At 37.4% G+C, this 576716-nt stretch overlaps 4 protein-coding genes, 2 long non-coding RNA genes and 3 pseudogenes across 14 annotated transcripts; 5 read left to right on the top strand and 4 right to left on the bottom strand.

Annotated features, from left to right (window-relative positions):
* Nucleotides 1–26405: 26405 nt before the first annotated feature.
* Nucleotides 26406–63560, top strand: MIOS (meiosis regulator for oocyte development). Of its 3 annotated transcripts, none has more exons than XM_010353065.1 (12): nucleotides 26406–26597; nucleotides 27558–27655; nucleotides 31917–33250; nucleotides 33576–33674; nucleotides 42605–42859; nucleotides 45469–45638; nucleotides 48290–48355; nucleotides 49191–49349; nucleotides 55143–55295; nucleotides 56436–56640; nucleotides 62027–62156; nucleotides 63074–63560. In XM_010353065.1, the coding sequence occupies exons 3-12, from the start codon at nucleotides 31957–31959 to the stop codon at nucleotides 63168–63170; spliced, it is 2628 nt and encodes an 875-aa protein (XP_010351367.1). In that variant the 5' UTR covers nucleotides 26406–26597; nucleotides 27558–27655; nucleotides 31917–31956; the 3' UTR covers nucleotides 63171–63560. The 3 variants fall into 3 exon arrangements, with proteins under 3 accessions (XP_010351367.1, XP_030788698.1, XP_010351366.1); XM_010353064.2 differs by lacking the exon at nucleotides 26406–26597 and adding an exon at nucleotides 26616–27216; XM_030932838.1 differs by lacking the exon at nucleotides 27558–27655.
* A 12066-nt stretch (nucleotides 63561–75626) lies between these two features.
* On the bottom strand, nucleotides 75627–80960 carry LOC115898395. The gene is made up of 4 exons (XR_004058134.1): nucleotides 80880–80960; nucleotides 79858–79930; nucleotides 79111–79279; nucleotides 75627–76004 (listed from the first exon to the last, which is right to left on the bottom strand). It is a non-coding gene; the product is annotated as an uncharacterized LOC115898395 (long non-coding RNA).
* A 9279-nt stretch (nucleotides 80961–90239) lies between these two features.
* On the bottom strand, nucleotides 90240–169790 carry RPA3 (replication protein A3). The gene is made up of 8 exons (XM_010353069.1): nucleotides 169701–169790; nucleotides 165121–165172; nucleotides 137258–137358; nucleotides 135876–136042; nucleotides 93623–94478; nucleotides 92332–92406; nucleotides 91155–91263; nucleotides 90240–90602 (listed from the first exon to the last, which is right to left on the bottom strand). Exons 5-8 carry the CDS (start codon nucleotides 93719–93721, stop codon nucleotides 90520–90522), a joined length of 366 nt encoding a protein of 121 aa, XP_010351371.1. The 5' UTR covers nucleotides 93722–94478; nucleotides 135876–136042; nucleotides 137258–137358; nucleotides 165121–165172; nucleotides 169701–169790; the 3' UTR covers nucleotides 90240–90519.
* On the top strand, nucleotides 94011–338917 carry UMAD1 (UBAP1-MVB12-associated (UMA) domain containing 1). Of its 4 annotated transcripts, XM_030932062.1 has the most exons (6): nucleotides 94011–94124; nucleotides 94804–95004; nucleotides 124679–124799; nucleotides 248158–248211; nucleotides 260967–261040; nucleotides 336971–338917. In XM_030932062.1, exons 3-6 carry the CDS (start codon nucleotides 124718–124720, stop codon nucleotides 337226–337228), a joined length of 468 nt encoding a protein of 155 aa, XP_030787922.1. In that variant the 5' UTR covers nucleotides 94011–94124; nucleotides 94804–95004; nucleotides 124679–124717; the 3' UTR covers nucleotides 337229–338917. The 4 variants fall into 4 exon arrangements, with proteins under 4 accessions (XP_030787922.1, XP_030787921.1, XP_010351369.1 ...); XM_030932061.1 differs by lacking the exon at nucleotides 94804–95004 and having other exon boundaries at nucleotides 94018–94124; XM_010353067.2 differs by lacking the exons at nucleotides 94804–95004; nucleotides 248158–248211 and having other exon boundaries at nucleotides 94018–94124.
* Nucleotides 338918–368209: 29292 nt separating this feature from the next.
* On the top strand, nucleotides 368210–368322 carry LOC115898407 (annotated as a pseudogene).
* Nucleotides 368323–371326: 3004 nt separating this feature from the next.
* Nucleotides 371327–373971, bottom strand: LOC104654001 (annotated as a pseudogene).
* A 34432-nt stretch (nucleotides 373972–408403) lies between these two features.
* On the bottom strand, nucleotides 408404–430693 carry LOC104653998. 2 transcript variants are annotated; one of them, XR_004057894.1, is made up of 4 exons: nucleotides 430668–430693; nucleotides 420678–420776; nucleotides 412837–413383; nucleotides 408404–409274 (listed from the first exon to the last, which is right to left on the bottom strand). It is a non-coding gene; the product is annotated as an uncharacterized LOC104653998 (long non-coding RNA). The 2 variants fall into 2 exon arrangements; XR_004057893.1 differs by lacking the exon at nucleotides 430668–430693 and having other exon boundaries at nucleotides 420678–420784.
* A 179-nt stretch (nucleotides 430694–430872) lies between these two features.
* GLCCI1 (glucocorticoid induced 1) lies at nucleotides 430873–564886 on the top strand. Of its 3 annotated transcripts, none has more exons than XM_010353066.2 (8): nucleotides 430873–431913; nucleotides 469459–469610; nucleotides 488391–488477; nucleotides 528011–528127; nucleotides 535775–535927; nucleotides 546758–546968; nucleotides 560704–560824; nucleotides 562015–564886. In XM_010353066.2, the coding sequence occupies exons 1-8, from the start codon at nucleotides 431463–431465 to the stop codon at nucleotides 562358–562360; spliced, it is 1638 nt and encodes a 545-aa protein (XP_010351368.2). In that variant the 5' UTR covers nucleotides 430873–431462; the 3' UTR covers nucleotides 562361–564886. The 3 variants fall into 3 exon arrangements, with proteins under 3 accessions (XP_010351368.2, XP_030787919.1, XP_030787920.1); XM_030932059.1 differs by having other exon boundaries at nucleotides 528014–528127; XM_030932060.1 differs by lacking the exon at nucleotides 560704–560824 and having other exon boundaries at nucleotides 528014–528127.
* Nucleotides 442275–444553, top strand: LOC115898212 (annotated as a pseudogene).
* Nucleotides 564887–576716: the final 11830 nt, after the last annotated feature.

Raw genomic sequence — 576716 nt, forward strand, 5'->3', positions numbered from 1 at the left:
AGCAGCTGAACCAGCTGCAAGGCAGGAACCAGCCCCGGACAAGATGCAATCCTGTCACAGGGCACTCATACACCCATCCACTCTCTCAGACAGGGACCCTGTAGACACACCAATGTACCTAATGGGCAGAGCTTTGGGATGTGGGAGGAAACCCCAGGACCTGGAGAAAATCCACACAGACATGGGGAAAACATGTCAACTCCACACAGTGAGCCTGGTCCAGGAATTGATTTTTTTCTCTCATCCAGTATTATAACAAAATGACATTGAACAAAACATTATTCCAGGACCCCTTGTACTTATAGTAGAAGTTGTAAGAATTCAAATTTTTCCAAGACGGAGGCAGAGAGAGGTTCCATAACTTGTCCACGATCATACTAAAACTAGAGAATGGCAAAATGAACTTTTAACTCAGGTTTGTAAGACCTGTGAGCCTCACTTATAACAACTACTGTGTCATTAAGTATCCATGTGAATGTCTGTGTTTTCACTGTCTCCTCACAAAACAGGTTTTGAGGAACTGAGGAAGTTTCGTGAGGCTTTGGTAACAGAAGAAAGAAACAGTGGGTATAATGCAGAAGTAACAGTGGAATTTCCTAGGGAACAACCTTGTATTTACCTGGTAGCCTGTGGGTGTCAATCACACTTTTTACTTTTGTGAGATGAGAATCAAGAGACAAGGAAGTAGCATCTTTTCAGGTCAACTCTCTCTTTGCTGAGGCAAGTTAACAACATGCAGAATAATAATGCCACTAAGAAGCAAACAAGTGATTCCTGGATGGGGGAAATGGACTAAAGCCCTTCTGTTTTGGAGCTGTTTTGCTTAAAGTTGGTAGGAGGTTGGAGTCCAGGTTACTCATCCATTCCCTTTCTCCAACATTAAATAGGGTAACTCAAACCAAAGATTTGCCACCTCTCATTCCCAAGCGTGAAAATCAGCACTAAGTTGATTGGGAAGATTATGCAAAATAAAATCTTCAGTTTTGTCAATCCATAAAAGGCAATTAGTTTTGCACCCACAGAAACAATGCGCCACTGCAATCCTAATCCCAACAGATGGTCTTGAATTAGTATGCTGTTGGACACACACCAGACCAAATAAGAGAGCATGGATAACCCTAATGACTAGAAAAAGGCAACATGGAGCCCATGCCCTTCTGACAGTTATTTTGTAGTAAAGTCTTTCTAGAAGAAATATAGCACACTATTTTCATTGTTACTACTATAAATAGCCCAGAGTAAGCACTCATATTTGTGAAATGAATGATTATTAGAAGTAATTTTTAGTGTTTATCAATCACTTGAGATCTATGATACAATAAATTGCTCTTCTCCAAAGCTCTGCTAGATGAAAATCTTTTTTCAACTTTTTCAAATTCTTTGAATATGCTACCATAGTAGGATCTGCATTGTGTTTATTGATTCTAGTACCAGTGCCAACATCTTAATTTCAGTGGTGATGGTATTTTGGGGTCCTAGAATCATTTAAAAAGAGACAAGTCTGCTAGGACTTACATATTTCAGAGAATTTTATCTGCATTAAGTCATAGAAATACAAAAAAAAAAAAAGGCTGGTAACAAATCAAAGTTATACATTTCGACCAAGATTAAGGCATAGTATAGTTTCACAAGCTTCTCCCTATTTTAGCCACCTCCCACACAGCTGATCTAGAGTAGAAAAAAAAATTACCAACTAACAAGGAAGAAATGAATGACCTTCGTACCTATTTGAAGAAATTTGTTCTTGAAGGTCCTTTTCTTTTCCTTTTCTTTTCCTTTCCTTTCCTTTCCTTTCCTTTCCTTTCCTTTCCTTTCCTTTCCTTTCCTTTCCTTTCCCTTTCTTTCTTTCTTTCTTTCTTTCTTTCTTTCTTTCTTTCTTTCTTTCTTTCTTTCTTTCTTTCTTTCTTTCTTTCTTTCTTTTTCTTTCTTTCTTTTTCTTTCTTCTTTTTGTCAGTAGAAAAGTTGATATAGTAGAATTTCTAACAATTGCCCCAAAGCTCTGAAATTTCTGGGATTCATTATCCTTGGACCCAGAATATGACTAAGGCATTCTCTCAACTCCTTCATCAGTAATTAGAGGGATACTGCCTTAGTCCATTTTGTGTTGCTATAAAGGAATACCTAAGGCTGAGTAATCTATAAAGAAAAGAGGTTTATTTGGCTTACAATTCTGCAGGCTGTGCAAGAAGCATGACACCAGCATCTGCTTCTGGTGAGGGCCATTGACTGCTTCTACTCATGGCAAAAGGTGAAAGGGGGCCAGCATGAGAGGATCATATGGTAAGAGAGGGAGCAAGAGAGCAGGCAGCGAGGTGTCAGACTCTTTTAAACAATCAGCTTCCCCAGGAACTAATACAGAGAGAACACACTCATTACCGCAGGGATGGCACCAAGTCATTCATAAGGAATCCACCCACATGACCCAAACGTTTCCCATCAGGCCCCACTTCCAACAGTGAGGATGAAATTTCAACATAAGGTTTGGAGGGGGCAAATATCCAAACCACAGCAAACACCAAAACTATATTGGTCTTATTTGTCAACAAAGGGAAAGATTAAAAGCATTCAAAGACAATATGAAAATAAAAATTATCATTGGTAATAAAATATAGGATGTGGCATTGCTTAAATCTGAAACAGCGTGACTTCAGTCTCTATTCCCTCACCAAATTCTGATTGAGTTGATCCTTCTACATTCCCTCTACTATTTTTCAATTCTTACTATTATTTAATAAACTCTATGGTTTAGAGCAGTTTTGGTGTACAGCAACATGGACTTAATTATATTTTATATTGTTTACTCCCTAAGATCTCTTGCTTCATTATTTGTCATTCAATCCCCAGCTTGAATAATTGTGTCACATCTGCAACACACAGTGCCTCGTAGGCTATAGTGACAGGCTAAATTCCCATTATACTAATCTTATGACTATTAATCTCTTTCTCTAAAATGTTTCTTCAATATTAATATTTCTTCTTTCCATGCTGTTTATTCCTTACTAAATGCAGTTATTTTGGACCAAAAAAAAAATCAAGGTGCCATCTGGAAAATTTTACAATTTTTTTTCTAAGAAATATCTGAAAGTAGATTATCTAGTCCTATCATAGGTTTGAATGTTCAATATTTTTCTTTAACTATTTTCTTTGGTCAGTGGATAGAGCAGTTTTAACTTTTTCATGCAGAGCCTACAAATAGAGAAAGATCAGATCTATTTACACCTTGACTAAACCCTGCTTTAAATGGAAAAGTATTTCTATTTTTCACTGAGTTCATTTTACTTTCAGGCATTAGACAGTGTTGTTCTAGATCTTGGTGAATGCTTTGATTACCACTGATTGGTATTCAAACTTTTCTTGTCTTGGGGACAAACAATAGTGTCAAATCTCTGAACTGGAAGGAAACTTAGCAATCACTTTTATTTAATTCTGCCATTTCACACTTGATAAAATAGAGGACAGATATTAAGACCCACCCAAAGGTCAAATCATTAATCAGTGAGGGAATAAAGTTTAGGTCTTTGTACATCAAAGTGGCCATCTTTCATTATCTCTAAATGCCGTAGAAAAATTTTAGGCCTTTGCACTATCCAGGCTTGTGCTTGAGCAGGAGAAAGAGGAGGCTGTATGGCTAATAATTTATATTTATAAGGATTTAACTTTAGTGGCAAATGGCTCAGAACAAATCATCATGGGCTAAGTTCCAGCACATTAAAGAGTCTCACCTCTCACTGTGTAAATCTTAATGCCTGGGCCATTAAAGGCAATGAACACCTCTTCGAACCCTGGGTTGAAAAACTTTCTCCTACAGGTTTGGGCAGGTTTATCTGAGTAACTGGGAATTGTTACAGCTACTTCAGTAACTGACGGCCCATGTTTTTCATCCCTAATCAAAATATAGCCAGTAATATAGGTAGATATCATTGTTTGCATGAATAATAAGTTGTGGAAACACAATACCCACTCGGGTTTTCTGGGCAGTGTATTTGAGATTTAATAAGAATATCAAAAAAAAAAGTTGTAAAATAACTCTCCCAAATTTCTGGAATAAAAGTGTTTTAAGAGCATTAAGTAACTTATTATCCCATGTTATATTAAGCCGTTACAATGCTGGTTTATACAACATTGTTCCCAATTAAGGTAATAGGGTCATCTGTTTTTTTGATTGCATCTAAATTATCTAGTTCCTCCTGTACAACAGCTTGTTTCTTCTTCTGCCTTTATAAATTCTATACTAAGGGTAGATTATTCATGGACAAAGTTTATAGTAAAGGGGACTTGAGGTGAATTTTTTTTCGTATTTGGGGATATGAACAACCTTTTAATAATATTAAATTCTACACAGAAATAAGGTACCTATTATCATTATTCAATGTTTATATCCAGAACTATAGATTTTGAAATTACACATATATAATTTTATTTAAAATGAGTAACTTTTACTTAATTATGTATTTTCTGTTATTCTAATTGACCAAATTCAGAAATGCCAAATACTAACACAATTTAGTCAGGACTCCGCATGGGTCTTGAGGGACTGTTGTTTGAAAAAAGATATTTGGGCACCACCTTGTGGGACTTTGTAGAAAGACATAGTGTGAGAGTTTGTCAACTATTGTTAACAGATTACACATTTTAATCGTCTGCGATGCTGAATGGTGGAATATAAATTGCTTTCTACAGCTTTTCTGGGCAGAAGAATGAGGAGATGAAACAAAGAGTGATAAAACTACTCTTATATAAGATCAGGAAGTTCTCTAAGTAACATCTGATGCAATCCAAAACTCATTCATTTAACTAACATTAACTTAGTTTCTACTATATATGAGGCACTGGATAGAAAACAGGTAGATGCAGTCACTTCAACCCAGTGAAGAAAATAAGCAAGTAAAGAGCAATGGCAAGTTTTACAAAAAAAAAAAAAAATTTAAGTAATCAAATATCTAACTCTAGTTGACAATACCATGCTGAAGGGTTTGGGAACAAAATGTACCAGTGTCTGCAACTTACTTTGAAATGCATCATAAAGAAAGATGTGGCCGAGCGTAGTGGCTCACGCCTGTAATCCCAGCAGTTTGGGAGTCCCAGGTGGGTGAATCACGAGGTCCGGAAATCAAGAATATCCTGGCCAACGTGGTGAAACCCCACCTCTACTAAAAATACAAAAATTAGCTGTGTGCGGTGGCCCACGCCTGTAATCCCAGCCACTGTGGAGGCTGAGGCAGGAGAATTGCTTGAACCAGTGAGCTGAGATCGCACCACTGCACTCCAGCCTGGCCACAGAGCGAGATTCCATCTAAAAAAAAGAAAGAAAAAGAGAAGAAAAGAGATGGATAGAAGAATGGGTAGATGGGTAGATTACGCAATAGAGCAAATATGTTCATTGTAAATATCAATTGTGAAATCTAGGTGGTAGGTAATGGGTTTGCTGTATAATTCTGTCAACTTTTCTGTATGTTTGACAAATTTCATAACAAAATATTAGGCCAGAAAGAGCAAAAGCAATATAGTGTGATAACATCTATAAAAGAGACCTACACAGAGAGCACCCAGCCCAGACTGTGATATGGAAGTTGGAAGTGCAGGAGCAGAGGATATACAGCAGTTTCTTTTATGCCATGTTAAAGGGTTTAAACTTTATCTTGAAAGCAATGGGAGCCAATGAACAATTTGAAGCAGGGTTGTGACATGATCACACTTTCATGTTAGGAAAATCACTCTAATCGCTGTGTGAATAATGGCAGGAAAACAAGCTTGGAGGCTGAGATCTACTAGGAAACTTACCATGACACCAATGAGAGACAAGGCTCTCAAGTACCAGCAATGAGAATGCAAAGTGAAGAAGTCTAAAAAAAATTAAGAAGCAGAATCAAAGAGCTTAGCACCTAATTGGCCTAGGAAAGTGGAAGAAATGAAGGAGAAAGACGGTACCCAGCAGTCTGCTGAAAAGTATTTAATAACTGTCTCTCTAGGGAAAAAAGTGTATTGTACACACACATATACGTAAGTTTATTAGAAATGTTATTGGTATAATGAATGTATGGTATAAAATTTCAAATAACAAAATACACAATATTCTCTATTATAAATTCTATATAGCAAACTGACTCATACAGATTGCTTTCATTGATTTTTGACCAAATTCTTATATCCTTAGCCAATCTATGGTTGTTTCTGATGAGTGAGTGTAGTTCCAACAAGAATGTTGGTTGGCATTTTCCTCTTTAAGTAAGACAAAAGTGAAACAAAGAAAAATGTGGATGTGCATTGAAACTTCATTTGTTTGTCAATGATGTAAGCAAATTTGTGGCTGAATAATATAATACTTTTCAAATACTGAAACATTTTCTTAGATTTTTTCTTATTCAACTGTTACAGATAAAATACACTTTTGAGTTTAATCTGCATTATTGTTTTCTCCATCATTTCCTTTGTTCTAGACAATAAATGAGACAGTAATTCAACCCCTAATTTGTAGCAGATTTCTATTGTGTAAAAAGTCCTACTATGTCAGATTTCAAATGACTTATGTGACATCACTGAACACAGGGTTGGAAAGAGAAACACAAATATATAGCAGCATACCACTCTGCAGGATTTCCATCATACAGTTGCCATGTATGCAAACAACCTCAAGTACATACACAATAGTAAGATTTACTAAATAGTTAGGAAGTAATGAGTTTTGAGTATGTATTACTATTGTTTTTAATGTAATTTATTTATTTGTAAGTTAAATATATAATACAACATTTAATAGTATCTGTGGTTAACAACTGGTTCACAAAATTTCTGGAAATTTAGCAGTTGGCCCTCACAAGGTGAGATAAGCCATCTTCAGCACACCAGAGACCATACCTAACTTCTAGGCTGTGCGGTGCCCTCTTGCCTCTTAAAAGAGTACAGCACACAGGTCTGAGAACTGGTTCTGCCACTTTTTGACACTGGACCTGTAACTTATGAAAGCCTCAGTTTCCACATCTGCAAGGGAAGACTATGAGGAGGAGCCCAATAAGGATAGCAACAGCAGCATCTGAATCAACAACAAAAATAACACCTCTCTCACAGTGTTGTGGTGAGTATCAAAAGAGCTTTGTAAACAGTAAAAATCCATAAATGTTCTGTAATTTCAAAAACAACTTAAAAGACAAACAACACTAGAACATGTTCATAATGTATAGGATCAGCATCCAGAATATATAAGAAAAAGAAAAAAATAGGATATGAAAAGGCAATTTTTTAGAAGGGAAATAAGAATGGCTAACAATCACATGAAAAAGCATTTACTCTCATTAGTATTCATGAAAATGCAAACTAAAAACACTAAGATATTATATGTTTTTCATTAGATTGACAAGTTTAAAGAGAGTAATAAAGGGTTAGCAAGGATGTTGGGAAATAGGACACATGGTGGGAGGGTGATTTGGTAAAACTGCATTATAGAGCAACTTGGCAATATTTGTTAAAAATAAAAATGTGTATTTTTTTCACTTCTAGGAATAGACCCTGGAGAAATTCTAGCACATTTGTTCAAAAGACATAGACAAAAATGTTTATTCTAATCAAATGCTTGAAACAACCTAAATGTTTATCAGTAGGTTGGATAAATAATTTGGGACATAACAACATTGATTTATTTATTCAACAAATATATCTTATAACCTTTATATATCTTTAAAATATAATTTTAAATAGAAAAGAAAGCTATGGAATGATATAAAAATATGATATATTTTCTATAACTTTTTAAAACATACAAAATGTTAGCTATTTTACAGATATATCTGTAAAATAGATACATCTATATGTTGTAAATCTATAACAAACTTTGATAGGAGGAAACTCACCAGTTTTCCGATGGTGGTTATCACTGCAGAGAGAAAGGGGAATAGGACTGGGACTGGATACAAAGGGGACTTCAACTCTGTTTCTAATGATCTGAGAATAATTTTTTTAAAACCCTGAAACATTTAAATTCTGAGTGGTTGGTATACAGATTTTTGTCATCTTCCCCTTAATATACATGTTTTTAAATTTTCATAATAAAAAGTACTTTGAAAACACTTCAACTCCTCAACCTATTAAGCAATAGTTAAAACAGAGTTGATACCACGCCACTTACACAGATTTATCATTTTGGACTCTATTCCTTAAGCCACTAGGTCTCATTAATTCTTATTTTCAGCATTTCTCATGGAGACTTTAATTTACCACCAAATTGCCACTTCACTAACTTGAATCCTTAGCTCCTGCAAAATACTCACTCTCCAAATAGCCCTAGAAATCCCAAGTAGACATCTTATATATACTCATAAACAAATCACCAGTTATCATTTGACATCATCCATTTCTTTCTGTCCTCTACTTGAAGCTCATTCTATCTCTAGACTCATAGGAAATGGGGCAAATTTCTACTTTTTAATGCTTCTTCATTGGTATGCAGCCCACAAAGATCATTCCTTGCTCTGAATTCTTTCAGCATTATTTATGGTACCATTCATCTAACAATACTTATTGTGTTTTGCACTGAGAAGTAAATATTTTGTGTTATAAAATAATACTTAAATAATATATATTTCACTAAGGGCAGGAATTTTTTTTTTTTAAATTCTACTTCTTTATAGTACCCATAGCAATAGTCATTCATCAGCAATGGTTGTAAAATGAACAACTATTTTAAATATTGTAGCATTATGTGATTGTCTTCTAAATAATTTTATCTTTCCAAAGATTTTGATGACTTACACTCGCAAAATTCCCCAAAGTATGTCATGGGAACCCTATGCCCCTGCCTTCATTTTTTCATGATACCTCTGCTAGTGTGTAATTTTAGGTATCTCTATATCCCTTAATTCACTCCTACCCATAGGAGGAGGAGTTAGGTGTATCTCATCCTTAGGATAAGTATGTCACATGCAACATTTGGAACATACTTACATTGAAAAAAAACTCATTGCTTATCTGAAATTTAATTTAACTTGGCACCTGTAATTTTTGTGTATGCTAATCTAGCAACCCTAACACTGACCCATCTCAGTGTTATGATGGGGGGAGATAGTCTAACATCTATTGATCTAACACCCGTTAGTTGATTTTTCTTGAACTAGTGGAGTTAATACGTTAAAAGTCCTGTGCATTGTGACTTCCTCTTTTCTACACTTACTATTCAGAATCCAAGGATGGGAGGCAGCAAGTGAAACCCTTTATAACTGTAATACCCATGAGAAACCCCAAGGTCTAGACATGGGTACAGCTACTAAGAAGCTTGGTTTGAGTTGCAGGTCCAAGGCACATTCAGCTTTACTGAAAACTATGCTGATATGTTGATCCCTACGTTTCTGACCGCTATGTATATTTCTCAATTAACTCCAAACCCAGAAGAAGAATGTTGAGAATAATTATCAGTGTTAACCCCGATCTCCCTGTGGATATATGTGGATATAGTTAAAAGTGACTACATTTTATTTCACTCTTTACATAGTCTCCAATCCCTAACATCTACCTTGTCAAATACATCCAAATAAAGAAAAAATTAGGTCCAAAGGAATAATTTTCAGTAACTAAGATATTAAACACGAATGTTAATTTCAGCCACAAGAAAACATCATGGAGCCAGTGCTTTTATTAGAATGGATAATCTTAGCCAATTAGATTTAATCATCAGTGTATATCTTACATCCAATAATGTCAAGGCCACTGCTGATACATCAGCATTCTTTATAAGCTATTAAATGGGAGTCTTATTTCCTAGACATTTATATTAAAAACTTACAAGAAAGGAAAACTCTTAGGCAATAAGACATGTATTTAACAAATACAATTTAGCATTTGTAAACATTAATATATGGAATCATTTCTAAGTAAACACAGAATGCCTTAGAACTTCAATCAGACACATAGAATTTAAATGTTTAGAGACAAAGTGGAAATGTCAAAGTTTACTAAATTACTGGTTTACTCTAAAACCCATGCACCCAAAAAACTAACTTTATTTTCTAAATATGAACTTAGCTCGTTCCAGATACGAGAAAACAAAACAAAACAAAAACTTAAAGCTGATCACAGGAGATGATTGAGTGTCTTTCTAATTAAAATAGTCTCTTCCAGTTAAATTCAGTGTCTGTGGCTCTTCAATATATATTCAATAGTTACACTTATTGCATACTTCCAAAGATGCAATATGATAGAAATGTATTTCCTTGGCTGATGTTAAAAAAACAAATATAGATAGAAACTTTAACTTTTAAACCATTGAATACATAATTTCCAAGATGCTGGTAATTAATGAAAACTAAGCTGCTTTCTAGAAAGAAGCTCATTTTTGAATCCACTGTATAAACACTCATCACATAGTAATATTGTTAATAGTCTGAGCACTTGTTTAATTGACACACTATGTGTGAATACTTCTCATGATACACGGTATCCTTCCTTTTTCTACCCCAGATTAGAAAAGTGCCCCTTCCTCGAATCTCTTGCTACCTGATAACTGTCAGAATAAGTAGGATGCAATTGACCCTCCATGGAGGCGTTTAATGTACAAACTGAAGAACTATCGGCCTCAGCCCTGTGTAACATCTCACTGTTTATGCAGTTAACATTTTTGTGTAGAGTTGAAAAATTATTTTTATTTTTCAGTTTGTATTATATTTATTAAAGTTTAAAATTTTAGTTTAATAAAGTGGCTTGCTCATCCTGATTACAGTTGAATGTTACCACTCTGTTGAGTAGAACTCCATAGGATGCATCATAAAACAACTTTATTTTTCCCCCACTGCTCTTCCTATTGGGGCGGGATTTTCCTTGCAACATGGATGAAATCACAGGCAGTGGTCATGAATCTTTGGGTTGGTCTTTGATATAAAAAGTCACTTCTTTCAAATTTAGTTATAAAAACTCTCTCATTCCAATAATTTAAATATTTATCCCGGGTAGTAGCCAATATTCTGAGCTTGAAGTTTCTTCTCTGGAATACTGCAGTAGGATAGGGGACATGGTCAACTTTTCCATTTCCCCACTTTGTGCCTCTCTGCCTTCCCCAAATTCATGAATCGCAGTTTCAGGCCCTTTCAGGTAGAAGACAGGAAAGATCTGCTTAGCTGGTCACTGCCATGCTTTGATTTTGGAAGGTATTGAAGTGATCTCTTTCTCACTGCAGAGGTCTCATGCATTCTTTGGAGACTTTGCTTCACCAGGATTTCTCATCTGAAGTTCTCTTAATGCTGGCCTTAATGCAATATCTCTTCTCTAGCAGGTATCAAACACAATCTCTACCTCACACTATCTTGTTTCCAACAGAATACCTCCAACATCTCTCTGCTGTGGTCACCTCAGTCCTGGCAGATAATTCTACAGATTTCTTTAAGCTGACTCTCTTGCCCTTGTAGTCCACATCCCATCTGCAGGGCAAGGCCCACATATCCTTTATCCTGACAAACTCTGAGAGTGAAGCTTGTTCCCCACAGGTGTACCTCTCACCTCTTGGTCATTAGAACCAGCCAACCCCAGTACCTGAGTTTTAAGGCATGAGTCCAAAAGCAGCCCACTCTCTTCCCTACCCACCTCCCTCTTCCAAGATGCACAGCTCAAGCTCTCTGTGTGGAACAGTACCTGCCCCTCACCCCCAGATATCTCATAGGGGATTAGGGGTGAGACTCACAGAAAATGAATTTCTCCAAAGAAATCTCTTCCAGATTCTTTTGTTCCTTTATATCTCTCAGAAAGAATTGGGTCTTCAGGTCGCAAAATCTTTTCCAGCTCTACATAGGTAGGTAGCATCTCATGGGGAATGGAGTATTCACCACCTATTGTTCTGTTACAGTCTAGTAGAGCTTTAGCAAAAACTACAGGTAACAAATTCTATTTTTAACATCCTGTTACACAAACAAATATGCTGTGCATGCACACAAATAAATGTTGAAAGAGGCACAGAGAAAACAATTGTGCATGGTAGGAATATTTGAATTTTATTACATGTCCTTCAACATTGTTTTAACAGTCATATTTTTAAATTTTCAATTGGAATGAAAGCATGTATGTGTTTGTATAATTTTTCATCATGCACTCATTTTTTTTATTCCACAAATAATGAGAGAAACAGTGATGACTGTAAAATGTATCCCACCCTCAAGGAATTCACAGTAGAATTTCTTGTAGTTCCTGTAGAACTACAATAGTATAATGTAATATAACAGGTAATAGTATTATAATACTGTGTGTGTGTGTGTGTGTGTGTGTGTGTGTGTGTGTGTGTGTGTGTGTGTGTGTGTAAAGAGATGGGGACCAAGGGAGGTACAGCAAAGTGCTAAGGAGTCCAGATGGTGATAGATGCTACTTCTAGTTGCAGGAGACTTCAAGGACGGGTTGGAGGGATGTATCTTGAGGGATGGATAGCATTTGATTTTTCTAAGTCTTAGAGAAGGGCATTCTGGGGGCCTAGGGGGAAGGAACAAAAGCATGTTATGAGGAAAGTGCTATGGAAAAGTAATTGGGAACAATTCAGTGGGACAGCTCTGGTATGAATTAAGAAATCAAGTGTGAAAAAATATGTCACAGTAGATAGGGACAACCTCATGTTGATAACCCTTTAAAAAAAAATTCGAGATGCTTTTATCCATGTTACATGGAGAGAAATATTCGCCATTATATGTAATTTACTAATCTTTAGATAATTAACATATATTTACCTCATTTATACAACTAACACATTTAACATCTATTAATTTAGTAAATGAGATTTATCTTAAGCACTGTTGCAAACTGAATCCCTCTTTTCAAGTTTAAAGTAGGAAATTCTTTGAAATATTTTTCAAAAAGAGGACAAAATATGCCAATAGAACAATGATTATAAAACTGAATAGCATAAAAGTCATAAAAAGGCTAAAATTGTGGAAGTAAATTTCTGTCCACATCATGCCTGTCCTGATTCTAATTCTGGTTCTCTTTATGCTTCTGGGTTTTTTCCCCTCTTTCATTGCTTCCTTGGGTTATGATTATACTTAGCCAAGAAAGTCAGGTTTAGCTTCTCAAATGAGCTGCTAATGTTCCAGGATTTAGAGCATGTGAGTCAAGTCTGTTATTCATCTGAAGGTTTTCCAGTTACACATTGTACCTTATATCTGAAATAGTCCAAATTACTGACTCAGGCCAATCAGATATGCTTTGATTTTTCTGTGACCTAATCTTTTTCTCAAAATGACCTTGGTCCTGAATGTGTTGTCTTCATAGTCTAATAAACATCTGCCTCCCAGTTCTTGTTCTGGAAATCTTTTTCTTATTTTACTACCAACAGAAAACTGTTTATATAACTGCTTTGGGTCTAATTATAAAGTTAATCTGATTCATTGAAAATACAAGAATTATTTTTCTCATCTCTCAACCATTATTATGACTTGCAACACGGACATCTTAAGTCAAGGCTGAGGTGTCTGGATGTTGATCTGTAGGGAATGTTAACCAATGAAAGGCTCTAAATAAAGGGTCACTTCAGGTATGCTTCAGAGTAATCAATCTGGCCTCACAGAGGAGAAGAATTAGAGTAAATGAGTAGGAACCAGGGAGCCAGAGGCCAACTGGGGAGACTACTGTCTGGGTGAGGAGTAATTAAGACCTAAAGCAGGGCAATAGCTGTGGGAGCAGAGACACTGGCAGAATGTAGCCACATTATCTGTTTCAAAAATCCCAAATGTGATTTATTCAAGTCTTGTTCAATGAGGGATAGAGATCAGGCAGTAAAATGACTGTGGTTTTACTGGACTAACAGTGCCAGTTTGAGAACAATTTTGATAGCTGCTACTTTAGTGCCTCAGTGCGCATTAGAAGAAATGCACCAAATTACTAACAAAAAAAGCAATGAGCAAGGCAGGAAATGTTTGCATTGCTCATGTTGCAGTTGTCATACTAAAACTGCTCCAGTTAATAAGGCATCTGATATGCTGCTTGAATCTTATTTGTGCCTTAAGTTTGTGGATATATGATTATGATGTGTCTATTATGGAATTTATCATGCTAATCCCTCCAATTATACTCCTAAAATAACATTCATTTTTTCTCATTAAAAACATTTTTATATTGTTATGCATATAACAATTACATTCAAATTTAGAAAACACAGAAAAGTATAATGAAGAAAATAATGATTACTTTTAAACCTACCACACAGAGAAATCTACTGTTAAAACTTACCCTTTTAAAATAAGGCTAGGATCATTATAATTATTTCATCCAGTAATATTTCATTCCAGTAATAGTAAACCATAGTGTTTTCTCAATCTTTAAATAATTTCCTAACACAGGGGTCAACAAGCTAATCCAGCCTGCCACCTGTTTCTGCAAATAAAGTTTTGTTGGCAGAGAGCCATGGCTATTTGTTTATGTACTATCTATGGCTGCCTTTGCACTACAAGAGCAAAATTGAATAGTTGCAACAAAAGCAGCATAGCCTGAGGAGCTGGAAATATTTATCTGGCTCTTTACAAAAAATTTGCTAACTCCTGCTTTAAAGATTATTTTAATGACAGCACGTAATTAGATCAAAAGGCAGTTCCCTTGGAGAGTGCATAAGCCAGTGGTTAGAAGCACAAAGCTGGCACCAGATCGTCTGGGTTTGTATCCTAGCGCAACCATTTAAGAAACGTATGAGCTTGCCTAACTTATTTCACCTCTCTGTGCCTCAGTTTTCTCATCTGCAAAATAGGAAACATAATAGTGTTATCCTCATAAAGTCGTGATGAAGATGCGGTGAGCCTTGTGATGCGCCTCCAGATTTTCCTTCAGTCATTAGTGACCTCTTCCTTCAGCTGTGGGGAGTGCTGCCAGCAGACAACCCTCAGCTGTCAGCTTTCTTTGGGAACTGCTTTAACCGAGGAAATTGCCTTACTCAAAATCATGCCTCCTCCAAGAGACAGTTCACATTCAATGACACATCCACATAAATGGAATAGTATAAATGCCTGTGCACTGGCCCTCAACTCAGGACAACTCTGAAGGACCAGTCCAATTCCAGAGTTACCCATGGGCTGGCTGAGGCCTTTTTTGGCATTGCATAGGTGCTCAATTTCCCTCCCTACCTAATCTCTCTTCTTCCTCCTCCCATCCTCAGGTGCTGATCCCAACAATACTCCCTAATGAATATGCTACATCCTAGTCTCCATCTTAGAATCTGGTTCCCAGGAAACCTAACCTGAGATAGTATGTTAAATGAGTCTATATTTAAAATCTCTGACACACAGTAGATGCTATATATTTATACATTTTTTCTTAAATAAACAAATAAATAATCCAGTGGGAAAAAGTGAAATGGAAATACAAGTTCAAGGAGAAAAACTAGAACAATGTAAAATTTCCTATAATTGAAGAATAACTTAATCATAAAATTATTGTTAAAAAATAATTATATACATCAAGCAGTGGTTATTGGTTGAGACAATCCACACTGACAACTTTGAAATATTCCAATGTTAATATTTATTTATTTTTAAAAATCTTTTTTAAAAAGGTGTACTTTAAAAAAATAGTATGTGTATACATTTATGGGATACATGAAATGTTTTGATACAGGCATGCAATGTGAAATAATCCAATGCTAATCTTTAAATACAGGGGACAAATACCAATAAGATTCTCATAACATGTTCAGGGTCTACATAAACTGGATTCTGGACCTAGTTCAATACACAAGGGAAACAGAATGACAGTGTAATTACCAATAATTAAACCAAAGGCATAACTTTCCAAATCACTTTTAGTAAGTGAATAAACTCTGACACTTTAAAAGTCCACACAAAACTCAAAGCAATCGAACTATTTTTCTACCTGAAAATTTTTTTTAATTTCTGGTGGGAGGGCAAAGTGGCTGACTGGACAAAGCCAGGTGGAACAGCTGCCACCAAGGAACCAAGATGGCTGGACCTCATCTAACAGATCTTCAGAGGGAAGGCACCTAGAGTGGATGGAGGGAAGACCAGAAGCTGGGCTGAAGGGAGAAGAAGCTGGGAACCCTGCATGAGGCTACCACACAATGGGACTTGTTCCTGGTCCCAGTGACTCCAGGAGAACAGGTGAATTGAACTGGCAAGGAGCAACCTGTTCTCGCCATGGGCCTCTGGAATCCTAGCAGGGGGAGACCCCTTCAACCAGCACAGACACTTGAGTTAGCAGGAAGAGCTGCTTAGAGAAGTGGTGGGGGCAGCACATCAGCTGAGGCAGAACCTAAAGGGTTTGGTGCAGGAGGATCTGTAGTGGAGCACAGCCACGGAAGCCCACCTCCCTCGGCTCAACTTGCTCCCATAGGAGACTTTAGCCCTATGGAAACTGTGAGATCTGAACTCTGCAGGGTGATCTTGCCCATCATATGGGGCCAGTTCAACCTGAGCACCTCTTGGTCTGCTGGCCTCTCCCAGGGCCCCAGCCTCACCACACCTGCTTGCAAAGCAGCCTCAGGTGCCCTGTGGTCCCACTTCACAGCTCTTGCACTGGCAGATCATGCCTGGCTGGCAGACAGCTCCAGAAGGGTGGCCCCCATGGCCATGAACCAGCCTGCCCACTCCCTCCCTACACTGCAGCTTTCCCCAGGCTCACAGCAAGCCCCCACATTGCTTTCCCAGAGCACATGTACATGAACCAGTTTTGCCTTCCTTGCCCACCAGTGCAGTGTGTGCAAGCTCCCTGCCCTGCTACTACTGCAGTGGGAATACACTCCACCCCACGTCCCCACCACCACCACCACCATTGCAATTGGAGCCTTGGTGAGCACAGAGCCAGTCAGCCAGCCCTATTCCCACCAGTGCCCTGCCCTTGTGCCAACACTGCCCTAGGAGTGAAACTAGGCACAAGAACAGTGGATCCTCCCCTGCTCTGAGGGAACACCCTTACCTGCAGCACACAGAGAACACACACACCTGTGCCCACTAGCACCACACCCCCATGCTAACAACACCACCAGCATGACTGCATGCACAGCTGCCAGCAGGGAATCCCCCACCCCCCACCCAGTGGTGCTGCCTCTGCCACTGTGATGAATGCCCACTTGGAGGCAGGCACCCCAGCACCTGTACCCTGCTACAGCCAACAAGCATATACCTTACTATGCTTCTGCTGCCACTGCTGCTGTCATGTGCGAATGAGGATGGATCCCAGTGTTACTGCACTACAAAATGCTTCAGCTAATACCACCTATTAAAATGTAGTGAACAGCAATCCAAACCACCTCAGCTCCCCACCCCAAACCCCCATACAGTGGATTCCTAACCTCAAAGATCCATAGAACAACATCAGGGCCCGATACAAGTCCCCAGAGAGACAGCACACAGTCCAGGAGTTGAGAGCTTCAGCATTGGCCCCCTAAAATCTTCCAAAAACAAAGCCAGTTGACTGAACCCATCTTATGCCACAACCAAACCCTCAAGGTCATCATACTAGATGAAAGAAAGGAAAAAACACCCAAAGGTCAGCAACCTCAAAGATTGAAGAAACATCAACCCACAAAGATGAGAAAGAACCAACCCAAGAACTTGGACAACTCAAAATGCCAGAGTGCCTTCTTTCCTCCAAATGACCATACCACCTCTCCAGCAAGGGTTCTGAACAAGGCTGAGATGGCTGAAATGACAGAAATAGAATTCGGAATATGAATAAGAACAAATACTAGCCTTGAATGTAAATAGCCTCAGTTCCCCAATTAAAAGGCAAAGTGGCAAGCTGGATAAAGAACCAAAATCCACTGGTATGCTGTCTTCAGAATACCCATCTCACATGCAATGATACCCATAAGCTCAAAATTAAGAAATGGAGAAAAATCTACCAAGCAAATGGAAAACAGAAAAAAATCAGGGGTTGCAATCTCAATGTCAGACAAAACAGACTTCAAACCAACAAAGATCAAAAAAGATAAAGAAGGGGATTACATAATGGTAAAGGGTTCAATTCAACAAGAAGACCTAACTATGCTAAATATATATCTACCTGATATACAAGCACCCAGATTCATAAAGCAAGTGCACAGAGACCTTCAAAGAGATTTATACTCCCACACAATAATAATGGGATACTTCAACATCCCACTGACAGTATTAGACAGATTATTGAGGCAGAAAATTAACAGATATTCAGGACCTGAACTCAGCAATAGATCAAATGCACCTGATGGACATCTACAGACCTCTCCATCCTAAAGCAATAGAATATATATTCTTCTCATCACCACATGGCACATACTCTAAAATTGACCACATACTTGGACACAAAACTCTCCTCAGCAAATGCAAAAGAACTGAAATCATAACAACCACTCTCTTGGACCACAGTGCAATCAAAACAGAAATAAAGACTAAGATATTTGCTCAAAACCATACATTTACATGGAAATTGAATAACCTACTCCTGAATGACTTTTGGGTTAATAATAAAATTAAGGCAGAAATCAAGAAGTTCTTTGAAACTAGTGAGAACAAAGATACAATGTACCAGAATCTCTGGGACACAGATAAGGCAATATTAAGAGGAAAATTTATAGCACTAAATGCCTGCATCAAAAGGTTAGAAAGATCTCAATTTAACAGCTTAACATCTACAACTAAAAGAACTAGAGAACCAAGAGCAAACTGATCCCAAAGCTAACAGAAGACAAGAAATAACCCAAATCAGAGATAAACTAAAGGAGATTGAGACACAAAAAACCATTCAAAAGATCAATGATTCCAGGAGCTTGTTTTTTAAAAAAATTAATAAAATACACTACTAGCTAGACTAATAAAAAAGAAAAGAGAGAAGATCCAAATAAACACAATTAGAAACAATAAAAGGGACATTACCATTGACTCCACAGAAATACAAATAACCATCAGAGAATATTATGAACAACTCTATGTACATAAACTAGAAAATCTAAAAGAAATAGATAAATTCCTGGACATATACACCCTCCCAAGACTGAGTCATGAAGAAATTGAATCCCTGAATAGATCAATAACAAGCTCTGAAATGGAATCAGTGGCTGACTACCAATTACAAAAACTAAAAAATAAAAAATAAAAAAAGCCCAGGACCAGACAGATTCATAGAGGAATTCTACCAGAGCTGGTACCATTCCTACTTGAAACTATTCAAAAAACCTGAGGCAGATGGACTCCTCTGTAACTCATTCCATGAGGCTAACATCATCGTGATACCAAACCCTGGTAGAGACACAACAAAAAAAGAAAACTTCAGGTCAATATCCTTGATGAACCTTGATGCAAAAATCCTCAACAAAATACTGGCAAACCAAATCCAGAAGAATATCAAAAAGCTTATCTACCATGATTGAGTAGGTTTTATCTCTGCAATGCAAGGTTGGTTCAACATATGCAAATCAATAAATGTGATTTGTCTCATAAATAGAACTAAAGACAAAAACCACATGATTATCTCAATAGATGCAGAAAAGGCTTTTGATAAAATTCAACACCGCTTCATGTTAAAAAAAAAAAACTCTCAATAAACTAGGTATGGAAGGAATATACTTCAAAATAATAAGAGCCATCTATGACAAACCCACAGCCAACATGATACCAAATTGGCAAAAGCTGGAAGCACTCCCCTTGAAAATCAGCACAAGACAAGATGCCCTCCATCACCACTCCTATTCAACATAGTATCGGAAGTCCTAGCTACAGCAATCAGGCAAGAGAAAGAAAGAAAGGGCATCCAAATAGGAAAAGAAGTCAAATTATCCCTGTTTGCAGATGACATGATTCTTTACCCAAAAGCTCCTTCAGCTTATAAATGACTTCAGTAAAGTCTCACGATACAGAATTGATGTACAAAAATCAGTAGCATTCCTATACACCAACAACAGGCAAGCCAAGGGCCAAATCAAAACACAATCTCATCCACAATTGCCAAAAAAAAAAAAAAAAAAAAAAAAAAAAAAAAGAATAAAATACCTAAGAATACAGCTAACCAAGGAGGTGAAAGATCTTTCCTGGGAGAATACAAAACAAACACTGCTCAAAGAAATCAGAGATGATACAAACAAATGAAAAAAAAATGTTCCTTGCTCATGGATAGGAAGAATCAATATTGTTAAAATAACCATACTGCCCAAAGCAATTTAGAGATTCAATGTTATTACTATCAAACTACCAGTGACATTCTTCCCAGAACTAGAAAAAAACGATTTTAAAATTCATACGGAACCAAAAAAGAGCCTGAAGAGCCAAAGCACTCCTGAGCAAAAAGAACAAAGCTGGAGGCATTATGCTACCTGACTTCAAACTATACTACAGGGCTACAGTAACCAAAACAGAAAGGTATGGGTACAAAACAGACATATTGACCAATGGAACAGAATAGGGAGCCCAAAAATAAGGTTGCACACTTACAACCATCTGATCTTCAACAAAGCTGACAAAAATAAGCAATGGGGAAGGGACTCCTTATTCAATAAATCGTGCTGAGATAACTGGCTAGCTATATGCAGAAGATTGAAACTGGACCCCTTCCTTATACCATATACAAAAATTAACTCAAGATGGATTACAGACTTAAATGTAAAACCCAAAACCCCTGGAAGACAACCTAGACAATACTATTCTGGACGTAGGAATAGACAAAGATTTAATGACAAAGACACCAAACACAACTGCAACGAGAGCAAACATTGACAAATGGGATCTAATTCAACTAAAGAACTTCTGTGCAGCAAAAGAAACTATCAACAGAATAAACAGACAACCTGCAGAATTGCAGAAAATTTTGCAAACTATGCAACTGACAAAAGTCTAATAACCAGTGTCTATAAGAAACTTAAACAAATTTACAAGCAAAAAACAAAAACCCTATTAAAAAGTGGGCAAAGGACATGAACATTTTTCCAGAGAAGACATACATGTGGCCAAAAAGCATAGGAACAAAAAGCTCAGCATTACTGATCATTAGAGAAATGCAAATCAAAACCACAATGAGATACCATCTCACCCCAGTCAGAATGGACTATTATTGAAAAATCAAAAAATAACAGATGCTGACAAGGTTGCAGAGAAAAAGGAATGCTTATACACTGTTAGTAATAGTATAAGTTAGTTCATCCATGGTGGAAAACAGTGTGGCAACTCCTCAAAGACCTAAAAACAGAACTATCATTTGACCCAGCAATCCCATTACTGGGTATATACCCAAAGGAGTGTAAACCATTCTATTATAAACACACATGCACATGTATGTTTGTTGTGGCACCATTCATAATAACAAAGACATGGAATCAACCTAAGTGCCCACCAATGGCAGACTGGATAAGGGAAATGTGGTAAATATACACCATGGAATACTATGCAGCTGTAAAAAAGAATGAGATCATGTCCTTTGCAGGAACACGGATGGACCTGGAGGCCATTATCCTTAGGAAACTAATGCAGGAGCAAAAAGCCAAATACCGCATGTTCTCATTTATAAGTGGAAGCTAAAAGATGAGAACACATGGACACATAGAGGGAAACAACAGACATTAGGGCCTACCGGGGTGGAGGGTGAGAGGAGGGAGAGAATCAGGAAAAATAACTAACAAGTACTAGGTTTAATCCCTGGGTAACTAAATAATCTATACAATAAACTCCCATAACATGAGTTTACCTATATAGCAAACCTGCACATGTACCCCTGAACTTAAAATAAAAATTTTTTAAATCTTCTTTGTCCTATTTAAACATAATTCTTAGTATTGAGGTAAATCTGAATTCATATGATATGCTTTGTCAAATTTTTCCAAAACCCTTTTTTTTTTTTTTTTTTTGAGACAGTCTCACTCTGTTGCCCAGGCTGGAGTGCAGTGGCACAATCTTGTCTCACTGCAACCTCTGCCTCCCGGGTTCAAGCGATTTTCCTGCTTCAGCCTCCCGAGTAGCTGGGACTACAAGTGTGCACCACCATGCCTTGCTAACTTTCATATTTTTAAATAGGGACAGGGTTTCACCATGTTGGCCAGACTAGTCCTGAACTCCTGACCTCAGGTGATCCACCCGCCTCAGCCTCTCAAAGTGCTGGGATTACAAGTGTGAGCCACCATGCCCAGCCCTGTTTTGCTTACAATTTAAAGATTTTAAAAATATTAGAAATCATATACTTGACAACTATGTAAATTTATTTTGACAATGTTAGATGTAATCCCAAAATGTATGAAGAAATGCACTGATTTAAAAAATTTATTTGGGGATACGCTAGAAAAGTTTTTGAAGGCCATTATTTTAAGATATCTCAGATCTTCTGATCTTCAACCTTTGTGAAAAGATTACCTAAGCCATGGCACATGTTTACAGGGCCTTCGTTTCAGCTTGATACCTCCTCAGCCTCCATCTAAAAGCAAAACTTGCTCTCAGGTACAGACTGATTTTGTGCATGTGGAAATAAAAAGAATTGGGATTAGCCAGTCACAGATTTCACAAAATGTCCCAGTACTGTAGTAACTGAATTGCTGCCAGGAGCAGCGGTAAGTAAGAAAGAAATTCTCTGCCCTTCAGCTGCAATCCTTTTTGTTTTAAAACCACAACAAAAATCCTGTGCTGGATCACCACAACATAAATGAAGAAGCTTAAAAAGAACATCCTGGCCAGGCGCAGTGGTTCACGCCTATAATCCCAGCACTTTGGGAGGCTGAGGCAGGCAGATCACTTGAGGTCAGGAGTTCGAGACCAGTCTGGCCAACATGGTGAAACCCCATCTCTACTGAAAATACAAAAATTAGCCCAGCGTGGTGGTGCATGCCTGTAATACCAGCTACTCGGGAGGCTGAGGCAGGAGAATCACTTGAACCTGGGAGGCGGAGTTTGCAGTGAGTCGAGACTACACCACAGCACTCCAGCCTGGGCGACAGAGCAAGGCTTGATCTCAAAAAAGCAAACAAACAAACAAAAAAATCCTATTAGGAATACAAAAGCTTAAATTAAAAACAAAATACTGAGACTGAACTACAGCAGCTCTAGGATCTATTGTAAAACGCACGTTTAGTAAAGGCAACTGGTGTAATCTCAGACCAGTCTGTCAAGTTCTCTGCTATGGTTTACTGTTTCCAAAGAAACAAAGCACTCACTCAACTCAGTAAATATTTTTTGGATACCTATGCAACAGGTGCTAAAGGAAATCCAAAGTTCTATGCTAAAAGATTGCTACCCACAAGGATCTTGGTTTAGTAGAGAAGGGGAATCAGTTTCCAAAAAGACTGAGAAAAGTGTCACTTATTCCTGTTAGGGGCTTTAGAAGAACTAGTGGCAATACATAAAAAGATACCCTATCACAAAGCTTGAGTGGAAAAGAAAGTTGAAAAAAGGACATTAGCTGGAGGAGGATGTAGAATAAAGATGTTATTTTAGGATTTATTCAACATATTTTTATTGACCACATTTTTTAGGCACTGTTTTACAGCCTGGTGATTAAGGAGAGAATAAAGTAGACAGAACTCCTCTGTTTTAGTTAGGGAATTGGCTAAGCTGCTCTACCAGTTCCAAACAATGATTTTTAAAAGAACAAAGTTTATTTTCTCTTGCATAATGGTCCAGAAGTCTGTGATCCAAGGGAGGAGGTGCCCCAGCTTCCTGAGATTCGTTTGGGACTTAGGCTAGTGAGAACAGTTTGCTTTCCTTAATACATGGCTTCCATTTCCAGTCTTTTCTTCCATTTCTTTTTGCCACTTGCCAGAGAGCAGGAAGAGGGAAGAGAAACGGTAGAGCAAGCAGCTTTCTTTTTAAGGGACAGGATCCAGTCCTACTCACATCTTACAGGACATAACTTTTTGATATAGCCTTATCTTGCTGAAAGGGAGGCCAAGGAATTTCATGTCTAAGTGGGTCACCAAATGCCCTGCTCAGATTTGAATGTAGAGATATTTCCCCTTACTAAGAAGAAAAAAAAAAATACAGAATGAAAACTGGGGATAAGGAGAAGACACAGTCTAGAAGAAGACAACTATAGAAAAGTAAAGAGATGGCGATGTTGTGAAGTTGTGGTGTCATAAAGACAAGAACAAAGGAACTAATTTATAGGTAGTCAGTGACAAGTGAGCAGAGTCTTGAGTGAAGGCAGAGTATGAGTCATGTAGATTTCTGCATTCCAGACAGAAGGAATAGCTAGTGAAGAAGCCCTGAGGCAAGAGCATGCTTGTCGTGTTTAAGGAACAGTGAAGTCACAGGGATAAAAGACAAACCAGAAGAAAGTGATGATATGGAACCAAGCAAATGAGACATGTCAAGAGAGAGGAAGTAGTCAAGAACAACAAAAGTTGCAAGGGTGAAGCTTTAGCCATTGAAACTGGCAGCATGGAGCTCACAGGTGACCTTGACAAGTGGCAGTTTTGTGGCATGGTGGGCATGAAGGACTGAATGGAGTGAATTCAAAGGAGAGAGGAGGAAGTGGAATCACAGAGAACAAATATGGTCCTCTCCTTTGAAGAGAAAATGGGAATGACTTGAGTATGTGCTGAAGGTAAAGAACCAGCAGGAATGGAGAGGCTAAGATACATGGAAGTGGAGTAATTGATGGTGAAAGGTCTCAGAAAGGAGAAATATGTGGGGTTCCTCCTTTTACTCCTTGTCACTGAAAAGAAGATAAGAATGGCAGTGAATCCAGATGTTGGAGGAAGGCAGGAGGAAGTAGTGGGAAGTTGTGGAAATTCTACCTAATAGTTTAAATTTTTTTTCTGATGTAGAAGGCAGTGTCATCTCCTGAGTGCAAGCAGAAAAGTTGTCCTCAACTATGAATAGTAAGAGTAGAAAAGGAAGAGATTTGTATTGATCTGAGGTTTTGTGTAGGGGTTTGAGGCCAGGGCCAAAACCATTGAGAAGATTGGCAAGATAGTGTTTAAAGTGATGAATACTGCCGTGTCTCCTCTCAATAATATAGCACTTTCTTCAGCCTACACTCTTCTAATGGCAGGATTGGAAAGGCAATGCTTTCCCCAAACTCATCATCTTATCAAAACCATCTGCCACGAAGATCATCAAGACTAAGCTCATAATGCTGTTTATAGCCATCACCATCACAAGCCCAAGACCACCCACTTTTAAGCATGAACATACAAGTGAAGACTGTCAGACATCTGAAGACTGCCTCGAGGTCAGACTCGTGACACCTGAGGCAGCACCATTCACTCAGTTTTGGGAACAAAAAGCCTGGAATCCTCTTTCACCGTCATTCACTTGATCAATCACCAACCTCTGTTCATCCCACCTCTAAATATTCCCCAGGGCACCCACTTCTCTCCATGCCCACTCTCCATGCCACTGGTATCCTGCGTTTCTATCGTCCCTCATTCTGATACTCTATCCCTCCAGCTCTGCGCAGAAACTGATCATACTGGCCGGGCACGGTGGCTCACGCCTGTAATCCCAGCACTTTGGGAGGCCGAGATGGGCGGATCACGAGGTCAGCAGATGAGACAACCCTGGCCAACATGGTGAAACCCCATCTCGCCTACAAATACAAAAAATTACCTGGGCGTGGTGGCGCCGTGCCTGTAGTCCCAGCTACTCCAGGGGCTGAGGCAGAAGAATCCCTTGAACCCGGGAGCCGGAGGTTGCAGTGAGCAGAGATCGCGCCATTGCACTCCAGCCTGGCAATATAGCGAGACTCCGTCTCAAAACAAAACAAAACTGATCATACCACTTGTCTGATTAAAAACGTTCGATGACTCTACCATTGCCTTTAGGAAAAAGTCCATCCAAACTCACTAAACTGGTTTCCAACCCCTTTCTGACTGCATCTTAATCTCTCCCCACTTCCTCTGCTCATTCATCCATACCTACTGCCTCCTCACTGCTATGTCCTCTCTCCTGACCTAGCGCTTGCTCTTTCTCAGTGCCAGAAGACTCTTCTTTTCCAGTTCCCACTGCCCTGTTCCCTTCCCTTACCTGGCTAATCCATACTCATCCTTCTTGTCTCAGCCTAGTAGTCCTTAAGGAAGCTTTGCTGACCCCGAAGCTGAACGGCCGTCCCTCCTGTGTAGCACTGTGTTAGCCCTACCAAGTCAAGGTTCTCCTTGCCTGTTTCCTGCCCGGACCATGTCTTTTTACTTCACTCCTGTCTCCTCAGCATTCCAGCACAGTGTTGGGTACATAACAGGTGACCAAGACAAGTTTGTGGAATGACTGAGTGAATAAATCATTAACCAAATACCTTGGATCTCCTACTACATGATTTGCAAAAAAAAAAAAAAAAGTTTAATAGAAATTAAGATGGACCCAGTGAGCTAGAGTGTGTGACCCTGCTTGATAACGGCAGAGTGGTTCTGAGAAGCAGTCCCAGCCTAGGAACCCGGGGATCCGGCCTGCAGACCCACGGGCGGGGCCTGCGGGGTGCACAGGCGCTTTCGGGCTGAAGGCGGGGCCTCCCGGCCAGTGACCCCGCCCCGAGGCGCCTCCCGGGCGGGGAAGGGCGGGGCTCGCGGCGGGAAACTCCCCTTCCAAGGCGCGGCTGCGCGTCCCCGAGGCGTGGTCGTAGGGTCGTGGGCCCCAGCCCAGTGGTCCAGGTCACGGGCCGCGCCGCCGCGGCCGCCATCTTGCCCGCGTCCGGGCTCCTGCGGCGGGAGGGGCGGTGTCCCGGCCGGAAGCGGCTGTGCGGCGGCCGCGCTGCCACCTCAGGTCAGTGAGTTCGACCCGGCCCGCGTCTCGGCTCTCGGAAGCGCAGCGGCCGCAGCTAGGGGCCCGAGACAGCCTAGGTGAAAGCCTCGGGCGTCTCGGTGGGGAGCGCGTTCCGCGCTGTGGGGTAATCGCGCCGGGCGGCCAGCCGGTCGGGCCTCCGCGGGAGCCACCGGGGGCTGCGGGCGGCCGCGGGACCTGCGGGGACCTCCTCGGGGCGCAGAGGCCACGCTACAGCCTTCACCGCGGCAGGCTTGTGGGGAGCGGCGTCCCCGCCTTTCCCGGGAGGCTCAGCCAGGTGCTTGGAGCGGGAGAGTCGGATTCAGATTGCTGCTTTACCTGGAGTAGCAACGTGTCCTGTTGCCGTTGTACCCTCTTAAATACTGTACTTCTTAAACGGCCTATCTCCCTGTGAGCTCTGTTCTCTTCACATACGAGTAATGAAAATTCCATAAGAGGATGAATGAAACCTCACACATGTGGACTTTGCTGAATTGGTTAGCAAATGACTGCTTTTTCAGGCCTTTTGTATATTTTAAGGGAAATTTGGATATGTGCAGTGCATCTCCTCGAAGATGCTGATGGTGGAAATTTATTGAAACCGCTCTCGTAATTTGCCATGGTAAGAAAAGTAAAAGACAACATCAAAAAGCATGTGATTGGATACTTTGTACACTTAGTAGTATTGTAATGTGTTGGACTTCACTGTCCACTAGCCACATGGTATGGAGATGTGCTGTAAGTGTAAAATACACATCGGATTTCCCAGAGTTGGTGCCAAAAAAAATGTAAAAATCCTCACTAATAATTTGTGCATTGATTACATATTGAAAGGATAATGCTGTTGATATGTTGGTTAAATAAAATGTGTTTTTAAATTTAATTCCACCTATTTTTACTTTTTAAATGTGACTCCTGGAAATTTTTAAATCATATGGCTCACACTGTATTTCTTTTGGACAGTGCTGTTACAGATATTCTGGTGAATAAACACAGAATGAGCATGGCTTCCCTTTGCTGATAAGTCACTGATGGGAAATGAGACTTGTTAAACTTGAAAGGTGAGGATATAAATACAAGCTATACTTATTGCAAACCGCACCCCTTCTACACCTGGTTTTTTAATGTCTCCAACATCTGGAAAAAACATTAACTTTCAGGGCTGATTAAGGGAATGGTAGTGATACTAACATCTGTGTGATGTAAAGAGCTCATTTCAGTTGATGTCACAACTTAGTGAGATGGAAATAGCATAGATTTTATCTCGGTTTATGATTTTGGAGTATTACAAGATTTGTTAGGATTTGAACTGGGGAGTGGCTGTAGGATTTCTGACTCTATATTGTTTTCTTTACACCAGATTCTTGGTGATGTATGTTCATGAGCAAGGAACTGTTTATCCTGTGTATTAGATGATGAGAAAAAGTACACTTCTTAAAAGGGTGGACATAGATGCACCTCTCTATAGAGGGTTACTCTTAGGATGTGCAACCTGTGCAGTAGCGCATAGTCCAGCATTTATAATGGCTAGCACTTATTTTAATGGCTAGTCTGCTATCACTGTCTTGACATTTTAAATAATTTTTAAATAAGGGGCCCTGCATTTTTATTTTGCACCACGCCTTACATATTGTGTAGCTGATCCTTTCTCTTTGCAGTAATCTAGGATGGAAGTTGAGAGACCCTGGACAAGCACCCAAACATCTGGTCTTCACTTTACTCTTATGTAAAGTGAGAAGAATTAGCTAGTCTTTTTCTCTCAAGTTTTGATTCTGTATGAATTGCTGTCATCAGATTTTGTGGATGGCAGTATAAATATTTTAGGTGCATAACAATGGAAGAAATGCTGATATTCTCCGTTGAGAGTCATGTGAATCAAAGTTCCAAAATTTACGGTACAACTCGTATTTTGTGTTTTTCTATGTGGCATCAAAATTGCTTACCATAGACCATTGATATAAAGAGTAGGGTTGTGGAATGAAGGCCTAGATAAAAAGTGTGTTTATTTAAACATTGATTTTTCAATGAGATGGGAAAATGGGGCAGATCTCATGATGTCTCCAATTAAGAGGTTTCGTTTGTTTGTGGGGGTATGAGTGTGAAACCTTACTTGGCAGTATCTGTTCCTTTTCTTTGCTGCCATTGCTCCTCTTCCTCCTCATTCTTAAATTTTTTAACTCTCTTTAAGGTTGGGCTTAATTTTATCACTACAGTGCTGGTTTTTCTTTAGACCAGAGACTTCATCTGCTCGTGTTTGCTGCTGTGTTCCCAGCTTTATGACAGTGCCTAGAACATAGAAGTTGCCCAATTGTTACAGAATAAATGAAATTATGATAGCAGACATTTAAATATTGGCTGGAGCCAGCCTCTCCTATGAAGGGTAGAAGTGGAAGCATGAGGAAATAGGTAAAACTTGGAGATACCAGTTGTGAGAAGTGTCAGAGGGATCATTCAGCACATGCATTTATTTAACAAATGTTTATTAAACTTCCTACTGAGTGTCTAGCACTGTACTGGGGACTAGAGGTACAGTGGAACAGAAAAAATACTTCACCTGCTCTCATGGAGTGTATAATCCAGTAGAAGAGACAGAGATGGATGATTAAAGGGAAAGAATACTGTTTAATGACAGTGTATGTCTGAGTAACCTGACCTCGACTAGGGAGGGGATGGAAGGTGGTTGATGTGAAGGTTGAGCAGGTATTAACTTGGCCCAGAAGGCAGGGAACTATGCTTTAACCAGAGGAAACATCATTTGCAAAGGTATGGTGATGGGGGAGGAGGGTATACTCTAGGAATTGAAAAGGACAGTGTAAAAGGACAGCAAGAATGTTGTGCCACAAGGCCGATGCAGTAGGCAGAGACCAAAAGCATTTAGGGTTTTGTAGGTTAGGTTGAAGATTTGGAATGCTATACTAAGAGCAGCTGGAGACCATTAGAGGGTTTTAAGCAAGGAAGGACAGCCTGGTCAAGGTTGTGTTGTAGAAAGATTTTTACTCTGATATTCTATAAAGCAAAATTTCTGAAGGGCCCCGGGAAAGATGAATAAAAGAAAAACTACCAGCACCACACACCAGATATGTTGTATACCTTAAATACTGAAATCAGTTTTCAGAGGCTTGAGACTATTTTCAGTGTGGTAGCACTTGGAAGCCTGAATGAGGAGACAAGATGATAAATAATTGGGTAAATGGCGAAAGGCAAACCCAAAGTGGCAAGGAAATGAAGACACTGAGGGTGCTAGTAAGAATATAATTGAAATGATTGATCTTGGGCTTGAGAAATGCTAAAGAAGGAAATAAAATCAGTATAAGAATTTCTAAATCAGCAGTCCCCAACCTTTTTTGGCACCAGGGACCAGTTTCATGGAAGACAGTTTTCTCACAGACGAGGGATGGGGGTGGTTTCAGGATGATTCAAGCGCATTACATTTATTGGGCACTTTATTTCTATTTACATTGCACTATATAATGAAATAATTATACAACTCACCATAATGTAGAATCAGTGGGAGCCCTGAGCTTGTTTTCCTGCAACTAGATGGTCCCATATGGGTGTGATAGGAGACAGTGACAGATCATCAGACATTAGATTCTCACAAGGAATGCACAACCTAGATCCCTGTCATGTGCAGTTCACAATAGGGTTTGCACTGCTGTGAGAAACTAATGCTGCTATTGATCTGACAGGAGGCGGAGCTCAGGCGGCAGTGTGTGAGATGAGTGGCTCTAAATAACAGATGAAGCTTCGCTCCCTTGCCTGCTGCTCACCTCCTGCTGTATGGCCTGGTTCCTAACAGGCCAGGGACCAGAACTGGTCTGCGGCCCTGGGAGCTGGGGACCCGTGGTCTAAATAATATGAGTCTATTTTAGACTGGTAATTCCTAACTGAAACTTTTGCAAGATCAAAAAGAAAAGCAATTATGTTTGAGTTGAACTATTTAGTATATCTTTATTAGGAGTCTATGCCAGGCTCTATATATGGCACTAAGGATAGAGAGGTAAGTGAACCATAGCTTTACCCTGTGAGAACTGACAACATAGTTGTACAGATACCAGTTGCAATGAAGATTTTAAGTATGTTTATTCATTTTGAATCTAAACTATTACCTTTTACCAACCTTAGAAACAGGCATTTAAATTTTTGTAGCCAACCTTAATTATTGAAACACCATTTTAAATTATAGCTATATTTAGTTTGTGTGCTTCTACTGCTAGAATATTTATTTTTTTGCAAAAATTCTACTTTAACACTTATTCAAAGTTTGTAGAACCGAAAACTGAAAGAGCTCTAATGATCACTTAATTCACTTTCTCAAGAGTGTGGTATGTGTGTACCACTGGTCATAAACAGGATGCTTTGTAGATAAAACACAAGCATTTTTAATAGTTATGTATTTCAGTGTAGCATACCATGATTCATGGACCTTATGAAGAGATTAAAGTCAATTTTCAGATTTTAAAAATGAGTCAGTTTAAAGAAAAATATTAATGGTACAGGTGTTACATGACTGGAGTTTGGGAAATAGTAATCTAAACCAACTCCTGCATTGTGTAGATGAGAAAACAAAGGGGTTCCCCCCACACAATGACTTTTCTGAGGCATATAACTAATATATGGCAGAGCCAGGACTGGAACTCAGGTTTGTTCAGTACATTCCAGTGTTTATTCTGCCATACAAGGCTGATGCTTATTACTGAAAGTTGAAGAAACCTCTGTCTTAGTATGGCATTGTACTTTAAATCTCCATTGTTCATTATGGTGGCCACAAATTTTAACTAAAATTTGTTAAAATTAAGGTTTAAAATTTGAACTAGTCATATTTCTAATGCTCAGTAGCTACATGTGGCTAGTGGCTACCATATTGGACAGCATGAACATGGAACATTTCTGTCATTGCAGAAGGTTTTATTGGGCAGTGCTGCTTTAAACTATTGCTTGGGAATGTGATTCATAATGCTTTTAAGTTTCCCCCCTTCAAAGGGATAATACTTATTAATTTGCTTACACACTGAAGTCGTTATAACCCTGAAGTTAAGCTGAAGGTACTAGTAACAGTGCAATTAAGATAATTGATCTTGGGAAATATACCCAGGATGGGATTCTCAGATTCCTACCAGCTCTTTTTATTGGAAGTGGTTGTTATTTCTCCTTTTTTTTCAATAAATATTTTCTTGAATTCCTAGCAGATAGAAGAAATACAAATATATTGAAAAAGAGGGTTCTTGAATAAAGAATTGTCTGACTTTCTGAATAGTTGATTCAACGTGAGAATTATATTTTGTTGATATTTTAAAACTTTTTATTTTTAAACATTTTCAGTGAATGGACCTGAGTGGACCCTTTGAGCACATCAGTAAACATGAGCGGTACCAAACCTGATATTTTGTGGGCACCACACCAGGTTGATAGATTTGTTGTGTGTGACTCAGAACTAAGTCTTTATCATGTGGAATCTACTGTGAATTCAGAACTCAAAGCTGGATCTTTACGTTTATCTGAAGACTCTGCAGCTACATTACTGTCAATAAATTCAGATACACCCTATATGAAATGTGTTGCCTGGTATCTCAATTATGATCCTGAATGTCTGCTGGCAGTTGGACAAGCAAATGGTCGAGTTGTACTTACAAGTCTTGGTCAAGATCATAACTCAAAGTTCAAAGATTTGATAGGAAAGGAGTTTGTTCCAAAACATGCACGACAATGTAATACCCTTGCCTGGAATCCACTGGATAGTAACTGGCTAGCTGCTGGTTTAGATAAGCACAGAGCTGACTTTTCAGTGCTAATATGGGATATCTGCAGCAAATATACTCCTGATATAGTTCCCATGGAAAAAGTGAAACTTTCAGCAGGTGAAACTGAAACAACATTATTAGTAACAAAACCACTTTATGAGTTAGGACAGAATGATGCTTGTCTCTCTCTTTGTTGGCTTCCACGAGACCAGAAACTTCTCCTTGCTGGTATGCATCGTAACCTAGCTATATTTGATCTTCGGAATACAAGCCAAAAGATGTTTGTAAATACAAAAGCTGTTCAGGGTGTGACGGTAGACCCATATTTCCACGATCGTGTTGCTTCCTTCTATGAAGGTCAGGTTGCAATATGGGATCTTAGAAAATTTGAGAAGCCAGTTTTGACACTGACTGAGCAACCAAAACCCTTAACAAAAGTAGCATGGTGTCCAACTAGGACTGGTCTACTTGCCACTTTAACAAGGGATAGTAATATTATTAGATTGTATGATATGCAGCATACACCCACTCCCATTGGGGATGAAACTGAACCCACAATAATTGAAAGAAGTGTGCAGCCTTGTGACAATTACATTGCTTCCTTTGCATGGCATCCAACAAGTCAAAATCGAATGATAGTTGTAACTCCCAACCGAACAATGTCTGACTTCACTGTTTTTGAAAGGATATCTCTTGCCTGGAGCCCAATTACATCTTTAATGTGGGCTTGTGGTCGTCATTTATATGAATGTACAGAAGAAGAAAATGATAATTCTTTAGAAAAAGATATAGCAACAAAGATGCGCCTTCGGGCTTTATCGAGGTATGGACTTGATACAGAGCAGGTGTGGAGGAACCACATTTTAGCTGGAAATGAAGATCCACAGCTCAAGTCACTCTGGTATACTCTGCACTATATCCTTTGCGTTGTGAATTTTGTGAGATGAATCAAGTAGAAATGTTCTTGAAGTTTGCTGAAAAGTCAGTCTATAAATATGCTGAATGTTTTATATACAAATTCAAGTTACATAATGTTAACATTATAAAGTAAAATTGTTCTAAACTTTTGAACTCGAAATACTGCTTTGTAGATTGTGTAGGAGGAAGATCAGTGTATCTCTGCAATAGGGTCGAACCACCTTATTTACACTGATACTTATGAATTGGCTCCAAATCAAAATAAATTTAGCTTTGAAATATTTTGTTATGCATGACTAGTATTTCCTATGCATTTAAATACTTATGAAGCAATACACAGAAGATATGGATCAGAAATCTCCAGGCAACAAAGGATCGTTGGTTTATGCAGGAATTAAATCAATTGTAAAGTCATCGTTGGGTAAGAAAATTCTATTTCATTTCTCCAATATGTTTATAACTTTTGTACTTTTATTTTGCCCTCTATATCATTTGGCAGAAATTAGTTATTTCAGGATCATGTACATAAATATTTTGTTGTTTTCTGATTAGATATTTCAGTGTATTGTTGAGTTAAATGCATACTTGTATTTGTATCCAAAACCCTTTTTGCAGGAAATCTTAATTCTCAAAAGTGATGTTGGCTTTCTTAGATCTATTCACGCGTTTATTCAATGTTATTTTTTTGAAAACCCACTTTGAGAGGTTTTACGCTAGACAGTTGATAGGTTACTGATTGTTAGTTCAGGTTTTATCACAACATTTTGCTTCGTAAAAAATAAATTAAAAGATCTCTAATTGAAGGAGACCCCTTTTCATTTTGCTCCCCAGATACTTTCATTGAGCCATCTAACAGCAAGGAGTATGATATGAAATACGACCTAACCTGAAGGAATTATACCTGAAATAGTCCTTGGTGAATTAGTGAATGAATTAATTAGTGTGTGAGTTAATGTAGGATTGAAATTGGTATGGTAAACTATTAAAGAATAACGTAAAAGTGGCAAAAACCAAACTTTCTTTTTTTTTTCTGACTGCTTTAAACAGTTGTTCCTATTCTTTTACTGGAATTGAATAATGGGTTATATTAGAATTGCAGGTTGACTATACATTTTCCAAAATGGCTTGGGGACCAGAAGTGTTTCAGATATTTTCAGATTTTGAAATATTTGCATTATATACTTAGATATTGACCATCCCTATTCTGAAATCCAAAATGCTCCGATGAACATTTGCTGTGAATATCATCTCAGCACTCAGAACGTTTCAGATTTTGAAGGCTTTTGGATTTCAGTTTTCACATTTGGGACGCTCAACCTGTATCTCTGTGACCTAGGATTCGTTCTCTAGCTTTTGCTAAGTCAAATCTGGGCCCAAGTCAAGCTGTTAGAAAAGTAGTTAACATTATTTAGTCAAAGAGCAGTAATAGAAGTAGTAAATCCAATTTTATTTTTTACAGAACTTGTATCAATACCATACAAACAAAATACAAAATAATAAAATGTTTTAGAGTAGGTTAAGTGTTTTAATTAAACTGTTACATTATAGTGCTTTTTTTAAGGTCTTTCAAATTACTTTGGTTCACTTTACTGAAAGATGCAGTAAACTACTTACTGATCAGTTTGATTTTATTGTTTTTGTATTAGCCCTCCACCCAAAAAAGTAACCTTTATTATAAATAGTAAAATGAATAAGTTTGGTTAGAAGCTGCTGTTTTTATTAACGTAGGTAAATGGGCACACATACTGTTTTACCCCCGCAAATGAACCTGGTACCATGGTTCATGATTTTAGAGCCATTGCCTATTGCTACAAAGAATTAAACACCACGTTTATAGAATTTATAGTGTGTTAGCTGTATAGTAGATTAGGCCACACTGCACTCAATTATTTAGAGGTTGGTTATTGTGTTTTTTGTATTTTGATATATTTTAAGGAAAAGCCAACCTCTGAAGAAAAGCCAAAGGGGAAAATGTAATATGTTTACGTTTCTGGTGCACTAGAGACAAACTGAGTATCCCACCCCTGTGTCAAAATAGTCTTTATCCAGACTAAAGAAAGACTACTGTTGGAAAGATTTCCTCATTCATCATTCTCTCATTGCTAGGTTTTCAGCTTTTTGTTTTGTTTGGTATAGATATTTTTGTTTTTACTACCCAAAGGTGAAAAGTAAAGAAATAGTGTCAAATATGCCACTCTTAGATTTCAATCTTCTGTTTTATTTGGTCATACCTTTTCCTCTAATTGTCTCTCTAATAATTCAGCACACAGTAAGTCAACACATTGAGCCATCTTGTCCACAGTAACCTAATATACAAGTTTATTAGAGCGCACAGCTAAATTTTGATTTTGGTAACAAATAGTATATATATAAGTGCTTGCTATGAATTAGTTGCTTTTCCCATGTTACTTTAATTTTTACAACTACAATATGAAGTAAGCTCATTCATTCAGCAAGTATTTATTACATGCTTACTATATGCCAGAAGTTATCCTAGGAACTAGAGACATAACTGTCAAGAAGATACATAAATCTCTTCCCTCATGGAGAATGAGCATGATCAATGTCATCCCTGCTCTTGGGGAATTTACATTCTAGTTTAGAATACAGACAAGTAAACTGGCAGTTATAACATAGGGATGAACAGTTAATTACAGGAAGGACTCCTAATCTGGTTGTAGGGATTAGAGGTTTCTCAGAGGAGGTACAGTCAAAGACAAGGTCCAGACAGGGAGCAGCATGTGCAGTGGACCCAGAGGGTAGAGAGCATAGCACATTATTATGGCTGGAACAGAGCATGAGAGAGGAAATGAGGAACGAATGGAGGCTAGAAAGGTAAGCAATGGGCTAACTCAAGAAGGACTTAGAAATCATGTTAAGAATTTAGGGAGATTCATCTTGTAAGACAGGGAAACAGATGGATTTATGACAGATTTGTGTTTTTAAAGGATCAAGATTGATAGTAGGGATATCAGATAGAAGCCTGCTGCAAGGAGGCAAGACGTGATGGTATCCTTACCAAGGTTAGTAGCCGAGGTGCTAGAGAAATGTGGATACATTAGAGAATAGGACAAAATTTAATGATTAATTAGATAAAGGGGTGGAGAAGATGGAAAAGTCAAAGATAGCACACATATATTTAGTTTGGGAAACTAGTTAATTTTAAGTATATTAATTAGGAACACACAGGAAGAGTATTGGTTTATTTTGGAGCAAGTTGAAATCAAGATGCTTAGGTAGAGATGTCCACTGGGCAATAGGATATGAGTTCAAAGCGCAGGGGAGGAATATAATGTATGTTAGAAATAAATTATATCTGGTAAAGTAGATGGAATTGTTTGGAGTAAGAAAGAGGTGGCTTAAGGAGACTGAGGAGGATTGTTGAGAGTTGGAGGAGAAAGATCTATATGGCAAAAAGCGCAATCACTTTTGCACCAACCTAATATATATTCATGTGGACGAGGGAAGAGAGGTCAGTTGTCCACTGCTTCATGCTTCAGATCCAGCCAAATAAGAACTAAAAAGGACTCACTGAATTTAGGACTAGGAGAAGGTCTTTCACGGGCGGTATGGATAGCAAATTGCAGTTAGATTAGAAATTCGGAGTGGGTTGAGGAAATGAAGTCATCAATTATAAATACTTTTTTCAAGGAATTTGACTATGTAAAGAAGGACAAAAAGATATTCAGTAGGAGGAGACAAATCTGGAGCCGGGAGCTTTGTGTTGCTTTATTTTTGTTTTCAACATGGGATTAATTTAAGCATGTTTAAATGCTAATTGGAGGAAGCCCATAGAAAGAGGTTAAAGATGCAGAGAGAAGGGAATGAAGCAAAGTTCCTAGAAATGGGAGGGAATGGGATCCAGAGCACAGTTTCTTTAGATACAAGGGTGCACACCTCCACATTTGCCAGAGGAAAGGGGAAAAGGATGCCGTATGCAGGATGTTTAAGGTTCAATAACTAGAGGCTGAGGGATTTCCCATTTTATGGCTCCTGCTGAGAAGGAGCAGGGAGGTTGTAGGAAGAGGATATGGAGAAGAGGAGAGAGAGCTGTCTTGAGAAACATGGGAGGATTACTGGCTAACATTGTTTTACCAGAAGGTAGAATAAAGGACAGTAGGGCGAGATAATTAAATATATTGGCAAGAGAGTGATTCACTTGACCCTTGGGATCTTATTTGGATAGAGATGAAAATGAATAGAGGATAAGACTGATAAGTAAAAATAATGGTGGTGAAGATACTGTGAGGTTGTGAAGAATATAAGGAAGTGAGATTTTTGGCAGGCTACGTGGTTGTGGTTAGAAAGTAGGTCTTTCGGAGGAGGACAGTTTCGAGTGTGGCTGTGAAAGGAGTAGCTTAAGTCTTAGAGGTGTAGACCACTGGAGATAAGGAAGCAAAGGAACTGAGAGGCTAGTTTATTGAATGGGCTAAGTGTTGAAATCAACCAGGATGAGAAGAATGCATGCTCTGAGGGAATCTCTTCTACAGACCTGTATAGCAAGTTCACAGTGTTATTAGTAGGTATAATTCCTTCCTTTTAAGATGGCAGAAAGTTGTATAAAAAATATTGGCCTGCTTTTCATCTGTCATGAAAAGAATATTTTTTATGCTTAAAGAATAAACTCTGCAGTTCCAGCTACTGAGGAGGCTGAGGTAGGAGGATTGCTTGAGCCCAGGAGTTTGAAACCAGTCTGGGCTACATAGAGACCCTGTCTATCTTTTTTTGTAAAAAAAACAAAAACAAAAGCGAAACTTAATCTAGAGAACTGAGAATTTGTCTATGCAAAATGACTACAAGGGGCAAAATAGCTAGGATTTCTTATAAACTGGATAATTGTATTGCTTGGTTATTACATAGATATTAAAATGAAACAGTAGCTACAGAGAGCATAGTGTTTACTGATTTGAAAGAAATGTTAAATCCTAATTTTTTTTCTTTTTTTTTTTGGAGACAGAGTCTCTGTCACCCAGGCTGGAGTGCAGTGGCACAATCTCAGCTCACTGCAACTTCCACCTCCTGGGTTCGAGTGATTATCGTGCCTCAGCCTCCTGAGTAGCTGGGATTACAGGTGCATGCCATTACACCTGGCTAATTTTTGTATTTTTTGTAGAGACAGGGTTTTGCCACATTGGCCAGGCTGGTCTCAAACTCCTAACCTCAAGTGATCTGCCTGCCTCAGGCTCCCAAAGTGCTGGGATTACAGGCGTGAGCAATCGTGCCTGGCCAAAATCCTGATTTTTAATGTTTAAATAAACTTGTTTTCCTTGCAGCCATCAATAAAATGTTTTCTATTATTTATATATAGGACAGTCTCAAATTTAGGAAATACAATTTTGTTATTTTAGTGTTACATGCATAAATATATTTTACTTTGTTTTCAGAGATATATTAAAAATGTATGTATATGTTAAACTCGTAAGTCAAAACCCATGCTGACATCATATTGCTTATATGATAATTCTAATAATCAACTGTAGCATAGTTATCAATAAAAAGGTCTCTAAGCAGAAAAAAAAATGATACAATAACCGTGTTCTTAACATGCGGGATATATTAATATTTCCACCTCCTAGCAGTGACCTCTTTGAATTCATATTCAGTCATCCACTGCATAATGACGTTTCTGTTAACAATCAACTGCATATATGATGGTGGCCCCAAAAGATTTAATACTGTATTTTAACTTTACCTTTTCTGTGTTTAGGTACTCAAATACTTACCATTGTGTTACAGTTGCCTGCAGTATTCAGTACAGTAATTTGCTGTAAAGCAGAGGCATCCAATCTTGTCCTCCGTGGGCCACATTGGAAGAATTGTCTTGGGCCACACGTAAAATACACTAACAATAGCTGATGAGCTAAAAAATAAAGTTTTTTTAAAAATCCCCCCAAAATCCCGTAATGTTTTAAGAAAGTTTACAAATTTGTGTTGGGTCACATTCAAAGCTGTCCTGTACTGTGAGTTAGACAAGTTTACTTTATAGCCTACGAGCAGTAGGCCCGTGTAGCCCAGGTGTGTAGTAGGCTATACCATCTAGGTTTGTGTAAGTACACTGTGATGTTCACACAACAACGAAATTGCCTAACAATGCATTTCTCAGAAGGTATCCCTACTGTTAATCAACTTGTGACTGTATTGTTCTCTATTCTGTTCCATGACATGATTTCTATAAAATAAAAACTCTTAAGAAATTAGAATATTATATTAAGCTGTAGGTAATCATTTGAAAAATAAATTGCTGATTTTTGTTCACCCGTTTTAAAATTGTGTTATCACTAAATACCAGCTTTAAGTCCAAAATTTATAGGAGAGATACGAAAATAAACACCTTATAATACATCTCAGCCTCCACCTGAAGTTAAATGACTGCATTCTGCCCTGACAATTTAAATTTGTTATTCAGAATGAATGTTTTAATTTTTTTAATGTGTTTTAGTAACTTTATCATTAATCGTTAGAAGTTTTCACATTATAGTTCTTAAAAATCCACTTTCATAAGCTAAAAGTGATTTTGTCCTTAGGCTGACTCCCCTCATGGTTGCAAATAAAGTAGCATGCTGCTGCTTTTTAGTGGGTAGGAAGTGCTGTTAAAGTAAGAGAACTTTGTGAAAGTTTCCTCTTAACTCTTTGACCTGAATTGGCAATAGTTTCCAGTAGTCAGGTTAAAAATAAGTAACTTCAAGTGGAATTATTTAATTATTTTTTGAATTTCCAAAATTTTACAAGGAACACATCTTGAAACTTTTTCATAAAGCAGTCGGATATAATATAAAATGTATACTAACATGCATAATACTTTAGACTTACCACAGCCTAAAATCAGATAATCACACAGGGTTTTTAAAAGTATGAATTAGGTATAAAAGAGTTTAGACCTTTGACTATACACTGTTTTACCTTTTTTTTTTTTTTTTTTAAAGAGACAGAGTCTCACTCTGTCACCTAGGCTGGTGTGATCTTGGCTCACTGCAACCTCGGCCTCCCAGGTTCAAGCGATTCTCCTGCCACAGCCTCCCAAGTAGCTGGGACTACAGGTGCATACCCCCACACCCGGCTAATTTTTGTATTTATAGTAGAGACCAGGTTTCTCCATGTTGGCCAGGCTGGTCTCGAACTCCCGACCTCAAGTGATCTGCCTGCCTCAACTTCCCAAAGTGCTGGGATTACAGGCATGAGTCACGGCACCCAGCCTAAAATTTTTCTTAAAAAATCATTTAGTCTGAATACTTGGAAAGAGTAAAAATAGGCCAGGCACGGTGGCTCATGCCTGTAATCCCAGCACTTTGGGAGGCCAAGGCGGGCGGATCACCTGAGGTTGGGAGTTTGAGACCAGCCTGGATAACATGGTGAAACCCAGTCTCTACTAAAAATACAAAAATTAGCAGGGTGTGGTGGTGTGCACCTGTTGTCCCAGCTACTCAGGAGGCTGAGGCAGGAGAATCACTTGAACCTGGGAGGCAGAGGTTGCAGTGAGCTGAGATCGCACCATTGCACTTCAGCCTGAGTGACGAGCAAGACTCCGTGTCAAAAAAAAGAAAAATTTATATATGTAATTTAACTGGCAAATGACAAGTTTTTAATATTTTCTTATTTTTGCTTGTGTTTATTTATACCTTTAAATTCTTGACCAGAATGACTATAGTTAAATTAACTTTGGATAGTGTATTTTCATTCATTTACTATCTCATCATTTCCATGGGTCAGTAGTCTGGGCACACCTTAGCTGCGTTCTCTGTTCAGAGTCTCAGAAAGGCTAAGCAGAAGGTATCAGCCAAATTGTATTTCTTTCTAGAAGTCAGAGTGCTCTTCCAAGTTCATGGAGTTGTTGTTGGCAGAATTCAGTTCCTTGCATCTATAGGACTGAGGTAACCATTTTCTTGCTGGCTAATGGCCAGGGGCTGCTCTCCGCTCCTTAGAGGCTATTTGCAGTTCCTTGCCACATGGCCTTCTCACAGACCCTCTCACAGCATAGCAGCTTTTACCTCTTCAATACCAGCAGATCTGTCTCCTGCTGCTTCTCTCTTACCTCTAGACTGTCTTTCAAAGGACTTACTTGATTAATCAGGTCAGGCCCACACAGGATAATCTACCCTTGATTCACTCAGTGAACTAAGTAAGGGCCTTAATTGTATCTGCAAAATGCTTTCACCTCTGCTATATTCTGTTATCTGGAGACAAGTTACAGATTCTGCCTGTATGCAAGGGGAGGGGTTTGTTTACACAAGAGTGTGGTTGGGTTGCGGGGGGCAGGAATGCTGTCCTTCTTAACAGTTCTGCCTACAACCAACAAGTTTAATGAGGAAATCTAGCAACTATCTGTTTGTTGTTGATCTAGTTGTTTACAAATGTATAATTACAGTATTAGATGTAAATATATAAATAATTACTGTAAATTAAAAATGTAAATTACTACAAAAAAATAAAATGTTGGTAATGTTGGACATTCATGTTGCCTAATTCATAATTTAGTTTATTCTGAAAATCCTTTTTGTTAAAAAACATAATTATGTAATGACAATTTTGGTGATAAAACTTTCTAGAACATTTAAGAATTTGTTATCGTTTTTAAGTGTCATCTTTATTCATTTTGGCTTTATTTGGCACTAAGTATCATCCTAAGTGAAATTACCTTGTCATTAGGATCAACTGCCTTGATTGCAGTGTAAATAATGCTATAAGAAGGCAAGGGTTTGTTCTGAAAAAAGAATGATAAATGAAGTTTTCTGATTTAGTAAGGGGAAAAATAGTCTTCAAGTTAGTCCCATTGTGTTTTAAAGTTATGACTTACCTTAAACTTTCAAAGTACTTTGAAGTCTGTAATCTTGTTTTTTAATGTACAGAGAGAGAAGGAAGAAAGCAAGAGCACTTTTACTGGATTTCAGACAGTAGGGATACCTTGTGAATAAAACAGACAAGACACCTGCCCTTTTGGAGCTTATGTGCTAGTGGGAGAAGAGATTAAGACTGAAAACTAAATTAATAACTACATGGGAGCACATGTTAAGTGCTAAAGGAAATAGAGGAAACAATGGGTGGTGAGTTAGATAATAACAGGTATATCTATGTCAGATTAGGTGGCCAGGCAGCTTTCTCTGAGGCAGTAATTCAGTTTAGTCCATCTGAGCATTTGCTCTTATTTCAGTAGTTCTTTGGTAACTCAAGGAGCTACTGTACTTAGAAACATGCAAAATATGTTTTATTTGTGGCATATTTCATATTTACACTATCGTAAAATTATAGCTGAGAAGTTAAATATTCTAAATGTGTCAACATAGTTCTCTGTAAAACTGACTTATTTTCCAAATATATTTTGAAATAAAACAATATAAAAATGTTTTCTGTTTTTAGGAATGGTGGAAAGCAGCAGACATAATTGGAGTGGATTGGATAAGCAAAGTGATATTCAAAATTTAAATGAAGAGAGAATCTTAGCTTTACAGCTTTGTGGGTGGATAAAGAAAGGAATGGATGTAGACGTGGGGCCATTTTTGAACTCCCTTGTACAAGAAGGGGAATGGGAGAGAGCTGCTGCTGTGGCATTGTTCAACTTGGATATTCGCCGAGCAATCCAAATCCTGAATGAAGGGGCGTCTTCCGAAAAAGGTATAGTTTATAAACTGAAATATTAGTTATAATCTAAGATGTTAGCAGTTCATAGACTCTTTTCTTTAAGAAAAGAGGCTAATAATTTTCAAATATCTAATCACTTAAAATTTTCATTTAATTTTTGTTGGAAGAGAAAATTAGCACAGTAGTATATCTATAACAGTAAATACTTAACTCATCTCTCATGCCTTGGTTTAGGTCTGTAAAAACAAAGATGTGTCTTAAATGTCAGTATAATATTATAAGGAGCACTCAAGTGTGTCCATTTTCAATGTTTTCTCTTTTAAAGATAGTTCAGTTACATTTTTAAAAATGTATCTTCTTAAAGATTAGGACTTCTTTAGCCTACAAGTATTTTTATGATCCATATTAGAGTGTGTTTTAGTTTATACTTTCTTTTGGATGGTTATTGTTTGACCTTTAAGAAACTCTGAATGACACTTTTATTTAGGCTAATGCAAATTCTTTTTTTTTTTTTTTTTGAGATGGAGTCTCGCTCCTGTGGCCCAGGCTGGAGTGCAGTGGCGCAATCTCGGCTCACTGCAAGCTCCGCCTCCCGGGTTCACGCCATTCTCCTGCCTCAGCCTCCCGAGTAGCTGGGACTACAGGCGCCCGCCACCTCGCCCGGCTAGTTTTTTTGTATTTTTTAGTAGAGACGGGGTTTCACCGTGTTAGCCAGGATGGTCTCGATCTCCTGACCTTGTGATCCGCCTGTCTCGGCCTCCCAAAATGCTGGGATTACAGGCTTGAGCCACTGCGCCCGGCCGCAAATTCTTATAAAAAGCATACTTTGATCTTCAGAAATGCTTCTTGAGTCTGGCGATTAAAATATAGTTTTCATTTAGTATTTTTTAAAAAGAAAGAAACAAGATAAGGTTTTCTTACTGTGTAATTTTGCCAGAGGATCCTCAGAAAAACAAATCCTAATCCAAAACCTCAGGGTTTTTTTTCTTAGGAATATTTCACTTGGAAATAACTAAAATATATATAGCTATTGGTCTTTAGTACACCTAAAAAGTCATTTCTGAATATTCAGAATACTGAATCCTTACTTGCTGGTCCATTTTGAAACCTTTATGGTTCAGCTGTAGCATAGAGAAAAACATGAAATTCACTGTAATATATTTTTTTGCAGTCTAAAAGTTAAAAAAGTTAATGTTTTGCTCAGATTGGCATGTTTTCCTTCACCTTTGCTCTAACAAAAGTCTTCCTCATTTAAGACGGCAATAGAAAATATGTGATGATGGAAAAAAGAATTGATATTTAAAGCCATTTCTAATTATAATTTTGCTATAACTTGAAAGGGTGATAACTTTCCTATCTTGTGTACCTGGGAAATTTCTTAGTCGATTTAAACACCCATACTAACAATAGGGAAATTGTATCTTTCCAGTGATTTTAAGGACTGAAGAGAAGACTTCTGTGAGTCAAACATTCTTTTCCATTTAGAAGTAAATTGTTCTATACAAAATCTAAAGATACTTCTTTGCTATTTTTATTTTTTATTTAAAAGACCTTAAATCTAATATATTAGGCAAAGGAAGCAAGCACAAAGTAACTTGGGAAAATGTTTATAGAAATGAGAGAAATGAGGAATATAAAGCTGTTAAGAACATAAAGTAGGAAACACTGCTTTATTTGGAAAAGAAAGAAAAAGATTAGAATCAAGAAATAGAATAAGAAAACTTATATAATAAGTGTAGAAAATACTTAAGAGTGAAAGTTAAAGGAAAATTTAGTTTTCTCTTTTGAAGCTGAACTTAGGTTAGAAGACTAGGCAGCCATACTGCTGAAGGCAAAGTTAGCAGCTTATCAGCATGCATCTAAACTGCTAAGAGCAAATATTTAAAAGACGATTGGTAACAAATGCTTTGTTGCAAATGGCTCTTAATGCAGTTCTGTGGTAATTCTTATAGTTTATTTTGTCCTGGAAAAATTGTAAGTGTAATACTGTAATTAAAGTGTTGAAATATTACTTTCTGCACTTTGCATTGACACTTATATATATATAAATATCTGCATTATATATTTAGGAATAGGAAAATAAAATGATTTTGAGTATTGCAATCTTGAGATGCAATAATATTCACTATAAGTGTTTTTCAAATACTTTTGCATTAATAAACTTGTTAAAGTTGACAGTGATTCTGGTAGGATGACTTAACTTTTCTTCATTTAGCAAGCAATAGCATACATATATGGGAACATATATAGGAATAACATATATAAGACCCTGCCTGGAATGAGAACTTGAAAATTAAAAGATCTGCTTTCCTGCATAGAGTTTGCACATGTGGGCATGAGTTTTATAAAGATAGAAATGTTTTGCTTATTGTCTTTGCCAAAGTTTCCAGTCTGAATCAAAACCCAAAACCTTTTTGTTTTGTTTCGTTCTGTTTTTTTAGGGTAAGGTGCAAATTTATTAAGAAAGTAAAGGAATAAAAGAATGGCTACTCCATAGGCAGAGCAGCCCAAAACCCTTATTCTATGAGCTCATTTTTCTGAGGGTAAAAGTCACCCTCTGATTTCTATTTATGGTTTAAGAAATGTAGAAGAGATAGTAAGCTTTTGATCACTTTGATTAGCTGGCTGTTTTTAATATGCAGGAGATCTGAATCTCAATGTGGTAGCAATGGCTTTATCGGGTTATACGGATGAGAAGAACTCCCTTTGGAGAGAAATGTGTAGCACACTGCGATTACAGCTAAACAACCCATATTTGTGTGTCATGTTTGCATTTCTGACAAGTGAAACAGGATCTTATGATGGAGTTTTGGTAAGCTAACTTGTTCTTTGAGATCTTCCTTTGGATTAAGATAGGAGTTTTTATCTAACTGTTAAAATTTTCAAATGTCTGTTGCATAAAATACTATATTTTGATGCATACGTTAGTTAAAATAAGGCATCTTGGGCTTTGTGTTTTGAGCAGCTCTTCTTGAGTGTGATTCCCATCCTGGAGTTAGTTAATTGATATCAAACTGGATTTGATTTTTATGGTTTTAATAATATAATTTACAGATATAGAAGGAATATTTTATCCTTTAGTTTAAGAACTGAGCTGTAGAAATCTACAGCTATATAAACATAAACATATATTCACTGTTTAAATGCACTGTGCATACATGCACATATGCATGTGTGTATGTTTAGTTAAGTAAAACAACTCATGATTATTGATCAGTTATGGTGGAGGTGGCCATACATCTTGTCTCAGTGTTTGTGGTTTCTGTTGGGAATGATAACAGTACTTACAGTGGATTATTTCAGCTTTTTATTTGGTCTTTGTGTTATTCTTTTTCTCCTCTGTTTTAGCCACCTGTGATCATAACACTATCAAATAGGTTCTTTATCACAAAATGGGGAAAGAAAGAATGAAGTGAGATTTGCTTATCAGTTTTAGCTGTTGGGTTTTAAGCTAAACAATAGTACTACAACTTTCTTTGCACTACTTGGCTTCTTTCTAACAGTGGGAACAGCTTTCTACACTGAAATTCATTTCTGTGTCTGCTACTAGACCATTTCTTATCAATTATACATTTCTTGGATAAGTGATTTAAGTATTAGTCCCTAAGAATTTGTAAAAATAAGTATTTTATTTGAGCAGATTAATGAAATGTTTAGTAACTGTGTATTTTGCACTTTATGTGTTTTATTACTTTTAATAAATTACTATTGAACTTTTCTGACCACTTCAAAATAATATATATAATGTTAAGACTGTTTATTTTTTAACTGTAATCTTTTTTGTTAAACAAGACTTCAAATGTATCTTGAAGAGATAAAATAATACTTTCAGGAAGTGTTAGAGAATGATAGAGGCTAGATAAACAAGTGGATTGTTAACTTTTGAATTGATAAAGATGTATATTGTTTAAATATTAAATTTCTCTATTTTAAGTGACCCATAATAAGTACTTTTCTTTTCCTTTTTTTTTTTTTGTTGTTGTTGTTGTTGAGACAGAGTCTTGCTCTGTACCCACACTGGAGTGCAGTGGCGCAATGTCAGCTCACTGCAACCTCCACCTCCTGGGTTTAAATGATTCTCGTGCCTCAGCCTCCCAAGTAGCTGAGACTGCAGGCATGTGCCACCATGCTGGCTAATTTTTGTATTTTTAGTAGAGACGGGGTTTCATCATGTTGGCCAGAAATATCAATTCTGGTCTCGAACTCCTAATCTTGAATGATCCACCTGCTTTGGCCTCCCAAAGTGCTAGAATTACAGGTCTGAGCCACCACACTCGGCCCCAGTATCCTTCTTTTCTTATACATAAATTTGAGTTACTAGATAACAGTCATCTTGAGTAAGAAGTTCGTATTTCCAAGCTGTTTCATTTATGTATTTAGTTATGCTTTATATATAAAATAATTCATGTTGCTCTATTAAGAAAATGTTAATAGTAAGAATGTGAAAAGTACTGAATTGGGAAGTCAGAAAATACAGGCCTGACTCTTTGCTCTGCCCCATTTACCTTAGCCATTCAGTTAACTTCTTTGAGTATTACTTTCCTGAGATGTAAAATGGGACAGAATAATGTTTATAACCCTTTCCAGATCAAAATTTTATAACATATGCAACTGAATCTAAGAGTTAAATCTAGTTATATGAAATGTGTTCTCTCTTTAGGGCAAAACTATATTTTATCATAGAAAAAGTATGCTAAGATAGATATCAACTGAAGTGATTTTATGGTTAAAAAAGTAAAATTTTCATAGGATGACTTCAATGGAAATTGGATCTTTTTTCCACCCTTAAATTATTTTTACAAATCACAAAATTAATTGTACCTTCCTACATTTGTAGTAAATATATTTCAAAAGTGTTTCATGATATTGACAAGTTTACAAAAATTTTAGTTATTTTAATGCCTCTAAAATCTTTGCCACAAACCACCTATATAACAACTTTAGCCCCAAGAGTGTGTCTGTTTATGTTTTAAAACTTGTCACTTTGTAGTTGGAAACGTATATTGGTATTCTTCTAAATTGTGTACTGGTGTAGCCAGTTCACAAATTTCTTAGACGTACTGATTAACTTAGTAGCCAAGGAAAGATTTCCTTAGTTCTCTAAAATTAATTTCTATGATGGAAAGATTATGTGGCATCTTAAATTTGATAGACTGTACATTATTGCTTGTCTTTTATATTGGAGTTATATAAGACTGACCTGGATTTTTAAAAACTGAATTTGGCCAGTGTTTAAAAGGTAAATTTTTACTTTGCAAGGACAAAACTTTATTGCTGAATTCCCGGAGAGTTACATCAAGAAAGGCATCTCAGGCAATTAATGACTCTGCAAGATAAATATAACTTGCTAATAAATTTGGAAATAAACATATTCATTTTACTTATATAAAATATTTAGTCTCTGCAAAAATTTAAAACTCACTGCACCTAGAAGTAACTCCTTGCTTTTTCTCTTCTTTCCAGTATGAAAACAAAGTTGCAGTACGTGACAGAGTGGCATTTGCTTGTAAATTCCTTAGTGATACTCAGGTGAAAACTGATTTAATTCCACATTTGAAGTAATTAATATATACTGTCACAATTACTGTAAGAAATTAGTCTTTATAATTATATATGTATGAGATTGATAAGTAAATTCTTCTAAAAAGTATGGTAAGAATATATTAGATCAAAATATTTAGAAAATGTCTACCATAACTAAATTTATTTGTTTAGAATACTGACTTAATATTATTAGTATATTTCTTCTTTGGAGGGTAAGATTAGTCAGTAGGTAAAGATGTTAAACTCACCTCTTAGTGATGCTGTGAAAGGGTTCCTCATTTTTAATATATTAAACAATGCTAAATGCCTATTGTGTATATAGGGAGGGGGAAATGCATGTAAGCAACTAGTAATACTATGTGCTGAGTACTATAGTAATGAAAAATGCTGGGGGAATATGGAGGAATCTTGGCAAGAGTTTGGGGTGGGTTGAAGTCAGGGAAGACCTAAAGGAGGTTATTCTTGATCTTAAAGTTCCCTTGCAACTCAGATTTTGTGATTCTGTTACATACTACTATGATAGACAGCAAAAACTTTGCAGAATAATGAGGACAATTCTCTTTAAAATAATAAACCATCTGTAGTTCTTTTATGGATTAATTATCAACATAGTAAATGCCTTTTTAAAATATTTTAAATATTATGGATACTGCTTTGAAATTTATAATAGATGCAGACTCCTTAGTTACATATTTATAGTAAATCTTTTGTTTTAAAATGTTTTCCATTAGGAATGAAATTGTTCAAAATGTAGTAGTTTTGAAGTACAAAATACATAGTGACACAGATTGCTTTAGAAAAATCACTTTAAATTTTCCAGTTAAATAGATACATCGAAAAGTTGACCAATGAAATGAAAGAGGCTGGAAATTTGGAAGGAATTTTGCTTACAGGCCTTACTAAAGATGGAGTGGACTTAATGGAGAGTTATGTTGATAGAACTGGAGATGTTCAAACAGCAAGTTACTGCATGTTACAGGTCAGTGCAGTTTGACAGCAGCTTTTAAAAAAGTAACAATATTCTATATTTTCTTTCCTCAATTGAAAGTAAATATGCACTTTTGCTTGCTTAGGATCTTTAGAAGGCATTTAGTTTTCACCTAATCAGTTGATCTGCTGAAGACGTGTGCCTTATCTTCCTGTCCCTAAGCCTCTTCATTGAGTTATCCAGTTTTTCCTTTCAGTCTGAGAAGGGCCAGTCTTGACTGCATCTGAATTTATATAAAGCGCAAATGGAGTAGAGAAACCTCTCTTCGGTTTCTCCAATTGTTGACATAACCATATCTTCTACAAGAAAGATTGCCTTTTCCTGATCTGAACTATAGTCTTACTTGAAGTGCTGAAGTCTAGTTATACCACAGCTCTCGGCTTTCATTTTCTCTTTTTATTATCAATGGGGCTGATTTGGAGTAACCAGTTTATGTATATTTTCTCAGTTTTTATTGTCCAGTGACTAAAAACAGATTCCAGGCATAGGTTGCTGTCTACTTTACTTTTGCTGGAAATATGGTAAAATTTAGAGTATTCTCCTGAGATTTCCTGTAGCCCTCCAGCTGATCTTATCCTTACATGGTGTTGGTACCTTCCTCTTTCCTGCCCTCATCCTCATATCACAATATGGTAGCATACTGTGTTCTGAGTAAACACAGGAAAATGCCCCCTCTCCCATTCCACCTTCTTGTGCATATGTAGAGATACGAGCCCACAGACCACAAAGTAAACTTACCTAGTGTATGAAGCCACTGCCCATGGAAGAAAAAGTACCATTCTATAACATTTTTTCTTGCTGAAATAAAATTATGTTATTTAAATTAAACTGTATATATATGGCTACAGATGGCTACAGAGTGCAAATGGGTTAGTAACTTCTTACCAAGGTTTATAAAATATATTTAAAATGCAGACAATACAGATCTTGCTTTTTTAAAATCCAGTCTGATAATCGCTGCCTTTAATTGGAGTGTTTCCTTCATTTACATTTATATGGTCATGGTTAAGTCTACCATCTTGCTATTTGTTTTCCGTTTTGTTTTTCCTTTTTCCTTTTGTTCCTATGTTCCTTTCCTACCTTATTTTGGGTTAATATTTCCATGTTTCATTTTATTGCCTCTATTGGCTTTTTAGCTATATCTCTTTTCATTATCTTTTTTTAAAAGATGTTGCTGTAGATCTAACAATGTGCATCCTCAACTCATCAAAGTCAACATTTTACCCCCTCGTGCTTCACATTTCTCACCTGACACATCATGCTTTCTTTCTACTTTACCTTTTCTTATGTCACTCTGACACTTTCCGGGTTTTACTTCATGCTTCACAGATGTCACAACAGTGTGACTTCGTTTACACATCCATTCCTTTGTCCTATTTTCATATATTTTACTTTTACAGATATTATATACTCTAACTTACAGTGTTTTTTTTTAACAGTTATTTGTCATTTATGTAAATTATGAAAAGAAAACATGGGCTTTTATGTTTATTCACTTATTTATCATTCCTGGCATTCTTTTTCCTTCTGTAAATCCTATAGCATTCCTTGTGTTATAGGTGACAGATTCTCTCAAATTTTAACTGAAAATGTCTATTTCACCCTTATTTTTTCTTTTAACACGTTAAAGATGTAGTTTCACTCTCTTCTGGCCTCTGTTGTTTCTGATGAGAATCAGCTATTCTTATACTTGTTTCCCTGTCTGTGATGTTTCATTTTTTGTTGGGTTTCTTTTTTTTTTTTTTTTTTTTTTTTTTTTTTTAAGACAGGGTCTCACCGTATCACTCAGGCTGGGGTGGATCTCAGCTCATTGCAGCCTCCTGGCTCAAGCAGTCCTCCCACCTCAGCCTCCCAAGGAGCTGGACCACAGGTTCACGCCACCACTCCCGGCTAATTTTTTGTATTTTTGACAGAAATGGAGTTTCACCATGTTGCCCAGGCTGGTCTCAAACTCCTGACCTCAAGCGATCTGCCCGCCTCAGCCTCTGAAAGTGTTAGTATTACAGGCATGAGCCACCATGCCCAGCCTAAATTCTGATTTTTAATGTTTAAGTAAATTTGATTTCCTTGCAACCATCAATAAAGTGTTTTCTATTATTTATATATAGGACAATCTTTTTGGGTTTCCTCCAAGATTTTTCCTTTACCTTTGATTTTTCAGTAGTATGACCTTAATGTGCCTGGTTGTGGTTCATTTTATCCTGCTTGTGGTTCATTGAGCTTCTTGGATCTGCATGTCTGTTCTTCATCAGACTTGGGAAGTTTGGGGATATTCTTTCTTTAAATATTTTTTTCTGCCTCAATCTTACTCTATTTTTCTTCTAGGATTCTTACTACATATGTATTAAATCACTGCATAGTGTTCATAGGTGCCTAAGGCTCTATTCTTTTTCCTTCCATGTTTTTTTCCCCACTATTCTTCAAATTAGTTAATTTTTTTGTTTGTTTGTTTTTTGTTTGAAGACAGAGTCTCGCTGTGTCACGCAGGCAGGAGTGCAGTGGCACAATCTTGGCTCACTGCAACTTCCACCTCCCAGGTTCATGCATTCAAGTGATTCTCATGCCTCAGCCTCCCAAGTAGCTGGGATTACAGGCATGTGCCACCACACCTGGCTAATTTTTTTGGTTTTTCAGTAGAGACATGGTTTCACTATGTTGGCCATGCTGGTCTTAAATGCCTGTCCTCAAGTGATCTGCCCACCGTGGCCTCCCAAAGTGCTGGGATTACAGGCGTGAGCCACCGTGCCCGGCCCAGATTTGTTGATATCTGTTGACTTATGGACTCTTCCATCATCTCCATTTACTGTTAAACTTCCCAGGGAATTGTTCATTTCAGTTATTGTGCTTTTCAGTTTCAGAATCTTAACTTTGTTACAGTTTACATCAGCAGTCCCCAACCTTTTTGCACTAGGGACTTTATAGCACCAGGGGGTTGGTTTAGGGATGATTCCAGCACATTGTATTTATTGTGCAGTTTATTTCTATTATTATTACACATAATGAAATAATTCTAGAACTCACCATAATGTAGAATGAGTGGGAGCCCTGAGGTTGTTGTCCTGCAACTAGATGGTCCCATCTGGGGATGATGTGAGACACTGACAGATCATCAGGCATTTAGATTCTCATAAGGAGTATGCAGCCTAGATCCCTCACATGTGCAGTTCACAGTAGGGTTCTCTCTCCTATGAGAATCTAATGCCGCCACTGCAGAGCTCAGGCAGTAATGTGAGGGATGGGGAGCAGCCGTAAATACAGATGAAGCTTTGCTCATTGCCCTGCCACTCACCTCCTGCTGTGTGACCCAGTTTGTACCAGGCTACGGACCTGGGGGTATATTGGGGGTTGGAGTCCCCTGGTTTACATTTCTCGGTTCAGATTCCTTATCTCTTTACTAATCAAAACACTATTTTCCCAAGCCCTTCTAATTTGGTCAGACTCAATCTCTGAACTGTTTTTTTTTTTTTTTTTTTTTTTTTTTTTTGAGATAGAGTCTCACTCTGTTGCCCAGGCTGGAGTGCAGTGGTGCAGTCTCGGCTCACTGTAAGCTCCGCCTCCCGGGTTCACGCCATTCTCCTGCCTCAGCCTCCCGAGTAGCTGGGACTACAGGCACCCATCACCAGCCTGGCTAATTTTTGTATTTTTAGTGGAGACAGGGTTTCACCTTTTTAGCCAGGATGGTCTCGATCTCCTGACCTTGTGATTCGCCTGTCTTGGCCTCCCAAAGTGCTGGAATTACAGGCGTGAGCCACCATGCCTGGCCTGAACTGTTTTCTTTACAGATCATGTTGTGGTTTTCTTTACAGATCATGTTTAGGCTTTACTGGAGAGGATTTAGAGAAGATTTACTGTATATGTATTGACCAAATTCTTTCTTAGTTTATCTCCTTCCTGCCATATAAGGGGAAAGAATGAGATATGAAAACATCTTATTTTTCTGTGAATTTTCTTTTTAAACCAAGGATTATATGCTACTTTGGTACTTAGTTCCGCCTAGTCGGTCATAATTAGGGCTAGAGTAGACCTCTACTTTTTTAAGAAATGAAATTGTAAGCTGTGTTTCACTTGTTCTTTTAGCTAAATTTAACTCTGGTAATTAACACCGAATTTAATAGATGAAAGATATGTTGCTTCAGTTTTTGATTGGATGTCTAAAGATTATATTAGCTGTTAAGATATTTGTTCTTTTTTTTTAATAAGTAAGATATATGCCAGGTTCTCTCTGAAATTGTATTTTCTATTGGCCCTCAATTTTCTATAGAAAATTGTGTTTTCTATAGGACTGAGAAAACTGACCTTCAGATTGATGCCAAAGCATCATTAGAAGTAGAGGCTTTCTCTCCTTTCTGCATTATGTAAAGTTAAGGAAGATATCCTGAACAGGGCTGAAAGTCTTCTAAGAAAACCTAAAGCGGCTGGGCATGGAGGCTCACGCCTGTAATCCCAGCACTTTGGGAGGCCGAGGTGGGCAGATTACCTGAGGTCAGGAGTTCAAGACCAGCCTGGCCAACATGGTGAAACCCCGTCTCTATTAAAACTACAAAAATTAGCTGGGCGTGGTGGCACACCCCTGTAATCCCAGCTACTCGGGAGGCTGAAGCAGGAGAATTGCTTGAGCCCAGGAGGCAGAGGTTGCAGTGAGCCGAGATCGTGCCACTGCACTCCGGCCTGGCCAACAGAGTGAGACTCTGTCTCCAAAAAAAAGAAGAAAAGAAAAGAAAAGAAAACCTAAAGCAAGCATAGATGAAATGTGGAATGTCACAGCTGCCAGGGAAAATATAACTTTAGGAAAATTCTTACTGGCAAGAACTTGAAGTTCTTAATGAGAAGAACTCTAAAGTAAATTTAACTAAAACAAGGTGTTGCTTTTAACTGTGGCTAGGGGCAAAAGAACTAAGAAGGTATTTGGTTTGGTTTTGCTTTTTCTTGTTGTTTTATTATTTTTAAGCCAAGAAATGTATGTTTTAATTGAAGGCAAGAGTAAGAATAGACGGGTTTAACTTACGGATAAATAAGTATATAAAAGCGGCATCTTAGTTTACCATGCATTGCTGGATAGGAAGGACCAAGCTGTTAGTTCAGATGTGACCAAGCAATTTTGGTGTGCAATTGGACTTTTTTTTTTTTTTTTTAAGATGGAGTCTCACTCTGTCACCCAGGCTGCAGTGCAGTGGTGCAATCTTGGCTCACTGCAACCTCCGCCTCGGTTCAGGCGTCAGCCTCCCGAGTAACTAGGATTATAGGCACCTGCCACCACACCTGGCTAATTTTTGTATTTTTACTAGAAACATGGTTTCACCATGTTGGCCAGGCTGGTCTCGAACTCCTGACCTCAAGTGACCCGCCTACCTCGGCCTCCCAAAGTGCTGAGATTACAGGCATGAGCCATCACGTCCAGCCTGTATTACATTTGGATTTGATAGTAAACAGAGTTTGTGAACCCAGAGGTTTTTAATTCCTGGGACGAAGGGTATTCATATCACTGTTTACAACATTCAACCACGGAGTTCTGTTTTCTTAAACTTAACTAAAAGGTAGAGAATTACACTTCCTGGCCAGGTATGATATATAAAGTACATATTTATGTCATTAGTGAAACCCAGCTTGAGATAAATTAATGGAGCTTCCATAATTTTGTCTTTATTCTCAATAGGAGCCAGCTTTTGGCAAAAAAGAAAAAAAAAAGCCTGTTTCTTCTGTTACTCATACTTACATGCTATCCAGAAGTCTCTGGCCTAGCCAGGAGATTTTAAATAATTGAAGTAATTCATGTTTTCGTTTTAGGGTTCACCTTTAGATGTTCTTAAGGATGAAAGGGTTCAGTACTGGATTGAGAATTATAGAAATTTATTAGATGCCTGGAGATTTTGGCATAAACGAGCTGAATTTGATATTCACAGGAGTAAGTTGGATCCCAGTTCCAAGCCTTTAGCACAAGTAAGTGCATTGTTTTGGAGAAAATCAATTTGTAACATGTTGATGTTCAATTTAATAAGTTATTATTAGCTCTTTATTTTGCTTGTATTGAGTTCCCATTGATGTCTTTGTCTTTTCTAGACTGAGCTTTCTCCTTGATCTTCCTGTCCTTTGGTTCTGCTTCTTGCTAACAATCATCTCAGTGGCTTGAGCTTTAGTCTGAGATAGAACAAACCACAGCAGGCCTGAAGTTTTCTAGTATATTTCCAGCCCTTTCAGATTCTAAACTATTATATTATCTTATAAATTCCACTTGTGTATTAAGTTTTTTGGCATTATTTATGGGCAGTAAGGCAGGATTTGGGTTTTTCTAGACTTTAGCAGTATTACCTATATCTGTATGTTTAATTACACATGGAAATTTTTTTTAGCATTAGTTTAATAAAAGATTATTGTCACATAAGGTATATCACATTAAATCACTGTGTCTTACTTCAGGTATCAAATATTATGTTATCCTCAATATGGGCACTGGATGGTGCTGTTTTCTTATTTTAGGAACTTGAGAAAGTGCTTATATTAAAACCAGAGTGTTGATAAAATAGCATTACATGGTAGTACATGTTATTAATCTGTATGATAAGTGATTAAGAGCTTAGCAATTTACTGTAAAAACAAAAATAAAACAAACAGCTTCTATTGCTATTATTCGAAAAATTTAACTGTTTACCATTATAAGATTGTTAACTCCTTTTTGTCTTAGGAACAGCGTTTTCTTTATAAGAAAATTTTGTTCAGAACATTACATCACTAAACTGTGGTTTAGAAGTCATACTGGAATATTTTGTCATGGCCCAGTGTGAATTCTGAAGTCACTGTTATTTCTAAAATGTTGGAGTCTAAAGTTTGAGTTCCTCCACCAATTTCAGTGATATTAGTAAGAATATAATTAAAAAGGAAGTATCCAAAAAATATCCAAAAAATGTAATTGCTAAGTACAAATTTTAAATGAGAGCTAGCCAACCTTAGCAGATAAATTTTGAAATATAAAATAAACTTTTTTAGAAGTATTTAAAAATAATTTGTTAGGAGCAAACTAAGTTATTTAGCATTCCATTATGGTTTGTATTACATTTATTTTTTCTTTCATTTGTTTTGTAGGTTTTTGTGAGTTGCAATTTCTGTGGCAAGTCAATCTCCTACAGCTGTTCAACTGTGCCTCATCAGGGCAGAGGTTTTAGTCAGTATGGTGTGAGTGGCTCACCAACAAAATCTAAAGTCACAAGTTGTCCTGGCTGTCGAAAACCCCTTCCTCGATGTGCGCTTTGTCTCATTAATATGGGAACACCAGTTTCTAGCTGTCCTGGTATGACATAATTTTACAAAATGCTTTATGAGCTGAAATGATTCTTACATAATTGAGTTAATGTTGCAAATAAAATACAAACTAGCTAGAGTTTGTTATTATTTCTAAGAAAGGGCAGTTTACTAGCTTGAAGGCTTTTATGTTCCTATAATTTATGAACTATGTAAATTAAAAGTAAAATCTATATCTATTGATACTTCAGTTAATTTCACAAGTTCTGACCAATTTAAAGTTGGTGAGAAAAACTTAAATATGAAATAATCTTAAAATATTACAATTTTCTTATCACTGTTTTCACTAAGGGGAGTTTGTTCAAATTTGATTATTTAAAAGTCAGTATACCTACACCTAATAACAGATACGTTGTATTTCTAAGGATCTTTTGACATCATTAAAGCACTTTGACATTTCTTCTTCATTCATCTTCAAAACCTACCTGTAATCCCAGCTGTTTGAGAGGCCAGGGCAGAACGATTACTTGAGCCTGGGAGTTTGAGACCAGCCTGGGCAAAATAGTGAGACCCCATCTCTATAAAAAATTTTTTTGGCCAGGTGTGGTGGCTCACACCTGTAATCCCAACATTTTGGGTGGCTGAGGCCGGTGGATCATGAGGTCAGAAGATCGAGACCATCCTGGCTCATACAGTGAAACCTTGTCTCTACTAAAAATACAGAAAATTAGCTGGGCATGGTGGCATGCACCTGTAGTCCCAGCTACTTGGGAGACTGAGGTAGGCGAATCACTTGAACACGGGCGGCAGAGGTTGCAGTGAGCCAAGATCGTGCCACTGCACTCCCACCTGGGCGACAGAGCAAGACTGTGTCCTAAATTTTAAAAAAATTTTAATTAAAAAATAATAATAAATAAGAAAATGCATAGAGAAAGTGTCAGCCTAGAAGTCATGTCCCTTGACTGCTAGATTTCGATGCTGCTTCTGCTGTTTGTCAGTTACCTTGTAAATTTATATATATATATATATATATATGAAGGCAATACGTAATGTTTTAAATGTACGTTTTAGTTTTAATTTAAATTTTAATCAAGGATTTTTATTTTATACATTGCATACTGACTGATCACTCTTTTATGTTACTCTGGTCCTGATAAGCAGAAAATAACAATTTGGAATATATACATATATACACACAGTGTTTTTGTTTTGTTTCATTTTGTTTTTGAGACAGGATCTCACTCTGTCACCCAGGACAGAATATAGTGGCATGATCTCGGCTCACGGCAACCTCTGCCTTCTGCCTCCTATCTCCTGGGCTCAGGTGATCCTCCCACCTCAGCCTCCCAAGTAGCTGGGACCATAGGGTTTCGCCCTGTTGCCCTGGCTGGTCTTGAACTCCTGAACTCAAGCAATCCACCTGCCTCAGCTTCCCAAAGTGCTGGGATTACAGCCATGAGCCACCATGCCCAGCCTATATTTTGTAATGGTTAGAAATATTAAGATTATTTATTACTCTTTACAGTAAACATGGAAAAAAATTTTGAGAATAGTAGATAATCAGATATACCTGGTGGCTGGAATTATTCCAGCTCTTTACCTAATTTGAAAATGATACTGTGGCAAGATTTTCAGTTAAAATCATTTTGGGTATTTGGCACACAGGTGTAATGAATAAAGAACTCGTTAGAGTGTGAGAATGTCTGTTTTAATTCTAGCTCTGACATTCACTCTGTGACATTGAGAGTTACTTGCACCTTCCTCTGGACTGGCGATCCTTTCTAGTACACATATTTTATAATTCTATTCTGTATCTTGTTCATTTAAGTAGTTTGCTTTATCATTACATTAACATTTATGAAAGACTTGCTGGTATCATTGGCTTAGCAATTATTTTTCCATCTAGATGCTTTTTTTAAAGAAATGAAGGCAATACGTAATGTTTTAAAGGTGCATTTTAGTTTTAAATTTTAATGGAGGATTTTTATTTTATACATTACATACTGATCACTCTTTTATGTTACTCTAGTCCTAATAAACAGAAAATAACAATTTGGAATATCTACAACAATGAGAGCACAAGGAGGTAAAATATAGCATAAATAAGTCATATATGTATACGAACTGAGGTATGTAGAAATAATTAAATGGAACACATCTTTTGGACCACAAGCCTCAGGAAGCTATAAGGATTATTTGCATTCTTACACCTGGGCACTCTTCCTTTTTGCTGAATATCAGTTTTTCAATCTCTTCTATTTTTGAAATAGGTAAGAAGAGAAAATAATTTTCTAGAATTTGAAGAAAAATCTTAAAACATTTCAAACTCTTTGTTATGACTAATATAATGAATAGTCAGCACTCAGGTTTATCAAATATTAACATTTTTCCATATTTGTTATAGAATTTTTTCCATATTTGCTTCAGAAATAATTTATATATAATACATATTTGAACACTGATTTTACTTGGTACATTAATATAAGGCTGATGTGCTGAGATGAATAAATCAAAGAACCTCTTGGAGCTTTTGGTGTACAATAAGCATAATTAACAAGTATAAAATAAGTGATATTTTCTAGAAAATAAATACTGGTCTACAATTCCATCTGTCATTTCAAAGTCTCTAAAAAGATCTGAAAGTCCAATGCCTTTTAAAAATAAAATTACAGTAATCTCCTTTGGCCACAAAACCTGTTCAGAATTGACGTGAGGCTATTAAGATATTTATTTCTCTTATTTATTAGTGAATATTCATGTTTCACTGCAGAAATACTAACGAGTTTGATTACAGGGTGCTTTAGACTACCCTCAAGGTGCACATATTTGCTCCTTTTTTTCTAAAATCCCAAACATCCTGGATTCTGGAACACATCTAAACCCCCAACATGAATTAGGACTATTATATAAGGAAAGAATTAGGAATTTTGAGAGTGGGAAATATTACTTCCTTCTGAAGGATATTGAAAGCTTCAGGAGGAAGTTACCATTTAAGCCAGTCTTTAAAATTGGTAGATTTAATATATGAAGATTACAGGGAAGCCTTCCAGGTTGTAGACCAAGAGTAAAAGACATGAACTAGGGTGAAGAGATTGGTAAGTATTGTAAGTACAGGGGGTGTTGGAAGAGCAAGTGTATTGTTGTGAAAGGACCTAGGAAGTGAACTGATAAGAAACAGTAGGAAAATTAGCAAGAGCCTGAATATGATCTTTAAAGGCATTGCTGAGCTAAGTTAGAGAATAATAAGCACTGTTTAATCATGGAATCAACTTCAGTGCCCATCAGTGGTGGACTGGATAAAGAAATGTGGTACATATACACCGTGGAATACTATGCAGCCATGTCTTTTGCAGCAGCATGGAGCTGGTGGCCATTATCCTAAGCAAACTAACACAGGAATAGAAAACCAAATACCGCACGTTATAAGTAGGAGCTAAACATTGAGTACATATCGTCATAAAGAAGGAATAACAGACACCAGGGCTTACTGGAGGGTGGAGGGTGGGAGGAGGATTGAAAAACTACCTGTCGGGTACTATGTTTATTACCTGGATGATGAAATAATGCATACACCAAAACCCCCATGACACGCAATTTACCTATATGACAAACCCGCACATGTACCCCTGAAACTAAAGTAAAAGTTTAAAAAAAAGAAAAAGAAGCAAATTCTCTTTTTTGATACGTGAAATCGGAAGAGTCCTAGTTCCAAAATAAAACAGGATCTAATAGAAATCAAGTGCTGGCTAATGGCTCGAGTATCTAAACCTCCCTGGTGCTTTGCCTGCAAACAGAGATTGCATCCATCCATCTTGCTTTGTGATTCAAATAGCTGAAATTTCTACAAGCTTATTTAACTGAGACTTGATACTTTTATACTCAATTGTGCTTTGAAGATAAGAAATCTATTGAAACAATTCTAACATCATTGTAAACATCATAAATATTATTTATTCAACAAATGTTTATTTGGTACCTATTGTTCCAAGTGCTAGAAATGTTACAGTAAAGAAAACAAAAATCCCTGCCCTCACAGAACTTAACTACTGGACAATGACACATTTTTTAAAAGCTAGATTATCTACTGGTTTCCTTCATTTTCTTCTTACGTTATGAGTTAGTGCATAAGTGAAACTCTAGTTTCCCCTAAAGTGTTCTGTGGCACTTGTCTTCATAATTCACTATAAGTCTTTTAAAATTTGAAGTCATTTGATCTTAAGCCTTTATACTTGGCAGTGAGGTAGACCTTAATATTTCCAGCTTCATCAGAAAAACATAAGGGTATGCTTGTTCTGATGCAGTCTGTTACCTGTTTATGTTAGAATTTACAAAAACAAAGTGACAAGCACTAATGAGAGCTTTACACAGAGGTTTAAAGTAGTGTCCATATCAGATCTATATTTTATTTATCTCTTCCCCCTTTCCTTTTTACGCTCTCATTATTGTTGGTGACCCTTTCAGGAATAATTTTATTGTGTTTACATCTTAAGTCATTGAATTACTTACACATCCTTTCACCTCATATTATTAGCAAAAACAGATATTTTTAAAAACTGTTCCTGACTGCAAGATTATTCTTTTGGTCATGAAAGTGTGGCCTGCAATGGTCGAAGCAAAATTTTGAACATAGTTATTGATGCATAATGTCTTTATAGATAGCAAGTAAGTAAAAATATTGTCTAAGCAATTGCTTAAGTTACACAAGTCTCATGAAGTGCATTGGGAAACTTTCCGCTTTTTCTCTTCTTTCAAAGGGCTTGTACAGATGAGAATTACCTATCCCTTGATTGTTTGTTTTTTTCTTTTTTTGAAACGAAGTCTTGCTCCATCACCCAACCTAGAGTGCAGCTGTGCAATCTCGGCTCACTACAGCCTCCAATCCCCAGGTTTAAGCAATTCTTTGTGCCTCAGCCTCCCCAGTAATGGGGCTACAGGCACGTGTCACCACCCCCGACTAATTTTTGTGTTTTTAGCAGAGACGGAGTTTCACCATGTTGGCCAGCCTGGTCTCGAACTCCTAGCCTCAAGTGGTCTGCCCACCTCAGCCTCCCAAAGTGCTGGGATTACAGGCATGAGCCACCACACCTAGCCCTACCTGTTCCGTGAATGTTAAGTAAAATTCACTTGTAAACTGGGCCTGGTATTTTCCTTGTGGAAGGGTTTTAAACTACTGATTTGGTCTCCCCAAAGTTTTAAATTTAGATTGTTTCTTAGTGGGTTTTATTTTTTTCCATTTTTATATTGGCTATTAAAAATGTAGGGGAGCTTCTGTCATTCAGTTTCACTTCATCTAAATTAGAACCTACCGTCAAAATTGCTATTTCAATATGATGTGTGATTCATACTTGGAACACAGTTTTAGAAATGCTTTTTGAAAGTAACTTTAAATAAAATATTGTGATACAGTTAATGAAGATTGTTTTCTTTCGTCATAGGAGGAACCAAATCAGATGAAAAAGTGGACTTGAGCAAGGACAAAAAATTAGCCCAATTTAACAACTGGTTTACATGGTGTCATAATTGCAGGCATGGTGGACATGCTGGACATATGCTTAGCTGGTTCAGGTAATCAGCACATTTCTTCTTTGATAGGCTTGGAGTTGTGGGGGATAACACAGATTGCTTCTAAATAGTTTGGGTTTATCTATTAACATTTAGCCAAAGTATGAATTTTATTTTTACTGTCACTCAGACGTTAACAAAGGTGGTATGAACATTTCATCATTAGATACCCTATATAACCTTAAACTGTAAAGGTAATACTTATTTAAGAACTAATTTAAATCTTTTGTATGAGTTAAATGTTTGATAACATTATTTAACTTTATTTGGGGAGAAGATATGTTTACAGTTTCTACAACTGAATATGCCGTAATTTATCATGCAATTGAATTACTGATGAAATGATAAAAGAGCATATCATACTGCTGCCTGAGTTCTCTTCTAAGTAAGCTTTTTATGTAGTCACACAATTGAGACTCTCAAGACCATATTTGAATTTTATTTTGAATGGTGCCAGTGGCCCTGTGCTCCTGATTGATACAGCATTTATACCCAATTTGTCTCACTAGCTAATTTAAACTCTGAGCACATCCCTGTCACCTTCACAACTGTAAATGAAATATCTTGCCATATATGTAGAAAGTAAAAGGTATGTTTCTTCTCCCTAAAGTTCAGCTTGGCAGTAATTTATAATTTGATGCTTTTGATGCTGTTTTCCTCTGGGTTTTAGTTTCTACATTTTTCCAAATGCCATTTTGAAAAGTTGCATTATAGATAGATGCAAGTAAACAAGTGGGCACAGTGGTGCACACCTGTAGTCCCAGCTACTCAAGAGGCTGAGGCAGGAGGATGGCTTGAGCCCAGGAGTGTGAGTCCAGCCTGGGCAATATAGCGAGACCTTGTCTCTTAAAAAAGAGAGATAAATAAATGTACGTATGTCTAATTTGGATTTTTAACTGTTATTTGACCTGTTTTTTTAGGGACCATGCAGAGTGCCCTGTGTCTGCATGCACGTGTAAATGTATGCAGTTGGATACAACAGGGAATCTGGTACCTGCAGAGGCTGTCCAGCCATAAAAATGTTATCACCTTAAGAGAAACCTTCAAGTGTGGAGCTTTCTAGTAGGTGTCCTTCATAGCTCAGAAACATACCTCAGAACAAGTCATTCATGACTTACCTGTAATGGGAAAATAAATCATTCTATCAGATCAGCAATTTTGATGTTTGAGTGATTTTGATGTGCTTCACAGAGACAAATGCTGCTGAAACAAACATCACAGTATAGACATGAGTTCTGTTTAGCAGGTTGAAAAGTCTACTTTAGAAAAACTTCCTAAGTTTTGGTTGAAATTATGAACACTCTACAAGCAAAATTTCTGGAATAGCCAAGAACAGATTTTGAGCCTATATCTTCAAAGCTGAAATTGGATATCTTTCAATAAAATATGTGCACTTTTAAAATAAAATGACTAATTCTATGATTCAGACAATAGTTTTAAGTTCAGCTGTGCTTAGATTTCTTTCAGATTAATTTAAAATTACAGATTTTTACTTTTAGAATTGAAGAGCCCCTATCCCACACTGGAGAACTGTCTGTTATATATATGTGTGTATGTGTGTGTGCATATTTATGTGTGTATGTATAAATATGTATTTTTTAAAGGAGCCTTTTCCCTCATATACTTTGATTTTAAGATAAGCAATCTTTTGGCGTAGACATTATCGTCTTCCTAGAAAAGTCAAGAGGAAGAATCTATCTTACAACTTTTTCTCTTCAGAAGAGAAAAACATGTATCATTTCAGGTGAGCATACAAAATTTTCACTTTCTACCTTTTGCTTTCCAATGTCCTGATTTGTCTTCAAAGGTTTTTCTCCATATTAATTTGTCAACCTCATCACCTGAGAACATTTTACTGCATACAAAGTCTATGCAAGATTATATGTAACTAGCCATTTAGTATAATGTCAGTGTTTCTGTACTGTCAAATTCCATCCTGATTTGGAATATCATACCTTGTTCTTTCCAAGGTAGACTAGGAAGTGTTGGGGAAATAGGGTCACTTCAGAGACCACTTTAGATGTAAGTTTTTAAATATTAAGTGTTACTGGGGCTAAGTCAGGGACTTTATTTTAAAATTTATTTTTTCTCATTTCATAGCTAGATAGTAATAAGAGAAATACAAAGAATTTATAAGATGCTTCTCTGTCATCTGCCATATGCAAAGGGACTGAACTAGGAACTTTGTAGTTGAATCTGTACTCTTAAAGAGTAAATCTAATTTTATAGATTTTGGAGAAATAAAACTGAAGAATTTTAAGAGCTTTCGTATTAGCAGTTTTGCCTTATAAAAACTAAGATTTGTCAGATTAGTTTGAGGTACAACCTAAATATTAAAAGTAGATTAAATTTATTTTTAACCTTGAGTATCTGATACATAAAACCCTTTTCTAGGAAAACATTAGCAGTGGTGCATATCTACGCTAAATGTCTCACCTACATGAGTCTTTTCAAATGAAAGACATGGGAATTGCAAATTTTTTTTAAAGATTGCTATTAAGGGTACTTTTTCCAGCCTTCGTTTGAGTAAATCTTAATTGATTTCATTTTATTAACATATACCCTTTACCTTTAATATTTCATTTGAAGTGTTCCTTTCAAATTTACTATGTCCTAAATATGAAAGTCAGCTTTAAGTAATGTCAGACTCTTATGTACATTTTCATTTCTCATTAAAGTAAAATATAAAATTATTGAATTTATCTGAAATAGTCACAAGTTTTGGAAATACAGATAAAACATGAATGTAAAGTCTATTATGTAATATATTTATTTGTAATCCTAATATATGAGGGTGACATTTTTAAGATTCTATGTATGTGTCAGCCTCTGAAATGTTTTCCGTGAAGCCCAAACGTGCAGTTTATGTCTCTGGTGTTTGTTTTGCATTTTAGTGTGTGTGGACAATGAAGGTAGATTCAAATTACTTTCTGTTTTTTATCACTAAGTCACTGGTATTTGGGTTTATAAACTCAAGAAGATACTTTACCTAAACATGATCAATAGACATATTTAATAAAAGTGTTTTTATTATTTTTAAAATATTGAATAAATCTGGTTGAAGTCATTGTATCAAGAAATTATGATTTCTTTACAAATAGTCCACATGACATAATATTGGTACTTATTTTGATGACAGACTTCATACTTAATATTAGAAGTAACATTCCTTTTAGGCTCTGTTTTTCAGTTTAACCCACTTTCCAGAATGGTTCTTATCCTTATTTTAAAAGTAGCTTCCCATTGTCAATGCTTCACATTGTAAGTATTTAAAAGAATGTAGTTCTGCGTTTAATTAGATGACTCAATTTCAGTCATTCATTTGACTGCAAGTAGTAAAAGCATGGTCTTTGAAACATAAAGTATAATCCTAGCCTCGGGATCTTGGGTAAGTGACTTGACCTTTTTGAGCTTCAGTTTCTTCATATGTTAGAAAGAAAGATACAGAAAATGCCTGCCTCATAGAGTGTGGGAGTATTACGTGATGCAATAAACATGAAGTGCCATATCCTGTCACATAGTGCTCTATAAATGGTAGTGATTAGCACTGTTACCTTCATTTTCATAGATTGCTCATGTATCAGTACTTTTTCAGTGAATACAGTATAATTTTAACAAAGAATCTACATTTGTCTCAAGAATGAAAATTTCCTTGGTGTGAGCTGGCTGAAATAGATTTTTTTAAAAAGAATGAAAATTCCCAATAATAGTAATACTCCAAATATAGGGTAAACAAAAGTAGCTAAGTCCTGTCTCAAAAAAAATGCCATAATTTGGATAAATTTGGAGTATTACTATTTTTTTTGCATGCCAAAATCCTTCAACTGACCTCCTAGGAGTTAAATGTGATATAAAAATGAACCCAGAGGAAAAAATTATGGCAAATTTAACAATTGACTATTGAAAACTTTAAGTTTTTATATCTATTCTCAACTCTTAATTTAACTAGGTTTAAATTGAAATCACTAATCTGGATACTTGGGGAAAGTATCCAGGATTATTCTGTGTACCTTTTCCTTTTCTGCCATTCTGCTACACTTGATGTTCATTTAAGTTAAAATGTTGGGGTGGTAGTGGTAATTTCGAAAGTATACTGTGAGACTTGCTCTCCCGGAATAGCCATAATTAAAGCTAGTGGGCACAATTTCTGACATCTGCGCAGATAGGCATCAGAGAGGTGGGAGACACATATTTGGGTCAATATCTTGTATCAAGTCTAGTGACGCACATCACAATGACAGAAACAGGCCTTGCTAGATAGCAGCTCCCCTATCCACTACTCACTCCTTCCATTACATCATCTGCAAGTTTTCTCTCCTACCTGCAAATGTTATAGGTTTCTTTGCTGATTATAACAAGTAACACTTTACAAATATATTAATTTTTATAAAATACTACTTTTCCCAGAGTACAGAGACAGAAGGAAAGCCTCCCAAAGTTTTTAAAAGCTAACAACCCAGATACCAAATTAACACAAATTTAACATGATAAAATCACAAGTAAAATTAGTTATCAAATGCAGCAGTATATAAATTACTGTTAATGCCTTTTATGTGCTAGGTGCCAAGCACATTATCCTGTTTTTGCAATAAGCCTATGGGGTAGTTATATCATTATTGTCCCCATTCTGTAAATGAGGCAATTCAGGCATAGAGACATCAGTTCACTTGTCCTAGGTTACACGAGTAGCAAATACAGCCAAGACCTGGATTCCAGTAGTCTTGACTTCCTAAGCTGCCCTTTTAATTTCTGTTTTCCGCTTCTGTGTACTACTTTGTAGGTTCTGTATATAAGAGAATGATTCACTATGACAAAGAAGGGTTTATTCCAAGAATTAAGTACTGGGTAATATTTTAATCATATTTAGTATTAATACACCAAAAGAAGAACCATGTCAATAACTCTTTGGATGTACAAAGCACTTGATAAAATTCAAAAATTGATCTCTAATTTGTTTTTTAGGTTAGTTGTTATTCAAAGGAAATGTTTTCTCTCCATTTTTTCCGCTCCTATTTCACTGTCTCACACATCATGATGCCTATTAGAGAAATACTAGAATCCTCACTATAGACAACAATAAGATGTGGATGCTGTTGTCACTGGTTCTGCACATGGCAATGAAAAAGAAGAAAGCAAAAGGAGGCACACTTTTGCTTCTTTTCCAAGTCATCAAAATTTGGTATGGCAAAAATCATAAATAGTTACAAAGCAAACAAATTGATAAACTACAACATTTATGACAAATTGCCTTAATTCATAAAGGACATTTTCAAAGCCGAGGAAAAAACAATCAGTAGATAATCAAGGACTTGTGCAAGCAAAATAGAACAGCTGACAAATTTAAATAAATGCTAAATCAGTAACATGCTGATTAAAAAGTAGATTACTTTTCGCTTGTCTGCACAGATTTAAAATAATAGGCATTTTCATGGATATGGGAAGGAAACATTCTGAGATAACAGCTTATGAGAGTTTAAGTCTTGAGGACAGGTAAACTGTATTAATCAGAAGCCATAAAAAGGGTCATACCCTTTGACATAGTATGCTGGGAATATTTTCTGAGGAATTGATTGCATAAGTGCACAAAGATGTATATTTTTGTGATATGATTCTACACAGTATTGTTTATAACAAAAACTTGGAAACCTCAGTGTCCAGTAATAGAAAAGAATAAATTATTGTATATGCATATAGTGTGTTACTAAGAAATGATTCAATTAGTATAGATATTTTCATTGACAAAGGTTTCTTAATGGTAGTGAAAGGAAAAGCAAGTTATAGGATAGTATATCTAGCATATAAATATATTTGTATGGGATATGGTTAATACAGAAACTTTTAACAGTGGCCATCTTTAACGAGTGGAATTTTGAGTAACATTTTCTTCGTATCTCTATCTTTGATTTTTCCCAATAATAATGAATATATAAATGTATGTGCATCTCTTTCTCCTCTCTCTGTCTTGCACACACACACACCATATATATACACACGTATACACACACATATACATATATATGTGAATATATAAATGTATGTGCATCTCTCCTGTCTCTTGCACACACACATCATATATATACACATATACATATAGGTATATATACATGTATATACATATATATACGTATTTTATACCCATATATGTATTACATATACACATATACGTATACACATATATATGTGTGTATATATATACTGGCTTTTAGAAAAGTTATCCATGACCTTGTATCTTGTTATTAAACACAGTGAAACAATCATGTGTTAGGATTTATTTTATGAGGTGAAAAAACAGGCTACAAAGTATTATGAAAATTTGGAATGAGATCTATTTGTTCAGAAAGCATTTTCTAGATTTCTTATTCTATAGTAGTAATATACAGGAATAACAAGATATAGTCCTCTCAATTCTTCATTACATTTGGAAGTAGTGCATTATGTTCTCTATTTAGCATATTGGGAAATGAATATGTAAAATAATTCTGATTTCCCTGAGCTTAGTGGGTACATGATTAATAACTTTATTTCAATATATTTTCTCCTATATCTTTCTCATGAGATTTCCTGACTCCTCTGTTTTGGCTCTGGATCTGTGGTGGGAAAGCTGTCCTCCTTTATGTACTGAATCTATATGATTATTGTTCAGTCTAATCTGGAGTGCACTTTGCTCAATTCATTTCCAATCATAGCAGGTTATTTAGGTTTAAGTGATGAATTCTGAACATGCCTGCGTGTCTTTGCTTCAACAAAACACATACACGTACCTAGGTGTGCTGGACGCTGTGTTAAAGGTTCTGATGTCAAAGGATTGATGGCACTATAGTTGCCTTGGAGGAGTTGTATGTCTAATGGAAGAGGTAGATATAAGCATAGTTGTCAGCAGACTCAAATCTATTAAGCTTAATAACAACTGCTATAGCATTTGCATAAAATGAGTATCATTTTAGCATCTCTTTCTGCAAGCCAGGAAATGTCTATTTAATTAATTTTCTCATTTTGGACTTTAAAAATTATTTTCTGATTAAAAATAACTTGAGGAAATAGAGATTTCCATAACACTTTTCAAAAATGTAATGTTCTTAATCATCTACTATTAATGGCACAGTGTTTTAAAATGCTTTGCTAAAAAGGCAGCTTTAGGATTAAAGGATAATTTATGTAACGTTAGAAACAGCAGCAATAATAATTCAGTAGAGACTTTCATCATTCAATTTATGAAAAGCATATTGCCTTGACGTAATTTCTTAACTGGAAATTTAGATGCAGGAATCAAATCAGTCTCATAAAGTCACAAAGACAGGGAAGTCTGGAGGAGCATTTGGAGGGATTAATGTCTCACAACTTGAAACAGATATATATGTAAGAATTCATGCAAACTGTTTATCTTACATCTTTTTTATTTAAAGAATTTTAGCTCCACTTACACATAAGAAAGACTGGAGTTTGAAATAATAGATGTCCAAATTCATGCTTATCCAGATTTATATCACATTGTAGCCATATATTTTGCTGATGATAGTTAAATAAGAAGTTGCTACCGTAAAATGTAAAGCTAAGTATCCTTTTTAGCAGCATAGTGCTAAAATTTGAATGTAAAAATTTGAATAGTAAAAATTTGAATGTGACAAAGTTCCTGTGGTGTTAGGTCAAAAAAAAATTGTCCTTGTCAATTTGCAAACTTTCATTATGCATTAAGTAGGTATACTTAATGTTTGAACAACTATGGATGCGTATGTTTATGGTACATAAATGTTCCCAAACTAGATGGAGATGTGTAATTTATGGAGCAAACATATTCAGCAATGTGACAAATGTGGGAGAAGTATCTTTTGATAAAGTAATACTTCTTTAAAAAGTAATATGTTAAAGGCCGGGCACTGGTGGCTCAAGCCTGTTAATCCCAGTACTTTGGGAGGCCGAGACGGGCGGATCACGAGGTCAGGAGATCGAGATCATCCTGGCTAACATGATGAAACCCCGTCTCTACTAAAAAATACAAAAAACTAGCTGGGCGTGGTGGTGGGCGCCTGTAGTCCCAGCTACTCGGGAGGCTGAGGCAGGAGAATGGCGTAAACCCGGGAGGCGGAGCTTGCAGTGAGCTGAGATTGCGCCAGTGCACTCCAGCCCGGGTGACACAGCGAGACCCCATCTCAAAAATAATAATAATATAATAATAATAATAATAAAAGTAATATGTTTTATCATTTTAAATCTTCTGATCTTTTTCTTCCATTCTTCAAAAATGGAATGTATGGTCACATCACTCTTAGGACAGATTAGCAACTTTAAACATAGACAGCTTTCTGAAATACATTAAATGCTTTTTGGAAAATTGAGTGTAACTCTTTCAATTAACGTTAAGATACTGTTGAGTTTCAAAAGAGAATACTCCAGACAGGGTACATTTTTTCTCTTTTTTCTACTGGAAGAACCAGACACAATTTAGAGATAAGTAAGCTGGGGACAGATTTTCAGGTTCATCTGGGGACAACTACTCTTTTAGAAACATTTTGTTGTTTTAAAATATATTTTATTGAATTTTGTTACTTCTGTCTTCAGAAGGTGTTACATGAATACAGAAAATGTATGTTCCCTATGGGGACCTGGAAAATTAAAAACGTGTATCATCCTGATAAAACATCTCTCATGGGAAAAACTGGCCAAAACAGTTACTCAGTATATCTCCAGGTTTGCATCTTTTACTTCTTGTTTATTCATTTAGAGTCCTCTTCCAGTGTGTGGACCTCTGCAGATTCTAGATAACTTTTCAAATATGCTAGATTTTGAGCTGTATATATTTTCCTCAAGCAGAGACATCTGAGCATGGTGAAAATGAATTTTCAGAGAACAGAATTGCCAAGCATATGTGATGGAACTGTAGGGAAAAAGGGCATAACTTTAATCTTCAAAGAAGCTTAAAAATAGCTCCACAGTTATTATGCATGAGGCCTGACAATTGACATTTCTCATTTTGGCAGCATTCACCTACAGCACCCTATCAGCAACTGAACACATTCATCTCTGGAATAAATGATTAATGAGCTGCCTATCGTTTCCATTCCTTTTGTACCAAGTGGTGGAGGCTTCAGTTGATCACATTGCAGCCATCAACATCATTACTGAAATTGATTCTGCCACTAGAGGGTTGTACTAGGATAATCGATCAGCATTTAAATAAAAGAATTAAGTTATAGCATTAAAAATAACAAAAAATAATCCCTTCTGAGTCACTCTGTCAGACCTGGTAAGGTGGTTTTGTTTTTTTGCTCATCAGACAGCATCACAAAACCTTAGATCGAGGAAGGAAGCATGGAAGGATTGTTCTTGTTTCAAGAACAACCCTCTAAGATTTCTAAACTTCTCATTCTTTTTATTAATCACTGTCATGTTCCTTGTAATGCAAATTTATGAAATGCTACAATTTGCATTCAATGGTGACCAATGAAGTTGCCAAATTATTTCCTTCAGAGAAAAAAGGATAGAGTTAGGCATTTTTGAAAAGTCGGTATTTATCCAGAAAGCGGAAAGTTAGAGGAAGGATATTTACAAATGATACTGAGATACAGCAAAATAAAGCTTTTCTTATATTTCAGCAGGCAGATGTGAGAATGAGGTGATAAGAACAACATCATTTAGATGTCGGGATGACGTGGGCTGCATTTCTAAAACAGATGGCAGATAATGTGGGTCTTCATAGTCCTACAAAAAAGTGACAGATTGTAGTTTTGGTTAAATGATACATCCAAGGAAAATGAATGGTACTTGGAATCGGTATTTTAGCATCTCTTTCTGCTCCTGGGACCAAGTTCTTCAAGTTCTCAATATTACTGAGCTTAAACTCCCTCCTCATCTATATTCATCTTCCAGCATGGCTTTCTCCTATTTCCTCATTGTTTCCTCTCTCTTCCCCTCTTTGAATTTCAAATTCTAATATAAACAGTTGGTTTTATCTGCCTCTGAATTAAGACACTACCTTTACTACATTGTATTGGTCACCAATCAAAGTATCTGTGCATTTTCTTCAGAGCTGAGACGAATTGATTATACAATGAAATGGAGCTATCATAGGTCCTCAATCCAGCTGCTCTGTCCTATACTTGATTAATATTATTTCCACCATCTGTTGGTGGTGGTATTGTGACTTTTCATTTCTTTCTATCTTTGTGAGCTTTTAAGAAGAAGCTAACAAAGGCTGTTTTGAGGACTGTTAAGTAGAGGACATTTTTACCTAACACTGATTAATGTAGATAGCTGAGTCGTACTTGTATTTTGAAAAATGGGAAGAAAATGGTCATAGTAAGAAGCACTGGGTGATAAGAAAAACACATAGTAACAAGATTTCTACATGTGAGCCAATTGCAAACTTCCTCTATGTGTTAAAATTCTCCAATGAGAAATACAGCAACTCGTTTCAGTCACCATGATATGGGACAGGTTAGGCCAAGTTGTGCTTGACCTGGTCGTGAATAAATGACCACACACTTCTTCTTTACCTTTGGCACAAGTGGCTCATCAATCTCCCACTTTCCCTCAGATCTTTTTTCAGCATAGTATTCTAGGCACCAACTACCAACTGGCCAGTGTTCACCTGTTCGCCATTTTCAGCTTAACTACCAATTTGAACAATTGGAGAGGTATTTGAACCAGATGGTAAAGCTGAAATTTGATCTCAAGTCTCTTGACTGAAGTCTAGTACTCTTACATTTCATAGACAATGAACTGGACCAGATTAATTCTTTTGTTAGTATAATGTATATTATATGAACTTCCAATAATTTTAAAGCTAACTTTTTATTATAAAAATGTTGCAGGCTCATGCTAAAGTCACTGTGGGAAACAGTATGGCGTTTCTTCAAAAAATTAAAAATAGAATTACCAGCCAGGTGTGGTGGCTCACACCTGTAATCCCAGCACTTGGGGAGGCCATGGTGGGAGGATTGCTTGAGCTTGCTTGAGCCCAGGAGTTCACGACCAGCCTGGGCAACACAGCGAGATCCCAACTCTACAAAAAGAAATTTCCAAAATAGTTGGGCATGGTGGAACATACCTGTAGTCTCGGCTGAAGCAGAAGGATCACTTGAGCCCAGGAGATCAAGGCTTCAACAAGCCATGCTTGTGCCAATGCACTCCAGTCTGGGTGACAGAGTGAGACTTTGTCTCAAAAAAATAAAAATGAAAAAAACAAGAAAGAAAAAAGAATTAGCATATGATCCAGCAATTCCACTTCTGGGTATATACTTAAAAGAATTGAAAGCAATTTTTTGAAATGGTCTCAAAGAGTTATTTGTGTACCAGTATTTATAGCAGCATTATTCACAATAGTTGAAATGTGAAAGCAACTCAAGTGTCCTGGACAGATGAATGAGTAAGGAAAATGTGGTATACATATTCAAGGCAATATTATTCAGCCTTATAAAGAAAGGAGCTGGATGTGGTGGCTCACGCCTGAAATCCCAGCACACTTTGGGTGGCTGAGATAGGAGGATTGCTTGAGGCCAGGAGTTCAAGAAGAGCCTGGGCAACATAGTGAGATCCCATGTCTACAAAAAATACAAAAATGTGCCAGACATGGTGGCATATGCCTGTAGTCTTAGCTACTCAGGAAGCGAAGGTGGGAGGATTGCTTGAACCTGAGAGGCGGAAGCTGTAGTGAGCTATGATCACACCACTTCAATCCAGCCTGAGTGGCAGATTAAGACCCTGACCAAAAAAAAAAAAGGAAATTCTGATATGCTGAAACATGAATAAATTTTGAGGATATTATGCTAAACAAAATAATCTAACCAAAAAAGACAAATACTTTGATTCCACCTGTATAAGGTACTTAGATTGGTCAAAATCATAGAAACAGAAAATAGAAAGGTGGTAGCCAGAGACTAAAGGGGAAGGAATGGGGAGTTACTGTTTAATGGATACAGAGTTTCAGTTTTACACAATGAAATGAGTTTTGGAGATGGATGGTGGTGATAGTTGCACATAATTATGAACGTATTTAATATCATTGAACAGTATGCTTAAAAATGGTTAAGGTGGTAAATTTTATATGTATTTTGCCACAATAAAAAATTGGGAAAAAAACATAGGCTTATCACAAGAAAAAAAAATTACAAAAAGTATAAAGTGGAAGTAAATTTCTTCTTAGCAGTTTGCCCCATTATCTTCCTGCTCTATGTGTCACCTCCCTAAACTCCAACTCTCACTTTCTAGGGAAAGCTGCTTTAAAGTCTGTACACACGTAAGGAAATGTTCTATACATAAACCACATCTGGCTGTGTTTCTCTGTGTTCATTTTTGCCTCTCTCTGTTTGCCTGGATAAGATCATACTGCATAAACTCTCCTCTAATGGCTTTTTTCCTATCTGAAATACGTATTTTGAAGAGTTTTCCTTATTAGCCTGTATATACCTAATTTTAAAAAACTGAATGGTGTGTGATTAGATGTCTATACCTCCCATTGATAGAAATGTAGGGTATTTCCATTCGTTTTTACAAATGATACTGCAGTGAGCATCTTTGAGTATAAATCTGTGGGTACTTGTGAGTGAGTTTATCTCTTAGATAAATTAGGTGGAATTGTGAGCCAAAAGTTATGTGTATTTTACATTTTGATAGATATTGACCAATAGCCCTCCAAAAGTTGAACTAATTATCTCCCTATAAACTACACAGTATAGGAAAATGCCTGTTTTCCCAACACCTTCAACACTTAGCATTATAAAATTTCTACTTATAGCCACGTAGTAGATGAAAATCTTGAAAATATTTTAATTTACATATAGTCAATTCTGAATGAGGTTAGGCATTGATTTTATATGACTATTCACTGTATTTATTTACAATGCACTGTTTATTCATTTCCATGCTCAATTTTAATGGTGTTTACTTTGAAGAAAAAAATAGCTATATGGAAAAGCCCTGAATTATAGGTAATTCCCTCTTTATACACCTTGTCTGCTATAATTTGAAAGTTAGCTTTGGTCAATTTTTTCACTGTCACTGTTTCTTTCCTCCGTCTCCTCCCTCTCCTCCCTTCCTCCCTTCCTCCTTTCCTTTCTTCCTTCCTTCCTTGACAAAGTCTTGCTATATTGCCCAGGCTGGAGTGCAGTGGCTATTCACAGATGTGATCCTAGTGCACTACAGCTTTGAACTCCTGGGCTCCTGTCTCAGCCTCCTTAGGAGCTGGAAGTACAGGTGCATGCCACTGCACCCAGTGCCTTGTTTCTTTTATGATAATCATTTCTCTTTTAACCAGATTCTCCACACCTTGACAGCAATTAGGGTGAGGAGGACTAATAGTATTGCCAAAGGACCCCGATGGTCTGTTTTAGAGAGAATTTTTGTCATAACATTGCTTAGCATATTATGCTTTATAATTTTCTTGTCAGTAACTGTGTGTCCTTGGTATTCATCTTGTTTCTCAGTCATTTCTACTATAGAAATAATCATGATTTCAAGAATAACAAAATGTCTGATTCCCTGTTTTCAGGATACCTTCATATACTAACAGACCAAAGTGACTGGACTTGGCCAATTCAGTTACAATGAATCCTATTGAAAAATGAACCTGGTTTACCGGAGGGCTAAATATTCAGGAACAAATCTTTATCATGAAGACTTTTTAGTTTCATTTTCAAACAGGAAATTTATTCACAAGTGTATTAGGTTCTCCAGAGAAGCAAAACCAGTAATACACACACACACACACACACACACACACACACACACACACACACACGGGGATTTATCACAGGAATTGACTTCATGATTATGGAGGCTGAGAAGTCCCAGGAAGAGCCATCTGCAAGCTGAAGAACCAGGACAGCCAGTGGTGCAATTCAGTCCAATTCCGAAGTCCTGAGAACCAGAGGAGCCAGTGAAGTATCTATCAGCTGAAGGTATGAGAACGTGTGTGTGTGTGTGTGTGTGTGTGTGTGTGTGTGTGTGTGTGTGTGTGCTGGGGGGGTGCAAGTCCTGGAGTCCAAAGGCCCAAGAACCAAGAGCTCTGATGGCCAAAAACAGGAGAAGATGGATGTTCAGACTCAAGAATAGAAAAATTCATTCTTCGTCCACCTTTCCGTTTTACCTTGGCACTCAATAGACTGGATGATGTCCACTCACATAGGTGAGGCTGGATCATCTTTACTCAGTCTACTGATTCAAATGTGAATCTATTCTGGAAACACCCTCACAGACACACCCAGAAATAATGTCTTAAACTATCTGGGCATCCATTAGCCTAGCCAGGTTGACACACAAAATTAACCATCACAACATGGCTCAAAAGTCAAGAAGTATAAAGAAAACAAAGTGAAAAGTTTTTTTTTTTATTCCCATCCATTATCTTCCAGTTTCCCCACCCTATCTTCATGGAGTTTGTAGTATACTGAACAGGTAGACAACCAAGAAATTATAATAAGGTACATTCAGTCTTCTCATTATCAGTAATTTTTTATTAGGTTTCTAGGTTCTGCAAGAAGGGTGTTACAGAATGCTGAGCTGGGAAGCTTCAATCATCAGATTTTAATATTTGTCAGTGAAGGGTTTAAAAAGATGGAGAAAAACTGAGTTAAAGGAATGAACTGCCACAGACAAAAATAAAATGGTCCCTTGGCCTACTTCTTGGAATCTCTATTGCAATAATTGCTATGTGTGTGGCAACTTCCTGGAGGTTACTTATATAAAAATGTATCCTGAAGTAATTCAAATGTGTCATGCTAATGCTCTGTCCACTTCTTACTAAAATGTATGGGTTAAAATTAACAATAATACTTATGTCTGGGTACTGAATCTAAGTAGAAATTACTCATTTCTAAGTTGTATATAAATGTAACACTGTTATAATACAATTATATGTATACAATGTAAAAATGTAATATATTGTGTAGATGTACAAATGTACATTTGTTGTGCAATACTGTGCAATATAATTGTAATATTTTCAAGTCCTATATGAATAAAGCTGTTATTTGCATGACTGTGTCCTATGAATAGTTATGGAAATCAATAAATAAGCTTTTTAGAAACAGTTTCCAGAGCCATAAACACTTAAATATTTGTGCCTGAATTTTCTCATCAATTCTTTAGGTGTTTTCCCCTAAACAAAAGAATCTGTCTTTGTTTTTCATGAAATCATTTTTCTATTTTGGCATACATTTCTTTTTCATTTTAAAGTCTGCAATCTTTATTATATAACCTGCAGGCTATATGCGTGAGGTAATCCACTCCCCCTCTCTGTTGGAGGGGGAATGTTTTCCTGTGTCACTCTGTAATTTGTTTTGCAACAATTATTGCTATTTGTAATCATATCTTGTAATCACAAGAGATATATAGCTGAATTTAGAATCTGTTGAGAACACAGAAGGCAGCAGCAGTGTTTCTAAATGTCACTGACTTAATTATTTTAACTCATAAAATTTTTAAAGGTTCAAATGCATCAACCCAAATCATCCATTTCTGAAATGGATGATAAATCCCTTGAAGTGTTCTTTTGTTGCAAATGGGTGTCATTATGCATTAGTTTCTTTCTCCAAATCCCTGCAATCCCCTAATCTAATTTCCAATAAGACCATCTATCAGACAACCTATCTCTAGTTCCTGTGTTTTAAAATTACAGAAGCTAAATGCTGTATTCCAGATTGTTTAGGGAGTCATACCTAGAAGCATTTGGTGCCTTATACTTCTTTCTATTCTTTCGATTAAGAAAACATAAATGTGTACATAACTGGTGTATTTTCCAATTATTTTAGGTGAACTTTACAAATGCATTTTGGCCTTTTTGCAGGGACCTTTTTCCTTTTAAAAAGTACCAACCATTCAACTTTGAATAACAGACAATGGAGCATTATTTTTTTTGAAAAATAAATTAGGTAGAGTTTTAGCGTTTGTATATACTAATCATTTATTTTCCCTGTACTGCTTAAAATGTATTCTTAAATTTGTATGTTGGGCAAGGCGTGGTGGCTCACACCTGTAGTCCCAGCACTTTGGGAGGCCGAGGCAGGTGGATCACAATGTCAGGAGTTTGAGACCAGCCTGGCCAATATGGTGAAACCCCATCTCTACTAAAAATACAAAATCAAAATATTAGCCAAGTGTGGTGGCACATGCCTGTAGTCCCAGCTACTCGGGAGGCTGAGGCAGGAGAATCGCTTGAACCCAGGAGGTGGAGGTTGCAGTGAGTTGAGATCGCACCACTGCACTCCAGCCTGGGTGACAGAGTGAGACTCCATCTCAAAAAAAAAATATATATATATATATATATGTATATGTGTGTGTGTATACATATACATGTATATACATATATATACACATATATGTAATAGGTTTAGGTTATGAGATAGATAAAGGAGGAAAAGTAACATAGGACATATTTTATTCCTATTGAAATGTTATTTTTATTTTCCTTAAAAAGGGATAAAGTGGGATATTAGTGCCAATTTGGGCAGATGAGTGGTCCGGTGACAAATAACACAGTAATAAATTGATGGCCCCCTTATACCTCCACTGGTAACTAAAGTTTACATTTGGTAAAGAAGATAGAAGCCTTTGCAGCTGCCTTAAATTATTCTATGGAAACAAGTGGTGCATATATGTGTGTGTGTGTGTGTGTGTGTGTGTGTGTGTGTGTATATATATATATATATTTTTTTTTTTTTTTTTTGAGAAAAAGTCTCACTGTCACCCAGGCCGGAGTGCAGTGGTGCAATCTCGGCTCACAACAACCTCCACCTCCTGGGTTCAAGCGATTCTCCTGCCTCAGCCTCCTGAGAAGCTGGGATTATAGGCGTGTGCCACCACGCCCAGCTAATTTTTGTATTTTTTGGTAGAGACGAGGTTTCACCATGTTAGCCAGGCTGGTCTCAAACTCCTGACCTCAGGTGATACACCTACTGTGGCCTCCCAAAGTGCTGGGATTACAGGCTTCAGCCACCGTGCGCAGCCATAAATATATATGTCTTACCTTGAGTTGTTTTCGTGACTTACTCACACGGTGGAGAGGGAAAGAAATTGCTCAGTAGGTCAATTCCTTTAGGTCACTGAGTCCCAACAGAAATAGTCCACAAATTCCCCTGGTTTAGAGGCAATGATTTCTAATTCCTAGCTCCCCACTTGGTCCACAGTATGCTCATCTGGAAAACATTTAGTCATTTCTGAGGAGATTCTAAAATGAGGCAACCCCTGGTCAACTGTCTGCCTTTCATAAAAGGTCAATCAAATACATGACCAACAAAGACATACATTTCTGAGCCATATGGAAAAAATAATTGACTTAATGGGACCCTGATCACTTAAAAGAATAGATGCGTCTCTTAAAAAGAAAAGTGTATTCTCTCATCGGTTCCAATATTTTCATAATATTTAAAGCTCTCGAATGCTAAATAAAATATTAAAACATTTGAGTGAAATGTGGCACTGTTTCTGATTTTCTATAAGGTTATGATAAATTTACTCGACACAATTTAACTTTAAATGATCATGTGTTAAGCAGAATTAAATTAATGAAAATAAATGTTACCATCTAAATAATAAATATTTCCTAACTGAGTAGCTAAGGTAAAAATAATGCTAAATTATCTAGTTTTTAATTAGTAATTATTCAACAGAAGATTTCTCCCTGCTAATTATCTTTCAAGATTCAGGTGAAAAGATACTAAGATCTTTTAACAAAACCATTCATTTAAGCCCATTATTAAAGAAACTATATTACCTTAACATTTTATGGTATGAGATTCTCACAGCCAAAACCATTGGCTTGTTTTCCTGGGTAATATTTCAAACCCCTGTGAAAAATGAATAGTTGCTTAGAAAAGAGGGCTAATTAAGTCATAGTGTCATTTATGGCATTGCCCAAAACTGTCACTCTGCTCATATATTTTCCTTTCTTTCAACTTACAGCCCTCACTATTTTTTGATAACTGGAAGTTTTCTGAATTTTGCATCTTGAATACCTCACTGTTGTTCTTTATCTGCCCACCAAAGAAACAATCATGTTGAAACTGCATTTTTTAATATGCAAAAGCCACATTTGTCTAAAACTTACATTCTGTAATATGTAAAGAAACAATAGTATGCAAACTACAGTTTTATCCTTGCAATCAATATGAATGTATTACACTATAAATTGTTCATGGCCTACACTTCTGGCCTTAATTAGCCATCTCAAAACGTCATGCTGTAGGTCAAATGGGGTCATAAAAAACATAAGTGGCTTACCTCAAACCAACATCACTATTAGAAAGTAACTTAAAACACATGCTTTATTGGTATTCTCGATTTAACATCATCTTCTTAGGGAAGATAACCTGTGGTTCCAGAATTATTAATTTTTTTAGCAACCTATCAGAATCAAATTCTATGCAAATTAAATAAGAAACCAAATTGGAGTTTCACTAAATAGAACCTACAGAATTTGCTTGTTGTTAATGCTGGTGGATTTCTTTGATACCTTAGACTAGTTAAATACTAAATAGCTAGTAAGAGTGGAGACATTGCTAGAGATTATACTAGACAGCTGTTGACTGAGATTTCATAGGGCAGTTTTAGACCTTGTTTATTTGTATCTCCAGTAGTTAGCCCAGGAGTTTTACTCCAAGTGCTTGTTAAATAATATAATGCATATTAAATTAATACCTTAAAAAGACAACCTCACTCTAGAAAAACAAAAGACAACCTCAAAATTCTATAAATTTAATAATAATACTAGTTGATCACTCAGAGCAAGTAACTCACCTTATGAAGAGGGGCTTTCAGAGTTGTGTTCAATTTTGTCACTTTCAGATGAAAATAAAAGTGAACGCTGGAAGAACATCTGTAAAATTACAACCAAAGACAACCATATTGTAGTTCATCATTCATTCCCTACATTAGATTGTGCTTGATATTTCTTCAAAAATTCAATGTTAGTAAAAAGTTTGATTGTCCTAGTGAATTTAAGGATATTAAAACTCTATAACCTATTGTTCCTTTCCTTTCTTAGCTTCCCAGGAAGATTTGTGGCTAAAGTCAATGCCTGATTATATTTTCTATATTAGGTTGGGTGTTTTTGTAGTTACCATTTCCTTTTTCCAATGTTTCCCTTTTTATAGTTTAATCCTTTTTAGAAATGTGTGCTGTATATTATGAATTAGTGGCAGCTTTTTATTCTTAATCCTCATTTTTCAATTGTTTTTGAGCTTTCAGAACACATTGTTCACTACTTCTTGATTTTATTTATTTATTTATTTAATTATTTAATTATTTATTTATTTATTTATTTATTTTTTCAGACAGAGTTTTGCTCTCTTGCCCAGTCTGGACTGCAGTGGCACAGTCTCGGCTCACTGCAGCCTCCATCTCCCGAGTTCAATCAATTCTCGTGCCTCAGCCTCCCGAGTACCTGGGATTATAGTTGTGCACCACTATGCCCAGCTAATTTTTGTATTTTTAGTAGAGGCAGGATTTTTCCATGTTGCCCAGGCTGATCTTGAACTCCTGGTCTCAAGTGATCCAACTGCCTCGGCCTTTCAAAGTGCTGGCATTACTGGCGTGGTTGAAACTCTCTCTTCCTTGCCTTTCACTATATTCTTTCAGTCAACAAATATTTATTGAATACTTAATAGTTGTCAGGCAATGTTGTGATTCCTCTCCCAACTCAACGATCCTGTTCCTCATCCCATTCACTCTCACTTCTGCCCCATAAATGGTGCAGGTCCACCAAGGTTCTGTCATTTATTTTATGATGTTCTCAATTCTGCACTCTGTGCCTTGATTTAGGAACACAATCCCTTACGTGAAACTTTTGAAGCCACATATGCTTCAAAATTCTGAATTTTTGGATTTTAGCAAAGTCATAGGTTGTAACAACCATATATTTTGTAACACTTTACACAGAAAGGGGCACACTCTTTAATCAAATCTATTAATATTTCTGCAATGAAATATATGAATGTTTACACAAAGCGAGATAGGGACTATGACTACTATAGTAGTATATGTAGACTGTATAACCCTCACTGCATTTTTTTCTTTTTTTTTTCTTTTTGAGACAGCATCTCACTCTGTCACCCAGGCTGGAGTACAGTGGCACAATCTCGGCTCACTGCAACCTCCATCTCCCGGGTTCAAGCAATTCTCCTGCCTTAGCCTCCTGAGTAGCTGGGACTACAGGCATCCACCGCCATGCCCGGCTAATTTTTGTATTTTTGGTAGAGATGGGGTTTCACTATACTGGCCAGGCTGGTCTCGAACTCCTGACCTTAGGTAATCTGCCCACCTCGGCCTCACTACAATTTTTTTTTTTTTTTGAGACGGAGTCTCGCTCTGTCGCCCAGGCTGGAGTGCAGTGGCCGGATCTCAGCTCACTGCAAGCTCCGCCTCCTGGGTTTACTCCATTCTCCTGCCTCAGCCTCCCGAGTAGCTGGGACTACAGGTGCCCGCCACCTCGCTCGGCTAGTTTTTTGTATTTTTTAGTAGAGACGGGGTTTCACCGTGTTAGCCAGGATGGTCTTGATCTCCTGACCTCGTGATCCGCCCGTCTCAGCCTCCCAAAGTCCTGGGATTACAGGCTTAAGCCATCGCCCCTGGCCCTCACTACAATTTTTACCAGGTGTTGCAGCTAAATGAGTTTTGTCTTAGAAAATGCTTTTCAAACCATTTTTTATTTTGAGATTGGAGATAAGGCATGATTTACCTCTTACCTTTTCTACTTTTCTAACTTTTTCAACTTTAAATATTTTAAGCAAATTTTGTCTTGAATCTGTCTGGTCCAAATACCTACTGGACATCTTTACTAAAGGACCTATCAAATACTTTAATTTGTACCAAAGCAAATGTATTGCCTTCTAACCCACTGATCTCTTTCTTGGTTGTTACTCTCTTTAACGCTTAGCATCATCACTGAATCCTATGAAATCCAACATAATATTTCTTGAACTCCTTGCCTCCTATCATTGTCACAGTTCTGATAATGGGTGCAGGCCTTCATTACCTCTCCTTTCAGTTTTGTGACTTCCTAAACTAGGCTGGATAGGCTAATTTATTCATGCACTAGGTTAGACATTGGCAAATACCAATAAGGCAGGCTTAACTTCAGGTTCCCCACTTATAAGGACCTCTTCTTAGTGGGGAAGGCTAATTAAAGGATTAAATAAATTAGAGAACATTGGTACAATGGGCTATTTTGGAACCATTAAAGACAATGAGATGACTCTATATGTCAATTGCCAAGACATATTAAGAAAAAATGCATGTTGCAGAAAAGTATATTGAGGTCCTATGAACAGATAGTTTGTCTATATAGAGAAAGTCCTGGAAAGCTATACACAAAAACATGCATATTAAATTAATACTTTTAAAAGACAACTTCACTTTAGAAAAAACAAAAGACAACCTCAAAATTCTATAAATTTAGTAATAATACTAGTTGATCACTCAGAGTATTTAACTCACCTTATGAAGAGATGCTTTCAGAGTTGTATTTAATTTTGTCACTTCTTCACTTCTTTTTTTTTTTTCATTTTAACCAAGTAGCCTGTTCTTTATTTTTTTTTGCAACTGAGTCTCTATAATACCAGAATTTATCCGTGTGCAACAATAAGTGTTGCCAACTGCAAAGACTCCTCTCTCTTTGACCAGTAGAAATCTAGAGCAATTCTGTTAATATCTAGTATAACTTTTTTTTTATTATTATACTTTAAGTTCTAGGGTACATGTGCATAATGTGCAGGTTTGTTACATATGTATACTTGTGCCATGTTGGTGTGCTGCACCCATCAACTCATCAGCACCCATCAATTCGTCATTTATATCAGGTATAACTCCCAATGCAATCCCTCCCCCCTCCCCCCTTCCCATGATAGGCTCCGATGTGTGATGTTCCCCTTCCCGAGTCCAAGTGATCTCATTGTTCAGTTCCCACCAATGAGTGAGAATATGCGGTGTTTGGTTTTCTGTTCTTGTGATAGTTTGCTAAGAATGATGGTTTCCAGCTGCATCCATGTCCCTACAAAGGACGCAAACTCATCCTTTTTTATGGCTGCATAATATTCCATGGTGTATATGTGCCACATTTCCTTAATCCAGTCTGTCACAGATGGACATTTGGGTTGATTCCAAGTCTTTGCTATTGTGAATAGTGCCGCAATAAACATATGTGTGCATGTGTCTTTATAGCAGCATGATTTATAATCCTTTGGGTATATACCCAGTAGTGGGATGGCTGGGTCATATGGTACATCTAGTTCTAGATCCTTGAGGAATCGCCATACTGTTTTCCATAATGGTTGAACTAGTTTACAATCCCACCAACAGTGTAAAAGTGTTCCTAATTCTCCACATCCTCTCCAGCACCTGTTGTTTCCTGACTTTTTAATGATTGCCATTCTAACTGGTGTGAGATGGTATCTCATTGTGGTTTTGATTTGCATTTCTCTGATGGCCAGTGATGATGAGCATTTTTTCATGTGTCTGTTGGCTGTATGAATGTCTTCTTTTGAGAAATATCTGTTCATATCCTTTCCCCACTTTTTGATGGGGTTGTTTGTTTTTTTCTTGTAAATTTGTTTGAATTCTTTGTAGATTCTGGATATTAGCCCTTTGTCAGATGAGTAGATTGCAAAAATTTTCTCCCATTCTGTAGGTTGCCTGTTCACTCTGATGGTAGTTTCTTTTGCTGTGCAGAAGCTCTTTAGTTTAATGAGATCCCATTTGTCAATTTTGGCTTTTGCTGCCGTTGCTTTTGGTGTTTTAGACATGAAGTCCTTGCCCATGCCTATATCCTGAATGATACTACCTAGGTTTTCTTCTAGGGTTTTTATGGTATTAGGTCTAACATTTAAGTCTCTAATCCACCTTGAATTAATTTTCATATAAGGAGTAAGGAAAGGATCCAGTTTCAGCTTTCTACTTATGGCTAGCCAATTTTCCCAGCACCATTTATTAAATAGGGAATCCTTTCCCCATTTCTTGTTTTTGTCAGGTTTCCTTTCCTTACTCCTTTCCTTACTTTCCTTTCCTTACTCCTTATACCCATCACAGGCCTGAAGGCCTAAGAGGAAAAAAAAATGGCTTCCTGTGCAGGGCCAGGTTTCCGCTGCGTGTTCGGCCTCGGAACTTGGTGCCCTGCATCCCAGATTTTCCAGCTCCAGACGTGGCTATAAAGGGCCAAGGTATAGCTTGGGCTGTTGCTTCCAAGGGTGCAAGCCCCAAGCCTTGGCAGCTTCCACGTGGTGTTGGGTCTGCAGTGCACAGAATTCAAGAGTTGAGGTTTGGGAACTTCCACCTAGATTTCACAGGATGTATGGAAATACCTGGATGTCCATGCAGAAGTCTGCTGCAGGGGCAGAGCCCTCATGGAGAACCTCTGCTAGGGTGTTGCATTAGGGAAATGTGGGATTGGAGCCCCCACAAAGAGTACCCACTGGGGCACTGCCTAATGGAGCTGTGAGATGAGGGCTACCATCCTCCAGAACCCAGAATGGTAGCTCTGCTGACAGCTTGCACCCTGTGCCTGGAAAAGCCAAAGACACTCAGTGCCAGCCCATGAAGGAGCTGCCCAAGGCCATGAGAGCCCACCCCTTGCATCAGCCTGCCCGTGATGTGAAACATTAAGTCAAAGGAGATTATTTTGGAGGTTTAATATTTAATGACTGCCCCACTGGATTTTGGACTTGCATGGGACCTGTAGCCCCTTTGTTTTGGTCAATTTCTCTCATTTGGAATGGGAGCATTTATCCAATGCCTGTACCACCATTGTATTTAGAAAGTAACTAACTCGCTTTTGATTGTACAGGCTCATAGGTGGAAAGGACTTGCACTTGCCTTATCTCAGATAAGACTTTGGACTGTGAACTTTTGAGTTAATGCTGAAATGAGTTAAGGCATGGGGGGGCTATTGAGAGGGAAGGCATGATTGGTTTTGAAATGTGAAAAGACATGAGATTTGAGAGGGGCCAGGGGCAGAATGATATGGCTTGCTCTGTATCCCCAACCAAATCTCATCTTGAATTGTAGTACCCGTTATCCCCATTTGTCAAGGGAGAGACCAGGTGGAGATAACTAACTACATCATAGAGCGGTTCTCCCATTCTGTTCTCATGATAGTGAGTGAGTTCACAATGAGATCTGCTGGCTTTTTTTTTTTTTTTTTTTTTGAGACGAATTCTTGCTCTGTCAGTAAGCGGGATCTCAGCTTACTGTAACCTCTGCCTCCTGGGTTCAAGCAATTCTCCTGCCTCAGCCTCTGGAGTAGCTGGGACTACAGGCATGCACCACCATGCCCAGGTTTTTGTATTTTTTTGTAGACATGGGGCTTTGCCATGTTGGGCAGGCTGTTCTCGAATGTCTGACCATAAATGATCCACCCACCTCGGCCTCCCAAAGTGCTGGGATTACAGGTGTGAGCCTCTGTGCTCAGCTGATCTGATGGTTTTATAAGGCAGTTTTCCCTGGTCTTGCTCTGTCTCTCTCTCTCTGTCTCTCTCTCTCTGCCTTGTGAAGGTGCCTGCTTCCCCTTCCACCATGATTGTAAGTTTCCTGAGGCCTCCCCAGTCATGTGGAATTGTGAGTCAATTAAGCCTCCTTTGTTTATAAATTACCCATTCTCGGGGAGTATCTTTATAGCAGTGTGAAAATGGACTAATGCAGACTCCTTTGGCATTCAAGACAACATTGTTATTGAGACTGGCTGATGTCTCTCTTAATTTTCAACTAGTCTCTGAATGGGAATACGTTTGAGAAATGAACCATTAGACAATTTCATTATTGTGTGAACCTCACACAGCATACTTTCGCAAACTTAGATGATACATCCTATTGCTCCTAGGCTACAAAGCTATACAGCATGTTGTTGTACTGAAGACTTTGTGCAGTTTTAATAGAATGGTCAGTATTTGTATATCTAACTGTAGAAAAGATACAGTAAAAATATGGTATAGCCCAGGCACAGTGACTCATGCCTGTAATCCTAGCATTTTGGGAGGCCGAGGTGGGCAGATCACTTGAGGTCAGGGGTTTGATACCAGCTTGGCCAACATGATGAAACCCCATCTCTACTAAAAATACAAAAATTAGCCAGTCTCAATGGTGGACAACTGTAATCCCAGCTACTCAGGAGGCTGAGGCAAGAGAATCTCTTGAACCTGGGGGGCAGAGGTTGCAATGAGCCAAGATCATGCCACTGTACTCCAGTCTGGGTGACAGAGCAAGGCTTCATCTCAAAAAACAAAAAACAAATTACAGTACAGAAGATTAAAAAATGAGTTCTAGACCAGACCGGGTAACATAATGAGATCCCATCTCTACCAAAAAACACAAAAATTCACTGGATGTAATGGTGTGTACCTGTAGTCCTAGCTTCTTAGGAGGCTGAGGTGGGAGGCACACTCCTGCCTGAGTAACAGAGCAAGGCCCTGTATTTAAAAGAAAAAAAAAAGATACACCTATATAGGGCACTGACCATAAATTGTGCTTGCAGACTGAAAGCTGCTTCCAGGTGTGAGTGAGTGGTGACTTCCAGGTGTGAGTGAGTGGTGAGTAATGTGAGGACCTAGGACATTACTGGACCCTACTGTAGACTTTACATACTTAGGTCACACTAAATTTATAAAAATATATTTTTCTTTCTTCAATAATAAATTAACCCTCGCTTATTGTAGCTTTTTTACTTTATGCACTTTTAATTTTTTTTTAACTTTTCTTTTTTGGATGGGGTCTTGCTGCATCGTGCAGGCTGAAGTACACAGCAGCATGACTATTGCTCACTGCAGCTTCGAACTCCTGCGTTCGAGCTATCCTGCCACTTTAGCCTCCCAAGTAGCTGGGGCTATAGGCACGCACCACTACACACAGAACATAGAAAAGGTACGGTAGGCCAGGTGCGGTGGCTCATGCCTGTAATCCTGGCTATTTGGGAGGCCAAGGCAGGCAGATCACGAGGTCAAGAGATCGAGACCATCCTGGCCAACCAACATGGTGAAACTCTGTCTCTACTAAAAATACAAAAATTAGTTGGGCATAGTGACACATGTCTGTAGTCCCAGCTACTCGGGAGACTGAGGCAGGAGAATCACTTGAACCCGGGAGGCAGAGGTTGCAGTGAGCTGAGATCGTGCCACTGCACTCCAGCCCAGGCGACAGAGCAATGCTCCATCTCAAAAAAATAAGCAAATAAATAAAAAAGGTAAATTTTCTAAAAACATTTTCACTCTTTTTGAATAACACTTAGCTTAAAACACACTGTACAGCTGAACAAAAATATTTTTCTTTGTATTCTTATGAACTTTTTTCTATTTTCAAAATTAAATTTTCTTTTTACATTTTAACTATTTTGTTAAAAACTAAAACACAAGCACACATACTAGCCTAGGCCTACACAGGGTCACGATCATCAATATCACTGTCTTCTACCTCCATATCTTGTCCCAGTGGAAGTTCTTCAAGGGCCATAACATGCAAGGAACTGTCATCTCCTATAATAAGGCCTTCTTTGGGAAGACCTCCTGAAGGACTCTCCTGAGGCTGTTTACAGTTACCTTTTTTCCTGTAAGTAGGGGTATAGTTTAAAATAATGATAAATAGTAAACACATAGCCAATAACATGGTATTTTATCAAGTACTATGTACCATACATAATTCTATGTGTAATACTTTAATATGCAGCCTACTGTGCTGCTTGTTCACACCAGCATCACCACAAACATGTGAGTAATGCATTGTGCTAAGACGTTATCATGCTTTTGTCTTTAGGCGACAGGAATTTTTCAGTTCCATTATGATCTTATGGGACCACCATCATATATGCAGTCTGTCATTGACCAAAGTCATTATACAGCGTATAACTGTACAACTATCTTCATTTCACGTAATAGAATGCTTTACCGTAAGTGGTTATGGCAATGTCCTCAAGTAATGAGCAGAGTATTTTTGGATGACAGAAGTTGAAATTTAAGATTATACTAATTAAAACTAAATATTTTTGGTATATAGTAATCTATATGGATTTAGAATTATTTTATTTCCTTATTCAAGACAATGGGTCAAGCCATAAAACCTAACTGGCCACACAGGTCATCAGTTATTCTATACTACCTTATTCCAAACCTGCCACATCTTCCCTGCTCACCTCCAACATGGTGCTAGAGAGAAATTCCATACTAAAGATAATGACAGTTGAAAAGAAGAAAAAAAGAAGAATAAAAAAGTCAAATGATTCCATCAACTCTTTCAATGACCATATATTCCTTGTTTAGAATTTAGTAAATGTTTTAAAACCCAGGAAGGCCGGGCATGTAATCCCAACACTTTGGGAGGCTAAGGCCGTAGGATTGCTTGAGGCTAGGCGTTTGAGTCCAGCCTGGGAAACACAGTGAGACCTCATCTCTAGACAGAAATTTAGGAAAACCTAGCTGTGTGTGGTAGCGCCCACCTGTAGTCTGAGCTACTCGGGAGGCTGAGCCCAGAAGTTCAAGGCTGCAGTGAGCCATGATTGTACCACTGTATTGCAGCCTGGGCAACAGAGTGAGATCCTGTCTCTACAAAAACAAAACCAAACCAAGCCAGAAAAAGAGATACTTCACAAATTACAGAAGATGTAAGATTCTGTTTGCCTTTTCTTGAGATGGAGTTTCGCTCTTGTTGCCCAGGCTGGAGTACAATGGCACGATCTCGGCTCACTGCAACCTCTGCCTCCTGGGTTCAAGCGATTCTCCTGTCTCAGTCTCCTGAGTAGCTGAGATTACAGGTGCCTGCCGCCACGCCCAGCTAATTTTTGTATTTTTAATAGAGATGGGGTTTCATTATATTGGTGAGGCTGGTCTCGAAATCCTGACCTTAGGTGATCCACCCGCCTTGGCTTTGCAAAGTATTGGGATTACAGGAGTAAGCTACTGCACCCAGTCTCTGTTTGCCTTTTTAATATCATCTAATTCATTTTATAAGTAGAGTATCAAGGAAATAATTATCATGGTATAGTTTGGGAAAAGGTGAGTAAATCCTTAACACTGCTGACCCAAGGTTTTATTTGGTAGGTCTAAATCTTGACCTTACAGCTATGAAATTTCAAGTTTGTGCTTGAATACATGACTAAAACAATGAAAATGAAAAGACCAATAGTATGTACCATTTTAGTTTTTATTAATAAAATAGAAACCTAAACTCAGACAACTGCTTTATTCTTGCATCTAATCTGACCATATATTGGAGTAGCAATTCTTTATAAAAGGACTTAGGTGAGAACTGTCAATACATCAGTTCCATCAAAAACTCTAGGTTGGAATATCTTAAAAAGAGTAAATTAAATATGAGAAAGCACAGAAATCTCTCCCTCAAACAAGAGGGGCTTCCTTTAATAGTCTTTAATATAGCTCATTTGCAATTGTATGAAAATCCATCACGATCAATCATTTTGCACAATCCCTAAAGGATAAAACTGAGGGAACTCATGGATAATTTTCACAGCTTCATTGTAAAGTCCAAGATCTGAAAGAAACATTTAAGCAAACATTTAATCTACAGTGGAAAGTTGTAACATCAATTATTATCTAAGATATTTTTACCTATTTCCTTTTTCTTACCCTTTTGGAAGTGAATTTCTAGAAATGGAGATATGGATTATGGATTCTTGTATTTAACTGTGATGCCAAAAAAAAAAAAAAAAGACATGGGAGTACCATCCATTTTGATGTTCATTATACAGGCAGTTTCTGCCTGGTAGTGTTTGGGTGTTATGCATTATTCAGTTCCTTCAATTCATATATTACAACAAAAAAACTAATACTATTTTTGTTATATTAAAAATATTATCTTTCGACAAATATTAATTAATCTTTACTGAGTTTCTTACATATATAAGCACTACTTAAAAGCAGGTCAAAACAAAATGTACCCCCATTTTCCTTTAGGATCACAAAATTCCATAGAAATTGAAAATATAGCAGTACTAAATCTCTAGACCAATATATATCAAATTAAAAATAAAAAGTTTTCCTGCTAATTACATAAAACCTGTCAATACTAGAATGCTTTATTTACCAAAAGGATGATTATCTTCTTTAAATTGGACATAAGATGTACACAAGATGGTGGCCTTGGCGGTTACTTTTCCAACCACTTCCATAATTCCAGAGATTTCTTCATCAAGCTAAGACACAGAACAAGACATCAATTTGGTGTTATCACATTTTCAGTTGACAATTAATTTGGAAAACTGTTACACAGGTTACTAATCTTTCACTTCAAGTAACAAAGTAATTTTAAAAATTACCAATGCAAAAGTTAAAATGTAACTTGTTAACAAATGTTTGAGTACTTAACTGTCAGCATGTTAACATTCCTGTTACATTTAGTAGTAGCTTCAAGTCCAAAGCTACAATTCAAGTTAAAGCCAAAATCACTATTGAAAATGTCCAGCATTTCTATAAGCAGTAATTTCCTATGAGAGGAATCTTCTATAATCTGTATTTCACAATGTGTTCTGTATACATTAACCAAATAGCATATGGATTTGTCTTGACAAAATGCCAAAACAAGTTTTAAGTATGTTAAACATAAAATGCAAAAATAAATAAGTAAAAACTGAAATATATGAACAAAAATAGAAAATAAGATTTAAAACTCTTGAGGGGCTGGTCGAGGCAGGAGGATTGCCTGAGACCAAGAGTTCAAGACCAGCCTGAGCAACATAGGAAGACTCCATCTCTACGAAAAACAAAACAAAACAAAAATTAGCCAGGCATGGTTGAGCATGCCTGTAGTCCCAGCTACTGGGGAGGCTAAGATGGGAGCAACTTGATCTCGGGAGGCTAAGGCTGCAGTGAGCTACAATGGTGGCACTGCATTCCACCTGGGGCAACAGAGTGAGACCCTGTCTCAAAATAAAAAACAAAAACAAAACAAAAAATCTCTTGAGGAAGAAAAAAGCAATTTAAATTTTTCTTATGTGATTTTATGGTCTTTCATAAGGAATGAGAATTGTTATCCAGTATTTATGGGATATGTTCAAAAATCATGAAACCCAAAAAATCATTGGTTAAAAATGTAAAAGGAAATATAATGAGAGAATAGTACAAGAATTTAATTTTAGAGCCAGGGACATTTTACCAGCTCATTCTTTTTAAATTCATTCCAAAAAATTAGAAACATCGGCAACAAACCAAATCCAGATGAATTAACTATAATATATATGAGACTTATTAATATTTAAACATACGGGTTCCATCAACTCGATGGTTCCATTTTTTCCTTCTCCATCTGAAAGAATAAACATTTTTCCAGTGGGATGAATCTAAAAACGAAACATAAGATTAAAATCTCACTGAAACGACAACAAAAAAGTTTGACAAAAGATGAGTACATTGATCCTTAGTTGAGCACAAATCAACTGTTTTTTGAACAATTTATTTGTTCTATTCATTCAGTTTATTCAACTTATTAGTTCAAATTATAATCTTATGTTACCAAATCTCTTCATGGAACACAGTTAATTTTGAATCTCAGATAAACAAGGATTTTTTTTTTTTTTGTAGTGTGTAAGTAGGTTCTGTATTTGCTAAATATGGCAACCCTATTCTAATAACAGATCAAAGGAAGCCCACCCTATCGAAAAGTGAAAGCTGCTGGCACTCATGATTTAGCACATACCCCATGGAGGGTATGTTTTAAAAATCAGGCATGATGAAGTAAAAGGAGAACTGGTTGCTAGAATATCTGTGTCCTACTCCTGAGAAGCAGCTGTAAAGAGCGCTGTCAGATCGCGTTTGAATGCTACCTTTGCCACTTGCTGAGTTTCTGAGCATTTTAGTCAACCACCTACCACTCATACTCAGTCTCCCTACTTGGGAAGTCATTCCAACACTCATTTAAGGAGAAGGAAGTGTGGATGAAATGAGCTACTAAATAAGTCTTTATATAACGGTTTTCTTTTCCTCAGCTTTTCAGGTCACTGATTCCAAGACTTTGGGCCTGTTTCTCACCTGTAGAATGAGGGAACTTCACTGTAATAGTGGGGTTAGATAACTCGCTACTACGGGACCCAAAGCGGACAGTCAAGGCATGTTTTACAGAGAAGCGATTACGAGGAAACGAGGTTTGCAAAAAGAAGTAATTTCAGAAGAGAAGGAAACCAGCGGATTAGTTTTGTCGGCGTCCAACACGTCTGAGTAAACTAAGAAATCTGAAGGTAGATATGGGAGTCGTGTTTATAATTTCCTTTATGTAAGCACGGCCAGAACGGAGGCGACGGGCACTGTAATTTAGAACGCAGAGCATCTGAAAACACCTTGTTTCCGTGTCACAAAAGAGGCGCCAAAATGGGGCTACAACGGCTAAAGAATTTCCAAAAAGTCTCCTTTTGCAAAATACAGGATTCGGGAGCGCAGTGATCTGAGGCTTACCGTCCTTTTTCATCCCCCGTTATCCACTCAGAATTCGCCACCCAGGCGGTCACGGGGTCCCTCCCTCCAGCTACGGACAGGGGAGCCCATGACTGCGAACCCGCATACCTTTTCCAGCCTCCCTACGAAGCAGACAGGCTTGTCGATGAACTGAGCTAGCATGCCGGCGTTGATGCGCGACCTCGGTAACTCCATCGTGTCCACCATGATTATGGTCCAAGATTGCAGCTGGCGGGAAACCCACGGACTACTGAAACTGTGCGCCCCGCGGGTGTCTATGGGGCAGATTTCCCGGCACCAATCAGCGAAGACTAGCCCTCCAGCTTCGCCAATTAAATGCGCGGAAACCTAAATCGCAATCGCGCTGTCTCTGAAAGGGGTGGAGAAGGGGCGGGATGCGTCCGGAAGTGGAGACTGGCTGCTTAGTGACGCACGGCGTCCTGGAAGTTGCCTGATACAGGGCGAGAGGCAGTGGAGGCGGGGCTTGGATAGGGGCGGAACCTGAGGCTACTCTTCTGCGATCACAGGATTCTCGGCGGTGACTTGACCCCGGAAGTGGGGTGTGGAGCTCCGGTGCCGGTGCGGCGGGGGACTGCGGCGCGTGCCTCAGGTACCTCTTCTCGCGGGAGGCGCCGCAGCCTTACTATTACCCCATTCTTCCCGCGGACAGAGTCAAAAGAGCTAGGCGGGATTTCGGTACCAGCTGCTGCCGCGGTGCTGTGGGTGCTGCGTACCAGCTGTTACTGTTGCCCCGCCTTCCCTCTTCCCGGTTCTGCGTGGGAGGCGCGGGAGTTTTGCTGAATGCTATGTGGTGTGGCGTCGGGGTTGTGATACCCGCCCCCTTGGAGATGGGGAGAGGGGTCATCAGTGCTCTTGATCACTTTCTTCGGGCTTTTGCCACTTGTTGACTGAGGGTCGATTTACTCCCTTCGCTGCGTCACTCTACTTTTTCCAGTTTCTCCACCTGTAAGAAGAGAGTGACTCGATTACTTCTAAGACGTTTTTTAGCCCAACCTGGCCATACTGCGGAGGTGCCGGTTCTCTCACCCCGCTACCTCCTCCGTGTTGGCAGCCAATAGAAGCACTTAAGGATGGGTAACGGAGAAGGACTACTGGCCACTACCAGATGAGACAAGCTTAAATCGTTGTAGACCCCGAGTTAGTGTTCCCCGAGCTAAGGTTCCCCCTTGTGAGGCGTATTTTCCCCATCGGCAAAACGAAGGGTTAGGCGGAATGATTTGCAAGGTCCCAGTTGACTCTAACTTTTGGCCCTATGTTTGACTCAACAGTTTAAACCCCCTCAGCAGTCTTTCTGTCGTTGCCCTCCACACTGCGAGACTCTGGAGGGCGATCTGGAGGTCTGGAAGATAACCGATTCCTGGGAGATTGGGGTTAGTCTCCAATCTGTCCCTGGCTCATCTTGTGACCCGAAGCCGGTGGCCTTGCCAGGAATATTCTAGAATGAATGCGCATAAAAATACCTTCAAACGGTACTGTGGAAATTGGACAGAAGTTTTAATTGGGTATTATAACTTTGTGGAAACTGAGTGTGAATTTGCCCAAAGTTACAGAATTGTCATCGTTCAAATTCCCTTAAGCAAAAAAGATCCGATTTGAGACTTGATGTGGCAATTTAAGATTGGAATCTCATGTACGATAATTAAATGATAGTCTCCCTTAGTGTTTACTTAGCACTTAATAGGTTTGTCTTAGTTTTACTAACAGTAGTTTAAAGGATTTCATTAAACAGATGTAGAATGTGTGTCAGTGGTGTATAAAAAAGTTGTGGTTGTATTGGTACAAGTCAATAAAGTCCATTTTGTATTAAAGCTTTAAGTCTTTTGTACTTTAGCATTGTTTTGCAAAGCAAGTTGATGTGCATTATATAGGGGAGAGTACACACATGAATGTCTTTAATAGCATTTTTTTTTTTTAGGCAAGATCTTGCTCTGTCACCCAGACTGGAGTGCAGTGGCATGCTCATAGCTCACTGTAGCCTTTAACTCCTAGGCTTAAGCGATCCTCTCACCTCAGCCTGCAAGTAGCTGGGACTATAAGCACATACCACCACACCCAGCTAATAAATACATATATATATATTTTTTGTACAGATGGGGCCTCGCCATGTTGACCAAGCTTATCTCAAACTCCTGGGCTCAAGCGATCCCTCCCTCCCCTCTCTCTCTCCCGAAGTACTGGGATTACAGGTGTGAGCCTTGGTACGCACCCTGTAATAGCGATTTTTTTTTTGAAGAGCAGTCCTGAGAGTACCAGATGTTAATGTCATTGTTTACTTGCAGTGAAAACGACCACTTTTAAGCAAAGGCTTTCTTTTAAAACAGGGAGATGAGCAAGAAGATAATTTAAAAGTTTTTTTTGCATATTTTTGAGTCACTTAAAATATTACAAAATATATGATGTACAGAGAAAAGTATAGCTAGCCGATTTGCGTAGTTTTGAGAGAAATGAAGTGAATCCATAGGGCCTGTCATTCAGCTGAAGAAATGGAACTTTACCAGTTACCAGTAAATTTTACCAGTTTGCACTTCCCCAGTTAAGCCCTTCTTGCTACAGCCTTAAGTAAACACTATCTTGAAATTTGTGTTAAGCTTCCTAAGCCTTTCTACATAGTTTTATTACACATGCAAGCATTTCTAAATGGTATGTTGTTTAATATTGCCAATCTTTGACTTTTATATAAATAGAAACGTATATATCTTCTGACTTGTTTCTTTTGTTTGTTTTTGAGATTCGCCTATATTGACGAATGTATGTAGAGCATATTTTTATTTTGTTACAGGTAGGCATGAGCGGGGCAGTAGTGGGCTGAGCCCCAACCCACTAGAAATGTCGGGTGATGGTTTGGCAGTTATCGAATTTGCTTCTCTAAAAATGACAATTCGGCAGCGCCGGGGAGAGGCCATTTCCTGATGGTCCACACCTGTTATCAAAATGTTAATTGAATGTAGACCCGAGGGAGAAACAGCTTCCTGGGCATGCATATTAAGAGACAAAGATGGTAAAGTATGAAAGTATGATCTTCCAGGTACACTCCACCGGAAAAAAGGAAGAAAGCCTCAGATGGGCGTGCGTGTAACTTCCTAAAAACACTTCCCAAGGCTAAGGAGGGCTCTGTGCCTGCGGGCAGCCTATCCTAAGGGAAGAACCATGGGAAAGCTAAGGAGGGCTCTGTGCCTGCGGGCAGCCTATCCTAAGGGAAGAACCATGGGAAAGAGACAAACTTATGAAACTCCTAGCATTGGGCCCGGCGCAGTGGCTCACACCTGTAATCCCAGAACTCTGGGAGGCCGAGGCGGGTAGATCACCTCAGATCTGAAGTTCAAGACCAACCTGGTCAACATGGTGAAACCCTGTCTCTACTAAATACACAAAAAATTAGCCGGGCGTGGTGGCGGGCACCTGTAGTCCCAGCTACTCGGGAGGCTGAGGCAGGAGAATGGCGTGAACCCGGGAGGCGGAACTTGCAGTGAGCCGAGATCATGCCACTGCACTCCAGTCTGGGCTGCAGAGCGAGACTCCGTCTCAAAAAAATAAAAAAAAAAAAGTTAGGGTCAACTGTTAAGTGGGATACTTGACCTTCTCTCTTTAACCTTCACATTCCTGCTTATGTTTCTAACAAGCACACCCTTTTTTCTTTCCTGTTTTAATGCCTTTTTAAGTAAACTTCCATTCCTGCTCTGGAACTTGCCAAGGTCTCTTTTTCTGCTTTATGCCCCTCAGTCAAATTTTTCTTCTGAGGAGGCAAGGACTGAAATTGCTACTGACCCGTAAGGATAGGCCACCGGTAAGTTGGGGTAACTTGGATTTCTGCCACTAGAATTAAAAAAATGATTTCCCAAATGGTGGTACCAGTTTACCATCTTACCTGGACTATAAGAGAGTTACAGTTATTGTATATTCTTGGCAACCCTTGAAGTTTTTTCCCCCAATTTGATGGATATGAAATGTTTTTTTGTCGTGACCCTAATTTGCATTCCCTGATTACTGATAAGGTTGAACATCTTTTCAGATTTTTATTGGCTGTTTATGTTTGTCTTTTATTCCTTGATTTTTCTTTTTCTTACTGACTTTTAACAGCTTTGTATGAGTGGGATATTGTAATGGTACAAGTGTTGTCCGTGTTTGACCTGTCTTTCCATTTCCTTCCTTCATTCTGTCCTTTTTTTTTTTTTTTTTTTAAGTAGAAAGACCTCTTTTAATACAGTTAAACCTTTTCCCCCTTAAGTTTAATGTAGGAGAAAAGTCCATTAAAATCTCACTTACGAATTCTTTCATACATACTCTTAAAGGTATTCTATTTTTCCTAAAGTTTTTAGAGTTTTCCTTTCATATTTAATAGTCCATCATCTAGAATTCACTTTTCATGTATTTTGTCAGATAGGTTTTCAATCTCTTTGTTTTGTTTTAATTTCAATTGTCCTAATGTGATTTGACTGTATCACCTTTTTGCCACTGACCTTCACTTGTCACCTTAAGTTTACAGATATGTGTGGAGTCAATTCTGTTCTATGGATCTATTTTTCTGTCCCTGAACCACAACCTATTTTCTTTAATAGTGTAGCCTTATCATAACTTTTGATGTCTGGGGCTGTGTTCCCAGGAACGTCTTGGTTATTTTTATCTCTTTGCTGTTCCATATAGAATGTAGCTTACGAATTTCCATGAAAAACTGTGTTGGAATTTGGATCAAAACTGCATTGAATCCTTGGAAGTATTTCAGGAAAAGTAACAGCTGAATGTCAACTTTACTATTCTTGAGCCATTTTGGTCCCTTAAAATCTTTCCAAAAAGTCTCATACTTTTCTACATAAAAATTTTGACTTTTAGCTTAGATTTATTCCTAGATACCTTTTTTGTGTTGCTATTATGAATGGTATCATATTTTAAATTAAAGATTTTAACTGATTGTTTTAGTATATAGAAATGCCGTTTTAAGAATTTTCTATCAGTTTTTTTGGAATTTTCTGTTCATATTTGAATAATTATAGTTTTGTTTCTTAAGCATTCTTACATATTTTATGTATTTTTCTTACCTTTTGCCTGGGATAGAGCCTTCAGTACCATTTTGAATAGAAAGTGTTTAAGTCAAGATGGAGTCTGGCTGCATAAACAAAAGTATCTTTAATGCACAAATGCTTATTCTTACATGTGAAAGAAGTCCACAGCTGTGCAACTTAGTACTTATGTGGTATTGCCACTAAGACTCAGGGCCCCAGGTTCTTTCTGTCTTTCTGTACTTCTATGTTCAATATCTATTTCCATATTTATGGTCACCTCATAGGCCAGGTAAGTGATGGAGATTCAGCTATCAAGTAAATCCACATTTCATGTGGCAGAGAAGTGGACAGGCAAGAGTATACCTCCATGAGATTCAGCTTGGTTTAAGGAGCATTTCACGAAGTCCTTCCCAACTTGAATTTCTGTTTATTAGGTTAAGGAATTTTCCTTCTATTCCTAGTTTGATAAGCGTTTTAATTGAATGGTTATGGAATTTGATCAAATGCATTTTTTTGCCTTAATTGAGATGATTGAAATGAGTATATATATTTCAGTGTTTGAACCAAGCTCACATTCCTGGAAGTTTGATTATGATATATTGTCTTTTATTATATATTCCTGAATTTGATTTGCTGTTGTGGATTTGTGATTTGTTTAGGATTTTTTAAAATCCATGTTCATGAGTGAGATTGGTCTGTAATTTTCCTTTTTTGTATATTCCTTGTCAAAATTTGACATTATGGTTATGAGACAGGAGAATTCCCTGGACCCCTTTGTGGGACTTGTAACCAGAGTGTGACTTGTTTGCTGCCATGAACTCAAATATCTGATGGGAGGGGGAGTATGCAGGTGAGCAGGTGCAGGAGCTGGGGTGAGTGATTTTGGCCTCCGGCCCCACAGCAGTGTCTAGGGACGTTACAGTGCTCTTTTAGCCCTGCCGTCTGGGAATGACTTAAGTGTTAAATAGCTCAGTGGAGTCAGTGTGACAGCCTTTTTGGGTTTCTGCACACAGTGCATCCTGAATTCTTGTCTAGCGTCCAGGAGGAATCAGGTCACATGGACTTGAAAGATGGTGAATGTGGACATTTTATTGAGTGATGGAGGTGGCTCTCAGTGGGATGGTGATATGGTTTGGCTGTGTCCTCACTCAAATCTCATCTTGAATTGTAGCTCCCATAATTCCCATGTGTTGTGGGAGGGACTCGATGAGAGAGAACTGAATCATGGGGACAGTTTCCCCCATAGTGTTCTTATGGTAGTGCATAAGTCTTATGAGATCTAATGGTTTTATAAGGGGAAACCCCTTTCACTTGATTTTTTTTTTATCCTCTCTTGTCTAACGCCATGTAAGATGTACCTTTTGCTTTCTGCCATGATTGTGAGGCCTCCCCAGCCACGTGGAACTGTGAGTCCATTAAACTCCTTTTTCTTTGTAAATTACCCTGTCTCGGGTATGTCTTTACCAGCAGTATGAAAATGAACTAATATAGATGGGGAGCTGGAGAGGGGAAGGAGTGGGAAGATGATCTTCCCATGACCAATCTCCTCCCTCACTGTCCCCAGCCAAACTCCCCTCGACACTCAGATGCTTCCTCTCTTCTCTCCTCTGCTGCGCCATTCTGCTGCTCTGCCACTCTTCTGCTCGTGGAGGGGTTTGGGGTTTATATGGGCACAGAATAGGGGGACATAGTGGGCCAAAAGGCAACATTTGGGTGCAAAAACAGCCTGTTCACATTTAGGGCTGTGGGTCCAGGCTTGAGGGTGAAGCCCTCGCCAGGGACCCCACCCTTCTGCCGCCTGTCCATATCAGTTATACTAGTTTTGTGAAATTAGTGTGGAGTGTTTCTTTTATTTATTCTCCAACATTGCATATAAAACTGAAATTATCTATCGAGTGTTTGGTAGTGTTCAGCTATAAAACCTTTTAGATCTGCTATAGTTACCTTTGACTAGAGCTTTAGACATTTCCCACAAGTTTTTATAAATAGATGTACATTAAGTTCTAAGTATTTTCTAGTTTCCAGCATATTTCTTTTTTGACCCATGCATTATTTTTGTTTCAAAATATATAGGTTTTATTAAAGTTATTTTGATAATTCCCAATGAAATTGCATTATAATCTGAGGGTATCGTTGGTCTCATTCTTTGAAATTATATGAGACTAATTCTTTGAAATTATGTGAGGCTTGCTTTAAGGCTTATTAGGAACATGGACAATTTTTCATGTGTGCTTGGCAAAAAAATGTATTTTCCAGTTGTTGGATCCAGTGTGTAAATTGCAGTGTTCACATAATTCTGTTATCTTTTTGTCTGCTTGTCTCAATCATTGATAAATATATGACATAGCCTATAGATGGTAGCATTGTCAAATTTCTCCTTGAAGCCCTGATAACTTTTGCTATATAGATACATTTCTTTAAGAGACAGGGTCTTAGTCTGTTGCTGAGGCTGGGGTGCAGTGGTGTGATTGTGGTGCACTGCAGCCTTGAACTCCTGAGCTCAAGTGATCTCTCCTCAGCTTCCCAAGTAGTTGGGACTACAAGCACGTGCCATCACACCCAGCTAATTAAAAAAAAAAAAAAAAAATCTTTCTTTTTTGTAGAGACGGGTTCTTGCTTTGTTGCCCAGGCTGGTCCTTAACTGCTAGGCTCAAGCAGGCCTCCCTCCCCGGCCTCCCAGAGTGCTAGGACTACAGGTGTGAGTCACTGTGCCTGGCCTGGCTTTAAAGTTTTTGTTGTTGTTGTTTGCTACTATTATAGACATGCTAGCTGTCTTTCGGTTAGAATTTATTTGTTTTATCTTTTTCTATCCTATATCTCACCTAGGGGAGACAAGACCCATGGGCCTGTATGTTCATTTTCTCATTTCTTTTGTGGCTTAGCTGACAGCTGGCCTGGCAGGGCTCAACTGAAGGTAAAAACAGGCTGATACCAGCCAGTGGTCTCCAGTGGCTGGCCCCCTTCTTCTTCAAGAAGTCACTTCCTTCTAAATCAGATTTCCATTAGGACGTAATTGCCTAGATGTATGGGGAATGGATTCCTTTCTAAGAGAGCACTAGTGTTTGACAGATCATGAGTGATTTGCTATTTCTCTGCTTAAGTTTTCTCCAGTAAACCTTAGACTTTATACTTGTGTGGCCCTTCTGTTATTTGTGTTTGTGCTGGCCTGACAGCTTTAACTTTTTTTGTATTCTTATGTTTTAGGTTTATCTGTCTTGTAAATAGTGCATATAGCTGGAGATTTGTTTTTTCTGTCTTTTGTCCATTTATATTTATTGTGGCTACTTATGTATTATGATTTGTCTTAGTCTATGTAGTGTTGCTATTACAGAATACCCCAGACTGGGTAATTTATACAGAAAATAAAATTGGCAGGGGAACTGGCTCACTCCTGTAATCCCAGGAATTTGCGAGGCCGAGGTGGGTAGATCATTTGAATTCAGGAGTTAGAGACCAGCCTGGGCAACATGGTGAAACCCCATCTCTTCAAAAAATACAAAAATTAGCTGGGCATGGTGGCGTGTGTGCCTGTGGTCCTAGCTACTTGGGAGGCTGAGGTGGGAGGATGGCTTGAGTTCAGGAGGTGGAGGTTGCAGTGAGGTAAGATTGTGTCACTGTGCTCTAGCCTGGGCGACAGAGTGAGACCCTGTCTCCAAAAACAATGAAAAAAAAAGGCCGGGCGCCGTGGCTCACACGTGTAATCTCAGCACTTTGGGAGGCCGAGGTGGGTGGATCACCTGAGGTCAGGAGTTCGAAACCAGCCTGGCCAACGTGATGAAACCCCGTCTCTACTAAAAGTACAAAAATTAGCCAGGCTTGGTGGCAGGTGCCTGTAATCCCAGCTACTCAGGAGGCTGAGGCAGGAGAATCGCTTGAACCCAGGAAGTGGAGGTTGCGGTGAGCGGAGGTTGCGCCACTGCACTCTAGCCTGGGTAACAAGAGCAAGACTCCATCTCAAAATAAAAAAAAGGATGTCTTATAGTTCTGGAGGCTTGGATGTCCAAGGTCCAGGGGCCCACATCTGGCAAGGGCTTGTTATAAGGTAGACAGAAAGGCAAGAGACCATGAGAGAAATGTAAGGGAAGGAGACTAAACTTTTTTTCAGGAACCCACTTCCCCAGTAACTAACCCACTCTAGCTATAATGGCATTAATCCATTTATGAGGGCAGAGCTCTCATAACCTGGTTACCTTTTATAGGTCCCAGCTCTCAACACTGTTGCATTGACAATTAAGTTTTCAACACATGAACTTTGGGGAACATTTTCAAACCATAGCAGGATTAATTTCCATGTAATTTTTTGCTTCCGATGTGTTCTGTTTTGTTGTTATTTTTTCCTTTCTTGCCTTCTTTTGCATTGATTTTTTTTGTTACTTTTTTCTTCTTTATCAGTCTGTGTTAATTTGAATGTTATACATCATATATTTTTGGGAGGGGGGCCACCGTACAAATTTTAACCTGCCACCATGGTCCAAAAGTTTGTCTCTCCCCCCACCCAATTCATATGCTGAAATCCTAACCCCAAGGTGATGGCATATAGTATTAGGAGGTAGGGCCTTTGAGAGGGCACATGAATTGGGTTCATGCCCTTATAAAAGAGTCAGAGAGATCCCTTGCTCCTTCTACCATATGAAATTATAGTGAAAAGATGGCTGTCTGTGAACCAGAAAGTGGGCATTCATCAGACACCGAATATACTGGAGCTTTGATCTTACACCTTCCAGCCTCCAGGACTGTGGGAAGTAAATTTCTGTTTATAAGTTACCTAATTTATGGTATTTTGTTACAGCAGCATGGACAGACTAAGAAGCATGCATATTACTCTTAAAGTCGAAAGTTACTTTGGGTCAAGACAGAACCTATAACTCCATTTACCTTTTCCCAATTTTTATGCTGTTGTCTAGAGATTTAGTTCTGTTTTGATTTCTTGTAATCCCACAATTTACATTCTTATAACTCTGCCTAGACATTATTATTGCTTTATGCAGTTAATATGCTTGAAATTGCCCATATATTTATCATTTTCTTTACTTAATATTTATTTTTACAGCTTCATCAGTTCATGTTTGTGTTTTTCTGAGTGTTTATTTCATTCGAGTTCTCAAAGCATAGTTTTATTATCTTTTTGTGGTATAGAATTCTAAATGGACAGTTAATTTCTCCCAAAACTACTGTAATGATAATATTTTATTCTTGTAATGTCTGCTTTGTTTTACATTGTGATTTTGCTGTAGGCTTTTCATGTCTCGTTATTTGCTTGATCCTCAGTTGTAAGAGGATGGTAGTGATGGCTGCACAACAACGTGAATGTGCCTAATGCCACTAAACTGTACACTTAAAAATTGTTTAAATGATAAATTGTATGTAATATGTTTGTTACCACAGTTAATAAGTAAAACAAAGTTTAAGCTGGTTAAAGTGGCAGTGTTACTTGTACCAAAAGCACCTTGATTTATTAATCCAGCCATTCTGCATCCTGAACCCAGAATGGTCTGCCTGAAATATCAAACTGATAACTCTCCATCCAGTGATTTCCTCCAGCATCACTATTAAGTCCAAACTCCGTGGCATGGCATATAAGAAAGACATTCCAGGTTCTGGCCTTGACTTACCTTTACCTTTAATGCTCTCCCTCCCCAGTACCTCCCCAATACTTTATTATAACCTTCACTGAGATCTTGGTTAATGTATAGTCAGATTTGTTATACTCAGCAACTAGCAGAATCCCCATATTGGCTCTTTTAAAAGAGCATTTGTGGTACAAAAAACCAGGTGCATGACCTTTGAGCAGCCCCTCTGTAACCAAATAGAAAGCCGAAAGCAATACCAGAGCACGTTTTTTCTGGTAATATAGCAAATCAGACATTCAGAGAAATCACTCCCTGTGCAGTCCATCTAAAAATGTTGGATTACGTGTTTTTAAAAATATACGCCTAAATCAATACAAGATTTACAAAATTACCTAGAAACTAGAAAGGACAAGGATCTTCAAATCCACAAGAGTGTATGTTAGTACTAGAGCTGATGTTGTTGAAACTGGAGAGTTCCCTGAACCTCCTTGCAGGACATGGGACAAGGGCGGGCGTGGCTTGTCTCTTTGGCTGGGGTTTGGGGTTTATAAGGGTACAGGATGGAGGGTGTAGCAGGCCAAAAGGCAGCATTCGGGTACGGAAACAGGAATGCCTGTTCCCATTTAGGGCTGCGGGTTTTCAGGCTTGAGGGTGGGGCCTTTGCCAGGGAACTGCCCTCTTCTATCTAGTATTTTCCTGCCTCCTGTCCATATTATTTTCCCTATGGCCATTGCTTTGGGTATGTATTTTCCCGTCCTCATGTTGATCTCATTCTGGTGATTTCTCACTGAAGGAGAGACTGTCAGATTACTTTAGTCTCTCTCACTTAACTTTTTATTGCTGGCAGCTTCTTGTTTCTGAGTCTAGTCCTGAAAATCAGATGGATGTACACATTGCTGGTTCACTCAATTCCCAGTGACTAACAGGCACTCATCATATGTGAGTCTGCTGGGTGGAAATTGGGTCTTCCGAGACTCAGACTTTAAAAATTAAGGTCTGTGAGTGAGTTGAAGAATTAGGAGCAGTTTACAGTTCTTTGAACTTGAAATTCAACCTTCTTTCTTTGCTCTGCTCAGAGTTTTTCCTGTCTGGTACCCTGTTTGACAGAGTCCTCCTTGGGCAGTTACACACCATTCAAACCATTGCCCTCCTGACTCCTCCCTCCCTCCCCTTTTCCCTATCAAGAGCTGTGATCTCTGAATGGAAGTGGAAGATGATCTTGTCAGGGAGGGGTAGAAGGAAGGGAAGAAATCTAGTCCTGTAATACTTTGGGGTCTCCTTTAAGTGGGATGTCTGGCAGTCTTTTTTTCTGGTAGATATAGCTCTTGTATTTTAGAATTAAGCTCAGGCAGTGGGGATGGACAAAGTATTTTCCACATCTTCTTTGTGGTTCATGCTCCTGTTATTGCTCGTTTGCTCACTTAACCATTTATTCATTCCTTTGATAGGATTTCTGAGTACAGAAATACACTCTTGGTCGATTGTATTTCTTGGTCAATACCCATTGATGATGAAGTTCATGGAAGTTTGACTCAGACTTTGGGATATGGTCTCTCATTTTTAGTTGATAGAGCTATTGCCAATTTTTTTTAGTGTGTTTCTTTATGTACATTTTGTTGTAAAACAGCTGGCTCTCTTGTTTACTCAGCAGTCTGAAGCAAGTCATTAGACAGCTAGCAGTACTTTTTGACTAGAATGTGAGTAACATTTTGCATGTTGAGGCATGGTTGATGCTGGTTTTATACAGGACTTAGCACTTTGCTTTGTGCCCATTGACATTGTGAGAGGTGGTAGAGAAATAGGATAAAGAAGCAGGAAGTAGATTGGTTAATTCCTTGAATTTGGAGAAAGTGCCTCATCTAATTTTGTTTGTCTAGGGCCTACCACAGTGCCTGTCCAATTTTGGGCCCTCAAAAGATGTTGGTTGAATGAATTAAATAGTGAACAAACAAATGACTGAGTGTTAGAAGAAGTTTGTTCTTAAATGGGGAGGAAGTAATAAGCCTTCTGATGATGCGGTTAGGCTACATTGAAAGTCAAAAATAATTTTTAGTTGGCAGTTTAGGGAGTGATTCTTTTTGGATGTTGAATGTGATGGTTCCTATTTTGTGTAAACATTAAAATGAGTGAGCAAATAGAGTATTTTTAAAGACCCACACTGAATAATGTTTTATTTTTAAATTTATTCTTGGTCCCCAGTGCTCTAGAGAGTTGTAAAAAGGTGTGACCTCACATCCCATGACTTAATTCTCCCTTAGGTCATTATTTAGATGTGTTTGTCTCACCTAAGATATTTGTTTTATGTAGGGAGATGCTTTTTGTTAGAGTTGTCTGAAGTCTTTTGCAAGGTGTATTTTCATTTTCAAAATGCAACACCAAATGAAGTTGCTTCAGAAATTCTTCTTGTATGGTAGTGTTATTTATACCCAAATCAAAATAGTTTGTTTGTGGCAGTTATGTAGTTGTGTTTGTAACTTTCCTAAAACATATAAATGTGTCATTGTGTCATTAATTTAGATGACTCAGGATAACACTAAAGGGTGTACATTGCCTTCTTTGTCAGTGATTGAGACCCAAATGATAAATTCTTAGTGCAGTTTGTTTCTAAGCTCTCAAAAAGGCAGTAACCTTGTATTCTAAATCTTATCTTCTAAGGATGGTAGTTAGCATCCTTCTTTAGGAAAAAAAACTATGGTTTTCACATGTATAGCATTAAAAAAAAAAACCACTTGAAATTAAGATGTTTTCTGACTGAAGTGCATGACACATTAGGTGATCATACCCATTCACACACAGAGGAGTTACAACATTTTTATTATTCACTGTCATTGTTCACACTGAAGAAAAGGGCAGTATTCTGAGAGTTCTCAGGTGAAGTCTGACACTCCCAGACCTAGGGGAATGTCTTTAACCTAGAGAGTGCTGCTGAGTGGTTAATGTTGAAAAAGAAGTCCCTTTCTTGTAATGTCTTGGTTCTCAACCTAGGGCAGTTTTGTCCCCTAAGAGACATTTTGCAATGTCTGCAGGCATTTTTGGTTGTCACAGTGGGGGATAGGAAGGCACTTAGTGGGTTAAAGCCAGGGATGCTGCTAAACATGATACAGTGCTAGGGACAGCCTCCTACAACAAAGAATTATCTGATTCCGAATGCTTAGAGTGGAGAGATTGAGAAACCTTGGTCTAACTTAATATGAGATTTTTCCTCCCTAAATTAGTAGATTGAGGGGAGACTTTGTTATTCTGTTCTGTTTTTCATATTGTGAATAAGAAGCAGTAGAGGAAAAAAGCAGTCATTTCTTATCACTGCTAGGCTACCCTTCTTGATTCTGAAAACCATAGGGCATTCAATTAAAAAGAAGACAAACACAAATCCTTAAATCCATCAACAGCAAAACCAAAACCTTCCCTGACTATTCTCTAGTAGATACTTTGAGGCTCAAATTTATTTACAAAGTAATGGAGGAGAGTAAAATTGTTTGATGTCTGTTTTACCCAAGTGAGGCCATCTGTGTTCAGTGATGGAAATAGGATCTGACAAGAGGGGAGGTTCTGTTCTAAAATTGTCTTAGGTGAAGTTGTTAGTTTTCAAGATAACTTTATCATATGGATATGAGAAGTTATTCTGTAGAGACAGTATACCGTTGTCCTTTGGTATCTCTAGGGGATTGGTTCCAGGACTTCCTGCTGATACCCAAATCCACAGATGCTCAAGTGCCTTTTCTTAAATGATATAGTATTTGCATATAGCTTGTGTACATCCTTCCATATACTTTGTCCCTAAATTACTCAGAATATCTAACTCTGTGTAAATAGTTATATTTTAAATTTTGGGCTGGGCGTGGTGGCTCATGCTTGTAATCCCAACACTTTGGGAGGCCAAGGTGAGTGGATCACTTGAGGCCAGGAGTGCGAGACCAGCCTGGCCAACATGGTGAAACCCCATCTCTACTAAAAAATACAAAAATAGCCAGGCTTGGTGGCGGGTGCCTGTAATCCCAGCTACTCGGGAAGCTGAGGCAGGAGGATCGCTTGAACTTGGAGGCAGAGATTGCAGTGAGCCAAGATTGCGCCACCGTAACCCAGCCTGGGTCACAGATTGAAGCTCTGTCTCAAAAAAAAAAAAAAAGAAAAAAGAAAAAGAAAAAATAAATTTGTATTAATTTTACTTTTTTTTTTTTTTTTTGAATATTTTTGATTCATAGTAGGATTGCAGGACCTATGGATGTGGTGGGCCCACTCTATTCTAGAAAATTAGTAATTCCAGATTATGTAATGCTTGCCATGCTAGCAGGATTTACTATTATAGTAACAGCAATGATTCCAGACAGTTCCTGGTAGTAGATGTCTTACATGTTAATGATGAGTGGCTGGCAGTTGAGATTATCAAATGAAGCCTCTGGCCTGCTCTCCATGGCAGACAGAGCCAACCATTAAAAGTCATCCAGTCGTGGGAATAAACTAGACTGCCCTTCCCCCAATTCTCTTTCACCTAGGATTTCCTTTATCGTGTTTAAGGATTTCATGTTTGAAATCCACATGTCTCATTTGGAAAAAGCTTTTCCTGCCTTTAATTTAGTATACAGTACAATAAGAAAATGATTGAAATTATGAGGATCAAGAAAAAATAAAATGAATTAAATAAAAAGTTTCAGTTTGGCTCCTGTTGAACCCTATACAGTGAAGTTCTCTGGAGCCCTTTGCATTCCTCCAGAGTCCTCCCTGGCTTGATGCTCTAGAATTGATTTGTAGCTCACCAACTTCCTAAGCATTTTAGATGTGCTGTTTTGGCTAAAAGTAGTATCATTTGAATTCTCAGTTGGCTGAAAGCATCTATAAGGTTATATTAGATAAGTTTTATTAACTCATATAACTTCCCTTTTTAATGGATGTTACATATGTGTATGATGTGACATTACATTTAAGGGATGAATGAAAAGATTAGGAGTATTAAATTAGAGGACGCTTTTTTTAATGTATTTTAATTTTAAAAATATTTTTGTAGGTATATAGTAAGTGTATATATTTAGGACAGGCTCGCTCTCTCTCTCTTTTTTTTTTTTTTTGAGACGGAGTTTTGGTCTTGTTCCCCAGGCTGGAGTGCCATGGTGTGATCTGCAACCTCTGACTCCCGGGTTCAAGTGATTCTCCTGCCTCAGCCTTCCAAGTAGCTGGGATTATAGGCATGTGCCATCATGCCTGGCTAATTTTGTATTTTTAGTAGAGACAGGGTTTCTCCATGTTGGTCAGGCTGGCCTCAAACTTTCAACCTCAGGTGATCCGCCAGCCTCTGCCTCCCAAAGTAATGGGATTACAGGCGTGAGCCACTGTGCCCAGCCAGGACAGGCTCTCTTAAAAGTGAGGTTGCCGCCACCACTTTGAATATACAATGGTATATTCTTCTGTATATACCATTGTAAAAGCTGCATGGTTCTGAGGGTGTTTCTAAGCTTAGCCAGCAGAAGTGGAGTGGAAATATGAGTTGAAGGAGAAAAAAGAACAATGTAAAGTCTCTTGCTGTTAGAAAAGAACTTGTTCGTGTATTTTTTTTTTATTTTTATTTTTTTATTGTACTTCAAGTTCTGGAGTACACGTACAGAACATGCAGGTTTGTTACATAGGTATACATGGGCCATGGTGGTTTGCTGCACCCATCAACCTGTCATCTACATTAGGTATTTCTCCTAATGCTATTCCTCCCCTAGCCCTCCACCCCCAACAGGCCCCGGTGTGTGATGTTCGCCTCCCTATGTCCATGTGTTCTCATTGTTCAGCTCCCATTTTTGAGTGAGAACATGTGGTGTTTGATTTTCTGTTCTTGTGTTTGTTTGCTGAGAATGATGGTTTCCAGCTTCACCCATGTCCCTGCAAAGAACATGAACTCATTCTTTTTTATGGCTGCATAGTATTCCATGGTGTATATGTGCCACATTTTCTTTATCCAGTCTATCATTGATGGCCATTTGGATCAGTTCCAAGTCTTTGCTATTGTGAACAGTGCTGCAATAAACATATGTGTGCATATGTCTTTATAGTAGCATGATTTATAATCCTTTGGGTATATACCCAGTAATGGGATTGTTGGGGTCAAATGGTATTTCTGTTTCTAGATCCTTAAGGAATCGCCACACTGACTTCCACAATGGCTGAACTAATTTACACTTCCACCAACAGTGTTAAAAACCTTCCTATTTCTCCACATCCTCTCCAGCATCTGTTGTTGCCTGACTTTTTAATGATCACCATTCTGACTGGCATGAGAAGGTATCTCATTGTGGTTTTGATTTGCGTTTCTCTAATGACCAGTTACGATGAGCTTTTTTTTGTATGTGTGTTGGGTGCATACATGTCTTCTTTTGAGAAGTGTCAGTTCATATCCTTTGTCCACTTTTTGATGGGGTTGTTTTTTGCTTGTAAATTTGTTTAAATTCTTTCTAGATTCTGGATATTAGCCCTTTGTCAGATGGATAGATCACAAAAATTTTCTCTCATTCTGTAGGTTGCCTGTTCACTCTGATGATAGTGTCTTTTGCTGTGCAGAAGCTCTTTAGCTTAATTAGATCCCATTTGTCAATTTTGGCTTCTGTTGCCATTGCTTTTAGTGTTTTAGTAATGAAGTCTTTGCCTAAGCCTATGTCCTGAATGGTATTGCCTAAGTTTTCTTCTAGGGTTTTTATGAGTTTACGTCTTTAATCCATCTTGAGTTAATTTTTGTATTAGGTGTAAGGGAGTGGTCCAGTTTCAGTTTTCTGCATATGGCTAGCCAATTTTCCCAACAGCATTTATTAAACAGGGACTCTTTTCCCCATTGCTTGTTTTTGTCAGGTTTGTTAAAGATCAGATGGTTATAGATGTATGGTATTATTTCTGAGGCCTCTATTCTGTTCCATTGGTATATATATTTATTTTGGTACCAGTACCGTGCTGTTTTGATTATTCTAGTCTTGTAGTATAGTTTGAAGTCAGGTAGTGTGATGCCTCCAGCTTTATTCTTTTTGCTTATGATTGTCTTGGCTATACGGGCTCTGTTTTGGTTCTATATGAAATTTAAAGTAGTTTTTTCTAATTCTGTGAAGAGAGTCAATGGTAGCTTGATGGGGATAGCATTGAATCTATACATTACTTTGGGCAATATGGCCATTTTCATGATATTGATTCTTCCTATCCATGAGCATGGAATGTTTTTCCATTTGTTTGTGTTCTTTCTTATTTCCTTGAGCAGTGGTTTGTAGTTCTCCTTGAAGAGGTCTTTGACGTCCCTTGTAAGTTGGATTCCTAGATATTTTATTCTCTTTGAAGCAATTGTGAATGGGAGTTCACTCATGAGTTGGCTCTCTGTCAATTATTTGTTTATAGGAATGCTTGTGATTTTTGCACATTGATTTTGTATCCTGAGACTGCTGAAGTTGCTTATCAGCTTAGGGAGATTTTGGGCTGAGACGATGGGGTTTTCTAAATATACAATCATGTCATCTGCAAACAGAGGCAATTTGACTTCCTCTCTTCCTATTTGAATACACTTTATTTCTTTCTCTTGCCTGATTGCCCTGGCCAGAACTTCTAACACTATGTTGAATGGGAGTGGTGAGAGAGGGCATCCCTGTCTTATGCTGGTTTTCAAAGGGAGTGCTTCCAGTTTTTGTCTGTTCAGTGTGATATTGGCTGTGGGTTTGTCATAAGTAGCTCTTATTATTTTGAGATACATTCCATTAATACCTAGTTTATTGAGAGCTTTTAGCATGAAGGGCTGTTGAATTTTATCAAAGGCCTTTTTGGCATCTATTGAGATAATCATGTGGTTTTTGTCATTGACTCTGTTTATATGATGGATTAAGTTTATTGATTTGTATATGTTGAACCAGGCTTGCATCCCAGGGATGAAGCCGATTTGATTGTGGTGGACTTTTTGATGTGCTGTTGGATTCAGTTTGCCTGTATCTTATTATTTTTGCATCAATATTAATCAGGACTGTTGGCCTGAAATTTTCTTTTTTTGTTGTATTTCTGCCAGGTTTTGGTGTCAGGTTGATGCTGGCCTCATAAAATGAGTTAGGGAGGAGCCCCTCTTTTTCTATTGTTTGGAATAGTTTCAGAAGGAATGGTACCAGCTCCTGTTTGTACCTCTGGTAGAATTTGGCTGTGAAACTATCTGGTCCTGGACTTTTTTTGGTTGGTAGGCTATTAATTACTGCCTCAATTTCAGAACTTGTTACTGGTCTATTCAGGGATTCGACTTCTTCCTGAATTAGACTTGGGAAGGTGTATGTCCAGGAATTTTTCCATTTCTTCTAGATTTTCTAGTTTATTTGCGTAGAGGTATTTATAGTATTCTGTGATGGTAGTTTGTATTGCTGTGGGATCATAAAAGGTGATATCCCCTTTATCATTTTTTATTGCATCTATTTGATTCTTCTCTCTTTTCTTCTTTATTAGTCTGGCTAGTGGTCTATTTATTTTGTTGATCTTTTCAAAAAGCCAGCTCCTGGATTCATTGATTTTTTTGAAGGGTTTTTTTGTGTCTCTATCTCCTTCATTTCTGCTCTGATCTTAGTTATTTCTTGTCTTCTGCTAGCTTTTGAACGTGTTTGCTCTTGCTTCTCTAGTTCTTTTAATTATGATGTTAGGGTGTCAATTTTAGAACTTTCCCACTTTCTCTTGTTGGCATTCAATGCTATAAATTTCCCTCTACACCCTGCTTTAGATGTGTCCCAGGGATTCTAGTACCTTGTGTCTTTGTTCTCATTGGTTTCAAAGAACTTATTTGTCTCTGCCTTAATTTCGTTATTTACCCAGTATTCATTCAGGAGCAGGTTGTTCAGTGTCCATGTAATTGTGCAGTTTTGAGTGAGTTTCTTAATCCCAAGCTCTAATTTGACTTTTCTGTGGTTGGAGAGACTGTTTGCTATTATTTCTGTTCTTTTGTGTTTGCTGAGGAGTGTTTTAGTCCCAGTTATGTGGTCAGTTTTAGAGTAAGTGTGATGTGGTGCTGAGAAGAATGCATATTCTGTTGATTTGGGGTGGAGTGTTCTGTAGATGTTTATTAGGTCCACTTGGTTCAGAGCCAAGTTCAAGTCCTGAATATCCTTGTTAATTTTCTGTCTCATTGATTTATCTAATATTGACATTGGGGTGTTAAAGTCTCCCACTATTATTGTGTGGGAGTCTAAGTCTCTTTGTAGGTCTCTAAGAACTTGCTTTATGGATCTGGGTGCTCTGGTATTGGGTGCATACATATTTAGGATTGTTAACTCTTCTTGTTGCATTGATCCCTTTATGATCATGTAATGCCCTTTTTGTCTCTTTTGATCTTTGTTGGTTTAAAGTCTGTTTTATCAGAGACTACAATTGCAAACCCTGCTTTTTTTTTTGTGCTTTCCATTTGCTTGGTAAATATTTTTCCATCCCTTTATTTTGAGCTTGTGTGTGTCTTTGCACATGAGATAGGTGTCCTGAATACAACACACCAATGGATCTTGACTCTTTATCCAATTTGCCAGTCTGTGTCTTTTAATTGGGGGCATTTAGTCCATTTACATTTCAGGTTAATAATGTTATGTGTGAATCTGATCCTGCTGTTATTATACTAGCTGGTTATTTTTCCTGTTAGTTGATGCAGTTTCTTCTTAGTGTTGATGGTATTTACAGTTTGGTATGTTTTTGCAGTGGCTGGTACCTGTTGTTCCTTTCGTTCCTTTTAGTGCTTCCTTCAGGAGTTCTTGTAAGGCAGGCCTGGTGGTGACAAAATCTCTCAGCATTTGCTTGTTTGTAAGAGATTTTATTTCTCCTTTGCTTTATGAAGCTTGGTTTGGCTGGATATGAAATTCTGTGTTGAAACTTCTTTTCTTTAAGAATGTTGAATATTGGCCTCCACTCTCTTCTGGCTTGTAGGGTTTCTGCAGAGAGATCCACTGTTAGTTTGATGGGCTTCCCTTTGTAGGTAACCCAGCCTTTCTCTCTGGCTGCCCTTAACATTTTTTCCTTCATTTCAACCTTGGTGAATCTGGCAATTATGTGTCTTGAGGTTGCTCTTCTCACGGAGTATCTTTGTGGTGTTCTCTGTATTTCCTGAATTTGAATGTTGGCCTGTCTTGCTAGGTTGGGGAAGTTCTCCTGGATAATATCCTGAAGAGTGTTTTCCAACTTGGTTCCATTCTCCCTGTCACTTTCGGGTACACCAATCAAATGTAGGTTTGGTCTTTTCACATAGTCCCATATTTCTTGGAGGCTTTGTTCATTCCTTTTGATTTTTTTTTTTAATCTTGTCTTTATTCTTTATTTCAGTAAGTTGATCTTTAATCTCTGATATCCTTTCTTCCACTTGGTTGATTGAGCTATTGATACTTGTGTATGCTTCAGGAAGTTCTCGTGCTGTGTTTTTCAGCTCCATCAGGTCATTTATGTTCTTCTCTACACTGGTAATTCTAGTTAGCAATTCATCTAACCTTTTTTTCCAAGGTTCTTAGCTTCCTTGCATTGGGTTAAAACATGCTCCTTTAGCTCAGAGGAGTTTGTTATTACCCACTTCTGAAGCCTGCTTCTTTCAATTCGTCAAACTCAATCTCCATCCAGTTTTGTTCCCTTGCTGCTGAGGAGTTATGATCCTTTGGAGGAGAAGAGGCATTCTGGTTTTTGGAATTTTCAGTGTTTTTGTTCGGTTTCTCCCTATCTTTGTGGATTTATCTACCTGTGGTCTTTGTTGTTGGTGACCTTTGAATGGGATGTCTGAGTGAACGTCATTTTGTTGATGTTGATGCTACTCCTTTCTGTTTGTTAGTTTTCCTTCTAACAGGCCCCTTTGCTGCAGGTCTGCTGAAGTTTGCTGGAGGTCCAGTCGAGACCCTGTTTGCCTAGGTATCGTCAGTGGAGGCTGCAGAACAGCAAAGATTGTTGCCTATTCCTTCCTTTGTCCCAGAGGGGCACCCACCAGATGACAGCCGGAGCTTTCCTGTATGAGGTGTCCATTGGCCCCTGCTGGGAGGTGTCTCCCAGTCTGGAGACATAGGTGTCGGGGACCCACTTGAGGAGGCAGTCTGACCCTTAGCAGAGTTTGAACACTGTGCTAGGAGATGTGCTGCTTTCTTCAGAGCTGGCAGGCAGGGATGTTTAAGTCTGGTGAAGCTGCATCCACAGCTGCCCCTTCCCCCCAGGTGCTCTGTCCCTAGGAGATGGGAGTTTTATCTATAAGCCCCTGACTGGGGCTGCTGCCTTTTTTTCCAGAGATGCCCTGCACAGAGAGGAGGAATCTAGAGAGGCAGTCTGGCTACAGCGGCTTTGCTCAGCTGTGGAGGGCTGTGCCCAGTTGAAACTTTCGCGGCATCTTTGTTTACACCGTGAGGGGAAAACAGCCCACTCAAGCCTCAATTACAGATGCCCCTCCCCCCACGAAACTTGAGTATCCCACGTCAGCTTCAGACTGCTATGCTAGCAGGGAGAATTTCGAGCCAGTGGATCTTAGCTTGCTGAGCTCCATGGGGGTGGGATCCACTGAGCTAAACCACTTGACTACCTGCTTCAGCCCCCTTTCCAGGGAAGTGAACGGTTCTGTTTTGCTGGTGTTCCAGGTGCCAGTGGGGTATTAAAAAAACCTCTGCAGCTAGCTCAGTGTCTGCCCAAATGGTGGCCCGGTTTTGTGCTTGAAAGGGCCCTGGCAGCGTAGGCACCGGCGGGAATCTCCTGGTTTGCTGGTTGCGAAGACCATGGGAAAAATATAGTATCGGGGTAGGAGTGCACTGTTCCTCATGGCACAGTCCCTCACTGCTTCCCTTGGCCAGGGGAGGGAGTTCCCTGACCCCTTGCGCCTCCTGGGTGAGGTGACGCCCCACCCTGTTTCTGCTCGCCCTCCGTTGGCTGCACCCACTGTCTAACCAGTCCCAATGAGATGAGGTGGGTACCTCAGTTGGAAATTCAGAAATCTCCCGCCTTCTGTGTTGATCTCACTGGGAGCTGCAGATGGAGCTGTTCCTATTCCGCCATCTTGCCAGCAACCACTCTTCATGTATTTTTAAAATGGTTAATGGTGAGTGTTAAAATGTTACGGTCTTTAGATTTTGTTGAATAAAGTTAAATGAAAGATACAATGATTTTGTTTCAACATGTAAATATTTATAGTATGCTAGAAACCATGCCCTTTATAATTTTCAATGGAAAGTTTTAGATGTGAACTTAAAAAGTGCAAGAGGGTGCACAATTTTCTCAAAAAAATTCAAAGAGGTGTGTGAGTGCTTTGAAAAAACTTTTTTGCCTGTAACCCAAACTAAAAAATAGATTTCTTCTTATAACCCAGCACAGGCACCCGAATGCAAAAGTTTATAAAACATTAGTTATAAATCATTAGTGATAAAACATTAGTTATAAATTAGTTACCTTGTATGATGCTCTCAATCTTTTTGCCTTCTCTCCCTCTTCCCCTACTTTTTTTTTTTTTCTTCCTATTTCATTCCATTAAAAAAAAAAAAAAGTCTGGTCTTGACCTGTTAAATTGTTTACTTCCACTCAAGGGTTGGGACTTGCAGTTTGAAGAAAACACCTAAATCTAAGATATGGTTTTTTCTTTCTTTTTTTTTCTTTGTTTTTGTTTCATTTTTTAAAAGTCTGAGCATAAATAAGAGAGGTGGAATAAAATTTATGTTAATGCTTCAGTTTAATTAATTAGTTTCCAAGCTGTTCTGTGGAGCTGAAAAGTGACATCAGTTTAAATGTCTTCCCTTGCTTATCCTCTCAGGCGTCTGTACCTCTTCCCCATTACACCAATATCAAAAACCTACAAACTAAAAAACCTCGGTGGGATGGAAAGACGGTGAGAGTCTTTATGTAATCCTAATTAGTAGTCTGACTGATACTAAAGGATACATTTTAAAAGAGGATTAAATCTTGTCTCTACTATGAATCCAAAATCTGTTAAATACTGAACTTGTTAATTAAGGAGAGAACTAGTGAGATACTGCAACTGGTTCAAAAGAGAACTCAAAGCATCATCACACATTGATAGGCAAATAAGGAATGTTAAATTTATAAATGGATGCAAAATTGGTTAGTATCCCTGGGGCAATAACTAATGCATTTTACCAGAAGCATTTTTATGGATAGGAATTACATGCATGACTATCCGTTTTCTACAATTGATCTCCTATTCCTACAGAGTTATAAAATAGCCTAGTCAAAACACGCAAAGGTGGGAATAACCTGAATGGGTGAGCTAGCCAGGAAATCTACTGAATTCTAAAGTCTTAAACAATTTTTCCTTCTACTGATTAGATTTAGGCTATTAATTCCTAACCTAGGTCTAAAACACTTTGCAACCTAAAGGCCAAGTCCAGTTTGTAGAGGATTTCTACCATCTGTGCAGTATTTGTAAACATCGTGAATTTCTTGCTATTATTTAAACCTAGATTTTTACATAATAGCTGAATTTCTAGTTTGTCTTGGAAAATCAGATTGAAATGGAATTTACTATTATTTTCTTCTCTTAAGATAAACTTCCCTACTTCCCTTTTCTTATTTATAGTATCACTTTTCCATATCATTTCTGTACATCCCTTCTTTTCTCATTCAAACTTCACTCATCTTAATCCAGTCTCATTTCAGTACAGCTGTCTAACTTCTTGACTCCAGGCTCTCCTCAGTCTCTCCATCATGCTATTTTACATTTAATCTCTCTTAAATACTTTGCTCAAGACTCCAGACTGCCCAGTAATGTCCAGTAAATCCTGTTTTGTCACTCTGAATATGCTGACACTTTCCTGACACTTCCACCCCTTCAATAATTTATTTCTTCCCTTCTTTTGCAGTCTTGATATCTGTTCCTTATCTACATGTTCCTTCCTCTAGTAAGGTTAATCTCTTTGCTTTCCTCTATACCCACTATGCTTTTTGTTCATGTTGATCCTTCCTACAGGAAAGGCCTTCCTTCTCTTCTTTGTTTATACATATCACATGAAGTTAAACTCAAGGCTACCTAGTCTGCAAAGCCTACCAGAGTTCTAATTCACATTGATCTTTCTGGAATGTTTTATGCTGTCTAGTGGTGTTTTAGGTAGTGTATCTTTATCACTCAAGATTAAAGCTACCAAAAGCATGGCCTACCTTCCTATATACTATTTTGGTATCTCTGAGGAGAAATTAGTAAACTTGTCTAAATTTTTATATTTGCATAATCATGCATTTCACTGTACAAAAGGAAGAAGATTAAACATTGTTCAGGATTTTAATTTTTCAGCACTGTGAAATTTACATATTTGTTGTATTTGGAAGAAAATGTGTGTGGGTTTTATGTATTTTTATATATACACACACATTTCATACACATGTATTTACATTATTCTGTCTATAGACAGTGGCTGTATATATCACACAGGAATTTTAGTCTATTTGATATATTTACATTAACTAGTAGTCTGTTGAAATTCAAAGGAGGTAATCAAATTGAGAAAACCATGTTGCCTAATCCTCTTGTCATGGATAATATTACTTAAAAGGGAAGCCTTGGAGTAATAGGAAAAAAGAAATATATTCTTGGGCTCCCCTACTTCTATTCAGAACAATAGGATCTGCCCTGGTAAGCAATCACGCAGGCCCTTTTATGCGCAGTCTGTGTATAACATTAAAAGTCAATACACTGTCCTTTTGTTTTTTAGTTTTGTGTGATGCATGGAGAAAATAAGCATTTTGCTTTTTATATAAAGACCATCCCTGTAACACAAAGTGGGTTAAGAGATTTGAGACAATTTTCCCGATAATTGTGAACTAAAACTTATATATGACATCTAATTGTGTTAATAATGAATTTTTAAAGAACTTTATTGAGTGAGGTATGATCAGTAACACGTATTTGAAAGTATACAATTTGATCAGTTTTGATGTGTGCTTATACCGCTGAAACAGTCATTACAGTGAAGATAATGAACGTATCCACCACTTCCAAGAGTTTCCTTCTACTCCCTTGTCATCTCTCCTTCCTTTGCTCCTTCTCTGTCCCTCCCCTCCCCAGGCAACCTCTGATCTGCTTTCTTTCACTGTACATTAGTTTGTATTTTTGAGACGTTTATATAAATGGAATCATATAGTATGAACTTTTATTTTGTCTGGCTTCTTTCCATCAGCTTTTTTTTTTTTTTTTTTTTTTTTTTTCAGATTGTTGCATGTTGTAGCATATATCACTGTTTTGTTCCCCTTTTACTGCCGAATGGGATGCATATGGCAGTTTTTAAAAATCCATTTATCTGTTATTGGACATTTGAGTTGTTTCCATTTTTTGGTCATTACAAAAAAAACTATTACAACATTTGTATACAAGTGTAGACATATGTTTTCACTTCCCGAAGGGCTAAGTTATAGGGTGGATATGTTTTTAAGAAATTGCCAAACTGTTGTCCAGAGTGGTTGTACTATATAACCCTTCTACCACCAGTGTACAAGAGTTCCGGTTGCTCCATATCTTTGCCCTTTGCCAACACTTGGGATGGGGCAAGTTTTTTTTTTTTTTTTTTTTTTGTAGATAGGGTCTCAGAGCCCTGTCACCCAGGCTGGAGTACAGTGGCATGTTCATGGCTCATTGCATCCTTGACATCCTGGTCTCAAGCAATCCTCCCATTTCAGTCTGCTGAGTAGCGGGGACCTCAGGCACATGCCACCACACCTGGCTGATTTTTGTATTTCTTGTAGAGATGAGGTTTTGCCATGTTGCCCAGACTGGTCATAAGCTCCTGGCCTCAAGTGATCTGCCCACCTAAGGTCCCAAAGTACTAGGATTACAGGTGTGAGACCCTGTACCCGGTCAGGGCAAGTCTTTTTAATTTTAAATATTTTGATAGGTATATAATGGTAGGTCATTGAGATTCTAATTTACTTTTCCTTATTGACTAATGCTATTGGTCATTTTCCATGTGGTGGTTTGCTGTTCATGTATCTTCCTAGGTGAAGTGGCTGTTCATATTTTTTGTTCAGTTTTTATTGAGTTGTTTTTTCATTATTGAGTTTTAAGAGTTCTTTATATATCCTTTATATACATTATTTATCAAATACGTGATTTCCAGGAATTTTCTCCCATTTTGTAGTTTGGACAGGTGAATTTATTTATTTATTTATTTATTTTGAGATGAAGTTTCGCTCTTGTTGCCCAGTCTGGAGAGTAATGGTGGGGTCTTAGCTCACTGCAACCTCCGCCTCCCAAGTTCAAGTGATTCTCCTGCCTCTCAGACTCCTGAGTAGCTGGGATTACAGGCATGCGCCACCACATCTGGCTAATTTTTGTATTATTAGTAGAGAGGGAGTGTCACCTTGTTGGCTAGGCCAGGTCTCTAACTCCTAACCTCAGGTGATCCACCCGCCTTGCCCTGCAAAGTGCTGGGATTACAGGCGTCAGCCTGACAGGTGAATTCTTTATCCTCCACCTGTATAGAGGTAGTTCCAGGATCCCTGTGTTTCAGTATTAAGATGCATTATGGGTTGGGTTCTAGCTCAGGCAAGTTGCCACTAGTTAATAATGGATTTTTGAGAATAAAATTTGGTATGTTTCCTGTTTATAAATGTAAAATTTGCACATTGTAGACAATTTAAAAAATACTGAAAACTACAGAGAAGGAAATGAGACTGGAGTATGCTTGGGAACTCCAGGCAGAAGTCCAGCTGTCAAGGCCATGCATATCAGAAGCAAGAATGCTTAGAGCTTACCACATACTAGGCTTGGGGCGGCAGGACTATACAGGTCCCCTCCACTTAAATTGCACTTAATTCTGCTAAGGATTGCCTCAGAAATATGATGGGCTGAGGTTGCAGTTTGTTTTCCCTAAATGTAAGTTCAGTGCTATACCTGCAGTTTTGGACCATTATCTGGCCTATGCACTTAATAAATGTTTATATTATAAAAGTATGAAGTAAATGAAGGTCTTCATAGATGTTATACAGTTAGTAAATGTCTTCACAGCATAGAGCTGAGCAATCACAGCATAGAGCTGAGCAAGGCTTCGGAAAGTAGCGATTGACAAAGACAGAAATGGAATTAATCAAATGTATTTGACTAACATTGAGAAATATATTAAAGAAAGTCCAACACAGATATCCTAAGTGTTAAGTGTTTCTTGGCTGTGATGCTTTACTGATGAAAAGCATTCAGTTTTGGTGCCAATAGGATTGTGTTTAAGATTATGCTCTACTCTACCAGCTATGTAAACTTGGACCAGTACTTAACCTAGTTTTTTACTTCGATTCTTTTTTGTTTGTTTGACACAGGGTTTGCTCTGTCGCCCAGGCTGCAGTGACTGCACTCACTTTCACCCTTCTGGACTCAAGCAGTCCTCCTACCTCAGCCTCACGATTAGCTGGGACCACAGGCACACACCACCACACCTGGCTAATGTGTGTGTGTGTGTGTGTGTGTTTTGTAGAGACAGGATTTCATCATGCCCAGGCTGGCCTCAAATTCTTGGGCTCAAGCATTTTGCTTCCCTCAGCCTCCCAAAGTGCTGGGATTACAGGTCTGAGCCACTATGCCTGGTCCTACTTTACTTCTTTTACTTACACAATGTGAATAATTGTGTATACCTGTGGGGCTATTGTAAGGATTATGGGAGATAGAGCATACAGTAGTCCTCCCTCTTATCTATGGTTTCGATTTTTACTGTTTCAGTTACTTATGGCAACTGAGTAAAAATAGATGAGTACAGTACAATTTTATATATATATATATGTTTGAGATGGAGTCTCGCTCTGTCGCCCCGGCTGGAGTGCGGTGGCATGATCTCGGCTCACTGCAAGCTCCGCCTCCCGGGTTCATGCCATTCTCCTGCCTCAGCCTCCCGAGTAGCTGGGATTACAGGCACCCACCACCATGCCCAGCTAATGTTTTATATTTTTAGTAGAGATGGGATTTCACTGTGTTACCCAAGATGGTCTCAATCTCCTGACCTTGTGATCTGCCCGCCTTGGCTTCCCAAAGTGCTGGGATTACAGGTGTGAGCCACCGCGCCCGGCCACAGTACAATAAGATTTTAAGACAAGGAGAGAGAAGGGGACCATATTCACATAACTTTTATTACTACATATTGTTATAGCTCTATTTTATTATTAGTTATTGCTAATCTCATACTGTGCCTAATTTATAAATTAAACTTTATCATAGGTTTGTACATACAGTAAATTCTCGCTTAACATCATGGATGGATTTTTAGAAACTGACTTTAAGTGAAACAACATATAATGAAACCAGTTTTACAATAGGCTAATTGATATAAGCAAGAGTTCATTTCATATGGCATATTTCTGGTCATAAAAACATCACCAACTTCTAAATAAAGATAAAAACCTTTCTAATGTTAAACATTGAAATGAATGTTAGTGATACATACATTTAAGAAATATTAATAAAACAAGATAATTATTTACCCAATTATTCTAGTTAAGTGCTACAGCTGGCCAGAGGCTCTTCTGGCAGCTTAAGCCCTCAAGGCCTCAGGAGGAACCAGCTCTGGACAGGACACCACTCTATCGCAGGGCACTCACATACCCACCCATACTCACTCAGAGAGGAACCATGTCGACATGCCAGTCCGCCCAGTGGACACAGCTTTGGGACATGGGAGGAAACTGGAGTACTGGGGAGAAAGCCCACACAGACGTGGGGAGAATGGGCCAGCTCTACACATACATAGACAGTGGCCCCAGCTGGGAATCAAGTTTTTTTTTCTCATCAATATTAAAATGAAGCAACATTATTTGGGGGACCTTTTGTATAGAAAAAAAACGTACTCTATATAGGGTTTAGTACTGTCGTTGGTTTCAGGTGTCTACTTGGGGTCTTGGAACATGTCCCCCATGGATAAGCGGGGGGGCTATTGTATATAGTATTTTACATTCCTACTTGCAAACCAATTCTTTTCTGATCTCATTTCTTCCTTGTGTGGGTTTCCCTTTATCTTATTCAGTTACTTTTTTCATTTGATTCCTTGTCTTTTCATCCTTATCTTTTGCTTTTTCATCTAATCTTGTTTTTTTTTTTCCACCAGTTTCATTAGAGGCCATCTCTCCTTGTTGTCTATAGAGAGTGCCAAACTATTTTCAAACTTTTCTTTTGTAGCTGTTACTATATCCAGTAAGCTCTTTCTTTAAGGATTTCAGAAGCCGTTCCTTTTCTCTTGTTAGAATGTTTTCTTCTTCACATGGCTTGTGTTTTTCTTCTCCATTTTTAATTCCTTTTTTAAAAGTGAAACCTGCCAGATATGTTTTCTAGCAACAAATAGATATTTTCTAGCAACAAATAGTAACCTCACTTATGTTGGGGTTAATATCCTTCTCTGATCTATAGCTCAGGTCAGGCCAACCAGCACAAATCCCAGTATAATTCTCAGTTTCTAGAAGGTTTTCACTAAGATTAAATCTTTACCCTCCCTTCTTGATTTTCTGCTATGGGTGAAATATATGAAAACTAAAACTTGGAGCACTTGCTGCCACCAGGATTATTCTTTGCTTTCTCTTCTATTTTTTTGGCTTGTAAGGAACTGTCCTCAGAATCCTATGTGTCCTTGAAAGTACCCTTCAGCTTTCTCCCCAGTTGTTTTCTAGAAATTGTTGGCCTACTTTAATATATAACAATGGGAATAGTAGGAAAAGAGGGTTGTGTATGTGTGCTTGTATTTGTGTGCCTGTGAGCATGTGTGTATTGGGGATGGTCACAATAATCTCACCAACACAAGGATCTGCACTGATGGGAATTTAAAGTTGGCTGCAATTTTATAATGGGTACTGATATGGTTTGGTTGTGTGTCCCCACTCAGATCTTACTTTGAGTTGTATTAATGCCCATATGTCAAGGGCAGGACCAGGTGGAGATAATTGAATCATGGGTGCTGGTTTCCCCCATGTTGTTCTCATGATAGTGATGAGTTCTCATGAGATCTGATGGTTTTATAAGGGGCTTCCCCATTGGCTTGGCGCTCATTCTCTCTCCTGTCATCCTGTGAAGAGGTGTCTTCCCCTGTGATTTTAAGTTTCCTGAGGCCTCCCCAGCCATGTGGAACTGTGAGTCAATTAAATCTGTTTTCTTTATAAATCACTCAGTCGAGGATATTTCTTCATAACAGTGTGAGAATGAACTAATACAGGTACAGTGCTTGAGTGTCTAAATTAGACCATCAATAGGGGATGTTTGAAATATTTTCTTTTTTTCAGGTGGCCTTAGTTTTATGAGGCTTAAGGTAGTTACAGCATGACAAGAAACCTGGATAGTTTTTTTTTTTTTTTTCTATTACCCAAACCAGTATCTGCTTTATGGTTAGCAAGATCCTTACAGATTCTTGTGTTATCTGTTGATTTGAGTTTTGTATGTAGGAATTTCCTGGGTTATTTTCTGAATCTTCAGAAATTGAGAGAGGTTGCACTGTGATCTTCAAGGGATACCGGAGTTTAAACTGCAAGATCATTTTCTAGCTTTGTCTGCTGACATCTAGAGAAGGTTCATGGTTTTACGTCTGTCCATAGAATTCCTAAGAGTAACTTTTGTGATATATTTATGCTTAATTTTTTGCTAAAAAGGGTAAGAGTTTTACAGTTGCATCCGAATGTGACATTGTGTAGTGTTTCTATTTCAGGTAGCAGCAGCAGCAGCAGCAGCAGCAGCAACAGCAGCAATGTTTCACTTCTTCAGAAAGCCTCCGGAATCTAAAAAGCCCTCAGTACCAGAGACAGAAGCAGATGGATTCGTCCTTTTAGGTGAGTCTTTTTATGAAACAAAATAATTAGATAAATTATGTTTTCTTTAAAAAATTACTTGAAAATTATATGATTGATTTAAAATCATTTCTTATAATTTCAGAATTAATTTATGTGTTTAATTTTTAAAAAGTAAAATCTGTAAAGATAAAGGTCACCCATTACTTGGAATAGCGTCATCAAGAGAGACTTTTCTTACATGTTGGTTTGGCTGTGTACTCCAAATTAAATTTGTAAAATCCCTTCTTTTTCCCCCTTCTTTTAACTGTGGAAAATCTAAAGTCTTCAAGAATCCTTGATGAATTCAAGTTCTGTCTTATAAATAGTACTAACCTTGTTTCATAAATTAGCATCTGAAATTAAATTAGGCATCTAATAAATATTTGCCAAATGAAGTAGACTTTAAAATCTAAATATGTTGAATAGTGTTTTCTCTTTAAGACTATTTTCTATTATAAACTTAATACCTGCAAATTTTAAAGATTTTAGTCTCTTTAAAAAATATTTCTTACAATCAGATACAGTATTCTTCACCAGGGGAATTCTGAAAAGTAAAATTTCCTCCATGTCATGTCACATTTCTTCCCCTGAGGAAAAGTTTTGCACAACATCTTTGTATGCTCTTCCCAGAAATTCTCTTTCCAAAGTATGGCGTGGGGTAGTCAAACCCAGTGTTTTCTTGTGGTTCTCATCCTCTTCCATGCTGGACCTCCTTCCACCAAATTCCTGCTCCTTCTCTAAGATGATTTGCATTAACTCATATGGTCTTCACTCCCTGGAACATTTCTCTGGGTCTCCCTTTCCAGGTACTGGTTTCCTACCTCTTACTTCTTTTCTCTTGGCCCTGTCAGACTGACTTCTGCTAGCATCAGCCAATGCTCTGTAGGCTTTGAGAAATAAGGAACGTTTCCCTTAGATTTAAGGGTAATCTCTGGGAGACCAGAATGGAGTTTTTCTCGTGGATAAACTTTAATATAGAATTTTCCATTGTTTCTACAGCCATGTTCTGGCAGGCCTGTTGTTTTTCAGAATCTGCCTTATATATCCAGGGACAGGGGCAGTAGCTGGGAGGTTGGTCAGAATTGTTTTCATCAGACCAGATCCCTTATACCTGAGGTAAAATAATGGGGCTTAGTCTTTGACTAGGGCTGATGATTTTTCTGGGTAGCCTTCTGACTGGGATAAGGTGGGGTGCAGTGGACTTGATTGCTAATCTGACCCTTCCTTCTTAGTGTGTCAGGAATTTATGCCTTGGCTTCCAAGTCAGAACTGACTCTATCAACCCCAATTTTAGTTCCTTGAAAGCTGCCAGTGTTACTTTTTTCACATTTCTTGAATTAGCCTCGCTGACAGAAAACTTCAGGGTTACATTAGGCCTCCTGTGAAGTTCTGTTTTTCAGGAGTTTCATAATAAATTCTTCTCTCAGAAATTTTTCCAAAAAACTCTTGTTTTCCATTCTGTTGTATATTCCTGATTTTAAAATACCTCTGGAGTCTTAACACATATACAGAGAACTCTGCTTTTTTCTGTTGTTTTTATTATATATGTATTACATTTTTTTTAAACATTATTTTTAAAGAAAATAGAGATAGGTCTTGCCATGTTGCCTAGGCTGGTCTTGAACTCCTGGCCTCAAGCAGTCTTCCTGCCTCAGCCTCCCAAAGTGTTGGGATTATAGGCATGAGCCACCACATCCAGCCTCTTTTCTGTTGTCTTTATGATTAGAAATTGACATTATTCTTTTTGTTATCAAATAGCCACTTAAAGGATGCAAGTTGGGTGTACTGGCATCTTTGAAAGCAAATACAAATTCCTAATGCTGGACCTTAAACTTTTTATTCATCTTTTTCATCCCTACTTCTCTGCCACTTTGTAGGATTTCTGAGACAAATTTTAACCACCGCTGCAGTGGCTCCTGGTGCTGCTAAGATCTCCTCCAATTTCTGGTAGCATGTAGTCCTGTTGAGACATTCCATTGCATGTCTTGTAGCTGCCTCAGTAGAAGCCCGGTTTCCAGGACCTTCTGCCTCAGGGTATTATCTACTATGGACCTCCTTTCCTTTTCCAGGAAAGATTAGTTTAAAAAGTAGTCTTTCTTTAACTGAGCCTCAGAAGGCACACAAACTTCCAAATTTCATATTTTAAGAAGGAATTTCCAGGACCTAATTACTCTAATATGCTCTCAGTACCAGCTGCCCCATCTGAGGGAGTTTTCCCAGGACCACCTTGGACTAGCATGACTGGTGTTGTACCCAGCACCATACGTCCAGCTGTTGGACATCCATGGTGAAGAATCACTTCCGTCATAGTTCCAGGATAGCAATTTAATTTGCAGTGCAGCTGCTGCTGCACCTCATTCAAATGACCCAAACAAGACAGGTCCCCCAGATGTTGGCTGATGCCTCTTTGCCCTTCATCTCCTCTGTCTGCTGACGCTTTTCTCTGTTTAGCCTCATTTCCCCCCAGGTGCAAAGCTCCACCCCTTAACCATTTTCATAAAAGTCCTCTGTACATAGTTTTCTGTGCATGTCATTACTCTCCTGAAGTTTTGATGGTATCAGTCAGCATCACCTCTCAGCTCTTACTTCCTCTGTCTTCTTTCTCTTTTCATCACTCATTCTCTTCTTCCACAGGAGCATCTCAGAGGCTCTACAGCTACTCCACAACTTACTTTCTACCTTTGGCAAGTTATTTACCCTTCCCAGTACCACTTAGCATATCTAGAAAATGAGCACAATATCAGTACCTACCCCACAAAGTTACTGAGGGGATTAAATGAGTTAATGTGTGTAAAATGCTTAGAACAACCCTGTGAGTGAGGTTAGTACTATTACATCACCATACACCGGCTAGGATTTCATGTTTCGCAGTTTCTCCAGCTAGTATGTAGCAAATCTGGAATTAGCCCAGGCAATCTGACTTCACAGCCTATCCTCTAAACCACTAAACTATCCTTCTTTTAGTTAAAAAAAGTGATATCATCAGTTTTAATTCTAAGACATTATCAACATCCTAACCTCTTTGTTTTTTAAAAAAATTGTATTCCCTACAATTGAAAAGAGAAAGTACTGTTTTTTATTTGTTTTAATAAAAGAAGGTTGGTTGTTGTATTACTGTTCATAAAGTTTGGCTTTTATTTTGGCTAACCCAAACTTTTTACTATCTAATAGTTTAAATATTTTGTAAATATTTAAAAATATTTCAGAAAACTCCTTGATGAAGTTGAAATCGGAAGATGGTGTATATGGTTTAATTAGTGAAAACATCCTTCAGTGGTGAATAACTTAACTGAATTGACAGATAAAGATCCTGACAGATTTATTAGGAATGTAGTTAATTGTCTTTAAAGTTATAGTTAATTATCTGGTAAACTCTTTTTTAAAAAATTGAAAAATTGGCCGGGCACGGTGGCTCAAGCCTGTAATCCCAGCACTTTGGGAGGCCGAGGCGGGCGGATCACAAGGTCAGGAGATCGAGACCATCCTGGCTAACACGGTGAAACCCCGTCTCTACTAAAAAAATACAAAAAACTAGCCGGGCGAGGTGGCGGGCGCCTGTAGTCCCAGCTACTCGGGAGGCTGAGGCAGGAGAATGGCGTAAACCCGGGAGGCGGAGTTTGCAGTGAGCTGAGATCTGGCCACTGCACTCCAGCCTGGGTGACAGAGCGAGACTCCTTCTCAAAAAAAAAAAAAAAAATTGAAAAATTGATTTGCTCTGCTAGGTTGCTCTTTTTATCATATAATCTATACTGATACACATAATATCTACTTTAGTCTCAGAGCATACTGTATAAAAATATTCTGGAAAAAGTCAAGTAGGTCACATGGTAAATAGAAAATTCTTTTAATGCTTTTATTAACATGGACACATACTTGCACGCATCTATTTTGTTTTACATTTTTTATTTTTAATCATTATGGGCACATAATAGTTGTATATATTTACAGGGTACATGTGGTGGTTTGACACAGGCATATAATGTGTAGTGATCAAATCAGGGTAATTGGGATATCCATCACTTCAAGCAATTATTTCTTTGTGTTAGCAACATTCCATTTCCACTCTTTTAGTTATTTAAAAATATACAATAAATTATTGTTAACTATAATCACCCTATTGTGCTACCAAATACTAGATCTTATTCCTTCTATCTAACTGTATTTTTGTACCCACTATCCATCCCCATTTTATTTCCCTCTTCCTGCTACCCTTCCTAACCTCTGGTAACCATCATTCTATTTTCTATCTCTATGAGTACAATTTAAAAAAAACTAAGCTCCCACATATGAGTGAGAACATGTGAAATTATCTTTTTGTGCCTTGTTTATTTCACTTAACATGATCTCCTCTAGTACCATCTATGTTGTTGCAAAGGATAGGATTTAATTCTTTTCTTTATGGCTAAATAGTATTCCATTGTGTATATGTACCACATTTTCTTTATCCATTCATCTGTTGATAGGGACACTTAGGTTGATTCTAAAACTTGGCTATTGTGAATAGTACTGCAATAAACATGGGAATGTAGACATCTCTTTGATATGCTGATTTCTTCTTTTGGGTATGTACCCAGCAATAGAATTGCTGGGTCATATAGTAGTTCTGTTTTTAGTTCTTTGAGGAATCTCCATACCGTTCTTCATAGTGGCTGTACTAATTTACATTCCTGCCACCAGGGTATGCAGTCCCTTTTCTACACATCATTGCCAGCGTTTGTTATTGCTTATCTTTTGGATAAAAGTCATTTGAACTGGGTTGAGATATCTCATTTTGATTTTGATTTGCATTTCTCTGATGATCAATAATATTGAACTTTTTTTCATATACCTATTGGTCATTTTATATGACTTGAGAAGTATCTATTCAGATATATATAAATATATATTTATATATTATTTAATAGATATTTAATTTTATATAATAAATATTTATATATTTAATTAATAAATATATATATTTAGTTTATTAATAAATATATATGTATATATTTTTAAGAGACAGTATCTCACTATGTTACCCAGGCTACTTCCAAACTCTTAGGTTCAAGCCATCTTCCTGGCTTAGCCTCCCAAAGTGCTGGGAATACAGGCGTGAGCTGCTATGCCTGGCCTGCCCATTTTAAAATTGGATTATTTTATTTTTTCCTATTGAGTTGTTTGAGTTCTTTATATATACTGATTATTAATCCATTGTCAGATGAGTAGTTTGCAAATATTTTCTGCCATTTTATGGGTTGTCTCTTCACTGTTGATTGTTTCCTTTGTTGTGCAGAAGCCTTTGTAATCCCATTTGTCCATTTTTGATTTGGTTGCCTGTGCTTGTGGGGTACTACTCAAGAAATCTTTGTTCAGATTACTGTCCTGTAGCGTTTGCCCAATGCTTTCTTCTAGTAGTTTCGTGTCTTAGATTTAAGTATTTTATCCATTTTGATTTGATTTTTGTGTGTGGCAAGAGATAGGGGTCTAGTTTCATTCTTCTGCATATAGATATCCAGTTTTCCCAGCACCACTGATTCAAGAGACTTCCTTTTTCCAGTGTATGTCCTTGGGACCTTTGCTGAAAATGAGTTCATTGTAAATGTGTGAATTTATTCCTGGGTTCTGTATTTGGTTCCATCGGTCCATGTGTCTGTTTTTATGGTGGTACTGTACTATTTTAGTTACTATAGCTTTTTAGTATAATTTGAAGTCAGGTAGTGTGATTCCTCCAGTTTTGTTGTTTTTGCTCAGAACGGTTTTGACTTTTCTGGGTCTTTTGTGGTTCTGTATAAATGTTAGGATTGTTTTTTCCATTTCTGTGAAGAGTATCCTTGGTATTTAGATAGTGATTGCATTGAATCTGTAGATTGTTTTGGGTAGTATGGACATTTTAGCAATACCGATTCTTCCAATCCATAAATATGGAATATCTTTCCATTTTGTGTGTGTGTGTGTGTTCTCTTCGGTTTTTTCATCAGTATTTTATAATTTTTATTTTAGAGATCTTTCACTTTGGTTAAATTTATTCCTAAGTATTTTATTTTACTGGTAGCTTTATAAATAGGATTACTTTCTTGGTTTCTTTTTCAAATTGTTTGCTGTTGGCATATAAAAATGCTGTTGATTTTTGTATGTTGATTTTGTATCCTGTAACCTTACTGAATTTATTTATTAGTTCTGATAGTTTTTTAGTTGCATACACATATGTTGTGGTCAGCATATATCCACATAACTTTTTTTGTGGCATCGTGTGCAATAGGTACATTACAGAAAAATAAATATATTTTGTTGGTTTGTGTGTTTGTTGATGTCTAAATGATACAACTAAGCAAAGACTTATAAACATGATTATATTTGTAGCAACAACTTTTTATCAATATGGACGCTACAGAATTTGTTAGATTATCTACTTATGTGGCCCTTATAACCCATTTCTAGAAAGGTCAGAGCAAATTATGTTGTTTAAGCTATAAATTATCTATTTTTTTCCACTTGAGAATACCTTTTCCCCTAGGCAAGCATTTCTGCTTAACACAAATAGGTTTTAGGTCACAATTATTAGATGCCATTGCAGAGTTGATGGAATCAGCACATCATGACTTGAAATTCAGGTCTGGACAGAGTCTAGACACTTGTTTTGGTAATAGGAATATCTGGGCTGTTCGTATACAGTTAGCTCACATTTGGACAGAAAACCTTTCTCCCCATTAAGATTTCCAAAGCTTTTAGCCTTTGTAAAATGTCGAGTGTGCTGAATAAGGGAAAAAAATTCTTGTAGAAAAACATCCTTTCCCTTGTAACCAGTTCCTATTCACGTAAGAAGGTAATAGCTATTCCTTCATTCAGTAATGAAGTTGAAGTAATCCCCCAGGGTACTCATTTTACACAAAAACAAATTGCAGTTTTCGTTTGCATCACTGGGTGGCGATTTTTCATAGCCTTATACTAGTGTTTAAAAATCCGGCAAGCATGGCACTATTTGTAATTACCAGGGTTTTCTTGTTATGATATGTTTAATTGTACTTTTAAGATGTTATCTTTAAATTGATTACAAATTTACTAGTGTAGTAGCAAGCTCATAGTTACTTTAAGTTAGGAAAAGGGGTATTGCATAAATGTTAGGATATAATTGCTTCCAAAACTAAGACAAAATCATGAATTAGCTTATTATGTTATAGCAAAAAGAAGCAAAAATAACAACAAAAAATAATAGGATATAAATGAAAAGGAACAATTTAGATATTGTTGTTGGTTCACTAATATTGTTGACCAAATATTGAATATAACTTTGAAACAGGCAGAATGAAATTGGGCAAACACTGTTGTAGAGATTAAAGGAATTGGGTTACAGTACAACTGAAATGCATCATGGTTTTCAGAATATGCAGGTGCTTCTTAAAGTAGGGCATAAGAACTTCTAGTTTCCATTAAGCTAATTATTTTGTAACACTCGCTGAATGTAGAATCAGAATTTAATAATTCACAGCAGCTTAGATTTCACCTTTTAGAATACTTAAAAGATATTTATGTAATTTAGTCTCACCTTCTGTTCTCCAGTCTAAATGATCAATCAGATTTTGAAAAGAAGTGAGTTATTTTTAAGATTATCTCCTCCTGAATTCCTCATTCTGGGAATCAAACCACATGTACATACTTCAGTTAAACTATCACATTTTTATATAGAACTTTTAAAGGTAGTCTCTTCATCGCTGTGTTGTTTCCTTTATTTAAAAGTCAAAATTTAGCTGTGTACATAAAAATTTCCATTCTAAGGAATGAGGGACAGTAAGTCACTTTGATTCTGTCTAGGGTCGAAGGCTTTAATTAAAACAGTGACAAAAACTAAACCGGTTTTCAACATGTGCTTCCTATTTTTATTCCCTGTTCTTATAAAAATGTATACCAGATCTTTAAAAAATTAGAGTGTTCATGGATTAAAAAGCAACTTACCCTATCACTGTCTCCTTACCCATGTATTGGGATATCCAGAAAAACTCAATTTACATTTAATTTACTTAGGAATTTTTGTGTTTTTACTTTTGACCTTTAAATTGTAAAGCAAGTATGCCAGGATGTTTCAACTAACTTCATTAAATAGATGCTTGTTTTTCTATTAAGAAATGTGGCGTTCTGTGTCTAATGGATAGAATTAACAGTATTTTCATTCACTGTTACCTGATTCTGGTTTACCTGTTAATCTAGCAGTGTTTCAGTTTCAGTTTTACGGAGGTGAAAAAGTTAGGTTAGGCCGTCCCCGTGTGGGGTGCACCACCCTTCCTTAACTCGTTGAATGTACAGTGAAAGGCAATTGCATGAAGGAAGAGCAGAGGTGCCAGCTCTACTGAGAGGCAGAACTGAGCCTTCTGTTTGGCATGATTAATTGTGGGAAAGTCATTCATTTTTTTCTGGGGCTCGGTGAACTTAGTTGACTCAAATGTAAATTAGGGTTAGAGAGATAGATATCTCTCTAACTCTGTGATTCTAACCCTCCTGTGCATTAGGGGATACTTAGAGAAAAATACTGGTGCTGGGACCCATTGCTAGATTCTGATTAAACGGTCCTGGGATTAGCCCCAGGTATTGATATTCCCCCCCCCCCACAGTTCTCCAGATGATTCTAGAATTCATGTAAGGCTGAGAAGCACTACAGTTCACTCTCTCTAATAATTGTACATAATCAAATAATATGTTAAGATACTTTTAAAAAGACTTCATAAAACAAAGTTACAGTTTCTTTTTTAGTTGAGCCATAAACAAACAAAAAGCAAATAAAACCACAGAATTTCTGGGTAATTACATTTCCTTTAAGATATTAAATCATTAAATAGAAAGAGAGCAGAAAGCTTCATACATAATCCTATGAAATGAAATTTGTTTTCTTTTCTTTTTTTTTTTTTTAAGACGGAGTTTTTGTTCTTGTTGCCCAGGCTGGAGTGCAATGGCGCTGTCTCTGCTCACTGCAACCTCTGCTTCCTGGGTTCAAGTGATTCTCCTGCCTCAGCCTCCCAAGTAGCTGGGATTACAGGCACGTGCCACCACGCCTGGCTAATTTTTGTGTTTTGTGTAGAGATGGGGTTTCACCATGTTGGCCAGGCCCGTCTCAAGCTCCTGACCTCAGGTGATCTGCCTGCCTTGGCCTCCCAAAGTGCTGGGATTATAGGCATGAGCCACTGCTTCCAGCCGAAATTTATTTTCTATGAGTAATATACAGTTTTCCCTTGGTATCTGTGGGAAATTGGTTCAGGACCCCCTCTCATAACAAAATCCATGGACGCTCAAGCCTCTGATATAAAAGAGCATAGTTTTTGCAAATGACCAACATACATCCTCCCATGTACTTTAAATCATCCCTAGATTACTTAAAACACCTAATACAATGTAAATGCTATGTAAACAGTTGTTTTACTGTATTGTTTGAGGAATAGTGACAAGAAAAGAAGCCTGTACATGTTTAGTACAGATGCAATTTTTTTTTTTTTTTTTTTTTTTTTTTGAGACAGTGTCTCACTCCGTCACCCAGGCTGGAGTGCAGTGGCACGATCTTGGCTCACTGCAACCTCTGCCTCCCACCTTCAAGCGATTCTCATGCCTCAGACTCCCAAGTAGCTGGGATTACAGGCGTGTGCCACCATTCCCGGCTAATTTTTTTTTTTTTTTTTTGTATTTTTAGTAGAGATGGGGTTTCACCATGTTGGCCAGGCTGGTCATGGACTCCTCGCCTCAAGTGATCCACCCTGCTCAGCCTCCCAAAGTATTGGGAATACTGGCCTGAGCCACTGCGCTTGGCAACCACAACCAATTTTTTTTTTCATGAATATTTTTGATCTACTGTTGGTTGAATCCACCCATGAGGAACTCATGGATACAGAGGGCTGACCGTTTTTGAAACCTTAGATGTTTTTTGAAAAATCAGTGGAACAACTGGGAAGCATTTTATTAAATTAATTATACAATGTGAATTCCAGGTGATCTATGACTCTGTCTTTAGCCATAGTACAACTATGAATTTATGTGAAAGTATTTGACAGTTTAACACCTGTAAACTTTTCAAGCCAACATCTGAGGTACTTTTTAAAAATCAGACTAAAGCATTCAAGCAGCCATATTTTAATACAGCTATTTGGGGGAAGTTGACTGTTTTACTGTGGTACTATTTCCTTGAAGGGTGCTTATTCCATACAATATCTGTAGGGAAAACATTGTAAGTATGCACACCATATTATGTAAATGGAATTTCTCCTACTGTTTCCTTACAGGCTTTACTAATGCTATAACTTCACATCTTGTCAGATTTAACTAAAAAATTATGATGAGTGGCTTTCATATTTACTTAAAGTTTATTATTTCATTATATTGAGATATAAATAATGAGGATGAGACTCTAAGTAAAATGTACAGTATGAATATTCTACCTTGTATGAATAATTCATATAGGGTTGGAAGACCTGAGTGTCTTTCTGGTAATCTTACTACTACAATATTCTTTTATACTTAAGTAATTATCATATTGAACATCTGTTTTTTTATTCATTGTGTGCAACCAATGCATATTATGAAGAGAAGAATTATTATTGGGCTTACACATTAATCTTTTTTTTTTGTGACGGAGTCTTGCTCTGTCTCCAGGCTGGAGTGCAGTGGCGCCATCTCAGCTCACTGCAACCTCCGCCTCCCGGGTTCAAGCAATTCTCCTGCTTCAGCCTTCCGAGCAGCTGGGACTACAGGTTCCCGCCACCATGCCCAGCTAAGTTTTGTATTTTTTGTAGACACAGGGTTTCACCATGTTGACCAGGATGGTCTCCATATCCTGACCTCATGATCCGCCTGCCTCAGGCTCCCAAAGTGCTGGGATTACAGGTGTAAGCCACCATGCCCGGCCATATGAATCTTTATAAATGTGAATTTCTAAAAAATTTAAGTGTTGGCCCACTTGGTTTCTCAAGTTGCCTACCTGACCCTCTTTCAAGTTGTACTTTTCTTCTTTTCTTTCCTTTCCTGACTGTTCTAAAGCTTTTTAATAAACTTTCACTCCTGCTCTGAAAAAAAAAATTAAATGTTTTCTTCTTTCATTATATCCTGATAGAATTACGGTCTTACCTTGAAGAACAGTATCTCATAAAATAAGTAAGAAGAATGTGGTAAATTAGTGTGATATCTTTTTTTGATTGTAGTAATTGGTAAGTGAACATTCTTGAGCACTTTCTCTGTCCCAGGTGCTCTGCTGCTTGGTAGGGATGCTCCAGATTCCTGGTCCTCACCCACACCTAGTGAAGCAGAATCTTCGGAGCTATAGCCAGAGAATCAGCATTTTAAACAAGCAATGCATTTAGTATAGCTACTTGGGAGGAGTTGACTGTTTTACTCTACGGTATTATGTATACTGATGTTTGAGAATTGCTGGAATAATTATTTTTATATGGTATTGGTAGAGAAGCAAAACCATTCTAGGTGATGGGGCAGATTGTGTAAAGTTATATAGCTTCAGAAGAATCTGATACATAGGCAGGGCCAGTATTCTTGGCTGAATAGAGAGGGTGTATCAGGGCCACTATTGGGAAATGTGTCCAGAAACATGGTTTATGGGCCTTGTGTGGTCTTCTCAAATGTTCGAATGTTATCCCATTGGCAGTAAGGAACTGTCAGACCATTTTAAAGCAGTAAAGTTATGTGTTTTGTTTTTTTATATTTTTTATCAGAAATTTATTGACAGTTTTTTAAAAATGGAGGTAATTTTTATAGTTTCATCAAGATTGGGAATTCTCTTTTAATGAAAAAACTAATTGCAGCATCATGTCCTGAATGCATCACAGAGAAAGCATGCACATATACTCATACCAGGTTGACAGAGTAAGTCAGAGAAACAACAACAACAACAAATTAATAAACTTTCCAGAACCATCATGCTGCAAGTTATTTTTCTCAACACCTGAGAATTTAACCTTTTAAATCTTCTTTAGCTTCATTGTGATATGGGGCAGACACCACTAGTCCCTCAATATCTGTTTCCCCCTTTATCTTGCCATGTTAGGTGTGAAGATTATGATGAAGTCTCTGGCCAATGGAATGTAAGAAGAAATGTTGTGTTGCAGATTCTAGGGAATCTTTTAAAAACACACTGCTGTGTACCTTCCTTACTCCCCTCCCCTGCCCCCACTTCCCTTATCCTGGAATGTGGATATGATGATTATGTAGAATTCTAGCCACCATCTAAGATCATGAGAACTAGGGTACGTTGTGAGGATAGCTGAAGAGTGAAGTCAAAGAGTTGTGAAGTTGCCATACCAGTCCTTTGAACTTTCCTTTGAACTTCCTTTATGTGAGACACAAAGTTCTGTTCTGTTTGAGCAACTATTTTATTATGTCATTTGCAGATGAACCAAACCCTAAGTAATACAGGTACTGAACTGGAAATAATAGTATTTGGATTCTATTTAAGTTCTGTCATTTACTTGCTGTGTGATTTTGAGCAGGCTACTTACCATTTCAGCCTCTTTTTCCTTTTGTGTGAAATGTTAATGATATCATGGTGTCTTCATTACATTGTTGGAGGAGATGAAGCAAAAGGAAACTGTACACAGATCTGCACTGACAAAAGGGAGTACAAAGAAGTTTTAATTCTCTTGCTGACCCTGAGCAGTTCAGTGAAATGCTTGGGAGAATGATTCTGAGGTAGCATTTAGTTTAGCTGGAAAGAATTTGGGGATCACTAATGATGTATGTTGTAGGCAAAGGAATGGTGTGCACCCTGCCAGTGCCACATACAGGCCTTCCCTCATCTCAAACTGGAAGGCCGATCTATGCTTATATGATCAGTCCACCAGAAAGTCTATTCACACCCACTAAAAGCTGAAGTGTTTAAAGTATGCATTAACTAGCAGAACATTATTAAGGAGAATTGCTGCCAAACTCTGGTTATCAGTTAAATTTGAAAAGGATTCACTTCCTACAACTGGTATTTCCATAAAAAATGATATATACTTTTATGACTATACATACACACATATTTTTAATAAGTATTAAATACATGATATTCAAGGTTTACACTGTAGTGTTACTGACTTAAAGGAGTAATTGCTCTGAAAATTTTAAGCATTCTAAGTCAAAAAACTAAGCTGTAAACTTATGGAATGACTTATTTTTATTTCTGGCATCCATCATTTCCTGATGCATCAGCTGAAAATATGCTTGGCAGCACCAAAGGAAAACTGTAACTCCAAAGATAGTTTGTTGATGGATGGCTTGAAGAAGTTGATAACTGAGATAAGCAACCATTGTCCCTGTTGCTGTTGCTATTTTAGGGCTTCTTTACCCGTGATGAGTTTGGAGGGCTGCATGGAGTGGTCTGGAAACTTCTGACACTACATGTAAAATTTTAGGTTTGTATTTTTGGGGGGAGAACATTCCCTGCATTACATCAGATTCTCAAAGATCTGTAACCCCCAAAATATTAAGAATTACTTTTTTCGATGTTGCATTGGTTTACTAGCTACTTGGGCTGTGATATCTTAGGATATTTTTATCTTAATGGTAAAGGTAGGAGAGTTGTTGTCAGGTGGGACATATCTCATCGGGTACTTTTACTAGTTTGGCTTCAGAAACTAGAATGACTGAACAACTACATAAAAATTAGAGAATGAAAATAGGCAAATGATAATGGAGAGGTACAGATCCTAAACTGTGATTGGAGAACCTTTTTACTTGTTATCTTAAAAAGGAAAACTTACTTATAATTAGTAGTGATTATTTGCTCATGGTTTGCCTTTTCACTGATTATTCTAATCCAAGGTGTTTTTCCGCTCCCTTGCCCTCAGCCCAGTGTTTCCTTGTGCAGAGTGCCCAGCCTGTTTCATTTTGTCTGTGTCCTGTTCAGTGTAAAGAGCTCAGAAGAAATCTGTCTCAAGGCTTTCTCAGTTATCTAGAAGATAGCTCTCTTTTTGATCTCATGTTCTGAATCTTCTATCATTTATTTGCTTCTTAATCACATGGTATTTTGTAGCAGCTCCTATATTATCGTTTTGTAATGTTATTTACGCCCTTATTTTTGTATGTCTTGCCAATTGTGTTGTAACCTCCTAAAGGACATCGAACCCGCTGCGTATTTTACAAAACTGTGAGCACATGACTTTCAAAATCTGATCCTCAGTCCATAGATTGTTAACAGGTTTTGTAATGACTTGTAAATCATTTAATATTTGGTTAGAAAGCTTGGTAATATCTTCTATTAAGGTATTTTCTCCAATGAAAATAACTCTTTAACTTATCTATTTCTTGGATTTAAATTATGCTTATTTTATTTAGTTATATAAATGCAAATTAGTAAACATTCAGAGTAAGCCTGCCTTACTCTGGGGAGGAGGGGCTTCCTTTACTTCCCTACCTCTGCTCGACCGTGCATTTTAGGAGAGCCAACCTTATTCCGAGCCCCAGAAAGTCAGTGCTCATTTGCCTAAGCCAGTCATGATGGTCTAATTCACCTTGCCGGTGATTGGCTTAGGAATGGGCACCCATCACATTTCTGACCGGACATGAAGGAAGATCAACCAAGGGACTCATGGACAGATACAGACAGAAGACCCAGCCACCTCTTCCCGTGGCAGTTATTTGATCTGGGTGAAATGCCCGATGATGTTTTATCTATTATTGCCGTCTTTGCTTAGGAGAGCTAGCTTGAGACAGAGGTAACACATTGAAATGGCAGAGTAAAATGAGGAAGCAACCATGATGACATTGTTGAACTGACGGATTAACTAACTTGGGAGCTGTTTACCTCTGGACTTTTTAGGTCAGATAATAAATTCCCCCATTAAAGTTTAAGCCACCTTTAGCTAGGTTTATGTGACTTGCAGCTGAAAATGTCTGCAGTGATGTTTGACAGATGTGCTTGTCATGCTATCTCCTTGGATAGTCTTTTCTTGGTAGAGCCCCTGTTAGTTTTTCATGCCCAAACTTCATGGAAATGTATTTATATGTATATCTCAGTAAAGCTCTTCAGTCTGTGTCTATATAGAAAACATTTATATTTATGTCTTTGTAAACTCAGAACGATTGGAAATAGTCTGGAGTTCAATTTTAAATGAAATTAATAGATTGTCAGAATCATAAGGAAACGTTTTGAATGGTATACCCACTGTCATCAGAAATGTTGTGCATTTTGGATATTGCTGGGACCAAGGGAGACCCTATTACTGCTACAGAGCAGCTAGTGATTCCCCACCATACTAATTGGTGGTCAGGAAACAAGTTTAACATGCTCACATAAGAGTTTGCTACTTATATGTAGGTGTTTCTACTGTGTTTTAGTTATGTTTTAAGAAATTGGTTGAGGGTTTTAGATGATGTATTCCACATTGTAATTTTTCCCATCTAAAGTGATGGGAGATAGGCTTGCCATTATATTTTCCCACCCATTTCATTTTCAGGAACGTATTACTGATATTAGGCAGGGATTCCTTTACTAATCTGGACCAGCTATGTTATTAAGTCAGCAATTCTGCTAATGATAATATAGTTTTTAACTAGCAACTCACCTGTATCCCTCACATATTTTAAGTGTTACATATTTGGAAATGTATTTCCAAAATGCTGAAGGCAATAAATGAAACCATAATTCTTTTTTAAGCATGGAAGTTCAGGAGAAAAATTGAAGTGTATATGTTTCCTTTTACCATCCCAAATTTCTAGTTCCAAAATCACTTTATAAAGTTTAAAGCCAAGTATATATTATGTTTTTTACTGGAATTGAACATTAATCATGCCCAATATATCAGATGTTAAAGAAGAGTTTTAAAGGTGATGAAAAATATTGTATTAATCTTATTTTTAAATGTTTACTTTTTATTATAAATTGAGCAGCAGTTTTTTAATATTTTGCAATTATAAGGTGGGGTGATGCAGCACATGAGTTTTAAAGCTAAAAGGACATCTTAGGGATAATTCTAAACAGCCACATATGTAAATATTTCTGTTTGATAGTTATATATTCAGAATACTTTAATATATGTAAACTCTTTTGTTTTTGCTAAGGAGATAAAGGAAGGTAAATATAGTATTGAGCTACCTTATATGAAATGCCAAATTATGGTATGAACTAATTATAGTGAAAGCATTCCCTTCCCATATAAATGCTTTTCTAGCCTCTAGGCATCTTTTTATTGCTAAAGTTGGGTTAAATTTTCACCACAGAAATTCAATTATGATTTATACCTGTTATGAAAATATGTGAATACATCCAAATATATTTTAATGTTCTCGGTCCAGATATATTTTTAAATGTTTTTTATCCCCTAAAGAAGTGCACTTTCTTTCTGCTCCTTCTAGGTCTCCAAGGTTACAGGACCTTGAAGCATGTAGAGCTCAGCATGGTACAAACCCGTATTTCTCAATTTGTGCTCCATGTGACCCTTCCTGGAACTGGGCAGAGGTGTTATGCTGCCAACATTGAATAATGGTGGTCTTTTCACAGTTTGTAGGGGCCAAAAAATGATGGAATTTCAGGTTCTTCATTCCAAAATTTTCCTTAAATTCTAGAAAGAGCCACCATTAATTTTCAAGCAAGTATTAGGCAGATAAAATGTATGAATAAGGAAAAAACGGTTATTCAAGGAAAAAACTTGTAAACAGCTGATAATGTCTACTTTTATAACTGTTTTGTTCTTCAGATATTTGTAGTCGTAATCATGATTTTATATTCAATTAAAATAAACTGAACATTAATAGCAATTTAAACTTAGAATTACTAAATATAGAATTTCATCTAAAATGATAGTTTGTATAATAGAACTTAAAATATCAATATTTAACATTGTCCTGCAAACAGCATTTTGACTTCAAGCCCTGCATGACATTCACTATATGAAGAGATTACATTTCGAAGGAGAAGATGCGAACTCTGCGGCTTATTTTCTTTCTCATCTTACACATTTCAGATGATTTTGCTGGGGCATAGATTCTCTATCCAGTGAATGAGGAAGTAAATTGGATTTTTATCTCTAAAGTTTTCTTAGAAAGAGCTTTACATTTTAGTGACACTTTTTTGTTCTATGTATTTAAAGAGACTTACAAATCCTTAATTTATTCTAATGTCTATTGAATAATAATTTGATGGTATTGAAATGTTTTCTGATACATTGAGTTCTTTCTCAGGAGGGTAAAAGGTGGTTCACCAGCTACCAAACAAAAGTCATGAAGATTTTTTAGTTAAAATTTTATCTGGCTAGTAGTTCAGTTTAGCCCTGACTAATCTTTTATTAAAATACTCATGCAAATGTAGAAGGAAAAATTTTGTAACTGTTCCAAAAGTTAGGAGTGACAGTTTAATGCTAGAATCTGGGGTGAAGTTAGACTGAGAAAAAACTAAGCTTCTACACATAGTACAGTATGTTGATAACTATAGTTATCAACAGTTATTCCTTTTTACCCTGGGGTTCTATTCTGTAAATGAAGCAGAATATTTCACCCCCTTTTTCTGCACTCTCACACACATATCACCGTCTTTCCTCATTCTGGAAAGCAGCTAGTTAGCAGGTGGAGAAGGGACTGGTGGTGGTGGAGGGTGATGGGGAGGTATAGTCTAGTCCTTACCAAGAAAATAATGTGGGCAGGAATAGAGACAAAAATTGGTGCTGCTAGTAGTCATGAGGAGAATTATAACTTTTTTCTTGTACTCCCGCAGACCACGTGGTAAAAATAAGAGGAAAAAGACATTCCAAGAGAGAAGAATGACACTGAATGAAAGCCCAGAGAAAACAGGCAAATGGATTGAATGCTATGTGCACCCACTTGCCTCTAAGCTGGTGGAGATTTATATTCATACAGTCTTTCTGGAAGACAAATTGTCAATATGTATCAGAAGCTTTAACAAGGTAGATTGATTCCCTTTGCCTTAGAAATTCCACTTTTAGTAATTTATCATCAAAACACAAGCAAATGCGTTTTTTGTTTGTTTGTTTTTTTGAGACAGAGCCTTGCTGTGTCACCAGGCTGGAGTGCAGTGGCGTGATCTTGGCTCAGTGCAACCTGTACCTCCTGGGTTGAGGTGATTCTCCTGCCTCAGCCTCCCGAGTAGTTGGGACTACAGGCCTGCACCACCACACCCAGCTAATTTTTGTATTTTTAGTAGAGACAGGGTTCACCATGTTGGCCAGGATGGTCTCGATCTCTTGACCTCATGATCTGCCTGCCTTGGCCTCCCACAGTGCTGGGATTACAGGCATTAGCCACCATGCCCGGCCAAAATGTGGTTTTTAAAAATGGTGTATTTCATGTGAACCTTTTTGTTATATATATTTTATGTGCCCAAAATAGCTCTAGGAGGAAAAACATTTACCTAAGGACCATATGATTATGGGTAATTTAATCTTTTTTCTTCCTGTTGATTACTTATATCTACTTCATTATTCTGTAATGAACAGGTGTTACTTGTATAACTCCAAAGTCAAAAGGAACCCCAAACTTACATGTCCCTGAATTCTTGAATCTCTCAGGAAAGCTGTAGTTCTTCTAAAAGCAGAAGTGCATTTTACTATTACTATGAAATTGCACTGTGCTTCTTATTTCCAGTATACAATTCACCATTTACTAAGTAAATATGAATAATTACTCTTAAAATACCTATATCTATATCTATCTATCTATCTATATTATTTCGGAAGATTTAAGGCTAAAGTATAATATAGGAAAATCTCATCTTAAACTTTTCGTTCATTCTGCAATAGGTTAGTAATTTATAGACTTTCCAAGGGGAAAAAATGTTTTGGGGGAATAAGTTAACCAACCTTTTATTTGGGTTTCTCTCTCATGTTTTCCTGGATGTTGACAGTTCTTTTATTCCCAAAAGAGTTTCATGAAACTAGAACTTCCAGTGTATCAGGAGGCATCCTTTAAACATTAAGGTCTGTTTTAGGGTGAAGTTCTACTATATTTTTTAAATTGTTTATTTAAACTCTATAACTTTTAGTGGATTGCACAAATTTATGCCTCGTTTATTTTATAATAACTTTATTACAGTTTTAATAATTTAGCAATATTATATGAACATGAAGTTTTATATCCTTCTTTAAATGTTTTGCAAGATGTTTATGTGATATTTTAAGTTTAAACTTTTAAACTCTAATCATATTAGCACTGGTTACCATGAGTGTATGTAATAATGTTTCCTCTATGGTGGGTTTGTATATTGATAATAAAGTTAATATTTCATATTATCTTAAAATGGCAATTATTAAAAAAGAAGAGCTTTCTCTCTGAGGACTGAGATCTCTTTTTTTGTTGCCATTATTGTTAGTTGTTCTGGAATACTAACACTTCGTCGATGGAAGGCAACTGAGTTTTTTTTCAACTGAGTCGTTAGACACTTGAACAAGAGCAAAACTTTAGATGTTTCTCCATACCTATAGAGAGGCACTATGATAAAGTAGTTGGAAGTTTGTCTGTGTGAGTCATATTTGAGCATTTTAAAGAAGGAATGAAGCATGTTTTCTTTTTTTCCTAATGACTAGTGATAATTGAGCCTCTTTTCTTGTGCTTATTAGTAATTTTTTTATTTTTAATTTTTATGAGTACATAGTAGGTATATATATTTATGGGTTATGTGAGATATTTTGTACAGGCATACACATATAATAATCACATCAGGGTAAATGGGATATCTATCACCTCAAGCATGTATCATTTTTTTTTTGTGATATAAACATTCCAATTGTACTCCCTCAGTTATTCTAGAATGTATAACAAATTATTGCTGACTGTAGTCACCCTGTTGTGCTATCAAATACCAGATCTTACTTATTATATTGAATGATTTTTTTTTGTACTCATTCCCATTCCCGACCACACCCCCACCACTGTCCTTCCCAGACACTGGTAACCATCATTCTACTCTCTATCTCTGAGTTCAATTATTTTAATTTTTAGTTCCCACAAATGAGTGAGAACATGTGAAGTTTGTCTCTCTGTGCCTGGGTTATTTCACTTAATATCTTTTTTCCATCTGTGTTGTTGTAAATGACAGGATCTCATTCTTTTTTATGGCTGAATATACTCCATTGTGCATATGTACCACATTTTCTTCATCCATTCATCTTTGATAGATACTTAGGTTGATTCCAAATCTTAGCTGTTGTGAATAGTGCTGCAATAAACATGTGAATACAGCTGTATCTTTGTTATCCTGATTTCCTTCCTTTTGGGGATATAACTAGCAGTGGGATTGTTGGATCATATGGTAGTTCTATTTTTAGTTTTTTGAGGAACCTCCCTACTGTTCTCCATAGTGGTTGTACTAATTTACCTTCCCACCAATAGTGTTTGAGAGTTCCCCTTTCGCCATATCCTTGCCAGTGTTTGTCATTGCCTTTCTTTTGGATAAAAGCCATTTTAACTGGGGTGAGATGATTATCTTGTTGTAATTATGATTTGCTTTCTCTGATGATCAGTAATGTTGAGCACCTTTTCGTATACCTGTTTGCCATTTGTACGTCTTCTTTTGAGAAGCATGTTGTTTCCAAGTAGAGAAAATCACTGTTGCTGCCAACCAGGTAGCCGTGCAATAATTTGTTTACTTGCTGTCAACATTTTCCCCACCACAGTTTATCTCATACAGAATTCTCAAGCCCAGCCAACTTTAAGATTTCATTTTTTAACACAGAATGATTATGTTATATTGGATAAGAAAGGCCGTAGAGAGATAAAAATCTCCTAACCTTGTCTTTCTGTCTTTTCTAGACATAATACATTGATTTTTTTACTCTGATTCTGTCCATTTAATTTTTGTTACATGTTTCTCAACCATGGTCTTTCCTTGTTACTTTCAGGCATAGAACTTCCTAAATGTTTAGTCTCAGAGCAAGAACACTCACGCTTTTCATGTTCTTTGGCACTAGCAGCTGTAACACATTGAATTTCTGGCAGTGGAATTTCTGCTCACAGGATCACCTCACACCATGGCCCTGAATGAAAAAAAAGCATTGCTTCTGAGCATATACACCTCAGCAAGGATCCTCAACAACTTGTGTTCTGTGTAGACCTAGCATCTTTCATATCTATGTATGTTGGGAATTACCTGTCAATGTGTCACCTTTAGGTTCTTTATTTTTCTACATCTGTCTTCTCTGGTCATAAATGCTGATTATAAGTTAAGCAGCAGTATGCACACTACATCTTATGCACTCATAGTTGGATTTACTAGGGCAGGGGTGTGAATCAGTGAGATGGATCATTGACCTTTATCTATAGGAGGCTCTTTTAAACCCTACTGTGTATATCTCTGTTTTTTTTTTTTTTTCCCGATAAACTGTTACCAGTATAATTTTTTTTTGAGACAGGGTCTCTGTTGCCCAGACTGGATTACAGTGGTGTGATCACAGCTCACTGCAGCCTCTACCTCCTGGGTTCAAGCGATCCTCCCATTGCAGCCTCCTGAGTAGATGGGACTACAGGCATACACCACCATGCCCAGCTAAATTTTGTATTTTTTGTAGAGATGGGGTTTTGCCATGTTGCCCGGGCTACCGATGTAATTTGTTTTCTCCTTGAACTCATACAAGACCCACTCTTTTAGCCAAAGTTGATAAGAATTATTAGGCAGATTAAAAAAAAAAAACCCAAAACAAATGTAGTCTGATGGTGAAGTATCACAATAAAGACAATTTGTAAAAACTGTGAAATCATGTTAGATCTGTCTTAGTATAAAGTTCTAATTTTCTATAAAAAAAAAAACTTCTTAGAAGTCCTGAGCTTAGCCACTGGAACTGGTCACAAGACCTGATTTGGGAATAGGTAACCTGTTGTATGAATTTAGTTAGTAAAATTATAGAAATTCAGACATCATTTGATCACAGGGAAGTGTATTTCTCCCCAGCTATAAACCAGTGTCAACTGTCTGAAATTTATTGATCTGAAGGCTTGTCCTCATTTGTTGCCAGTAGCTCTCCCTCATACAGAACAAATGACTCACATGCGCAAGCTAAATACAGCACTCTGTAAAGATTTTCTGCTTCTAGAACTGCTCAGAGTCAGCTCTGAATAGTGAGCACTGATTCTTGCCAACTGGTTTACCCTTATTAACTCTAGGGGTAGGGCCCTGTCAGACCACACAAAGATGTAGATATTCTCTCTTTTTCTTTCTTTCTTCTTCTTTTTCTTTTTCTTTCAAAAGACTGCCCTTTTCAGACATTCCATCTGAAATCTGTTAAGAATAACATAAGACTAGTCACAGATTTATTGATTTTTCCTGGGCATTTGACTATGTGAAGTGGAACCAGCTATGACCTAAGCTTAGTGAGCTCAGTAAACACCCTCTCTTTGCTCCAAGGTCTATATAACTTCTGTCTTAGTACACATTCCAAGCAGTCAGTAGGAATGGTCTTGTGATAGATCAGATGATTTTCAGTCAGGATAAGTCAGGTTGTTTTGCTTTTCTTTTTATTTAAAAAAATTATTTTTTCACCCTTTAAAATCTTGATGATCATATTCCGCTTCTCGATGGAATGTGTACCTGACCTTTTGATACACTTTGCAATAGTGCTGATTGTTTGGCTTTCTGAGCAGATTCCTTATTATCTAGGAATAATATCTTCTGCTATCTAATTATTTTCCCAAAGAACAATTTAGTGTTTATTGCTCTAATATCAGAATCCTCTATTCTGCCAGACAAGTTGCAGCATTTGTTTTTTTCTAAAACACCTATGAAACAGATAAATTACCCATTTTATTTCATTTCCTGTAAGTTATTTTCTTAAAACAGGTATCTTATGGGTACCTATTGGAAACTTTAAAAAATAGCTAATGTAAAATTCATTTTGAAATATTATTGTGGCTTCTTTTTGTGGCAGTCCTGCTCAAAATTTTCTACCCAACTATCTCAGGAAGGAAGAAGCATGAATATTTATCTGCTAAAGCCCTTGGGGTGGGCACCTAACTTCAAAGACATTTCTAATTTTTTAAGCTGGTATTATCAAATTCATGTGACATTAGCACCCAGTGTATAATAAAGCTGTGGTTATTTTAACATAAAATGCTTTAAATTATGTAGCATCAAGTAGTAAACTAGAGGATATGAGATTTACTGTATTTTTTCTTTGTCATTATGCCTCTTTTCACATGGTGCATGTACTCTTGGGTATCCGTCTTCCAATTTGAGAAGTATAAATCAGTTTTTCAGTTGCTTAAATGACTCTCTGTTTGATTCCAGAAGTGTTTTCAGAGGAAAATTTTGATATTCCATCAGCTCACCTTCAAGAGGGCTGTGAAATAAAAACTTTGGGGAGTTGCCTGGATTGGATTCCTTAGCAAGCTGACCCCGCTACTCATTTGATTGTTAGAATGTGCATTTCTTTTAATTAGAAATAGATAATTTCTGCACTTCAGGTTCTAGCTAGACAATATGTTATCTGAATCAAACACTTACTAAATGCCCGTGAGTTAGACAGCATGCTGACAGGCACTAAGGATAAACAGCTAGTTCTATATCTGATGTGATACTATTATTTTGAATTGCTATATGCTTCATTAGTGTTTTTGGATGAAATTTAGTAAGATATAGACAGGGCAGATTTATTTCTGTGAGAGAGGATTGCAAAATATAACAGTTCCCATTCTTGAAGTAACTAGAGAAAAATTTTTTAGTGCTTTTTAAAATAAGGCATATATGATGGTGTATTTCCTGCTATATCTCTGCCGTCAATTTCAACCAAACTGGTAGAAGTTTTGATTGAGAAGTAGCTGTAAGTTGACTTTCAGTGTTTTTACAGCTTAGCCTTTTCCTTAGAAGTCACTTCTAGAACCAGATTCACCTGATTTAACAAAATGTGTTTGAGGTTGAATCATTACAGGTTTTATTCTGTCTGAATATTTTTTTCTTTCTTTTTTTTTTTGTAGTATTTCATATAACTGGAGCTCCTGTTTAGGCAGTTGATTCCACAGTTTTGACTATCAGGAAAGTAGCCCAGTTGTAATGTGGGTGCTACAGCCTCAGCTTCTTAAGTTTGGTTTGGAGCATCCTTTCAACGTTCTTTCTCCAGCTCTTAATAATTACCTGCTCCACTTCTTTAATGACTATTTAGTGGTAAGGTAAATAGGAATCTTATCTTAAGATGAATTCATCTCAAAGTGATTTGGAGCCAAAAAGCAGAGCCTGACATTTCTGGCTGTGGATTTGGTTTCCTCCAACTCACTCTCTTGTCTCTTTTTTTTCTTTTGAGACAGTCTCACCCTGTTTGCCCAGGTCTGATAACAGCTCACTGAAGTCTTGACTTCCCTGGGCTCAGTGATTCTCCCACTTCAGCCCCCCAAGTATCTGGGACTACAGGGGTACACCATCATGCCCAGTTAATTTTTTTATAGTTTTCTTTTTTGGGGGGGGAGCGGGGTAGATACCAGGTTTGCTATGTTGCCCAGGCTGATATTTGCCCACCTCGGCTGTCCAGAGTGCTGGGATTATAGGCATGAGCCACCGTGCCTGGCTGGGTTCCCCCAACTCTCAAGGGGTGCTGAGTTCACTGATTATGGGAATGCCAGAATAGAATTCTGAGAATGCATTTGTGTTTTTCCTTCTTATCAGACTAATTTTAATAATATAACAGATTTAGTTTTTAGTTTTCTTTGATTCTTTGTCCAAAACTTAAATATATTTATGCTTTAATCACTCATAAACTTGGACCTCAAGTTAAAAATTTAATATCCTTAGTTCCTGAGAATTTTGTAAGAATTTTTGAATTAGAAGTACAGTTTTGTTTAGTTTTTCCTTAAAATAGGAAAATCATTAAGTTGTTTAAAAATAGTGGCACCAGACTGAACTAAACAGGAGCACCAGAAAGTTCTGCTTTAGAAACTGCTGGAGAAGTGAATCCCTAGGGTAGTCCCTGGATGTGATGGTCCAGTCTGTAAGGTCATCTTGGAAATAGATTTAGTTCTAAGTTTAGGACCAGAAAAGACTACTTCCTTCCTCCAGGCTTTTCACATTTATCCCTAAAGCTGTATTGAGTGAGGGCAGATATATTTTTCAGTTCCACAACTGCTGGCGCACCACAACTTGTAAGGATCTGTAATCTTAGTGCTCATATAATGCCTTACAAATAATAAGTTTTCAGTAAATATTTGTTGGGGGAGAATGAGTAGATGAATTTGCATTGTAAGAACTCTAAACTGAGCTCTGGGTTATAAATAATACTATTTATATAAGTGGAAATAAGCTTTTTTTAATTCATAGATTATAACCAGAAAACTACACTTAAAAACAAATTCCTGAAGTAAAAGTAAAAATTAATATTTTCTTCTCATGAAGTAAGTGTGGTGATATTTTATCCATTTACAAGTTATTCAAATATTTAGAGATGCTCACTCCAGTAAATAACTACTTCCGTGGAGGGTGTTTTAGTCAGTCTGGGCTCCTTTAACAAAGTATCATAGATTGGTGGCTTCTAAACAACAGAAATGTATTTCTCAGAGTTCTGGAGGCTGGGAAGTCCAAGATCAAGGCGTTGGCAAAGAGGCAGTCTGGTGAGGGCCTTCTTTCTGTTCATAAATGGTGAAAGAAAGCCGTGCTTTCTCCCAGCTCCCCACATGTTGGTTTACTTTATTCTATTCATGTGTACTTCACCTTCAATATCAAATTACCTCCCAAAGTTCTCCTAATACCATCACTATGAGGGTTAGGATTTCAATTCATGAATTTTGAGGGAACACAAATACTCAGTGTAGAGAAAACACCTGAAGTCCAAAAATGTATATTAAGAAAAAGTCAGGCTGGGTGCAGTGGCTCATGCCTGTAATCCCAGTTTGTGGGTGGCCAGTGTGGGAAGATTGCTTGAGGCCATGAGTTCTCGACCATCCTGGGAACACAGTGAGACCCCATCTCTACAAACAAAACAAAACAAAACAAAACAAACGGCCAGGCATGGTGGCTCATGCCTGTAATTCTAGTACTTTGGGAAGCCTAGGCGGGCAGATCACCTGCGGTCAGAAGTTTAAGACCAGCCTGGCCAACATGGTGAAACCCTGTCTCTACTAAAAATACAAGAATTAGCCAGGCATGGTGGTGGGTACCTGTAATCCCAGCTACTTGGGGGGCTGAGGCAGTAGAATCACTTGAGCCCAGGGGAAGTGAGCTGAGATCGCGTCACTGCACTCTGGTCTGGGTGACAAGAGCGAGACTCTATCTTAAAAAAAAAAAAAAAGCCAGGCATGGTGGTGCATACCTGTAGTCCCACCTACATGGAAGACTGAGGCAAGAGAATTGCTTGAGCCCAGGAGTTCAAGGCTACAGTGAGCTATGATCATGGCACTACACTCCACCATGGGCAACAGAGGGAGACCTTGCCTCTTAAGAAAAAGAAAAAGTCATACAAGTATAATTCACACTTGGATCTCTATAGCCATTTGGTTAATATTCCAGTTGTGTATTAGACATTTAGTAAACATGTTCTGTATTCTCGTAGAGAAAAATGTGTGAGGAGGAATGGAATCTATGATACCTATTAAGGAATGAACTGTATCATTTCCTCTCTAACTGTAGGGCTTAGAGCCCTAAAACCTCATGTAAAGATAAGTTTGTGGCTGAGAAACTTAAAATTTTAAGGGGAAACTAGGCTAGGGGACCTTAAATGGAAGGTATGTGACAGTTTTTGCCTTTGCTAAAGGAAAACAATCTATGTGACATTTTACATATCTTAATTAGTAATACTGGAAACTGTCCTGCTCAACTTCATTTACCATCTGTTTTTTGCTAGAGACTCTCAGTGCTCACTCTTAAATGCTTGTAAATCTGTGCTGCTTTGTGAAGACGAGAGATGTATGAAGTAGTATTTTTCTGAACCTTCCCCTCTATTTAAACATTCCATGTCTGTGCTTTTTGGATTCAGAGTTGACCTTATGGGTCTTGCCTATAAGGTCCTATATTTCATAGTGAAATATGATTAGAAGGCTGATTAGGATGATTAATAGAACAACAGGGTATTTACCTATGTTTGCCTCCTATCTGTCAGTTCCCCTTCACTCTATTCAGGTTTCTGCAGCTGTGGGTCCTCCCATCGTTATTTCATGACAAGACCTTTACCCACGTCTCTGACTGTCTTGCCCTCTGAGGATGCCTGGGTGTATTTGCTTTCTTCCATCTCCCTTTATCTAATAATTCACTGCGACCATTTCTGCCATCAGCTGTACTTCCCTTTTCTGTTTCTGACCTCTTTTGTCTTCTTATGAATTTTCCAAATAAGAGTAGCTCATGATTTGTAAAATGTAGAACTGAAATTCTTATTGAAATTCAGACAGAGAAGGTATACAGAAATATATTCACATATAGTTGGATTTAATGTAAGGGATGTCAAGGTAGGGAAGTGATTACTATATAGATGTTTTCTATTATGTTTGTGATTGAAAAGTAGATTTTATATGATAGTCATAGCTTGTCTTTAAAAGTTTGGTATGTGATAATATCAGTACAGTAAAAGGCTATTTCACATTTTAAAACTAAATCTTTATTAAATAATTATTTCACAAGTTAGTAATGTAATTATTGATATTCTTCTTCAGGGACTAGAGTTCCTATGCTTCCTAAACAGACTTTTAAGGAAAGATAAGACTATATTCAGTGCAGTTTTAATGTTACATATTATATCTTATTTTTTAAATTGGTATTTTATGAAGGAGTCTATGGAATATAATAGGAAAATTCTGGTTTGGTAGGCAGGAAACCTGGCTTTCAAGTACACTCAAATAGCTTTTATATAAAATTCAGACGTTCTTTTTCTCTAATACTTGAAGTAGCTATTTTCCTTTTCATTTCATTTTCTGTATTTTTCCTGATACTTTAAAACATTTTTTTATTTTCAAATGAACAGCCCTCAAAGATGAAAATAAAGAGCAAAAGTTTCTTCATGTCTTAAATACTTTTGTATATATTAAGTGACTTTCTTTAAATTGAATCTTACTTTTCCAGTGACATCTATTATAATATCTGAAATGTGTTCCTGTGAGTAAAATTTGACAAGCCGCCCTACCTGACTGTCAATGGCCTGGTTATTTATTTATTTATTTGTTTATTTTGGTTTGCCTTTTGTAAAAAATGCTTAGAGACAAGTCAACTAGTTTGTTTCTTGATGTCTCCAATCCTGTTGTCGTGTAAACTTATAATGTATTTCTTGAAGCCATGTGAGCAGCCTTAGCATAATATCAGGAGAATGCCATCAGCTAGTCTTCTAGTTAGTACTACACTGAATTTACTGCCTGCTTTTTAGAATTTCCTTGCCAAACCTTCGCAGAATGACTTGTCATATAATTGAATACAGCTGTAGTTTATTTTATTTGCCAAAAATAATTACTGGTGCCCACTAAAATGGTGATTAAAATCCACTTGATGTTTGTACTTTTTTTGCTAAGATTTTGAAAATGTGCTTAAAATGAGGCTTCTATAATAAAAATAATGTAGTTTCCTGAATTATGAAATTCGTGTGTTCTCATTTAAGGTTGCAGTTTAAACTGATCTTTTATCAAAATTTAGACTAAAGAAGAGATTTTCCGTCTAATTTATTTACCTATAGAATTTTTAACTTTTTAGTATGAAGTACCATTTTGCGAGTGCTCTAATTTTTATTTATTAAATAAAAAGAAAACTAAATTTTATTCATTGTGTGGATATAGCAAGTACACATAATTTTATAAATATCTTTTTGTAACCTATATTGAATCCCAGAGGTCCTGACTCAGGTTTCAAAAAAGCTCAAAATAGAGACACTTACAGAACAGGTGCTAACAACAATTTGTCCTAATCAGTTCAGGCCCAAAGTTCAGTTCCTTCTTCTTTGGCCAACAGGATGTTTTAATTATGAAATGTAGACATCTCAGCACTTTGGGAGGCCGAGACTGGCAGATCATTTGAACCCAGGGGTTTGAGATCAGCCTGGGCAACATGGCAAAACCCCGTTTCTACAAATAATACAAAAATTAGCCAGGTAATGTGGTGGTGTGCCCCTGTAGTCCCAGCTATTTGGGAGGCTGAGGTGGGAGGACTACTTGAGCCTGGGAGGTTGAGGTTGCAGTGAGCCATGACTGTGTCACTGCAGTGAAGCCGGGGAGACAGATAACCTATTTCTTAACAAAGAAAAGAAAGAAAGAAGGAAGGAAGGGAAGGAAGGAAGGAAAGAAAAGAAAAGAAATAAACATAGACATACCTTAGAGCAACAGTTCTCAAGGAGATACTTTCATGGGATCCCAGACATCTTCCTTTTCCAACTATCTGTGTGTGAGGCTGCGTTTTCTTTAATGTATTTCAACTAAACACATCACAATAGCCTGAATGCAGAAGAGAAAGGCCAACTGTTTTCTGTTGAGCTAGAAATTAAGGATATTTGTAAAAATATAAAGCTACCCTTTTCACTACCTTTTTTTTTTTTTGGAAAATATAGTCATTTTTCATAGAAACATTTATGTAAATATGTAAAACAGTTAAAATAAATTAATAAATATATTTAACATTTCTTTTGAAGTTTTGATTTCTAATATGAAAAATATTAACAGATATAACTGACGTAAGAGCCCTTTGGGTCCTGAGTAATTTTTGAGAGCATAAAGAGGTCTTGGAGGTCACAGAGTTTAACAATTGCTGCCTTAAAGAATTGCTTCTGGGCCAGGCGCAGTAGCTCATGCCTGTAATCCCAGCACTTTGGGAGGCCAAGGTGGGCGGATCATAAAGTCAGGAGTTCAAGACCAACCTGGCCAATATGGTGAAACCCCTTCTCTACTAAAAATACAAAATATATATATATATATATATTAGCTGGGCGTGGTGGTGCATGTCTGTAGTCCCAGCTACTCAGGAGGCTGAGGTAGGAGAATCACTTGAACCCAGGGGGCGGAGGTTGCAGTGAGCTGAGATCACCCCACTGTACTCCAGCCTGGGCGACAGAGCGAGACTCCATCTCAAAAAAAAAAAGAATTGCTTCTGTACTTAAATGCCAGTTTAACTTACAGATTGTCTTTAATCACAAAAGGGTCATCAATTGAAAAAAAATCATGTGTTTTATTTGGGTAAAGTAAAAGAGGCCTAGAAGATGGGCAGATTCTAAACAGTATTCATCATCTGAACAAAAAGAAGATTCTGGATAAACTCAGCATGCAGTTACAGATACTGAAGAGGAAGGGCGCTGACTGCGAACCATGGTGCTTCTTGGCATCTGTAACACAGGACTACTGACGTCACTCTTTCTGACATTGTTATTATTCTGAATTGAAGGGAGCTCCTGTTCTCACATGTTGTAAACTAGTCTTTGTTTTTGAACTTTTTATGCAATGATGAGAAGAGATCTCAACTTAGAAATCTTGTTGAGCTGCATGGAATAGGAAGTGGCATATAAACTTACAAGATGATTATAATGAAGTACGTATAGTTAATGCACTGTGATTTAGTTTTGTCATTAAGATACTGTTTTGGAAAAATATCTGACATAAAAAAATAGAATTTTAAAAATGTTTAATCATAATAATCACCTACATTATTACAGTGCTTAAAGTTTAAAAAGTCATTTTACATGTTCTAAATAATGTAAGCACAATAAAATAACTATGTAGTTTTAAGTTAATATAATTGGTTTGGGTCACTGCTCTCTGTACAGCCTGTACCCAGTGTTTATATTCAGTGTGTTATTATAAAATGCTTAATACATATTGTATGTAATCATCTAGCTCTAAGTACTATGCTTATCTAATCCATTATTTTGATAATCGTATTTCTATTTCTATTATAGGGATGATGAATTAGAGTTCAAGATGAAATAGTTGAACTTATTTATAAACAGAGAACTGAATGTTTTTAGGATTTTTAGGGCAGTGAAACTACTCTTATGATACTATATTGGTAGGTACATGTCATTATAAATTTGTCCAAACTCATAGAATATAAAATTAAAAAAGTGAACCCTAATGTAAAATATGGACTTTGGGTGATAATGATTTGTCAGTGTATGTTCATCATTTGTAATAAACATTACATCCTAGTGGGGAGGTTGTTAATGGGGGAGGGTGTGCATGTGTAGGGACAGGAGTTATATGGGAATTCTCCGTACCTTCTGTTCAATTTTGCTATGAACCTAAAACTGCTCTAAAAAATAACCTCTGCTTTAAAAAGGTACGTGTACTCTGTAATCTTTTATTAGAAATCTTTGTTGCTACTTTTACATGGAAAAATACAGGATGAAGTCATTATTCCCTAGAATAAATTATGGAAGTTACCATTCAAAGTTATAATGCAGTCAGGATGCTGCGAAGAAAGTAGATTATCTCAATAGTGTTGTGTGTGTTGACTGATTTGGGGAAGAGAGTAATTAGTGAAAATATGTGAAGTCCATGTTGAGTCAGAGCAAAATGGATAATCACCTTTTGAGAAGAAAAAAATCATCAAAAAGAGTCTAAAAAATTATCTCGGTACAGGTTTTAGGAAAATCTAGAAGAGGTGGAAGTAGTGAGGCTGCTCATGTTATCACCTTAGTCTGGGTTTTCTGGTTAAAGTATGTATGTTTGGAAGAGAGAGGGATAAGTTCAGGAAATACCTACAGAGCATGGGAACTATACTAGGTTCAGCGATTCCAAAACCAAAAATGAAAATTATATAACAATGCTAACAATATATGTAGTATTTCCAGAGTTTCCAAAGCCTCATTTAAATTGTGCCTGAAAATGTTAGACATCATTTTTTAAAATTGGAAAAAATGAGGAATACAAAACTTAAGTAACCCATCCAAAGGCACATACTAGTTGGTAATAAGGAAGATAACTAATATTAACTCATTTACATAAGAACTCTAAGAACTTAATACTATTATTTCTAACTCACAGATGGGAAAACTAAGTGTCGATGAGGTTGACTAACTTGCCTAAGAGTGCGTGGTTAGTAAGTGACAGCTGGGATTTTAAACTAGATTGTCTGAGTCTGTGCTCTTAATCAGTATGTTCTACATCCTATCTGTTGTTTTTGTTATTTTTTGGATAGACCATCTTGACTTACTTAGATTTAAAATAAAATCCATTGCAGCACAAACATTTGTAGGGGTGGCTAAGATCCTAACAGAGGCCCAGGAAGATGACAGCAAACCTTTCCTAATGCCAGACTTATATTCTTGTCTCATTCTTATCTTTGAAGTCAAAACATTTTTAGTCCCTAGAAACAGTAACATGACTGTGTTAGAACACTTATTAATTAGCATTGAGGAGTTGTTTTCTGATTATAAATACATAACTATTGTACTCCCATTCCCTGGTTGGTAGGATTGCTGTTTGTGCACATTATTTGAGGAGATGGAATAAACAGGCAAAATCAGTTTTTACAACCCTATGTGAATACTGGTCTGTACAACAAAGATTATATTCACTATGGTTGTAAACTCCTTGTCTGCCTACAATATTAATATGGAATGAATGTTATCACCAAGTTATTGTAACTCAGAAGACTTCAGAAAATATCCTCTAGGTATCAGATTAAATTTGTAATTATGGTACTTTCTGCTTGCCTTGAATGACTTTCCTTGGAAGCCAGAAGCCTTGTGTTCTGTTGCTAGCACCATCATCAATGTTACCTTGGGTAAATCATTGAAACATGTTGAACGTATGTTCCATTTGGCAGTGGGAATGCCATATGCTCTCAAATTGCTTCAGTGTGATTTTGTAAAAGTGAAATTGATTTTTAAAATGTGAATATATAAACTGATTCCATTACTTATTAAGTAGCTTCATAAAGCTAACAAATAATAAAAGAATAAATGATGTTTTGGAATTTAAAAAAGACCTCTTTCATTTTTTGCCATCCAAAATCTGGCTTAATTTTGCCTTAAAGCTATTCTGAGTGTTAATATATAATGCTTTTTAAAAATCGGCCAAGGTATCTTTGGGCATTTATAGTCCTTGTCTGTTCAGAAATGTCATTAACTTGAAATATAAAGATGCTTTCTAAGGAAATTGGTTTGCCTAGCCAGATCTTTTAATGTAGTTATTTTGCTATGTGAGCTGTAAAACCCAAACATTGAGGCTGCTTTCCACAATGCCTTGTTGCCCAGACAGTGATGTCATGTTTTAAGCATGTTTAGTTTGCAAAGGTCCTGCTTTTGATCCTTTAGTTGTCACTTTTTTAATGCAGCTCCTCCTGAATCACAAAGGTACTGAAAGTAATTTGCTTCATTAAGGTCTGTTGCTGACACTGTTGTATTTCACTCGTCATTCTTCTCTTAGCCTCCTTCATTAAGACCTTATTCAAATTTGGATCATGGTTCTACTGCGACATCCATGCCATTATCATCTAAATAGCAATTACATATTCAAAAACAACAGCTTCTCCTTAACTGTCTGTAACTTAACATTTTACATAGATTCAAGTGGGAATTAAGAATAAAATGAATCTTTTCTTTGTGATTTACAACCCTCCCTTTCACCCTTGGTTTACTAGTTAATGTTGAATGAGCTACTTGTAGACGAAGGAAGACAAAATTATTGATTGCCCGGCTTTAGTTTTGTAGAGATATATATATTATAAATTGTTTCTGTATTAAACAGTTACCCAAGTGTTAGTGACCCTTCCTCAATCACCATATATTTATTAGACAGCATATACCATTTTGGATATAAGGGGATCAGGTTTAACATTCTATTAAGAAATTAATAGGATCTTTTACAAAAGCAGCAGTGCTTTATAACTTGAAACATTGAAAGGAAGCCTACAAAAATAAGTCAACATATTTGTACTTTGTAAGACTGACCTCAAAAATAGAAGCAAATTCCATTAAAGTAGTAATATACTTTTCCTACTACTTTGTTTTGGCCATCTTAAAATTACATTTTATAGTTAGTAAATAAGCTGATTTGACTGAAATGAGCAACTATGTTTACTAGAGACCTAGCTTTACAATAGATAGAATGTTAGGACATTTTTTGCCCATTAATATGTGGTTTAAAGGGAAGTTATAACAATACACCAAATACATATGTGTATATACAAATATAGACAGTTGTATGTTTTTAAGAAGTTTTTAACCAGCAAGGGGTGTGTGTGTGTGTATGTGTGTGTGTGTGACAGAGAGAGAGAAAGAGAAGGGGAGAGTGAAGGGGAGAGGAAGGGAGAAAGTGTGGGAGGAAAAGAGCAGAGGAGAAGACAGAAGAAAAGAGAGTCCTAACTTAAAAATACCAACTAGCTACTTAATAACATCTTTCATTGTCTTGCATAATAATTTCATACATATTTTGCAAATTTCTGCATGGTTAAGGAATTTTGTAATGGTTAAATAATTTTATTAGTTTGAAATTAACTGTCTTTGTTTTTCTATCTGTATGCTGAGATTTATCTCAATTATGTGTGTGAATAATATTATGCATGGAGTTACTTTTAATATGGATTTAAGTGAGAATCTAGACTATAGTCTTTGTAAATATGAACATTAGAAACTTGTTCAATTGTGGGTCCTCATTAATTCAAGTCAGGAAGGCTCACCCTTTGTCCTCACACCATCTCTTAAGAAGATAAGTCCTGTGGATAAGCTGGAGAGGTCAGATGTTGGTGTTCATTTAAAGCATTGCCACCCGAGGAGGGCAGAATGCTGTAAAACAAAGCAGAAGGAACTGTGTGGAGAGAAGGTGAATGACTGGGGGCCTTGAAGTTGAAAGAAAAGTCAGGCGCTGAGCCTGCAAGGGCAAAACGAGGTTTGTGGGATAAGAATGGTTTGTCAGAAGTCATCTGTTTGCTCAGAAGTCATCTTTCCCGAACAAGGGTCTGTTTGATATGTTCCTGTATTACAGTTTATAATACTGTTTTTCTACCTGCTGGGGGTAAGATCTTTAAAGTGACATCTTACCAGGTATTATTCTTAGCTCTTGCTTATGCAAATCTCAATTAGAAAAATAACCTTTTACAGTTTTTTTTTTTTTTTTTTTTTTAAATAATGAGAAGGTATTCAGAATGACAGTGTGGTGAACACCTGTTTACCCACCAATTGGTTTAAGAAATAGAATTTATTGTTAACCTTGAAGTTCTCTAGTCTCCCCCTTACTCCTACCTCAGAGGTAAATTCCACTCTTTAAATTCTGTGTTTTTTCAGTCTCTTTTTAGATAGTGTTAACATATTTTTTATATATCTAGTTTTGTATGTTTTACAACCATATATAAATGGAGTCATTCACAATGTATGTACAATATATTCTTCAGCAGTTTGCCTCTCACTCAGTGTAATGTATCTGGTCTCATCTATATTGCTCCATGTATCTTTAGTTCTTTCATTTTTGTTTGACAATTCCATTGATGAATATACCACAATTTATATATCTGTTCTGATGATGAACATTTGGGGTTTTGTTTTGTTTTCCTAAAAACAGTGCTGTTATTGAACATTAGTAGGCAGGAAAAAAAAAAAAAAAAACACCTTGATCTGTGTCTTACACTTTATGCAAAAATTGCCCAAAATGAAAGGACTAGTCCCTAGAAAAAATACTCGCAAAACTCAACAGTAAAAAAAACAAAAAAGAAAAAAATATAAAACAAAACCAAATTAGAAAATGGGCAAAAGACATGAAGAGACATTTCACTGGAAAGGATATACATATGGCAAATAAGCACGTGAATAAGTGTCATTAGCCACAATGCAAATTAAAGCCATAATGAGGGGGTCTCTACAAACCTGTATCAGGGTAGCTAAAATAAATAGTAATAGCACCAAATGCTGGTGAGGAGGAAGAGAATCTGGATCACTTATTGATGATAGCAATGTAAAATGGTACAGTTACTCTGGAAAATACTTTGGCAGTTTCTGAAAAGCTGAATATGCAGTAACTGTATGACTCAGCAATTGCACTTTGGGCATTTATCCTAGAGAAATTGAAGACGTATGTGTGCATAAAAACTGAGTGTTTATAGCAGTTTTATTCATAATAGCCCCAAACCGGATACACACTAAATATCCTTCAACACGTGAATGGTTAAATCAGCTATGGTGTATCTATATCATGGAATAATACTCAGCAAGAAGTAACAAACTATTGATATATACAACGACCTGGATGAATCTCTAGAGAATTATGCTGAGTGAAAAAAGCCAATCCCTAAAGGTAACGTACTGTATGACTTCATTTATGTAACATTCTTGAAATAACAAAAGTATACGCAAAAAATAGAGAAATTAGTGGTTGCCAGTGGTTAAGGATGGGGTGAAAGAGGGAAGTGTGTGTGGCTATAGAAGGATAACACTGGGGATTCTGGTGGTTATGGAGATGTTCTTTATCTGGTGTGTGTTAATGTCAATATCCTGGTTGTGGTATTGAACTATAGTTTTGCAAGATGTTGCCATTGTGGTAAACTGGGTAGAAGCTACACGGGATATTTCCATGTAATTTCTCCAACCTGCATGTGAATTTAGAGTTATGTCAAAAAGTTCAATTAAAAGACAAAATGATGCTGTTACAAACATCCTTGTACATGTCTCCTGGTGCACATATGTGAGCTTTCCTCTAGATTTTATTTCCAGGAGGAATTACAGGCTATGCACATGTTAACTTTAGTAAATAATGGCAAAATTTTTTCCCAAGTGGTATATGAAAATTCTACTTATACTATATCCTTTTTAACATGTAATATTGTGAGATTTAAATTTTTATCAGTCTGTTGATTATAAAATGGTATCTTGTGTTTTTAGTTTACATTTTCTTGTTTATAATGGAATTGGACATTTTTATTTATGTTATGTTTAATAGTCATATGTGGTTTTTTCTTGGTAAAATCACTATTTATCTCTTTTCTGTATTGTGTTGTCTATCATTTAAAATACTGATTCTAAGAGGATCAGTTATGAATTTTGCTGCATTTTACAGTAATCTAGTTGACTTATGTTTCTTTTTTTAATTATATTTGTTAATGAAGAGACATTTTGATGTGACAGTTTTAAAATATATAAAACTTTTCCTTAACTTTTATATTTCAGTCTGATTTTAAAAGTTCCTTCTTGGAGATCAGAAAGTTATCTTCCTATAGCATCTTCTTAAAGCTCTATGGTTAACTTTGGTTATAGTGTGGTATAGTGATCTGATTTTAATTTTTTTTTGTAGGGATAACCTATTTTCTTAGGACTATTTTGGATTAATTCGTCTTCTTTTCTTCACGCATCTTCCAAGCTCACTCTTACATATATAGTATCTTTGGTTCTCCTACTTTATCAGGCTATTTTTCTCTCTCTGAGCCAATGTCATAAAGCTCATTATATTACTATCCTTTAAAACCATCTCAACCTTCCTTTGTTCTCTGCTTTTCTATATAATGAAGCATCAGTTCATCTTATGCTAAATAAATAAAAAATGAATAATAAATGGATAATCACTCAAACCCACCCACTCTGATATGATTTTTGTTGAAGTTTTATTGAACATATAGATTAATTTGGGGAGAATTGCTATATTTACGATATTTAGTCGTCTTCAGAAATATATTTCTGTCCATTTACTTAGGTTTCCTTAATAAATTTTTGTAAAATTGCTATACATTTTTCATAAAAATCACATTTCTCCTTTTGTCAGATTTATTCTTAAGTGCTTTTTTGTTTTATTATTATACTAAATATTTTTAAAATTGTATTTTCTGTTTGTTGCCAGCATAGAAACATGTAGTTGATATTTGTAGCAACTACCTTGATAATCAAGTATTTACTTCTCATAATTCATCTTTAGATTCTTTTGAATTTTCTGAGTAGATAATTATAACCTCTGTGAATAGTGAGTTTTGATCCATTCAAATTCTTATGGCTTTCATTTTATCTTTTGGTCTTATTGCATAGTCTAGGACCTCTAGTATGTTGAAGAGAAATGTCAAAGAAAACATCTTTTTCCCACTTTTGATTGTAAAAAGAATGCTTATAACATTTGCAATTAACTACTAAATACAGTACATATTGTTTTTTGGGTTACTCCTGGTTGGCTAAAGGCTTATTGAAAAAACATAATAGGCATTGAGTGTTATTAGAATTAGTGTAAGATTTGATTTTAATAGAATTCACCTGTAAAAATTACCTGGGCCTGGTGTTTCTTTAGTGGGTAGCTTTTATGTACTGAATGAATTTGTTGATAATTGTAGACTAGCCTATTGTGTCAATTTGGTAAGATATTTTTCTAGGTGATGTGTGCTCATTTAAAAAATATTCTAGGGCTGGGCACGGTGGCTTATGCCTGTAATCCCAGCACACTGGGAGGCTGAGGCGGGCAGATCACGAGGTCAGGAGATTGAGACCGGCCTGGCCAACATGGTGAAACCCCGTTTCTACTAAAAATACAAAAGAAATTAGCCGGGCATGGTGGCATGCGCCTGTAGTCCCAGCTACTCAGGAGGCTGAGGCAGGAGAATCGCTTGAACCCAGGAGGTGGAGGTTGCAGTGAGCTGAGATCACAACACTGCACTCCAGCCTGGGCGACAGAGTAAAACTCTGTCTCCAAAAAAAAAAATTAAATTAAAAAATCTAAATTTATAGATAGAGTTTTTTTTTTTTATGATATCTTCTTACCATTTTTTAATCTCTGGGATTTTCATTATGTTCTGCTCCTCCCCCCATGGCAATATTGTTTATTTATTGCTTTACTATTTATTTTCTTAGGGTTTTCAAAAGACCAGTTTTAGGATGTATTGTTCCTCTGTGGCATTTTATTTTCTGTTTCATCATTTCTTGCTCTTACCTTAATTATTTCCTTTTTCATTTTCTTTGAAGTTTATTTTGTTAGTTTCATTTTGACTTTTTAAGTTGGTTGCTTGTCCTTGGATCATCATTTTTAAGCTTTTAAAAATTCTAATATGTTCATTAAGAATGTCCTGTATTTCCCTTCAAATGCTATTTAGCAGCTTCCAAATTTTAATTTGTATTATTTCCATTCGTTTGTCATTTTACACATTTTTCTCTTTTTAAAAACTTAAAAAAATTTTTTCAGAGATAGGCTCTCACTCCGTCGCCCAGGCTGGAGTGCAGTGGTGTGACCACAGACAGCTCACTGCAGCCTCGACCTCCTAGTCTCAAGTGATCTTCCTGCCTTGGCTTCCTGAGTAGCTGGGACTACAGGCATGTGCCACCACACCTGCCCCACGTGGTTTTCATTGTCAATACTTCTTTGCTGAGTTATTTTTAAATGTTTTAAGATTTCAAAAAATTGAGTTTTTTTGTGTTATCTTTTTGGTGAAGATTTTTAATTTAATGCGCTGTGGTCAGAGAGGGTGGTACAAATGATAGAAATTCCTGAAATGTGTTGAGACTTGATTCATGACCTTTTCTCAAAGAAAAGCATATCAATCTTAACTGAACTCCACTTATGTGACTTTGCATATTGACCAGCATTTCCAACTTTTCCATAAATCCTTGGCTGTTGACAGCATCTAGTTTATTCTCTGACCAGCAGACTTTCTTTGGCTGCTCCAGCAGAGTGCTGTTGAAGTGTCAAGCTGTTTGCTGCTAAATGTATGTCCTTGTTTATTATAATTGCATGATTTAATTAAAATATGAATTAAGAGGTAGTACTTAGCCATGAATAAAGATGGAGTACTTATATCTACGAAACTTTGTTAAATGCTTTAGAAATAATCTATATAGTTTAATTGCTAAAATAAAAAAGGAGCTGTCAATTTAGGTGTGGGTGAGTTGCCTTACGATCTAGGAATCAGTGGTAGATTGATTTATAAATATCTTTAAATTCTCATTTGCTTAAAAACAGTTGGAGATTGTGTACAATGTATTGTATGTTGCACTTACATAAGAAAGGCTTAGAACTCTGTCAGATGTCCCTAACTGCAAATAAAGGCCTCAGCTGGAAACCTTCCTGTGGGAAGGTTAAAGCAAGTAACAGGTTGGAAGCTGGGAGAAAGTCAAGATTTAGGGTGTTGGGCACTTGTGTAGAGTAATTGTTTATTTCCTCGTGAACTGGTTGTTCAAAAATTTTACTTTTTTTTTTTTTAGTTGATAGCAACACTTGCAGATATTTTTCTAGGTGATTGCTCATTTAAAAAATATTCTAGGGCCGGGCACGGTGTTATGGATATTATGGATACCATGTAGCTGAACTAGTTCTTCAAAATGATAACCTGCAAAAGCAGAACAGGGGCACTAGAATTAAAACAAACAAACAAACAAACAAAAAACTCTACAGAGGAATTACAGTTGCCACTAGGCAGCAATGAAACTAGAACTAACAAACTGCAGTTTTCTGTTGTAGGCAAATTTACAAATCTTAGAACTTAAAAAAATACATGTTTTTTTTTTTTAGTGTTTTACGAGATGGACTCTGAATTATAGACTATCTCACCATTAATATTGTACCTTCAGTGTACCTTCAGCATAGAAACAGTTAAAGAAAATAAACTTACCTGAAATGATTGTACTCCCTGTGCACTGTCTTCACATCCTTTTTCTGAGGACCTGAGACAAAGTGAACTACAAGTAGGATAAGAACTGAAATGTTTTCACCAGATTTATGAATGAAATTTCATCAGTGATCTTGGTGAAGAGTAGTAGCAGAACAGTTGACCTTAGACCTTATAGCTAGATGTTAGAATAGCTAACTTAATGAATTTTTTCCTAAACCTGAAACTCAAAGCTATTGACAACCAAAGCTAGTTCCCTGATAAGTAACTTAGGGAAGTGCACTCTTATTTCAATAATTAATGCTTCCATGAAATTATATAAACATTCATGCATTCAGACAATATCTGAATATTTCTGTGTGCTAGGTGCTATGCTGGGTGTTGGGTATGCAATGATGAGCAATACAAAGAAGAGCTCTGTTTTCATTCAAATGAGGATAGAGTTTTTCAATAGCAAGTATTTTTAAAAATGAAAATAAAGATCTACAAATTTCCGGAAAAAATATGACCTAAAAGTCATAGTTTTACCATTGAATGTAATATCCTTCCTCTAACCCATAAATCAGAGTATGTAAAGAGGAGATGCAAAAGATGTAAAGAAGAGTTCTGAGTTTTAATTTGAGAAAAGAAGTATATGACAGTAGTAGCAGTTATATAAGATAGAATAACATCAAACATTTAAAAAATAGTGTAGTGATAGCATAGAGCAAAATTTACATTTAACCATTTACTAAACTTTGGTGAAAACTATCACTTAAAAATATTGTTAATTACAAGGAGATAGTATAAAACATAGTTTGTTGCTGTTGTAAATTTGTTTTTAAGTATCTCAGACAAATGGAAGAATTTTTTAAATTAGAAACTAATATATGTCAGACATGGTTACAGTTAAAACAATTTTTTTTGAAAATGAAATTACGGACGCAGAAAGCAAACAAGCTGGGGCAGAAAAGGATGGATCTAAATATGAAGAGGAGGAGGAGATAAGAGCAATCCAGAGGCAAAAATTACTCATGCCATAGGTAGTTATAGATGCCCTAGAAATAGTTCTATGTTGTATTAAATAACAGCTTGAATCAGGATTCGATATTATTGCAACATGGGAGGGAACAATGCCAAGAAAAATTGTATTTATTTATTTATTTATTTATTTATTTATTTATTTTTTTGAGATGGAGTCTTGCTCTGTCGCCCAGGCTGGAGTGCAGTGGCCGGATCTCAGCTCACTGCAAGCTCCGCCTCCTGGGTTCACGCCATTCTCCTGCCTCAGCCTCCTGAGTAGCTGGGACTATATACCCAGTAGTGGGATGGCTGGGTCATATGGTGCATCTAGTTCTAGATCCTTGAGGAATTGCCATACTGTTTTCCATAATGGTTGAACTAGTTTACAGTCCCACCAACAGTGTAAAAGTGTTCCTATTTCTCCACATCCTCTCCAACACCTGTTGTTTCCTGACTTTTTAATGATTGCCATTCTAACTGGTGTGAGATGGTATCTCATTGTGGTTTTGATTTGCATTTCTCTGATGGCCAGTGATGATGAGCATTTTTTCATGCGTCTGTTGGCTGTATGAATGTCTTCTTTTGAGAAATGTCTGTTCATATCCTTTGCCCACTTTTTGATGGGGTTGTTTGTTTTTTTCTTGTATATTTGTTTGAGTTCTTTGTAGATTCTGGATATTAGCCCTTTGTCGGATGAGTAGATTGCAAAAATTTTCTCCCATTCTGTAGGTTGCCTGTTCACTCTGATGGTAGTTTCTTTTGCTGTGCAGAAGCTCTTTAGTTTAATTAGATCCCATTTGTCAATTTTGGCTTTTGCTGCCGTTGCTTTTGGTGTTTTAGACATGAAGTCCTCGCCCATGCCTATGTCCTGAATGGTATTACCTAGGTTTTCTTCTAGGGTTTTTATGGTATTAGGTCTAACATTTAAGTCTCTAATCCACCTTGAATTAATCTTCGTATAAGGAGTAAGGAAAGGATCCAGTTTCAGCTTTCTACTTATGGCTAGCCAATTTTCCCAGCACCATTTATTAAATAGGGAATCCTTTCCCCATTTCTTGTTTCTCTCAGGTTTGTCAAAGATCAGATGGCTGTAGATGTGTGGTATTATTTCTGAGGACTCTGTTCTGTTCCATTGGTCTATATCTCTGTTTTGGTACCAGTACCATGCTGTTTTGGTTACTGTAGCCTTGTAGTATAGTTTGAAGTCAGGTAGCGTGGCAATAATTAATAGCCTGCCAACCAAAAAAAGTCCAGGACCAGATGGATTCACAGCTGAATTCTACCAGAGGTACAAGGAGGAGCTGCTACCATGCCTTCTGAAACTATTCCAATCAATAGAAAAAGAGGGAATCCTCCCTAACTCATTTTATGAGGCCAACATCATCCTGATACCAAAGCCTGGCAGAGACACAACAAAAAAAGAGAATTTTAGACCAATATCCCTGATGAACATCGATGCAAAAATCCTCAATAAAATACTGGCAAACCAGATTCAGCAGCACATCAAAAAGCTTATCCACCATGATCAAGTGGGCTTCATCCCTGGGATGCAAGGCTGGTTCAACATTCGCAAATCAATAAACGTAATCCAGCATATAAACAGAACCAAAGACAAGAACCACATGATTATCTCAGTAGATGCAGAAAAGGCTTTTGACAAAATTCAACAGCCCTTCATGCTAAAAACGCTCAATAAATTCGGTATTGATGGAACGTACCTCAAAATAATAAGAGCTATTTATGACAAACCCACAGCTAATATCATACTGAATGGGCAAAAACTGGAAAAATTCTCTTTGAAAACTGGCACAAGACAGGGATGCCCTTTCTCTCCACTCCTATTCAACATAGTGTTGGAAGTTCTGGCTAGGGCAATCAGGCAAGAGAAAGAAATAAAGGGTATTCAGTTAGGAAAAGAAGAAGTCAAATTGTCCGTGTTTGCAGATGACATGATTGTATATTTAGAAAACCCCATTGTCTCAGCCCAAAATCTCCTTAAGCTGATAAGCAAGCAACTTCAGCAAAGTCTCAGGATACAAAATTAATGTGCAAAAATCACAAGCATTCTTATACACAAGTAACAGACAGACAGAGAGCCAAATCATGAATGAACTTCCATTCACAATTGCTTCAAAGAGAATAAAATACCTAGGAATCCAACTTACAAGGGATGTAAAGGACCTCTTCAAGGAGAACTACAAACCACTGCTCAGTGAAATAAAAGAGGACACTAACAAATGGAAAAACATACCATGCTCATGGATAGGAAGAATCAATATTGTGAAAATGGCCATACTGCCCAAGGTTATTTATAGATTCAATGCCATCCCCATCAAGCTACCAGTGAGTGTCTTCACAGAATTGGAAAAAACTGCTTTAAAGTTCATATGGAACCAAAAAAGAGCCTACATTGCCAAGACAATCCTAAGTCAAAAGGATAAACTTCCACTCTTAAACTCACTCCTCGTGTGCCCTCGTCCTTCAGTTTCTTTGGCCTGAGACAATAACCTCAGGTATTTACCTCAGACAACTCCGCTACTTCAGAAGTATTTACTTTATTAAATGAATGTGATTTATTTGTTTTCAAGTAAAATGTTTAAGGTATGCATATATTTTTTATGATTTCCCACTTTAGCTGTTTTTTTATTAAATGAAGAAATGGTCTCAATCACATTGGCTAACATGGCCTCTACTTATTTAATTCATCTGTTTTCCCCACTTTGAGGCATCAACAGCATGGAGTATTTGGAAAACTACTTGTATTTGTAAAGAGTAAAATGCAGTTTAAATAACAAAGAAGTTAGTTTGTAATTGTATAGTTCAGGAACTCTGGCCTGGATGAGAGCATGAGTTTGAAATTTTGTCCTCAAGATTTTGTTTTTATCTTACCGTCACCTTTTATGCTTAAGTTTATGATTGGCCATAATTATCCAATTAACATATTCTATCGTGAAAATCTGTTTAGGAAACTTTTCTACTAATTAAACTTGATGTTTAATTATAGTATTAAGAGTTGCAAAATACCATAGATTCTGTTTATCATAGTTGTGTAGCTTTTAGAGTTTAGGGAAATCTAGTTTTTAGAATTGACACAGTGATTTTTAATTTTAGCAGTGTGTTGAATAACCTATGATATAGCATTCACTTATTACTTTCACATTTTTGTATAATTATAAATTTTAGATCAGATAATAAAGTAAAACTGGTATTAATTTGGGAAGGAGAAATTGCAGAACTTGAGTGATTTTTCCAAATAATGTGTCAACTATAACTTGAATGTGTTATTTTTATCCCCAAGGGTATTCTGAAAAATACTGATGTGAATTTCTTATAGTTTATTTTAAACATAAAACTATTTTGATATTTTTATAATGCCATCGATGATATTGTATGCATAGTGAGGGCATGGGTTGTCTGTTCTTACCACCATATTCCCAGCACTAACGTGGAACAAATGAATAAGAAACAAGGGAGTAAAAAATGCATAATCTAAGTTTCACTATGTGTATCTTCAAAATAATACCTTCAGGTTATTTTGAAGGAAAAAACTATGTATCCGACAAATTGAAACAGATGCTTACAAAATTAAAACGATTGTAAATGTGTGTTGTACTCCTTATTGTTTTTCACATCCAAAAATCTCCTCTTGGAGCCTCTTATCTGAGTAGCTTCTGTGGATCTGATGATGCTAGGATTTTATTTTTTCTTTTAAAGTTCTTCTGATTACATCATCTCTTTGTATAGACATCATTCTTGACAGATGGCATTTATTAAATATGGACAGAAGCAGACAGTTAAAAAGACCTGCCTGAGATAGGCAGGAACCTTTCTTTTTTCTTTCTGACTCTCAGAAGCAATACCAGCATAAGCTTTATTTAACTTCTAGATTAATTTAAAAATAAACCTCTTTAAATGATGATTCAACAGGTATAGGGTGAAGTGGGGGAAATGTATGTGTGTTTTAAAGCTTCCCAAGTGATTTTGACCATCAGTCAAGTTTGGAAACCACTGATTACAATTAATTTCCTTAGAATTTTCTCATATATTTAATTCCAAACAAGAAGAATATTGAAATTTTTAAAAAATATGTGAGTATTTTTGGAGATGACATAACTTTCCTTTTATTTTGTTAAAAAAAACTTTAAGAACTGTTTTTTGATTTTTTTTTCCCTGCATTTTTATTATCAAGATTTAGTGAAGACTTGAGAGCTAAAAACACCTTTGGAGTAGATTCAGAAGATCCAAAAGAGACAATGATGAAATATGATCAGCAAGCTTTAGGAGAGGATCACAAATGTGTGATTTTGAAGTCTCTTCTATTTGAAACCAATCCAGAGTCTTGAATTTGATCCAATATATAGTATGCTACAAATGGAAAGATTAAACTGGAGCAATATAATTAGGGTAAGCCATTGCATCTGCACTTGTATCGCAGCAACCGAATTTGAAACCAGCTGCAAAATGGTGACTAATCTCTCTGGCAAGCCGACATGAGAGTGTAGTACAATAAACCAGCTTCAGCCTCATGAGCACATGTTTCTTCAACTTGCCTCTGAGCAGGTGATGGTGATGATGCAATCTGATTATACTTTTGAATGTATTCTAACCACAGTCAACAGTAGAGTCTCACAAGGGATTTCACAAAAGACTTCAAACCGACTATGTATTTTTCAGATAGTTGAGCTGTAGACAGCTATGGAAACTGGTATTTTTTTTTCACCGTAGTGACTATTGTACTTTGCAGTACTTTATAATCTTAAGTTTAGGAGGCTTTAGTTTTCATATGTGAACTGAAGATGAGAAGAATAATGTGGAAAGAAAGTACTTGGCGCTTTTATTCTGAATTGTTCACGACTACTTACACTGATCAATTAAAATAATTAAATTGTCTAGACTAATTCTGTACAAACAAGAGATGGTAAATCAGTGTACGTGTTTAAGTGGTATACTAACCTTTCCATATTTAGAGATGTAGCTCCCTGGCTATTACCTGCCCTGATGAGGTGATATTTAAGTGTCTTGAACATTAAAGGTGTTTAATAAATACTCAGTTTGACTTGGACTTGAGCCTTTATTTTTGAAGGGAATAATAGTTTCTTCTTCCAGTGTACCTCAGAGGGACTTGGTAAGCATGAATAAAGCCATCTGTTTGAAAATATATGTCATCTTTGGAAAAGTGCTACAGAACCTAACATATAATCACAAGTATTATTTCAAATGTGTAGTTCAGAAGTAGAATACTTAGAAATTGCTTGTTAATCTTAATTGTAAATAGCTAAAAAATATATAGCTTGCAATAAAGGACACAAGAACATTAAAATATAAAACTTGCAAACTATACATCTCTGAGAATAAAGGGGGAAATGGGGTGTAAAAACCCTAGGCTGGTGGCACTCAAAGTTGGTGTACAGCAGAATGACTTTGGCTGTTTGTCAGAAGTGAATAAGCCTGGGCCTCATCCCCATCACTTCTGATTTTATAGGTTTGGAGTGGGTCCCAGGCATCTGTGTTTTTCATCATTTCCCTCCTTAACTTACTCTCCCCATCCAAACTTGAGAAACACCCAGACTACTGTAGTATTATGGTACTATAGACTACTGAGTATTAGTATAGTATTATAGTGCTGACTAGTAAGCTTCCTAATTGCCAAACAAAAGAAAAATTTTCGCTGTCATCAAATGAAATAAACTTTTTTCATGGTATTTATAAAAAGACTTTTTGAGGAAAAAAAAGTATCTTCAATAGTGATTTTGTAGAAGAAGCCAATTAGTTTTTTTGTATATTTTTATTTAAACTTTTTTATTAAAAAAAAGGGGGCATTTTACTGAAGAATTAAGAGCCTTCAGTGAAGTCTAAGTGCAGGTGTGCTGCCTTCTAGTAATCCAGACTAGGTGGTTAGTATGAGGTAGGGGTTGAATTCTGTCCCCCCAAAAAGATATATTTAAGGCTTCACCCCCAGTACCTGTGAATGTGACCTGACCATATTTTGAAATAGAGTCTCTTTGCAGATGGAATCAAGTTAAGATGAGGTCATACGGATTGGATTGGGCCCGCCTCCTTCAATGACTGATGTCCTTGTAAGAAGAGGGAAATTTGGACACAGGGAGACACAGGAAATGGCCATGTGAGAGAGGCAGAGATCGAAGTGATGCTACCACAAGCCAAGGGACACCAAGGATTGCAAGAAACCACCAGAGCTAGGAAGAGGCAAGGAATGATTCTCCCCTGGAGACTTCAGAGAGAGCACAGCCCCACTGACACCTTGATTTCAGATTTCTAGTCTCCAAAAATATGAGAGAATAAATTTCTGTCGTGTTAAGCCACCAAGTTTGTACCATTTTGCTATGACAGCTTTAGGAAACTAATATAGTAGGTGAATCTCTTTTTCTGTCATTTGGATTTTTGACCAAAACTAGATAGAAAAAAAAACATAGTGAAGTTTCTTTTCTCACGTATTCCATATGTTTGCAGAGGTTCATGAGCTCTGAACCTGTCATTGTGGTCAAGTTTGAATTCTACTTTAAATGTTAAGGCACCTGCATGAAAACCATGCTGCTGCTGCATAATTGTGAGCCATAGGGGATAGTGCCATTAGGAGCCATTTTTCCTTAAAAAGAAACTCATGCATTTGAATAAGTACTAAATGGTGATGGCAGAGTTATGTTTCAAAAAATATGGAGGAGACTTTTGTCATCAGCAGGAATTGTCACTTTTTAGGATCTACTGGAATGAAAACTCACTTCCACCCCGGGAAAGATCTCTGCAGAGGCAGTGAATCAATCTCTGTGCTGCCTCTTCCTCCTCCTTGATCTTTTTTGTGACTGCTCATGAGGATTTTGCTACCTGCCCTCTCAGGGATTTTATTGAATTCCCCATCTGTGATGGTTAATACCAAGTGTCAACTTTATTGGATTGAAGGATGCAAAGTATTGATCCTGGATGTGTCTATGAGGGTGTTTCCAAAGGAGACTAACATTTGAGTCAGTGGGTTGTGAAAGGCAGACCCACCCTTAATCTGGATGGGCACCGTCTAATCAGCTGCCTGCTTGGCTAGGATATAAAGCAGGCAGGAACACGTGAAAAGGCTAGACTGGTTTAGCCTCGTAGCCTACATCTTTTCCCATGCTGAAGGCTTCCTGTCCTTGAACATCGGACTTGAAGTTCTTGGGCTTTGGGACTTGGACTGGCTTCCTTGCTCCTCAGCTTGCAGGCGGCCTATTGTGGGTCTTGTGATCATGTGAGTTTAATACTCCTTAATAAACTCTCTCTCTTTCTACACACACACACACACACACACACACACACACACACACACACACACACATATATATGTCCTGTTAGTTCTGTCCCTCTAGTGAACCCTGAGTAATACAGATTTTGGTACCAGGAGTGGCTCTAGAGGAACAGAATATTAAGGATGGAGTTCTTTCATTGGTTTTGGGAATTCTGGAGTTGGCTGCTTAATATGATTAGACCCAATAATGCTAAGGACTCTTATTTCTAACAGTATGGAGAACACTGATAGTCCTTGGCATGAACTGTTTAGAGAGTTATGCAAAATAAATGCATTTGATGCTCCTGATTTACCGCTTATGTGAGGCAAGGAGTTTGGTGACTCTGTACATAATACCTTTGGCTATATGTGGAGAATTAAGAAACTAATGAAGTTGGTTGGTTGCTCCTAAGTTCACTGGACAAAATGATGAAGGAAAATGATGAATTCAGGGATTCTGACTCCTGGCTTCAGAAGCATATACTGAGCCTTAAATCTCCTAAGACTGCCCTCAGTGAGTGTCTTATCTCCTGTAGAGAAAGAGCTGAAATTGTGGGAAAACAGACACAAGCTCTTATCATGTGAGTGGCTGACCTGTAATGGAAGGTGCATGCACAGCCTCACCAGGTGTCTACTGTTAAAATGAGGGCATTGATTGGAAAAGAATAGGACCCTGCAACTTGGAATGGGGATGTGTGGGAGGACCCTGGTGAAGCGGGGACACTGAGATTGTAAACCCTGATGAATCTTTTTTGCCAGAAGAAACAGCTTCTCCATCCCCAGTATTGGCAACATCCCCTCTCCAACCCATGTTGCCATCAGCCTTTCTACCTTTGTCTGAGGAGATAAACCCTGCACTGCCTGAGGCAATGGTGATGGCCTCCCCTGAGGCAGTTGCCAGGCAAAATCATGTTGATTCTCCTCAGGAGCCACTGCCAACACCCCTGTTTGCTTCTACACCTACAACTAGACTAAAGTCCTGGTGGACCCCTAGAGGTGAGGTTCAGAGTGTGACCCATGAGGAGGTGTGCTACACTTGAGAAGAACTTCTTAAGTTTTCCAAGTTATATAAGCAGAAATCTGGAGAACAGGCATGGGAATTGATATTAAGGGTGTGGGATAATGGTGGAAGGAACATAGAGTTAGATCAGGCTGAATTTATTGGTTTGGGCCCACTAAGTAGGGATTCTGCTTTTAATGTTACAGCTCAGGGAGTTAAAAAATGTTCTAATATAGTTTGTTTGTTTGATTAGCTGAAATATGGATTAAAAGATGGCCCACTGTGAGCAAGCTGGAAATGCCTGATCTCCCTTGGTTAATGTAGAGGAAGGGATCCAAAGGCTTAGGGAGATTGGGATGGTGGAGTGGATTAGTCACTTTAGACCTTCCCAGCTGGGAGGGTCCAGAAGATAATACCTTTGACCAGTGCTTTGCAAAATCGATTTGTGAGGGCAGCACCTGTATCTTTCAAGAGCCCTATAATTGCTCTTCTCTGTATGTCAAATCTAGCAGTAGGAACCATAGTCATGCAACTACAAAATTTAAATACGATGGGAATAACTGGATCCTGAGGTGACAGGGGCCAAGTGGTGGCACTCAACCATCAAAGGCAAGGTAGGCATAGCTACTGTAATGGACAGCAGAGGCAAAGCAAAAATCAGAATAGTCTGACTCAAGTAGAGCTCTGGCATTGGCTAATCAATCACGATGTTCCTAGAAGTGAAATGGATAGGAAGCCTACTGCATTCCTACTTAATTTATATGAGCAGAAAATTTTCAGGTCTAACAGGCAAAAGACTAATTTGAATTATAAAAACAGAATCATGGCCCCTCAATCAGTTTCTGGAATTGAGCCAGTTTATAGACCCAGAACACCTTGAATGAAGGGGAGGCCAGGTCCCCTTGAGGAAGGACCCTATTACCAAGAGTTTATGCTGTTAATCTTTCTCCCATCCTCCCCCAAGGAGACTTCCAGTCTTTTATCAGGGAACTGTGCGTTGGGGAAAGGAAAGCGATCAGACATTTCGAAGACTACTTGAAATGATGTAGTCCCTGAAATGTCTGATCACTTCCCTTTCCCCAATGCACAGTTGATCTGAGGTGATGTTGATTCCAGGGGACTCATTGTGGTTCTCCAGTTAAAGTAGGGGCTTATGGAGGTCAGGTAATTAATGGAGTTTTAGCTCAGCTCCAACTTAAAGTGTGTCCAGTGGGTCCCCAGACTCATCCTGTAGTCATTTCCCCAGTGCCAGAATGCATAATTGGTATAGACATATTTAGCAGCTGGCAGAACCCCCACATTGGCTCCCTGACTAGTAGGGTGAGGGATATTATGGTGGGAACTGGAAGCTATTAGAGATGCCTCTACCTAGAAAAATAGTAAATCAAAACCAGTATCACATCCCTGGAAGGATTGCAGGGATTAGTACCACCATTAAGGGCTTGAAAGATGTAGAGGTGGTGATTCCCACCACATCCCCGTTCAGCTCTCCTGTTTGGCCTATGCAGAAGACAGATGGATCCTGGAGAATGACAGTGGATTATTGTAAGCTTAACCAAGTGGTGACTGCAATTGCAGCTGCTATACCAGATGCGGTTTCATTGCTTGAGCAAATTAACACATCTCCTGGTACCTGGTATGCAGCCATTGACTTGGCAAATGCCCTTTTCTCCATTCCTGTCCATAAGGTCCACCAGAAGCAATTTGCTTTCAGCTGTCAAGGCCAGCAATATACCTTTCCTGTCCTATCTCGGGGTATATCAACTCTCCGGCTTTGTGTCATAATGTTATTTGGAGAGAACTTGATTGCTTTTCACTTCCACAAGATATCACACTGGTCCATGACATTGATGACATTATGCTGATTGGATCCAGTGAGCAAGAAGTAGAAAACAAACTGGACTTACTGGTGAGACATTTGCTTGCCAGAGAATGGAAAAAAAATCTGACTAAAATTCAGGAACCTTCCACTTCAGTAAAATTCCTAGGCATCCAGTGGTGTGGGGCCTGTTGAGATTTTCCTTCTAAGGTGAAGGATAAGTTGCTGCATTTGGCCCCTTCTACAGCCAGGGAAGAGGCACAACACGTAGTGGGCCTGTTTGGATTTTGGAGGCAACACATTCCTCATTTGGGTGTTTTACTCCAGCCTGTTTATCGAGTGATCCAAAAGGCTGCCAGTGTTGAGTGGGGTCCAGAACAGAAGAAGGCTCTACAACAGGTCCAGGCTGCTGTGTAAGCTGCTCTGCCACTTGGGCCATATGACCCAGCAGATCCAATGGTGCTTGATGTATTGGTGGCAGATAGGGATGCTGTTTGGAGCCTTTGGCAGGCCCCCATAGGTGAATCACAGTGGAGGCCTCTAGGATTTTGGAGCAAGGCCCTGCCATCTTCTGCAGATAACTACTCTCCTTTTGAGAGACAGCTCTTGGCCTGTTATTGGGCTTTGGTGGAAACTGAACGTTTGTCTATGGGTCATCAAGTCACCATGTGACTTGCACTGCCTATCATGAATTGGGTGCTTTCTGACCCATCTAGCCATAAAGTGGGTCATGCACAGCAGCATTCCATCATCAAATGGAAGTGGTATATATGTGATCGGGCTCAAGCAGGTCCTGAAGGCACAAGTTACATGAGGAAGTGGCTCAAATGCCTATGGTCTCCAATCCTGCCGCCCTGCCATCTCTCACTCAGCCTGCACCAGTGGCTTCATGGGGAGTTCCCTATGATCAGTTGACACAGGAAGAGAAGACTAGGATCTGGTTCACAGATGGTTCTGCACGATATGCAGGCACCACCTGCAAGTGGACAGCTGCAGTACTATAGCCCCTTCTCAGGACATGCCTGGAGGACAGTGGTGAAGAGAAGTCTTCTCAATGGGGAGAACTTTGAGCATTGCATCTGGTTGTGCACTTTGCATGGAAGGAGAGAGGGCCAGATGTATGATTATATACTGATTCATGGGCTGTAGCCAATGGTTTGGCTGGATGGTCAGGGACTTGGAAGAAACATGATTGGAAAATTGGTGACAAAGAAAATTGGGGAAGAGATATGTGGATGGACCTGTCTGGTCAAAAACTGAAGATATTTGTATCCCATGTGAGTGCTCACTAACGGGTGACCTCAGCAATGCTTCTGCCAAGACTGTTATCCATGGACTCATGGAATACCTTATCTACCATCTTGGTATTCCACACAGTGTTGCCTCTGACCAAGGCACTCACTTTACAGCTAAAGAAGTGCAGCAGTGGGCTCATGCTCATGGAATTCACTGGTCTTACCATGTTCCCCATCATCCTGAAGCAGCTGGATAGATAGAATAGTGGAATGGCCTTTTGAAGTCCTTTGCAGGGCTGACGTAAAGTTCTCCAGAAGGCCATGTATGCTCTGAATCAGTGTCCAATACATGGTACCGTTTCTCCTGCAGTCAGGATTCACGGGTCCAGGAATCAAGGGGTGCAAGTACAAGTGGCACCATTCACCGTCACCCCCAGTGACCCACTAGCAAAATTTTGCTTCCTGTTCCTGTGACATTACGTTCTGCTGGCCTAGAGGTCTTAGTTCCAGAGGGAGGAATGCTGCCAGGAGGCACAATAACAATTCCATTAAACTGGAAGTTATGATTGCCACCTAAATACTTTGGGCACCTCCCACCTTTAAGTCAACAGGCTAAGGAGGGAGATACAGTGCTGGCTGGGGTGACTGACCTGGACTATCAAGATGAAATCAGCCTACTTCACAACAGAGGTAAGGAAGAGTATGCATGGAATAGAGAAGATCCATTAGGGTGTCTGTTAGTATTACCATGCCCTGTGGTTAAGGTCAGTGGGAAACTACAACAGCCCACTCCAGGCAGGCCTACAAATGGCCAAGACCCTTCAGGAATGAAGGTTTGGGTCACTCCACCAGGAAAAAAACCCATGACCTGTTGAGGTGTGTGCTGAAGGCAAAGGGAATACAGAATGGGTAGCAGAAGAAGGTAGTCATTGATACTAGCTACAACCACATAACCAGTTGCAGAAACGAGGATTGTAATTCTCCGTATTTCTTCCTCTTTTTGTTAAAAACATGCTTGTTCATATATACACTATGCTAAGAAAATGCCTTCATTTTCCTTTTTACTTTATCATGTGACATAAGATTTATTGACTTCATATCAGCATTTAAGTATTGTTAACTTTATGTAATAGCATTTGGGTTGGGAATTGGTGTGTTTTCGGTTGTACGTAGCAAAGTTGAATTATGTTAGGCATAATTATGATCTTATTATTGTCTTTATTTGAAAATTATATATGAGCTCAGGAAATGTGTATGAGTTCAAGTTGACAGGGGGTGGACTTGTGATGGTTGATACTGAGTGTCAACTTGATTGGATTGAAGGATGCAAAGTAATAATCCTGGGTGTGTCTGTGAGCATGTTTCCAAAGGAGAATAACATTTGAGTCAGTGGGCTGGGAAAGGCAGACCCACCCTTAATCTGGGTAGACACCCTCTAATCAGCTGCCCACTTGGCCAGGATATAAAGCAGGCAGGAAAATGTGAAAAGGCTAGACTGGCTTAGCCTCCCAGCCTACATCTTTCTCCCATGATGGATACTTTCTGTCCTCAAACATCAGACTTCAAATTCTTCAGCTTTGGGACTTGAACTGGCTTCCTTGCTCCTCAGCTTGCAGATGGCTTATTGTGGGACCTTTGTATGAGTTTAATACTCCTTAATAAACTCTCTTTATATATGATTGTGTGATTTAATGCTCCTTAATAAACTTTTTTTGTATATGATTGTGTGATTTAATACTCCTTAATAAACTCTCTTTATATATGTATTTATTCCACTAGTTTTGTCCCTCTAGAGAACCCTGACTAATACCCCATCCAAACCTATTTTCTTCTATTAGCCCTATTTTTAACGCTTGGGACCTCCATTCTGTGGTAAAATGCCCTATTCAGAGTACCAGCTTGAAGCCAAACTGGTACATGTTCAGATATGTGTGTACATGTGTGCACATCTAGAGTTGCCTTTTTGAGGATAATTTGGCTTTAACTGTAGGCATTTTTATAGTCAACTTGACATAAAGATAGGGTACCTCTACCTGGGAAAATCTTAGTTCTCGCCTTTCACAGCTGGGGGCCAGCAGGCAAGTCATTTAATCTCTTTGAGTGTTCAGTTTTCTCATTTACAAAATTGAGATGATAAAAACGTATCTCAGGCCGGGTACAGTGGCTCAGGCCTGTAATCCCAGCACTTTGGGATGCCGAGGTGGGTGGATCGTGAGGTCAGGAGTTTGAGACCAGCCTAACCAACATGGTGAAACCCCATTTCTACTAAAAATACAAAAATCAGCCAGGCATGGTGGTGTGCACCTGTAATGTGAGCTACTCAGGAGGCTGAGGCAGGAGAGTCACTTGAACCCGGGAGGTGGAGGCTGCAGTGAGATGAGATCACACCACTGCACTCCAGCCTGGGCAACATAGTGAGACTCCACCTCAAGAAAAAAAAAAAAAAAAAAACTATCTCAGAGGTTGATCCATGGATTAAATAAGTAGCCCTATCTGGTATACAGGAAGCACTCAAGAAGTGGTATCTCTTGCTGCTATATGAATAGTATTAAGATTCCAGTAGCCTTTTCACTATGTTCCTTCTCATTTGTGGTGTATCCATGTTTTCATTCATTTATTCAACACTATTTATAGTGGGCCTACTGTATGTCAGTGACTTTGCTGGGCATTAGGAATATATGGTGAATATGATGGATATGGCCTGTGCCCTCATAGAACTGGCAGTCCAGTTGTAGAGACAGACATTAGATATACGATCACCTAAATAAGTGTAAAACTACAATGTTCATAAATGGTATGAGAGCAGCTGATCAAATGTGGAAGATTGAGTAAGGCTTCCATAAGTACATAATGTATTTGTGTTGGAAATGGAAACATGAATGAGTTAACTGGACGGAGAAGGGAGAGGTGAGTTTGAGACTGAGGGAACAGCAATGTTTAATGACTCTTTGGTGGGAGGAAACATAGCACATTTGGTGAGTGGGAAAAGGCCCTTCCACTGATGTGCGGAGAGCCAGGATGGAGCATGGAACATGATGAGGCTCAGGAGTTAGGCAGACCCTGGTCATGCTAGACCTTGTAGGCACTGGCCATATCTTAAGAGCAGTGGAAGCCAATGTTGAACATTAAGCTGAAGATGGGAATGAGCTGGACAATTATGGGTTTGCAATGATGTTTCATTTTCATCCTTTGAGAGGACTTTGTTCTCTCAGACAGATGCTCTTCATTCTGTCACACACGTGGTACTTGGCTTCTGTGATTAGGGTGTCAGTCTCTTGCAGTCACTCTGCCACTTCAGGCTATTTCTTTTCTACCTCATTGATAAGGCTACCATCTTCTGAGCTTGTATTTGCCCATTGCTATCCTCTAGTCACTCTGGATTGTGCCCCAGACTTCATAGAACCCTTTGACTTGATTTCTTTCCCTTCCTAGATCTTATAGTTATCCTGGACAACTCTAAAATTCATGATGCCCCAGTGAACACGCTAACCTCAATCTCCAAAGACTTTGTCAGTGGAGCCAGCCATTCTCTTTTCTACCCTAGTCATTCTCTGCCGTGGCCTTGCTCCAGATTATATAATCACTCAGAGTGGTGCTACCTCGAAAAACTTAAATTTTAAACCCAGAAATCCTACTCTCTCATGTCAGCTTGTCCCTCTTTCCTGCCACTATTACACTCGTTCACTGAATTCATTGACAGCTAGCTGTTTGCTTAGTCTCTTATCACTTCCTGACTTCTCTTACCCAGTCTGGAGCCTATGGTCGATAGTTGCAGTGTTCTAAGATCAGGTCTCTATTATTTAGGACCCTGCCACTTTTCAACTCTGGATAAACTCGACTTTTCCCTTTTTCTGCCCTTGCTCCCAGGCTATTAAGCATTCCTGGAAAAAATCACAACTGCGATATAGGCATGATAATGTATCTTTGCTTTCCAGTTATGTGAGCTGTCAGCTCTCTTCTGTGGTCTTTTCTCATCACTTTTGTCTTAACTGGGTGAATTTCAACCTTGGCAGTGCTTTGGAATCACCTGGGGGTGCTCTGAAAAGTACCAATGTCTGTGATTTACTCCTAGAGATTTTGATGTAATTGGCCCAAAGAACACCTGGCAGGGACTTTGTAGACACTCCCCAGGTGATTCTAATGTGCAGCTAAGATTGAGAACCACGTGCTAATGTGCCCACAGAGACTGATGGACATGTTTGCTGCTGCTTGCACTCTCTGCTAGTCCTCATTTTAAGCAATTGATCTTGTATCATCCAGCTTCTTTTTCTACCTTTAAACTTACCTCTAATTGCATTCATACTTGCCTAGTTCATTCTTATTCTAGAGAAAAACAATTGCCTATATCCTCACATTTAAGACCTTCAAAAGGTACACTGGGTGTCTGTCTCACCCTCTCTGCTCCTGATCTGAGCCAGATGATCTGAGTGGCTAGGTTTAAATAATAGGCATGTACTAATAAGCATGCATTTCTCTTAAAAACAAAACAAGACAAAAACCTGGGGGAAAAAAACCTCAAAATCTGCCAAACCCAAATCTAAGCAATATTAAGCAGAAAGATGACAATTTTCAAAGCAAATAGTATTTGATGAAATATACTGAGTTATGTGGTATCTAAAAGATGGTTGGGGCTGGATAGGTGTAGTAGTCGGAGTGGAAGCAGTGGTGGGAATGCTGGTGGGGCTTTGTATATTACACTAAAGTTGCTGAACTTTGAGTTTTAAATGTGTTGAAAGTTCCTACTGGGGGAAAGGAGTAAAATGATCAAGTATGGTTTATTTTTTGTTTTGTTTTTTTTTGAGACGGAGTCTTGCTCTGTCACCAGGCTGGAGGGCAGTAGTGCAATCTCGGCTTACTGCAACCTCCGCCTCTCGGGTTCAAGCAATTCTCCTGCCTCAGCCTCCCAAGTAGCTGGGACTACAGGCTCGTGCTACCACACTCAGCTAATTTTTGTATTTTTAGTAGAGAGGGGGGTTCCACCATATTGGTCAGGATGGTCTTGGTCTCTTGACCTCATGATCCACCTGCCCAGGCCTCCCAAAGTGCTGGGATTACAGGCGTCAGCCACTGCACCTGGCCTCAAGTATGTGTTTTAAGGATGGAACTATTGTAGTAGTGTAGGGCATGATCTGTAAAGGAAACAGGTTAGAGGACATTTGGAAGCAATGTTCAGCGGTCTAAGCAAGAAATGAAGATGTCCTGGACTAAAGTAGTAGCAGTGAGGAAGAAAAAGGAAAAGGAAAAACAAAACAAAACAAAACAAAAAACACAGCACCCCCCCCCCCGCCAAAAAAAAAGCTTCTAGAGGTATTGTTAAAACAAGAATCAATAAGATTGGCTCATTTTGCATTCTGGAGAATTATGCCAAAGACTCATAGGCATTTAAGTTAATTTGCTCATGGTAATTAGCCCAAAAGACTGCTCAATTGCCTATTTGTTTATAAGCTGCCCCAATAAAAGAGAGTATTCAGACATTTTTTTTGAAAGAGTAGAAATCTCTTCTATGGAGTGTAACACTAGAGCAAATTTGAAATAAAACTGATCAGTGATTTAGAATCTTTATAACGATCCATTAAAATGTGTAAAAGAAGCCTTAAGTATAAAAATGTCATAATCAGGAGAAGTGTACCAGCTAAGGGCTTGGACTGTGGACACAGACTGGCTTTGAAGTTTATCTCCTGCCTTAACTGACCTGGTGACCTTGAGCAAATTGTTTAACATTACTATGATTCATTGTCCTTATCTGTACAATGGAGACAGTAAGAGGGTCTACCTTAGAGGACTATGAAAAATATCTGAGATAAATATTAATGACCATTATTTTGTTTTATATAGCCAATTTTAAATAGATATTCTTAAATCTTCTGCTTGGATTACTTGCTGTAGCCACTGAGATTCACTAAATTATTCTTGTTATTTAGTAAGCAAATGCAATGAGTAATTCATGTTCCTTTTAAGAAAATATTCATTGGCTGAGTATTAGCCAACTGATATGTTTTTGTTAAACATAAAAGAGTTGATTCTCTCATGAAGTTCCAGTTGAGTGTTTTTTCTTGAAATTTACTAATTGTTCTTAACTTCTATAATCAATACATTATGTGAAGAGAAAGAAGTAGGGAGAACAGTAAAGTGAAAAGGCAAACATTTCCTAATGAGTTGCTATTAGTCTTCCAACCTGGGAAAAATAATAAAGTTTCTAATAGATATATATAACATCATAGCCATTTGGGGTGTTTTAAAAATTTTCATGTTAACTTTAAACCTTAATTTTTGTTTTATTTTTGACAGAAAAAAATTAAAAATGACTTAAATCAGTGTGCATAAGACTTTAACATTGCAGTTTAAATTTATAGACTTCAACATAGCCACCAGTTTTTGGTGATCCAACATTCAGTCTGATTTTCCACCTCATTGAAAACATTCTACAGCTGCTGCCGAGTGATTTCATAAATTGCATTCATGATCCTGGCTGGAAGTTCTCTTAAAGAATGTGGTCTGGATGAATACACAACAGTTTTAACACAGTCCCATAAAATATAGTTCAGTGGGATAGGTCAAGTTTAAAGTTGCACGAGGATTTCATAAACACCCTGAGTAGATGGGCACTAAAACTTTGAATGTGTTATATGGAAAAACCTTATAAAGGGTGGCAGTGTTCCAAAGGTAGATTAAGTTGGTCATCTATGAAACAATTCCTGCTACTGATGGTTCTTCATAGTACCACCTGCTAGTTGTTTCATATTAAATTGTGTGAAATAACACATTCTGTAAACTGATGAACTACTTATTTATCAATGAAAGAAACCTCTGTCATAAGTAATGGAGTTATTTATTAGGCCCAAAAAGTCTTAAGCCAGAAATGTCAGGCATTTTTGTGGACAAAGAGTGTTGTAATCTCGTATTGTTTTTTTAAAACAGCAGCAAGTAGCACACGATACCCAGTTGGTATGTTTGTCCTTTATTTGGCTGGAAACTCCAGAACCTCTGGGTAGTCAGCTGAATGCCAATTTAAATGCCAATTTAAATCTCAGAAAGACATCAGTGGTCTTGGTGTATAGTTTCAAAGATACCACTAGGCTTTAAGTATGCCCTGAAGCCTGACATTTTGGGTGCTTCACTGATGCATTTCCTTTGCCGATCTTATTTATTGGTTTAGTGAGAATATCTGTGAATGACATGACAGTTGCTATCTTAGTAAGCAGAGCCAAACAATATAAACTTCATATTCCTGATTGAAGGAATTCCTCCTTCAATTCCATACATTATAATTGTGGTCCCTTGTTAGAATAGATGTTACTCATGTTTTGAATTAATATGATGACATGAAATGAATGATACACAGAAACCGTTAGCAATATATGGTAGTTATGACTTTACTGTCTAATGTGTCACCAGACATTGCACAGAAATATCCCAGGCCAGTTTTTAATACTAGCCAGTCATGTCAATTGAAGTTAGGTATTCTCCCAAAATATTATTTTCAGCTCTGTCACTAAACTTTTAAGTATTTATAATAATATATGACTTTTTATACTTGTGCATTTTATATGTCTAAAATAGTCCATTTGTATTAGTAGCTTTGAGCTATCTTGAATCTAGATAGTATACACCAAGGCAGATTTCCCACATATTTTTAAAATTGATTATAGACTTGTGTCACACATAATATGAACATCTCTCTTTAGAGAAGAAAATATGAGTGTAATTTCAGGTTCTTTTAGATAAACATGAGATTTTAATTTCCTTGGATTTTCAAAGGAATATAATCTCTTTTCATTTTTTTGTTATAAATAGTTAAGAATTAGCAGTATGTACTTTAATTACAAGGTATGTATAAGGTTATTCTCCCCCCAACCACCCTTTTTTTAAACTTTTGATCAATGTCATTATTATCAAAGTTATTTTAGAGTTACTGCAGGGCTATAGGCTTAAGTTCCTTTTGAGATATTGTTCCCAGTTTTGTAATCATAGGAGACTTCGTTAGCTCACGACATTTCAGAGCTTTGAGCCCCCTGTGGTATGATTTTGGGTGTGCCAGGTCAAATTAAACTGTTACATTTATCCTAGTGTGGATGTGAATCTTCTCTTAGTTCCCAGAGATTCTCTGTTTCCTGTGCCTTAGTGTTGTAGCTAACCTTTATTTATTATTAAGATTTTAAAATTTTAATTAAGGTCTTTAGGTTTGAAACCTTAAGAATTTCATGAATATAAGAAGCTTAATACTTTTGAAATTATCTTTTCTATTTAATTAAGCTATATTTTGGTGCTTTTACTTTCAGAGCTAAACCTCTCTCCCTGTTCAGCATTCAGCCAAGTAAATTGGAAAGATCTGTTATTCTTCATTATATTCAGAAGTATATAAACTTTACTATACATTCGAAGTTTCATCATAAATATTCAAGATCACAAGGAATTTTGTTCAAATAAAGCCCTTCACCATATCATGCTAAAACAAAATGCCTTGCCTCAAAGGCTTTTTTGATCTCTCTTGTTTTCCATTCTTACCTTAATAGTTACCTATCATTTCCATTAATTTGCATTAACCACCTTATGATATATCTTGTGGTCTTTACAGGAAAATAATATGCTGGCTAACTTTATTTTTTCATACATAAAACAATGTGTTTAACCCCAAGTGCATTAACTAACAGTGCTTTGCAATTTCCCGCAATGCTCAGGAAATGTCTAAGACTACAGTACCAAAAAGCACATTCAATTTGAATTCTATTTTTACATAGCAAATATAACATTTTATAGTCCTCAAATTATACTTAATAAACATAGTGTGAACAGGGTATTATTTTAGTAGTTTCTGTCATGAAATACTTACGTCTCACAAAACCAATGATGTAAAAAAATTTCAAGAACACATCAAATAAGTTACAGTTTAATAGACAATGATTTGTCCATGAAGAGTGATTATGCCTTAAATGAATATTGTTGCAAGGTCAAAGAGAAAAGTTGACATTGGTAACATGCCACTCTTGAGGATGCAGACATTTTGGCAAAAAATAACCCATTATGGGATCAAATTAGAAGGAAAGGTAGTAATAATTTAAAGGTAATTCTGAAGGTATAATATGTGCAGATACACACACACACACATACTCTGAAGACTTCTGCAGATTTTTAATCCAAGCTTACTTTTAGTGTGTTGTACACATTTCTTGGAAAACCACTGGGGTAAATCCCACATCCTCACCCCGCCTTTTTTTTGTTTGTTTGTTTGTTTTTTTTTTTGAGACAGAGTTTCACTCTTGTTGCCCAGGCTGTAGTGCAATGGCACGATTTCAGCTCGCTGCAACCTCCACCTCCTGGGTTCAAGTGATTCTCCTGCCTCAGCCTCCCAAGTAGCTGGATTACAGGGGTGTGCCACCATACCCAGCTAATTTTTGTATTTTTAGGGGAGATAGGGTTTCGCCATGTTGGCCAGGCTGGTCTTGAACTCCTGACCTCAGGTGATCCACCCACTTCGGCCTCCTGAAGTGCTGGGATTATAGGCGTGAGCCACCGTACCCAGCCACATTCTCATCTTAAATGTGAATTTCTTCAGAGTTAATTTCTATCAAGGCAGTTTTGATTATTTTGACCCAATAGTTTTAGTTTCCCCAAAGTCTGCCTCACTGAATTGAGGAGGACTTGGAAACACCCAGAAAGTATCGTCCACAGATTTTCTGCTATAGGAGTTGTGTTCCTGAAAGTTTGTGTCATCATTAGGCACATCCATAGGAATGAATCTAACATTGTCTGTCCATGATTGGAGAATTGCTTTCCCTAATGAAATATTTAGATCTCCTGGTAAAGGAGAAGCTGTGGTACTTCTTACAAAGAGCTTTACCATTTGGTGAGAAAGAGGGATGTCTTTTGAATGCTGCAGTAAAATGCATGAAATGCAGTTTTGTGTTGTCCTCCCCAGTGTCTTCAACACATTCTTTTGGGACAAAGGCTTTCCTGGTTGTAGTAAGAATTTTCAGCGTTCTTAATAGTCATTTCTCTCTGCAGTTCCCAATATAAATGTTGCATATTATGACTTGAAAAACTTAGTTTTTGAAAGTGTCTGCTGATCAGGTCTTCTTCCTCAGAAGAATCCCTTTGGATTTTTGCAGCTGTGTTTTGAAATTGCTGCATTTCTTTCTTGTAAGTACTAGCTCTCATTCTAAAACATGGGTCTTCAGATCACAGCTCAGTTTTCCACCTCCCAATTTGATGAAGGTGGGTTTAAATGACTCTTCACCTGCTGAGTTTCTACTTCTGTGCATAGGAGGAGGAATTCTGCTTACTTAGATTACATGTATTCACTCACTCCTTCCAAAGATTCAGTCGTCTTTATGTATTTGATGCCAGTGTGCTCCTCAAATGATCTCCATCACTGCAGCCTCCTGATGTGCATGATAGCCCTTATTTACTGGTTTTCATTTTGCAGAACATGTTTTTCTTCATCTTATTTACTACAAATGTTTCTTCCAAAGTCTTACTCTTTTCTTTCAGAAAGAATTCTCTCTGAATCCTAATGTCCTTTCTTGATGTCTTCATATCCAATGACTGGGAAAATATGAATCAACAGACTCATTGGTCCATGTTGAGATGGCAGTCACTGTATCTCTCTGAGCTTTTCCACAATTCAGAAGACACATGTCATCCTTTACCAATGCATCTCTGACAGCTGAAGCCTGGCTTCCAGTGGCCTCCTGCTGAGCTGGCCACCTTTCATTCCCCAGTGATGGGAAACAATCTGAAAACAAGCTGGGTCGCCAGAGGTCACCAGGCCTCTGGTTTCCCCGAAGACCCCACTCCTTCTCCAGAAGCTGCCATGGCCACCTTGTTCTGAGAGGGGTTTTCCTTCTTTGGCTTGGGCCATGCCCCTGCCCAATAGGTTCTCTAAAGCTAAATTTTGCAAATCCTGTCGTCTTTTGGAGAGAAAGGAGTTAAGCTTACAAATTATGTATAATTTCTATATATTAATTTAGGGGAAAACCCCATTGTCTACTAAGTCAGACACTTGGAGCTGAATCTCAGCTCTGCTGCTTGCCAGCTGAGACTTTGGTGAATTAATTAACCTTTCTGGGCTTCAGTTTTCTCAGCTGTGAAACAAGGATGATGACATGGACTCAGTAGGGCTGTTGTGATGTTTAGATCTAATAACTTATGTAAATTAAAATACCAGCCCAGTGGGTGCTCAGTCAATAGAAGTTTCCCCTTCTCACCAGCAGAAACCTCAGGTTTCTACCTATCACCAGTTCTTACCTTTGGATTTTGTTTTATCTTGTGCATTATTCAATCTCAAGAACACATAACATTTAGTCATATTGTAGGATGAAAAGCCTGGAGAAAACAGACTACTGCCACAGCAGGAATGAAGAACTAAATCAGTGGGAAAAACTCAGTATTATTTGATTCATTTCACCTATGACAGTTTATTGATTTTTGGGAACAGCAGTGGTTGTACTATTATTTTAAAGTGTACATTGAGATTTATAAAGTGTTAGTTGTGCTTATATTTTCACCTATCAAAAAATGATTGTTTTCGCTTGATTTGCCTAAGTTTTTGCTAAATTTGGTCTCCTTGAAGCTGGGTACTTTGTCTTTTTGTGCATAGTAACTTAAGAATGTGGAATGTGGGCAGATAGCATCATTTATAGTAGTTAAACTTTTATCAGATTGTTGTGAAGATTACATGAGATAATACATGCCAGAGGCCTAGCCCGGCACTTGCATATGCTAAGTCAGTAAATATTAGTCATTATTCTGCAGTGGAAAATTTAGTGTCACTAAAACTTTGTCTTGCTAGTCACCTTAAAACAAACAGCATAACCTAGTTTTTCATGTTATCAATTGAGAAAATGTATTCTAAAGTCAAGCTAACAGAAGAATGTCACTTAAATACATAAAAGGGTTTAATTTTTTTGAATTGATAAAACGGTCTGTAGAATATTAAACAGTAGTTATTAAAAGAATTAATTCAATTTCTTAAAGAAGTTTAGTGTGACCAACCACTAGTGTAGGCATTGGAAGAATTTAGTATATTTTGTAAAATTTTTTCCAGCATGGGATCTGACTCTCTGAACCTGAAAATGAAACAAACAAAACGGAGGCTTGTTCTCCCTATGCCCTTAGTGCCAAAAAATAAATCATTGCTGTATTCATCAAGTCATAAAATTTAAATCATCTCTATTTGAGTTGGATAACTTGCTGTGGTATTTGACACTAACCACTGGTTCAAGCAGGACCTGGTGATGTTTAATGGACTATTGTTCAAAGTCATTGGACTAAGTTGTTGCATTGATAGAAAAGTTTTGCGAAATAACATGGTTGTAAAAGAAATCTTCCACTAAGCAATGAATATAAATGAACTTTATTTGTCCTTGTAACCAAATGCTGTTCAGGAAAATTTTTTGCTTTAGCTTTACCGCTAATTTGCCCTTTCTCTGGGATACTTTTAGGGCTGTGGCTACCGAGTGATGTCGTATGTAGGCATTTCTGTTTATGTTTCTCTTGCTTTCCTATTTTCTCTAGGACAGAGTTGCCATCTGTCATCCTCTCTGGGAGGGTACCGATGCTCAAAAAATGGCACTACCTTTCCTCTCAGCAGTAAAGTGCCAGTGTTTATGTTACAGCTGCCATGTGCAGATGCCTTGTCATGGCTGCATTTGGAATTTAGATGATAGCTGCAGAAGGTGGAACCATTGGCTGTAGGGTGAATGGTCTTAAGTTTTCAGCTGAGACATAGGTAGGAAGAGGAAATTGAAAGGAGGCTCGGCACAGGGAATGAAATCCTGTTGTTTGGATTCTTGAAAGAACAGGGAGAAATTTCAGGAAAAAGGATGAGAAATTATTTTTACTTTTCAGCACCATTATTCAGGCACAAAACCTGGACAACAAATTATAAACTTAAAGCATTTTAAGTGTCACTTAATTGTTACATAAGTATACTTTAAGTAGCTTAGATTAATGTGTTTTTAAAGTAAGAAATTAGCATGGTTTGTTAAAAGATTTTAATTCGACAGACCACAGATGAGTACATGTAAATATTTAGTAATGAACTGCTGCATCAGCAGGCATTTGAGGTTTAATCATGCCGTCAATATTATATCTCACTGTCATTACCTTGCCTGGTCCCTGTGAAATGTATCATATTTTCAGTAAGTTGCTATAGCCTTAGGTGAGATTTGGCATTTTCCTTCGTTGCTAACACCTGCCCTTTTCATGGTACTCTCAACAAAATAAAATAGTTTTGTTTTGTTTTGGTAGCAAGCTTAACAAGTGTTTTTTTTGAAGTAAGGGATTATTTGCTCTTGTGCAATGTGGTTTGACCTCAGCACCTTTGCTGTCTAAAATTGGTCAGAAATATTTTCCAAACTTAAAATAGATTCTTCAAGATCTGTTTTTCACGAGGAAACTGTTTGATGTTCCTGGTAACATAGCAAATTAATCAAGCAAAAACTTTAGAAAATCCGGATATTTATATTAGGGTCAAAAAGCACTTAATATTTTCTGATATTATGTTAAAAATGGAAATTGTAAGTTTATACTAATCAAGTTATTTTTTGCAGAGAAATTATGGGATCTTTGATTTTTCACTTTGTAATGATGACAGATTCATGAAGAGTAGAAGAAATGGCTCAGCTTGCTATTGAGTAGTTAGAGAAACTTGTGAAGACATTCGGATTCTGCTTATTTGTCTGTACAAAGGAGAGCACAGGAAGATTAACCAGGCAGGCCTGAAGAGAAATCTGAGTCAGCATCCTTGCTACCTGTGTCAATGGGGAAAATAGGAAGGCAGCTTAAATAAGTCAAGACTGTTAAGCATCTAATTACTATACAGAGAACCCTTTTTCCCCTTCAGATAGGAGCATGATTGTTAAAAGTTCTTGAAACCCTGGATTGCTACTACTTTCAAGGCATGAGACAGATTTGAAATTCTGAGCAGCAGGCTATCACTTTCATTTGAAACTGGCTTTTCTTTCTTTGTTTCTTCCTTTCTCCCTTTCTCTTTTAACCAAAATCTCATTTATCAATCGCAAAGTTTAATAAGAGTAAAGAATTTCAGTATTTGGGTCCAAACCTATATAATATTTACAGGCACCTCCAAGGATGCATTGTGAGAATTCATGTCTATCCTTTGCGATAACCTTAAAAAAAGTTATCTGTTTTCTCTCCCCACCGAAACTGAATTGCAAGATTACTTTGTCTATAAATACTTAAAAAACAACTAAATCCTTCTTCAAACTGCTATAATTTTAGCTTCATGCTACTTTTTGTGGGAAGATTGACAAACTTTCTAGCAACTTCTTAAAACATTCTTTTATTTGCCCTAAATTATTTCAAGTATAAGTTGGTATTGCTTTTCTTCTAGAATTTTGAAATTTAGTGAACAAATTCAAACAGTTCATAACATACTGTTCATACTGTTCATAACACTATATACTCTTTTAATCTACCTTTTGCATTGCCCTTTCCATACGGAGAAGTCATAGCCCTTGGTTGTAGTTTACCTCATAAAGCAATCAATGATTTGTGATCATTTTAGTTTCTTTGGACCTTATCCAAGACATAAACCTTATCTGTTTATGTCTTGACATGTGGATACCAGAATTGAAGACAATTTGAAAACTGGCTTTTCTTTGTTTCTTCCTTTCTCCTTTTTTCTTTTAATCCAAATCTGTTTTATCACTTGTAAATTTTAATGAGTAAAGAATTCCAGTATTTGGGTCCAAACCTATATAATGTTTGCAATCACCTCCCAGGATGTATTGTGAGAATTCATGTCTGCCCTTTGTGGGAATAAGTTTAAAGTTTTCTTCAGTTAATGTTAAATTAGGAATTCATTTTTTCTTTAAATTCTTGCAAAGCCTGACTTTTAGACTTTTTTTTTTAAATTTCAATTTATTTGACAAAACCATTAACATAGCTAATAGCATGGCAGTGAGCAGTTGTGCAGTTACATAAACTTCTTCAGGTTATAAGCTTCTGTTTTGTATGGTGTGGCAGTAATTCAGGGAATAAGTCTTGATAAAGTTTCTCTAGGTGCTTAACTTACTAGAAGAACTTTGGATTCCTTTAAAGAGCAAGGAAAACATAGTTTTAAAAAATAAAAATAAAAAAAAGACTGTGGCCGGGCGCAGTGGCTCACGCCTGTAATCCGAGCACTTTGGGAGGCCGAGGTGGGCAGATCACAAGGTCAGGAGATCAAGACCATCTGGCTAACACGGTGAAACCCCGTCTCTCCTAAAAATGTAAAAAATTAGCTGGGCATGGTGGTGTGCACCTGTAGTCCCACCTACTCGGGAGGCTGAGGCAGGAGAATGGCGTGAACCCAGGAGGCAGAGTTTGCAGTGAGCCGAGATCGCACCACTGCACTCCAGCGTGGGTGACAGAGCGAGACAATGCCTCAAATAAATAAATAAATAATAAAATAAAATTAAAAATTAAAAACACTGTAATGTAATGAATTGAAACATGATTAGATATGACAGTTGAGGTCCTATCTGTTTACTGAACCAACAATAACTTAAACAAACATAAACCGTTGACTTGCTGAAAACAACGGTAGACTTTTCAGTTAACTACAATTAGTATAAGAGCAGAGAAAAACCTGCATTTCTTCATCCTTGTAAAACTTGGCTATTAAGTAAAAGGCTTTAAGTCAACTTACTAAAAATAGAACATCTTTGTAAAATGACAAAATAAAGTTATTTTTTACTACTAAATAAAATATTTTTTATTTTTAGTGTAATAAAATCAATCATTTTATAGTTATAGTGTTGAAAAAATATTTCTTATCAACTGCCTCTGAAAAATTTTCATAAATATTATTTTTAAATGAATACTGATGTGAGACAGTTCCATGGTACAACACAGGGCTTTGTACATAATAGATGTTTAGTAAATGCTTGTTGATATGTTGAAGGTTTACATAGTATTGACTTCCTTCTGTGTCACCTTTACTTTTTCTAGTCAAGTTTTCAGTCGTTTTTACTATATTTTGATGATTATTAAGACCCTTCTGTTACTTCTATTTTTTTTTATTTTTTTATTTTTTATTATACTTTAAGTTCTAGGGTACATGTGCATAACGTGCAGGTTTGTTACATATGTATATTTGTGCCATGTTGGTGTGCTGCACCCATCAACTCGTCAGCACCCATCAATTCATCATTTATATCATGTATAACTCCCCAATGCATTCCCTCCCCCCTCCCCCCTCCCCATGATAGGCCCCAGTGTGTGATGTTCCCCTTCCCGAGTCCAAGTGATCTCATTGTTCAGTTCCCACCTATGAGTGAGAACATGCGGTGTTTGGTTTTCTCTTCTTGTGATAGTTTGCTAAGAACGATGGTTTCTAGCTGCATCCATGTCCCTACAAAGGATGCAAACTCATCCTTTTTAATGGCTGCATAGTATTCCATGGTGTATATGTGCCACATTTTCTTAATCCAGTCTGTCACAGATGGACATTTGGGTTGATTCCAAGTCTTTGCTATTGTGAATAGTGCCGCAATAAACATACGTGTGCATGTGTCTTTGTAGTAGAATAATTTATAATCCTTTGGGTATATACCCAGTAGTGGGATGGCTGGGTCATATGGTACATCTAGTTCTAGATCCTTGAGGAATTGCCATACTGTTTTCCATAATGGTTGAACTAGTTTACAATCCCACCAACAGTGTAAAAGTGTTCCTATTTCTCCACATCCTCTCCAACAACTGTTGTTTCCTGATTTTTTTAATGATTGCCATTCTAACTGGTGTGAGATGGTATCTCATTGTGGTTTTGATTTGCATTTCTCTGATGGCAAGTGATGATGAGCATTTTTTCATGTGTCTGTTGGCTGTATGAATGTCTTCTTTTGAGAAATGTCTGTTCATATCCTTTGCCCACTTTTTGATGGGGTTGTTTTTTTCTTGTATGTTTGTTTGAGTTCTTTGTAGATTCTGGATATTAGCCCTTTGTCGGATAAGTAGATTGCAAAAATTTTCTCCCATTCTGTAGGTTGCTTGTTCACTCTGATGGTAGTTTCTTTTGCTGTGCAGAAGCTCCTTAGTTTAATGAGATCCCATTTGTCAATTTTGGCTTTTGCTGCCGTTGCTTTTGGTGTTTTAGACATGAAGTCCTCGCCCATGCCTATGTCCTGAATGGTACTACCTAGATTTTCTTCTAGGGTTTTTATGGTATTAGGTCTAACATTTAAGTCTCTAATCCATCTTGAATTAATCTTCGTATAAGGAGTAAGGAAAGGATCCAGTTTCAGCTTTCTACTTATGGCTAGCCAATTTTCCCAACACCATTTATTAAATAGGGAATCCTTTCCCCATTTCTTGTTTCTCTCAGGTTTGTCAAAGATCAGATGGCTGTAGATGTGTGGTATTATTTCTGAGGACTCTGTTCTGTTCCATTGGTCTATATCTCTGTTTTGGTACCAGTACCATGCTGTTTTGGTTACTGTAGCCTTGTAGTATAGTTTGAAGTCAGGTAGCGTGACGCCTCCAGCTTTGTCCTTTTGACTTAGGATTGTCTTGGCAATGCGGGCTCTTTTTTGGATCCATATGAACTTTAAAGCAGTTTTTTCCAACTGTGTGAAGAAACTCATTGGTAGCTTGATGGGGATGGCATTGAATCTATAAATAACCTTGGGCAGTATGGCCATTTTCACGATATTAATTATTCCTATCCATGAGCATGGTATGTTCTTCCATTTGTTTGTGTCCTCTTTGATTTCACTGAGCAGTGGTTTGTAGTTCTCCTTGAAGAGGTCCTTTACATCCCTTGTAAGTTGGATTCCTAGGTATTTTATTCTCTTTGAAGCAATTGTGAATGGAAGTTCATTCCTGATTTGGCTCTCTGCTTGTCTGTTACTGGTGTATAAGAATGCTTGTGATTTTTGCACATTAATTTTGTATTCTGAGACTTTGCTGAAGTTGCTTATCAGCTTAAGGAGATTTTGGGCTGAGACAATGGGGTTTTCTAAATATATAATCACGTCATCTGCAAACAGGGACAATTTGACTTCTTCTTTTCCTATCTGAATACCCTTGATTTCTTTCTCTTGCCTGATTGCCCTAGCCAGAACTTCCAACACTATGTTGAATAGGAGTGGTGAGAGAGGGCATCCCTGTCTTGTGCCAGTTTTCAAAGGGAATTTTTCCAGTTTTTGCCCATTCAGTATGATATTAGCTGTGGGTTTGTCATAAATAGCTCTTATTATTTTGAAGTACGTTCCATCAATACCGAATTTATTGAGCGTTTTTAGCATGAAGGGCTGTTGAATTTTGTCAAAAGCCTTTTCTGCATCTATTGAGATAATCATGTGGTTCTTGACTTTGGTTCTGTTTATATGCTGGATTATGTTTATTGATTTGCGAATGTTGAACCAGCCTTGCATCCCAGGGATGAAGCCCACTTGATCATGGTGGATAAGCTTTTTGATGTGCTGCTGAATCCGGTTTGCCCGTATTTTATTGAGGATTTTTGCATCGATGTTCATCAGGGATATTGGTCTAAAATTCTCTTTTTTTGTTGTGTCTCTGCCAGGCTTTGGTATCAGGATGATGTTGGCCTCATAAAATGAGTTAGGGAGGATTCCCTCTTTTTCTATTGATTGGAATAGTTTCAGAAGGCATGGTAGCAGCTCCTCCTTGTACCTCTGGTAGAATTCAGCTGTGAATCCATCTGGTCCTGGACTCTTTTTGGTCGGTAGGCTATTAATTGTTGCCTCAATTTCAGAGCCTGCTATTGGTCTATTCAGGGATTCAACTTCTTCCTGGTTTAGTCTTGGGAGAGTGTAAGTGTCCAGGAAATTATCCATTTCTTCTAGATTTTCTAGTTGATTTGCGTAGAGGTGTTTATAGTATTCTCTGATGGTAGTTTGTATTTCTGTGGGGTCGGTGGTGATATCCCCTTTATCATTTTTTATTGCATCTATTTGATTCCTCTCTCTTTTCTTCTTTATTAGTCTTGCTAGCGGTCTGTCAATTTTGTTGATCTTTTCAAAAAACCAACTCCTGGATTCATTGATTTTTTGGAGGGTTTTTTGTGTCTCTATCTCCTTCAGCTCTGCTCTGATCTTAGTTATTTCTTGCCTTCTGCTAGCTTTTGAATGTGTTTGTTCTTGCCTTTCTAGTTCTTTTAATTGTGATGTTAGAGTGTCCATTTTAGATCTTTCCTGCTTTCTCTTGTGGGCATTTAGTGCTATAAATTTCCCTCTACACACTGCTTTAAATGTGTCCCAGAGATTCTGGTATGTTGTATCTTTGTTCTCATTGGTTTCAAAGAACATCTTTATTTCTGCCTGCATTTCATTATGTACCCAGTAGTCATTCAGGAGCAGATTGTTCAGTTTCCATGTAGTTGAGCGGTTTTGATTGAGTTTCTTAGTCCTGAGTTCTAGTTTGATTGCACTGTGGTCTGAGAGACAGTTTGTTATAATTTCTGTTCTTTTACATTTGCTGAGGAGTGCTTTACTTCCAATTATGTGGTCAATTTTGGAATAAGTGCGATGTGGTGCTGAGAAGAATGTATATTGTGTTGATTTGGGGTGGAGAGTTCTATAGATGTCTATTAGGTCTGCTTGGTGCAGAGATGAGTTCAATTCCTGGATATCCTTGTTAACTTTCTGTCTCGTTGATCTGTCTAATGTTGACAGTGGAGTGTTGAAGTCTCCCATTATTATTGTATGGGAGTCTAAGTCTCTTTGTAAGTCTCTAAGGACTTGCTTTATGAATCTGGGTGCTCCTGTATTGGGTGCATATATATTTAGGATAGTTAGCTCTTCCTGTTGAATTGATGCCTTTACCATTATGTAATGGCCTTCTTTGTCTCTCTTGATCTTTGATGGTTTAAAGTCTGTTTTATCAGAGACTAGGATTGCAACCCCTGCTTTTTTTTGTTCTCCATTTGCTTGGTAGATCTTCCTCCATCCCTTTATTTTGAGCCTATGTATGTCTCTGCATGTGAGATGGGTCTCCTGAATACAGCAGACTGATGGGTCTTGACTCTTTATCCAGTTTGCCAGTCTGTGTCTTTTAATTGGAGCATTTAGTCCATTTACATTTAAGGTTAATATTGTTATGTGTGAACTTGATCCTGCCATTATGATATTAACTGGTTATTTTGCTCGTTAGTTGATGCAGTTTCTTCCTAGCTTCGATGGTCTTTACATTTTGGCATGTTTTTGCAATGGCTGGTACCGGTTGTTCCTTTCCATGTTTAGGGCTTCCTTCAGGGTCTCTTGTAAGGCAGGCCTGGTGGTGACAAACTCTCTAAGCATTTGCTTATCTGTAAAGGATTTTATTTCTCCTTCACTTATAAAACTTAGTTTGGCTGGATATGAAATTCTGGGTTTAAAATTCTTTTCTTTAAGAACGTTGAATATTGGCCCCCACTCTCTTCTGGCTTGTAGAGTTTCTGCCGAGAGATCTGCTGTTAGTCTGATGGGCTTCCCTTTGTGGGTAACCCGACCTTTCTCTCTGGCTGCCCTTAAGATTTTTTCCTTCATTTCAACTTTGGTGAATCTGGCAATTATGTGTCTTGGAGTTGCTCTTCTGGAGGAGTATCTTTGTGGCATTCTCTGTATTTCCTGAATTTGAATGTTGGCCTGCCCTACTAGGTTGGGGAAGTTCTCCTGGATGATATCCTGAAGAGTGTTTTCCAACTTGGTTCCATTTTCCCCCTCACTTTCAGGCACCCCAATCAGACGTAGATTTGGTCTTTTTACATAATGCCATACTTCTTGCAGGCTTTGTTCATTTCTTTTTCTTCTTTTTTCTTTTGGTTTCTCTTCTCGCTTCATTTCATTCATTTGATCCTCAATCGCTGATACTCTTTCTTCCAGTTGATTGAGTCGGTTACTGAAGCTTGTGCATTTGTCACGTATTTCTCGTGTCATGGTTTTCATCTCTGTCATTTCGTTTATGACCTTCTCTGCATTAATTAGTCTAGCTGTCAATTCTTCCACTCTTTTTTCAAGATTTTTAGTTTCTTTGTGCTGGGTACGTAATTCCTCCTTTAGCTCTGAGAAGTTTGATGGACTGAAGCCTTCTTCTCTCATCTCGTCAAAGTCATTTTCTGACCAGCTTCGATCCATTGCTGGCGATGGGCTGTGCTCCTTTGCAGGGGGAGATGCGCTCTTATTTTTTGAATTTCCAGCTTTTCCGCCCTGCTTTTTCCCCATCTTTGTAGTTTTATCTGTCTCTGGTCTTTGATGATGGTGACGTACTGATGGGGTTTTGGTATAGGTGTCCTTCCTGTTTGATAGTTTTCCTTCTGACAGTCAGGACCCTCAGCTATAGGTCTGTTGGAGATTGCTTGAGGTCCACTCCAGACCCTGTTTGCCTGGGTATCAGCAGCAGAGGTTACAGAAGATAGAATATTGCTGAACAGCGAGTGTACCTGTCTGATTCTTACTTTGGAAGCTTCCTCTCAGGGGTGTACTCCACCCTGTGAGGTGTGGGGTGTCAGACTGCCCCTAGTGGGGGATGTCTCCCAGTGAGGCTACTCAGGGGTCAGTGACCCACTTGAGCAGGCAGTCTGTCCGTTCTCAGATCTCAACCTCCGTGTTGGGAGATCCACTACTCTCTTCAAAGCTGTCAGACAGAGTCGTTCGCGTCTGCTCAGGCCTCTGCTGCTTCCCCTGTTGTTTTTTAGCTGAGCCCTGCCCCCAGAGGTGGAGTCTATAGAGACAGGCAGGTTTCCTTGAGCTGCTGTGAGCTCCACCCAGTTCGAGCTTCCCAGCAGCTTTGTTTACCTACTTAAGCCTCAGCAATGGCGGGCGCCCCTCGCCCAGCCTCGCTGCTGCCTTGCCGTTAGATCGCGGCAGACTGCTGTGTTAACAATGAGGGAGGCTCCGTGGGCATGGGACCCTCCCGGCCAGGTGAGGGATATATTCTTCTGGTGTGCCCGTTTGCTTAAAGTGCGGTATTGGGGTGGGAGTTACCCGATTTTCCAGGTGTTGTGTGTCTCAGTTTCCCTGGCTAGGAAAAGGGATTCCCTTCCCCGTTGCGCGTTCCAGGTGAGGCGATGCCTCGCCCTGCTTCAGCTCTCACTGGTCAGGCTACAGCAGCTGACTAGCACCGATTGTCCGGCACTTCCTAGTGAGATGACCCCAGTACCGCAGGTAAAAATGCAGAAATCACCGGTCTTCTGTGTCGCTCGCGCTGGGAGTTGGAGACTGGAGCTGTTCCTATTCGGCCATCTTGCTCCGCGCCCCCCCCCCCCCCCCACCGCCGTTACTTCTATTTTATTAACTTTCTAAAACAATTTTTATTAGGTTTAATTCAGGCATAAAAACTTGTTCTACAAAAATATACTAAAATATATTGTTCATATTTGAATATAAAGATATGTTTATACTTGAACTCTTTCCTGTTTAAATATTTCATATCTGGAAAGGTAAAAAAGAAACTGTTACAATGGTGGCTTACAGGGCCTAGGAATGGGTTATGGGTTAATCGGTTCAGCAAATTCTTTAAAAGTGTCCGTTCTGTGCCAAATGTTACACAGTGTTGGCTGTGCAGTGGCAACCAAGGCAGACATGATTTCTGTCTTTGCTAATCTTACTACCTAGTGGAAGAGCCAGACATTTTATATTTTATATATTATAAAATGTTTTATATGTATATTATATATAAAAAATATATATATTCTATGTAAAATATGTATTATATATAAACTGAATTTCTACTATCTTTGCTAATTATGCTGTGCTTAGATTATATATATTTTATATTCTAAAAATATGCATATTTTAATATATATAATATGTAAAATATTAATATAAAATATAAATATGAAACAAATAAAAATATATTAACTATATATTATATATAGAATCTAAGAACAGCATAATTAGCAAAGGATAGTAGAAATGCAATTTTGGAAACCTTAATTGTAATAGTCAGCTTCCTCAAAGCATGAAATATCAAAGCAGTTAACAAACATCATATATATACACACATACACATACATATGTGTACATATATACATACATACATATATACACATGCATATACACCTGCATACATATTTACTTACAGCAATGAGTGATATGAAAGAAAGAAAAGGATGTTATAGAAGGATTACAAGAGAGAACTAATTTAATATGACACGTTAGGGAGGCCTCTCAAAGGAAGTGATATTTGAGCTAAAACCTGAAGTGTGAGTCAGAGTTATCTAGGTAAAGAGTGAAAGAAAGTGTTCCAAGTGGAGGATCTAACATGTGCAAAAGCCCCGAGGCAGAAACAGTTTGGGATTAGGAGAAGAACTGAAAGAGGACTAGTACCTACCACAAAGTAGAGAGGGGAGTAAAAAACGGGATGAAGAGTCAAGGAGTGAAGAGGTCAGAGCATAGAAGGCTTGGTAGTTTGAATCTTGTTTTAAAGCACAATGGGAAATTATTGAAGGATTTTTAAGCAGAGGTTATGTTTAGGTTTTTTTCTTTTCTTTTCTTTTCTTTTTTTTTTCTTTTCTTTTCTTTTCTTTTTGAGACGAAGTCTCACTCTGTCACCCATGCTCAAGTGCAATGGTAGGATCTTGGCTTACTGCAACCTCCACCTCCTGTGTTCAAGCGATTCTCCTGCCTCAGCCTCCGGAGTAGCTGGGATTACAAGCATGCACCACCACGCCTAATTTTGTATTTTTAGTAGTGATAGGGTTCCTCCATATTGGTCAGGCTGGTCTTGAACTCCCGACCTCAGGTGATCCGCCCACTTCGGCCTCCCAAAGTACTGGGATTACAGATGTGAGCCACCGCGCTGGCATGTTTGGGTTTTTTAAAAGACCTCACTGGTACCTGGAAGGGAGAAAGGGTAGGAAGTGCCTAAAGCAAAAAAAAAGTAATCCAGGTGAGAGATGGTGGTGACTTGGATTAGGGACGATTCCTTCCTTCCTTCCTTCCTTCCTTCCTTCCTTCCTTCCTTCCTTCCTTCCTTCCTTCCTTCCTTCCTTCCTTCCTTCCTTCCTCCCTCCCTCCCTCCCTCCCTCCCTCCCTCCCTCCCTCCCTTCCTTTTCTTTTTTCTGGTGAAAAGATATACATATATTTAGAATTAGCTAGCTGGACTCAGTTTAGATGATCCCAATTTTGTTGGCAACATCTAAAGCATTGTAATCAGGAGCCAGTTGAATATAGGCCTTCTTCTCTCCATCAGGTCGAATCAGGTGTTGACCTTGACCACATCAGTGTCATAAGAGTTCCTTCACAGACTGTGATCTGGTGCTTGTTGGCTTTAACATCCACAATGAACACAAGTGTGTTGTTGTCTTCTGTCTTCTTCATGGCCAACTCAGTGGTCAGCGGAAACTTGATGATAGTATAGTGGTTAAGCTTGTTTCTCCTGGGGGCGCTCTTTGGAGGGTATTTGGACTGCTTCCGGAGTTGCAGTGTCTTGGGCTGCTGGAAGGTGGGTGACGTACGGATTTTTTTTTTTTTTGGTGGGTGTGGACACCTTTCAACACTGCCTTCTTGGCCTTCAAAGCCTTCGCTTTGGCTTCAGCTGCAGGAGGGGCAGGAACTTCCTTCTTCGCTTTTGGCGCCATCTTATGAAAAGGGTCAGGACAATTTCTAGAAGGATTAAAGGATTAATACTGTTTTGTAATGAGCCTAAAAGAACCATAATTTTCAAGTAATTTCTCATGATTGTCAACTAAAAATAAAATAAATTTGAATAATCAAAGATTTGAAATTCTGTATTTATTTCTCTAAAATCAGCTTGTTTGATGAGAAAGTTACTATTGCTTGACATTTTAATTTTTCCAGTTTCTGATTTTGATGCTTTATTTTGTATAAAATGGAACTGTGGTAGAGTATTTACTGTTCTGTCATAGTAGACTTGCTTTAAATCCCATTAAAGTACTATATGTTCAAAATATAATCATATTAAGATAATAATTTTAAGTGTATTAGAAAATATTTGTGTAGAAATATTTATTGTAAAGCACGTGCATTTTACACTCCATGCACTACGTTTTGTTTGGCCTCTATGTATATATATGTATTTACATTCGTATTGAAACCCGAAGAAGGTGGTGTGTATTTAAATGTTACTTTTAGTTTATTCACATGAGTGTGAATTTCTGTGTAAGTATGTGTCTAAAATTGGTTTAGAAACAACACAATCAGTTTTGGTCTGGTGGTGCAGGATGAAGTTTATATACATTTGCATACTTACAAATAAGTTGCTTTGAAATTAAAGTAGGAGATTAAATGTGTGAATTGTTATGCAAAATCTAAGCACAGCATAATTAGCAAAGGATAGTACAAATGCAATTTGTTAAAACCTGAATTGTAACAGTCAATTAATTTCCTCACAACATGAAATAGCAAAACAATTAACAAACATCATTTGTCAAAAACAGTGTTAAGGTAGGTTAAAGAACTACAGATACCAAATTTATAAATTATAACATTGAAAACAGAATGTTCAGTAGTGTTTAAAGATGTTTTGATATCTTTTACAGATTTTTTTTTTTTTACTGATTGATTTATTTCAATAAATTTCCCAAAGTCATGTTAATACTTTCCCCTTATGTATGTCTGGACTTATTAAACGTTTTAGATCCGAGGTTTTCCTACTCTGGACACAGTGAGTCTATTGGAGAAAGAATTCATTCATTATTAAAGCAGGGGAAAGTAAGCTAATATACATATATGTGTGTATTATACATATACATATATATTTTCCATTCTGTACTTTTTAAAAAATATTGTGTTAAAATATATATAACAAAATTTTCCGTTTTAACCATTTACAACTGTACAATTTAGTGGTGTTAATTATATTTATGATGTTGTGAAACCATCACCACTGTCTATTTCTAAAGCTTTTCCATCACCCCAGAGAAACTATTTTTAAAATAAAATCTTTATTGAGATATAATTCATATATCATAGCATTAACCTAAAGTTTATGATTCAATGGCTTTTAACATATCCACACAATTGTACAACCATTGCCATAATTTTAGAACATTTTCATCACCCCAAAAGAAACCTCTGTATCCATTAGCAGTTACTCACTATTTCCCCCAAATCCTCCTTCCCCTAGCCCAAGTTACTCAAGCCCAAGTTACTTTCTATCTCTATAGATTTGCCTACTCTGGGTGTTTCATATAAATGAAATTTTAAAATAGGTAGGTTTTGTGACTGGTTTCTTTTATGTTTTCAAGACTTATTTATGTTGGAGCAGATATCATTACTTCATTCATTTTTATTGTTGAATAATATCCCATTGTATGACTATCCCACATTTTATTTATCTGTTCATCGATTGATGGACATTTATGTTGTGTTTGCTTTTTGGATATTATGAATAATGCTGCTGTGAACATTTGTGAACAGGCTTTTGTGTAAACATGTATTTTCATTTCATTGAGTGTATACCTAGTAGTAGAATTGCTAGGTTATATGGCAGCCCTATGTTTAACCATTCGAGGAACTGCCACACAGTTTTTCAAAGGGATTTGCTCCATTTCATAGTCTTACCAGCTGTGTACAAGGGTTCTCATTTCTCCATGTCCTGGTAACACTAATTGTTACTGTTGTTGTTTTTTTTAAATTATAGTCATCCTAGTGAGTGTGATATAGTATCTCATTGTGGTTTTGATTTACATTTACCTGATGGCTAATGAATGATGTTGAGCATATTTTCATGTACTTATTGGCCATTTGTATGTTTTCACTGGATAAACGTCTATTCAGATATTTTGTTTATTTTTAAGTCATATTATTTGTCTTTTTATTGTTGAATGGTAAGAGTTCTTTATATAGCCTAGGTAGAAGCCTTTTACCAGATATATATGATTTGCAAATATTTTTTCCCATTCTGTAGGTTGTCTTTTCATAATACAGTTGACACCTTACAACATGGGAGTTAGGGGCACTGACCCCCGTGCACTGTTGGAAATCTGTGTATAAGTTTTGACTCCCCCAAAACTTAAACTACTAATAGCCTGCTGTTGACTGGAAGTCTTACTGATGACGTAAACAGTCTATTAACACATACTTTGTATGGTATATGTTTTATATACTATATTCTTACAATAAAGCAAGCTAGGGGAAAAAATGTAATTAAGAAAAACTTAGGGAAGAGGAACTATACTTCCTATTCATTAAGTGGAAGTGAATCATCATAAAGGTCTTCATTCTTGTCATCTTCACTGTGAGTAGGGTGAAGAGGAGGAGGAAGAGGGGAGGTTGGTCTTGCTGTCTCAGGAGTGGCAGAGGAGGAAGAAAATACATGTATAGTGGACTCCTGCAGTTCAAACCTGTGTTGTTCAAGGGTCAGCTGTACTTTCTTTTTGAGGTTCTACTGTTGCTTCTCTCTGATTTCTAATTATATCATGACTTTATTTTGGGAAACTCTGACCTCCTTATGGGATGTGCCTATCAGTGATAAACTGAGAAAGGCTTCTGTGCTGGCCAAGTCCATTTCTTACCTCTTGGCTCTGTGCTGTAGAATTAAGGAAGCATTTATTTTGTTATCTGCTAATATACTAGACACTGTGACCAACTTTTGGGAATAAATATAAGATGGAACCCATTCTCAGTAAGCTTATAGTTGAGCGAACAGATCAGGGAAAGTTGAGTTATCAGGAAAATCACTGTGTCTTTATAAACCAAGGAGAGTTTATTTTGTTAGATTTATGATATTAACTTGCAGATCATAGAAAGAGACTCGAATATCACTGATTATATTTTACTTCGTGGTCTGTAAAAAGTAGCCTAGTACAATGACAAATGGTCTGTTTCCCCACATTTCTTTTCCATTGCCCATCATTGGAGCTCTTTGCTCTGTCTCTCTGGGCCCTGGAAGTTTACATTGGTTCCTTATTCTTGTCTTTTCCTGGGCTGTTTCTTTTCTCTTTCCTTATCCAGGTCTGTCTGGGACCAAGACCTGCCTTCTCATGGCTCACTGTACCCTCAAACTTCTGGGCTCAAGAGATCCTCCCACCTCAGCCCTCAGAGTAGCTAGGACTTCAGGTGTGTGGCACCACACTCAGCCAGTTGACTGCCTTTCTGATTGTCTTTTTTTCCTCTTCAATTAGCGTAGTACTGTTAAACCTTGTGTCTTAATTTATATTCTCATATTTGAATGCTTAGTTGCTCTCGTAGTTTGCGTGCACCATAGAGTTTGTACTGTTTACTTCTTTGGCGCACTGTGTGTGCAGCTGAGTAGAAGAAACATGGTAAAAGCACAGTGTACTCTTGCAAAGTCAGTTGGGAAAATGATAGAGGGAAACACTTTGGGCAAATGGGCAAAATAGAGCAATGGGTTAGCAAATGCAGGAAATGATATAGGTAATTAAACAACCTGATATGTTGAGTTGAAGGCAAAGAAAATATACAATTTTATAATTGCGTTTTAGACTATTTAAAAATGCTCCTTCCTCTTATCCCCAGCCTTTTCATTAGATAAGCAGTTTTAGTGTGCTAACCTGGAACTCATATATGTTTAAAGTCTTTCATTTCACACATGTTGCTTAAATATGTGCATGTAGTTTTTGCCTTAGCTACTGGCCTAATAAAAGCCTCTTGTGAATGCTTATCACCTTGTAAAGTAGTTACCAGAGCTACAGTAAAATTTGCCTGCAAGTGAAAAGGCTTTGACTTCCCTAGAGGAAGAATAAAAAACATACGAGACAAATAGCAGCAACTGAAATTGTCTGGTGCAGAATGTGGCAGAATGCCAGCCAAATGCCCTGTCCCTCAAATGTTTCACACCTTTATCTTAATTCGCTAAAAAGGCCACCTTGTTTAAAGAATTTCAAGCACAACTTGAGAATGTCTTATTGTTGGCTTTGGTACAGTTTACTCATACAATCACCTTTCTTATTGCTATCTTCAGGTATTAAGGCCCTATAGATTTAAGTGATTTTAAAAAAATGTTTATATTTCTTTTAAGTGGAGTGCATGTTTGTGTGTGTGTGTGTGTATGTGAATTGTTACTGGAAGTTATTGCCATTTTTATTTTAGGTACTTCATACATCTAATTAGAAATGATGTTTATTGTTAAGTAGGCAAAGTGGCCTTCAAGCACATGGTGAGAAATAGTAATGAGATACTTTAGCCATTAGGCCATGAAGACTTTTCCCTAAATAATAGGGAAGGAATAAATCCTAGTATTGTTTTGGAGTTGCTACAGGAGAACAGAAGTTGTTTAAGCGAGAGAGTTTCAGAAGGCCCCACTACAGTTAAGTATATTTAATTTAATTAGGTAATCAGTATTATTCTTGCAACTATTAGTGGCACCTCATTTGTTTAACACTTGTTATATCATAGCACATTTCATGGTGCTACTTTATTTGATCCTTTCAGAAATCCCTAGAACAAGGCAGGTCAAATGTTTTCATCTTGGTTCATGGATGAGGAAAACCAAGCCTCAAAGATATGCAGTGACTTGGTCAAGGTCACAGAGTAGTAGAGGATGGCTCTCTTTCCATTACAGTGCCAGTCGGAAAGTGTCAAATCTTAGGTTACCATGACACTTAGTAATTATGAAATATATTTTTTCCAAGAAACAATAAACCTTTTAGGCAATTGAAGCTGCCAAGAAGGCTGCCAGAGGAGTAACTCAAAACAGAACAGAGATGGAGGTTTCTGGTCCTTTCATCTCTTGCACTGAGCCCACTAGGTCAGGGTTTCAGGAAATGGGAAATCTTCATTGTTACTTGCTAGGTTGCCTTATTTCTCCATTTAATGGAGAACTTAGTCTTCATTACTTTCAGTTTAACAAATAATTTTCCTTGAAGGAAAAGAAAGTTTTGCCTGTGTTTTGGGGAAAATGTATAGAAATTAAATCTAAATCATTGAATTATTAGATGATGTGACATTTCTGAATCAAAAAAGTAGGAAAACAATGCATAATCATCTAATAAAGTATATGTTTTATGATTATATGTTATATGTTTCTTGTTTTGTTTTGTTTTTTGAGACGGGGTCTCGTCTGTGGTCAGGCTGGTGCGCAGTGGCATGATCTCGACTCACTGCAGCCTCCACCTCCCGGGTTCAAGCTGTTCTCCTGCGTCAGCCTCCTGAGTAACTGGGACTACAAGCGCTTGCCACCACACCCAGCTAATTTTTTTTTTGTATTTTTAGTAGAGACAGGGTTTCACCATGTTGGCCAGGATGGTCTTGATCTCTTGACCTCATGATCCGCCCACTTCCCAAAGTGCTGGGATTACAGGCGTGAGCCACCACACCGGCCTACATTTTATTTTATAAAGTTATATGTTTTATTATTTACTTTTTATTATGTAATTGTTTATGTCATAAAATAATAATAATTCCTCAAACCAAATTATATTCCATAGATTATAACATATACATTTGATACACATTTATAAAATAAAGATTTCTAGAAATATGATAGACTAACAGTGATATTTTGAAATCTGCTGCTGCCACAGAACTAGGTAACCATTCCCAGATTGAAATATAAATTAATCAACAGTCTTATTGTTAGAGCTGCTGTAATTTTTTGAGGGGAGCAAGTGAGGAAGGACTTATTTTTGGCTTAGATTTACATTTACAGCAAGGTTATCAACATTTTTCTGTGGTGGTACATTAATATTAATGATATAATCATAATGCTGATTTACACGTTTACAAAATTCCCATCTATTACCTTCATTCCTGTTAAAATACGATCTATCATGTTGTTCTTTGGGGGTTAGAAGTACATTTATAGACATATAAGTGTATGTGTATATATATATCTGTATATATAAAAATAAAAAAAATTCTTTTTAGGAGCAAAAATTTGGGGAAAATAATGTAATATTTATCAGAAGGATACTTTAGGGTTTAGCTCTATCAGCCTGGAACCAGGCAGGGTCATCAATAAGTCTAAGAACTGTCAAACTTCTCACACTCCTAATTCCCTCTTATATCCCTCTTCTTCTGGCTGTACTAGAGATATCCTGTTACACATGATTTTCTTTTACTCTGGGCTCTTCTTCACCCAGATCAGTGTGATTGCATTGCACTGATTTCTGTATTTGCTTAAAAAAAATTTCCCTTAATAATGTTTTTAAATTTTCTAGCATGAGCCTTTCCATAGTTGGTATTGGTGTTTTATAATGGATTTGAGGAAAAGTTTGTGGGGGATTCCAAAACAAATTCAATTTATCAGTTACTTATTTTAAATGTTAAAATAACTGCAACAATTCCACAATAAATAGAGTGAAGTTTGATGTGCTAAATTAATTTAAATGGTTTTGACACATTTTCCTTGAAGGACTCTTTTCTAGGTTTTTATAATCTCACCTAAGTGAGGGTACAGTGTGGTTTAATTACTTTCCAGCAGTGCACACTTTAATAGCCAATATTCCATGTGAAAGCTATGTGTCTTCTCTGGGTTTGAACTGTTTCTGCCTAATCCAAGGAAAAATATTTGAGGAACATTAGTTAATGCATTTTCCAGGAATGGGAGCGGGTAAGCATTTTTTTCATGGCTTATAGAATATTTAGCAATTTTAGCTTCCAGTACTTAATTTTATAGCGTTCTCAGTACTGGTGGCAAAGGCTTCCTTCAGAAAAGTGAGAAATTATGTGAATTCCCCTCTTGGCATGTTTAGGAGGGCAAGTCATAAATCTTTATTCTCATATTTTTCTAAAATAAAACTGGGCATTAATATTTGCTGTGATCTAATATGGAGATATGATGAAAAGATTTATAAAATAGCATATATTGAGATTTTTGTATGTTCTCATAAAAGGTGCTATAAATTGAAACATTTATTACACAGAAAACATCTATGATAAGATTATTATTTTCCAGGATAGTTTATCTAAGTTCTGTAAAACTTTTAATAACGTAAGTAACTACTAATGAAAGGACGTTATGTGTCACATTTGCATTCATAAATATCCATGAAGGATCTCTTTCACCAATGTTATTAAATCTCAGTCCAAGACAAGGTCAGACATTGATTATGTTTGACATCTTAACAAAAGTGAATAGGGAAGATAAATATTCTTAATTATACTGCTAGAATGGTGAGAGGCAGTGGTCTATAATGTATGGTATAATATATAAAGAGGAATATTAGCAAAATAGAATTATGGTCAATTGCAATTATAATAACTTCTATTAAATATCTTCTACTACATACTAACTCTTTATATATGTCTTATGTAATGTAATTTGAAGTAATATCTTAAGACATTTAGGTAATATTTATACCCATTTGCCCAAATCTGGAAACGGAGTTTCCAAAAAGTTAAATAACGTCCTTAAAGCTGCCCAACTGGAGTCCATTTCACATACATCAGGCTCTACTAAGCTGCTTGTCAGTCTTTGACTTCCTCATGATCAGAGATAGATATGGTATTGATAGTGTACAGATTGTTTATTTGGCCCAGAAATGTGTTTGTGCTTTTAAATTTGAACTGATTATCTTTGGCAGTTTGAAATGTACAGTACTTGATGGAAAATAGTAAAACTCCGCTCAAATTAGAATAATTACCTGCTTTCTTGATTATAGCTTCTTTAATGACTGCCCATTTAATATTATACATGGTTACATATTTTTCTTATATTTAACAAACACATACACAACACTACTGTGTGTAAGGCACTGTTCTAAGTAGTTACAAACATGAATTCATGTAATCCTCACCAGTATACCTATGAGGTAGGCAGTATTTTATCCCCATTTTACAAATAAGATAAATGAGACACAGAGAGATTAAATAACTCGCTTAAAATCATACAGCTAGGACATGGCGGAGCTGAGATATAAATCCAGTCAGTTTGGCTGCAGAGTGCTCTTAACTGTATGTATTTTTCAGGTATTTCAGAATTTGGTGAAAGCAATAATTGTTCTAATCCTATTGCTGGATTTAAAAGTAGGAAAGGGTAAACAGAGATAGCAAACAGTATCAATAAAATATTTAATAAGAAGTAATGACCCCCATAATACCTTGAAATTCCCTATATTAAAAATACAGGATGAATTGTAAAGAGAAAATGAAAACCAGCTTTAACTGTGTTAAAAACCAGTTTAGACTTCTGCTTTATTTATCCATTTGATATTATGCAGGCTTCTCTTTGTGTATGTAGCTGAGCAATGTGAATATAATGCTGTCATTATTGTTTCCTGTGTTATACCACTAGTTACATTACTTCAGCTTATGAAGTACAGTATTGAGCTCTGTCGATGAATATTTCTCTCCCCAAGTAAATGTATCATGATTTTAGCCCATATTTTATAAATGAGAGATAATTTTAATGAATGTGTGGGGCAAATAAAACTTTTAGAGTTGGTATGTTAAAATAGGGCTGAAGTTTCAAGAATTGTAGAGAGAGAGAGAGACTAGATGTGCCAATGGAAACAATGGATTGGTGAAATTGAAACTGAAGAAATTTCTGGTAAGTTAGAGATTTTGGTTAACTAAGATTTCAACCTGTGTGAATCTCAATTTTGGCAAAAATGAGGAATGTAAGCAATTCTAGTTTTGCAATGTAGAAAAGTCAGGGAAAGTAAATTAGACTTTGCACTAACCCTTCATATAAGTATATGACACCCTGAAATTGAATGTTATATATGAGGGTGGAGGGACAGGTGGGAACAAACACCCAGCTCCTCCTGGGCTTGAGCCAGTGACCTTTGGCTTTAGTTGGATCTTCTAACTGCTCTGTTTCCCTGTAATCAGAGGCAAATTTACCAGGAGCAAATTTACTGGGATTTAGGTTTCAGGACCTCTGACTTGCACAGACCTCCTCCAAGGCTCTGCGAGGACCTCTAGCAATGTGTTCACGTGATCATATGGTTTTGCAAAATTTGAAGAATTTAAAGGTATTTAAGCATTATTAGTTAAGACTGTTATTTCTTTTCTACTCCGACCGTCCTTCTATCACATTTCCTTACATGGGATTGCTTTGGAATGATCACAGGCATTTATCAGATCTGGCTAAAGGGAAATTGAGTTGAGAATATACAGCTTTAAACTATAGTTTAAAAGATATTTTGAAACATTTCAGTAAGACAAGTGAGAAATCATAGACTCCTAATTTAGGCACATAGGGTTAATTATTTTCTCATTTTTGCACTTATTTATTAAAGAACTGAGATAATTTAGATAAGAGAACATAAAACTAAAGCAACAAAGATGAATGATGAAATAAGTAGAAATTGTTTGATATCAAAAAGCATGTTGTAAAAAAATAGATTATAACAAAAGCAGTAATTCATTGAAAAGAAAATTTTCTAATAGAGATTATAAATAGGCTTGATAGACTACTTGAAAACTTAGTTAATACAAAAGAGTGAATCATATGAATACACTGGGGAAACACTTAAGTTTCTTTTTGATTTAACCACAAAATACATATAGAGAAAGACAACATAAAATGTCATAATTTGTAACTATAATTAGCTTTATAATTAATGAGTATCTTCAATTCAAAGAGTATATAGATTAGTTGCCACATAAGAAACTTTGAAATTCCCTGAAATTTTGCAACTCATAAATGAAAAAAATTTTGTGAAAGTGTACCTAAATTTTATAATGATCCTAAAAACCTGACATGAGTTGTGAAGTGAAAAGAAGCTTTCCTCAACACATACTTCTCAAAATTCTTTTTATAGCATAAATAGAAGAGATACCAAATTGTTTTTTAATTTTATATATGGATTATTGTATTATAAAATTGTCATTTGTCAAAATTTGCATAATCAAAACTTTTAGAAAAAAGCATTATAGAGGTTTGTTGGAGAAATAAAAACAGGATGGTATTTTTCTGAATTTCATGATGTTTATTTTCAGCTATTTAAAATGTGTAATTTTTCTATTCTATATATACTTCTACTTTCTCTTCTAATTTTGTATTCATAATTTTGTATTCTTTTCCTGTGAAAGGTCTAGAAAAGTTGCATAAGGTTCAGATACCCTACCACCTGGATCCACTCTGGTCTGTAGTTAATGGTTTTAAGCATGAAAAAATATATTTATTATGTAGCATACATATTCCAGAAGGCATAAAGTGAGAAGTAAAAGACCCCTCCTCCACCCTCATTTGTAAGCCCAAGAAGAAAATAACCTTACTTATGTATTTTTTAAAAATTGTTGTAACATCATGTTTTTATTTATTTTAATTTTTGTGGGTACATAGTGGGTGTATATATTTATGGAGTACATGAGATATTTTGATACAGGCACATATTGTGTAATAATCACATCATGGAAAATGGGGTATCCATCCTCTCAAGCATTTATCCTTTGTGTTACAAACAGTTCAATTCTACTCTTTAGTTATTTTTAAATTTACAATTAAATTATTGTTCACTATAGTCACTCTGTTGTGTTGTCAAATACTTGGTCATATTCATTCTATTATTTTTGGTACCCACTAACCATCCCCATCAATACCCCCAACTCCCCACTACTCTTCCTTGCCTCTGGTAATGATTCTTCTACTCTCTATTTCCATAAGTTCAATTGTTTTGATTTTGAGATGCCATGAATAAGTGAGAGCATGCGATGTGTGTCTTTCTATGCCGGCTTATTTCACTTAACATAATGACTTCCAGTTCTATCCATGTTGTCACAAATAACTGGATGTCATTCTTTTTTATGGCTGAATCGTATTCCATTGTGTAAAAATACCACGTTTTCTTTATCCGTTCATCTGTTGATGGGTGCTTAGGTTGCTTCCAAATCTTGGCTCTTGTGAACAGTGCTGTAACAAACATGGGAGTGCAGATATCTCTTCAATATACTGATTTTCTTTCCTTTGAGTATATACCCAGCAGTCAGATTGCTGGATCATATGGTAGCTCTATTTTTAGTTTTTTGAGGTACCTGCAAACGGTTCTCCATAGTGGTTGTACTAATTCACATTCCCACCAACAGTGTACGGGCCCGGTGTGGTGGCTCATTCCTGTAATCCCAGCATTTTGGTAGACTGAGATGGGTGGATCACCTGAGGTCAGGAGTTCGAGACCAGCCTGACCAACATGGTGAAACCCTGTCTCTACTAAAAATACAAAAAATTAGCCGGGTGTGGTGGTGGGCGCCTATAATCACAGCTACTCAAGAGGCTGGGACAAGAGAATAACTTGAACCTGGGAGGCGGAGGTTGCAGTGAGCCAAGATCATGCCATTGCACTCCAGCCTGGGCGACAAGAACTAGACTCCATCTCAAAAAAGAAAAAAAAACAAAAAACAAAAAACAAAACAGTGTACAGGGGTTCCCTTTTCTTCACTTCCTCTCTAGCATTTGTAATTGCCTATCTTGTGAATATAAGCCATTTTAACTCAGGTGACATGATATCTTATTGAAATTTTTGTTTGCATTTCTCTGATGATCAGTGTTGTTGAGCACCTTTTTATGTGCCTGTTTGTCATTTGCATGTCTTCTTTTGAGAAATGTCTAATCAAATTTTTTGCCCATTTTTAAATCAGATTATTAGTTTTATTTCCTACAGAGTTGTTTGAAATCCTTATATATTCTGGTTATTAATCCCTTGTCAGATGAGTAGCTTTCCTTATGTATGTTTTACAGTTGTTTAGATCTGCTTTGTTCAATAAGGTGTGCACTCACCAGCCACATGTGGCTATGGAGAACTTGAAATGTAACAAATGTAGTGATTTTTAATTTTTCATTTCATTAATGTTTAATTTTAATTCAGTTTACATTTAAAATGAATAATTCCATTATTTGAAAACCTGTAAGTATATGTAAAACAACTTGGGTATGCGGATTTATTTTCTTCAGCTGTAAATTTTCTAAAATCCAAAGGATATCACTACAGTGTGTGTACGTGTGGTGTGTCTGTGTATATACATATATTTTTTCCACAAACAGGATCATACTCTGCCTCTTAGCATTTCAACTTAGCCGTATGATTGCACATCTTTTCACAGCAACTTACAGATTTATTTCATTTAGTTATTAGCAGTATAATATTCTCTTCTGTTTTGATAGTCTTTTTTCATACAGCTGCTGGGGTAATTCTTTTTAATTTAGGTGTAAGTGAGATCATGTCACTCCTTTGTTCACAACCCTCCAGTGGCTTCAGATCTATCTCAAAATTAAATTCCAAGTCTTCACTCCACATCGAATGCCTGCCTTGATCTGTTTTCTCACTGCTATTTTGCTCAGTCCAGGCTGTGTTGGACAGCTTTTAATCTGTAATGTGGGGATTAGACACGAATATTTTATTCTTCAAAAAAATCCATCAGAAATGTTATTTAGTAAAGCAGAGACTTTCCATGTACACAATTTAAGGTCTTGTTTAGTGTCTTATTTATTTGACCACCACCAGTTCCTTTTAAAGACACCCCATTTTTCCTTCCCAATAGCACTCACTGAAGTAATATGAACCTTGTTAACTGTAGTAAAAAATGATGCAGACTCTCTCTAATCAAGAGCTCATTTACAAGAGGAAATGGTGTTATGGTAGATAGCTGAAGTATACTATGCCTTAAGAATGTGTTGCTTCTTTCTTGCTAGATTGAATTTCAGAATTCAGAGTCTAAATTTTCTCTTTCACATCTGGTGGCACTTTTTAAAAAATTAGTGTGCAAAAAGGAGAAAAATCTCTCTGCTTCCACTTTATGCCACTCACTACAGTCCAGCCTATGCCAGGCTTAAAGAAAAGGCTTTTGTATTGGCAAAGACACTCGAAAATGGTTTCCAAGCACATTAAAAGTCAAGGAGAGTTTTGCAGAAAAATTTAAGATTAAAAAAAAAAAAATCCAAGTGGTTACAAGTTAAGAAACCATTTTTAAAATTAAGCAATGACTACAAAAACATGCGGGCTAAGTGTGTATGTAATGTTAGCATTCCAGTGCCACTAGTGCAAGGCAGACTCCTATGAGCTATTTAGACATAAAAGTTAAGAAGGTAGAATTTTAGAAGTTTTAATGATTATTTGAAAGCTCAAGGGATTATTATACAAGATATGGTGATAGTTACAAATATGTGGACTGACACACACTTATCACTAAATAAACGTTTTAGGTGAACATATGAATAAACAAGTGAACCACATTGCTTGGAATAAGTAGTGTTTGTTACAGCTCTGAGCCCTGGGAGAGGGGGACTCAAGAAATCAAGAAGACTTAATCAGAAAGAAAGGACTATGAAGTGATATCAGAGTGAATGCTACAACTAGGCATAGTGTGAAGTCGGACCCCAAAGGGTAAAGACAATTGTTGGAAAATGAACATAGCCTTTTCTGTGTAAGATCAGGCAAGTAACCACCCCAGTTTGGAGTTATCATGAAATCAGACTTGAGGACGTGGATTTACACATGGTGAATTGACCAAAGAAGAGCTTGTTAATGTGCCCAGAGAGTTGAGAATTAAAGTGTGAGTGGGTCTGAACTGAATATTGTTTGCGATTATTTATGAAGAAAGTGACAGAAAATCTAGCTAATCCTGGCTTAAATGAAAAAGGGTGTCTGTTGACACATATAACCAAACAGTCCATGGGTTGGACTGACTTTGGGCATATCTTGATTTAAGGTTCCAAAGATGGCCCAGGATCTTTTTCTTTGTGTGCACGCCTCATCTTCAGACCAGCTGCCCCTTTCTGGTGGCAAGATGGCTACAGCAGCTCCAAGCCCCTTACTCTGTTCTTTGATGAATGTGCTGGTTACTATTGTCTCCCACATCATGGGTTGCTTTTTACTAGACGTCTCTTGATTTAAAAGTTTTTAATTTTAATGTTAAGTTTCTCAATTTGTTTCCCTTTTGGTTAGCACTTTCTGCTGTGCAAGTAATCTTTGCCTCCCCCATGATCAAGAAAATATTCCCTTATGTAATCTGCTAGACACTTTACTGTTTTACCAATCATATGTAGAGTTACAGTCTGCTCAGAATTCCATAAAGTCTGGGTGATTCTACTGGGCAGCCAGGGTTGGCGACCTCGGGCTTTGACGTTGCTGAGTTTTTCTGGGAGTCTTGGGCACTGCTACAGTGTGTGGTACCTGCTTGCCTGAAAGGGAAGTACCAGTTTGATAGAATAGCTACACATTGATCTGTTTTGTGGTAAACTAATATGCTCCTTCTTTGTTTTAAAGGAATGGGATTTTGCCTTTCTTTGAGACATGAGTTACTACTTTTATTAACAGATGAATGATGTAAATGTGTTAGTTGTTAGTAAAAGGAGAAAAATCCAGAGAGAGTATCTATTCATAAGCAACTATCAATTATATTATGTATTCAAGGTGTCATCTTGGATTCTGAGATGTTGAGACTCTTCAACTTCAGGACTTCCTGATTCTTTATTTTCACATTTTTTCACACTATGAGGTATCCAAGATGTGAGAAAATAAAATTATTCCAGATGGTGTTCCTTTTCTCATTTTTTAGAATGTTTCCATCTAATCCTCTCTCTCAAAAGAAACATTCCCCTTGGAATTGCTTCTGTTATTATTTGTATTCATTTTTAAACCTTGACAACCATGTGAACATAGTACAGGTGGTTTTTTTAAGAGAGTGATCTATAAAGTGAAGTTCTTTGTGCCGTATTGCAGAAGGAGAAATACTTACACTACAAAAGTAAAGCTACTTTAATCTCATTAAACATGCTTTGGAGCCAGATGTGAGGTAACTTTTTTGAAGAGTTAATTTACAGATATTTGGTCATTCTCATTTTAGATAGAAAAGCACGTTGATTATTATCTGGATCTGATTAGACTCCTGATTCCACTACTTGCTAGCTGTGGGGCCTTGGCAATTTCTTTAGCTTCTCTGAAATGAACATGGTAGCAATTCCCACGTTTAGGGATGTTGTGTGGATTAAGTAGAGAATGCAGAGAATGCAGAAAAAGCTCAAAGTTTTCAATGCTTGGTACATAATATATGCCCACTAAGTCTTAGTTATGCTGTTGGTTCCACTCCTGCTACCATTCCAGAGGCTGCAGCAGGGTTCTGTGTTGTGTGGTGTTTGATCCTGTCTTCTTATGGTTTGTCTAGAGTGGAAGTTTTGGGGTAGGTGGCACTCATAAAACAGAAATGCAACAGTTGAAGGAGGAATCTGGGATGTGGTTTATTTAAGATTTTTAAAATGTGCTTGCTTGGTTGGGTTTTTTAAAAATTATTTTTTAATTATTATTATTATTTTTAATTAGAGACAGGGTTCTCCCTATGTTGACCAGGCTGGTTGTTGAACTCCTGGGCTCCAGCAGTCTTTCTACCTCAGCCTCCCAGTGTGCTATGATTACAGACATGAGCCACCACGTTTGGTCTTGGCTGGATCTTTGTTTTTCTTACCTTATTTTGAGAACTAGAGGCGTCTTTGCTTTCCCTTTTTCTCACATAGCCTATCCCAGTGGTCTTGAATCACTCCCTGTGTAGACTGCCTAATCTTTATTTCCCTCTGTTTATGCTGAATTTTTATAGTGAAGGTCTTAAAAAAGTGTAAAAGCTGTTTTTACCGATCTTTTTATCTTTAGATTTTATTACATAATAATTAAGCTTTAAAAAAGTTATAAAGTATAATAGAGCCAACATCTATATACCTACCATCCAGCTTTAGAAAGAAAACATAATGGGTGGATACTGTGGAAGCTGCCTCTGTACACCTTCAGCCCCCATTGAAGTAGCCATTCTTTAACATGCCATTTTCTTATACTTTTACCATATATGGTGTGTAATTCCAGCCTATTTGTAGTACCTTACTTATTTAAACATTTTATATAAGTGTTGTCATTTTCTTTGTATTCTGCAATTTGCCTTCTTATTCAATGTGGCATTTTTCAGATTTATACATGTTGATATTTATAGCTCTAGTTCATTAATTTTGACTATGTGTAATGTTTCTTTGTGTGAAGACACCACAATTTATCCTTTCTCTGAGTACTGGGCCTTTATGGACACACTCTCTCCACCCTGTTAGAGACAATACTGCCACAAAAGTTTTTGTACATATCTTGCTTCATGGATCTTTGTAGCTTTGGTTTTGTTGTGTTTGTTTTTATACAGAAAATGAATTCTCTGGGGACTAGTCACATTCTGTGGGCCTCAGATTTTTCATCATAAGATTGAACTAGATCTTTTCTAGCTCAAAATTGCACTGCTTATATGGTTACTTAAACTGGATAGCTTGAATTACTGGCTTTTATTGTTTGTATTACCTCACAGGCCCATTAGTATATCTCCTCAGTAGATTATGCAGGATATGGATTTTACTCTGACATGGGATAGTTCCATTTTGAACATTTTTGAGGGCGAAAGTGTATGTAGTATTAGAAACTATCATTAAGCAGGACACAAGACACTAAACCTTCCTTCTCCCCAAGTTTGTTTATCTTTCCTGGAATCTATAGGAATTACAACTGCTATTAATTTAGAATAAACATATAAATAATATATTTTAAAGTATGTTGGCTACATGTGCTGGGTCACCTTCATCTGGCATCAGCCTGGATACAGGACTCAGGCCCTCTCCTTGATTCCACAAGAGTCCGGTTACATCGAGCATTTTGCGCCCTCTTTAAACTTGACTGAGAATTTACAAGGCCACAGGCTTACAGCATTCTATTTTTCTTTTTTCCTTTCTTTTTTGCTTCGTACATAAATGAAAATCTAATGTAAAATTGTAAATAGGAAAAGTACTATCATGAAGAAAAGGGTACTAGGGAACCTGAAACAAGAGATTAAAACTGACTGAAAGGATCTAGAAAGGAGTCTTGGAGGAAGGCAAATTTAAGGTGGTCCTTTGGGGCTGAAGTCCTTAAAAGTGTATGACAATTAGACATGCTTGTAGGGAAGAAGGAGGAATGGAGATGCTTTCCAGGCAGAGGAAAGATATACGAGGGGAAAAAGTATAAGACAGTGACATATTCAGGGAACAGCAAGAGAAGTGGCTCAGACCTTTCTGGGAGAAAGTCTGCCGTATTATCCCCCTTCTACCCTAACTTAGGCAGTGTTAAAACATGGCTGCATATTCTTTGACACTCTCCTGTTGAAAAGTTGTGTTGACGCCCCCTCCTCTTGAATCTGGACAAGCTCATGACTGCCTCAGTCAATAGAATATGGCCAAAGAGACCCTGGCTTACAAGGGTCAGCTGCAAAAGGCCATGTGACTTCTGCTTTGTTTACTGGAACACTTGCTCTTGGAGCTTGGAGCCACCATTTAAGAAGTCCAGCCAGCTGGAGGCCATCGTGCTATAGAGGCATGTGTATAGACGATCTGGCTGACATTCCCAGCTGAACCCAACTTTCTAGCCATTCTACCAAATATGAGTGAAGTTGTCCTTCACCTGCTTTCTGACTACCAGTACCCTAGAGCAACCTCTAACATCACTACACAGAACAGCAGAAATGCTCAAGCTCTGCCCTAAGTTTTGACCCACAGAGTTGTGAGATATAATAAAGATAATCATTATCTTGAGTTGTAAGTAGTTTGTTATACACCAATAGATAACTGGAATAAACCAACCAAAGTCAGTGAGGGGATTTTTCTTTAGATGCTTGCTGAAGACAATATTAAGTCATCCAGAAACCTCTCCCTGGAATATACTACCAAATGTAATTTAGAACTTCTGCCAGGATGACTGAGTTTGGAGAGCATTCAAGGCAGAGGAAATGACATGAACAAAGACAGCAAGGCAGGGAAGGACAGGACATACGTAAGGTAGAGAATAATTAGGTTCAGCTAGGAGTAGGGCACCTCTTGGGAACAGTGAAAGAATAGACTAAAAGAGAAGGATAAGGACATGCTATGAAGGGCCTTGAATGTGAGACTGAAAAAAATAACATAGTGCCACTGAAGATTTTTTGAAAAGTTATACTAGCAAAACACTACTTTTGGGATTTTTTTCAAATGCTTGTAGGGTGGACTGAAGTATGGAGAAATTAGGGGATCAGTTTGGAAGCTATTGCAAGATATGTGAATCTCATTTGTGGTAGCTGCAGCCAGAATGAAAGCTTGAAAATAGATGGAAATACTGTGGACAAGGCCACCACTGACCTACTTAGTACATTTTGTGAATTAAAAAAAGGTCCCCCTAGCTGGGCACAGTGGTCTACGCCTGTAATCCTAGCACTTTGGGAGGCCAAGGTGAGTGGATTGCTTGAGCCCAGGAATTCAAGTCCAGCTCAGGCAACATGGTGAAACCCTGTCTCAACAACAACAACAACAACAAAAATTAGCCAATATGGTGGTATGTGCCTGTGGTCCCAGCTACTCGGGAGGCTGATTTGGGAGACTCACCAGAGCCCAGGAGGTCAAGGATACAGTGAGCTGTGATCGTGTCACTGTACTCCATCCTGGGTGATAAAAGTGAGACCTAACTCAAAAAATAAAAATAAAAAAATAAAAAGGTGCCACTTCTTTAAGACATTTTACTTCCATCTGTTAGAAAATTGTTGTAATATGTTTATTAGAATAAGACACTTGACTGCCCTCTGCTGGAAAATTATTAAAGATATGTCTTTGATTTGAATGCTCCTCCCCTTTTCACATCCTTGTGCAGTACACAACCTGTGTTACCACGCCTGTGACCCTAATTTTGTGGGTGCGAGTGATAGGACTTGGTATTGGATCACATTTGTCGTTAGAAGGAAAGGAAGAAACCTCTGGTCTGGATGGTAGGAAGGTTAGTAGCGACATTAATAGAATTAGAACTTATTCTTGGAGCATAGATTTATAAGGCAGAATCATTCTTTACATGGAAAGACACTCATTTTCTTATTTATTGATCCCATTGTTTGCATTTACTCAGTAAGAATTTTGATACCTTTTCTTCTAGATCTCAGCTTTCCCCCCTTGTGACATCTGAGAATGTTGACCAGTTCCTCTTTTGTATTCCATACACCTCTCTCTTCTGTATCTTTTCCTTCTATTCTGTACGTTGCTTCTTATCAATTTCCTTTGCTGGCCCTTTTCGCTCAGGTTTCCATTCTTGTGCTTTTTTATACAGTGGGTGCTCAATAAATGTTTGTTGAATTGAATTGCATTGCTTTTGAAAGATCAGTTGCAGGTTTTTCAGGAGACTGATTCATAGGCAGTTAGGGACTAAGGGTGTGCCAGAATTCAGAAAGTAGAAACCTATCCTAAATACAGTTCCTTGTTTTGGGATGTATTTTTTACACAATAGGTCACTCTTCCTTGGGGAATATCTGTACTGTTGATCCGTTCATCATTGTTCAGCAGTGACAACACCAGGAGAACAAATTATTTACATTGGCTGTGTCATATGGGTGTGTCTAATTCGGAGAACTTTCAAACAAAATAATGAAGCTTCCCCAGCTTCTAACTTGGGAAGTATGAAAAGTTACTTAAAAAAAAAAATCTTGACTCTTGTTTAAGTACATCAGCGACTGATTAAGTCACAATATATTTTAGTATTTTCATTTGAGGTTTCTTGCTAACATTCTTACCACTGCTACCACTAACCCCACCCCATGTGTGTAAGTTACTTTTCCTTTCATTTTTCATGGGTCTTGTGTGTTAAGGCAAACTCAAGAACTTTGCTCTTCTGATAACTTAACATTGATTGTGTGGCTGCTTTGTGCAAATTGCTGTGGGATGCCTCATGGAAATTACAAAGGTTTCCTTTGCTTCTGCCCTTCAGGAGAGACTTGCTTAGTGGGAGAAGTAGATGCATATGCAACTGCTCCAGGGCAGGCAATGACAAGGGTCATAACATAGTGCAGACAGAGACAGGATTCCCTTAGAGCGATGTAAACATCACTCGAAGACTGAGCCACATATATGGACTTGCCATATTTCTTTCCTAAATTGCCTACTTAACTCTTCACTGTCCTGGGTTGGATTAGAATTTTTTTTCATCGGAGGCTTAGTGAGTCAAAAGCACATTATATATATTTAAGATTTAATGGATTTAATTTAAAATACATTGAATATTCAACATTAATTTTAGCAGATTTGATTTTTTAAAATGCTTTTAAGCTGGCACTCTCAAAAGAAAATAGAGAAAATCAGAGTGATATTAAATAAACAATGATATAAAACAGGAGTTTTGTGTTGATGTAAACCTAGTATTTAGGAAATAAATATCCTGAAATTCCCTAGCCAAATTATATTTTTAAATGTTTTGAGCACAGGAAACAAGTTATAAACAGCCTAGTAGGGAAAAATGTATATTACTATCATAAACATGGGTAGTATTTACAATATTAAATATGGATCATTGATATTTAATTGAAGTGCTTTTTATTTAATTAAAGCCAATGACATTTTAAAATTATTTCTTTGTTTATTAATTTTTCTTCAATTAAATTTTAGCCTGTATTTTAGATACAAGGGGTACATGTGCAAGTTTGTGATATGGGACTATTGCATAATGCTGAGGTTTGGGGTGTGGATCCCATCACCTGGGTAGTGAGCATAGTACTCAATAGATGGTTCTTCAGCCCACATTCTTCTCCCTCCCCCACCCCCAGTAGACCACAGTGTCTGTCATTCCTGTATTTATGTCCCTGTGTGCTCAATGTTTAACTCTCATTTATAAATGAGAACATGCAAAGCCAATGACATTTTTACAGTCATTGGAGTAACAAAGACATTTGAATTTTAAAAATTTAAATGTATTTAAGATTGAAATTTAGGCCAGGAGTGGTGGCTCATGCCTGCAATCCCAGCACTTTGGGACGCCGAGGCTGGCAGATCACCTGAGGTCAGGAGTTCGAGACCAGCCTGACCAACATGGAGAAACCCCGTCTCGACTAAAACTGCAAAATTAGTTGCAAAATTAGTAGAGTGATTTATGTAATAAGTAAACAGTTCAGGTTTACTTGACTTAATAGCATGATGATTTACAGCTTTTACTTAGATTCATTCTAAGATGAAATAATACAGCCTCTAAGAAGATATATTATCTGGTTTTCCTTTGCATTTTCATTAAAAATCTAAAATTGGAAACGAAGTATGTCAACTAGTTTTAGAAATGATAGTAAATTGGGAAGCATTTCAAATAGCAATAGAAAAGAAGATACCAAAAAGTTTTAGAAATGTCATAGGAAATAGTGAGATTCAGCCTAAGAAAATACAAACTAATACATATAAGAACAAATAATCTGAAATAGATATTTAATGAGAGACAATGCTTAGCAGTAATGAAAGGGAGTCAGGTGCTATCAGACAGCAAAGCAGATTTGAGGTTGCAGTGTGATATGGCAGTCACAAAGAGCCGTTGCCATTTGTGGGGGTCATCTTGCAAGCTCATTACAATAGAGCAGGGAAGCAGAAATCTCTTACAAGTTGTCGGTATTTAAGACCACATTTGTCTTATATCAACTTAAGAATGTCCAGACCCATAGCTATCAATATATTGAGTGCTAAAAAAAATAGAAGCTGCAGGTTCTTAGAACAGGGGAGAATTTAATGTAATAAAAATAATTTTTAAAAATAAAATTGCTTTGGTTAAGTAGTAAAGCAATATGAAGTTATACAGTGGATATAAGCAACTTGTTGGAAGATAAATTTGTTTTGATGAAGCTGAGACTGTGGAAGGTGAGAGTAGTGTGAACTCGTTCATAGGCAGTTCTCAATACCTAGGCCAATTAAGCAGATAGTGAAATAGCATCTTAAGGCAGTGATGGGAGCTGGATCACTTGAGGTAAGTTTGGACTGTATGAGGAACTCCATTAGGTAACAGTGCCAGAATTGATTGGAAGCAGTGTGTTTTAACAATGAGATCATATTTTTAATGTTGTCTATACTGGTCCGATTACTCTGCCTCTTGTTTACAATATGTGATTCAGTGTATATATTCAAGAACTATTCTGATGTCTTTGCCAGGGTTCCCTGCCCTTTCTCCAAGCACCCTTTTTGATCTTGGCTTCTAGAATTTCTTTGGCTACTTTACCTCTGATCTCCAAAACTGGCCTGCTGTTTTCTTTTGAAAGCACTTCCTTCCCTATATATACCTGCTGTATCTTAGCTCTGATCGTGTTTGTACTTCAGCTTTCACTGCCTACTACTGGTGACGCCTCTGCTCTAATTCTTAATATCATTCTTTTTCTTTTTTAAAGGACATAGAAAATCAGGTATTGTCTTAAGTTGTCTATCAGTGTTCACACACTTAAATTATTGAAGTCCTGTTTTTAGTCTTCCCTTCCCAAATCTGACAAATATATAGCTTTCTACTAATGCCAGTGAGGACAACATCTCACTGATCAAAAATCTCTAAAGTTCCCTCACCCATATCTCATCAGTTCACTCTATATATCTGTCTCTTCTGTGTCTGTCCTTTTTCTTCCAGTAGCCAAATGTTTAACCTGGTCTTGAGCTGTGTCTCTCAAAATACTCCTTTTGCTTCGAGTGCAGTACTACAGTGCTTAAAAATAATAATATTTAATCAATCATACCATTGTTTCAGAAACTATTGATGACTTATAAAAAGTTCTAATTCTGATTAAATTTTGATTTTTGGCTACTCTCTTATTTAAAATCTTATGAAAAGTAAATTTGTCATATTAAACAAATTTAGTAATTTTTGTAGCTTAGTATTAAAATTTACTTTTTAAAATTGAAAACTGTTTAGGTCATTGACTTTGTTTACTTTTACTGACCCATTCATTTCTTGACTTTCGTCTCTGTGTCAGGGATTGAGGTAGGCCTGCCCTGAGGATTGTGAATGAGGTGTGGTCTTTGGCCTTACGAAGCTCACATTCTTGTTATGAGCAATACTTTTGTTGATTGAGAAATCATTAATATGTTTAGTCAATATTTGTTGTGCTTCAAACTCTCTGTTAGGTACTGCGGATACAGTATGCTAAGCAAGAGGGGAAACTGGGATCTACAGGCTTATTTAGTAAGCATATATCCATCTGGTTTTATAAATAGAATGTTCTACTCAAACTTTTAGAAATAATTGTTTCCCTCTATTTAGTATCTGGGTTTTTTTTTTTTTTTTTTTTGGAATACTTATTAATTGCTTAGCCAACTAAGTGGTCCTTTTATATACAACAAATGGTAGAGCAGTTCTCCTCAGTTACATATCATTGTAATAGTGGAATAAGAATTGTAACAGAATTAGCCTTCTGGTCATTTGTTTGGGATAGATCTTCTGTTAGAATCCAAATATGGCAGATAGGACCCAACTGTAGCAGTTTCCTTCTTTTAATGTAACAGTGATTGTGCTAAAACATAAGATTATAATAGAGCAGCCTTGCCAATAGCAGCAAAATTTACTTGTCTGTTTTTCTCCCAGAGTACATGTGTAGTCAATCAATTTTTAAAAATACATTTTACTACAAGTTATTGCTTATTCCAGGCATGCCCAATGACATGCTATTTGTTACTTCTTTCTGCAGATCCACAATTTATATTAGGAAATAAAACTTTTACTGTTTAACATTAAAGTTCATCTGATTAATAAACTGATATTGCCTCAGGTTTCAAACTCCATAGTGAATAAAATAGGTCCTCGTGTAGCTTAGAAAGAGTATACCAGCTGCAAGTCCAGAAGATACTTGCTGTTACTCACATAATAAAAGAACTTCCAAAGCCTTATAGTTTACACATTCATAACTGCTTCTTGTTGAATTTCTTCTTCTCAATAATACAGGTGCTGCTTTGGTTTAAAACATAGAGCCCTCTTTAGGTAATCTACAGGTTCTCCAAAGTGTTTAATTTTTTTCCTTCTTATATTGTGAGCTGGTTAACGTTGAAGATAGCATTTCATTTAAAGCTCAAACCTGTGATTGTTTAAAAAACTTAACTAGTATTCATTTTTTCATTTAAATATATATTTAATTTCCTACAAATGAGTACTTCTTTATCTAAGATTGGAACAATTCATTTTAAACCATATTATTCATTTATTTTGAAATATTAAGATCCTGCCATGTTCCAGGCACAGATCTAGATATTGATGACATATTGGTGAACTCAGGAAAAATCCTTGCCTTTATGGAAACTTACTGTCTAGTGGAATTTATATTTTGTTGGATTCTATATAGGCATTCTTACCTATTCTGCCTTCATAAATCCTCTAGACAGGTATGATATAAGCAACAGTTTCAAGTTCTGTCTTTTAAGGTTCTTTCACCCTAAAAAGATGGCATGAGTGTATTGCTTCAGAGATGGTCATTAATGTTTATTGTGAATAGTGAGCATTTCAATAAATTACATTCTTAAACAAAAGTAGGATTAAACAATCTGCATTGCTAAGCATGTTTATTTTAGGTTTCAATTCCAGAGTAGTAGTAGCTGGAAAGCAGCATTTTTACACAGTTTGATAAAAGGATAAACATTTTTTCAGAAGATCATCAATAGTTTAATATGGATTCTATAGTAAAGTGCCAGCTCTGGATCATAATAGCAACAATAACCATGACCACCTCACAACAGTAACAGTTAGGGGCCAGGTACTGGTTTAAAGAACCTTGTTTAAGCCTCAAAATAATTCTTTAAGGTAGATACCATTATTATAACTCTATTACATATAAAAAAACTGAGACTAAGCAACTTGCCCAAGATTACAAATCTAGTGAGAGGCAAGGCTAAGATGAGATCGCAAGCAAGCTGGCTCTTCACTCTGTTTTCTACTGCCTCCCATCCTTAAATACTGTATATGCTTTCTTGCTTCTTCCTTCTAGGAATCAGCTATCTTTCAGATATGTAAATATTAATTTGTGTAGCACACGTCATACTCTGAACGTGAACGTGAACATACTGGTTTTTCTATTATGACTTTATTTTCTTGTTCATGACTTTCCTATCTTAGAAAGGCTTCTTTTTAAAATGTCCAGCCCATAGTAACCTGGAAATTTATTTGTTTTGGTTCTTGTGTTTGCTTACTTTTTAATTAATTAATATTATTATTTGTTTTTGTATGCCCAATACCCTGGCAGATTTATCAAATTTAAAATGAAAATTTAGTCAAACTCATTGCCTAAAAATTTTATTTTTCTGTACCTGTGGGAAAAAAATGGAAACAGAAAAGCAGCCTTCATTTTCTCGTAAAAAGAGAACAAGGATAATTTTGCCAAACTTGTGTTTTGAGAGGGATTTCCTCATTTCTTAACTGCAGTCTAACAGAAGGATATTTGGGCTTATTTATCCCCCTTCGGACTTCTTACTGGAGCAAGTTTTTCTGCCATTCTAAACTCCACACACTGTTCTCTTACATGTCTAGACTCTTTGCTTCCTGGGACCATGTTCCTGGATCACTTTCCTCTTCTGCCTGTGCATTTCTGCTCATCCTCCAAGATTAAACTGCTATCAGCTTCTCTGAGGAGGCCTGAAAACTTCTCCTGCTCTGGAGGAATTGCTGCCTTCAGTGTCCTGCTTCATTTTATTTGCTCATTTGTTTATCAGTTAAACTCCTTGAGGACAAGTGTTACTTTTTTTTCCTCCTACTTCTTTCACTGCTGAATCCTCAGCACTGAAAGTAGTGCCTGGTCTATATTAGGTATTTCGTATTCGTTGAATAAATAAATGAATGCATAGTATATTATAGCACTTTACTATATTATATGTAATAATTTTGTACTTTTTCTTCTTCCCCAGCCAGTAAACTTCTTAAGTTATTCATCTTTGTATGTTTTCCAGTGACTATAACATATTAGTTAAGTCAGTAACTGTTTACTGAATTAATGAGTGAGCAACTAATTAATACCTTTAGATCTCTGTGGTATTGGATGGAGATGATTAAAAGGAGGGGACTAGAATGAGTAGTGACTAAAAGGACCAGTGCATTGTGAATTTCTGAACTCTGAATCAAGAAAAGAGGAGCAGAAACACCAAGACCAGATGTCCCTTTTCATTCATCTGTCCAGAAATTTAGCTTTTGTTTGGCTGCAATTTGCACATTTCGGCATACCAGTCAAGCTGAGCTCCAGATACTCATTTGTCTTTTAGGGTAACATGGTAAGGGAAATAGTTGTAGAGATAGGAACTCTCAGTGAAAACTTAATCAATCTGCTCCTGTCAATTAGGGAGACTAAGTAGCTTTAACTTCCATAAAAATCTCAAAAATAATTGCTCTGTAATGTTCATTTTTTTTAAGTTTTGGAGAACTTTAGAGGATTATATTTTGAATTTAGATTGAATTAGGGAAACAAGGACCTGAGGAATGATATACAAGTTTATTAAACATGATAGGGTGGAGGGGATACTTGATGATACCCATTATTCCCTTTTCTTCATGTGCCTGAGAGAGCCTCCCTCAGTGACAGGATGGGTTTTTGCTACATATCATGTGATTCCTTCCCCAGTGAAATGCTTGTTGAGTACTTGCTGTGCACCCAGCTTAGTGGTTTGGTGGGCTGCTCACCCAGGCCAGTCAGATTTATTTTGTAATGTTTCTTTTTGCAGTGAAGGAAGACAGAGGAAAGGAGAGGGGATAAGGGAGAAGTGCATTTATGTAGAGGAAGCAGCATGTCCTATGACAGAGTCCTGACAGTGTGGCATGTTCTGGAAATGGTACAGTATGTTCATTATGGTTGGAACACACATTCCAGGAGAGGAACAGGGACTAAATTGCACTGGCCTTGAGGAAACTGAGCTAAATGGATAAAAGTAGGCGTTGAGAGCTGTTGGTGATTTATAGCCCATCAGCACCATAATCACACTCTTCCCGCTTCTCCTGCTCACCACCTTTGCAACCAACTTTCCTTTTACTGTGCTGATTGTCTCTAGTACAGATTTATGATTTCCAGCCTCAGCTCAGTGCTCAGGATGACTTTTCTTTCCCTGTTTTTTATTTTTTCAAACTTATTTCTAATCAGCTGCTTTCTTCATTATTAGTAGTGACTGTTCCAAACTGGAACTGCTTTTTTCAGGCACTCAGCCGTACTTATGCCCTCATTTTAAAGTAATAGTCTACCTCCCTTTTCATGTTTCTAAGGAAATAGATAATATCTGTCACATACTCCCTCAGCTTGCCTCCCCTACACATTCAAACTTACCTTCATCACATTCATCCTTACAGTCTTACTTTCTCCCCCAGAGGAAAGTGTGTCTATCAAGCCATCCCCTCTCTCCAGGGCTCTGGAGCCTGCCTAGCTTGCCTAATGCTCTGGGATCTTGCTCTGTTTATCATTGACTCTCATTCCTTTCTCACCACAGTCCCTTTCCTCCCAGCTTATAAACATTTCTCAATCCCCCTTGGCCTAAAAACACCACCCTTCTCAAGATACTGCCTGCTTCCCCTTATTAAAGCAAGAGAGGTAGGTGGTCTGAGTATGTAGGAACATTACTCCGGCTGTGATGTTGAGGGGTGAGTCAAGGAAGGCAGAAGTTAGAGAGAAAAGACCAGTTAGGAGGGTGTTGAATTAAGGTGATGGTGATGGAGAGGAGACAAGTTTGAGAGGCATCTAGGAGGGAGGATTGATTAGAATTTGACATTCAGTGATTATGAGAGTTGAAGGAATGATGATTCCTGTGAATTGAGAGAGTAAATACAGAATGAGGAGCAGTTTATATGGAGACGATCATGAGTTCATTTCTGGAAGTGTTCAGGTGAACTGCTCTTGGACATCCAGTTGGAGAAATCAGGCAAGCAGTTGAAAGTATGGGGCGTATGATGTATAACTTAAGAAAAATATTTGTTATTTAGAAATGGCTTTGGTAATGAAAGATGTCTTGGTGTATCTTGAGTTAGTCTTGGATAAGATCCCCTAGAGATGGAGTGAGATGAGAGTAACCCTAGAGAGTAACACAGGTGGAGGAAGAGGACCCTCCCTGTAAAGGAGCCTGAGAACAAATGACAGAAAGAAAGAAGGCAAATACTAGGTAAATTTTTGTTAGATGGAGGTTTTTAGTTTTTTTTTTTTTTTCTTGGAACTCTTTGAGGACAAGGATAATTGTATTGACAGCTTCTAGCAAAATCAGACTAAGTTGTATATACCCAATAAATATCTATTACATTGCATTATTGACAGGACTCAATTAAAATAAAATCTCATCATTTGCTGAGAACTTCCTTTGCCTGAAATCACATATAACTAGGGTTTTTGGAAGGAATGAGGTTGTAAATGAGACAGTTTGGAAACGTAAAATATCAATATATTGGAGCTATATGGAAAAGCTGATGGTTGGAGGGTGCCATCACTGCAGCAGCCACAGGAGGTTATTTTCAGTATAAACCTCTATGCTGTTAGGTGATTTTGATGGCTGTCAGGTGTGAGATAATAATCATTGGCTGCTAGCAGTTTTGCCACTGAAGTTGGGGGTTCACAGATCTGAACATTTTCTTGTATTTTAAATCTCCATAATGTTTTCTCACATTTGAGTTCCATTGCAACCCTGCAGTCATGAGTCAGAATTAAAAGCTGATCTAAACTAGATTATATTCTTATGTTTCCATAAACAATCTTCTTGAGGGCAGGGGTAGAAATTATAGCAATCAAATAATTCATCCAAAGCCACTAAGGGCGTGGTTTGGCCTCACATTAGCTGTGGCCCACTTAGGGTCTCCATGGGTGGTTGTGAGAGTGGAGGGGCTGGTGCCTCAGGAGCTGTGCAAGATTACCCATAGGAGGTGTGCAAAGTCTTAAAACTTCTATTTATAAACAATTTTATCCTATCCTTAACTATTTTTGTGTATGTTTAAAAATGTGCATTAGATATTAGTATAGTGCTCCATGCTTGTAAGTGTGTGTGTGTGTGTGTGTATATATATATATATATATATATATATGATTTATATAAATATGGTAGAAGCATGCTCTAACATTTTGAAATTGGCAAGTGTGTGTTTGATTTAAAAAAAATACTTTGGAGACCTAAAGATTAAATTGTAATTACTGTTTGAGCATTGTAAATTAACTGGGAATATTTAGAAGTTTCTCAACAAACTTGTGTCAATCATTTTAGCTATTATTAGATTTCCAATAATAGCTAGATGTTAGTGTTTTAGTTCCAAAATGCAGATGTGTTTCTTGACCTTAATTCCTTACTATGGATTTTAATGGAGAGCCTTAAAACACAAGTTAAAAACCATTTGTTGTACTTTTTGTGAATATGCTGAAGTTTTCTCATGAACTACCTAATGCCTCTCCACATACGGTATGTTCTTTGCAGTCATTCTTTAGTCACAGGCAGTTTAAGCTGTTAAATAGTATCTTGCTTTGAAAGGTAGGCTGATGGCATTTCTATCTTCTGGTACATCTGGTAAGTTAATATATACGGTCTGTGAGTATCCTGCAGGGACCTGTTTTTACATGCATACAGGGATGTTTATGTAGAAATCAAAGGCCATGAATCAGAAGAACACAACTCTTGTTTCCAGTGTACTGGAGGCTTAAAAAAATTGGCTTTGAAAAATTGAAAGTAGTGTGGTTTGTTTTTATTGTGGAACCGATCAGGAAGAACAATTTACAGTCATTGCCATTCTTCACAGCTGAATGGAGTAGAGGTGCCTGCCTCGTGAAATGGAGCAGCTGCACCCGTTTTCTCTGGGCTCACAAAAACATTTGCTTTTTAATCGAGAACTTTAGATGGTAGGGTACAGTTTGTTTTCATGATGGAAGTGGTCAGTTGTGCCTTACCAGACAGCTGTAGTGTAATTAAGAAAAACTGTGTGAAAGTGGATTAGATATAACACAAGAAGTCTTTTTATTTTTTTTTAAAGAGGGGTTTCACCTTAAATTTATTCATTTTTTTTCTTTAATGGTTCAAAGGAGAAATATTGCTATCATTCTGGTCCATAAGATTTTTGCTACTTCACGATATCATTTAGCTCTAGGAAACATGAGATGCTCTGCTATAGAATAATTGCTTGTTTTTGTAACAAGTGCAAACTAAAAAGTACAGATTTTAAAGATGATTTAGTTTGTGAGAGTTCTGCCTTCAAAACAAAGCTTAAAATAAAGAATTGCACAGTTGTATTTATGTTAACCTTAATGCATTTAAAAAAGTGATCTACTTTTATAATAAAGTTGTGAGGCTGCTTTTTATACCTGCTTTATACACAAGTTGCAACATTAGGGGAACTTTCAAACTGTTGGTATTAGTTTTTTAAGACCAGAAACCGTGAGAGGAGAAAATTATACTTTTCTTGATAAATTTTAAAATGAGTTAGTCAAATAATAATGAAATAAGCTGGTGAAGTGTTGATGTAGCTAAATGTGCAACATTAGGCTGTCAATTGACTTTGAAAAGCATACACTTATTTTATGCAGCAGACTTTGAAATAAGAATAGAAATGCCTTCATTTGCATCACAGTCTACAGTAGCAAAATAACTGTTTCAAGGTCAGAGGGAGCTTAATTTCTAAAAAAAAAAAAAAAAAAACCACAATAACAAAACCAAACAAAAACCCATTGTGTTCACAAATACCCAAGATTTATTTGTACTAGACACTTAACCTTTATAACTTTTTATACAGATTGCCCAACACATTAGAAACCAAAATTTTCATCCTAAGCAAAGTAAAGGTGCCAGTTTCAGGTTTGCTTTAAAACATTATTGTGTACTGATTTTCTGGAGCATACTCTTAGGCTTTGTCTCAGTTAGGGGAATTTGGAAGGCTGGTTGAAGGGAGGAGGTGAGTGAGGATTATAGCCCAAATGCTCTTACCATTTCTAGATTTGCAGCCCTGCCCTGGGAGGTATTATAAGGAGGACGAGTCTATATTAGATTGGTTGTTTTAGAGAAGAACCCTGGCTGCTGTTTCTCTCTGGCTCACTGATGGCTGCTCTCTACTGATTTATTTTGTCTTTCCTCACCACAGACCCTAAGAAAACACTGAGAATCAGGCCATTCATTCTAAATGGCAAACCATGGCTGCAGCTTGATAGTTGGTGCTTTTTCTGTTTGCAAACTGAGTCCTCAGGTACACCAAACTCTTCTTGCCCTTTCTCTGAGCAGCCCCTCAGGCTTTGATGCTACTCTGACTTCTCGACAGACTTCTGCTTCTGTAGAACATGAGCAAAGTTGTTTAGGAAGGAATGGAGCAGAGTGTGGGGTGGATTAGAAAGGTAGAATAACAATTAAGAAACTGAGGCAGTTTTTAAGGTCAGAACAATAATGAAGAGCAATGAAGGTAGATAGCAGCAGGATGCAGCAAGGGAATTATGGGACATGCTAATTACTAGAATCAGAACAAAAAAATCTGGATTCAAGTTCCAGCTAGCCTAGCATTGTGGGAAAGCCATTCTCTCACCTTCTGTTTCTTCATGTATAGAGTGGAACCTCTTCTACATACCAAACAGGTTGTAAGTCTCAAAAAAGAAAGAGAGAGAGAGCTTGAGAATGTAAAAGTGTTGTGAGGTAGTAAAGTGTAGTTATGGAACTGTTTGACCCATTTATGTCCTTTTTCTGGGAACTCTTGACAACCAAGGAAAGGGAATACAACCAAGGAAAGGGAATATTAAATTTTACAGACATAGATTCTTTGTGAGTGCTCTTAAAGCAGTTTGATAATCCCATTACTTATCTCTGTTTGATTCCCAACCCACCACTTTCTCATAACACCAGTTTCAACTCCTGTCATCCTTCTCAAGCCCCAGACCCAGTTCCTTCTATTTTAGTCTCAATAGATAAGCTCCCCCCCAATTTTGCGAGGAAGGTTGAGCAAGGCCCTTGAGTTTCCCTGGCCACCATCTCAAAATGTATTTCTTCACCTAATTTCCATCTCACCTTCTGTCTCTTCCTTGCAAAGGTAACCTGTATCCTTATCACATTCTCATCCCATCTCTTCTCTAACCTTTCTTCGTCAATTATTTCATGTCTTTCTCTTGTTCTTTTAATCTCCTCTACTGGTCCTTCCCCATAGCCAAGAAACCCTCTTTAAGTTCACTATCATATGTGTTTCTTCCATTTCCACTGCCAAAATTTTCCAAGGCATGATTTGAGCTCATGCCTTCTTCACCATGTATGCTTTCTTTTGATCCGTTTCAGTATGGCTTCTGTCTGTTCAAATAAGCACATGAAAAGATGCTCAGCATCAGTAGTTACTGGGGAAATGTAAATTAATACTGCAATGAGATACTACTTGACATGGTTTAGCTGTGTCTCTACCCAGATCTCATCTTGAATTGTAATCCCCATAATCACATGTGTCGTGGCAGGGACCCAGTGGGAGGTAAATGAATCATGGGGGTAGTTTTCCCCATGCAGTTCTCATGATAGTGAGTTCTCATGAGATCTGATGGTTTTATAAGTGGCATTTTCCCTGCTGTCTTTCATTCTCTTTCCTGCCACCCTTTGAAGAGGTGCCTTCTGCCATGATTGTACGTTTCAAGCCCTCCCCAGCCATGCAGAACTGTGAGGCAATTAAACCTCTATAAATTACCCAGTGTCAAGTATTTCTTCATAGCAGCATGAGAATGGACTAATACACTACTATACCCACTAGAAAGGCTAAAATTACAAAGGCTGACCATACCAAATGTTGGTGAGGATATGGAGAAATTGGAACTGCACATATGTTGGTGAGGATATGGAGAAATTGGAACTGGGGGGAATATAAAATGGTACAGTCATTTTGGCAGTTTGGCTGTTTGTAAAGGAGGTAAACATACACCTACTATATGATGCAGCCATTCTACTTCTAGGTATTTACTCAGGAGAAATGAAAAAATATACTATGTGATTCCATTTAGATAAAAATCTAGAAAATGCGAACCTATAGTAATGGAAAGCAAAGTGGTTGCCTGGGAATGAGTGTATAGTGTTGGAAAAATGGATTACAAAGTAGTATAAGGAAACTTTTCAGGGCTGATGGATCATTATGTAGGTTGTGATGATGCCTTCACAAATATATGTAAACTCATCAAATTTGACACTTGAAAATGTGTAATTTGTTATACACTAATTATACCAAAACTATTTTTAAAAAATCATAGAACTACACACTGAAAAGGGTGAGTTTTATAGTATGTAAATTATCCCTCAATAAACCTGACTTAAAAAACAAAACAAAACAAGACATATGGAACCAGGCACAGTGGCATGCACCTGTAGTTCCAGCTACTTGAGAGGTGGAGGCAGAAGGATCAGTTGAGCCCAGGAATTCGAAAGCAGCTTGGGCAACATGACAAGACCCCATCTCTAAATAAGAAATAAAAATATGAAAATGAAATATGGGGATTGAGAGTGCAAAAAGTAATTGTTAAATGCTAATCTCAAAATATTACATACTTTATAAATCCACTTATATGGTATTCTCTAAATGACAGGTTTATACAGATAGAGAACAGATCAATGGTAGCCAGGGTTTAGGGATAGTAACCATGGGGAAAACTAGGTGAAGGGCACACAGGAATTTTCAGTGTTGTTTCTGCAATTATATGACTAAAGAATCTGTATCACAAAAAATTCTTTTGAAAAGGCCTTTTAGATATTGTGTCCTCTAATGTGAAACAAAGACAGCATGCCAAAAAACAAACTAATGTTTATAATTAAATCTGTAATAATGGTTATTCTGCAAATACTTGAAACTAAATTTCATAGAGATTATTACAATTTAACATTGTATTGTTGTAGACAGAAGGCACAGGAAGAATCATTCTCCAGCTTCTGATCACTCTATCCAAATGTTCAAAATCTTAAATTGTTTTTGACTAGATCATACATATAAATGGCTAAAAAATACATGAAAAGGAATACACTGAAAAGTCTTCCTCTAACATCTGTCTTTGATCCACACAGTTCATCCTCCTCCAAAAGTAAACGACTACTTTTAATCTCTTATGTATTCTTTCAGAGTTTCTTTATGTCTATACAAGCAAATGCAGATGTATCTTTTTACCCTCCTCCCTGCTTTTATGCAAAAGGTAGCTTACTATACCAACTAGTTTTACACCATACTTTTTTCACATAACATTATATCTTAAGAAATTTTCAAGGTGGTATGCAGCTTTTTAATTTTTTCTTTTGACAATTAGTATTATATTATATGGCTGCACCATACTTTATTTACTAATCTCCTGTTTAGCCGTTTAGATCATTTCCAGACTTCCACTTATAAAAGCAATACTACAGGCTGGGTGACGCAGCTCATGCCTGTAATCCCAGCAGTTTGGGTGGCTGAGGCGGGCAAATCATGAGGTCGGGAGTTCAAGACCAGCCTGGCCAACATGGTGAAACCCTATCTCTACTAAAAATACAAAAAATTAGCTGGGCGTGGTGGCGGGCGCCTGTAATCCCAGCTACTTGGGAGGATGAGATGGGAGAATCGCTTGAACCGGGGAGGTGGAGGTTGCAGTGAACTGAGATTGAGCCACCGCACTCCAGCCTGGGAGACATGGCAAGACTCGTCTCAAGAAAACAAAAAACTACAGTTAATATTCTTTTTTTTTTTTTTTTTGAGACAGAATCTTGCTCTGTTACCTAGGTTGGAGTGCAGTGGCGCGATCTCGGCTCACTGCAAGCTCTGCCTCCCAGGTTCACGCCATTCTCCTGCCTCAGCCTCCGGAGTAGCTGGGACTACAGGCACCCGCCACCACGCCCAGCTAATTTTTTTTTTTTTTTTTTGTATTTTTAGTAGAAACAGGGTTTCACCGTGTTAGCCAGGATGGTCTCGAGCTCCTGACCTCATGATCCGCTTGCCTAGGCCACCCAAAGTGCTGGGGTTACAGGCATGAACCACCGCGCCTGGCCTAATATTCTTATATTTATGTCATTTCATACATGAGCAAATATATATAAATATATAAAATCGCCAGTATTTGGCTTTTTAACCTAGAAAAAAATTTATGTTGTTCACTCTAATATCTGTAAAGGTTCACATATGTAATTCTTTGAGACAAAATATTTAGCATACTTTTGATTTTCTGATCCACTTCCAGATACTCGTGATAATCTGGATGTTTAAAATTTATATAAGGGAGTGGGGAACCTTTATTTAAATGCTCCTGTTCGATATAGTTAAGGTGGAAATACCCATGTACACAGGGCTATTTCTGGAAATCCTTTACCAGTAACTTCATTCAGTGACATATCTAACTCTAACCCTGATCTAGCTGTGTTAGGCTTCCTTGCCTGCTAATGAAAGGCTTTGCTCTCTCCTTATTAAAAGACCTGAACGTAAAACTCTGAGACTCTTTATCTTTCCCAAGGTGGGCCTTGCAAAAAAAAATCTTCTTATTCACTATCAGTGTTACTCTCTATTAATCATCACAATTATTGCAACTTTAATATTATGACATTGTATGTCTTATGCAATATTAGATTCTCTGAAAAAGGCTTTTTGTACATATGACAAACAGGTGGAGTATGCTCTTCTACACAGTGAGTCAACCAGCCATCATCTTGGCCTCTCCAAAACTGGTTGTGTGTGTGTGTGTGTGTGAGAGAGAGAGAGAGCATAAATATGGCAAAATTTAACAACTGATAAATATAGGTAAAGGTGAACAGTCTATAGTGTTCATTGTAGTATTCTTTCAAATTTTCTGTAGATTTAAAGTTTTTCTTTTTTTTTTCTTTCTTTCTTTTGTTTATTTTTTTGAAACGGAGTCTCGCTCTGTCACACCGGCTGGAGTGCAGTGGTACTATCTCGGCTCACTGCCAGCTCTGCCTCCTGGGTTCATGCCATTCCCCTGCCTCAGCCTCCTGAGTAGCTGGGACTACAGGCACCTGCCACCAGGCCCGGCTAATTTTTTGTATTTTTAGTAGAGATGGGGTTTCAGGATGGTCTCTATATCCTGACCTTGTGATCCGCCCGCCTCGGCCTCCCAGAGTGCTGGGATTATAGGCGTGAGCCACTGCGCCCAGCCTCTTTTCTTTTGTTAAAAGGCAGGTCTTGTCACCTATGCTGGAGTGCAGGGGTGCAATCACAGCTCAATGCAGCTTCGACCTTCTGAGCACAAATGATCATCCTGTCTTAGCCTCCTGAGTAGCTAGGGCTACAGGCGCGTGCCACCACAACTGGCTATTTTTTAAATTTTTTTATTTTTGTAGAGATAAGGTCTTGCTGTGTTGCCCAAGGTAGTTTCAAACTCCTGTTCTCAAGTGATCCTCCTACCTTGGCCTCCCAAAGTGCTAGGATTTTAGGTGTGAGCCACCACACTCAGCCTAATGTTTTTCAAAATAAAAAGTTGAGAGCATATTCTTTGTTGAGATTATTTATTGTGAATTGGGGCTGCTGCTTTGTTACCTATTGTGTTCTTTGTTTTGTTTTGGTGTTTCTAGGTTTGAAGACATCTTGGAAACTCCACTTCTAAATAAAAATAAGAATAAATGATAATAGCAATGTATACTTAATAAGGGTTTCCTGTGTCACATGTTAGGCTAAGCATTTTATATGGATGATCTAATGCAAACCTCTTACCAATCTATTAGTATCTTCATCATTTTTTCAGATAGAGAAACTTGGGCACAGTGAGGTTAAATAATTTGCCTAAGGTCACACAACTATCATATGGTGGAAATACTACTTGCCACCAGAACTGCTATTTCTATACTTTGCCTTCTATACTTCACCTAGGCTTCATTTGCCCTGGTCTTTATTTTCCTCTGAAGTATTTTGAAGTGAGAGATAGGTTATCCTCTGGCTCAAATTTTTAAAGAATTAACCTAATCCAGATAATAGGATGATGTGAAGGCCTCATGAAAATGTAAAAATTGATATAAACAGGAAGAAAAATCTTTTTTTTAAAGAGACGGTCTAGCTCTGTCACCTAGGCTAAAGTACAGTACTACAATCATAGCTCACTGCAGCCTCGAACTTCTGGGCTCAAGAAATCCTCCCTTTTCAGCCCTTCCAAGTAGCTGGGACTACAGGTGTGCATCACCACATCCAGCTAATTAACAACAACAAAAAAAATTTCTACAGATGGAGTCTCACTATGTTCCCCAGCCTGGTCTCGAACTCCTGGCTTTAAGTGATCCTCCCACTTTGGTTTCCCAAGGTACTAAGACCATCCTCCCACTTTGGTTTCCCAAAGTACTGAAATTGCAGGCATGAGCTGCCATGCCCAGCCCCATTTTTTTCCTCTTAATTTTCTTTTCCTTCATTTCCTTTACTTTATTTATTTATTTATTTATTTTTGAGACAAGGTCTCACTCTGCTGTCCAGGCTGGAGTGCAGTGGCACAATCTCAGCTCACTGCAACCTCCACCTCCTGTGCTCAAGTGATCCTCCCACCTCAGCCTCCAGAATAGGTGAGACTACAGGTGCACACCACCACACCTGGCTAATTTTTGTATTTTTTGTAGAGACGGGATTTCACTATGTTGCCCAGGCTGGTCTCAAACTCTTGAACTCAAGTGATCTGCCAGCCTTTGCCTCCCAAAGTGTCAGGATAACAGACATAAGCCACTGTGCCCAGCCCAAGTTTTTTAATATATTAATTTGCCAAGCTCTACAAACAAGAACTGCTTTGTGTACATACAGTAGTTGAAACTTGCCAGCCCCTTTTCTGAGTTTGCTTGTTTTTTTATACACTTAAACTGGCCTGCCAAGGGGCATTATTGTTCTTTTTCTGTGTATTTCCTGTATGTTTCCCTCTCTGTTGACTCTTTGCTTTCAGAATTTAAACAGGTTCCAGTATTCCTGTCTTACAACCATTGCCATTTACTACACACATTCTCTACCACCCCCATCTCTCTTCTTCAAACTAAACTCTCCTCATAAATGATTCCTATGAGAGACCATAGGGGTATTTCTCCATTTCCTACTGACTCCTCTATCCCTCCCAACCACCCCCACAGACTGTGCTCCCAGCGACCTCCTTTCCTTCTAGCAATTTTCCTATGCTATTCTTTTATTTACAACACTGGAACTGTATTTTTGCACATATATTTTATAGCTTGATTTTTTTCCTACCTTAATATTAGGGACTTTCTTTTTCTAAGTCATTAATTTTTAAAAACTTTTTATTGATGAATAGCATACATGCAGAAACATGCACAAATGATAAGTTTGATAACTTTTCACAAAATGTCATTAGTGTCCAAATCAAAGAAAAGAAATTGCAGAATCCTAGAATCTCCTCCCAACCCACTCCTTTCAGTCACTTCATCCAACTTCCAAAGCAATCCTGACTTCTAACAGCATAATTTGTTTTACATATATGAAATGTATGTAAATAGAATCATATAGTATGTACATTTTCTGTATTTCACTTCTTTCACTAAAGATTATGATGTTTGTGAGATTCATCCATATTGTTCCATGCACTTGTAGTTTGTTATTCTCATTGTTATATGATATTCTCTTGTGTTTATGCATTAACATGTTTTAAAACATAATGTTAATTGCTATGTAATATTCCATTGTAGGGATATACCGTAATTAACTTATTAATTACCCATCATTTCTGCCAGGTTTTCACTATTAGAAATAACCCTATGATAAACATCTTTGTGTAAATACTTGAAGAAATTTCTGACCATTCCTTAGAATAAATCCTAGAAGTGGATTTACCAGCTAAAAGCTTATACATTCTTCAAAAGTTCCTGATACATATTGCCAAATTGCCCTCTAGAAAGCTTACACCTGTTTACTTTCCTGCTGGCACAGTACCTGACACATAAACATTTAATAACATTTTGTTGACATGAACTGGATGAACTAAATTCTTTTATATCTTAGAATCCTAGAAGCTGAGTTTTCTGTGTCCTCGATCTGCCTTCTTTCCAGTTCATTGTTGTTTTAATTAATTTATACTAAAAACAATTTAATGGTATATAGGGCACAGCTTCCCCTCCTCACCTTATTCTTTTCCAAAAATCATCTGGTTATTCTTTCTTTTCTTTCTTTTTTTTTCTAGTAGAAATTTAAAATATACTGCTGCATTCTGGAAAAATCACTGGAGATCTTATGAAATTGCATTGCTGGCATTTTCTTTACATTAATGTGGGGGAAAAATGACATATTTGTATGTTTATAAGCGTATCCAGAAATCCATTTGTTTAATTATTTTTTATGAAATGCATTTCAGTAAAGTTTTATAGGTTTATTCTTAAAATTTAAAAATTTTATTTCTGAATATTTTATGTTTTGTGACTACTGGGAATGAGATATTTTCTTCCCATTGTAACTTAAGTTATATGAAAGCTACTGTATCTTCTATATTAATTTTGTATTCATCCTTTTTACAAAGCTTTTATTAATGTTAACAGTTTTTCCCCCATAATACTTTCCAGTCTGTGAACATTTAATTTATAATTTCAGAGAGGGAGAAATTAATATATAGAATAAAGAAATAGAAAAATGGTAACCTTGAAAAATATTAAAAAATAGAAATGTAGAATTCTGATCTGTTCTTTTAATGCATTGAAGTACTCATTTTTATCAATTCTCAACTATTTTCTCTAGCCTTGTTTTTTGAATGCAGCAGCAAGTCACAAAGTTAAACATAAAACTAGTGAAGTTGTAGAATGTGAAAATAATCTGTCATTACATTAGGAAAAGTAGTTATGAAAACCACATTATTTACCCTTTATACTACTTTACGCTTTTTCCATTCTCTCATTTTTAAAAACTTCTCTTTTTATTATCTGTTCTCTATTTCGCTTCTCTTTTTTTTTTTTAAAGAATACAATAGCTTGGGAATAATTTTTAAAATACTAATGGAAAATAAACTTTAGGATAAATAAGGGAAAAAATAAAAATCTTTCAGCTTTCCTCTCGGATTTTTTTCTGAAGTGTTCTCATATGCTTTTCTGTTCTTTTGGATCACTCTAGTGATTCTCTTCCTTCTCATAGCATTTATTCATCTGAATACCTTCATATATGTGTGCATGTGAGATACCAGTATTTGTGTCAGGGGTTGTCTTATCTCATCTTTTTCCTCAGAGATAAGAAAATGTGTCTAAGTCGTGTGTCTATATGCTATTGCATAGATAATAAAAATAATTTTTTTCTCAGTTTACTTTCAATTTTTAAAATTTGTTTTTTCTTTTTTATTCATTTTAAATTGTAGTTTTTTTGGTTTAATCTTAAGGATAGTTTTAAGTACCTAGAAACTTGAGCCACAAATGTAATCAGAAAATAATACTTTAATCCTAGTTAATCCATGTTATTGACCTTCTGTGTCTGCAAGCCGCAACAGTAGCAGAATGTCTTGTGTATAATTTTCTCTTTTGTTTTTTTGAGACGGAGTCTCTTTCTGTCCCCCAGGCTGGAGTGCAGTGGCGTGATCTTGACTCACTGCAACCTCTGCCTCCTGAGCGATTCTCCAGCCTCAGCCTCCCAAGTAACTGGGACTACAGACGCGCACCACCACACCCAGCTAATTTTTTTGTATTTTTTGTAGAGACAGGGTTTCGCCATGTTGGCTAGGCTGGTCTTGAACTCCTGACCTCAGGTAATCTGCCTCCCTCAGCCTCCCAAAGCACTGGGATTACAGGTGTGAGCCACCGCGCCCAACCTAGTGTATAATCTGTTATGTGGACCTGCATACTCACTGGCAAAGTCTGATCTAGAGATTAACTGTCCTCTTTTGAGATGGTGGATTTGCTGATTTTTAGCAAGAGACTATCTAGGGTCTCATTTAATCCTTGTAAGAGACAGGCTGGTTGCACCCATCTTGTCTAATTTTGTAAAATGAAACTAGGTCAGATCAATTACAGATAGTTGTAACTTGCTCAAAATAATCTGTAAGCCAGGGCTGTTGGTTATTAAAATACGTTTTTTTCTCTTATCAAAATCAAAGGAATTAATTATCTCTCATGACTGTAGAATTGGAATATGACAACTTGAGAATCCTATCTTTTGTAGAAGTTATTTATTTTTCTTCAAAAAAAGAGAAATTCAGATGCTGCAGGGGTTGTGTCTTTGGGTGTTTGTTGAGCTACGAGGCTGGGAAGTAAGAATCAGAATGTACAATCAGGACACTGTATTCAGATTTCACTTATAAAATAGGTTTGGAAACAAGGATGAAGGGCAGTAGCCAAAATAATCTCAAAGGCTGCTTCCAGTTCTTAACTACCGAGATTTGTAGCTTAAAAACTAACTATTGGGAATTATAGAGGTAAACTGATGTGCTTTCATTAGAGAGATGTAAAACTGGTTCCAAGTCCTTAAAAGAAAATAGAAACACAGCACCAAAGCCAGAAACAATTACACCAGCAGAATACTTAAAAACTAACAACAAAAACCTGTTTTCACAGGCACCCTGTTACACGCGGTAATTCAGTTTGCTTTGTACAATGTTATAAAATGATCAGTATACTGTACTTCTGGTTAAGCAAAATAAGACCAAAAATTGACACGGTATGCTGTCTACTCTAATTCAGTAGCTTCACCAAAAGGAGGTGAAATTAAAGGTGAAGAAGAAATTTAAAAATTAATGAAGAAATTAAAGATGATAAATGGATCCAGTTTGTCTATGGCAAACTGATAGTATGCCATTCTGAAGGTGGATATTGCTTATGAAGAAAATTTTGAGTGAATTGTTTCCTTTTATAATTGTATTAGAAGTGTGGATCTTGACTCTAGACAGACTTTAGTTTAAATATAGCTCTGCTATTTAGGAGTTTTGTGATGCTGGGAACTTTTTAAACTCTCTTTTGTTATTTTCTTCACCTGTTAAATCAGCAAAATAATTTCTATTTAATAAAGTTATTGGAAAGAGCTTATTATAAGGAGTTTGTCCCCTTTCATGAAATTTTCAAGGAAATTGTGATTTCTTTGGCTTAACATTTTCTACTTAAAATCTTTTTTTTTTTTTTTTGAGACGGAGTCTTGCTCTGTCGCCCAGGCTGGAGTGCAATGGCACGATCTCAGCTCACTGCAAGCTCCACCTCCCGGGTTCACGCCATTCTCCTGCCTCAGCCTCCCAAGTAGCTGGGACTACAGGCACTTGCCACCACGCCCAGCTAATTTTCTCTTATTTTTAGTAGAGACGGGGTTTCACTGCTTTAGCCAGGATGATCTTAATCTCCAGACCTCGTGATCTGCCTGCGTTGGCCTCCCAAAGTGCTGGGATTACAGGTGTGAGCCACCGCGCCCAGCCTACTTAAAATCTTTTGAGGAAAAGTGCTATTATCAGAAAATAAACATGAGCAACACAGTTACGTATTACCATATAATCTGAAAATGTTTTACATTAGTTTATGCCCCTCCTTCTTAGAAAGGTTCCCTAATTGTCTGAACTGTGTTGGAGTTTTCATGGCATGTGCAGTGTTTGTGGAGAACTTTTCCTGTATGGTCATTTCCAAGTGTCTGAAGAATCTGTTATCAGTCCTTCAGATTTTAGCAGGTAAAGAGAAAAAGACACCCATAAATCAAGTAGGCATATAATTTGATATAAGAAGTGAATCGGGATATGGTAAAAAGTTGTGATAGAATGAAAACTTTCTGAACAATGATTTGGGGAAAATGCAATAAGACTTTTAAGATGTCAATCATTCATTTACCCATTAAATTGAATATTTCTTGAATATTGATTGTATGTTCAGTGGGAAGAGGTGAGATGGAATGGGGAAGAATGTTCGAGACAGAGAATAGCACACCTGAAAGGAAGCAGATTTGAGGAACTGAAAGTTGTTTTATGATTGGAGGGTAGAGTTGGAGCAGAAGGGATGAAAAGGGATGAGTTAGTCAGGGTACAGATCGTCCTGGACTTATAAGCCATGTAAAGGAATTTGACATTTATCCTAAGCACAATAAGGGCCATAAAATAATTGTGGGATGGGCAAAGGCCAGGTCTGTGTTAATAAAGAGTAGAAGAATGGATTGAAGGAAAGAGAACAAGTAGAGGAGGGCAGATTGATTGTGTGGCCACTGATGGAAATCACAGAAATCATGGTAGCCTAAACTTGAGTAGAGTCAGTGGCTTTAGAAAGCTGAACGTGGAGGCCAGGAAACAAAAGAGCCAGCTAGCTGAATGACATGATGTTGGGAGAGAGGGAGGAAGAGGAAGCAGGGCAATTGGTAATACTTTTTCTTCCTTGACACAAAGAGTACCTAGGAGGAGAAGGTGAAAGGGGTAAAGGATTAGTTCCATTTTAGTTGGTGGGATAAAGGAACGTGTGAGATATATCTATCAATATATTTATCCCTATACCTATCTGTATATCATATCCATGTATTCTTATCATCCTAACTATTCCTCTCATTTATTTTTTATTTCAAAATACTTTCAAACTTAAAGGTCACAAAAACAGTATGAAGTGCTTTTTGTTTTTTTGGAATCTTTTGAGAGTAAATTGACAATATGATGTCTCATTACTTCCCAGTACTGAGTGTGCATTTCCTAAAAGCAAGGGCATCTCCTACAGTTATGTTTTGTCCCAGTGATGTCCTTTACAGCAAAAAGATCCAGTCTAGAATCATATGTTACATTTACTTGTGATATCTCTTTAATCTCCCTCCATCTTGAATGGTTCCTCAGTGTTTCCTTGACCTTCAATATCTAGACATTTTTGAAAATTACAAGCTAATTATTTTGTAAAATATCACTCAATTTGAGTTTGTGTAACATGTTTTGCAATTAGATTCAGGTTATGATTCAGGAATTTTTGCTAGGAATATCACAATAATTATGTGTTTTCTTCATTGCAATCTATCAGATGGTGTACAAGTCCTGTTTGTTGCATTACTGAAAATGTCAACCATCATCAGTTACTAATTTTGCTATGAGATGGGGAGGTAGATGCTTAGTGTACAGATCAGCTGAGGCTATACAGAAGAGTAAACATTCAGTATTCCCTCCCCCCTTCTGTAAGTCTTGTTCAGAGAAGTATTTTTTTACATAATAACTGTAATCTTTATTGTTATTATAATTTACATTATTACCAACTAAATTTATTATCAGTTTAGTGGAGAAGAGAAATACTTTACTCTTGCCTTAGATTGAAAGATATTCCCTGTTGCCACCATGCTGTGGTTTCCAGATGCCTTGCTCTCACTGGGATTGATGTGCTTTCTCACAGGGTGAAGAGAGAACCTTGACAGCCATAGGAGAAGGAAGGTTTGCCTCATTTTAAGTCCGGATGTGGTTAAAGCTTGGGAGTAGGAGAAGAGAAGGGATTTGACTGAGACAAGTTGATTTGAGTGAAGCCACTACTCTTAGCTTTGCATAAAACAGCTGGTTAGTTAATATGTTTCTCTTTTTTTCCATGCTAGTCCTCCAAGCCTTAAAACAAGTTATTAGAGATTAGAATTTTTAAAATATGTTTTCCAATGAGGCACGTGTCCAATTGAATTCTAATTTCACTAAACCTGCCCCCTAGAAAACTGCTGAACTTTTTGAAAACACTGAGTCATGATGATATAAATATATGATGGGGATTTAATGAAATAAGTCTAATTTCAAGAATATCTAATTTATGAAACCAAGCAGTACTGTGGAATTTGGTGGTAATTAGAAATATAGATTTAACATATATAAACCACATATGATTTTCATAATTTTAAAAGAGTAAATGTTTTTACTCTTTAACCAGTGTTGATATTAGTGATTCCTTCTTTACAAACTGAAATGACTCCAGATTTTTTAAAACAGTACTGTTACTTTTAGAGAAATTTAAAAAATATTGCAAATGTGTTGCCATGTATTTCTAATATAGTACTGCTTTGGAAAAATAGCTGTTTTAAATTAATCAAATATATATTAGTAAACTTTAAAATACAGCATCGAATACAGTATGATAAATAAAATTACTTTATCAGAATTCCTTTGGAGTCTCAGCCAACTTTTCTGTTTCATGTAATTTACCTCAAACTCCGTTGTAACTATGCAGAACCCAGTAAAATCTCTTCTCTTTCTCCTTTCTCCCATATTCTCTTCTCCACAGAATACCAGAGACCTATCGGTTTTCCTAATGCAGCTTCAAAGTCACCACTGACTCCTTGCCCTGTTCCTTCTACCCTTGCAAACTTCTGGGAAGTATTTGCAAGTATCTTATAGCTAAGCTACCATGTCCTTATTGTAGAAATCCTTTCCAAACTTCACATTAGAATTGTGGTTGTAAATCTCTCCTTAAGCCTTTTGTTCAGCTTCTGCCTTTCACTCATGTCAAAGTGCTATTAATAAACTTATTTCCTATTACCAAAGTGTATCCTCTTAAATTTACTTCACGTAACCCATAGTTTCATCAGAAACTTAAATTTTTCTGAGACCATTGCCACCCTCCTCTTGACCATCCCGTGTTTGCCATAATGCACCAGTCAGGAAACAGCCATTTAGTCAGAGCCTACTTGGTGCCAGTCACTTTACCAGATGCTGAGAATACTGTGGCAAATAAACACATTATTGTCCTTGTGGAACTGATAGTCTAGTGGGAACAACAACTTTTAAATTAGGGAGTGCATGTAATTAAGTGATTGCATATGTTTGAAGTGCTTTGGAGAAGAAGGAGAACATATAACTTGTAAAGCAGACATGGGTTTTATTGGGGGTAGTTTTGAGGTAGTTGTGTTGAAGCTGAAGGCATGAAGAAGGAGTATATATTGTTAGCTGGTTGAAATCTAGGTTGGGGAATATTTTAGGCTAAGAGTGGTCCCTTCTCTTTCTATCATCACATTTCACTCTGTTATCAAGCAGGTTCTCATACTATTTATTCTCATACTATTTAGCCATGCCACTTGCTCACTCTCACCCAGTGCTGCTTCATTCTTAATGAGCTCTTGCTTTTATACCTTTCCATATTTGTGATTTTATATTATCAGCTTATTTTGGAATTCCTGAGGTCAGATTTTTCAAGCTGTTAGATTAGGATCTACCAGTAGCAGGCTCTCAATGTCTGATTGTCCACTGCCTCCTACCTGGTGACTCTCCTTTTCCTTCTCTCAACTCCTCAGATTTTCTGTGCTTTCTACAGGAAGCAAAGCCAGCAGTCAGTAAAGGGGTTGGGGAGTTGGTGGGGTTGGGGACTTAGAATATTTGTCGATATCAAACCTCTCCCCACCAAGCACTTGAATTTCATTTTCAACAACCTCCTCTTCCCATTCTAGTGACATCAAGACTTAAGAAGATTGAAAAATGTCCCATCTTCAGAGGAAATCTAGGTATTTTGCTCTAGATCATTAAAGGATATAATATTAGCCCTGAAATTCTCCATAATCTGTAATTGTGCTTCATCTGTTACCTAACACTTTATATGTTAAATTTCTTCATTTACTTAAAAATTTCTATTTTTGTAACCAGCAGTTACAGTTTTTTTAGAGTAGAGCATATTGATATGCAGTATCACTAACACTGTCAGTACTGGTGATATACATACAAGCAAACTTGCAGATATACATCAACAGAAACAACATTATTGTAGTAGTACAAAGTGGTCAAAGTGTGTTCCTCTGATACTGGTTATTATTTTTTTGCTGCAAGGCATAGTAGCTGGGCAGGTGGTTAAACTATTTCTTGTAGCCAGGTGGTGAGGCCTTTTATTGAGCCATAACCAATTCTATAGCAGAGAGAAAAAAAACACATTTCCCTCACATGACTTTCCTTTTCCCTTTAAATACCTATTTATTAAAATCACAATGTGAATATGGAATAGAGACTTATAACATCTATATGAAAACAATTGTTAGAACAAAACTAAAACAAATTGGAAAAAGTACCAATTTATTGTTTTAAATAGAGAAAAACATCTTATTTCTTAAATTTTTATTTACTTGTAATAAAATCAATGTAGTATTTGCCATCTTAAACTATTTTTGAGTATATAGTTTATTTGTGATAAGTTCATTCGCATTGTTGTACAACAGATCTCTAGAACTAAAACTGAAACTCTGTACTCATTGAACAAAACGCCCCTTCTCCCCTCCCCACAGACCCTGGAAACCACCATTCTGTTTTCTGTCTCTATGAATCTGACTATTTTAGGTATCTCATATGAGTAGAATCATACAGTAGTTGTCTTGTGACTGGCTTATTTTACTTAACAATGTCTTCAAGCTTCATCCATGTTGTAGCATGTATCAATTTCCCTTTGAAGCTAAATACTATTCCATTATATGTTTATACTACATTTTTAAATTCATTCATCTGTCAGTGAAGACTAGGGTTGCTTCCACCATTGGCTGTTGTGCGTGGTGCTACTGTGAACATGGGTGTATGTTCAAATATCTCTTTGAGACTCTGCTTTCGATTCCTTTGGGAACATTTACTTAGTGAGCCTCAATCTTCATACGGAGTTATTTATTCTTTACATATTTGAACAATGTGGGAGGAATCGATGAAGGGAAAGAGGAGACAGTGACTGTAAAAAGTAAGCAGATAATAGTCTGTCCACTGTTTAAGGCTCTGTCTGCTTCAGTGTTTCTCAAAGTGTTGTCCATGTACCACTCGCATTAGAACATCTGGGAAATTTTGATTCTTAGGCCTTTCATCAGACTTTTCAAGTCAGACTGTCTTGTGATACTCAGGAATTTGCACTCCAGGGGATTCTTATGTACACCGAAATGTGAGATGCACTGCCCTGCTGGCAACTAGACATCCCAGGATTTATCTATGTTTATGCAGATGAAAACCCTGTTCCCTGCTACTAATAGCGCCTTGCTTTTGGGTGGCACATCCATCCCATGCCAGCCTATGATTTTCACTTTATTCTGTCTGCATATTGTAGCCCAACTAAAAGTCTCATCAATATAGTAAAGGAGGGCAGCCCTGAGTTTGCAGCCCTGAACTTGGATTCAGGCCCATTCAGGCCCTTCCTCTCAGGCTCCTAATGGTGATTCACTGTTGCTGTGTGTCTGCTTCTAATCAGTGGGCCAGTGAACAGGTTAGAACTTCCCCGCTCTGGCCTTGTAGTGTTTAGGCTTACCTGAGTTCTTAAAGGGACCAAATCTCTTTCCTGATATGAACACATTAAGTATAGCATAGCAAATTTTGATCCTAATTGGGGCAGTAATTTCTCACGTTCCACTTGTATAGCTGAATGACATATGTGATAGCTTTAATAAAACCAACCAGCTTCTGCATTTTGAAACTGAACTCTGTCTTCATCTAGTTATCACATTGTGCTATCTCTAACATGTGTTCTTTGCTTCTGATTATTACATGATCTGTGATTTGCAAGTGACTTTTTTCCTTTTTTTCTTTTTTTGATACAGAATCTCACTTGCTCTGCTGTCCAGGCCGGAGTGCAGTGGCACGATCTCGGCTCACTGCAACCTCCGCCTCCTGGGCTCAAACGATCCTCCTGCCTCAGCCCCCAAGTAGCTGGGACCACAGGCCCACACCACCATGCGTGGCTAATTTTTGTATTTTTTGTAGACATGGGGTTTTCCCATGTTGGCCAGGTTGGTCTCGAGCTCCCCACCTCAGGTAATCTACCCGTCTCAGCCTCCCAAAGTGCTGGGATTACAGGCGAGAGTCACCGTGCCCAGCTAGAGCATATTTTATTTTTTATTTACATATTTAGGCTTTAAGCTATACACACTAAAAATTCTTTTTTATGGCAGTCCTGTTTGTTCTCAGCAGAGCCTGTAGAGCCTGTTGTCAGTGGAATGCTGAGAACAGCCCTTTGTAGAGTTTTCTATTGGCAGTATTTTGGGATTCAGGCTGAGGAATGGTTGACCCAACTTACGCTTCGAGCAGTATATAAATTTACTCTGACATGGGAAATATATTAGCAGCAACAACAAAAAACCTTTCAAGATGCAGATTTGTACAGCATAATACAATATTGTACAAATGCACATATACAAAATTAATTTGGCCTTTTCAGTTTCTAGTCTTCCAGCCTAAAAGTAAGAATTGTTTTAACAAAGCATTAAATACGGCTAAATTGATGTTTTGGTGTTCCTTTAAGATCTTCCAGAAAAATTATTACCCCATAGCTACAAAGTAACAAGACTCAGAACTAAGGACATCAGTGAAGCCCAAGACAAGTTAATTAAGAGCAGGAGGGTAAGACTGACCCATGGTAATGACCTCATTTAGATTTGTTGGTGTTCTTACTTTCCAGATTAAGCATACTTAACTATTCAGTGTGACCCAATGCTTTTAAAGTAGTAAGCATGTTTTTGAGCTGTATGATTTGAACAGCAATCACATTTAAAATCTAACATGGTGCCTAAAACTTGTATAGAAATATGTATGAAAATTCACACTAATATCTTTTAATGTAGACTACCTGTTCTGGTGAACCATTAGTTTGAAACTTTCTTTATATTTTACAATCATTTATCGTTCTTTTTATTAGCTCTTAGTGAGTAGTGTATGCAGCATTTTCTTACTGTCCTTCTCCCACCTACAGTCAAATCAACAGATGTTTATTGAGCATTCACTTTGCATGTGCCAGTTCTTTCCTTTGCCAATTTTGGGTGTTAATAATTTTGGTATGCTAATTTATTACATGCTCTGTGCCATTTTAATTTGCTTTTCTTTAATTCACAGTCAGCTTGAACCCTTTCCTATATTTGTTTGCTAACTGCATTCCTTCCTCTATGGCTTAGCTGTTCCTATTCTTGGCTCATTTTCCTTTGAGGTTATAACAGTTGTCAACAGAATCCTGACCAGGCTCCTGGGCAAGCCATGTCTTAACCAATTAGTACTTTTGTTTTCTCTCCATTCCTTTTTTCTTCATTATGGTGGAAAACAGACAGGGATTAAATGGACAGAATTAGAAAAAGTAGGAGGGGAAACTAAACTGAATTGGAAGAGATTTAAATGTAGTGTGTTTAAAACTGAATTGGATAACTTAACTCAAGCTTTGATAAGTAATGGGAAGCACCATGATATTATGGAATAATTTGTCACTGTCAACAGACTTGGGTTTTAGTACCAGGTCTGCCTCTGTTAAATGAATGCAATAAAGCCTACCTCACAACACTGCCAGAGCATTTAATAAGATTACATGTAAGGGCCTAGTCCTCTCATCCTCTCTGTCTTAGTTTGTTTGGGCTGCTATAACAAAATACCATTAACTGTGTGTCTTAGAAACAACAGAAATTTATTTCTCGCAGTTCTGAAAGCTGAGAAGTCCAAGATCAAGATGCTGGCAGGTTTGGAGTCTGATAAGGGCCTGCTTTTTGGTTTGTAGAAGACACCTTCTTGCTGCATTTTCACAAGGCAGAAGGGGACAACTCAGCTCTCTTCAGCCCCTTATAAGGGCACTAATCATGCTCATGAGGGCTCCACCCTCATGACCTCCCAAAGGCCCCACCTCTTACTACCAACACATTGGGGATTAGGTTTCAGCATATGAATTTTGTGGGAGTCGGGAAGGACACACACATTCAGTCCATAGATTCTCTGATGCTAAACGAGCATATCACTAATTGCTACATGCAAAGACAGAATAGCAGCCAAAACCAAGACCTTACCCCGGCTTCCCATCCTTCTCTGCAATTAGTGTCTAATATGTTTTCCCATTTAATCTTTATAATAGCCTTAGTATGTACCATTATTCCCATTTTTCAGATGAGGAAATTGAGGCACTGAGAAGTAACTTGTACAAGGCCATAGATTTGGTAAAGGATTTGGGTAGAGTTCTGTCAGATTTCAAAGCCATTCTTTTTCCACAGTGCCAGGCTGCCTAGAATAATGAGTATGACTGAAGAATGAAAAGGAGTTAATGGTGTGGCCATTCCCCTGTTCTTTCCACTGCTTCACTTGGTGAATGACTAATAGGCAAACACTCCCAGAGGGTATTTGCATTTTAAAAGCGAGCTCATTAATCCTAATGAATCTCTAATTGGTGGAATTTGTGGGGGAGATATTTTTAAGTACTGGGGCTTTCTCCTGTGTCTTCAAGGTGCCTGGCTATCTTTTTCTTCTTTATAGATTATCAACTATTCTGGAATCAGAATCGTGTAGCAGAATGCAGTCACATACTGCTAGTCTGCCGCAAATGCATTAACAGGGAGTCATGAATTAAAAGGGAGCCATGAAAAAATATTGAAAGGAAAAAAGTGTGAGTAACATTGTCTAAAATGAATGTCCAAAAGCAAATACATTTGGCCATATAGAGGGTCTTCCGAAGAGTCAGATGAAAGAATATGTTTTATGACCAAATTTAACTTTAGAAATGTTATATCAGCATTTCTTATGGTGCGTTAATGAAGCTCTGCAAGATGTTTAATAGGTGTCAGATGAATAAAATGGCTCCACAGTTAAATACACTTTGAAAAAAAAAATTTTTTTTTAAGTTTCTTTACTGCAGAATTTCCTAGATACTAAAGTGCATTAGGAAATCAGCTGGAAGAGAACTTGCATTCTGAAGGTTTTTCTCATATTTTTGACCATAGAAATATTTTTTTCCATGTGAACCCCTTGGAACCAGTGTTTCGTAGATTGCATTCTCAGATACAGAGTTCTAGATAAATCACCTTTAAAGAAAAGAAAAACAGTTTTCTGTATTCACAGCCCTTTGTATGAAGGCAGGCTCCAACCCAGTCCACAGCAGCCCATTTCCAGTCTTGTTGGGCTCAAAGGCATGGCAGTAATAACAGTCCTCTTCCCCAGATGAGATCTGGCCAATTGAGGCGGGGAAAAGGAACAGATGGAGACCAAACTCTCAACTTTATTGCCTATAAAGCTGGTGTTGAAGAATGTGGCTTATAACAGGGAGCAAAAGGGCTTCCTAATCTGAATCCCAGAATTAGATTGAGTGTGTAAACCAAAAGTAAGATCCCAAACCCCCACAACAGACTGAACAGACCCCCTCTGGGCCTGAAAAACTGAATTCCCAATTATGACAGGAAGGGAGGTTGGAGATCTTGTTATACCCCCTCCCTTTTGGAGTTTAGGAGCAACTGACTAGCATTAAGGTTAAAAGAGAGGTTGTAAGACTGACAAAACAGACTCATTGTAGCAATAAGATACCAAATTCCAACCTGACACTGGTGTAGGACCTCATGACAGATAGCAGACCCTGAAGGAAATAAAAATATTTTACCCTAGAATATATTTCCTTGACATATTTTGAAATGGCCCTGCAAAGCTGTCTTTTATGGGGGAAATTGCATCTGTAGAGAATCTCCTTCCCTTTCTAGATCTTTCCCAGATCTAGGAGAGATTAAATGAAAGGCTGACACCTTTAAGGTCTGAAGAGAGACATTTAGGATATTCTCTATAGGGCTGTTACCTGAAGGCGTCATCTGCTCAACAAGAACCTTGACTTCCACAATGCCCTTTTTCTTAAGCATTTGCTTCTAGTCTTTAGACAAAGCTGAACTCCTTCAACCAACTGCCAATCAGAAAATCTTTGAATCCAACTATGACTTGTAAGAATCCCCTACTTTGAGATATCCCAACTTTTTAGGCTGAACCAATGTATGCCTTACATGTATTGATTTATGTCTTTGCCTGTAATTTCTTTCTCTCTAAAATAGATAAAACCAAACTGTAACCTGACCACCTCAGGCACACTTTCTCAGGACCTCCTGAGACTGTTTCCTGGGTCACGGACACACACATTGGATCCAAATAAACCTCTCCAAACATTTTACAGAGCTTGGCTTTTTTGTCAGCTAGTTCCACTCAGTTACAAAATATGCTGAGCTGGCCAGGCTTTTCCCCAAGTGGGAGGGTGTTTCTGTGGAGGATCAGAGCAGACAGCAACATGCTGCCTGTGTTCCTTGAGTCTTAAGAGAGGGAAGAAGAAGTTACTGGAAAGGAATCCTGGTCCTGGGGAGGGTTCTTAGATCTGCAAGAAAGAATTTTGGGTGAGTCCACAGAGTGAAGAAAGAAACTTTATTAAGCAAGTAAAGGAATAAAGGAATGGCTGCCCCATAGGCAGAGCCGCTGCAAGGGCTGCTGGTTGGCTATTTTTATGGTTGTTTCTTGATTATATGCTAAGCAAGGATGGGTTATTCATGAGTTTTTAAGGAAAGGGGCAGGGATTTCCCAGAACCTAGAGTTTCTCTTCCTTTTAGACCTTATAGGGTAACTTGTGGATGTTGCCATAGCATTTGTAAACTGTCATGATGCTGGTGGGAGTATTGTTCAGCATGCCAATACATTATAATTAGCATGTAATGAACATTGAGGATGACCAGAGGCCACTTTCATCACCATTTTGGTTTTGGCTGCCTTCTTTACTGCATCCTCATTTATCAGCAGGGTGTTTGTGATATTTATCTTGTGACCTCATGTCCCATCCTGTGACTAAGAATGTCTAACCTCCTGGGGATGTGGCCCAGCAGGTCTAAGCCTCATTTTATCCAGATCCTATTCAAGATAGAATCACGGGTTCAAAAGCCTCTGACAAGGGGACAGAAGCACTTGTGGCCAAGTCCTCCCAAATGCAACAGCCAGTGGACAGGAGAGTGGAGAAAGGCCTGGGGTGAATGTTAATGGAATTTCCTCCATGTTTAAGGAAGCATAAGGGAAGTGACCTCACAGGGTTAACAGGAATTCTGAACAGAAATATATAGATATAATTAAGCTCTTCAGGCTGTACTTTGACCCATTTCTTTTTCTTTCTTTCTTTCTTTTTTTTTTTTTTTGAGATGGAGTTTCCCTCTTGTCCCAGACTGGAGTGTAATGGCATGATCTCGGCTCACCACAACCTCCGCCTCCTGGGTTCAAGTGATTCTCCTGCCTCAGCCCCCTGAGTAGCTGGGATTACAGGCATGTGCTACCACACCCGGCTAAATTTGCATTTTTATTAGAGACAGACTTTCTCCATGTTGGTCAGGCTGATTTCAAACTCCCGACCTCAGGTGATCTGCCCCCCTCAGCCTCCCAAAGTGTTGAGATTACAGGCGTGAGCCACCATGCCCGGCCGACCCATTTCTTTGTAACCAAAATTTATGTAACACCAGATACTGACCATTTGTATCCCCATTGTTCCTATAGATAGGATTCTGGTTTTCGTTCAAGATAGTATCCCTGACACTAGAATCATAAGCTCTTGTTGAAGAATTACTTAAGCAGATCCTGGATTCTAGTGGAACAACTAACACCAACCAGTTTAAAGACCTCCACAGAGGAACCAAATCAGCAAGAGAATACCATTTCTTCATCTCCCTGCCCTATGACTTCACCCTGTAATTTTCAACCAATCAGTGGTCTCCACACTTTGGCCCACTCCGAAACCCTCAAACTCCTCTGGGGGACAGATACGAGGTTTCTTCATGTCTCCTCATTCAGTTGTCCTAAGTTTAAAGTTCTTTTACTGCTGTAGCCCAGTGTCTCAGTGTATTAGTCTGTTTATGTTGCTATAAAGGAATACCTGAGAAGGGTAATTTATAAAGAAAAGAGATTTATTTTGCCTCAGGGTTCTGCAGGCTCTACAGGAAGCATGATGCTGGCAAATGCTTCTGGTCAGGGCCCCGGGAAGCTTACAATCATGGCAGAAGGTGAAGGGAAACCAGTGTGTCACATGGCAAGAGTGGAAGCAAGAGAGATGCCAAACTCTTAAACAACCAACTGTCATATGGACTAATAGAGTGAGAATTCATTACCACAGGGAAGGCACTTCATGAGGGATCTGTGCCCATGGCCCAAACACCTCTCAGCAGGCCCGCCTGCAACATTGGAGATCACATTTCAACATGAGGTTTGGAGGAGACACACATCCAAATCATACCACTCAGTGTACTGACTTACCACATGCATGGGCAATGAACCTATTATGGTTACGTAAGGAGTGGGAACCAAGTGTCCGCCCCATCACCCACCCGCCATCAACCACTTCAGACAAGCTTCCTCTGGGTGACCTAAGTAGGCATTTGGTTCCTCTCCCATCACTGGAAATTTCTGTCCTTTCCAATTTCCTTTATACATATGCTCACTCTTCAGCATAATTTCTCACCTCAACCATCTTCACCCAGTAGAATGGGATCATGATGATACTCTAATGACCATTCCTTTCTCACCTCCTTATATAGCTAAAGCATCATCCAACGGTTTTTGTTTTTTTTTTTTTTTTTTTTTCTTGAGACGGGGTCTCGCTCTGTTGCCCAGGCTGGAGTGCAGTGGTGTGATCTTGGCTCACTGCAACCTCTGCCTTCCAGGTTCAAGCAAATCTCCTGCCTCAGCCTCTCCAGTATCTAGGGTTACAGGCACGCGCCACCACACCCAGCTAATTTTTGTATTTTTGTTAGAGATGGTTTCACCATGTTGGCCAGGCTGGTCTTGAACTCCAGACCTCAAGTGATCCACCTGCCTCAGCCTCCGAAAGTGCTGAGATTATAGGCGTGAGCCACCGCACCTGGCCATCATTCAACTTTTTATCCCAGAAAAGGTGGAAGGCATATATTTCTCTAAAACAGACTGGAAAACTACAGGCTACCACTTGTTTTGGTAAACAAAATTTTATTGGAACACAGCCACACTCATTAGTTTACATATTTTCTATGGCTGCTTGTGACTACAATGGTAGAGTTGTGAAGTTGTGACAGAGACCTTGTGGCCCGCAAAGACTAAAATGTTTACTATCTGACCCTTTACAAAATTTGCCAACCCCTCATCTAAAATATAGATGAATTTCATGTCAGTCCTTTAAGTTCTGAAAAACCTTCATTAGTATGTATATGTAGCCTTTATCATTTAAAGGCTCTAATAAAAACTACATTTGAAACAAAATTGCATGGCTGCACTATAGGGACAACTTTTGCGTCTTAAAAAATTGTTTCTAGCCTTAAAAACTTCTTGAAAAGTATAAAGGGAATTGTGTGTTTGCTTTGAAGGACCAGAATGAAGAATAAAGTCTTACACCAGTCAGAAGTATTTGATTTCACCATTGAAAAGGGAAGAAAACAGATAATCTTTGGGGCCTATGGAAGCAAAAAGGAGAAATGAAAGCTGTCTGCAGGACAAGAAGGCACAAGATCCTATCAGAGCCTTTGGCTCCTCTCTTCACACCCTGTTCCCTAACTCAGAGTCTAGTTTTCTCCCACCTTGGCCCTCATGCACTGGAACTGTTCACCAGACCACAGAACCCCAGAGATGTCAAGAGACTGGGTTCTGCTCCCACTGTGACTGCTTTCTATGTGGGAAACCTTGGACAGGTCACTGAGTGCCTTTGCCGCTTAGGTTTCACTCTTTTGTAAATTGGGAGTGGGCAGAGTTATCTTACTGTGCTTGCCCAACAGTAATCAAATGTGATGTTTTTTTAAAAGCCTATGTGAAAGGTAAGGTGTTATGAAATTGTCAGTGTTTTTGTTTTTGTTAAAATGTCTGAGTTGCAAATGAAATTTTTTTATTCAATATATAAATTAGAGTTAACTGATATTTGAAAACTTAAGTACCTTATTTCATATTTCTCATATCCATTTTTGCTTATTTTTAATAGTATTTAACTTTTATATGGATTAGAGAAAATAACTGAATTTTTACCATAATAAAATAATTCTTTAATGGGTGGAAAAAATTTCAAAAATTATATTTCATTGTGATCCATTCTTTTCTGTTTGTTGTGTGTTCAGCTTTCATTTTTATGCCTTTGTTTACAGAGAAACAATCTTACAGATGGCAATTTCCTCGTAATCAGTTATTGTCCTATCTGAGTCATCGCCAGACATGGCATTTCAGTAAATAGTGATTCAGCAATTGCTTCCAGGCAGATGTGTTGTGTGAAGTTAAGAACACTGGCTGATAACCTTTCTGGGTTTTTCAAGCAGTAGGGAGAAAGTTTTGTGGAGAGACACACCTTGGAATCAGAAAATGGCAAAGGAAGCACAGACTTTGTGCTGCATGATTTTAACCAAATATAGTGTTTGTGTGACTATGGATGAACAGTAATCTTTTTAAAAGATAAATAATATTTCTTCGAGTAAAGGACCTTTTATAGTGAGTATTTTCTTAGAAACATCATGCATGTGCATTGTTAAACACAACTTTGACCTTGTTGTACAGACGTGTATTATTTTGGCCACTCAGGTTCCTGTGGTCTCATGCCTATAACTAAGCAAACCAAACTCCTCATGCATTGGTTTCTCCCATGTAAATTGGAGGTTCTCTTATCCCTCACTTTCAGAGATGGGGGATTTCTTTTGCTTCACAAATATGTTTTTACAAACATGTATGCTCAAATATAGTTTTTATTATGTATCATAAAGTCTTATCTTGTCACTGTTTTTTCCTGAGATGGAGTTTCACAGTCGTTGCCCAGGTTGGAGTGCAATGGCGCAATCTCGGCTCACTGCAACCTCCGCCTCCTGGATTCAAGCGATTCTCCTGCCTCAGCCTCCTGAGTAGCTGGGATTACAGGCATGCGCCACCATGCCTAGCTAATTTTGTATTTTTTGTAGAGACGGGGTTTCACCATGTTGGTCAGGCTGGTCTCGATCTCCTGACCTCAAGTGATCCACCCACCTTGGCCTCCCAAAGTGGTGGGATTACAGACGTGAGCCACCACGCCTGGCCTTGTCACAGTTTTACCATGAACTACAAAAAGAAGTTCACTAATTTATTAAATTAATAGTTATTGAACACCTATTGTGTGCTGGGCCCTGCCCAACAGTAATAATGTTGCACAAAACAGAGAACAAAGTAATAGGGTGGAATATGCATTGTAAACATTTTGCGGGTTAATTTATCTTAAATAAATAAGCTACCAATTTTGTTCTTGTTTCATGATTTTATAATTTAACAGGCTTATATATTTTTTATTACTTTAATTACACTTTTTAAAAAATTGCAATAGGTTTTGGGGGAACAGATGATGTTTGGTTACAGGAATAAGTTCTTTAGTGGTGATTTCTGAGATTTTGGTGCACCCATCACCTGAGCAGTGTACACTGTACCCAAAGTGTAGTCTTTTATCCCTCACCCCTCCACCAACCCTTTTCCCTGAGTCCCCAAAGTCCAATTTATCGTTCTTATCAACAGGCTTATATTTAATCCTTTACAATTTTCATGAGACTCTTCCTTGACTATAGCCATTAGTAAACTAAACTTTTGTGTTGCATATGGAGAAGTTAAGCTTAGACAAGATTTTCAAACTTCATGTCCAGTCAAGACTCATGACTTTTCCTTACATTAACACATTTCTAACCATTAGTGTCAGCTAAGCCATCATCCATTTCTTTGGTAATCTTTCCTGCTGTGGACATTCCTAAGATGGCCCAATTTTATAGAAAAAGCAATTTACAAATTGCTAAATTAGCATCTGATTATGCTTCAAAGAAGTAGGCTAATAGGTAGTCTCTATCATGTGTTAATCACAAACCATTAGTGATAATTAATAAATTAAAATGGGCCAGTTATTAAATTCTGCTTATACTTACCCAAGTGTGTTTGTGTCTATCCTATGTCCTTCAAGCCAGCCTACTCATCAACTTCATTTAGTAATGTAACCAAGCCAGGCACTAGCCTTAGGAATCAAAGTATTAAGTGAAGGCTAGTTTATGCATTTGTTCATTATTCTTTCCTGCTGTAAGGATTATCTGTCATCTGGTTAATTATTACATGTAAACATACACATCTACTTCAAGGCAAATCCACAGACACACAAACACTTACAAAGAGTAAGCCTAATGAAAAACTAACTTGGAGGACAGTTATCCACATCATAACGACTTTTTATTTCAACATAATTTGCCTTAAGTCATAAGCTTTCCAAGTTTATTTGAAATATGACTTGATTTATAAAATATGAATTTATTTGCTTTTTCTAGAGTAAATCTATATAAAACAGGATACATTTAGGTTGTGTGTATATGTATTTATTGATGATATATGAGACCTGTTTATAAGTACTGTTCTTAAAAAGTTAGCATGTTTACTTTGAAATAAGGGAAATAGTGGTTTCTTCCATGATGTGAAACATGTAATAACAAAAGATACTTCAAACAAAGAGCAGGTAGTTTGGCCTCAGTGATATAGTCAAGTTTTAAAAATCTATATGTATTTTACTTCATAGGAGATACAACAAATGAGCAAAGAACGGCAGCAAGAGGCAAAACTTCAGACGTAGAAGCCAGCCAACCTTTGGAGGTAAGTGAAATAGGGTAAGTCCTTTTCGGTGAAACTGAAGGAGTCGCTATGATTACACATGCCTCCGAGGATAAATAGTAACTTCTGCTCTTGCTATGCCATAAGTGCCTGAATACAAGGAAACAAGTGGTCTGCTGAAAGTCAGTGGATAGCAGTACAGGGAGTGCCTTCCCAAGTGCTAAACTTTTTAAGTGCTGGAAATGAAAACTTTCTGTTAAAAACAAAACAAAACAGAAATCAAGTCCTTAAGTTAAAACATTTAAACTATTTTTAATTGAGTGATTATTTACTAATACATTTCAATAAATAGGCAGTACATAAACTTGTAGAGAAAGGCTTACAAATAATCCATTCAGCCAGGTGCAGTGGCTCACGCCTGTAATTCCAGCACTTTGGGGGGCCGAGGCGGGCAGGTCAAGAGATTGAGACCATCCTGGCCAACATGGTGAAACCCCGTCTCTACTAAAAATACAAAAATTAGCTGGGCATGGTGGCATGTGCCTGTCGTCCCAGCTACTCGGGAGGCTGAGGCAGGAGACTCGCTTGAGCCTGGGAGGCAGAGGTTGCAGTGAGCCCAGATCACGCCACTGCACTCCGGCCTGGTGACGGAGCAAGACTCTGTCTCAAAAAAAAAAAAAAATACGTTCAAAACTCCATTGCCTTACTAGTTCCAGCATCAAAGTACACTCCTTGAAAGTATTCTGTAGAAAAACTAGGGTATTTGTTCTTTTTCACATGAGAAAACTATTTGCTGTCGAAGAGTATGCATGAAAATGTAGTTAGGATACTTTTGAATACTATATAGAAATATACTAACATTATTTAATCACCAAAATTATCATCTTTAAGACTTAAGGGGAATGTTAAGTACTAGGGTGGAAGGATTATCTTGAAATTTGAAACTTTCTACATGGTGACACACCTCTGCCTGTATTCTAGCTGTAGCACATGAGGGTATTGCTGCATACAACTAGAGAGAGGTCAGGGACCTGGCCAGTGTGATTCACCATGGTTCCTTAATGCCTAGCCCACAGTAGGTAGTTGAAAAGATTTGTTAAATGAATAAGTTAGTACAATCATGAGTTATAAGTACAGAGTAATATATTTTTAAGAGATACTTTTATTTTTTGTATTTATATTTTTCACCATGAACAAATATTTTACAATCGAGGAAAAATCATCTTATTTAAAACATCTTATTTAAAGATGTGATATAGGAAGTAAATTCATGAGGAGGAAGAAAATCGTCTTTCTCATGAAACTATGCATTCATTCTTTCAACTTATGCATGCAACAAGTATTTATTACTCTGACGGCACTCAAGATACTGTGCATGGAGCTGAATATATAATGGTGAAAGTAAGATACAAGGACAAAGAAAAATGTCCAGCTTATATGTTGAAGCAACTTGATCTCTTTCATTTATTCAAACATTTGGTGAGGCTGGGCATAGTGGCCCATACCTGTGGTCCCAGTGCTTTGGGAGGCCAAGGAAAGAGGATTGCTTGAGGCTAGGAGTTTGAGACCAGCCTGGGCAACACTGAGAGACTCATCTCTACAAAAAAAATTAAAAATTAGCTGGGCGTGGTGGCACACGCCTGTAGTCCCAGCTACTCAAAAGACTGAGGTGGGAGAATTGCTTGAGCCCAGGAATTCAAGGCTGCCAGCCTGGGCAGCAGAAACATGTAGTGAGTGCTGACCATAAGTAGCATCTCTGATAGGAAATAAAAGTTGATATGTTTGGGATTTGGGTAATAACTACCAGGATGGTTCGAAAATCATCCACAATTACTTGAGTTTAGTTGCTTATTGTCTTCTTTTATATGGGCTGCTACAGCAAAATACCATAAATTGGATACCTTATGAACAACAGAAATTTATTTCTTTAGTTCTGGAGGCTGGAAAGGCCAAGGTCAAGGTGCTGGCAGATTTGTGTCTGGTGAGGGCCCGTTTTTTTTTTGGTTTGCACTCTGGCTGTGTCCTCACATGATAAAGGGAGAACTCTAGTTTCTTCAGCCCCTTATAAGGGCACTAATCCCATTAATGCGGGCTCTCCCCTCCCACCTCCTAATACAGTTGCCTTGGGGATTAGGTTTCAACATATGAATTTTGGAGGGACACAAAGCATTCAGACCATAGCACTTAGTTGTGTGATTCATTGGAAATGTCTGCAGAACTTGACTATTTTTCAAAGTTGATTCATTGATAGAAGGAATTCCAAGACTAATTCTTAAGGAAAGACGCTTTTAAGGTTACAATCCACAGAGCTTTGAAACAAACTCATTATTGTGCTACTTTCTAGTCTCTCTATTAATATAGTCAATTGTTAATCATTAAGGCTGGATATATATACTCATGCAGTAACAGATACTTCAAAAGTGTCTTCTATTCAGGTAACGGCTGGGCAAAGAGAGGACAGTGTTTGCTATCAGAGAGCTCACTAATGTAGGAAAAAAGAAAAGTGGAGTGGGAGACTATAAATGAGACCTCAGGGTTAAATCGCAATGCAAGAGGAAAATAATAAAATACTTTTAGAGACTATATATGTTTTGCCACAGAAAAGCCAGATAGTAATTTACCTTGACAGTAAGCATCTAACATGGGTTTTGTTATTCCTCCCCTTTAAAATACAAAAATGAGGCCGGGCACGGTGGCTTACACCTGTAATCCCAACACTTTGGGAGGCTGAGGCAGCTAGATCATGAGGTCAGGAGATCAAGACCATTCTGGCTAACATGGTGAAACCCTGTCTCTACTAAAAATACAAAAAATTAGCCGGGTGTGGTGGCCTGTGCCACCTACTATAGTCCCAGCTACTTGGGAGGCTGATGCACGAGAATTGCTTGAACCCGGGAGGCGGGGGTTGCAGTGAGCTATCGTGCCACTGCACTCCAGCCTGGGCAACAGAGCTGGACTCCATCTCAAAAAAACAAAACAAAACAAAACAAAAAGTGAAAACACTGCTGAACACTCTCTACCCTTCATATACTTCCTTGATATAGTAAAAATGAGTCTTATCCAGCCTCCTAGATTTAAATTCTGTGTAGAAGTTGATGACTCCTAAAACATGTCTCTACCTAGATCTCTCCCCTGAGTTCTAGACTCTATACCCAGCTGCCTATGTAACATTTCACTTACAAATTTCTACACAGTTCAGCCTTTCATTATGGCCCCACCACCCTGAAGCCTCTCTGTACCCAAGTTTTAATCATCCCTGTTTAATATCACCACCCTCTATCTATATAGTGATTTAGAACCAAACCCCCTTAGGTACCCTTGGCTCCTCTCTTTCCCTCACACTGCACATCCAGTCTATCAGCAAGTCCTGCCATCTTGCCCTCTATATCCGGAATGTGACTGCTTCTCAACATCATCACTGTTAGAACAGTCTAAGCCACCCCTTTTACCAGGCCCCCATTCTTTCTCCTTCAGCCCATTCTCCACGTAGCAGACAGAAATATGGCAGATCACATCACTCCTTGGGTTAAAAGCTTTGACTATCTACTGTAACTAGAATAAATGGTAAGCTCCTTGCAGTGGGCTACAAGGAACTCCATACTCTCTCTAATCTCATTTTTCTCCCCATTTCCATCCCCATCCACCAGCCGCCTGTACCTGCCATTCTGTCTCTAGATGATATTAAGCCCTGGCCTATCTCAGGCTTTGTATTTGCTAGTCCTTTTTTTAACCAGAGCTTCACTTGGCTTCCTCCTTATCATTCAAGTGTCACTTTTCATGACTACCTCAGCTAATGTGTCCCTCCCCCCAGTCACTGTCACATAACTCTGTCTTATTTTCTTCATCACACTTATCACTATCTCGGATTATTCATTTGCTATCTGCTTCTCCTGACTAGAATGAAACAGATGTTTTATGTCTAGAATAGTGTCTGGTACACAAAAGTTACCCAATAAACACTTGCTAACTGATCATCTAGATTTTATTTAATGTCTTCGTCCATCTGCCAGGTTAAAGGCCTAAATGTCATTTTTGGCTCCTTCTTCTCACTCCCTCATTAAATCTATAACCAAGTCTTAATGTTTCTGCCTACCAAATACCTTCCAAATGCAGTTTCTCCTACACCAACTAGGTCCTCATCTGCTGACTAGACTATTATTAGATGAGAAGTTTCTTACCCAAATATCTTTCTAAAAAAGAACTGCGGGTTTTTTATTTACTTCCGTGCTCCCCCCTGAAATCCCTTGAAACCTGCACAATGAAGCTTAAACCTTGAACCCTGTTCTAATGTCACTTCCTTTGTGAACCCTTTTCTCTGCTCCCCCAGCCAGAGACAACCCCAATGTCCTCTTAATGCTTGTATTGTCTTTTATGAGTTCACTATAGTGCAAGTTTTTGAAAGACAGGGGCTATAGCTTAATTAGCTTTATGACCTCAGCAACTATCACACTGTTAGACATATGTGATGTAACATAAATGCCCTGTCAATGATTTCTGGATAGATAAATCAAAAATAAATAATCCACTTACATTTTTTAAATTCTGTTTTCTACTTTACATGATAAACACACAGTTATATCTTTTCTCACACACAAAAAATTTTTCTTGCATTCCTTTGGAGTTACCCATTAAAAAATCTGTTAATTTACATTATTTTTGGCACTCTTATTACATTAGCAGGGAGAAGTTTAATACCTTCAGTTAGTTTTAAATACATATATATACATCTGATTAAGAAATCAAACTATTGTGCTAACTGGAAAGATTCTAATTGTTTTAATTTGTAATGACTATATAAGCAATGTTGAAATACTCTCTATAATGAGAACATAATTAGTAAATTAGCATGGACTCCATAAAGCTTAAAAATAACGTTTGTGGTTGCCAAAATATAACTCACTTTTCTAAGAACCCTTTGGAGAAGGTGGCTTTTAGTATACCAAAAGAAGTTTCTTTTGGCAAGTTCAGATAAACATATAGATTGCCTCTTAGTTTCAAAGGATTGTGTTAGACATGGGGGTAGGGAGGATACAAAGACATGTAAGACTCAGTGACTCTGACTTATTGATGCAGGAATTCTCAATCTATTCATGGAAAATTTAACAAATCACTATACTGTAAAGTGAAATAAAATAAGTTCCTTATGCTTCATAACTACAAAGGTAGCTATGTGATTTTGATGGAAGAAGGATATTGTCCGGGGGAGTCAAAAAAGGCATCATGCATTAGATGAGCTTTGAACTATGAATAATTTTGTCTACTTATATGATTAATTTTCTATGATTAAGAAGTTCCTGGGAAATGAAATTCTTCATTAAGAACATTTTAGAAATACAGAAGCAAATCCTAATGTGAAATTGCTTTACACACATGAATCTCAATAACTGGTAATAAGGGGTTAAAAAATGAATGTAGCCTGGCCTATGCTACACTGTAATTTTAATGACAGTTAAAATATTTGTTAAGTGTCTGTGATATTTTTCATTACACTTTATAGCCCAAGTATATTTTAAAACTGTGTTCTCTATTCAAGTACATCTCTCGACATTATGGAAATTCTAACACTTAGATGGAATAGAATTTAAAAAATAAGATCTGGTTTGGGCATCAAGTAGGTTAGTTTTTACAGAGTTAGATTATGGGATATTTTAGCACATTTACACAAATGATTGTCTATGGAAAACAGTGTATTTGTAATAAGTAATTTTGATGATAATACAGCATTCACTCCAGAAAAATCCTAAGTTTTCAGTACTTCCTGAAATACTGTTTGTCTCTTCTTCACTCTCCCTCTTTAGGTAGTTTCGGATTTCTCTCAATAATAAATTAATTAATACTGCATCTACATCATAGTTTCCTATGTATCATCCTAAGATATTATCACCTAAAATAGGGTAACTTTAGGAGACATGTCACTAAACTATCTAATCATCAAAATGTGATTTTTACTAAGTTGTGCATTACTCTGTGTTTCAAGAGTCATTTATAACTTTTAACAAAGTTCACCATGTTTTTGGTATGGAGAGAGTGAACGTGTATAAATCCATGTTTGGGCTTATTAAAATTAATATCATTCGACTCTAATATTCGAGGGAAGAGTTACGATTCGAACTAATTATCCAATTAAAGGATTAGCCACATCCTTTTCGTTCTTCTTTTTTCCTTCTTGACCTTCTGGGTAAATTTTGATAGTGAGTTGTAATGATGTTGCATCTGTTTGAACTGTGTTCTACTAGTCTTGGAGCCTGTAACTTACAGCTCAGGGAGATAAACCTGTAGGGCCCAGTTTTGAGTTTTTGCCATTATGATTCATCTCTTAAGAGAATAAACATTACATGTAAGCAAGTAGTCATTCTTTTTAAATTTGTAGTCTTGGAAAGTGTTTTATATTGTGAAAACTGGAACCATATTAGCTAATAATTTACCAGCAGACCTGTTCTTTTTGGCTTTTAGGTGTATTTTGGAAGTTGAGAATGTGTTAGTTTTAGTTTTTAATATAACTATGTCTAATTTTGGTGACTGAATTTTAATATAGTTTTAGCCGATATTTTTAGGTTGTTTATTTTAAGTGTTGGTTGAACTTAAATTTCTTATATTTATAACTGCAGTTTTTTAAAAATTTGAACTTATTTTTGATCTCAAAGACTGAGGAATATTTTTATTTACTTATTTTTATTTACTTAGTGGCTTAAAGATAATAAAATACAAAAACAAGCCAATAAAATGCTCCCCACAAAACCATAATTCCATTTGTGTATTTGTCTTGAGTGATAACGAATTCACATATGCATATGGAGACACATATAAAATAATAACTAACAGATGGTAGAGCTGCAAAGTAGGATTTATAAAGATTATTATCAGCTGGTGGTACTGAGATGCTCCTGTGGTTATACTGACAGAAGACACAAAAATTATTTATATTAAGAAACTGGCACTAACATCTCCCCTCAACTTCTGTTAGCCAAAGTAACTTATTGCATATTTAATATAAATTTCTTAATGAAGAGATAAAACAATCTTATGGCAAATTTATACTAGCAAATTTAATAGAGTTGCGAAAATAGTAATTAAGGTAGTAGCAATAACAATAAAAACTGTTTTGCTAAAATTGTTAGGGGCATGATATTTCTAGTAGGTAAAGGAAGGATTTAAGGGACTTTGTTTATTCAGGTAATTTCAAACGCACTTCTCAATTTAGTACACAGTGGTCACTTTGGAATATATTGTACAGTTGTAAACAAAAGCTTGAGTTCTTTTAAGCTAGGTATGGAAGCTGCATTGTATATGAAGCTGCATTATAGATTTCCTAGTTCAGTAATTTAGGGAAAAGTTGATTCTTTTGTTCAATCCTTTTTAAAACTTTTATTTTTAATGGACAAGTGATAATTGCATATATTTATGGGGTACAGTGTGATGTTTTTTTTTTTTTTCATTATTTGTTTTACAAAATGAAATATCACACATTTGATGGTCAATTTTATGTGTCAACTTGGTTATTCCCTCAGTTACTCATCTAGCTGTTGTGATTAAAGTCCATAATCATGACTTTTAGTAAAGGAGAATATCTTAGATCATCTGGTTGGGCCTCATCCGTTCAGTTGAAAGGCCTTAAGAGTAGAACCGAGGTTTCTGGGAAGAAGATTCCACCTGTGGGTAGCAGCCTCAGCCCATGTCAGAGAGTGCCACCTGCCCTTCCTTATGGCCTGCTCTATGGATTCAGACTTGCCTAGCTAGACCTGATGATTAATCGATCAATTGTGTAATTGAATTTCCTTCAACAAATCCCTTATGATGTCTCCTGCTGTTTCTGTTTTCCTAATTGAGCCCTGACTGATAGAATAGACTTTTTCTCATTTTGCCTTTTTCATTCAGCAATATATCTTGGAAATTATTCTAAGTCCAGTGTGATGTTTTGATACATGCTTACAAGGTGAAATGATTAAATCAGGCTAATTAACAAGTCTGTCACCTTACATGCTTATCTTTTTTTGTGGTAAAGACATTTAAAATCTCTTTTAGCAATTTTGAGTATACAGTGTATTATTATTTATTAAAGTTACCATTCTGTGCATTAGATTACTAAAGCTTATTCTTCCTGTCTTACTGAAACTTTATCCCCTTTGATCAACATCTTCCCTTTCCCTACCTACTCCTTTCCCTCAGCCTAAAATTTGATTTTCTGAAAAAGGTATGAGATTCACATTTTAATAAAACGTGTTCACTTTTCTTCTGATATGTTTTCATATATCCATTATATCTTTCATAGAGCTGTAGGAGCCTTCAGATTCTGTAGGGACCCGTTTCCTTGTTGCTTTTATTTCAGATAGTTATTGAAATGAATGAAAATATCCTTGAGCTTTGTGAATCCCATGTGATACAGACTTTGGTTACTACTCCTTAAATAATGGAATAAGATTACTGTATTAAAAACTGGGTTTTGTGTAGAAAGGAATTGGGGGCTCAAAGTGTAGAAAAAAGGAGACTGGAGGGGGAGATTTTCAAGAGCAATTTCAAATATAGCAACAATTCTTCTGGAGGATGCCAGGATTTCAGTTTTAAGAATTTTTTAGCACAACATGGTATATAATACGTATATTAATTTAAAGCATCGGAGGTACAAAGATGATTATGAAACTCTTTACTCTCACAAGATATTCATAGTCCAAATACAAATATAATGGATATTGCTACTGAAGGCAGTTTAAATTGTTACGACCACTTTTGGAAGGCATTTTGGCATTAAGAGCCGTAAAGATGTTAATATACTTTGACAGCAATTCCACTTTTAGGATTCTGTTCTGAGAAAATAATCTTTTAAATCCACAAGTTTTATGCTCAAAAAAGATGGCATATTCAGTCAGTGCAATATTTTTCAGTTTTTATAAATGACACTGATGATGAGTTTTCAATAAAATATACAGATATAGTACTTAGTTTTATAATTTTAGTTAAAATGCAGTATACAAAATTGTATACACAGTATGATTGCTGCTATATAAAAACTATGCAGAAAAAGATAATGTAATACATAAAAACAGTAAGAGTAGTTACATTTGGGATGATAGCTATATAGGTTAAATCATTCTTTCCAGTGTTCTGATCTTCCAATTTGTCTATAATGAATGTATCTTATATTTTAAATGATAGTAATGTTGGTGATGAGGAAACAACGTATTCACTCAGTTCTTAGTTTTTGCTTAATAGAAGAAATATTTTGTATGATAGTAAAACAGTGAAACAGTTGCTCTATTGAGAATGATCATGAAGGCGATATGTTGGCACTTTCCTCCCTTGACTCATTTAGGTTTAAGGTTTCTTAATTAGTTGATCACTGAGTACCACATCTGATCACGATTTGTCAAAACATCTGTCCCCTGACACCCAGGGACCTTTCCAGCAGGGAGAAGAGTGAGGTGATTTGGGACGTTATTCTTCCTATCTCTTTGGAAATCACATGGCCCAAACTTTTCTCATTAATCAACCTGTCAATGTCATTGAATCACTTATAAAGGCCTATTTTCCCCTACAAAAGTGTATGGGTTACTGGCTTGGACATATATTTGTCTAAACATCTCACTTCTTTCTTTTTATCTGTGATGCTGAGACTCCTAATTTAAACATATGAATTTCTAGCTTTATGATAATTAGTTGATGAGAACATAATTTTATCAAAGAATTGCCAGGATTTTTGTTCATTCTTTGTTTTTCCTAATATAAAACCCTTTCTAATTTCTGATTTCTTTGGGATATGAAGCATAGTTAGATTCTTGTACTATGTCGTTTGAACAGGTAAATTTAATTCCTTGACGTGTTTATCCTCTTATGCAGCATACCTTTTGGTAAGAAGATTTTGTAGAATGCATTTCTCCAAACTTTATTTTCATCTGAATTGCTGGGTCATATCACAAAATAGAAAGTGCACTTTTGTTGGACTCCTTTGCTCACTAAGTATGATTTAAGATATGTTGCTAAGATTTCTTCAACTTCAATTCTTAGTCCATGAAGTCAGTGAATTAGATGCAATGTTTGAGCGCCCTCCCTGCCCGGAAGTCATGGCTGTTTACTTCTTTGGAAAGTGAATTGGGATTTTGCCACAAAATGCCAACCTTTAAAATAATGCTTTGATAGGGGAGAAAGGGAGATGGGAATCTGCTGCTTAATGAAGAGATTTTAGGCATTGATTAGTCAAGCTTTATAGCCTGTTGGGTGGGGAAAGTTCAATGGTCCTTGCAGGTAAATTGTCAGGCTGCAAAAATTACTTCAAAGATTCTTGCTCTTGCTAAGCATGTTTGTCTTAGGAAATGATAAATTTGGTAGAGAACAATTTAAAATGCTCACCTTGTTATTTCTTCTAGTCTATAATCTTGACTTATTTTACAGTAAGATTAGCATAGGTTGTTTACCCAAAACACTGCCAAGATAAACTTACAGCCTGCTTCTCAAAGTTTGTGAAGGTCTTTTTTGTAACTTCAAATTTGTACATTTTTGTTACCACTATGTCTGTATCCTAACTTCACTTTTGCTGGAAACATTATAATTGAAAAGTCATAATTCTGGTGCTTTCTTCTGGCTTGCATTGGGGTTAACTAGCACAGTGAAACATAATGTTCATTCACCCTAGCCAATGAGGCCAAACCATGTGAGGTGTATGAGAGCAACCCTGTTTCCATCCAAACTGCACATATGGTGTGGGTAAGCCAGTAATGTGAGTTTTATGCAATGTTTCTGCTCATGTACACAGTCTGTTGCTCAGCACCAATTATTCCCTGCCAGAAACCCGCTAACCTGCTGCTTTTGTAGCTCTGCTTGATGAAGTTAGGTAGCTTAAAATGACCACAATGATATTTATTTAACTTTAGCAATCTTTGTTTGTTAAAGTTATGTAACTTTAAGTGCCCAACACATCTGTTGATTGATCACAATTGATTGCAATTAGAATCAAAGAACTGGAACATTGTTACTGCAGTTTCGTGGAGGTACACATGTGTTAATTATATATATTTAGAAGGAGGAATCAAAATGTGGAAATGCTAGCTTTTTGTTTATCAAATCTAGTTTTCTGTCTTCACCTCAGATATTCTTATTTAAAAAACCATATATAATACTCTGTTTATACTTTGGTAGTCACCTTGTTGTCATTGTTTCCAGTTTCTACTTTTATAGCTTTAAAAACCATAAAATCAGCAGGGTGAGAGGTCCATGTTGGGAGAACAACTGTTCCCTATTTCACACAGCCATCTTTTTTTTTTTTTTTTTCCTCCAAATTCTCTGTTTTTTAATTAGTAGCAAATGGTCCTTATTTTGGCCTCCTTTGGTTTATATTACCATTGTAACTTCTTGAGACTATAGAAAGTTTAAGTTAAAGGGCAGCCATTTTTATGATGTCTTCCCACCACTGGAGATTCCTTCTTGAAGGATAAATTTCATCTGAATCTTTAGGCAGTGGAAAAGTAACATGCAGGTATGTACCTGGTCTAACTGACGTTATCTGAATATTCTGCTTTGTACCTACTGAGGATTCTTTTTGTGAACATCCCTACATGAGTGCATCAGCATGAATACATAGCAAAAAAAAATTATACTTTAGTTAAGCTTAGTAAAATTTACATAGATTTTACATTTCTCTCCAGGCGTAGCCAGCCCCATTCCTTACTGTGTGCCAGGTTTCTTTGTTTTTAATGAACATCTGTGTTCTTTCTACCCTATTCAAGAATTGAGAATAATTTTCGTCTGTACAAGGCTATGTGATAACTACTTTGGGGATGTTATACTCTTTGGAAAGTACCTTTCACACATCACCTTTTAAGTTAGTTAAGAAATTATTGTGGGTGTGAATTTATAAACTTTCTCTGATACTGGTTATGTAATAGAAAGATGTATGTATTAGAACCTCCTAATATAAAAGCTAAAAGTTATAATTGTTTTTAAAGTAACAGCAATCCACATTTTTTTCTGCCTTTTTTTATTTTTTGAGGCAGAGTCTCACTGTGTCGCCCAAGCTGGAGTGCAGTGATGCGATCTTGGCTCACTGCAACCTCCGCCTCCTGAGTTCAAGCAATTCTCCTGCCTCAACCTCCCAAGTAGCTGGGACTACAGGCATGCGCCACCACGCCTAGCTAATTTTTGTATTTTTTAGTAAAGATAGGGTTTCACCATATTGGCCAGGCTGGTCTCGAACTCTTGACCTCGTGATTTGCCCGCCTCGGCCTCCCAAAGTGCTGGGATTACAGGCATGAGTGACCGTGCCCAGTCCCTTTTTCTGCCTTTTTATGCCACTTGCAGAGGGAGAAAAGATAGGTGTATGCTACACATAAGAGCACAGTGGTAGTGTATTGAAGTACCATTTATACTAATAAAAAGCATATGAAAACTTTCTCAGAACTTTTTAGCTGAAAAGTCGGTAAATGGTTGTATAACCCTACTTTTTCAGATGGTTTCTCTTGGAAAATAGTTTGAAGAACATGCTGTTTGTTTGTTCATCAAGATATTCTGGCATTTATGACTAGCTCAAACCAACACATTGGAGAGCTGTATATTTCTACCTCATTGCCTTAGTCCTGCACAGATTGCCTTCCTTGTACTGTTGTTCAGTTTGATTGAATAACTTAGTGAGAAACTGTTGTGTGGAATATACTGTGGTATTTATTATGGTGGTGTTACTAAGGTATTGTCTACTACATTACATAGTTTCCCATGTGAAGTCCCACACAGGTATTCTAATTTCATACTGCATTTTTTTTTTTTTTTTTTTTTTATAAGATGGAGTCTTACTCTGTTGCCAGGCTGGAGCACAGCAGCGTGATCTCAGCTCACTGCAACCTCCGCCTCCTAGGTTCAAGCCATTCTCCTCCTTCAGCCTCCCAAGTAGCTGGGACTACAGGGACCCACCACCAAGCCCAGCTAATTTTTTTTGTATTTTTGGTAGAGATGAGGTTTCACCATTTCGGCCAGGATGGTCTCGATTTCTTGACCTCGTGCTCTGCCTGCCTTAGCCTCCCGAAGTGCTGGGATTACAGGTGTGAGCCACTGTCATATTGCTTTTATACTAACAAAATATTTTGTTTTTCTGAGGTGGTAATAGTCTCTTTTTCTCATGGCCATTGTAAATTTTATGTCTAACTTTTTTTTTTCCATTTTCCATTGGCAAGGGGGAAACTCAGACCTAAATTTATAGTTCAGTTTTAGTAACTATTTAAGACCTTATGAGATATGCATCTGCATGCTTTATTTTCCTCTTACCTGATGCTTCTGTTCTATATTTTTCCTGGACATTATTTTAAAATTTATTGTGAGTCTTGTTAGTTGCGTCAGATTCATTTTGTAGAGGAAAGGGTTAAAATATATTCCTATATGTAAATATATTTATGTAATACTTATACAAAATATATTTATATTTAGAGTGTACTTTTTGTTTTAATAGGTTGTAAGTGATATACATAACCTCTCATTTTAATCATCTTTTGCTCCTCTTTCAAAAGTCTCTGATAAAATCATACATAGGGGTTTGACTGCGAGAATGTGTGTGACATTGGGTACCTTCCTTAACCTGCCTCTCCCAGGCCTCAGGTGGAGTCTGGCAGTCAGCTACACACTTACCTCCAGTGTAATGAGATTTCTTCGGGGTCCTTATTGATTTGAAGGTGCAGGTGAAAGGAACCTCCTTTCCGGGTCATCAACCTTGCCAAGCTGCTTTTGGGCAGGGTGTACCGCAGGCATCTGCAACTCTCACTGCTTGTCACATCAGCCACTTCATGGTCTCCCTTCTGTATACACTTTCAATCTCTAGATATGCTTTTTAGATGGTTTGCTAGTTGGATTTTGGATATCAGTATAGAGGATGTAGGACAAGTGCCTTTCTAACTTCAAGAGAAAGATTGTCTTGGGAGTAATGGTTCCCCATAGTAGCAAATTTTCATAACCCTTGCTGTAGTGTGGATAGCTGTAAGAATGTGAACTGTATCAGACAGACTTATAGCTCAGATCCTGGCTTTACCACTTATTTTACAGGGTTACTAAAAGAATTTGGTGAGTCAATATGTAATACTTATTTGTATGTCTATATACACAGTATCTGATTTATACTAGATACTCAGTAAGTATTAGTTTCTTTTTAGATTGGAAGGAAATTATGATTAATGCCTTAAAAATCATGCCAGAGTAGAGTAGAATTGATTAAATCATTTAGTAATTATGCTCAATTGAGAGTTACAGTAAAAGGCAGTGGTTTAATTTGGGGCTTAATTTTTCCCATATGACAAGAAGTCTCACAGAAGGTAGTTAAAGTGTTGATTCAGGAGCTCAGGAATGTTAAGGTCAAAGTTCAGTAGTTCCTCATAGTTGCAAGATAGCTATTGCCGCTCCAGCCATCATATCCCTTTTCCAGGAAGCAGGAAGGAGGAAAACAGCAAAGGGAAAATAAAAGTATCTGAGTCCAGAAACTTTTCAAAAAATCTCTAACAGAGTTTTACTGGCCATATTGTAACATATGGCCACCCCTAGTGGCAAGGAAGCCTGAGAAGGAGCTTACTTTAGCTTGGTACTTTGCTACCCCTAGCAAAGTCAGGATTCTAGTAAAGATGAAAGGAAGGATGAATATTGGGTAGACTGTAAGAGATCTCTGACATGGGTATCAACCTATTTTGCTTTTAGAAGCTTCATTTGTCCAACAATAGATATCAGTGGGGGCCAGAGGGCAAATAGAGAGAAGCATTCATTAGTGGTGACTGGATTCTGTTTGGGGGCAGGAAGTCTTTGAGTAGTCATAGTGGGACAAGAAATGAAGAAGGACATTAATTTAAAAAAATTGAATAAGCCAAGCACAATGCTGGTAGGACCTTTACATATATTAACTCATTAACTTTTACAGACAAGGTAGGCAGTATTATCTATATGTCTTATAGAGGAGGAAACCAAGGCTCAACAGTACTCATTTCCCAAGTTCACAAAAAAACAGTAACACTAATGGAACCGGAATTCAGACTTGCACCTGACTAACCACAAAACTTATGCTTTGCATCATGTCATTTTCCTGTCTCCACCATATAAATAACGCTGCAGAAACCTGCTGCTTCACTTTGCTTCTCTTTTCCATAGAGCCTTCTCCTGTGAAGTCCACAGTAATTATATATTGACTTCAATGATTTGTGTGCAGAACTGAGTGTTCTATAAAAGATTGCTGCTGTTAGTTGCTGAAGGCTATAGAGATGAGGCTGGGAGAGGAAGAAGTGGTGCTTCTGTCTTATCACCACCACTCAGAGGTGGGAATGACTGCCTTGGGATATCCGCCACCAGTGTCAGTAGCATTCAAGGACATTCTTTGGGACAAAGAGAATGTGGCAAAGCAGCAGTGACCAATCTGAGTGAGCCAAAGTCCAAAAGGAAAGCTGATAGAATGACTTGGCATGGAGGTGTATCTTCCCAAGTCAGAAGCCTGGGAATTATCCTTGACTTCTTCCTCTTTCATTCTCAATCCAATTGATCACCAAGTCACTTTGTTTCTACCTCCTCTGGCTACCTTGCTTAGCTGTGCTTTCCTCTATTTCCCCACTGCAGCTACAATGGTTCTGGCCTTGTCTTTCACATGGATTATTACAAAAAGTTTTTGTAATCGCCCTTAATGTCCAGTCCTACCTTCATTCAATCCATTCACCCACAAATCTGACCATGTAGTTGCCTTACTTGATGGCATCAGAGGCTCTTCAGCTGCCTGTAGGATAAAATCCAGTAACTTTCGTCCACCGTGTATACATGGTCCTTCATGATCTGGTCCTGCCCCTCTGTGTAAACATTTAGGTCTGTTCTGTGTCACCATACAGAGTTTCTTGCCATGTCTTGAGTATATTCCTTTCTCTTGGAGTTTGTGCAATTTCTGTCATTTCTCTGAAGAACTTAATCCCGTAACTCTTGTGTTCACTGAGCAAATTCCTGTTCATCCTTCAAACCCCTGCTCAAATATCTTTCATCTTCAATGCCATTTAGTTTCCCCTCTGGTCCCACCTTGTACATGCGACCAGGAGTGCCATGAAGTGGGGATTCGGGTTGACTCGTCATTGTTCCCTGTGCATGGCATGCATCAGCCACTCAATAAATATTTAATGTTTGATGTGTACAGGAACAGTCAGATTAGACAAAAGACAGAAGAACTTGTTATCTAAGTATTACTCTTAACCATGGAAAGCTGTAACTTTGGATAACCTCCTTACCTTTCAGTGCTAGAGTAATGGGAATATAATTGAAACATTAATTCATCTCTCTGAAGTGAATTATTCTCACCAGGTTCTTAACAGTTTCTGTTAGTTTTTCAGGTTATGTTTAATAATTCCCGTTATACCAACTGAATGATGATTCTAATTCTCAAATCCTAAAGTGACTCTTGCCTTTCTTGTCCAATTTAGCCTGCCACATTGATTTTGTATTTGTTATGTATTATGACTTTCCTCAAAGCTTAGTTGTATTTTGGATTTTCTTTTCTGTATCTCAACTGTGTTTGGATTTTCTTTTCTGTATCTGTTTTTGTATCCATTCCTGACTAAAGACACATTTTCAATGGTACTTTTTAAATGTTTCAAAATGTTCCCCCCACCCCTTTTTTTGAGACAAGGTCTCACTCTGTGGCCCAGGCTGGAGTGCAATGGCATGATGTCAGCTCACTGCAACCTGCACCTCCTGGGCTCAGGTGATCTTCTCACCTCAGCCTGTCGAGTCACTAGGACTATAGACACGCGACACCAGGCTCAGCTAATTTTTTTTTTTTAACTTTCTGATTCAGAGGTACATGCACAGAATGTGCATGTTTGTTACATAGGTAATGCCGTACAGATTATTTCACCCAGGTATTAAGCCTAGTAGCACTTAGTTATTTTTTTTGCTTCTCTCCCTCCTCCCACTTTCCACCCTCAAATAGGACCCAGTTGTTCCCCTCTATGTGTCTATGTGTTCTCATCATTTTAAATGCCCACTTCTAAGTGAGAACGTGCTGTATTTGGTTTTCTGCTCCTGCATTAGTTTGCTAAGGATAAAGGCCTCCAGCTCCATCCATATCCCTGCAAAGGATATGGTCTTGTTCTTTTTTATGGCTACATAGTATTTCGTGGTGTATGTGTACCACACGAACAGACACTTTGCAAAAGAAGACATACACACAGACACTTTGCAAAAGAAGTCCAACAATCATATGAAGAAAAGCTCAACATCGCTGATCATTAGTGAAATGCAAATCAAAGCCACATTGAGATACCATCTCACATCAGTCAGAATAGTATTAATAAAAAGTAAAAAAATAACAGATGCTGGCAAGGTTGGGGAGAAAAGAGAATGCTTATATTCTGTTGGTGGGAGTGTGAATTAGTTCACCCATTATGGAAGACAGTGCTGATTCCTCAAAGACCTAAAGACAGAAATACCATTTGACCCAGCAATACTTTTACTGTATATACCCAAAGGAATATAAATCATTCTGTTATAAAGACACATGTACACGTATATTCATTGTAGCACTATTCACAATAGCAAAGACATGGAATCAACCTCCATGCCCGTCAATGAAAGGCCGGATAAAGAAAACATGCTAATTTTTGTATTTTTTTGTAGAGACAGGGTTTTGCCATGTTGCCCAGGTTTTTTCCTCTTTTTTTTTTTTTTTTTTTTTTTTTGAGATAGAGTCTTGCTCTGTTGCCCAGGCTGGAATGCCGTAGTACAGTCTCTGCTCACTGCAACCTCCACCTCCCAGGTCCAAGCAATTCTCCTGCCCCAGCCTCCCGAGTAGCTGGGATTACAGGTGCATGCCACCACACCCAGCTAATTTTTGTATTTTTAGTAGAGACGGGGTTTTGCCATGTTGGCTAGGCCGGTCTCGAACTCCTGACCCCAGGTGATCCACCCACCTCAGCCTTCGAAAGTGCTGGGATTACATGCATGAACCACCATGCCTGCCCCTTTCCTCTTATTTTTAAGCAGTGATTCCTAAGGGTATTTTTGTGTATATTTTTTACCTCCATAGTACAGGACCTTCTTGCACAAAAATTAGGAATTTGACAAAATAAGTAAATGACAAGCATCTGAATATTTTCTTCAAACCATGAATATATTACTACTACTCAAAATTTTAAGCACCGATTTTTGATGTATCAAATAACATTCGGCAGTTGTTTATATTATGCTATATCTGGTAAGTTGTAGGTAATTACTAGAATAATATAAGATTCTTGAGAGCTGCAAAAGTGTGGTTTCTGCAGGGTCTCTTTAGGTATGCTATGCACATGCTGGGAGCCTGCAGAAGTCACACATATGCAAAAGGGCCACTGAATCACATCTGAAAGAGGAGGGCCATTTTTAGTTGGATAAAGCTATGTGTATATTACTTGTTTTTTCCATGCCTGTTGACATGGAGAACCAAAACCAGTGTTTTCTGCTTTCAACAAAAATAGTTTTAGTTTTGCTCTGAAAGAAAAATGGCTTCACATCCGGATAAAAGGTTTTTTTTGTCACAAAAATATCTGATGAGTAACTTTGTATTTGCATTTTTATCATTGCCTAACTAAAACCTGTTCAGCTTGGTTAATAAATTATTAATACAGTTCTCTAACTTCTCATCCAGGTACATTGTTGAAATAGCAGACCATCCCATTTATTTCACCAAATATTTCTTATACACCTATTTTGGATAAGGCTCTGTTAAACTGTGTTCTCCATATCTGAAAATGTATGGGTTATTACTCTGCCAAAGATTTGTGGTTGAAAAAAATGTGTTATACTTCTAAGACTCATCATATCAAGACCAAGCAAAACAATTGACCATGACTGAACTTTGGGATTGAAGGCTGTAACTATGTCTTTTAGAGGTAATTGTCACTCAGGCAAATTTTAGGGCATCACAGGGCTAAACATTAATTAACCAAATGAATCAGTTTTAACCACTGCTTTTCCTCAATTCAGTTAAGGGTTAAGGAGTTACTAATGCAGAAAGATGGTGATATAGGAGAGTATGAGATCTGAGGAAGATATATTATGAGAATTATTGATTAAATTATAGATAAATTATAGACTAAAGCATAGTAATATGAGAATGTTTCATTTTCTGACATATTTAACTGAATTACCTAATCTCATTATAAGTGATTAAGATGAATACTCAGCTTATATCTCAAGATCTTTTTAGGTATTTATTATAACATCTATAATTCCACTGACTTTTTGGTTTCTAAATATATTGCCTGGCAGTATCAGTCAATTCAGAATTCAAGCTTGAAATTAAAATTTTCTAACAATAAATGAGAAACAAAAAATGAAGTAACATTTATTTATTTTAAAATATTATGTCTTTTAAATTTTGAATATTCAGATTTGAGGATTGAATACTGGCACCTCTCTGTCACTTATGTTTTACTAATGATCATCTATGCTTCAGCTCCTCAAAATGGCCTGTCCGGTCTCAGTTTAGCATGCAAGCCTTTAAGCTGTCTTTTGTAGTTTCATAAGGGCCAAAGAGCTTGTTAGCCTGGAATTTAGTGTATTTTGGTACTCATTTGCTTTTAGTTATTCATTTCTTGATTTTTTCAAACTCTTTTCATGAGGAAAATCTACAATTCCTACCAATTAGTCATAAGCCAGTTTGGATTTAGGAATTGCATAGTTTATTACTTGAAATATTATTTTATTCAAATATTTAGCAAATACTAAAGATGTGAATATTTCACTGAATGTTGGGTGATTTGGCTGATAATTAGATCCTCAGAGAAAAACTGAAACTCCTGAAGTTTGTTGCAGAATCTGAAAGGTAACCAGGAAAACAGTAGTTTAATATGTAAGTACTTGTTATTAATGAAAATTAAGCCGGACTTTGTTAGGATTCAATCCCTGTTTTTAGTGGTATAGCTTTCTGGTATTTTGTAGCTTACTGCGTTCATGAACACAAAAGAACAAGTAGCTTCACTAGTGGCTTGAGATCTGACTGGCAGGAAAACATTAGGTAGTAATTAAAACAAAGCTTTTCCCCCACCCCCCATTTTGTGAAATTTTAACCACACTGCCTAATGCAGTCACCACTTACCACTTGTGGCTCTTGAGCACTTGAAATGTGACTAGTCTGTATTCAGATGTAAAAAGCATGCTGGGATTCAAAGACTTGGTATGAAAAAAAAGACTGTAAAATATCTGAATATTTTATATTAGTTACGTGTTGCCATGATAATGTTTTTGATATATTGGATTTAAAAAAGATTATTAAAGTTAATTTCACCTGTTTAACTTTCTTAATGTGGCTATCAAAAAATTTATAATTATATGTGTTTTGCCTTACCGATTTATTGGACAATGCCAGACTAATAGATTTAAAAATTCTTAGTATGTACAGTAAATATCAGATATTAAAAGCTTCTATGATTTGGTTTTTAACCTCAGAACAGTCAATTCTTTGGAAATCTGAGAAGCCCAATTATTCTTTGGTCTCTTCAAGGGCTCCAGGTTGAAGCAGCTGTTCTTTGAAATTGCCAGTCCTGATTCAGTTGACTAATAGCAATCGATAGATATGGAAGGCTAAGTACCGCTTTGCGGTTGTTCTGCCAAATGAGTGAACTGTACCTACTGTTTCTCTCCTTTCTGCCTCTTCCCCTGATGGCTTTTATGTGGTTGTTAGTATTCAGTTGATGTTATGGTAACATAAATCTAAATTGGTTTAAAGAGACCCAATTCATAGTTTACTCTGTCCCGTAAATTATGTCATAAATTATCATGGTTTGCCATCTTATTTACAACCCTTAAGTAATATTCTATCCGTTATTGTTACATATTACTGTAATATTATATTATTATTACTTATTAGTAAACAAAAATGAGTTTTTGATGTGCTTTTATATATTAGCCAAAGTAAAAACTACATATTGTAGGAACTGAGAAGCAAGCCTTTATTAATAGTCAGCCTCTCTTTTCCAGAGGGTTTTAGCTATTTACCTGTGAAAAACTTGAATACAAATCTCTGTGTATTTTATTTAAATGTTTAATGTATGTATTGTTTGTATTGTATGTATTTTTAATGCATGTATTGTTTGACACCAACTTAAAGGGTTTGGGCGCACTGAGAATAGTACAATGAAGTCACACTGTATGAGGAAGAGAGAGGCAGTTGCTGATAATAATGAAATCTGTAAAGTCAGTCTGTGAAGATAAGTGTAATATTTGAATTAGTCATCTACTTTCCCTGAAAAGGTAATAAGTTAATCTTATTCCAAAAAAAACAACCCAAGCCTGGTCATTTTCTTTTTCATGTCTTTCATCTTGGGCAATCTTTTGTATATCATGCAAAGGACCATACAATTAGCGTGAAATGAGAGAGTGCTTTTTAAATTTGATTAATAAGGGCTCTTTTTCTTCAGCTGATATGCATGCAAGGTGGAGGTCTATATCCCACCAGCACACAGACTACTTGGTATCCATCTACCCTGTAAGTGGCTCTTAGTTTAGATCTGTGCCTTAATGAGGAAAGGGTTCTGGAACTAATAAAAGTAAGCTTGAAGTGCATAAGAAATAGCCATAATGCTTTAGTGTAAATACAGAAAAATTCCTAGATTTGAACAGTTGGGCTTTCTACCTTGCTTGGATTCCAAAGATGCCCCTGTCATCCTCTTTTTCTAGCAATCAGTTGAAGACATGTTAGTAAGACCTCTGCGAAGATGAAAAACTTTTTTTTGGTTGTCTTCTCTGTCATTTATAATGAAAGTATGCTTTGTTAACAAGAAATTTTTTTAGGTGACATGTTTTTAGAAAACTTTTCATGCCTCTATATTTTTGTGGGCTGTTTGCTTTTCAGAATACTTGTCTGTGAGGTTATAGTGGTAATAACGTGTCAATGAACATTATTTATTCTTTCTTTAAGGTGTTAATATTCTGTTTTATTAATTAGGAGTGCTCCTCCTTTGATGTTTTACACAGAGCACAGTATTTAAAAGATGAGATCCCAGTGTTGTTGGGAAAGTTTTTATAATTTATTAGTCATTTAGGCTCACACTTTTATATTGTTATGCTTCATAATCCCCTAATATGTAGTTAATAACACTCCTTATTACATAAAGGAAGCCAACATATCACCCCCGAAAAGATAAATAGATCATTAATTCAGCTAGTTTTTTCCCTTAACTATGATGGCCAGATTTAGCGAATACAATTACTGGATGCCCAGTTAAATTTGTGTTTCAGATAAACAACAAATAATTTTTTTGTATGTTTGTCCTGTGCAATATTTGGGTTATACTTAGACCAAAAAAAGTTATCTATATTTAATCTGGCAACCCCCACCATAACTCAACTTTCTTACTAACTCAAAGAACTCCCAAGTCTGGCAAATGTGATGCTTGGCCTTCCTGCACTCTGTTTCCCCAATTTTTTTTGAAGCCCAAAGTGCCTCAGGTATGCTTTCTCATTTGTCCACATGTTTTTTGGGAGATAGGAATTGGGAATTGGGCAGACTCTATTCACATCTTGCCTACTTTTCATTTTTAAGAAAAGAGAAAATGCTTTCTTTTTTATTTTTAAAAAACATTTGTGTATATATTTCTAGATAATTTTCACAATAATATGTCTAAAGATGGTATTAAAGATGATTTAAAGACAGATTTCAATATAACAAATCTAATGCATCCCCTTTCCATTCCCTTTAGGTGAAAAATGCTTTCTTACAAAGTGATAATATTGATTCTTAAAGCTAAGAAGACACCTACAGCAAAAAGCTTCAGCTCCTCCTTCTCACCTCTCTTTATTTTGGGTTCATTTACTCTTAAATCCATAGCAGTATAATCCCAGACAAAAAATTCTGAAAGAGTGAATTCATAGAGAACATGCATTTCCTGGGTGCCTTGTAAACAATGTTGAGGGGAAGTGGGTAAAAAGTGACTATTCCAAAAAACAAACATTACCATGAGCTGAATGATTTTTAACCTTCCTTTCCTTTCCCTCCCCAACCTCCCACCTTGCCCTCTGCTCCACAGAACCAGAGAGGAACCACTTATAACTTGCATGTCCTCATCCTTTGTCATCTGGATTATTACTAAGGCTTTTCAGGTGATATTCCTTCCTCCAGCTTCACTCCATTCCAAATCTTCCAAGTCTTACCCCTGGCTCACCTTCAGTAACTACTCATCAGATAAAGTCTACACTGATTAGCATGGCATACAGCACCCTCCCTGATCTGTGTTCAAATTAAATACCCCTTCTTTTACTTCTTCGTCAGTGCTCAGTGCTACAGCAATAACAAATATTTGTCATACATCGAACATTCATATCATCAGGTTTTGTTCATTGTTCCCTCTGACTGGAATGCATATCCTTTTTTATCTCCATAGCAAAATCCTATCATCCTGGAAAATCCTGTTTAGGTAACATTCCCTATGTGAGACTTTCTGTAACCACTCTTCATCATCCTTAGAATGAATTCTGCTATCCTGCTTCAGCTTTTGTATACACTTGTGGTACCACATACTTAACAATGTTTTCCCATGGTTTATTTACATGACAATCACCAGTAGAAGTTTAGGAGATTTTTGAAGATAGGACACTATCATTATCATTTCGAATCTCTACTATCTAGTACTAACTCACAAGTAACAAGCACTTGAGAAATGTTTGAGTGCCTGAGTGGATCAACTGTCAACTTGGGTAAATTTCATCTTGTTAAACTGATCCTGTGCGTTAGCTGTTCACTTACTACCATTTGTCATTTCTTTCACATCAATTGGTGAATAGAAAAATGGCTCTTGATTTTTCACCAGGATAGCTAGTCCACCCATGCTGTTTATCAATTAACTGTTTTTTTTTTTTTTTTTTGGTAGAATAAATAAAGTAGGCCTATATAGAGGGGTGGTCATGGGTAGCATTATGTAACAGAGATGTAAGTTTTCCTTTGGCACCCTTTCCATTCAGGTCTGTATCTCTCCTTTCAGTTTTTATATTCTTGACCCCTAAGGCCACCTGTCAATATCTTAGGTATGGGAATAGAGTGGGTAGGAAGTGGGAGGAAGTGTAATCTTCCTACAGGAAAACTTTTCCATTAATATCTTGTGTTCCATCCCTCAGGGCCTACCCATCACTGAAGTTAATTAATAAGTCAATTCACAGTGAGATAGTCAATTATATTGATAGGTTAAAGTGTAACTCTTCTCAGATAGCATTTACATTTTTACAGAAACTTTAAATCCATATGTATTAGTCCATTTTCATGCTGCTGATAAAGACATACCTGAGACTAGGCAATTTGCAAAAGGAAGAGGTTTAAGGACTTTCAGTTCTTAACTGAAAGTTAAGTTGGGAAGGCCTCACAATCATGGTGGGAGGCAAGGAGGAGCAAGTCACATCTTACATGGATGGCAGCAGGCAAAGAGAGAGAGCTTGTGCAGGGAAACTCCCAATTTTAAAACCATCAGATCTCATGAGACTTATTCACTATCATGAGAGCAACACGGGAAAGCCCTGCCTCCTCCCGCAACATGTGAGAATTCAACATGAGATTTGGGTGGGAACATAGCCAAACCATATCACTCTATTTCCAAAGAATGAATAATATTGGCATGATATATTTTATAACAATTATACACTTTACAGTACCAAGGAAAAAGATGTTTGCAAAAAAGCTGAGGACCTCTTAATCACCACTTAAATAGGATTCCCTAGGTGGTGCCTATACATGTATAATTGTCCCTCAGTATATAGGGGATTGTTTCCATGACCTCTGCAGATACTAAAATCTGAGGGTGCTCAAGTCTCAGGTATAAAATGGACACAGTATACACATATAACTTCACACATCCTTTCATATACTTTAAGTCATCTTTAGATTACTTGTAAAAGTTAATATAATGTAAATGCTATATAAATAGTTGTTATGACACAGTGTTTTTAAAATTATACTTTATTGTTGTATTTTTTTTTCCTAAGACTTTTGATCAGTGGTTGGTTGAATCCATGGATATTGAACCTAAGGATACAGAGGGCTGACTGTATGTACATGGATGAATCAGAAAGGCATTTGACTGAAAGTAATGGATATTCCTGAACTGGTGGCCTTAACAAAACAAGGGTTTGTTTTTCTTTATCTAGAAATGTCTCAAGTTAGGCAACTGAGGGCTGATATAGTGGCTCCATGATACTGTCAGTTTCCTCAACTTTTTCTCTTTCTGCGTCACCACCTTTAATTTTTGAAGATAGAACACAATCATCATCATTTCGATTCTCTAGTATCTAGTACTAAGTCTCACAAATAACAAGCACTTGAGAAATGTTTGAGTGCCTGAGTGGATCAACAGTCCACTTGGTAAAACTTTAGGTAAATTCCATCCTGTTAAATTGGTCCTGTGCATTAGCTGCTCACTTACCACCATTTGTTATTTCTTTCATCTCAATTGGTGAATAGAAAAATGGTTCTTGATTTTTCACCTGGATAGCTAGTCTACCCATGCTGTTTATTAGATGTGTGACTTCTATATATCAGGTTGCCTCTAGATTACAAGATGGTCACTGCATCTTCAACCATAGCAGGAGGGGACTAGGGTAAAACCCACCCCTCTTTAAGGAATTTTCTGAAAGCCCCATACAACAACTTTATTTACTTCTCATTGACTATATCTATCAGCAAGGAAGGCTCAGAAATGTTGTTAGCTAGGCACATTGCCACCCCATCATCATACTTACCTGTAATTAAAGAAGAAGAAGAAATGTCCACCAATACACAACTGCTAATCTTACAACAATTCAAATTCAGGTAAACCATTATCTTTGCCTTTATGGATCATTCAATTCAAAATAATTAGAACTAAAATTTAGTTTATTTTTGCTAATATTTATAGATCATTCCTTAAGATGCAATTACTTTAATGAATTATAAGGAATTATAAGACTATTCAGAAAATATTTATAGTGTGTCCCATTTGCATAGTGCTATGCTCAGTGCCAAAGGAGATGGGTTAATTCTTTTTCCCCTGAAGTGTTTTATCAGTGTCACAGTCTAGGATATATATATGTGTGTGTGTGTGTGTGTGTGTGTGTGTGTGTGTGTGTGTGTGTGTGTATATCACATGAAAATGTAAATAATGGAATGTTATAGCATATGATTTTATGTTAATCATGTGGTAAAAATTAAACCACATAGTATAGACTAAATTCTATAGGAAAAATTCCAGATACAAAGAGTAATTGCTGTTGCTGCAGTGGCCAAGGAAGGTCTGCAAAAGGTAGATTAATAGATTTGGCAGGCAAACGAGCATAGCAGAGGACAGTCCCCCCGTATTCAACTTGTGCCACCTATTATTTTAGGATATTTGTAGTACTATATATCTGATATATTTTAAAAATGTTTTTAGTATTTTGAAGTATTATTTATCTACAGTTTTAAAATTGCCTCATGTTTCAATGCATATATTTGAAGAGGAAATTTTATGCCAATATCATATATGTAAAGCTGATTTTACTTGCCAACTGAAAATAACTTTTGAGAAAATACAGTGATATTAAAAATTTTAAATGCGTAATGAACTAGAAGTAATAGTAAGATATAACTTCTAGTTCATTACTTAATAGTAAACAAATTAAGTTCTTCAGTGGACAAAATGGAACATTTTGTGGTCAGTCAGTAGTAAAGGAGTATTTGGCTCAATGGCATGTAGTTTAAGACAAAGATGAAGTTCTACCTCCAATAAGACAATTCTGCCTTTTAATGAAAATTACTACCAGCAGCAAAAACTCCAGTTCACATGTACATGAAATTGGAAATATATAAATATGTTTAACCCCTCTTCTTACGAGTTGTTCATAGAATCAGTTTTTAACCAAAATGTTATAGATGACTTTTGTTTGGCAAACGGTTACTCAAGAAGCCACTGTAAGACCATTTTCAAAGTCTTTTTCTTCTTTTGAATATGTCAGGTTATTAGATAATATTTTAAAAGTTTGTGGAATGAAAGAGACTCTTTGCCATTCACCACTACCATCTTGTTTGCGAAAATACTTATGAAAACCTTTCATCAGTTTCAAAATATTTTCCCAGAAATCATTTGAATTTACAACCTGGCCAGTGTTTTTGGATGTTTGATAGTTGCTGGTTGGTTAAAATGGATGAATGAGATCCGACATTCAGTAATAATAATAAAAACTATTATTTATCGATCTACTGTGGTTAGAGACTGTGTGGAGTACAGTACATGCACATATATCATGTAACTCTCCCTATTTGCGGAGTTGAGAAAAACTGATGCTCAGAAAGGCGAAAGTTTGATTTACTCAGGTCACATACCTAATCTGTGGCACAAACTCAAATTCTGATCTGCTGGATTCAGTCCAAACACTTAACTGCAAAGTCACTGAATCAAAATTGGGCAATACAGCTCTGACTCATGCTTCTTCTCAGAGCCCCTGGTCCTGAGCTTCTGCAGCTATATCAATCCGTAGGGACCCCATCCTTGCTGACTTCTGTGTGTGCACATGCATGCTACTTTGTGCAGGGGCTAAGGGGCTGCCTGTAAAGGCTTTGATCCAGAAAAAGAAAGGGGATAGCTCTTGTCCTGTCTTGCACACAACCTTGCGTTTCATTTTTCCTTCTCCTTTTTGCCTTTGCAGCTCTCCTGAACTCCAGCTTCCCAGTGTTCCTCCTCCTCCTCAATGCTTGTACAACCAGTGGTACTCTCCCCACTACTTAGGAATTACTGAACAGATTAGAGGGAATTATGACAAGAAAATCGATTGGCCCAGGTCATCTAGGTCTTTGAATGTCAAATTTAAAAGTTTGAACTGTATTTTGTATGTGGTTAGGAGGTCATTGACAATAATGTTATCCTTAAATTAAGGTAGATAAAAATCAGTGGTTTTCCTCAAAATGCAAAGATGGAACACTATTATAAGGGATAAAATGTCTAATTATGTAATATTGATCATATAGTCATATCACTGTCTAAGGAAATATAAGTGTGTTGTAATAGCTCCCAAACATTTTCTTGTCAATATTCTTTTTCTAGCAATTCTTAGCACTGGGCATTAATAAGGACTTGGCCTCGTATAAGGCGTCTAGCAAATTTTCATAACAACACATTTGGTGAGAAGGATAAATTATTTGGGAAATAGATCTTTCTTGATGAACATTTTAAATTGTTACTGAATGAGCAGCAGCAATCACTTGCACACCTGGCTTGAACAGAGAGTCCAGTGCTAAGAGCAGTAACTCTTTACAAGCTTGGGGAAAAGGTGATTTCTCTTTGACTTTAATTTTTGAATTTATTCATTCAGCATGTACTTTTTAAGCATCTACTTTGATCATAGTTTTGAGTTATCCGTGGCAATGTGGGAGGTAGATAATGACACTTAGTGAGTGCAAATCATATAAAGTCCTGGATAAAAAGTTAAAGCCCATTTTCCTTTTCGTAAATATAAATGGACAAAAAAAGGAATGTGCTGAAACCTGAGCTAGAACTATAACCACAGTGCTTTAGGTCTCATATAATGAATCTGGCTGAAATAGCACATTTTATTTTTATTTTAAAGAAACGTACATTTCATATTCTGACATAATTCTAAATGCAATGCATGAGCATTTTACAAAACAATTTTGTATACTTTCCATTGATAGAAAATATTATGACACAAAGGTATATGTTAATTTTGTTGTCACCAGACCTAGTAAAACATGAGAAAAAGCATGTAGTATCAGCTTCTGGATCTCCTTGGTCACATCGCATTAAGAGGCAAGGCACCCTCAAGTCATGTGTGACTGACTCACCTCTTTCCTCACATTTGATTATATTCACTAGGAGCTGTCAGAGAGTCTCCTATCTGTCCTCTCCTTTACCTCTCCTGTGCCAGGACCAGAGATCAGGCCCTTATCTTCCCTCATTTGATTAACTACAGAGTCTTCTGACGAATCTTCTTCCTTCTGACTTTTACCTTTCTGGTCTATTCTTTACATAGTGTTAGAGTTTTCTACTTTAAAAAAGAAAAGTTATATTATTTTCCCACCTCGCCCTCAAAAATCTACTATGTTGTTTGTTCCTTAACAGGCATTTGCCAGTGGACCTGCAGGTCTGGCCAGCCCCCCGCTAGGACTGTATCTACCTTGTACATTGTGCTGGAACCAACTTGCCATTTCCTAAACATGTGTTGGAATCACACAGCTCTCTGTCTGCTTGCTACAGATTGAATGTGGAATACGTCTTTTGTAGCAGCTGCTCTGGAGGTTAGCTCTGCCCTTCATTTCCAGGCTACAATGTGACTGTTTTCCCTGGAGCCTTTCCAGGTTCTCCCATCAGAAGTTCGTTCTCTGCTTGAAGCACTTTCATATTATATTGATTTTTTTACCTCTGTTAGGTAAAAAATTGTATGTTTTGATATCTCTCTTTTATATGTCTTTTTTCCCTTTTTCGTTTCTTTTCTTTCTTTCTTTTAACGTGTGTTTTTCTTCTATGCTCTGGGTGCCCAAAAACTGTGAGCCAACTTCGAAGTGTGGAAAGCACAGTCATACTGATTCTTACCTTCAGCGTGTTTTGGTTCATTTTCCTTGTCCCAGACTTTCTATTTCAATGGTTTTCTTCATTCTAATGTCAGATATTGCCTCAGAACCTTTGTAAGAAGAGATACAACAGGGTTTTGAGTCAATATAAATAAACACATAGACTGTAAGTTCTATGAAAGCAGGAATCTTTACTTGCCCATCTTGTATCTTTCAGTACTGGATAAGTGAAGTGAATTAAATTGAAGCCTGTTTTTATCTTCACATCTTTTTAAGTATCTGCATAGAAAAATGTGTCATTAGTTTTTATGAATAAACAAATCACCCAAACATTTCCTCATGTGGCTACAAGAATATTTTTTAATTGTAAAAAATATACCAGTCCTTAAAATGTGTATTTTATTGTTAAAAATAAATTCTTGTATTTCTCTGATTCTTAAAGAAGATAATATTACAACAAATACTAATGATATGCTTATGCATTTATAAGGAAAATTATTTGTATGAAGTTAGATATTCTTGGCTAGTATTAGATTCTCCTATTGATTTAATGTAAATCCTCAAGAGTTACAGTTAAGGTGACATTAGTTTTACTCTGTTTTAGCCTCTTTCCCATATTTTTGTGTTCAGCAAGTCCTCATCTTAAACAGCTGCTGTCACTGGGATATTGTAAGTATCTATCTCTTACAGAAATGTATTCTTGTTATATATTTTTGAAAGTACCATTCATTGGTGATGCATCATATCAATTCTCTGTACTCTTAAAAATTATCTGAAATACTTGATCATAAAATCAAACTAAGGAACCGAGTTCTGTGTGTTAGCTCCATTCTTGAGCCTGTCTTTCTGGGTAACTTTCAATGAAGGAAATCAAAGTGGTCTGTAAATCACAGGCCACTTTTTACTCTTCTGAAATTGGATTCCTTAGTTTTGTGTTGTTTTTAGGCTCTTTTTTGTTGATTACATGAACCAAGCTCCCCATTGAACCTCCTGGTGACTTGAGTCAGCGTTGAGAGCCTGGAACTGGGAGCTCTGATTCCCTTTGTGGCTTTTTGACAATTACCTAACTTTGCTGTATTTCTTCATTGACACCGTTGGGATAATCGCCTTTCATACCTCGTGGGAGTATTGTGAGATTAATTAATGTTTGTAAAGTGTTTTCAGGATCACGATGAAAGGTATTAATTTGTAAGCATGTGGTATTATTATAATTATTATTAGTAATAGGGATGGTTGTTTAATGCAAATTTTCTTCTAAATGTAGTGTCATATTTTCAAAGGACAGCTTCTTTCTTTGTGGCCAGATGTGGATACAATTAACCCTTTACCCTTTATTTTTGAAGATACAATTAGCCAATTGTGTGTGCAATTAGATGTGTATGCAGTTTTTGCCTGAACAACTAATTACAGCCCTGGTAAAAGTTCTTTTGAAAACGCTGGCCCTTTGAATGTTGACTGTGTCTATCTGTGTAATAAGTAATTTGTGCTAAGCATATTTTGGGGCCATGGAGGCTCCTGAATATTAAAGAATTGCTTTTGCAATTACTTGGGAAAGATTTTATGTTCTTCATACCATAGCTTTGTATTTTGCCATTGAGCCTACAAGGCCTCTCACATGGTTCTAGTTTCAAAGGTTTTATTGGTTTGTCTTAATCTTGACATTCAGCTTAAAGATTTTCCACAAACTGCATTTTGTGAAACAGGTTTTTCTTTTGTAATGTTTTTCTCCCTTGAAAATTCCATTTCCTTTCTGTCTCCAATTCAAACATGTCATCTTATATCCTCCTTACTCACTAAAGAGGACTGATCCTCTCTTCCCAGATACGGCCGGGTGAAACCATTTTTACAGGGTGCTTTTAATCACTACAATGTAACTTCTGTTTATACGGAAGAGTAGAAAGCAAAATGAGGAGATCCGGAAGATAGTGTTATAGCCATTTGTCTCCACTAATCTCCTAAGTAAAAGGGGAATGTTTTTGGCTTTTAATGGTAAGTTTACTAATGGCCTCTTTTAGGACATCTGCTCTCTAACAGTTCTCTTCAGTGATGATCATTGAACTCTACTTGCATAATGTACCATACTACCACCAAGGGGGATTCAGAGATGGACAGAGTACAGTTGTTAACTTCTAGGAGTTTAGAACAAACTGTTGACATAAGAAAGGTGCTTCTGTCTGCAGGCTGTAGTAAGTATTCTGCAGAGTGCAGGTGGGATTCAGTGGAGGTGGTGATCACATTGATTGGAGACATCAGGAGAAGCTTCTTCATAGTTGCATTTGAGGTAGGACCTAACAGGTCAGTCAGCTTTTCATAGACAAGAGGGAAAGTTTGATGGAAATGAGGGCAAGTGTTTGAGCAAAGGATTGGATCTACTAAAACATAAGTTCAGAAAAGAGTGATTTGTCTTACTAGAGTTGTAGTTATCTTGCAGAGGAAGGGATAGGAGATGAGACTGGAAAGGCAGCTTGGGGCCACAGTGTGGAGGCCCCTGAAAGTTTGGCAGAAAACTTTATACTTAATTCAGCTGACACTGTGGAGCCACTATTTTGATGGAGAGTGATAGACTAGAGCTGGGCTGTGAAATCAGGCAGGCCTTACCCTGCCAGATGAACTGCAGTGGAACAGGCTACAGGGGAACAGATACACTCGGAATTGTCGTGGAAATTAAGACCAGAGTCATCTCTGGACTGTTGGCATTGGGAGTGAAAAAGAGAGTTACTACACACGAGGCATACTGTGGTGTTAGTATTTCTTGATATTGACAACTCTCCTGACATGCGATCACCAAGGGGGATTCAGAGATGGGCAAAGTACAGTTGTTACCTTCTAGGAGTTTAGAACAAGCTGTAGACATAAAGGTGCTTCTGTCTGCAGACTGTAGTAGGTACTCTACAGAGTGCAGGTGGTCAACATGACTGGGAAGAAAGAGGTAAGTACCTTCAGTTAAAGTAGGGTTGTCAGGAAGGGGGCAGATTTCAGAGAATAACTCTTGGTAATTACCATACTTCGGCACATTTACACAAATAGGCAAAGATGGCAGGATAGGAAATATAACTACTGGAGCCTATTAACCTTTACACTGTGAAAAATGAATTAGAAAAACTACACATATATGCTAAATATACAAAAACATAGTTCTGTGTATGTCTTTAATTATGGAATAGCAGCCAGAACATGGTGGTTACTTTTTCAGGTTTTATTTGAAATACTTGAAATGAAGATGCCAGAGAAGAACAGTATCCTATCTAATCTTACAAAAGTCTGCTTCCCATCTTATTCTGTCAAGCACTGGTTTCCAAGGAGATTCCATGGGTAACCTATCATGTCATCAGCCTCAAGAATGTGGAGATCTACCCACGTATCCCTAACATTTCTTTTCTTTTCTTTTCTTTTCTTTTCTTTTCTTTTTTTTTTTTTTGAGATGGAGTCTTGCTCTGTCACCCAGGCTGGAGTGCAATGGCGTGATCTCAGCTCACTGCAAACTCTGCTTCCAGGGTCAAGTGATTCTCCTGCCTCAGCTTCCTGAGTAGCTGGGATTACAGGTGCCCACCACTATGCCTGCCTAAATTTTGTATTTATTAGTAGAGACGGGGTTTCACCATGTTTGTCAGGCTGGTCTCCAACTCCTGACCTCAGGTGATCCACCTGCCTCAGCCTCCCAAAGTGCTATGAGTGCATGGGCATGAGCCACCATGCCCAGCCTATCCCTAACATTTCTAAATAACCTGATATGATCTATCATCTATAAATTTCCTATCCTATTTCCCAGGCTTTTCATATTTTTAGGCTGCACTCCACCATGTCATTGGACAGTGTCTCAGTCTGCTCAGGCTGCTATAACAAAATACCATAGACTGGGTAGCTTAAACAACAGACATTTATTTTTCTCATGGTTTTGGAGGCTGGTAAGTCTAAGATCAAGATTCTGGCCAATTCGGTTCCTGATGAAGAACCCCTTCATGGCTTGCAGATGGCCACCTTCTTCACAGGCAAAGAAAGAACACTCTCTCCCTCTTCTTCCTATAAAGCCACAAATCCCATCATGAGGGCCCTACCCTTATGAATTTCTCTTACCCTAATTATCTCCCCTAACACCTGATCTTCAAATACCATCACATTGGCAGTGAGGGCTTCAACATATGAATTGAAGGTATGGATGGGGGTGTAGGGTAGAGGAAGAGATACACAGTTAGTCCATAGCAGACAATAAGCTTGTAATTCAGGGAGATATTACCAATTATTTTTCAGGAAACTTACAATCAGGGCAGAAGGCAAAGGGGAAGCAAGGCACATCTTCCCACTGTGAAGCAGAAGAGAGAAAGAACAAAGGAAGCCACACACTTTCAAAAAGTCAGATCTCTTGAGAACTCACTCACTATCACAAGAACAGCATGGGGGAGACTGCCCCCGTGATCTAATCACCTCTCTTGACAGGTGGGGTTTACAGTTCGAGGTGAGATTTGGGTGGAAACACAGAGCCAAACCGTATCATTAATCCTATTATGTTTTATTCACTTAATCTATCAAAGACTATTAGAAGTGTATTAGTCACTTGTCATCATTATAATTCTGTCATTTTCTGTCTGTATTTCTGCTTTTTTATTGTTTTGTGTGTATCTTGATATTGTTATTTGATACAAGATTTGTGACTTAAATTCCATTATAGAATTTATCTTTGATCAACAGCAAAAATGTCTTTATGTATTCTAAGAGTATTTTGCTATCACTTTTATATGACATTTTCATTGTAACTTCTGCTTTCTTTTTTTTTTTGCTTTTAAAAAAAAATCTTGCTCTGTGATTTTCATTTATTCATTCACTCGTTGAAACAACACTTTTTTTTTTTTTTTTTTTTTTTAGCTCTTAGCAATATATAGAAGTGAGCAAGACAGCCATGGTCCTTTCTTGGGGAGTTTATATTCTAGTGTGGGAAATTGTACAATAAACAAATAAAATAATAGTGTTAAGTGCTATGAATAGAATACAATAGTATGCTAACATGATAAACCGCATGATAAAAGGCCTTTAAGTAGCAGTGGAGATTATTTGTCAGTTAATAAAGAGATTTAAAACAATTACATTTACTGAAATAGCTGATATGTGTACGATGTTACATCAGTTATCTTATTTTAGGTTTTCTGAGGTTTTCTTTCCATTTAGTTTGTAGTCCATTTAGTTTTTAGTTCCATTTAGTTATGAGTAATAAGATCTTGCTTTATCTCCTTGTTTTCTTCTCAACTGGTTTGGAAGATAATATTGTTTTTATTTACTTAAGTGGATATTTTTACATTCGCTGAAAACATTCTCTAATCTGCATTTTGCCTTTTTATCAAATCAAAGAATTACATCTTTTGCTTTCTTCCTATAACATGAGAAATTTAATCATCCACAGTCTTGCTATTTTATGGTCTTTATTAATATAGTCTTAAAGATTCCATTTAATTAATTGTATTAACTGTTCTTAATAGGTTTTCTTAGCCGCAATAATTATACCGACTTCTATATTTAAAAGCTTTTAATGCTTACTGTCAATTTGTATACAATAATTTAACCTTTCTAAATTTCTTAATTTTAGTGGTAAACATGTTTACATATTACTTTATAAATGTCTTCAGTATATTATTACGCCCTTGGATATTTAAAAGTGGTTTTCTATCGTCTTTACAAAGGAACAGTAATTTTACTAGCTATCAAAAAGTCTTACGTTACAATCTTTTGTTCGCTCAAAATTATCACTCCATGGTTTTCTGGCCAACCTGATTTTTCTTCATTAATAGGGAATATGTTTTATATTTTCTGTTTCATGCTATATTTTAGAAATTTAGAAATTTACTATATATCAAGATAAGTGTGCCTCAAGGACGAGTAAGAGTTAGCAAAAACAGATTGCATAGTCAGCTCTGCAAAGGTCACTGATATTGGTATATCTCACATAATACAAACTAAGTAAGTATGTTTACTATACATAAATTAAATCCTGTTAAAAAGCACAGCTTATTAAATTCGAAAGATAGACTAGCTTTAAAAATCTAAATACAGTATTGTGGTTTATGTGAAAACCCTACATAAGGGTACATAAAGGTTTTGAAAAATAGGGTGGCATAATTACAAATATAGGTGGAATGAACTTTAAGGCAAAAGGTGTTACCAGAGATAGAGGGTCACTAGATAATGGTAAAAGATTCATTTCACCAGGAAAATATGACACTTCTAATGTTGTATGCCCCCAATAACAGACTAAAATTAATAAAGTAAAAAATGGACAGAAACACAAGGATAAAAAGAAAAAATATCATCAGAATTGGAGGTTGGAATCTACTTCTTTTAGTAATTGATTTATTGAATAGACCAGGGATCAGCAAACATTTTCTGAAAGAGAGGCCAGATAAATATTTTAGGACCTTGCAGGGCACATATAGTCTGTTTTGTGTGTTCCTCTTTGCACCATACGTAGCTCGTTGGGCCATGCAACAACAGGCTAAACAGATTCGGCCCACAGGGTATAGTTTGTTGACCTCTGAAATAGTAAAAATCAGTGACAGAATAAATTATTTGAGCAGCAGAGTTAATAAGGTTTATGTTGACCATACATGTATAGAAGAGACATTCTTCTCAAGGATGCATGGAAGATTTATGAAAATAAAAAGCATACAGGACCACAGAGCAAATATCAATAAACATTAAAAGATTATTATCTTACAATCAACATTATCCATTCAACTAATACAATTAGAAAAACTACTTTTAACAATAATTTGGCATTTCTTTATTAAATATGTGATTCTTTCATGATCCAGCAAGTTCACTCCTGGTCATATGCTCTAGATGAACTCTTGTACACTAATAGACATACAAGAATGATCACAGTGCTATTCATGGTAGTAGGAGCTGGAAACAACACAAATATCCATCGTCCACAGAATGAATAAATAAATAATGTTTATTCACAAATGAAATACTCTAAGGATGTGAAAATAGATTTAAAACTGTCACTTGGCAGTATGGATGAATTTTTTTTTTTTTTTTTTTTTTTTTTTTGTGACGGAGTCTTGCTCTGTTGCCCGGGCTGGAGTGCAGTCGCCGCATCTCAGCTCACTGCAAGCTCCGCCTCCCGGGTTTACGCCATTCTCCTGCCTCAGCCTCCGGAGTAGCTGGGACTCCAGGCGCCCGCCACCTCGCCTGGCTAGTTTTCTTTTTTTTTTTTTTTTTTTTTTTTGTATTTTTAGTAGAGACGGGGGTTTCACCGTGTTAGCCAGGATGGTCTCGATCTCCTGACCTCGTGATCCGCCCGTCTCGGCCTCCCAAAGTGCTGGGATTACAGGCTTGAGCCACCGCGCCCGGCCTGGATGAATCTTAACATAGTTTTAAGAGAATAAAGCAAACCACAGAAGAATACATACAATTATGAAATTCAAAACATGCAAAGCTATCCAATATATTATTTAGAGAGAGATATATAGATGTATTGATCTATATATTTGTCATGTAGCAATAAAGAAGAGCAAAGCAAGAATAGACACAAAATTCATACTAGCATTTACTTTCTAGTAGGGGAGGAAAAGGAATAGATGGGAGTGAGAGCAAACTCCAGAGTTCCTGGTAATGTTCTGTTCCTTAAATTGTGTAGTAAAACACAGCTGATTGTTGTATTTTATTCTTTATGCCTTACACATATTATAGTATCTCCTCATTGTTTTAATAAATGAAATAAATTACACAGTGGGGATGGAGTAAGGAAGTATGGAAACAGTGAGGGTGGGTACTTTTTTTGTTTTTTGAGACTGAGTCTTGCTCTGTCATCACCCATTCTGGAAGGCAGGGGCATGATGATGGTTCACTGCTGCTTCAACCTCCTGGGCTCTGCCAATCCTCCTGCCTCAGCCTCCCCCAAGCTGGGACAACAGACACATGCCATCATGCCAGGCTAATGTTTTAAAAAATTATTTGTATAGATAGGGTCCCCCTACGTTTCCCAGACTGATCTTGAACTCCTAGGCTCAAGCCAGTCTCTTGCCTCGGCCACCAAACCCAGCCAGATGAACACTTTTTTTGAGACTTTTTACTCTTGCTATACACGAGAGCAGAGCAATAGAGCAGTAGGTTGGAGGGAGACATGAGTAAAAGGATTTCTTTGTAAATAGGACTTACACTAACATGTTTGAATGCTAATAGGAATGATCCGGGAGAGAGGGGGGAAAGTTATAATAAGGAAGAAGAGAAGGTAGTTTCAAGAACAAAGTTCTTAAGAAGCAATGCAATCTACAAATGAGTGGTTTGGCCTTAGGGTCAATTTGACAAGTTTAATGGGAATTGGGGAAGAATATATGGTACAGTTGTACGTAAGTTGGTAGAGTTGTTTGTGGGAAGATGAAGATCACATCTAGAGATTTATGACCATAAATTTAAAATGAAACTAGTCATCATGATTCTGTGCTTTCCTCCAACTCATATCCAGCTGCTCAAGTGCATGCAGGTTTGCAGTTGGCAGAAAATTGGGCTTAACTGAGGTTGAGGTTTTGCTAGCTGAAAACATGGTAGGAACAAACAGGGCAATGGAATTGGGGTGTATACAATGATGAAACAGAGAATTCAAGCTGGATAAAGAAAGAATAGACATGATGGTGTCCTGGACAGTGCAAAAATGGACCCCCCATTTTTGGGGTAGGGCAGGTCACAGAATTGGCAGAGTATAGCTTCCAGAGTATGTGAGGTAGATTGTTAGATAATTAGAGTTCTGGGGTTAGTGTAGTTGTTAGTGTCAGGGTCTAAGATGATCATGGGAATATCCAGCTCAGTAGAAAGAAAAGGATTTTGGAGGACATGGAACTGAGAGGATGAAGTATTGGATGGGTTGTATATGCTCATGGTCTTCAACCCTGACTACACATCAGAATAATCTGAGGGACTTTCATAGAATATTGATGCCCCAGCCCCACCCCAGACCTACTAAATCAGGATCTCTGGATGTGGTTTCTGGGGAATTTATATTTTTAAAGAACTCTCTAGGTGATTATAGTGTGCATTTAGGTTCACATAGACCTGAGATACCACAGGTCTATGTGAATGTTAGCATTGCCAAGCCAATTCTTCTTTTATTGCTAAGCCAATAAAAGAAGCAGTAGAGAGAACGGTTGTAGACTGGGGAACTATGAGAGGAAGGAGGAATGATTCCGAGGATCTCTGACTACTTGAATGGTACTTAGCACAATTTATTGTATATAGTGTGCACTCAATTAATGGTAGCTCTTTTTATTTTTGTTATTATTATCATCATCATTATTATTGACAGTGGCAACAGCAGGAACATTATCCTGGGGAAAGTCTCCAGATGTTTTATCAAAGGTTCTTCACAGAAGGTTAAAAAGCACTAGTTTTTGATGATCACCAAGGAAACTTCCTAATAAAGTTTGGCAAAAAAGCTAATAAGTTGGCAGTATTCTGAATTGACCTTCCACAGTTGTTGTGAAGCTGGGAGGAGTTGCACCCCATCATAGCCTGGCTTAGCAGTCTGCAGATGTGAGAAGCTAACAGGTTAGGAGTTGGGTACCTTCTTTACTCTTGTCAAAACCTAAAGGCTAAGACAGCTCATTGCTATTTTCCCACTAATAGGAACCTTAGAGCCTTTTAGTTGTATTTCAGTGTACCTGTGCCAGGGTTGGGATTGGGAAGAGGAGACAGGGATTAAACATATAACATTATAATATTTTATTTTACATTCCCAAATTACTTTGTGAGCATTTATACCCTCTTACTCCCTTCTCTGCAAAAGGAGGAGTATTATTAGTCAGGGTGAACAGTACTATTTAAAGCTAATGTGTACTTGTGGGTACTTTAATGACTCCTGAAGTTGTGGTTCCACTAAAGAATGCAAGGAATTATAGGTACAAACTGTCAATGTAACAAGTGATCTTTTTTTTTTTTTTTTGAGGCCAGGTGTTGCTCTGTTGCCAAGGCTGGAGTGCAGTGGCACAATCATGGCTCACTGCAGCCTTTACCTTTCAGGCTCAAGCGATCCTCCCACCTCAGCCTCCCAAGTAAACTGAGACCACAGGCATGCACCACCACACTTGGCTAATGTTTGTATATTTTGTAGAGTTGGGTTCTCCTTATGTTGCTCAGGCAGGTCTTGAACTCCTGGGCTCAAGTGATCCTCCCATCTTGGCCTCCCAGAGTGCTATGATTACAGGCGTGAACCACCACACCTGGCTCACAAATGATCACATTTTTGTACAATTGCATGCAAATATATATGTTAATATACATTCACTGAATCGCTGGGAAAGCTGGCATGCAAGCAGCTTAGAAAAGACAGTATCAAAGAAAGAATTAGAAAATATTCCCATCTGGAACATTCTAGAATAGTTCTCTTCTAATTTGAAGAGTAATGAGATACATCTCTCTCTTATATCCAGCGAGATTTTAGCTTGCTATAGAGACATACCTCCTGTGTTTTGTTTCCAATTGTCTTTACACTCCATAATAATTCATGTCAGCTTGTATTATAAGTGAATAAAATATCTAATTTGAAAACCTATCATCTGATATGGGATGCCATACACTTTTCTCCATGGCCCTGTATGAAACAAAAATAATGATGACAACATTGGACAATGACACCAGGCGGTAAACAGTGTAATTTCTGTACAGTGTCTCCATTGGGTATGTTAGGTAAGCAATAACAGTGAACTAAAGTTTATATTTTATAAACCAATCATTTTTTGATACTTTTCAGCAATGTCTTTGTCCTCATTTCAAGCTTGAAATTCCCAACTATTCATTTATAATTGCATGACACTGAGTGGCTTAGTTCTGTGAGCCCCAGTTCTTTCTCTGTAAAATGAGGATAACTCTGCCTTCTGCACAGGGGTGGTGTTAAAAGCAAATGATTGTGGAAATGCTTTGCAAATTAGAAATTTCTACACATAATGGTTTTTTATCATCATTTATTTTTTGTTGTTGTATTTCTAATCCAAAAAGTAGAACTTATTTTGATAAGCACAACCAAGACCTAGACAGCTTTAAAACCTGATTTGGCATTGCCAATATGACACAAGGTCTTTAAGACATCTTATTTCCAACTTGTGATTGTGATCCATCAAATTTTAGAATGATTTTTTAAGGTCTAAAAGACAAATAGTACTGTATTTTCTGATAACCTGTGGGCAGTTCCCTGATGGTATTGAGTAAAATGTGGCAAGGCAAATTAAGTTACCTTTTTTTTTTTTTAAACTAATATTATATGGGTATTTCACTAAGAAAGCTTATTATCTGAAGAAAGCTATTATTAAAATAAAGAGTGCATCCCTTACTCAATATGTATTCTTCAGAATGTTGGTCACTGGTGATCCATCCTTGTTTCTTTTAGCCTATCCTGAGAAAATTCTTTTTCTCCCCATTCAATAAATATTTAAGCACCTGTGATATGCCAGCCATGATACTCAGGGATGAAGATAGACTACAGTTACTGTTAAAAAGGTAGACACTGTCCATGCCCTCCCAGACCTCTCAGTCTATAAGGGACGAAGGTAGTTACAAAAACCCAATAGGGTCTGTCCTGTGACTGTGAAGGGGGATGCCATGGGCCAAGTGGATACTCTTGCCATTTCTTAAATAATATGGCTCTGTTTGAGATGGTTCATCCAGTACTCCCAGCCCTTCAAAGAGGGATTTTTCTGGACATACAAATTTAAGAGTTGGTGAGCTGATTTTGCAGAAAATAAGTAAAGTCTCCCTGCCACTTTAAGAAAGAAAAGCAGAAGATGCCATTTTAAGCTCACTGCTTTTTAAAGCTAAGCATTTGACTGCAAAGTTTGTGAAAGGTCAGTTGCTTTAGCACGCAGGTGTCCCTATCGGGGTCCAGGCTTGTCTGTTCTGAGATTCACTGCGAAGCTGAACATCTTTCTTGGCTGAATCAGTTGCTCATTGGGTGGTTCTAGAACTAAAATGATTGCTAAAGACTGGTAGATTCTCCTGTGAAGAATAGTAAAGCTGTTTTAAGGTGAAAGATTGTTAGAACTTAGAGTACTGTTCTGATTGCTTAGAGAGCTTTATGCACCTCCCTATTTATTTAAACTAGTCTCTGAGTGGATTGGCAATGAAGAATAATATTCATATTCTAACACACACAATGTATGAAAGGAGATGAAGTATACTACTTAGAGTTGTCTTATTTATTATTACCTAACATTTTACTGTGCTGGATATTTGGATGGAGTTCAAACTTGTTCATGAACATGGACCTAGTAGGCTGGGAATAAACTTAAGACCTAGTAAAAAAAGAGATGTAATGAAAGAGTTGCTGTGTTTTCTGCAGTGAGGATTCCTTGTCACTTCATGGTTCTTAGATAAAATCCTTTCCACCCAGGAAAAATTATACTTCCACAATTGACCAAACAGACAGAACAACTAACATGCCCCAGGCCAAGTAATGTCAATTCTATAATCCCCTAAAACCATCCCTCCCCATAATTGCAAAAACTAACAGGGAACCCCCACCCGATGACCCCTGCACCCTCGCCTGCCATGCTTTCTGTTTAAAATTGACATTTGCTTGCAAGAGTAAACTGAGGGAGATACTAATTCTTGGTTTATGACAAAGTGTTCTTTCTGGCTTGCCAGTGGGAATGAATGAATGCTTTTACATAATGCCTGAATACTTATCCTAAATTCATAGCCACCTTCTACCTGACTAAATAAAAATATATGGACAAAATTATTTTGAGGACCACTCTGGTCCCCTCTTCTTCTTTCTCTTAAGAGGCTGGCACAGCATTTCCCACATATCCTGTATGTGGTCACTTGCAGATGTGATTATTGCAGAACCTTAATCTGAATCTCAGAATGGAAACTTGTTGACATGAAGGCACAAATTCTGACACAGTCCAGAATTTTTTTTTTTTCTTTTTGCTTTCAACAGGCTCTGTGCTGCAGACTTACCATTTCTCCTTTCAAGGTGCAGCTAAATGTTTGAATACTATCTATCGCGTAGGTCCTGGTTGTTTTAAAGTGTCGTACCTAACCATGTCTCTGCTATTAACTTCTATTTTGTATTGTTAGTATGTCCTCTTAAAGGAGCCCAGGTGGATTTTATAGCTTTGACTGGCGTTGGTAGTATCTTCCCCAACATCACCGTGTTGCAATTGGTATTCATTGACGTTCAGGTCAAAATGATAGCCCTTCTTTTGGTATGACTTCACCTAACACATGATTATCTGGATTCTTTTTTCTTATCTTTTTTCCATTTTAGTTCAAAGTTAGACTGTAAGAAAAAAAAGGTAGACTCTAAGAACACAAGGCTGATTCATTAAGTAGGTAATTTTTTTCTTAGGTATCTACCATCCGCAGGTTTCTCATCCCTACCCTCCAATGCCATGTAAGATGCTAGTGATCCAACTAATATGTTAAACACATTCATATAAAATATTAGGGACCCCTTAATTTACTATGTACAGCCTTTATGCTTCTAAAAAGATTTTTAGTTTGCATTAAGAACTTATCTTTTTACAATTTATACTTTAAAACAGTAGAAAAAACGTGGGTAATTTCTGTTTAGTACAAAGGAAACCCCAGCCAAGGTGAACTTTTTTAAATAAAAAAATTTACATAAATTATTACATAATAGACTTCTAGGGCTGCACTGTCCAATATGGTAGCCACAGTCACATGTGGCTGTTGAACACTTGTAACGTGGGTAGTCTGAATTGAAACATGCTGTAAGTGTAAAGTACACACTGGATTTCAAAGTCTTCGTGTCATAAAATGAATTTAAAATTTTCATTAATAATTTTTTATACTGATTATTTTTTGAACTGACATTTTAGATATATTGGGTTGAATAAAATATATTATTAAAATTAATTTTTGCTGTTCCCTTTTCCTTTTTTACTGTGGCTACTGGGAAATTTTAAATTACATATGTAGTTCTTATTAATTTCTATTTAACAGAGCTGCTCTGTAGGGATAAAGATCTTCTCATCTAACCCTGTCATTTTAGAGTTTAGGAAACCTCATAGAATTTAGAGAATTTAAGTGACTTACTTTAGGTCACATAGCATTTTAGTATAGTAGTAAAGCTTGAGACTAGAAATTTCTTTTAAATGTTAAGACCAGTGCCCTTCTCAGTGAAACTAGCTTTTTGTGACTCTGATACTTTTATTATAAGAGGAAATGTCTATTGAGAATTTTTCACTGAACTCTTTAAAGCAAAGAGTCTCTTTATACTGTAGGTAAGTGTTCCTTTTTGTTTCATGAATTTGAAATACCAGTTATTAGCTCTTCTAAAAATGGCGATGGTTTTCCCTATGCAAACCTTACATACAGAACCGTTATGGCAGCAGAAATATTTTGGAAATAGATCTAGTTAATACTGTAGTAGAGTTTTCAAATTTCCTTGCACACTTGTAATACAAATATGTCATAAATTACAAATTTTTATTGGGTATCTTCCAATAACAGCTATCGTGTTAGCATATAACTTGGAAAGGATACCAGTAAGAATAAGGCCTCTAGGCTATGTATTTCCTTGGTAAATTGTTAATACTAGGCAACTAGTTATTTTCTCTTGCTAAGCTTTAACACTCTCTTTGCTAGTATTGTGAGAGCAGTCTATATTTGAGTGAGAGATTTACTCATGCATAGTAAAGTAATCCAGAATTCAGTTCTTAAGAACAGTGTAGAGTAGTGCTCTGTGATATATGAACTGTGACCTTGGGCCATTTATTTAATGTGTCTGTGTCTCACTTTCCTATCTGTAAATTGGGGGTAATACTATTTATCTGTAGGGTAGTTGTGCAGATTTAAATGACACATGTGTAAAGAATATATAGCATGATATTCCATATCTCATAGTATCCATTTTATCTCAAAGAAAAGGTAAAGATCAAATATTTATCTTTTCTTTAAAATATCTTTAGTCTTCTTCTGTTCCCTAGAAATCCTCCACCACTGAACTAAGAGTTCTTGGTCAAATCTGGTTATAGTGACATCTTGTTTTCCATAGATATATACACATTTGTAATTATTACCTGGAAGAGATATTACAATTCATACAACTCTAATAGCTAGAGATATTTTCATTACAAATATGATGTTCGTAAAATATCACATGTATAAAATAAAATGTAAACAGATGAGACTATCTTAAAAAGCTCAGCTGAGTAGTAATATTTTTTAATTGGATTTTCAAAATCATGGTAAAATTTTGATACGCTTTGATGGCTATTCCAAATACTGCTATTATAACATTGAATTGGATTTTAAAACTTGATGTGTATTGAGAGTTAGATTGTTAAAACCAATACTTTTCAATAATAATTGTTCCAAAATTTCAAATATTTTAACATGGAAGTATGGAAATTGAGTCACACCAGTTTACTTAAAAGACTTTTCATTCTATTTTAAAAATATATTTGATCATAATAATTGTTTTAAAGTGATATAGCTTAGGGTGACCAATGAGCATGATTTGCCTGAGACTGTCCAGTTTTAGCATTGAAAGTTCTGCATTCCAGGAAGCAGTTTAGTGCTGAGCAAACCAAGATGGTTTTCACTTTCGCCGATGCTTCACAGTTTACATAGCTTTGTGTGTGTGTATTTATATATATATATTCTCACTGGATCTCTGAGATAGGAATGACAGTATTGTCATCACCATTTCATTGGAGAGGCCACATGCTCAGTTACCCTGGCTGTCTGAATTAGCTTCAGGTTCTATTTTTTATGACATTGTCTCCTTTCCTCCAGATTTCAGTTGAAACCTCACCTTCCCAGTGAGCATTTCTCTGAATGTGCAGTCAAAATTAGTTGTCTTCTTCCCTCTTCATCCCTACTGCCCATCCCATTTCATTTCTTTTTTTTTTTTTTTTTTTTTTTTTTGAGACGGAGTCTCGCTCTGTCGCCCAGGCTGGAGTGCAGTGGCCGGATCTCAGCTCACTGCAAGCTCCGCCTCCCGGGTTCACGCCATTCTTCTGCCTCAGCCTCCCGAGTAGCTGGGACTACAGGCGCCCGCCACCTCACCCGGCTAGTTTTTTGTATTTTTTAGTAGAGACGGGGTTTCACCATGTTAGCCAGGATGGTCTCGATCTCCTGACTTCGTGATCCACCCATCTCCGCCTCCCAAAGTGCTGGGATTACAGGCTTGAGCCACCGCGCCCGGCCACTCTTTTTTTTTTTTCCCATCCCATTTCATTTCATTGCATGCTGCTACCCCTTGTAACACTTGCCACAGTTGGTTTCCTAGTGTTTTTCCCAAGTTCTGCACTGGACTGTAATTCTCACCAAGGCAGCATCATGCACTCTTCCCCACTCTCTTTGGTGCCAGACACATTATAGGGACTCAAATCTAAATGAAGCCTTGCTATGTTGCCCAGGCTGGTTTTGAACTCCTGGCTCAAAGCAGTTCTTCTGCCTCAGCCTTCAAAATGCCTGGATTATAGGCGTGAGCCACCCAGGATGCACATTTTTTAACTGTAAAAACCAAAACCATTATCTATACCCATTTGGCCAAATTTCTTAAAGCCACTTGGTTTTTTTTACATGTAGCTATAAAATTCTTAATATATTTTTAGTTGACAGTCATCTTTTGATGTATCAAACCAATATGAATTAAGTCAGTGAGGAATTTTTAAACTTATTAAAAAAATGAATTGTTGAAAGATACCTGTAGAAGCTCCTTTGAACTAATGATGTATTATCTGGCATAGCATTTTGAAAAATGATAATTTTTAACAATTGTTAACATTATTAATTGACTAAAGTATAGCCTGTTTCAACTTACTAGTCTCTGTTTCATTTTTCCGTCAAATAACTGATTTTAACAGACTCTGTTATGCTACTAAATGTTTCAAGATATACATTATGGCCAATCTGTGTTTCAGTTTGCCATCTCAAAATAAAATGACACATGATTAATGTTTTCAGAAAGAAAACACATTTTAGCAATTTTTAATACATTGCCTTGAAATTGGTAATTGGGTTGAAGTTGCACAAGTGTTGGTTGGTTTCCTGCAGGAAGTCTTCAGTTTCTATATCAACAGTTGGTCTGGTGTCTAAAGTGTTCACAGTTTGGTTAAAATTATACTCAATACCAAAGATAGTACTTCCACCAAGGAGGGTAGAGTCAAATAACACTTACAGTGTTCTCAAAAATGACAATAGAGGATATGCCAAATCAAGCTTACTATTATTGAGATGTTTGCTTGAAAAAGTTATTTTTGTGAGCATTGTTAAAGGAAAGGAAAGGGAGAGATTTATGAAATCTTGCCTGGAAGGTGACACAGGGGTTTGAAAGCCAGTAAATCATTATAAAAATTGTAATTATTTATTATTCAGTCATCAAACTTAAAGGAAAAGACAACCAGAAAGTCAAGTTTGCTTTTAGGATTATTAGATCAATTATCAGTATTTTTGAAGGAAAGAATTTTTTTAAGCTATCCATATGCTGGCAATTTTTTCATATTTTACTGCCAACTTTATTTAAACTATTTTCTCAGTTTGCAAGGATAGCAATATAATTTCTTTTGTTCTTTGAAAAACTCTGTATGCCACATTCTTAAAGTGTTATTAGTCTACCTATTATGTAAGTTATGATTCAATTTTATATTACTTGCACTTCTTATAATGAAATATTTCCCTTATGTTGAAATTTGGGATAATGCTAAGTAAGATGGACTTGATGGACATGTTCAAATTTCATTATAGAGAGTGAAGTAACAGTAACTAACATTTATTGATTACTTACTGCATTCCGCATTCTGTATTGAGGATCTTTACAAATATTATCTCATTCAATCCTCACATCTTACAAATAGATTCATTTATTCCCATTTTTACTGCCCATCCCATTTCTTTTCATTGCATGCTGCTCCTCTTTATAACACTTCCCACAGTTGCTTTTCTTGTGTTCGAGAATAAAAAGTAACTGCAGTGCAGAAACATAAGGAAGCTTTTCTAAGGTCACACACATGGGGAGCTGTTAACTACTATATTTATGTTGTGTCCTACAGTTCAACACAGTTCACTATAAAAGTAGTTGTAGGGTTATGCACATAGAAGTTTACCCAGCGTAAAGCTAAGGAGTGTGGCCAAGAGCAAGACAGGGACTATGGTCTAGTGTATTCTGGGAGGTCTTCTGAAGGAAGGATAGAGGATGACACCACTCCATGACCCAACCCTGCAATGGTCATTCATTCAACAGTATTTATTGAGTGTCTACTGTGTACCAGGTATTCTGCCATGTACTGCACATACAACAGAGTGGACAGGGACCCTGCCTCATGGCGTTTAGCTTTTAGTAGGAGATTCAGATAAAAAACTAAACTAAAATAAAAATAGGCAAATAGATAAAATTACATCAGACCATGGTAAGTAGAGCAAATGAAATAACCTATGGAGTGAAATAGAGAGCAGTGTAGAGAATGGGGATGAAGGGATCATCTACTTTAAGATGGAGTGGAAAGAGCAGGCCTCTCTCAGTGGTTTTAAGCTGAGACTTTTAAGAGTTAGGAGGATATGCTCAGTGGGAAGCAAGGAGTTTTAGATAGAACTGTGGAGCAAAGGCAAATTAAAATATGATGCCTTTTCACATTCAGATTGGCAAAGTTTAAAAAGTCTGAAAACACCCATTTTTGATGGTGTTGTAGGGAAAAGGAAAACCTTCATGCCCAGTGTAAGTCTATACAACTACACTAGAGACCAATTTGGCAATAGCTAGTAATTGTAAAGATACAGTTTTGTATATAAATCCTAGAGCAATTATTCTTAAAAGAAGTTTTAAAAACTATGTACCCCCATGACATTTTTAAGCTATCATAAAACTTTTCCTTTATAACTTTAGTAGTTACAAAGTAACACTTACAGTGTTCTCAAAAATGACAATAGAGGATATGCCAAATCAAGCTTACTATTATTGGAATGTTAGAATTTTTTACATATTATAAATATTGATATTTAAATATGAAACTCTAACATCATTCTTTGGAATATATTTAATAATGTATCCAATGGAATTGAGATCCCATAGCAATTTGATACATTACATCATCCATTTAAAAAATACATGAACAAGCTAAGCTCTTTCTCAATTCAGAAATTTTACATCATTCCTTTTTCTCCTTGAACTCAGATTTCCATCTACTTCCCCCCAAAGAATTGTATCTTTTATCTTGAAAGTCTTTTATTGATCACGATATCATATTTCTTGGCAACAAAGAAAATTGATAGAAGTTAATTTAAAATATGTGTATATTTACCATGACCATAAGGCCAAGTGTTATAAAATTTCTTCTGACTTATTATTTTAATTATTTCTGGTATATAATCAGTCAAAACAATATAAGTAATTCCAAATTTTGACAATTATTAAGCATGAAGGTAATTTTTTAAGAAAGGTATGTCTTAATGTGATGGAAGAACTTGATTTTTTTCAATTAATTCATATATCTGAAGATAGTTATTACTAGAATAATGCTAACAATAAAATGAAAGATTTGGACCACTAATGATTATAGGATGGAAGGGGGTCTTACAAAGGTGTATTTAGTGATTTTTAAGCACTTTATATAGTAGAATATACAACATTTCTTTTAGGTTCATCTAAATACTATAGATGGGTTACAATAAATTTTAAAATGAATGTGGATTTATGATATCCAAAAATATTTGGGGAAAAAATGAAAATACTTATTTTATGAGTCTAATTAAGTGTTTGAAGATATATAAAACCTAACTATGACCAGTTTGTATCTTTTTACTTGAACATGTAGCTTTGATATGTTGGAAGTAAAAGTGAAATTTTCACAACTAATCTACTCTGCCTCTTATAGATTGACCTATTCTGAATGATTCTTACAAATGGAATAATATAGTATGTGGTCTTTTGTGACTGGCTTCTTTCACTTAGTGTAACGTTTTCAAGGGCCATCCTTGTTGAAGCAGTACTCCCTTCCTTCTCATTCCTTTTATTGCTGTATAATGTCCCATTGTGTGGCTATACTACATTTTGTTTACCTATTCATCAGTCTATGAATGTTTGAGTTGTTTTCACCTTTTGACTATTGTAAATAATACTATTCTGAATATTTATCTACAAGTATTTGTTCAAATGTCTGTTTTCAATTTTTTTGATACATACCTAGGACTAGAATTGCTGGGTCTTATATAACTCTCTTTAACCTTTTGAGAAACTGCCAGAACATTTTCCAAAGTAGCCGTACCATTTGCACTCCCACCAGAAGTGTAGGAGTGTTCCAGTTTCTCCACATCCTGACCAGAAGTTATTATCTGACTTCTTGATTATAACCATCCTGCTGGGTGAGAAGTGGTATTTCATTGTGGTTTTGATTTGCATTTCCTTGGTGACTAGTACTATGCTTATTGGACTTTTGTATATCTGCTTTGGAGAAATGTCTACTCAGATCCTTTGCTTATTCTTTTTAATTCATTGTCTTTTGAGTTGTTGAGGTTTTTAAAAAATATATTCTAGATGCAAGTCCTTTATCAAATATATAATTTTAAAATATTTTCTCTCATTCTGTGGGTTGTCATTTTACTTTTTGATAATGTCCTTTGAAGCATAGAAGTTTATATTTTTGATGAGGTCTTACCTACTTTTCCTTTTGTTGCTCCTGCTTGTGGTGTCATACGTATGAATCCATTTCAAAATGCGAGGCCCTGAAGGTTTACCCTTGTGTTTTCTTCTAAGAGTTTTATATGTTAGCTTTTACAGGATTTTGATCCATTCTGAGTTAATTTTTGTATATGGTTTGAGATAAGGGTCCAATTTAATTATTTTGCTGTGACTATCCAGTTATCCCAGCAATATTTGTTAAAGACTATTCTTTCCACATTGAATGGTCTTGGCACGCTTATTAAAAATCAGTTGACCACAGATACATGGGTTTATTTCTGGATGTTTGGAAAAACTCAAACTGTTTTTCCTCTACTCTCACATCAACATAACAGCAGTCAACACAGAAGATTTCTGTAACCTCAAAATATGTAGGAATATCACCCTACCAGCAAGCAGGCAATTAGTTCTGTAGAAGACATCTGCTGGGTGTCCTACAATTCAATTTTACTTCATCTTTTTCGAGATAGTGTCAGATCCCACAGATTGAGGGCTCAGTCCCCAAGATTGCCCCACACCTCAGACAACAGTCACAAGTCCAGGCCCCTGGATCTTCTGACAGACCAGCTTTAAGTTGGGGTTCCCACGAACCCCTCTTTGGGTTTGACTGCTTTACTAGAGTGGCTCACAGAACTCAGGGAAACACAAAGGATATTTCACAGGATACAAATAAGCAGCCAGATGAAAAGATACACGGGGTAACGTCTGGAAGGGTCATGAGTGCAAGAACTCTGACCCTGTGGAGTTGGCATGTGCTAACCTTCCAACACGTGAATGAGTTCCTTCCTGTTAGCCTCCATATACTCAGCTCTGTAGATGCCCCCTGAACCCTGTCCTCCTAGGCTTTTATGCAGACATCATTGGATAGACGATTGACAACTATGTAGAAATGTGACTGGACAAAATGGATATGATCTAATATTAATAAACTGAGTGGGGAAACCTAGCAAGACCTGTCCGCTCACATTCCTGTGGCCTTTCTGTGCAGCATTTCTTCCTCCAGGATATGAGGCAGGACCCTCTCTGGAATGAGGGTCGTATAGCCCAACATTGAGAGTAGAGTCCTGCCTTGGGCCATGAAAAGAGGGCGGGAGAAGGTCAGAAAGAGACAGTCTTCTTTCTGAGGCCTAAAGCACCCCAACATTATATAACAAAGACTATGCAAGTTATTAGCCAGAAACTGTGGATGGAAACCAGTATATACATATATCATAATATCACACAGGACATTTAATTCATTTCATTGATCTATATCTCTCTCCTTATGTCAATACCACAGTCTCATGACTACTATTGCTTTGTAATAAATTTTGAAATCAGAGAGTGAGTCCTCCAACTTTGTTCTTTTTCAAGATTGTTTTGGCAATTCTGGCTTCCTGACAATTCCATATGAATTTTAGGATCCACTTTTCTACAAAGAAATCAGTTGGGATTCTGAAAGGGATTGCATTGATTTTGTAGTTCAATTTGAGGAGTATTGCCATCTGAACAATACTGTCTTCTGATACGTGAATGTGGAATTTTTTTTCCATTTATTTAGGTCTTTAATTTTTTTCTATTATCCTTTGTAGTTTTCAGAGTATGAGTTTTGTACTTCTTTCATTAAATTTATTCCTAGTCATTTGATTATTTTTGATAGTATTGTAAATGAAATTATCTTAATTTCATATTTGGATTGTTCATTCCAAGTATATAGAAATACAACTGATTTTTGTATATTGATCTTGTACTCTGCAACCTGCTGAACTTATTTGTTCCAATAGTATTTTAATGATTCCTTAGGATTTTCTGTATAGAAAATCATATCATCTGTGCATAGAGATAGTTTTACTTCTTCCTTCCTAATTTAGATAACTATTATTATTATCATCAATATTTTGCTTAATTGCCCTGACTAGAACCTCTGGTACAATGTTGAATAGGAGTAGCAAGAATGGATACCTTGTCTTGTTCCTGGTCTTAGGGGAAAAGCATCTAGTCTTTCACCATTAATTATGTTGTTAGCTTTGGTTTTCTATAGACACACTTTGTCAGGTTGCAGAAGAGCCCTTCTAGTCTTACTTTTTTGGGTGTATTAGTCCAATCTCACATTGCTATAAGGAAATACCTGAGATTGGATAATTTATAAAGAAAAGAGGTTTAGCCAGGCATAGCGGCTCACACCTGTAATACAAGCACTTTGGGAGGCCAAGGCAGGCGGATCCCCTGAAGTCAGGAGTTTGAGATCAGCCTAACCAACATAGAGAAACCCTGTCTCTACTAAAACTACAAAATTACCCAGGCATGGTGGTGCATGCTTGTAATCCCAGCTACTCAGGAGGCTGAGGCAGGAGAATCGCTTGAACCCAGGAGGCAGAGGTTGTGGTGAGCCAAGATCGCACCATTGCACTCCAGCCTGGGCAACAAGAGTGAAACTCTGTCTCAAAAAAAAAAAAAAAAAAAAAGATAAGAGGTTTAATTGATTCACAGTTCCATGTAGCTGAGGAGGCCTCAGGAAACTTAACAATCATGGCGGAAGATACCTCTTTATGAGGTGGCAGGAGAGAGAATAAGTGCCAGCAAGAGTAATGCCAGATGCTTATTAAACCCTCGGGTCTCATGAGAACTCACTGTCACATGAACAACATGGAGGAAGCCACCCCCATGATTCAATTACCTCCCATTGTGTCCCTCCCACAACACCTGAATGTTATGGGAGTTACAATTAAAGATGAGATTTGGGTGGGGACACAGAGCCAAACCATACCATCCCACCCCAACCCCTCCCAGATCTCATGTCTTCACGTTCAAAACACAATCATACCCTCCAAACAGTCCCCAAAAGTCTTAGCTCATTCCAGCATTAAGCCAGAAATCCAAGTCCAAAGTCTAATCTAAAGCAAGGCAAATCCCTTCTGCCTATGAGCCTGTAAAATCGAAAACAGGTTAGTTACTTCCTAGATACAGTGGGGGTACAGGCATTGGGTAAATATACCTGTCGCACATAGGAGAAATTGGCCAAAACAAAGGGCTACAGGCCCCATGCAAGTCTGAAATTCAATAGGGCAGTCATTAAACCTTAGAGTTGCAAAATGCTCTCCTTTGACTCTGTGTCTCATATCCAGGTTATGCTGATGCTAGAGGTGGGCTCCTGAGGCCTGGGAAACTCTGCCTCTGTGGCTTCACAGGGTACAACCCCTCACAGCAGCTTTCAAGGCTGGCATTGAGTGTCTGCGGCTTTTCCAGGTGCATGGTGCAAGCTGTCAGTGAATCTACCATTTTGGGGTCTGGAGGATCGTGGTTCTCTTCTCACAGCTCCACTAGGCAGTGCCCATGTGTGGCGAGGTGGCTCACACCTGTAATCCCAGCACTTTGGGAGGCTGAAGCTGGCGGATCACTTGAGGTCAGGAGTTCAAGACCAGCCTGGCCAACATGAAACCCTGTCTCTATTAAAAATACAAAAATTAGCAGGGACTCTACGTGGGGGGACTCCAACCCCACATTTCCCTTCTGCACTGCGCTAGCAGAGGTTCTCCATGAGGGCTCCACCCCTGCAGCAAACTTCTGTCTGGACATCCAGGAGTTTCCATACATCCTTTGAAATGTAGGCAAAGGTTCCCAAACATCAATTCTTGTCTTCCGTGTGCCCCAAGACCAACACCACCTGGAAGCTGTCAAGGCCTGGGGTTTGCACCCTCTGAAGCAACGGCCTGAGCTGTACCTTGGCCCCTTTTAGCCATAGCTGGAGTGGCTAGGATACAGGGCACCAAATCCCAAGGCTGCACACAGCAGTGGGGGACCCTAGATCTGGCCCAGGAAACCATCTTTTCCTCCGAGGCCTCCAGGCCTGTGATGGGAGGAGCTGGTGCAAAGCTCTCTGACATGCCCTGGAGACATTTTCCTCGTTGGGCATTTGTATTTGACTTCTCATTACTTATGCAAATTTCTACGGAGGGTTTGAATTTTTCTTCAGAAAATGGGTTTTTCTTTTCTATGATATCATCTATATGCATATTTTTCAAACTTCATGCTCTGTCACCTCTTGAATGCTTTGCTTCCTAGAAATTTCTTCCACCAGATACCCTAAATCATCTCTCAAGTTCAAAGTTCCACAGATCTCTAGAGCAGGGAAAAAATGCTGCCAGTCTCTTTGCTAAAGCATAGCAGGAATGACCTTTACTCCAGTTCCCATCAAGTTTCTTATCTCTACCTGAGAACACCTCACCCTGGACTTCATTGTCCATATCAACATCAGCATTTTGGTCAAAGCCATTCAATAACTCTCTAGGAAGTTCCAGACTTTTCCACATCTTCTTGTCTTCTTCTGAGTCCTCCAGACTGTTCCAACCTCTGCCCATTACCCAATTCCAAAGTTGCTTCCACATTCTCAGGTATCTTAAGCTATGCCCCACTACCTCGATACCAATTTATTGTATTAGTGTCTTCTCACATTGTTACAAGGAAATACCCGAGACTGGGTAATTAATAAAGAAAAGAGGTTTAATTGACTCACAGTTCTGCATAGCTGGGAGGGCCTCAGGAAACTTACAATCATAGTAGAAGGCACCTCCTCACAAGGCAGCAAGAGAGAGAATGAGTGCCAGCAGGGGAAATGCCAGATGCTTATACCCTCAGATCTTGTGAGAACTCACTATCATGAGAACAGCATGGGGAAAACCACCCCAATGATTCAATTACCTCCCACCAGGTCTCTCCCACAACATGTGGGGAGTATGGCGATTAAAATTCAAGATGAGATTTGGATGGGGACACTGCCAAACCATGTCATTGGGTGTTTTTTTTTTTCTTTTCTTTTCTTTTCTTTTTATGAAAGGGTATTGGATTTTTTTCATGTTTTTTTCCTAAGCCTATTGAGTTGACCATATGAGATGGTCATGTGGTTTTAATTTTTTATTCTATTGATGTGATATATTACATTAATTGAGTTTCCCTAAACTCAAGTAAACCATACTAGGGGACAATACAAAGCTCATGCTACAGAAAAGCATATACTTTACATATATTGACCATACAGGTCTCTTTTCAAAAACAAATTAACTTTTGGATATAAAAAGTAAAACTGAAGGAATAGCATCAGTTGGGCACATTCTTGTGCAAGTGAGAATAGTTTTTATGTTTCCTTCTCACTGATTGTCTACTCAGAATTTTAAAAACTTTTCAACTTGTGATTTGCTTTTCTTTTTATAGTTGATGATCCCAGATATTTTCAATACTTTTTCAAGCAACCACCATAAAAATTCTATTTTGGACTATATCACATTAATCAGTTTCTGTTTAGGTTTTAGTTCAAAGCAATTAAATAAATAGGAAGTTAAATATACATATGGGTCTTTTAAAAAATCAACTGTAGTCTTTGAGCATGAAAACACCACTTTTTTTTTGTACTACTTTGGGCATAAATACGGATGATGTACTTCCCCTTTTTTTCCACATTTAAGGGTCCACCCAGGAGTTTACAACTATATTGAGTCCCGGAAATGTTCTCATTCTCTTTTCTAGCCTCTGATATAATCTCTTAGCATAATTGGTTCAGGAATCATGTTAAGTGGGCCCAGATCATGTGTTTCAGCCTGTTAAAGGCAAGGTATATTTTCATTTCCTGAGAACAGATTGCAGCCCAGGTCCCAGCCATCTGGCACCTTCTTGCCATTGCTTGCCAAGCGCTATGGGCTAGAGAATGTGGGCAGTTGAATGCAGTCAGTCCCTGTTACTGGACAATTGGCCACAGAGGGCTTGTCTCAGGAAGAGTCGTACTCATGAACAAAGGACAGTGTGTTGTGACTTTAAGTTCTTAAATTTAACTGGAATACATTTGGTTAAGGTAAACAGTTATTTTTAAAATGTATTATTCAGGGATCACAACAGTGCTTTTAGGGATTAAAATAGTCCAAACAGCCTGTAATTTCAGGGTTTCTAAAATCCACATAGAATTAGCATATCGAGCTGGATATAAAAATGACACATAATACAACAGCCAATGTTTTTCCCCCTCCGAAAAAAAATGGTATCCTCCATATTCCATCTGCTTTGTTTGTTTGTTTTGGGAGAAAACATAAGTATGATTATTAGAAAAGAATCTATAACCCTTTCTGAAAGAGAAGATAATCTTTGGTCTCTAGAAACAATAGCTTTGCATTTTAAAAGTGATGAAGTGAAATGTCCTTACACTCTGTTGGATTTGGAAGCAGCATGAAATAGTGGTTAAGCTTATGACCCCAGAGTTACACTGTGTAACTTCTCTGTACTTCAGTATTCCCCATTTGTTAAGTGGAAATTAAAATAGTACCTATCTCATAAAGGAAAAATTAAATTAGACTCAGGTAGAGAGCTTAAAACAGTGAGTGGCAAGTAAATGCTCATTCAGTGTGAACTGATAACTGAGGTAGTAGAAATAGGCACACTGTCGGAAGCTTAAGACTGACTCAGCATAAAGCTAATGAAACTAAAATCGGTAACAGCTAATATAATTTATTTATTAGTATGTATCAGGGCTCATATTTTAAACCACCTTATTTTTACCCTCAGGAGTGAACCATAAATTATTTAGTTTCTTCAGAGAATTCTTACTATTAACTCACCTGCAAAGAGGGCAGAGGAGGGAAAAACAGAAGCTCTGTTGGGCTGTAAGCATAGTTTCCATACACTTAAAAACACTTTGGGAAATTATAGGTGTTCACTTTTAGATCACTTTGGCAGTTGAAACCATAGCAATGATTTCTAGAAGGCTAAAGGAAAATCTGGTACTGGGTTTGAAAGTTGACTACCTAGAAACTTTGGTGAAATACATAATCATCTGGGTCCTAGAGAACTGTGTGATGTTGCTTCTTCCTCTCAGTCATTCCAAGCTTTTCTCTTCCCTAGTTTGGTCATCAGAAAAGCCAGGCTGACCCATGGAAAAGTCACATGGTGGCCAGGAAGGAAGTATGTGAGGTTCTTCCCTATCGCATCGGATTTTCCATTTCTGACAGTTAGCAGACGGATTATGCTCATACTTTCACTTCTTGTAACCAGTCATTTCCACCTCTAGCTAATTGCTTTCTTTCATACATGTACATCTTTCTTAATACCCTTCTCTCTCCAGATTTTGCCACTAATCTCAGGAAAATTTTACTTTATCACCTTGCTCTTTATGGGAATAAAACAAAAATTATAAAGAACACAACTCATATATTTCCTAGAGATATTTCTAATGAAAATACTTCCCAGCACACTGAGGCCAGCAATCTTGAAAGTGTTCCTAAGTTCCTTTGCCAGAGTTCAGCTCCTCCAAACTAAATTGCCTTTTCAAGCACTAGCATTCAGGATAAATTTTAATTTGATCTAATTTATTGTTTTCCTGATTTCAAGGCATATTATAATAATTTTTCTACATCTGTGTATTACAAGTATATAGGACTTTTGTCTCTATTGTGAACTCAGTAGCCTAAGAAAATACATTCTGACTTCTTAATAATTATAAAGATTATTTTTAGGCCATGCTTATGAGAAGATTGGCACTTAATCTGTATTTTTCTTATTTGACTCCTAAGTGTTTATGTTTCTTACCATAATCAAGAACAATGTGAAGTTAGGTGTTCTTCCGTTATATGAGTCCTTCAAATAACCTTTGGAATATCTTTCTGAATTACGAGTATCTTCTCAGTAATTGCTTTCTTTCTATTGTTACCATTTATGTTGATTTAAGTACTATTTCCTTAAGAATTTTTACTATTGCAGATTTGTGGTCTAAGTCTACTTGGAAGCATGGCATTTGAGAACTGGATCATCTGGTTCAATTATCTCATGTTTCAGAGGTGTAAATTGAAACCCAGAAAGGTTAAATGATTCGCTTAAGGTCACACAGTTTAGGTAGAGGCAGGGGTCATTGAGACTTGAGTCTAGTGCTCTTTCTGCTAACTCTTGCAGATTAATTTTCAACTTGATGTACAAGTAACAGCATATATTCTGATAATTACCTTCTTTTTCCCAAAAATCTAGGAATCCTGGAAAAAGATGACCTTAAGAATTGATTATACATTAATCAACTTTTCTGTTGTTGATCTGAAAGCATTTTTTCACTAGACTGTATTTTCCTTTAAGAAATTCCAGGTTGCTTATGTAAAGTTTGTTACTTTGTTGAAGCATTATAATTTTTGAAATTTATTAAGCTATATGAACTTTAAATTTTCCACTCATGATTTTTAGACACCATTGTGGCTTCTCATTTCTAATCACTTCTTAGTATTATTTAATCTGTTTTATTGGGTCAACTTTCTCCAAGAGCGGGTGAGGACATCTTGTACCCGTATAATAACCACAGAAAAGAACTGTAGTGTAGAGTTCCAGTGTGTGTGGAAGGTCTTAGGGATTATGGAGCTGTTTCAAACAAGATTGAAATAGTCTCAATGATATTCAGATTTTAATTTATAAAATATTAAGTTGACAAGAATTACTTTAATTATGACTTTTAAAGACAAGCAAAGAGAGTATTATAAAAATGTACAAATTTATTTTACCTAAATAAATTTATAATTCAAAATAAGCAGGAACCACAGTTTGTGTTTCTCTCACTTCGGGCCCTTGCTAATTGTCATCCATCTACTTAAATATTCTGTATTCCTATACTCATCAAATCCTAATGAATCTGTTAGACTTGTTTCTCAACTTTTCCACCTTTTACTTAAAAATATTGTCCTGGCCGGGTGCAGTGGCTTACACCTGTAATCCCAGCACTTTGGGAGGCTGAGGCGGGTGGATCACAAGGTCAGGAGATCGAGACCATCCTGGCTAACACGTTGAAACACCGTCTCTACTAAAAAACACAAAAAAATTAGCCGGGCATGGTGACGGGCGCCTGTAGTCCCAGCTACTTGGAGGCTGAGGCAGGAGAATGGCGTGAACCTGGGAGGCAGAGCTTACTGTGAGCCAAAATCTCGCCACTGCACTCCAGCCTGGGGCAACAAAGCAAGACTCCGTCTCAAAAAGAAAAAAAAACAAAAACATTGTCCTACATTAGACAAAAGATAGAAACAACCAAATGTCCATTAATAGATGAATGAATAAACAAAATGTGGCATATACATACAATGAAATCTTATTCAGCCTTAAAAAGGAATGAAATTCTGATATATGCTACAACGTATGTGGACCTCAAAAACATTTTATTAAGTAAAATGACCAGACACAAAAGGATATACATTGTATGATTCCATTTATATAAAGTGCCTATAATAGGCAAATTGATAGAGACAATAAGTGTTTACAAAAAGCTTACCCAGAGCTTGGGGAGAGGAGGGATGGGGAGTTGTTTAGTGGGTATAGAGTTTCTGTTTAGGATGGTGAAAAAGTTCTGCAGAGGGATAGTAGTGATGGTTGCACAACATTGTGAATTTACTTATGCCACTGAATTATACACTTAAAAATGGTTAAGATGGTAAATTTTATTTTTGTATATTTTACCACAATAACAAACTACTGTCCTGAGTTAGCCATGGAATGAAATAATAGCACACTCTTTTGGGCTATGTGTGTGCACCAAGAAGGGACTCAGCCTCCTGCCATTCTGAATGGCCACTTCATCCTCATACTGGGGCGAAGAAAACACAGCTGTATTTACTTTTCCAACCCCATCTTCTATTTTGAAATATAACCTTTTGCAAGTGAGAGCCAAGGTCAAGTGACACAGCTTTCTGCTCACCTCTTCAGTTTGCCAAACATTGTTTTTCTAGTGGAATTCTGGGTTAGGTGCAGCAAGTGTGAGTTACACTATCACTCATACGCCCAGTGGAATTTAATTAGCCTACCCTCATAATTTCTGTACTCGATTTGGTATGACACATTTCCTTTTACTTTCATCTGTGTATGAAAACACACAGTTGTGTATTCACCAACTATAGTGTTTCCAAGTATGTGGATTACTCTGTATATCAAATTCAAATTACACAGAAAATAAGGCTTTTCTTCTCCAATATGTTCCCATTTCTTGAAGAATTATTTACTTTTTGAGATTAGAGAGATGTTTATACATAGGATGAACATGAGCAATTCTAAGTACATACCAAGTATTATATATTTATGTTTTTGTATAATAATGGTAGAAACAGTGGCAAAGCATAAATTTTTCAGCATATATTAAGAGCAACAGAACAGATTAGTTTTTTGTGCTCAGACAACAGCCTTAACATGAAATAACTATATTCATTGTTGTTTGTCATAACATTTAATTGTTTGTTCTTAAAAGTATATATCATACTTAGGTTATGAGAATGGCAAATGTTCATTCTATCAAAGCACACACCAAAAAACCCAACATGTAGCTGTTACTTAATATTTTTAGATTTACTTTCTTTTTGTATTTCTGCCTGTATCTTTTGACATTTATTTGCATTCAGTCAATATCATATAAGTGATGTCAATTTATTTAATTATATAAAAACAAATTAGTATAATATATTTATATGTTCTTACCAGGTTTAAAAATGGAAACTATTCCATTTTCTTTCTTATTGTATATGTAGATGAGAGAAGTACTTTATTGTTTCACTGAAATGAGTATTATTCATTTCAGTGTAATTAATATTCAGTATGCTAAGAAGATGGGCAAGATCATTTCTCATTGTTTTCCTTTTAAATTATCTAGAAAAAAATATGATCTTGTTGCATTACATTCTGAAGAAGTTGAATACATACTTACAATAAATAAGGCTATATAAGTGGGAAGTTAAGTATTAATAGAATCCAGTGTGACTAACAAGGGATATCAAGTTCTTCAGACCTGTGGGATACATAATAAGCTTGAAGAATTTGTGCACAGAAGCCTTAACTGTTTTGCAACCTTGGTTGTGATTAGATGCTGTAGTTTTCTAAGCTACTACGTGTTGTAGCCAGCTTGGTAGATTTAACCTAGTAATAAGATGCTTAGTTGAACTGTTAGTTTAAACTCGGTTTCTATAGTGGCACAGTCTTTATTTTTGAACCTTCACTTTCCAATCCAGATGACACTTGTCCATAAAGAAATCGCTAAACTTGAGACCTAAAAACAAAATAAAAAAACAAAATAACTCCAGACCAGTAACATTTAAAATTATTTCCCTTGATGGTAGTCTTTACTGGAAGGCTTTAACCAATTCAGTTTGCTTAGACTCATAAAGAAAATTATGATAATGTCTAGGTAAACTTCAGTAGAACATTTTTTGTGAAATTATACTATAGTACATAAAATTGAAATATTACTGATTTAATGTAAAAAACAAAAAAAGAAATCAGCTTGGCCAAGTTGGATTATATTGTTAGAGATTGCTTATGTAGGTTACATCGACATTGTTACGATCTGTACACAGGGGATACATACTTGTTTTATAATCTATATGTGACTGCCATTGACTTGAAGTATGGGACACGGAGCATTGGATTTTAAGTCAGAAGACCCAAAGTGTAAGTCTCTGCCCGTTAGTGGTGGTGTGATGGTCACTAACCTCTGAGCCTCAGAAGATGAGAATGAAATAATAGCTTCCCTATCAAATTTAGTGAGTTGTGAGGTTCAAATTCAATACATGTGAAACTACTTTGAAAACCGTATAAAGCACCATACAAATGTTATTTGTTATTTCTCCAAGTTTCTGATGAGAAATTTTCTGATCTCTTAGATCTAACTGAATTATGAAACTTTGATAAAATTGTACCAATATGTTGTTTCGTATAGTACTATAGGTCATGCAAGTTTTTTAAACTCTTAGTTTGTTATATTTTGAATTTATAGATCATTTAACATTTGCTTTACTTTGGTTTTTGTTTTGTGTTTTGCTTTGTTTTGGTGTGGTTAATATGCCTTTTTTATCTAAATGGAGTTTCTTTGAGCAGTAGAAGTTGGTGGGGGTCTTAAGTCCTAATAAAGGGCACTCTTGTTCCTTCTTATATCCAGAGCCAATGGAGAAATAAGACCAAAGAGCCACCAGACAGAGAAACAAGATACATACAGCTGTGGGTAGATAGTGTAATAGCTAAGATGGACTTGTGCACTCCTGCTGTTCCATGTCTACATCTGTGGGGAAGTTTAAGGCACCACAACAGACTCTCCCTTTGGTCACTTTTTTCCGCAGTCCAGGTAGAGAGATACGGAGAGACTCTCCCTGGGCCTTAGGATATTGGGGTTTAGCGTAGCCTACCTAGAAATATAGACTTGTGTCTGTCATCCACTGTGATAATAAGAAATACATATTTGGTTTTTGTCTCTAGTTCCTGACACTGAGCTTCTAGAACCCTTTGAATTTCCTAAGTGATAGGGGTAAGAGGAGCATCTTTTGTTATCCATAACAAGTTCCTTTCAATCATGCCCAAATTTATACAGTAAACCCTCCATTGACATTCTCGATAGGTTCTTGGAAGCTACAACTTTAAGCAAAATGACATATAACAAAACCAGTTTTACCATAGATTAATTGATAGAAATAAGAGTTAAGTTGCTATGGTATATTTGTGGTCACAAAAAATCACCAAACTTCTAAATAAAGATCAAACCACTTCTAATAGTAAACATTGAAATAAGTGTGAGCTCTACATTTAAGAAATATTAATAAAGACAAGTAAGAACATTACTCACCCAGTTATTTGAGTTTGGAGTTGCCGGAGCATATCCCAGCAGCTCAGGGTGTGAGGGGGTACCCAGAGCTGAACAGGGCACCATCCCATCACAGGGCACACTCATACACACCCACACTCAAGCAGATGGGGACAACGCAGACACGCCAGTTCTCTGAACATGCACAGCTTTGCGATGTGTGAGGAAACCAGGGTACCTGAAGAAAACCCACCTAGAAGTGAAGAGAACATGAAAACTCCACACACATAGTGGCCCTTTGAATAATTGATTTTTTTTCTCATCCATGTTGTAACATTGAACAAAACAATGTTATCTGAGGACGTACTGTACTAATGAGATGGCTCTTGGTGGTTTCTAGATCGCATCAGAATGAAGGACCATTTGCAAGAGGAACCAACCATGTAATTAGAGGGTTGGAACCATCAGACCCACTCCTTAACTTCTGGGAAGGAAGAAGAGCTAGAGATTGAGTTAATCACCAGTGGCCAGTGATTTTTATGCCTATGTAATAAAACCTCTTTAAGAACCCCTAAATAGTAGGTTCCAAGAGTTTCTGGATTGGTGAACACATTGAGGTTCTAGAAGGGCGAGGTCCCTGGAAAGGGTGTGGGAGCCCCATACTCCTTCCCCTGATCTTGCCCTATGCATCTCTTCTGTTTGTTCATGAGGGTATCCTCTGTAATAAACCAATAATGTGAAGAAAATTGTTTTTCTGGGTTTTGTAAGCTGCTCTAGCAAATTATCAAACCGGAGGAGGGAGTTGTGGGAATGCCTGACTTTATAGCTTGTCAGTCAAAAGTACTTGTGACCTGAGTTTGTGATTGGCATCTTAAATGGGCGCAGCCTTGTGAGACTGAGCCCTGAACCTGTGGGGTTTGGGTTACCTCCAGGAAGTTAGCGTTGGAATTGAATTGAATTGTAGAACACTCAGTTGTTACTCGGAGAGTTGGAGAATTGGTTGGTATGAAGAAAAAGCCCACACATTTAGTGTCATAAGTGTTGTGACTAAACAATATAGATCCAACTAGGTAACTCAGCATACCTCCTTGGGGAGGAATAAGGGGTGGAGCAGAAGGCCAGAGTTCCTTACAGAAAAAAATCTCTGTTTTTGGAAACCAGAGAAGTAGATATGAGGCTTTTGCCTCTAACGGAGGCGAACAGCAATTAAATAAATGGAATTCACCTGCCTATCCCCTTGCCTACCCTCCTTTGCAGCGCTCATCTCTGAGGCTCTCCTTCCTTTTCAGTGCCTACCTAGTCCTGCCACCCTGTTGCTGTTCCTGTCTGCTGTCCCCAAGCATAGGCTACATCGCAGCCCCTCCAGACTATACCATGTAGCTGGAGAGAAACACTGGTTCCTGGGAGAGAAGAGCTGCATAAGGCAGGTTGGTTAAGGGGATTTTGGAGTAGATGAGGCTAGCTCAGTGAGAAGACGGGTCTGTAGGAAAAATCTTTCCCCAACGGTTTCATCTACATTGTAGCAGGATCCCATTAAACTTCCTTTAGGAGATATGTTTGTGAAACTGTTCATTTGGCAAGTCAATGAACAGTCTGTCTCATGCTTGAGGAAATGGATGTAGCTGGAGTCGCAAACCAGTTTATCTCTGCATTTAATACCATCCATAGTTTATCATGTTGGTGATAATGGGCAAAATGGGTTTGGTAAAATCTTAGAAAAACAAAGAAACAAATGCAGGAATTGAGGCTCCACATCCTAATTCCTAGCTTATTCAGAAGAAATTTGAATATAAAATTTATGAAGAAATTTAGATTATTCAGTCATTCAGTAAATATGTATTATTTATCTGTTATGAGCTCCACGTTGTGCTGGCTAGGAAGGAAATGGAAATGAAAGCTATAGCCCCTGGCTTTGGACAACCCATAGGTTTGTGGGAGTGACAGGGAATTTTAGTCGAGTGTGATATGTGCTTTGAGAGAAGTATGCACAAGCTGTTATGGGAACACAGGGATGGTTACTTGGCCCAGGTTTGGGGAGTTCGTTGGGGAAGTCTTTCTAAAAGAGGCTTGTGTGCACCTGGAAGGGCAAACTGAAATAGGCAAGATGAAGGGAGTAGAAGAGAGGATGTCTTAACTTAGATTAAAGTAGAGAGGATGTCTTAACTTAGATTAAAGTAGAGAGGATGTCTTAACTTAGATTAAAGTAATTAAATGAGCCAAGGCTCAGAACTAAAGAGAAAGCATGTGTACACACACATGCATGAATCTACATACATATCTACTTTTGAGGGGAGAGGAAAGCAGTAGGCACCATGAGAAGGTCTGGATAATAGCAGATAGCTTGGTATGGATGCAGAGTTTAGGAATAACAGTACAAGAAATTGGAGGGGTAAGCAAGGCCAGGTCATGCTTGTGTGTCATGACATGGAGTTTGGTCTTTTTTCAAAGGCATTGAGGAATGTTAAGGAAGAGAATGTGTTTTACATGCTACAAGTGATAGGGAGAATGTAGTGTAGGGTAGTAAGGTTGTGTACATGGGAAACTCTTGCAGCATTCAAGGAAGAAGATCTTAGTATCCTGAATGAAGAGAATGACATGAACCTGAAGAGAAATGGATGAATTGGGGGAGATATTGAAAGCAGAAAAGTCAATAGGACTCAGTGATTTATTGCATGGAGGAAGTGAGAGGGAGGGAAATGTCAAAGATAACGCAGGTTTCTGTGTTGGGCAACTATGTAGGTTCTCTTCACTGATACAGAAAATACTGGAATATTGGAAGAGCATTAAGTTTGAGGTAAGGTTAAGGTCAGGAAGGGACTAAGCTAAGAGCCAGGTTTAAAACATCTTGAGTGTAAGATGCCTGTGGAATATCCAAAAGGAAATGTGTAATAGGAGTTGAACATATGGATCAGGAACTCTAGAGAGAAATCCGAGTTTGAGATTAGTATATATGCATGTGTGTGCATGTGCCTGCACACACATGCGCATGAATCTACATACATATTACTTTTGGGGGGGTAGAAGAGTGGAGCAGTAGGCATGATCCATATCACATAAGCTCATCCAAAGAAGTGTGTTGAGATTAGGAAGAGTAAAGGAACAGAAATGAAACCCTAAAGAACACCATCTCTTGAGAAATAGACAAAAAGAATAACCAGCTAGACATGCAGAAAACAAAACTAACAAGTGTACCGAAGCCAAGAAATAAAAATTCAGAGAGAGTCAATAGCAGTAAGTGCTACAAAGTGGTCGTTTCAGATTAGCACTTCCAAACATTTTCTGAATTTAGTGAGAGAGTGATTATTAGTAACCTTTGTGAAAGCACACTCAGTAGAGAGGCCCAGGCAGGAGGCAGGTTGCTGTGGGGGAGGGAGGAATGGCAGACAGTGTGTGCCAACAATGGTCTCAGCCTGGCTGTGAAAAAAGCATGGAAAGATAGTATGGGAGTTAGGTAGGTGATATTCCAGTAGGTAACAAAGAGTTGAGTCGAATTTTAAAAAATGGTTAATTGCTTCTAGGAAAGATTAGCAATTAAGAGACACCTCCTAACTGATGAAGCCATGTCCTTGAAGAGTTTGCCTTGGGTAGATCTGCAGCCCTGGAAGCTCTGGGGAAGAGGTTGGGTACCAATGCAGATACATTTTTTTTGGGTGGGGCAGATAGAGGAGATCCTCACTTGGTGGTTCCTGTTTTATCTGTGAAATAGGAGGCTGACCCACCTGCCAACAGGAAGGAGGAAGGTAGTGATATAGAACTAGAAGCGAGAAGAGAAAGGTGAAATGTGTGCTGTGAATCACGAGGGGGGAAGGCCTACTGGGAAAATATGAATGCCTGGACAGCTTACGGGTTAGAGTTTATGAATTTCTGTAAACCAACTTTAATACAGTTTTTAAAAAATCACTGAAACAGCCTTTTGTGTTTTCAAAACCAGTATTAAATAGGATCCTGCATTTAAGGCACTGTTTCTTGCCTGGTTCCTTTCCTGAAATGCTTCTGTTTCCTCTTTCCACCGCACCCCCACTCTAGTTGGCTAGTACAGAAGATTTTTCCAGCTTCAGACAAACCACTTTTCCAAGAATACATGGAACAGACTACAGAAGCAAGTAACAGCCTGCTTACTTCCCCTTCTGCACTTGTATATACATTCAGCTGGAGTTCCGAAAAGAGGAAGTCAGGAGAACATTTTTTTTTTCTTTTTAAAAGAAAGATTGGAGAACAAGGGAGCACAAGCAGGTGGAAATATTGAAGGAAAGTGTAAGAAGAGAAAATGGAACAAATACTGAAAAAAAAAAAAAAAAAAAAAAAAAAAACATGAGCCAGAAGCTAAACCGAAATGATGTCAGAGACTAGGAAAGGAGCAGAGAAAAGATCTGCCTTCTAACCTAGCCTCTTAGTTTGCTACTGAAATACAGCATCCTTGAACTGGAGCCCTCACTTCTAGGGGAAACTAACACACAGGCCACATGGAGATAGAAATCTGTGAATTCAGCTTCTCCCACCTAATTTCTGTATCAGTGACAACATGTCCTGGGTTTTTATTTATTTCTTTGACCTAACCCTTCAATTTTAATATCAAGTCTGAGTGCCTAGAGTATCTGAGAAAGAAGGGGACCAGATCCAGTGCCATTCAAAAACATTTAATGAGCACTTTGAATGTATAGGTGCTGTTCTGGGTACTGAGAACTTGGAGAAAAATAGGAAACAATCCTTGCCATTGCAATGTGATTTCTCCCAAGTGAAAGGAGACTATTGCTTAGGAATTACAGAGGTGCAAGACCCCAACTCTCAGGCTTTTAATAGCTAGACAGACATTTATTAGTGACCAGCTTCTTATAAAAAATAGAAAGCTTGAGTACTGCCTTAACTGCCGTAGCTTATATCACCTTCTCCTAACCTCTGTCCCCTGATGCTTCTAACTCAGATTTGCCCCTCCACCTCACCCCACAGTCAAGAAGCTGATGTAATGCAAGCAGATACCAGCTGAAGCCAGAATAGAATGGATAGTTATCTGGGGAGATAAAGTGACAGTGTTGCTTGTTCAGGCTATTGTTCAAAGAAGCATGTCTTTTATTTATAGACATTAGAATGTAAAGGCATAGACAGCCAGAGCTTGATATTACCTCTTTTTTCTGTAACTTGTTTCCTAGAAATATGCTTGATATAGCTACCTTCTTTGCATGTAAATTGAATGTGTTAGAAGAGTGTTTTATACCTGGGTTCACGTTCTTTTAATAGATTCTATTGCTGTTTTAGTTAAGGCTGGTTTCTAAATTTTAATGCATCAATATTTTGCTTTTATAGCATACTATATTATCTCTACTTATGTGAGGCATAGGTTGCAGAAAAAAGCAGGAGGTTTTAAAAGAAGCCAAATATAGATGACTTTCATATTAATAAAATATTCATAATTTAGTTGGACATAGCTAAGTAGAGGAGGTCTCCAATTGTTAGTGTGTCTGCAAAGTTGGCGCCTCCTAATAGACTTCATGGTGGTTACTGGAATTTTGTGCCAGGAAAAATGTAGTTGTCTGTTCTTAAACCTGAATTTCCTTGCTTTCAAACACCCGAGAGCGAGGTTCACAAGGATGCCACTAACCTTCTGTTGCTCTGGGGAAGTGACTTCATTTTTCCAACCCTTTGCTGAAAAGTGTTATATGCCTTGTATTCTTGGAGTGTGTTTTTTCCTAAGCTCTGAGGAGATTTTTAAGATTGAACCTCATGAATTTTTACACCCCTCTGCAAGAAAGGGAGGAAGAGTGGCTGTAAACCTCTTTGACTTATTTGAAATAAAGATAGTAGAATGTAAGGAATGAAGATAAATTGTGCCAGGGAATTTTTTAACAGGTTAACTGATGAACAAGAAATAGTTTTTATACAAACCTATGAAAACAGCTAATAACAGTACGCTTTATTTGTTGTAATGATATAAATAAGAATATTAATTTTCTTTGTAAGATTAAACAAACTGACATGGTATGCTCATATTTAAACTAAGTAAGGGCAACCACTAATTTGAAAAAGAAGTATTAAAGCTAGGTTTATGAAGGAACTATACTCAGAAACCTTATGATAGCAGCATTTCTGTGAACAGGATTCATCACAAAAATAACAACTATGCTTTATGAACTTAGTGTTTGAATTAATTTTCTAAAATTTGGCTATTAACCAAAAGGTTAATTGAGTCTTTTCTTCTTGCTCTATTGTGGTTAACATACTAATTCTTCCCATTAAAGACCCATTTTATTATGCAAATGAAAAAAATCACAAGACTTTGTGTCTAAGTGAGAGCTGCTTTTTTTGCAGGGGAACTCATGCACCTGTTTAAACCCCCAGCCCCCACCACTGCTTCCATTGGCTGCCAGACTTAGTGATCAGGTTTATAGGCTGTGGGGTCCTTCAATTTTGACTCACATTTTCTTTGTGACTTACTCTTGTTTTGGCTTATATTTCTCTCCTTCCAGCTCTCAGCATGCCAACAGCAGCTGCATCATGGCACTCACCCTGCTGCCAAGAGGGCAGGCAGCCTCCTTGGAGACTGTAATGCTGCACTATAGCCAACAGTTAAGAGATAGATGCTGGAGTAATACTTACAGCACAGCTGAAATTCACATCATTCTAGGAGGCATTTGGTGGAACACTTTGCCCATCGTATTTTTAAACTAATTTTTAAAAACTTAATTATGAAAAATTTTCAAGATTATCCTAAGGTGGAAAGAATACTATAGTGCATTTCCACTTGCCTTCATGTCTGTTTCAATAATTTTCAACTCACAGATAATTTTGTTTCACTGTCCATGGTGTTTTTCCCATGGTCTTATCCAGACTGCTGGTAGATTCATTTTCAAGGATAAATATATCTTAAATTAGAGTTGCTTTTCCATCCTTCTTCAGCCTGTCTGTAAGATCTGTCACCTTAATGATTTTCTCAATCCTTTCTCTTTAAGGTACAAAATGTTAGCATTTTTTCCTAAATTAAGCCAAGATATGCTACTTTAGTAACTGTCGTATTTTCTGATACTGTACCCTAAAATTTTTGAAGCACTGTTCATTCAGTCAATCATTCTATCCAAAGCATGTCTGAAATGTGCAGGATCTTGGAATATAGAGCTTTAATGGTCATTGGGTTTGATTATCAGTTTCACCACTAACAAGCTGTGTAACCTGGGACAACTTCCTTACCCTCTCTGTGCCTCAGTTTCCTCTTTAATACAGGACTAATAGGATCACACACCCTTACAAGGCTGTTGTAAGACTTAAATGAGCAAATACATTTATTTGCTTAGATACAGCCTGACACAAAGTGTTCCGTATATGCTAGTTGCTGTCTTGTCATCATTGTCATCCTAGTTGTCTTCATCATCTTCATCTTTTGTCCCTCTTCACTTATTTTACATAATGGTGGACTGAGACTCAAATGGGTAAAACAGCTCCCTTCAGGTCAGATGGCAGTTTTATGAGGATAACTTGAATAAGAAACCATGTCCCAATTTTTTTACTGTACTAGATATAGTCTGATACATTCTTGTCCTCAAGGAATTACATTCTCACAAATAATGATTTGCCAAAAAAAAAGGATTAATAAAAATATGAACAAGGGAATATATATTGCTGCTGGAGAGTTAGGCCTTAGGAGCTGTGGTTTCGAGAGGAGGAGAGAGACCCTCAGCTGCTGGGGCACCCTTGCCACAGTCAGTCTCCCACCACATCAAGAATCTCCCCTCCTCAGTTCCACACAGACCTCCAAAAGAGGAGGGGGCCTTCATGTCCCATCAGTAAAGTCTGCTCTACTCAGCCATAAAAAAAAAAAAAAGAAGAAGTTGTGTGTTTAGAAAGCAAAATCCTACAGGTAATGTACAGGCATACCTCGAAGATATTTCGGGTTCGGTTCCACACCACTGCAATAAAGTGAAAATTGCATTAAAGCGAGCCACATGAATTTTTTTGTTTCCTACTACATACAAAAGTTATGCTTACACTATACTGTCATCTATTAAGTGTACAATAGCAGTATATCTGAACAAATGTACATGTCTTAATTAAAAGTATATTGAGCTATCTCAGGGAAGTCTGAGGAGAGGCAGATAGAGGAATGGCCAACTAGTTGGTGGAACAATCAGAACACACACAACATATATCAGTTAATTTTGTCATCTTACATGGGCATGGTTCGTGGCACTGCAAAACAAATACAATAATAGCATCAAAGATCACTGATCATGCCTTACCAAAGCAGAGAGAATAATGAAATAATTTGAAATATTGTGGGAATGATAATAATGTGTCATAGACACACAAAGTGAGCGCATGCTGCTGGATAAATGACTCCAGTAGACTTACTTGATGCAGGGTTGCCACAAACCTTCAATTTGTAAAAAATGGAGTATCTATGAAGCACCATAAAGCAAAGCGCAATAAAAGAATGTATGCCTATACCTCCGCTTTAGTGGAGAAGGTGGAATGTCAGGAATGCTTTTGTTTAAGAAAGGAGATGATTTGGCTGATGAGACTCTAGAACATTCTATACATAACAAAAAAAGAAAAGAAAGCTTGAGTGGGATGAGACCACCAGATCTAGGGAACATTTACACATGAGATTAAGAGAGAAAGCAAGAAATAAAAGGAGAGGGAAAGGTATTATTTGAACTACCAGTGAGTGTCAAAAGAGATGACTGGATTTTAAACTTCATCTAAACCCAAATGGGATCCAGCATTTCTAAAATGTTACTTATTCACTTACTTTAACATGTGCCGAGCACTGTTCCGCTTACTTATAAATATAACTTCATTTAATCCTTGCATTTAACAATCCTATGAAATAGTTAACTATTATCAATTTCATAATACAGCTAAAGAAACTGAGGCATGGAGAAGTTAAATAATTTGCCCAAGGCCATTTGCTTGTTAATAAACAAGAGACCTGGGATTTATACCAAGCAGCATGGTTCTGGAATCTGTGCTCCTAACCACTTTGTTCTCCTGCTCACAGGTGATCAAAACCCCAGTGCAGATGAAATCTTAAGGTTTTATGGTGCACCCAAATGTTGCTTCCCTTTCAGTTTTTCTGTATAAACCAGTGTACAGGGAAGCCCTTTAAAGAGAGTAGAATGGTGGTGTCATTACTCATACCTGCGCTCTTGGCTGACTCGAGGATAATTAGCATTGTGAGTCCCAGTTAGGTTTCAGGAGACAGAATCTGCCCACTGCAGACATACATCTTTATAACAAGCTTTATCATAACAAGAGTATGATTACATTTGTTAGTTGCAGTCCTAAAACAGTACTCTGGTGTTATTTTCACATGAAATTATCACTCTTATAGGCATGTGCTTTTTAACTTTACTAATTCGAGGTCATTCACTAAAAAATATTTCTTGACGGCCCCTGTTTTAGGTATTGGAGATGCTTTGTGATGAGTTCCTTCTCTATAAATTCCCTATGGATTTTTCCTTTCTTGTGAGCTGCTTCTTATTAGCTTATAAATTGTCATTATTTCTCCCAACTTGGAAAGAAAAACAAAAATCAAAAGAAACTTTTCTTGACTACACATCCCTTTTTAACTACTGGCCCATATATGTTTCCCCATTGACATCATGACACCTAGAAAATACTGTCCATTCTAATTTTCTCTCCACTTTCTCCACCAGATCTCGTCCAGCTCCAGATTCAAATTATATCCCCCTGCCTACTAACAGCTCCACCTAATGTCTGCTAGGCACTGAAATGTCCAAAACTGAGCTCTTGATCTTCCCACCCATTCCTGCTCCCTGGTACTCTTTCCCATCCCTATAAAGGGTGATTCCATCTGTCTCATTGCTCAGGCCAAGAACTTTGGCTTTATCCTTAACTGTGCTTTTGTTCTCATACCCCTACCATCCATTCCATCAGCAAATCGTGTTCGTTTTACCCTTAAAGTCTATCCAAAATCCAACCATTTTATCTCACCTTTGCTATCCCTGCTCTAATCCACTTCGTAAGTAATCTCTCATTCCCAGCTATCTTCCCACTTCCTTCCCTGGCCACGCTACCTCTACTATCTGCTGTCAACCCAGCAACCAGGATGATTCTTTTAAAACATCGGTCAGAATATATCACCTCTCCAACAACATGTTCTTCAAGATTTTTTTTAATCTAACATGAAACAATTTGGATGAATCTCCACATAACGTTGAGTAAAAGAAGCCAGAAGCAAGAGTTCATACTGTATGATTGCATTCATTTAAAATACAAAACTAGGCCGGGCACGGTGGCTCACATCTGTAATCCCAGCACTTTGGGAGGCTGAGGCAGGTGGATCACCTGAGGTCAAGAGTTCGAGACCAGCCTGGCCAACATGGTGAAACCCTGTCTGTACTAAAAATACAAAAATTAGCTGGACGTGGTGGTGGGCACCTGTTATCCCAGCTACTCGGGAGGCTGACGTAGGAGAATCACTTGAACCCAGGAGGTGGAGGTTGCAATGAGCCGAGATTGTGCCATTGCACTCCAGCCTGGGTGACAAGAGCAAAACTCCATCTCATAATAATAAATAAATAAATTAATTGAAATACAAAACCAGGTAAAACGAATTCTGTGTTGTTAGAAATAAGGATCATGATTGACGGGATGGGAGTTGATTGTGACTGCAAGAGAACACCAGGAGGGTTTCTGGGGGCTGGTCTTTTATATTTCTTGATCTGGGTGCTGGTTGCTCATGTGTATTCAGTTTGTAAAAATTTCGCAAGTTATACACTTAGGAGGTAACCTTTTCGTGTATATTTTATACTTTAATAAAAAGTTTTACAAAATTATTTCTCATACAAAAAAATCATTCTTTTTTTTTTTTTTTTTTTTTTTTTTGAGATGGAGTTTCACTCTTCTTGCCCAGGCTGGAATGCAATGGCACAGTCTCGGCTCACTACAACCTCCGCCTCCCGGGTTCAAGTGATTCTCCTGCCTCAGCCTCCCAAGTAGCTGAGATTACAGGCATACGCCACCACACCTGGCTAATTTTGTATTTTTAGTAGAGATGGGGTTTCTCCATGTTGGTCAGGCTGGTCTCAAACTCCCGACCTCAGGTGATCTGCCCACCTTAACCTCCCAAAGTGCTGAAATTATGGGCATGAGCCACCGTACCCGGCCCAGAAAATTATTCTTCTCGTTTAGACTTAGAGTCAAATAATTTGTCAGCATTTATAACCATTAGCATTTATAACCAAAGACACAACATACCAGAATCTCTGGGACACAGCTAAAGCAGTGTTTAGAGAGAAATTTATAGCACTTAAATGCCCACAGGAGAAAGTAGGAAAGATCTAAAATCGACACCCTAACATAACAATTAAAAGAACTAGAGAAGCAAGAGCAAACAAACTCAAAAGCTAGCAGAAGGCAAGAAATAACTAAGATCAGAGCAGAAGCGAAGGACATAGAGACACGAAAAACCCTTCAAACAATCAATGAATCCAGGAGCTGTTTTTTTGAAAGATTAACAAAATAGATAGACTGCTAGTCAGACTAGTAAAGAAGAAAAGAGAGAAGAATCAAATAGACACCATAAAAAATGATAAAGAGGAGATCACCACTGATCCCACAGAAATACAAACTACCATCAGAGAATACTATACACAACTCTATGCAAATAAACTAGAAAATCTAGAAGAAATTGATAAATTCCTGGACACATACACCCTCCCAAGACTAAACCAGGAAGAAGCTGAATCCCTGAATAGACCAATAACAAGTTGTGAAATTGCGGCAGTAATTAATAGCCTACCAACCAAAAAAAAAAGAAACCCAATAAATCTTGACTGAGCAGTAGGCACTGATCTAGACATGTGGGATACAGCAGTGAACATGAGCTACAAAAGCTCCATGGCTGGGCGCAGTGGGTCATGCCTGTAATCCCAGCATTTTGGGAGACTGAGGCAGGCAGATCGCTTGAGCCCAGGAGTTCAATACCAGCCTGGGCAATGTAGTGAAATCCTGTCTGTACAAAAAAATACAAAAATTAGCCAAGCATGGTGGCGTGCTCCTATAGTCCCAGCTAGCTACTTGAGAGGCCGAGACAGGGAGGGTGCAGTGAGCCAGGATCACGCACTGCACCCTAGCCTTGGTGACAGAGCAAGACTCCGTCTCAAAAAAGTAACAAACAAACAAACAAAAACTACGTAAAAGTAAGTTTTATATAAGTGAGAAAAGGCCTCATTGAGATGGCATCTGGACTAACACTTGGAAGGAGATAAGGGAAGTAGCCCTGTGTATGTGTGGGAGAAGAGTGTCCTGGACAGAGGGAATGGAAAGCAAAGGCCCTGAGGCAGAAGCAGGCTCGGTGTGCACAAGCAAGCCCTTGCACTAGCAAGGAGACAGTGGGACTGAAGAGGAGTAGGCCAGGGCACACAAGCTGGAGATGAGGTCAGAGGCACCCCTGGAGCCAGATCGTGAAGGAGCTAGTAGACCTCTGTAAAGACTTGGGAATTGTATTCTGCCTGAGATTGAGGGTTGAGGGGGGAGTCATTGTTTTGCCCAGGCTGGTTTGAGTTAGGTTTCAGGTGCTCGTAGTGGCAGGCCATTCATCTTCATTGCTGTAAATACATTCCAATTTATTATCCATTCTTCTATTGATTGATATTTAGGTGATTTGCAAGAGATATTAATTGTAAGGAAACTGAACAAGATATATCCTTTTTTAAAAAATTAGATAACTTTTGTGACATAACAGGTCAGTTCCAATGACAGTCAGGCAGTCAATCAATACTCATGGTATACATTAGAGATAAATTATGAGTACATGTATATTAGTGTCAAACAGTAAAGTGTGCAAGGTTGAAAATACAAAGATATGCCAGGTAGATTGCTTGTCTTCAAAGACCCTATAGTCTAGTTGGAGATAAGATATATATGCATATGGAACAGCAATTAGCAAGGACACATATAGGCAACACCAAATAACGTCTTAGGCAATTTGCTCCATAAGCATTCTGAAATGGGCAAGGTCACTTTGGACTCCAGTGATACAAGATTTATAGGGCAGCTGAGAATTTAGCAGAGCCTAAAAACGTACATAGGATTTGGAAAAGCGGAGACAGCCTTTGCAGACATTGTCTGAGCAAGGGAAATAACAGGAAGGCCAGCTTGTGTTTAAGGGGTCTGTGGGTGGTCAGTCTGAGTTAAAGTTTAGGATTCACTTTAAAGCCTAATGGAAATTTGGATAAATGTAATTCTAAAGTAAAGAGCCGCATTCAAATCTGGGAATATTGATATAGTCCACATTTCTCAATCATTTTGATGTATTAATGCCACATTTACTGTTACTAAACCTCAAAGTTCACAAGGCCTAAATGTTTTAAATATATGTATTTTTAGACCAACAAAGAAAATTCATCCAGTGTGACTGTATCAGACCCTGAGACGGAAAATAAGGCAGGCCAGACTCTGGAGAACAGCTCATTAATGGCCGAGCTCCTGAGCGATGTACCCTTCACCCTGGCCCCGCATGTGCTGGCAGTGCAGGGCACCATCACTGACCTTCCTGACCACTTACTCTCCTATGATGTCAGCGAAAACTTATCACGGTTTTGGTATGATTTCACTCTTGAAAATTCAGTGCTCTGTGATTCATAATCTTTATATCTGTTTGCACCTTAACAGCTTTAAAATATGTTCACCTATTTCATTTGACCTGTTTGATGTTCTTTGCCGTTTCACTGTTTAAGGCCCTCAGCAAAGTAAGGATCATAAAGCAAAGAAAATAGCATTATGTTAATTACTCTATTTTTAAGAAAAATGTACATTTGTGTACAAATTGAACTTAAGTTCTACTTCCTTTCTCCCATATAATAAACATAAAAATTAGGCTATGAAGGTTTTATGAAAGGAGTCAATTCCTTCAGATGGTCTCTCAAAATATAACACCTCAAATTTATCTTAGAAGAACTGTGAAAAAGAATTGTGGCATTTTTTAGTTACCACAGCTCCGAAGTCTGAGCTAGACGTGGGTGTGAAGTCTCCTCTCTGGTTTGTAGGAAGTTGAATTAGTGTTATTCCTGAATTGTTTTCTTCCACAGTGTTTATGAATGAACTCAGAAAAAAAGTTACCAGTTCGCTTAATTTCTTCAGACGCATTGATGTGGAAGTTTAAAACTTGTCCTAAACAACAGTGCTAGTTTGCTGATACGAGAATGCTAGACCTGCTCTGCGTGCTGTTTCTGGAGTGGCCCATTTCCGTTTTCTGAAACCCATGGCAGCCCTTTCCATTGTGAATAATTTCTATGTTCCCACCTTTGTTCTCTGCCTTTGCGCTACTTCAGTGTGCTCTCTGACCAGCTTTCCAAAGAACTTGCCCTGCTTCTGCCTCGGTTGGCATTTGCTCTCCTTACCACATATGTTCCCAGTTGCTGAAGAGATCCACATTTCCTTTCAACCTCTCTGCCTCCTCAAGAAAAACATCCCATGATGATACATATTATTGCTGATAACACGCTTATTTAGAAATTTGTTGGCCACAATACAGATGGAAATGTTTTACTCCTGGAAAAACTAAAATCAACTCATTTCCAATTAGAGTATAGGCAAAACACCTACATATGACTTTTAGTTCTTGAATATCCATTGTTCACTTTAATGAAAACAGAACTGCCATTGGTCAATAAACTGTAAAGGGAAGAGGCAAATTGTGATAGAGAATTTTCTATGCCATGGGAAATTGAAATCACATTTATTTTGATGACCAGCAATATGATTTATTAACTCTGTGCCAAGTTTTAAGTATATTTTTTCACAAAGAGTACCATAGTGAAACTAAACACTGTGCATAAAGGTACATGAATTATTCCAGTTTTAAAGTATTATTATGCGTGTTTGTTTTAATAAATGTGGCATGGTTTTAATACAAATGCTATGTTATTTAAAAGTTACAGGAACATTTCTATTGACAAAAATATGCTTCCTTTACTTATTATGTTACCATATGATGTTAATGATTACATTAGATCTTTACATAGTTTTTATAAAGCATCAGTCTAGGAAATATGACTTATTGCTGATGCAAATGTGAACATTTTGTAGTAGTTTTGTAAAAGCACATCCTTTTCAAATATCTATGTTAATGTACCCTTAAACTAAATGCAAGCACATAGTCAGTTTGTCTAGTTTATGTGTGAAATTTTGTCTAAAATACCTAAACATTTCATCTATATTTATGTCTACCATGTTATCAATGTTTATAAGTACCTTCATGTGTCTATAAAAATGTTATATTTAAATAAATGTGAATTAAAATAAAATTTTTGATTATTTTCAGATCCAGAAAAATGGGTTTTTTTGAATCATTTTTATCTGAATGCAAGTTGTTAATTCTTTAGGAGCCAAAAAGTTTAAGTATATAGTTTGTATAGTGCTAGGAAAAATATGCAATTTCCTCTTGCATGTAAGTTTTAAGGAATAACTTTGAAAATGGTAAGATCAGTAGTCCTGGCTTAATAGGACTGGAGGGATTTGAGAGAGATGACATGAGCATTTCTAGATTGATCCCATCATCACAACATTTAGTAAGGGCCAATGTTAATGATCTTCTTTTTTAAACAAAAATATTGTGAAAATGACCATTTAATTTTTTATTTGGTATATAAATTAATGTTTCTATGAAACATTAGAAATCAATAAAGCTAACCTCATTTTACCTAAGAGAAAATTGAAGCCTAGAAAGACTAAATGACTTAAATCACTTAGTGATAAATAAATGCCTACCTTAATAGTGTTAGTAATTATAATATATGATAACAAAGCCTTGTGATATGGTGGGAAAAAGTTCAGGCAATTGAGGCAGTCAGGCAGAGTTGGTAATGGCTCCCTCCCTCATAAGCTGCGGACCTTTCAATCAGTCCCCTAACTTCTGGTGCCCTCAGTTCTCTCAGTTGTTAAACACTAAGTGTTCATAACTTGCAGCGTTATGCTAAGTTATAGTTGGTGTATGTCAAATGCCTGGCAGCCTAAAGCCTAGCGCATCATCAGTATTCTGGGAAACGGATTGTTATAATTCTCGTTATTGACCATACACACACAATACTATAATGAAATGCAAAATATATATTAATTGAACTTCTTGAAGAGTAACATAAAAAAAACAGCTACCTACATTAACTGCAGATCCCCCTCCTTCCCAGTATTTTGTTCCATATTAAATACCTTACTATGAGAAATATTCCTAAAATGTTAGTTGACTGTTCTGCCTTAGCTAAGAATTCCATAGTGAACATTTTGTTCTTTTTCTCATTATTAAAGTCTTTTTCCTAATATATGTTATTATTGCAAAGTACTATAGGCATACAATGTGCAGGTGATTTTACTGAATCTTATTTATTTGTTTATTTGTGATGGAGTTTTACTCTTGTCACCCAGGCTGGAATGCAATGGCATGATATAGGCTCACTGAAGCCTCCTCCTCCTGGGTTCAAGCAATTCTCCTGCCTCAGCCTCCCAAGTAGCTGCAATTATAGTTGGCTGCCACCATGCCTAATTTTTTTTTTTTTTTAGTAGATGTGGGGCTTCACCATGTTGACCAGACTGGTCTCGAACTCCTGACCTCAGATGATCCACCCGCCTAGGCCTCCCAAAGTGCTGGGATTACAGGCATAAGCCACTGTGCCCAGCCTTGAATCTTATTTTTAGCCCTAAAATACGTTCAAGACTTGCATGTATTTTTTTTCCCAAGCTTTCTTTAAAGACATTTGCATTCTTTCCTAAAAACAGAATGAGAGAGGCTATTCTGACCATGTATTACCCTGGCTAATTAAATTTTGATCAACTGAACTTTCAAAATTGTACCATTAAAACGTTAGCAAAGGCACAATTTTTATTAACAATTGCAGAACAAATCTATAATAGTTTTTTAAGGTAAACATTCATGGACATCAACACTTGTTTTTTTCTTTTCTTAAAGAAAAATGGTAAATTGAAAACAGTATGAAAAAATTCTTCTAAAATTCCCAGAGATTTCATTTCTCATAATTCTAAATGACAGGTGAGGAGAAGCAAGGAAAGAATCTCACCCAGGTTCTGAAACCATAGTACATCAGACTACCTCTGTACCTCCCATGGTAACAATTGATCAACAAATGAACACTGCCCTCAGTAATCTAGCAAAGAATATGTTTCTTTCAGAGATTAATGCATTATCTTATTAATTATGTCAATAACTCACACAAAATATAAGTTTATTGGAAATGTAGTTGAAGGATGTTTTGTCTTTTAAAGTTTTTGGGAAATACAGGTTTATGGACATTATCTTTTGAGCATTTGTCCCATATTACTGAGGGCATGACCTAGGTATTATTGGGAAATCTAAAACTTTCAGAATAAGTCCAATTCCATTCATACTACATTGGCTTGAAGGATTAAGTATTCTTATGTTTCAGGAAAAGGACTCTTTATGCCATATGGTTTGGCAGATAGGTGTGTGTAAGAAAGAGAAAGATGTATTGATTGACGCAAGGAACTCTGTTTCAGTCAATATGACAATATGTCAGTCTTTTAAAACTTTAAATAAACTTTTTATTTTGGAATAGTTTTAGATTTACAGAAAAATTATGAAGATACCACAGAGAGTTCCCATATACCCCTCACTTAGTTTTCCCTGTTGTTGACATCTCACATAACTACAGGACATTTATCACAACCAAGGAATCAACACTGGTACACTGCAATTAACTACACTGCACACCCTGTTCAGATTTCATAGTTTTCCTCTAATGTCCTTTTTCTCCTCCAGCAGCCTATCTAGGATAGTACATTACATTTATTTAGTTGTCATATCTCCTTAGCGCCCCTTGGCTTCAACAGTTTCTCAGACTTTTTATTTTTGATGACCTTGACAGTTTTGAGGAGTACTGATCAAGTATTTTGTAGAATATTTCTCAAGTGGGGTGTATCTGGTGTTTTCACATGGTTAGACTAGGGATATGAGTTTTTGGAGAAATATTAAAAAGGTGATATGCCCTTCAGTGAGATTATATCATATTGAGAGTAGTATATGCTATAAACATGACTTATTACTGATGACGCTGACTTTGAATACCTGGCCAAAGTAGTGCTTCTCAGGTTTCTCCACTGCAAAAGTTATTCCTCCCAACCTTTCTATACTCTACTCTGGAATTAAATCACAAAGCATGACCCACACTCAAGGAGTGGGGAATTAAACTCCACCTCCTTGAAAGGCAAGTATCACATAAATTATTTGGAATTCTTCTGCATGAGAGAGTTGTCTCTTTTCCTCAATTTATTTATCAGTTATTTATTTATATTAGTATGAACTCAGGAATCTTCAATCTTTTTTCCAAGTCTTAATCAGTGCTATCCAAGAAACATATTTACATTTTTATGAAAGTCGATAAAATTTGGAACATTTTACATGGTGCAGATGAATACCATTTTATGTTGGATATGATAGTATATTCTATGGTTTCCTCAAAATTTATCTTCCTGTTAATGTCAGGTATGTATCTCCTTAGCTTATCATGAATAACCATATATACCACAGACCTTCCTTGTAGGGCTAACAGTGTTGCATTGTAAGCAGAGCCCCCGTAGATAACTGGCCTTTTCCTACCTTATTCCTAAGATGGTTGCATCTTATAAATAATGTCATTCTTCAGCAAGTGGTATGGAAATGAGATGGTAATGTCATTATTTCCTCTTTAAAGAATCAAGAAAACTCATGACACAAAGAGCTCTTCTCTGTAAAAGGTGAGACTTTTTTTTTTAGTAATAGCAAAAATAAAATTGTTCCTTCTTAATTTTCTAAAGAAAGATGGATTTCATTTTCAACATTAAGAGGTAGTTTTAAGAAGCAGTAGAAGTCAGCCTGGGTAACATGGTGAAATCCCATCTCTACAAAAAAATTAGCTGGGCTTGGTGGTGTGCACCTGCAATCCCAGCTACTCTGGAGGCTGAGGTTAGAGATCATCTGAGTCTAGGGAAGTCGAGGCTGCAGTGATGCAGTGAGCCATGATTGTGCTACTCCAGCCTGGTCGACAGAATGAGACCCTGTCAAAAAAAAAAAAAAAAGAAGAAAAGGAGAAGGAAGCAATAAAAGGAAGAAGAAGAGGAAGAAGAGGAGGAGGAAGAGGAGGAGGAAGGAAGAAGGAGAAGCAGCAGCAGCAACAGCAGCAATAAAAGGAAACCAAGCTTCTTTTGGAGGGGAAAAGTGCCCAAGAATCTCATAGTTTTACTTCTCATTAGCGAAAGCTCACTGCGTGCTAAAACGTAAATTGGATGAGTGGATCTCATTCAGTTTCATTTGGGAAGGACACAATCAAAACAAAAAAACAACTTATGTAGTCTTTACAAGACACTTGAATATAATTCCTTGTCAAGAATTTACCCAACCCCAATTTTCACCCTTACAAAAATAAATAAATAAATAAATTCCTTACAATCAAAGGCAAAGCAAAGGGTAATTGCATCCAGAACAAACCATCAGTTGGCTGACTCTGAACCAGCCCCAGCAGAGAGCTTGCTAGTCACTGCCCAGGCCAGAAAGGGAGTCAGACAATAGAGCATTTCAGAGGTCAGTTAAGGAGACAGGTTCCAATTTAGGACTGCTGCCAGGGATGTACAATCCAGTGTCTGACATCTGGGTTCTGCAACTGCCAAATCTACCCCTTGTGTGGCCACAGGTGTTGGCTATAACTCTGAGGCACATGGGAGAAGGAACAGGGTAATGTCAATGTCATTGTGCATATGTGTGTTTATGTGTATGGGTTTTCTTTTAATTTTTTCAAAAGGTACATAATTTATTTTGTTTTAAAATGAGTGTATTTCTACATAATGGCTGGGAACATTTGGGAGACTAGCAAAGAAGAAGCTTTTGTTCAAGAACAAGGGCAAAACAAAGCTGAATTTTTACACCTACAGGGTACATTGTATGCTAACATGTTGTGTGTGATATTGTTAACTTAGTCATTTGAATAGGCCTTCTCAGGACAAAAATAAATAAATAAATGGATGCCAAAACGCACACAGGCAGTTGGTATAAGATGAAACCTAAATACTCATTCTCTTCCTGTAGTCTTCTCCCCTCATCTTTGTTTTGGATCTTCAGGAGAATTTGTGTTTATCCACACATATTTTTGAGCCTGGAACAGACTGTATGCAGTCTTCTATCTCACACTATACCACTTGTAGCCATCAGCTAACACAGCTTAAAACAAGAACACTGAACTTTCCTCTCCTTTTTGCAGGAAACTTAGCTACTGTCTATAAAGCAAATCTGGAAGTTTCTACCTCAGGTAGCTGTTTGAGTTTCCTAACCCTAAAGATGTAGGCAACAGTAGAAGAAATGAAGATGATTTAGAGAATGGAATGATCCTGGTAAGAACCTTAAAGAACAGATGGTCAGTAGGTTAGAAAAAAAAAATACAGGTCTATATCTCCACAAATTAATTGGATGTTTCTTCCATGTTTTTCCTATTCCATATCCTGAAATTAGAAATTGAACTTCAAGGAGGAGGAGGAATCTACATATTTTATCTTCATATTGAATCCCTTCTAAAGAGAAATGCTTGAGTCCTTGGGCCAATGTCTGTCCTGCTTTTAAAACTAATGTGATCTGCAATGTTTTTTCATTGTATCCTCTATATAATCCACCAGGCAAGAAGATTTCTGACAGGTTATACTTTGTATTTTCTATTACAAAGATCAAAGGTAAATTGAATGTGCTTTTTCAAAGATTAACTCCCATCCCTTATTTCACTTAAGAATCTGTGCTCTGACTGGGCTTGTGCTTAGCACATGATAACTCCTCAGTCAGGATTTGTTGAACAAATGAGTGAACCAATGAAATAAATCATCAAGTTATTTATACATGAGATTTCCCGAAAGCAAAGGAATAGAATTGAAAAACTTTTGTCATTTCTCCAGCCTTGGGAAGAACTGTGTTTGTGGTGTTTGTGCAGTTGAAAATAATGCTTAGCTTACCAGGCCTCTACAAATTGTGCCTTTTATCTGTTTTGGGTATTTTCCATGTTTCTCAGGTTGTGTTTTCCTCTGTCCATAATGACTACGTATGTCTTCGTGATGAGTAAGAGCTGATTCTAGACAATACAGTGTATGTTGGTCCGAGGTTGTATCTAGCTGCCAAGTTTCCCTTGTGTGTTCTTGGTTATGGTAGTGTGTATTCCTGTCCCAGAATGAATTAGTCCTATCTGACCTGTCCTTGAAAAATGTTTTCCTTTTTCATTTGCTTGCCTCCAAGCACATTTGGGTATTTTTAAACACCTTGTTTTTTTAAAAAAAAAGATTTTTCCAGGAGCAGTGGTGCACCTTTTTTTCAATAGTCTCCTGTATCTCTGTCCAACATTTCCTACTCAGCCAGTTCTATCCCTTCATCATATAAGCATGTTTAGCTGCTTTTCTAACTCCAACTATCAACTCTTTTTTCCTTCTCTTTAGAGCCAAGCTTCTTGAAAGAGTGGTCTATATTTGTACCTCTAGTTTCTTACTTTCTATTCATCGTCAACTTCTGCAATCAGATTTCACGTCCCTCATTAGAACCTCCCCTGAACTGGTTTATACTCGGCCCACCTTTAAAACCTGCCAAATGCCTTAATCTCTCTCTCTCTTTTTTTTTTTTTTTTTTTAGATGAAGTTTCACTCTGTCACCCAGGCTGGAGTGCAATGTCAGTGGCACAGTCACACGATCTCAGCTCACTGCAATCTCCACCTCCTAGGTACAAGCGATTCTTCTGCTTCAGCCTCCCAAGTAGTTAGGATTACAGGCATGCGCCACCACACCTGGCTTTTTTTTTTTTTTTTTTTTTGTATGTAGTAGAGACAGGGCTTCACCATATTGGTCAGGCTGGTCTTGAACTCCTGACCTTGGGTGATCCACCTACATTGGCCTCCCAAAGTGCCGGGATTACAGGCATGAGCCACCATGCCTGAACTATCTCTCTTTGGGGCAATTAATCACTATTGATTAATCCTACTTTCTTGAAATTGTCTTCCACCCTTCATGTCTATGACACTTTTGCTGGTTTTCCTTCCCTCTCTGTAACCATTCCATTTTAGACCTTTGGGGACTTGTTTTCACTTCTACTTGTAAAATGTTGGTGTTCTTCAGAATTCTGCCTCTGACTCTCTTCTCTACCTTTTCTTTTCCCTACATAATCATATCCATGCCTTATCTGCCAAATCAATCTTCAGCCCAGAACTCTCTCAAGTTCCATATCCATATACAAAATTTGCCATCAAATGTCTCCCTTGACCTTTACTCTCAGCTTCTATAACAGATCACAGTAGCTGCTATTTTTATTTGCTCTACACTCTTTTTCATCTCCCTCCCCTCTACCCACTTTCCTTTGAGGAATTCTGCATCACTTTATGTAGTCCTGGTGGGAGCAATGATACTTATGGCCATTTCTATATGACAAGGTGATAAACACTTAACCTAGCCTAGTCCAGTTATCATCCTTCAACCAATACATAGATGTCAGGAGAAAGAAGCACCTATTTTGCTGGGTTACTACTGACTGCCATCCTTTCCTCCATGTTTCAAAGTCTTGACCATATTATTTGAGGCCCTGGATTACCCAAGCAAGAAACTAAGAATCTATCCATTCTTCTTTCTTACCTCAATACTCAACTGATGATAAACTTTTGTTAATTATACATCTAAAAGATTTGTCTATCAAATGTGTACTCCAGACCTACTACTACTCCTACTTCAGTCCGGGTCTTTATCACTTCACCCAGCTGATCTCCCTACATCCAGTTAAGCCTCCCTCCCATCCATCCTCTACACTAAAGCCAGAGGAAATATGTTAAGAAATACGGATAAATTCCTCAGGGGCTCTGTGGTGTCTCTGGAAAATTGAGGCATTTTAAGGCAAACAAGGGCCCCCCACCTGCCCCTCCAGCCTCTGCAAATGATATTGCAACTCCTATATTCTGTGTTCTGGCCTATTGAGCACTGCCCTGCACTGTTTAATATGCCATACCTTATTTAATTATCCTTATATTCTATTTCCTTTCTCTGAAATGCCCTGACCTTCCCTTCTTCAACCAGCTAAATCATATTACAAGACTTTTTTTCCTGTATCATCTCCTCTAGGAGTCTTCCTTTATTTTTGCTGAGCTGCACTGATGTCTTCGCATGTTTTTGTGCTAACCTGTGCTCCCCTCTTTCAAGGTTCTTGATCCATAGTGTTATAATTGTTTGTTCCCTGTCTGCTTCACAACTCTGAATTGATACCAAATAGACTTCCTTGATTAACATGATGCCTGACATACAGCATGTGCTCAGTAAAAGTTTGTCCAGTAGGTGAATGATTGAGTCACTATTGATTCAAGGAAATATATGAATTATATATCATCTATATTAGACTAGTAGATGTTGCCTTTGTGTCTGTGTTGGAAGCCTTTAGAAAACCCTTCAGATATCCATATTAGAATATGCTACATTTCCTTAATGCTCCCAAACATATCTTGTATTCTAAATAAATTAACTTCTTAAATTTCTACCCCTTTTGTTTGGTGACCTATATCAGCATTAATACAATAAAGACATTTTACATTTATTATAATTTTCAGACAGTGTTAAATCTTCAGATTAAATTTTTGGGATGTAAGTTACTATGAATCTGTGTATTATTATTATTATTATTATTATTATTATTTTAGAGACAGGGTCTTGCTCTGTTGCTCCCAGGCTGGAGTGCAGTGGTGTGATCATAGCTCACTGCAGTGTCCAAATTCCTGGGTTCAAGTGATCCTCATACCTCAGCTTCCCCAGTAGCTGAGACTATAGGCACATGCCACCATGCCTGGCTAATTTTTCAATTTTTGTAGAGATGGGATCTCACTTTATTGCCCAGGCTGGTCATGAACTCCTGGCTTTAAGCAATCCTCCTGCTTTAGCCTCCCAAAGTACTAGGATTATAGGCAGTGAGCCACCATGGCTGGCTGGATCTATCTATTATAACTTCAGTTTTATTTTTTGGTTTACTTTATTTTTTATTTTATTTTATTTTTTTGAAGCGGAGTCTCACTGTGTAGCACAGGCTAGAGTGCAGTGGTGCAATCTCAGCTCACTGCAACCTCTGCTTCCCAGGTTCAAGTGATTCTCCCACCTCAGCCTCCCAAAGTGCTGGGATTACAGGTGTGAGCCACCACAACTAGCTAATTTTTTGTGTGTATTTTTAGCATAGACGGGGTTTCCCCATGTTGGCCAAGGTGGTCTCAAACTCCTGACAAGTGATCCACCCACCTCAGCCTCCCACAGTGCTGGGATTATAGGTGTGAGCCACGGTGCCTGGCCTTTTTTTGGCTTATTTTAATATCTACCTGGGAAGAACTTTCTTCCTCCTTCTATTAAATTAACATTATTTAATGCCAATTAAATTACATGGCTCTTTTCAAAGCATGGACTTGAGTAGATTTAAATATGTACCATAAAATGGAATGCCTGATTTTTTAATGGACTGTAGCATTTTGTTTTTATATAATCTAATCTTACTGAAGGATTTGGAAATGTTAACCCTTTTGGTGATGGCCCATATTGAAAGATAAGCTCATTTTGCTTTTGAGGAAAAATAAAAATTATTTGAAGAAGGAAAACCATAATTTCGATTTTTCATGCAATCAAAACAGGTTCTAAAATATTCTTTAACTGGTCCATTTATTTGATAGACAGTTTACTGACTGAATTTAACTTTTTAATTTCTGTAATGGATTATAAGGATTTTGTGCAACATTAGTTAACTGAATTTCTAACGAGGTTGCTTACCACGTTAATTATTGCAGCCTCTAAGCTTTCACATTTTCATGACTCCTCTTCTCTCCCAAGATGCAAGTGCAGGTATACAATACATCATTTTCAACAAATGGAGAATAGTAGCCAATCTCTTAAAACTATGATTTAGCCTATAAAAAGGAAAAACAAAAAACAATCCTGTTGTTGGTTAACAAAATTCTCATTTCTGTTAAGTAAATAACAAGTTGCAAATACTTTGTAACATCAAGAAGTCTTTCATTAGAAAGAGTTTCAGCAAAAATAGTCTCCAGAACTTAAAAGCAAATTCTTTTTTTTTTGTTGTTTCTTTGTTTGAGATGGAGTCTCCTACTGTCACCCAGGCTGGAGTACAGTGGTGCGATCTCTGCTCACTGCAAGCTCCGCCTCCCAGGTTCACGCCATTCTCCTGCCTCAGCCTCCCAAGTAGCTGGGACTACAGGTGCCCGCCACCACACCTGGCTAATTTTTTTTTTTTTTTTGTATTTTTAATGGAGACGGGGTTTCACCATGTTAGCCAGGATGGTCTTGATCTCCTGACCTCGTGATCCGCCCGCCTTGGCCTCCCAAAGTGCTGGGATGACAGGCGTGAGCCACCGCACCCGGCCTTTTGATTAAAATGCTAGGTTAAATTAGTGCCAGGGGTCAACAGTTTCTTCTTTTCCAAATTGAAAGACTACCTGCTGAAACTCTCTATACCCACCTTAGTTTTCCCACCTGAGTAATTTTAAGTGACTCTAAGTTTCTACACTTGGCAATATTTAACTATAAGAGAGTGATTGTAGGAATTAAACCCCCTTTAAGCAACCAGTTGTCTTCTGGGTGTAGGTTATTTCTATTCATGGTTATTTCCACTGAGGCTTTTCTAGTATATGTTGAGATACACTTGAGGCATGATTTCTTTTTTATGTGGATTGTAATAAAGGCTTTATTTCCCAGTGTAATTTCTAACCACCCTAGGGGGCGAGACCACTGGACTTGCTGCTTTTGTTGTGTTGAAGTACAGCAAATGTGATATCCTTCAGCCTGGGTGTGCTTTGTTATGCTTGTTAAGTACAGAGTGCCAGAAATGTGCCCTGAGCATGACAAAACATAATACACAAAAGACAAGTTCTCTATCCTTAGTATTTTTCATTCTAGAGTCTAAAATTACAGGTAGCAGTAATAGTATCAAGTTGACCACTAAAGACAGGTTTGATCATCATGAAATGCCAAGTAAGTGAGCCAGTTTAAATGAAAGTCAGGGAAGGAGGTGATTCAGAGGCCAAGCAATAGTTATTCAGAGCATCCAAAGAAAATTTGTTGGGGCTAGTATTATTTTTTTTAATTACCTTGCCTACAATGTGTGATTTATAATGCAACAAGATACAGAAAGAATGGACAAATGGACAGGGGTGGTGGTGATAAAACAATGCAGAGCTACAGCGCCTAGACATGAAGCCACATTCTCTTGTGACTAGCCTGGAAATAATGAACTATTGAGTACATGTCTCCTTTTTGGCCCCATTCTCACTATTGAAACTTATTTCCCACAGGGCCCAGTCAAGCCAACCTCTTTTTCACCTACTCATTCCTTACCTCCTTTCTGGTGCCATGTCACTCCTCTGTTGATGGTATTTCTCCCTCTTTTGGTCTTATGTCCTGCCTGTGCACACACACATGCTCACTGCAGCTCTGTTTCCAGCCCCCTCATGAACGTGTTCTCCAGGAATGGCCGACACATGTCATCTCAGATCCCCTCTGGCTCTGGCATTCAGATTTTCCCACTGTTTCTTCCACTTGTTTTCTCACAATATTGTGTGATGAATCTTAACTCTCTAAGTACATTGTAAGATATATAAGGGTGAGCTGATGATGATTTTATGTAATAAAACACATTGCATACAGTAGGTGCTCAATGAATACCTGACTTCCAAACATTATTGGAGTTATTGGATCTCAAATGATTGACCACCTACGTTAGTGTCAAAGGTCTTCAATGCCGAAGTAAGATGTGTTATCATCCTCCACTGTCACTGGAGGATGATTACTTTCCCTCCTCCCCACCTCTTTCCCACTCCCTATTTAATTAAATGTGTTCTTTAGTATATGCTCCTTCCCCTACAGCAGATCCTCTCCCAGAGATGCACCTCCTGCCAGCTAAAAAGTTGGCCTACTGTGCTCTTCTACTATGAACAGATGTACTCTCAGTATTGCCTATCCTTGTTACTTGGATATGGAAGTTTGCTTTTCTCACTTAAAAAATGGTCCTCTTCCTGGAACCAGTCATGTGGAACCCTTGTGATTGAAACGTTAGGTGCAAAGGCCAACAACATTTATAAATGAATTTATTTATTTACTTATTTATTTTATTTTATTTTTGAGACAGTCTTGCTCTGTCACCCAGGCTGTGCAGTGGCTCAATCTTGGCTCACTGCAAACTCTACCTCCCCGGTCAAGTGATCCTCCTACCTCAGCCTCCTGAGTAGCTGGGACCACAGACATGTGTCACCATGCCCAGCTAATTTTTGTATTTTCACTAGATACGGGGTTTCCCCACATTACCCAGGCTGGTCTCAAATTACTGGGCTCAAGTGATCCACCCACTTTGGCCTCCCAAAATGCTCGGATTACAGGCATGAGCCACCGTGCCCAGCCTTTATGAATGAATGTAAAAAGTAATTAGCAGCATGAGGACTTCATAAGGCAGGTGCTTGGTTCATTGATAACTTTGTAGAAACAACATAGTCCCAGTCCTGGGAAGAGTTTTGAAGCTCATGATTGATTGTAGAACTATTTCATCATCATTAGAAATGGTTAAGTGCTGCCCCTTTTCTTCTTTGTCATTTAACAATTTAATTATGTGTCACTTCAGCTTAGGTTTGAAGTACAGCATTTTTTCCATAGAAGGTACTTAATAAAATCTGGATGGATGGATGGATGGGCAGACAAATACAAGTAGGGTTGTATCCATTATACCTGCACCACAGATGGCCACAGACCTATGAACATATCATTTGCTCCTAATTGTATGGTAGGTCTTGATGACACTTTCAGTGTATCCACATACTACTCCATTTCCCCTTGAAATGAAAGACAGTTGACAAAGTGGATGTGATGGGTTGGTATTTAGTGATAGTAATAATAGTTTTTTTTAGCTTACATTTGCTGAGTTCTTAGGTACCAAGCACTGTTCTAAATGCTTTACATATATTACTTATCTTTTAAAACTCTATTATTGCCCAAAGTAGAAATAACCCTTGTCCATCAGTTGATGAATGGCTACATAAAATGTGAAATGTTTATACAATGGAATATTATTCAGCCACAAAAAAGAAATAAAGTTAGAATACATGTTACAACATGGATGAATCTTTAAAACATTATACTAAGTGAAATAAGCCAGACATAAAAGGACAAATATTGTGTTATTCAACTTATATGAAATATCTGGAATTTGCATCTCTATGCATATTCATAAAGATGGTAATTTGATTATAAATTACCAAGGACTTTAGTGGGAGGATGGCAGTTACTACTTTATGAGTATAGAGTTTCCATTTGGGGCGATGAAAAATTTTGGAAATAGTGGTAATGGTTGCACAACATTGTGAATGTAATTAATGCCACTGATCTGTAACACTTAAAAATGGTTAAAATGGCAAATTTTGTTATATATATTTTACCACAGTAAAAAACAGTTTTGTAAAACCCTATTCCTGACCTAATTTTAATTTGAGTATATCTGGAATGTTTAAACAAATAGGAGTTGTATACTAACATAATAAGAAGTCTAGGAGGGTGCTGTGGCATTGGTTCAGGGTCATCCTCTCCTCAAATCTCTTGGCTTTCCCTAGTGACAGCATGACGGCTACTGCAACTCTGTATATTACATCCGTGTTTAAGGTAGGAAGAGGAGGAGAAAGGAGTGATACCAGTCAAATCTTTTCTTTTATCACACACACAAAATAAAACCTTTCCTAAAGCCTCTATTAAATTTCCCTCAATATCTTACCAGGTAGAACTGTGCCTCAGGGCTATCCCAAGCTGCAAGGCAAGGGAGGCCAGCAGAATGAGTGCTTGGCTTTTCCAGCGTCTGTAATGGAGGCAGCAAGGACATGGGTTGGAAATGTCTGTTGAGGAATGAACACCATCTGGCACAGTGACAAGAGACACCGAGAGGTGAAATCACAGTTTCTCAGCCTGAGAGTTGACATTTTAGACTGGGTAATTCTTTGTCATGACAGGCTGTCCTGTGCATTGCAGGATGGTTTGCAGCATCCCTGTCCTCTACCCACTAAATGCTGGTAGTCTCCCATTTCCAAGCTGTGACAATGGAAAATATCTCCAGACATTTGCAAATGTATTGGTTGAGTGGTGGGGGATTGCCCCAAGTTGAGGACCACGGGGTTAGATGATTAGCTGAAGTTTCATTGCTGATACGTGGTAAATCTGAGGTTTGCACCAGGACATCTGACTTTACAGCCTTAGTCCTTCTTTGACCAGCCTGTGCAGTTGAACAAATGGTCTTGTAGCTAACAGGGGTCACAGATCAGCTGAACTAAGTTACCATTGACTGAGTTAATTAGGCACCCATGAAATAGTATACTGACCATCTACAGGCCATTCCTGAGTGCTTATTATTTAGCAATAACCTCCTACAATTTAGAAGGAATAGAGAGTATATGATGGAGGAACAGGGATCAAGTCACTGTAACCCAAGTATTCTCAATGGGAACACTGGTTTTGGGGAGACCAAAAATATCTTAAATATTAAATGGTTTGTGGCCATCCAAAGCTCGTCCCTACCCAAGAAATCTTATCCCTTAGTATTTAATTCTCTCATAGTATTTAATTCTGTCATAAGGGAGTATTTAAATTAAATTCTTTTTTCTCTTTTGGAGAACAGTAATGAAAAAAAAATTGAGAAATACTTTTGTAGCCTAAGGAAGTTAGTGGAGCAAGGGATATTTTTTAGAGAAGGTGAGAAGTATTGTTTCCTAAAATGAGGTGATACAGTTCTCTAGAGTATAAATGGTGAGTGATTTTTTTTTTTTTTTTTTTTTTTTTTTTTTTTTTTTTTTCTGAGACACGGTCTTGCTCTGTCACTCAGGCTGGAGTGCAGTGGCTCCATCGTGTCTCACTGCAGCCTCAACCTCCTGGGCTCAAGTGATCCTCCCACCTCCTGAGTAGCTGGGATTACAGGCACGTGACACCACGCCCAGGTAGTTTCCTTTATTTTTTACAGAGACAGGGTCTCACTATGTTCCCCAGGCTGGTCTTGAACTCCTGGGCTCAAGTAATCCACCTCAGCCTCCCAAAGTGCTGGGATTATAGGCATGAGCCACCATGCCTGGCAGTGAGTGAATTTTCAAAGTCCTGCTGGGTATTTTCATTAGATGCATCCCTTTAGCTGTTGTTAAAGTCACTATTCATCCCAGTTAATTCACTTTCATTCTCTCTATTCATGAATGAGATGTTCAGAGAATACTTGCTTTTTATAAAGGATGAAGTAGACATGGATACTAGATCACTTTTGAGAGTAACTGTGTCTACTTTTTAAATATCTTATCTAAAAATAACTGTACTATTTAGTTAAGATTTCTTTGAGTCACTAAAATTGGGGGTTGGAAGAGCGACATGTAATTCTTTCTGGACCCTATCTTTTTGACACTTTTTCTAGGTTTTAAAATAAATGTGAGATACTAACATTATGGAGATACAATAAAATAACTCATAGCTGCATTTTATATCTATGACTTCATCTGGCTGTGAAGCAGATGGCTCACAGAATACAGCAGCCACTCTTATATTGATAGTTGTGGTTTAAAAATCATTGTAACAACTACTGTATTTGCTAGAAAGGCATGTAGTCCAGACAACATTTTGGCCTAGGGAACTGTTATTAATTCAAATAGATGAGGAGTCATGGGATACTTTTAGAAAATATTCATAGCTAAGCATTGGATTTTTGTCTTCTCTGACACTGTAACAAATTCCGTAACAAATTCCTTCTTGCTTAGATGTGGCTGGGATAAAGCCTCCCCGCATTTGACTTAATTGTTTCTGGTCCCAGATATTTGACTTGAAAGTCTCTCTACCTGTTAGCCATTCTTGCAAAAACATAATTGAATACGTATTTTCATCTCTACTGAAACATCATTTTCCTTCAAATCAACTAAATATGCCTCTTCCCCCAATTCGTTGCAGTATTCATTTTATCATACATCAGCTTTTTTTCTCTAAACTGTAGTAAGGGAACTGTCTGATGACAAAGTAAAAAGTACAAAAGTCATGAAATGCTAGGCTGAGGCTCTCCTGACAATAAGCACCCACTGTGGCCCTTTCTGCAAACCTCAGTACTCAATGCCCTAACTAGTTATCGTCCATCCTTTGTAAGGAAACATTAATTTCTGGTTCCCTGGCTTTTGCATGATTGTGTTCAAATGTTTATTTCACTTTTGAATATTTGGCTCATCTTTTTCTTTCCACCTTATCCCCTTTATTCTAAGGCAGGGTGAAGTTGGAGATGATATGTATTGAGGAAGAAAAATAGAAAAACATATAGTCTCTGAAATTCCCTGGGATTTAAGTTAGTTTCCTTTAGAACCAGGGATAAAACTCTTTGTCTCGATTTATCCATCCCTTTTCACTTCTTAAATATGTTAAGGAATTCTTAACATCTCTGGTACTGGCCTTTGGTATCCAGTAAAATAAATGGAGAGATGCTCAGTAAATATCTTTTAAGTGGGTGTACTAATAAATGTTCCTCAAAGTGTTTATTTTATTCCCATGTCTTATATCATTTGACAGAACCACACAATTTGGGTTCTGTGAGATGGATGCTAGTGCCTAGGTGATATCGTTCCGGTTAGGATTTCCTATAGGCATGTATCAACAGAGCCAAAGGACAATTGTTTTCTCCAATAAAATAGAACTTCATTTAACCACATAAATACAGACATAAAGGAACATTCTGTGTAATTAAGAGACACAGGCCGGGTGCTGTGGCTCACACCTGTAATCCCAGCACTTTGGGAGGCCAAGGCGGGCGGATCACCTGATGTCGGGAGTCCAAGACCAGCCTGACCAACATGGAGAAACCCCGTCTCTACTAAAAAAACAAAATTAGCCAGGCATGGTGGCACATGCCTATAATCCCAGCTACTAGGGAGGCTGAGGCAGGAGAATCGCTTGAACCTGGGAGGCGGAAGTTGCGGCGAGCCGAGATCGTGCCATTGCATTCCAGCCTGGGCAACAAGAGTGAAACTCCATCTCAAACATGAATAAATAAAAAATAAAAGACACAATAGAGAGCTCAAACTCAAGAAATTCATATGTCTAGGTGTAGTTAAATGCCTCACTAACATTCAGCCATTCTCAGTCACTGTAATCCAAACCCAGTATTTCCCTGGGCTTAAGCAGATCCTGACTTGTATATAGAACTTTCCAGGGCTTGTCCAATTGAAGCTCTGTGGGTACATTTCTAGTAAGCCTTTCCTTTCTCTCTAATAACAATGATCTTTGCCTGCTGGTTTTCAATTCAAAAGGGGAAAGAAACCTATTTGCCATTCCAAGACTAAAGATATATTTGCTTTCCTAAAGTTGTTATTCTCTCATCTAACTTGAAACATACAGAAAGTCTATAAAAGGTGATACCACTAAACCTAATCAAAGGGGAATTTCCCTGCCACTTCTAAAATCCCTACATCTTCTGTATCTGCTCTAAATTCAGTCTGCCTTATAATTCAAGATTCATCTAGTTCAAATAACTCATTCTTTCATAACATTACATAGTATTAAAGCAGAAATATGAGTTTTTTTTCACAGCGTATTGTCATGTTTATAGTACATTTTATCTACTAGAGTAATCTAATAACTTAATACTCTCTTAAACACAGCTTCTCGTAAGCACATTAAAACCTATCCTAGTAAGCCCCTCCGAAGGAAGTGACAGCAAAATTCCCCAAAATATTGCCTGCTTGGAAAGTTACCTAAAAGTTTAGTTGTGAGGAAGTTGACATTGAATGTTTCTCAGTTTAGACTGTGCTCCTTTCTAGAGGCTGCCCCATATGCATAGCTGGCAGAGAGGGACATGGACAGGCGTTAGAAGTAGCTCCAGCCACTCAGAATTGGAGGTCTTGTTGGGATTGGGGGTGGAGTTGGGGGGAGCGGTGAGAAAAGGAAGCATAAACTGTGGTTGATTTCATGCTCCTCTGGCTTGCCTCTCTTACCCTAGGCACAGCCCAGAGATGCTGTGGCAGGGGTGGGAGGCAGCTGGATAGATTAAGAAAGGCCTTTTGTCCCTTAGATTCTCTAACAGACCATATTTGAGATGACAGATGCAAAATAAACAGGCATGACTTTAGACAGGACCAGAATGGTCTTAATATCCTGAAGCTTATTCTTATTCTTATTCAAACTTCGTGTTTTAATTGTTTGGAATATTTAGACAGACTAGGTGGAATTTCATCCTTTGTATGTTTTAAGGAGGGCATCGCTCCTCTCTTTACCACCCAACCCCCACCCAGTAAAATACTGAACTTTCATTTTAATCCATAACACTAAATGCTTTTGTGTTTTTCTTTCTTCAAAGATTGTCATTAAGAATGTCTACAAGGAAATCATGGAAAATAACAAAATCTCCCCCAAATTGATTTTTTACGTGTTGTTGGGAATAACCATATAATTAAAAAAAAAAAAAAAAATCTTCATTCTGGGAAAAAAAATCTGTCCAAAGATGTGGAAAACCTCAGCATTAAAAATAATATCCTAAGTAATCCAAAAGGGAAATTAACTTTCACTTTGAAGGCGTTCACTAGCACAAACACTAAAATAATGAGTAAACTGTTTCTCCTGAGAAAATGCCAGCTGTCACCTGCTGCCTCCCACTGGGCTCCAGGTCTAATGAGCCTTGCTCCCTGCCCTAACTTCTGACTCTGTGTCAGGAGACTTTTCTGAAGGACATTTTTTTCAAACAATTAGAAACAATCTATTGTGGGTCAGGCGCGGTGGCTCACGCCTGTAATCCCAGCACTTTGGGAGGCCAAGGTGGGCAGATCACCTGAGGTCAGGAGTTCGAGACCAGCTTGGCCAACATGGTAAAACCCTGTCTCTACTTAAAAAAAAAAAAAAAAATTAGCCAGGCATGGTGGTGCTCACCTGTAGTTCCAGCTACTTGGGGGGCTGAGGCAGGAGAATCCCTTGAACCTGGGAGGAACAGGTTGCAGTGAGCCGAGATTGTGCCACTGCACTCCAGCCTGGGAGACAGAGCGAGACTTCATCTCAAAAAAAAAAAAAAAAAAAGGTCCGGATGCGGTGGCTCACACCTGTAATCCTAACACTTTGCAAGGCCGAAGCGGGTGGATCACCTGAGGTCAGGAGTTCAAGACCAGCCTAGCCAATATGGTGAAACTTCATCTCTACTAAAAATACAAAAAGTTAGCAGGGCATGGTGCTGCGCACTTGTAGTTCCAGTTACTCGGGAGGCTGAGGCAGGAGAATCACTTGAACCTGGGAGGAACAGGTTGCAGTTAGCCGAGATTGCACCACTGCACTCCAGCCTGGGCGATAAGAGTGAAACTCTGTCTCAAAAAAAAAAAAGAAAAAAGAAAAAAGAAAAAGAAACACTCTATTGTGTTGTTAAACACCAACATCTCTTATGGTCAAATCACTCAGAATTGGCCAATTTCCCTATTAAGTAAAACTGTCATTGTTATTAAAACATAATAGCAAAGCAAGGCACTGTGGAGTACAGAGGGTGTTTAAGTTGATGATGCGTATTTTACGACCCTCCATAGGGGCAAACATGATGAAGTATCCATTTACACCCACATACAGGGAGTAGTCTCCGAGGGGGTGGGTTTGTTGAAAATTTCAGAGGTCACCTAGGGCCTATGAAATATCAATAATTTCACTTTTAAATTTTATAGTAGATTTGCAGGTATGTGTAATATAAGCAATTTAATTATTCATTGTGTATAATGTAACACATTATCATATACAAGCTAAAAGTTAGAAAAAACAAAGATCCTGAGCAATATCTTTAGTGTATAATCATTTATTGAAAAATTAGAAGTTGATTTGGGAATGCCATTGTACAGGCTTGGCTTGTTGAAACCACCCTCGTCCATGTTACCCTCCACTCAGATTGACATATCTTAGTGTCTTCCACCCTTCACAGGGTAATACAGATTCTGCCACTCAAAGCTCACTTTGACCCTCACCCGTAAAATTCCTAAACAGCTTCATCTGTTAGTGGTTTTCAAGAATAGTAACATATGTGGACCATGCTATAATAATCTCAGCAATACAGATTTGTTAAAGGTTCACAAATGCCTAAGCACAACTATATTCAAACTAATGTTACATTAGACTAAAACATTATCTGCTTTTGAGAAGTGGAGCTACATGCTGGAAGTTTTTTGGGGGTAGAGGCTGGGGTGAAAGGGATGGAGAATGAAAACTGAACAGGAGAGAAAATCAAAGGAGGAAAAAAAAAGGAACTACATTATCTTCCCTTGCATGTTAACATGGAAACAACAAAGACACTGAAATATTCTTGGAGAATTTCCCCCCCCTGGGGGGAAAATATCTATGAAAATTTTTAAGAAGGGGTACATATGGCCAAGTCACCTGAAAAAACTTTAAGAAATATCTGTCTCCACCCTCGACCCTCAAAATATCTAAAATTAATTTTAGGACATAAACCCAATTACTTTAAAAATACATTTCCTAGGTTTAAGCTGTAAAGTTTAAGTGTTCTCACCACTAAAAAATGGTAAGTATGTAAGGTAATACATATGTTATTTAGCTCCATGCAGCCAATTCATAGTATATATGTATTTCAGAACATTATATTGTACATGATAAATTTATATAATTTTTGTGTGTTAAAATAAATAATCAAAATAAAATATATCTAAGAAAAGCTAATAAAATAGAAATTACCAGATAGTATTTAAGAAAACCCAAGGTCGCTACTAGCAGCTATTTATAACTTCATGGAATGCTGGCATATCCAACGGTGTGTTTGTAATCCTTTCCTCTCAGGTTCTCTGATAGCAAGATTCTCTAAATTGAAATGACTGCTTTACTGATTGCCTCTAGTTTTCCCTCTTGTTCTCCCTGAACTATATTAACTTTGTGCTATGTTAGTGACTGTGTATGTTGACAGATTTTCTAGAGAACTGCTAATGAATACTGTCCACAAGAAATCTCACTTTTCCTTTTCATTGACGTATTTGTGTAATTTATAATTCTAACCCATGAGTTAATTCAATGCAGAGATTATTTAAAAGACTACTTGAGACATAGTATATAGCTAATCCAGGTCCTCATAATCTTTACCAGAAGTTATTTGCTCTTGTGCATAATTGAAAACAAATGTTCTGTGTTGTGTACAATTATTTTGATCTTAAAGGCCATGCTTAGTAGAAAAAGAGAAGGTTAGGATTCTGTAGTTTCCCTTAGTGCTTTCAAGGTATCTTCTTTATAGTCATACTTATCTATATATTAAATCATATTTATAATAGTTTCTATATAGGCTTGAGTTTATGTATGTATATGATTGTACATGGATATATGTATCTAGACTTGGGAATGCATAGACTTAAAAATAAAATTATAGACCCTGTCATAACTTAAACAATTACAGATGGAATTTAACATAACATGTCTTTTAAAATCAGGTCTAAAGATTATTAGAAGGATTTGTTGAGAAAACTACCAGATTGGACATAAAACATGGTTTCTAGTCTTTCTTTGTTATGAAATGAGTGAGTCATTTAGCCAATTTGGGCCCCAGTTTACTTATTTTTAAATTGAAAATACAAAAATAATTGTAGATACTTGACCCTTTAAATGATAATGTGCTGAGAAAACAGGCAGAATGGTCAGCACATGTATTTTATTTCTTGAATTTCACAGATTAAGAATAGCGCGTTCACTTACAACAGCAATGGCAGACAAGACACTCTCTACTTGAAACCAAGTATATCCTAAATAAAACATTTTGGTTTGCTGCTGGACTTCCTGGAAGTGGATAAAACCATCTGTAAGTCCAACCTCTCCTCCCCTCCAAAAAATGAAAAGGAACAAGCTGAGCCAATGTTGGAGCTTAGAGCCATGAACAGATAAATGTCCTGAGCAAGAAGCAAGGGAGAGAAACTGTGGTTATGCTGAGAGAAAATGCCAATAGAAGCACTGTAAATTGCAACCGGGATACTGAGCCTGGGGTCAACAGCAAGGAAAAGGAACTGAATCTGAGATTTTGCATCAACCCAGGTCCCTCAAAGAGTAGTAAATGGCCCCAGGTTAGTAGTCCTCCCACCTACTCGCAGAAACACACCAAATCACCATAGGAAAGAATTTTAAGAATATCTCATCAGATTCCTACAATGTATAATCAGACAAGTATTAGTTCACAACCAAAGACACGAAGCAACAAGAGGAAGTAAGGCATCTTTAGTAGAACTGTTCGACACAGAAATGCTGTTTATGAAGTACTTAAAAAGTAAAATATAGGATCAAAATAGTGAGCAAGCAACAGAAAATTATCAGGAATAATCAGGCAATTCTTACAAATAACCCAGTGGAATGTCTACATAAATATGTAAACATTGAATGAAAACACAAGACATGTTAAAAAGCAGATTAGCTACAGATGAAAGAGAATTAATGAACTTGTAGGTTGAAGTGAATAAATTAACCAGAATATAATCTTGAAAGGGAAAGGGCCAGAAGATGTTAGAATAATTTAAAATGTTGAGGATAAAATGAGAAGCTCTAACATAAGTCAAATCAGTCACAGAAGAAAAGAATAAGTCAACCAAGAAGTGATAATAAAATTAATCAAGGAGAAATGTTCAGAAATGCTGAAAGCTATGAATCCCCAGTTCATAAAGGACAGTATTTCCAAGCAAGGTAAAAAAGAAAACCAATGGCTAGCGTAGTGGTGGCTCTCTACAGAAACAAGGCAAAAAATTTTTACAAAGCCAGAAAGTAAAGACACATCGCGTACCAAGAAATGATCATTTCATTGGCAGCTGAGTGCCCAACAGTGATACCAGAAAACAGAAAACAGTGGAATAATAAAGTGTTGAGAGCAAATAGCTATTATCTATCAATCATGAGAGTAAACAATCATGAGAGTAAAAGGCATTTGCCGTTAAATAGAAATTGAGAATTTATCATCAGTAGACTCACACTATATTAATAGTCTGTTCTGATGCTGCTAATAAAGACATACCTGAGACTGAGTATTCTATAAAGAAAAATAGGTTTCATGGACTTACAGTTCCACACGGGTGGGGAGGCCTCACCATCATGGCAGAAGGCGAAGGAAGAGCAAAGACATGTCTCACATAGTGGCAGTCAAGAGGATGTGTGCAGGGGAACTGCCTTTATAAAACCATCAGATCTTGTGAGACTTACTCACTATCATGAGAAAAGCACAGGAACGACCTGCCCCCATGATTCAGTTATCTCCCACCAGGTCCCTCCCATGACATGTAAGAATTATGGGAGTTACAATTCAAGATGAGATTTGGATGGGGACAAGCCAAACCATATCACACACTAAAGGTTATTCCTTAGAAAGATGGTATTTTGGAGCTAGGCACAGTGGCTCACACCTGTAATTCCAGCACTTTTGGAGGCTGAGGCGGGTGGATCACTTGAGGTCAGAAGTTCGAGACCAGTCTGGCCAACATGATGAAACCCTCTCTCTACTAAAAGCACAAAAATTAGCCAGGTGTGGTAGCATGTGCCTGTAATCCCAGCTACTTGGGAGGCTGAGGCAGGAGAATCTCTTGAACTCAGGAGGTGGAGGTTGCTGTGAGCTGAGATCGCACCACTGCACTCCAGTCTGGGCAATAAGAGCGAGACTCCACCTCAAAAAATATAAAATAAAAAGAAAGATGATATTTTTGACAAAAATTCAGTTAAGGTAAAAGTCAATAGCAAAATTATATTTTTACAGTCCTCACATCTTTGGAAATAGAATACGTAATTATTCATTGCTCAATTAAGAAATCATAATGAATTTTAAAAAATATTTAAAGCCAAATTGTAATGAAAATGTAACATGTCAAAACCTGTATTTTTGAGGGCAGTCTATCAACCGTAAATACTTACATTAGAAAGAAAGAAGTCTGAAAATGAACTAAGCACCATCATAAGTATTTGGAAAAGAATAAAAGAAAATAAAAAGAAGCAGAATCCCATTAGTTGAAAACAATATTACAAAAGAAAAATTATGAAGATAAAAGTTAGCTTTTTGAAAACACTCATAAAATAGACAGTCTTTTGAGAAGACTGAGAAAAGAGTACACATAATATAAGGATTAAAAGAGAATATAAATATAGCTATAGCACAGATTAAAAAGAAAATACTATGGGCAATGTTAGGCCAATAAATTGAAGGTGAAGTGAAATAATCTTTAGAAAAATAGAACTTACCAAAGCTGAATTTGGAATTAAGAAGCTTTAATGATTCTATAACTTTTTTTTTTTTTTTTGAGACAGAGTCTCGCTCTGTCGCCCAGGCTAGAGTGCAGTGGCACAATTTCAGCTCACTGCAACCTCTGCCTCCTGGGTTCAAGTGATTCTCCTGGTTCAGCCTCCTGAGTAGTTGGGATTACAGATGCATGCCACCATGCCCAGCTAGTTTTTTATTTTTAGTAGAGATAGGGTTTCACCATGTTGGTCAGGCTGGTCTCGAACTCCTGACCTCGTGATCCACCCGCCTCGGCCTCCCAAAGTGCTGGGATTACAGGCATGAGCCACTACCCCCAACCCATTCTATAACTATTAAAGCAACTGAATTAGTAGTTCAAAATTTCCTACAGGAAAGACCAAGCCATTTAATTTTATAGGTGAAATTACTAAGCATTCAAGAGTTAATTTCTGTCTTTTATACAGCAAAATGGAAAAGAATAAATACTCTGTAAATCATTCCATATAACTTGGACACCAAAAATAGACAAATACAGTTTGAGAAAATAAATTATAGGTCAGTCTCACTCAAGAGCCTAAATAAATTATACCAAATGGAATCCAGTGGAGTTAAAAAAAAAAAAAAAAAAAAAGTGTATTTGTCATGACCAACTTGGCTTTATCCTAGGAATGCAAGGGTAGTTTAACATTTAGAAATCTAGAATTATGATCTACATAATAGATTAAAAGGGAAACCCCACATATAATCTCAATAGGAATAGAAAAAACTTTGGATAAAGTTAACCACTGATTTAGTATTAAAAGTCTTAGCAAAGTATGAATAAAAGAGAATTATCTTTACATGAATGAAGTTATCAGCAAAAACCTCAGTAAACATCATTCTTGATGAAAATGTAAAAACATTCCATGTAAAATCACAAATGGGACACAAATTGCTCGCTATCATGTTTTTAATCACCATTAAAACTGAAGTTTCTAGCCAGATAATAACATGAGGAAAATAAATAAAGGCATTATGATTAGAAAGGTGCAAACATTTGTTCTATTCCAAGTTTGTTTTAAGAAAAAAGAGAAAGGAACAAACCCATAAGTATTTGCAGATAATATGATAATATACAAAGAAAATCACAAAGTATCTAAAAACAATGTGATAGTAATTAACTTAGTAAGGTGTCAGGCCCTAAAACCCATATACAGAAATTAGTTGCCTATTTTTTGTGCTTGTTATGTTTTATTTTATATTTTGTTTCCTGTTTGCTTTGGGTAATAGTTTCAGAATAAGTAGGAAGCAGGAGGTTAGGGAGACATAGTAAGTTGCTGAGACATCTGCAGAAACAGCACGGAAGCTGAGAAACTCTTCTCCCAGCTTGCTTGGTACTGATGGTTTCCTAGGATGCAGGACTTTCAGGTTCAATACCATGACTGTCCCAGTTTGCCTGGGACTGAGGGGCTCCCACGATGCAGGACTGTCAGTGCTAAGACCAGAAAAGTCCTGCACAAACCAGGAGGAGTTGGTTACTCTGTGGGAGAACTGTAAGTAGTCCCGTGTCACTGCAACTTAAAATGCAGGGCAGGAAGTAGTGGCAGACAAGATTGGGGAGAAAAGCAGGGACCAGATCACAAAGGGCCTGGTGTTCCATATTAAAGGAACTTGTACCTTGTTCTCCAGGCAGCGGCAAGCTGTTGAAAGGTTTTAAGCAGGGAGGTATGTGACAGTGACAATTTGCATTTTAGTTAGACTACTTCAGCAATAGCGTAGAGGCTGGATTTGAAGGGGCTCAGGCTGGAAGTAGGAGGTGGTTGCTATAGTCCAAGTAAAGATGATGAAGGCCCACCCTAAGGGGCTGCAGAGATGGAGTGGAGGGGACAGTCCTAAGGACTACTTAAGAGACAAAATTTGTAGAGTGACTGACTGGATGTGGGAGTGATAGACAAGAGTTGACAATGATCTCTGCCCTTCAGAAAAATGTTAAACAACATGTTGGCTAAATGAAAATACAGGCTGGGCATGGTGGCTCCTGCCTGTAATTCCAGCACTTTGGGAGGTCGAGGTGGGCAGATCATTTGAGGTCGGGAGTTCAAGACCAGCCTGGCCAACATGGCGAACCCTGTCTCTACTGAAAATACAAAAATTAGCCGGGCATGATGGCACATACCTGTAATCCCAGTCACTCGGAAAGCTGAGGCAGGAGAATCGCTTGAAACTGGGAGGCGGAGGTCACAGTGAGCCGAGATCGTGCCACTGCACTCCAGTCTGGGCGACAGAGTGAGATTCTATCTCAAAAAAAAAGAGAGAAAATATAGAAAGAGAAATATAACCAACACTCATAACATCATCCAGTTTAAGGAATAAAATATTAAAGATACCATTGTATCCCCCTACATATACCTGATCCCACTTCCCTGATACCACTTCCCCTTCCCTTCCCAGAAGTAACCCCTACATTACACTGATACTTCTAATTGCCATGACTTTCTACAAAATTCTGCTACAGAGATGTACATTGCTAAACCACAAAACATTGCTATACTAATTGCAATGTTTTGCATTTTTCTAAACTTTATAGAAACTATATCATAATATAATTAGTCTGTAACATGCTGTCACCATTGTATATGAGATACAGACCCTGCACAAGAGTTCTCTGAAAAGGAATGTGGAAGAAAGAGACTATATTCCAGTGAACAGTTTGCAAACTAAGGAGATGCAACCTTCAGTGTAAAATGAAGGTGCATTCCCCAACTGCTTTTCTAAACAGTGGTCATGAACAGTTTTAAAATGTAATACAAAAAAGGTACAGTTTATAGTTACAACAAAAATGTACACATCAATTGAGAAAAACAAATAGAAAATGATCAAAACACCATAACAAGCATATCAAAGGAGAAAAGTGAATGAACGGTATGTAACAAGATGCTCATTCTGAATAGTAATAAAGGAAATACAAATAAAACTGAGGTGAAACACCATTTTTTATACCCAGAATTGGCAAAAATTAAGAAATTGGACAATGTGAAATGTTGGAAAGGATGGGGGTTAACAAGATGTCTTATATACCTTTGTTGGGAATGTAAACTTGTATAATTGCTTCGGAAAACAATTTGGCATTATCCAATAAATTCGAGAACGAGTGTAACTTACTCCTAGATATATATCCTAGAGAAACTATTTCCCATGGTTACCTAGGAACTTGTTCAGAGCAGCACAATTCACAAAAGAAAAAAAAATACTGGAAAGACTAAAATATCCATCCTTTGATAGGAAACAAAATAAATAAATTAGAATATTTACTTGGTGGAATATTATACAGTAGTGAAAATGAATGTTTTTGATGAATGGATAAGCAAAATGTGGTATAGCCATACAATAGAATCATATTCAGCAACAAAAACTAATGAAGTACAGTCATGTGCTACATAATGACGTTTCTGTCACAATGGACTGCATATGCAACAGTGATCCAGTAGGATTATAATACCACACTTTTGCTGTACTTTTTCTATGTTTAGGTACACAAATACTTACCATTGTGTTACAGTTGCCTACGGTATTCAGTACAGTAATATGCTATACAGGTTTGTAGCTTAGGCTATACCATATAGCCTACATGTGTAGTAGGCTATACCATCTAGGTTTTTGTAAGTATACTCTATGATACTTGCACAACAACAAAATTGCCTAACAATTTATTTCCCAGCACATATCCTTGTTCTTAAGTGATGCATGATTGTACTGATACATGCAACAACATGGAATAACCTCAAAAATGTTATTTTATGTTTCTTTCTTTATTTATTTTTGAGACGGGGGTCTGTCTCTGTCGCCCAGACTGGAGTGCAGTGGCACGATCTCGGCTCACTGCAAACTCCGCCTCCCGGGTTCACGCCATTCTCCTGACTCAGCCTCCCAAGTAGCTGGGACTACAGGCGCCCTCCACCATGCCCGGCTAATTTTTCTGTTTTTAGTTGAGACGGGGTTCCACTGTGTTAGCCAGGATGATCTTGATCTCCTGACCTTGTGATCCACCCGCCTCGGCCTCCCAAAGTGCTGGGATTACAGGCGTGAGCCACCGCGCCCAGCCAAAAATGTTATTTTAAATGAAAGAAAACCACATATTGAATGTTTCCATTTAATTGAAATGCCTAAAAAGAAGCAAATCAATAAAGACAGAAAGTCAGGCCAGGGGATAGGGTAGCAGGGGAGAGGGAGACTGGGAATGACCTGCCAATTGGCACAAGATTTCTTTTGGGGGTGATGAAAATACTCTGAAGTTACAAGATAATGATGGGTATACAACTCTGTAAATACACTGAAAGCCATTAGAATATATACTTGAAACAGGTGAACTTGATGATGCAAATTATGTATCAACAATGCTATTAAAAATGAGTATAGTAACACACTGCAACATGAGTCTTTACAAATTTAAATAGTAAGTTGAATGAAAAAAGTTCCAAAAGACAATGTATAGTATTATTATATAACTTAAAAATAAGCAAAATGAAATAATATTGTATATTGTTTAGGGATACATACCTACATGACAAAACCATGATGAATATTGAAAGGAAGGATAACCATACAGGAAAGTTGCTGTCTCAGGGGGCAAAGAGGCACATGGGACAGAGGAGGAATCCATAGGTAGATGCAATGCTATTGGAGATTCTTTTAGTTCTTCAATTGAATGATTATTTAAAAGCTTAAATCTTATTTTGATTATAATTTACATATTTTATATTTAATTATGTATAGGTATCAAATATATTACATTTGATATAGTAAAATAAAATGCTTTAAAATAGTAATAATATGGGTATACTAGCAAAAAACAAGTCACTTATGAAAGAGAAAATAAGATTGGCCCCTGACGTCTCCACACCATCTTCCAAGCCGAAGACAATGCAGCAGTATCTACAACGTTCTGAGGAAGACAGTGAATGACTTTAAAATTTTAAGCCCAAATTATCCTCCTAAGGATAAATGCAACAGATGGATAGTAAGCATGAAAGAACATAAAGAAATAAGAATCCATGAGCCTTTTATAGAATAAAAATAAGTAAATTTAAAACTCTTATATAATAAAATCTAGGCAGCTAAGTAGATGAATCAAAGAGTATAGAAATGGAGAAGACAGGCACAGAAAAGTTAGATGATGGGCACCAAATTATTTAAAATAGAAATGAAGAGTAAACAGTGGTTTGAATTATGGTTTCAGAACAACATGTAAATATTAAAAACCCAGACCTTATGGAGAATAATATAAGTAACTAAATGCATTTGGAAGAGGATGAGAGGAGGAATAAAGTGAAATGATGTCTCTTTTATCAATTTTCATAAGGAAGTTGTCAGATATTGTAAAAATTTGAAATATAATTTTTAAAATATGTTGATTGGTTTTACAGCATATATACTAAAATTGGAATGATACAGAGAAGACTAGTATAGCTCCTGCACACACAGGATGATACACAAATTTGTGAAATATTATATATTTTTCATTTAAAATGAATTAATCTTTTTCCCCTCTAAAATGTCATAGAAATAGTAAGCACAGTAGGATATAACTATCAGTTGCCAATCCTAAATTTTCATATTCAATATCTAATAGATACATTGCAAATTCGGTAATTTAAGATTTGTTTACAAATGTGCAGATATTTACAGTACAAACTTTGAAATCATTTAAAAATTAATGGCAGTAACATTTACAAATTATGTGAAATAATTGTAATGTACATGTATTTTTATTCTAATAAACTTTTGAATTCCAGATTGGATTTTATTAGAAAAACATAAAAATAGGCCGGGCGCGGTGGCTCAAGCCTGTAATCCCAGCACTTTGGGAGGCCGAGACGGGCGGATCATGAGGTCAGGAGATCGAGACCATCCTGGCTAACACGGTGAAACCCCGTCTCTACCAAAAAAATACAAAAATCTAGCCGGGCGAGGTGGCGGGCGCCTGTAGTCCCAGCTACTCGGGAGGCTGAGGCAGGAGAATGGCGGGAACCCGGGAGGCGGAGCTTGCAGTGAGCTGAGATCCGGCCACTGCACTCCAGCCCTGGCGACAGAGCCAGACTCCGTCTCCAAAAAAAAAAAAAAAAAAAAAAAAAAAAAGAAAAACATAAAAATAAAACATACGTTGAGTCTTCCCCAATGTTTGTCACTGCGGGAGCTATTGACATTTAGGTTGGGTATGTTTTGATGTCAGGTCTGTCAGGTACTTAATAAGATGTTTGACGTCTCTGGAGAATGCCGGGATCCTCAAAATTGTGACAATCAAAAACATGTCCATGCATTTCTAGATGCACCCTAGGGAACTGGCACTGCCATAGATTGAGAACCACTGCTGTAAGCTCTTACAGGTTTTCATATCTTTCCTATTAAATTTAGAGCAATGTTAGAGAATTAAAATCTCTTAAAATCTCAAAAGGGAATCATTTACCTGAAATTCATTCAGCTTCATGTTGGTGTCCTTTTCTTCTATTAAACTAAAATAAAAAATAAACTTACTACAGAATAAGCCTGCTCAGTGAATGCAAAAATTTTCATTAATAAAAAAAGTATTTGTTGAAACAAGGAATGTGAAAAAATACAGTTACTTTGCATACTTTTATTGTGATAATATATGTGTAACACACAATTTACCATTTTAACCATTTTAAAGTATACAGTTCCATGGGATTACTTACATTCACATTGTTGTGCAATCATCACCACTTTCCATCGCCAGAACTTTTCATCTTCCCTGATATGGTTTGGCTGTGTCCCCCACCCAAATCTCACCTTGAATTGTAATCCCCATGTGTCAAGGGTGGGGCCAGGTGGAGATAATTGAATCATGGGAGCTGTTCCCTCATACTGTTCTCATGGTAGTGAATAAGTCTCACGAGATCTGATGGTTTTATAAATGAGAGTTCCCCTGCACAAGCTTTCTTGCCTGCTGCTGTGTAAGACACGATTTAGCTCCTCCTTTGCCTTCCACCATGATTGTGAGGCCTCCCCAGTCATGTGAAATGTGAGTCAATTAAACCTCTTTCCTTTGTAAATTACCCAGTCTTGGCTATGTCTTTATTAGCAGTGTGAAAACAGAATAATACATTCTCCAATGGCATATTTAACATAAATTATATATAGTGATTTGCCATTTGCCATTTGCCAGTCTCTTAATTTGGGCCCAAGATCTTTTCTTTGAGAGTGGTCGCCTGATTGGAATTCCCCCTCACCATCTTTTTTGCATGAATTACCACTCTCTAAGATTTTCAGTTTCAATTTTTAAAAAACAAAACAAGAATTGAAAGACACTTGGAAAGGAACTGAGTGTAGAATCCTCCTAGATTCCCCCAGCCCCCTATGTTTCATGCTCACACCTATTTTGAAAGCAAACTAAAAAAAAAGAAAATTGAGAAGGAGTCTCACTGTGTTGCCCAGGCTGATCTCAAACTTCTGGGCTCAAGCAGTCCTCCTGCTTTGGCCTCCCAAAATGCTGGGATTACAGGCATGAGTCACTGCACCCATCCTGAAAGCAAATTTTTAATCACTCTTTATTTATCCAGTTTTTCTAACATACTCAACCCAGTTTTTATGGAAACAAAAATGTGTTCTTTTTGCATTTATATTTTGTCAGTTTTCTTAACATTTATTTAAATTATAAAATTAAAAAAAGTTTGGGTTCAAACACCCAAATTGACTCTTGGAAAACTTCCAGCTGAACTGGTGGGGACAGAAGTATAGGGCATCTAGAGAGCTATCTGCTTGCACATTTAAAGTGGAGGGTGACACGGCATGATCTGGCAAATCAGATATTATATTAACATAACAGATTGAAAATAGCATGTACACTTGGGATGGTTAATTTTTTGTCAGTTTAGCTAGGCCATGGGGTACCTAGACATTTGGTTAAACATTAACCTTCTGTGTCTGTGACAATGTTTCTTGATGAGGTTAATATTTGAATAGGTAGACTGAGTAAAGCAAACTGCCTTCCATAATATGGGTGGGCCTCATCCTATCCTTTGAAGACAACATGAATAAAACAAAAAGACTCACTAAGGGGGAACTCCTCCCGCCTGACTGCTTTGAGATGGGACACCAGTTCCTTTCTGGCTTTTGGACTTGAAACTGAAACATTGGCTTTTTTTTTAGTCGCCAGCCTGCTAAGTTTCAGATTGGAAATACATGTCAACTTCCCTGGGTCTCCAGCCTGCCAACTGCAGATCTTGGAATTTCTTGGCCACCATAATTGCATGAGCCAATTCCTTGTAATAAATCTTTTAGGATCTCTCTAGTAGGATAAATGGGTATATTCTGTTTTTTTCTTCTTCTTTTTTTTTTTACCTTAAGAAAAACCAGTAGCTTTATTTTTCCTCAATATACATTTAGAAAATTGGTCTGAGAAGAGGTTTCATGAAACAGCCCAGAGAACTATGTATAAAATTAAGAGTTCTAAACCAGTAAGAAAAAGTGCACAAATAAAGCACACATCCCCAGGGGCCACTGCAGCCTAGGACCCTCCCATCAGAGGGGAGGCAAGGTCTTTGATGATTTTTGAGTTCAGTTGAGGGATTGTGCTGATCTTCAGGAATTTGCTGTTTGCATACTTATTCTTGATGGCGATGAATTTAGTTAAGTTTTCATTTACTTTCAGCACATTTTTGGCCATGTGCTGCATGACTTCCAGTACTTCATTCTCTGTGTATCCTGTATAACACTGCTGCTTTAAGTTCCATTTTCCTTGGCCCAGAACCTTCTGAGACAAGCAGGAAGCAGCTGCTGCTGCCTTAGAAGGATGATAATGCATCATATCGTAGTCAATGAGAGTCAGCTCCATCAAATATTTGGCTAAAGTGTTCTGTTCAACATCAGCCTTTCCGGCTTGTGATGCTTGCCTTAAGAAGTGTAGTGGCAAGGGTCCACCCAACTCAAATTTCGGTTCTTTCAAAATTAGTTTCCATTTCTTGGATTTGGGAAATAGTATAAGCATTGTCTGTGATGTAAACAAAGCCTTCATACTTGGAGGCCAAGAACAGAGCAGTAATCCAAACTAGTTGAAGCTTCCTATGGGAAACTGGCTGAACCAGTAAAAATCAATCCATCGTGGGAACACACACATACAGAGTCTCCTGAAGAAGCCTAAACTTGGAGTGGATTTGCACCAGCCAGTCTACCAGGATGGTACACTTATGTCCATTTATATCTCATCCATCTAAGAAATGTGGATTTATGAACTGCAAAATCTCCAGCTGCCTGAGGTACTGATAGATACCCTTAACGTAGTCACTGCAGAGCTGAGGGTTATTCCAATCTTCGTTATCAATATCCTCAATTTTGCAGACCAAGGCATCAGAAAAAGCTTGGCAGATGTTCTCTTCTTTCATGGAGGCATCCTCAGGTATGGGAGAAGGACCGTTTGGAACCAACATTTCTATCTGTACTGTTTCACAGAAGCAGTAGGTTTCAGTTGTTTGTTGACATTTGTTGTTTTCCTGGGCTGAACTGGTACTTTGGTGTTCTGAGCTGTCTTAACTATTTGTGCTGCTCTGGTGTGTAACTCTATTTCCAATTTCTTCTAAACTTGTATGCCTAATAGTCACATGACTCTTAGGTTTAGAATTAACTCCTGTCTCTCTCTCTCTCTATGCATATACCCATTTATCCTATTGGTTCTGTCTCTTTGGAGAGCCCTAATAGAATACCTGACAACTAAATGCAATGTGGATCTTGGGACAGAAAGAGGACATTAGTAGAAAAACTGGTGAAATTTAAAAAGAGTCTGGAATTTAGTTAATAGTAATGTACCAGTATTGGTTTCTTAGTTGTAATGAATGTGCCATAGTAATGTAAGATGTTAGCAATAGACGAAGTCGGTTGAGGGGTATAGAACACTGTATTATCTTTGCAACCTTTCCATAAACCTAAAATTATTCAAAAATAAAAATTTTGTTTTAAAAAGTAGCATGTACCATATGATCTCTCTCTGTGAAACCGTTCCTAATTGTCTAGCTTTCTATTTGTATTTGTGGATTCTATTCACCAAATGTTAGTAATCTTTACTTTGGGAAATTATTTACTTGTTTCTTTGAGCTTTGCTGTATTGTTTGAATTTAAAATATGTGTGTGTGTATATATATATATATATATATGTGTGTGTGTGTGTGTGTGTGTGTGTGTGTTTTACTAAAACAGTGAAGTCTTTTTTTAAAACATTTGAGGATGTTTTGAAAAGATGACTTCTAAAAATCTTCCAGAAAACACTATGATCTTTGATTTGGTGTTTTTTTTTAGTAGCATGGTCTTACCTATAACATTCTCCTTAGGAACCCAGAAATGATTCTATGATGAGGCTCCAAGATTGATATTCTGTGGTAGGACTTGAAAAATTACCAGGTTGTGTTACCATAAGAACATGTTCCTGTTTTGTTTTGTTTTTTCTTCTTCTTCTTCTTCTTCTTCTTTTTTTTTTTTTTTTTTTTTTTTTTCTAGTTCATTAAGGCTGCTATAACAGAATACCATAAACTAGGTGGCTTAAAAACAACAGAAATTTATTTCTTACAGTTCTGGAGGCTGGGAAGGCCAACATCAAGGCAGCAGCAGATTCAGTGTCTGGTGAGGGCCTGTTCCCTGGTTTATAGATGGCTGTATTCTCACCCTTACATGGTGGAAGGGGCAAATGAATTATCTGGGGTCTCTTATTTATAAGGACACTAATCCCCTTCATGAGGGCTCTTACCCTCATAGCCTAATCACCTCTCAAAGGCCATGTCTCCTAATACCATCACATTGTGGGTTAGGATTTCAACATAAGAATGGGGTTGGGTGGGGAAGCAAACATTCTTTAAATAGCACCGACCCATACATAGCTTAATGGTTTATGTCAGTGTGTTACTATGGCTATTTGCTAGCGATAAGCATCATGAGGAAATGAAAGACTTTTGGTTGCAATTCTCCTGTGGCTCTGTCCAGTGAAGCAATAAGAGAATAAAGAAAGTCAGGGATTTTTATCTCCAAATCACAGCAGAGCTCACCTTTTAGTAATTGGAGGAATTAAAAGAACAAATTTCCTAAATGTTCTATGTTCTAGTACAAATAAAATTTTTTAATACTCACTCTGTTTATCCTCATATCCTCTATTTTCTTTGTTCTCTTCATCTTGCCTCTATGTCTCCTGATGTCCAACCTCTCTCTTTTGGATCCTTTTTTTCTTTTGAGTCAGGGTCTCACTGTGTCTCCCAGGCTGGAGTGCAGTGGCGACATGATGGCTCACTGCAACCTCAACCTCCTGCACTCAAGCCTTCCTCCCACCTCAGCCTCCCAAGCAGCTGGGACCACAGGCACACACCACCAAGACCGGCTAATTTTTGTATTTTTTTTTTAGAGACATTGTTTTGCCCTGTTGCCCAGGCTGGTCCAGAACTCCTCTAGGCTCAAGTGACTCTCCTGTCTTGGCCTCCCAAAATGCTGTGGTTACAGGAATGAGCCACAGTGCCCAGCCTCCTTTGACTTAAAATATTAGGTCTATTGTAAATTCTCAAAGGAGCCATTTTTTTTTTCCTTTTCCACCCTAATACTGTGAATTCTTTGCAGATGGAGAGACTGTTCTCTTCATTTCTATTTCCCTTCACCTAGCACAGTCCTCACCCACCAAATCATAGAGGATTGTAGCCACAGCTGAAAATGGAACCCTGGGTTTTCCAGTTGCTCCTACTCATTCGAGTTCTATGTCTCCCTTCTTCCCATTGTTTTTCTTTCTCAGCCCCTTTTTCTTATTATAATGTAGTTATAGGCTTATTGCCTATATTCTGTGCCTTCTGAATGTCCAGGCTGTACAGTTATTCTGCTGTTTATATGAGGCCAGGTCTTCCCTTTAACTTGTGCTTCTATAAGGTAATAATGTAATCTATACCAGTGGTTCTGAAACTCTAGTGAGCATTAGAATCACCTGGAGGGCTTGCTAAAACAAACTGCTGGGCCTACTCCTAGAGTTTCTTATTTAGTAGATCTGGGATGGCACTGGAGAATTTGCATCTTTAACAAGTTTCCAGTAGATGCTGATGCAAATACTGATGCTGCTAGTCCAGAGACTACACTTCGTACATCATGGATCTACACTCTACAGAAGCACTGGCTGGTCTAGTTCCCTTTGCAAGGAGGGAAAAAGAAATGCAGATGTTCAGTGTCTAGAACTTAGCCATAAATTAAAAATAATAGGAAGAACATACATGTTTTGTTTTAAACCCAAGATATAAAGGCTTATTTCCCTTATAATGATTATTCTTCAAATCATTTCTGTAGACCATAAGTAAAGTTAAAAGTGCTAAAGAAGAAAAGACTATTGATATTTCTATCAGAGCACATAAAAAGGTTAATTATGGCATGCACATCTTAAAGATCTCCTTGCCATCTGAGCATCTCCAGAAATACTTGCCATAGAACTGAAATAGAAATGATTATATGAGTAAATTATCACCCACACTCCTCGCATGCATCATTTCATACCACAGCCTTTTCTCTTTTCAGGGAATAATGGTTTTACATTTTACTTCGTGATGGCACTCTAATTGCTAAATATAATAGGGGCATTATGCTACAAAGTTAAAAGACTGCAAGTGAAAAGATAAGTCAAATATAGTAATTTCACACAGCCAATGATTCTTCAAAGTATGCTTCTCTTTTTTTCCAGCTGTCTGCCAATTGTGAACTCTCACAGGCTCATGAAAATTGAATACTAAGGCAGAGAAAAGCTAACAGGGATCCTAGAATATTTCTAGTCCAGGAGTCTGTAACTATGATCTACTGGCCAAATCTGGCCCACCACCTGTTTTCGTAAATAAATTTTTATTGGAAAATAGACATGCCCATTTTTATTGGGAAACAGCCATACCCGTTGTTTACATATTCTGTGTGGCTGCTTTCGCACTATAATAACAGAGTTAAATAGTTGCAACACAGACCATGTGGTCCAAAGCTGAAAATATTTACTATCTTGACCTTTACCAAAAAAGTTTACTGACTCCTGCTATAGTTCCAGCTACTCACTGTACAGATTAGAAACCTATCTAGAGGGAGAGAGTTGGGGAGGGCAGGAGAGAATGGAGGGAGAGGTAGGTTTACACATTCAAACAGAAACAGTATTGCAGAATGTGAGGCTTCTCCCTAAGCAACTCCTATAAGACCTTTGGTCCACTGAAAGCCAGTCCCAGCTGCCCTCCATGTATTAGTAGAGAAGGGGACGTTGGAGTAAGTTTGTATCTCATTATAATTTTCAAAGAACCTCTTCAAATGTCAACCCCAAAAAGAAGAGCAGTGAGACAGAAGTGTGCCTTGATGTTAGTCCACAGTGTTATTTATGGCATTTATTTGCACACGTATACAAAAGCACATTAGCAGCCTAACCTTTGGGGCTCACTTCTAATAATGAAAAGTTATTTTTCATTGATGAGGAAGTCATTAGGATCATCTTGTCTTTCAGAAAATATACTAGCATTCTGTTATGTAGTATTCTCCATAGTGCCCAAAGCTTTCAGGAGAATGTGCCTTATTGTGGGAATTCTTATTTCTTCAAGTTATTAGTCACTGAATTGACAAAAGTATATGAGTGTGTGAGTATATGTTAACATTGCTATTTTACATAATTTACATATCCACGTCTAAAATAAAATGATATAGTAGTGCTAGGTGTTCCCTAATCTCTCTCATTTATATGTTAAAAAATTTATCTATTCTGTACATGAACAGAAGCCCCAATTCCATGGTTTCGGGTAAGTGCAAAGATATGTACAATGAGTTAAAATGGAGTGTTTTCACAAAAAGGAGCATTATTTTATTTGGTCACTCATCAGTTCTTTATTGGGTACCTCCTCTGGGCCAGGAACCCACTGTACTGACATGATACACACCAAGAGACTAAGAGAATCTGGTAGTCTGATGGGGGAGGTCACATGCAACACAATGTCTGCAAGTTCTGCCATGGAGAGAGCCCTGGAAGAGACATTTGAGTGAAGTCCAAAAGATGAATAAGGGTTTGCACATGCCAGGGAAATGAAGCTCACTTTTAATGTTAATTCTCCTGGGAGATGTTCTTGACTCCTTAGTCCAAACCCCTTACATGTCCCTATTCTGTGTTCCTATAGCATCTGTCTATCATAGGACTTTTCTGTCCGCCTAGCATTCAGTAGGTGTCTAGCAAATGAATGAATAATGAGTGAGTGAATGAACACATGAATGAGTGAGTGAGTGAATTATGAATATACAAAAGTCAGAGGTGTGAACCACTATGGCCTATTCTTGGAACTGCATATATGGCTAGAAGATAGGGCATGGGGAAGGAGGGACAGGTGTACTGGGATATGAGCCTGGAGAGGTAGGTCAGGGTAAGATTGTGGAGGACCCTATATGCCAATCTAAGGATTGAATTGTATTTATTATTTCAGCAGTTTCATGTTGGCCCCCATTCTGTGCCAATCTTGTGTTAGGCTCTGGAGACACAAGATTCAGCCCCTCCCCTTGTAGACCTTACTGTTTCACTGAAGCTATATATATGTATACACATATATATATATACACCCACACACACACACACATATATATATATATATATATTTTTTTTTTTTTGAGACAGAGTTTTGCTCTTTTTACACAGGCTGGAGTGCAATGGTGCCATCTTGGCTCACCACAACCTCTGCCTCCCCGGTTCAAACGATTATCCTGCCTCACCCTCCCAAGTAGCTGGGATTACAGGCATGCGCCACCACGCCAGGCTAATTTTGTATTTTTAGTAGAGACAAGGTTTCTCCATGTTGGTCAGGCTGGTCTTGAACTCCCAACCTCAGGTGATCTGCCCACCTCGGCCTCCCAAAGTGCTGGGATTACAGGCATGAGCCATGGCGCCTGGCCACTGAAGCAATATTAACTGTGGATAGGATATGGGCCCTGGATGTAGACTGCCTGGGTTTCGGTTTTAATTTACTCTATACTAGCTGTGTGGCCTTCAATTTCTCAATGCTTCAGTTTCCTTACCTTTAAAATTGGAGTAATAATAGAACCTACCTCATAGTTACTGTTGTGATTAAAATGAGATAATGTATGTAAAACTTCCTGGCACATAGAAAGTACCCAATAAATATTAAGCACTCTTTTTACTGGGGAAAATGGACCTTAAGCAAGTAATTAAAAGTGTGATGGGGAATTGCAGAAGATGAGGCCCATAGTGCAAAGACAATGTAATGGTGGCAGGTGGTGGTATGCCGTGGAAATGATCTGGAGATTCAAAGAAGTACTCTCTAGTGGAAGAATGGGTGGAAATGAGGCTGGAGGGGAGGCAGCAGCCAGCTCATGGAGAGGGTCAGGGTCAGATTTTGGACTTTGTTCCAGGGCCATTGAGAGCCACTGAAGAGATTAAGCATGGGAATGACAAAATCAGAGTTGTGAATTTTTTTGTTTTTGATACAGGATCTCTCTCTGCCACCCATGCTAGAGGGCATTGGCGTGATTAAAGCTCTCTGTAGCCTTGACCTCCTGGACTCAAGCAGTCCTCCTGCATCAGCCATCTAAGTAGCTGAGACTACAGGTGCATGCCACTGCACTTGGCTAATTTTTAAATTTTTTTGGAGAGATGATGTCTTGCTGTTTTGCTCAGACTGGTCTTGAACTCCTGAGCTCAAGCAGTCCTCCTGCCTTGACCTTCCAGAGTGCTAGAATTACAGATGTGAGCCACCATGCTTGGCCCAGAGTTGTGCTGTTAAGAGATGAAGAGAAGTGGACAGATGTAAGAGATTGCAGGAATCAAATTGACAGGAATTGGTGATTGATTGACCATAAGAGGAGAGGGAAAAAAAGAATGTAAAATGACTCTCAGATTTCTGGATTGAGCCATTGAATTAATAGTGTGCCATTTACTCAGGATCTATGAAAGGAGGAACAGACTTTCAGGGACGGTTGAAGTTGAACTGCCAGTGCAGATGGTGATGGAGCTCAGAATATAAATGGCATGGAACCTGGATGTGGATGAGATTGTCAAGGAAAACATATAACAAGAAAAGACAACCAAGATGGAATTCTGGGTATAGAAGAAAATTCCAGAGGAGACTGAGCAGGAGTATTCAAAGAGGTTGGTTTAAAAACTAGGAGATGATGATATGACAGAAACCAAGGGAGAAGAAAGGAGGGCATGGTCAACATTATCCAATGCTGCTTCATTTTTCAATAAGAATTAAAAATGGCCTAGTGGATTTGGCAATTAGATCTTTTATCAGGGTCATTTAAAACTCTTCTAGATCCCAAACATGCTGGTTTCTGAAGATCTAACCACATATTACAGCAAACATTAAAATGCACCTAATTCCATATTAAATTTATGTCATAAAAATTTAGGACATTAACCTTTTTCCCTTTGAAATTATTACAAATTAAAATGTTCTATTTTCTTCTGTATTTGAGTCAGTCAATTTTTCTTTAGATCTCAAACATTTTGTAGGTTCTTGAAAATGTAGAAGACCTAGGCTGTCATCAATAGTGACCATATTCAGGCTGGGCACGGTGGCTTTTGCCTTTAATCCCAGCACTTTGGGAGGCCAAGGTGGGCAGATCACTTGAGGTCAGGAGTTTGAGACCAGTCTGGTCAAAATGGTGAAACCCTGTCTCTAATAAGAATACAAAAAATTAGCCAGGTGTGGTGGGTGCTGCCTGTAACTCCAGCTACTGGGGAGGCTATCTGGAGAATCTCTTGAACCCAGGAGGCAGAACCTGCAGTGAGCCGAGATCACACCACTGCACTACAGCCTGGGCAATAGAGCAAGACTCCGTCTCAAAATAAAACAAACAAAACAGATAGAACCACATTCAGAGAAGGCTACAGGGGCCATGGAGTGAATGACTGATGGAGACAAGACAGTAAGTATGAACTTCTCTTTCCCAGACATAGCAAGGAAAGAAAAGAAAGAGATGGAGAGAGCAAAGAGGGCCGTAAAATCCAGGTAGGACATGATTTATTTAAGATTGGAGTTTCTCACATGGCTTAGAAGAAAAATGTAGCAAAAAAAAATTGATGACTCAGGAGAGAATAGTAATATTTGATCAAAATGCTGCTTAAGGAGACAAGAAGAACAGATCCAGAACATAAGAAGGATTCACCTTCTTTAATATTCCTGTTTGTCTGCGTCCAGATGGAAGGAGATAAGAACAGGTGGTGGATAGATGCTCACATCCTATAGCTATCATTAATAATGAAATGTTAAAATCACAACTCTATCAAGTAAATGCCACCACCATTTGGCATTGTTCTCCTAAAGATTGGAGACTACAATAATGGCAGTGAAAGGCCCCAGCAGTTAACAACTCTGTTTCATAAATAATTTCAAACTACTCTGTGATGCAGAGTGCTGTGTAGATGCCTGTTGGGGTTTGGCCCCTGATTCCTTTGAGCCATGAAGAGTCAATGTACTCTCTCTATAATAGATGTTGGAAGTAAAATGCCCACCTGTGTCAAGCAGATTGATTTGTCAAAAGCACCATCTGATAAATTGGTTGATTTACAGAGAAGGCAGGAGCTTTATGGGAAGTGCATTAACTCTTTGGGGCCCTTGGAGCAAGAGTAGTAAATCATTGCTGCAGTACTAAGTGGTTTCTCTAATGGCCCCAAAAGTAAATGCATCCCCCAAAGTCTCAGATGTTCACAGGTGGTCATTTACCCTCTGAGACTTAAAATGATTACAAGCACTTTTCAAGAACTATATCAGTGGCCCAATTCCCACTTTACAGATAGGGAAATTGAAGTTCATTCTAGGCCAGATAGTAACAGTTTAGAGTAGATACTAGCCAGCTTAAGTGGCCAGCTAATAATTAGCATTGCTGCTCTGACACCAAAAGGTATTGCAGTGATCATCTCAGCAAATATTTGTCATTCGAAGTGTAACTGTTCACAGTAAAATACTCCATATTCATTCCCACGGAGTAGACAATTAGCTCCAATAAGATTGACTTGAATGTCCTTTTGCAAAAATTTTATTTTGGTTGTGGCTTTTTGTTGTTGTTATATGGTTGTCAATTGTAGAAACAGAAATGAAAACTCAAGTCAATAAAGAAGATAGGAAAACTTTTTATGATAGATTCTGGAAGTAGGTCTCAAAATTTGTGAGCAAATTTATTACCTGAATACATTGGGTCATCTTTGGAGATGTTGCTTAACAAGCCATGAGTGTTTCAGAGCTGAAGGGGGCCTTGAAAGGCTTAACTCAAGAGGGCTTATTTTACAAATGAAAAAATTGTCTCTAGGCCGGGCGCGGTGGCTCAAGCCTGTAATCCCAGCACTTTGGGAGGCCGAGACGGGCGGATCACGAGGTCAGGAGATCGAGACCATCCTGGCTAACATGGTGAAACCTCGTCTCTACTAAAAATACAAAAAACTAGCCGGGCGAGGTGGCGGGCGCCTGTAGTCCCAGCTACTCGGGAGGCTGAGGCAGGAGAATGGCGTGAACCCGGGAGGCGGAGCTTGCAGTGAGCTGAGAACCGGCCACTGCACTCCAGCCTGGGCGACAGAGCGAGACTCCGTCTCAAAAAAAAAAAAAAGAAAAAGAAAAAATTGTCTCTAAAGTGGCCCAGCCAGGCCTTTTGCCTTAAGCTTGCAAAGTAAGAAAACCTGTTTACCTAAAGGCAACACAGAGTGGGGGTCAGGGACTCCCAGGACTTGAAGACTAGTGGCCACAGAAAGGGGGAGAAAGCATTCTACATGGTCGTTAATATTATCCAGATTTATCGTAAAAAGGCCCACCAATTCTTCGGCCTCTTCCCTCAAAAGGAAAAGACAACACACACTCACACACACATGCACACACACATACGCACTCACCTACATACATAAAGAAAAATTAGTTACCAAATGATAAGCATGTAAAACTTGAGGCAAAGAAGTTCTATTCCAGGGCTTATCCACCTCTAACCTCAAAGCTGACTTGCATGGCTAACAGAAAGAAAGAAATAAAAGCTACAATAGCAAAATGTACTCTGTAAGCACAATTGAACCTTGAATATTTTTGATGATGCTTCCTGGTGTATTATGACTGTGTTATTATAAAGTTTACATAGAAGAGCAATGATCTGTGTAATTTCTTACCTAAAATGGTAGTCTTTTGGTCAGTAGACCAAGAATGAGAGCAGCTTAGTGTTCTGGGATTGCATGGAATGGGACATTGGTTTTGTTTGTTTTGTTTTATCTTGTCATTCGTGATTAGATTTAGGACATAAGTGCCAAAATAGGCCATTTTGATCAACACTGGGACTTCCCTGTTAAAATCTTGGCTGAGTTCAGTGAGTTTCACAAACACATAAAAAGCAAGCTTAAATACTGGCAGAGGGTGGCCTGAAAAGGAAGTTCAGCTTTCTTGCTGAATAAGAGATGCATATAATTATTAATCAAAATAAATATAAGGATCAAATAATTATAATTGCATTAAACTCTTTGGGGATTTAAGACTTTTCTCATATCTATAAACTAAGAATAGCTATTATTGAATTCACTTATGAATCACAGTCCTTTACATTTATTTGTCATCTTACACATCACAAAATGCTTTCACCTGTTACGATTTCGTTTGACGTTCACAGTAAGTGCAAATGCGCAGGACAGGTATTATTAGCCCCATTTAATAGACGAGTGAGTTGAACTTATGAATGGTCCAGAGCTCTTTCTATAGGCAACATTGCCTCTTAAGATCCTGTTGGTTGTCCCTTTGTGATGAATAATCACTTCTTTGCTCAAGGAAGAACTAGGCCTTCAAAAGTTGCTGTCATTTTATATAAATGTTGACTGAAGGTATGCACAACCTGACCTGGAAATATAAGAAGTATGTCATTGACATATCTTTATGATATTCAAGCAGGTTACCTTTTTTCTACCAATAATAATTGAAATAAATTAAATAGAGTACAGATTAAACATATGTTTTCAGTTGATGGTGGGAATGTAAAGAGGTTCTTAATGAATCTGTTAATGGCTCTTTCCATTTTGCTCAATGCTCGGTTATCAATGCCAGTGAGTTTTGGACTTTGATCATAACATTTATCTGTTTCTTTAAAAGCTGTTTTTTTTTTTTCATACTGAAGGTTACCCTAGTTGCATAGTGCACTTTTGCCAGCGTGATGGCACTTCTGAATGCCTCCAGACCAGTGCTCCCTAAGAATCTGTAAAATATTCTTTTCATGCCAGCTGTTGTGCTCCTTTTATTCCCCCAATTTGCATATGGTGTGTTACTGAACAAGAGAGTTTTTCTTTCGATTTCACCCAATGCAGGTGTGCAGTCATTCTGTGAGAGCTTTTATAATCAGCTATGTAAATTATCTCTCAGGTCCAAGGGCCAAAAAATAGTTTTTCATAAAGACAATAAAAAACCATAATATTTATACTTTATTTTTTTTAAGTCTTCTGAGAAAATCTTTCTGCCAGTAGCAACGTCATGAACAGCATCAGTCATTGTGGGAAGGGTTGCCAATTATTTTTCTAGCTGGTGTAGGTTTGTAGAAAACAAAAATTTTCCAAAGCCATAAATATGTAATAAAATGTATTGGCTTACTTTTCTGGAAAAGCCCACCAAAATTTCTTTTTTGTATTTACTTTTAAAATCTTCCCAGATACCTAAGAATTCCTGGACTCTATATCCTCTCAGCCACTGCTTTTTATTTTCTCTTGCAACCATTTTCTGTAATATGTGCTTGTCTCAGACCCAGAACACCAAACTGAAATACTCAGGTGGAAATGTTTTTCTTTTTTGCTCAGTTCTATTTATGTGTACAGATGCTAATTGGGGTAAAATCACATTATAGAAAATCTGGGCTTGTTAAAATATGAAGTGCCCTTAACCTTTATTAAGTATTGTTGTAACCAGAAGTCCTAAAGATATATAAAAGGTCAAATATTTATCATGTGTACAAATCTGACCCCAATAATAATAGATTATTATTCTATAACTCTTTTAAAATGTCAAAAATCATATCACATCTCATATAAAGAAAATATGTGATTTTCATGAAAACTAATTTCATTAATTATTCAGATGTCACTAGCCACCAAATTTAAGATGATTTTGAACTTAATTCCTTCTCAATAAATATAAAATAAATTAAACTTTTATTGATATGAATTATTGCTTTACTCCAAATTTTCACAATCCTTAAATAAAAAATATAAAGCAGGAACACAGACATTTTCACCAGATGGCTCCTTTCACCTTTAAGCTTTGTTCAAAGTTTTGGCCAATTCTATGAAAGCCCAAAAAAATAAAAAATAAAAACTGTCTCTGCTTTGTCCTTAAAACTTAGTTTCCAAGTTGAAGTTTATAATCACATTAAAGTCACTTGACTTTTAATGTTTACATTTTATAGAAAGAAAAAGGAGTATTCAAGTTGGTTTCTGGTAGATTCCAAATAAGGCATAGTAGAGCCTTAAATTTCTCATAATGATCAGAAGGAAATGCATCCTTTTTTATTATGTGGTAATCTGTTGGCTGAGCTCAGACTGCCAACCTCTCTGTACCCTGCTTTGGTTGACTAGATGGCTCACTCCTCTGGGCGTTACATAAATAGCCTATCCTGGTAGAGAAGGGGACTCACACGCCAACTTTAGGCTCAGACTGACTTGAGAGAGTAATAGTCTCAATGGGCTTTGCAGAAAAAAATTCATTTTGTACCACAGACATGGGCAGTTTTTCTAAATTCTGTCATTTTAAATATATCTTCTGGTCACTTCTCTGAGTTCTCTGTTGATCAGGCCATTGGAGAAACATAAGGATTTTTACAAAAGATTTGTCTTTCCAGGAGACTGCATTCTAGATATGAAAATATATAACCCCCACACATTTTCCTAAAGATCGTACTAAGTCATCTTCCCTCACTCATTCTTGCTGGAGCGCACTCCCATGTTCCTTTTGTAGGTGGCACCTATTATCCACTGTAAATTTTGCCAACTTGCTTTCTTCAGCAGATTGTTGGTGCTAAATAAATGGTGTGATTTGTAGTAATAACGGTGATGATAATGACTCTTAAAACACCTAACTAATCCCAGTGAATTCTCAGTGATGTTTAGGCTGTGGAACACATAGTTGACTAACAGTGATAATGACTGAAAACGAGGTGATAAATTACTATGCAGATTGTTGATGGCCTATAATTGTCTTAAAAGGGGGATATTTTATAACAGACTAATCCCATTTAAATAAATGTGTATGTAGCATTTTAGATATATAGGACTGTATCTGTATATTTTTAATAATAACCAACTCCATAAAATTCAAGATGCAGAACAACTTAGATAAACACTCCTTAGGTCAAGGGCCATGGGAGGTAAGAATTAAAGTTGTGTTTGCTCTTTCTTGAATGTTGCATTGTTCCTGGGTCCGTAAGCATAACTTTAGAGACTCCACCAATATAAACACTAAACTACCTAGTTATGAGCCTGTGTTTACACAGTCAGGATCAAAAGCACAGACACTCAGGTTCATTTGCATTTGCTGCCAAAAATGTCCTAATTCTTCTTTTGAAAGGGAGCAATAATTCATATTTTGATGCCATTTACTCCCAAGGTTAATTTATATTTACAAATTTTATAACAGGCCTCATGTTTTTTACCATGTTGCCAGCACTTTCTTTTCTTTTGAGTTGCATTGTTCTTTTCTAAGGAACTGATTGTCGTCGGATCATTGCAGGGAGCACAGATGAAAAGCCTGTTATTCCAAAGGATTAAATTGCAATTCTTAGTGAACCATTGCCAAGCAATTTTTTTACAAACCCGAGGAGGATTGGAAATAGGAAATGTTATGCCTTGAAAAGGGGTGGGAATGGTTGAATGGATGAGGAAGAACAATCATCCTAGTAAGTGTTATTAAATTCTCTTCAAGTAAAATCATGGAGCAAATAAATGATGACAAAATCTGTAAAATATCCAAATGGTCAGGAATAATAAACAACTGAGTTTGTAAAGAAGTAATAATATCATGGGATAGATTTTGATTGAATCTATCCCACGATTCAGTAAAAATTTACTCATGATTTTTATTGAATGCAGCATGTAGCATTAATGCACAAAAGTAATTAAAATTCCAGCTTTACTTTAGCATCTTCTGGGTTCAAGGGCTATGGGGGCAGAGGACCTAAGATTTGCAAATCACTTGAATATGACCTCTTTGGGGAAGGAAAATGTAGGAAAAAAGCAATGAAAGGGAGTCTGTATCTTGGAGCATGATAACTGAGCACATTCCCCAAAATCTGACCTGAAATTAGGAAGAGAAATTAGTTCTGTTTGAGGTTCTAAACACCAGAAAAGTTTCATATAACCTGAGAGGGGACAGGATAAGTAAATTTTGGAAAGAAAACACCATAAAGAAGAGATGTTTCAAAATTCAATTCTGAAATATGTTAATGAACTCAAAGGAAGATAAAGGATTTAAGTGCCCAATGTAATGGAGAAACTAGAGTAAGGAGAAAAGAAACGGACAATTAACTGTGTGCTCTTTGCAACAGGGAGCCCATAGGATGCCATTGTGGTTTCTGTTTATGTATCACTGTAAGAATCAAGAACAAACTCCACATGAAATGCTGTAACAAAGAGTTCAAAAATATTCACTGAAAGTGTACCATGTTTCAGGCATATATCAAGCACGATGATACATGCTTGGGATTAAAAAGGTGGATGAGATACAGTATCTGTGCTCTAAAAGTTCATAGTATTTGGGAGAAAAGAGAGACATACAAGAGGATGATTGCAGTCAAAACACTGGAGCAGGTGCTACAAGGATATGTAATACAAAGGAAGTTCAAGAGCTGCAACTTGCTTTACCTGGGAAAATCAAGAAATGCTTTGAAAAAGGGGTAGTGTTTGAGTTGGGTCCTGGAGGATGAGTAGGAGTTCTTCAGGCACAGAGAAGACAGATGCAAAGGATAAGGTGCATGCAGTGTGATCAGTTCAGGGTTGCCTGGGTTGAAGGAGTCAGCAGGAGAGGAGTTTGGAGGTTGCTGGGGTTAGGCTATGGAGGGCCTTTTGTAGTTGCTGAGGGGTTTAGCTTTAATGAGCAGGTCCAAGACAGCGTTACCAGCTTTAAAACAAGGGAATGACCCAATCGAACATGTGTCTCAGAACAGAAGCTCTGGCAGGGAGGGGAAAGATGAGGCTGAAGTCCGCAGGTAGCAGTCAGGAGGCAGTTGCAGCAGGGACAAAGGGGAGATGAGAGATCAGATTCCATAGATAGTTTGGAGATGGTATGAGTAGACCTTCGTGAGCTATTAAATGTTAGGGGTGAGGAAAGGGAAAAGTTGAAGGGGTTTCCAGCTCCTAAGATCGTGATACCATTAACTGAAATAAAGAACACTGCAAAAGGAATACATAATTTATGTCTACAGCAGGGCAGTATGGGGGGTGGTGTGCAGGGAAGGCTAGCAGATAGGTTGTTAAAATCCTTCCTGTGTAGTGGAGGAGACTGCAGCTCAGAGAGAACCAGCCAGAACGATGTTCTCACCCTGCCCCACCCTATTGTGTCCTTGAGGAGACTCATGAGTCAAACATTTGATTGGAATTTTGCTAATTTTTATCTATTACAAAATGCTATTTTATTTATTTATTTGTTTGTTTGTTTATTTTGAGATGGAGTTTTGCTCTTGTTGCCCACCCAGGCTGGAGTACAATGGTGTGATCTTGGCTCACCACAACCTCTGCCTCCCAGGTTCAAGCAATTCTCCTGCCTCAGCCTCCCAAGTAGCTGGGATTACAGGCATGCACCACCACACATGGCTAATTTTGTATTTTTAGTAGAGATGGGGTTTCTCCATGTTGATCAGGCTGGTCTTGAACTCCCAACCTCGGGTGATCTGCCCACCTCAGTCTCCCAAAGTGCTGGGATTACAGGCATGGGCCACTGCGCCGGGCCACAAAATGCTATTTTTAAAAACAGGCACATTCGGCCGGGCGCGGTGGCTCATGCCTGTAATCCCAGCACTTTGGGAGGCTGAGGCAGGCGGATCACCTGAGGTCAGGAGTTTGAGACCAGCCTGGCCAACATGGCGAAACCCCATCTCTACTAAAAATACAAAAATCAGCCGGGCGTGGTGGCAAGCACCTATAATCCCAGCTATTTGGGAGGCTGAGGTGAGAGAATCACTTGAACCTGGAAGATGGTGGTTGCAGTGAGCCGAGATGGTGCCACTGCACTCCAGACTGGGTGACAGAGCGAGACTCTGTCTCCAAAAAAAAAAAAAAAAAACAGGCACATTCAAGCCTGCCATGTCCTGAATGTTATTACAATAGAGACCAACAACATGCCAACTTGTCTCAGACTAACCTAGAATGTGGCTCTCAGAACAAATGAAGTTCCCTCTCATTACTTATAAACGGAATAGTGTCCTGATATTACAAGGCAACTTGTTTAAAAACTCATATTTTTACCATTTCCAAAAGCTTATTTTTGTTATCAAGAAAATCTCAATACTGTGCAACTAGCAAGAAATCACAGAAATATCAAAACAGTCTTACTTTTCCAATTCATTGATATGCATAAATACAATAAATTTAAACTAATGAAATGTTTACGAAATATTCTTATTTATTTCTCATATTCTAGCTGATATATTAATAGTTTGGATATCTGTTGCTGCCCAAATCTCATGTTGAAATGTAATCCCCAGTGTTGGAGGCGGGGCCTGGTGGGAGCTGTTTGGGTCATGGGGGCACATCCCTCATGGCTTGGCGCTGTCTGCGTGGTAGTGAGTGTGTTCTTTCCAGGCCCATTTCCTCTCTGCTCCTGCTTTCACCATGTGACATGCCTGCTCCCAATTTGCCTTCTGCTTTGAGTAAAAGCTCCCCGAGGCCCCCTCAGAAGCCAGGCAGGTGCCGTCACCATGCCTCCTGTACAGTTTGCAGAATCATGAGCTAATTACATCTCTTTTCTTTATAAATCACCTAGCCTCAGGTCTCTCTTTATTTCAATGCGAGAACAGCCTTACACACCATCGTACATGGGTTGTGATTATTTATAAGTTTTCGTTTGGAAAGGGGTTCTACTTATTAGAAAGTTTTAAAAACACTGAATATAAAGTATATATTACATTTATTTCTCCTGAAATTTATTTGTCAGATTGTTAATCAGGTCTTCAATTTATTGGACTTGTTTAAAATTCTAAAATTGTTCTTTTGCTCTCTTCACACACATATCCATATTCTTCTGCTGGCTCCCCACTTCTCCCTCTGAGCTTGGGATTTATGTAAGACAATAACAGGAACAATCTGATTTGGCAGCATAATAACCAACCAAAATATGTCTCTTCTGTTTTTCATTTTGCTTGATCATGACAACATCAAAATGCAAGAACGGGTGAACTGTTTTGAAGTCTAGGTTTTGAAAACACTTGTTTACTGGTGTGGATGTGTGTGCATTTTTATATTTAACATTAATAGCAGATTTCTCTGTCATTTTTACATTTTTGTTTCAGAAACAGTGGCCTGGACAGATCCTGGCAAAATACACTGAATGGTTATGGTAGCAGCTAAAATTTTAGTAGAAGAATAAAAATGTACATTAATACAATTTACACTTATTTTATTAGTTTGTGTAATCTTATATGAGCAAGGATCAACTCTTCTGTTGTATATAACTTTTTAATATGTTATTTGAACTTCATCAACAGCTTCTTGATTGGGTCTCAAGCATTAATCAGGCCCCTCACAAGTACTATGAGAGGCTGAAACATCTTGCATCCATCATAAGGAATAAGTAGGACCATAATGACTAATCACATTAGCATAATTTAAAAATGCAGAGCGTGAATAGCTTTTTTCCCCAAGATTTGTAGTAAAAACATATGCACAATAAGACTGAAATGATTCATTACACCACTGGCTTGTTTATATTATAACATATTTATGTGCCCAGCAGAATGAAACCATAAAACTGCCATTACTGAGTACAGGAAAGAGGTTCTGTTTTTAACTAAATTACATGAATTCATAATGAATATATTTTTAAAAAATTATTTTAAGGGGAATGGATCTTGCTATTGTGTTGTGTCCTTTTGGGACATTACAAAACCCATTCTCATCATAGATCTTTTTTTGTCATCTACACTTTGTACTTTGCACTTAGGCTATAAGTAAATTTAGCAATTTATGAACAAGTTTCTGCCCTTAAAGCCAAACAATGAGTTATAGGTGGAGTCACTGCATATTGCAGAAGCACACAGCTAAAGGAAATGTATTCTTAGGGGAAAAAACAAAAAACAAAAACACCTTTTTCTTTGTAGCCACTTACAAATAAAAAAAAAAATCTTGCCATCCAATGGATATGAGTTCACTGGTCCCCTCTCAGAACTTTGGGATGTCTGTTTTAGGATTGAATTTGTCTGCTAAATATTATTTATGGAGTGCCAGGCACTGAGCAAGATGCTTCAGAGGCAACAGTGAAAAGTGACAAACATAGTAGTTGCCTTAATTGCTATTGCCTTACCATCTAGTAAGAAAAGCAGAAAGAGAAACAGACATTTAAATTATAGGATAAAGATTTTATCATGGAGGAACTAACAAGCAAGGCATCCAGGTGCAAGGACAGTGTTGATACCTGGAAGGTAAGCAGAAGTTTGCCAGGTGAAAGGGCATGAGGGTGCAAACAGAACTATCCCAGGCAAAGGGCAGTATTCCATGTGGAATGTTTAGGGAACCGAGAATAGTCATTATCAAATAATTGTTGAATAAATGTTGACTGCATACAACTAAACCATAAATCCCAAGAAAAAATATAGCAAGAGATGAAGCTAGAAGGTATTCAGGGGTCCAGATTTATTCACTTAACCATATTCAGGAGCTAGGGAAATATCAATATGCAAGATAGACATGGTATCTTCTCTCAGGAAGCTTATTGTTTTGTTGGGGAAACATAAAAATCATCATAATAATGTCAAATTGTAATGAATGCAATGAAGAAAACAAACAAGTTGCTAAGAGAGAATAGCAAGAACTTACTTTAAATGGGATTAGGATGATGTCTCTGAGGAGGTGAGATTTGAAGAATGAGAAGGAGTCAGAGCATAAAAGTCTGGGGAACCTTATTAAGGAGCTATGGCTTTATCTTGAGAGTTACCCATGTTTAAAGATTTTAAGCAGGGAAGAGATGTCATCAATTTGCATTTTACACAAATCACCCTGGCTGCAGAGTCTGGAGATGAATAAGGCAGGAGGTAGGGAAACAAGTTGGATGGTGTATTTGTTTCACTGCTATGAACAAATGCCTGAGACTGGGTGATTAATAAAGAAACAAGGTTTATTTGACTCACAGTTCTGCAGGCTGTACAGGCATAATGCCAGCATCTGTTCAGCTTCTTGTGAGGCCACAGGAAGCTTACAATCATGGTGGAAGGCAAGGGGGAAGCCGGTATATCACATAGTGAGAGAGGGAGCAAGAGAGAGAAGGCGGAGGTGCCAGGCTCTTTTAAACAGCCAAATCCCATGTGTACTCACAGTGTGAAAACTCACCCGTTATGGTGAGGACAGCATAAAGCCATTCATACAGGATCTACTCCCGTGATCCAAACACTTTTCACTACACCCACCTTCAACATTGGAGATCACATTTCAGCATGAGATTTGGAGGGGACAAACATCCAAACTATATCAGATAGCTTTTCCAGAAATCTGGGTGAAAGATAATTTCCTAGTGCTAGAATATTTTAGTTACTGTGGTATTAGGCAGGGATAATATTCAAATACTTAGCTATTTTGGCATAAACATTGATGAATCAGAATGGATGCAAGTCTTAGCACTAGAGCAGAGTCTTCAGGCATTTGCTATACCAGGCTGGATGGGGCAGGTGGACCCCAGAGGTGGAACCAGCACAATAAGAGCTTAGGCCAGCAGTTCTTTAAAATGAATATGGAAGTATTTCAGTATTTTAGCAACGGATGCTGCTATACCAGCCTAAGAATTAGGTATAGAGAGCCAGGGAAAGATCCAGGAAATGATTAGGAAACAGAAGGCTTACGTTTTGGTAATGCGAAAGAATGCCAAAGGGAGGAGTTAATGATTAGGCTCTGGTTTCTGCTTGAGAAACCAGGTAAACTCATGTATGTATTTATTCAATCACATTTGCTCAGCACTTTACATTTAAGACATCTATCTGAGAGATTTGCAATATCAAGTGGGCAATTGGATATATGAGTAAGGAACTGGGGGAATGATCTGGGCTGAAAAAGTAAATTTGGGAGCTTCCAGCATAAAGATATCATTTAAAGCTACAGAATAGATGAAGTCCCCTAGGGAGAGAAACAATAGAATCCGGGACAGAGTCCTGAGCAACTCCATCATGTAGTTTGTGAAGAGGAGAAGGAGCCTTTGATGATTAACAAGTATTCCTGATGAAGGAAGGAAATCAGTCTTGGAAGGTTTCAGAAGCTGAGTGGAGACTATTTCCAGAAGGAGGAGGGAGTGGCTGGCTGTGTTGAAAGCTGTGTAGAGATTGAGTAAGAAAGAGAAGACTGGAGTCTCTGAGGGATTTAGCAACGTGGAGATCGTCAGTGACCTTGATAAGGACACTTTTAGTGGGTGGTGATCAAAGAAGTTGGATTGTCTAGAGTTGAAGGTAAATGAGCAGTGGAGAAAGAGAGATGGTGAGTACAAAACAACTTTTTGCAGTGATGTGGGCTTCTTTGATTTTTATTTAGGGGAGGGACTTGAGCAAGTTTAATTGCAAGTGGGGGAGCCATTAAGGTATTTCGATAGATTCTAGCGGTGTGCAAACTAGGGCTCCTGTCTATTTTTGTAAGGAAAATTAGAAGATAGCCACTCTCATTCAATTATGTATTGTCTATGACTGCTTTTGTGCTACAAGGGCATAGTTTAATAGTTGTGACAGAGACCTATGGCCCACAAAACAAAAATGTTTACTCTCTGGCTCTTTATGGAAAAAGTTTGCCAATCTCTGGATTAAGCTAAAATATTACCCTTGCCCATTTAATTTCCCCCAGGAAACGCAAATAAGTACATATGTATATAAATGCATGCATAAGCACATAAACCAATAAAGAATCTGTTTCCCAAGGCAAAGGTGCTATGGAAATTCTCTCTAGTCAGTTTACCTAATTTATCAACAAAAAAGACAAAAAGACTGACTTTGCTCTTCTGTCGATAATAAACTTATAGCTGTTGTTGACAATAGAAATTAGCCCACTGTAGTCACCACTACATACCCAGTACCTGGTGCTGAGCCTGACACATGGTAGGTGTCCAACACATCTTGTTTAAATTAAGGAAGGAAAGGTACCAGCTGCTGTACTGGAGGATTGCTTGGAGCAAGAAGCAGAGGATCTTTCCTAGATTTGGATAGATAGTAGAGAATTCCCAAGGTAAATGAGCCTATATGGAGCTATCCCATTGAGGTTTATGGAACCTGGAATAAATCACATTCCTCTAGAATTTGAGAGGTGAAGGGGGGAATGAGTTGGGGAGATGAGGCCAAAGCTCATGTCAAGAGTAAGCTCAATATGGAAACAAAGTCACAAAGAGGCAGTGTGTAGCTTGGCTGCAGGAAAGGGCCATCCCTGCAGCTCTTTATTTGTTGTGAAACAGCAAATAGAGATGAGCCAAATTTATGTATAGTCCAAGCCAACTTATCCCTCAGGAGTGGGACCAGGAATTGGTCTGTTAAAAAGCAGGTTAAAGCAACAAGTCAAAAAATGCAATTTTCCACAAACATTTTAACTGGAAAAAAAATATGTCATCAATTTTCCAAACATTTGACATAGGGGCAAGGCCTTTTACTTTTCTTTTTTTTTAAATTGAGACAGGGACTTACTTACAGGGTCTTACTCTATCACTCAGGCTGGAGTGCAATGGTGTGATCATAGTTGTCTGCAGACTTGACCTCCAGGACTCAAACGACCTTCCCACTTAGCCCCCCAAGTAGCTTGTGAAGAGGAGTCCCCCAAGTAGCTGGGACTACAGGCACATGCCACCACATCTGGCTAATTTTTAAAATTTTTTGTAGAGAGAGGCTCATTATATTGCCCAGACTGGCCTCAAACTCCTGGGATTAAGTGATTTTCTTGCTTCACCCTCCCAGAGTGCTGGAATCACAGGCCCAAATTACCAGGCCTGGCCAGCAAGGCCTTTTCTTTGAGCACAGGACATCACAGGACATCACTCTTGAATAAAGCACACCTCTTACATATTAACTAAGATTTAAAGTATGGATTTCTTTAAAGGAGAGTGAGAGCTTATAGAGAAATGGGAAGAGATCTGAGCACAGTATCCTTCTAGATTTTTTTCTACAATCTTTTGCAGCTTTATTACTCACACTTTGTGATGCTTTCAACTTGTTTTCATAGAAACAGCTCCTTTGTTTTCATATTTTATTGATTTATATAATATTTAATGAAATCAGCATCATTATTATAATAAAATATAACTGTCATAAACAGATTTAGGAAATAACAACTGCTTCTCAGGGAGCACATAATTCATATCAGAGAGTAAGTAGCCTACTGATTTTGTTTTGTGTCAGGGAGCATTACGATACAAAGGGAATAGAGACTTACTGATTCTGGTGAGTCCAGGAAGGGGAGGCAGGTTAAGACTGTTTTCGGCAAGGGTGGTACAAGCATGTTACAGGCAACAGCTGGTGCTCCTTGAGTCACTGACAAGCTGCCAGAATGGCTAGGTCCCCTGAATATTGACTTGGGGCAGCTGTACCAAGTCATCCCACTCTAGGGACCTTGGAGTATTGTATGTTGGAAAGCATGTATTAAGCACTTGCTATAGCTGCTTCTGGAATACAGTATGTGGAATAATAGCTGACTCCTCCTAACAATGCAACTTTCAGAGAATTACAACTGATGAGAAACCAGCCTTACTTATCCCATAGCAGATTTAGCTTTGGAAGGTATACTTAAAATTCTCCAACTGCTAGATCTAGACAGAGATAGTAAAATCTCAGTGAACATATTCTGGCAGCTTGTTACATGGTAACTAACAAAGAACACCCAAAATAGTAGGCAGAAATCACTGAACAATATAAAAATCAGAGTAGTGGTTAATGTATTACCATGGACTGAGACTGGGGAACCCTCTGTTCTCCATCAAATGCCTACCCAGCTGTCTAACTTAATTTATGCTAAATTTGGGCTGATAAAAATGATTCTATTCTCTACTGCCAATATTTTGGAAAATTATTTCCAATAACGTGGAAATGAGGGAAATAAGATTGCCCCGTAAAATCAAGGCTAGCATTGATGAAAGATAGATATTCAGCATCTCAAGAAACAGAATATTTCCAATATAAGAACATTTATAATATTAAATATTCTATACTGAGATATTTAATGGTAGAAGTTGAAGAAGCCTAAAAAGTTCAGATGCCTTCGTTCACAGATGTGGATATTAAGACCCAGAAAGGTTACATGATTTAGTCAAGGACCCATAGCCAGTTATGAGCTAATCCAGCTTACAACCCAAGTCTCTCAGGTCCTAGTCTAATGTTTTCTCATCATAACACCCTCCTTCTACATGAAATCCTCTGTTAAGTTGGGGTCCTTAGTGACCTGGCTACTGTAGCTGAGTAATAAATTACCCCATAACTCAATGATGTAACACAACCATTTAGTATGCTCACTGAGTCTGTGCATCAGAGATTTCGCACAGGGCACTGTAGCGCTGGCTTGGCCCTGGTCTTCACTTCAAGGCTGAAGACTGGGATTATTTGAAAGCTCATTCACATGTCTGCTAGTTGACCCATCTTGGAAGTCACACAGCATGACTTCCACTCTATTCCTTTTTTGTTGAGGCAATCATAAATGTCCACCCTAGTACAAAGGAATAGACGCCACTTCTTGATGAGAAGTAGCAAGTTCCTAGAAGAGCATGTGAGACCGGAAATATTACTGTGACTACTTTTGGAAATTACAGTTTGCTACAATTAGGAATTAAAGGAATTAAAGAAAACTGGAGGGAGAAAAGAGGCAGAAGAAAAATAACAAATCATACCTGCAGGCTGAGTGTACCTACTCCCATTTCTCTCCCTCTAGGGAACTTTGCAATCTGTGCTTACTGCAAATCGAATAGGAATATAGCATTTTAACCCAACATGATTGAAGCTTTTATTTCATTTAACTGTCTAGTTTGGTGTGTTGGAAAGTATGTTTATGGGATATATCCCTAGCATAAAAGCCTTCACAATGAGGAAAAAGGGAGAAATTATTTTAATTGAAGAAATTATTCATAAAAAAATAGCTTATGTACTAGACTATCAAGAAAACATCAATAAATCTCTTAAAACACGAAGTGCACAGACATATTCTCTGACCACAGAATAATAAAACTACAAATCAGGAACAAACATTTCAACAAAAATTTCCTGCCCACTTGGAAATAAAAAAATACATTTCTCCATATCTCTTGGGCATAAAGAGGGAAATAAGATTGCAATTACAGAATGTATAGAAAATAAGAATGAAGACACTACAAAAGTCATGATATGTGACACAAGTTAGATTTAAGTGGCATGTAAACCAATGAGGAATGAATAAATGACAACACCAGCAGCAGCAATGGCTGACACTTCACGTTTTGGACACTTGGAACTTAACATGTATTCATTTTATTTACTCCCCATTTATTGATTTATTGAGTAAAAATTCATTTATTCCACACAACAACCTATAGGTAGATACTATTATGTTCATTCTCATTTTCCTCTGAGGAGGAAGTTGATGTACAGAAGGAATGAGTGACTGGAGCAAGATTGTGCAACTAGCCTGTCATATGCCAAGCAGTGTCCAGGCACTAAGGTTGCAAAGATGACCCAGGTAGGCAAAGTCCATGCTCTTTGACAGCTCCTCATTACTGCTGGGCAGGGCTGGAATTCTGCTTCCCACTGGGCCTCCACTGATACCTTCCTGGCAGGGAGGGGTAGAAGTGCCTCATAACTGCTCTACATGAGGCCTCCACTGATACCTGGGTGAGGAGGTGGCCTCATTTCCACTGGGTCATGGTGAAAACACTGAAGATCTACCAGGCCTCCTCTAATGGCTCCCCAGTGGGGGATAGAGGTGGAAGTCCAAACTCCTTATGTGGTCTCTACTGGTACTGGGGAGGAGGATGGTGGGGGAAAGTGTGTGTCATTACTGCCTGGCGCTCCCTATGCAGCATTCTTTCACAGCACCTTGGATAGCATGTTGGGGGGTGTCTCAGTGTAGCCTAGCAGAGGGTTATAGTCTAGGCTTCCTAGTAGGACTTGGTTAGCATGGATGGAAATAGGGCCACAGTTTTTTTTGTTTTGTTTTGTTTTTGTTTTGTCATTTTAGGAGTAGTTATTGTCTAAAAATTTTCTGTTTTACTAGGCTGACACTTTACTGGTTCTTTGGCTTGACAGATCCTGCTTTTGTTGAGGCTTTTTTTTTTTTTTTGGTTTGTGCCTGTTGGTGTTTGTGGCTTACCAGTTTATTCAGCTCAAAGCCTGGGATATATGAGGCAAACAAACAAAAACCACAGATAACTATTACTATGTTGTTCCTCAGGTTCCAAAACCCCCATCTGGTCTGCCTTCTTCTCTCCACCTTTCAATGTTTTGATATTCCTTTTACATGTAATGCCAAGAGGTTTTCATTTGATTCAGCTGGAGGAATAGGGGAAAGTATGTCTATTACATCTTCCCAGAAGCAGAAGTCTCCTGTTTTAAGGAAAAAAATATATATTTGACAGCACATGCTCATTCTCAGACCAAAAAGACAAACAGAATGACAGAGAGATATATATAATGATAGGTAGAGGGGAAAAATGGGATCCATGCATTCAAGCATTTTTCACTTTTGCATTTGTCACTTTTTTGACAGTTCATCAAAGTTACAAGAAGGAAAGCTAAGAATATACTAGTACTACAAATTCAGTAAGTTTAGTGGATTTGGTGGCGGGTGAATGAGAAAGTTCTCCACTGTTAGATTCTATTGTCCCCAGCAGAATAGAAGGGAGTCCACCAATTGAGAAAGGAGAGGCTCAGGGAAGGCTAGCATTTGCAGAGAGGAAGGTGTGAATCAGTTGCTTTGAAAGGTGATAGAGTGAACTGACTAGAGAAATATAGTAGGATTGTTGAGCATACTGAAGCCACATACATTTTGAAGGAAATCAATCAGCATAGTTGCTTGTTATCTTCCAGAACTAGGTACAGAGTAGGTGGGTAGATTTCGGTTTAATCAGTAGTTGTTGCCAGATTCAATATTAGAAGGGGAAAGGAATAAGGACATGGAAGGTGTGTGTAAGGGAGTGATTATGATGATGGAACACAGGATCAGTACCCCAGCATGGCACAATTGCAGAAGGCACATTGTATTTTGCAACACAGTTACCCTGCATAGATTCTAATCTGGATAAAAATGAATTTGAGGCTGGGCACAGTGGCTCAGGCTTGTAATCCCAGCACTTTGGGAGGCGGGAGAATCACTTGTGCTCAGAAGTTCAAGACCAGTTTGGGAAACATAGTGAGACCTCATCTCCACAAAAAATAAAAAACTTAGCCAGGTGTGGTGGTGCACATCTACAGTCCCAGCTACTCAGGAGGCTACAGGAAGGAGGATCACTTGAGCCCAGGAAGTTGAGGCTGCAGTGAGCTGTAACTGTACCACTGCACTCCAGCCTGGGTGACAGAGCAAGACCCTGTCTCAAATAATGATGATGATGATGATGATGATGATAATAATAATTTTAAGATGAATTTGAGAAGGTGGACAGTAAACATGAACATACGGGGATGAAGGGGTTGGCAGTCTTAATGGGGTTGAATAACTCTTAACATAGAACTGATAAATTAGAGGCACTCAAAGACAGGAGATGTTGGCCATAGGGTACAGAGTTGAAATTTAGGAGGTGAAACAGATTTTGGAAATGAAAAGCTCTAGGGTATGAGAATGGGTAGCTGAAGTGGGGTGGATAGAAGACCATTGGCAAACTAGATACCCTTACCAACCCTCCTATTGAGAATAATTAAAAACAATGAATAAAATATAGAAATATGTTTTAAAATGCATCCATGAACTGGTAATAAAGTAAGGCCAAAACAAATTCAAAGCAAGGCCCTAGCAAGATGACAGAGGTGCTAATGCTGGCTTCGGTACTGAGCAGTTTTGACAGATCCAGGGGATCTTGAGCTTCAGTTTTCACAGCTTGTGAGATGTGGACAATAGGTCACAAAGCCCAGGTCCAGCCCAAAGAAGGTAGTCTAAAAGACAACATCCTACATAAAGTTCGAAAGGGTATACCAGAAACAAAATTGCCCCCACAGCAGACAACAAGAAAATTTGCTTATCTTAAAACTTGGCACTGGGTAAAGGGGAAGGAAAATCTCCCCGAAAGTTTATAAGTACAAGCCAGCTCTTATGTGTGAGTTTTGCTGCCTGAGTTTCACTACCTGGGTGGTCTGGAAAAACTTCAAGCTGAGAATTTAGTTTAAAGTGGCCTCCTTCAGTAGTACCCGTGGGCATCTGGCAGAAACAAATGCAAATCCTCTTTAAATGAACTCCCTTCAATCTAGGCTTCAAAGAATTCCCATAGAAATATGAATCCACAGTTAAGAAACAAAACCACCATGAATGACACCCAACACAAATAACAAGCTTCTGAATATCATCCACAAAAAACTTTGGTCAGGTACTAGAAAGATGATACGAAATTTATATACAATTTGGAAGGATTAGATGGGCAGAAAAGTTACGTAGTCATCATTTGCAGATGATTTTTTTACACAGAAAATACAAAAGAATCTACATAAAAATTAGAATTAAGCCTTTTTAGCAAAATTACTACTTATAAGGTTAATAATTTAAAAATGAATTTCTTTATAGCTGCAAATAAAAACAGATAACATTTACAATACTATAAACGTATTAAATACCTAGGGATAAATTTAACAAAATATGTATAACATCTGTACACAAAAAATCATAAAGGCGATTTAAATAAGTAGAAGGAAATACTATGTTTATGGATAGGAAGATTCAATATTGTAAAGTTTTCACTGTTTTTGTAATTGGCCCATATATTTAATTCAATTACATTCAAATCCCAACAAGATGGGTTTTTTTGTTTTGTTTTGTTTTTCTTTTCAAAGTTTTTTGTTTTGTTTTGTTTTGGTGTGGTTTTTTGAAGGAGGAAGGGTTGAAGAGTGGATAGTGGAACTTGGCAGGTTGCTTGTCAAATGTATCACAGCTGGCTGATCAGAGCTGAAAATCAGCTGGGAAAAGCACAGGCTTTAAATACATGATCCTGAAACAACTGGTTATTCCTATAGTAAAACTCAGTTTGAACCCCTATCTCACACCACATGCCAAAAAATCAATTCTAGATGGATTAGAGACTTAACTTTGGGTAGAGCTTTAAAACTTTTGAAAGATAATATAAGAGAATGCCCTTTTCAATTAAAGGAAGGGAAGGGTTTCTGAAGCTATATTGAAAAGCACAGGTAGTAAAGGAAATTATTAAAGTCAACCACATTAAAGTTAAGAACTTCTATACATCAAGAGATACTAAAGAGAGAAAAAGATGAGCCACAAACTGGGAGAGGGGATTTGCTGTACCTTTGTGATAAATAATTAGCATCCAGCCTACATGAAAACTGTAAGCCCATTAAAAAAAAAATACAGCCTAATTTAAGTGGGAAAAGAATTTAAATGGGTACTTCACTGAAGGGAGAACACAAATGGTGAATAAACATATGAAAATATGCTCAACTTCATTTGTAATCAGGGAAATGCAGATTAAAACCACAATCGTATATTATTTCAATCCCTTTAGTTTGACAAAAGTTTTAAAATGTCAAATAACAAGAATGAGAAAAGATGTGGAACCACCGAGTTCTTATACACTGTTAGTGAGACTGTGAATTATTTCAACCATTTTGGAAGAAAATTTGTCATTATCTAAAAGGTTGAAAATGTGCATGCCTTTGATCCAGTAATTTCGCTCTTGATATTTGGTCAAGAGAAATTCTTATACACATGTACTGTGACACAGGTACAAGGATATTCATAGTAGCACTACTTGTAATACCAAAATCTATTCATTAACAGAAGAATAGATTAAAAATATGGCATATTCATATAATTGAATACTATATAACAGTAAAAAATGCACACATTGTAGCTATGCGCAACAACATGGATGCATCTCAGGAATACATTGAGTGGAAAAAGCAAGTCACATAAAGATCTATGCATTAAAATTTAAATTTATATAGTTCAAAACCATGCAAAATCGCATACTATATATGTTCAGGCATATGTGCATATGGAGACAAAAGTGACTCCATCTTGGATGCTAATCAACCATGTTGACTTCTGATTAGCCCCAGTCCCATGAATGCCTCCTGATTTCTGTTTTAGTTACTATCCTTAGTGTACGAACATGTACTCCTACTTTTAGATCAAAGCAACCTTGATGTTATCGCACAAATTATAGGCTGTGACGTACATAGCATTCTCACCTGTTCTGGAGGGTTGCCTTTCATTGTCTTGCTGGAGCATGTATACCTTTTCCCTGTGGTATAAAGCCCTGGTTCTGAGGATTAACAATGCGGAGATCTGCTTGTCTTGTGGCCACCCAAGACCACGCTTCTGTCTGTAAGTTCTCTCAATAAATCAACCAATACTGACAAGTTGGATTTATTTGCCTCCTTCTTTGGTTTCTTGGCTCCTTTGGCATTTGGGGGCCATTTGGCATATATGGAAAAATGTGCATGTGGTAAAACAGAAACAAAATAAAGGGAATGATGAGTAAAGAAAGATGAGATTGGAGAGGGACACATAGAGGATTAGATGTAGTGTTTCTTAGGATAGTGGCTGCATAAGTGATCACTGTATTGTTTTTAAAAACACTTAAACATTCATTTTATAAATATTTTTGTATATATTAAATATTTAATAAAAATAAAATTCCAAAAATCTTTGGAGTTGAGGAGATGAGAGATGTTTATCACGGCATTATTTCATGCTGGAAATTGGGAAACAGCAAAGGTCACATAAGAAACTGGTTAAATAAATTAAGGTACATCTATACAATGGAAGAGCATGCAGCAATGACGGATGATGTGTTAAAAATGTGCATACTGATAGAAAAGATATTCCTGGTACAGCAGGTGAAAGAAGAAGGTTACAGAACAACATGGTATCTCATTTGTATAAGGAACATATAAAAATACACATAGATAAGAGTATAAGAAGTGACACCTATAATCCCAGCATCTTGGGAGGTCAAGGTGGGAAGATTGCTTGAGGATGGGAGTTCAAGGCTGCAGTTAACTATGATTGTGTCACTACACTGCAGCCTGGGCAACAGACTGAGACTCTGTCTCAGGAAAAAAAATGTGTTTAGTAGGTACAACAAAAAGTTAACAATGTTGGGATCTGGGGGTTGATGTTAGGATTATATTCATTTTCTTAATTTCTCATAGTTTTCTACCACAGACATTATTACTATTATATCAAAACCATGTCAGAGAAAGAATAACAAAGAATGTCTAAGAAAAATCAGAGAGAAGAATGTAAATATAAAATATTTGGCAATGACTTTCACAAAATATGCTCCTTATTCTTTTCTTACAGCTAAAAAAAGACTTGATAAGTAGGTGTGTGTGTGTGTGTGTGTGTGTGTGTGTGTGAAGTTTCTGGCTAAATATAATAAAGTTAATTAAACTCCTCCCAATTTAATTTGTAGGATTAAAACAATCCCAAACAAAATCCCAGTGGATTTTTTAATTGATAAAATGGTTCTAAGGTTTATCTGGAAGAATAAATGGGACTATTAATAATAGAATTCTGAAAATTAAGAAATAAGAAGTTAGACTTGCTCAAAAGGATATTGCAATGTATGAAAGTGACAACCCTTTCCACAATGATAGTTAAATAGGAAGCTCTTAAACACTGAATAGAAAGTGCTTAGGCATCTCTTTGTACTTTTAAAAATAGTATATGATGAAGTAATTGTAACAGAGAAAGTGATGAATCATTTAGTAAATGATGTTGGAATAATGGCTAAAGAAGGATAAATTTTCACCTTAAACTGTATTCCGAAATAAATTCTAGATAAGTTAAAGAAATATAAAAAATTAAAAGCTTTATAAACTACAAGGGAACACAGAAAATGTGTAACAGATTCAGGTTGTGGTAAGTCACTAAATCCAATGACTGTAGCACCAGTTGATAGTCTTGACTGCAAACCCTTTTTTAATTCCCTTTGCTTCCTTTGGCTTTCACAACACTTCCCTAATTTTTCTCTTACCACTTTGGCCACTACTTCTCCAGTGCCTTTGCAGGATTATCCTCCTCTGGAGACCATTATATGTTTGAGTTCCTCTGGGCCCATTCCTTCTGTACACTGTCTCCCAAGGATTCTCATTATGCCCATGGCTGTAGTTACCACCTCCTGTCAGGTGACTCTCAAACTCCAGCCTAGCCATTTCCAACTTTTCAGTATTAGTCAGGATCCATGCAGGAAATGTATGGCACATTCAAAATGGGTAATTAAGAAGACTAGTTAAGAGATCATTTACAAAGGGTTTAGGGAAAGCAACAAAAGATAATGGTACAGTATCCCAGGGAACATTACTGCTTTAAGCCTAAACAAGGAAGGAGGTGGAAATGATTACTGAATGAGAGTGAGAGAGAGGAGGAGGTGGCAAAGGAGTGATGGAAGTAGGAGAAGGTGGGGAAGAAGGGCAGGAGAAGGAAGGGGAAGAGAGAATGCAGTATGGAGATAATATGGAATAAATAATCAGCCTCAACACTCTTTCTTCAGTCTTCTGCTTCTACCTCCCATTGGCTGAACCTAACTAGAAGCCAGAGAATATGGGAACCAGGTGCTGAGGATACATGGGATGTTGATTCATTTCATACAGGTCAGTCTCTCTGGATACAGCAGAATAGAGAAGGGTGGGGAGTGGCTCTATGTGGGAAAGCAGAAGATATCCACCTAGTATTCACCTCCTACCTGGCTTCTTCTCCAGGACATCCCAGGAGCATTTCAAACTCAATGGGTCCAAAATTGAGCTCACAAACTGCCCACTGCATACCCTCTCCTCTCAAAAGACAAACTAATAAAATCCAAACTGGTCCTTTGTCAGTGTTTTCTTTCTTTTTGTTAGCAACTTTATTTTCTTGCATTTCTTGCATTATTTTAAAAGTTTTACTGTATCTATTTAAGGTGTACAACATGATGTTTTGATACACATATAGAAAGTAAAAAGGTTACTATAGTCAAGCAAATTAACATCCATTATCTCACATAATTACTCGTTTTTTGTATGTGGCACCTAAAATCTACTCTTTTAGGGAAAACCTCAAGTACAGTACAATATTATTTCATGGAGCCCTCCTGTTGTACATTAGATCTTCTAATGTTATCTTATGTCATCAAATGCTATCAATGTCAGTCTGAATTCTCATTACCATGGAATGGATTGAACTGGGGCAAGAGTAGGAGCTAATAGATAAATGAGGAGCCTGTTCCATTAGTGCAAGCAGAAATGATGATAGAATGGACTAAAGCACTGTTGGTAAATATGAAGAGAAATGGACAGATTAAAGTGGATAGATTAAAGAGATATGTAGAAAGCAAAATTGATAGGACTTGGGGGTTTGATAGAATTGGATATTGTGGGTAAAGGTAATATGGTTGTCAAAGATGACACCATAGATTTTAGGAAGGAGGCAGAACTCTTTAACATGGACTTCTTAACCCTGCATATTCAGCTTCTCCCAGCTTCATCCCCCAACCTCTCAACCTTTCCAGCTTCATCTTATACCAAGCCTCTCTCAGAATCTGGTGACATTTACTGTCTTTCATCCTTCATATTTCTGTGCTTGTTCCTGAGCAGGACCTTTGCACCTGTGATTCCCACTACCTGTAATGCCCTTACCCAGCTATCTAACTCCTTTTCATCATTCATCATTCATTCACCATTTCCCCAGGGAAGCTTCCCCTGATTTCCTTAGTTAGGTCTAATTTTCCTGTTAGAGCTCTCATATATTGTGTATGTTCTCTTTGTAGGATCTATCCACAGGCATCTCACACTCGTTTTTGTGTGACTTTTCAGTTTAATGTCTGCCTTACCCTCAATCCCCCCACTAGGATATAAGACAGGGACTGTATCTTTTTTTTGGCTCACTTGTGTATTATAGCCTGGAAACTTGTGGTTGCTACACACACACACACACACATACACACACACACTCATTAGTGAATGAATAACAGTAAAAGCAATGGAATATATCACAAAGAAAAATACTGGTATATTTAATTACATTAAGACTATATTCTTCTCTGCATTAAATAAGAGTACATAGCACATAATGAACAAGTGATAAACTTGGAGACACAGTCATAATATACAGACAAAAAAGATTATATCCTCAATAGAGTTCTTACCACATCAATAATAAAAATACTGATAAGGCCGGGCGCGGTGGCTCAAGCCTGTAATCCCAGCACTTTGGGAGGCCGAGACGGGCGGATCACGAGGTCAGGAGTTCAAGATTATCCTGGCTAACACAGTGAAACCCCGTCTCTACTAAAAAATACAAAAAAAGCTAGCCGGGCGAGGTGGCTGGCGCCTGTAGTCCCAGCTACTCGGGAGGCTGAGGCAGGAGAATGGCGTAAACCCGGGAGGCAGAGCTTGCAGTGAGCTGAGATCCGGCCACTGCACTCCAGTCCGGGTGACAGAGCGAGACTCCGTCTCAAAAAAAAAAAAAAAAAAAAAAAAAAAAAAAAAATAAAAATAAAAATACTGATAATGCCTAACAGGAATTGGCAAAAACAAAATAAAAAACTTCAGAAAATCCCATAAAGAAAAAGGGTTCTAACAGCTTCTCACTGTAAAAATTGGAACCCCAAATCGAACTAACCTAAACAGTAAGGAAATAATATATTTCATGTAACCAGAAAGTCAGGTTGACTTCTCTGAGGATCACAAGATAACACCCAGCAGCATGTGGGGACAATATGCTTTCCTGTTCACATTCATCAGAGGAGAAATAGAATCTCTCTCTCTTTTTTTTTTTTCTTGGCTTACTGCAACCTCCATCTCCTTGGTTCAAGTGTTTCTCCTGCCTCAGCCTCCCTAGTAGCTGGAACTACAGGCATCTGCCACCACACTCAGCTAATTTTTGTATTTTCGGTAGAGACAATGTTTCACCATGTTGGCCAGGCTGGTCTCGAGCTCCTGACCTCAAATGATCCACCCACCTCAGCCTCCTAAAGTGCTGGGATTACAGGTGTGAGCCACCACACCCGGCCTTAGAATCTGTTTTCTAGCAACGAAATACAAGTGCTGCTTCTCAGCCTTATTGACTCAGATTAGGACCAACCTGGATTAAATCTCCTGTCAGAGGAATGCCATGTTTTGATTTTGAACCTTTCACTAGCAAAAGAGATTGGATTACTCTGCTTGGTTCAATAGTAATCAGGACTCATTCCTAGAGCTGGGGTCAATTCCAGAAACTACATGGTTGTTGAGGAGTGAAACACAATGTACACTGTAATTGGCCATAACCATAGGAAAGAAATGGTCAACTTTCGGAGTGAGGGATATAGAAGAAAATAAAGACAGCTGTGAGGCATCATTTTTCAACTCAAATTTAAAGCTGGCTTTTAAAAATTACACCATTCACTGAAAATGGATTATAAATTGGTTTAACTTTTCTGGAGGGCAATTTGGCAATATATGAAACACCTTTAAAACATTTATGACCAATTTTGGGAAGTATACATATGTGTAGAAATAAGAAGGAAACACAAACGTTCATGTGGCTGCCACTGAGTGGTAAGTTTACAGATGATTTTTATTTTCTTTTTAATATTTTCCATAGTTTTTTAAAACAGGCCTAATTACATTTATTTAAACACAAAGAACGTGAAGTAACCTGTTATTTCAGAATATGGACAAATTCCAGTCAAAAATATCCGCTAAAAGCTTGAGAGGTGGGAAAAGTAGTTTGGGGGATTTATTTGCTCTCTCAAGGTGATGAAAAGAAAAATATCGAATCAAAGAGTCTGAGTTATGGAATTCTCTGCTTCTGGGGTTCTAGTGCAGCCCCATTGGCCTGGAATTCAGGAAAAAACAGATACAAGGCATAAAATCCCACAGAAAGTTACATAGTTGCAACAGGACATTTAGCATTTATTGCTTGTTCTTCTAATTAACCTCTAATTCAACTCACTAGGCCCTTGCCTGCTAGCTTTAGTGAGTAAAGTTGAGGCCCTATGACTGGACTTAGCTTGATTTAATGTCATGTTCATTGAGGAGAATGGTTGGACATTTTTAAAAAAAACATGAGCATAGGAAATACCTGGAGTCATTTTTAACACTAGTCTGAACATGTAGGATAAAGGAATGTGTGTTACTGAACTGGGATTGCCAATAGATATTTAACCCAATGTGATTTGGTGATGATGTTCTTTCTTCAGATTTAATTTCATAATTTCCTCACTTATCTCAGACCACTCCGTCAGTTCTCTTTCTGCCTTAACTGGTTCCTCTAAGTAACATGGGATAAGTCACTTAACCTCTGCTGTATCCTTTCAAAAATAGGCCTTTGTCATGGAATTTCCTCTCTCTAAACATCTCTAAAGTTCTGTTGGTGTGAAGAATTAGTAAGTCTCTTCTGGTTATATGAATTTAAGAAAACACTTAGGTTAAAGAGGGAATATTGAATTTTAATAGTCCTCCCTTAAAAGGCTTTACAACAGATTTTTTAGCTAGATGAGGTGGGAATATATATGCTAGCACCAGATTCCACTTCTCAGTCATCCAGCAGTTACAGCAAGCCAGGAGCTCTGCCTGTGCCTGAGTTGGCCATGAATAGATGAGTGAGGACTGCAGAGGCAGGAAATACGGGGTTAGGTTGATTTCCCTCTGTTAGCAGCAGCTTAAACCGGCATGCTGGGCAGCACTGTCTCCTATTGGCTACAGCTGCTGAGAGCAGCAGGCTGAGGGTTGACCTATATCTGTCAGGTGTAGGTCAAACCCTGAATTTGTTTGTTGCAAACTTCAGTCTTCTAGAACGCCAAGTTTCACTTGTGCTCAACCACATACAATATTTTTATCAGGATCTGTGATATCCTCCACCTGCGAAGAGCTTGCATCTGTGGGTTTCCCTCTCTGGATTCTTTTGCTTTCTTTCTCGCTGCCTCTCCCTCCTGTCACCCTCTTACCATTTTTGTCCCCTGCTTCCGTGTCATCCTCTGGCTGAGAAGGGTTGAGATGGTCACAGCTGTGCTCCTTCTAGTAATCACAGTAACACCAGCCCTTCTCTGCCTGCCCCAGTTTCCATCTGACCAAGCTATGCCCGTTCCTTTCAGTTGCAGTTATTGCCCCAGGTTGGCACAGCCTGTGCACATATGTGCTCTTCTGGGCCACCATGGGTTTCAGAATGTGTCAGTTGCTAATTACAGCTGCAGCTGTGGACAGAAATACAGCACACATTCAAAATATGGGTCCTAAAGTTCCTACACAGTAAATGTTTCTTGATAGTTTTAAGGCCATTTTTTCTCTTTTTTTTAAAGATAGACTTTAAATATTTAGACATGTATTTTTCTAGATGAGAGAATAAACGACTTGAATTTTCATTTATTCAGCCACCATCTGTGACAAAGGTCCTTTCCCTCTGCCTTTGGTCTCAATCAATATATGTATGTTGTTTTGGGACTTCATTGGTATTATGTTTGTATTTATTTACACTGATATCACAATGCGAAACTTATCGTAGTCAGTTCTGCCTCCATGCTGAAGCATCAGTACACTGTGGGCTTCCACTTACAATGCAGAAACTGCATTCCATGACCTGTTATCATTTCTTCAACGAGGCCTTGTAGTAATAGTAAAGAAGCCCAAATGATGGAAAAATTATTCTAGCACCTCAGGTCCCCAAGCATACAAACTACATCACGGTAATTTGAGATGGAAAAGACCTATTAAGTCATCCCACTGATTCTCTGAGGACCTGTGGTGTTTTTTCCCTCTCCGACATGCCGATCTACTTTTTAATGCCTTTTCCAATTGTAAATGGCGCAAGTGATGGGGTTTCCACCCTTCCCAAGGGATGATGCCGTACAGCCTATAATAGATCTCTCCATTAGGGCATGTGACTCGTTCAGCTGCCTAAATCATCTTTGTTTTGACTTTCATTTCCATCACTCCTCCTGCTGTCCCTTTGGACACTAAATAATTTCTCTCTGTGCCCGCTATTTACACCCTTCAAGTACTTGTGACCGATGAGCCAGTCCCGTTAGAGCCACGTGGTCATGCTGGGAGACTTGTCTCTTTCGTCTTCCTTCTGAAGGCAGTCCCTTCAGACTTATAAATCATATTTGTTGCTCTTCAATGAATGTCCATCAGTTTCTTAATAATTTGCCTCATTTCTTTGTTACTGACACTGCTCAGGAAAATCCCCTTTGTCTCCGTTGCTGCAAAACAAGAAGATGATGGTAGTAGAATCTCTGCTAACAGAAAATAAAGTGGAGCTTTTCAGCTACCAGGTATCTTTCTACCCAGGACAATGGAATCATCTAATCAGTTATCTTTAACTCTCTTACTTAGGGTGCACAATTGCTATGTTAACAGGTGTTAGGTGTGCATGTGGAGACAGGGATAGTTCATCTATATTTTATCTGGCCAGCCTTTGTTGTGGTGTATTTAGTTAATGCCCATTAGCTGTTTAAGTCATATTTCCCCACCAACCTCAATTCCCAGTTGGAAAAGCTTCCTTGAACTCCCTCAAGAGAATGCTAACCTCCTCCTTTCCATTAATACGCCCATGTTTACTGATACTAAATTGTGTGACATCAGCATCTTTGTCAGAGGAGGAATTCCTTTGTTATGAGAGAGGCAGAGTGTGCCCTTTACCTTGAATGAACATGATTGGTACTGCAAACCAGGATATTCTGGCAGTGGGTTTTGTAATTCCAGGGTCAATAGTGTTCAGCCTGTCCCGTCTGTACCCCTCTCCAGGGCCTACTCCCTGGCTACTCTGTGTGCTTGTACACCATCTAAAGTACTGACTTTAATAAGGTCTGGCCTACTGTGCTCATTGTTCATATTTATGCAATAATAATAATACTAACATAGTGCTTCACAAACTGTTTTTGTCTAACTGCATCATCCTATTTAGTAGTCACAACCATCCTGTAAGGAAGGAATTACCATCTTTCTTTCACTAGGGAGGATACTGAGACTTAGAGAGGCTCTATTGCCCCAAATTTCACAAACATTCAGTAAATTCTACTTTGGAGTCCCTCTTGTCATCTCTCTGAAATCACTGGAGAACATGCTTTGTGAGCAGTATGTGAAGAGGCACTAACTGCATATAGGTTCCTAAAGTCACTGAAATGATGGCCATGGCATAATGTTTATCTGTGTTCTCCTTTTGGCAAAAATAGAGTAGCTAGACATCATCCACAGTTTTATATGAATCCTATTATCAGTAGGATAATTCAGTTGTTATTCGATGACAGAAAGAGTATATAAAAATTTATATGACATAGCTTGCTATCTCTTCCTAAACAATAATGTAATATTATTAGGCATGGACTAAAAGTAAGCTTATCTATTCAAATGCCAATTCAGACCCTAAGGGTATCTGTTTTTCCTGCAAAGCTGATGAGATTATACACCTAAGATGAAAGAAGAAAGCTATATTTCAATAAATGTTAATAACATGATTTGAAGAAGCAAAGAACTGAAAAATACTGAATTTTATTTATGAATAATATAAAAAGCAGAAATGTAATTTTCTACAAATACATGGTGGTAAAGAAGGCACAGCATCCTAAAATCGTGTTAATAGCTAAGCAAAAGACATTTTATTTATTCTACAACTGATTTTCAAATAGGCTTACCAATATTTTAAATTTGGCATAAATGTGGTTATGGTAGGAGAAAAGCCTGTACTAAAAGGGTTTTATCCTTTAACAAACTGAAGTGACATCAAATAAATAAATGATTCTTCAGCTCCAGCATTCTGAAAAAAACCCAGGTCAGGAAAATTATGCATTTTGTTGTTACCTCTACCAGTAGTCCATTCCTTCTTATTGCTGAGTAGTATTTTATTGTATAGATAGTACACAATTTGTTTATACATTCACATGTTGATGGACATTTGGCTTCTTTCCAGTTCTGGGGTATTGTAAATAAAACTGTTAGGTATATTTGTATGCAAAACAAAGAAGAAAAAGAAAATTATGCATTTAAGTGAATTGCCCTCTTCTGTGGCCTGGCCAGAGAAGGCAAATTGCAAGTGTATGCATATATTGTCAACACATAGAAATGTGTAGAAGTCACCATGTCTATCAATAGGGAGGGAAGAATTATTTCTTCTATATTAGCTTGTGGGCCCCCACTGTCTCATGTAGGGCTAACTCTAAATTGAGCTTTGTGGCTGGACTGGATGGTGCCTGTAACTTTGTAGGAAAAAAATTAAGCCAATGCATCTTTGAAGATACATCCTTAACTATGCCAGCTGTACCTTACAGTACCCACTGTTTAACTGTGGAAAAAAAAGGGGGGGAGGGGAAATGTTATCATACTTATTGCTTTTTAAAATTACTGCAAATGCAATACATGCTTACTATGGCAAAATTTAGAAACACAGATGAGGAAAACAAACTCAGATACTTTTCATTCCAAAATAACAACTTTTGACACACCCTTCCAAGCCTTATCTACATACCTGTATATGATATGTGTGTGTGCATATATATTCATCTTTTTAAAACAATAAGTTTTGGGTTTAAATCTGCCATAGTACTAACTAATTGACTACTTTGTTCCTTTAACTTAAGCTCTCTGAAGCCCTTATTGAAGAACTGATGCTGTTTTGGGCTGATATAAATAGGGTGACAAAAATACTTTAGTTATGTTTTAAAAAATACATTTACTTTACATGAATCTTATGAGGTTATAGGTCTTTTAAAAGTACAAGACCTTTTACAGTCAAACCATGGATAAATATAATGCCTAGAAAACGTATTATATCTGTTATTATGGACATTATTAAGGTAAATGAATATTTTCCAGGGGTTGCAGTGTGTCATTAAATTCTAGCACAATACAAAGGGACTTTTTTCTTGGCACCACTTAAAATAATGGCACAATTTATGATGGTATCTTAGGTTTGATGAAGTATTTAATCAAATCATGAGGTACTGGATGAACTGTCTTCAATAGGGACATCATAGAAGTTTTAATATTTGTGAATTATCTTAGGATAAGCTGGAAAATGCTAAAGAAACATTTATGAGAATGTCTGGTCTTGTGAGCAAAAAGGAAAAGCATTGTCAGGAGGAACTTTAAGCTTTAAGTGGTTCCAAGAAAAACGATGCTGCCAATTAAACAACAACAAGCCATTCATTTAAAATTTTATCCAAATTTCAGGGCCGGGTGCAATGGCTCACACCTGTAATCCCAGCACTTTGGGAGGCCGAGGTGGGTGGATCACCTAAGGTCAGGAGTTCAAGACCAGCCTGGCCGACATGGTAAAACCCCGTCTCTACTAAAAATACAAAAATTAGGCGGGCGTGGTGGCAGAGGCCTGTAATCCCAGCTACTGGAAAGGCTGAGGCAGGAGAATTGCTTGAATCAGGGAAGTGCAGGTTGCAGTGAGCCGAGATTGTGCCATTGCACTCCAGCCTGGGTAACAAGTGTGAAACTCCATCTCAAAAATAAATAAAATAAAATAAAATAAAATAAAATTTTATCCACATTTCAGAGATGTTAAAATGTAAAAAGTTTCTTATAATAAATAAACCATGGCATTTATTTAACACCTACACATTTCATAGACAATATTCAGTCATATACCATGAACAGATTTTTAGCACCCACTACATAATAGGTTATGAACAGAGAAGTTCCAAATTAGAATGGCTATCTTTGACATTTAATTCATTTATTTATTTTTGGATTGAAATAAGAACAAAAACATTCATATTTTAACATTTATGTTTCTATAGAGATATTCTGTTTCCATACCTTACATTGCAGTCTCTAAGTGGGAGCAGAAGCCTTCCATGTGATCTTGAGTGTCTTCATCTCCTTGAAATTTGTCCTCAGAGATAACAAAATTCTCAGTTAGACTGCCCTTTTACCTTAAGAAGCATGACTCAGTTCTTTCCTTGCATCTTCAGGCTGCCAGTTAGTGACTTAATTCAGTTTTAATAAATTCATCAGGCTTGGAAAATGCAGATTCATTCCAATTTATGTGTATTATATCTTTTGCTGGGCCAGTCTAATCACCAGATTTTACAGATGAAGAATGTGAAAATCAAGCCAGTTAACTGATTCGTCTCTAATCATTGAGAAGGGGTTTTTTCCCTGTCACAGGTAGTCTGTCCAACACAAAGTCCTGTTCTCTTGAAGCCTCCCTTAGTCTTAACAGATCCAAATATGTTCTTTCAGTTGCCTGAGAAATCCATTTTCTTCTAAATTTTCTGAAATTAAAATTCATCCTCTTTTTAACATTCTGCCCTGTATTGGCAGATCCTGTCTAGTTTCCAAATTTGCAGTCATACATTTTTCCCTAGGGAAGAGAAAGAGATATCCCCTATTTATCCACAAGAGTAAACTGCTATCTGGAATATATACATACAACCACTACTTCGTCAAATATAAATTAGCTCTAAGTGGGAGAAGGTAAGGGAACAACCTTTCATAGACTCCCATCCTTTCCCCTTCGAATTTTTACCTTGAATTATCTTGCTTTCTTGCTTTAAAATGGATTATCTGTAAACCATGTGATAGAAACAGAAAGAAACATAAAATAAATGTTTAAAATGTGAAATTTGGATTAAGTTAAAGAATCACACTGAGCCTATGCAAGAAAGTATGGGACCCTATCATCACTGGTGGAATCAGTTTATCCAGCTGTGTCCTAAATGATTATGGTTTATTGAGCCACCTCTGAGCACCTCCCCGTCTTCCCCAGTGTCCTGCTTCCTTGGGCCAAAAATAAACCTGTTAGCTGGAAAACAAGCTAGATGAGTGTATTAGTCCATTTTTGCATTGCTATAAAGAACCGAAGACTGGGTAATTTATAAAGAAAAGAGGTTTAATTGGCTCACAGTTTCACAGGCTATACGGAGCATGATGCTGGCATCTGCTCAACTTCTGGAGAGGCCTCAGGAAACTTACAGTCATGGCAGAAAGGAAAGGGCAAGCAAGCACCTCACATAGCCAGAGCAGAAGGAAGAGAGATATAGTGGGGAGATGCCACACACTTTTTTTTTTTTTTTTGAGATGGAGTTTTGCTCTTGTCGCCCAAGCTGAAGTGCAATGGTGCGATCCTGGCTCACTGCAACCTCTGCCTCCTGGATTTAAGAGATTCTCCTGTCTCAGCCTTCTGAGTAGCTGGACAAGGCTTGACGTAACCCAGAACAATATTGAGGTCAGGTGCTGTGGCTCATGACTGTAATCCCAACACTTTGGAAGGCTAAGGAGTTTGAGACCAGCCTGGGCCACATAGTAAAACCCCATCTCTACCAAAAATACAAAAAATTAGCCAAGTGTGGTGGTGTACATCTGTGTTCCCAGCTACTAGGGAGGCTGAGATGGGAGGATCACCTGAGCCTGGGAGGCAGAAATGGCAGTGAGCAAAGATTATGCCAATGCATTTCAGCCTAGGTGACAGAGTGAGACTGTCTCAAAAAAATAGAAAATAAAATATATTGAGACAAGTCTGGTGTGTGTGTGTGTCCAAATGGACAATGATATTTGCAAAGAACTTAGATGTGCTTTTTCTTTGTATTATAGTAAAGGACATAGCTAAATTCAAAGCTACTTTTAATCACAAATAAAACTAAAAATTATCTCCAGAGAGACAAATATAATAAATAATTACATAAAAATAAAAATTCAAGTAACATTGTAATTACAGAGTTCTAACATTTTATTGATATTGCAAACATTTTTGGTAATATAAACATAGGAAAAATGATTTTAAAAATTGAATTATATTATGACTTCATTTCCTGTTTTCATTACTCATTAAAACCTTGATAAATATGGAGAATGAAATGAGCTATATAATTACAACGTGTCAAAGTTTCTTTTAGATGCCATCTACATTAACTGCAAGACTATTTTAAAACTAAGTATGTGTGCCAGGTGGCTGATAGGAAATTCTTAGCTCAACAACCATTTTTTTGCAGAATTTTTCTGTTCTTTAGCTAACAATAAGAACATAACTACCAAGATAACATTTATTGAGTGCTTACTATGTTCCAGGCACTGAGCTAGGCCTAGCTTTAAAAGTATGATTTTATTTACATCTTAAGCTGTAAGAACCCCATGAGCTAGGTATGATTATTATCTTCATTTTATACACATACTATCATGTGCTTAGCTGTGTGCCTTCTGTGTGCCTTCTGAGTAGAGGGTTTTAGGCAAGGGCTAAAATAATTCTGATAGTTGTATATGATAGTTTAGCATAATAAGAAATTATGGCCAGATGCAGTGGCTCACACCTGTAATCCCAGCACTTTGGGAGGTTTAGGTGGGCGGATTGCTTGAGGTCAGGAGTTCAAGGCCAGCTTGGGCAACATGGCAAAACCCCATCTCTACAAAAAATACAAAAGTTAGCCAGGTGTTGTCGTGCATGCCTGTTGTCCCAGCTACTCAGGTGGCTGAGGTGGGAGGGTCACCTGAGCCTGGGAGACAGAGGTTGCAATGAGCCATGATTGTGACATTGCACTCCAGCCTGGGCAACAGAGTGAGACCTTATCTCAAAAAAAAGAAAGAAATTATATGAAAAGCTAATTTTATTTCCAGTGTTGGACAGAATGACAGTTTGCTGCTAACAGTGGGCTCTATACTATTTAATAAATTCTTCCTCACCCTATACAAAATTCCATTCCTAATATAATGTTATTCTATTCTTTTTTTTTTTTTTTTTTTTTTTTTGAGGCAGAGTCTCGCTCTGTCGCCCAGGCTGGAGTGCAGTGGCCGGATCTCAGCTCACTGCAAACTCCGCCTCCCGGGTTCACGCCATTCTCCTGCCTCAGCCTCCCGAGTAGCTGGGACTACAGGCGCCCGCCACCTCATCCGGCTAGTTTTTTGTATTTTTTAGTAGAGACGGGGTTACACTGTGTTAGCCAGGATGGTTTCGATCTCCTGACCTCGTGATCTGCCTGTCTCGGCCTCCCAAAGTGCTGGGATTACAGGCTTGAGCCACGGCGCCCGGCTGTTATTCTATTCTAAATTTTAAAACTTTTGCAGAAAATCATTTTACGTGTGTGTGGTATGTGCAAAGCATTCTTTCTAGTAATATATGTAGGACATGTTCAGTTTAGAAAAATGTAAAGAAGCCCAGAGATGAAAATAAAAGTCATCCTTTATCCCATTAACCACAGGGAACTACTATTAATGTTTTGGCATATGTTCTCTCAGTTGTTTTTATATATGCATATGTAAATATATATTTAAATTCAATTAGAAACATACTTTACAGTTGAGTTTGGTTTTTCTGGTTTTTTAAATTCACTTGATAATATGTCATCAACATTTTCTTATGTCATTAAAATTTCTTCCACATAATTCTAACAATAACACAAAATTTCATTATATGGATATACTCTAATTTATTAGACTAATTTCTTAATGTTGGATATTTAAGTAGGCGGAGGAAACTTTAAATATAAATAGCTAAAGTCTTACTCATGCTATAGGCCTCAGATCTTTAATGATTAAAAAAATGTGCCCAGTAAAAGCCTTGGACTAAAGCTCTATTGATCTGAATTTTAATGTAAAATTGCAGGGCTGAAGGTGGCGTCAGAGGAATATAGTCCATCTTTCTATTTTCAGACAGGACTGTATCACTATCCTAGATGTATATCTCTAGAAACTATTCTTGAATTTAATGATAGCAGAAGGTTTCATAACACTGCCCAATGTAGCATTACAGTGAGTTGGTCCTGTAGCACAGACTCTGGAAGTAAATAGACCCTAAGACCAAATACGAGGTTGAAGGACTTTGACCTTTGACTTTGACCTTGACTTTTCTACCTCCTCATTCTTGGTTTCTATCAGTCTTGCAGGGTATCTGTGAAGATTCCATGAGATAGTATACATAGAGTGCATAGCAGTGTGAATGCTGAACATATGCTTTTATTTACCCTGTTCCTCTTAAATCTTTAACTAATTTCCTTACATTCTTTCTATGATGAAAAATCCCCAAACACCGATTATCTATGGCACTAAACATACCTGAAGGCCATAACTAACCCCTCCTTGAACTTCTTCTGCAAACTAAATAAAGCTAAATCATTTGACTTTTTCTAGAGTCTACATTCATAATTCTTTATTAAATGTAAGACCATCCTAAATTGTAGGACCCCAAATTAGGCAGGATTTATTATAATTGCTCTGGGTGGTGATAGAGATTGTGGTGTAAGGTATAAGAGTACACCTTATGCATTATGTTGATGCCACTATAGCAAGAACTTGCTGGATTCTTATTTTAATTTCTTTCTTTCTCTCTTTTTCTTTCTTTCTCTCTCTCTTTCTCCTTTCCTTTCCTTCTTTTCTTTTAATTTTTTTTTTTTTTTTTTTGCAGACATGGGATCTCACTCAGGCTGGAGTGCAGTGGCACTATCATAGCTCACTGCAGCCTCAAACTCCTGGACTCAAGTGATGATTCTGCCTCAGGCTCCCAAATAGCTGGAACTATAGCCATGCACCACTACACTTGGCAAATTTTTAAAATTTTTTATTAGAGACGGGGTCTTCTTATGTTGCCCAGGCTGGTCTCAAACTTCTTGTCTCAAGCAATCCCTCCTGCCTCAGCCTCCCAAGTTGTTGGGATTACAGGTGTGAGCCACAATGCTTGGCTTGAATTCTTAAAAAGAACTTATGATGTAATTAACTCAGGTTGTACTTGTAGGCCATCATGACAAGGATGACTGCTTTTCTGTACTGTACTTATTTCTTAGTTCTGATTCTTTATCTTACTTAGAAGCAGCTCCTTCATTGTTTCAAGTTGGTTTCATTAATTTGAGTCAGTTTTACTCCTATGGTGTTATCTACACACTCTTTTTTGTTACTTGTTTTGTTGATTTTGATTACATTTAGAGGCAAATGAATTTATGTGTGCTTCCTCAGATCAAGGTGAAACCATGACACATCTATGTGGTAAAGTATAGCTATGACATAGAAATAAAGGGTACCTCTTTTTAAGCAGTTTTCTCTTAATGTAAGTCCAATAGTGCTGAAATTGTCTTCAGACTTACAAGTTTGAGTATATTTTAGTATGTCATCTGTGTGGATTACAAATTTGTAGGCTTTGGGTCTGAAAGCTGTAATTATCAATGTTTGAAAGACATCTGTGAAGTTGAGGATATGGAGACAATTAGCCAAACGTTAGATATATAATTACCACACCCTGCCTTCCTATCAGGAACTCTGGATATTTAAAACAAATTAGGACCTTTAGACAGGCCCTTCTCTTATCAGGGTGCATCATCGGGTTGCCCTGAATGTAGGTAATCAATCTCTTAGGCAGTAAGTGTCCTCTCTTGCATATACTATTAGCTCACAGGTCTTTCACAGACCAAGGTGGAAAAGATCCATGCCTCTCAATTACATCCCTGGCTCTTGCTACAGAGGCAATTTTTATAGTGAAGAAAAAACACTGGGGAAAAAAGTCACCCAATTTTTATAGTGAAGGAATCAGAAGACCTGACTTCTACTTGTAGTCTCTCATGTGCTATCTGTGACCCCAGCCAAGGTTGTGGGCCTCCATTTCCCCATCTGCCAAATGGAGACAGCATACATGTTCTAACGTCACAGAATTGTTGCCGTGATACAAAAAAGTCATAGATCTGAAAGTGCATATAAAAGTTCCGTGAAGTTTCTATAAAACCCAGGAAGCAGGGAAAAAATCATGCAGAGTCACACCATTTCCTTGGAATTTTGAACATTTGTTTCTCTTCCCATCTATGGCTAAGTACTACACATATATGTTTTTGATATTTATGAAACCATTGAGTACATAGTTACACTATGAATAGTTATGACTGGAAAGTATTGAGAAAAATGACAAAATTCCTTGTTATTGATAATTAATAAAGGAACTAATCCTTTCAAGGGTAAAGTTACTTAGACTTGGCTCACGGCACTTATGCTCTAACTGATTTTCTTTTAAGAAAACTCCTGAAGAGTTTTCTAAGCACAAGTGAAGCGAGATTGGACCCTGAGTACGGAAAGTGGGCAGCTAAAGCTTCTTTCCTCAATAACAAGTTTAAGTGCCTTATTTATTTTTGTATTATTAAGTGACACTTATAAAAATACTTTGTTGAGTAATGGTGCTGTGGCAAAACTAAAGTTTATTTAGGACACTGCTCCGCCCAAGGTGAGCAATTAAAGCAGGTATGTAAACCTACTGCCCTGGGCTCCTCCACGCACCCTCTTGAGTAGTGCTAGAAATGAAAAAGGGTGTGGGACAAGGCACATGGCATGGCTGGGGGTGAGAAGAAGTTGGAAGGGCAAGAGGAGGCCCTATGAAAGAATGAAAAAAGTGTGAAGGTTGATAGGGAATCTATAACTAAAAATGGATTCTAACTGATGACTGATATCACCATGTCAAGTTAATACAAATTTAGGTGGCATAAGATTGATTAAAAAACAAACAACAAAAACATTCTTTTTCCCACACGATATAATAATAGCCATCTTATTTTAAATGTAGCCAGGAAGGGTTGTGTGTGTTCGTGTGATCAGGTTTCCTCACTTCCCACACCTGGGGAAGTATCAGCTAATATTGGTTTAGCACTAATTTATACCTGATGGTCAGGATCAACTAGAATGGAGAAAAACTGGTACAAATTAGAGGGGCTCTGTGGTCCCAGAAAGCAGTTTGGGCTGAGACTATTGTGTATCAATACAAATCAGTTTTTCTAGGAGGAAATGGAAAGAAATTTTTCAAGGACCCGAATCTATTCTCAGCCGCTGTACTGCTAGTGTGCTCAAGATTTTGTTTAAAAATGTTAGGAATGGATAAGATCAAGTTGCATTCTTAGATTTTACTATGTTTAGTTTATTAATCTGAGAGTTAAGCAAACTAGAAGCAGAACAGGCTTTAAAATATCTGACTCATTATTATAAATAATAACTGTTAGCCAGTCAGGTCCATTTCCCTTTTCCTCAGTGAAATTCGCTATAATTAAAAAAATCTATAACCCAGTCTCATATTTTCAAATACCACTGTAGATTATTTGGAACCATAGAATTAGATACAAATCATGTAAAATGAATAGACCTCTTAGATATTTTTTTTTAAAAAAATTCTACAGGTAGAATTTTAAAAGCTGTTTTCTTTTGGTAATTTCCATGAATTGATGTCAGGTATCAATGTTTCTATGTATTTGGCTGAAAATGGAGATAATATTTTGGGCCTGCAATTATACTTGGTAAACTTTTATTTATTTCTAATCTACTGTTTCGCAAATTTGCCTGATCATAAAGATCACCTGAGGAACTTGTTAAAAATTATACAATCCTAACCCTCCGATCAGCAGACCAGCTGAATTAGACTCTCCAGGAAAGGGGACTGAAATCTGTGTTTTTAGCAAGGGACCCAGATATGCCTGATGGCCTCACATGTTTGGAAAATACAGTTTTGTTTCCTTGTCATATTCCTCATGATGCCAGAGCTCTTCAACCCTATATTCACTTCTGACTATCTTACTCTTCACTGATTGTACTGTTTTCTACTCCACCCTTCCTGTATTAATTTGTTTTGTGCTGCTGTAACAGAATACCATGGTCTGGGCAATTTATAATGTTACCACACACTGGGTAATTTATAATGAACAGAAACTTACTGGCTCACAGTTCTGGAGGCTGTGAAGTCCACTATCAAGGTGCCAGCAGTTGGTGAGGTTCTTCTTGTGGCATCATCCCATGGCAGAAGGTGTCACATGCTGGAAGAGCAAAGAGAGAGAGAGAAAGAGAGAGAGAGAGAGAATGAATAAGAGGGGTGAACCCACTCCCATGATAATGGCAATAATCCATTCATAAGGGCAGAGTCCTCATTACCTAATCACCACTTAAATGTGCCACCTCTTAATACTATTACAATGGCAATTAAATTTCAGCATGAGGGGGTGGGGGCAGAAAGAAAGAAAAAAAATTCAACATGAGTTTTGGAAAGGACAGACATTCAAACCACAGCACCATCTAAGAAGTAAGGCACACTTAATCAGCCACTATGGCCTTTTGTAGCAGTGAGTGTCTGCTATGGTGGTAGTGGAAAGCAAGTCTTGGGCAGGGAGGTAAGGGATGGAATGAAGGGTTGGAAGTATGGTTCAGAAAAGTCTTTCAAGAGATTCTGATCTTCTCCTTGACAATTGGTTTGTAGATGACTTTGCTACCTTCTGAAGTGGCCACACTCAACCTCCCTTTGCTCTATCCAAAACTTTGTCTTACTTTTGACTTCTTATCCTCCTTCCTTCCTGTAGTAGAAGGGGAAACATTGTGCCTTTTTGTCAATGTTGTGCTCTTGATCAAATCCTCTAATGCTAATAGAAACTAAATCTATTAATCTTCCTCCCCATTCAAACACTTCTTGATTTTTTTTCTCCTTTGGCTTCTTTGGCTTATGGGTATATCAATAGGCATTTTTTTCTCTTTTCTTTTTTTTTTTTTTTTTTGAGACAGAATTTCATTCTTGTTGCCCAGGCTGTAGTGCAATGGCATGATCTTGGCTAACCGCAACCTCCGCCTCCTGGGTTCAAGCAATTCTCCTGACTCAGCCTCCCAAGTAACTGGGATTACAGGCATGGGCCACCACGCCCGGCTAATTTTGTATTTTTAGTACAGATTGGGTTTCTCCATGTTGGTCAGGCTGGTCTTGAACTCCCATCCTCAGATGATCTGCCCGCCTTGGCCTCCCAAAGTGCTGGGATTACAGGTGTGAGCCCCGCGCCTGGCCTCTCTTTTCTTTTAAACTAAACTAACATGTACTTTCTTTGGTTCTGCTGAACCCCAAGATCCCATTTTATATCATGCCTTATTTTAACTGTTAAACTTCTTAAAAGGAATATTCTGCATTGATGCATCTACCTTCTTACCCATCTTGTTAACTTAGTTGTAATCTGGCTTCGATTGGGCCATATTTTATGGACACTATTGGCTTGAAGATGATCAGTGATGAGATCCAGTGCTTTTGGCTTAGCTCTTAAGACTGCTTTCCCATTCAACAGCATGTGACATTACTGACCACTTTACCCTTTCCAAAGCTGCATCAGTTAGTGGTCATTTGATATAAGAGTAGAAACCTACTCAAATTATTGAAATGACAAAAGGGATCTGAGTATAAGACTATAGGAAACTCTCCCACAGAAAGTACAGTAGGACTGTACAAGGACTGGAATAATAAACGATGAAGCCATCAGCAACAAGTAAAGTTATAACAAGTAATTATTGAACACGTGGTATATCCTAGGAACTCCATAGGTGTTAAGTGATCAAGCAGTGAACAGAAGAGACAAACAAGGTCGCTACCTCCAGAGACTTTACAATCTAGTAGGAAAGAGTTGTCATTAGGAGGTAAACAAATGTCTATTGACAACTTTTAATGACCAAAATAGATGGAAAAAAACTGACTTAATGATAAATTATTATAGGTTATTAGTGATGGGTGAGGACTCAGGAAGGACATTCTAAGATGTGGCATTTCAAGGGAATTGAGGAGCAGGGAGGTAGAAGAAGTGATCAAGGCAGAGGATACACCCGTATGCAGGCCATGCAGGAGTGTTTCAGGGGAAGCGAAAGGAGGCATTGTGGCTGGAACTGAAAAGGGGAGGAGGAGAGTAGAGCAAAAGTAGTCAGGTATTTTAAGGACTTTGGATGTCATTGTAACGTTATTAGAAGACACCGAACCCCCCCCCCCCTTTTTTTTTTTTTGAGACGGAGTCTCACTCTGTTGCCAGGTTGGAGGGAAGTGGCACGATCTCGGCTCACGGCAACCTCCACCTCCCTGATTCAAGTGATTCTCCTGCCTCAGCCTCCCGAGTAGCTAGACGACAGGCACGTGCCACCATGCCCAGCTAATGTTTGTATTTTTAGTATTGACAGGGTTTCACCATGTTGACCAGGATGGTCTTGATCTCTTGACCTCGTGATCCACCTGCTTGGCCTCCCAAAGTGTTGGGATTACAGGCATGAGCCACCGCACCCGGCCAACACTGAACCTTTTTAAGCAGGAAATGTGGCTCAACATATTTCCAAGTTTACCCTGACTGATAAGTAGAAACTAAATGAAAGAAGACAAGAATAGAAGCTGGGAGACAAGTTGAGTAGCTGCAACAATAGATTAGGTAAGAGATGACAGTAGTTTGACTTAATGTAACAGCAGAAGAGATGGAGAGAAGTGGATGGATTAGACATCTATTTATTAAGAACAAATGAGAGGACTATCTGATGGGTTGGAGGGGGTGATGGTGGAGAGAAAAATGAGTAATCAAAAGTATTGTCTAGGTTTCTTGTTTGGAATAACTGGATAGATGGTGAAACCATTTACTGAAATGGGGAAAAAATGGGGACAATTTTCTCAGAGGTTAAGAGAAAGCAGGAATATGGAAATTAAGATTTTAGTCCCATTTTAGACACATTCACTTCAAGTATTCATGGGGACTTGACATATCAAACAGACAACTAGATATACAAATATGAATCTTGGAGAGTTTCATTTAGGAGTTGCCAGCATTTTGTAGTATTTAAAGCCATGGGAATGTCTAAGATTATCAAGAAGATGAGTTTATAGAGAAGCAAGCAGAGAATAGAGCCCAATTTTTAGAGGGGACTAGAGGAGGAAGAACCTGAAGAGCACTGAGCAGTAGTGGTTAGAGAAGTAGGAAAGAGAACAGGTGAGTACAGTGTCCTAGACTCCTATAGAAGATATTTTTTTTAAAGAAGTAAGCCTGACCAGCTATGTGAAAAACTGCTAAAAGCTGGAATAGGAAGAGGTCCCAGAAATACCCACTGGGTCTGGCAGTATGGAGACAGCTGATATTGATTAACAGTTTTCACTGGCATGAAGCCAGATTGGAATAGACTAAATAGGAAAATAGTAGATTAATAGGATTAAATAGGAAATCAGAAGTAACATGTAGATATCTCTGTCAAAAAGTGTTGCTGGGACAAGATCAAAGAATTTGGACCATAGATGGAAAGGGATGGCAGAAGAATCTTTGTTTTGCCTTTTAAAATAAATGTTGGCATAACAGTATGTTCAAACATTACTGGGAAAAATCAATAATTTGATGATGAAGAAGATAGAGATAATAACTGCAGAAATGAAGTCCCTGAGAAACCAGAGGGACAGAATTTAAATCAGAAGTGGAGAAGATGGCTTTCGATAGGAAAGGAGAACATGTATTACCTGTACAGAAAGGAAAAAGAAATTGATCCAAATGTTGAAAAAATCATAGATTTGATGGTGGGACTATAGTGGAGATGTATCAGCAGGAATGGGGCTGGAGTTGGGGTGGTTTTGGAGGATTGAATAAAATGCATAAGATACAAAATAATCATCATGGGAAAGTGAACTTCCTCTTAGGCTGTCTCCCTCTTTCTGGTCACCTGGTCTGATTTCTCCTTCTTTCTGTAACTCACTTCATTCTTTTCTCTAAGAAGGCAGGTTTCCTCTGCTTCTCTGTTCCCGTGACAGAAAATGGCCACTCCATGCACAAGTCTTTATAGAAAAACATTGTATTTCTTAATTTCAAATTCCCAAAGGAGAAAATTTAATTGGCCCAGCTTTAGTCAGTTGTTGAACTCAGGTGAAATCAACCATGGCCAGAGGATTTTGTACATACATAGCCGTCAGGCCCAAACCCTCTATGTGTTGGGGGAGGATTGGTTCTCAGAGAAGAGGGATATTAGTTTGTCAGATGCCCCATGAAGCATCTACCAAACTTATTTTCTGAGATTCTGAACTCCGTTTTGCTAAGGAGTACTTCTGCCCTGCCTTCTTTTCTAGTATTGTTTTCTTTCAGGTTTTTTCTTTCTTTTTTTTTTTTTTTTTTTTTTTTTTTTTTTTTTACTTTTCCTTCCATGACTCATGTATAAATTTTCACAATTCTGTTTTTCACCCTCTTTTTATTTCTATGCTTTTCTCCTTTGCCAAGTTCGTTTGTGATCATGGCTTCAACTACCATATGGACATGGATAGCCCCCAAATCTATATCTCTTGTTTTCTCAACTTCATTGTCATTTAAAAGCTGTCTCCATTTGAATATTCTCTGGTTATTTTATTTATAGCTGAACTCATTATCTTTTCACCAAACCTCCTCCTTCCCTTAGCTGCCCTGTTTGTGTTAAAGCCATGACTGTCTTCTCAGGCATCCAAGCTTGAATCTTCAGAACTGTCTGGCATTCTCCTTTCAAAGTCCACATGATCATCAGCTGAGAAGGAGCGTGACTTTCACCTTATTTCCCTCTCCATGTCCTTTGTCATTCCCCTAACTCATGTCACCTAAACTAATGTGGAGTATTCTCTAAACCTTCTACATCATCTTCCAACCATCAATCTCTAATTCATGTTGTAAGCTATTCTTGAATTAATCTTCATAAAGCACAGCTCCACTCATGTTCTCTCCACCCATTCAAGAATCTTCAACAGCTCTTCACTGCATATCCAATAAAGTGCAAGCTTTACCTGGCAACCAAGGGCCTCCATGACCCATCATCAACAGGCCAAGACTTATCTTCCATTAACCATCAGCCAAAGACAGACTGTCCAATCATCTTCTGCTTGGTTTTATGCATTCCTACCTACATGACTTCTTCATACTCTTCTTCCTGAAGCCTTTTCTCAAGTGAGCTTTCCCTTCCCTCACTTCCATAATACTCTATTTACATCTTTTTTTATGTAAGGCAAATCTGTAGATATGGCTTTCGCTTTTTCGGCATATCTTTTTACTCCTATTTACCAAAGTGTGAGAACAGGTAAACGCAACAGAGTGTAAAACAGTGTCTGACACTTCACAAACATTCAGTAAGTAACCTGATAAGGGGTTGCTATGGCTTGATGCTAGTATTGTTGCTACTAAGCCCCCATTTAGGCTTATTAGGGGCATTAATATGGACCTTTTCAATAAGATGCTGAGTAGGGCACTCTGAAAATTGTGTTTCAAAAAGTTTAAAATAAGAAAAAGAAACTTCTCTAGTCCAGCACTGCTGATGAATTGATGGCACCCTAACAACAGTCCCTCAACACACTTACTCATGTGGCAAAAAATAAGATTTGGCCACATAGGAAGACACTTATGACATACTTTAATGACTTGAAACTCTCATTAAAAAATAACATTATGATAATCAAACACATTCCCTTCATAGGACTACTATTGCTTTCATGTATTATGAACACCCTGTTTGGGACTAAAACAAATAGAATGTCACAGCATGGAAAGAGAATATTTATAGTTCTTTGGCCCCCAAGTTTTACCTGTGAATGTGCTGACTTTATACAATATAGTCTTTTAGATAAATGGTAAGAGTATTATGCAGCAGCTTAAGATGCATAGGAGGTACCACTGGCATCATAGTTGGCAATTGGAGCTGCTGTAGAGATGAAAACTGAAAAACCAGGGGTTTTCATTACTGTTTTCTATTTTTGAGAAATAACTGTACACTTATTCTTGATGACCTTACCAGTTAAAAATAAAATATCTATTACTATTGCTTCTTCTGAACTTCTTTTAGAAACAATGTTTTCATTATTTACATATAATAGTTTTGCCTAGTTAATTATCATTTATTTTCAGTTCCTTTACACAGGCCTCTTGAGAATAGCTCTTCTTAATAGTGAGATAGAACTAAATACCAATCAGCAGATGTCACTCCTTAAGTGATCCTCTTCAGTTTGTTTATTTCAGTTGTCCTTTTCTTTCAACTGCCTTTTCTCCATTGCCAATTCTATTTTCCTTTTTCTTGGAGATAGGTTCCCACTCTGTCACCCAGGCTGGAGTGCAGTGGCGCGATCATAGCTCACTGTAACCTCAAACTACTGGGCTCAAGCAGTCCTCTGCCTCAGCCTCGCCAGTAGTTGGGACTACACCTGACCCCCATTTTCCATTTTCAACCTCTGATGAGCCTCCAGGAGCCAGTAGGTCTAACAACCATAATACAAGGTATTCTGTCTTTTTGAATGGCAGCTTCAATACAAATATCTGTGTGGTTTACAGTAACCACATCAGATATTTTTCTACTCTGCGACTGTGCTTTTGTATCAGAGATACACCTCTTACATTTCTTTTTTTTTTCCTGAGGAAAAGCACAAGTTTTAGTTCATAAAACACTGGCTAAAATTTGCCACTCTTAACAACATTAAACAAATATTTATTGATCATCTACCATATACTAAGCACTGTTGTGGAGATTCAGCAGTTACAAAACTGATAAAAAGTCTTCAAGGCTGTTCTATTCTAGACAGATAAAGCTAAAAATAATTATATTATGGTTTGGATGCTGATAAGTACTCTGGAAAAAGAGTAGGATAAAGAGAAGGAAAAGCCTAGGGAAGCTTACGATTTTTTAAAAAGTGTTCAAGAAAGCTCTCATCATGAAGGTGGTGACATTTGAGTAAAGACCTGATGGAAATGAGTCAGCAAGCCGTATGGATATCTGGACAAGAACCTTTCAGGCAGAGGGAACACCTTGTGCGAAGGTGCACGTAGGCTGTCACAAGCAGTGAGGAGTTTAATTTAAGCATCTGCCAGGGACGAAAATTCAGTCAAGGCTTTTTTGTGGTTGTTGCTATTAGGAATCAATCTACAAGAGAGTTTAATCTCCTTAAGATGAACATCAGTGCAGATCTGTTTAGTGTTCTCTCCCAGCCATGACCTCATTGCAAATACTGACAGCCTGGACTGCCTCTCAGATTTGGATGGGCCTTGGATGCTCAGCCAGGCAAACCCAGATGGAGCTAGAAGTGGCGGGTTTTGGTAGCTCTGTGGGCTCTGTGGCTTCTTTGTCTTATGATCTCTCCACATGGGGCTGCATATAAATCATATGTAACCAATGATTCCAAGTTTTAATTTAACCTAAAATGTAGTCTATTACCATATTTGCAGTAAGAAGTAAATATAACAGGATTCTACCTCAGATTAGCTAATGGTAGATCCTTGTCCCACAGATAGCCACTGCATGGGGCTACTGAAACAGAAGTATTTCTCATGCCACCAAATTGTGCTTTCAATTTTGTCTTCTTTACACAGGACGACATAGTAAGAGGTCAATGTTAACATTAAGCCTTACATAGGATTTTCAGAGATTGTTACACTTACATTCAACCAGTATGGAAAATCAGCACTAGGTCTAACTACCTCATAGCTAGCATAATAGCATAACAATGCTCTTCTAGCCTAGCAATCCACATCTCATTCTAGGGGGTTTCCAATTTACTAAGAACATTTTCCTAAAGCTTCTATATATCCCTGGAGCTTACTATCATTCTCACTAAGAATAAAATATTACGAAGAACCCAACAAATGGACATTTGAAAGCAGGTACTGAGTTTAATTTATTTTAGGCCACCTTTGATTTGTTTGAAGCCTATATTCCTTAAATATGAAGATCGGTACTTACTTCATGAGAATAAAGGTTTAAGAGACAACTAAGGTTTCTATAGCAAAGAGAAGTGACTGAACTTCTGGATTGGTCATAATGACTTACCAGTAACTGAAAATAGTGTTTTAAGATCATACTAATTCTCTGTTTCTCTTTGTGGATTATTTAGATTTGCTTTAGATGTCTAAGTCAGCTGTGGTAGATTTGAACAAACACAGAAAGTCCTTAAAATATGACTAGATATGTTGTTTTAGATCCAAATGAGATCCAATTGATCATTGTGATTGTGGCCGAGTATAAATTTAGAATTATTGTAACCTAATATGTTGAGGTCATTCCATAAATATATTTAGGAGTAGCTAGAGATGACATTTCTATAATGCAACTATGCTGTAATCAAAGCAACAACTCAGAAATTTACCAGCATGTAAAATAAAAACCTTAATTTTTTTTTTTTTTTTTTGAGACAGGGTGTCATTCTGTCACCCAAGCTGGAGTGCAGTGGTGTGATCAAGACTCACTGCAGCTTTGATCTCCTGGCCTTTTGGGCTCAGGTGATCCTCCCACCTCAGCCTCCCTAACTGCGTCCGGCTAGTATTTTTGTATTTTTAGTAGAGATGGGGTTTTGCCATGTTGCCCAGGCTGGTTTCAAACTCCTGAGCTCAAGTGATCCCCTGCCCCTGGCCTCCCAAGGTGCTGGGATTACAGGCGTGAGTCACCGCACCTGGCCAGCTTTACATATTTTTAATGTGTCAGATTTTCTGTTCTTGCTATTCTGAAAACGTCACTGAAAAGAAATCATTTATCATTCTTTTTACACACAATATAATGCAGTTTTTAAATTAATGAGGTAGGCCAATTATATAAAATTTGAAAGAGTATAAAGTTTTTATTCATAATTAAAATATGTTATTCTGGAGCACAAAAAAAAAAGTAGTGGTCTGTCTTCATTTGTAGAATTTCCTTTAAACTGATGGAAACTTACCTCACAGATGAGATTTGTGGGCCACTGTAAATACATACTCTACAAATTATGTACCCCACAGCTTTGAGCTGCCAGGCACTATAGCAGAGGGCTTCCTCAGACTCTTGAGCCAGTCTTGAAATTTTTAGCTTCCCATATACTAACTGTGTGATCTCAGGCAAGACAGCTTATTTATGCCACAACTGAGACCACAGTAAGGATAATAATAGTATCTACCTTGTGGATTATATGAGGACTGAATGAATTAACACACATCATGTTCTTAGAATAGCGGCTGGCACATGGTGAATAAACATTAGCTATTATTCTAATATGTGGTAAACTGAGGAACTATGAAGTACTGCATGAAATTTTTGTATTTTTATTGAGTTTCATCTTTTTTTTTTTTTTTTTTTTTAACTGAACCCGGTATGCTTTCTGGTCTGAACACACAAGAAAGCAAAGAAGGATGGCTCCTGTACGTGAAAGTGACCCCTGCATATAGTGCCTGAAATAAGAGGAAGTTTGTCAGTGTGGGCAGACAGCACGAGTAGACCAATCTGACATTCTGCTTCTCTTTTAACCTCTTGACAATTAATGAAAGTTATCCGATGAAGATCCTTACATTAATTGCTTCTGATTAAGGTTTAAAACCTTGGTTTACTGTGGGATAAATTTAGATTTTTGATTGTCATCCAAAATCTTTGTACCCTTTCAGTTTCATTGCAGAATAAAAAACAAATTTACCACAATGGATTATTACATTACATCTGGTATTTATTCCTCTCAAGAAGCTATCTGCTTCGGAAAAGGCAGGGGCGCCCTTCATTAATATATCTAGCTGCTGGTGTAATGACGTAAAATTCCTTGTTGACCCCTGCTATTCAGGGTTATTGTCTTGGAACATAGAATTTGATAATCTCTTTTCACTGCATAATTACAAATGTTAGGCTGTAAAAGTATTTTACTTTGTTCAATACAGGTTCCAGACATTTTGCCTGCTCACCATAAGTTCTTTTGATTAATAAGGCTACTGGTCACGAAAACTCAGCTTACTAAAATTAGAGGGGAAGAGATCCAGTTTTCTGGTTCTAACTAAAACATCCCACCGGATGCAGGTGTACTTGCAAATTAAAGTTTGCCTCATGAGTCCCGTCTCAAGTCATACAGACGGCCCAGGAGGGTGGAGCCCCTGCAACCTGCCTTGCGTGTCTGGGGGTGTCGGGACACGCGCAGGACACACACAATCCAACTTTCCTAGTCTCGCTCTTACCTCAAGGCTGTCAACTTTTACGCTCCCCACTGCGCGCACAACCCCCACCTCACGCTGCCACCCCCTCACGCCCCGCCTTCAAAGTAGGAGACACCATTGTCATTGGACACTCCTTCTCTCACTCCTATTCCAGAACCAATCACTCGAGTTCTGGTGGGGAGCCCCTAAGCCAATGGAAATGCTCGTTGCGGCAGCTGCCGGGTCCTGAGCGCTGGGAGGCGGTGCCGGGGGCGGGGTGCGGCTGGGGCGAATTAGTTGCCATTCGAGTGAGGAGTAGGTAGAAGCGGCGGCGGCGGCGGCGCGGACTCCGAGGAGTGCCAGCGCCTCGAGGCCCTTTCTCTCTACCCTGGTCCCCAGAAGCAGGGGTCCCGGCCCTCCCTGCAGCTGCCGGGTTCTCCCGTGCGTGCAGCCCAGCGAGGGCTGAGGAGAAGGCTGCGAGTGGCCCTCGGGGCTGCGTAATCCGGGCGGTTGCCCTGTCAGCGCGATGCCTGGAGCGGTGGCTTCGGCGGCGGCTCCAGGCTCCTTGCGGCCCCGGCCGTGACCGCCACGCCGAGCCCAGCCGGGCGGTTGGGGCCGTTGGACGTTGGTTTTCGGAGCCTTCCCATCCCCCCTCGCCGAGGCGGCGGGGGTGTGCGTTGGGGAGAGGGAGCCCTGAGACTCCTCCCCCACAGCGATACCCCTGCCCCTCCCCCTTACACACTCGCACGCACTATCGCGCCGGCTCCCACACGCTCGCGCGCCTCCCGCCCCGCGCCTCCGTGTCGGCCGGCGGCGTCCAGGGCCCGCAGAGCCACCATGTCCACTGCCTCCTCATCCTCCTCCAGTTCCTCTCAGACCCCTCATCCCCCGCCGCAGAGGATGAGGCGCAGCGCCGCGGGGTCCCCGCCCGCCGTCGCCGCAGCCGGGAGCGGGAACGGTGCGGGCGGCGGCGGCGTGGGCTGCGCCCCGGCTGCGGGATCCGGCCGGCTGCTGCAGCCCATCCGCGCCACGGTGCCCTACCAGCTCCTGCGGGGCAGCCAGCACAGTCCCACGCGCCCGCCCGCCGCCGCTGCTGCCGCCTCGCTGGGCAGCCTTCCGGGGCCCGGCGCGGCCCGCGGCCCCAGCCCGTCCAGCCCGACGCCGCCGCCGGCCGCAGCCCCGGCCGAGCAGGCGCCGCGGGCCAAGGGCCGCCCGAGACGGTCCCCAGAGAGCCACCGGAGGAGCAGCTCACCTGAGAGACGGAGCCCCGGCTCGCCCGTGTGCAGAGGTAGCGAGCCCAACCCTCCCGTCCTCCCGGGCTGCGTCTCCCCGACGGTGCCCTCCGTGGAAACTTCAGCCTCTTCGGGCTTCTCTTTGCTAGTGCATTATCGAAGGTGTGAAAGTGGCTTTGGGAATCTCACCCCCCTGCGGTCGCTGCGGGGCTTGGAGGAGCGAACTGAAAAGCAACTTTTATTTGACCCTCATGCCGCCCCTCAGATTTTCTCTTCCATCACTCGCCTGCTTCGAGAGGTTTTTCAGTTTAAGAGCTGGCTAGCTCATTCGTGTGTTTGCTGTTTGTAGCCGGGGAAAGAGGAGCTGGGCGAAACACTTAAACACGCACACAAACTCTTCAGCAGCGGATAAGGTGGTGGTTGTAATCTCTACAGTCTCTTTGTGCTTTCCTGCAAAGTTCCTAACGTGCCTATAACTACCGGGATAATTTTTTTATTTTTTAGAGGGATGGTGGCATTAGTTATGATGTAAGGATATCGGCTGGATGTAATGATATCTGCTAGAGGGGACAGTTTTGAATGTGCAATTGAAGTGTATACGGTTTTTTCCCTCAGTTCTCCCTCCCTCCCTCTCTCTCTCTCCCTCCCTCTTTCCCCTCCTCCACCCCCCTCTCCCTCTCTCCCTCTCTCTCTTCCCCTCCTCTTTATATATTCATGCATCAGAGCACTCCTGCACTGGAAACAGTTTATGCTCAACCGGAGATTTTCATGGTAAATTTCTGAAAACTTATTTGTGGAACGTGTTCGTTTTTTCCTTCCATTTTTAAGTACACTTAACAGTTTAGTTGAGCTGTTGAAGGATCTCAAGTTTCTTTTTTGTTAGGTGTCAAAGGTAATGGTGAGCTGGTGGATGCTGTGGGTTTCCCTTAGTGTTTTCTGTTTTGCTTTGGTTTTGTTTATGTCTAGGGACACAGTGCATGATCTAGTTGAGCCCTGGGGGAGAAAAGGAAGATTAGCCAAAACAGGGACTTAAAGCTCATAAGGGAGAGTGGAATAGCTAATATTATTAGATACCAGCCTAGAGCTACAGATGCTGCTGCTGCATTGTGGAGGGAACAGATCATGCTGGGTGGAAAAATCTCTGCTTGGAAGGGAAACACTGTCAAAGTCTGTACATTGTTTATGTGGTATGTGGAATTTTTTTTTTTAATGGAGTTTTCTTGAAGGTGTTAGAGTTGGAGAAAGTGGTTGTCTGCATTATGATACATTGCAGTCTTGGTGTTTTTGTTTTAATATTTCAGACCTGTAATTAGCATGTTGCTAACGCACTTGTTTTCTGACCACTTGATGTTGAACCAGTGTAGGATGTAGTGCAGTGGGATGAGTACATGAGCATCAAGAAATACATCCTGTAATCTGTATGCACTGGGAGGAATATGCTCCTCCACTCCTCCCCCAGGTCAAGCCAGCTGCTGCAGAAACTGACATCCTCCAGCAAATCCTGAATGAATGAATGAAAACAACGTGATCGCCCTAATAATGACCACAACTGAACACACATCTTTGGCTGTATTTTATAGAAAAGGCCACCATTTTCTAACAGATTAATGCCATATGCAACTCTTGCGCATTTTCTAGAACTGTATGAAATGAGAAATAACAGAATGAACAGAAAACAGTTACATAAATTTTTTAGTGATTTTGCTTCAACAGTGCACAAATTAAGTTTTGGGATTTTCTTGTAGGGACTAGGAGGCATAAAATAAGCATTGCAGATTGTGGGTCTTGTGGGTGTGAGTAAGAGAAGTTTCAGCAATTGCTGCAACAACATAATGGTCATCTAGTACCCTCCTCCCCTTTTGTATATAAACACTAACATCTTACAACAGATAATAGTACAACTTGTTTTTCTGCATCCTTCAAAAGGCTTAATTGCTTAGGAATTACATGCTCCATCATCAAGCAGTTTTAATGAAATTTGTGATCTGGCTTAAACTATTCTCTTTGTTGTAGTATGGCACATCCGAGTTTAATGCGATTTTAATGCAATCATGATGAAAACACTTTTCTGAGTCTGGTTGTGCAGCAGACAGATTTGCAATGTCAGAGAGCTTGTGTTGGGAATGCAAGGGCTTTCTTTGCTAGAGATGTTTTTCTACTGTTTTAAACACCAAGTGGTTTTGTTAGTTTTTTACATTGAAGTGATTTTTGAATGCGGGCTTCTGTACCCCCAGTTCCGTGATTATATTACTCCTATGTTACTTCTCCATGTCCCGCCTTTTACCCCCACTACCCAAATTAAAACTGTCCTACTAATCTATTCTGTTTCCTTAGCCATTTAAAATCCATGATCTGAACAGTTGATTTAATTTTTAGAATGATTGTCTTCTCACTTTCTTTTGAATGCTGTAAGGTTCTGACTTGAGTGGATTTTAGCCTCCACTGGTCAAGGCTCCTGCCGCTGCCACTGCTGCTGCAGACACTGACATCACTATACTGCATGAATGAAAAACAACAACGTGCTCCATTTCTTCCTCTGCTCTCCACCTCCTCCTTTTTCTGCACACTTCAGTGTATGTGGGGGTGTGTGTGTGCGCGCAAGAGGGTGTTAAAACTGCGTTTGAAACTACATTTTAAAACATTAAGTAGTTGATGGCTCAAGGGGTAGGTATATAGTAGAAAGGCATATTGTTTATGGAAAACTGCAAGTGCTGTGGGCATTTGGACTAAAGGTGACATAACTGAGCATTCAGTATTTCATGCATTTCATCTGGAGTGATGATTATAGGAGAAAATATGGAAGCTTAAAATTTTTTTATGATTCTTTTACCAAAAAATTATGAAACAACACAATTTCTAAATACATTATGTCATTATCTGCGTCTTAAGCATTCTTAATGTGAATATTTGTAGGGCTGAGGCTAGAGTAACAGAGAATTGATATCAGATTGTTTCACAAGGCTGAGGAAAAGCTGAATTCTATAAATAGGAATAGTCAATTTTAATATTATAATATTAATTTATACAACCCAGGAAAAATGGTAATTTCCTTTATTTTTGTAGCATAGTTTTAAATAATTTAAATGGTTACCATAATAGAAATACATAAATTGCCAAACACCTTGCTGTATATATAGAGGACATGGAGTTTTACAAATTGAAACTTTTGTTTGTGCTCATGGGTCATCCTCTTTTTGCTTGTTTTTTTTCTTTTGTATTTTTAAAACTTCAAGGTTTGTTATTTACATTCGTTTCTGTACTTTTGCCATTAGTAAAATGTCATCCTCCCTCTTGTTTGGTTCTGAAGGGTCTTGCAGTGGTGAATGACAGGCTGCTGAATGAATCCTCAGGCTCCCTGTGATGTGTTTGTAATAGATGTAAAATCATAAAGTATTATGCAAATAGTTATTTTTTTTGTAATGGTAATACATAAAGTCTACCTTTGAGATAAATAGAGCAACTCAAATGAGAAAAAGCAGGATGTTAATGTTAAAATTAATGATCTTTAAGCTAAAATCATTAGTAACAACCAAAAGAAAATATAATAAAGTTGCTTCTTTTTGAAACCTCACAGAGCAGAACCCGTGGATTTAAACATAGAACAAATATAGTTTTACTGTCCAAGATAGTAAGTAGGAAATGCAAATCTTTGTGTGTGTGTGTGTGTGTGTGTGTGTTTTGTAAAGATAGAGCATTAGGATGAATTATAAGTTCTAAAAGATGTAAAAACAGTCATATTTAGAGTACTCTGGATGGAGAATACAGCTTATTTTTAAGTGTACCAAATCTAATAAAAACATGGAAGAGCTTGTAATTTATATAACTCCTGTTATGAAAAATAGCATGTGTTGGTTCCTGATTTAACGTATCAGGTTTATTTAGGCCTAATACGCTACCAGATTGCTAACTCTAGAGTGAAATTTGATTAGACTTTTTCATGAACATCTTGAGAGCCACATTGTTTTATACATAAAGAAGTTATGATTCTATTCTAAGAGATAATACAAATACAATGTTAACCACATGTAATATGTTTGCCTGTGTTTTCAGTTTTTATCTTTTCCTTAAAGTTATCTTTTTAAGTCATTTTTATACTGTTCTCAGTGGAATACAAAACATTTTAATAACTTTTTCTCTTTTAAAAGAGATACTCAGATATTCTCTTTCTATAAAGTTTATTCTCAGGCTGATATTCTTGGAAATTAAGATCCTCCCTTTCCATTTTAAAATTAATTAATTTTCCTAGAGTGCTTATAGAAACTTGTTTCAAAGCTTTCTTCTACTAGAGTGAAAATACATTAACGTTTTAGCTTTTTCTAAAGAAACAGGTTTCACATACTGACTTTTGGGAAAGGTTTTCATTCTCAGAAAACTATACTAGAGAGCAGCAGTGTTCATTATTTACAGAACTAATTTTTTCCATCAATTATCTCATGGTGCCTAAAATTTGTAGATCAATGAGTGAATAGCAAAATAGATAAATGAATTTATAGTTATTTAATCAAAATCTGTCTTATGTTCAAAGATTATATTCCTCTCAAATAACTGTTATTCTAACTGTATTGAATATTGAATACCTAGCATGTGTAAATCACCTTAATCAGTTTTTAACTGTATGTAAAGTTCTGTGTGTATATATTGAACTGGAAATCATTTTATTAATTACAGTACTTTTTACTGAAGGACTGCATTGTACATTTCTGCAAGGACTTAATGCAAATTAGCATTTGTACTTTGGGGAAATGTTAAAGGATAATGGCATCCTTGTAATTTTTATTTTACTTGTGATAAGTCAGACTACATGTGAATAAGAAAATAAAGGAGTAACTGGGCTCCACAGCAGTGAATAGAATGGAAATAAATGACAGTGTTCAACAAATGGCTAGTCGGAGAGGGTTTTCCTTAGTCTGAAATTTTTAAAAATTCTAGAAGTCTGTTTTATTAAAACGTTCACAGGTAGTTAATAATCCGCTAAAGAGTATATTCTAATGACTTAGTTCTTCTTAATTTTAGTTTGGTCTTTTCTCCAGAACTTAACATTTCCAGACACCACCAAGATAGACTTTTTGGCAGCCCTTGTCCTAGTCTGTGTCTGACACTGTTTTTTGTCTTCAGTATATAATTTATTCTTTTATTAAGTGTCTGAGAAGCTAAATCACTGACACTCTTTTTGTGCTACATACTGTTTAATTATTTTAACAAGAGGTTGAATTTATGTAACTTCTGGTCTCTGCCAAAAGTAAGTGGAGGAAAGAGAATACAAGTACTCATATATTGATATAGAAAGCCTAGGGAACTGATGGAAGAGCAGATACTACCTGTGTTTCCCGCTACTCTTCATCTGGACCCTTGAAAGTGACCATAAGTTGACTCATCATGTAGCTATTCTGGAAGAATTTTTGTGCTTATTCTGAAGAACAAATTATAATGGATTAGCAATAATTCTGAAAAGTCTAAGGATTTTACTTATATTATGAACAAATTGTGGAAAAGTGTTTCACTGTAGCATGAACAAACATGGCAGATACCTTTAAGCAGTGTTGTTTATTCCAAGTGAATGTTACTGAGGCACATTCCAAGAGGCAAGTTCATGAGTACCTCAGTGACTTCACCTATACTATGCTGTGTCTCTAGTTGTAGGTAGGAAGGAAGAAAACATGTATTTGTGTGCTAACTATATACTAAGCAATGTGTACTTTGATTCAGCAAGGATTTAGGATGTGGATCTTCTCATTCCAGATCCAGTGTTCATTCCATAAAACTATCCTGTTGCTCCTAACTAAAAAAGACTCTGATGTTGATGATCAGCTGTGATTTCTGAGCTAAAAGAGTGACAAAGGAATTGGTTTTCTTTTGTTTCCATGGCACTATTATGCTGTGCTGGGATGTGATCTGACATTTTCAGAATGTCTAAAAATGTGAGACCTACTTTGTTGAATGTAACTAAAATAAAATATAGATGGATTGGCCATTTTTCTCCATTTCTTTCTTGCATAAAGAGAGAGAGGCAGAGAGAATGTGTGTGTGTGAGAGAGAAATTCTTGTTCCTGAGAGAGACAGACAGAGAGAGAAATTCTTGATTCTGGAGATAGGAACATGATTGTATCTGGCCTTTCTTACATGTAATCAGAATCTGTACTGTCCTCGAATCACTTTATAGTGAATATAAGTGCTTTTCTCCCCTTTTCTCTCTTCATAAATGTTAAAAGTTAATTACATATGGTGCTAAACTGATGAAGACTTCAGGATTCACTAAACAGAGACTGGTCTCAGGTGATTGTCCCAGCAACTGGCACTAGGTTGATTCAGCCCTCCCAAAAGACAGCAGGCTTCCAAGAGCCTGTAATTTGTGGGTTGAACTGTGTACATATATAACTTAATGAAGTTCACCGTAGTACACCTTAATGATGTCTCACCAAAAATAATGATGATTTAAAGAAGCTAGTGGGCCAGGCGCAGTGTCTTACGCCTGTAATCCCAGCACTTTGGGAGGCTGTGGTGGGCAGATCACTTGAGGTCAGGAGTTTGAGACCAGCCTGGCCAACATGGTGAAACCCTGTCTCTACTAAAAATACAGAAATTAACTGGGCATGGTGGTGCACCCCTATAATCCCAGCTACTTGGGAGGCTGAGACACGAAAGCCGCTTGAACCTGGGAAGTGGAGGTTGCAGTGAGCCAAGATCACGCCATTGTACTCCAGCTTGGGCAACAGGAGCGAAACTCTCTCTCAAAAAAAAAAAAAAAAAAAAAAAAAGAAACGAAATGAAACTGGTAACCCATGGTTGTGTGGCAAGGTCAGTGTCCAAAATTGTCTACCAGGTTTTTAGAATTGTTAAGAAATCCTGCTGGGCATGGTGGTTCACACCTGTAATCCCAGCACTTTGGGAAGCTGAGGCAGGCAGATGGCTTGAGTTCAGGATTTCAAGACCAACCTGAGCAACATAACAAGACCTTGCCTCTACACTAAATACAAAAATTAGCCTGGGCATGGTGGCACACTCCTGTAGTCCAGCTACTCAGGAGGCTGAGACAGGAGGATATCTTGAGCCCAGGAGGCAGAGGTTACAGTGAGCTGAAATCACCCCACTGCACTCCAGCCTGGGTGCTAGAATGGGGTGCTGTCTCAAAAAAAAAAAAAGTTAAGAAATCCACCAACCATCTAGATGTGTTTCGTAATGAAAAGGCAAAAACTGCTACAACTTCCTGTCTAGTGTTACTGAAGATCAAATACTTATTAACTACTGACAGTAATAATTCCTTATTTATTCTGTATGACCATAAAGAAAACTTTTGTGAATAGTTCCATGTAGCTAATTTTAACTTTTACATTACTAAAAAATTAACTTTCTGATGAAACATTTTCTAACATTATTACACACTTGGTTGTTAAGCACAGTGAACAAGATATAAAGGAACTCCTTGTGGCTTGATTAGCTTCATTAATAACTATTATTGATAACTTATATACATAAAAATGATTACTATAGATGATACTGAGAATAAGACTGAGTGAGTATTGACTGACTAGAGTTGCACTATAACTGATTCTATAAATTTGCTTTTGGGATTATTTGCTGTTTTTCTGATGAAGGTGGAGCAAAGCATGTTTGACTGGACTAGTCCTTGATGGTATAACCTGGCTGTTTTCTCTAGAACTAATTATCAAATGAAAGACCAGAGCAATTATTTTCCAAATGGTTCCATAGATATGTCTTAGACACATAAATGTATCCTGAGAAATACTAGATTTGGAGTCAAGAAACTTGAGTTATCTTTTCAGTTTTGACATTTGACTTATGATAAGCCACTAACTGCATCTTATTTTCTGTGTCTTTAAAATGAAGGGAATAGGCTTTTTAAGATTTTGGTTGGGTAGGGAAAAGATTCTGCTATTGAAAAGAAAAAGTTTATTAGGCTAGATGATTCTTAAAGTTTTTATTTATTGAGCTTTTATGCCAACTACTAATCTTTGGTAGAATCCAATATAAGGTACTTTTATTAACCTCTTTTCACAGATGAGGAAACGAGGTCCTGGGAAGTTAAGTAATTTGCCCAAGATCAGGCAGCATGCACAGGGCTCTTGTAATGCTCTAAGTCCTGACTTCAAGATAGCTGAAAGTTGTTGTTGGAACCCAGTTAGTTATGGGGCAGGAAAGTATGCACAATGTATTATCCCACTGCTTATACAGTTAAGTCATAGAAAGGCTAAATATAGCTTTGGGGCGGTGAAGGAAGAAGAGAAAGCTAAATGGAACTAGACCCTAGTGTGCATGGAACTTAAAATAGCTGCAAGTATCCCCAGTAAGTATGCCATCATTGCGCCTTCCCTTTGGTCCCTAAAGGACCTATCACTTTGTTTAGACAGAATTTAGCATTTGATTTTTAAAAACTTCCATTCACTTGACATTTCAAAATCTGAGTAGAATAAGGTCTCTTTTTTGTATATTCATATTTGGCAGTGTAAACTTTTAAAAATCTGCCCATTTATAATGTAGTATATGGCTACTTTCAGGCCCATCATTATGATTCTCTACATTTATCATCCTTTGATATTTTAGCAACTTTCAACATAGTATCTTTTTATACAACACTGTCATGGCAAAGCAAGGCACACTACGTTAAAAAATTTTGTTTATATCTACTTGGCTGTTTCACTTCTTTTAGGTTTGTTGATATAATACAGAAAAGAAATTTTAATCCCTATTTTCATAATTTCTTCCAGGGTGTTTTGGCATTTTTTTCAATGTCATTTGTGCTTTCTGTAAGTTCTGCATAGTAGTAATGTGGAAATGATTTTCTTTTATAAGTAACATTAGAAATTGTATTTGTTGTTAGGAGATTAAAAGTATTATATACAGTCTTTGTGATGGATAAAGTTTCTCATAACATTTCTTCTGTAATTACATTTACTTTTCTAGTTAAATATATCAGTTATACATTGAATTAGTGAAGTGTAATGCTGGTATCTTAGAAGATAATAAAAACAGGACTCAGTGGCTCAGGGTTACATCAAGTCTAGCCATATGGAAACTTTACTATTCCTTATACAAACTTGTGAAGTGATCTTTCCATGAAGGTACAAAAATACCATAGTAAAATATAGATTGGTTTATATATTAGCTCATTATAAACAAAATATATTTATAATATCTTTTGAAGTTCTGTAAGTGCAATTTTATTTCTTCTAAAGTATTCTTGGAGTTACTCTGACACATTGCCCCTAAAAGACTCCATCAACTGTCCTCTTTCAGCTTTAAGTCAGATCACTTAAGTATCTAGGACTTAACTAAACTGGTGTTGGCAAACATTGCTAAATGCAGTTTCATTAGTATTGCAAAAGTGAGGATTTAGACTGTGCTCAGAAATTAGATTCTTGAAAAAAGCTACAGTATTCTGCAATATTTTGATCATATAGTTTAAAAAGTATATATTAAAGGTCTATTAATACTTTACATGCCAGAGTGACCTCTTCTTTAAAAAAAGAAAGAAACGCATTCAGGGAATTGCGTTTGCTCACTTTTTATCTTTTTGGGTAACAAAGAGTGGGTCAAATTCTTAGCTGATTTTCCTTGTTCAGAAATATACTATTATCCTTGTTCAGAAATATACTATTCTCACTGAGCTTTCGATTTTATATATGAATTATTTATTTCTAAGTTAGCTTGAGCTTTTTCTGGTGTTCTGTTTTGAAGTTGCCACTCTGTTTATTTGTATTTTTCTTTCATTAGATGAAGCTTAAAATATTAATCGTTTCATTCTATGGTTTCCATAACATGCTTAGATCTAATGTATCTCGCTGCCTGTACATGTTATAATATTATACTATAGTTTAGCCTTGGTGCATGTCACTGGCCCTTTCTTTCTCTGCACACATATACATTAGTGCAGAAGTCTGAACTGTATTGTTGGATGTGGCTTCTTGTGTAGTAATGTAGTAATATGTAGTAATAATGTTGTGTAGTAATCTTGGGCAGTGATGCCTTGTGAGGCTGTTGAGATAAGGAGGACTTGACTTTGGCTAAATATCTGCTATTGCTGAGCTAGAATGGGAAGTGACAAACTTTTCATATGTTGTATCACCGTTTACCTGAAACCTTGGTTGTTGAATGCACAGTGACCCATTTTTCTTTCTTTTCTTCTTTCTTTTTCTTTCTGTCTTTCTTTCTGGCAGTGTCTCTCTGTGTTGCCCAGGCTGGAGCACAGTGGCACGATCTTGGCTCACTGCAACCTCTGCCTCCTGGGTTCAAGTGATTCTCCTGCCTCAGCCTCCCAAATAGCTGGAACCACAAGAGTGTGCTACCACACCTGGCTAATTTTTTGGTATTTTTAGTAGAGATGGGCTTTCGAACTCCTGGCCTCAAGTGATCCGCCTGCCTCGGCCTCTCAAAATGCTGGGATTACAGGTGTGAGCCACTGGGTCTGGCCCTATTTTTCTTTCTTATAATCAGACTTTACCTATCTTCAGTTTCTATAGACTTTTTGTTTTTGTCTTAAAGAAATATTAGCAACCTCCCCAGGGTTTATAGCCGAGGAGGAGTGGGTGCCATGGTGGTTCTACCGGAGACTACTTTGGGCAATGTGGTTGTTGATTTGTACACTGAGCAGCAGCCTTGCAACTGTGAACTTTTTGAGAGCAGGTACCACGGTTTAAGGACATTTGCGATGGCAGTGCCAAGCATCTAGAAGGTACTCGCCTGCTTTAATTTCTTGAGATTGTACAAAATAAAATATTACAATTATTGCCTTATTCACAGTGTACAACGGGATTTTATCATACAAACTGTTGATCCTATAGGGACTGGTCACGGAGGAGAGTTTATTTTTGGCCAATTGTATGGTGATCAAGCAAGCTTTTTTGAGACAGAAAACGTCCCAAGAGTTAAACACAAGAGGAAAGGCACAATGTCCTTGGTGAATAATGGCAGTGATCAACATGGATCTCAGTTTCTCATCACTACAGGAGAAAATCTAGATTACCTTGATGGTACCATACAGTATTTGGTGAGGTGACAGAAGGCATTGACATAATTAAGAAAATTAATGAGACCTTTGTTGACAAGGACTTTGTACCATATCAGGATATCAGGATAAATTATACAGTGATTTTAGATGATCCATTTTGATGCCACTCCTCATTTACTAATTCCTGATCTATCACTAGAACCTACAAGGGAACAATTAAAGAGTGGTAGAATTGATGCAAATGAAGAAATTGATCATTTCAAAGAAAGGTCAGCTGAAGAAGTAGAAGAAATAAAGGCAGAAAAAGAAGCTAAAACTCAGGCTTTACTTTTAGAATGGCAGGAGACCTACCTGATGCAGATATTAAACCTCCAGAAAAATCTGCTGTGTTTGTAAATTGAATCCAGTGACTACAGATGAGGATCTGGATATAATACTCTCTAGATTTGGGCCAATAAGAAGTTAAGAAGTTATCTGGGACTGGAAGACAGGAGAAACCGTCTGTTATGCTTTTCTTTTTCTTTCTTTCTGTCTTGTCTTGTCTTTTTCTTTTCTTCTCTTTTTTCTTTCTTTTGAGATGGAGTCTCACTCTGTTGCCTAAGCTGGAGTGCAATGGCGTGATCTTGGCTCACTGCAGCCTCTACCTCCTGGGTTCAAGTGATTCTCCCCACCTAGCCTCCCAAGTAGCTGGGACTACAGGCATGCACCACCACACCGGGCTAATTTTTGTATTTTTAGTAGAAACAGGGTTTTGCCATGTTGGCCAGGCTGGTCTTGAACTCCTGACCTCAGGTGATTCACCTGCCTCGGCCTCCCAAAGTGCTGGGATTACAGATGTATGCTTTTATTGAATTTGAAAAGGAAGAAGACTGTGAGAAAGCCTTCTTAAAAATGGACAGTGTACTTATAGATGACAGAAGAAAACATGGATTTTAGCCAGTCTGCTACAAAGGTTAAATGGAAGGAAAAGGTGGGAAATACAACAAGAGTGATTTAAAGGAGTTAAAAGGAGCAGGATAAACCATCTAATTTGGTTCTGAAAGATAAAGCCCAAACAGGAGGCAAAATATGCTGTTGTACTAGATGAGCAGGCAGAAGACTCAAAGTCAAGTCACTCACACACAAGGAAAAAACACAAGAAGAAAACCCATCACTGCTCTGAAGAAAAAGAAGATGAAGACTGCATACCTATCAAAAATACTAATCCAGATAATTATAGAGAAAGTTTGGAGTTTGGTCACTATGAAGAAGAAGAAAGCTGTTGGGAGAAATGAAAGAGTAAAAAGAGAGACTGAACTCAGAACCAAAGTCGCAGCTGATCTTGAGAGAGGAATGGCCATTATAGTAATAGTCACAAATCCAAATACCAGACATCTTTACGAAAGAGAAAGGAGTAAAAAGAGACTGAGGCAGAAATCCAAAGAAATCCAAAGATAAAAAAAATCTAAGTACAGATGAAAGATGAAGAGGCAGAATTGAGTGGCCAACATATTCACCCTTGTCTAACTTAGAGTGCCAGGAAAGCAGATGTTCAGATTTTGTGTCAAAGCTTGTTATTTTTTTCATACTGGGATTATCGCCCTTTAGATTATTAATACTGATTATATAGGGCACTGAAAGAACTCAGCGTTTTCTTTGTATACTTTTTTACGATAATTTTATTGTTATACATAAATGGTAGTCTTCATTTTTGAAGTCTTTCACATTTTTACTGTTTTTTTTTTTTAAATGAAGTATTGTATACTGCCAAAATACATAGACATGTACTTATAAGGAAAAGGGATAATAAATATGAATATCTGTGTACTCATCAGCCAGCTTAAGATCTAGAATATTGCCTACACTTTAGACGTCCCATAAGAACCCTGTCCCTCTCAAGTAATTATTTGGAAATTTGTGTTGGTCATTTGCTTTGTACATAGGTATCTCTAAATGAAATGTTAATTTTGTATGTTTCTCAGTTTTGTATAGATGGCATAATGTTTACTTTTGTGGCTTTCATTTTTATTGCTGTATAGTATTACATGAATGCTTCTGTTGATGGACATTTGAGTTTTATTTATTTTTGTTTTTGCTGTTGAAACAATGCTGCTGTGAACATTGTCTATGTAGGAGTTACAGTGCCTGATCATGTGCTATGAGTATCTTCATTTGTATAAAATAATGTCAAATTATAAAAAATATTAGACTTATAGCCTTTAATTACTATTCAGGTGTGTTAGCTAATCTTTAGGACACTTGCCCAGTTGTACTTTGTATTAAACGTGTGGTCAAAAAATAATGTGTTTATGCAGATATTCCTGTTCAATGAAATACATGTTGTAGTTAACTTCTTGGTAAAGGAAACAATGTTAAATGAATCATATTTTGTGACTTTTCTTTTTTATGGACATATGGAACACTGAAGAAAATCTTATGGCCTCTGACTATAATGATGTCAGAAACCATATAAAATTGTATGTAGGAATTTTAGGAAATAGGGAGGTTTAGGAAAAGTAATGAAATTAATTAAAATTAATACTTGTTAATCTTAAAATATTCTTTTTTGTTAATTTTTAAAATACTTTATTGCTATAAAATGCTAACAATCGTTTAAACCTTCAGTGAATTGTAATCTTTTTTTTAATTATACTTTATGTTCTAGGGTACATGTGCACAGTGTGCAGGTTTGTTACATATGTGTACATGTGCCATGTTGGTGTACTGTACCCATTAACTCATCATTTACATTAGGTATATCTCCTAATGCTATCCCTCCCCACTCCCTCCACCCCACGACAGACCCTGGTGTGTGATGTTCCCCTTCCTGTGTCCAAATGTTCTCATTGTTCAATTCCCACCTAGGAGTGAGAACATGTGGTGTTTGGTTTTCTGTCCTTGTGATAGTTTGCTGAGAATGATGGTTTCCAGCTGCATCCATGTCCCTACAAAGGACATGAACTCATCCTATTTATGACTGCATAGTATTCCATGGTGTATATGTGCCACATTTTCTTAATCCAGTCTATCATTGATGGACATTTGGGTTGGTTCCGAGTCTTTGCTATTGGAAATAGTGCCGCAGTAAACATACGTGTGCATGTGTCTTTATAGCAGCATGATTTATAATCCTTTGGGTATATCCCCAGTAATGGGATGGGCTGGGTCAAATGATATTTCTAGTTCTAGATCCTTGAGGAATCGCCACACTGTCTTCCACAATGATTGAACTAGTTTACAGTCCCACCAACAGTGTAAAAATGTTTCTATTTCTCCACATCCTCTCCAGCACCTATGGTTTCTTGACTTTTTAATGATTGCCATTCTAACTGGTGTGAGATGGTATGTCATTGTGGTTTTGATTTGCATTTCTCTGATGGCCATTGATGAGCATTTTTTCATGTGTCTGTTGGCTGCATAAATGTCTTCTTTTGAGAAGTGTCTGTTCATATCCTTTGCCCCCTTTTTGATGGGGATGTTTGTTTTTTCTTGTAAATTTGTTTGAGTTCTTTATAGGTTCTGGATATTAGCCCTTTGTCAGATGAGTAGGTAGCAAAAATTTTCTCCCATTGTGTAGGTTGCCTCTTCACTCTGATGGTAACTTCTTTTGCTGTGCAGAAGCTCTTTAGTTTAATTAGATCCCATTTGTCAATTTTGGCTTTTGTTGCCATTGCTTTTGGTGTTTTAGATATGAAGTCCTTGCCCATGCCTATGTGCTGAATGGTATTGCTTAGGTTTTCTTCTAGGGTTTTTATGAGTCTCTAATTCATCTTGAATTAATTTTTGTATAAGGTGTGAGGAAGGGATCCAGTTTTAGCTTTCTACATATGGCTAGCCAGTTTTTCCAGCACCATTTATTAAATAGGAAATCCTTCACCCATTTCTTGTTTTTGTCAGGTGTGTCAAAGATCAGATGGTTGTAGATGTGTGGTATTATTTCTGAGGACTCTGTTCTGTTCCATTGGTCTATATCTCTGTTTTGGTACCAGTACCATGCTGTTTTGGTTACTGTAGCCTTGTAGTATTGTTTGAAGTCAGGTAGTGTGATGCCTCCAGCTTTATTCTTTTTGCTTATGATTGTCTTGGCTATACAGGCTCTGTTTTGGTTCTATATGAAATTTAAAGTAGTTTTTTCTAATTCTGTGAAGACAGTCAATGGTAGCTTGATGGGGATAGCATTGAATCTATACATTACTTTGGGCAGTATGGCCATTTTCATGATACTGATTCTTCCTATATATGAGCATGGAATGGTTTTCCATTTGTTTGTGTCCTCTTTTATTTCCTTGAGCAGTGGTTTGTAGTTATCCTTGAAGAGGTCTTTGATGTCCCTTGTAAGTCGGTTTCCTAGATATTTTATTCTCTTTCTAGCAGTTGTGAATGGGAGTTCACTCATGAGTTGGCTCTCTGTCAATTATTTGTTTATAGGAATGCTTGTGATTTTTGCACATTGATTTTGTATCCTGAGACTTTGCTGAAGTTGCATATCAGCTTAAGGAGATTTTGGGCTGAGACGATGGGGTTTTCTAAATATACAATCATGTCATCTGCAAACAGGAACAATTTGGCTTCCTCTTTTCCTAATTGAATACCCTGTATTTCTTTCCCCTGCCTGATTGCCCTGGCCAGAACTTCCAACACTATGTCGAATAGGAGTCGTGAGAGACGGCATCCTGTCTTGTGCCAGTTTTCAAGGGGAATGCTTCCAGTTGTTGCCCATTCAGTATAATATTGGCTGTCAGTTTGTCATAAATAGCTCTTAGTATTTTGAGATACATCCCATCAATACCAAATTCATTGAGAGTTTTTAGCATGAAGGGCTGTTGAATTTTGTCAAAGGCCTTTTCTGCATGTATTAAGATAATCATGTGGTTTTTGTCTTTGGTTCTGTTTATATGCTGGATTACATTTATTGATTTGCATATGTTGAACCAGCCTTGCATCCCAGGAATGAAACCCACTTGATCATGGTGGAAAAGCTTTTTGATGTGCTGCTGGATTCGGTTTGCCAGTATTTTATTGAGGATTTTTGCATCGATGTTCATCAGGGATATTGGTCTAAAATTCTCTTTTTTTGTTGTTTCTCTGCCAGGCTTTGATATCATGGTGATGCTGGCCTCATAAAATGAGTTAGGGAGGATTCCCTCTTTTTCTATTGATTGGAATAGTTTCAGAAGGAATGGTACCAGCTCCTCCTTGTACCTCTGGTAGAATTCGGCTGTGAATCCGTCTGGTCCTGGACTTTTCTGGTTGGTAGGCCATTAATTATTGCCACAATTTCAGAGCCTGTTATTGGTCTGTTCAGGGATTCAACTTCTTCCTGGTTTAGTCTTGGGAAGGTGTACGTGTCCAGGAATTTATCCATTTCTTCTAGATTTTCTAGTTTATTTGCATAGAGGTGTTTATAGTATTCTCTGATGGTAGTTTGTATTTCTGTGGGATTGGTGGTGATATCCCCTTTATCATTTTTTATTGCATCTATTTGATTCTTCTCTCTTTTCTTCTTAGTCTTGCTAGCAGTCTTTATCAATTTTGTTGATCTTGTCAAAAAACCAGCTCCTGGTTTCATTGATTTTTTGAAGGGTTTTTTGTGTCTATGATCTCCTTCAGTTCTGCTCTGATCTTAGTTATTTCTTGCCTTCTGCTAGCTTTTGAACGTGTTTGCTCTTGCTTCTCTAGTTCTTTTAATTGTGATGTTAGGGTGTCAATTTTAGATCTTTCCTACTTTCTTTTGTGGGCCTTTAGTGCTACAAATTTCCCTCTACACACTGCTTTAAATGTGTCCCAGAGATTCTGGTATGTTGTGTCTTTGCTCTCATTGGTTTCAAAGAACATCTTTATTTCTGCCTTCATTTCGTTATGTACCCAGTAGTCATTCAGGAGCAGGTTGTTCAGTTTCCATGTAGCTGAGCAGTTGTGAGTGAGTTTCTTAATCCTAAGTTGTAGTTTGATTGCACTGTGTCTGAGAGACAGTTAGTTATAATTTCTGTTCTTTTACATTTGCTGAGGAGTGCTTTACTTCCAACTATGTGGTCAATTTTGGAATAAGTACAGTGTGGTGCTGAGAAGAATGTATATTCTGTTGATTTGGGGTGGAGAATTCTGTAGATATCTGTAAGGTCTACTTGGTGCAGAGTTGAGTTCAATTCCTGGATATCCTTGTTAACTTTCTGTCTCATTCATCTGTCTAATGTTGACAGTGGGGTGTTAAAGTCTCCCATTATTATTGTGTAGGAGTCTAAGTCTCTTTGTAAGTCTCTAAGGACTTACCAATAATTTTAAAATATTATTCTATTATTGAATTAAGTGCCTCAAAATATAAAATATATAGTGCAGTAGCTGAATCTCTGATTGTTTGACCCCCTGTATTATTCCATAGTTAATGTAATGATTCTGGAGGCTTTAATAGTTTAATTATGATTTTTCATTTATCTTAATGTTCCTATAATTCTGTATTCAAGGTAATTTTGGTGCATATCTGTGCTTCACCAAATAATACCATGTCATTTTTAGTATTCTAGTATCTACCATGGTTTCTGGTGTTTAGAAAGCCAGCCTTGCAGTGAATATTTGTTAAATCCTTACATAGGGTTTATATAGAGATTTCTGTTTAGCTATATATGTTCACATCAGTGATTTGAACCCAGCTACATGAACAATGATTGTCAGGGCATGCAAGTCCTGTGAATATCTGACAGAGGTTAAAATTAATAGAGTATATTTGTGTTGTCCATTTTGTAAACATGCCTAATAATTTAGGTAACTGATGGTTTTTGTGTTCATTTAAGGCCTGTTATTCAGTGATGGTGGTGGAAAAACACTGATTTAGACTTTCACACAAAATAGAAGGAGCTGGGTGCTCTTGCTGGTAGAGATAGGTAGGATAAAGATGGGTGATGTCAGCATAGTCCTCATTGTAAAAGATAGAAGATAGTTTTCCACAGAGTGAGTTTCTAAGTGACATTTTAAGTTCTATTAAGTGAATTTTGATTTAGTGAGGCTCCATGGAATCAGCTTCTGAATTTTTGTTTGTTTCTTTGAGACAGGGTTTCACTTACCCAGGCTGATGGCGGTGGTGCAGTCATGGCTCACTGCAGCCTCAGCCTCCTGGGCTCCAGCCGTCCTCCCATTTTAGCCTCCTGAGTATCCGGGACCACAGGCGTGTACCACTACGCCTGGCTAATTTTTTAGTGTTTGTAGAGATGGGTCTCCCTATGTTGCCCAGACTGGTCTTGAACTCCTGGGCTCAAGGAATCCTCTCACCTTGGGCTTCCTAACTGCTGGTAATAGAGAGCCACCACTGCTGACCCTGAGTCTGTTATACTTAGAGAAACTAAACCATCCATGCCCAAAATTTGGTGGGCTCTTCAAATTAAAAATTCTGATGTTTTTGTAGTCCCTCCTAAAGACTGTGGTAATACTGAGCTCCAAGTAAGGAGAATGTGAATTATATATTAATTTGAACTTCACCGTAATGTCAAAACTTTAAACTGTAAAGCAGATTTTGAGGTGGTTATTTGCTCTACACAGTATCTAACTTATGTGCAAGTAAAATGATCCAATTTACAAAATGTTATTTATACAAACTTTTTAGGAAGTCAGTTATACAAGGTTGAGGTTCATCTGAGGTTGTAAAAACATATTAACTGAATAGTGTAATTTCTCGTTGCTGAATAAAATGTTCTACTGAAATTTAGCAAAATTAATATCCTAAGAAGCTATTATAAACGAACATGAATACATCTTTTCCGTTCCCTTTCTAGTCTTGAGTTTTACAATTCTGAGGAATGTGGTATTCAAATAACCCCTAAAAGGGAAATAACTCATATATACTAATGATTTTCTCACATTTCTCTGAAAAGATATGCTTATATTGGATAAATATTCCAAGACTTTTTCTGGAATATTTTGTCCTTATTTAAAAAAAGTATTACTTCATTTATAATTCCCTAGGAAATTATTCCTAACCAGCTTCATATTTCTCTCCTTCTTCCAAGAAAAACTTTGACAAAACATTCTACTCTTGTCACTGTCAAGGGGACAGAGCAATAAGCATAATTAGACTCCAAATATGATTAATGCTGTAGATTATGATTTTATGTATAATTGTATATTTCTACAGGCTGATTTTAATTTATTGTTTCTGTGTATACTTAAGGACCAAGAGAAATGGTGTATGTATGTGTATGAGAGATACAGAGAGGGAAGGAAGGAGAGGGAGAAAGAGAAAGAGAGCAATAGCATGCGCACCCTAAAGTTCACATTCCTTTTTCAGCAATCACTGGATAATCCCTGGCTCCTGACATTTTCTCCATACAGAGTAGCGGTTCATTATCACCTTTGCATGATACTTTAGGTAATTTTAATATACTGAGGGTTAGTGACTTAGGATTTGCTCACTTTGTATAAGATAAAACCAATGACAGGCACACATTTACCTTTGTAACAAACCTGCACGTCCTTCCTGCACATCTATCCCGAAACTTTGAATTTAAAAAAACCAGTGAACACCCAACTAGACATATTCCTGAATGTCTTCCTTGTGATTTAGGGGAAGTTTACTATTTATAGTGTTATATTTCCTTCCTGGAAGCATTTCTTCAATGCTGAACACTGACTAAACTGTTTACCTCAGAGTTATTTGGTAAGATATAAGTTTGTTGTGTGTGGGTTTGAAGAAAAATAAATCAGTTTAGATGTAAATCCTTTCTTCTGAATCATTTAATATAATTTTAGAATGGCAATCCTGTTATCTGCAGTTTAATTTTCTTAACAAATGCATCATAATTTTCTCTGCTGGAGTTGGCTTTGTAATTTTTGAGTGGAAGATTATGTTGGTATTTAAATTCAAACTTGAAACAAGCATTGAAAAGTGTAATTACTGCATTTCTATTGGCTGGAAATGGGTATTTTTATAATTGGTACCTCTGTATGGCAAGTAAAAACAGACATGATCCTTACACATTCTAAAAGTTTACAAATCTGAATTTTTTAAAGTATCATTATAACTGTCTTTAGATGTTTTGCTCATGGTTTTTATCTTCTTCTTGATCCTGTTACCATCTGCATAAAAAGTTTTAAAGTGTATTCAACCTATTTTTCACAAAACAGAATATATCATATCCTCTTAGTACAGGAATTCGTATTCAATTTACATGCTTTGAAAAAGTGACCTAGTGTGGCTGGGCGCAGTGGCTCACGCCTGTAATCCTAGCACTTTGGGAGGCTGAGACGGGCGTATCACGAGGTCAGAAGATCAAGACCATCATGGCTAACACGGTGAAACCCTGTCTCTACTGAAAACACAAAAAATTAGCCGGTGGGGTGGCGGGCACCTGTAGTCCCAGCTACTTGGGACGCTGAGGCAGGAGAATGGCATGAACCTGGGAGGCGGAGCTTGCAGTGAGCCGAGATCACACCACTACACTCCAGCCTGGGTGACAGTGCAAGACTCCGTCTCAAAAAAAGGAAAAAAGAAAAAGTGACCTAGTGTATTTTTCTGTGTTACTGAGAAACTAGTAAAATTCAACAGATTTTAATTGCAAGTTTGAGTCATGTGTTTTAAAGATTCATATGTAATAAGATATGATTAGAAGCATAGTTATCAAGATAAGAGTATTGAATGACTTAAATTTACACTCAGAGACTTGGTACAGAAATGGAGTTGGTTTCTTCTTTTGTTGGCACGATGGAACACAGCCTTTATGGTTAAGAGATATTCAGACCTAGAATGTCATTGGATTGAGTTCTTACTTCCTACTAGCATAATCTTTGACTTTTTCTCCTCCCTCATTTCTCCCATCCTTGTGGTCACTATATCTTGTCTTACCTCCTCAGAATTATTTCCTGAACATGGTGTTTTGTTTTTTTTTTTTTCATTCCATGTCCTAATTATTACTTCTTGCTTGGACTTTTGGAATTGTCACCTCTTAAGTCTTTTCCCTTGCCAGTTGTCTTGCATCTTTAATGTAATCATTATACTGCTATAAGCACAGTTTTTCTTAAAAAAAAAAAAAAAAAAAAAAAAAAAAAAACACACACACACTGATTTTGATGACAAATTTCTGTTGGTTCCTTGGTGAATTGGGGGTAAAAGACTCATCTCACTATCCTCCACTGTGTACCTTGTGTTCCTGCCAAACTGAACTCACTTTCTTTGGGTATATTTTTCCTGTCAGGAATACTTGTGCCTCTAATATACATGCTTTTTGCCTGAAAACCCCTAACTGTTCTTTGCAAACAGCTTTCAAATATCATGCTTTTCTGCAAAATATTCCTAACGTTTCCAGGTAAAGACAAGTGTGACTTTCTTTGAATATTCAAAGCACTATATTTACACCTTTACATTGTACTGTCACTATTTAAGACACTTGTCATCGCATCTGAAATGTCGGTTTCTTGAGGGAAGGAATTCTGGACTGTTTGGGATCTCATTGCCCACCAAATATATTTCTCTACTTGAATGTTTCTATTTCACTCTAACACATTGCCTGACATTTTACTACTTAGAGATCCTTTTACGTTGACAGTCACTTATTGATTGATTATTGTCAGAGTCTCGCTTTGTTGCCCAGACTTGAGTGTAATGGCATAATCATAGTTCATTGTAACCTCAGACTCCTGGGCTCAGGTGATCCTTCCACTTCAGCCTCCCGAGTAGCTAAGACTACAGGTGCATGCTGCCATGCCTGGCTAATTTTTTTTTGTTTGTTTGTTTGTTTTTAAAGAAATGGGGTTCCACTATGTTGTTCAGGCTGTTCTTAAACTCCCGGCCTCAAGTGATCCTTCCGCTTTGGCCTTTCAAAGAGCTGGGGTTGCAGGAGTGAGCCACCATTTTATTTTTTAAAATGCATATCTCTGAAAAGACATCTTTGAAACTCACTATCTTTGTATGAATTATTTCAATTAGATTATTTTCCTCATGATATTAAATTGAGAACAACAGTACCAAGAGAATGAGAGTCTTCTTGGAGATGAGATGGGAATGATAGACATAATGCTTTTTGGAGAGAAAGTAGTAGTCGTTCAGTAAGATGATGTTTGGTATATGAGAATATAGTTTTTCATCTCCATTTGGCCCCAAATCCCATAACTTATAACTAAGGCAGCACTGGAGTCTCTGTTGACAAGAGTTTACAGTTTACAATAAGGTTTTTGTGGTTATAATGTTAAAAGGATCCAGAAAGTTCAACTGGTGTTACATATTTTAATGTTGATGAGCCAAGAGTTTTTTTTTCTATCGGGTGTGTTGTTATTAATACACACTTACTATCATCGGTTTGAAATTACATACCACCTTGCTTTGACAAATCTTAAGAACTTTTGAATAAGTTATCAGAGTCCTGACCACCCTTTAAGAAAAACAGTGCACTGCTCTTCAAACCTATTCCAAGAGATCACCTTGGGGAATTACATATGTTTTCTAGTCTTGTTGAAGTCCTTCTTTTTTTTTTTTAATGTCTTTGGAGAATTTTGTTTAGAATACTCTTGGAGTGAATCTGTCTTTTAGGGGTAGATGTGACTTTTGAAAATAACCAAATGTCATTAAAAACCTAATGTGGAGAGTAAAGTAGGTGATTAAGTTAGATTTTCTTATTTATGGTGACAGATTATGATGGTTATGCAGTGGGAGTCACTTTAAAATTTAGTTCAGACTGTCTCCAAGAGTAATTTAGACAAGTAGAGTTATTAATAATACAAAAAGTCTTCTATAGTAGACTGCTATTTGTTCACCTAATCCTCTTTTCTCTCCCTCTTGAGCCTACTTCTAGGCTGTAATTTCTGGCCCCCTTTGCAGTTATGTATTTTTTTCTTTGCTGACCTCTGCTGCAGTTAGATAAGGCTAAATGATAAAGAACAGTTTCATTCTTGTTAAATTTAAAAATTCTCATTTGGTCCTCCTCATTCTTTCTTTTCCCTCATCTGCCAACTGGATGCAGAGAATCTAGCAAAGGACTCTGACCAAGGCCCAAATGGAATGGTGGAGCCATAAGATGAATGAAGTCTGAATTCCTAAATGATCATGTGAAAAGCAGTCTGTCGGTCAGAAAATGCATATTGGGCTTTTATTGTGATAAGGCACTAACTTTTTATAAAAATAAAGCTATAATTTTAAATTGTAGCTGCTAGCATTACCACCCTTACTGTACTTTAGAGTTTGAAGGAGGTAGTCCACTAGCTGCTGCTATTGGAGCCACTTTGAAAATTAACCTTGGGCGTTCCTGAATTCCTTATCTAATCTGTCACATTGACAAGTGTGGTTAATTTTGTGTTGGCAGTGCCTCTGTCAGTACAAGAGACACTCCATCAACCCATTCTATGTTTGTGTTTGTAAAATGTCAGAGCATAGAAATCGTAGTCTTTTATATAAATGAGGAAAATAGAATGACAATTGGACCTGAATTCAGGTTGTTTTTTTCACTGTCTTGTACTTTATTCACAGTGGTTTTAGATGAGCCTCACATAAAGAATATTAACAAGAAATATGGAGCTATTCTACTTGAGGCTCTTCCCAAAAGTCTGCTTTGGCATAGAGGTCCAGAATAGGCGATTTTAAATTTTTGAATATTTATTTCATAGTAAAGGCTAAGGAGACCACTTGTGATATCCACAAGTTTAACAAATGTTTTGTAAGTAGATATACTAGGTGTCAGATAAATGAAAATATGACAACATTCTTGCTTTTTAGGAGCATACCTCCTGGTAGATAAGTCTTGCATTAATCATTTAAGTGCAAAGTAAACAGATTTTGAATGTTAGTTTTTTTCCTCTCCTCTCTCATTCTAAAGTGAAAGTAAAATAGTTGAGGTATAGGTGAAAAGAGAGATACAAGTGTGTGATGGGACATTTCCATGAGAAATAAGTGAGCTACATTATTTATAATGCTCCTAACATGCATAGTCCAGTTCTTGTCACCTGGTGATACTACATACATTGAAAGGATTTTAAAAATGTAATCAGAAGTGAAGGGAGAGAGAAAGGAGAGGAAAAAATCCACTGGAGCTATCTGACTTGGTGTGGTTTTGTTTTCCTCCTACTTTGAGATGAGTCCAGTACATCTGGAGGTATTATTCGGTTTTGTATTCCAAATGCCCCAGCTATTCTAGGTATTGTTAATGGTTCAGACTGTATCTAAAACTATCATCTGAGATTAATTCACTCATTTCTGGGTCACTTAGGGTGAATAGTGCTCTTTAATTGTTCGTTGAGGAGAAAAATTTAAATACAGTAAACACTCAAACTTTGTGACTGTAGTCTGTTTGTATCTCCTGGACAGTGCCATTTTGACTGAAGCACAATTCAATCGGTAATATCAATTGACTCTTTTTGACTAAGATAATAATGCCCAGTTTTGTGGCTATTTTAGAGAAATAAAGTATAATGCTATCCTCCAATATTTTATGACACTTTGCTCTACACCTGTTCATGTTGCTGGTTGTTCTATTTCTTCAGTTGCTCTCAGTCCTTGGCAACACTTTCTGGCAATCTTTTACACACAATATTTGTAGAATTGTTGAGGTGGAAGGTGTTCTGTGTATGCAGACATAGACTGGTGTTTTACTGTATTCTGTTTTACTCGTGAACTCTGCAAAACTGTGATTTGTGTAAGACATTTTCCTTCAGGATATTTTCTGCAGCTTTTGACCATTTCCAACTTTATGAAGCATTTAATTTTGGATAAACTACTGCTTCACAGCTACATATTTGATTCTTTGGTGTCAATATATATGAAGGTAAATGGTAGAATAAACATCTGTGTTTCTGTATTTCTGAAGCCTTTGTTCTGTTAAATCTAGTTATTCTGGGTTTACTCTAGAAAAGTGTAGCTAGTTGTGTTTCCTAGTAAACAACATATTCACCATTGCTGGATTTGGGGACACAGTGTGGGCGTGGGGAGAATACAGCTTGTAGGCTATATTGCATTAAGCAAATCAGTGGTATCCAGACATATTTCAGTACAGATTTCTATTTATCATTTGTTTTGCAGCAGTAGATTAGCTTGACTGGCAGTCATACCTTAGGTTAAGTAGTTATTCTTTTTCCTAAGCCTTTCCCGTTAATCTCTTCTACATTTAACCATGGATTTAACTCTTCACCCTATTACTAGGCAGTTACAAGCTAATCTGTAATTATTACATAATCAAAGTGTTTTAAGTGCTTGAATCTTTTGTTTATAAATTGTGTATTAAAATATATTTGGATTTGGAATTCTACAACTTTTCAGTTTAGATATCATGAGAAGGGCTATTCACTTGTCTAGGATACTGTTGTGTTTTCTGTATTATATTTAGATGTTGCTGTTTATTCAAATAGGAGATAACAATGCTGATAATTTGCCAATTAGAAAATAACATTCTAATTCTGAATGTTACTTTTCAGAATAGAGAAATTATAGGCATATAGCTATCTAAATACATTATTTTACATGGCATAATTTGACTGTCCTTTTGTAGAGATTCCATAATATTAATAGTCATAATCAGCTTTTTCTTGGCCTTGAAAATAATTTTAGGGATACTTTATTCTTTATTGACATGTCCAGTAGAGGGTACGGTGGTGTGAAAGGAGCCTGGTTATTCTCTTTGTTCCTTAAGAGGCCCTTCTAGATTTACCCCATTGCAAGGAGAAGATCTTCCTGAAGGCTTTTATCTTTTCTATATGGCCCTTTCTTCAACCTCCTTAGCCCATTATCCCATGATTTCTCATGGTAAATATCTTTCTCCATAAAAGGAACTACTATTTCTTAATCCCTTCCTGGTTCTTGCTATAGACTTCCATAGGATGCACTTGGAACTTTGTGAGTGTCAGGCTTGGAGGGAGAGAATAGGCAAAAATCTATTGATGGTTTTAGTGTGAATCCTCCAATTTTAGTTACTTTCCCCTCTAGATTGAGTGGGAGCTGATTTCTTTACTAGGTTATTTAGGAAGAAAACTTATCTCTCTAAGGTTAGCCAATTCAATGACGTTGGAGGAATATGAAAATTTATTTATTTATTTTTCTCTCTCTCTCTGTCTGTCTTCTCTCTTCTCTCTCTCTCATATATATGTGTGTGTGCGTGTGTGTGTATATATATATATATATATCTGACTCTAGAAAGAATTTAATAACTCACATTTAGTTATCAGACATTCTGGAAATCTATAGTCTTAAATTCAAGTGTGTTGAGAGGGAAATAGTATAATTTTACTATCCTTCTATGGTCATTTCTTCCATTTAGTGGTGGAAGACTTGCCCATAGAGATACTGAACATACCGCTACTCTCTTCTCCATCAAAGGTGCTAACTGAATGACTCACACCTTCCACCAGTTCTTAGGTTAATTCCTTTCCAGGCTTTTGACTGAAGAGCATTCTCTAATAGATTTTCAGGAAAGACTCATAGGAATAATATTCCATAAGTCCTTGCTAGTTCTATAGCAAGAACTCAGATAAAGGTTTTTTAATCTGTGACCTTTATACTTGAAGATTACTTTAGCTTTATCAAATATATTTGGTATGTTGATTATTTTCCCCAGGTATAAGTATGTCCTTTCAGTATGTCTTTCAAGTTATCTTTTATTTTAGGAGAGTTTTTAAAATTACAGTTTTTAGTATTTTTTGTTTTGTTCCTTTGGTGATTTCTTGAGGGACTCCTGTTATACACATATGTTGGACCTTCTTTGCCTGTGTTACATATTAATTTCTCTTGAAATCTTGTCTCCTCATTTTTTTAATTCTATAGTTTTTTTTTGTTTTGTTTTGTTTTTTACCATTTCCTATTTCTGTTAAGGCATTACCCATTGTGTTTATTCATTCTTGTGTTTCTTGTAACTTAGACTTCATCCCTAAAATAAGTTTTGATATCTCTTCTAAGTTTTTCCTCAGTTTGATCACCTGTTTTCATATCTTCCTTGCTGTCAAACACATCATTTCTGAGTATTTTTTAAGTACTGAGGTTTTTCATCACTGTTGTCATTTAAAAAAGGATTTTTAGCTTACTTTGAAATGTTAGGTCACAATTTTCATCTTATATGGGTATGTCTTTCTGGCATGCTTTCATTCTTCATAGGGACATCTTTTATTCTTTGTATGCTTTTATTCCCTTATGATAACTTTAGGAAGAATCTGCTATTCTTTTCTATTGTTCTTTTTTTTTTTTAAGTAAAATGATTTTTTTGTACTTTTTAATAGGGTGGATAGTTCATGATACCATTTCTGTCTTCAAGGCTGTAGTGCTCCCACTTTTATTGTTTTTGTAAAATGACTTTTAAAAAAATTCTCGATTCTGCTGTCTCCCTGACTCCATTGTCCAACTTTTTCTCAACCTTCTCTTTTCTTTGTTTCTGTCTGCTCAATTTTGATTAGATTCCCAGTAATTTCTCTTCACTGTTGGATTCCATGTTGGAAGCAGTTCTTTTTTGTTAGATATGAGCATAGTCATATTGCTCTAGTATCTCAGACTTTATTGAGTTGATGTCATCTTGCCTTCACTTGCAAATCAGATTGTGTGGAATCTCCTCCTAATTTAGCTACTATTCTAGATTGGCCCTTTACATTTACCTATTAGTGAATTTGTTCTCTGGACCATCAGAAGCCTGGGTACATTCCTTTGCTGTCTCTCACGCAGATGCTGATACCACTATGGCCCAATACTTTTTTATGCTTTCTCCCAACTCACTTACATTTGGTGTTTTATGGAGATATTTTGTGACATTATTATGTTGTAGATGCCAGTACTCCTTGACTACAATGGGGTTACATCCTGAAAAAAAAAATTTTTAAGTCAAATATGCATTTAATACCCCTGTAAACCCATTGTAAAGTAAAAAAATTGTGAGTCAAACTATCATAAGTCCAAATGCTTCTTGACTTAGGTACTATGGGGTTATATCCTGATAAACACATCAGAAAGTCAAAAAATTCTAAGTTGAAATATCGTAAATGTGGAACCATCTGTATTGTCCTTGAACTTTTGGCTGTTGTCTTAGCCTGTTTTGCATTGCTATAACAGAGTGTCACAGACCAGCCTAGCCAACATGGTGAAACCCTGTCTCTACAAAAAGTACAAAAATTAGCCAGACATGTTGGTTCATACTTGTAATCCCAGCTACTCGGGAGGCTGAGACATGAGAATCACTTGAACCTGGGAGGCGGAGATTACAATGAGCTGAAATCACACCACTGCACTCCAGCCTGGGTGACAGAGTGAGACTCTGTCTCAAATAAATAAATAGAGTAGCTATAGAATATTATAGCTAGTTTATAAAATTTTCAGACTCAGGGTTAAATTATTTAATGAAATTAAATTATTAAAATCTAAATTTCACTTATATATTAGAGCAGTCTGATTTAATTTTACTCCGGCACTTTCACAAAAAAGAAATTCATTTTTCACAGTTGCAGAGACTGGGAAGTACAGTATCAAAGTACTGGCATTTGGTGCGGGCTTTCATACTGTGTCATCCCATGACAGAGGTAGAAAGGCAAGAGAGCAATAGAGGGTTGACCTAGCTCTTATAACAACCTGCTCTTGTCATAATATTAATGCATTCATGAAGGCAGAGCTCTCATGGCCTAATTGCCTCTTAATGGTCCCACCTCTTAGAGTGGCAATTAAATTTCATCATGAGTTTTGGAGGGGACATTCAAGTGTAGCAGCTTTCTTCATTGCTGTCTGTCTGTCGTTAAAATCTATTCTGTCAGCATCTTCATATTGTTGGAATACTTTGACAAAACTTTTATGTAAGGAACTGTCTTGAATATTGACTTACTACTCTTTAATGGACAGAAAATGCTACATATATTGCATAGATATACATAGAGATACACACAAACACACACATACACACTCTCCATATTTGTCAAGGTAATGGTTTCACTTCAAACTCTAACAGTGTTTGTGTTTCTGTATCAGTGTTTGAAGTGAAACTGTTATGTGAACAAATATGGAGAGTATGTGAGTATGTGTGTTTGTGTTTTATGTATGTCTGTGTATTTCTGTATGTATGGACATCAATCCCAAGTAAAAGCAGGTGAAAAATTTTAGTAGTATCCTCTGCTAGAAGAGTTAATATTTTTCTATTCGTTACCTCTATTTCTCATTAAATAAAAAGCAAATTTTGAGGGAAAATGCTTTTTCCTATATGTCATATATTGAGGAAATTATTCCCTACTTAATTATCAAGGTGTTTGACCAGTAATATTAGCACTTTGGGAGGCCGAGGTAGGCAAATCACTTGAGCCCAGGAGTTCCAGACCGTCCTGAGCAATATGGCAAAACCCTGTTCTCTACAAAAAATATAAAAATTAGCTGGGCATGGTAGCAATTGCCCGTAGCCCCAAATACTCAGGAAGCTAAGGCGGGAGGTTCTTCTGAGCCTGGGAGATCAAGGCTGCAGTGAGCCGAGATCGTGCCACTGCACTCCACCCTGGGTGACAGGGCAAGATTCTGTCTCCAGAAGAAAGGAGACAGAGCCCATTTTATAACCTTTGTTGTTGTGCTTTTGTTAAAAACAGTTTTTCTTTATAAGTTGAGATGTAATAGTGAGTCTGTCTCGTTTGATAAAAAATTTTCCAAACTTCTGTGCTTTAACTAGAAGTTAAATTCACAGAATTTTGTGAAATGTTGTTTTCTGATGAGGAATATTTGTGTTCCTTTTGCTTACAATATGACTTTCCACCTTTGGTCAGTTATTTTAATTGTTTTTGTAGTTGCTAATACTTTGTGATTACTTTAGTATATGAACTCATGAGTCACAGTGGATTTTAGATGTTTGGAATTAACAGAATTCATTTGAAATTTATAAGGCTGATGAATCTCCTTCTACTAATTACTACTTTGCTAAAGTTCCTTAAAGGACTATCATTCTGCCACCCCCCAAAAAAATGAACTTAAAAAATATCTTTTGCCATATATGTAATTAAAAAAAATATATTCCAAATATCAGAGCTCCATCTTAATTTGTTGTGTACTTTTTCAGTGCTTGTTACCAGGCTTCTTGTAGCCATATTAGTGAAGTTTTCTTTTCAACCTTGATGCAAAGATACTCCCTTGAGTTTTCTTTGAAAATAGATTGAAGACCTCCTTCTAAATGTCTTAACTTGTGTGTCATTTGACATAAGTTTATTGGGTAAGCTATAACCTAGAGAATCGTGCCTAAATAGCTGCCTGACTACATTTTTTGGTTTGTTATTCCTGATGGACCTCAGGTTACAGAGTTTTGTCAGGCCTCATTTGGTCAGAAGCATGTTTGTTTTTCTTGTCAGCTTCTTGATTGGTTTCTTTCCAGATTCTGCAGGGCAGCCATGTGGTCATTTCTGCATGTTTTCTAGATTGCATGTGTGGCAGGGTTCCAGGTTTGGTTGATTAGTGTTTCAGATTCTGCCCACATTGAGAAAACTTCAGTTTTGCTCTTTAGTTTTATTTCAGATAGCATATTCACAACTAGTATCCTTTCTGTCACTTATGTGAAGTTCATTTGAATTTGGTGATTTTATTTTATGTGGCCCACGTATTTGGCTAATGTTTCATCATTTTATATGCCAAGAAGGAAGACTGTTAATGACTGTTGAAGTGCTTAGATTATGCTAATTTAGGAAAACGAAATCTAGTAATAATTCTATTGGATGATAAATATTAATGTACATATTGGGTACAGATTGGGTAGAAAAACATACAAGTCACCTTTCCACATGTATTCTCATTTTGTTACCTTTTTTTTTGAAATTTATTTTGAAAATCATTCTCTATAACTGCGAGACAAGGAGAAAATTAATGTTAGTAGTGATAATACATTAAAAACTGTAGCTTTCAAGATACTACTTCTCATTACAGAATTAATGAAGTAAATTTCTGTTAATAAAATTGAGCTTTAGCAAATTTATGCTTAGCCTTAGTGAACCAATAACAGGAAAATTCCCCACCTGTATTTATTTATTCGCTATTTTTGATCTCGGGTAGATTAAGAACTATATCATTTCCAGATATTTTAAAGTTGAAGAAAAGCAACTTAATATCTTGTATTCAGTCTGTTCTTGATGAATTTGGTATTTTGATTTCAATGAAGATTGAATTAATATGAGTAAGTGAAGTTAAACATCATTAAAACCTCACTGACTACCTGTTAAAGATTTTATAAAGTAGCTATAGAGGCTGGGTGTGATGGCTCACACCTGTAATCCCAGCACTTTGGGAGGCCTAGGCGGGCAGATCACTTGAGGCCAGGAATTCAAGACCAGCCTGACCAACATAGTGAAACCCTGTCTCTACAAAAAATACAAAAACTAGCCAGACATGTTGTTTCATACTTGTAATCCCAGCTACTCGGGAGGCTGAGACATGCGAATCACTTGAACCTGGGAGGCAGAGATTATTACAGTGAGCCGAGATCACACCACTGCACTCCAGCCTGGGTGACAGAGTGAGACTGTCTCAAATAAATAAATAAATAAATAAATAAATAAATAAATAAATAAATAAATAAAGTAGCTATAGAATATTATAGCTAGTTTATAAAATTTTCAGACTCAGGGTTAAATTATTTAATGAAATTAAATTATTAAAATCTAAATTTCACTTATGTATTAGAGCAGTCTGGTTTACTTTTACTCTGGTACTTTCGTTTTGTAAGATAACCTACTTTGTTTTTTTCAGACTTACATTTTTGAGGAGGTAGTTTTTTTGGTTTCAGTTTATTTTATTTTTTTTTTATTTTTAGTTTTATTTTTTTTGAGACAGAGTCTCGCTCTTGTCGCCCAGGCTGTAGTGCAGTGGTGTGATCTCGGCTAGTGAGCAACCTCTGCAACCTCTGCAACCTCTGCAACCTCTGCCTCTTGGGTTCAAGCGATTCACCTGTCTCAGCCTCCTGAGTAGCTGGGATTACAGGTGCCCACCACCACGCCCGGCTAATTTTTGTACTTGTAGTAGAGACGGGGTTTTGCCATTTTGGCCACGCTGGTCTCAAACTCCTGACCTCAGGTGATCCGCCCACCTCAGCCTCCCAAAGTGCTGGGATTACAGGCGTGAGCCACCGTGCTGGCTCAGGAGGTAGCTTTTATTGTAACTACTTTCAACTTTTGTTTGCATGCAAAATGCCTTGTTTGCGTGGTTGGGTCTTTTTCCGAAGAAGCTATACTGTACTTTATCTTTCTTACTTTCCAGTGTTCCTAAGCATTCTACCTTAGAGTGTTTTGTATTTAGGTTTTAAGGTTCTTATTGCCATGGCCAGAACTTAATTTATTAATAGATAATGACCTTTTGAAGGAGCTGACTGCATGTTTAAATTTATTAGATCGAAAAGTTTAGCTGCTAGTCACAGATTTCAAAGAATTGGTTGACTTTTTTGCAGGAGGATATTTTCTAGAGTGTATAGTCAAACTTTTAATGTCTCTAAATAGGTTATTGCCCCCCAAAATTTATTTTTTGAGGTACAGAAAGAAAATATTTCTGTATTTTTATTTTTTATTTCCTACATATACATTTATATTTTTCTGTTTTATAATATATAACATATTAGCAATATCATAGATATCCAGTTCATAAAGAAGCAGCTACACATTACTGCATGCCTATATATTTACTAATAGGAACACTTAGTCAAAATAATTTGAAGACCACAGTTCTGACAGAGTAGTTACAGAAAGTGAACACTAAGGGTAGAGCGTGTGATCTTTTTAAAGAGATAGGTAAAGATTCAATGATTAAAAATATAATAGGCTGGGCGCGGTGGCTCATGCCTGTAATCCCAGTACTTTGGGAGGCCGAGACGGGCAGATCACGAGGTCAGGAGATCGAGACCATCCTGGTTAACACGGTGAAACCCCGTCTCTACTAAAAATACAAAAAATTAGCTGGGCGCAGTGGTGGGCGCCTGTAGTCCCAGCTACACAGGAGGCTGAGGGAGGAAAATGGCGTGAACCCGGGAGGCAGAGCTTGCAGTGAGTCGAGATCGCGCCACTGCACTCCAGCCTGGGCGACAGTCCATCTCAAAAAAAAATATATATATATATAATAAAAATTAAGGAAATATAGAGTAAATAATTGAAAGTAAATATAGATTAGAGTATTATTATACAGACCAAGGGACTCATTTATAGATTATTTATGTATTTAACTCATTATAAAACATTAAAATGGGCTGAGTATTGTGACTCATACCTGTAATCGCAGTGCTTTGGGAGCCTAAGGGGAAAGGATTGCTTGAGGCCAGGAGTTTGAAATCATCTTGAACAACACAACGAGACCCCCATCCCCACAAAAAATTTAAAAATTAGCCCGATGTGGTGGTGCACACCTGTAGTCCTAACTACTGTAGAGCTTGAGCCCAGGAGTTCCAGGCTGCAGTGAGCTATGATCACACTGGTACACTCCAGCCTGGGCAGGCGACAGAGCAATACCCTGTGTCTAAAAAGAACAAGGCTGGGAGTGGTGACTTATACCTGTATTCCTAGCATTTTGGGAGGCCAAGGTGGGAGGATCGATTGAGCCCAGGAGTTTGAGACCAGCCTCGTTAACATAGTGAGACCTCATCTCTATAAGTTTAAAAAATTAGCTGGGTGTAGTGATTCGCACCTGTGGTCCCAGCTACTCAAGAGACTGAGGCAGGAGGATCACTTAAGTCTGGGAGTTTGAGGCTGCAGTGAACTGTGATCATGCCACTGTCTTCTAGCCTTGGGTGACAGAACGAGACCGTCTATAGAAAACATAAATAAAATAAATTTAACGCCACCCCCTCAAAAAAACCATTAAAAATGGTTCCTATTGTTTATTTACTAAACTAAAAGGAGTTTTAATAATTAAATGGACTACATACAACTTTTCAAATTGTTTGGAGCAATTTAAGTAGAGGCGCAAGTTATTCACTTAGAATGGTGTTTCCTTATCTGGTTATAGCTGACCTTTATATAGGCCTTTTAAATTTAGAGGTCAACTGATAAATGTTGGCTTTGCCTCTCAACAATTTGTTGTCTTTTGTTTCTTCATGGTGGAAGGAATTTAAAGTAAACTTTAAAATTTTAAACAAATTATTATAAATTGGATAATGGGAGATGTTACTTTTCTGTTTCCCAGTGTTGCTAAAATTAGTAGGTATTTATCACCAGGAAAAATATTCAAAAAATTAATATAAATAACTTCTAGTCATGTTAATAGAACTAGAAACAGTTTATATGTCTTCCAAGTTACCTATGACATGGGGAGGAGGTAAAGATAAAAGGAGAAGAAACAAGCAATAAAACAGAAAGCAAGTAGCAAGGAAACATTCCAAAATAGGAAAAAATTACATGACAAGTTAAACCAGACTTGTTATAACAATAAATATAAGTGGGATAAGCTCACCTTTTACAATCAGAAGGCTTGCTGCAATGTTTTTTTCAAAAAGTATAAAAACATACTTTGTTTTATGATACACATAAAAAAAATCTTTTAAGAACTTGTAAATGAAAGGATGGCATACCATGCAAATTAACAGAAAGAAAGCAGAAGGGGGTCATAATATTCAGTATGATAAAATTTAAAAAATAATTAATGGGACAAATTATAATAGTGATGCATATAAGCTATAATGTTGATGTCAATAATCTATATGTACCCTTTGCCATTACGTAATGGCCTTCTTTGTCTCTTTTGATCTTTGTTGGTTTAAAATCTGTTTTATCAGAGACTAGGATTGCAACCCCTGCTTTTTTTTCGCTTTCCGTTTGCTTGGTAGATCTTCCTCCATCCCTTTATTTTGAGCCTATGTGTGTCTCTCTGCACATGAGATGGGTCTCCTGAATACAGCACACTGATGGGTCTTGAATCTTAATTCAATTTGCCAGTCTGTGTCTTTTAATTGGGGTATTTAGCCCATTTATATTTAAGGTTAATATTGTTATGTGTGAATTTGATCCTGACATGGATATTTGATGCAGTTTCTTCCTAGCATCGATGATCTTTACAATTTGGCATGTTTTTGCAGTGGCTGGTACTGGTTGTTCCTTTCCATGTTTAGTGACTCCTTCGGGAGCTCTTGTAAGACAGGCCTTGTGGTGACAGCATCTCTCAGCATTTACTTGTCTGTAAAGAATTTTATTTCTTCTTCACTTATGAAGCTTTGTTTGGCTGGATATGAAATTCTGGGTTGAAAGTTCTTTAAGAATGTTGAATATTGGCCCCCACTCTCTTCTGGCTGCAAATCAAAACCACAATGAGATACCATCTCACACCAGTTAGAATGGCAATCATTAAAAAGTCAGGAAACAACAGATGCTGGAGAGGATGTGGAGAAACGGGAATGCTTTTACACTGTTGGTGGGAGTGTAAACTAGTTCAACTATTGTGGAAGACAGTGTGGCAATTCCTCAAGTGTCTAGAGCTGGAAATATCATTTGACCCAGCGATCCCATTACTGGGTGTATACCCAAAGGATTATAAATCATGCTACTGTAAAGACACATGCACATGTGTGTTTACTGTGGCACTATTCACAACAGCAAAGACTTGGAACCAACCCAAATGTCCATCAATGATAGACTGGATTAAGAAAATGTGGCACATATACACCATGGAATACTATGCAGCCATAAAAAGGATGAGTTCATGTCCTTTGCAGGGACATGGATGCAGCTGGAAACCATCATTCTCAGCAAACTATCACAAGGACAGAAAACACTGTGTGTTCTCACTCATAGGTGGGAATTGAACAATGAGAACACGTGGACACAGAGTGGGGAACATCACACACCGGGGCCTCTCGTAGGGTTGGGGGAGCTGGGGGAGAGAGAGCATTAGGAAAAATACTCAATGTAAATGACGAGTTAATGGGTGCAGCAAACCAACATGGCACATGTATACCTATGTAACAAACCTGCACATTGTGCATATGTACCCTAAAACTTAAAGTATAATAAAAGAAGAAAAAAAAAGAATCTATATGTGATAAATAATATAGAACTAAAATATAAAGGTCAAAAACATGCAAAGAATAAAGAGAATTTTTAGAACTCAATAGTAGTTTAAAGATTTTAGAATACTCTTCTGAGTCTGTAACAGATAAAACTGATAATTATTCCTATATTCTGTAATTTAATTCAATTGATATATAAGACAAGGAACTATATATTCTGAAAACAAAATACCTTCTCTTCGATGTATGAAATGTTTATAAGAAATTACCATGTTTTTGGTCACAGAGAAAATTTCAGGTAATTCCAAAGAGTAGAAATGGGTTCCACTGGATTCTCTGCCTTCAGTACAATACAATTGGAGCTAAAGTAATACAGATAAAGAGGAACTCTGGTAATTTTCAGATCTTTTCTTACAATTCTTGGGTCAAAGGAAAAAATAAAAACTGCAGTTCTAAGCTATTATCTGCATAATGTGATAACATGCATTTTGTTCTGTTTTTCTGGTAAACTAATTATTCTGATTTCAGAAAGGTAAAGGACAGCATTCAATAATAAGTGTTTCTTCACCCTCTGTAAAAAGGAAGGCATTTTTGATGTGAGATATAACTCTGAAAAGACTCTTAGCCTTGGGAACCTGTAAATCTGCTGGATTCTATCATAGAATGCACATTAGTAGTAAATTATTTAGGATGGATATATGGAAAATCCTCTATAGTTTCCTTATAGATGCGGTATTCAGTGTGATTAATTTTTAACAGAGATACTTGTGATACCCCTATGGGAAGGAGAAGTTATGACAGATTGATTGAACTATGTATAATGTCTAGAGATTTTGGGTTCTTTTTACCTCTGTCCCTTGTTTGCATCTCTTGTTCAGTGTTCCTCTAGGCCTCAAATTCTTCGTCTGTGAATGAGGAAGTTGGATTAAAATATGAAGTTATTTATACATGTTATTTTTATATAGCTGTGAATAAATTTATTAAGTGAATACTGAATGTTGACTCCTATTTAGTCTGTAGGGTTTAAACTTATGCTCTGATGGGGGAGAGAAACAGGCTTAGGGTGCCATGAAAGCAGAGACAGGCAAGTATATCTTGGAAGGGGAGAGGAAAGGGCATTGGGGAAATTTTCACAGAGTCAGTGTGACATCTGAGCTGGTCTTGAAGATAAATGAATTTGTCAAGTAAACAAGAAAGAGAGTTCTAGGCTTAGGAAGTAGAATGTACAGAGGCAGAAAGAGTGTATTTTACCTTTGGAAAAACACAGGCCATTCATATGATGCTTAGCATGGGATTATGGAATAGCAAGATATTAAACATTGAGGTATATCGCACACAAATCGTGAAAGCTTATTATGTCATACTAAATAATACGGGTTTTAAATTAAAGACAATGACTAACCATGGAAATGTTTTCTATTTGGGCATGACACTGTAAAATTTAGTTGAAATGGATACAGGGATAGCAGTTAGAAAACTGGCAGTTCAGGTGAGACATGAATGAGTCTTAATTAAAATAATGGCAATGAGATGATATGCAGATTTTTATAAAATGGATAGGCTTCATAGGGTCTGTGGAAGCCCTGGAAATGTATGTAAGATTTGACATGAATGTATTTTCCTTGGGACATGGTTCATACATTTCATCTGATCATACAACAGGGCTATTAGTGTAAATATACATATAATGGGGAAAATTGACAGGATGACATTCTACAAACTATGAAGTTAAAGAACTTTAAATTTTATTTTCTTCACTAATGACTTCTCTTTTTTTTTTTCTTCACTTTTTGTAGCGGACAGGGCAAAATCTCAGCAAGTTCGAACCTCTAGTACAATAAGGCGAACCTCCTCTTTGGATACAATAACAGGACCTTACCTCACAGGACAGTGGCCACGGGATCCTCATGTTCACTACCCTTCATGCATGAAAGACAAAGCTACTCAGGTAAAAAAAGCAAATCAAAATCAGTTTATTACCCTGCACTTCTTCTGTTTTGATCACAGTAAAGAAAATGTAATATAATCAAATTTTCCCAAATTTGAAATAAATCCAACCAAGAAGAAAGGAAAAATCCATTGTTTTAAATAAACTTTGCAAGAATTGTTTTTTGTCATCTGGATTTTAGAAGTTTTGAAATTCTTTAACACTTAAATAGCACATCAGTCTATATTACATAGTTTTAGATATTTACATTTATTAATGTCTAAAATTAATAGACATTAATTTTAAGAATTGCTTTGCAATAGCAATTAAAATGACTAGTAACCATTTTAGAAAAATATAATTTTTTAAAGAAGAGTTTGCACAATTCTTGAAAATAATTTATAAAGTAGTAACACATGCTTAATGAAATCTGTGTTGGAGAATTTATTTTTTTCTGTTTAAAACCAAGACTAAAAGCCTTCAGAGGGAAATATAAATTAACTGTCACATTTTCCCTATTTTTGGAAGGATCTCCAAGCTTTTGATTTGAAAAGCTTTTCCTCCATGTCAGGAAAAAATCTGAAAACATCTTTATTCATGATTATCTGAGTTCTTGACCATACCTTCATAACTGTAGTCAATCAGCATTTATTGGCATAAAGAAGAATACTAAAAACATAAGAGTTAGTCATAGGCTTTAAAAAAACCTGGAGCACAGTTAGGTAGATAAGATACACATTTATAAAAATTGGTAAAAGAAGACAGTATGTAATTAGATGTTAGATGAATGGAGTAGGTAAATGTGAGGGCATTCAAAGGAAAGAACATTTTGGGCTTTGTAGGTTAGGGAAGTAGAATAATTAGAGTTTCATGTCTGAAGACTGAGGAAAAAGAACATTTTGGACATGATCTATAGAACTCTGCTTCTCAGTTTTTGTCATTTTCTTTCTCAGGCAAGCTTGAAGCTGTGAAATTGGCTGCTTCTTTATCATCTAGCTCATCAATTCTGTCCTTATAATATTTTATGCTGCCGTACTCTTTTGCTTTCCATTCTTCATTTAGTGAGGAAGACGATGAGTTTAATATGGCAGGCAGTGGAATTTCCAAATAGAAATAACTAGCAAAACTTAGAGGTGTGGGCTTGGACAATTAGAGATCTGGACACAGATAATTAATTCAGAACCATCCTTCCAGAGGAGTTAGATTCACAAATATGATAAAATGTAGGTATAGAAAATAAAATTTAAAAATAATTAAAAAAAGAAAAATTTTAAAAATGTAGTTATAGAGTATGAAGGAAGAAGGTCAAGTGATAGAGGACTTAGTTTTTGGAAAGGTACACGCACACACAACAAAACTAATGTATTCATCTGAAAGCAGCAAGAGGAGGAGGTAGTTAATATTTATTAACTATGTATGGTATACTGTTTGTTTTATAACTTGTTTCATTTAATTCTCACAAGACCATTGCAACATTACACAGATGGAAAAGCAGTCACTCAGGGAACTTAAATGATTTATCTGGGAGTATAACGCTAGAAAGTGTTGGAGTCAGATTTCTAACACAGGCTAATCTATTAACCAATATGAGCTCCATTTTTATTAAAATAGGATTATAGGATAATACATACATACATATGTATGTTATGTATATATGTACCTAGTGCTGTAACATTGCACTAAAAAATGGTAGCTATTGTTTTTAGATTACCAAAAACACTCACAAAAAAACCAACATATGAAATGTAGCTATGTGCTGACAGTGTCCAGAGGGAAACATCTTGCTTTTTTTTTTTTTTTTGAGACAGAGTTTCACTCTTGTTGCCCAGGCTGGATCATGCCTATCATGATCTCGGCTCACTGCACCCTCTGCCTCCCAGGTTCAAGCGATTCTCCTACCTCAGCTTCCCAAGTAGCTAGGATTACAGGTGCCCGCCACCATGCCCAGCTAAGTTTTTGTATTTAGTAGAGACAGAGTTTCACCATGTTAGTCAAGCTGGTCTCAAACTCCTGACCTCAGGTGACCCACCCGTCTTAGCCTCCCAAAGTGCTGAGATTACAGGCATGCGCCACCGCGCCCCACCCAGAAACATTGTCTTATTCGCTCTTCACAAAAACTCTGAAAAAGAAGATAAGCCAGAGAAAGATCGAAAAGCTAAGTGAAAAACTGGAATAGTGAAGCCTTAGAAATCAGAGAGAAAGCTATTCTAAGAAAGGAAAAATTGTTGACAGTATCAGATGCTAAAGAGAGATCATGGTGATTAAGGACCAGATTTGGGGATCAGAGGCACATTGTCTTGGAGAGTGCAGTATTGGAGATAATGGTAGAGTAGGAGACCCAGATATTTGGGAGTTAAGAGAGTGATGTGGAGATAGAAGAAAATAACACTGGATATGTTTCTTACACAAGTCTGTTTTTTTATCTGTGCAGTGGGGTTAATAAAACCTAACCTATGATATTACTATGTGATTAAGTATGATAGTATTGAAGGCAAATTTGGCAAACACTATATACACATTTAAGTTGTGAGTAGTATATGTAGACATGCCCACTTGTAACATTTGCAGGGTCTGCAGCAAATATAAAGGCCAATATACTATATGTATGTAGGTTAAATTAACAAATTATTGAGTAAAATATACTTTGTCCTCCCCCCCACCAATGACAATCTTCATATGGACCTGGAAGATGAGGTTTAAACTAAGAATTCTCAGATTCTTCAGAGTTACGTGCCAGTATATGTCCACATGGGCCAGGCCCACTGGGCCCACCTCGTCTGAGCCTAAGTCCCATTCTCTTCCTACCCTACAATCTATTCTGTATTTTAAGCTGGCTTTACACATATACTTGGACCCACCAGTCCTCACATTCAAGTGCCATCCTCAAGCAAGAACCAGGGAACAGGTCTGCAGACCTTAGAAGCCAGGCCTACTGCTGTTTGGTCAGGAAGTTCCTGGTTTTAGATTACCTGGAGTACAGTTTACAGCCAGGATGGGCTCGTAATGTCCATGCTTTTTGCTCCCAAAGTCTCTTATCCCATGGGAAGGGGCATGGCTGCTAGAAGGCTAGAGCAATTTCCCCTAAATTTTGAGGTCCAGGATAAGGGCTTGTCTGGCTTGCATCTATCTGGATGTAGGTCATTTATTTGAGAAGCTTGACATTGAAAAGAAGGTAAAATATAGGACTCATTTTACAGATAAGGAACCCGAGGCTTAGAGAAGTTAAGTAATTTATACATCATTACATAGCTGTACATTAATATGTACCATGTACATATTATGTAACGATGTAACATACATATATATTACATCGTTACATAATATATACATCGATGTACATATTACGTAACGTCGTAAACAATGTAACATACATATTATATATTATATCGTTACATAATATATACATGGATGTACATAATCGTTATGTAATATGTACGTAGTACATATTAAGTGTGAGGACAGTGAACCCAGACCTGGCTGATTCTAAAGTGTTTCCTTTTTTTTCTTCAGCTGTCTGTTGCCTTTTATGGCAACTACTAACCACTAACCTACTTCTTGCCTCACAAGCATAAGAAATGGTCTTGCCTTAACCATCTGTTAGTTTAATTGGAGATACAAGAGATGAACATATGAGACTTTTTATGGCGTCATCCGTTCCTCCTGGATTAACTGTTGAACTCTTAGGGTGGGAAGAAGTAGTTTTATTTATGTAGTGGAATTATGTAGTGGACATTGATGGAAGGAACGTGGTATACTCAACTTGCTACAGACATTAAACACCTGGGTTGTTTGGCCTTAGTGGAGGGTGTCTCCAGGGTGTTCTTCCTTTTATATTTCTATGTTTCAGCTCCCTTAATTATTGAGAGCTTGACATAAAAAATTTAATATGTTTAGTATGTTTATATATTAAAAAGAAGTAGCATAGTGTTGTGAAAAGATTGTAGACTTTGGAAGCAGATCATGTATTCAAATCAAGGCCCAGTGAGGGAACTTTCTGGGATTATGGAAATGTTAATTTTATTTAAAAATTAGTTAATTTTAATTAAGTAAAAATTATGTATTAGTGGTGTACAACACGATGCTTTGATAGGCACACACATTTGAAATGATTATATCAGTCTATTTAACATATGCATTTTTTTATGTGTGGTGAGAACACTTAAAATCTACTCTCAGCAATTTTCAAATATACAATATATTTCACTGTAGTCATCAAGATACACAGTAGATCGCTTGAAGCTGTTTCTCATAACTGAAATTTTGTGTCCTTTGCCCAGCATCTCCCAAGGACCCCTAGCCTCTGGTAACCACTATTCTACTCTCTATTTCTGTAAGTTAAATGTTGTATATCTTTTTTTTTTTTTTTTTGAGACAGGGTCTTGTTCTGTTGTCCAGGTTGGAGTGCAGTGGTGTGATCTCGGCTCACTTCAACCTCTGCCTCTCAGATTCAAGCAATTCTCAGGTCTCAGCCTCCCAAGTAGCTGGGAAGTAGCTGGGACAACAGGCCCCCGCTACCACGCCCAGCTAATGTTTGTATTTTTAGTAGAGGTGGAGTTTCGCCAGTAGAGGCTGGTCTTGAACTCTTGGCCTCAAGTGATCCACTAGCCTTGGCCTCCCAGAGTGGTGAGATTACAGGCCGGAACCACCATGCCTGTCCAGTTGTTATATGTCTTAATAGAAGTTTGAGTTATGTTGATGAATTCATTTATCGGAACTTACCCAAGTGTACACTTGTGCATTTTGCTGTATAACTTTAAAAATACAGAATATGAACAGAAAACAAATACTGAACTCAGATGTTTAGAGATGAAGTATACTGCCGTCTGCAACTTTGAAATGAATAAAAAATAAGATCAATTGATGGGTGGATACCTAGATAGATACCTAGTGGAGCAAATAGAGCAAAATGTTATTTGGAGAAGCTGAGTATTGGCTTTATAGGCCTTCACTGAACAGTTTTTTTTTTTTTTAACTGTTCTGTTTGAAATTTTTATTAGTAAAATGCTAAATAAAAAATTCATGGCCCACCGACTTAACTGCTTTGTGACCCAGTCTTAAGCTTTCTTTCCTGTAAATTGAAGTTACTAATACCCGATGTGCACATTCACACATTTATTCTAAGGATTAAAAGATACAGCTTTACATTTTTAAGACCTCTGAAGAAATGGATCACTGCCAGTTATTTAGAGTCATCTGTTTAGCCTTGTAGAAAGAAAAACTAAAATCCATTTGTGAAATTTAATACTTTATTACTGTAGCCTTGCAGATACAACCTTTTTAAAACAAAAAATGTATTACCAACTCTTAAAATTGAACTTGCAATTAAGGTTACTGTAATAAGAAAGTAATTGTTCTTCAGTCTTCACCCCATAGTTTAGGTATAGTATCTGGACAAATTTTAAATTCTGTGTTTGAGTGTGTTTTTAAACGTGAAAGTAATATATATTCTTTGTAAAGTGGCCAAGTGATAAAAATAACATATACAGCAATAATCAGAGGTATTTCCTACAACTTCCCAGGTATAGTAGTGATTAGAGCTGTTCATAGATATTGGCATTCTCTCTCCTGGGCACATGGTAGGATTCTACTTCTCTGCCCACTTGAAGTTAAGTGTGGCCATGAGACTTGATTTGGGAAGAAGCTTTAAAGAACTGGTACATTCTCTCTGATGGGGAAGTAACTGTTCTCTCCTACTCTGTCCATCTGGGTCACTGACAGTGACAAGCATAACCTTCTTAATGATCCATACATGTAGTATGAGCAATAAATTAACATTTGCTGTTTTAAGTCATTTGGATTTGATGATTGTGTGGTTACTATCCTATAATCTAGTCTTTACTGACTACTATGCAATGTATAACCCCTTTAAAGAAATTTTTGTAGGCCTTTCAGAGCATAGTATGTTATTTTTCTTAATTAAAAGCTTTTCAAAAGATTCATTGTGGGCATAAAATCAGTATCAAAATAGAATGAAAAAAAGTGAGCGCTAGAAGTGTTTTTTTCTTAGAGTTTTGCCATTTGCTTAATTGTTTTCTTAATCTTATTTAAACTTTAAAAAAATTGTATCTTAATAGTTTATTTTCCTGTTATACCTTTCTTTGAGTTTTATGGACCTTAAAACTTTTTCTGATACAATTAGATGCGATTTTCTTTGTATGAGTAGTCCATCCAAAACAGCCCCTGGAAACAGGCTACCTCAGCCTCAAAATGTCACCTCTCTTGAAATGTCCATTAAACTAGAAGACATGATGGTGTTAATCTACAGAGTTGATTTTCATTAACAAGCTTTCTACAAGTGAATGTATTCAGTCTTAAGAGGAGAAACCACCACTGTCTTCTTCTTCTTTTTAAATGAGGATTTAAAATGCTTCTGATTCGATTTATATTTTAATAAAATGATGGATTTAATGCTTTTTATATGTAACTTGTAAAAGAAAAAAGTTACTTGCGTCAACATAGAATTTCCACTTTAGGAATATGCTCCCTGCCAAGGTCAACATCCTATCATAATATCTTATAAAATCTCTGTGCTTCTCAGTTCTTGCAGGGATGCTTAGTGATACATTTATAGACATTCTATAATTATCCCAGAATGTTTTTAATTCAGCTAAATTAAAAGAAATAAATATTTCAGGTTATGTATTTTTGGGTTTTGTCTAATTTTGTTTTAAAAATAATGCTTTCTGATGGTAAAATAATCCATGTAATATAGAAGGACATGAATAGTAGTCACTAACTCCCTAGACCTACTACTTAAAGTATTATTAACAGGTGTTTTTTGGGGGGTACATATTTTGAGAAATTTTCTGTACTATAGAAATATATTGTTTAAACATATACACATAGAGATGGAATCATACTTTATACCATGTTACTGAGTTGCTTTTTCCATTTGATGGATCATGGGCGTCTCTCTTTATAAAATGTAAATCCCTACCTCATTTTTTTTTCTATTATTTAAGTTGTGGTAAAATATATATAACATGCTAGCCAGGCATGGTGGCCTGTGCCTGTAATCCCAGCTACCCAGGAGGCTGAGGCAAGAGAATCGCTTGAACCCGGGAGGCAGAGGTTGCAGTGAGCCAAGATCACGTCACTACACTCCAGCCTGGGCAACAGAGCGAGACTCTGTCTCCCCCCAACAAAAAAAAAAAAAAAAGAAAGTAAAAGAAAAAAAGAAATTTACCATGAATGAAAATGAATTAACCATTTTTTTAAATGTACAGTTCCATGGCATTAAGTGCATTCACATTATTGTACAACCATTACCACCATGCATGTGTAATACTTTTTCACTTTTTCCAACTGAAGCTCTGTATTTATTAAATACTAGCTCTCCATCCTCCCCACCACACCCCAGCCTCTGGTAGCCATCATTCTACTTTCTGTCTCTGTGAATATACTCTAGGAACCTCATATGAGAAAAATCATACAGTATTTTCCTTTTTTGTCTGGTTTATTTTACTTAGTATAATGATTTCATGTAGCCATGTGTCAAAATTTCCTTCCTTTTTAAGGCAGAGTGATACTCCTTTAGAAATACATACCACATTTTCTTTATCCATTCATCTGTGGGCATTTAGGTTGTTTCTGCTTTTTGACAGTTGTGAATACTACTGCTAGCAATATTAGTGTATGGATATCTTTTTGAGTCTCTGCTTTCCGTTCATATATATATATATATATATATATATATATATATATATCCAGAACTAGAACTGCTAGATCATAGGGTAATTCTGTGTTTAAATTTTTGATGAACTGACATACTGTTTTCCACTATGGCTATACTATTTTATACTCCCGTCAGCAACACACAGGGGTCCCAGTTTTTTGTTTTGTTTTTGTTTTTGTTTTTTGGAGACGGAGTCTCGCTGTTTTGCCCAGGCTGGAATGCAGTGGCATGATCTCGGCGCATTGCAAGCTCTGCCTCCCGGGTTCACACCATTCTCCTGCCTCAGCCTCCCCAGCAGCTGGGACCACAGGCGCACACTGCCACGCCTGGCTGATTTTTTGTACTTTTAGTAGAGACGGGGTTTCACTGTGTTAGCCAGGATGGTCTCGATCTCCTGACCTTGTGATCTGCCCACCTCGGCCTCCCAAAGTGCTGAGATTACAGGCGTGAGTCACCACGCCCAACCAAGGGTCCAGTTTTTCTGCATCTTTGCCAATAGTTATTTTCTTTTTTCCCTTTTTAAAAAATAATTGACACCTGGTATCTTACTGTGATTTTTGATTTGTGTTTCCTAAATGATTAATGATGCTGAGCATCACTTCATCTGCTTTTTGGCAATCTATATTTCTTTTTTGGAGAAATGTCTATTCAAGTCCTTTGTCCATTTTTGAATTGGGTTTTTTGTTGTTGAGTCTTAGGAGTTCTTTATATATACTGGATACCAATCTCTTATCAGATACATGGTTTGCAAATATTTTCTCCCATTCTGTGAGTTGCCTTTTTATTTATTTATTTATTTTTTTGAGATGGAGTCTCGCTCTGTTGCCCATGCTGGAGTGCAGTGGTGCAATCTTGGCTCACTGCAAGCTCCACCTCCCGGGTTCATGCCATTCTCCTGCCTCAGCCTCCCTAGTAGCTGAGACTACAGGCACCCACCACCACGCTTGGCTAATTTTTTGTATTTTGTAGTAGAGACGGGGTTTCACTGTGTTAGCCAGGATGGTCTTGATCTCCTGACCTCGTGATCCACCCGCCTCAACCTCCCAAAGTACTGGGATTACAGGTGTGAGCCACCACGCCCAGCCAGTTTCCTTTTTATTCTTTTGATAGTGTACTAGTTTTAAATTTTGATAAAGTCCAGTTTCTCTATTTTTCCATTTGTTGCCTGTACTTTTGTTGGCATATTCAAGAAACCATTGCCAAATCCAGTGTCAGGAAGCTTTCTTCTTCCTTTCTTCTAAGAATTTTAGCCTTTAAGTTTAGGTCTTTAATCCATTTGAGTCCATTTTTGTATAAGGTAAGAGTCCAACTTTGTCCTTTTGGATGTGAATATCCGGTTCTCGCAGCACCACTTGTTGAAAAGGCTGTCCTTTTCCCTTTGAATGGCCTTGACACCCTTGTCAAAAATCAATTAATTGACCGTATATGTGAGGGTTTTTTTCTGGCTGCTGTGTTGATTACAGTGGTCTGTACCTTGTGGCCCTTTGCGTTACACCATAATTGGGAAAGATTTTTTCCACTATCAGTTAAGAAATTTCATTTGGGCCAGGCGCGGTGGCTCAAGCCTGTAATCCCAGCACTTTGGGAGGCCGAGACGGGCGGATCACGAGGTCAGGAGATCGAGACCATCCTGGCTAACACGGTGAAACCCCATGTCTACTAAAAAATACAAAAAACTAGCCGGGCGAGGTGGCAGGCGCTTGTAGTCTCAGCTACTCGGGAGGCTGAGGCAGGAGAATGGCGTAAACCCAGGAGGCGGAGCTTGCAGTGAGCTGAGATCCGGCCACTGCACTCCAGCCTGGGCGACAGAGCGAGACTCCGTCTCAAAAAAAAAAAGAAATTTCATTTAAACTATATTTTCTTTTAATAGTTTTATGCTTCTTTTAAAATATTTGTTTCTTTGATATTTCTGGAGTTTATTTTGATGGAAGGCATGAGGTGATATCCAGCTTTATTTATTTTTCAAGAGTTTATCTTTTCCCTGCTGATTTGAGATACCATTGTTATATCATAAGTTTCCATTCTTATTTGGATCTCTATGCTATAGTATATACCATTAATATCTTTTTAAATACTGAATTATTTTAATTGTATTGCTTAGTAATTCATTTTAATTGTGTGGCTAGTCTTGCATATTTTTCTCAGTTTTGTAATTTGTCAAATTCCTCAAAATGTTTTATATTACAATTAAATATGAATTCAGGGGAATTTATTACCATATTGAATCTTATCCAAGAAAGGGGTATATCTTCTTATTCATTCAAGTGTTATGTTTGCCTTTCAGAATATTTTATAGCTAATTATTGGAACAACACATTTCTTGTTAAACTTATATCTAAATATTTTGTCTTCTTTGGTTGCTGTTGTAATTAGGATATTTAATATCTAATTTATGTACGGGACATCTTCAACTTGACTTTTCTTGTTTCTAGTAATTTTTTAGGTAATTTTCTTTGGTTTTTCAGGTATACGATCATCCAAATAGTAATTCTACATCCTTTTTGTTATTTATTTTTTGCTATGCATCCTCTTTTGGAGTTGAATTTGTTACCACTCCCAGAACCAGGTAAACTAACAGTTATGGTACTGAATGCCTTGACTCTTTTTTTTGGGGGGGACGGAGTCTTGCTCTGTTGCCCAGGCTGGAGTGCAATGGCATTATCTTGGCTCACTGCAGCCTCCACCTTCTGGGTTCAAGTGATTCTCCTGCCTCAGCCTCCTGAGTAGCTGGAATTACAGGTGCCCGCCACCATGCCCAGCTAATTTTTTAATTTTTTAGTAGAGACAGGGTTTCACCATGTTGGTCAGGCTGGTCTCAAATTCCTGACCTCAGGTGATCCACCCATCTCGGCCTCCCAAAGTGCTGAGATTACAGGTGTGAGCCACCGCACCCAGCTGCCTTGGCCTCTTTCTTGACTCTAATGGCAATGTATCTAGTTTACTCACTGGACAAGATATACTGACATTTGCTGTGAGGCATGTGTGCTTTTTATACATAAGTATGCATGCTTATTTTACTAATGGTTTTTCTTGTTTTAATCAGGAATAATTCTTTATGTGGAAAATGCCATTTCATCAGTGAATATGTTTGTTAATTTTATATTTGTTTTTTATTCAGCAATGAGTTCTTACTTTTTTTTTTATGAGCCTTAGAGTGTTTTCACACTTGCTTCATAAAAAGGTTTTGCAAGATTTCCTTCCTCTGTGCTCTAGCATAACACAGTATAAATATCATCTGAATTATCTGTCACTTGGATCTGAAAGGATTTTACCTAAGTAACTTACTAGCCTAGTATGTTTTTGGATTGTAGCACTTTAGAAAATTTTCTTAATTTCTTCCACGGCGCTTGGTCTCTTGGTTGGTATCAGGGAGAGATTTCAAAACTTGTATTCTTTGAGGGGTGAGAGATGAGGTGGTTAAATCTTAAATAAAATTATGTATACTGGTACTTCCCTTTCTCCAGGTGATGTCGTTATTATATTTGATATTTTATTGTTTTAAATTAATATTTAAAAGTTAAACTGTGAAACATGAGACATGCCAAAAGCACATAAAGCAGTTTCTCTTAATCTCGTAAGACTTCAGTGTATGGAGTTTTATGATCCTGCCTCTGTGCCAGCATCTTTCCCTAGAAATCTATTTGTTTTTATTTGTTTGTAAGAAACAGATCCAGACTAAGTACTTAGCATTTGGCTTTAGGCAACATTCAATAAAATTAACTAACTCTGAACTAAAACATATATATTCTTTTCTGTTGATGTCATATTTAAAGTACCTAGCCTTTTCCTCCATACCTGAAAGGAGCTTGGTTGGAGAGGACTTTAGTCAAAGGAATAGGTGATGTACCTCAAATACTTACTGATAAAAAAAAAAAAAAAAAAAAAAACTTTTGTTTTTTCTCTCTGATCAGAAATTCATTTCCTGACCAAAAGTCACACTTTATACAGCTGTCTGAGTTTCCTGTGCCCTTGTCAAGGGCTTGCTGTTGAAATGTATTTAAGAAACAGCAGTTGCTGAAACATTTTAGGGGCTGGGGGACTTCTTCATGAAATGGAAGCAAGCCTGAAGATTTAACTGTTTTTGCCCTTTAGATTGCATTCTAGGGGTCTAAATTATTTTTGTGGAGCTGACAGCTGTTGAGATCACCTTTACTTTTTCTCTCAGCCATCATCTAATTATGAGACAGAGGATTGTAGAATCCTAGAGTTGAATAGTTCACACCAAATTAGTTATGTTCCTGGTTTGGGGAGTAATTTGTTTGGTTGCTAAAGGGATATACTCAGCTATATTGATGAAAGATTTTAACCCATAACTAAAATACTTAACATTTTATTCATTAGTTTCAAATCATCTCTAAAATCACCAAAGTCAAAATTGTACTTATTAAAATTAATAGGTTATGTGTTCATTTGTTTCAAAAGTAGAAAGTATATCGTGAAAGGTCTTTCCCATACCCCCATTACCCCAATACTCAGTTTTCTTCTCTTTATAAGAAACATTTAGCTGGAAACAAAATTAACCTGTTTTTCTTCTTTGCTTTCTTATGCCTTTGCCCCTCTAGGTAAAATTGTGAAATAGGTTGTATTTATTAGGACTAACACTTTTACTCTGGTCCTCTGACCTGTGTTGGTTCTGTACATTGACCTATACGTTGGTTCTCAACCTGTTATAACTTGTATCAATTTTCTATGAAAAATTCGTGTGATATTATTAAACAAAATTTACTGAGAAAGACATTTTTATGTTAGAGACATTATGCCTTAACAATTAAGATTGGCTAGATGCGGTGGCTCATGCCTCTAATCCCAGCACTTTGGGAGGCTGACGCGGGCAGATCACGAGGTCAGGAGATCAAGACCATCCTGGCTAACATGGTGAAACCCTGTCTCTACGAAAAATACAAGAAAAAAAAATTAGCCTGATGTGGTGGCAGGCTCATGTAGTCGCAGCTATTCGGGAGGCTGAGGCAGAAGAATGGCGTGAACCCGGAAGGCGGAGCTTGCAGTGAGTCGAGATCGCGCCACTGCATTCCAGCCTGGGTGACAGAGTGAGACTCCATCTCAAAAAAAAAAAGTTAAGATCATAGAGTTATCATAGTTTAAAATTAGGTCATAGTTTATGGTATGGTATGAGAAAGCAGTATGCCTCTCAAGGTATATTATTTTGTATAAATGAATGAATAAGTGAATGATTGATATGGGAGATACCATATTGTTAGGAACCAGTATAAACCAAGGGAAAACTTTTCCATGCTATTAGAATTCTAACAGCTTTTGGGGGACAACTATTATTATTAACATAGCCTGTTGCAATGAGGATTATGTGAAATAATCCATGTTAAGCTTCTAGCACAGTATCTATGACATAATAGACACTGATACATATTAGTTGCCTTTGATTAGAATAGATAGTATTTTACTGTTACCAGGTTTAAATATAATAATATTGAATTAAGTGGACAGGAAAAGTCATTATTACTAGTATCAACTATTGATTATACAATTATGAACATTAAGTCTGGACTGGTAGGAAATGGCATAGAAATGATACAAATGACCCCAGAGCATGTGACGGCTCTAAAATTCAATAAACAATCCCTGGTAGGTCAGGATTCATTCAGTCAGAAGTAGTTATTGTGTGTTTGCTGTCTTACAAATATGAAATGGTGCTTCAAATCTATAGCTTCAGGTGCAGGAGAGTGTATTTACATTCTTATGAAAACCACTCCCTCCTCCATTACTTAGTTATCCTATTGGTGATATTCATGTCATCATCTTAGCACTATTAGTTTTTATGACTTTAGGGGGTGTTTTTTAGAATGGTGTGAAAAATATTTTTGGTGGTATGTAGTAATCACCTGTGTTGCTGATTTGCTGTCAGATGTAAGAGATTTTGAAACAATAACATGTTCAAAGCTAGCAAGAAAAATGAGTGGGTATATGGTTAACATGACATCTTGAGTGCAGAATCCGTATCTTACTGCTTTCAATTTTTTAGTCTAACGCTGGTTTTCAAACTTTAGAATCCATCAGAATCATCTGAAAAGCTTGCTTAAAAAGTAAGAAGTATATTTCTGGGCCTTATCTAAGAGTTCCAAATCTAGTAGTCTGAGGATGAGCCTGATAATTTGCTTTTCTAACATGTGATGATGCTGCTCCTCATCTGGGGACTGCACTTTGAAACTGGTCTAACATAATGAGCACAAAACTTAGCATAGAGTCGGAGCTTGATAAAAAAAATTTGAATATATAACTGCTGCTATTACTCAGTTCCTAAAGCTTAAACAAAAACCTCTAACTTTACATAAAATAAAAATGCAGTCTTAACTTTCACAGTGTTTTGCTTGAGCTGAATTCTGCCTTTTTCTACACTCTTTGCTAACCAAAGCAGCTATTTACTATATCTGGTTACCACTGTTCCCAGAAAGGCAAAGGATAATTATACTAGAACCACAGTCTTTTGTGCTGCTTTGTAATACTTCATCAGGATAGACTTTTCAAAATAATATTTTAAAAAAAGTTTTAAAAGAAGTTAAAAGTTTTTTATTAGTCAAAAGAGAAACAAATTTTTGTAAACAAAAACAAATATTTGTAAATAATGAAGGGTTGTCATTACCTATTCTAAATGTTTTTTATAATTTAAGATTAGTCTGTGGTCGTAATTAATTCTTAATTTAAGTATCATTGATTTTTCAGCTAATTCCATTTCATTTCTTACTAGGTTTATCATTGCTATAAGTACTATAAAATAATTAGCAGTCAGTACTCATATTTCTGTAATCGATTATAAACTACAATAAAATTTAAGACCAGTGATGAACCACATAAAAATATATTTTTTAACATTTAAACAAGATTAAAGAATTTTGTGATGTTTTTGTTTATGGATTTTTTTTTTTTTAAATGGCTTTAGACTTTTGCATGTTGACAAAGAATGTTTTTTGCTAGGAGTTAGTTTGAGCTGGTTTGAAGTTGATAAAACTAAAAAGCATATTGGTCCTTGCTAGTTAGTGAATAAAGATACATATAACAAAAGCACCCAGTATTTAAGCTTCTTGGTTGATCTACCAAAAATAATTTTTCTAATGGTATTCAGTTTGAAGCCTCCTTAGTCCTGTGCAGTGGGATTGTTCTCTTTGTATTTTACTTAGAGAAAAAATGGTTCTCACACAGGTTGGAAGGGAGGATGGCCCTAGAGTTTGGAAAGAAATTTCATGTTCTGGACTTTGGTGACTTCCAGGGAGTGAGAATAGAAAAGGACCCCTTCTACCTATAGGTATCCTTTTCACATAGAGGCCTTTTTTTTTTTTTTTTTTTTTTTTAACTACCTTTTTTGTTAACAGTCTTACAGATAGGTTTTAGTTCTGCATTGTTCAAGTGTACAGAAGTTTCATTTCTTTTAAATGATGGTATGATATTACAATTTTTCCTAAATTTATTTGACTGTGGTACCCTTTTTGTCTACTCTTGTTAACACCAAGGGCATGGTTATATGTAGCACTATTTAAAAAATTCTAGTCTAGATTAACAGACAGGATAACAGACCAGTTGGAAGGGGCTGCTTAGTGATGTGAAAGGAAAGAACTTTTGCTACTTTGTGTTATTTTCCTGATTGAAATGGTAAAACATTTCTCAAATACGCAGGTTTAATAAATTGGATTCAAGTTAGTTCACCTTCTGTGACTTCTTAACCATCAGCTTTAAATAGATTTGATTTTGGTAGCCATCTTTTGGTTTTGTTTTGGCTAAAATAACTCATTAAAAATCGGTGATTAGTGTATAGAACACTACTCTCCAATTGAACTTTCTTCAGTATTGGAAATGTTCCATATCTGTGTTGTCCTATATGACAGCCAGTAGCCACAGATGGTTATTGAGCTTTTAAAATGTGCTAAGTGTGACTAAGGAACTTTAGTTTTTTTAAGTCCTCATTAATTTAAATCTAAATAGGCACATGTGGCTAGTAGCTGTTGTATTAGACAATGCAATCTATAGAATATATTTGTAGAATAGAATATTTTTCATACGTTTAAATTGATGAAATTAAAACTACTTTGGGGATATTTTTGGAAAGTTAAGACTCTGATGACTATACTTAAATTATATGCATTCTATAGTCACATGATTGAGAGAACTCTTTCAGTCATTTTTCTCTTTTAAAAACTATAGTCATTTTCACTTAAAGAAGGAAATATGTTCTGAGAAAGCCATCATTAGGCATTCATCGCTGTGCGAACATCATAGGGTGTACTTACACAAACCTAGATGGTGTAGCCTACTACACACAGGCTATGCAGCATAGCCCATTGCTCCTGGCCTACAAAACTGTACAGCGTGTGACTGTACTGCAGACTGTAGGCATTTGTTACATAGTGGTATTTGTATATCTAAACATAGAAAAGGTACAGTAAAAATATAACATATAAAAGTAGAAGATGGTATACCTGTATAGGGCATATACCATGGAATGGAGTTTGCAGGACTGGAACCTGCTCTGATTGGGTCAGTGAGTCGTGAGTGAATGTGAAGGCTTAGGCTATTACCATGAACTACTGTAGACTTTCTAAGCACTGCACATTTGGGTTACACTAAGTTTATAACAAATATTTTTCTTCCTTCAATAATGTTAACCTTAGCTTACCATAACATTTTTACTTCATAAACTTAATTTTTTTAGCTTTTTGATCTTTTCATAATAACGCTTAGCGTAAAACACAAACATATTGTACAACCGTACCAAACTATTCTTACTCTATAAGCTTTTATTAACTTTTTTGTTTTTGTTTTTGTTTTTGCTTTTTAGACTTTTTTTTAAAAGCTTAGACAAATATACACATTAGCCTAGGCCCACACAAGATGAGGATCATCAAGACATCACTAGGTAATAGGAATTTTTCAGCTTCATTATAATTTTTTGGGACCACTGTTATGTATGCCATCCATCATTGACCAAAACATTGTTATGTGCACATAAATGTACATATACTACTAACTTCTTTTGTAAGTAATTCTTTTGTGTAAATAATAATACACTCTGAAATAATTGAATAGGTTTTCACATTCATTTTTAAGAAAAGTATAATAGGAAGAAAGAAGATAATCTGTGAGATAAGAGAACTCAGATTTAGTTCCTTTTGCCATTGGCATGCTTGCCAGTATTGAAGCAGTTGCAGAATTTTTGTGGCTATTAATGTATCTGTAAGTTGGAGATACAGTATATGTAAATGTCCATTGAAAAAACAGCTGTACAAAATGAACATAATTCACATTATAAATGTTGATTTTGAATAATTATGGAAAATGCTAAAAACTTGACTCACTTTCTGTGAATGTACTTTGAGTTATAAAGATTATGATCCTTAATCTTTTCATTTTTGATAAGAGTAATGCTCAGTTGGTAGACAGGTAAAAACATTAAGTTATATAAATTATCAAAATAAAAGTGACTAAACAATTGAATCCTTTTGGAATAAATTTATTATTAAGGATACAATTATTTGGAGGCTGAATTATTTTCAGAGTAGGTCATCTAGGACGGAACAGGAAATTCTAATAAGTAAGTGTTTTATAAGCAACTTATTTAATATATTGATACCTCTTATCCATGGACTTGCTGATTGAATAAAATATTTTACTCTGTCAATTGACTTAACAGCTTCATTTTACTTGTGAACTGCCCAAGCAGTTTATTTTTGTATTTATTCAGCTAGCATTCGTTTGTTAGTGGTTTTTTTTTAATATCATCACTTTTAAGATGTGGTGATTATTTTAAAAGTTTTCCACAAGCACTTTGAACTGTATAAAACAGAACTGATGACTTCTTCATAAGAACTTATATGTTATGTAGTCACAAGTATGGCCTTAATATAAATGATATCTTTTTCAGCATGTAATGAAAAAGTATGTAATGAAAAATAATTTTTAAAGCTGTATATATTTACTGTGACAATCATTGCCCTTTAAGTAGTGGTTTTTAATCCTTTCTAATTTACATTACACGAGAGTCTTCTCATATATTAAAAGATGATATTTTAATATTGTTTAATTTTTTTTTTTTTTTTTTTTTTTTTTTTTTGAGACAGAGTTTCACTCTCGTCGCCTGGGCTGGAGTGCAATGGTGTCATCTTGGCTCACTGCAGCCTCTGCCTCCCGGGTTCAAGTGATTCTCCTGTCTCAGCCTCCCAAGTAGCTGAGATTATAGGCGCCTGCCACCAGGCCCAACTAATTTTTTAGAGATGGGGTTTCACCATGTTGGTCAGGCTGGTCTCAAACTCCTGACCTCAGGTGATCCACCCGCCTTGGCCTCCCAAATGCTGGGATTACAGGCGTGAGCCACCGTGCCCAGCCTATTGTTTAATTTTTTAATACAACTATTAAATGGTCTTAACCACTGTATGGCATTATTTGGGATTTAGTGGTTTGTCTTGCATTTGAGGTATATATTAATGGCTAAATAACTGAAAATCATATTTTAGATAAAAATGATTATGTTTTCTGACATACAGTTCAGGTTTTTTAGAAGATGTATTATTTTAGTTTATATTCTGTTTATTTAGCTTATATTTTACTATTTTAAATCTTTTTCACCTTTATAGTAACTTTGTTTTTTATGTAAAGATGCCTGATATTTTTCAAAAAAGATACTAATACTTACTCTTCCCCAAGAACAGAAAAAGTAGTACAGTCAGCCCTCTAGCTAAATATTTGAATATAGGTCATTCTTAATACTACTGTTTTTGAGATACTTTCATTCATTTTACCTCTATCAAATTTAGTGGAAATACCATTTCATATTTAGTTTGGCTATTCTCTTTAAAAACACCAATACACATATCTTTACAATTCCCTTTGAATTTTATAATTAAGTTATTAATGTTTTTGATGTGAAGATATCAAATGTTTTAAGTAAGATGACTCAGAGACATCTTTGAGCATATATAATTCAGAATATGGCAGAATATTTTAAACATTTCACAGGGTCACGAAACTCTTAGCATTTAAAGGATTTCAGTATAGTTATCTAACCGGTATGTGCTAAGAATTTGAAATATGTTTCAGTTGCTTGAGATTAGGAAGTAGAGATAAAATTTCATATATATATATATATATATATTTTTTTTTTTAAGACACCTAGCTGTTGGGCAGAAGAGGGTGCAGAAAAGAGGTCACATCAGCGTTCTGCGTCATGGGGGAGTGCTGATCAACTAAAAGAGGTAAGTTATTTTTGTTTTCCGTCTGTAAACTGTTTTGGTCCTAGGAGATTACCTTGGTATTTCCTGCATATAATGACACTTTTAAAATTTATCCTAACCGTACCTCTTTCAGTAAGGTTAGGACAAATTCTAGGGTAAGGTTAGGATAAATTCTAGGCAGGTTTTTGTAAGGTTAGTAGAAATTCTAGTTAGGTAGGTTTCATTCTACATTTTGGTGAACAAGTCTAAATTTACCTTATTTGTGTATTTTGTGTCATTTCTAAATATTTGTTATACCCTCAGTCAGCTTTAGCCTTTCCAGAGTGAAGTCTAATTTTATGTAATACTCTCTATCTTGTTCATTTTAGTTATCTTTTGTTCTCTCTTCAGCTTGCTTGTTTTTGAGTTGTAGCAACCAGAGCTATAGGCTATATAGCTTTGTACAATGGTAGGATAGTGTTTTCTGTTTCTAATCGCTTTTTTTTTTTGAGACAGAGTCTTGCTTTGTCGCCCAGGCTGGAATGCAGTGGCGCGATCTCGGCTTACTGCAAGCTCCACCTCCCAGGTTCATGCCATTCTCCTGCCTCAGCCTCCCAAGTAGCTGGGACTATAGGCACCCACCACCACCCCTGGCTAATTTTTTGTATTTTTAGTAGAGACGGGGTTTCACCATGTTAGCCAGGATGGTCGTGATCTCCTGACCTTGTGATCCGCCCTCCTCGGCCTCCCAAAGTGCTGGGATTACAGGCGCGATCTAATAGCTTTTTAATGATATCCAGTATATTGTTGCCCTTTGGAACCCAACAGTAATCCATGCTTCTGAGAAACTTAGTTTCTATGACCCATTTCCTTATTTATTATGAATAACCTGAGGTGTCATATCTTTATGTATATTTTGGATTATTTTTCCTGATAGTTTTATTCACCTAAATTCTTTTCTATTTCTTTTTATAAATTACAGAAAGTTAGAATTGAAAGGTCATCTAGTCTGTCTTCTACATAAATGCTCTTTAAAAGATGGTCGTCAAATCTCTGTTATTCTTTTTTTTGTTTTTTTTATTTTGTTTCAAGGTGGAATCTCACTCTGTCACCCAGGCTGGAGTACAGTGGCACAGTCTTGGCTCACTGCAGCTTCTGCCTCCCGGGTTCAAGTGATTCTCCTGCCTCAGCCACCCGAGTAGCTGGGATTACAGATATGTGCCACCATGCCCAGCTAATTTTTGCATTTTTAGTAGAGATGGGGTTTTCCCATATTGGCCAGGCTAGTCTCAAACCCCTGACCTCAAGCAATCCGCCCACCTCGGCCTGCCAACGTGCTGGGATTACAAGCATGAGCCATCACACCAGGCCATGATCATTCTTAGTGAGGGAAATTCATTACTTTATAAAAAGAGCCAGTTTAATTGTTTTAAGTTGTTAAATATGTTCTCTTATGTATTGAACTTAGGTAACTTAGTTTTGACTTTGCCCTCTGGATCAATATTGAGTAAGTCTAAGTCTTTTAAAGGCCAACAGTAAGTCATTTTTTTTCTCCAGAGTAAACATTTACATTTCTCTCAAAATTTTTTTCATATACCAGTTTCCAGGCCTCTTTGTATAATTTTTATATACTATAGGTTATCAGTGCCCCTTATATACTGTGGTATCTGGACTGCATAGATATAGTTTATTAGCATGATTTTACTTATGATTGTATTACATTTTAGCAGCTTCTTTATAGTATGGATGTAGAGACCTACTCAGCTCCTTCTGCCTACCATACATGTATGCAAAAAAATCAGTTTTCTGCAGCAGCAACAAAAAATAAATGAAACTAAGTCTAATATCTCTAGCTTACTGTAACTACATATCTGTGTATAGCATATGAATAACAAAAAAGTGAACTTGTATTTTTATCTCAGAATTAAATACAATCTTAGTGTTATCACCAAGATTTACTAATCATTAGACTGAATGGAAGTAATGCCAGATAGTAATTTGAATCCATAGGAAGAATTGAAGAGTACTGGGAATAGTAAATATGTGGGTAAATATGAAAGAGTTTTTAATGACTCTTTTGTTGGGTTTTTAATTGAATGATAACTGGATTTCAGTAATAGATGACATACACTATTTAAAAGGAATGACTGATTCAGTGAGAACATTTGTTTTCCACAGAAGGCAACCATAAAGCTGGACAAAACTGTCAAAACAACTGTTTGAGTACTTTACCAAACAAACTAAGAAGCTTTATTCATGAAAATTAATAAACATAGGGTAAGAATAGCACAAATTCGTGATCTGGTGCTACTCCTTTTCTCCTTTTCCTTCTCCTTAGCTCTGTTGCATAGCATTTCAATCAGGATGAAAACCAGCAGCTTTGCTTCCACTGTTGTAGAGAAATAACTTGCTTTGGAGCATTGTAGGTTAAAATAGTGATCTTTGTGGCAAGTAAACAGAGAGGGCCAACAACTTTATTAGTCTAAGATTGTAGTCCAGTTTGAGGCCAGCAGTAGGCTAATGGACTAGTTGAGTTTAATAGAGAGTTTTGAGAGATAAGACAGTAGTGGGAGCTTGATAAATTCCCCACATATCCCAGGTTGACTGGAGGCTGTGGACATGCACAGCAGAGAACAGAGTGGGCCCAGGCCACCGATGTGTTCCTGGCCAGAACAGCCTAGGAACAGGTGCAGAGGAAATTCAAGTGGGCTACTGGAAATAAAACCAGGGAAAACTTGTAAAAAACCAGAATTTCAAATGCTGTCCTCTGTCCACAAACAAATCCTATCAGTAGGAAATAGAACCTTATTGGCTTGAGATGTTTGAACAGAATGTGCAGTCTTTGGCCAAACACTATGGTGAACACTGGAGACCTGCTTTAAAAGGTCTTAAGAAGTCAGGCAAAAAATAATAGAGACATAAGCAGTCACACATTGCGGGAGAAACAGACTTGTAGACCATTAAGAAACAAGTAGACAACAACTCTCGGGAGAAACTCAGAATCTGGAGTTGCTATATTATCTGGAATATCTAGCATTCAGCAAAAAGTTTTGAGATATACAAAGAAACAAAAAAGTATGGCACATACGAAAATAAAGCAGTCAGTAGAAACTATATGTGTTTTTATAATAAAGTATGGGACATATTCAGGAAAATAAAGCAGTCAGTAGAAACTGTATGTGTTTTTATAATGTATTTAGCAGACAAAGACATCAAAGAAATAAAGGAAACCATGATTAAATGATTAAAGGGAAAGTAGGACTACAAGGACTCAATGAATAAAGAATTTTCACAGGCCGGACACGGTGGCTTACGCCTGTAATCCCAGCACTTTGGGAGGCCAACGTGGGTGGATCACGAAGTCAGAAGATTGAGGCCATCCTGGCTAACACAGTGAAACCCCGTGGCACGCGCCTGTAGTCCCAGCTATTCAGGAGACTGAGGCAGGAGAATCGCTTGAACCTGGGAGGCAGAGATTACAGTGAGCCGAGATGGCGCCACTGCGCTCCACCCTGGGTGACAGAGCGAGATGCCGTCTCAAAAAAAATAAAAAATAAAGTATTTTCACAAAGAGAGAGTCATTCTTCTAGAGTTAAAAGGGGCAATCACTAAATATAAAAATGTTAGATGGTCTTGACAATAGATTGGCGATGGCAGAAGAATCAATGCAATCACTAAATATAAAAATGTTAGATGGTCTTGACAATAGATTTGCGATGGCAGAAGAATCAATGCAATCACTAAATATAAAAATGTTAGATGGGCTTGACAATAGATTTGCGATGGCAGAAGGATCAATGAATTAGAAGATAAGTCAATGGAATTTATATACTCTGAAGAATGGAAAGGGAAAAAAAAGATTAAAGTTGAAGGAGAGAAGAGACAGAGCAGAGAAAAAGAATCAAAGAAATACTGACAGAGAACTTTCCAAATTTGATGAAAAACAATCTACAGATTGATGAAGTTTAACTAACCACAACTAGGAAAACACAAAGGGAACCATAAGAAAAAGAAAATGAGTCATCCGACGTAGGGGACCACTAATAGCTTTAACAGCTGACTTTAAAATCAGAAGTGATGGGGACCGTGAGGCCTGATGCATTCAAAGTGCTGAAAGAAAAAAAGTAAACCAAAAACTGTCAACCAGGTAGGTATTCAATATCCAGCAAAACTAGTCTTCCAAAATGAAGGTGAAAAAATGGCATTCCCAGATAAAACTTGAGATAATTTCTCCCTGTCAGACTGTCTTATAAGAAATTCTAAAGCAAATCTTCAGACTGAAAGGAAGTAACACTAGATATTAATTTGTATCCATAGGAACAATTGAAGAGTGCTGGGAATAGTAAATATGTGGTAAATATAAAGGAGTTTTCAACATTGGTTGGTTGGATTTATAGGATGTACATGAAATATATATGATAATAGCACAAAGGAGGAGTTAGGAAAAGGACGTATATTGTAGTTTCTATTTGACTGAAATTAAGTATTATTGTGATGTAGATTGTGATAAATTAAGACACATTATAATCCCTAGAGCAGTTGCTAAGTTACTAAGAAGATAACTCCAAAAATTTAAATTAAAAAAAAGAGGAATTAAAATGGCATACTAAAAAATATCACAAAGCAGGAAAGGAAGAATAGGTAAACAAAGTTGTGACACGGGAATAGAAGCCTACACCATTCATCCCTCCCACCCCCCACTGAAGTACCAAATTTTAACAACTATCTGCACAGAGAAAAACACCATTCACAAGAACCTAAAATCAGGTGAGCAATCACAGTACCGAGTTTTAAGTTCGTAGCACCAAAAGAGGCATTGAGTAGACCAGGAGAGACAGTCTTGAATTGCTGGTGTTACTCCTCCATCCCCTGGTAGCAATTGTGTGGAGCACAGAGAGAATCTGTGCACTTTGAGGAAGAAGAGCACAGCGATTGGGGAACTTTACACTGAACTCAGTACTGTCTTACCACAGTGAAGAATAAAGCCTTACTGGCCTCAGCCAGTGCCTGTGCATGGAGGGAGCATTTGGACTAACCTTAGCCAGGGGAGAATCGCCCATTGCAGCAGTCAGAACTTTTTATTGGGAAGCTTTAAAGAGAGAGAGAGACAGACAGACAGACACACCCTGTTTGCTGAGGAGAAGGTAAAGGAAAAGAACAACGGTCTTTGTCTGGTAATCAAGAATTCTCCCAGATCTTTTTCAAGACCTCCAAGGTGGTAGTTACACCTCTACAAATCTGCAAAAAACACAGTTTTTTTGGGCTTGGGGCCCAAGTTTCTTTGAATACTTGGAAAGCCTTCCCAAGAAGGGCAGGCACAAATAAGCCCAGACTGTGAAGACTACAATAAATACCTAACTCTTCAATGCCCAGACACTGAGGAACATCTACAATAATAAGCACCATCCAGGAAAACATGACCTCACCAAATGAACCAGGCACCAGGGACCAGTCCTAGAGAAATAGAGACATATAACCTTTAAGACAGAATTCAAAGTAGCTATTTTGAGGAAACTCATGCCTGTAAGCCCAGCATCTTGGGAGGCCAAGACAAGCAGATCCCTTGAGGTCAGGAGTTTGAGATCAGCCTGGCCAACATGGTGAAACTCTGTCTCTACTAAAAATACAAAAATTAGCTGGGCGTGGTGGCACACACCTGTAGTCCCAGCTACTGGGGAGACTGAGGCACAAGAATCTCTTGAGCCGGGGAGGTGGAGGTTGCAGTGAGCCAAGATCACACCACTATACTCCTGCCTGGGTAACAGAGTGAAGCCCTATCTCAAAAATAAAAGGAAGAAAGCATACCACCAGAAAAAAAATGACCAAAAGGAAGACAAGAAGGGTGGAAAGAAGGAAGGAAGTGAAGACCAAAAAAAAAACAAATAATAAAATGGCAGGAGTAAGTTCATACTTATCTGTAATAAAATGGAATGTAAATGGACTAAACTCTCCAAACAAAAGACATTGAGTGGCTGAATGGATGAAAAAAAGAAAAAAGAGACCCAATGATCTATTGTCTACAAGAAACACACTTCACCTATAAAGATAAACGTAGACTGAAACTAAAAGGATGGAAAGATATGCCATGCCAGTAGAAACCAAAAAAGAGCAGGAGTTGCTATGCTTGTATCAGGCAAAATAGATTTAGAGTCAAAAACTGTAAGAAAAGACAAAGTCATTATAAAGGGGCCAATTCAGCAAGAGGACATAATGATTGTAAGTATATATGTACCCAACACTGGAGCACCCAGATATATAAAGCAAATATTATTAGAGCTAAAAAGGAAGATAGACCCCAGTACAATAATAGCTGGAGACTTCAACTCCCTGCTTTCAGTGTTAGACAGATCTCCTAGACAGAAAATCAGCAAGGAAACATTGGGCTTAATCTGCACTGTAGAACAAATGGACCTAATAGATATTTACAGAACATTTCATCCAACAGCCTCAGAATACAAATTTTCCTCCTCATCACATGGATCATTCTCAAAGACAGACCACGTATTAGGTCATAAAAGATGTCTTAAAACATTCAAAAAAAATTGGAAATAATACCAGGAATCCTCTCTGACCACAGTGGAATAAAACTACAAATCAATAACAAGGAGAATTTTGGAAACTATACAAGCACATGGAAATTAAACAATAGGCTCCTGAATGACCAGTGAGTCAATGAAGAAATGAAGGAGGAAATTGAAAAACTTCTTGAAACAAATGATAATGGAAACACAACATACCAAAATCTATGGGATGTAGCAAAAAGAGCACTAAGAGGGAAATTTATATCTCTAAGTGCCTACATCAAAAAAGAAGAAAAACTTCAAATAAATAACCTAACAATGCATCTTAAAATACAGCAAAAGCAAGAGCAAATCAAACTGAAAATTAGTATAAGAAAATAAATAATAAAGATCAGAGCTGAAATAAAATGGATTTGAAATGAAGAAAATACTACAAAGATCATTGAAATTAAAAGTTAGTTTTTTGAAAAGATAAAATTGACAAACATTTAGCCAAGATAACCAAGAAAAAAAAGAAGACCCAAATAAATCAGAGGTGAAAAAGAAGACTTTACAGCTGATACCACAGAAATTCAGAAGATCGTTAGTGGCTACTTTGAGCAACTATATGCCAATAAATTGGAATATCTATAAGAAATGAATAAATTCCCAGACACGTATAACCTACCAAGACAGACTCATGAAGAAATCCAAAGCCCAAATAGGCCAATAACAAGTAAAGAGATTGAACCCAGATTAAAGTCTCCCAGTAAAGAAAAGCCTGGGACCCAATGGCTTCACTGCTGAATTCTACCAAACATTTAAGGAACACCTAGTACCAGCGCAATTCCAAGATGACCGAACAGGAACAGCTTCAGTCTACAGCTCCCAGCATGAGTGACGCAGAAGATGGATGATTTCTGCATTTCCAGCTGAGGTACCAGGTTCATCTCACTGGGGCTTGTCGGACAGTGGGTGCAGGACAGTGGGTGTAGCCCACTGAGCATGACCTGAAGCGGGGCGAGGCATCACCCCACCTGGGAAGTGCAAGGGGTCAGGGAATTTCCTTTCCTAGCCAAGGGAAGCTGTGACAGACAGCACCTGGAAAATCAGGTCACTCCCACCCTAATACTGTGCTTTTTCAACGGTCTTAGCAAACGGCACACCAGGAGACTATATCCCATGCCTGGCTTAGAGGATCCCATGCCCATGGAGCCTCGCTCATTGCTAGCATAGCAGTCTGAGATTGAACTGCAAGGCGGCAGCGAGGCTAGCGGAGGGGCGCCTGCTGTTGCTGAGGCTTGAGTGGGTAAACAAAGTGACTGGGAAGCTCAAACTGGGTGGAGCCCACTGCAGCTCAAGGAGACCTGACTGCCTCTGTAGACTCCACCTCTGGGGGCAGGGCATAGCCGAACAAAAGGCAGCAGAAACCTCTGCAGACTTAAATGTCCCTGACAGCTTTGAAGAGAGCACTGACTTTCCCAGGATGGAGTTTGAGATCCGAGAATGGACAGACTGCCTCCTCGTGTGGGTCCCTGACCCCCCCAGTAGCCTAACTGGGAGGCACTCCCCAGTAGGGGCAGACTGACACCACACAGGGCCGGGTACCCGTCTGAGATGAAGCCTCCAGAGAAATGATCAGGCAGCAACATTTGCTGTTCAGCAGTATTTGCTGTTCTGCAGCCTCCGCTGCTGATACCCAGGCAAACAGGGTCTGGAGAGGACCTCAAGCAAACTCCAACAAAGCTGCAGCTGAGGGTCCTGACTGTTAGAAGGAAAACTAACAGGACCTCCACACCAAAACCCCATCTGTACATCACCATCATCAAAGACCAAAGGTAGATAAAATCACAAAGATGGGGAAAAAACAGAGCAGAAAAGCTGAAAATTCTAAAAATCAGACCACCTCTCCCCCTCCAAAGGAACGCAGCTCCTCGCCAGCAACAGAATAAAGCTGGACAGAGAATGACTTTGACGAGTTGAGAGAAGAAGGCTTCAGACAATCATACATCTCCAAGCTAAAGGAGGAAGTTTGAACCCATTGCAAAGAAGCTAAAAATCTTGAAAAAAGTTTAGACGAATGGCTACCTAGAATAACCAGTGTAGAGAAGACCATAAATGACCTGATGGAGCTGAAAACCATGACACGAGAACTACATGATAAATGTACAAGCCTCAGTAGCCGATTAGATCAACTGGAAGAAAGGGTATCAGTGATTGAAGATCAAATGAATGAAATGAAGCGAGAAGAGAAGTTTAGAGAAAAAAGAGTAAAAAGAAACGAATAGAGCCTCCAAGAAATATGGTACTATGTGAAAAGACCAGATCTATATCTGATTGGTGTACCTGAAAGTGACAGGGAGAATGGAACCAAGTTGGAAAACACTCTGCAGGATATTATGCAGGAGGATTTCCCCAACCTAGCAAGGCAAGCTAACATTCAAATTCAGGAAATACAGAAACGCCACAAAGATACTCCTCAAGAAGAGCAACTCCAAGACACATAATTGTCAGATTCACCAAAGTTGAAATGAAGGAAAAAATGTTAAGGGCAGCCAGAGAGAAAGGTCGGGTTACCCACAAAGGGAAGCCCATCAGACTGACAGTGAATCTCTTGGCAGAAACTCTACAAGCTAGAAGAGAGTGGGGGCCAATATTCAGCATTCTTAAAGAAAAGAATTTTCAACCCAGAATTTCATATCCAACCAAACTAAGCTTCATAAGTGAAGGAGAAATAAAATCCTTTACAGACAAGCAAGAGAGATATTGGAGGAAGTTTGAACCCATCGCAAAGAAGCTAAAAACCTTGAAAAAAGATTAGATGAAATGGCTACCTAAAATAACCAGTGTAGAGAAGTCCTTAAATGACCTGGTAGAGTGGAAAACCATGGCACAAGAACTATGTGCCAATATCTCTCAACAAGCTGAGAGATATTGTCACCACCAGGCCTGCCCTACAAAAGCTCCTGAAGGAAGCACTAAACATGGAAAGGAGCAACCAGTACCAGCCACTGCAAAAACATGCCAAATTGTAAAGACCATCGATGCTAGGAAGAAACTGCATCAACTGACGAGCAAAATAACCATCTAACACCATAATGACAGGATCAGATTCACACATAACAATATTAACCTTAAATGTAAATGGGCTAAATGCTCCAATTAAAAGACACAGACTGGCAAATTGGATAAAGAGTCAAGACCCATCATTGTGCTATATTCAGAAGACCCATCTTACATGCGGAGACACACATAGGGTCAAAATACAGGGGTGGAGGAAGAGCTACCAAGCAAATGGAAAGCAAAAAAAGGCAGGATTTGCTATCCTTGTCTCTGATAAAACAGACTTTAAACCAGCAAAGACCAGAAGAGACAAAGAAAGCTATTACATAATGGTAAAGGGATCAATTCAACAAGAAGAGCTAACTATCCTAAATATATATGCATCCAATACAGGAACACTCAGATTCATAAAGCAAGTCCTTAGAGACCTACAAAGAGACTTAGACTCCCACACAATAATAATGAGAGACTTTAACACCCCACTGTCAACATTAGACAGAAAGTTAACAAGGGTATCCAGGAATTGAACTCACCTCTGCACCAAGCAGACCTAATAGACATCTACAGAACTCTCCACCCCAAATCAACAGAATATACATTCTTCTCAGCACCACATCGCACTTATTCCAAAATTGACCACATAGTTGGAAGTAAAGCACTCCTCAGCAAATGTAAAAGAACAGAAATTATAACTAACTGTCTCTCAGACACAGTGCAATCAAACTAGAACTTAGGATTAAGAAACTCACTCACAACTGCTCAGCTACATGGAAACTGAACAACCTGCTCCTGAATGACTACTGGGTACATAACGAAGGCAGAAATAAAGATGTTCTTTGAAACCAATGAGAGCAAAGACACAACATACCAGAATCTCTGGGACACATTTAAAGCAGTGTGTAGAGGGAAATTTGTAGCACTAAAGGCCCACAAGAGAAAGTAGGAAAGATCTAAAATTGACACCCTAACATCACAATTAAAAGAACTAGAGAAGCAAGAGCAAACACGTTCAAAAGCTAGCAGAAGGCAAGAAATAACTAAGATCAGAGCAGAACTGAAGGAGATCATAGACACAAAAAACCCTTCAAAAAATCAATGAAACCAGGAGCTGGTTTTTTGACAAGATCAACAAAATTGATAAAGACTGCTAGCAAGACTAAGAAGAAAAGAGAGAAGAATCAAATAGATGCAATAAAAAATGATAAAGGGGATATCACCACCAATCCCACAGAAATACAAACTACCATCAGAGAATACTATAAACACCTCTATGCAAATAAACTAGAAAATCTAGAAGAAATGGATAAATTCCTGGACACGTACACCTTCCCAAGACTAAACCAGGAAGAAGTTGAATCCCTGAACAGACCAATAACAGGCTCTGAAATTGTGGCAATAATTAATGGCCTACCAACCAGAAAAGTCCAGGACCAGACGGATTCACAGCCGAATTCTACCAGAGGTACAAGGAGGAGCTGGTACCATTCCTTCTGAAACTATTCCAATCAATAGAAAAAGAGGGAATCCTCCCTAACTCATTTTATGAGGCCAGCATCACCATGATATCAAAGCCTGGCAGAGAAACAACAAAAAAAGAGAATTTTAGACCAATATCCCTGATGAACATCGATGCAAAAATCCTCAATAAAATACTGGCAAACCGAATCCAGCAGCACATCAAAAAGCTTTTCCACCATGATCAAGTGGGTTTCATTCCTGGGATGCAAGGCTGGTTCAACATATGCAAATCAATAAATGTAATCCAGCATATAAACAGAACCAAAGACAAAAACCACATGATTATCTTAATACATGCAGAAAAGGCCTTTGACAAAATTCAACAGCCCTTCATGCTAAAAACTCTCAATGAATTTGGTATTGATGGGATGTATCTCAAAATACTAAGAGCTATTTATGACAAACTGACAGCCAATATTATACTGAATGGGCAACAACTGGAAGCATTCCCCTTGAAAACTGGCACAAGACAGGATGCCGTCTCTCACGACTCCTATTCGACATAGTGTTGGAAGTTCTGGCCAGGGCAATCAGGCAGGGGAAAGAAATACAGGGTATTCAATTAGGAAAAGAGGAAGCCAAATTGTTCCTGTTTGCAGATGACATGATTGTATATTTAGAAAACCCCATCGTCTCAGCCCAAAATCTCCTTAAGCTGATATGCAACTTCAGCAAAGTCTCAGGATACAAAATCAACGTGCAAAAATCACAAGCATTCCTATAAACAAATAATTGACAGAGAGCCAACTCATGAGTGAACTCCCATTCACAACTGCTAGAAAGAGAATAAAATATCTAGGAAACCGACTTACAAGGGACATCAAAGACCTCTTCAAGGATAACTACAAACCACTGCTCAAGGAAATAAAAGAGGACACAAACAAATGGGAAAACATTCCATGTTCATGGATAGGAAGAATCAATATCGTGAAAATGGCCATACTACCCAAGGTAATTTATAGATTCAATGCCATCCCCATCAAGCTACCAACGACTTTCTTCACAGAATTGGAAAAAACTACTTTAAAGTTCATATGGAACCAAAAAAGAGCCCCGCATTGCCAAGACAATCCTAAGCCAAAAGAACAAAGCTGGAGGCATCATGCCACCTGACTTCAAACTATACTACAAGGCTACAGTAACCAAAACAGCATGGTACTGGTACCAAAACAGAAATATAGACCAATGGAACAGAACAGAGCCCTCAGAAATAATACCACACATCTACAACTATCTGATCTTTGGCAAACCTGACAAAAACAAGAAATGGGGAAAGGATTCCCTATTTAACAAATGGTGATGGGGAAACTAGCTAGCCATATGTAGAAAGCTGAAACTGGATCCTTTCCTTACACCTTATACAAAAATTAATTCAAGATGGATTAGAGACTTAAATGTTAGACCTGAAACCGTAAAAATGCTAGAATAAATCGTAGGGAATACCATTCAGGACATAGGCATGGACAAAGACTTCATGTCTAAAACACCAAAAGCAATGGCAACAAAAGTCAATATTGACAAGTGGGATCTAATTATACTAAAGAGCTTCTGCACAGCAAAAGAAACTACCATCAGAGTAAACAGGCAACCTACAGAATGGGAGAAAATTTTTGCAATCTACTTATCTGACAAAGGCGTAATATCCAGAATCTACAAAGAACTCAAACAAATTTACAAGAATAAGACAAACAACCCCATTAAAAAGTGGGCAAAGAATATGAACAAATACTTGTCAAAAGAACACATTTATGCAGCCAACAGACACATGAAAAAATGGTCATCATCACTGGCCGTCAGAGAAATGCAAATGAAAACCACAATGAGATGCCAGCTCACACCAGTTAGAATGGCAATCATTAAAAAGTCAGGAAACAACAGGTGCTGGAGAGGATGTGGAGAAATAGGAGCACTTTTACACTGTTGGTGGGACTGTAAACTAGTTCAACCATTGTGGAAGACAGTGTGGCAATTCCTCAAGGATCTAGAACTAGAAATACCATTTGACCCAGCCCATCCCATTACTGGGTATTTACCCAAAGGATTATAAATCATGCTACTATAAAGACACATGCACACATATGTTTATCGCGGCACTGTTCACAATAGCAAGGACTCGGAACCAAGCCAAATGTCCATCAATGATAGACTGGATTAAGAAAATGTGGCACATATATACCATGGAATACTATGCAGCCATAAAAATGGATGAGTTCATGTCCTTTGCAGGGACATGGATGAAGCTGGAAACCATCATTCTCAGCAAACTATCGCAAGGACAAAAAACCAAACAGCATGTTCTCACTCATAGATGGGAATTGAACAGTGAGAACACTTGAGAAAACTTGGACACAGGAAGGGGAGCATCACACACTGGGACCTGTCGTGGGGTGGGGGGAGGGTGGAGGGATAGCATTAGGAGATATACCTAATGTAAATGATGAGTTATTGGGTGCAGCACACAATCATGGCACATGTATACCTATGTAACAAACCTGCACATTGTGCACATGTACCCTAGAACTTAAAGTATAATAATAAAAAAATTATTTCAGAAAAAAAAAACACCCAATACCAAACCTACTAAAGCTTTTCCAAAAAATGGAGGGAGATGGAATACTTTCAAACTCGTTCTACAAGACTAGTATTACCCTGATACCAAAAACAGACAAAGACACATCAAAAAAGTAAAAACAATAGGGCAGTTTATCTGATTAGTATTGATGCAAATATCCTCCACAAAATAACTAGCAAACCAAATTCAACAATGCATTAAAAATATCATGTCATCATGTCTAAGTTGGAATTATCCCAGGGATGCAAGAATGGTTTAGCAAACTCAAATTAATGTGATACATCATATCAACAAAATGAACAAAAGCCATATGATCATTTCAGTTGATGCTGAAAAAACATTTGTTAAAGTTCAGCATCCCTTCGTTTTAAAAACCCTCAAAAAACTGGCTGTAGAAAGAACATACCTCAACGTAATAAAAGCTATATATTCACAGAACCACAGCTATTATCGTGCTGAATGAGAAAAAAAAAAATAAGAAGAAGGATGTTCACTTTCACTGGTGTTATTCAACATAGTACTGGAAGTCTTAGGTAGAGTTATGAGAAAAGAGAATTAAAGGGTATTTGAATTGGAAAGGAAAAAGTCAAATTATCCTTATTTCGGATGATATAATCTTACATTTGGAAAAACCCAAACAAAGACTCCATCAAAAAGCTATTAAAACTCATAAACAAAATCAGTTAAGTTGCAGAATACAAAATCAACATACAAAAAGTATTTTTTGTATGTTTCTGTATTCTAAAAGTGAACAATATAAAGAGAAATAAAAAGTAATCCCGTTTACAATAGACACAGATAAAATTAAATACCTTGGAATTATTCAAAGAAGTGAAAGATCTCTACAATGGAAAGTATGAAACACTGATGAAAGAAATTGAAGAGGACACCAAAAAATGGAAGGATACTTTATGTTCATTAATTGGAAGAATCAATATTGTTCAAATGTCTATTCTACCCAAAGCAATCTCAGATTCAATGCAATTCCTATCAAAATACCAATGAAATTCTTCACAGAAATGAAAAAACTAAAACTTGTATGGAATCACAAAAGACCCAGAATAGCCAAAGCTGTCCTAAGTGAAAAGAACAAAACTGGAGGAATGACATGACCTGACTTTAAATTATAGTGAAGAGCTATAGTAACTGAAACAGCATGGCACTGGCATAAAAGCAGACCCATAGACCAATGGAACAGAATAGAGAATCCAGAAACATTCTCACACCTAAAATGAGCTCATTTTTGACAAAGGTGCCAAGAACATACATTGGGAAAAAGACTTCAATCCATGGTGCTGGGAAAACTGGATATCCCTATGCAGAGAAAGAAGTCTGACTCCTTTTTCTTACCTTATACAAAAATAAAATCAAGGTAGATTAAAGACTTAAATCTAAGACCTCAAACTGTGAAACTACTACAAGAAAACATTGGGGAAATTCTCCAGGACATTGGTCAGGGCAAACATTTCTTGACTAATACCACACAAGCATAGGCAACCAAAGCAAAAATGGAAAAATGGGATAACATCAAGTTAGAAAGCTTCTAACTTGATAAAGAAAATGTGGTACTTACAGATAAAGCAATAGTATTCAGCCATGAAAAGAATGAGATCCTATCATAATGACATCCAGTTTCATCCAACAACATGGATGTCATTATGTTAAGTGAAATAAGCCAGGCACAGAAACACAAACATTGCATATTCTCAGTCATTTAGTGTGATACAAAAATCGAAACAATAGAACTCTTGGAACTAGAGTATAGAAGGATGGTTACTACAGGTTGGGAAGTGTTGGGTGGGGAGCTGTGGGGAGCTGGGAATGGTTAATGGGGAAAAAAGTTGGAAAGAGTAAGTAAGACCTGGTATTTGATAGTACAACAGTGGGACTATAGTCAGTAATAATTCATTGTACATTTAAAAGTACCTAAAAGAATATAAGTGGGTTGTTAGCAACATAAAGAATAAATGCTCGAGGGGATAGATACCCAGTTTACTCTCATGTGATTATTATGCATTGCATGCCTGTGCCAAAATATCTCATGTACCCCATAAATATATATACCTACTATGTACCCACAATAATTAAAAATTTTAAAAAATTTAAAAATATATATATATTTTAAAAACCAAACAGACTGAAAGCAAAAAGATGGGAAAAGATAAAACAGTAACAATAAGAGAGCTGGAATAGATATGTTAATATCAGGCAATGTAGACTTTAATACAAGAAGGATTACTGAAGACAAATAGGAACATTTCATATAGTAAAAAGGTTAGTGCAAAAATAAAACAATCATAAGGGTATATGGATCTAACATCTGCTTTTCAAAATACATTAAGCAAAAAATGTAAAATGAGAAATGATATGACATTATCCCATTATTCAGAAACCAATTAGAGAATCAGCAAGGTGATAGAAGACATTAACAATATTATCAATCAACTTGACCTAACTGACATGCGTAGATGGAAAACACCCAGTCACTGCGGAGTAACAGAAAGAAACCTTAGAAAACCCTAAATATTTGACAATTAAGCAACACTTTCCTAATAACCCAAGGATATTTTTAAATATTTTCAGTTGAGTGAAAAAACACAACTGAGAATTTATGTATGCAGCTAAAGCAGTGCTTCAAGGAAAATTTACACTTTTAAATCCACATATCAGAAAAAGAGAAAAGTTTCTCATTTCTTACTTAAGTTTCCATCTTAAGAAACTGGAAAAAGAAAAGCAAATCAGAGCAAAAACAAGCAGAGGAATGAGAAAATGAAGAATAAGCAAAACCAATGAAACAGAAAAGTGTTAGAGAAAAATCAGTGTAACTAAAAGTTTGCAAAGATCACTAAAGTTGACAAACATTTAGCTATACTGACTGGAAAAAAAGAAGACCCAAATTACCAACTTCAGAAGTAAAAGAGGTGACATTACTACCAACTGAACAAACTTAAAAAATATTATGAAATAATATTATGAACTTTATGCCATCAACTTAGAAAACTGAGATGAAATAGACAAATTCCTAAAAGACACAAATTAGTCGAAAGGTATAAAGTGCCAAAGCTGACTTAGGAACAAACAGAAAATGTGAAGAAACTTATAACAAGTAAAGAAGCTGAATAAATAATTTAAATTCTTCCCACAGAGACTACCCCAGGGTCACATTTGATGAATTCGATCAAATATTTAAGGAAAAAATAATGTTAATTCTTTACAAACTCTTTTTCTAAAAAATAGAAAAGGAGGGAATACTCTCCAATTTATTTTTTCAGGTCATAAGTACTTTCCTTTCAAAGTCAGGCAAAGAAATCTCAAGAAAATAAAATAAGATGACTATCCATCTTGAATATAAATATAGAAATTATTAATAAAATATGAGCAAATCAAATCCAGCAATAAATAAGAAGCATTATATACCCTGAGTAAGTGGGATTTGTCCGAAGAATGCAATGATGGTTTACCATCAGAAAATCAGTTAATGGCATGCATTATATTAATAGAATAAAGGACATAAATTACATAATCACCTAAGTAGAGTCAGATGAAAATTTTGACAATATTCAACACTCATTCATGATTTTAAAAAAAAAATCTCAACAAACTGGGAACAGAAAAAAACTTTCTTCATCTGATAAAATGCGTTTATGAAAAACTTACAGATTATTCATATTCAGTGATATAACAGAATGCTTTTCTCCTAAGGAACAAGGCAAGGATGTCCACTGTCATCTTGTCACCACTTTTATTCATTACTGTACAGGAGATTCTAGCGAGTGCAGTCAGGCAAGAAAACAAAAAGACATTCGGATTGTAATGGGAGCAGTGCAACTTCTTTATTCACAGAAGACATAATCCTATATGTAAAAACTCCTATGGAATGTACAGATATATTATTATAACTAATAAACAAGTTTACCAAGGTTACATGATATGAGATCAACATACAGAGATCAATTATATTTCTGGTTAGTAGCTATGAATAATTAAAAAATAAGAAAATAATTTATTCACAGTTGCATCAAAAAAGATAAAAGTGTTTAGAAGTAATTTAACAGAGCACTCCAGAATTTATATACTGAAAACATTACTGGATGAAATTAATAAGGATTCAAATAAATGGAAAGACTTAACTTGTTCATGGATTGGAAGAATCAATATTAAGATGGTAATTCTCAAATTGATGTATAGATTCAATGCAATTTCTATGAAAATACCACGGCTTTTGTTATTTGGTTTGTTTTTTACTAGGAATGAACAAGCTAATCCTAAAGTAGGTATGGAAATACAAAAAGATCTAGAAAAGTCCGAATAATTTTGAAAACAAAAAATTTGGTAGAATTATATTACACAATTTCAATGTTTCCTTTGAACCCACATTAATATAGTTAGCATAGTATTGGCACACATAAAGATTTATAGGTAAATGGAACAACATTTGTGAGTCTAGAAATAAACCCTTATATTTGTGGTCAGTTTATTTTAGCCAAAGATGCCAACAAAATTTAATTGAAAAAGACAGTCTTTTCAACAATTGGTGTTAGAGTAATTGAATATTTGTATGTACAAAATACTCTTAAGTCCTAGCTCTCACCATAGAGAAAAATCAGCTTTCAGTGAATCATAATCCTAAATGTAACCTCTAAAATTCTAAAACTTCTAGAGTATCTTAATTAGGCATTCTTAGATACAATCTCAAGAGTAAAAGCCATAAAAGAAAAAAAGATAATTGGATCTTCATTAAAATTAACGTTTATACTTCAAAATACACCGCTAAGAGAATAAAAAGACAAGCCACAGACTGGAAGAAATATTAGCAAATCATGTATTTGATAAAGGGCTTCTACGTAGAACATATAAAGAATTCTTACAAATCAGTAAGAAGATAAATAATCTACTTTAAAAATGGGTAAGATACTTGAATAGAAGTATTTCACCAGAGAAGAGGATGGCTGATGAGAGACATGAGACACCAGGTCTCAGAAAGAAGAACCATGGTTACAAGTGAATAATCATAACTTGAATAGAGTATCAAGGGGAGAGTGCTGGAGTCCAGTGGAGAACTCACAGGAAGAAGCTAGGACACAGAAAAAAAAGGAAAAAGAGGCTGGCATAGATTGGCTAGGAAGCCCAAGGGACTTGCTATTTTGTTGAAAGGGTAGGTGGGAGTGTTTTTGGCTCACCTTCCCGTCTCAGCAAACTGCTAGTATTCGAGAGTTCCTCTGCCCTTATGAACCCAAACACTGGTGTGGGTGGTGATTTGGGGACATACTAAGAGCATTACCCCAGACTACTACCTCGAGCTGGGTTGCTTACCCTCCCTGAGGACCCAAGCTGTGATGGCAGATCCAGTATTTGGGACATACCTGTTGAGGGACTGAGTCCTGCCCAAGGAACCTCAGCCCTTGTGTCTCCACATCACTGGATCCCATATAGACATTCCCTGGCACTCACTCAGATTGTAGCAGCCATATAGGGCTGGCTGGACCCAGGGGAGCTGCAGGATTCTCAGTGGTCTATCCTTCAGGGAGTGCTGCTCCTAAGGGAAGGGAAAGTGCATTGCACAGAAGGGTACCCCTTATGACAAGGTGGTCAGAGTGTGTGCTGTCCTTTGCCCGAGAACTCCCCACTTGGCTGAGAGTGGCTGCCACTTCCAGTGCAGAAATGGGCACTGTGCTTGGCTCTTCAAGGGAGGAACAGGGTTCCATCCCAGCAGCCAGGTGGTCTCAGTGCTCAAGCACAGATGTGGAGAAGGGATATCTCTCCTCTGCAGCTTGTCCACTGCTGTGGACACAGCCATGGCTTCTCCTATGGGAGGTTGGTACAAGAATATCACAAGACAGCCATTCTAGGGCAATTAGGTATGGCTGTGTCCACAATGATAATCTAAAAAATAAGAAAAGAATTTATTCAAGCCGGGCCCAGGCTTGTGTGAAAGGTGGGGCACCTCCCCCTTTATATGTGGAGTTGTGTTCCTGCAGCAGAAACCAGGAGAGCCACAAAGGTGTATGTTTTAGGCCAAAGACAGGTTCTACACCAAAGACATTTTGGCAGCAAGCTGTGGGACAGGCATATTTCACACCCCTTGGCTACATTGCAGCCTGGATATAGACAGTGTTGTCTGTCCCATCAGAGTGTCCCGAGTGCCAAACAGGGGTGTGACAGGGAGGCAAATCATGTTCCTGCCTGCCTAGGTATGGAGCTGGGGCAGTTCCCTCCCCTACACAGAGAGCTTGTCACATTCTATGAGGAGCTCCTCTCACCATCTGCTTCAGAGCTAGTGCTTGTGTCCACCATTGGAATATTGAAGAGCAGGCTTGGTGGTTTAGCTCTACCCAGCTTTGTCCCCATCAGGGACTGAACAGGGATCTTAGGCTACTGTACATTACACAGTCTGGCCAATTTGAGGCAACAGAGAGATCCTTCCAGTAAACAAAGATCAAGCATATACCTGTCTGCTTCTGCTGCAGCTGGCCTTTACACGTAAGCACCACCTATTGGTCTGTAGGTTAAATTGCACAACCCAGTACAAAATCTGCTAACACAGGTGCACAGTTCTGGGTAATGAGATAAACTTCCTGAGACCTCCGCCACCCTGGCCCAAGAGACAGTGAGTTTGTTCACATGCCCAGTACATCACTTCTACAACTGGTATTTGAGAAGCCGTCACACAAAGCATGTCTGTAATCAAGTAACTCATAGAAACTTTCCTTTCAGTGGAAAGCACCCAGAATGAAAGCCAAAAGGCCTTACACAATGTATATTATAGTAGATGGGGGAAAAAAATCATGTCCAAACAAAATTCAAAAATAAGAAGAGATACTTTATCCGGATGAGAAGGAACCAGAGAAACAATTCTGGAAGCATGAAAAAACAGAGTATTACAACACCTCCAAAGGATCATACTAACTCTGCAGCAATAGATCCTAATGAAAGTGAAATCTTTTAAATACCAGATAAAGAATTCAAAATAGTGATATTTAAAGTTCAGTGATATCCAAGAGAAAGTTGAAAAACAATACAAAGAAATCAGAAAAACAATTCAAGATGTGAATGAAAAATGTATTAGGAGATAATTTTTTAAATCCACCAGAACTTTTAGAAATGAAAAATTCATTGAATGAATTACAAAATATAGTTGAAAGTTTTAACAAGTAGACTAGACTAATGAGAAGAAAGAATATCAGAGCATGAAGACAGGTCCTGCAAGTTAATCCAGCTAGAAAAAGAAAACAGATTTGGAAAAATGAACAAAGCCTTTGAGAAGTATGAGATTATGTAAAACCTCCAAACTTACTCATGGGGAGAAGGTTTCTTCCTGAGGGAGAAGGAAAAGTAAAAAGTTTGGAAAACCTATGTGAGGAGATAACTGAGGAATAATTCTCTCATCTCACTAGAGATTTAGATGTTGAAATAGAAGAGGTTCCAGGAAATCCAAGAGATTCCTATTGGAATCCATAGATTCCTATTGCAAGATGACTTTACCAAGATATATAGTCTTCAGACTATCTAAAGTCAATGTGAAGGAAAGAAATCCTAAAATCAGCAAGAGAAACGCATTTAATCTCCTATAAAGGAAACCCCAACAGACTTACAGCAGAATGCTCAGCAGAAACCCTATAAGCCAAAAGAGGTTGGGTGCCTAATTTCAGACTTCTTAAAAGAAAAAGAAAACTCAGCCACGAATTTTGTATGCTGGTAAACTAAGCTTGGTAAGTGAAGGGGAAATAGTATTTCCCAGACACGTGAATGCTAAAAGAATTCATCACTTCATCACCACAAGACCGGTCCTACAAGAAATGCTCAAGAGATTTCTAAACATGGAAATTAAAGGTTGACACTCACCATCATAAAAACACATGAAAGGATAAAACTCACAGGTCTTATAAAATAGTTCCACGACTGAAACTGCAAAGCAACTAGGTAAGTTAACATTATGATAGGAACAAAACCTCACATACCAATATTAATTTTGAACATATATGGGTTAAATGCTCCACTTAAAAGATGTAGCTTGGCAGAATTGATTAAAAAGCAGGATCTAACCATATCCTGCTTACAAGAAATCCATCTAACTGCTAAAGACACTTAAAGACTCAAGGTAAAGGTGTGGAAAAAGACATTCCATGCAAATGGAAAGCAAATGTGAACAGGAGTAGTCATACTACATCAGATAAAACAGATTTTAAATCAACAGGAAAAAAAAGATAAGGTCATTAATAATGATAAAGGAATCAATTCAACAAGAAGATATAGCGATTCTAAATATATATGCACTCAATACTAGGCCACCCAGATTCATAAAACAGGTACTGCTATACTTAAGAAAACAGATAGTAATACAATAATAGTGGGTTGGGGACTTCAGCCTCCACACTGACAGCACTAAGCAGGTCATCAAGACAGAAAATCAACAAAAGAAACACTGAACTTAAATTGGACTCTAGATCAAATGGACCTAGCAGACATTTACAGAACATTCACAACAGCCATATAATATACATTCTTCTCATTAATGCATGGAACAGAATACCAATGAAATCACTGATGACAAAAACAAATGGAAAAACATTCTAAGCTCTTGGATTGTAAGAGCTTAAATTAATATGGTTAAAATTGCCACCTACATATTTAGTATAATTCTTATCAAAATACCAAGGTCATTTTTCATGGAATTAGAAAAAAGAATCTGAAAATTCATAGAAAGCCCAAATGGTGGAAGCAGTCTTAAGCAAAAAAAGAAGAAAAGTTTATTGCATCACATTACCTGCCTTCAAAGTATACTATAAGGCTATAGTAACCAAAGCAGAATGCTACTGGTAGGATAGCAAACACATAAATCAGTGGAACAGAATAGAGAACCCAGAAATAAAGCCAACTGATTTTTAACAAAGCTGACAAAACGTATGCTTGGGAAAGGATACTCTATTGAATAAACGGTCCTGGGAAAATTGTGTAGCCATATGTAGAAGAATGAAACTGAACCCATATCTCTCACCATATACAAAAATTAACTCAAGATGGATTAGAGACTTAAATGTAAGACCTGAATCTAGAAACATTTTGGAGGAAACCTAGGACAAACCTAGAAAACCTAGGACAAACTTGAACATTGGTCTAAGCAAAATATTTATGAGTAAGACCTCAAAAGCAAATGCAACAAAAATAGGCACATGAGAGTTAATTAAACTAAAAAGCCTCTACATGGCAAAATAAATAACAGAAAATAGATTACCTACAGAATGCAAGAAAATATTTGCAAACTATGTATCTGACAAAGGACTAATATGCAGAATCTACAAGGAAGTCAATGCAACGAGAAAAAAAGGTACATAACCCTGTTAAAAAGTGGGCAAAAGACATGAACAGACATTTTTCAAAAGAAAACATGCATATAGCCAACAAGGAGATGAAAAATGCCCAGTATCACTAATTACCAGAGAAATGTAAAATAAAATCAAAATAAGATAGCACCTTATACCAGTCAGAATGACTATTAAAAAGTCAAAAAAATAATAAATGTTGGTGAGGAAAAGGGAATGCTTTATACGCTGTTAGTGAGAATGTAAATTACTACAACCTCTGTGCGAAAATACGGAGATTTCTCACAGAACTAAAAACAGAACTGCCATTTGATCCAGTAATCCCACTACTGGGTATCTACCCAAAAAAAAGGAAATTGTATTAAAGAGACACCTCCACTCAAATGTTTATCACAACACTATGCAGAGTAGTAAAGATAAGGAATTAAGTGTCAATGACTGATCAAATAAAGAAAATGTGGTGTGTCTGTGTGTGTGTATATGTATATATACACACAATGGAATACTATTATTTCATAAAGAATGAAATCATGTCTTTTGTGGCAACATGGATGGAACTGGAGGGCATTATCTTAAACAAACTAACTCAGAAGTAGTGAAATATTACATGTTCTTACTCATCATAAGTGGAAGCTAAAAAATATGTATACATGGACATGGCGGAATAATAGATGTTGGAGACTTGGAAGGGTTGGAGTGGGGTGAGGGATGAAAAATTACCTAATGGTTACAATATTTAGGTGATGGTTCCACTAAAAGCCCAGACCAGCCAGGCGCAGTCGCCTACACCTGTAATTCCAGTACTTTGGGAGGCCAAGTGGGGTGGATCACCTGAGGTCAGAAGTTTGAGACCAGCCTGGCCAACAGGGTGAAACCCCGTCTCTACTAAAAACACAAAAATTAGCTGAACATGGTAGCGGGCTCCTGCAATCCTAGTTACTTGGGCGGTTGAGGCAGGAGAATCGCTTACACCCAGGAGGCAGAGGTTGCAGTGAGCCGAGATCAGGCCACTGCACTCCAGCTTAGGCGACAGAGCAAGACTCTGTCTCGGGGAAAAAAAAAAAAAAAGCCCAGGCTTCCCTACACAATATGTCCATGTAACAAAACTGCACGTTACCCCCTAAATCTATAAAAATAGATAATAATAAAGTATTTCATCAAAGAGTAATTCATACATTGAATGGCAGATGACCACATGAAAAGGTGCTCAACATCATTCATTAGTCATTATGAAAATGAACATTAAAACCACAATGAAGGAGGTGTGGTGGCCCATACCTATAATCCCAGCACTTAGGGAGTCTGAGATGGAAGGATCTCTTGAGCTCGTGAGTTCAAGACCAGCCTGAGCAACATAGTAAGACTTCATCTCTACAAAAAAATACAAAAGTTAGCTAGGCATGGTGGTGCATGCCTGTGGTCCCAGCTACTCAGGATGTTGAGACAGGTGGATTGCTTGAGTCCAGGAGTTTGAGACTTCAATGGGCTATCCGTGATCATGCCACTGCACTCCAGCCAGGGTAGCAGAGCAAGACCCTGACTCAAAAAAAAAAGATAAAAGAAAAATTAAAAACCATAGTGAGATATAATTAACACACACACACACCAATGACTATTATTTAAAAGACGGATTAATTCCAAGCATTGGTTAGGATTTGGAGGACCTGGAACTCTCAGACTTTGTTAGGGATATAAAGTGGTAAAACCCCACTTTGGAAAACACTTTACTAGTTCCTCAAAAAGATAAGCAGAAATTTAGCATACAACCCAACAATTTCATTCTTAAAAGTCTGTACAAGAAAAATGAAAACACGTGTACATTGAGACTTATACACAAATGTTTATAGCAGCATCATTCAAACTTAATCCGTAAATGTATGGATGTGTTTTGTTCCATCGACCTGCCATTCTCCCATCATTCTCCCATCATTCTCCCTCTTCTTGGTCTTCCTTTTTTCCTGGGACACAAATGATAGTGAAATAGGCCAATTAATATCCCTATGGTGACCTCTTAAGTGTTCAGATGAATGGGAGAGTCATACCTCTCTCACATTCAGTCAAAAGCTAGGAATGATTAAGCTTAGTGAGACAGGCATGTAAAAAGCCAATAGAGACCAAAAACTACGTCTCTTGCACCCAAATAACCAAGCTGTGGATGCAAAGGGTAAGGTCTTGAAGGAAATACAACTTCTACTCAAGCAAACACAAGAATGATAACAAAACAAACAGCATTATTGCTGATATGGAGAAAATTTGAGTGGACTAGATAAAAGATCAAACCAGCCACAACATTCCCTTAAGCCAAAGCTTAATCAGAGAAAGGCCCTAATTCTCTTCAATTCTGTGACAGCTGAGAGAGAAGAGGAAGCTACAGAAGTAAAGTTTAAAGCCAGCAGACATTGGTTCAGAGGTTTAAGGAAAGAAGCCATATCTATAATGTAAAAGTGCAAGGTGAAGAAGTACTAAGTGGTGATGTAGAAACTGCAGCAAGTGAACTGGAATACCTAGCTGAGATCATTCATGAAGGTGACTACACTAACAGGTTTTCAATATAGACAAAACAGCTTTATTGTGGAATAAGATGTTCTATAGGACTTTCATAGCTAGAGAGAAGTTGATGATGCCTGGCTTTAAAGGATAGGCTGACTCTCTTGTTATGAGCTTTTTTTTTTTTTTTTTTTTGAGACAAGGTCTTGCTCTGTCACCCAGGCTGGAGTACAGTGGCATGATCATAGCTTACTGCAACTCAAGCAATCTTCCTACCTCAGCATCCCAAGTAGCTGGGACTACAGGCATACACCACCACACCCAGCTAATTATTTTTTATTTTTATAGAGACAAGGTCCCATTATGTTGCCCAGGCTGGTCTCGAACTCCTGGGCTCAAGCAATCCTCCTGCCTCGGCCTCCCAAAGTGCTGGGATCACAAGTATGAGCCACCACACCCAGTTGCAGCCGATGACTTTAAATGGAAGCCAGTGCTCATTTACCATTCTGAAAATCCTAGGGACCTTAAGAATTATGCTACATCTATTGTGCTTGTACTTTACAAAGTGGAACAACAAAGCCTGGATGATAGCACATCTGTTTGCAGCATGGTTTACTGAATATTTTAAGCCCACTATGGAGACATACTGCTCAAAAAAAGGAAGAGATTCTTTTCAAAATATTACTGCTTATTGACAAGTTGCCTGGTCACCCAAAAGCTCTGATGGAGATATAAAGAAAATTAATGTTTTCATGCCTGCTAACACAACATCCATTCTACAGTCTGTGAATCAAGGAGTAATTTCAATCTTCAATTTTTATTATTTAAGAAGTACATTTTGTAAGGCTTACAGGTACCATAGATAATGATTCCTCTGATGGATCTGGGCAGAGTAAATTGAAAACCTTCTGGAAAGGATTCACCATTCTAGATGCCATTAAGAACATTTGTGATTCATTGGAGGATTTCAAAATATCATTAACAGGAGCTTGCAAGAACTTGATTCCAACCTTAATGGATGACTTTGAGGGGTTCAAGACTGGAGTGGAGGAAGTCATTGCAGATGTGGTGGAAATAGCAAGAGAACTAGAATTAGAAGTGGAACCTGGACTGGGTGCAGTAACTCATGCCTATGATCCCAACACTTTGAGGCTGAGATCACTTAAGCTCAGGAGTTTGAAAGCAGAGCAACATAGCAAGACCCTGTCTCTTTGAAAAATAGAGGTGGAACCTGGAGATGTGGCTGATTTGCTGCAATCTCGTGATCAAATTTGCTTGAATGAGGAATTGCTTCTTATGGATGAGCAAAGTAAGTGGTTTCTTGAGATAGAATCTACTCCTGGTGAAGAGGCTGTAAACATTGTTGAAATGATAACAAAAGATTTAGAATATTACATAAACTTAGTTGATAAAGAGTAGCAGGGTTTGAGAGGATTGACTCCAGTTTTAAAAGAAGTCCTGTAAGTAAAATGCTATCAAACAGCATCACATGCTGCGAAGACATCTGTTATGATAGGAAAAGTCAGTCAATTCGGCAAACTTAACTGTTGTTTTAAGAAATTACCACAGCTGCTTCTGCCTTCAGCAACCACCATCCTGATCAGTCAGCTAACATCTGAATTCCTTCACCATAAAAAATATTGTAACTTGCTGAAGACTCAGATGATCGTTAGCATTTTTTAGCAATAAAGTATTTTACAATTAAGGTATGTATATTGTTTTTAGACACTACTGTTGCACACTTAATAGACTACAGTATAGTATAAACATAACTTTTATTTGCACTGGGAAACCAAAAAAAATCTTGTGACTCACTTCGTTGCTATATTTTTTATTTCTTGTGGTGGTGGTAGTCTGGAATCAAACCTTCAATATCTCAAAAGTATGCCTTTATTCAGCAATGCTGTGGTAGTGTGAAAGCAGCCATAGGCAGTATAGAGTAGGTTTGACTGTGTTCCAGTAAAACTTTATTTGCAAAAACATGTGACAGGCTAGATACGGCCAGCAGAACATAGCTTGCCATTCCTTGCTAAGTGAAGTCAGATGAGTAAGACTACATGTTATATGATTCTAGTTTTATCAAAATTCCAGAAAAGGCAAATCTATAGAAAGGAAAAAATGCCTATTATGGTTGCCTGTGACCAGGAAACTGGTAATTGGCAATAAATAGAATGAAGGGAAATTTGGGGGGTGATGAAAAATTCCTAAAACTGGATTGTGATTCTTGTTGTATAACTCTGTAAATTGATGAGAAATTTAGTAGAAATCACGAGGCACACTTATGAATTTTACTATTACGATGGATAAAGTTAATGGAATGTAAATTATACTTCAATAAAACTGAAAAAAAGGGAATCGATATAAAAGACTAATGTGATTTTCATGAAGACACTAAATTCTGTATAATGGGCTATAAATATGATGAGAGTACATGGGTGAAGACTAAACATGAAAAAGGAAGAATAGTTGTAATAGATGGCAACAATTATAATTTGAGAAAATTATGAAAAATCAAAACTACTGTTGAAGCACTAATTTTTTTTTTTTTTTTTTTTTTTTTTTTTTTTTTTTTTTTTTGAGATGGAATATCTGTCGCCCAGGCTGGAGTGCAGTTGTGCAATCTTGGCTCACTGCAAGCTCTGCCTCCTGAGTTCACGCCATTCTCCTGCCTCAGCCTCCTGAGTAGCTGGGACTATGGGTGCCCGCCACCACGCCTGGCTAATTTTTAAATATTTTTAGTAGAGATGGGATTTCACCATGTTAGCCAGGATGGTCTCGATCTCATGACCTCGTGATCCACCCACCTCAGTCCCACAAAGTGCTGGGATTGCAGACATGAGCTACCGCGCCTGACCAAAGCACTAAATATTATTAAAAGTTACAGACCACTAAAGTTCAGTGCTTTTTGAAGTAATGTGTCATCATCTTCCTTGACATAGGATCAAATTCAACAGTATTACATCCATTCCTTTTTGTTCTTTTTTTTTTTTTTTTGAGACACGGTCTTGCCATCACGCAGACTGGAGTGAAGTGGTGTGATGTCGGCTCACTGACGCCTTGACCCCCTGGGTTCAAGTAATCCTTCTACCTCTCAGCCTCCTGAGTATCTGGGACTACAGGCATATGCCACTACACCTGGCTAATTTTTGTATATTTTGTAGAGACAAGTTTTTGACATGTTGCCCAGGCTGGTCTCAATCTCTTGGGCTCAAGCAATTGTCCAGCCTCTGCCTCCCAAAGTGCTAGAATTACAGATGTGGGCCACTGTGCCTGGTACATCTATTCTTCATAATTCACATGTATACTCTCCCTATCAGATAATTTGTTTCAGGATTTCTGATTAAAATGTCAGCAAAAGCACTTGTATATACTATGCCTTTACTTTGCTCCAAGCCTGTAAGAATGCAGTGTGAAAAAATTTAATCATAAGTAAATACATTTTATCTACATTTAAGACAAGAAAAATCTCAACAGACCATAGAAATAGAAAAGAAAGTCTTAGTGATGAGTGGATGTTGATGCTTACAGTAAGTCCTCAATGTTTTCAGTAGGTTCTTGGAAACTCTGACTTTAAAGGAAATGATGTATAATGAAACCAGTTTTACCAAGTAGGCTAATGGACAGAAACAAGAGGTAAGTCCTTATGGCATATTTCTGGTTATAAAAACATCACCAGACTTCTAGGTAAAGACCAAAAAACTTTAAACATTGAAATAACTGTGAACTGGACATAAATTTAAGGAAGAGTAATAAAAATAAGATATTATAATTACTCACCCAACTGTTCCAGTGCAGGGTCATGAGTGGCCACAGTGTATCCTGGAAGGTTAGTGCACAGGGTGAATACCAACCCTGGACAGGTTGCCATTCCATCACAGGGCACACCTACAGATGCACCCACACTCACTCAGACTGGGAACATTTAGACACAGCAACATATTAGGGATGTGGGAGGAAGCCAGAGTACCCAGAAAAAAAGCCATGCAGACATGGGGAGAGACTGCAAACACCGCACAGTGGCCCCAGCTGGAATTGGTTGTTTTCAATCAATATGATGAAAGGACCTATTGTACAGAAACCTAGGTGATCTTTGTGGGAAAGAGAACCAAAGTATTTTGCAAATGGCAGGAGATTGGAACTGGATTCTCAGTATAAAAGTAGGGAACTGGGACCGTGTTTTAGGCAGTGCACCTATACCTGAAATACTATACCTGAAATAATTCCGCCTGACACTGTTGGTATTTTCCTGTGACTCAATGAGGCAGTTAGGCAAAAATAGGAATGTAACCCTATAATATATGTAGAGGTAGCATCTGGATTAGAGCTCTACTCATGAAGGACCAAAGTTCCAGTCTTGTTAATGTTAGACCTGCTCTGGAGCTGTGTAACTCCAGAGGGCGTGAGTAACCATGCAACTACACAGCAGGCAGGAGTTCACAGAGGATAAAACTTCCACATAAAATGAACTTGCAAACAAGTGTCTTAGGAAACATAAGGAAATATATTGCCATAAGAGATATCAGACATATTAAGTAGGATCATTTACATCTGAGGAAATGAGAGTAAGAACCACAATTCCAAAAAAAAAAAAACCTTATAAATGTTTAAGATTTTCAAATGAAGTCATAATTCACTATGAGAGAAGTAAATAAGAACAGGTGGAATGAAAAGGGGCCACTTGCAAATCTTGTAAAAAAAAATTGATAAAAATAAACTGTTGGGTGGATTAAAGTCAAGTTGGCATAACAGAAGAGAGAATTCGTGAATCAGAACTATCAACTGGGAATTGAAATTGAAACTTAGGATGAATCAAGTCACCTAGAACGTAGAACAAAGAGGTAAAGAGGTTTAAAACGTGAAAGAGAAGAGACATGGAAGACATAAACCAAAAATAAAATTCAGAGCCCTCCCTCAGCCATCTGAGTGGACTCCCTCCTCTCAGCCAGGAACTGAAAGTTAACCTGAAAGACTGTTTCAGGTCATTATGGGAAGCAGGGGTGGATATGCCTCTTTACACCCTCCTCCCTTTTGGAATTTGGGAAAAGCTGACCAGCATTTAACATCAACACAGACCTTAAGTTTGATAAGAAACATTTACAATCTATTCTCTCTGAAGCCTGCTACCTGGAGGCTTCTTCTGCACAATAAAAGTTTAGTTTCCATAACTTCTTATCGGAATCCAGACATTCCTTTCTATTGATAATAACTCAGCCAATTGCCAATCAGAAAAATTTTTAATCTACCTATAACCCAGAAGCCCCTGCCTCGAGTTGTCCTGCCTTTGTGGGCAACTACACATGTTGTCTCATGTCTCCATAAAATGTATAAAACCAAGCTGTGCCCCAGCCACGTTGGCCACATGTTCTCCTCAGGGCTGTGACATGGGCCATGGTCACTCATATTTGGCTCACAATAAATACCTTCAAATACAGAGTTTCACTTTTTTTGTTGACAAAGATAACTGAGGAATTCCAGAATGTAAGAATAGTGTCAGGGAAGAGAAATTTTCCAAGGCTGAAAATTTGTTAGATTTGGAGAAAGATGTGTGTCTTCAGATTGAAAAAGCTACCAGTTTCAATGAGGAGAAACAGGGAGGGAAAAACAAACAAAAAACACCTCTAAGTATAGCATAAAGGAACTGTAGATCAAGAACACACACACACACACACACACACATTCTAGCAATTAGGGAAAAGTATATTACTTACAAAGAAATGGCAACCAGGTTATCAACGCATTTATTAGAAATCACAGTTAATGCTCGTATACAATGAAGTTGTGACCATGTTAAGAAAATGAATCCAAGTGAAACATCATTTCCCTTTATGAAAAGATGGATTTTTCTCCAGTGCATTGTATTTACTGGAGATTTGCTAACCCAGCCTTTATTTAGATTATACAGTTGTTCAATTTCTGAACAATTGTGTGCATATACTTTTCCATTGGTTAGATTTGTGTTTCCTTGCTGAAATAACACAATAATTTAAAATTAATGTATAAAGCATAAGTAGGGTTGAAGATGTCTACTAAGGAAATAAGGATTTAATGAATACTTACCTCTTTTTACAACAGTTAATTTGCACACATTTAGTTGAGGTAAAAACGAAGAAAAGTAGATGCTTAAGATAACTTTTTAGCATTCATTATCAGCCTTTTGTGACACTGCATTAGTTTATGTAGTGTCAAATCTGGTTAACATCAAATGAATAAGACTGTATGCTCAGTATTGTGTAAAGCATCTACCATTTCAAAAGAAGCTTTAGATACAGTCTACTTCTTAAAGAGCTTAATTACATATTAGACAGCACAACTAAGACTTTTAAGTGATAATCACAAAAGGACTTTATTATTAGCTCCCACTACCTTTATTCAGTGACAGAAGTTCTTCTGCCCATGACAGAAAATTAGAATCTGATCACTCCTAAACTCCTGTGTTCCCTTTAAGGGAGTAAATGCTTTCTTCTCTCTTATGATAATCAAATCTTACATCTCTTTTTATGTTTTTAGCTACTTCCCTTCTCCCAGAGTGTACTGCTGCTGCGTGACTTACCATGGGTGAAGGGATCCCAGGGGCTTCTTTTCTCTTTCTTGCTCATTTTTCCCCTAACTCCACAGTCTCTATTTCTGACTTCTGTGGAGTTGGAGCTTGGAAAAATGAGGGAAAAGGAAATGGAATAGAAACGTTCCTACTTGACTGCTACTGTCATAAGAGCTTTTACTTTTTCTGGGCTTAACGGATTTTTAAAGTCAACCTCTCTTATATTTTCATGGGTCTTTGGAGATCCCCTGTTCTGCACATCTCTTACCTACCGTTCTTTCTGGGTTAGCGTATCTTTTACTCTCCCCTTAGCCTCTAGAATTCTAGAAATAACCTTCAGCTTCTCAGCTGCTGAGCTCTATTTCCCTTTCTTGGTGGCTCTCTTACGAAGGACCTAAGACAATCCTTCATGATGGCTCACTCTCAGATTTCCAAAATGGCTCCTGAGAAACTCTCACCAATTTTTTTTGGGGGTGTGGGGGGGTCTGGTTAATACAGGGAGTTTAGATTTATTCTAATGCAGCAGTAAATCTGTATCATCCTACCTCACTCTTTTCAGTGTGCAGAGTGTGAATCCAATACCAGTCCCCTTAATTATGGGGAACATACATCAGTCTTTCCAAGTTGTTCCATTAAAACTCCTTTGTTTTCATTTGAGGTAAAGGAGGAAGTATACTGTCTTAGGTATTAGATTTGATTTTATCCTACTTGGAACCTAATAAGGTAACCTGTTACTCTTTTATGAATGCTGGCAGAAGACATAAGACTCCTGATTTAGAGACAAGTGACTTTATTATTCACAGCACAGCAAGTATGAAGAACATCAAATTTATGTTAATTCTCCTGGACCTCAAGTCTCATGGGGAAATTAGGAAGACTCAGATGGATCCTTACATACAGTAGATCGTATTATAGAAGAGGAACACTGAGCTTGGGTAATCCACTGCTTTTATGACAAGCAGTAAGCACATTTACTCTTTGTCCCAGAGGGAACATAAGTAAAACTGTTATATTGTTGTTTTTTTTTTGTTTGTTTGTTTGTTTTTGCTATTCTGATGTTTATAAGCAAAAATTGAAAAAGATAGATTTACTATTCTTTAAGGCACTCAGTGGAAAGAAGAATAAAATCACATATTGCTTCTTTATTTCACCAGTAAGCACTCTCATTAGTAGGTTATATTTTTTTTTCGATGGAACCATCTGAAGGAGTAAAATAAATGATTAGGGATGTTTCTCGCTTCCAGTCAAAATTGATTAATGAGTATTATTGATAGGGTCTCCTTTTTAAAGTAAGACTTTCCTTATACTTGAATAAAACTATAGTTTTACTGAGTGGGTACAGTCTGCCCTCACATTCTGTTCATTCTTGGTATTTTCAGTACATATTTGTAATGATATTAGGGAAAAACAATTGCAATAATGGTTTCTCTGGACCTACAAGATAATAGTCTGAATATTTTGTATTATCTCTTTGAAATCAAAGGAATTATTTTATAAACCTTTTAAAATACATATATCCAGTAAAGTCTCTAAATTAATTGAATTGTAAATATATTTTATAATCCTTTTATTATCTTTTAAAAACCAGACCCAATAGGAACAATTTTGAAGGTCACACAAATTGTTTATCAAAAAATATAGAAACTTACCAGTAAGTTAGTATACAGTCATTTAATCGCTTCATTAAATTTTTGTTCATTATTATTTCAGTTTCACAGCTTGTAATATCTCCAGCATTAAAAAAGAAAGTTATGCAGTGGTTTAAATTATGAGCCAATAGTTATTTATTGGTAGTTATTTACAGTTGAACATTCACACAGTATTCAGTAGCATTGCTAGGTAATAGAGGTTACAAATGAAAGATAAAGAACTGGATTTGCCATTTTTTAGCTATTTCACCTTGGGAAGATACTTTGTTTTTGAATTTTTCTCATCTGCAATATTATAAATTTGAGGCATCAGATGAGTTTGTGAACAGTGTTTTTAAATTTTCGTCTGGTATTGTTAAAATGTCTCTGTTGACAAATATGGTTTATTAATAGTTGTAAATACATTTCCATATTAAAACTTATGTGTATACAAATTCTCCCAAAGCCAGCTATATCTGTAGAGGTGAATCTGGGGGTTCAGGGGTGTGTGGTATGTGGAATCTCTGTTCCTGGATCAGTGGGTTTATGTGAAGTCTGCATGTGGGCAAGCATGTCTGTTTGTCAATGGATGTATAGGGGTTGATGTGCTTACAGATGACCCCTCCCTGTGTATATGTATTGTGCTTTCACGTATGTGTTTTCTTTGTGCATGTTTGTATGCGTGTGTCGAATGAAGAGCATTTTGTTCATCAGGGTTTACTTACTGACACTTTAAAGAAAAACAGGAAAACAACACTGAAAATTCATACTTATAAGAAGGCAGAAGAAGTTTAAAATTTTTATTTTTAGAAGTTTGAGATTTTTGTTGAAGGATATAGTATATAAAATTTATGTGTTGAGGGATATAATATATAAAATTTGCTTTTAACTAGTCTATAGACCTTTCTTTTGGGACACGTGATCTTTAAAAGCATTAAAGTTTGTCATATATTTCCCGTTTTATAAAGAAGAGAATAACAGCTTGAGATTCATGATTTTTCAAATTATATTTTCATAAAAATTACTTGAGTTAATACTTTCAGTGATTGTTTTGGGGAAGGAGTTATCTCAGTTCAGCCTTTGTCACTTTTCCATTCCCATTTGTCTGTAATTTTTGTAAAGCTTTATCTCCTTGTGAGTTGTTAACTTCATTCTCCAGTCAGTATAGAATGGTGACGAAGAGAGCAGACTCTGGAATTCCACTTACTGAGTCCAAACACTTGTTTACCACTTAACAGTGTGACTTTTAGCAAGATTTTTTTTTAACCTTTCTACCTGTATTTCTTCACCTCTAAAATAATAATAATAATAATAATAGTACCTGTCTCATGTGCTTTTGTTGAAAAATAAATGAGATAGTTCACATAAAAGCAAGTAGCAGAGTGCCTTCTACAATGCTGGTACTCAATAAATAATTAAATAGGAAAATTTTAATGATGCTTTTCTATTGTTAATTGACACAGTCATCAGACAAACTGGCCTATAATTACTCTTAGTAATTGCTAGAAAGAATATGTTATTAGGCAGAAGTGCATCATCAGAGCATTTTCAGCATGTTGAATTATAATTTGTTTAAAATTATATTACCTGCATTTGGCAAAGGATGAATTTCTATTATAGGAATATCCCTTTACATGAAGAGGGTGTGTTCTAATGTCTGTTAATTGTTAGAAATGTCATTAACAGAAATAGACATCATAGTTGTATGTTTGCAGAGGTCTTCTGTTTTCCAGTAGCTCATTCCTCTTTGCCATGCAAGGCAGGAAGCATAGCTGCCCAGCCCTCTTCAGTAATCAGCATGATTCTCTCTTCTGTTAGCACTGTTTCCTACTAAGAACCTTAGAACCTAATTACAGCCTTGGGCATGTCATTCATTTCTCCATCCAGGTAACTGAACTAAGAATTTTTGCCTAATTTGAGTCAGGTCTCTGCTTTCTGCTCTTGAGCTATTACCTTGAGTGACCTAGTATTGACGATACAAGCACTTCCCCAGAAAATCTTCTGTGGTCAAGGCTACTATGTTAAAATAAAAGAACACCCTTCACCCCCAGCAATGGAAGGAGAGTTCCAGTTGTTTGATGTCTTTGTCATTTTTTGGTTTTGTCATCTTTTAAGTTTAGACATTATGATGGGTGTTAATTTATATTTCCCTCATTAGAATGATGTTAAGCACCTTTTTTATGCATACTGACCATTTGGATATTCTCTTTGGCTAAGTACCTGTTCAAGTCTTTTGCCTACTCTTAAACTTTTTCTTATTGCTTTGTAGGTGTTCTTTACATACTGTGGATATGAATTCTTCATTGGATATATGTGTTGTAAATATCTTTTCCCAGTATATGGTCTGCCTTTTTATTCTAATGGTGTCTCTGCCTTCTTTTTCAAAGATGAAAAGAATTTTAGTTATTACTTTTGGTTCCTGTTACATAGAATTTTAGCTTTAGTCACCATGTTCTGGACAGGTGCTACCCTATAGGTCACCTTTGTGTGAATTAGATAAAAACACTCCCTCTGAGTAGAAGCAGCCCCACTAGCATAAGTTTTTTTTTTTTTTTTTTTTTTTTTTTTTAAAGGGCAGTGTCTTTTAGTGAAGGAAAAGTCTTCTTTCAGGTAGCCTGAGTATTCTGCTAAGGCTACAGCTTACTGAGTAGAGCTTGGTCTGGCCTGAATTTACCCCTCAGTCTGGTGCCTTAATGCTTGCTTAACACTCAAACTGCAAACCAAAGATGGCACCCTAGGGCAGGTTATCTTTAAATATTCAGAGTTTTAACTATTGAATACAAATTATTATAGTTTATGTATTGGATTTTCTCTTTTCAAAAGGTTGTTCTTAAGTTGTGGGGAGCTAACTTCCAAAATTAATTTCCTAGTTTTGAGTTGGTTATGTCTTAAAAGTTTGGTTATCAGTTAGATGTCTCACACCCAGGATGTATTTTTCCCACTGAAACACTGTTCTGTGGAATCTTGGTTTATAAACCAACCTATAGTAGTGCGATAGAGAGACCTTAACCGCTGTATGTAGTGGGTGGTCTTTCTATAGCAAATACTGTTTAGCGGTCTGTCTTAGGGTAGCAGTGGCATACTTCCCACATTGTCCTAACACTAGAAATAAGGATTACTTCTCTTTCCAGCTACCTATGATGGTTGTGCTTGTATCATGGTGCAGGGGTACCTGTGGATAAGAAGGATGAACTGAGGACACCAGGTCTCTTGCTAGTGATAACCTATAACATTTTTCCTGGTTTTAGGCTAGCTCCCTTCTTTTTTTCTTCTCTTCCCAGAGCCCCCAAATCCTGCTTCCTTTCTCACTGCCATCACTTAGTCCTGTTAAGATTTCCCATTTCCCTGCTCTATGGTGGAATATAATTCTTTCTGAGAAAGATTTCTGTCTTCTTCAGTCCTTGAGGCAAAAGTGCTCAGCCAGTCTTTTGAGGATGAGGGTTTTGGTTTTGTATTTTTTATTTATTTATTTTTTAAAATGTTAACAGTAGTGGGGGAAATAGGACAAAAATAGCAAGTAAACAGAGCTGATGTTACTAAGTTTTCAAAAAATGTGTTTCTGGTTCTCAGATGTTAAGTAAGGCCAGTTTCTGGTTTTTCTTCATTTAATTTCATAAATGCTTTAATCTTTTCTTTGTGACTATGCTAATTTCTCTCTATATAGTTATTATTTATTCCTTGTGACCCAGGATCACGTATTTCCTAACTTTTTCATGGTTTTTTTTTTTTTTTTTTTTTTTTTTTGGTGACAAGAGTCTCGCACTGTCGGCCAGGTTGGAGTGCGGTGGTGGGATCTTGGCTCACTGCAACCTCCCCCTCCCAGGTTCAAGCAATTCTTTTGCTTCAGTCTCCCAAGTAGCTGGGATTACAGGCCCACACCACCACGTCTGGCTAATTTTTGTATTTTTTTTAGCAGAGACAGGGTTTCACCATGTTGGCCAGGCTGGTCTTGAACTCCTGATCCACCTACCTTGGCCTCTCAGAGTGCTGGGATTACAGGTGTGAGCCACTGCACCCAGCTGACTTCTTCCCTAACTTTTTGAAACCTTGGAGCTAGTGTAATTGGGACCTGTTTCAAGTTGAAAGAAGGCTTCTCACATACTTCTTGACTAGAATTTGAAATATGCCAAGTATATAATATATATTTAGTAAGATGGACTTTTATCCTAATTCCCACTGAATTGTAAACACGAGCATAACTATGTTATATCCCAAAGAAGGTCTGTCTTTGGAATTCACAGTACATGTGGAAAGCTATACGATTGTATTATTTAGGTCAGTAATCTAAGTGAAGTAAGGTTTGTAGCATGATGTAGGCTTTTTGTCTTCAAGGGTTTATTAAGTTGGCTTAGAACAAAACTTTTCTGGCTTTTTTTGACATCTCAGAAGCCTTGAAAAAATAGGTTGACTAATAATTATTTATCAATTTTAAGGTTTTTAAATCTTTTTTAAATGAGCAAGTACAAATTATATTTTTAATCTCTAGGCATTCTGAGCTCTTTCATATAAGCTTTTCTGGTTTTGCTTTTATACCTCTGTCCTAATTAGATGAATTGTACAGTTTGAAATCCTATTTCTTTTTTATCATAGAGGATTGTTGGTCTTGATTTATATTAATTACCTACAAATTTTGATCATTTTCTTATGAAAATTAATGTTCTCTGCAAGAAAATTATATCAGTTCAACAGAGAGGAAGGAACACAAATATTAACGTAATCTTATTTGTACATCTTTTGCAAGCACATTTTATGAGAGATTCATAAGCTACATAGAGCTTTAAAAAACTTAAAGGCATCTAAAGATCTCAGCATAAAAGAAACGATATAAATTCTTCCTTGTTTGGGTGCTTCATTTTCTTCTATATTGTTTTCTCTTCTACTGTTAACCATAGGTAAACATTAGTTCTCTCAGCAACCTATATACTTTTACCCTTGAGCATTTATAGGCTTTAATAGTAATTTTCTATTGTGCTTTATATTGCCATGGTTATTCAAGGTAAATATTTAGATAATTTTGTAATACATTATATCTTTGTTGTATCTCTCTGGGCTCATCGTAGATGTTCAGGGAATAATTATTAATTGATTAACATCATCTTTTCTACAAGGAAAATAATACCAACATTAAATGACTTCCCCAGATTGTTAATGGTTTCCTTTAAAATACTCAGAAATTTTTTATATCACCTAAAATATGTAAATAGTTTAATGAATTCCAGGTCATATTATAGTAATGACTTTTTGGCACCATGGCTAATTTGTGTTTGTATTTTTTTAGTAGAGACGGGGTTTCACTATGTTAGCCAGGATGGTCTCGATCTCCTGACCTCATTGTGAAACCAGGGAAGTGTGAACCTTCCTTTTAGGAGAATATACCCTAAATTATATTTGTTTTTATAGGTTTTGTGATTGAAGAGTAATATATATAGTAATATATTAATAATTTACTAATACTAAATAGCTTTAATTCTCCGCACCGTAATGGGATTTACAATTTTAAAGTGTTTAGTAATTGATAAACCAGATCCGTTTTGTTTATGTAAGACAGGAACTTAGAAACTAATGTGCCTATGTTTAGAATTCAGGTTTAACTTTAATCAGTAGGCATTTGAAATGCTATTTTTCATCTTATGAAAGGTTTTCAAATAGGAAGATATTTCTGGTGTTACAAAGGCAAAATCTGAAATAATCTGGGTAAATGTAGTTAGCATATTTACCAATAACACTATTAAAATTTGTAAAAGTGAAGCATTTGTAGTATATATTTATTTCTCATTTTTAATAATCTTAATCCTAAAAACTTGCAAGGGTAAATCATTGTGGTGAAATACTGTCTCTTCTTAGAAACTTGAAATTTTTTTAATCAATACCCCAAAACTGAAGAAATAAATATAAAAATTTGGTATTTACTTTTACTCTCTTCTTGCTTCTCTTTCCCTGCCCCCAAAGCAGATCGCCAAACTGAGGCAGCAACTACAACGCAGTAAACAGAGTAGTCGTCACAGTAAGGAGAAAGATCGCCAGTCACCTCTTCATGGCAACCATATAACAATCAGTCATACTCAGGTAGGCTAACTTCTTCTTGTCCAGATTTGAATAATTACTTTTAGTTCTTTGAGGAGGAGAATTCATCATTTCAGCATTAAAAAAAGCCATAAATCTTTAGCTCTACTAAATTACTAGTTTGTTAAATTGTTATATAAAGATTATTAAAAAGCAGTCAGGCGGCCGGACTTGGTGGCTCACGCCTATAATTCCAGTACTTTGGGAGGCCAAGGCGAGTGTATCATGAGATCAGGAGATCGAGACCATCCTGGCTAACATAGTGAAACCCCGTCTCTACTAAAAAAATACAAACACAAATTAGCCATGGTGGCGAGCACCTGTAGTCCCAGCTACTTGGGAGGCTGAGGCAGTAGAATGGCGTGAACCTGGGAGGCGGAGCTTGCAGTGAGCCAAGATTATGCCACTGTACTCCAGCCTGGGCGACAGTGAGACTCCGTCTCAAAAAAAAAAAAAAAAGCAGCCGGGCATGGTGGCTCACGCCTATAATCCTAGCACTTTGGGAGGCCGAGGCAGGCGGATCACTTGAGGTCAGGAGTTTGAAACCAGCCTGGCCAACAGAGTGAAACCCCATCTGTACTAAAAATACAAAAAAATTAGCCAGACTGGTGGTGGATTCCTGTAATCCCAGCCACTCGGGAGGCTGAGGCGGGAGACTCACTTGAACCCGAGAGGCGGAGGTTGCAGTGAGCCGAGATCGTGCAACTGCATTCCAGCCTGGCTGACAGAGCGAGAATCCATCTCAATGGATAGCCTTCTCTTAATAACAGATGAAACAGAGGATAGTGGTCTCAAGGATGATACTGACCTGGATTGAAACCTTTACTTCCTTCACTTATTGAGCAACTATGGGCATTATCTCATTCAATCTTTCTAACAGTTCCTTTACCCATCTTTCTCTGTATCTCTATGTATTTTATCCCTATTTTACATATGAAGAAATTGAGGATTAACGTTTTTATTTTACCCTAGAAAGAATTACTAACATATCCCATGGAACCAAATAGTCGTGTAACAGAAGAAACCCACGCCGTATATCAAAACAAACCCCGATTAGAGTTCGCTTCACAAAGATAAGGATGATTCAACATTAGGAAATGTATTAATTTAGTTCATTGCATCAGGAAACCAAAATAGAAAAAACATTTGATTTTTTAGATGCTGAATTACACTTGATAAAAACTCAGTATCTTGTGACTAAAAAAAAACTCTCTTACTAAAAATAGGATATTTCCTAATGTGACTAACTGCAAATACAGTAAGATCCTAACAATAAAATATTAGTAGCGTAATTGTTAAAAAATCAAGTCAAGGATGTCTGTAATTATTGATATTATTTTCTAGTGGTTTAGAGGTTCTAGAACAGGGCAGTAAGAAAAAGAATTATTACTACTTACATATGATATTATATATTTAGAAAATCAAAGTGAATTAACTAGACTATTAAAACAAATGATAGGATAGCTAAAATGAGAATTACTGACAATACCAAGTGTTGATGAGGATGTGGAACAACCAGAACAGCCATACATTGCTGGTGGGAACACAAAAAGGTACAGCTACTTTGGCAAACATTTTGTCATTTTCTTAAGAAGTTAAACATATGCTGACCATTCAACCTAGAATTTTCACCCTTTGGTATCAATCCATGAGAAATAAAAGCATATGTCCACACAAAGACTTGTACATGAATCTTCTCAGAGGCATTATTCGTAATACTAAAAAAAATGGCTCTCTCACCACTCCTGTTCAACAAGTTCTGGCTAGGGCAATCAGGCAAGAGAAGGAAATAAAGGGTATTCAGTTAGGAAAAGAAGAAGTCAAATTGTCCCTGTTTGCAGATGACATGATTGTGTATTTAGAAAACCCCACTGTCTCAGCCCAAAATCTCCTTAAGCTGGTAAGCAACTTTAGCAAAGTCTCAGGATACAAAATCAATGTGCAAAAATCACAAGCATTCTTATATACCAGTAACAGACAAACAGAGAGCCAAATCATGAATGAACTCCCATTCACAATAGCTTCAAAGAGAATAAAATACCTAGGAATCCAACTTACAAGGGATGTAAAGGACCTCTTCAAGGAGAACTACAAACCACTGCTCAGTGAAATAAAAGAGGACACAAACAAATGGAAGAATGCTCATGGATAGGAAAAAATCAATATTCTGAAAAAATCAATATTCTGAAAAATATCAATAATATTCTGAATACTGCCCAAGGTAATGTATAGATTCAGTGCCATCCCCATTAAGCTACCAATGACTTTCTTCACAGAATTGGAAAAAAGTGCTTAAAGTTCATACGGAACCAAAAAAGACCCCGCATTGCCAAGACAATCCTAAGTCAAAAGAACGAAGGTGGAGGCATCACACTACCTAACTTCAAACTATACTACAAGGCTACAGTAACCAAAACAGCATGGTTCTGGTACCAAAACAGAGATATAGACAAATGGAACAGAACAGAGTCCTCAGAAATAATACCACACATCTACAGCCATCTGATCTTTGACAAACCTGACAAAAACAAGAAATGGGGATGAGGAAAGGATTCCCTGTTTAATAAATGGTGCTGGGAAAATTGGCTAGCCATAAGTAGAAAGCTGAAACTGGATCCTTTCCTTACTCCTTATATGAAAATTAATTCAAGGTGGATTAGAGACTTAAATGTTAGACCTAAAACCATAAAAACCCTAGCAGAAAACCTAGGTAATACCATTCAAGATATAGGCATGGGCGAGGACTTCGTGTCTAAAACACCAAAAGCAACAGCAACAAAAGCCAAAATTGACAAATGGGATCTAATTAAACTAAACAGCTCTGTGCAGCAAAAAAAACTGCCATCAGAGTGAATAGTAAACCTACAGAATGGGAGAAAATTTTTGCAGTCTACTCATCTGACAAAGGGCTAATATCCAGAACCTATAAAGAACTCAATCAAATTTACAAGAAAAAAACAAACAACCCCATCAAAAAGTGGTCAAAGGATATGAACAGACACTTCTCAAAAGAAGACATTCATACAGCCAACAGACACATGAAAACATGCTCATCATCACTGGCCATCAGAGAAATGCAAATCAAAACCACAATGAGATACCATCTCACACCAGTTAGAATGGCAATCATTAAAAAATCAGGAAACAACAGGTGCTGGAGAGGATGTGGAGAAATAGGAACACTTTTACACTGTTGGTGGGACTGTAAACTAGTTCAGCCATTGTGGAAAACAGTGTGGCGATTCCTCAAGGATCTAGAACTAGGAATACCATTTGACCCAGCACTCCCATTACTGGGGATATACCCAAAGGATTATAAGTCATGCTGCTATAAAGTCACATGCACGTGTATGTTTATTGTGGCACTATTCACAATAGCAAAGACTTGGAATCAACCCAAATGTCCATCAGTGACAGACTGGATTAAGAAAATGTGGCACATATACACCAGAGAATACTATGCAGCCGTAAAAAAGGATGAGTTTGTGAGTTTGTGTCCTTTGTAGGGACATGGATGCAGCTGGAAACCATAATTCTCAGCAAACTATCACAAGAACAGAAAACCAAATACCACATGTTCTCACTCATAGGTGGAAATTGAACAATGAGATCACTTGGACACAGGAAGGGGATCATCACACACCGGGTCCTATTGTGGGGAGGGGGAAGGAGGAAGGGATAGCATTAGGAGATATACCTAATGTGAATGACGAGTTAATGGGTGCAGCACACCAACATGGCACGTGTATACATATGTGAGAAACCTGCACGTTCTGCACATGTACCCTAGAACTTAAAGTATAATAAAAAAAAAAAAAGAAAGAAAAAAATGGAAACAGACAAACATCAAGTCATGAGTGGATAAACACTTCATAAACCCTGCATCCATGCAATACTGTTAGGCAGTAAAATGAAAGGAACTACTGATACACGGAATAACATGATTGAATCTCAAAAACATGCTAAGTGAAAGAAAACAGGAGCAAAAGGCTACATACTGTATGATCTGTTATATTAAATTCTCAAAAAGGCAACATTATCAAAACAAAGTTCTAGGGATGCGGATTGACCACAGAGAGGCCCTAGGGAAACTTTTTGGATGATAGAAGGTTCTAAACGTGACTAGACTAACAAAGCTCAACAAATTGCATACTTAAAATGGGAGAATTTTATTGTATGCCGATTATACCTCATTAAAGCTGTAAAACAAACTGCCAAGCCTGAGACATTTGAAGTGAAAATTCTTATATGCCTTCCTTTTTCTTCTTAATCTGATAGAATTAACATATTGTTTGTGTTTCAAGCAGTTTTTCTCTAGGATACCAATGCATTTACACTAGATTAGTTGACTCATTGACTTAACAAAGAAGACTTACACAATTGTTCAATTTTACATTGAATTTTTGCCATGTGATTATTCTTAAAAACTGTTATCCTTTGCTATACATACTGAAATATTTGTAGGTGGAATATGAAGTCTAGAATGTACTTTTAAATATTCTAAAAACCAAAAAGGGTTGTTCACATGAAACAAATTGGTAAATGTTGATAATTTTTGAGGCCGGATTATGTGTACCTGGGGGTTTATTGTGTTACTCTATTGAATTTTGTTTATGATTGGAATTTTCCATAATGAAGAGGGGAAAACTGAAACTAGATGACTAGATAAAATATAAACATAACGCAAATTCAGTTTCCTCTTGTATTAGTAATAACATGTTTGAAAATATGATAAAAATATAAAATACCTGGAATCAAACTTACAAGAAATATGTAAACTATACATCTTTGAGAACATGAAATATAAGTCTTAACACATTAATAGATGGGAAGATTCAGTATTTTTCAAATAGCAATTTACCTGAAATTGTTTTGAGTTCCAGTGCAAATTTTAAATGAATTGTTTTTATTACTTGAAAAGTTGTCTTCAAAGGTCAATGAAAAAGTAGTGCCCAAGGCCGGGCGCGGTGGCTCAAGCCTGTAATCCCAGCACTTTGGGAGGCCGAGACAGGCAGATCACGAGGTCAGGAGATCGAGACCATTCTGGCTAACACGGTGAAACCCCGTCTCTACTAAAAACTACAAAAAACTAGCCGGGCGATGTGGCGGCGCCTGTAGTCCCAGCTACCCGGGAGGCTGAGACAGGAGAATGGCGTGAACCCGGGAGGCGGAGCTTGCAGTGAGCTGAGATCCGGCCACAGCACTCCAGCCTGGGTGACAGAGCGAGACTCCGTCTCAAAAAAAAAAAAAAAAAAAAAAAAAAAGCAGTGCCCATTAATAGAAAAGAAAATTTGAAAGGACTTTTCCTTCAAGATATGAAAATATAATATAAAATTATAGCAATTAAGTGGCACTCTGTCTAGGGATTATCAGATAGTAGCGCCAGGAAATCAAATACAGAATCCATAAAGAAATGTTGGGGCAGTTGGATTACTGTGTGGGGAAAAGAATACTAAGACTTTACACCATACACAAAAATAAATCATGATAGATTATTTAAATATGAAAAACCATAAAAATCCAGAAAGAAAAATATTTGATTAAAGTTGATTACCTATTTGATAAAATACAGTTAACCCTTCAACAACAATGGGGATTGGGGCATTGACCTTCATGCAGTTGAAAATTTGTTTGTAACTTTTGGGTTCCCAAAAACTTAACCTACTAACAGCCTATTGCTGCACAGAAGCCTTACCGATAACATAAAATAGTCGCTTAACATATTTTGTATGTTTCATGTATTATGTATTATATTCTTTTATAAAGTAAGCTAGGGAAAAGAAATGATCATTAATAAAATCATAAGAAAAAATACGTTCAGTGTTCATTAAGTGGAAATGAATCATCATAAAGGTCTTCCTCCCCATTGTCTTCACGTTGAGTAGGCTGAGGAGGAGAAAAAAGAGGAGAGGTTGGTCTTGCTGTCTCGGGGTGGCAGAGGTGGAAGAAAATCTGTATGTAAGTCGACCCGCACAGGTCAAACCCATGTTTTTCAAGGGTCAACAGTATTTGAAAAAATACTTGACAGTAATATATGAAAAAGAGTGAAAACCTCAATATGAAAAATGTTCATGCATCAATAAGAGACAAAAGACATTGATGAGCAGCAACTCACAGTTGGCAAGAATACACCATTGTATGGGAAATATTATTAGTGTGCTAACCAATGATTAGCAGTCTACCTTATCACAGATCATGTGAGTCAGCTTGATTCGGTGTAAGATAGAGGTCATTTGTTGTTTTCATTTTTACCTTATTAATCTTTATTTTTCTTATTCTTTCCTGTTGTATAAATCCTTAAGCATCAAAAGTCTTGTCTTACACTTTTTACTTAACAACTATTAGTGGTAGTTAATTTTTGAGAACTCCTGCCAAGGACTTTTGAAAACAGCCTTTAAATTGTTTTGTTTTGTTTTGTTTTTTGAGGTGTTTTTTTTTTTAATTATACTTTAAGTTCTAGGGTACATGTGCATAACGTGCAGGTTTGTTACATATGTATACATGTGCCATGTTGGTGTGCTGCACCCATCAACTCGTCAGCACCCATCAACTCGTCATTTACATCAGGTATAACTCCCAATGCAATCCCTCCCCCCTCCCCACTCCCCATGGTAGGCCCCGGTGTGTGATGTTCCCCTTCCCGAGTCCAAGTGATGTCATTGTTCAGTTCCCACCTATGAGTGAGAACATGCAGTGTTTGGTTTTCTGTTCTTGTGATAGTTTGCTGAGAATGATGGTTTCCACCTGCATCCATGTCCCTACAAAGGACACAAACTCATCCTTTTTTATGGCTGCATAGTATTCCATGGTGTATATGTGCCACATTTTCTTAATCCAGTCTGTCACTGATGGACATTTGGGTTGATTCCAAGTCTTTGCTATTGTGAATAGTGCCGCAATAAACATACGTGTGCATGTGTCTTTATAGCAGCATGATTTATAATCCTTTGGGTATATACCCAGTAATGGGATGGCTGGGTCATATGGTACTTCTAGTTCTAGATCCTTGAGGAATCGCCATACTACTGTTTTCCACAATGGTTGAACTAGTTTACAATCCCACCAACAGTGTAAAAGTGTTCCTATTTCTCCACATCCTCTCCAGCACCTGTTGTTTCCTGACTTTAAATTGTTAAGTAAGTTGTTGAACTTAGCATAATACTGTTGCCACATGACTTAATAATCCAACAGATTTTCTTAGATGGAAATGGAAGATACTAGAAGGTAATTGTCACTATACAGAAAACAAACATCTTTTAAACATACTCATACAGAGCTATACAGTGGACTTACATGATATATTTAAGTTACGTGACTTCAACTATGCTGTTGCCGTGAAATAGAAAAAGGAAAACAATGTAAATAATGCAGAAGATTCTGCCATTCTACTGAACAAGTGTATACGTTATACAGCTATGCCTTTATACTTACATAAAGGGATTTGAAATGATTATTTTGACTATGTAATTTTCATTTTACTTTCTTACTACAGAACCTAAATTTCTCTATGTGCACCTGAATTTTTATTGTATTTGGAAGGTCAGAAATAACTCTGTTCATTGAGATTCAATTTTAATATTTACCATATTCCTTAGTTCTTAATTGCTTTGACCACAAATAATTTGATACTACCTTTATCTTATCTCATAGGCTACTGGATCAAGGTCAGTTCCTATGCCACTGTCAAATATATCAGTGCCAAAATCATCTGTTTCACGTGTGCCCTGCAATGTAGAAGGAATAAGCCCTGAATTAGAAAAGGTGTTCATTAAAGAAAATAATGGGAAGGAAGAAGTATCCAAGGTAAGGTTACATGGGATATTTGAATCCTTTTTTTGTTTGATATAACGACCTGTCTGAAAAGTACTTTTTTAGTAACGGCTTTATTAAGATATAATTCACATGCCATCCAGTTTACTCATTTAGTGTACAATTCAGTGGTTTTTAAGAGGTTCAGTGTTATACAACCATCACCACAGTCAATTTTACAGCATTTTCATCATCCCAAAAAGAAACATTTTATCCTTTCACAGTGGTCTCTCTTTTCCCTGTAATACTCTTGGCCCTAGGCAGCCACTAATCTGCTTACGGATTTTTTGGTGGTGTTTCTAGACACTTCATATCAATGGAATCATACAACGTGGCCTTTTGTAACTGAATTTTTTTTTTAACTTGGTGTAGTGTTTTTAAGGTTCACCCATATTTAGCCTGTTATCGGTGACTTTCTTTTTATGGCCAAATATTAATCAGTTATATGGATTTTATTTATTCAGTTATCAGTTAATAGAAATTTGGATTGTTTTACTTTTTGGCTATTGTGAATAATGCTTCTATAAACATTTGTACACAAGTTTTTGTGTGAATATACTGTTTGCATTTCTCTTGGGTGTATACCTAGGGTTGGAATTGCTGATGTGGTAACTCTGTTTAACCTTTTGAGGAACTGCCAGACTCTTTTCCAAAGTGTCTTCATCATTATCCATTCCAACCAATGTATAAGAATTCCAGTTTCTCTGCATCCTCACCAACACTTGTGATTATCTGTCCTTTTTTAATTATAGCAATCTTAGTGGATGTGAAGTGATATATCACTGTGGTATTAATTTGCATTTCCTAGTGACTGAAGATGTTAAGCATCTTTTCGTGTGCTAGTGGTTTTTTGTTTTGTTTTGTTTTGTTTTGTTTTGTTTTGAGATGGAGTCTCTCTCTTTCCCCCAGGCTGGAGTGCAGTGGCACCATCTCAGCTCACCGCAAGCTCCGCCTCCCGGGTTCCTACCATTCTCCTGCCTCAGCCTCCCGAGTAGAGTAGCTGGGACTACAGGCACCTGCCACCACACCCGGCTAATTTTTTTGTATTTTTAGTAGAGACAGGGTTTCACCATGTTAGCCAGGATGGTCTGGATCTCCTGACCTCGTCATCCACCCGCCTTGGCCTCCCAAAGTGCTAGGATTACAGGCATGAGCCACCGCACCCAGCCTTTAGTGGTCATTTGTATATTCTCATTGGAGAAATGTTTTTTTTAGGTCTTTTTCCCCATTTTAAAATTGGCAGTGAAATTGCTAGGTCGTAGCATTTGTACATTTAAAATCTTGAATATTGCCAGAATTACCCTCCCAAAAGGTTGTACTGTTTTACTCTCCTTCAACATTTCATGTTAAGTTTATAATTTTATATGTATTACAACATCAAGGAACTCTTCGGACATCATGGCATCCCTGTTTACCATTGAACTCTTTTTTTTTTTTTTTTTTTTTTTTGAGACAGGGTCTCGTTCTGTTGCCCAGACTGGAGTGCAGTGGCACAATCTCAGTTCACTGCAACCTCTGCCTCCCAGGTTCAAGTGATTCTCCCACTTCAGCCTCCTGAATAGCTGGGATTACAGGCACACACCACAATGCCCAGCTAATTTTTGTATTTTTAGTAGAGACAAGGTGTTACCATGTTGGCCAGGCTGGTCTTGAACTCCTCACCTCAAATGATCCGCCCACCTTGGCCTCCCAAAGTCCTTGGATTACAGGCATGAGCCACTGTGCCCAGCCCATTAAACTGTTTTCTTTACACATCAAGTAAAGTTTAAGAACAGTAATGTAAGGATGTAAACTTTTGGTCTAATTTTTAGAGGATGAGATAATTCACATATTTGCTGATTCCTTAAAAACATCCTTAAAAAGCAAAACTATACTAAAATAAAAAACTTGGTAAGGTACTTCTGCTTTTAAATAAGCCATACTTCAATTGTAGCCATATCAGAATTTTTCTGGGATAACCTACAAACTTACAATTTTTAAAAGTTTTAGATTTATGATTAAGTGTTTTAATTAATCAAAGTTTTAATTAATCAAAATATCACCATGAACTGGCCAGTAGCCAAAAAAGGAAAATTGTCTGGTTAACTATGTCAGTATTCCAACATAGTTAACCAGACAACTTGTTCACATTTTTTGGTTTATAAAATGAACTGGTATATAAATAATTAAAAATTATCTTTAGAGTAGAATAGTTATTGTTGTGAAGTTGGTATAGTTTTTGTTTACCAGCATACTGTAGACAAATGAAGTTTTTAACTTTTTAGGTTCAAAGGTACATGTGCAGGTTTGTAATATAGGTAAATTGTATGTCACGGGATTTGGTGCACAGATTATTTCACCACCCAGGTAATAAGCATACTACCTGATGAGGTAGTTTTTCAATCCTCACCCTACTCCCATCCTCTACCCTCAAGTAGGCCCTGATATCTGTTGTTCCCTTCTTTGTATCTATATGTACTCAATGTTTAGTTCCCATTTGTAAGTAAGAATATGTATAGTATTTGGTTTTCTGTTCCTGTGTTAGTTTACTTAGGATAATGGCCTTTAGCACCATCCATGTTGCTGCAAAGGACATGATCTTATTCTTTTTATGGCTGCATAGTATTCCATAGTATATATGTACCACATTTTCTTTATCCAGTCTACCACTGATGGACATTTAGGTTGATTCTGTATGTTTGTTATTGTAAACAGTGCTGTGATGAACATGTGCATTCTTGTGTCTTTATGGTAGAGCAATTTATATTTCTTTGGGTGTATATTCAATAATGGGATTGCTAAGTTGAATAGTAATTCTGCTTTGAGTTCTTTGAGAAATCACCACAGTGCTTTCCACAGTAGCTAAACTTATTTACATTCCCACCAGCGGTGTATAAGCATTCCCTTTTCTCCACAAACTTGCCAACATCTGTTTTTTTGGCTTTTTTGTTTAGTTTTGGTTTTTTTGGTGATGGAGTCTCACCATGTTGCCCAGGTTGGCATGCAATGGAGCAGTCTTGACTCACTGCAACTTCTGCCTCCCGGGTTCAAGTGATTCTCCTGCCTCAGCCTCCCAAATGGCTGGGACTGCAGGTGCATGCTGCCATGCCCGACCTTTTTTTTTTTTTTTTTTTTTTTTTGGTGGAGATGGGGTTTCACCATGTTGCCCAGAATGGTCTTCAACTCCTGAGCTCAGGCAATCTGCCTACCTCGGCCGCCCAACGTGCTAGGATTACAGGCGTGAGCCACTGCACCCAGCCTATTTTTTGACTTTTTAGTAATAGCCATTCTGACTGATGTGAGATGGTATCTCATTGTGGTTTTGACTTGCAATTTTGTAATAATTAGTCATGTGGAGCATTTTTTCATATGCTTGTTGGCCATGTGTATATCCTTTTGAAAAATGTCTGTCCATGTGATTTGCCCACCATTTTTTTCTTTTTCTTTTTTTTTTTTTTTTTTTTTGAGACAGGGTCTTGCTCCATTGCCCAGGCTGGAGTATAGTGGCACAGTCATGGCTTATTGTGGCCTCAATCCCTCAGGCCCAAATGATCCTTCCACCTTAGCCTCCTGAGTAGCTAGGACTGCAGGTACGTCCCATCACAACCAGCTGATTTTTTTTTTTTTTTATTTTAGTACAGGCAAGGTCTTGCTAATTTGTCCAGGCTTGTCTCAAACTCTAGAGCTCAAGAATCCTCTTGCCTTGGCCTCCCAAAGTGCTGGGATTATAATTACAGGCATGAGCCATCACACCTGGCCATTTGCCCACTTTTTAATAGGATTCTGTTTTTTGCTGTTCATTTGTTTTCATTTCTTAGATTCTGGATATTAGACCTTTGTCAGATGCATAGTTTGCAAACATTTTCTCCCATTATGTAGGTTGTCTGTGTACTCTGTTGTTGAAAACTCTTGTGCAGAAGCTCTTTAGTTTAGTTAGGTCCCATTTGTCAATTTTTGGTTTTGTTGCAGTTGCTTTTGGCATCTTTCCTATGAAATCTTTGCCAGGTCCTGTGTCCAGAATGGTAATTCCTAGGTTATCTTCCAGTGTTTTTATAGTTTCCGGTTTTATATTTAAATCTTTGATCCATCTTGAGTTGATTTTTGTATATGGTATAAGGAAGGTATCCAGTTTCAGTCTTCTGCATATGGCTAGCCAATTATCCCAGCACCATTTATTGAATAGGGAGTCCCTTCCCCATTGCTTATTTTTCTCGACTTTGTCAAAGAACAGATGGTTATAGGTGTGCAGTATTATTTCTGGGCTCTCTCTTCTGTTCGATTGGTCTGTATGTCTGTTTTTGTACCAGTACCATGTTTTGGTTACTATATCCTTGTAGTATAGTATGAAGTCAGGTCATGGGATGCCTGCAGCTGTGTTCTTCTTGCCTAGGACTACTTTGGCTATTCAAGCTCCTTTTTGGTTCTATATGAATTTTAAAATAGATTTTTCTAATTCTGTGAGGAACGTCATTGGAAATTTGATGGGAACAGCATTGAATCTGGAAATTGCTTTGGACAGAATGGCTTTTTTGGTTTCTGTTTTTTTTTTTTTTGTTTTTTTTTTTTTTTGGAGACAGTCTTGCCGCTCAGTCGCGAGGCTGAAGTGCAGTGGCATGATCTCGGGTCACTGCAACCTCCACCTCCCAGGTTCCAACAATTCCCCTGCCTCAGCCTCCTGAGCAGCTGGGACTACAAGCGTGTGCCACCATGCCCAGCTAATTATAATTATTATTATTTTATATTTTAGTAGAGACAGGGTTTCATTGTGTTGGCCAGGATGGCCTCGATATCTTGACTGTGTGATCCGCCCACCTCGGCCCCCCAAAGTGCTAGGATTACGAGCATGAGCCACCGCGCTAGTGTGGCCATTTTAACAATATTTATACTTCCTATTCATGAGCATGGAATGTTTTTCCATCTGATATTGTCATTTCTAATTTCATTGAGCAGTGGTTTGTAATTCTCATTCTAGAGATCTTTCCCTTCCCTAGATAGCTGTATTCCTAGGTAGTTTATTCTTTTTATGGCTATTGTGAATGAGATTGTGTTCTTCATTTGGCTCTAAGCTTTGATATTGTTAGTATGTAGAGATGCTACTGATTTTTGTACGTTTTGTTTCTTAATAAATACTTTGCTGAAGTTGTTTATCAGATCAAGGAGCTTTTAGGCAGAGATTATGGAATTTTCTAAGTATAGAACCATATTGTCTGCAACCAGGGATCATGTGCCTTTACTCTTCCTGTTTGGCTGTCTTTTATTTCTTTCTCTTGCCTGATTGCTCCGGCCAGGACTTCCAGTACTATGTTGAACAGGAGTGGTGAGAGAGGGCATTCTTGTTTCATTACAGTTTTCAAGGGAATGCTTCCAGCTTTTGCCCATTCGGTATGACAATTGGCTGTGGGTTTTTCTTAGATGGCTCTTATTATCTTGAAGTATGTTCCTTCAGTGCCTAGTTTGTTGGAGGTTTTTAACCTGAAGGGATGTTGGATTTTATTGAAAGCCATTTCTGCATCTATTAAGATAATTATGTGGTTTCTGTTTTTACTTCTATTTGATGAATCACATTTATTGATATGCATATGTTGAACCAACATTGCATCCCAGGGATAAAGTCTGCTTGGTCGTGGTGGATTCACTTTTTGATCTGCTGTTGGATTTGGTTTAGGTTTACTAGTATTTTGTTGAGGATTTTTGCGTCTATTTTTATCAAGGATATTCACCTGAAGTTTTTGTTGTCATTGTTGTGTCTCTGCCAGATTTTGGTATCAGGATGATGTTGTTCTTATAGAATGAGTTAAGGAGAAGTCCCTCCCCCTCAAGTTTTTTTGAATAGTTTAGGTAGGAATGGTACTAGCTCTTCTTTATACATCTGGTAGAATTTGGCTGTGGATCCATGTGGTTCAGAGCTCTTTCTGGTTGGTAGGCTTTTTATTACAGACTCAATTTCAGAACTCATTATTGTTCTGTTCAGGGATTCTCTCTTCCTGGTTCAGTCTTGGGAGTTTGTATGTTTCCAGGAATTTACCTGTTTTTTCTGTGTTTTCCAGCTTGTATGCATAGAGGTGTTCATGGTAGTCTCTGAGGGTTTTTTTATATTTCTGTGGAGTCAATGGTACTGTCCCCTTTGTCATTTCTGATTTTGTTTATTTGGATCTTTTTTTCTTTATTAGTCTAGCTAGCAGTCTCTCTCACTTATTCTTTCAAAGAATTAACGCAGGGATTCGTTAATCTTTTTTATGTTTTTTTTTGCATCTCAGTTTCTTTCAGGTCAGCTCTGATTTTTGTTATTTCTTGTCGTCTGCTGGCTTTGGAGTTGGTTTGCTTTTGCTTCTCTAGTTCCTCTAGACGTGATATTAAGTTGTTATCGGACATCTGATTTTTTTTTATGTGGACTTTGAGAGCTGTAAATTTCCCTCTTAACACTGCTTTAGGTGTGTCCCATGGAATCTAGTATGTTGTATCTTTGTTCCCATAGTTTCAAAGACTTTCTTGATTTCTGCCTTAATTTCATGGTTTACCCAAATGACAGTCAGAAGCAGATTGTTTAATTTCCATGTAATTGTATGGTTTTCAGCAATTTTCTTAGTATTGATTTCAGTTTTTATTGTACTGTAGTCCAGAAGTATGGTTGGCATGATTTCAGTTTTTTTAATTTGTAGAGGATTGTTCTATGTCCATTGGTGTGGTTGTTTTTATACTATGTGCCATGTGGTAATGAGAATAATGTATATTCTATTGTTTTGGGTTGAAGAGTTCTGTAGATGTCTATTCGATTCATTTGGTCAAGTGTTGAGTTCAGGTCCTGAACATCTCTGTTAATTTTCTACCTCAGCAATCTGGCTAATACTGGCAGTGGGATGTTGAAGTTTCCCACTATTATTTTGTGGACATCTAAGTCTCTTTGTAGGTCTCTAAGAACTTGGTTTATGAATCTGGGTGCTCCTGTGTTGGGTGCCTGTATATTTAGGATAGTTAGGTCTTCCTGTTGAATTGAACCCTTTACCATTATATACTGCCCTTCTTTGTCTTTTTTGATATTTGTTGGTATAAAGTCTGTTTTGTCTGAAATTAGAATAGCAACCTTGCTTTTTTCAGTTTTCCATTTGGTTGATAGATTTTTCTCCATCCCTTTATTTTGACCCCATGGGTGTCTTTGCATGTGAGCCTGGTCTCTTGAAGACGCCTACCGTTTAGTCTTGCTTCTTTATGCAGCTTGCCAGTTTGTGCCTTTTAATTGGGACATTCAATCCATTTACATTCAAGGTTAATATTGATATGTACAGATTTGATCCTTCATTGTGTTGTTAGCTGGTTATTATGCAGACTTAATTGTGTAGTTGCTTTGTAGTGTCACTGTTCTGTATACTTAATTGTGTTTTTGTAGTGGCTGATAATGTTCTTTCCTTTCCAGATTTAGCACTCGTTTCAGGATCTCTTGTAAAGCAGGTCTGGTAGTAATGAATTCTCTTACCATTTGCTTGTCTGAAAAGGATCTTATTTGTCCTTTGCTTATGTGCTTAGTTTGACTGGATATGCACTTCTCGCTTGGAAATTTTTTCTTTAATAATGCTGAATATAGGCTCCCAATCTCTTTTGGCTTGCAAGATTTTGGCTAAAAGGTCTGCTGTTGGCCTCATGGGATTCCCTTTGTAGGTGACCTGCCTATTCTCTCTAGCTGCCTTTAACATTTTTTCTTTCATTCCAACCTTGGAAAATCTGATGATTATGTGTCTTGGGAATGGTCTTCCTATGTAGTATTTTGCAGGGGTTCTCTGCATTTCCTGAATTTGAATGTTGGCCTCTTTAGTGAGGTTGGGGATGTTTTTATGGACAATATCCTGAAATATGGTTTCTTAGTTGCTTGCTTTCTCCTCATCGCTTTTAGGGATGCCAGTGCATCGTGGATTTAGTCTCTTTACATAGTACAATATTTCTCAGAGGCTTTGTTCATTCTCTGTTATTCATTAAAAAAATTTTTTTTGGCCAGGCATGGTGGCTTATGCCTGTGATCCCAGCACTTTGGAATGCCAAGGCAGGTGGATCACCTGAGGTCAGAAGTTCAAGACCAGGCTGGCCAACGTGGTGAAACCCCAACTGTACCAAAATTACAAAACATTAGCCAGTCATGGTGGTGGGCACCTATAATCCCAGCTACTCAGGAGACTGAGGGAAGAGAATCTCTTGAACCCAGGAGGTGGAGGTTGCAGTGAGCCGAGATTGTGCCATTGCACTCCAGCCTGGCAACAAGAGCAAAACTCCATCTCAAAAAAAAAAAGAAAAAGAAAAAGAAAAATTTCATCTGACTTAGTTCAGAGAACCAGTCTTCAAGCTCTGAGATTCTTTCCTCAGCTTGGTCTATTCTGCTATTAATATTTGGGATTGCATTATGAAAGTCTTATAGTGTGTTTTTCAACTCTCTGATCAGTTTGGTTCCTTCTTATAATGGCCATTTCATCAAACAGCTCCTGTATTATTTTATGGTAATCATTAGATTCCTTGGATTGGGTTTTGGCTTTCTTCTGAATCTTGATGACCTTCATTTCTATATTCTGAATTCTATCTTTCTGTCCTTTCAGCCATTCCAACTTGTTTAAGAACCTTTGTTGGGGAACTAATATGGTCATTGGGAGGAAAGAAGACACTGTGGCTTTCTGAGTTGCCAGAGTTCTTGCACTGGTTCTTTCTCACCTGTGTGGGCTAATGTTCCTTCAACCGTGGCATAATTTGTACAGTTGGTTGACTTTTCTGGATGTTTTTAGAGTCTGAGGCATTGTACAAGGTTTTTATTTGTAGCTGAGTTATTGTCTTTAGTTTCACAGGAGGGTTTATTAGCAAAGTATTTTTTGTATTGAAGTTTGCACTGTGATTGAAGTTTGATGGCCCTTAAGCGTAATGGCCAGTAGGTAAGCTCTTGCTCAGCCATGTGGCTCTTCTGTATTTCCTCATGATTGCAACTGTGCTCCCTCTCAGTGCTCTGAAAGTGTAGGCTCCTCTCCCACTCAAGTGCTGGCTGCAGATCTTGGCTTGGCACTCCCAGGCTTCAGCCCTGGGGTGAGCTAAGGCTTTATGTTCTCTCTCAGCTTGGAGGCAGCAGGGGAAGGGACCTTGGCAGTGGCTATGGCAGAGGGCCTTTCACTCATCCCTGGGGTCCACCCCAGAGAAATGCAGAACTGCTGCCAGTTAGTGTGATTGGCTTGGAGTAGGACAGCTGTGTTGTGGGCTCAAGCTGGGGGTATCCTGAGGGAGACAGACTGACCTCTTCTTAGGGCAGTGGCAGCTTGCTGGAGGTGTGGTTAAAGCACTCAGGGTCTTTGCTCCTTTCCTAGTCCAAGGGTAGCAAGGGGAGTACCACTGCAGTGGCAATGGCAGAGGGTCTTTTGGTTGCGTCTGGGACCTCCACTTCAGAAACACAGATCCGCTGCTACCAGGATGTTCAGCCAGGGGGTGGGGCAGCTGTGCTGCTGGCCTGAGCCAGGAGCCCCACCAGATGAAAGGTGGGGTGCCGAGGGCTCACAGGGAGGAGATGGGCTCCTCTCTGTATGGTGAGTATGTCATGTTAGCAGTGCAAGTAAAGCCCTCAGCCTCTTTGTTTCTTCTCCAGTCCAGGGGCAGCAGGGGCAGAACTCTAAATGAAGTTTTCATTTGCAAAGTTTCGGATTTCAGCCTTCACTTGTTTGGTATAGAAAATATTGATAAGTTTTGAATCTCACCTGATTTTACCTTCCTTCATTTCCCCTCTGGACAGTATTTCTAAAATCTCTGAAATGACAATGATCAGAGTAAGAGCAGTAGACACAATAAATAGTGAAAATAAGTTATAAATAAATTTACAGCATATTGGTTCTTTTCCCTAGCATTGCAATCCTGTATGTTTAATAACAGCAAATATTTTCAATTATATAGTAACTTAATATAGAGAATTTTACTTGTTAACCTCACTTTGTTAGCACACAAATGAAGAATATGGAGTAAGATGTATTTTTACAGAAGCAGAGTAGTAAAGTAGAAAGAGTCCACTGCAGCAGCATCTCTGATGCCACTTAATTAGCTGTGTCACTGAACTATAGGTTCCTCATTTGTGAAAACAAAACAATGGACCAGTGAGCTCTGAGGTACCCTCAGGTCCAAAATATATGCCTCTATGATGATGGTTTCCTTTTTTCTCTTTCAGCTACTGAGAACAAGGTATTCAAACTAAGGAAAATTATGAGTAGTCCTACTTAGCTGGATACCAAATTAGTAGAATGTGATATCCAAATTCTTCTAATATTAAAATTCTTCTGAGTTACATTAATAACCTCTATTGATTACTAATAGAATAAGCCTCTTTATTAGAAATTTTGGATCATTTGCAAAGGAAATAGAAACTATAGTTCTGTTCATGGCCTCTAAAAACTTAAAATAGGAAGGAAGAACAAACAGAAAAATCTGTACCTGTGAATATGAGATTTCACTTTTTCTTACAAGCAAGTCAAAGTAATTTTTTTTTTAGCTTTGTTAATTCATTCAGCAAATGTTTACTGAATATCTGCCATGTGCCAGGAGTAGTACCAGGCACAGGACTCCTGCTGTCCTTGAAGAGTTTTGTGGGATGTGCTGACCTACAGGTACATACAGTGAGCTATGGAATTTTTAAGGCCAACAATTTGTTTTAAAAGAAATGTTTAGTTCAATAAAGGTAACATATATAGAAATTAGCTTAAGATACAAGCTTGGTCTTTAGCCTTTGAAGAATAAATTGGGTCAGTAGTGGTGGAATAGGAAATCAAAGGAAATACTATGCGCTTTCTATGTAGATGAATGTATGCACCAGCATTTGGATGTTTAATGGTATTCCTCTTACAGCCGTTGGACATACCAGATGGTCGAAGAGCTCCACTCCCTGCTCATTACCGGAGCAGTAGTACTCGCAGCATTGACACTCAGACTCCTTCTGTCCAGGAGCGCAGCAGTAGCTGCAGCAGTCATTCACCCTGTGTCTCCCCTTTTTGTCCCCCGGAATCCCAGGATGGTAGCCCTTGCTCAACAGAAGATTTGCTCTATGATCGTGATAAAGGTAAGAATGGAGTCGTCCACTTAGAGGGTTTGTTATGGGGCCTCGCTCATTATACCTTGTCTTAGACCATTACATCCTTTTTTTTTTCTTTTGTTGAGTGGTGACATTGTCAAAGATTGGTTAATCTAGGTTTGTTTGTTCATTGGTTTCACATACCCCCTTCTTTGTGACTCTAACAAACATCTTCCATAAATGTGTCAGAGAAGCACAGCGCATGGTTCTAACAGCTAATGAAAGCCATAAAATGGAGTGTGTACAACTTCATATAATACATAGGTCTTTTCCTTGGTATTGTCCAGAGCGGATGATGGTTATGGTAAAGTTTATGTTTCTCAAGCTTAAAGTTAGATTTTATAATCAGATTGATTTGCGAGGAAATCATTTCTAAAAATTCTGTTGGAAAAGAGTGTATTTTTAACCAAGTTTATAAAGCTCAGTGAGTACCTACAGGACATCAGGGATTATATTATAGTATGTAGATAAATTATTAACTGTTGAGACCCTCTGGGATTCTTATTTCCTATCAAGCCCAACTATCTCTCCATGTTCTTCTATCATTGTGTCTACCACCACTTGTCTGCCAACACTCCCTGAGTTCTTTCTGTTTCTAGCCCCCTAAGACCTAGCTACAGAAGGCCATGTAGACTGCCCAGCTTCTACCTTCCTACCTACTTGCAAAGAAACACTGAGCTTATGTTTATAACAAATTCACTGCTTGTCACCATAGAGAAATAGGTCAATGGCAACAAAAATGTAAAACTATACAAAGTTATATGGTTATAAAATCTTAGGAGTTTTACGGTCCTTGTTCTGAATTGACCCCATCCCCTATGATTGATGTGTTGTTGTATGTAAAATGCCCAGATCATAAGTGCTCAGCCAAATGAATTTTTACATGTGTGTGCTCAGGAAACCACTACCTAGGTCAAGTATAGATATAGAAGATTTTTATTATCCCACAAGGCTCCTTGCACCTCTTCCCCAATAGCATCCTTCCTCTCTCCACTTGAAAGTAACCACTTCGCTGACTTCCATCACTATAATTTAGTTTCCCCTGTTACTAGACTGCATACAAATTGCATAATGTGGTATATATTCTTTGTGTCTGACTTCTTTTACTTATTATATGTAACTCTTCTTAGATGTTAAGTGGAAGCTACTTTGGATTTTGTCCTCTGCTTTTATATGTGGCTAGATCTTAACAGTTCTCCCCTTTCTTGTTGACTCTTTCGTTATTGAAGGCCTTGTGGACCCCCTTCCTTCATTAAGGATATATTGAATATAGTACCAGATATCTCTTGGCTTCACGTGGGAAGTCTCCATGTCTTAAAATGTCAGACTAGGAAACTTTCATTTCACTGAAGCATCCTGTGAGAATCAACACCTTTAATCACTTCATCACAACCTTTTAATGTGGATGTTTCACAATAAAACATCTTGCTTCCAGTAGGAATGTTTGTTTTGAAAGCAAATGGAATTGATAATAGTAACTTGATTTAGGTTGTGTAGGTGGTAAATGGAGAGACCAGTCTGTCTTGATTCCAAACTCATATTCTTTGTTATGCCAGTAGAAAGGATAAGTACAGTTCAGGTTGGCCACTTTTGCTACTTAACACTTGTACCTGGGGTAAAAATGAAAAGTAGAAATAATGGTGGTAGTACAGCTAGACAGTTAATTCTGGAGTTCTGTTTTCTTTAATACTGTGGATAATTGAGAGATGCTGAACCAAGAAGAAAATGTATTGAGAAGATGGTAGATGAGTTCCATTTTGGTTAACTAGTTGTGAGATTGCCTTCAGGGCCTCTCAGTGAATAGTGGTTTCTGTAGCTCACAGGTCTTCACTTACATCATAAGTTTCAAACAGTGCGTGTTCTTTAATATGTAATAGCTCTTTTTCCTAAAGATGTATAATCTATTTTATTATGAGAAGGTATAATCATGTCACTCTCCTGCCAGGGTCTTTTGCAGGAGACGTTATAACATAGAAGTTAAGAGTAGCATTGGCTTTGGGACCATAGGAATGCATTTGAAAATCCTGTGAAGGTTTGGACATAAAACCTGCATTAATTCTCAAGGATTTAATGAATGGTAGCTGGTAGCTGCTGCTATAAAAATAATCACCTTTATTATCACCTGTTAGTTTCCCTAATCGTTTCAGGAAAAAATATCAATTATTTAACTTCCACAGCTTAGTCAAAATCACCTTCTCTGGCCTAGTTTGTGTCAATTATCTAACAGTATTAATTCTGACCATTTCTTAGACAGGTTAGACCTTTTCCTAAGTTTGCCTTTGTTGGTATATTTTCCTCTATGTCCTTTTGTTCTTACATACCAGATATATGCCTGCATAACACTAACTTCTTTATACCCAACCCCTTTTTTTTTGTTTGTTTAATATGTAAAATGAGAACATTGGTTCAGATCATCTCTAAAGCTAAGGTTTTTTCCTAATAGTTAAAAAATATTTCTTAGTAAAATAGGGTAATAATACCTACCTCATATCATTATTGGGGTTACATGAGATATAGCAAAATGCGTAGCACAACTTTTTGGCACATGGCAAACAATTAGTGGTGATGAATGTTGCTTAATAGTGATTTTTTAAAAAACCTGTTTAGAACTTATAAATATAGAATGGGTTTCAGAATTATTTAAGACATTTCTCTGTTTTCTACAAGATCACCTCAATTTGAGAATTAAAGCCCTATGAGATCAGTTTCATAATATCTACCATATTTAGCTGAGAGGCATTATTTTGTGATTAAGATCAAGTTGATGTTACTACTCCCTGGAATACTGTGTAGCCCTCTGTTATGCAATACAAGGTTTCTAGTTCTCAAACAAATCAAATATTATAAAGAGAAAATGAAAATAGCACCTATCCCTTTTATATATGTAAGTATGCACACATAGGTATTTTAGAATTGGGAGTTGAAATTTATGTATTCCAACTGAGGTTATACTTCTAGTTTATTTAAAGAACACTTGTTGAGCATTTATTGTATGTCAGATATTGTACTAGAGAGTGGAGAAATAGAGATGATTGAGATGTGGTATCTGTCTTTAAGGAATTTATAGTCTAGTAGGGAGTAATTAGGAATGTAAACAAATAATGCACTATTAGACAATGATGTTTAGAATACTAAAAGTATAAAGGAAGGAGTTGTCCAGAAATTTTACAATTTCTGGAACTAATATGTTACGTCATTCAAACTGTAGGCTAGTTTCTGACTCATTTCTTCTTCATGTAAAGCCCAAACTCTGGGTTTTGCTGTTTTTAAAAAATACTAATTATTTCTGTGATCCCAGCACTTTGGGAGGCCAAGGCGGGCAGCTCACTTGAGGTCAGGAGTTAAAGACCAGCCTGGCCAACATAGTGAAACCCCATCTCTACTAAAAATACGAAAAGTTAGTCGGGTGTGGTGGCATGCAGCTTCAGCCCCAGCTAATCAGGAGGCTGAGACAAGAGGATCAGTTGAACTTGGGAGGTGGAGGTTGCAGCAAACCGAGATCACGTCACTGCATTCCAGCCTGGGCAACAGAACAAGACTCCCATCTCAAAAAAAGATACTAATTCTTTCCTATAATGTATGTTTTCTACAATAAATCATAAATTGGTGTTTTGTTTATTAGCGACATAAAAGGAAGCTGTATAGCTTTCCTAGAGCTTTTCATTATTATGAAAACAGAATGAATTCTATAATTTTGAAGTCAATTAGAATTGATTTGATTTGGAGTACCTACATATTCTGCAGTTGCTGTAGAGAGATTTGTTCTGTGGTAGAGTAACTAGTTCAGACATCTATAGGAGCCTGGATAGACGTGGAGGGGAGGGATAGCTGCGGTGAATAGCTACCCTAATGAGGGATGTGCTGGTGAGCTGATTATTTTTCTAGTATTCGTTTTATATACGTATTCTTTTTTCTTTGCTAATGTTATTTTTGTGTGTTCCTAACATCTATTTGCTATGAATTATGTATCATTTGAGACCTATAAAATAATTTTAGTTGCATCGCACATTGGTTTTTTTTCTTTGCCTGTGTGGATTGCAATGCCAGGACAAAAACACTCTGTCAAGAAAGTTTGAACTGTTGAGAGACTTGTTTCAAGTGAATGGGTTTTTGGTGTTTTGTTTTGATTTTTTACTGGATTTTTCCAGTAACCTAAAGATTGAAGGCAACTTGGTCACACTGGTCACATGTATAAAGTTTCCAGGCTAATAGCCATAGGAACTACTACTGCTCTTCTCTGTGCATAGAATTCAGAGATCCAGAATAAGAGCACTCATCTTGACATCATCAGAATGTACCCTCAGAGGTAGCTTACATTCTTCCACATTATCATACCCAAAATAAAATGCAAGGAACAAAAATAGCCATTTATGTAATACAGATGGCAGTGTCAGAATATTAGTTTCTTAAGCAGCTCTGCCAGCATTGCTTGATGGTAGCCAAACTGGTGCTGGGCAAGCCACAAAATGTAGACTTCAGTCAGCTACTTATCATTGATCTTTGGCACAGTTCACTTATGCAGTTGTTATAAAATTCTGCAGTTTTGCAGGATATTGTGGAAACATTGATTATTATAATCATGAAATAAATGGAATCATTTTATTCAGGCCAACTACTGAGAGCTGTATTCCAAGAGTCCATAAATTGATTACTTGTAATTTAAGCTGTATTTTCCTGAAGGAACAGTGTACACTATGTGGATAGAGTTTCCCAAGCCAATGCATATAAGCCTATTTAACTCATTCTGTGACTTAACTCGTAAATATTCATATTGCTGAACTTTTAGTGTGAGGACTGAGCCCCGCCTTGGAGGGGCTTAGCAGAAAAAAAAGTATTATTTTGTCTTTCCAGGGTCTAGGCTTGAACCTAGGCAGACTTTTGAAACAGACTGCTTTTGGCATCTTCCTATTCCTTTATACATACATTTTAACATACTTGTATTTATCTCTAGGGTTCTATTTCTTGACTTTTTTTTGACCTGTGCCCTTACTATGCTTTAACCCTCTATTTTTTAGGTAATCAGCCAAGATTTTATGGCACTTTTCTTTTGGGGGTTTATATTTTAAAACCAGATATGATGCGTACACTTCTTTGAGCTACCACACCTTGAAAAATCACTGCTTTTGAACCTGGATGTGTTTATCAAAATATTCTCTTGATATGGTTCTATGATGCTTATTATCCTAGAGGAACCTTTTGGTGGTAAAATTACAGAGTATAAAGATATTATTCCAACAAAGGAGTTAGTCTATAGGTTAAAATTGATCTATTCTAGAATTATGTCCCTAAAGTCATTTTACCTGTCTCTCAAGACAGCATCTTAAGATACATACATTCCAGTGTCTTAACAGCACAAAATAAGTATCCAGTAAATGCTCTTGTCCCTTCTTTCTGAAAATGTTAACAATTGTACCAATGGCAGATACTGTGATAGCTGTCTATGAGTTATTCATAATTCAAAACTACTTAGGTATACAACTCAGTTTTAGCCATTATTGCTCAGTTTAGAATATAAGCAAATCAAAAATTTTTAACATACCTGCATATATGTTTCATTTAATCGCTTATCTATTTACCATGATGTTAGCTCCAACAAGAGTAAATGACCATATTTTGATCATTGCTTTACTGTCAGTAAATAAACTAGTGCCTAACACGGTGTAGTGCTTAATGGAGATTTTTTTTTTTAGTATTAAGACCTTTCTTCATGATATGTCCATTTTTTAACGGATATATTTTTATAGCTATGTTGAAAATGTGTTTTCTTTGAATTGTTAAATTTTATGTTAGGCTTTTAATGTTCATGAAGAGTGTGTGATACTCTTCATAAAAATAAAAACCAAGAGTAATTAAACTAAGATTATGCTAAATTTAGTGATAGGCTCTTGGTGGGAAAGAGGCCATGAAGTTCAAATTTGTTGTTGAAATAAGGGGAAAGGAAGTAACTGCCAAAACTGTCTCATCTTCCCCTTCTTGCTGTTGGTCTTGCTGGTAACCAGTAAACTCTGGTAGTAACTGGGTAGAAAATAATAGGTGTCAACTAGGTTCAAGGAAAAGGGAATCTGTTGGATTTTTTCCTCCCCCATTATCTTTTGTGTTCCTCTGAGAAGTATCAACTCATAGGGACCGCTCCTTACACAATCTCTTTGTGACACTGACAGAAGGCAGACCCAGTGAAGCTCTTGGCTGAGCTATAAGCCTTGAATTAGAAACAGAATGTTAGATTGGAAGGAACTTGATTCATCTGGTCATCTCCTCACATCTCTAATGAAGACACTGAAGTTGAGATAGATCCAAAGTTAGTGAAACAGATAGCCTAACAATAATGAACATTGACTCTGGGGCAGCCAGGTTGAATCCCTGCTCTACCACTTAATTATGTGCCCTTGGACAAGCTACTGAATCTATCTGTATCTCAATTTCCTCACCTGTAAATTGGGGATACCTGCCTCATAGAATTGCTATGATGATTAAATGTGTTCAGGTGATTTTATTTGTATTATTTCCAACAGTATCACCACAGTCCTATAGGTCGGTGACACGGTCATTATTTAAATGTCCCAGAATCTGAGGGTTAGAGAAATTAAGTAACCTAGCTAACTTCCATGGCATCTAGCTGCCAACAAGGATATTCTGTAGGAACCTGATACTACATCTTGCTGCCTTTGCAGAAGGAATAGTCTTTACATGGGCATTCAGCTGTGAAAGGGCCCAGTGTGTAGAGAACAGTAAGATACTGCACTGTTGGGGTATGGGGTGAATGGTGGAGAGTAGGAAAACAGTTCGACTGGAGAGTTAGAAAGTTCACTGTTTCATAAGGACTCCTGTAAGCTTTGCTAAGAGAAGTGAAAAGCCAAGGAAAGATCCTTTGTCAGCTAAAGGCTGTGACCAGCTTCACATTTAAGAACTAGAACTCACGTTGACACAGAAGTAGAGGCAGTAGGAGGACAAGATAAGTAGCCATGTTAATAGTCTAGTCTTGTGATTTTCAAACTTTATTTATTCCATACCCTTGTTAGCAATTTTGAATCTGTACCCCTAATAAAAGTTTATATATTTCTAGGTGACATACGTATATAATTCATTCTACAAACTGTTAGTTTACTTGTTTTAAAAGATAAAAAGTGTGTATAAATGTAAAAATAAATATATTTAATTGCTGATATTTTTTCCTACATGTCAGCAGATGTTTCATGCTTTTTTTTTTTTTTTTTTTTTGAGACAGAGTCTCGCTCTGTCGCCCAGGCTGGAGTGCTGTGGCCGGATCTCAGCTCACTGCAAGCTCCGCCTCCCGGGTTCCCGCCATTCTCCTGCCTCAGCCTCCCGAGTACCTGGGACTACAGGCGCCACCACCTCGCCCGGCTAGTTTTTTGTATTTTTTAGTAGAGACGGGGTTTCACCGTGTTAGCCAGGATGGTCTCGATCTCCTGACCTCATGATCCGCCCGTCTCGGCCTCCCAAAGTGCTGGGATTACAGGCTTGAGCCACCGCGCCCGGCCTGTTTCATGCCTCTTAATTGGGAGACCACAGGTATAGGGCAAAGATGAGGAGGCATAGCAAGGTCAGAGGAACTGGAGGAAAGGGGCTGAAGAAGAGTCAACAGCATTTGGTGGCTGATTAGCTGTTTGAGGTGAGGGAGGAGGAGGAAATCAGGATAACAGCAAAGTTCTTATGAAGTTCCAGCATGGGAGAAGTGGAAATGATTACCATCATTAGTAAGGTAGTAAATATTGGAGATGGAATAGACTTTAAGGTGACTATAGTGATGTTTAAGATTCAGTGTTGGTTTCTACCTAAAGACATTATAAGACCATTTCCCTTTAGCAAGATTTTTTTTTAAAAAAGAGGAAATACTAAATTTTATCTAATATTGCACTGATAACATTGATAGCATTTTGCTTTGCCTACTCTTTTGAACGTAGTAAATGCTCAGTAAATATTTAAGTGAACATTTAAAATTGTAGTGAAAATTTTATTAGAAGTTCCAGTGTTCTTTTTTCCCTAAATGTTAGTAAAGTTTACTTGTTTTTAAAGACAAAAGGTAAATATGTATATTGCACTGATTTTTTTTTCCCTACACATCAGCAGATTGTTTCATGCCTCTCTTATTGGGAGACCACAGTTGTAGGATACCTTAGGAGCAGTTTAACATGAACAATGTGATTTCAGTTGTTTTTTAAACAACTGATGTTCCTGGAAATTTTGCCATTTAATAAACTTGACAATACAAAAATTAAGATTGTATTATAGTGATTTTCTTGAGATACCTACTTTTGTACAAGATACAAAATATTTTGTGTAATCCAATTTGTTTAGTTTTACCAATAAGATTTATAAGAATCATTATTTTAGTCTATAAATTGGTTTGAGGACCATTTTCAGTTTTAACTGTCATATCAGATTAAAAGTGACTTGTTTTCATTTTTAATTGTCATATCAGATTTAGAGTGAGTAGTTGGCCTATCAACAATAATGGTTAGCACTGTTGTTCTGCATATCAAGATTATGTTGTGGAAGGAAGCACTGTACTTACTTGGAGTACACAAAAACTAAAGAGTAATTTTTTGGCTTAGTTTTGTAAGTTGGTATCAATTTAATTAATACTTATGGAATGAGAAGTGATTACAAAATATAAAATACCTCCTACATATAATAAATATTTAATTAATGGGCCTTGGAATGTAAGTTGAGTCCCAGTATTAAAAAATCAATCTGATTTGAAACAAAGTTTCTAAGTGTAAGTAATAAAAGGTTCTCATGTCATTTTTCCCCTTTACTCTTTGCTGAATGCTGATCTAAAGGAGATCTTACGTATAACTGATGTTTTTGTTCATTGCAATTCTTTAGCATTCTCACAAGGTGTTAACTTGGAATTTTAGAAAAACCTTAGAGGCTCTTTGTAAAAGCCAAATGTTCTCCTTACTTGTAACTTTCCAAGTTGGTCTTGGAGTTAACTGAAAATACAGGCTTTTTAATACAATTGGTAATACAACCTGATTCTTAAAGTTTATTGCCAAGAAATGATATACAATTATGTGTTTCTCCTGATTTCTTTAGGCCTTCAAATCCTATTATAGTTGATAATTTCATTTCCTGAAGCAGAATAAGTGTATTTTAACACTAGAGTAGTAATTTTGTTTAAGTACTATTTAGTCAATCATATTTCTAATTTAACTCTTTTGGCTAATTTTATGCTTTAGTATGTCATTGAGTAAAGTGTTGAACAGTGTACTCACTTTCCTAGTCAATTACCTGGGAAAGATAGAATAAGAATTACATTCTACTGATTATTGCTGCATATACTATAAAAGTATTTTCTTTGCATAGTAGTCTATAGAATCTGCATGCTTTAAGCATTGATTTTAATTTCAGAATGATAGATCTCTTTACATTAAAGGATGCCATCTTGAACTGGCAGAGTTCATGCTAGGCAGTTATAAACCTGGACAACCTGGTACTCCAGATACTATTCTGCTTCTCTCTCAGAAACAAAATTTTATCTGTTTGTACCTGAGTAGAGTACACAAATCTATTAAAAACATTTCCTTTACTCTCTTCTGTCAAGAGGGAGCAGAATAGGCACTTAATTTTTGAATGGTTCATTTTTAATTTACAGATTAGAAATGATGTTACTTTTTACTATAATAATAATAATATTCAGAGCTTACTGTGTTTCAGGCACTATCCTAATCCTTTTTTTGTCTTTTGGTTTTGGGTTTTGGGTTTTGTTTTTTGTTTTTTTTTTTGTAGAGAGGGTTTCACCGTGTTGACCAGGTGGTCTCAAACTCCTGGCCTCAGGTGATCCTCCCGCCTCAGCCTCCCTAAAATGTTGAGGTGACAGGCGTGAGCCACCTCACCCAGCCCTTATCCTAATCCTTTTACATACAGTTTTCACAGCTGTCATGTCAGTGGTATTTTCTATTTTGTAGATCAAAAAACAGAGGGATCAGACTTACCCTATGCCATGCACCTAGGCCTGGGAAGAAGTCAGGTGGCCTCACTCCAAACTCATGTTCTTAACCATTTCATGATTGGTTCTCAGATATGGCTGTGCTTCAGGCGCACTTGGGAGCTTTACCCGCACCTCCCCACCCCAAGGCAATGCTTGGCTCCTCCCCAGACTAATTAAATCAGAATCTTTCAGGAATGAGGTCTAGACATTGATCTTTTTAAAACAACTGGTAAGTCTAATGTGAAAGAAACTCTGGTTAGAACCACTATTCTATTATTGCTTGTTTTAGAATTAATTTTACTTAATTTGATAAAGTAATGTGATAGAGATAATGCACATCTATAGACTTAGGGCTAGAATAGAACCATGGCAGAGATTTTACATACTACCTGCATAAATGAATCAGCCTTTATATATGTGATATATATTTTTTTGAGATGGGGTCTCACTGTCACCCAGGCTGAAGTGCAATGGTACGACCAAATGTACAATGTTGTGTACAAGAATTGTGGGCCCCACAATATACCAGATATAATAAAAGTCAGAAGAAATTCAGAAAACTCAAGCTATACGAGTACATGTAGTTTAATGAATATTGTTTCTATATGAAATTCCAAACTTTAATAACTTCTCTAATTTGTCTAAGCTTTAATTCATTATCATATGTTTAAAAGTATTTGATAAGCTACTTGTATTTTAATGGTAAATGTGGTACAAATGCATATGTATGATCTGTTATAAAACAGCAATCACATTTTTCCATATTCTTGATTTTCAGAGTTGAGTGATTGTTATATATAAAAATGAGATGTGAATATAGAAATATGTAAATATATTCACTGCATTTAATCTTATTGACATTGGCTATGATGTTAAAAGTCATAAAGTAACATTTAACCTAATCTCAATTGTATTTATAGTTATGATCCTATATTATTGTCCGAGATACCAGAATGAGAAAACTTACCGTTACTGGTAAACAAAAGAGACCAAATTAAGATTACCATGAGACTTCTCATCTTGAATCTCCTGAGCAGGCATATTTATACTTATAATGTTCTGTTATTGAAATATGGCTATTAAATTCAACACAGAGGTTTAAATGAATAGTAATATTTTATACTTTCAAGTCTGGAATGAGTAGCATAGGTTGGTCATATGGGTTGTTTTTAAAGCATGCCACTTTGTAAGGCAAGAAAAAGTATATATGTAAAATATGTCGTCTTTGTATGTCAGAACTATTAAAGATCACAGAATTTTAGAGTTCATGAATGGCAGTTCCTTTAATTATATAGAAATCCAGAGAGGTGATTATATTCCAGGTAACACAAAACTATACAACAAGAGCTAAAGCCCCAGACTAGATGTCTGCATTCCCTGACCCCTCTATACAAGGTCTCTCCAATTGCATACTTAACCTGAAGGAAAAACTCCAGATTTAGCAAATATTTGTTTATAGTCTCAAAATTTTTTTCTTTCAAGCTTTGCCTTTCCAGACCACCTAATATTAAATACATAATTTTAAAAAAACAATTTTTATTGAAAAGGCAGAAAGATATAATAACACTGAATACCGTCTGTCTAGGATAGCAGTATATAAAAAGCAAAATATGTTTAAGAGGGTAAAACTGTTAAAAAATTCACTTACAGCCTCTGAAATTAGAAATATTTTAAGAAGAAAATTACTTCATTCTAGATTAACAGGAAGATAATCAGTTTTGCAGATAGATTATCCAACTCACATCTAGCCTTCAGTTACGAGAAAGTCCTTTGAAACCATTAGTAAAATAGTGAGAGAAAGAATGTGATAGGCCTGATGATGTAGTAAGAAAAAGAACACAGAAGACTAACTGTGGCCAAGATGACTTTCCTTACGTGATAATAGGGTGGATCCTTAACTACTGACATGACTGCTGATGGCATCAAGCCCATGGTTTGAGGCTGATGCTGCTTGTGCCCTGTAGGCTAAGTTATGTCCAGCGGTAATCTCCATAGAGGCATCGCATGCCATATCTACTTGTATTTTTTATTTTTTAAATTTCTGTGGATACATAGTAGGTGTATATATTTATGGGGTACATGAGATGTTTTGATATACGTATGTAGTGTGAAATACGCACATTGTGAAGAATGGGGTATCTGTCCTACTTAACTTATATTTTTGATCTCATATATTTCCTTTGCCTGGTTTGTTGCTGTTTGCATAGTAAGGTAAGGTCAAGCCATATTTTTTATATTACACCAAATTTGAGGTATTTTTTATTTTTATTTTTTAATCATGGACCAGTCTTGTCTAGCCTCGCTTAAATAGAGCAGCAAATTCAGACCTCCAATCAGGCTAGTTATACTTTGTATCAGGCTAAGAGAGACAATCCTATTCCTCCTCCTCCCTCCCATTTGTTCATGCAAGATATAGGATAAATATTAAACTGAAGAAATTCTCAAATCTGAATATATGAAGTATATGAAGAAACCAAATTTCGTTCTGAGACTTAATTTTTTCCAAGAGGCTTTTTGGTGCCTACTCTGTAGGATCATGCATAATAATGATAGAGAAACTGTGTGGTTTTCTAGCTTTCCCAATAGTGTAATCTTATTATTTTGCAGACAGTGGTTTCCCAGCCAGAAATATAAGCATAAATCTGCATTCACAAGACTAACAAGTATTAGTGTGCATCAAGGGCCTTCTTCCTAAGTGTGTATTATAACTTCATTAATGATGATAAAACATTCTTATTACTCAGTTTCTGAATATTGGACTGTGTCCTGTATTCTACACTAAAGCAACTTACCAAAATTGTGACGAACATAATTATGATACTGGTGCTGTCTTTCAAATAGATGAAAATAATACATTTCAATAGATGATGTGCTTAGTATTTTAGCAGTGGGGATTGGTTTGCATTAAGTCAGAATTTGTTTAAATAGGACTATTGTATACAAACATGTTACTGACTTTACAGCTTGGCATCTTACAAAAATAATGACACATTTTAGTGGATTTGAATTTCCAAAATCTCTTGCCAGGTAGGAAAGGGAGAAATTGCATATGGGTTTTATGGCTTTTCATGAATAGACCATTTTCTTTTTGGCCAAAAATATGAAGAAAACGTGTTAGGTAGAGATGTTTGGCGATTTCTCATGTCTTCTAGTAGCAAAAATACAAATTCTGCTGAAACAGCCCTTTTATTATAAACATTTTAAAGGTAAAATTCGGAGCAAATTATGTTTTTTATGCTGGGTAGGTAGAAAGAGACATTTTATAAGCTTGTTTTTTCTCCTGCATACGTGTTATTCATGATATTTAGCAAAAAGAACTTTTCTGCTAAGAACTTTTGTAATGAATATTACTCATTTTTGTTAAATTGGTTGGGCAGTGAGAAGGCATGTAGAGAACCCTGTATCATTATAATCTGTTTTATTCTTCTGTATGACTTAAGCACATTGCCCCGTCAGTTGCATTCTTGAAATACATAATAACATATTTGTTTTCAGGATTACAGCTCTGTTGTATTCAAAATGCAGTTTTCTGGACCAAAATGTCCTTCTTTTTATGTTCTGTGGTATGGCAGATTACTGTTACATTGAAGTTTTTATTTAGAAGAAATGTATTACACAGGGTATAAGAAATAGCTTTGCAATAAAGGAGACTGTGGTCAAAGCATAGGGGCAGTAGTGGATAAATTGTGCAAAAGGCTGTTTGTTTGGAAATCAAATTTAATTTAAAAGAGCTTTCAATCACTAGTTAATATAACTGCTTTAAATTTACAGACAGTGGGAGTAGCTCACCGTTACCCAAGTATGCTTCATCTCCCAAACCAAACAACAGCTACATGTTCAAACGGGAGCCCCCAGAGGGATGTGAGCGAGTGAAGGTCTTTGAGGAAATGGCGTAAGTAATGTCTTTTCTGTCAGCTGGGATCTGCAAAGCTGTAAAGCTTTTTACTGAGACCAGTTGATTACATATGAATCAACTACTCTATCCAGCTGATAATGTGTTTCAAAAGCAAATTATGTAAAGAGAATTGAATAGGCAAGAGAGATCTTACTGAAGGAGAATTGGAGTCTGTATGCTGGAAATGTATAAGCCAATACAAAGAAACTTGGAAACTTACTCTTACTACCTGAAAGATCTATTTTTAATCATTAAGAATTGTGATTTCGAGAACTCTTAATTTAGATGGCTAACAAAGAGACTTTAGGAGTAAAGTTAATATCCATGTGTGACTAGCTTAAAGACAGTGTACTCCACAAGCCGGAAGGAGATTAGTCTCCTTCCCTATAGCCGCCCTATAGCCGCATCTAGCTTGCTTATTCAGACTTTCTGTTCACAAGGGGTTTTCTTAATGAAATTTTAATATGTGTAAGTTAGAAATGAAATTAGAAAAAGAGGTTCATGCTGTAAACACTGGGCAGAGTAGCTCAGAAGACTGTGTGGTTCTTGGATGCACTCATGCCTTTGTTCCAGTGCAGGTGCCTAGTGGAGGGTGCAGTGCTCTTGCAATCTAGAAGGACCCATCTTGCAGGAGCTGGTGGCTTAGCTCCTGGGAATAGGAGGAGAGGAAGGGCTTGTGGACCCAACCTCTGTTGAACTGACTGGCTTTTTGGGAGACCACCGAAACTCTCCCCTCCCCACTCCACCCCCCATCTGTACTAGTGGAGATCTATCTAGAAAGAAAAAAGGAGGAAGTGTTTAAAACTAAATACATGATGGACTAATGCCCCCTGCCTCCGGTGTACTTTTTCTTAACAGAAAAGGTCATTCTAACTTTGCATAATCTTCACTTATAATATAGCAGACTTTTTCTACCTTTCTAAATGATTAAAAGCAAACTAATGATCTCTATTTGTCTTCCTGGTTCTTTTGAAAATCCTTTTGTCTCAAATACCACTTCCGTGCTGTGTGCATGAATAGTCTGCCAACTGACTTGTGCTATGGAAGATGTTTATCCCTCTGTATACACTTAACCCATCTCCTGCCATTTACATTTTAGCTGTTTTAGAGAACTCCAGTTAATTCAGAAAATGCTTAACTTGTTCTGTGTTCGTGATTATAAATCTAATTTTGTTTTATGGTTTTAGGTCTCGTCAGCCTATCTCGGCCCCTCTCTTTTCATGTCCTGACAAAAACAAGGTTAATTTCATCCCAACCGGATCAGCTTTCTGTCCTGTAAAACTTCTAGGCCCCCTCTTACCTGCTTCTGACCTTATGCTCAAGAACTCTCCTAACTCTGGCCAGAGCTCAGCTTTGGCAGCTCTGACCGTTGAGCAGCTCTCATCCCGGGTTTCATTTACATCTCTTTCCGATGACACCAGCACAGCGGGCTCCATGGAGGCCTCTGCCCAGCAGCCATCCCAGCAGCAGCAGCTTCTGCAGGAACTGCAGGGTGAGGACCACATCTCTGCTCAGAACTATGTGATCATCTAAAAAAGGGGGAGCTGGCCTCCACCCTATGTTCCATGGATTAGGAACAAGATTTCAGACATCTATCTGCATGGAGTGACAAACTTTCTGAACACCACCACCACCACCAATACTTATCAGCATCATAAAGTATCTCTTAAACACTGATCTTGGCAGGGACGGAACTCCTATTCAGCAGTTTTTGTGGAAAGCAGTAATGCTTGCAAAATGTGTGTGTCATTCAGCATTTTAAGTGGAGACTATGCATTTCATAGTATGTTTGACAGATTAGTACTGTGTCCTGTGTTTTGTTCCAGATCCTTCAGTATAAATAAGCTCTATATAAAAAAGTTGCCTGTCTAAATAGAAAATGTCTTGCTGTGTTTTGTCCTATGGAAAATACTGTACTTCAGGATTATGTTTACAATTGATCCAGGTGTTTGTTTCTAACTTCTGTAATACATACAATGCAAAAAAAAAAAAAAAAAATGGCCACAACAGTTGCACAGTGCCCACCCTATGGCCTAGCTTCAGGTACTTCAGTTGAAGTCTAAACTCAGGTAACTTGGAATGTATATCATATTGGGATATTAAATATTTCACAGCTAAAAAGCTAAAGAGGGAACATCACTCTTTTGCCTTTCCTTATTTTATGCATTTCCCTTTCCTCATTACATTCCACATTCTTAGAATAAGAAGTGCATTCAATCCTAGGAGAATGATAATCCTGGACATGGGTGAACATGAGGAGAACCAGCAAAATCTGTGGTGTTTGACATCACTTATGTCATGTGGTTACAAGTAAAACAACTGTTGCATTCACTGTTTCAACATGTGTACATGTGGCTTTTTTAAAAGTTCAGGTGTTGCTCAGTAAAGGACTGTTACAATGTTGCAAGTAAAATGTTCAGTACTAGACTGTACATAAACATTCCACATTGTGATGAAATTTAAAGACAGGAATGTCTAGAGTTAATTTCAAAATAAGTGAAGTGTTTGACTGAATGGTTGAGATTTTTTTTGTTTATGTTAGCCATCAGGGTCATAACTGTTACCATTTTATCTAAAGACACATATTTATGTTTAGTTTCTCCCTTGGAAATTATTTTGCAGGTGAAAAAGTGACATACTTTTGGTTATTGTTTTCCTCAAGCAGTTTAGGTGCATGATCTTCATTTACATAGAATACTTGGGTCTCAGAATTGTTGCAACATAAATAAGCAGGTTTTTTGGTGACTTACAAGAGCAATAGTTTGAAGCTATCTCATTTAGGCCTCTCATAATACATAATCATGAATAGTTTTGAAATTTGTGACATGTGAAGTAGAGCATAAACTCAAGAAAATAGCCTTTAACTTGCAAACTTTTGACGCAAGTTCTCCACAAAATATGAAGAGAGCCCTAGGCATTCCTGATTGGTCAGTGGGAAAGCCTAACTTTCATTGTTTTCTTCAGTACAAAGAATATCCAAAAGCGAAGTTTTTGTATTTGTATTCCACTACTTTCAATTCAATAAAACCTAGAGTTGTTTCATATGCACCTAAAGTATATGGCACAATTTTCTTAACAATTAGGGGAACAATGTGCCTACAGTTAAAGGAACGTTTCAGTTCCCTTCATTCATTCCTGGGTTTTTCTTTTTGCTTATTTTCTAAGACGGTTGAAGAAGGATGAGTCTATAGAAAGCAACACCATTGATTTTTTTTTTAAGAAATGATATATATATGTATATGTTTGTGTGCGTGTGTATTCTGTGTATTATTTTGTCATGATCTCAATTCTCTTCTTTCCACCAAAGTTTGCCGTAACATTTTCTCCTGAAGGTGCATTCTGGCTCCTTTAAATTAGTCAGTGTTATATTGTAGGAGACTGTCATGGAAAAAAGGACTCCGTTTACTTTTGTCATTTTCACAGGGGAACCTTTTAAAACAATCGTTTCAGCAGCAGATACCTTTAACCCTAATAATCTCAGGCCTTGATGAAAATACTCTATTTTGTAGATTATGGTTAAAGGGAGAAAATTACTAGTTCCGTAAGATAAATATGAGCTCCATTTAACTTCTGATATCTGGTTTAGCATTACATAATATGTTGATCTTACACTCTGCTTTTGTCCAAATAAAATGCAATAGTATCAATATCGATTTCAGAAAAATGGACTGAATATGCTTTCTTGGTGATTGAATCTGATGTACGATATTTATAGTGATGTGCTTTTATTTTCTCATGAGATACTAAATATTGTGTTGTACATTTGTTCTTAGCATATATTAAAGTTTTGAACCAAATGTGTTAAAGCTTACGCTTTGCCGTGTAAATTTCTCAGAAGTTGTTGAGCTCAAATGTATCCTACATCCAGCTGTAGAAATTTGTCAGGAGTTGTTTAAATTTTGTATATAATTGTACTGTTTAATTCTAGCCATTGCGCTGAACAGTATTTGAGTTACCATACAATATGGCTTTACACAAGGAAATGTGTGGCTTTTGTTTTGTATTTTTTCAGTATAGAAGTTCCTGTGTCTTATTTAAATAAAGTTATTAGTAAAACTGGAATAGTTCACACATGTTTTTGGAAATAATGGGGTTGTTGGCTCATTACCTGACAGAGATAAATTCGGCTTGGGGTAATGGTAGTTTTCTGTACTCATTGAGTTCCTGACCTGCATCTCTGGAGGTGTGGGGTGTCTAACTGGATCAGATTTCTACAACCTGACTTCCTCTTGGCATTTAACTTACACACTCTCCATCACAAGGTGAGAAGCTAGAGGTCTTAAGTTCCAAGTCTTTGTACGATTCCCAGGTATGATCACATTAAATAGAGAAAACATTGTTCTCACATCACTTTATACCTCAGAATTTATATAAATGAGTTTAAATTCAATGAAATCATTTCAAAGGAAGTTGCCTATTTCTTGCAAGCAAAGCTGCAGCAATAAAATTTAATTTTTTACTTTTTTGTTTAGATTCAGAATAAGATGGAGAAAAGCTTTACAAAACAAAAGAGTGTTGACATTATACCCAGTTATCCAGACATGGATATGGTTTGGTAGGCCATATGGTAGCGTGAAAGCAAGAACAAACCACTCTGAGAAATAATTTATCAGCAGAGTGTTGTTCACTTCCAAAGCACATCTCAAAGAGATAAGATTTGATCTTTAAATTGAACTTAAAAGTGACCAGTAGCTGTGGTTTTGGCTGAGAAAAATAAAACATAACTTTTTAAATGGTGGGATGTATCAGCTATGTATATGTTATTTAGGCAGGAAATTATCTACCTTATACAATTTTAAATTTCCATTGCAAGTGAATTCATGTGAAGGAAAGTGGAATTCCCAGCCCCGTCTCTTCTTGACTCAATCATATAATAAGTAATATAAACAGCCCTGAGAAGTGAATACAGTATTTGCAAAATCAGACCTCAGGAACAAGGAATGGAATATTAGGCCTAAGAACTTGAATGTTATAACCCTATACTAAGTTTATTTATGAATATTGCAAACTGAGGGATTACCCCCATCCCTCATCCCCCATCCCACAGTGTAAGGTCACATCTAGCTCTGAAGTTTCATCGTCCCCTATATATTCCCTACCTCTCTCTGGGAAGCTTTTGACATCTACCCTGCTCTCTGATAGGCACAAGTCTTGATTTCCTCCTGTACACTCACTCTTGGTGAACTCATGGTTCTTTGGAGCTGTAGGAGCCTTATTAAGATAGATCCCCTAATTCACATGTTGATTCAAAATCCCACTGCTGTAGTTCCAATTGTTTGGAGAATATCTCCTTTCAGACTTCTTTCCTTATCTCAATCTTAGTAATTCAGTGGAATACACACTGTCTTACACCCTTGTTGGACCAAACCAGCTCTCCTTTACATTCTTATTTCCAAAGATAAGGACTGTCTGTGTCCTGAGGTTTTCTCCACCTAAATCTCTCAGATTTGCTTTTCTGTCTTCCTATTATCTCACCACTAAATTTTGAGGTGCAGTGACATATGATGGTGGGAGATCAGAGAGCCGTGACATCTTAGATGAATTTCTGTCAAGACTGTAATAGCAAGGAACCAAAGTCACTGTGTATGCTAGACTTCCAGGACCAAACTACTGCTCCTGGGTCAAATCCAGCCTGCTGCCTGTTTGTGTAAAGTGTTCCTGAACAAAACCACACTCATTTATTTATGGATTGCCTATAGCTATTTTGCAGTACAATGGCATTGTTCAATAGTTGCAAGAGAGTCTGGCCCACGATGCCTCAGATATTTACTCTCTGGTTCTTTGCTGACCTCTGCTGTACACCAAAGAGCAGACTGGAGACTAGGTGTAGGTAACTTGTATCATATATGTAGTTGGGGTTTTTTGTTTTGCTTTGTTTTTTTGTTTTGTTTTAGAGTCTCACTCTGTTGCCCAGGCTGGAGTGCAGTGGTGGAGTCTCGGCTCACTGCAACCTCCGCCTCCTGGGTTCACGCCATTCTCCTGCCTCAGCCTCCCAAGTAGCTGGGATTACAGACGCCTGCCACTGTGCTGGGCTAATTTTTTGTATTTTTAGTAGAGACGGGGTTTCACCATATTGGCCAGGCTGGTCTTGAACTCCTGACCTCCTGATCTGCCTGCCTCGGCTTCCCAAAGTGCTGGGATTACACGCATAAGCCACTGCGCTTGGCGTATGTAGTTGTTTTAAAAATTTGTCCATAAATTATTTTATACTCCTCCCTTCAAAAGGTAGAGCTTAATTTTCCTCTCAAGTGTGGGCTAGATTTGCTTCTTATGAACAGAATACTGCAGAAGTAATGGGAAGTCACTTCTAAAAACAGGTTATAAACAAACTGGCTTTGTCTTGGTACTTGTTCTGTTGGATCACTTACTTTGGGAGAAGCTATATAGGGAGGATACTGAGAAAGTTTATGGCGGGGCCCTATGGTGAGGTTATGGAGGCCCCTGACCTCCTGCCAATAACCACAAGGAAGCAGATCGTTCCGCTCCAGCCAAGCCTTGAGATGACTACAACCTCATGAGACACCTTGAGCCAGAAACCACTCAGATAAACTGCCCCTGGGTACTTGACCCTCAGAAACTGTGTCAAATAAGAATTTTTTTGTTATTTTAAGGTGATAAGTTTTGGGGTAATTTGTTACTTGGGGTTAGAGAACTAATACCACAGCCCTCTCTTTCCCCCATACAAATCCCATTATTTCCACCATCACCTAGAGCCTTGCCGTATAAGTCTGTCCTCCTCTGGGTCCAGAAAATGAAGCTTGCTCTTTTGGAATGGACACTGCTTGATGAAGCCCTTTTGGACTAGGTCTAAGACAAAGCTTTCTCACATACAATTTTGTTTTTTGAACAGTTTGCATGTTAGAAAAGGATTTCCTGTGGAAAATGATGCAAGAAGGAGCAGGATAGGTGATCAGTTTTTAAAGCTGAAAAGAATAAAAGGCAGAATTTCTCAATATCTCCACCTCATGTCTTTCTTTTAGTTAATAGGAGGCTGGTGACCCACTGGTTCTAAAATGACCTGTCTCATTCCATATGTATCTCTCAAAGAGAAGAGTAAAAATAGTTGTTTTTTTTTTTTTTTCCCAAAGGCTTTAGATCAGTTTGGTGATGGGCTCTCTCCTTCATAACAGCCATTTTCTTAATACTAAGAATTTGAACAATTAGATCATTTTTCCTCCAAAAGATTTCCTGATAACAAGGAGTAGATCCCCTTTCACACACCACAAATTCTACTCAAGTCTTGGCATCTGCTTTAAGCATGACATTGATGACATTCCTTTAGTCAGAATTGGGCATGACTCTGCAGGCAATGGATGTTATTTCAAACCACTGTCTGGAAGCAAGATGGATAAAGGTGGGTATAGGGCTCCACAAGGACCTGCCAAGTGAGGAAAAGGGTTCGTGCTGGAAAAGCAAAAGCAAAACTTTTCTTAGGTTTTCTTTTCCACTTTTTTGTAAAGGAAACAGGTTATACTCAAGGGACAGGACTTAACAAAGGACACTGCTCATGTGCTGCAATAAACGGCCTGCCATTTTTCATGTGGACTGTAATTGAGGCAGACAGGGTAATCTTAGCTGACTCTCTGTTCACCTGCCCATTTGATTCCAGAGAAACACCTGGTGTGGTTTCTCTCTTCTGCTTCCCTTCCCAATGACCACCCTGCAGCAAGCCCTGGGAGCTGTGTATGAAGAAGCTATTCCTTTTCAGATCCCTAACCCTTTCTCCTGATTGCTCCTCCAAATCCATGGCCAGTGAAGCAAGTCCTGTGAAGACAATAAGGATGTAGGAGGAAGAGGCTGAAGATGGTGACATTGAGGAATAGGAACCGGTGAGTGAGGGAAGGAGAGTGTTGAGGTGAGCTTTCATCATATTCATACACCCTTTTGAAATATTTGATTTTTTTTTCTTAAAATGAGCATGTATTCTTTTTGTAATGTTTGGTGAAAGACAAAGAAACAACATGACCACTCTGCAGAATTGTAAATACCCCGTTCCCTCTGCTGGTTCCACCTTCTACCCGTCCATTTATCATCCAATTTGCAGCAGAAAGTGCATATAACTTAGCTGACTGCTTTATATGTGACTAATGTAAAACGTGAAATTCAAAGGAAGTGATTAACATGAAAATAAATGTTTAAAAATGTTAACATTAAATAATGTAATTTAATGTTAAAATTGTTGAACAAATGCTACCCCACTTGTTTGGAAAGGATGTGCCAGTGTATCCTTCTAATGGCAGATATAAGAGTGTATCTCCAGCCTCCTTTAGCACTGTAACATTTTTAACATTAAATTACATTAAATAATGAAATTGAAGCAATACAAATTAAAACAATTTGGCAGGACACAGTGGCTCATGCCTGTAATCCCAACACTTTGGGAGACCAAAGCAGGCAAATCACTTGAGGTCAGGAGTTCGAGATCAGCCTGGCCAACATGATGAAACCCCGTCTCTACTAAAAATACAAAAATTAGCTGGGTGTGGTGGCTCACGCCTGTAGTCCCAGCTACTCAGGAGGCTTAGGCAGGAGAACTGCTTGAACCTGGGAGGCGGAGATTGCAGTGAGCCAAGATTACGCCGTTGCACTCCAGCCTGAGCAACAGAGTGAGACTCCATCTCAAAAAAACAAACAAAACCCAACAATTTATTGCTTTTAAATTGGCAAAGACAAAAAAGGAAGGATAGGTAGTGCTAAAGGAGGCTGGAGATACATTCATATCTACCAATAGAAGGATACACTGGCACATCTTTTCTGAACAAGTGGGGCAGCATTTATGCCAAGTGGCAAAACAACAGGTCACAAACCAGTGTGATCTCTTTGTTTTGTAAAAATACATATATGTGTGGGTAAAAAAAAAAAAAAAAAAAAAAAAGGATGAATGTAAACAAAAATAATAGTAGTGATTACGGGCCAGGTGCAGTAGCTCACTCCAGGAGACCTAGCTACTTGGGAGGCTGAGGCAGGAGGACCGCTTAAGCTGAGTTTAAGGCTACACTCCAACTTGGGTAACAGAGTGAGATCCTGTCTCAAAAAAAAAAAATAAAGAATTATGGGGGACATGCCCAAGATGGCCGAATAGGAACAGCTCCAGCCTCCAGCTCCCAGCTTGAGCGGCACAGAAGACGGGTGATTTCTCACCACTCCTATTCAACATAGTGTTGGAAGTTCTGGCTAGGACAATCAGGCAACACAAATAAATCAAGGGTATTCAGTTAGGAAAAGAAGAAGTCAAATTGTCCCTGTTTGCAGATGACATGATTGTATATTTAGAAAACCCCACTGTCTCAGCCCAAAATCTCCTTAAGCTGATAAGCAACTTCAGCAAAGTCTCAGGATACAAAATCAATGTGCAAAAATCACAAGCATTCTTATACACCAGTAACAGACAAACAGAGAGTCAAATCATGAATGAACTCCCATTCACAAAAGAGAATACCTAGAAATCCAACTTACAAGGGATGTAAAGGACCTCTTCAAGGAGAACTACAAACCACTGCTCAGTGAAATAAGAGGTCACAAACAAATGGAACAACATACCATGCTCATGGATAGGAAGAATCAATATTGTAAAAATGGCCATACCGCCCAAGGTAATTTATAGATTCAATGCCATCCCCATCAAGCTACCAATGACTTTCTTCACAGAATTGGAAAAAAGTGCTTAAAGTTCATATGGAACCAAAAAAGACCCCACATTGCCAAGACAATCCTAAGCCAAAAGAACAAAGCTGGAGGCATCACGCTACCTAACTTCAAACTATACTACAAGGCTACAGTAACCAAAACAGCATGGTACTGGTACCAAAACAGAGATATAGACAAATGGAACAGAACAGAGTCCTCAGAAATAATACCACACATCTACAGCCATCTGATCTTTGACAAACCTGACAAAAACAAGAAATGGGGAAAGGATTCCCTATTTAATAAATGGTGCTGGGAAAATTGAGTAGCCATAAGTAGAAAGCTGAAACTGGATCCTTTCCTTACTCCTTATACAAAAATTAATTCAAGATGGATTAGAGACTTAAATGTTAGACCTAAAACCATAAAAACCCTAGAAGAAAACTTAGGCAATAGCATTCAGGACATAGGCATGGGCAAGGACTTCATGTCTAAAACACCAAAAGCAACGGCAACAAAAGCCAAAATTGACAAATGAGATCTAATTAAACTAAAGAGCTTCTGCACAGCTAAAGAAACTACCATCAGAGTGAACAGGCAACCTACAGAATGGGAGAAAATTTTTGCAATCTACTCATCTGACAAAGGGCTAATATCCAGAACCTATAAAGAACTCAATCAAATTTACAAGAAAAAAAAACAAATAACCCCATCAAAAAGTGGTCAAAGGATATGAACAGACACTTCTCAAAAGAAGACATTCATACAGCCAACAGACACATGAAAAAATGCTCATCATCACTGGCCATCAGAGAAATGCAAATCAAAACCACAATGAGATACCATCTCACACCAGTTAGAATGGCAATCATTAAAAAATAAGGAAACAATAGGTGCTGGAGAGGATGTGGAGAAATAGGAACACTTTTACACTGTTGGTGGGACTGTAAACTAGTTCAACCATTGTGGAAAACAGTGTGGTGATTCCTCAAGGATCTAGAACTAGAAATACCATTTGACCCAGCACTCCCATTACTGGGGATATACCCAAAGGATTATAAGTCATGCTGCTATAAAGACACACGCACGTATATGTTTATTGCGGCACTATTCACAATAGCAAAGACTTGGAATCAACCCAAATGTCCATCTGTGACAGACTGGATTAAGAAAATGTGGCACATATATACCATGGAATACTATGCAGCCATAAAAAAGGATGAGTTTGTGTCCTTTGTAGGGACATGGATGCAGCTGGAAACCATAATTCTCAGCAAACTATCACAAGAACAGAAAACCAAATACCACATGTTCTCACTCATAGATGGGAATTGAACAATGAGATCACTTGGACACAGGAAGGGGAACATCACACATGGGGTCCTATTGTGGGGAGGGAGCGGGGGAGGGATAGCATTAGGAGATATACCTAATGTGAATGACGAGTTAATGGGTGCAACACACCAACATGGCACATGTATACATATGTAACAAACCTGCACGTTGTGCACATGTACCCTAGAACTTAAAGTATAATTAAAACAAAACAAAAAAAAAAAAGCAGTGCTTATCCTGAGTAGATAATTTTTTAACATTTGCTTTTCTGGTTTTCTAAGTATTTTCTAGTAGTACCTGTTAACCTTGTAATTTGAGAGAAAATGGATGTTAATCTCTAAATATCAAAGGAGGGAAAAAGTAGGGAAAGAAAAAAAGGAAATGGCGGCAAAACAATTTCGTTTTAATGTAAATGAGTGACATCTCTTAAAATCAAAGTGGCTTAAGAGAAGGCACGGTAAAGAGAACTTTGGCTCGGTGGGAGAATCCCAACATGGCATAATTTCAAGCTTTATCTCCTTTCCCAGAAAAAAAAATGGTCCCAACATCCTCATAGTGTAAGGTAAACAGGATTAAATTATGTAAGCCTGGAATGGGGTTACATAATGCAGTCTTTGGGAAAGGCTGCAGTTTTAGTTCAGAGGACAGAGCATTTTCTGGAGTGTGGCCCATACTGACAGCCTTCCACTCAGTTGAGATGGATATGTGAAGTGGGCACCAGGGAGTCCAGAAATCTGTCCTCTCATTTATGCTTCTTGAACTGCCTCATCTAGAAAATTAAAAGGGACTCCTTGCCCCAAGCAAACTGTAGAAGCCTGAAAATGGCCAAGAGATCATTCTTGACTGTAATTCTTATGTCTAAGTACACTTTTCATTGCAGGTTGTTTGGTCTTGTTTTACAGAGATTGCCTAAAATAGGTACATGTGAGATGGACATTGATCCTTTAGTCACAGAGGTTGTTACCTTAGAATTTGTATTAGGAAGATTGGGAATACCAGCATTGAACAGGCTGCACTGGATACTTTGGTTGAGAATTAGGTGTACAAGACCTTGGGCCCCTCTTATTAATCTTTGCATGTGTAGCTGGCATAAGCCATGGGCACAGAAAGCAACTTGGGGATTCAGACATTCGCTTATTTCTCCTTCTTGGCAAGTTTCTGCCCCTTATTCACTGAACTAGGTCTCAGCACTGTGCCATCTGTGATTTTGGTCAGCTGGCAGGCCACACATATGTCCCTCCCACATTCTGGAACCCAGAGGCAGTGTGGCATAAGAAGAAATGGTCCAGACGTTGGCATCAGAAAAGAGTGAGGGATGGCTCTGTGAGCGTGGGAGTCTTTATTTATAAAATGGAGATAATTATCCATTCCTTAATTAGAATAATAAAATGGAAAGAGTCAGCAAGCTCTCTGGTGTCTCCCACACAGATACTAATTCTTTTGTTTCAGGACTCCACCTTTATGCCTTCCTTGTACCTTAATTACCTTCCAAAGGCCCTATTTTGACACCCCACTGTCAATATAAGACAGATCAATGAACCAGAAAATTAACAAGGATTTTCAGGACTTGAACTCAGCTCTGGATCGAGTGGACCTAATAGACATCTACAGAACTCTCCACCCCAAATCAACAAATAATACATTCTTCTCAGCACCTCATCACACTTATTCTAAAATTGGCCACATAATTGGAAGTAAAACACTCCTTAACAAATTCAAAAGAACGGAAATCATAACAGTTTCTCAGACCACTAGTGTCATCAAATTAGAACTCAGGATTAAGAAACGTGATCACTGAAAACTGCACAACTCCATGAAAACTGAACAACCTGCTCCTGAATGACTTCTGGGTAAATAATGAAATGAAGGCAGAAATAACATGTTCTTTGAAACTAATAAAAATGAAGACACAACATACCAGAACCTCTGGGAGGTTTTAAAGCAGTGTTTAGAGGGACAGTTATAGCACTAAATTCCCACAAGAGAAAGCAGGAAAGATATAAAACTGACACCCTAACATCAAAATTAAAAGAAGCAACAGCAAACAAATCCAAAAGGTAGCAGAATATATGAAATAACTAAGATCAGAGCAGAATTGGAGGAGACAGAGACATGAAAAACCCTTCCAAAAAAAAAAAAAAAAAAGTCAATGAATCCAGGAGCTGGTTTTTTGAAAAACGTCAACAAAATAGATAGACTGCTAGTTAGACTAATAAAGAAGAAAAGAGAGAAGACACAAATAGAATAGAATCAAACAGACACAATAAAAAGTGATATAGGGAATATCACCAGTGATCCCACAGAAATACAAACTACCATCCATAAACACCTCTATGCAAATAAACTAGAAAATCAAGAAGAAATGGATAAATTCCTGAACACACACACCCTCTCAAGTCTAAGACAGGAAAAAGTTGAATCCCTGAATAAATAACAAGTTCTGAAATTGAGGCAGTTATTAATATACTAACAACCAAGAAAAGTTCAGGGACAGAAGGATTCACAGCCGAATTCTACCAGAGGTACAAGGAGGAGATGGTACCATTCCTTCTGAAACTATTCCAATCAATAGAAAAAGAGGGAATCCTCCCTAACTCATTTTATGAGGCCAGCATCATCCTGATACCAAAACCTGGCAGAGATGCAACAAAAAAAGAAAATTTCAGGCCAATATTCCTGATGAACATTGACGTGAAAATCCTCAATAAAATACTGGCAAACAGAATCCAGCAGCACATCAAAAAGCTTATCCACCGTGATCAAGTTGGCTTCATCCCTGGGATGCAAGGCTGGCTCAACATATGCAAATCAATAAATGTAATCCAGCATATAAACAGAACCAAAGACAAAAACCACATGATTATCTCAATAGATAACGAAAAGGCCTTCGATAAAATTCAACAGCACTTCATGCTAAAAACTCTCAATAAACTAGATATCGATGGGATGTATCTCAAAATACTAAGAGCTGTTTATGACAGATCCACAGCCATTATACTGAATGAGCAAAAACTGGAAGCATTCCCTTTGAAAACTGGCACAAGACAGGGATGCCCTCTCTCACCATTCCTATTCAACATAGTTTTGGAAGTTCTGGCCAGGGCAATCAGGCAAGAGAAAGCAATAAAGGTATTCAAACACGAAGAGAGGAAGTCAAATTGTCTCTGTTTGCAGATGACATGATTGTATATTTAGAAAACCCCATTATCTCAGCCCAAAATCTCCTTAAGCTGATAAGCAACTTCAGCAAAGTCTCAGGATACAAAATCAATGCACAAAAAGTACAAGCATTCCTATGCACAAATAACAGACAGACAGTCAAATCATGAGTGAACTTCCATTCACAATTGCTACTAAGAAAATAAAATACATAGGAATCCAACTTACAAGGGATGTGAAGGACCTCTTCAAGGAGAACTACAAACCACTGCTCAAGGAAATAAGAGAGGACACAAACAAATGGGAAAACATTCCATGCTCATAAATCAGAAGAATCAATATCATGAAAATGGCCATACTGCCCAAAGCAATTTATAGATCCAATGCTATCCCTATCAAACGACTACTGACTTTCTTCAGAGAATTGGAAAAAACTGCTTTATACTTCATATGGAACCAAAAAAGAGCCCACATAGCCAAGACAATCCTGGGCAAGAAGAACAAAGCTGGAGGCATCATGCTACCTGACTTCAAACTATACTAGAAGACTAGAGCAACCCGAACAGCATGGTACTGGAACCAAAAGAGAGATATAGATTAATGGAACAGAAAAGAGGCCTCAGAAATAATACCACACATCTACAGCCATCTGATCTTTGACAAACCTGACACACACAAGCAATGGGGAAAAGATTCCCTATTTAATAAATGGGGTTGGAAAAACAGGATAGCCATATGCAGAAAACTAAAACCGGATCCCTTCCTTACACCTTATATAAAAATCAACTCAAGATGGATCAAAGACTTAAACGTAAGACCTAGGACTATAAAAATCCTAGAAGAAAACCTGGGCAATATCATTCAGGACATAGGCATGGTCAAAGACTTCATGTTTAAAACACCAAAAGCAATGGCAACAAAAGTCAAAATTGACAAATGGGATCTAATTAAACTAAAGAGCTTCTGCACAGCAAAAGAAACTATCATCATAATGAACAGGTAACCTACAGAATGGGAGAAAATTTTTGCAATCTATCCATCTGACAAAGGGCTAATATCCAGAATCTACAAAGAACTTAAACAAATTTACAAGAAAAAAATAACCCAGCCCATCAAAAAGTGGGCAAAGGATATGAACAGACACTTCTCAAAAGAAGACATTTATGCAGCCAACAGACATATGAAAAAATGCTCATCATCACTGGTCATTAGAGAAATGCTAATCAAAACCACAGTGAGATACTGTCTCATGCCAGTTAGAATGGCAGTCATTAAAAAAGGAAACAACAGATACTGGAGAGGTTGTGGAAAAATAGGAATGTTTTTACACTGCTGGTGGGAGTGTCAATTAGTTCAACCATTGCAGAAGACAGTGTGGCGATTCCTCAAGGATCTAGAACTAGAAATACCATTTGACCCAGCACTCCCATTACTGGGCATATATCCAAAGGATTATAAATCCTTCTACGATAAAGACACATGCACACATACTGTTTATTGCAGCACTATTCACAACAGCGAAGACTTGGAACCAACCTAAATGTCCATCAATGATAGACTGGATTAAGAAAATGTGGCACCTATACACCATGGAATACTATGCAGCCATAAAAAAAGATGAGTTCATGTTCTTTGAAGGGACATGGATGAGGCTGGAAACCATCAAACTATCTCAAGATCAGAAAACCAAACTGCATGTTCTCACTCATAAGTGGTAGTTGAACAGTGAGAACACATGTACACAGGGAGGGGAACATCACACACCGGG

This window comes from Rhinopithecus roxellana, chromosome 6, assembly GCF_007565055.1.
Source record: "Rhinopithecus roxellana isolate Shanxi Qingling chromosome 6, ASM756505v1, whole genome shotgun sequence".
Taxonomy (NCBI): domain Eukaryota; kingdom Metazoa; phylum Chordata; class Mammalia; order Primates; family Cercopithecidae; genus Rhinopithecus; species Rhinopithecus roxellana.

What these genes read in the sequence shown, in the direction of transcription:
- MIOS (XM_010353065.1), top strand. Translation starts at nt 31,957, where the DNA reads ATGAGCGGTACCAAACCTGATATTTTGTGGGCACCACACCAGGTTGAT. An exon ending in ACTCTGGTATACTCTGCACT is followed by an intron (nt 33,251 to 33,575) that starts ATATCCTTTGCG and finishes GCATTTAAATAC; the next exon opens with TTATGAAGCAATACACAGAA. An exon ending in AATTGTAAAGTCATCGTTGG is followed by an intron (nt 33,675 to 42,604) that starts GTAAGAAAATTC and finishes TTCTGTTTTTAG; the next exon opens with GAATGGTGGAAAGCAGCAGA.
- RPA3 (XM_010353069.1), bottom strand. Translation starts at nt 93,721, where the DNA reads ATGGTGGACACGATGGAGTTACCGAGGTCGCGCATCAACGCCGGCATG. An exon ending in TCGTAGGGAGGCTGGAAAAG is followed by an intron (nt 92,407 to 93,622) that starts GTATGCGGGTTC and finishes TTTCGTTTTTAG; the next exon opens with ATTCATCCCACTGGAAAAAT. An exon ending in CCATCGAGTTGATGGAACCC is followed by an intron (nt 91,264 to 92,331) that starts GTATGTTTAAAT and finishes TCTGTGTCTTAG; the next exon opens with CTTGATGAAGAAATCTCTGG.
- UMAD1 (XM_030932062.1), top strand. Translation starts at nt 124,718, where the DNA reads ATGTTTCACTTCTTCAGAAAGCCTCCGGAATCTAAAAAGCCCTCAGTA. An exon ending in AGATGGATTCGTCCTTTTAG is followed by an intron (nt 124,800 to 248,157) that starts GTGAGTCTTTTT and finishes TTCCCATTCTAG; the next exon opens with TGACATCAAGACTTAAGAAG. An exon ending in AAGCCAGCCAACCTTTGGAG is followed by an intron (nt 261,041 to 336,970) that starts GTAAGTGAAATA and finishes ATGTATTTTTAG; the next exon opens with ACCAACAAAGAAAATTCATC.
- GLCCI1 (XM_010353066.2), top strand. Translation starts at nt 431,463, where the DNA reads ATGTCCACTGCCTCCTCATCCTCCTCCAGTTCCTCTCAGACCCCTCAT. An exon ending in TAACAATCAGTCATACTCAG is followed by an intron (nt 528,128 to 535,774) that starts GTAGGCTAACTT and finishes CTTATCTCATAG; the next exon opens with GCTACTGGATCAAGGTCAGT. An exon ending in GCTCTATGATCGTGATAAAG is followed by an intron (nt 546,969 to 560,703) that starts GTAAGAATGGAG and finishes TTAAATTTACAG; the next exon opens with ACAGTGGGAGTAGCTCACCG.